Genomic DNA, 548,323 nt, shown 5'->3' with positions numbered 1-548,323 from the left:
TTCGATGTTAACACGCCAGAGGGGACAGTTGGAGGGATTAGCAAGTTGCTTTGTCATTGCGAGTTGTGGTGAAGTAAGAGCTGTACATTTCAAGATATTGTCCGAGTGATAAGCCCTAAAGACGGGCTTGTTTTCAAAGTACGTGTGCCTGACATTCTGATTACAAACATTCAGTCAGAATGAACAACTTTACGAGGAGCTTCCGTCCTGCTTGAGCAGGTTCGCCAAACGGTGAAGTTGGTATTGCGATTAGCCGAAACGTAAGTACTTCTTTGCAGTTTGCTTCCATATTATTAATTTGGTGTTGTGCTCGTGCTAAATATACTACTTGGAATCCCTCCCTCTTCATGCTGTGTGGCGTTTAGGTACAAATTTAATCTGTACCCAATTCTCTTCCCAGAGAAGAGAAGGTAGACGAACAAAAAATCGTGTCAGGGGATTTTAGGCGATACTTCAACACACAGACATACTATTCTTCAACAGCAGTGCGGGCCGATGACCTACCGAACACACTGGAAAATGTCTGTGCGTAAACCAGAAATAACTGGGGTATTTTCCCTTGAAGTGTGACCAGGATTCGTCCAATTTCTAGTATTTCCCGATCAGTTTCACAGCTGCTTTTTCTTCGAAACGAAATAGTATCTTATTTACAGTAAGACTTAAAATTATGCAATGCAGGGACGAAGCTCTTCGGGGAGGGGGAGGTCGCCCAGTTGGGGGTACGGGCGAGACCTACCCGACCCACTAGAGCAGCGTCAAAACCTTCTTTCTCAGCACATAAATGTGACTATTTAATTTTTAGATACTTGGAATTTTTTAGACAAGAATTAATTGAAGTTGCTGAGATTTTTTTCAGTGGCGTAACCAGGATTTGTTCTGGACAGAGTTCAATCTTCGCTGAAGTGTTTGGAAAATTGTTACTACTGAAGTAACAACATGCATTTATCTGCCAATTGTAACTAATATCAGAAAACACGTAAGATGCTAAATTTGCATTATTCGCGACTTAGTATGAACCATTAGTAGTCCCCCCGAAACTTATAACGCAAACTTATAACTCATTCGCCAATGGACTGGGATTTGAGTAAAATTTTGAATTAGGGAACAGTGTTTAGTGATAGATTTTTCATAAGTAGAATAGCAGAAAAAGAAGCAATGTAAACCACGTAAGTGTAAGCGCGATATGTTTATTTTGTTTCTTAGCAAAATGTATGTAGCTATAAATTTGTCGTTGGCTCATTCTCATTTGTTGTTGCCACTGACATTTTTCGTTCAAAATACTACCTACATGTCAGCAGGCGCGTCGCGTGATAATGTTCGCATGAGCACGTGAACACTCATGTATATGTTTTAAATTACGTACATATTAAATACACACACACACACACACATATATTTAATTGAAAAAAATACTTTTTTGATGTTCGAATATATGCACACAGTTTACTCGGAGTTGACGTCTTTCACGTCTGATAACTTTTTTAGATAGTTGGTAACACTGACTCCTGTGTTGCACGGTTGCGATGAACACAATTGCTGTGTTGTGTTTTGTGAACTGGCAGCTAACGGGCTGTTGGCCACTATACCGCGGAAGTGTTCACTGGGCTTTGCGAACATATGGTGCTGGAAGCCCGGATTCAAGCGGCAATACTTCTTGCATTCGGCACCAGAGTGCAGCATATACAAGGCATGCCTAGGGGGACTCGAGACTGTCTGCACTACATAGTTGCAAACTTTAGTGTGAAGTCGCTAAACCTGGCGGATTTTAAATTACAGTGGGCGCTAAAGTTCACGAAATAGTGACGAGCGACTTTTCTTTAAAAACTAGTCTGCAGGAGTTACATATCTTTCAAGGTTTATATGATTTGCGCATGTGCGGCTAAGGGCCATTCAGACTGTGCAACTTTTTTTTAGTAATCGACGTTTTTAATGCAAAAAAAAAAAAAAAGAACTCTCACCGAATTAAATTGCAAAGGAAAGTGCCGACTACATTTACATCAATTGAACGCGCATTTTTCTGGTAACTATACTCAGAATAGTATGGAGTCCTAGGCCTAAATAGCTGTTACCGTAAAAAAATTTAATTGATGTTAGTAAATTATTTTTACTATTCTCTACGTTATTGGAATATGCTTATTGTGAAGAACAAAATATAACTTTCAGAATACTAGAGATGCATTTTTGCTACACATAATATTTTCTTCTTTGAAGTTAGAAAGTTAAAATGAAATATGCATAAATTTGAAATTAAGTATTTTTTTTAATGTACATATAAACGCAGAAACATTGAAATTTAATTTATTGGTTGGAATAAACCTGATGTAAGTTGTTCTTTACAGCACTTTTTAAAAATATATTTTGCATTTTTCACCAGTAAATTTGATTCATCAACTTTTAGCGCATGTTGAAGATTTAGCAACTTCTGCGTTTCAGTTGTTGGCAACACTGTTGCTGTGGGAGACCTGAAAGGGACACGTTATTTTTGGAAAGGTCAAGTTCCCTTCCTTTTGCGGGGCAATAAAAAAGCCTATGCTCTTTGGCGGCAACCGGCAAAACGCGGTTAGAGTGGTGTCGACTGTTGGAGAGCGCGATATCTATTGGCAAGCGGTTGGGTGACCTTATGTGCATTGGCTTTCAGACGTGCGTGCGTGCGTGCGTGTGTGTGTGTGTGTGTGTTGTGCCGTGTTTGTGTGTGTAGTGTAGTGTTGTGTTTTGTACACTATGAATACTGTTAGGAGTTTGAAAGAAACTCCATTTTCGCGAATGAGCGAAGCAGAACGAACTGAAGTAAAAAGGATGGGCCCTCACCAGCCGGACCTCTACATTGTACAAGAGGTAGAATACAAGTAAAATTCACCACAGTGGTTGCAACAGAAATTACTAAAGGAACTGTATCCTCTATAAAGGTAAGTGCCAGCATAATGTAGAATTTAGTTTCTCTTGATATCATTATTAAGTGCATTGTGCGTCGGTGTGTGGCGTTCAATTACTCGACCCACAGTGAGAATTTTATTTTTTTCTGTGTAATATCTAGAGCTCAATTATAGGCTTCGGCCGGTTATCCTTCAGGAGGGAGTTCATGTGCAAATGTATAATTGAAAGTGCATATTTAGAGTGTGTTCTTTGGCCACTTATTCGGACAAATCAGTAAGTAGTCTTGTTTGTAACAGATACATTTAAAAAATATTTTAATATATCTAAAAGAGAATTGTTATTCTTTTTTCATCGGACAGTTCTTGTAATTGAACAATTCACTCGAAGCATGGATGGGCAAAGGACACATTCTGGGCGTTTGTTACCATTTGCACATAGCTATACAAAAAGACTGCCTCTGGAACGATTAGTTTCGTGCAATGCATAAGATCAAGGATGGTAAATATGTTTGATTGATTTTTTTGGTGTTTTAAGTCCAATTTATGCTCAGTAAGACTAATCGGGACTGGACCTACAGTTTTAAGTGGGATTCGAATAACTAAGTTCCTCCACGGGTATCGAACCGAGGACCCCTCGATTAGAAGGCAACGACGGGTAAATATGTTAATAATAAAAGTGTGCCGCGGCATCCTGAGGGGCGCAGGGGCGCTGCGAAATGTTCCAATATTTTCACTGAATTGTTAGTCAGTGCTATGGATGTTTCAAATGTGTGCTTATTTAGTACATTTTTACATATGAAATGTTTCTGAATTTGAAATACGTGTTTAATTTTTAACTTAAGGCATGCAATCTTACAAGTAACTGACTGATGCAAGTGTTAGAGAGGGCTACATTCAGGGCGCCGCGGAAAAATCTTGAAACGCTAAGGGCGCCGTGAAGCAAAGAAATTTGAGAACCCTTGCATTAAATGGTCAAAAATCAATATCTCTGAACCATGGCAAAATGATGCTAGGAGGGAAAATACGAAACACGAGGGAAGAAGGAACATATGGAATGTCACATTGACTGATACGTCAATCATAAGCATCCCAACCGAGTTATTGTGGGCGGGGCGAGGTCATTCTGTATAATTCCCAAATATCTTACATACAAAATATTTTTTTTCTGGACTGGACACGTCCTCCCCTCTGTCCCGCTAACGATGCACGTGCTTTCAATGCTGAATGAATGTGGTTGGTTAACATATGGTCGGTGTAATAGAAAGTAGATTGCGAAGTATGGTAGTCTTGCATTGTACATACCTGAGATTGCATGTTATACTAAATAGTTTGCACTAACCATTACTAATTGTAAATTGCATAGTTAAAAAAAGGGTGTTAATTGAATAAAAAAATGTATTACTTCAAATATAGCGTGATTTTTGTGGGAAATAGTTAAAAATAAGTTGAACTGTTATTCTTACTTTTTCAATTGAAGATGAAGTTACAAGGGAGAGGAGTAAATCTCCATTCAGTATAAAAAAAATATTGTGAACACCCGTATGTGAACCGCACGCGACGCCACTGCATGTCAGTCTATTAATAATGAAATAATTACTCGTAATAAAAATATGTTGATATCAACAATCCTACTAGATGTTGTGAATGTTCACAACAGATGTTGTTAACAAATGTTGGTAACCAGAACACTAGTTTGACTTTATTTCTGTTAATAACTTTTGTTAACATTTTGGCTGCATGACCTCAGTTGGCTGCAAGATGCCGACTGTAGAGGAAGTTGCACTCTCTGTGGCAGCATGTGTCATTTTGGCGCAAGAGAGAAGACCAAGAAGATTCTGAGTGAGACCTTCACTGCGGGCAACAGCTAATTATAGCGGAAGTGACCTGTTGGTTTTTGTCTTTAAATTGTGGATAACTTTGGTCCCAAAAAACAGGCTTCTCGCGGAACAATTCAACTAAGTTCAGCACTTGATCCTTTGAGCACTCCATCTCACTCAAAATATTTTACATGATAAATAAATTACAAAACAAAACACACCTCTCACGAAACGATGCTCTCACATTCACTGGCTGGCTGTCACTGGCGTGATGGTGGCGGGAGGGGAAGCGGGGGAAATGTTGCTAACATCGAGAAGGCTCTGTTAACATGTGTTGGTAACAAATGTTGCTAATATTCTTTGATCTTTACCGACTTCTTGTGGAAAACAAGATTTATGTTGCCAACACGGGAAATCTGTTGCTAACATGAGATGTTGATAACAAATTCACAAGCATTTTTCGAAATGTTACCAACATTTGTTGGTAACATGTGTTAGCAACCCCGGTGTAAACGCGGCTTAAGAGCAATCATTCTTTGGAAGTGACGCAATTACAACTAACATTTACTTTTTCAATTAATCGTACTTTCTGAAACGAGGAACTATGAATCGGCTGTTTTTATTCAGCTGGCAACAACTTTGAACAACTCTTATATCACAGGTTATAACTAGGTATGCAATATAAATATAATTGTCTGCATGCTAAAGATATGTGCTTTAAAAACGGGTCGAAAATGCCGGCATCCGCGCCATGCCGCGCCGTCTGCAGTCACGCGCTATCTCGGCCCAGAGCCAAAACGAACGCACTGTATAATAATATTGGCTACAGACTACAAGGTTGTTATTAGTTTTAAGTAAAATCTGATGGATTGCATTGTTTGAAAGATAAATTTCCTCAAGACATAATAACAAAAATTGCTTCCTGTTGTAACATATAGAAATTGAAATTTCATAAAGAAACTGGTAAATGTATATTCCTTCTTGTCAGTATATGATACAAAAATAGTAATTTGTAAATGATTAGTGTTATGTAATATAGTACAATCCAATGTTTTTTTTAATTTTTTTTTTATTGGGCGTTAACTTAAGAAGTTTCCACGAAATCAGAAGCGGCGGTTAGGGAAGCAAATGCGGCAAATCCCCCCCTTTTAATTTTTGCAAATTTTGGTCACTTCACCTTGGTATACATAAAAATGTTTTATTTATTTTTTTGAAAAGCACAAGTTTTGCCAACCCTGACAATGTGTAGTGTAATGAACTTACGTTCATATTTCTTCATATTATTTACCTCTGACATAAAAATAAAGGGTGGCGAACAGGGACGTCGGAACTGGGAGGGGGGGGCAGAGGGGGCGACTTGCGCCCACTCATCATCGAGGGGGGCAAGATGGTATTTTTGCCCCCCCCCCCGGTCGCGTGCTAAAAATGAACTATATTTTTTTCCCCACGTATGTTTCGTTTTGAAAAAAAATGGAAAAATATTTTTTGCACTAGTTAAATAAAGGTGGTCTCAGCTTTCGCTACCAGCAAGAAGTACGTGCAAATAAGAATCGCATCCACGTCTCCGCAAATCAAGTGTAAGGTAGAATTATCCCCTTAGGAATTCGCCGCTTCGGTTTCCAGTTTTCCTATGTATCTACCAGGTTTTGTACGTACATGTGCGGTCGGTGTGAAACAATAAGCCCAGTGGCGTCGCGTGCGGTTCAGATACGGGTGTTCACAATAAAATTTTTATACTGAATGGAGATTTACTCCTCTCCCTTGTAACTTCATATTCAATTGAAAAAGTAAGAATAACACTTCAACTTATTTTCAACTATTTCCCACAAAAATCAGGCTATATTTGAAGTAATACAAGATTTTTTATTCAATTAACACCCTTTTAATTACGCAATTTAATTAGTGCAAACTAATTAGTATAACATGCAATCTCAGGTATGTACAATGCAAGACTACCATACTTCGCAATCTACTTTCTATTACACCGACCATATGTTAACCAACGACATTCATTCAGCATTGAAAGCACGTGCATCGTTAGCGGGACAGAGGGGAGGACGCGTCCAGTCCAGAAAAAAATATTTTTTGTGTATGTAAGATATTTGGGTAATATACAGAATGACCTCGCCCCGCCCACAATAACTCGGTTGAGATGCTTATGATTGAAGTATCAGTCAATGTGACATTCCATATGTTCCTTCTTCCCTCGTGTTTCGTATTTTCCCTCGTAGCATCATTTTGCCATGGTTCAAAGAGATTGATTTTTGACCATTTAAAGCAATGGTTCCCAAACTTCTTTCCTTCACGGCGCCCTTAGTGTTTCAAGATTTTTCCGCGGCGCCCAGAATATAGCCCTCCCTCTCTAACACTTGCAACACTCAGTTACTTGTAAAATTGCATGCCTTAAGTTAAAAATTAAACACGTATTTCAAATTCAGAAACACATATGTAAAAATGTACTAAATAAGCACATATTTGAAACATTCATAGCATTGACTAAAAATTCAGTGAAAATATTGGAACATTTCGCAGCGCCCCTGTAAGTCAATCACGGTGCCTCAGGGTGCCGCGGCACACTCTTTGGGAACCACCGATATAAAGCGTATAGTAACATCTGTTCATCGTCGTCATTAACATATTTGCTTAAATGTTTTTTTGACAATTCATGTTTTGTAATGTACTGGCTTAAGTGACTAAGGTCTTTCACCCCTGTTCTTGTCCATGAATTGTCGCCTCCAAACAATAAACAAGTAAAACAAGAGAGCGCGTTCATAATGTTGCATCCACATAACCAATTGTACTTCGTGTACCAGTCATTTTTGAATGTTCTTTTAAAGACGCGTTTGGGAGTACTTACCTCTTGTACAATGTAGAGGTCCGGCGGGTGAGGGCCCATCCTCTTTACTTCAGTTCGTTCTGCTTCGCTCATTCGCGAAAATGAAGTTTCTTTCAAACTCCTAACAGTATTCATAGTGTACAAAACACTACACTACACACACACACACGCGCGCACGCGCACGCACGTCTGAAAGCCAATGCACATAAATGGACATTTCCACTTTGACATGAAAAACGTTTTAAATCCATTCATTTTACAGATGACACAAACATGAAATGTGCAAAATATCTCGGCGATATTTGTTTTGGTTCTCGAGAAACACGCCTTCAAACACCGCTGAAATTCACCTCCTACGTCACGGATTTGAAAACGTCCTCTCCACAGACACGAGGTCCTCTGACGTCATTACATAGAAATGCGTGCAGGCAGGGCTTCTGCTCGTCCCGTCAACTTAGCATGAGCCGCGGAAGCGACAGCAAAGTCACTTGTTACTGTGTAAAACAAGTATCTTGTAACTTCCAGTGCAAAAATCTGTGTTCCATTTCTTGGAGATGAATTATGCCCTAGCAGTATAGTAGTATTCACTATAATTCAGCAACTCGGTATAGGGTTTTCCCATTAGGGTGACAAAGCAAAACTTGTAACAGTCAATGGCTGAACACGTGAACAGCCTTGTTCAATGCGAATACATAGGTTGGTTCTGACTGGCAAGAACTTAATGTTATGGGATGCCTTTTCTGGAATTACAATTATTTTCGTCATAATATTTTCTTCGCAAATTTTAAGATAATACGTTTAGAACACTGGTTTACACGCCAATTTCTGCAATATAAGAGGTGTACGGTATAAATAGGTATGGGGAGTTTTTAAATTTCCTGCAGTAAATGACAGTTTTCTTCAGTTAATATATATACGGTATATTGCAAATTTTTGTATATAGCCTACTTTTACGTCGCTTTTCCGTCACTTTGTTTAACCGCAACGATGAGAACGCATGGTTAATTTAGTATGTATCTTCTCTAACATCATATTTCTTCCCACTTTTGGCTAATCGCTACAATGAAGATGAATGACTACAAGCAGTATTCGAAGTCGGGGTGCAGGAGAACACCCCCCCCCCCCCCACACACACACACATTACCACCACTACCAACAAGCACAATCTAAGTATCAACCAACCTGCACGATACGAGACGAGCTTTTTCTTCTGTCCCATCTTCGAAAACATTCACTTGTCCCATCTCCTTTTATGAGACGAGACGGAACATGCCTCGTCTCGTGAGCAACACTAACATTAAAATAGAAGCATCACCCTAGCAGTCCCCAAAGACTCGAGCAAAAATCCTCCCATGTAACAATTTCCAGTTCAATGTGTAACGACCCTGCGTGGTCGCCATATTATATTTTGTTAAGAAGATTTGGATGAATAATGCATGCTAAATGTCCCTGCGAGGTGTACGCTTTTAGTTTAAATGTGTTAACGGATCCACCTGTACGTATTATTTGACCCTGCGTGGTGGCTGTATTCTGTAAACGCTAACGGATCCACATATACGTTTATTAGCTTCGCTTATTATTAGACCCTGCGTGGTTGCTGTATTCAGTAAATGTTATCAATTATCGTCATTTACACTGTTCAACTCGTTGTTTAGAATTGCAGAGTCCTGCGAGGCTCATTACTAATTGTATTGTCTGAATGCACACAGTTTTAGTTTATATTAACACGTGCATCTAGTGATTTTCCCACTTGTGATTTCTCAATGTCAAAACCTTGATAGAATTGCCCTCACAAACCGAGACGGATGTTTATAAATAGAGACAAGACTGTCAATGAGACATTTACAAATAAACACGAGACAGACATTTACAACTCTCAACGAGAACGAGACCAAGGCTGCCATGTCTCGTCTCGATAGGATCCTTAGTGGTGAAGTTGAGAACCGACCAATTAATGCGTTCGGGGTAACGAGATGAGGCGGCTTTTTTCGCAGTACAAAATTCAAAATATATGGTATCATTTCACTATGGGATATTGTTATACACATGGGCGTATATATAGTTCACTTGGGGGGGGGGGATGGATCAACTTTTCGTATGATTAGGATTGCTTTATTTCGTAAGTGAAAATCCAGGACACTGCTGGCCGGAAACTTGTTGGGGAGCAGGGGGTGCTGTTTTAATTGACTCGAGGGGGAAAAACAACTGATTTTACAGTCTCAATGCAGTTCCTTATCGCAGAAAATCCGAAACTATCAGGAAATTGCAGACATTTGGTCTGCAGTCCCATCTGGTGTGTGGAATTACGTAATTTCCTTCCCATCCGTATCCCGTCCTACGTCTCTAATTTAAGAGAATAAAATAAGTAGGAAGACATTTTTATGAACAAGCGGATGAACAGGTAACTCTGGTAATTTTACTGAACCAAAGGGGGGTGGACCCGTTGACCCCCCCTTAAATATGCCCTTGGTTATACACATTATTTCCTTGTATTAACTGTAATAAACTAAGTATTAATATGTACTGTGCAACTGATGTAATCTTCTCAGTGTATTTTCTCTTAATTGCCCAAAAATATTTGATCATAACTTGCGCAATAGAAATGAAACTCAAACTGAAATTGCTTTATGGAAAATAAAAGTAAAATAGGCTTTATAAATAAACTGAAGAATGTGAAAATTCTTATTTTGCACTACATAGGTAACGGTAAATTTCGATAAATATAAGTTTAAAATACATATATTTTTCAAAGTTTGGTCAGCAACCAATTTTACAAGCAATATTTTATGCATGACCTGAGAATACGCACGCAGCAGAACCCTTTCATTTATCTTGCACGTGAGCAGCAGGGATATTTCATGGAAGAATGATCATTACAAAGCATAGCTTTCCTTTCCACTATCGCTCCTTCTTCCATTATTTAAATCTGTACAGATGTGTAAAACTGCTGCACATGTTCGCTCACCGTGGGCTACCCGCAGTAAACTGGACGCTCGAAGACGACAAACTAGCTCTCCCTAAGTCGTGACGTATTAACATGGCGGCGGCGTGTTTTCAGCGCAACGCTAGCCTCGCAACTTTGGAAGTCTCGTTTCTGCCTTAAACTGGACGCAGAGAAACGCGAAAACTTGCAGGGGTCATTTTTCCAGGGTGTAGTTTTTAAAATTGTTGTAAAAAAAATTGAGTGGAAATGTCCATTCACCCAACCGCTTGCCAATAGATATCGCTCTCTCCAACAGCCGACACCACTCTAACCGCGTTTTGCCGGTTGCCGTCAAAGAGCATAGGCTTTTTTATTGCCCCGCAAAACGAAGGGAACTTGAACTTTCCAAAAATAACGTATCCCCTTGCATTTTCCCACAGTAGCAGTGTTGCCAACAATTGAAACGCAGAAGTTGCTGAATCAAATTTATGGTGAAACATGCACAATATATTTTTAAAAAGTGCTGTAAAGAACAACTTACATCAGGTTTATTCCAAGCAATAAATTAAATTTCAATGTTTGTGCGTTTGTATGTACGAGGGGGTATCCAAAAGTTTTAATTATCACCATGAAATAAAAAACATAAAATAGTCACTTGCAGTGGTCAAAGTTAGTTCTTCTCCACGTAGTCTCCCTGCAGAGTCACACATTTTTGCAAGCGTTTCTTCACCTGTTTCAAGCCCTCTTTGTAGAAGTCCTAAGATTTGCTCGAAAACCACTGTTCCACTTCGAAAATGACATCCTCTCTGTCGTCAAATCGCCGACCATGAAGTGGTTTCTTCATCTCGGGAAAGAGGAAGAAGTCGCTTATCTCAAGATCAGGCAAATAAGGTGGATGGTGCAAAAGTTCATAGCCTAACCGGTGGGTGGCGACAACGGATGCTTGGGCCGTATAGACGGTGCATTGTCGGCCAGGAGACGGACGCCTTTGCTGATCATGCAACGACGTTTTTATTTCAATGCATCACGCAGTTTCTCCAGAAGGTTGCAGTAGTAATCGCTGTTGAGGGTCTCGCCCTTCGGAAGGTAATCGGTTAAGATTACCCCGCGGCTATCCCAAAAAACGTACAGCATCACCTTCCCGGCAGATTTCTGGACCTTCGCCTTCTTGGGAGGGGGGAGGATGGATGTTTCCACTCCTTGCTCATTTCTTTGGTCTCCGGATCGTAGAGGTATACCCAGCACTCGTCCATAGTGACGAGACGAGCAAAAAAATCGTCTTCATTCCGCTCCAACAGAGTCAAATTCTGCTGGGAAAAGTCGTGGCGAGTTTGCTTTTGAAAAGGTGTCAACAAGCGAGGTACCCAGCGTGCAGACACCTTATTCATGTGCAGCCTCATGAATAATCCTCCACGCACTTCCGTAACTTAGTCCAGTCTCCGCCATCACTCTTTCCATGGTCGATCTTCTGTCGTCGAGGATAACGGCCTCCACTTTCTTCACCATGGCAAGATCATTGTTGATTGAGTGTCTACCTGCTCGTGGCTCGTCTGTCAGGGACATGTGACCACTTTGAAAGTTCCTCTTCCACCTCACAACCGTGTCATATGATGGGCTTTCATCCCCATACACAGCTTTCATTTCATCGTGGATTTGGTGTGCATTGTTGCCCTTCAAATGGAGGAACTTTATGACATTCACTTCGGGCTTCAATTTTGTTCATTATGCAGGTTGATGTCTTCTACAGCCTGTGGAAAGAAAACTACGTTCGACAAAGATTTGATATTTGCACAAGTATGCATGGCAATGACACTGATTATGCACAAAAAGTTTCATGTAAATATCTCTACAACTTCTTTATTATAATTAAAACTTTTGGATACCCCCTCGTACATTAAAAAAATACTTAATTTCAAATGAGATAATTTTATGCATATTTCATTTTAACTTTCTAACTTCAAAGAAGAAAATATACTGCTGGACAAAAAAAAAACGGACACCTTAATATTTGACATCTGAATTGCAATTACTTATGAATTACGCTCTCAGTTAAGTATTGAACAATTGAACATTCATTATTGAACATTTTCCACAGTTTTCCGTTTATTATTTATCTATTTATTTATTTATTTACTCGTATTTACTTATTTGGAACACTTAGTAGGCTCAAAATTAATTTCATGCAATTTTGTTTTAATTTATTGATTTTCAATTCCTGTTGATGTTATTTTGTTTAATGTCTAGAGAGGCATGAATTTTGGTTCATAGTAACCATAGTAACATATATTATTGACATTGTCATTGCTGGTATTTTTCTTGCAAGTGTATTGTAAGTTTGCTGCTAGCTTGAAAATGAGACGTGAAGAGGTAGTGTAAAAGCAGTAGCTCTTCGCGATGATGGTCGTAGTGTACACTATATTGCTAGGGTGCTAAATATAGCACGAAGTACTATCCATGAAGGTCTCAGACGGTATGACGCAACCGGTTCCTATGGTAGAAGACCGGGTTCTGGTCAGAAACGATGCACAACAGCACGGGAAGATCGTTTAATGCGTATCATAGTCTTAAGAGACCGTCGTACGACTTCAAATATTGTGGCACAGCATTTGAGAAATGTTCATAGAACTGTGGTTTCTTCACGAACAGTGCGTAGAAGACTGAATGAAAGTGGTTTATCATCTCGGAGGCCGGCTGCAGGTCCCAGGTTGTTAGCACGTCACCGGAAGCGAAGACTGGAATTTTCTACAAAACACTTACGTTGGAATGTGGAGCAGTGGGAAAAGGTTTTATTCTCTGATGAGTCAGAATTCAACCTACGTTCATCAGACGGGCTTGAACATGTGTATAGAAGACCTAATGAGCGTTATGCACAATGTTGTTTCGTTGAAATAACACCCTTTGGAGGTGGTGGTGTCATGGTCTGGGGAGGTATCTCTTTACAAGGACGTACAGAGTTGGTTCTTGTAGATAATGAGGCAATGGCAGCTTGCAGGTATATTACAGAATGTGTGGCAGATCATGTAGTACCATATGCACCATTCATAGGCCCGGACTTTGTTTTTATGCATGACAATGTGCGTCCTCACGTTGCGAATATTGTCACGGAGTACTTGGACGAAGTTGCGATTACGCGATTAGAATGGCCACCACAAAGTCCGGACCTAAATCCGATAGAGCACGTCTGGGATCAACTGAAACGACATATCAGAAACCGCGCAATAGTTCCAGAAACAATTGAAGAGCTAAGACGTGCTATTCAAGAAGAATGGGAGCAATTGGACCAAGAAGTGATTGCCAACCTTATTCGAAGTATGCCACGGCGGTTACAAGCTGTAATTGATGGCAGGGGAGGTAACACCCGCTATTAGACCCCACCAGTACCAGTTAACAATATTAAAAAAAAAATATTGCTAAGATTTTTTTTGGTAGTTTTCTGTAACTTTCGTTTATGTTCTAATTTAACTTATTAACAATAAATTTTAATTTGCTTTCTGTTGAATATATTCAGGATTTCTTATTTCCAATAATTTCTGCAACATTTACTTAGCCTTCGAATCAGAATTTATGCGTTATCACAAAAAATGCAAGTGTCCGGTTTTTTTTGTCCAGCAGTATATTATGTGTAGCAAAAATGCATCTCTAGTATTCTGAAAGTTATATTTTGTTCTTCACAATAAGCATATTCTAATAACGTAGAGAATAGTAAAAATAATTTACTAACATCAATTGATAACTTTTTTCGGTAACAGCTATTTAGGTCTAGGACTCCATACTATTCTGAGTATAGTTACCAGAAAAATGCGCGTTCAATTGATGTATATGTAGTCGGCACTTTCCGTTGCAATTTAAGTTGGTGAGAGTTCCTTTTTTTTTGCATTAAAACGTCTATTACTAAAAAAAAACGTTGCACAGTCTGAATGGCCCTTAGACGCACATGCACACATCATATAAACCTTGAAAGATATTTAGATCCTGCAGACTAGTTTCTAAAGAAAAGTCACTCATCTATTCCGTGAACTTTAGCGCCCACTGTAATTTAAAATCCGCCAGGTTTAGCGACTTCTCACTAAAGTTTGCAACTATGTAGCGCAGACCGTCTCGAACCCAGAGTCCCCCTAGACATGCCTTGTATATGCTGCACTCTGGTGCCGAATGCAAGAAGTACTGTCGCTTGAATCAGGGCTCGCAGCACCATATGTTCGCACAACCCAGTGAACATTTTCGCGGTATAGTGGCCAACAGTTTTTTAGCAGTCAGTTTGATGCGACACGCACAGCAATTGTGTTCAACCCAATCCGTGGAACACAGTGGGAGTCAGTGTTACCAACTATCTAAAAAAGTTATCAGACGTGAAAGACGTCAACTCCGAGTAAATTGTGTGTATATATTCGAACATCAAAAAGTATTTTTTCGAATAAACATATGTGTGTGTGTGCATTTAATATGTACGTAATTTAAAACATATACAGGAGTGTTCACGGGCTCATGCGAACATTATCACGCGACGCGCCTGAATAAACCCAGCGTACCCCGATGGGAAGGGAAGAAGGGCAGCTTAATTTTAAACCTGTTCTTTTCTATCTACAACTATATTATACGGATGCAAGGACTCTGAACCACGGGCAGGTGAAGCTTGACCCTAATAGGTAAAAGTTGGAGGTGGAAAAAACTCGAGACGAATGCAGGTCGACACGATGGTCTAGTCGATAAGGCGTCTGACTGCCACGCGGAGACCCGGGTTCGATTTCGGGGTGGGTGATCTGAGGTCGGAATTTTTCCAGCCTTGGCCCCGCATAAAGTGGCTCCGGGGCTCATCGAGCCTAAAATCAATGGGTACTTGGGGACAACCCGAGGATCACATCACCTCCAAAATGTCCGAGATCGAGAATGTGTGGGCCCTACCCTCACATCCCCTAAACGTGCCTTCATGGCACGGTGCTATATGTACGAGCAAAAAAAATAACCACACGTGAACATAAGAATAGATGGTGTTACCTCCTTCTAAGGTCTAAAACTAAGCCATCAGCCCTGAACATGACATTTAAAATAAACAGTAAACTTTTAATAAATCTAAATGGCCCTTGGTTCTTCCGCCTCTACCACAAGTGCTATTAGTATTGCCTGATGTGAATAAATCACAGAGGAGGGGCAAGATTGTCTTTTTTGCTCGCCGAATATTTGGAAACAAATTTTTGGACTAGATTTGTGACCGTGCACTCGAGTTTCCGTTAACAGCAAGAAGCACGTGACATCGCAGTCAGGTCTCTGCAAATCAAGTATCCCCGTAGGAATTCGCTGCTTCTGTTTCCTGTTTATTCCTTTCCCGGATTCTCTGGAGTAAGAAAACGCGAACGCGTTCTGTGCGCATGTTGAAGGGTGTGCCCCTCGTCCAATGAACGCGCGGAGGGGAGGGGCATCCACGGGAGGGGGTTCATTCGCGGTCCAGTAGTTCCGCAGTAAACATGTCAGCTCGGAAGTCTAGGGGAACTCTGCATTCAGGAGAGCGCCTCATAGTGTTGAATGTGTTCGAGAACAACTTGTTTGAAAAGTTTAAAACACATGGCTTTGTTTTTTTTTTACAAATGTTTAAAACAAAGTGTTTGAAACATGTTTTTGAGACTTGTTTAAAACAAATTTTGATACATGATGTTTCATAGTTTGTGGTTATTTGCATGTTTTTTGATAATGTATGTTTAAATTTGTTTTAATTTTTTTCTGTTCTTCGTAGCATCAAAAGACAAATAAACGTGCAATATTATTTGTTATTTGTGTAAAACAATACACTGGCCATTGTTAAGAATAAAAGAAGAAATTGGCAGCAGAAAGCGTTTTGCTTTACGGCCGTTACACCGCGCAGCACTTCGTTGCTTTCATCCCACACCCTTCTCCACGTAGTCTGGCCCCGCCCACAAGCTTTCCCCTCTGCGCGTCGCTACTCCAGAGAATCCGGAAAAGCAGTTATTCCTAAAAGTGCTCTCGCATATAACAATGCACCGGGGAGGGGCACAGAGGACAGCTTAATTTTAAATCTTCCGGTGCACTTTCCTTTCTTTAATGATCCCTTGCTTACCACGGCTATAAATGTCATTATACAATAATAAATATTATAAACTAACAAAAATAAATTTTATTCGAAATAATAATAATAATTATTATTATTATATAAATGGGGAGACTCGATTCACCAAACGAGTGAATACCAGCACAATTATTTTCTATTATTTCTTTTGCATTTTATGCAGTTAGTATCTGAAATGCATTTTGACATTAACTTTTGCACGTCTCGTTCAAGAAAAGGCTTTAAACGTAAGGGGGATTTTTTCCATAAAATTTGTTGTGTGACCTCTCACCTACAACTGTAATTCTTAGAGTTTTGAAAACTGTAGAACCATTTCTTCTTTGGATGATGAAATGGTAGAATATAACCTTGTTGCTTTATTTTTCACTCAATGTTTTCCATCCAATGCATTTTTACTTTGATTATTCTCTTCGAATACTAACTAAATTAACTTTATTTCTGTTCTTAACAATAAGAGGAACAAACTTTCGACTTTCTTGTATCTTTAAATGAACAATGCCTATTTCCAGGGGGGGTCCACCGACCCATTAGACGTAGTGACTTGCCCGATATTTGACACCTCGGCCCTCTTCAACCATGCACTATACTTGAAAGTTTTCGCTGCAAAACTTTAGACTAACAAATGCTCAAATTACTGATAGTTTCATTTCTTAATCTAAATCTCTGAATAGCAGTCTGAGATTTGAAAATATCAGTAAAAGGTGAAAGAATCGTTTTTGTACGCCATTTTAGAAGCAGAAATGTTTTATATGTTAAAATATGAAAAATATAGTGCCTCAATCTCATCGACTGCCTTCGCGATAAGCCAAAAATTGCAGAAAAGTGAAGTAAAATAAACTAAATCTATCATTAAATTATTTCATTTTAACTCTTTCATTAATGTAATTCGTATTTAGTATGCGACGTTTGTGTTAAAATTATACTACGATTTATAAAATGATGAAATGGTAAATGAGAACACGGGCAACTTTCTTTGGAACACATCGATCAGAAAATTTCAGAAACATGTATTTTCTCAATACCTTTTCACGTGCACTTTGCCCCCTTTTAGAATTAACGTGTTACTAATCATTAAAGGAATGCCTCCATACTAACATGTCTTCTGCATGCTAAAATCTAATACCAGGCAGGGATGGAAATTTGCTGTAATTATCGTAAGACATAAGTAATATGTTGGTTTTTTGTATTAAGCGCCATTTAATGGAATTATAAGTAATAAAATAGTCCATAATAGAGGCCTCTGGTCCTCATCTCATCTCTTATAAGGCTTCGCCACTGTGGATATATGTACATATATTCAATAACCATATATTTATTATTTATATAATAATACAATATAATAATAATAAGCTCTTTAATTAACACATCTGACTACCATGCTAAAGGTCCCGGGTTCGATCCCCGGACGGTTCAAATCCGGGAACTTTTCTAACGTTGGAAGAGGCCCCGGCGCCCACCCAGCGTCGAATAACATCGGTACCTGGGGGAAACCCTGGGGGGCAAAGGCGGTCAGGGGCGTGATGCTGATCACATCACTCCCACTCACGACCGGATCAAGAAAGTGTGGGGCGTTACCCCCACACCCCCTATACGCCTTCATGGTGTGTTGCTAAGCACAGGGGAGCACTTTACCACACACACACACACATACACATATACATATGGGGGAAGATGTGAAAACTGGTTGATGGATTTGAAAAATCTGCCCCCCCCACTCCAAAATAAGTTCCGACGTCACTGGTGGCGAAATGAAATTACGTATTGGATGCGTAATTGCGCATAATACGTTTGAACGGCATGCATATTCGACTTCTACACAGGAAGGAAAGATCGACGCATAAAAAACGCCACCCACAGACACTCAGGTTTCATGAGGAAAATACAATACAATTCAGTCATTGCTCGTGAAGGAATGTTATCGTCTTTCAGTTGATTCTCACGATAAGACCTGGGGCTCACTTGTAGAGGTCAGCTCCGCAGTTTTGAAGCACAGCTAGACACAACAAGATAACACGTGACACGTGAGAAACAGCGAACGCATCGCCCTCAAAACGTTAGATTCCCAGCGTTGCCAGTCATAGAAAAATGTCCTTCCTGTTGCTATTGCCAATACCCCTGAATGGGCGGAAGTCTCCCGGTCAAATTTTATATCTCCAGGAATGACGATATTTAGTATATTATTATTATAATTATTATTAATATATTTTTATATCCTCTCAGTATGCATTTGCCGATCAAAGAAATTTGTTATTGCAAATCAAACAAACTTCCCAATATTATTTCGAGCATTCCTTCAGTGCCTGGACATAAAACACGGAGCAAGGAAACTTTCCACACTGCATCTCCCAGACTATCACTCGTACAGTGGGATCCATGAGTATTACCGTGCAAATTGTCCATCACTATGTTCGTGCACTTTATTTGACCCAGTAAGAGCTTTGAGAATTAAAAGAAAACTCAAAACAAGCTGTTGACAACTTCTGCACCATCATGCATAAAAATCCATCGCTTAAAACGCATCGCATGGAAGAGAAAAATTAATGAAAAGAGTCATGGACAATTTGCACGGTAATACTCACGGATCCCACTGTACAATGCTCCTTAGGCCATAGGTTACCTAACAAGTTTAACAAAATCTCAAACTTAGATATCTTGAGCTATTATTTTGCTTTTATCATTAATTTACAGATAAAATTGTACATAAGGAACTCTATTGTGAAACAGGTCTGTTATTCTACTATTTTGTTTCTCTTTTAGTAGTCTATTGTTTTCCTATTGATTTTTTTCGTGTTAAAATTACTTCTGCTGTACTGGAAATTTCAATAAATAAATAACGCAAGAAGTCCAATATAAAGAGAGCAGTGCACTTTCAAACTCAACCGAAAAAAAAACAATCATTTGGTTCGAATTTTCGGCGAAACGAGAAATCAAATTCTCTTTTATTCGTTCTCTCCATGTTTGAAACTGCAATACAACACACATCAATTATCGCGTTTAAGTATTAGAGCCTTTTTTAGTCTGCCGCCAATTGTTGTGGAAAAGAGAAACAACGACATTGTTGAAACTTTCGCATGGAACTTACTGGATGCTTCGAAATCTCGGGTCATGTTAAATCAAACTTCTACATTTTTTTGATTTGTAAAATGGCATATTTCAATAAGCTCACTGGAGCTATGGACAAATTGCATATATAGATAAAATAGAAACGAAAGCATACGCATTGTAGCAGGAGGTATACGCTAATAAGTAAAGTTAACCACAGGATGGTGATGATTAGTGATGATATGATGAAATTGATGAAGGGACACTCACAAAGAATATGGATTCGAACCCGGAACCTGTGGAGTCGTGGTTCACTCTGCTAACCACTCAACCACGGAAGGGGACAAACCCCGTTTATGCGAAAAAACTAATGTGGTATGGAGTGATAAAGTTGTGCTTGTGATGTTGTTATTTTCATGAATGTGCTTATTCATAAAAAAAAACTTATTCCATTATGTACTCAGAGTAAATGATAACACCCCTGAAAGCTTCGGGGGCGCAGTAAGAATGATAAATTTAGAAATTAATTAGTTCACAAAAGTTTTCCTTTCGGCGTTAAAATATATTTTCAACCGAACATATGTTTATGCCCCAACAACTGCAAACCGGGGTCCCGGGTTCGAATTCCGACATGGGTATGGATGTTTGTGAGTGTCTATTCATCAATTTCATCATGTCATCACTCATCTCCATCTTCGTAAATTAGCCAAAAGTGGCACAGAAATCAAAGTAAAATAAATCAAATCAATAAGCTGCAAACCGAAAATGTTAATCACTGAAAGTGGAATACCAGGTTAAAAGATAACCTTCATTAGCCGAATAGTTCAGTTCAAGTCATCGAAGGGTAGACGAAGAAAATGCGGTGGCAACTCTGACTTTCAACGCTCCCCGCCCCCTCTTACAATTTATACGAAACTGAAAAGAAAGGTTTAAAAAATCCTTGGACGAACAGAAGATATTGGCTTTCTCGACCCATTGGATTGGATTGTTTTAAACTGGATTTTCTACCGTGCTTTAGATATTCTTGTAAATCAAGTCAACAATAGACTTCAGGACATGAAACAAATCAAAGAAAGCCTCATCTTTTTAGTTTTTAAGCCCCACCGCCCTAACGGAACACACCGACAGGCCTTTAGTGGAATCCGCTACTAATATCTGGGAGAAATCTGAAGAAAGAAGATATATGTTGCACTACAAAAACAGAAATTGTTTGTCTTCGGAATGAAGTGTCAACTGAAATGAAAAGAAGAATCATCAGCGAAGTTGCTGAATTCCTTTTGATAGGAAACAAAATTCTGGCTTGTAGCATTCCTGACGTATTCATATGCTGGTTGTACACTACCTGTGACGTCTTCATCAGTTGAGAGGTCGTTTTCCAAGCTAAAATTGATCAAAAAGTTACTTGAGAAGCACAATGGCAAGAGTGAGCATCAAAAGCGATCGGGCTCGAAAACTGGATTTGGCCAAACTAGCAAAAGAATTTGCTTCCATAAAAAAACGCAGAGGACTGGTAATGCGCATTTAACAATGTTGTATTTTTTGCAGTAACAGTGAATTTTCATAGGATAATTATAATATGTCATTTTTTGCTGTTTGTTGTTTTAACCTCCCGTACCAGTTTTTACATTGATTCAAATTACATGTATGTATTTTCATATTTGTAGATACCTAATATAAATGTAGGCGTGAATTAATATTTTAGAAAAGAAATATATTTTTTTAATGAGTAGGGACGCACAACTGCAAGTTGAGGGGGGGGGGGCGCAGACTGTGCTGACAGTATTTGCTCGAAGGGTCAGGTATGACACAAAAGTGTCCCGGAGAGAGGTCTGCCATCCGCCTATTTTCATGACCGTGCGTATAGTTAAGCTACTGGAGTGGAGTGTCGTCTCCCCACTCCCCCCACTTCAAACCTAAAAGTTCAGTTTCGATACTACGCAGTTTCGTTCAATCTGCTCCTGTTCTCAGGGTAACCAAGGAATGAGTCATGTACACTTTTCTCACGTCGGCTTCTCGCAGCCAAAGCTAACCCTATCGGACTTCTTTCCTGATTTCCACTGTTGCCAACTCTGTTCTTTTGGAGACAGATCTGTCCATTGTGTGCACTTACGTGACATTTTTTTCTCATTTTACGTCGTTCTTCTCCCACAATTGTGACACTTAGATAAAATTGATGAAGGGACATCACAAACAAACCCACGCCGGGAATGGAACCTGTAACCTTCTGTGGCAAGTTCGTGAGACCCAAACGTGCTACCTCACGTATTTAATTTAAGGTGACCAGATATTTAAAACAACAAAACGGGACATTTTCCCTATTTTCCTGAAGGAAAAACGGACGGCAAAATGTACACATTATTAATATAAAAACGGTTTCGTTATGAATTCTTACGTTTGAAAACTTAGTAAATAAATAAATACTGTGTAAATATGGTGATATGCATTGCACTCCAACCAAGAAGTCATTTAGAATTCGAAGTAATTCATTGATATTTTGCCGCTGAATGGATGTTCTTCAGTACATCCTTCTTTTTAAATAAGGTTTTGTAAAAGTTTAGACACGTGTGAATAAAGTTCACCTTAGAAATCAATAATGAACATAGCTTCTTGTCCTTGCCCACAAACCATTCACGCACGAAAACACTTCTTCAGTGGGGTTCAAGTCACAGGGAAAGACTTCAATATTTTAAGAAAACTGGAATGTGGCACGCTGTTGACATTGACATTTGAAATAATTCCTACCCAACAATGCCATAGTTCATAGTAATAGTAGCGAAGGTGTATTGTTGCAGTAACTCCATTCGACAAGTCATTGTCACAGAAAAGGGACATTTGGGCGTCCTGCTTTACGTTCCAAGAAAATCGGGACAAACTCAAAGAAAGGGACTGTCCTGGTTAATGCGATGCGTTTGGTTACCTTCATTTAATTACATTTGTTCCTGGAAATAAAAAAAAAATGATATAATTATTCAGCCCTAGTTCCATTTCAAGCGTCAATATCCACTTACAGCCTGATTTAAACCAAGCATGTGAATAAAGACACACACATTTGAAATTTCTTTTGTTTTTCCTTGCATCATGTTTGAAGCAGAGAAGCTGCAGAGAGTGCTTTCAAAGCGAGAATTCATAGCAGCAGATGAATTAGAAACATGCCTGTAGCTAGATTGATCTCCGGGGGGGGGGGAGGGGGGGCTCACGGGTTATCAGGGGGCTTTCTAAACCAAGTCCATGTTTCAAAAGTTTAACAGTATTGAATGAAGGTAAATTATTTGTGTGTGAGGGGAGGGAGGGTATGAAGTTACTTTTAATCATAAAATTTAGAAATACATATCATACAAATACCACAGTTTATTATGTATTCTAAAACATCTCTTGAAGTGTAATTAATTGCTACTGACATGACTCTATAGAGGAGAAGGTCTAAATATGGGTATCAGCGCTCTCGAGTGCTGCAGCCTGGCAGAGGCTATTGGAACTGATTATCTGTCAAGGACAAAGTTTGCGACGCCAATTCGCAAGAGAAAGGGGTGGTTCGTTTCAGCCTTGGACCGAATTGCGACCACCGAAAACTTTTTGCAGGTATGTTTTAATTCAACGTTTTCTGAATTCTCATCTGCTTTGTATAGGTTATGATATTAGCGGTACATAAAACAAATGTGGGCTTTTATAATGCCATGATTTGTTTGTAAATTATGTACCACAGCGAGTGAAAATAAATTGAAGAATAAAAATAGCATGATGGTCTAAATATGGACTATGACATGAGGTCTAATGTTGAGATCACATTTTCAACAAATACTTGGATGTTTTTCTTAATTTCGATTTTTCCCATTCAGCGTGATTTTCAAAACAACAGATTAATCATAAATATGAATTTTATAATGTTTTAGCGATAAATGACTTTTTAAAATTTTAATTGCTTTTCGTGATATTGCCACTAGTAGCTTATATTTAGACCACAATTTTGAAATATATCATTTTACCATTTTTTGGAAATTGCTTTTTTTATATAAAAAATGGAGACCTTCTATACTTTAGCATGCTATTACATTTAAGTATATATTTCATAGATATGCATTTTAAAGGCAGGTGCTTGATATATTATTTTCTTTTCCTCCGAAAATAACAATATAAAAAGGGGGCCCATATTTAGACCTTTTCCTCTACTACTTTTAATGATACAGATATTTACATAATACAAGAAAAAATACACAATATTCCATCACAGTGCCTATGGTACTACATACATTCAACCCCCTGCTTAAGCAATAAAACTCCCCTTAGTTCGTAAAACTTGTGAGCTGTTGACCTTTGACTCAGATGTGGAAGGAAAGTGGATGATGACGTCAAAGTCACAGATTTCTGTCCAAACGGGAGGTCGCAATAGGAACAGAGAATATATAGATAAAGAAGCTCCCATGTGCAGGGGTGCCCACGGGGGGGTTCACGACGCGCTTGCGTCATGGAAATTTTTTTGGGAAGACAAAATTTTATAGTTTAGTTACCAATTCTATGTATCTTCACACAAAAAATGGGGGATCGATTTGTTTGATTGTGTTATGAATTTTGAGTTTTATTTGCAATTTTTATAACTTAGATGAAGTTCAATTTGCCAGAGAGATTTATGTCTGTTGGACACCATCGACCTACGTGATATTCGACTAGGAGAGTTCGAAAAGAAACAAGAGTCAGCGACAGTAATCTCTTTGAACAGTGACGTGCACTGAGGAGTATCTAGTCTAGCAGAGATAGATCAATCAATCTCAAATCTCTAATTATTTTCAAATCACAATATTTATTGTTTTGTTGAAGCCACAGTTCATATGCAACACTTTTTTCTTCACGCGCTTCTCGTCCCTCGGTGCGTTCAGCGGCCTAGCTCGCTCTTTCTCCGCCTCACAGTTCCAGGTAGAAACGGGTTTTCAAAGGGAAAGGGAAGATTTCTGCCTCTACCTCCCTTGCCCCCTCGCCCCCGCTCCAATGGTTGAAAGCCCGTGCTTTCAGGTCCTCCAGTCTATCTCCTATAGGACAGATAGGGGATTGGTTTCCCTTCCCTTCCTTTGTAAATCCTCTAAAGAACTAAGGGGAAATTTTTCTGCAGTACTTATGTTCTCTGTATTTACATTACTTTTTACACGTTGTTACAATATGTATGTATAATATGGGATGTACTTTTATCATTTATGCAATTGGAACGTCTTATGTGCAGACAAAATTTTATGTTTTTTTAAAAAATATGGAATATATAATGATTAAATAACAAATATTTGCTCACGCTCTCTCTTGCTCTCGTTTTAGTAGTGTTTTATTTAAATATACTAATCTCTTGGCCTCCAATAAAAAAATGGATAAGCTAAACAATCATAAATACGGATGTACTTATTTGGGCAAGAGAACGCGCGTTCTAATTCTTGTTGTTGGTTTGGTTTATTTTACTTCGCTTTTCTGCCACATTTGGTTATCGCGAAAATGAGGATGAGTGATGATATGATGAAACTGATGAACGGACCTCATAATGAACAATTCAGGCCGGGATTCGTGACGAGCGTGCATTCTTGTTCTTATGTGTTGTACTCTGCCTGCAGTGAATAATGAGAAAATTAGAAATGAAATATGTATCCCAGAACTCAAAAAGCCAAATGAGTATCATTGAAGAAAGTAGAAAAATGGTTTGTTTAAAGTTGTGTTTTGTTGCCCATCGCTTTTTCTAGCTGTATATATTTAATCGGAATAAGTAGCTAAGAGTTTGGAAAGTCGTGAGGGACAATCATGAACAGAGAATTCTAGGCTCCTGATTTCACAATGCCCTGCAGATGCACTGGGAGGAAATTATTTGTATTTTCTCCTCTCATCCATCGCTTTACCTAATTTCTGCCATGACGATGAACGTTGATTAAATTAAACGGGTGAAGATTGGTTGCAAAGAAACACTCATGCAAAGGCCAGGGCTCGAGCCCGGATCCTTCAGTAACGAGATCTTGAGATGGGGAAATTATGGAAATCAAGCAATGCAAAAATTTTGAAAAAACGTTAATCATATATAAAGATGGTATTTCAAAAATTCAATTGAAAATTACTACTCAGGAGAAATGCAGTTTGCTTTACCGATACCCACGTATCCGAATGGTTAGCGCCTTCCTCACATGTTTGTTGTCGGCCAACCTACCTGGGGGGAGTGGAAGTGGTCCCGGATCTGTACCCGATGGAGGCATATAGTGGTTCGGATCCCACATTAAACTATAGGTCTAGTCCCGATTAGCCTTTCTGTGTATAAAGTGGACTTAATCAACCGAATGTATAAAAAAGCGAATCAAATAAAATCATTCATTGATTGATTGTTTGATTTGGTTTTATTTTACTTAGCTTTCCGCCATTTTTGGATAATCGCGAAGACGATATGATAAAATTGATGAAGGTCAAGGGACACACAAAGATCACCCATTGCCAAGCCGAGATTCAAACCCGGCATCTCTGGCTCAGTAGTCAAATCAAATCGTTTTTGATTTTCGAAAGTGGGTGGAAGTTATGTGTACAATTTTTTGTAGTCATTCCTAACTTTGCAATTTTTCCTGTATTTGATGTTCTTCTTTTAGGAATACTGGGCCCTAAAAGGTGGGGGGATTATGACCCGTAGGGCACCCACTCATTGCTACCCCAAGTGTCGACGTCACCGCACGTCACTGTCTTTGAACAACCCCTTTGTTCGATCTTTCCAAATTTGCAGGTATTGTATAAAATGCTGATCGCCATACCAGTGGCAAGTTGCTTTGTAGAACCCACAATGAGTGTCATAAGAATTATTATCGTGTATGACTGATGGTGGTGCAATACCTTAGTGCAACCTGTGAGTCCGAAATTTTAAATGTAGTGCAAATTGAGGAAATTATCAAGTTGAAACAACTTTGTACCGTCAGAAGTTATCATTATCATTGTTATTTCAATCAATGTCAAAGTAATGTACAATATACATGTAAATTTCTGTATTGTAAACAATTGCTTAAATATGTTTGCATATTTATTGTTCCTCAAATTTTGTGACCAAAATAATTTGACTAAATAATACGGCATAAATGGGGGGATATGTTCTACCTTGGGGGGGGGGGTGCGTCATAGAACTTGGGGGGGATGGGCACCCCTGTGTGAAAGAACTTTCTAAAGTCTAGACAATCTTCTAAATGCTTTTCGCTACTTAGACTTCGACTCATAAACAAGATGAACAAATGTAATAGCTGCTGTTTATGTTCTGTGAATTTATCCTTCACCAAGTTGTCAGCATAATATCTGCTCTCTCTACATTTTCACTCTTCACTGCAAAGAAATTATACGGAATAGTTTTACCTAAGGGGGCTGACGGCAGTACCAGGGGCTGAAACTATAACAACCTACGAACATAACATTGATGATTTTTCAGATTTTGCAAGAGTCTCGATTTTGTCCTTGCACTCGTTGTTTGTGCAGACAGGCAAGCTCCACAAGTCTCCAATCTGCAAGAAGTCCAAGAGAGGGGTGGAGGGGGAAGGTCACTTGAGCTATGGCATATTTTAATGTGAAGTCAGAAAAACCTTGAAAATAACGTTGGCGATTTTGTCCTTACATAAATGAATGGGTTGTTTGTGGAGAGAGGTAAGCTCCAGAGGGCTGCAGTCTGCAATGCTTGGTAATTCTAGTTTTATAACGATTGTTTCAAGGCGCTACGTGATTTAGATGGGACACTCCATGCTGATGCACTGACCACTCGTCAAAGCCGATAACAGCATGCCACAACAAGAACATTGGATTCAACCTACACATGGCGCCTTGGGTAATTAATTATATATCTTTTTATTTTTGCTATGTATCGTCGCTTTTCTGTCACTTTTGGCATCACGACGACAAGGGATGAGTGACAATATGAGAAATTGATGAAGGGACACTCACGAAAGAGCACCCATGCCCAGGTCAAGATTCGAACTTGGGACAATTGTATAATTTCTTATCTTACGTCTCCTGTTTGCCACTTTTTCTACAGTGATGCAGATCAATGATGATGAACAGTAGCAGGATTGGGTGGCAAAACTTGGTTGCGGGGGCAAGGACAGTTTACTTCCTCTTGGTAAACAAGGCTTACCATTAACCCTTAACCAGGCGCACCTCTTTCACCACCTTAAGTAGGCGCGTGGGGGTAAATTTGACCGCGGAATATAAAATATTATTTGTAATCAAGTTAGATACGTATGCACCAAAAATACTTTTATACGATTAAATAGACTATTTTCAAGAATTTAAAGTAGTTTTTGAATATAGAAAAGAGGTGCAATTAATTTTAAAAAAAAGTAATATGGACAGACATTGCATTTTCAGCTATTCAAAATCCTTTCTTGCAATAGTTAAATCAAATGATAATAATAATAAGGAAAGTGTGGAATAAACAATACAAAAATTACTTTTTTTGTAGGGTATACACTTCAAATATGTGCGTAAATTTAGCAATATCCATTATTATTAAAAAATACAAATATATATTTTTAGTACGTTTTCCGTTGAAAAACATTGAAGTTCCAATACATATCAATTTTCAAAATCTCAACTGTTTTACACATCTAACTAAACGGAACCATTGTATTATCTTTTTATATCATATATTATGTCAAGTAAACTTGTCTTGTTTTTAAAACTACATCTTCATCGGCAAATTTGGCATTTCTTTCCCTTACAGAATATCTCCGTATAATTTCTACATACGTATTGGTATGTTCCACAATGATTGTCACAGAAGAGTCATCTGCAAAGTGAAAACCTTCGATAGCAGATTTGACGTCTTTTGCAGTTGCAAGTGATCCAGGAAGACGTAAAACAATGTTCATACTTCTTTTGTGAACATTTCAAACATGAGCAGGGAGCTTCTTTCTATCGAGTTATTTTGTATTTTCTCAGGAAATAAGTTTCATCTTCATCCGGGATATCATTCTCATCATCATGATTTCTCTTAGAATTATAGCTCTTTTCAGTTCTTACGTCGTGCGCTCTAGAAGCTGGCAGGGGAAGTGGGGAGCGGGGAACATGCCGCTGACCAACCAGAGAACAGACCACCTAACCTAGCGGTGGAGCCGAGAGTTACGCAGTTGCGGGAGGAAGCTGCAGCGCTAACTTCGTTCTGCACGTTGCTGTGTTGCCAATTCACCGCGTTGCTGATGGTGTTTTGCCCCAGTGTTGATTCCTGTTTGTTATGAGCGGAATGTAGGAATAACATACGTGGGAGTAATTGTTGTCGCGTCGTGTATTGCCTAACTGCATTGTTTCTTCGATAAACGTGTATGTGGCATGTGATGTGACGTTTACTTGTACTCTCGTTGTTCCATAGGGAGCTTTGTGCTTATTAACGCAGTAAGTATCGTACGATGGCGAACAGGAAAGAGGTAGTTTGTAGCCAAGGCAGGAAAATAATCAGTAGGGTTCATGGATATTTTCAAAAGGAAGCAGAAAACAGTGGTCCCTTGGTAAGTGTACATAAAGTGCAACAGAGAGTGTCGGAAGCTTGTGGAGTGACGCGAACTGTGCAGCGTATTGTTAGGGAAGGCAAAGACAGTCTTGAGGCGTCGGGTTCCACGTCATTTGAATCACCGCGCAAACGAATCAAAAGGAACAGTATCACAAAGGTTATCGACGGTTGCGATAAAGATATAATAAGAAGAATTATCCTCGGGTATTATGTAAAGGGTGAATATCCAACACTGAACAAGTTTTCGTTGATTTGCATACACAAATAAGCTTTCAGTGGGGAGTTTCATCGTTGTGGAGGATACTGAAGTATATGGGGTTCAAGTACAAAAAGAGCAATGACGGTAGACGATTTCTGATGGAGAGAGCCGATATAGTTACAGCCAAAGTAACGTTTTTGCGAAAAATGCATCTTCTAAAAAATAAGGAACCTTTGCCCTATAGGTATTTCATTTAGATGAAACGTACATACATCAGAATTACGCTCCAACGAAAATCTGGCAAAATAAAGAGGGCACAGGGGGTTTAAAAGTGCCCGTGGGTAAAGGTGGGCGCATTATTGTTTGTCACACTGGTTTTCTACAGGAATGTAAATTAGTTTTCAGTGGTTTTTGCAGTTTTTAGATACGCTTGACGAAAGGAACATCAAAGACGCAGTGATTGTAATGGACAATGCTAGCTACCATTCGGTACAGTTGGAAAGAATTCCTACAACGTATACACTTGATATCATACACTTATCGGTATTCTACTGACCACAAGATGGGGATAATACGCATTCTCAGGCCATACGCGAACAATGGGACGTCTGTATTTCATGGTTCTTTCGATTTCAACTCCCCTTTCCCGCTACTCTGGCAACGCTGCAGTCTTTCTCTCTAACCGGCCTGTCTCGTTGCGCTGGATAGGTCGTTTCCCCGCTCTCCACTTCCCCTGCCAGCTTCTAGAGCGCACGCCGTAACAACTGAAAAGAGCTATAGTATAATGTTCTCACTCAGTAACATGATATTCTACATCATGATCTGATTTGGAGTCAATCTTGAAGCACTTCAGATGATGAACTAGGTTCGAAATGTCCTCCAACAGCCACCGTATACGCCCCTGCTGTCTTTCATACTATGAGCTTTTGAACGATTTCTTAGAAAAATTAAACATTCACTTTAAAACACGGTCACACAACACAAATCAAGTAAAAACTGTTAAACTATTTCACTCACGAAGCACAGTAAGCGAAAGTTCTAAAAAAATGAACAACAAAAAATCACATACGTAACTAGGCGCGTAGGGGTAAATTTGACCCCCATCAACTTTGGAACAACTTCACCTTGCTACAATTACACTCACAATAAAGGAAATGACATCGACAGTTGAATCAGACTGTTTTAGGAAGGTACTAGCTAAGCTTGTACCGGACGCAAGCAACAAGTGTCTGGGTGTTAAGCAATACCTACCTGGGGGTCAAATTTACCCCCGCGCGCCTACTTAAGGTTTAAGAGGTGATAGTGCGGGGGCAAAAATTGTGTGTGTGTGTGGGGCGGGGGGACTGCCCCTCTAATCGCAGCCACTGATAATGAATAGAAACAAGGGATGTATATTCAAAATCAGATCGTGACTGCAAACTGGAAATAAAATGGTTAAATTATGAATTGACTATCAACACTGTCGGTCATTGAAGTCGCACGCACACACACACACACACACACACTGTAGGGGGCTTTCAGACTGAAGCGACAAACGATACTGTCTTGGAAAACAACCTTCAGAAACAAATGTAACTTTTAGAAGTCAAGCGACACGACAAGCTGCATGTGTCGCTTGGACTGGGACATTTCTCAGTACACGGCTCGGTCTGTCAGCGTAGCAACGGTGAATGCTTGCTTATAGACTGGAGGGGTTGTGTCGCTTGTTACTTCGGTGAGTAATCAACCTGTCGGGCGTCGTTGTCGCCTGCCGCTTCGGTCTGAACGCTTCACCTTCAGAAATGAATGCAACCCCTCGTGCCGAAGTAAACAGCACAAGTTGCACATACCGCTTGTCGCTTCGGTCTGGCGGCCGCTGATATTTTTTTTCGGACTGGAGGTGCCCGTGTCACAGGTTTGGTCACAAGCATCATTGAGAGCTTCCAGACCGAAGCGACATGCGACAAGAGGATTCACACCGAAGTGACAATCGATACAGATCAAATGCAGTTTGTGTCGCTGCGATTCGAAAGGTTGCTTTTATTTCTTAAGATTTGTCCAAGCGACACTTTTCGCTTGTTGCTTCGGTCCGAAAGCTCTCTTAGGTGAGCGTCCATACGACAAAGCATAAGCCGCGTCAACGTCTTGAATCTAGGGGTGTGTGGAGTTTCCTAGGAGGAGGGTGCCATATGCATTTCCTCGAAAAATTCGCTGCCGTATATTTAATATCGTGCAAAGTGCCTTACAAATTTATTGTTATTATTAGTATATGCTGTAGATCTGCCTTAACTCTGTAAAATCGCCATTAAATTATGTATTTATGGTTTGCAGTTGCATACAGGCTTGATTTTGAATCTGTAATGGGAACTGCATAACAGATTTTCCTATGCATAAATAAAATCCAGTGCAATGTACGAGGTGTGGCTAGAAAAAAAACCGGATTGATGTTGCTGTCGACAAACGGCATGTGCTTCAAGGTCAAGCGGTGCATGAGTGAATAACGTGATATCCTGCCTATTGACTGTGTGATTGCCCAGGGTGCGCGGCGCTCAGTTCCAATGTAGCTTCTGTACAAATTGAACCATACATCTGTGCTCCGTCGGAAAAATGTTAAGTGTGACGTTTCTTATGAAACTCGGAAAAGGCGCTACAGAAACTTATGGTTTGTTGAAGGAAGTGTAGGGAGATGAATGTTTATCACGCACGCAAGTGTTTGGGTGGTTTCAAAGGTTTAAAGAGGGACGAGAAGTGATCGCGGACGACTCGCGTCCTGGACGGCCTTGCACGTCAAAAACTGAATCAAACATTGCAAATGTCGGTGAATTGATTCGAATTGTGTACCCGAAGGTCAAACTGTCAACCAACATTATTACATTACTGTGCTGACGACCCTTCGTAAACGAGTAAGAAGACAACGACCTGATTTGTGGAAAAGCAAGTCATGGATTCTTCATCAGGACAATGCTCCTGCCCACGTGGCATTGTCAGTCAAGGCTTTTTTGGCCAAGCATGGGATCCCAGTGTTAGAACATCCACCCTATTTGCCGGATCTAGCTCCGTGCCACTTTTTTTTTTATTTCCAAAAGTTAAGTCAGCACTGAAAGGAACCAGATTTACGACCGCTGAATCTGTGAAAACAAAAGCGACGGAGGTCATGAACATGCTTTCAGAAAATTATTTCCAGCATTGCTTCCAGTAATAGAAGATTCCTATGGAGCGGTGTAACAATAGTGCAGGGGAGTACTTTGAAGGGGATAATGTTCGTATTGTACAAAATAACCAATAAAAGATTTTGTAGGAACAGTCCGGTTTTTTTAGCCACACCTCGTATGTTAACTTATCCGACATGATTAACGGGACCGGCGCTAGAAAATTTTGATCGGGTGGGCAGGATGGTGGGCATATAAAAAGTGTATACATTTCACAAACATACATTCTCTTTCAACCTCTCCCCTCTCTCCTGATTTTGTTTGCATTTCTTCCACATTGCTTTATGCTGTGTACATTTTCAAATGTGTCCTTTACATACACTTTCTTTCCTCTTCTTCTTTTCCCATTTTCTCTCTCTCTATCTATCTATCTACCTGTATACAAGGGTTGGATAAAAAGTAATGGCAACACTGCTGTCCCGTGAAAGGGGCGAGTCACAGCGCCACAACCGTTTCGTGGTTGATAAAGGAATGTCAGACGAGGAAGTATAGTGAGTGGAGTGCGATTGTATGTTATTCAGTCAAAAACAGCAGTGCTCTGAAGCAGAGGACGAGAGTGCAAGCGCCCTAACAATATGTTTAGGCAAGAAGAACAACGTCTTTAGGCAGACGGTCAACGGAGCCTACTTCTGCACCTTCTTGCAACACCACCTTCGTCTCGCATTAAGAAGGAAGCGACGGCACGGTGTCCCATCATCCTGCTTGACAATGCAAGGTGTCACACTGCGAACAATGTGACGGCCCTCCTGCATAACTGGTAGTGGGAGGTACTGGAACATCCGCCGTATTCACCGGTATGAGACCGTGTGATTACGACCTTTTTGCCAAAATGAAGGAACCACTGGGCGGGAAGCACTACGACACGCGCGTAGCCATCATACGTGCTATAGGGCGGTCACTGCGGGACATCGACAGAGATGGACGCGCTGACGGTGTACGACGCCTTCCATACGTGTGACAGAAGGTCGTAGAGATGGGGGGGGGGGGCGATTACATTGAAGGAATGTAACACGTGCTCCTCTGCCAATACAGTCAAGTAGCAATTATACCAGTGTTGCCATTATTTTTTATCCAACCCTTGTATTATCTATATCTCTCACACACTCATATGCAAGTGCGCGTAATCCTTTCATAAATTGTAATCAAATTTCGCATCTGAATTATCTCTATTCACTCCATTCTAGAAAAAGGTGGGGAAGGGATTCGATGTCGTCTCCTATTGAAAAAAAACACTTGGTAGGTCTTGGTTCAGGCTCGTAACCAGGATTTTATTTCGGTGGGAGGGGGCTCATCCTTTATCAGCAGCCGCTATCTCAAGTCGAAAAAGTTGGAGGGTAGAAGCCCTGAAGATGAATTTCTCAGTGTATATCAATTATTGAACAAGATGTTTAATCCTGCTAAGGAAGTAAAATTAATTACCACTTGACACTATTTAAATTAGATGTGTTATGGGTATGATTTCTGGGAGGGGGGTGCTCAGCCCTCTTAGCCTTACCCCCTGGGGATGTGCCTGTCTTGACCCCTAAAAGACCTGCTGCTGCTCAGGGGTTTTTCCCATCTCTCTCATTTTTCCTGCCTTTCCTATGTCAGTCTTGACATAATCTTCCTAATTCTCTCTCATTTTAGTCCACATTCCATTCATTGCATCTGCCTGTCCATGCTTTGAATTGCTTACTGTGTACTTCATTTTGTACAGTGAATATATTGTCTTGTCCCTTTAATTTTCATACTTCTTTATTAGGTGAAATTGCAAATAACAGTGGGAATGTACTGTTTAATTCATGCGAAAATATGAAACGTACGAGAGAAATTCAAGGCAACGAAAGTTATCAGGTTACATTGCAAGAAGTACTTATAAATGTGAAACCCTATGGTCAAGGATTCGCCCTACCTGGAGGCAGTGGCGGCTCGTGGTCTGGCTCTATGGGTGTGCACTACAGTCTATCGTCCAGAAGTGTTATACCACCCCTGTGAAATACCCACACCCGTTTTTGCGTACATAATGAAGCTTAATATATTGGCAACCCAAGTTTTGATCACTTTTCACCTAAAATGGGGCTATGACAGACTTATACGTATTTCATGATTTTTTTAACACGAATTTTTTTACAAATTTCAAATATTTCGGAAATTATCCAGCCAATCACGAGAAGAGCGATGTTATTATACAGAATGTAATTCAGCATTCGATAACCTGACAAAATCACTCAAAACATAGAAATACCGATCTACAATATCAATACTATTGTTCATTTGCAAAATATTTCGTAAAAACGTTCTCCCCGCTCTGCTGATATTAATGAACAAGGAGAATAATAACATTGGCGTACACCAAAGAAGCCGATCCAACTACCACATGGAGGAAATCAGTTGTAATCTCTCTAGCTGTTGTTTATTTCTAATGACAGACTGATCAAACCAAGCTAATCAAGCGAAATCAAGATAATAATAAATGTTAAAGCAAATAACAGTACTCACTAAGTTCACACTGCCTTGCTTCGTAATCGTACTTCAGAATTTTCCTTCTCTTCCGCCGTATCCATATATTGCTGCAGTTGCTACACGCTTTGTAGCTAACTTCTCTCCAAAAATTCAATAACGTTAAGTCTGCTTTCGCTATGTACAGTTTCCCTATTCCTCATGAAATCAAACACTTTGCACTGAAACAGGGACGACCTTTTGACAGCGTTAAATAATTTTGTAACGCAGTAACAGCCACACAATGTTAACAGTTGACTATTTGATGCACGCTCCCTTCCCGCGGGTTGATAATTCGTCTACTGAACCACAGTATTTTGACCAAGATGCACGAAACAAAGGCATGCTTAAAACACCCGTTTTGGTTTCAATTGCCCTACCCCCTCCTCTTTTTCTTCCCCTGTTATGCTCGGGACAATATACCATCGAAATTTCCCTTTCATAAAAAAAAAAATCCCTCAATTTGCGAAGATGTATGGGTTACATCGACTCCGTCACACGATCTCCAATGGAATGGGTTTGCAACACTACATTTGCTCGCACACAGATCACTGCGTTCACAGCCTTGCTAAATGATGCAACCTCCCCTCACACGGCGCTAAAGCCAAAAGACCCAATCAGCGTCCTCTACACGACTGCTGCAACAGCGTCATAGGAAGCGAAACTACCATTGTGTTCAAGCCCCCATCGCGGCCTGGTCTACGCACGGATCGCAGGCTTCTCCACCTTCTCTCTTGGTGGACCGGCGTTGGAACATTTGATGTTTCGAAGAAGATAGAGTTCAATAAATAAGTATAATAATAATAATGATTTGCATTACAGATTTATTTGGGTGTGCACGTGCGAATAGGCAGAAGCCGATACTGCCTGGAAGGAAGCTGCCTAGCAGCAAAAATATTTTTATTGTAACTTTAGCATACCAGGTGGAGGCACATAGTGGGTTGTATTCCACTTAATACCGTAGTATACTTATAACATAACAAAACAAAAACTCAAATGTAATTTTAGCGTTTTAGATTCGGAAAGCAAGTAATGCCAAAATTCAACATTTACAGTTGTACAAGTTTCAACTGTCCTCCTTTATTGGCTACTATTAACGTCCTTTACAAAACGAAATACTTTGTTTTGTATTTGGATACAAGACACATGCTATGTGTGCATTATATATTCAAGGATGGCGACAGAAGGTATGCAACCAGCGAGAGCAGTAAAGATTCATTTTGTTTTCTCCATAATTCAAATGAATGATGTTGAACATCCACTTATAATATTGTGAGTTTTTAACTGGAAAGAGTGTTGCTTACTGGATGTGGGTTAATTGGTTTGGTTTGGTATTTTAGGTCCACTTTATGCACAGTAAAGTTAATCGGGACTGGACCTACAGTTTAAAGTGGGATCCGCCGGGTATCGAACCCAGGACCCCTTGATTAAAAGGCAACGACGCTACCACTGCGCCATCGGGGAGGCCCTTCCAATGCGAAAAAAGGAGACTTTGGAAGTTCGATAGGGTTCATTAGAAATATGTAATTTGATCATGGTAGCTACGTAGCAATTTTTCTCTTCCTCATAGCGTTTTAAAACTTTTGGAAAAAGTTTCATTTATTTATTTACTTTTATCACCATATGCGTCAACTTTAGGAGGCAATTTCTGCCCTCCAAATTCCTCAAGAAGTATATAAATTATAAGAAATATATTGTTGTCAATCTTGACCCCCTCCCAAATGTTTATATGAAGTTGGCACCCTCTGATTATTATCATACTATCGATATATAACATCCATTACGTAAAACGCTAGGATAAGAAAGCCTTGTCATGGATCGAAGTTCTTTTTCATACCATATGAAAGCAACGTGTTTTTAGTTACCTGTTTGGTTGTTTTAAGATATTTGTTTCATTCTGAATGATTTTGTGCTCGCCACCTCGGAAAACGTACATTTTGGCTATAGCCAGATATTGCACTACCTCTAGTCACAGACAGAGGCGCAACCACGAAGTTTTGTCGAGAGGGGGGGGGGGCAAGTACCAGGATAAACGTACTACTACTACTACTACTACTACTAATATTATTATTATTATTACAGTAGTAGTAACAAAGAAGTTTTTATCCTCGTAAATCACGTAAAAAGGGGATAGAAGTCGGTGATAAAGAATTTGTGTTGGCACAAACGATTTAAATGTTATTTTCAAAACTTACAATTTTACATTAATAATGGAAAACAAGCACACAAACTGTATTTTTGAAAGCTCTCTGCCCTTGCAGGTGCCCTTGACCTCAATGTTTGCCCCCTTGCCCCCCTAGAATCCATGTCCGCCCAAGGTTGGGGGCAATGCCCCCAGTCCCCTGTGGTTGCGCCACTGGTCACAGAAGTATTAACTGGATCATGTTTCAAGTTTTAAATAAGAGATAAATTTGACAAGTATTATTCATCAACATAATTTCTAACGATTTTCCATGTCTTATTGAGTAAACTGACGCAAGTCCAATAACAGCGAATGAGCGAAACTTCTTGCAGGATGTTTGTGACATTCTAGTATCGACAATATTCATAAGAAAAATGTGCACGGAGTCAAGTCATTATATATATTTTTTATTGCAGCATTCATATTTTCCTAATCACTTACATCTTGAATTTGTTAGGGTGGGCAGACGAATGCCCACCCTCGCCCAACCGTCGCGCCTTCCCTGATAGTAAACACTAGAGCCCGGAAGTTCAGGCATTTATTTTCGTTAAAATAGGCAGGCTAAAAGGCATTTATAATGTGGAAAATAGGCACTAAAAATGAAAAAAAGGCAAAATAAACCGAAAAAAGGCACATTTGGACGTCGCTTACTTTTATCTATAATTTCTGGCAAAATGTTAAAATCTACATTGGGAAGAGCATTTCAATTTTCTCCGTCTTGATTGCACATAACTACAAGGTGTTTTTTAAAGTTCTCAACATTCATTGATAGTAGTCTGTTAGAGAGAATGTTTTTCATAATAGAAAATTATCTTTCTACTTCGACAGAAGTTATTGGAGCATACATAAAACAAGCTAATGTAGCTGGACTCATTTTGGTAACAGCATTTTCACCTCTTAGAATATCACAAATTGTTTTCAATTGTTTCAAGTCCTCATTTGCACTCATTTGCATTAGCACTTTTCCGCAACAGCTGACTCCTTTTCTCCTGGCACTTACATCATCTGCTGCATAGATTCCTCGTAGATTTTCATGGATGCTATAATTGTAATTGTCTCTGGCAATGCACCATAATGTGCAAAAATAAACTTGAATAGCACAGGAGTTTTTTCACTTCATGAATTGAAGCCGCTTCATTTCCTGAAAGAGCATCTATCACCTCACTGATTTCATCAAGGTTGTTAGCATAATATATAGCTGGTGATATCCAGGTTCCCCATCTGGTCAAGACTGGTTGCGGAGGTAAACTAAGTTCAGATGCAACTTCCTTAAATTTTCGGGTTCGAGAGGGAGATTTCAGAAATATCTTCTTTGTGTTCGAAATCAACCTATCCACTTCAGCAGTCAATCATGCACAAGGAAATGTTAACCGAAAGGCAATATCCTAACCGAGCATGAAATACATTTTTCTCACACTTTTCTCCTTCAGCAATGTTGAAACATGCATGAGTTCAATATTACCTAAATAAGGCGAAAATTATTCACATAATAAACGGAAGAAAAATAAATGCCAACAACGTTTTTTGGGAGAACAATAATTTATATACACATTTTTTTAAAGAAAAGAAAGGTCACATTTCATTGAAAAAGGCAAAAAAGGCATTATAATTAAAAATAAGCAGTGGGGTCCCAAATAGGCAAAATGAAAAGGCTTCTAAAACATTCGAAACAACATAAAAAACATATATCCGGAAAAATTTTATCAATATATGCAGTAGATAAAGAGAGGCATTTTGCCAAACTTCCGGGCTCTAGTAAACACATTCTTTGTGAGCATAAAATTTCCTTGAAACAAACTTTGGCAAACTTTATTAAGCTGATTTGGCAACACTTGCTGTGGATTCAATGCAAAACGCGCGCAAGAGTATCTTCAGTTCTCTCCCACCGTTTCCTTCCACCTGCTGCCGGTCAAAATTCTTCTCAAACGACAGTTGTCGTCTGCGCTTTCATGCATCAAAATATAATATGACTAAATGATTGCAAGAAGACAACAGGAGGGAAAGCATCAACGTGGTGATTCTCACAGTGATAAGACTTGTTTGCGCTATGTGTTTGTGTGCTTCCAGCGATAGGTGGCAACAATGATTATCGTGGAGCGCGAGAATCAACGACAGCGCGCTCCAGCAGTCAGTCGGTTGCAACGTTGCTTCTACTAGTGCGTGTGCGAAAACAGTCTACATTCGAAGGGTGAGTTTACTTGCGTTTAGATCAAGCGATGCCACAGCGGATCTTTAGTAAGTAGCTTTATTATTATTCAAATATTTGAAAGTGCATCGCCTTTCGTAGCGTGTTTTGTGAGGGGAACGACGCAATAGAAAGACATGTAGACAATTTTTCGTGTGAATGTTGATTGTTAAACAAGCTGCTAGCTTTAAATTGCAGTTTTGTTGCTTTCGTGTTCGTGCTTTTCACACACCACGTATTGAACTGGAACGATATGGAATAATATTCGGGTGTATTGCTCCTGGGATTCGAACCCAAGGGCCAACCCCCGTGGCAGAGTGGTTAGCACATCGCGCTGTGACCCCAGGGGGTCCCGGGTTCGAATCCTGGCCTGGGCATGGTTGTTTGTGAGTGTCCATTCATCAATTTCATCATATCATCACTCATCCTCATCTTCGCAAATTAGCCAAAAGTGACACAAGAAGCGAAGTAAAATGAAGCATTCCAATCAATCGAACCCAGGGTTTTGTAATAGCCTCAGAGGTGAAAAATGGTCTGCATTCTCGCCCTTTGACCTTGATCTGTCAGCTGTTCGAGAGATTGTTCAGTAAAGTCAGTATTATTTGTGATTTTCTTATTGTATTTTGGGGAATACGCGACGAGTGTCCAGTAAGTCGACAGATTCTTTATATGATTTTCCCTAGCCTAGTAATACATGTGCTATCGACAAACGAGCATAGTTGTGAAAAAAAATACTTGAACATTGATAAATTGATTAAAAATTTCAAAGTTTTGTTTAGAAGGCTAGATGTTCTTCTCTCGTTCCTAATTACACCACGTCGTTATCAGGTCACATTTGTGCCACCGTTCATTACGCTTTTAGTACAAAACTAGAGCATAGAGTACAATAATGAAGTCATTGTTTTCATAAAAATTATAGCTTGCTGTTAAATAAAATGGTATGCCGTGGCTGACGATGTTTCACTTAAAAATATATATTTTTAGGTATTTTTGTCAATTAAATCAGTAATTTGGATCCTTTGACTAATTTCCACCCCTGTAGCTTGAAACCAAATGTCCCAGGATCGAATCTTGAGTAAGGGCATTATTAATTCTGTCTTGTATTCAACCATTTTATCATTTATCTTCATCGTCGCGATTAACCTAGACAGGGAAACAACAGTATTCGAACTCGAACTATTTTTTAAGCATTACGTTGAAAACTCTTGATATTCAGTATCGATATAGGGCCACAGAGGTCCAAGGTTCGAATCCTGGCCAGGGCATGGCCATGTCCCATCATCAGTTTCATCATTACTCATCTTCATTGTCGCGATTAGCTAAAATTGGCAGAAACGGGACACTAAGTAAGAAAAATTAAGTATCAAGCCTGTCGTTCTCCGTGGTGTATTGCTTTTATTGTAATCAATGGATACCGGGTTCGATCCCCGGTAGAGGTACATGATGGTTCGGATCCCACTTTAAACTTTAGGCCCAGTTCCAATCAGCCTATCTGTGCAAAAGTATGAAATTAAAACTCGACAAGTAATCTCTACGATATCCGAAGTTGAATCTTGTAGCCTCATGTCTGTTTCATATGGTAGATTCCGATCGCGCGTTTAGTGTGAAGTGAACAAGTGCACCAAAATAACAAACGTGTGTCTTTGGTTAATATCAGCAACAATTCGTCACATAGGTGCGTGAGGGCATTGAGAACATTCAATATGGGAACACGAACCGCTTACGTCGTACACTCCTGTTCACGTAAAGTGACACATTTTATAAAGTTGGTCAGTTGAAAAACGTGCCACTTTATCTGAACAGGAGCGTACATAACGGTTCACGTATCTGCAAAGTTTCTCTTGTTGGCCAGTAGGGTTCAATTCGAACGATATAAATATTTTTTGCCGCCTTAGTTCTAGCTAGAGCGTAGAACGCTACTCACTACTTCGCCAAATTTATGAGTTCAAGTGCAGGACACGGCATTAGTGCTGCATTGATTGTTTTTTTTGAATCTCCTTTTCCCGTCGCATTTGTACTTCTATTTTTGTTATATTGTGTCGCACTTCTGGTTTGACTTTTTGTTTTAAGTCCACTTTATGCACAGATAGGCTAATCGGGACTGGGCCTATAGTTTAAAGTGGAATCCGAACAGCTGTGCCTGCATCGGGTATCGAACCCGAGACCCCTTGATTACAAGGCGACGACGTTACTGCTATTTTTTTTTTTTTTTTAGGAAAGCCCCTTAGCGGAAATTTCCCCTATCACACTTCATTCATTCATATCATTTTCGTTCAAATATCCAGTTCAAGACTTTCAGGACAGACAATCACAAACCTCCACTTTTTTTCTTTTTTATTAAAAGGAATGCCCCTACGCGGTGGTATCCCCTCTCATTTACACACTTTCTCAACTTTTACACTTATCAAATGTTACCAGATTCTCAGTTTATGTCATTTGGACAAACGCAAATACCCATGCCTTACCTGCGACTGAAACCCGGAACCCCTGGCGTCGTAGCGCGCTACGTTAACCACTCCGCCACGGAGGCCGACACACTGCGCAATCAGGGAAGGCCCCTCATACTTCTGGCTAATAGAAATTGCGATTAATAGAGCTCGGATTTTTATGTAATATGAAAGTACAATATATGTACATAAATATGTAACAATAATTGATAAAATATGTAGCTAAATATGTAGTATCAGAGAATATGTAAAATTAATAATAATCGAGTATCCAAGCAATTTAATGAATTCTGCTAGATATTTTATTTGAACATATTCAACGTAATTTTGATCATAAGTTGTTCAAATTAAAATTTGTATCAAATTTATAAATTGAAAAAAAAAACCGCAACGTGCATATATTTAAGAAACCAATTTTGTCAACTATTAATTACTTTTCACATCGCAAATTATTGTAGAATATGTAAATATGTAGGAGAGCTCTTCGTAACTTTCGAAAAAAATTGTAAAAAAAGTAAAAACAATCCAATGAAAATACATAGCTACTCTTGTACTTTTTGTACAAGGGAACAGTTTGTTTAACTTGCTACGTACAGGAAAGTAGCTTTCTTGTTGACCGATTCCAAGTTTCTTTGCCTAAACCTAAAAGCGAAACGAAAATATGTAACCAGAAAAGGGGAGAGAAACTCCAGCAGTAATTCTTTTCTTTGGTCTTCAGCCTGTCTTTCTATTTGGCAGTCAATGTTAGGTGACCGTAAGCACTGTGCATCTTATTGATTACAAAATATGACATCACATGAGATACAAATTTTCTTCATCATGTTTCAGAGATCAAAAATTTAGAAAGAAGGCTCAAGATAGGAAAAAAATTGCCGACATATGTTGTTTTATGTAAAGTAAATTAGCAAATACGTAAAATATGTAATATCCTGGCAACTATATAAAAATATATAACATAAAACATGCAAAATCATGCAAATTACATAATTCGTTGACATTTTCATGTTCAAGGTATGTATATAGAAAGGAATAGAATATGTAATTACATACAATTCCTAGCTCTAGTGATGAATGATGATGAGTAGACCTCGGATTTAAGGTTTTTAACCTATTTTTTGCTTTGCAGGTAAATAAGAAATAAGTTATGTCAGTGTTTAATTAAAACACTCAACAACTGACGAAGTTTAATAGTGCTTAAAATAACTTATTTTGCTTGTTAGAACCCATTTTAGGTTTATGCGCCTAAATCAAACCTTTTTTTTTAGATTTTATGTATTTTTTAAGGTTTTCAAGGATTTTTGTATCACACAGAGGTATTTTCTTGCTTTGGTACCGAAAAAAGTCAATGATTAACGTCTTTGAAACAAACTTTCTGTCAATTTCTCTTCCTCCAAGTCCATGGTGTTTTAAAAACAAAGCATACCTTGCAAAGTATCGTTTCAACATTCAAATTTACACCACTGACTGTTTTTGTTGAAAGATCATGTTAAATACTTAAAATACTTAAGATGATCCTCACAGAAAAAGAGCGAAGTTTGACTGTGGATAACATGAAGAAAAAAGGTTATATATTCAGGGTGGTCACTCTAGCACCATGATAAAATTCAACTATAATTCCTGGTTTTAAAGTTGAAATTTTCAAAAATTCAATGACACATATTTTCTCTATTTCAACCTTACGTATTATCGCCTCTCACCACACACACACACACACACACACACACACATATTAACAATATAAAGGGTCTGTGCGATTCCAATGTATTGAAAAATTGAAATTTTGTCTTTTAACGGTTGTACCTAATCAGTATTTTTAATGAATTTTGAACCACTTTACATTTTTTGGAATCTACTTCAGCCTTTTTTGAGCCTTATTTTTTTTTAGAACCTATTTTAGGATTTTTAGAACCTATTTTGGGAACCCGAAAGCACTTTTTAGAACTTATAATCTGAGGTCTAATGATGAGTGATGATTAGATGGAATTGATGAAGGAACTCTCACAAAGAACACCCATGCAAAGACCTGGAATAGATCCCGGGTACTTTGGAGGTGAGATCGAAAGTCGACCACTTTACGCGGCTGTTCACAGAGTTTGAGATTTTGCTTTTGAATTAAATGAAATAGAAAGCGACCTATCAGGCGCGTATATTCTAGGCTACCTAGGCTATCGCCGAAGCCCATATTAAAATACAGGAAATAATCGACTAGCAAATTTAACCGATGCTTCACTCTCACGTAACGACCACGGGGGAAAGCGCTAGTGTAAGGTAGTCTTTATTTATCGCCAGGCTTCTTCGTCTGAGGGAAAAGTCTTTGAACCAGCAGGCGTTCCTTTCAACCTATGACGTATTTGTGCTGGCAGGGACGACCTTGGTGGTCCCTGGTGCTGGCTTCCAAACCAAAGCGCTGGAAAGTGAAGACTTCGCTGCATCCTGGCGATATTGTAGTGTTGCCAACAATGGAAATACGAAATTCGCTAGATCGCTGGAAAAGAAATTATAGGCGGGGGTGTCAATGCAAATTATTCAAGCTAGGGGATGCCTCATGAAAATTACATCACCTCCCCCCCTCCATCCCTTCGAGCATTGCCCGTCTCTCTTCCAGTTCCATGAATTTCGTCACATACAAGCATTATAAATCCGCCAAATTTAGTGATTTTCCATGAAGTTGGCACTCTGCTTTTCCTTGAAATTCGACTGTGGTCGCAGCTAGTCTTGGGTCGCAGCCGGTCGCAGCTATATGGGACATTCTGATGACGTCAGCCATGTTGCCATCCTGTTTACTTCTGTTTCAAGCAACCCCCCCTCCCCCGCTGTCAAAATGTCAAAACCTTCGCCCTGGCGGTGGGGGTTTCGGCCCGAGTCATCCCACTGAAATAGGTTTGGCAACATAAACAAACCATGTTGTCATAGCAACCATACACCGCACGTGTTTTCAACCACGCGGGTCGGTGGTAGTTTCCGCAAAAGGAAGGGATATATGGTCAAACTTGTTGTGTCCGAGATCCGAGTTCTTTGTGTCGCCCGCGTAGCGTGTTCATGGATGGGAATCCATTTTTTAAAGAAATTTCAGTGACCGAGGCCCTTTTGTTGTGCTGTGTTTTTGACATGTGTTGTGTTGTTCTGTTTTCTTGTTCCGTGTGCGTGTGAAAATGGATTTAATCACCGAACTTGTCTCCAAGACGCCATTCTCATGGCTTCCTTACGAGGATAGGATACAAATAATAGAGACAGGTAGGCCTCTCCCACCTCTTCCGGACCTTATAGTCGTGCAGAAAGACAAAAATAAGATATATATATAAGGCGTTTTCACGAGACCAGCTACCAAAAATATCTTTGGTTGACTGGGTCGAGTGCACTTAATAAGTTGTATTGCTGGGCATGTTTGCTTTTTTCTACCGACAAAAGTCCTTGGAATACAACAGGATTTAGTAATTTAAACTATTTGGTAACTGCTTGTGATAAACACCAAAAATCACTTAGTCATATATGTGCGTTCAGTAACTTACAGACATTCGGTTCTCAAAGAATTGATCATTCCTTGAATTTGCAAAAGAAGATTGCCGACAGTTTGCACAATGAAAAAGTGAAGGAAAACAGAATTATTATAAGAAGATTAATTGATGCAATAGCATTTCTGGGGAAGCAAGAATGTGCATTTAGGGGCCACAATGAGTCTGGGGATTCAACAAATAAAGGCATGTACATAGAACTTTTGGAATTTTTAGCAACATATGATCCGACAATAGCCAATCATTTAAAGACCGCAACCGTGTTTAGAGGTACGTCACCAATAATACAAAATGATTTAATTGATGCAGTAGCTAGTGTAATTACAGATCATATCAAATCAGAAATATCAAATGCAACATTCGTTGCAATATTACTTGACGAGACAACTGACGTAACTAATAAAAGTCAGTTATCAACAGTCATACGATTTGTGGATAATGAGGGAAACTATCAGGAACGATTTTTGCATTTCACTGACGTCAGTTCAGACCGAACAGCACAAGGATTGTTCCAACATGTCACCAAGGTTGTAGATGATTTGAATTGTCCGAAGAAACGTGTGGCGCAAACATTCGATGGAGCAGCTGTTACGGCCGGTCATGTGTCTGGATTTCAGGCCTTGGTAAAGATTAAGTAACCCTCGGCAATGTTCATTCATTGCTACAGTCACAGGCTAAATTTGGTCTTGTCAAAGTCTACAAACAATATATCAGAATGTAGACGATTCTTCACCTCTTTGTCAGGAATTCCTCCTTTTTTTTCACACTCGACGGTCCGCACAACTGCTCTAAAAAACTTCATGGAAAAGAAACTGCCGGGAGTGGCACCAACAAGGTGGAATTTCTCATCAAGGCTTGTGATACTGTAAAGGAATATAGAGGGCACCTTATCAAGTTCTTTTCAGCAGTGGTAGATGAAGATGGTGACTGGACAAATGACGAGGTGAATATTGCACTAGGCTTTGTTTGTTTTCTGTGCAAGTTTGACACTAAATTTCTTCTCATTGTATTCAGCAAAATATTTGCATTTTCCAATGTTCTGTTTGACATATTACAAAGTAAATGCATGGACATTTCTTACTGCACGAACAAAGTCAATGAATTCTATGACACGTTGCAGAAAATTAGGGACGAAGGGTTTGATCATGCATGGGCAGAGGCCGCAAGTAATGCTGAAGATGAAGATAGTGAATATGAACGAAGGCCAAGAAGACAGGGCAATGATGACCGTTCCAAATACCAGCGAATTTTCAACGAAATTCTGGATACAATGATATATCAGATAAAATTCAGATTTGAATCTCAAAACGATCTAAAATTTGTGTCTCTGTTGGATTCAGACAAATTTCATACATTTCGTGAAATGTTTCCTCAAACTCTTTTGGCAGAACTGAGTGAACAGTATGCCTCAGATTTTGATAGAGTCCGCCTCAAAAATGAACTAAGTGTGCTTTATTCTCTGGATGAGTACAAGAATAAATCAGTGAATGAAATTACAAGTTATATGAAGCTCAATAATTTGGACATAGTGTTTAGTGAAGTGTATAAACTAGCAGAACTAATATTGACATTTCCATCGACAACAGCAACCGTCGAAAGGAGTTGTTCTTCTCTAAGGAGAATTAAAACTTATCTCAGAGCAACACAGGACAAGCGCGGCTTAGTAATTTAGCTATAATGTCTATTGAGAAAGGGGTTCTAATCAACATCAGAAATTCATGTGAGGACACATTCTTCGACCAAGTGACAAAAAAATTCACGGAAAAGGAGAGGAGAATGGAGTTTACCTTCAAGTAAGGTAAGAAGTTAATTATTTTTTCATACTCGCATGTAGGTCCTACATATTGCATGTTATAGACCGCTCCTCTTTATAAATAAGCATGAAATAGTTTATGTCCATTGCCTACTATTGTTGTTTTTAATGACAAAATTTCGATGTAAACAAAAAATCCAAAATGAATGAGGAAGAGCCCCTCCCCCTTTCTTGCCAGACACATTTTCATTTAGAATTCAAACACTACTATATTTGGAGATAGCCCTGATCTTGGTCTCAGCATACGCCACTGCGACCTATATAAACTAAAGTACAGTGCGATAAAAATAAATAGTTCGTTGCACTTTCTGACACGTGCAAGGAAATGGTGCTAAACCAAGTAGGCGCTGTGGTGCAGCGCATCACGTTGTGCGCACCGATCCAGAACGTATTGCAAACCATGCAGACACCAAATACACCATGTGACAGCAGATCAACGGCGTAGACAACTCCCCGTGTTCCCTTTTGTAACCAACTGGACACGTTAGGGGGCCATTGACAGACTCTACCCCTCGAGAATTACGATTCCGATATGTTGGGAGTGTCAATTTCATCTTCGCTATTAGTAAAAAGTGGCAGAAGAGCGAAGTGAAATGAACCAAACTTATCAGTCGTAAAGTTTAGCTGTTGGAAGTATTTTCCGCCAAAAGAATCTCTTCATGCACGAAGAAGGGAAAGAAACTGCACGGGCAACATAACCAGGCCCACAAAAGCTAAACCTATTCGTGTAAACATTTTAGTACACAAATGTACGGAATATATGAAAGATGGCATCACTGATCAATTTCCTAGTCAAGACCAACAAAAAGCTGTTCGCCATGGCGGACGTTAAGGGGGCAAGGAGGTTAGTTGTCCCCGGGGGGGATTTAAAGTTTGGACCACTAGGCTATCCTATTCTACTGGAAATCCAGATCCGTGTGGCGGCCTTTATAACATAAGACAGAGAGAGGATATTTATCATGCCTCTTTAGTGTGTGCCTTATGTATATATCCTAGGGAGGGACAACCGGCGCACTCGCCCTAGGCTCCGCCCTTCAAGAGGCCCCGCGCAAGCTTAAAATAACTGTGTACGGTTTATTACACGTTTATGGGACTCTGGTACTACCAATTAAGTAACCTGATTTCTCCTGACTTCAAGGATTGTTCTGACGTATATAAAAATATTCAAAGGTACTGAAATATTCTACATCAAAATCATTTTCAAATATTCCATAAAAGAAGTTAATATGCACTACATTCCTTTAATTACAAAATGAAATCTTGAAGTGAAAATATTATTTTACATGAAGCCATGTAAATTCACTACAGTATCAAAATTGAATGAAAAGTAAACATAAGGTAATTATGATAGAAAATGTTATTGCATATGATTAAATATTGCCTCGTTAATAGGTAAAACAATAGTTTAATATTGAATACAGTCAGTTTTGTAATTATTATTATGAACGTCGCACCAGTGGCACATCGGAAATGGAGAGAAGCAATAATTTAGAAACTTTTATAAGCCTCCCATAATTATTGGTTTTAACCTTCAACATATTATGCTTCTTGCTCTTAGATAAATATATCAATTGTTCATTAAGCGTACTAATGTTTATATTGGGATTATGTACGACACATGTATTTCAGAATAAGGGACAAAAATGTCTGATTTCTTTTTACTTCTGAAAATTTTTGGTTATTCCCCGCGTATTGTATAACCTAGGCCCCACATCCGCATAAGGCCGGTCCTGCATATCAGTGGCGTACGCAAGGGGGGGGTTACCGGGTTTAAACCCCCCCCTTGAGCTTTTGAAATATGATGGAAAATGCTGTAGAAAAAAATTAAAAATGGCTAATTTATCACAGTCAAAGATCTGCGACAGTAATAATAATAATAATAATAATAATTTGAATTATTATTCCCATGCAGCATGAAGAAGAAAACAACATTCCAAATACAATCTAAGCGACCGCAAAGTTCAATTTTGCAATTTTTTTTTTGTAAAAAGTCGCGCAGTGACTCTCGCGAGAATTGTGAAAATTCCTTGCTTCGTCGCAGTGTGCCGACCTTATTGCAAACGTTCTTCCCGGTACTGATTTCACATCCCCTTGTGAACTCTCAAGTGATGCTGAGTCTACATCCACAGCATTAAATAATGTTGAAGAAGTGCTTTGTGAATCACCTAGAAGTGATAAATGTGTTGGAATGTCTATAAACTTACTTTTCAACGAAAACATAGACTCAGACAGTGGAATTTAGCAACATGTATTCTCCCGCTTCATCATCATCCTGGGCGAATTCCATAGGTAAAGGTAATGTAATTTGTCCCGTGCATATAGCACCGTGCCATGAAGGCACACGTAGTGGTGTGGTGGGCCCCAAAGATTCTCGATCTCGAACTATTTTGCAGGTGATGTGATCAGCACCATGCTCCGGCAGCCTTCATCCCCCAGGGTTGCTCTCGGGTACCCATTGCTATGAGGCTGGGTGCGGAGACAAGGCTGGATAAATTCCAACCAATTCCGGGAATCGAACCCGGATATCCCACGAAGTTGTCAGACTAGACCAGCGCGGCTCCTTGAATGAGATTCATATTTCGATTATTTCAATAAATTTAATATATTTGCTTGTTTTTATGGATTTTCTTCACACTTAAAATGTCTCACTTATCATATACAAATAACCGTTGACTAGACAATTATTTCGTAACAAAGAAACAAAAGAAATGTAATTTTGTTCTATATCTTTCATAAATAGCCGCTGCATTAGTAGTAATTAAACTAATTAATTAATTATAAGAATTATTAATTAATTTATTATTAATTAATTAATTAATTAAAGTATAATAAAACAATGGTAATGTGAATTTGTAGAAAGTTTTTGAAATAACACCCCCCTTGATTAAATCCTGCGTACGCTACTGCTGCATATAGACAATTCATATGACGCAGAACACGCGTAACTGTAATTAAGAAATCAGCATTCTTCAACAATCAAAAGTTGAGCCACTCATTTTACCGTAAACTCTCAAGTGCCAAAAATCCACTGTTTTCGTTTAGGTAATGTTAAGTGTGCTTCAGATCCTACGAGCGGGGAAAAATCTCACCGCAAAAGCGTTAAGGTAAAACCAACTAAAAATACCTGTGCGTGGGCGCGTATGTTGCGAAGGTTTACGCACGTCTTCGGGCTTCAAGTTCCCATTTATACTGTAAACATATCCATGTTGATATGTTTCCTGTGTATGTTATTAAAAATAGATTCAGTTTCCTCAACCCCTCGAAGAAGTAAATAAACATGTTCCACGTGCTGGCTACACTGGCGATCGTCACGGTTCACCATACTGCATGGCAACCGTAATTTGTTATGATGTAATTTGTCAGGTCTTGGATGCAGGATCGATGAGTACACCTGCGGAAAAATGGAAAAAAATTGTTTGCACAGGAAAGATCTCCGTCATTCGATGCAGTTGGGGTGAAGTTTACGGTGTGGAAATTCAGTTCTGTCGATTTTTTAAGTGTATTTGGTTATTTTAGTTCGCTTTCTATATCGGGGTGTCCTGTCAAGAAAGTCATGTAAGTCGAGAAAATATAAAGAAACCAACAAATAAATAAGTCAAGAAGTCGATAAAATTATGCTTAGGTCGGTCATGATTTTTTGCTATCACAATGACTGATTGATTGAGTTAGTTTATTTTACTTCACTTTTCCTCCCCTTTGGCTAATCGCGAAGATTAGTTAGAATGGTGGTAAGATAACATGGATGAAGATACAATCACAAATATATAGAGATGACAACACGAGCAGAACACATTTTCTGGCCAAGGAAAAAAAAGAAATTAAGGGCAAATTCTGAGGTTATTTATGAAATTCATTATTGCATCAAATTATAAAACAAAGTTCAGCCCACCTTTCAAAAGTTCGAAGTTTCCTGGTTGGAGTCCTTGGCCTGTTCATGGGCCTTTATTGTGAGTGTTGCTTCATTAATTTCATGTAATCATCACTCATCTTCAACGTCGCGAATATACCAAAGTGACAGAAAAGCGACACTAAATAACAAAAATGCTAAATGCACATACTACCTCGTATTATTACAGCCAGTGCCGAATGTATAAACCGCAAAAACCCGCAAGGGGGGGGGGGCGGATAAACAACCTTTTAGGGGACTTTTAAGAACCTTTTTCTTTGTTACAGCATAAACAGTCATTCATTGTGCGTTCCCAGATGACTGAAAAAACTGAATCCCCCTGGATGAGCATCAAATCCATGCTTGGTCTCCGCTGCTTAAGTGTACAGATATAATGAAAAGCAGTGTTGTTAAAGTTCCAGGAACGCATAAATTCTACTGGGTTCTATTGGGTTCCGCTGCAGGACCGGAACTTTTTTCTCGCACTATTTAAATTGGGCCCAAGTTGCGTATTGTGTCATTGAAAAAAGGTTCTTGGAATGTATTGAAATTGATCCGGGAAAAAGAGGTTCCTGGACCGAATTGGTACTCTAAACATAAAAAGGTTCTTCACGGCCTAGAACCCATTTACACTTGCTTATTTTCTGTCCCGGACGGGAATTGAATTTCGTCTCATACTCTCAGCAGGTATGGGGGATCTTATTGGGAATGTAGCTCACTTAATCATTCATCCTTGACGGTAGAGCAACTTGCTGCTAATAGTGAGCTTGGTGGTAAGGTGCAAGAGGTACTAATGTAACAACAACATACACTAATAAAGAACTAGAAATGGCAAACAGTTAACACTTGGATCTTAAACCTTAGAACCTGAATCTTACATGGTGAGGGTAGGCTAATTACCTGTTTAAAGTGAAGTCTGATGATCGAATCCAAGAACGAAGTGAGGCCTGTACTGAAGGCTTACTTGTCAGGCTAAGTCAGCAACACTGACTCCGTTCAAAGACAAAACCGACGAGCGCTGTTGACTATTCCAAATCAATCCAAAGAGTTGCATTCTCCTCTGTCCCTGGTGCAGTGGAGACCTGCTCCATGCCGATTCGTCACGTTTTGACTTCCTGTTCTCTTAGCAAAATTACTGCCTGTTTACCTGTGAGCTGTTTGCTACACCAGTACTCCAGGAAGTCTGTTTACACTTGACTTTGCATGTTTGACATACCTAAGAGGAGTAGGTTGGTGGTAAAAACAAGTGAATGACCCTTGGTCAGAATGAAGCTTTAGAAAATGTACAGTCTTATGCTTCATTGCGAATTATTTACAACTCGTGGACCTTTAAAGCCCCCCTCCCCTCCCCAACCTGCATCACCCCCTCCTATATATATATATATGTATGGTGGCCTTCGGTAATATTTTGCAGGGGAAGCCCAGATTTTGTACATCCGGTACTGATTACAGCATACAAAGAATCGTTAATACAATACTATGTATTACCTAGAACAATGTGAAAATGACGCATGCGCTTTTACAAAGAAAGACAATGCATACTTTTGTATTGGATATTGTTAATCAATTCTAAGAACATATTCTCTCGAAATGCAACGAAAGAATGAATAGTCCTTCATACTTTACGTCAACATCATTTCTGGATCTTGGCGGATTCCGATATTCCAAGCGCCCTGCACAGACGACTGTATTAGTCACTATAGTTTATTACTCAGTATCTTGCACACCATTATCTTGAATGAAATGCATACAGTCACTGTTTTTAAGCAAAACTTATAAACATGATGTGATTGTTGGAAATTACGTTGCATTGTGAGCGATGTTGGCAAGAATGTCTTTGGATTCATTACCTTGACATTAAGATTAATTTGTTAGCGTCCCAAAGCGCTACGATGTCAGAGGTCCCGGGTTTAAATCCCCGATAATATCATCACTCATCCTCATCTTCGCGATTAGCCAAAAGTGGCAGAAAGCTGAAGTAAAATAAACAAAATCCATCAATCAATTGTTAGGGTGTCAATATTTTCACAATGTTCGCGACGAATACACTGTAAGGCGACAAGTGAGAAGCGACGGAGACATCTATAAAAACATTCACTGCGCATGCGCGACAACCACACCGAGTCGACACGATGCGCAATATTTAGGAAGCTTACACACCGAAGCCACATGCATGCGTGAGACTTTTGCTAGTCAAATTCAGGCTTGTTAGGCCTCTATTGCCGCTACATTGTAAAACGTTGCTGTTGATTGGTTCGTTCCTAGAGTCGACGAGCCATATGAAAGCGGCTGACCTTGAACAAGCCTTGATGCGCAGTAGCAAAAGGAGGTGGTGGAGACTGCCGTGCAAAACGCGCGATGTCGTTCTTTTGTTTTACGAGCGGCAAGAATCGGTTTGGTTTTCGTTGTGACTGTTCGTGTTTCTTCAGTGTGATCACAAAAATTTGTCAATATACGTGTGCAAGATGGCTACAGAAACACCTAAGCGTCGTATTCTACACAAACAAGCGCGAGATATGGTGTACAAAGTGTATCAGTTCTTCCAAAGTGAATCTCGCAGTGCAGACAGTGCCTCGTGTTCGTCAGGGAGCAGTGCTGCCAAATGTCAGGAGCGTACAGCGGCTGTATGTGGGATAGGTCTGCGTACAGTTCAGACGATTGCGAAGGAAGCCAGGTCGTCGATCGGCGATACAGGGTCGGTTTCTTTTCGCTCGCCTGGCAAACGTCGTAATCGGCGAAAGAATGTTACGCACTTGGACGATTTTGATAAAGGGGTATTGCGTAATATTATATTTGATATGTACGCAAATGGCGAATTTCCTACTGCAGTGAAACTTAGGGCTAAATTGAAGGAAGCTATCGGGTTTGCAGGCAGTACGTGGTCAGTGTTAAAAATTTTGAAAAACATGGGGTTCAGATATAGGAAAGGCAACGACGGGAGGAAATTTTTAATGGAGAGGGGTGATGTTGTAGCTGCGAGAGTGATCTTCCTCAGAACCATGCACGAAATCAGGAAAGCTGGTACTGCAAATATATACTATTTAGATGTAACCTGGGTCAACCAGAATCACACGAAGACGAGCTGCTGGAGAATGAGTGATGGTTCTGGTGGGTTAAAGGTGCCATTAGGAAAAGGTGCTCGTCTTATAGTGTGTCATGCTGGTTCAGCTGCTACAGGCTTTGTGCCCCAAAGTAAATTGGTTTTCCGCTCCAAAACAAACAGTACTGACTATCATTCAGAAATGACGTCTGCCGTGTTTCGAAAGTGGTTTTGCGAGCAGTTCTTGCCGTTTCTCGCTCCCGAATCCGTGATTGTAATGGACAACGCGAGCATACATTCCTTGCAAGTGGATAAAACGCCTTGTTCGAATACAAGGAAGGCGGATATTATGGCATGGCTCTGTAACAAGAACATTCCCCCACAAAAGCACGCAAACCCGAGCAGAATTGTTGCAGTTGGTGAAACATCATACACCAACTCACAAAAGTTACGAAATCGATATAATAGCAAGAGAATATGGTCACAGAGTTGTTCGTCTCCCACCTTATCATTGTCAGTACAACCCGATTGAAATGATTTGGGCCCAGGTGAAGGGGTACGTAGCTGACAAGAAGAAGACTTTCAAAATTGCCGACGTACAGAAACTGACTCACGAAGCAATAGACAGAATAGGTGTTTCCGAGTGGGCAGATTGTGTGGCTCACGCAGAAAAAATACAAGAAGATGACTTCCAGCGTGAAATAGTCAGAGATGATGTCATCGAGAAGGTCATTATAAATTTGCAAGACACGAATTCCGAAGAACTTGAATCAAGTGACGAGGTTGACAGCAGTACGGAATGAGCGTTATGTAAGTAAATGGCATTTTATTTTTTATTTTCAGTTCATGTTATGCATGCCAGACAGTTGTTTTGTTATTGCGAGTGGCACAAGACTGGCGCATGATATCTGCGGCATACGAAGTTGCCTTTGCCGCGCCGCGAAAGAATGAATCAAGTTCTTCTCTCGTTTTCTCAGTAACCAAATAACATATCGCTGTAAATATTATACGAACTTAAAATTTGGAGTTTTCTTTGTAACTTTCTCACTGGAAGTTATTTCAAATCTAATTTAATAAAAATCGGCTCGCAAGAGAACTTTTTCTCTATATAATAATGGTCAATAAAATATTTAATTTCTTTCACTTACTTTCAAGATTCTACACATTTAATTTACAGCACAATACGATTGTCTAAATCTTTCTGGTAATACTCGTGCAGGATTGGTATCGATTGTTGCAATAATAGCCGTGCAGCGGCAATTTACAATTGTTCGAATGTAAGCCATTGTTTTTTTATTTTGAAAGAATGGCGAGAACCTCGAACGGTGAGTAGGTGGCAACAGCGGAAATGTATCTCCCTCTCTCTCTGCGCGGACTTGTCAAGGTCAGCCGCTTTCATATCGCTCGTCGACTCTAACAAACATGTGCCGCGTGTCGCTTCGGTGTGAAAGGTTGCATTCCGATGGCTTGTTTCCAAGTGATACGTAGGGTGTAAGGGGTGACCTTCATTGAAGGTACACAAATGGCCTACTCGCTTCCACGTAGTTCATTCCGGTATCTCCAATATTACAGGCCAACGACGCTCTGGCGCCTCGATCTGCAGCCTGAATAATATCTATAGGGCTTGTGTTGTGTTGTCCACATATATGTGCGATAGTCCCTACACCCATTTCATCTTATCACCACCATTCATCCCCATCGTCGCGATTAGTCAAAAAGTAGCAGAAATGCGGCGTTAAATAAACCAGTCGTGTCTGCATGTCATGCCGTTTAACGAAAATTAGCAATTATTATATCATTGAGCTACGCAAATGAACTTTTATGACAAAAAAAGGTAACTTTCGCGCAACCGATTGGTCGACCGATTAGTACTTATGGAGCATATTACCAGTATGTTCCTTAAACACAGCTCCAACATGTTTAATTTGCAATTATTGTTTCTTTTGGAAGGTATAACGAAAGTTCTATTGAGTCTGTGGCTCCGCAAGAAAAAAATATCAAAGGAAGCTCTTATGGTAGCAAGGAAACAGGTGGTCATTTGAACAAAGGTTGAGCCTATAATACTCCCGCAGAAGTACAAGTACCAGGTGTCCAGAGGAAATGATGAATGGAAGATCTAGTTTCCTGCTAAAAAGTCGGTTGCAAGTGACGACACATTGAAAGTTAACAGGATTTGAAGCAGTGTTGCTAAATCCCCAGAAACGATAAAAATACAGTCTGAGTACATTGGAATGAAGGAGGATGGGGTGGGGGGGACTTCGAATGCGAATGAAAGACTTTTTAGTGTGCCACCTCCGAGTACCTTCTTCCATGAGGGAGATGCCTGCCAAATGTCTTTTCGTTTGGTGACGCGTGGTCAGCACATCGACTCCTACCGTCGCTTTCGAGACCAATACTATCAGAACGTAGCCAGCGAACAACGTGTTATCGGATGAAAAGTAATATTTCCCTTGTTTCTTCAATCAGCATGTTGAGTGGTCGACTCACGACCATGAGCGTCGCCAGAAATTTTGCTTGAGGAAGGGTTTTTGATTTGGTTTATTTTACTTCCCATTTCTGCAGCGTTTGGCTAATCGCGAAGATGAGGATGAGCGATGAAACGATGAAATTGATGAAGGGACACTAACAAGGAAGACCCATACTCATGCCATGCCAGGATTCGAACCCGGGATCCCTGGCGTCATAGCGCGCTGTGCTAACCACTCCACCACGGTTGTCGGTCGTTCAGATATTAACCGAACTTCAGAACCTCCCCGATGGCGTAGTGGAAGAGTCGCCGCCTTGTAATCAAGGAGTCGCGGGTTCGATACCCAGTGGAGGCACACAGTGGTTCGGATCCCACTTTAAACTGTTAGTCCAGTCCCGATTACCCTTACTGTGCATAAAGTGGACTTAAAGCACTAAATCAAACCAAACCACATGTCGCTATCTTGGGCACGATCAATCCAATCTTTTCCATAACTGCATGAAATTAATAATGCGAATTCTGAGGGTGTGTGTGTGAGGAGGGAGGGGTCTCTAGACCTTCCCTTAGGAGGTTGTAGTCCTGACCTGGTCATTCCTGTTCCTTTTTGAGTCTTTAGACTCCAGTCTATTACGTATTTAGATTCGAACTGAATTCGCCTTGCTTCCTGTCCATAAACATCTATCACTTTGTTTGAGGAACACTTCTTTGTCTTTTTGAACTTTTTCACGAAGCACGGAGACTGTCCTTTTTCATTGTGCCTCTAACTCATGTTTTTTCCGTCCCGAAGGATACTGTAAAGAAAAGCAATAATTTAAAATGATTTAATGTAAATTAAAGGAATTCAAGGTCAGATGTCGACTCATAATCTCGAACAGCTGAGGAAACCCAAAGGATCTTATTGAAAATACGTTAATTCTTGTTATTTTCTGACCTATGAGTGCCTAAAATTTCTTGGAATAACAGTTTTTATTCCAGAAGTGGAAGCGCTATCACTTGAAGGAGAAATAGTGTGTACAATTCAAGATTTTCACCGCATCGGGAAATTTTGAAAATTTCCCCTTTGGGAAATTTCCCCAGCTGGTCGGCAAATGGAGATTTTTTTTGTCCCGAACGTCATGATTCCATCCCTCACAGTGAAACATGATTGTATGTCTCTTGTGAAAACGTTCTCTCATTACGTTGTCGGACATAGCAGTTACAGCCAGTAAATCGCAGAAAACAAAATTATTTCTAATAAAATATCGCTGCAATGTCGCCATTCAAATTACATGAACTTTTCCCAGGCCCCTCTGTCCCCCCTTGCGGGCGCCCCTGGTTGAAACGAAATGTATGTAGTGAAATCTTTTGGGTGGACTCCGTAAGGAGTTCTAGAACCCATTGGAAGGCTCTTGGCGTGGAATCGACAGCTCGGAATTACATAAACAACAATGGTCTCATTGTCAAACTGTCAACAGAAAGTGCAAAGCTTCAGAGTGAATCATATCCATTATCGCCAACGGTAGCAGAAACACTGGTGAGAACTGCTGTCAACAACACGTGTCGTGGTTGCAAGTTTGCGCTGGACGTTAGAAGCCAGTGTTGCCAACCGTCGCATGAAGACAGACGACGTACTTACTGTACGTTAATAGAAAAACAGGAACTTTGCTCCAAATTTGAAGCGTTGGTGGTCCAAGTAACCTTTCTAACGGAATCTGAAAATGTTGCTTCTTGTGTGGGTCTCTTTAGAAAAATTGAGAACATACTTTTTGATGAACTTCTTACCTTTGGAAGCTTCCGTTAAGAGTACTTTACGCACAGAAAAACTATTCGGGACGGGACCAAACCTACAGTTTGAAGTGAGATCCGAACCGCTGTTCAATGTACCTCCACCGGGTATCGAACCCGGGACCCCCTTAATCATGGCAAATGTACACGAACATTTACCATGCTTTGTAACGTACCGTCACGGGCACTATCCTAGAGTTTCAAGGTGTTAGCCACAATCTAGAAGTCTCCGTGGCTGTCAGGCCCGTACCCGGGGGAGGGGCCATGTGGGCTATGCCCCCCCTTCGAGCCATGAAATTTTAAAATGTGAACCTAAAAAAAGCTACGAAAATAACATTCACGATTTTTCAAACTTGTAAAAATTTCAATTTTGTTCTTGCATAATGAATGGTTTTTGTTGTGTAGAGAGGCACTCTGCAGAAGTCTGCTGTCTCCGATATTGGGTACTTTTAGTCCTATGGCCTCTTAATGCTAATCCTTGCCTACCCAGACCCGGTGAAAATGTCTCTCTTTCTTTTTTTGTTTAACCTTAGCCCGCTACGATCCTATGGTTTAACTCACATTTAGAATTCTTTATAATGCTACGTAAATTTTACGTACATGAAAGAATCGATTTTTAAAACAACCTCTACATCATGAAAACAAAATGACGATTCTTTGTGAACATTATTTTGTTTATTTTTCCTTATATTATAGTTTTATTCTTCATTTTAAAATGTATAAACATGGTTTTATTAAACATAGAATATTTTAAGAGAAGGTCTTGATTCACAAGCCCGTTCGTACATTAAGAATGAAGGCGAAAAGTTCAAACAATGAAAAGCAAACAATAATAATTTTCATTACGCTGTAAATAAGGAATGAATGCAATTTTAAAGTCTTACAAGAAAATAGTGCATGGTTCTTTACTTTTGTTTTCAAAATCTAACTATCCAAATCGAATTTACAAATGCCAAAATTACGTGAAAGATTTTTCTTGTTTTACTACAGCTACGTAAAATAGTGCACAACATAACAAACAAATCAAGACCATCAGTGTTTCCACCCCTCCTTACCACAGTGCTGCCTTACGTCCTACATTGGGAGGTAGGGGAGGGATTTGAGCGCAAAGCATACGCAAATTTTACGTACGGTACTGTTCTAGGTTTAATTCATAAATATATTATTTTATAAACATACTGTAGAATTACCGTGGCTGTTCAATGATTCTGGTATAATAAAACAAAGGTAATTTGAAAACATTTTTAATTTGCGAAACTCGGTAACCAGTATCGGCGATTGGGTGCCAAAATTGGGGTAGAGGGGGTGGGGGGAAGGACAGGTATTTTCTCTTGGTAGACAAGCATTAAGAGGCCATAGTAAGGGGGCAAAAGTGTCAAGAAAAGTTGGCGACAACTGCCTCCCCCCCTTAAATAATCATCACTGTGTGAATATGATTACGGGCCGTTTCGCCTTATTGCGTTTTCACCTCCCCCAATACAATCTCGCGTGATTTATGTGACACGAACTTTCTAAGGCGAAACGGGACATCCCATTTCGCCTTATCCTGTTTCGCCTTACACACAAAATGATTCCCACCAGGGAATACTATCGACTTACAATCAACCTAACATGGTCGGTGCTCCTGAGGGTCGGGTAGGGGGGGGGGAGAAACCAAGGTAGGCAACATCACAAGCTCTGCGCTCCCATTATGAATTTTACCTGGTCGTTTACAGAAAAAATTGGACTCGTGATTATCTAGTAATGTAGTTTCTAATCAAATTGGCGAAATTATAAGAAATATATATTTGTATGGAAAAATATGGAAAAAGTTAAAAATACAATTGAATCCTTTGTCTATAAAAATCGATAAGCCTTCGAAAAACAATAATGTTGAATATTCCTGAAAGCGCTTGTAGCGTATGTGAAGTGATTACGTACCGCAGTATAGGAGAAATTTCATAACTTGACATGTGATAAATAATACCATTTTTGTGTAATAATTTTAAAAATGTGCTCAAAAATCAATCTCAGTTTTGAACCCTGCCATCTAGCGTTACTTGAAGGAACACTGCATTAACTTCCGGAAGACAGCCAATCAGGTGCCAAATATGGCTGCAGGTTCTGCAGCACTAGCCTATACGGTTTGTAAATACGCGTCCCGTTTCGCCTTAGAAAGTTCGTGTCACATAAATCATTTGAAATTGTATTGGGGGAGGTAAAAACGCAATAAGGCGAAACTGGAGGACGCGGTGAATATATATATATATATGTGGATCTGGCCCCTCCCTAAAAATATCCTGGTGGTTGTTACAAGGAATAATATAAACGTTGATCGTGAAAGAAGCCAATCTGTTATAATATACGCTATTACAAGTAGTCAACAAAATGGAAAACTTTGATAATAAATTAGAAAGATGTGTGTTATGAAGATATTACACACACACCAAACGCGCACACTTTCAGTATACAGGGTGATTCAAAAGTCCGTTCCGATAGGACAACTCCGTTATTTAGTGCTCTTATCGAAAATTGGAAAGGTGAGAACGTTGTTGGAAATTTGGGTTTTAAGGGCAGGAGGGACAGTTTCCAGGTCCAGTCACTCGCGTGGACCCTAAACCGACCCCCCCTTCCATTTACCTTTCCCCGTGGTGACCTGAGTAAAGAGAGGTCTGAACACTTGATGGTTGTAGGAGGGGGAGAAATGAAAACTTTAGCATTACGCTTATGGGAGTATAATTTTGATCTCTTGGTAATATCAAACTTCCGATGGTGTAGAAAAACACATCAGCGGCAACAGAACAGGTTGAAGATATGCTTGTGTCAGGAAAAGTCGAAACTTCCATTTGATTAGCCGTAACTTGAAGTTGTTTGTCCATAAGGAATACATGGGAGTATATAAATAGTTATGTATTCATCATATTTTTTTACAGATCGTATCTACTTTAATAATCAACTTAAAAAAACAGCTTCCACTTTCTTGTCCTGTATTTTGCTTTTTTCAGTAGCAGTGCTCATTCCGACGATATTGAAATAAATTCATATCTGGAGAGAAACTGCTACTCTTCGCCTTAATCTACAGAGTGTCCCAGAAATAGGTGTAATAACTTCAGGAGAGTGTTCCTTACATGCAAACAATGAAAAAGGTTTATATGAACATAGGTCCGGAAATGTTTGGTTTCCGAGTTTTAGGCTGTCATAACATATGCTCACTGGAATTTGTCTATCTTCCACAGGTGGTTTCCTGTAACAACCAGCTATTTGATGAGTGGTACGTGCTGAGTGGGCCTTGTTGAGATCATGTACACCAAATCAGGAACGAGCAGATATGCACTTCCATGTATGGTTTGGCAGATGGCTATGCTGTAGAGGCCCGTCGTTTGTACCACGGAAGGTACCCACACCGAAGATGCCCAGATAGAAAAACATTTGTCAGTATCCATCGCCGCGTGTGTGAATTTGGCAATTTGCACCTCGTGTTGTTGAAAGAGGACGACCTCGATCTACGACTCCTGTGCAAGAAGAGGAGATTCTGGATATTGTGACTGCAACTCCTGAAATCAGCACACGAAGGTTAGCAATACAAGTGGATATTCCTCGTTCCACTATCTGGAGAGTATTGTGAGAACAACATTTGTATCCCTACCATCTGCAACGTGTACAGGCATTATCACCAGCAGATTTGCTCTGCGTGTGTCGTGTTCTGCCAATGGTTTTTGCAGCAATGTGCTGCAACTCCTAACTTCCCTGGACATCTTCGTGTGGGTACCTTTCGTGGTACAAACGACAGGTCTCTATAGCATTGCCATCTGCCAAACCATACATGAAGTGCATATCTGCTCGTTCCTGATTGGTGTACATGGTCTCAACAAGGCCCACTCAGCATATACCACTCATCAAATAGCTGGTTGTGTTACAAGAAACCACCTTTGGGAGATAGACAAATTCATCTGAGCACATGTTATGACAGCCTATAACTCGGAAACCAATTATTTCCAGACCTATGTTCATATAAACTTTTTTCATTGTTAACATGTAAGGAACACGCTCCTGTAATTATGCCACCTATTTTTGGGATACCCTGTATAGTGCTTGAGTTTTCAACGACGAGATCCAATGGTGGTAGAAAGTGCCATGTTGCCACATGCTTACTTCGGAATACCATGCGTCATAGCAATGCAGCACTCTACCGGGTATATTAAGAATTGGTGACGATAATTACAGGCAATGTTACATACTTAAACATGTGACAAGCACGACACTGGGACCAGTGTTGCCACAATCTGAGGATACAAATTTCACTTTTCAAGGAGCAAAATTTCCCCTTTTCTCCAGATTTTTTAAAGCAACAATAACAACAATAATATGAGTAATAATAATAATCCAGGTAATAAGAATAAGTAGTAGTAGTCGTCTTATTAGTACTAGCAGCAGAAGTAGTGCTTTCGTTGGGCCAAACATGCCTTCTCGCTACCGGATCCGATATACTAAGTTCGAAACCTGTCCAAGAATGAATGCACAGTTGTATTAGTTCCAGTATCGATGATTGGTTGTCAAAACTGGGGGGGGGGGGGCAAGGACAGTTTACAGGGTGTCTACCAGTCAAGAATATCAAGAAAGTCAATTTTTACAGTAGAGTGAATTTACATTGTAATAACCTGTACTAGGATTTGTTAAAATTTAATATTTAGAAATCTAAAATTGTATTGAGTTGTGGTTAAGATTTGTTCAGTTTGTTTCTTAAGAATTAACATTCTTGTATGCGTGAAGTTCTGTAAAAATATTAAATAAAGTAATGTGGTCATTCCCCATCCAGGATGAAGTCTGAATTTTTACGTACATTAATAATTATAGCAAGTCTAAGTCTATTGTTAAGGCGCACTTCAGTTTTCCCTTTGTGCTCGAGGTTTTACTTTGAATAAAAATATCTATTTTCTTAATTTTGCAACCATACCTAAGTATAAATAAGATTAAATAAACATTAAGAAAATGGGGGCAAAGGGTCAAGAGAAAGTCAAGAATTTGGGATTTGTAAAAGCCATAGTGCGGGGATAAAAAAGGTGGGGAGACTGCCCGCATAATCGCAGCCACTGGTTTGTTCCATCACTCTTCACTTCATGGATACTAAACTGGAACCAAATATAGCCTGAACAAATATTGAGTGTGAAATTTTGGTATTTTTAATAAAATTTCCCTCTTCCTTTAAAATTCCGTTCAAATTTCCCTGCAAAAACAGAAATTTCCCTTCATGTGGCAACACTGTCTGGGTTTTCCGATCTAGTTCTACAGGAAACGGCAAGTCTGCGAGTGGGAGTGGGAGACACGTGGTTTGTTACCACGCGGCGAAGACTAAAGTCTGGCCGTTGTACCAACCGGTGTCCATTCACAGCGCAGTACGGTTATTTTGGGAAAATCGTGTTTGGCTGCTTTGGTGAGGAGGGATTTTAATGTTTGGCTGCTTTGGTGAGGAGTGATTTTAATGTTTGGCGATTCTTGCCCAAGCAATAGGCCTAATTGGTTGTTTGGTCGCGAGTTCCGTCGTAGTTAAACGCTGCAGCAGAAGGTCACTGCCATAAAGGCCTAGACATTGGCTAAATATGTATGTATGTATAATCCACGCGTTTACTTCGTTAACGTCTAAGAACCGAAGAAAGCCGCCGCCACGAACGTGGGTGGGGATAAATAGCGGGCGAATTGTTTTCGTCCAATCACACTCAACCTTCAGCCAATGAGCGCAGCTGTCATTCTGCTCGTCTACTCCACGTGGAGTCTCAGTCACATACGCTGTTGCCGTACTTTGCAACTTCAGAGAGGAGACCGTGGGAAGGTGCTTGTAACCGTGGGAAGGTGCTTGTGCGCGGAGGGACAAGGTGGCGTACTATGGATGCTCCGCCCAGCGCAGCGCTATTCCGTTTTTTTTTGGGGGGGGGGGTACCCCCTCGTATATATTGTCCATTGATGTGGTCTTAGTCGTAGATTGTTCTGGCTTCTAGCAACAAAAACAAATCGGCATTCTCTGCGTTTTAGAAGCTTAGTTCGTACCCTTTTCAGGAAATTTAATTCTTACAGAACACATAGATGATAACACTGTGCAACAATGAAAATTGCTGCAGAAAAAAAAACATGTCATTCCTATGGAGTTCAGTGCCCTGATGACGATAGTGAAAACAGTTTTTCGCTATCACCTAAACTTTTCTCTGGAAACGCAATTTTGTCAGCGCACGACTGCATGTTATTGTTGTCGCGGCACTTATCAGCACAGCCTGACTCGACAGTGCATAGGGTGGAGATGGAGAGAGAAGGGATAGATAGCCACTTCGTTGAGGTATAGTAAGTTATAATGGAGTTGCAGTTATTTGCATCAGTCAGTTGCTAGTGGGATCACGCAGTGTCTGTTCGTGCAGTGTGCGTCATGCAAAACCCCTAACGTGAAGAACACTGTTTATGCATGTTCGCGTGTTTCTTGTGTTCAGCGATGTCTAGGATGTGTGATAATTTACCAAACCTTTTTTGTTATGTGTGTGGTGAGTTTACGACGAAGTCCCAAAGACATCCCATTTCCCCGCTTGTCAAAAAGGCTTACGAGTTGTATTTTGAATCAAAGGTAGATGAGGGTAAGTGTTGGTCACCACAGAACTGTTGCTCACGTTACTCTTGCTATTTAAGAGGCTGGTTGGATAGAACCCACCCATCTATGCCATTTGCCGTACCACAGTTGTGGAGGAACCTAGAGACCACATAACAGATTGCTACTTTTGTTTAATGAAACTAACTGGAATCTCAAGTAAATCAAAACACACAGTTTCATATCCAAATTTGGAATCTGCAGTGCGCTCAGTTCCGCATCCCGATTCTCTCCCAGTTCCAAAACCACCAACGGAATGGACATTAGAAGATGAAGCAGACGTAGTGACATCTTGATTACACGCCATCTACATCACAGCCCCAACCACAGCCATTGTCACAGGCAGAATTGGCATGAACCCGTTGTTGACAAGGACAGCGTGCTGTTACCACCGCTCCATCTGAAATTGGGCTTTATGAAGAATTTTGTGAAGGCAGGGGTTTTCAATTTTTACTGTCCAAATTTCCTGCGATTAGTACTGCAAAAATTAAAGAAAGTATTTTCATTGGTCCTTAGATTCGTGACTTGATGAATGACATAACCTTTGAAGAGTTGCTGATAGATACTGAGAAGGCAGCTTGGCTTGCCTTCAAAGATGTATGCAACATTTCTTGGGGAACTTCAGGTCTGACAATTACAGGGAACAGACGGAACACATGCTAGACTGTTACAAGGATATGTGAGTGAAGAACATGGTGAGCGTTTTCACCAAGATATCGCTGCCGTGAAAAGACGATATAAGGGAAGATGGTCATCAAACCTTTTGGCAGATTACTGCTGAACACTCCTACAAGAGGTTTCACCATCCACCCACAAACGGAAAGTTTCCAGGACATGTTTCTAACTTAAAAATACATTTCAGGACATGTTTCTAACTTAAAAATACATTTCAAGCTTTTTGCACCTTTTCGTACCTTTTTTATGTTTTCTAATACAAACAATTAATTTTGTTCCATGATCTGTATTTTATCCAGGTAAAGGTTCCTCCTGTACTGTAATGGAGTCGTTTCCAAGTGTCGCGAAACTTGCTACTTTGTTTTTCATGATTTACAATATATTGCTTACTATATGAAATATAGGCTAAGTGGTACATGTAGCATATCTTTTCCAGAAAAATTGGTACGGGATGGAACATTTCAGATTTCATTTTCGTAATCAGCGTATTTGATTTACTAAACAACACCTTCTTTCATCTCGCGGCAAGACACAAAGTTCAAATTTGTTGCACTGTGTAATTAAGAGTCGGAAAGTTCAGGCACTTCTTTTCGTTAAAACAGGCAGGCTAAAATGCATTTATAATGTGTAAAGTAGTCACCGAAAGCACAAAAATAGGCACAATAAACCGGAAAAAAAGCTAAAATCTACATGGAAATAGCATTTTACTTTCCTTTGTTGTCTTAATTACACATAACCACTATTTTTTTTGAGTGCGTGTGTTAAAAACCTTTCAACATTCATAGATAGCGGGGGGGGGGGGGGTGTGCCAAAACTCGGGCTGGGGACAAATACAGCATATTACCCTTTGTAGATAAGGTTTAGCATAGTGCGGGGGAAAAAGTGGCAAAAAGTGGGGGGCAACTGCCCACCCTAATCGCCGCCACTGGTCAGAAATAATGCTTCTTCACAACAGAAAATGATCTCTCTACTTCAACAGAAGTAATTGGATCATACGTGAAATAGACTATTGTGGCCAGGTTCATATCGTTAAAGAAAGAATTCCCACTTTTAAGAATATCACAATTTTTTTTTTCAAATAAGTGCACTCATTACACGTTTGCACTTTTCTTCAACACATTTCCTGGCACTTTCATCAGCTGCCGCACCGATTCCTTCAAGACTTTTATTATGCTATAAGATTGGCACAGTAAGGCTAATCGGGACTGGACCTACAGTTTTTTTAAAAAAAGAACTGGGATATGAAACCTGGGGGTTACGGTTGAGGCCGGGTTCTGTAAGGAAGGCGGCCCCACCACTGCATGGACAGAAGACGTTAGGAAGACACTCCTCAGTGCGGAAACGTCAACAAAGAAACCGGAAACAACGTAAGACACGACAATAGTAATTTATCTCCACCCCCCCCCTCCTCCACTGCTAACCACAGACGCACCGAAGTCGGGTTAAGGGGGTCAGAATCTCCCTTACACTTCATTCCTGCGCTTATGCTCTTGAAACCCTCCAAAACACCCTAGATTGTTCCAAATGTCCAATTTATAGTCGTAGTATTCAGTCTTGATAAGCCTTTCTTTGCATGAAAGCACATACATAGATAAGTAGAGTCCAAGTTGATCATGATTTGATTAACACTGAACAAATGACGCGATGGATGTTTTGAATGATGTTTATATATTAGTTATATTAATATACAATATTCTAGCCATGCCTTTTTATGTTTTGATAGTATCCAACCGTCGATTTACCTGAACGCTAATTATTTTTTGTTCTGTTACAGCTCAGGGCAACAAGTTAGAATTGGAACAAGTTTGATTGGTCAGAAGAATTGAGTTAGAATTGGAACAAGTTTGATTGGTCAGAAGAATTGACAACGTGGCCGAAGAGGACATTTTCTAAGTGTCATGAAGGATTGATGACTTTCGGATACTTCATTCAACATTTGACAATGGAGGCGCTAAAGAAAGCAGCAGTACTGAATATGGCTACCTTAAATCATTGGGTCTTCTTCTTGCATTCCAGGGTCACCGTGATCGTACTCGTCGTCTTTGCATTAATGATCTTCTTCAAACAGTATTTACTAGATCCAATTGATTGCAATGTGTCCGGTGTACCTAAAGATACAATGAATGCATACTGTTGGGCTCATTCGACGTACAGTGTGCATGAGGAACAAGGTTCAAGCTCAGCTCTACACCCTGGAGTCGTGCAGGAAGGGAAGGACAGCAACAAGAGGCACCACAAGTACTACCAGTGGGTTGATTACTGTTTGTTGGTTCAGGCAGCCATGTTCTACGTTCCTCACTTCCTGTGGATGGCTTTCGAAAGCGGAAGGATGAACACGATGATTTACGATTTCAAGTACAACTTCTTGAATCTAGAGAAAGTCGCATCTACCAGAAGAACTCTGGCCATCTACTTTGTTCATAATATGAATGAACACAGTTTTTACGCATCCAAGTATTTCATGTACCAGGTATTGAATTTCGTCAATGTTGTTGGCCAGATTTTCCTCATCGATAAGTTCGTGCAAGGACAATTCACAACGTTCGGCGCTGATGTTGTCTCCTCTTTCGATAAGGATCCTGAAGATCGGGACGATCCCCTGGAAAAGGTCTTTCCAATCGTTACTAAGTGCTTGTTCAAGGAATACACCCGTACTGGTGACGCCATCAGTTATACTAGCATGTGCATTTTGAAACTCAATTGTTTGAATCAGAAGATATATGTGTTCTTGTGGTTTTGGCTGGTCGTATTGTCAGTGATGACAGGCTGTGTTTTGGCATGGTGCTTTATTATCAGCGTTAATCGCAAGTTTCGCATGCTGAACTTGAAGATGTGTTCAGGGTACTTAAAAGACATCGACCGATTTGGAAAGAAGTGCAATTTTGGCGACTGGTTCCTGATTGGTCTTTTCGCAAAGAACATTGACCCAATTAATTTCCGCGAACTAATATCTGAAATATCGAAAACCTTTGCAGAGAATGAGGCTTTATCTGGAACTTAATTTCCACCAAGTAATGAGTGAAATGTCGACAACTTTTAACGGAATGACATATGGTTGGTTACATCTTGAACTACTTGAGATATGTGTAGGATAGTCAGCTTCACTTCACCAAAAGCCAAAAGACTTGATTTTTTATTTGTTTTTAGTAAGAAGAGAAATAATCTGTGTTCATTATTTTCTCTTCCATAAATGCAGTATTATTTTGAATAATTTTAATCTTCAACAGCCTATATTAGTTTATATATAGTGGTTTATGTATTTATAGAGAATCAACATTACAAGGTAAAAAAAAAGCGAGGTGAAGTGATATTAAACCAAAATGTGCCAATCTACTTCAAGTATGTGTTCCACACCAATCGCTGCAACAACGATACTGTAGTAATTTGTTAGTAATCAAGAAATATCTGGACTCTTTGTGTGTAATAAAGTGAAAATCATGTAGATATTGTTGAAGTAACGAACGTTACGTAACGTTGTCTTCCGAGACGAAATAATGAGATGTTTTGTAATACGTCTGTTATATCAGTGTATATTGAAGTATATTTTAAAGTACATGTTCTTATTCTTTCTGCATAGAAAATCACGTGACATGTTTTTCTTAATAGAAACATTCAACCCACTTGTGCTCGGATATGCGTTTTGTACCAGGATTCACGATACAGTACTTAACCTCTTGTAATTATATTTGAAAAATACAAAAAAAAACGAAGAATTTGTACAAAGTAGTGCTGTATTGGATTTTTAATTTCGGAGGTGATTTTAGTTTTTTATTCACGTTTGTAATAGTAAAGAAACTTTTTTTTTTTTTTAAAAAAAATTAAATCACAATGGGCTATGTGCTGCCCCATGACTAATCATTAAATACACCCACCATTAAGGAGGCGAAACTACAGTATTGATTTACAATACTGGTGTGCAAGAAATTACGTTCAATGTAAGAATTGTGTATGTAAGTGATTATCATGTGAATTTTCATAGCTCAATAAGTTTTACTTTGCATTGTTATGCTGGGTTGTGTAAAGAAGATTTTTACGTATAACATTTTTTTTTAGTTTTTAACAGTACATTTTATTACAGGGATTATTTTTGTTTTCTTGTAATTGTAAACATTTGTGATACGTGAAAGGTAAGATTTTTTAAACAATAATTCTGCGCTAATAATAACGCTACATCAAAGTTTAATGTTTTCGTTGGTTGTATATTTTTAGACCATGTAATTAATGTCTGTATCAATACATTTATGCTTTTTTGAAATACAGGAATTTATTATTATAGACGCATTTACTTGAAGAACATCTGTATTATTGCTGTTAAGTTGCCATTTATTAAATTTACATATAATTCTGTGAATTGTTAGACTTGAAAGCTTGAAGTGTCTAAAATTACACTAGCACACATCAAAGACAAATTTGAAAACTATTATAATTTTGTTTCAAAAGGAATATGTAGATATAAGAAACTCGAAAGAAGTGTAGTGTACTTTCTCGGTATTGTAAATGTAATCTTGAGCCTAGAAGAAAAATTGTGTTGTCATACAATGACCAAAATATTTACACAAAAGATACACTACATATTATTTCAAGACAAGCAGCGTTTGTTTTATTTTGTTAAGATGAAATACAATTTCCAGGTCGACTATACATTAGATATGTCGAGATTTGTGCACTAAATAATAATTAAATTTTAGAAAATTTGTCAGCGATTCAGTTTGAAGATTCCAGGTATCCAACCACATTTATCCAGTGATATATTTAGGACTGTGTATGTTTCTGTACAAATTTATATTGTTCCAGGTGTCTTAAGACATTTATAATATATGTCAATACTAAAAAAAAAATTAATGGAGAATGCTTTGTTCGGAGTTTGGTGCATTTCGGACGGTTCAAGCTAAATAGTCTCCCTTAAACTACCGCCTGCACAATTTTACCGAGCCTTAAATAATTTTCTGATTATTTATTTTTGCTCATTAAAGCGTGATTTTTACGCAAATGACTTGGCTACATTGACTCTCGTCACTGATTTTCCAACCACTGGATGACGTAGTTGTAGTTGTCATTGACCCAGTCGACGTTGGCTTGCACTCGCTCCAGGACTTGCTTCATTCCTAACTTGGATGCACCGATGATTCTTCGCTTGGTCTTGAAGAAGCTGTGCAGCTGGAAGAAGAGGAGAAATACTTTTGGAGATATGCACTCAACGAATCAAATGGAAATATTTAGTTCGATACATTTCGTGTACTGAATTTGACAATTTTTCAAAGACATTCTTATAATCTGCAAGTGAATAGTTTTTTACAACAAAATTGTAAATTTAAATACATTTAGTGTTTTATATAAACGTATAACTTATATAAATATATACATAACAAACATAGATGAAATACGTAGTTGCATGTTTTCGTAGGATCTACTTTCCTTTAAAGGAAATTAAAGTTTGTCCTCACGGTTCTTTACGAGGGTCACTATTTATATTTTGAGCCTAACAATGAAAAAACAGGAATTTGGCATTGAAAACTGCTTTATTGTTTTTCGAAGTATTCTCCTTTATGGTCAATACACTTTTGCATTCGTTCGAACCATTTGTCAAAGCAGTTTTTCCAATCTTCTTGATACACCTCCATAATATGGTTTCTGAACGCATCAACGGCGTCTTCCGCCGACGAAAATCGTTGTCCACGCAATTTATTCTTGACATTCGGGAACAAGAAGAAGTAATTGGGTGCCAAATCAGGACTGTACGGCGGATGACCCATCAATTCGATTTTTTGACTCTTCATAAAGTCGGTCGTTAGACGAGATGTGTGTCAGCTGGCATTGTCGTGATGAAGAATGATCCGACGGCGTTTGTTTGTTTTCCGTATTTGACCGAAGACCTCTGGCAAACAAATTGTTGTGTACAATTCAGAGTTGACCGTTCTACGTTCCTCTAAAGGCACAGTTGCCACATGACCAGTTTTCCCGAAAAAACAGGCGACCATTTGTTTCGATGTGCTTCGAGCGCGAACAACTTTGTTGGATTGGGTTCATCTTGAAACACCCATACAGTCGACTGCTGTTTACGATTCGGCTCATATGCATATATCCATGATTCGTCACCTGTTACAATCTTATATACGTCTTTTGAAGCACCGCGATTGTATTTATTGAGCATTTGGTTGCACCAATTGACGCGAGCGTCTTTTTGAGTTTTTGTCAAATTGTGTGGGATCCAACGAGAACATACCTTTCTCACAGCTAAATGATCATGTAATATTTTATATATGCTGGTGGAACTAATGCCTATGGTTGCCTCAATCTCACAGTATGTCACATGACGATCTTGCAGTATTAGGTTTTGCACAGCATCAATGTTTTCTTGAACAATAACTGATTTTGGACGACCTTCGCGAATCTCGTCGGTGAGCGAATGGCGGCCACGATTAAATTCGTTATACCAGCGTTTCACAGTGGCAAAGGATGGGGCTTCATCGCCAAATGTGGAAGTAAGTTGATCGATACACTCTTGTCTTGATAATCCACGTCGAAAATCGTAAAAATCGTCGCACGGAAATGTTCACGAGTTAATTCCATTTTATTGTTGTCGCGCAATCTCCAAGGCAACATAAATAACACAAATTAAGCTATTGGCAAAACATTTGAAGTACGTTATGGTCAATAATGCCAGACGATTCCGTGCAAACGTCAAATCGCGCCTAACTTCAATCAGTGTTGCCAAGGCTCAAAATATAAATAGTGGCCCTCGTATTTATTTATTTGCTTTTTTTTTTTACTTCGCTTTTTGTGTCACTTGTGGCTAATTTGCGAAGATGGGAATGAGTGATGATATGATGAAATTGATAAATGGACACTCACAAACATCCATGCCCAGGCCGGGATTCGACCCCGGGACCCCTGAAAAAGTGGATCTTTATATTTCAGTGGACGTGCAGGTTTGTATACTAGCGTATGTAATGTTGTTTATCGGATGTAAAGGTGAATATTACAACTGCGTTCGAGGGATGGGGAATCCATAATAAAAGTATTTCGTAATGTATACATTGTTTTCAAAGTTGGTCAAAGCACGGTCGGACTGGCCGGTGCCTCCGAGAGATACTTATACTTATGTACGGGCCTCACACCAGCTTTCGTGACGTCACAGGATTAGTCAAGTATAGTCCATTTACAACATTTAACAAAGTGCATTATAAAAGTATAATATTTAGTTTTCTGAGTGAATAGTCCTCTCTTATTCGTTCAGAACGTTGAAGAACGTTTCAAATGTTATATGACATTGGAAAATGCGTAAATAATATTGATAAAAGTAAAACCCAATGTTTACCGTTCTGCATAAAGTACCTTTATTTTTCAAATTACCAATGGAAAAAAGGCGATATAGATAAAATTTCATCCTACATTTGGAACTTACTGTAATTTCGTAAAGAATTATCGTCGTTAGTATATAATTGCTATTAAATTGTTGTGGAATGAGAACGTACTGTTCAAGTTATTTATACAAGATAATTTTGTAAAAGTTTACGTACAGATGGTTGAGGAAAGAGCTTGTAAGATTAGAATTTCGAATTAAATAAACTTTCCAACTTTCGAAACTAAATCCAGGGTCTAATTTGATAAATGTTTTAATTTTCTATAAATCTGGTAAATATTTGGATGCACAAGTTCCCGTGGTTTGGTTGTAGGTTACATTTTTTAAAAAAAATAATGTTCGTATCAAAATCTTACATGCAAGCAGAGAGAGGAAGTATACTAATACTAATGCAACAAATGTACGCCTATTCGCAATACCTAGATGCTAAGAACACAAATCTTAAATGACCTAACAGTAATTCAAGCCTGTGAAAAGGGATTTGCGATCACACGGAACATTGCAAGTTGCAATAATAGTCTCAACGAATTTAAACAACTTACTTTAATGAAGAAGCAAAAAGCAAGAGAGTAGTTGTATTTATGCTATTATAAACCCAAGAAAGTATGAACCCCCCTCAAGCAGATTTGGCTACACTTAAAACAAGCTCAACATGCCCATATGAGCTTTTTGCTCAAGTGTGGAACCCTGTCTAATCCAAGATTTTTGTAAAAAAGCCCTCATGGATTCCATGAGAAAGTATGACCCTCCTCAGATTGATGTGCCTATACTTACAAAAGGTACTTCTGTGAGATTGTTGTCCATAATTCTGTCAAAAATATGCTCTTCTTGATATTTTTTTTGGCCACACTTAAAACTAGGCCAAGACACACACACACACACACACACACACACACACACACACACACACACACATATTTACTTCTAGTTTAAGTTCAATTGGGCACCAGGCTCAACTTGTATATCTAGTATTAAGATAATATAATTCTTCTAGAATTACTCTGTGACCCTCTCATTTCTTACATCATAAACATATGATTTTTCACCTATGAGAATAACACTACATATGGTGTCATCAGGTAATGCCTCATGGAATTCACAGATAATTTTAATATTTGTTCTGTCATTCACCACAACTTGTTTTCTTCTTGAAGTGTTGATTACAAACATGGGTCTCTGTGTTTTGAATTCATCTGGTGTGTAATACATGTCAGTATTGCCTGTAGTGACCCTTTTGAAAGCCGAAAATGCCTCATATAATTTGAGGAAATCATCCTTGGACATGTCTAAATTGTAATTCTCTCTAGGAAATACCTCATTTCTGCCATTTTTAAGATATATGTTCTTGACGTTGCAGTTATCAAATTTGCTTGAATTTTTTTCCTGATTGTTGTGTCTTCCAGTCTGAAACAATACCACCACAAAATCAGGCATGTCATATTGAATACTGGAGAATGAATTTGTGGCATCAAATTCATAATATGTACCAGTTGCGGGCTTCTGTACGCATTGATATGTATAAAATTGTAGAGGAATCTGTGGATTTTTTATTATATCAGCTTTGTATTTAAGAGCATAGCTGGCCTCATATTCAACAACAGGGATTCTTAACTCCATAGTCTGAATAATGCATTTGCCTGCATCTGGTAGGGTATTGGGCAGAGCTTCCCCTGCAGAGTTTAATGCACTGTACCTCATCAAAGCATTATTATCATTTGCAGCTCTTCTAAATGTGATTCTTAAACCACCCTTCCACATAATATCTTTGAAATCTGAGAAGAATCCTGGCAATAGGCGCATCGGGAACAGCACTGTGTGGTTTTTAGATAATATCTTTTCACCAGCCTCAAATCCACCTATTTTGTAGTATGAAGCCTCGGTTTTGGATAATTTTAATGTGGCCAAAGCTGTGGAGGTAATGCCGGGATAATCCACTCTGTTTATAACAACGCCATGCTTTCTGATCTCAATTTCAGAGAATAGATGAGGCACGAAATTATCCACCAATCTTATATTTGAATTTGCCGGATAATCTGTTCCATCGAGCTTTACAACATCAAATTTGATGTATAAATCGGCCCGGGGGGGGGTGTATAAATCCATCCCCCACATCAAGATCAACCTCAATCTCTGTGTTGGGTTGATTTAAATTTGGAAATGTCCTCCTGTTTGGGGGGAATGATTGTAGCTCATAACTCTCAATATTTTCCATTTTCTTCTTGTATGTATTTTTATTTAAATATTAATCTCTATGATTGCAGTTGTTGTGGCTCCAGCAAAATCAACTAATTCTTCTTTTTCATTAGTGACCATCAATTCAATATAATCTATTCTATTATGGCACACAGGAAAATATAATGTTGGGGATGGATTGTAGATAATGGGCTCCATAAATTCAGAATTAGGTTTGAATGTTGCAATAATGCCGGTTTGTTTGTGAGTGCCTATGCCATTTGATTTGGTGATCATACCCTCAGCCACATTACAGTGAATATTCAGAGTCTCTATGGCTAAGAATTTAGGTATATTCATAGCAGTGTGTTTGATGCCTGGTTCAAGTTTTGTGTTGTTCTCAAATCCTAACAGCTCTCCTATAGTACCCAGATCCACTGTTTCTGTAGCAGATACAATTTCTACTCTGTGAGTGACAGAATTTTGACTTAACACTACACCTCTGGGTAATTGAGCATTTAGAGTGGAGAGATTATATTGCCCTGGAGTGATGACAATTTTTTCATCCCCAACTGCAATTGTATTGTTGTGGTGTGTAATATTAGGGATTAGGTACATGCCATAAAATGCTCTGAGAGCTATTGTTTTGGGATACACTATGTCATCATGCAATTTGAGTTTCAATATTGAATTTTGGCTGGTGAGATGAAATACCCCCATGATGTTTTAAATACCACAAGGCTTTTTGAAAATTTTCAATTGATGGTTTATTTATTTGAGACATATATCTAAGAACAGATAAACACAAATGTCCACAATTAACATCTTTGAAGTTTTGAACACGGGCATTATTGTAATAAAGATTAGCTGAATTTAGATATTTTATTAAATTTTCAGGTGGAACACCTCCAAATGAATCAAACACAAATGCCTCATCTTTTAAATATTTAAGATAACAAATCCAGTGAGTGCCCTGATTTTTGTACTTATCCAAATTAACAATGCCACACTCTTTGTTGAGTGGTTGTTCTGGTAAAGAATCAGACATGTACACACCTCTAAAATTTTTGATGCCCAGTGGCTTGATTAAAGCTTCAATATCTTGGTTTGTAAGCGGCTCTTGTTTTTTTTAAACTTATTCATGGCTTTTTTAACACCTTTCCCTTGTTTCTCCATTGCCAGGTTATGGCGCTTCTGCTCATCTAATTCTGCCCTATTTTTTTGGCATCTATTACTGTTTTTGCTATGGCAGCTGATCCCCCAGCCAAGCTCCCAACAGCCCCGAGAGCAGCTAAGATGGCAGGGATGGTAAATATAAATCCCCCCACATGTGATTTTTTTCTTGATTGCTGTAATTTTTTTAATTGGGGGGTACTAAGCAACAATTTCATTCCATGACCCTTTGCAATACAAGAATTTTTCTTCTTGCGCTGCTTTTTGGTCAAAAGACTATCAATAGTTTTAAGAGATTTGAGACCTGCATAAGGTATTTGATACATAACACCCTTGGCCTTCATTGTAGGTTTATTATATATATATTCACAACCCCCACCCCAATTTTTGTTTGGTGCTCATAGCTATGGTGGTTCCCAATGCTGCTATTTTTTCACTCAAAGATGCATATTTGCTTACAAATCTGCCAAATGCAGCCTCTTCTAATTTCTTGTCTGCAACATGTCTCTTGTCAAGATCAGAATGTGTGTTGTATGCAATATCATGGTCTCTACAAGCAGCATCTAGGGGATTAACACCAGGATCACCTCTGTTTAATCTATGGTCCAATTTTGTACCGGGACCACAATACTGATAGCCTGGAATGTGTAGTTCAAATGGCAGCTTGTTTATAATGTCATTAACAAGCCCCCGGCCCTCAGAAATATTCCAAAATTTGGGGGGTAGAGTATTAATAATTTTTATAAGATATCCAATCCCCTTAGTGTCATTCACTATAAAATTAGACAATTTGGTGCTTATCATGTCCATAATTCCAACTTTTTCATTGTAAAAATTGTGGTTCCCAGCATTTTCCTCCCCAGCTATCACCAATAACCTATCTACAAGTTTCCTGACATCATCAACCCAGACAAATTCTTTGGGCAGGGTGTTGTATTGTTTGATTCCACTGCCAGTCTTGATTTGTGACCATATGGGCTTGATTAAATTGTTGTATTTTGCCCCACTGCTAGACTTGACTCTTTTTTGTGTGGGATCATTGTTCTGGTACAGAGCATCTGATTTTATTAATATTTCTTTGTAATCCTCATAGTCTTGATCTGTATAGCTGCCAGGCCTTTTCCTAGTCATCAGTTCCCACAATCCAGGTGTTCCGAGATACTTAACAAAAGCACCTTTTTCTCCAAGTCGAGATTCTGAATATACAATTATATCATCTCCCATAAATGTTACTCTGAAATTGCCAATTCTATGTATGATGCTACCATCAAGCTCTGTGTCAGCATATAAGCCAAAAACCTCATCTTTATTGTCTTTAGGTGTGGTTAAATATTTTTGAGCAAGAAGACCCAATTCAATAGGATCCTGACTAGCCTCAATTCTTCTAGGAGCAATAGGACTAGGTGTATGAATACTTGAAAGTGGGGTGAATGGATAATCTAATATGTTCCTAGCAGCTACAGGTACAAGCTCTGTGAGCAAATTTTGATTTTGCTCTGTAACAGTTTTGATATTCTTACCTAAATTATTAATAGCATCAATTACAGGCTGTTCTGTTTGTTTGTGTTTTTCATAAATTCCACGGTTCTCTGATTTCCATCCCTTAAATCTTTTTACAAGATAATCTCTTAACTTAAGATCATCAATAATTGGCCTTTTCATGGTTATTTATTTATGTTTCAATGTCTAGAAAATTGTTGATTTTATTTCTGTGTTCTTGTCATATCAATTGTGACAAACCCATAACTGTCCTGGTTCCAGCACCTGCTGCAAAACTTGGAAAAATCATTATAGCTCAAGTCCCCACCTACATATTCATCATGTATGTGTTTGAGGTTGGTATGGTCTTGATGAAACACACAAATAAAATTGCTGTTGTCTCGGATCAGTTGCTTGGGTATTTTTGAAAAAGTCTGTGCCAGGTAGAAGCAATCAATGTTTTTGTGTCGGCCCTGTGTAAAAAAATTTCTAACCTTGTTTTGATTATCCAATATAATGTCATCAAACACAACAAGAGAATTATCGAGACATTCATCAAGTGGCTTAACATCTGGTTCAAAAGTGGCAATATCCAATCCATCATATAGCTTCACCAGCTGCTGATATTTTAATTGTTCCAAGCTCTTAGAGAAGATATACAAGTGCCTGTTTTTCCAGTCTAACCAGTTGGGTGCCAATAAAAAATTATCAACCATTAGTGTAGTTTTACCACAAGCAGATGGCCCAACAATAAGACACCTAATATTATCAGGCAGCAAGTTGCCATTTCTCTTATTTTGTTGTTCAGGTTCTGGCAGCCTTTTTATAACATCCCAGGTGCTCATATTATTATTTTGTTTGCATCGATCCAGCTGTGTTCTGGGAGTCCTAGCCATTTGACAAGTAACTTGTTGCCTTTTCTGCGGATAATTTTTTCTATGAGATATGTGTCAGGCTGTTTATTTTTGCTGAGCTCTTGTTCATAGAACCTGCCTTTGAGAATTTCTCCTCGGTGATCCTTTATTATATATGTGTTAAGGGTCCCGGGTTTAACCTGAACCACTGTAAATAATTCAGTGCTCCAGTTTCTTGTAAAGCCTCTCTTGAATAAGTGCTTATATTTGCTGATTCTTACTTGATCACCCACCCTGTATTTGGCCTTTCTTGTTGTTGGCTGATATTTAGGATAATAAACAGTGCTGATCAATTTTTGCTCATCAGATGAAGTTACTTCAGAGGGTTTCATGTTGATTGTGGAATGGACAGAATTGTTATATTTATGTAGAAGTTCTGGAAGAATATTAATCCATTTATAATTACCCTGCAGTGTAAATTGTTTATACATAAGATTTTTTAAGGTTCTGTTGAATCTCTCTACAATTGAGGCTTTGAGATCACTGTAACTCGAATAATGTTTTATTGCCTGGCTTTTAATAAATTGTTGAAACACTGAATTATAAAATTCTTTGCCATTATCTGTTTGCAAATAGCGCGGGGATCTTCCACTCTGATTGATGATTGTTCTAAAAGCTTCTGTAACACATTTTCCAGTCTTGGATTTGAGTGGCACAGCTCAGGCAAATTTTGAAAATGTGTCTATTACAGTGAGTAGATACTTGTAGCCCTTGTTGATTTTGTCTAAGTTTTTCAACTGCCCACTTGCCATTTCAATCAAGTCGCTTTGCCATAAATCATCTATGCCCTTTGTGACTACTGGGAGTCTCTTAAAATTATGTCGGGCTTGTCTGTGTAATTCATCAACAATAATTTTTCTAGACATAATATGTAAACAAGAATATTGCAACTATAGGGTGTTCAGCAGCTGAAACTGCAGGATTTTCTAAATATAATTTGTCTCCAATTTGTATTTTAAATTCCAAAGAGCCATCATCTTCAACATATGCTGTTTCTAATGTATTGGGATCTGTAAAATCCTCCAATTCTACACTAGTGATTTTCACTTTGTTGTTAGGATTTGTTATTGATAAGGTGGGGTAGTGGTGTGCCTGTGGTTGAAGCCAATATTTGATCTTGATTGGTCTCAATGTGCCCCCAACAAAAAATTGGTAATAAAATTGTGCAGGGGACAGCATATATATTTTGCCACCTGGTGTAAATGGAGAATCATATTCTTTGTTGGGGATGCTGTACAATTCAAGAATTACTGAATGTTTAGGATTTTCTATTATGCCTGTTATTTTTTTTCTGCTGTGAGCAATCTGCTTGTTACAGATTTAAGGTGCTCATTGATGGTTCTAACAACATCATCATGGCCTGGCTTAATTTTTATGTCCACAACAAGTTTTTTGTATTGTTGCACAATTTCTTGTAGCTGGGTGGCAAAAACAGACAGGGCATTTGCTTGATTGGATTCCATGGTCCCTAGCTGCTGCTTGATATTAGCTACAATTTGTTGCAAATTTTCAACAATTGCCAATTTTGAATTTTGAGCTGTAAGATCATGGACCTGTCTTCTGATATCCTCAAACAGGGCATGCAGTTCATTAATATGTTGATTGGTTGGTAGAGTGGCCACTGTCTGAGTGAGATGTTTGATCTCTGCCTGGATATTCTTGATATCTTCTGATTTCAATATGCGATTCACTGCCCTCTTAATATTTTTAAGTTCCTGTGATGTAGGAAGATTTGATACTGTATTTTGTAAAAATTCAAGTGCCAATTTCACATTGTTTAATTCAGAAGCATCAGCCACATTTTGCATAGCATTTTGGAGCAGGGCTATATCTGCCTGAGAGGGTGTGGATTGTTGTAAAATTTCAAGTTTTGTTTGGATATCATCTATCAAGTGATGAAAATGAGACAGTTCAGATTCAGTGTTGAGGTTTTCAAGCTTTGTGATTTGTTGCTGGACACTGACAAGGGTATCTACAATCCCAGGCATTGCCAAATCACTTTGCACTGCTGCTATTGTACCTTCAAGATGGGTTATGGAACTTTGAATTTTTCCAAAATCTTCATATGTTTCAAGTTGCAGCTTAATATTTGCAACACTCCGAGTTATTGCATTCAAAGTATCAGAAGATGGCAAATTGTTCATAAAATTTTCAAGTGTCTCAATTTTTTCTTTAACCTCGGCTATGGCATTGTTCAGAGGATCCAGATTAGGTATTTGGAGTGACTGAATCTGTTCCTTTAGAGTGGAAATCACTAGATCAAAATCTTCTTGTGATTTTATGCTTTTGACAATTGTTTGGAGCTGTGCCTGGACATTATTTATCTGCTCTTCTAATTGCTGTTTCAATTGCTCAGAGTTGTTAGCCTGGGTCTTAAATTTGGCTTGAAGAGCTGCAACAGCTTCTTCTAAACTTTGAAAATTATCCAATGTGGCCAGGTCAGTATATTTCTGAAGCAGCAATTTGAGTTCAGAATCAATTTTAAGAAGAGGGTCCATGCATTGTGATTGTAAATTTGTAATTTCTAATTGAAGACTGGCATTGAGTGTGGTTTGTAAAGCTTGTAAATCACTTCTTAATTTCTTGACTCTGACATCAAGCATCAGAATCTCATCACTGTGATCTTCATGTCTTGTATGGCCAAAAATATCATTAGGCATTTTGTTTAGTAGTTATTTATTATAGAGTATCTGATTCTTAATTCTATAAAAAAGGGTATAAGCTTATCATAAGATCCAGGGACTTCAATATATAAGCAGTCACCAGCAGAAACAGTATAAACAGTGCCAGAAACCATGTTTGAGTGCTTAATTCTGTAAATATTTCTCCCTACTGAAATTTTGACATCACCCTCAGGGGTTGTAATAAATTGCAATTGCCCACCTACAGGTAATTGGTAATGATTTAAATTATTGTTAAATATGTACAATATTTTGCCTGTCTCATCATCAACATCTGTAAATATGCTGTTCAGATGAATAATTAACAAGCCACTCAGTTTAGACAGCATATCAGAAGAGGGTTGTGGTGTTGGCAGGTCCATAATAGCCCGTTTTTTGAACCCAAATAAGTTCATAGGCATGTTTATTTATTTCAAATCATGCTCTGTGTTTGGGCATTGATTCCCACTTTTCAAATCACAATGACCCCATGGTAAAGTATGTATTCCACATGATAAAATACATCTCTTATCATCATGTGGGTCCAGAGCCACTTTTCTTACAATATTGCTAGTCAATAAGTGATCCACACTCTGGATTCTGGATTCTGATGTTTTGATTAAATTCTGGGATTTGAGGCAATTTTTATAATCTTCAAATTCAAGCTCTTTTTCCACAGCTACTTTGCCAATACCCTTGGCCTTTTTAGCAGCAACACCACTACATGTTTTAAAACTGTACATCTTGGCACTTAACCCAGCAAATTCCACAATAACATCACCAAGTGTCTCATCTTTTAACTTGCCGGGCACCTTTTTGTTGTGGGGTTGAATATTCAGATGGCCTGGCAATTCACTGGTATCAAAATATTTAAACAATTCAGGCTGTGCTATATCTTGATAAACATCTTCTGTTTTAATATCAAGAACAAAACTATCCGTGTCCATGTACATCAATTTTATATTATCACCATAAAAAGGTTTCAACACATCATAATACAATTTTAACATATGTAATTTGGCCAATTCCAATATCACAGCCCCTACATAAATAGGTTTATCAAACTTAATTTTTGTTTTTTTCATGTTGAAAAGTGCCATATTTTCATCATAAATTCTTCTATAATTGAAATTAGGCTTTGCAACCAATTTTTTGCTCAGGCTGGGGTCAGTAATTATTTTAACATCGGTATGTTTTCTGACATTTTCAATTGTTTTGCCATACACAGAATTGACCATCAATTTAAACAAGGCCTTATCAAATTGGCTCTTTGCAGATGTTCGAAGCTCTGTATTTGTATCAATATATGATTTCAACCATTTTGAGTGCCTGAACCTCAAAACTTTGCCAAGTTTGGTCACTTGAACACCATGTTTCATCAGGAACTGGAGGTTTTTGTAATATGTGACATAACCCTGTTTTGGCTCCAGTGTCATCATGAGCTTCTTCTGTTTAGAGCCAGGTGAGCACTGAACCTCAGGAATTGGGGGCAGATCAGAAAATTTGTTATGTAAATTATATGGAATTGTCAGATCAACCTCTAAGATGAGGCCATAGTTACTATCATCAAAATTCTTAAGATCTTCAATATTGAAATCTTCGACCCATTCAAGCCCTGCATATGGCAGTTTATCCATCATGGCATGACCATAGAGGCTATTTGCATCTACATACAGTATATAATTTGATGGCCGTGCTGGATCATAATCACGCATATATTTGTTATTTGCTCTGGCATATCTCTGAGAACATTGCACCGTCCCTCCTCTTATACATTTCTCCATAAACAGATACATATTTTGATCTTGGATCAGATCCAATGGCTTTTTGGTGTTTAAAAACATTGCAGCCCATGCTAGGCCCGGGGCACTGTAAAAATACACTGGGTCCAGTTTATAATTTTGCATGGAAGATTTTCTGAATGCCTGCAATATATCAGCTAAGAGGGTCACATCAAGTTTCAAATATGCCATGTGATAATCACCAAATGTCTGGCATTTTAAATTGTTCCACATCAATTGGGCATGGTGATAATCATCATCAGTGATTCCAGATCCTCTGATTTTGCTGTAAAACTCTTCTTGTGGTGGCAAAGAACATTCATCAAATTTAGAAAAATCTGTAACATAATCATATGGATATACACCCTTTCGCCTAATTAATTTCAGGTCCTGATTTGGAAACAATGCACGTGTGATTTTGAATTGATCATCAGATAATTGAGTGGCCAGTGTAGCCAGGCTAGCAGATAAAATTCTGTAAGAATCAAGAAATCTTATGTGAATAGGAACACCATTAACTTTAATTATTTTGCTAATAGATATATATTTCTCATCATTTTCAGCTAAAATATTTAAATTCTGCTTGTCAAACCCCTCATATCTGATCAGATGATGGAAATCATAATTGGATGCTCCATGGCAAAATATGGGGACAAATTTTGGTCTCTTGATCTTAATATTACAGCTATTACACAGGGCCATTTTGAATTTACCATCTGTATGAGAATGGTGTTTCACCTTGATATTTGTATCTGAAAATTCAGAATCACATACCGGGCATTTTTCTGCATTGTTGAAATCTTCAATCTGTTTCTCTGTTAAAGGCAACATGGGTTTTGATTTTAATAAAATGTTAGATGCTATGTCACGGCACTCATTTTCTATTTTATGTGCAAATATTTTGATGGCATCTGGCCCCATGTATGAATCTTTTTTAGTAACAACACCATCCTGTACAACCACATAATAAAAACTGGAAGGTTCATGTAGCTGGTATGGTGTAATTGAAGATTCTTCAGGATCTGGATTGCAGAATGCAAGAGGTTTGAGATTTGATTCAAAATCACAGACAATATATGCTGGGTGTTCCAACAAGGCTTCAAACTTTTTGAATTTGCAATTTTCACTTGGCATTGGCATCACCATATGAACAGGTTTATGATTTTTACAGTATTTCAGATGCTCAATTAACTTGTTTTTGGCAATTTCTGCATTTTTTTTCACAAACACCATTCACCATTTTTTGACCATCAAGTACAGTTAAACATCTTCTGCACAACTTAAATATTCTATTAGATTTGTCTAGTTGTGTTCTCACTAAAGCCTCAAGATTATGTATCAGAGTGTAATGATATTTGCCATCCTCTTCAATTAAGAGCAAATCAATCGGAACAGCAGAATCATCATCAATTGTACTGATTCTGAGAGGTTCTATCAAGCAATTGCCACGGCCAGTGGAACAAATAAATACATTAATAGATAATTGTTTGCCATTAATATCCCGGGCCTTTTTTTCAAATTTATCAATATTCTGAACAGACATTGGATATTCCAAACCCTTCATTGCATCGTCAAAAAAGTGTTCATGTTGTTTATAACAACTTATTCTCTCAGGATGCCTTGAAACTAGAAAAAAAGCAGCTAATATACACCACAAAAAGCATTTCTGGTCGGTGTTTTCTATATTAACCACGGCTCTTTTGTTTTTAATATTGGCAGGTAATGGCAGATATGTAGATCCTTGTAATGGGCTGAATTCAGAAATATTAACATATAACTTGTGTGGAGAGCCGCATAGGCTCCATCCAGACTCTTTTGCCGCAAATTCAGAGTGTTTAATATTCAATTGATCCATCAAACTGCTTATTATTCTGTCTGAATTTGTATTTGAATATACAGGTACAGTTTCTGTTATGTGGGGCTGTGTAAATTTTGTGCCATTTGGTTTCTTATATTGAGTATACAATTTGAGGGACAGCTTATAAGGGCCATTTTGTGCATTTAGAATTGCCTGCAGATCAGGTTTTTTACTGTTCAAAAAATTCTTAATGCCACATCTTGGCTCTGATACAAACCGATAATCCCTAAGTTGGGCATTAAAACTGCTATGGATAGGTGCAAAACATAGCTGCTTTGCAGGTCCAGCATTAACAGGTGCTTCATGCTTCCTCTTCAGACCAGATGTGGATGCTTGTGGGGGCAATGTTGATGACTGTGCAGAACAAGTATTTTTATGTGTATATGTGAAGTATTGCATGTTATATTTTCTATTGCATTTGGGGCATATTTTTGTGGGAGTTCTGTATTTGTCTGGGTCACAAATCTTTTGGTGCTTAGCCCAATTGGGGCTAGATATATTCTTATTGCATTGATTACAATATTTTTGACTTGGCATTTTTGTTGTTGTTTATTATATACAATTTCCTGGGATTCAAATCAAAATTCTATGCTGGATAAAAATATCAGTTGGGTTCAGCACTGTGCTGTGTGTGTGTATGTGTATGTGTGTATGTGTGTTAATATTTTTGGCTTTGGTATTTATATAAAATTTCTTGGGATTTAAATCAAAACTCTATGCTAGATAAAAATATCAGTTGGGTTCAGCAGTGTGATTTGTAATTCAATTTATACAAATCTGCAATATTTTTGTGTTTAAAAAATATAAGCAGCACTGGAACAATACAACCTTACTCTTCAACAGCTCTTACAATACTAGCTGATATGCAATGCAAAATCTCTTTATATACCCTAAGCATTGAAAACATCTGGGTGAGTGTGGGTGGGTGTAGGTGTGTGTGTGTAGGTGTGTATGTAGGTGTGTATGTGGGTGGGTGTGGGTGTGGGTGGCCTAGTTTTAAGTGTGGCCAAAAAAAATATCAAGAGGGGCATATTTTTGACAAGTTTATGGACAACAATCTCACAGAAGTGCCTTTTGTAAGTATAGTCTCATCAATCTGAGGGGGGTCATACTTTCTCATGGAATCCATGAGGGCTTTTTTACAAAAATCTTGGATTAGACAGGGTTCCACACTTGAGCAAAAAGCTCATATGGGCATGTTGAGCTAGTTTTAAGTGTAAACAAATCTGCTTGAGGGGGTTCATACTTTCTTGGGTTTATAATAGCATAAATCCCACTACTCAAGAGGATACAATAAACCTCATGCTCTATCAGGAGATTATTGTTAAATGAATATCGTATATTCTAAAGTCCTTATAATTATATTCCTTTTTGGTAAGCATGCTAGATAATGGTAAAAACCAAGAGACAAGTTAGCCAAGTTATTTTCAGGATAAGGCGTTTTGCCGCCTGGATGCTGGCAACCCAACACAACATTTGATCGAATCTGTGACATCATTTCCTGCGGCGAAACAGCGCACGGCAGGGTTGCAAGGAACACACAACTTTTGTGAAAAATGACAAACTGCCAACCACGTTATTAGCTGTAAAACGAAGCGAGAAACGGGTCCGGGAGACCGAACATAGCCTACCAGCCAGAAGATCAACAGTCATCTCAGGGGAAGGGGGAAGTGAATCAACGATATGAGAAATGGTAAAAACAGTATTCAAAATGAAGTGCCAATATCAGGTTTTGTCTCAGCCTACATGTCAAATATCAGCAACAATAATTTTTTTTGGACTTACAGCTTACATGTGGCTGTTTACGCCCAGGTACATGTCAAATAATTGCAAATCTTGTTGCAAGGTTGATATCTACAGGTTTGTGTCCAGATGCCTTTTGGTACTTTTGTGCCGAGGTTCACGTTGTTACATTACGACTAAAACACGTACACGTACAGTCCATGAGTATTACCGTGCAAATTGTCCATGACCATGTTCGTGCACTTTATTTGACCCAATAAGAGCTTCAAGAATTAAAAGAAAACTCAAAACAAGCTGTTGACAACTTCTGCACCAGCATACGTAAAAATCCATCGCTTAAAAACATATAGGGTGCAAGAGAAAAGTTAATGAAAATAGTCATGGACAATTTGCACGGTAATACTCATGGATCCCACTGTACAACCACAGTAACAATCTAATTATGAATCAGTGGTGAATATCAACAACAACTGCCCTGTTCACAGTTTCAAACTATATTACGTGTGTATCCGGTGCATAGATAAACACAGTCGTCGGAGAGCTTGTATTACTACTACTGATATCCCTGTATTTTCAACAATTTTTGTCACTTGCCTCATAATGCCCTGAATATACATTATATTATGTGTTGCTTACCTTTGGAATTTTGAGTTCTTTCATTTCTATTTTGTCATCTGTTCAATGTGTAACAGACTAGTATCAGAAGGACGAAGTGGATAGACTAAATTGTAGATGCCAACTTGGTAACTAGATCGCAATTTTTGACATGTAAGCTGAGACAAAATTCGATATGACCACTTCCACTTGAATTCTATTTACTTTCTACACATTTTTCGTATCGTTTGTTTACTTCGTGTTAGGTTACAGAACGTGTTTTTCTCGTTTTGTTGTACGGTACATAATGTGGCTGATTGTAGCTATGTCATTTTTCACAGAATATGCGAGTTCCTAGCAACCCTGGAACGCATCGCTTCACGACGGGATATGACGTCACAAATGCAATCAAATGTTGTGTGTGATTGCCAGCATTCAGGCGGCAAAACGGGCTTTTTTGAATGACTGTAGCGCCGAAATGATGTACCAACGAGAAAAATTTGATACGTTCAAGCCTGTATTATTATACTATTAAACGTATTATTATATTTATTAATAAAAACTTAATAATAATCAGCGGTGAACGATGAGACTCTGCGAAGTACACAGACTCCTCTCAGGTACAGGGATAGTGTTAGGCAAAGACAATATTCACAGCACAGAGAAATAAAACCACATTGCTGCAGTAGATAAACTAAAAGGTTTTATTCTTTATTAATGGCAATTATGATGCGAATATACTTGAGACGAAGGCGAGGATTTCGCTTTGTCGATGAATTGACTCAACTAAAAACGCATAAACTAAATGCGTGGCTATCGGCATGCCTATGATCACATAGACCTAGCTTGCGCCCCGAACTACCACACCAAGAGATATGCAATAATTACTGAGCCAATATTTGCTCTTTAGCCTTTTATTTCCAAATTAATCCTTAGGTTAGCTTTATTATTTAACGTAGAATGGTTGCAGTATTGTGCATATCATCAATGCATGGCTATCGGCGTACCTATGATCACATAGGCCTAGCTTGCGCCCCGAACTACCATACCAAGATATATGCACAACACCGAGGAGTTCTTTTTAATTTTAAAAGCTTCGTCGATCCGTGGCGAAAAAGTGTGTTGATTCTTACGCGATATCCTCGCTTTTATACTATTTCGAGAACACAGATTCAAGTACAGATGAATCACTCACTATTTACAAAAAGATTCTACCAAGAAAACTGACATCTATGCATGTTTAGAAATACAAATTCGTATAGTGCACTCTCTCAAACAAAGATACATTAAATTACCCATAATGTAGCATAAAATACAATAAACAATAAACAAAAGATATACATTACAAACAAGGTGCATTATTACATATAATAAGAAAGAAATTACGCTTTCTTTCACAAAAATAAATACATGAGTGACATATTTTCTACTGGTGGCGTCACATAAAAATGTGGATCATATCAAATGTTACTGGGAAAAGTTGTTTTGATGTCTTCTATAGAATTCCGTGGTCCGTGGGCGCCATTAAAATGACAACCTGTATATCAGCGTGTTTCATTCATCCCTAATAACGACAATTTACTTCTAACTGTACCTGGACATGTACTGAAATCGTGTCATGCAAATATTCGGTGACATATAAGTTCATAATTATATTTTCCCCTTGTGCCTGTTATATTTAGAACAGGTTGAGAGGTTGAGATAATATCTCGCTCTTCTACTTTTCCACAGATCATAAATGTAAATCAATCAAATGTGTTAGAGCCCAACACGTATATTTCTGCCGTGCAATGCGCAACACAACTCAAGAAGCAGTGTTGCTAATGGAGCAGATAGAAAAATCACTGCAGTGCGCCGATTCACAGCTGTTACGTACAACAAGAAAATTAGAGAATTCAGGTCTATCTAACGTTGAATTTTAAACGTCATGCATTATACCAGCACTAGGATTAATATGTACTAACAAGTGGCTTTGTATGTAGCTACATACATATGGACTAAAAATTCGCAAAATATGGACTAACACATACATAAAATTACCAAAAATGTTGCAAAGAAGACTTCTTCATAGTGATTCCTTATTTGAGTGATTTCAAACAAAATAAACACTTTATTATTTTCCATTTCATTAATGCACTGGTGGCGTTCTAACTGTTCACTCCCAAAACCCGTCTACACAGGTACGGAACTGCAACGACAGATAATACACGACCAACACTACCTCTGCTTTGAGAACTAATAACATGCGAACGTGTTAAACCGCGCCAATTGGACCACAACACCCCTCCTCAAGCAGTATTATTGCCTTTCTGTGATCGGCGACAGTCGATTCCCTTTGTTGTACATTTACAAACGATGCCGGCTTCCAGAACAATAACAAGTACATATACTGCCACTATAGACGATAAGCTGCGCGTCTTTTTATTTTTTTTTTATGAACTTGTCACCCATGAAAGCATGGCAATTTTAACACAGGAAACAATATGCATCGCACTAAGCAGCAAAAATGACAGCCTCTTCTATGCAATTTCTACAAGAACACGTGCCGGGGCTAAGCGTTGAAATGATCATGGAGCCACATAATTTATTTCTTTTGAACAATTCCAAAATTATGAAATATGAACAATTTGTGAATTTCCCGAGCTTGGCTATGCAAGGTTTTTGATTTCAACTTTGACAGAACTGGAGGGATTATGAAATTTAACGTTCATTAACAAACCCACACTTTCACATACACACACGCAATACACGCACACAACGTCAAAACGGTAAAATACTTAGTATGAAATAAAAATATGGTGCTTCGAATCCAACAAAACTCACCGTCACTTCAACTGCCTTTCTCCTTCCGTGACGGAAATAGTGCTTCATTATTACAGTTGGCAACACTAGTTACTAGCTAGCCAATGAACATGCACTGCATAAAAGAAGCAACCAGTTCGTCATGCTATATTGCCACATTACCGTCCCTGCCGAACGGTGTGAACCGCGATCTGGAGCGCTATTCAATTGTTTTCAATGATGTTTGCGCGAGTGTGTCCAGGAATGGAATGACAATATGGCAACAATGGCGAAGGTTGGAGAGCAGCGTAGAACACGTGATGCTGAGAGAGAGGGAGACGAAACGAAAATTGGTATGTGCGCAACGGCAAAGATATGTGTGATGCACCTCTACATGAAATCGCAATGACTGACTATGCAAATGTAATAATAGTTATTCTTTACATAGTAAATTTTCACTTTAGCAACTTGTCTACATTTCCAAATACCTTAAATACTGTTGACACAAGTACACGATTTTTATTTAATTAGTTCGTTAACTACATCGCAATAATCAAAAAGATCTTTCTGTTTTTGACAGAAATAATCGGCAAAGCGAAAATATAACATCCATTATCGAGGACAAAGGTACAAAATTATCCACAATGTATTTGTGAAATATGCTAATGAAATTGAACAAAGCCGTAAAATTCTATTGATGTACCTACATTGTATTCTCTAACGTCATGTATATCAAGCACAGAAACTGGAACATAGCATGAAGAAGTAAGTGAATATCCTTTACTGTGACTGGAATGAAAATGTGACTCTTGCACTTTAAACTGCACAATTTCAGACAACGTATGAGCAATAAAACGTACATATAAATAACAATCAACATTTTATCGTGTTAAATAAAGTAATATAATAGTTACAAAGTCGGCATTCATATAATTAATATTACTATTCAGCTATGTTCACAAATTCCTAAATGTCGTACACATCGCACTGATTCAACACAGACTTTTTTTTACTAACATCTAATTAAATGTTGTACTACATACAAACGCATAAATTTACTTGTAACTGATCAGGAGACAACTATGTTTAGTTTGCAATAACAATTATTGTTTTTACTCTGAAATGGATGGATTTACAGGAACTCTTTATCGTACAAATCTCTCATTCAAATACATGTATTTCGCCAAAACAAGACTAATCTTTTGACGTCATCAGTCCTTTAATATCATCAGGTTGCGGCCCGTATACGGAGTATACACGCATCTCGGAGGCCCCGGACTGGCCCACCGGGACACCGGGCAAAATCCCGGTGCGCCCTTCTGATATTTTCTTTTCTGTGCCCTCCTGGACTTCCGGATTAAGGGCCGGACGACTGAGGGGACACCAAGCCGGGATGTTCTCCTCTGATGATAGCACCAAAACTTTATTTCTAATTACATAAGCGTGGCTATTTGTTTGTTTGTTTGATTATATTTTTTAAGTCCACTTTATGCACAGAAAAGATAATCGGAACTGGGCCTATAATATAAAGTGGAATCCAGACCACTATGTGCCTCCACCTGGTGCGTTGCTAAAACGTTGGATTAATTAAAGTTACTACTGGTCTACTGCATAATAGAGTATATAAACTGACAATTCACAAAAAGAAATATCAACATGTAAGTAAAGTACGATAACATTCTGTACTACAGCATATAAATTACTATCCTGACCTTCATGTTTAAATGTTATTAAAATACACGTTTCATATTTTTTTATTTTAAAAATGCCTCCTCTTATCAGTGGCGCAACCACAGGGGGCAGGGAGTCATGCCCCCCCCCCAACCTTGAACGGAAATCAAGTGTAGGGAGCAAGGGGAGGCAAACATTCAAGTAAAAAATGCAAGACTGGCAGGAAAAAACGATACTCAAAATGGAATTAGTTTCCCCAATTTCTTGCACTTTTTTCTTCCAGACGGCCAAGGCCACCTCCAGGGGAGAGGTCAAGCAGGTGCAATTCCCCCCCCCTACGCCCCTCGATTGCAAATTTTATACAAATAAAAATACATTTCGTAAAATTTTCTTGGTCGCTTCGCTCGCAATTTCTTCTTTTCAGTCTCAACTTCAGGGCCATAGCTAGGGTGCGTCGGGAGTCAGTTCTGGGAGCCGATTGATCTAAATGGAAAAGAGAATGCCATGGCGCCCCCTTGAAATTATTTGCCCCTTTTAAATTAATATTGTTTCCAGTTTGCCAAAAAATGGATCTAAAAATTTTCGCTCGCGTCATTTACTTGTCATATGGACGATAGAAATTATATTCGTCATGCATTTTCTGTCTTTCGAAAATACAGTTGATGTGCTTGTTTTACATTATTAGCTAATGTGAAATTGAACGTGCTGAAATAATATTTCAGATCGTTTGTTCCGACACTATTGCTTTAGCACCGACATGTACCCCCTTTTTGCGTGAATCACGAGGATATTAACGTCTTTGATGTTACTACAGTGTATTCCCTGACATTCGCTACGAGACTCTGCGGCAAGCGGCCCGACATCAGCGCTTCTCTTTCCCGGTGAACGGGGTCCGCGGCAGTCGCTAGAGTCGGCTAATAGAATTACAGTTTTCATATTGTGTACTAACCTCGACTACAGAAGGTGTTGAAAATGACGTCCCTCTGCTGCAACACATTCCTGGCATCTCCGAAGGAAATTGGTATTTACACGTGTAAGTTCGTCTACTGTAATTCTTCAGATTTCTCGTACAATACTCTTTTTAACTCACGGATGGTGTGCGGATTGTCTTTGTATACTTTATTTTTAGATTTCCCCATTTTTCTTTCCACTTTTATTCAGAACTGACCCTGTTACTCTAAACGTTTTACGAGGTTTAATATAGTGGTCCTATGTGGAACGGGAACACCAGGAAATTTCGTTGCAAAACGTCGTCGCACGTCTCCACAATTCCTCTTTCCGAAGTAACACTCGACAAGATAAATCCTTTTTGTAATGTAAACTTTAGTGATGCCTATTCAGCCACAATCTTCAACACACGGACACGACACAACACAATTTCCGAGGGAGGATTATACTGACGTCAGTCTGCAACGTCAACAGAAAGGGAAAGAGAGCTAAGGCAGGGAGAGCGAAAGAAACAGACTGTAGCGTGCGACTGTCGCGGACCCCGTTCACCGGGAAAGACAAGCGCTGACGCCGGACCGCTTGCCGCTGAGTCTCGTAGCGAATGTCCGGGAATACTCTGTACTACTACTAATAATAACACTATTATTATTATTGGCACGTCTATCCTGTTGCTTGCCCACCAGACAAAAATTCGTGGTTACGCCTCTGTTATCTATTGTAATATGCCTCTTTTTTAGCTTTTACTGTAATAATAGGCCACTACAATCAACTATTTCTTGGGGCGCCCTCTTAAGGAAAATTACGACCTCCCTCTTGGCAGTCGCAGTCCGGCCCTGGTTCAAAGACAAAAATGGTAAAGGGGGCTCATTTTAAGAGGTGGTGTTTTACCACTTTCGTGATTTCCGATTTGTTTACTGCTTTCATTCGAAAATTTAGATTTAAAAAAAAAGGGAGGGGGTTGAAGCACCATCAGCTCCACTTGCATACGTCAGTGCTCTTGTATCTACTTTACATAACTAGAATACACACCCTGACATAAAATATGTTTTTTTTTTCGTACATATTCTGTTTAGAAACATTTCTAATTGCTGTGAGGCATATATAGTTCGTTATTAACACTTGTTTCATAGGCTAATACCACATACCTAACCTAATACATTTGTCTGTACTAATACGTACAAACACGCACACACACAAACACTTGTGTTTCGAAAGACCACCGGGCGCATATTTATTGCTATGCAACTTCCACGAAACACTTTGGACATATGTACAAAGTGATCACAAAGTCCTATTACCCCCTATGTGATTTGATTTTGATTTTATTTTAAAATTTTGGGTGCGCCAGCACTTAGGCCACTTTGCACCCGTCACACTATACGGGGTCCAGCCCCTTATCGTTACAAATAACAACTCTAGCGTTGCATAAATAAAATCCTAAATTATTAAAATCTTCTGACTTTCGTTAAAAGCTGAGGCTGTAAAGGAGCACTCAGGGCAAAACACAGGACAACACAAACAAAATTATACTGGCCATAGTGCCAGTCGCCAGAGCCTCGTTAGTCTGCAGTCCAGGGTGTACTACGTGGAAGTGAGGTTGACTTTTGGGCGCCTACGTGGAAGATACCCCTTACACCCCCATTACCCCCTATGTATTACATAGATGTTAGTGAGCACAAAGTCCCATTACCCCCTATGTATTACATAGATGTTAATTAATTGTTGCAGGATCTAACATCTAAATCATGGCTGATGAGTCCACTTACACCTTGGAGGAACGGATCGTCATCAGCACGTGGGCTCACGAACGACCCCATACAGGAAAATCAATTAGAGATATTTCAGCATGATTTCACTGTAAGGTTTCAGAAACCTTCCCCACCAAAACCAACAATTTTACGGTGGGAGAAAAAGCTCTTTGCAACTGGTTGCTTAAAAGATAAGCCCCGCCCAGGACGACCATCAACACGACTGGAAACGTGTGTGGAGGCTGCAGCGTCTGTCGAACGTTCGCCAAAAAAGTCCATTCGTAAGCGGTCACAGGAATTGGGAGTTCCATACTCGACATTACAAAAACACATGAAGAACGATTTGAAGTTAAAAGCATTTAAACCTTCGTTTGTAAACGAATTGAGTGATAATGACATGCAAAAGCGTTATGAGGCTTGTGGGCGAATGCTTGATGTCTTTACAACTCTTCCTTCAAGGGGTAAAATGTTTTTCTCTGACAAGTGTGCGATATATTGCAGTGCGAAAGCGAGAAACATTTATTTCTGGAGTAAAGAAAACCCACATTTTTATGAAGAACTTGAACACGACCCACCACATGTCATGATCTGGGCTGCAATGTCTGCAACCCACTTGGTGCATATTTCTTTGACGTGCTGTGAATCAAATGTCGTATCTCACCATGTTACGTGATTGGTTTATTCCACATCTGCAAGAACAGGGACTGCTCGGTCGTGTATGGTTCCAGCAAGATGGAGCACCAGCCCATTATGCTATTGCCGTGAGGGAATATCTCAATGAGGTATTTCCTGATACATGGATTGGACGTGGTTCTGTCCATTTGCCTGCGCCTTTGGAGTGGCCACCCCGAAGTCCTGATCTGTCATCTTGCGACAATGCATTATGGGGGTTCATTAAACAGAAGGTTGCTGCCAGACGTTACGAGACAGTTGACGAACTTAAGGATGCTGTTCGAAGTGCATTTACTGCCATCACGCCAGCAATGTTGAGGAGAATTTCCCATCGTACATGGCGGAGAATCATACTCTGTTCTGAAAACGATGGTGTACACACAGACACTCTGGACTAAATCATAACGAATAGTCACACTACCTCCGAGTTGTCCTCTGCCATGATCTCACATTAATGCAATGCGACCAGGGGGTGCTCGTTCAGCGGCGCAGATCGTATGCGCAGTTGTCCGTGGATGCATGACGTCATCGTCGAAACGCACGGAAAAGGCTGGTTCCTTATGCAAATATTGAGATATTTGACAACGAATATCTTCTAAAATATTGTAGCAGGGGAAAAGTTACAACCTTTACTGTTAAGATTCATCCTTTCTAATCAATTTATCACAAAGTTGATTCAAATGTGTAAAATGGTTTTCAAGAAACCCTGTTTTGTTCTCTCCAGGCTTCCAATGTAAGGGAGTTTTAACTTAAGCGCGTTGGATTTCTTTTTGCTGTAAAATAAGATTATTTTGTTCTTGTCAACTGAATTCATGCCTAAATGCTAAGGGAAGCTGTGAAAACTATTATCAAAAAACTAACGGAAGAAATATAAAATATCACAGCTTGATTGATATAAAAAATGCGGGATTGCCCATTTTTGTGAAAAAAGGCATTGTGCGAGATCTAAAAGCAGAACTTTTTAATATTGTATGTAAATGTAAGGGTGTAATAAACGTCACTGCTTCCCGTAAAATATCGCTGCACTATCCACGTTTCTCTTTTGTCTTTTCTTTGGCGCCGTCAATAGCTTCAACACGTTGTTTTTTTATATATATTTGTCACATATTTGTTTTAATTAGTATTCTGCTCGTTCCGCCACCTGAACGCAGCAGCTAGGTCTCAAAGGGCAGTGAAGTTACACCGGAAGAAGGCTTGGAAATGGCAGGCTTCAGAAGTTAACTCATCCAAATTAAATTAAACAGGTATGTGCTCTCTCTCTAAATTTAAATCATAGTTCACAAATAATTTGATTAAAAGTTTTAAAAGTATCTGTTTTATTTAATAGCGTATTAATTGGTGCATTCTTCTCCAGCATAGCTATAGGCAGTGACCACACTACGGGGGGGGGGGGGGGCAGGAACGGCCCCCTATTCTCGTTCGACAATTTCTCTCTCTCTCTTATCTGCCACCAGTAAAACGAAAAAAATAAATAAATGAATGAATGCTCTTTTAGCCAAAATATGCATTTGTATGTCGTATGTAACAGAATAATAAACATAATTGCTCCGGGAAAATATGATTTACTTTACTATTGCGCCGTCACTAGCTACAACATATTTTGATTTCTATTGTTGCCACATATTTATTTTAATTTTAGTATTGTGAATCACATTCCACTGTGTTACCTCACGTAGCCACCCCCCCCCCACACACACACTTACGATTTCAGTTGTAAGTTTTAGACTAAGCTTGTCAAATGTCCACTTATATCTTTGTATTCTTGAGCCATTTCAAAAAAATCATTTCGCCCCTTCTTCTGGACTATTTCATAGCAATGTTTTCTCACTGGAAGCCCCTTTGCAGAATCCGGGGCTATAGCCTTCCCAACCCACCGTCCCCTCCAAATACTCTCTTGGCCTCATGAAAGAAAAATATATGTATTTGTACGAAATATTAATTTGACTTGGCAGTTTCTTTTTTCGAAGAGGAATAAGTTTTAAATTTTAATAGCTTATAAATTTACACTAGCAATTTTGAGTAAAGGTTTTGCGTAACCCTAAAAGTACATTTAGAGACTGCAAGGTCAAGGTCTCGATATTTCAGATATATTAATAATTTTCATCCCAACGTCTTGTAATAATTATTTGCTACTTCAATAACCTCCTCGCAAATGTTTCTCGCATATTAAAACATAGATGCCATTTTCTGTTTATTTCCTTGTAATACTGACCTCCGTGGCGAAGTGGTTAGCACAACTCTTTACGATGCCAAGGGCCCCCAGGTTCGAATCCCCGCCCGGGCATGGGTCTACTTTCCTTTCTTCAATTTCATTATATCATCACGCATCCTCATCTTTGCGATTAGCCTTATGTGACAGATAAGCGAAGTAAAATAAACCAAGTCTATTAATCAATTATTTTTTAAAACTCTTTAATTCTTCTTTAGCATGCCACGTTTTTGTTAAAATTGTATTACGATTTGTAAAATGACGAAATTCTAAAGAAGAACACGTAACTTTCTTTGTAGCGCATCGGTCAGAAAGTTTCAGGAATATGGATTTTCAAAATACATTTTTCCACATGTACTTTGCCCCCATTTAAAAGTAGCGCGTTTTCAATTATGTTACTAATCATTAAAAGGATGCCTCAATACCATCTTGGAGGATGACAATTATTATTTTGCCCCTCCTAAAAGTAATAATCTACTTTCGCTCTCTGAATCTCCCATATAAATGCTAGGGGCCGTCTGCTTCAGCCGAGCTCACTGCTTCTCCGGTGACGTCACGCGTTCGTGCAAGATCGGCAATCTTGGGATGGCTTTACCTAATCTCTATGTACCTTGCAATGCGACCATCTATGACGATGTGGACACGCGATAGGGGATAATGGGACTTTGTGATCACTATGTAAGAGGAAAAAAAATGCCAAAACATCGTTCCTTTTGTTTGCTGCTTCAATCAACTGTCAACAATCGCGCGGAACATGTCCTCTAACGTCAACAATCCCTTATAAGATCCATTCTCACTTTTATAAATTCAATTGTCGGTGTTTCTTTCTCCGTTCACTGTTTCAGAACGCGGCAGGGGGCTGTTCTGAAGGACTACTGGAAGTTTTTGAACATTTTAATAATCCGCAACAATAAGCGGAACGATAAATATTTTTTTAAAATAGTTCGTAGTATTGCTTCCCTTCGGATACTCAGTTGTGGTCTGGTAGTGAGTGAATCACATGCATTAGAAGAGTACGGTCTTAACAGGTTTTCCGTTTCGCATCCAATGAAAATGAGTACAGCAAAGAAAAGCTGTCAGGGGCAGAAAATAGGAAAAGCAGAGAGAACGGGAAAAGGCTACCTTGTGTCAGTCTACTTTCATGAATAATTTTCTGAAACGTTCGAAATCAGGTGAGTTATTGAAATCATTGAAAAACAGTTCTAACGAATCATTTTTGTACACTTTTCCCGAACATTATCAGTGAAAAAAAATTTGCGATTCGAGTTTCGAAACTAGAGATTGACACTTGAATTTTGAATAATATAAGTTATGTAGGGTGAACAGATATGTGTTGACCAAAAAGAGTATAGTGTATAGGTTGAAGGTGTGAAGATCACAAAACAAAAAGAAAACGAAAATAAGGGTGGCTATTTGTTATTGCTTCCATTATAGCCCCTATAAAATAGGCCTACACTCTACAGATTCAAATTACTTATGGGTCTAATGTAATTAAATTATGATTAAATCGTCCTTTATTGCCAGTCCAAACTCTTCACAGGTCATGTCCACACTGAATTTCACTTTCATTACTTGTTCCAGTGTTGACACCAGGAGTGTACTTTTTTCTCTCGCCAATAAGTTTTAATAACATTGAAGAGTCTTTCACAATCAACATTTGTACCAGGCAGAGTAAACAAGATTTTTATAAGAGGCACAATCACTTTTAAATTTGACCCAGCCTGTACTGACCTCCACTTACCCTCATTGTTTCTTTTCTTTCTGTGGATTTTAACGCATTTTACGCGTAAAATAATGAATGAAATTAAATAGCAAGGAGAAGAGTATATTTGGAGATTTTTGCAAATTGAAAAGAGTATAGAGTATATGAACCTCTAAAAGAGTATAATACTCTTAAAAAGAGTATGTCTGGTCACCCTAAAGTTATGACAGGTTTAGTGTTGTTTTTGTCTTTGCTTGTCTCCTGGCTTTTTCTTTTGAAATCACAATAAAATATTGCTGCAAGAATTGGACACTTCTTGGTAAAAGCACGTATAGTATTAGGTACGGCTAACAACAACAAAACGAAACGTGAGTCATTTATCCAACGTTTTGTTCGTGAAGTTAAGTTATTGAGAGACAATGAGAACACGTAACATTTCGCCCCTGAGAAAAAAAGTTAACCAAATAATACGTTCTGGGCGAGTATTTGAGTGAAATAGTCGTACCTAATTCTATAGTTTAACCCGTTTCTCATACTTCCGGTCGTTTTAATGATTCTAAAAGCAAGAAACAAATTCTCTTTTAACGTCCAGCAAAGAAAATCAAAAATTAAGATTAGACATGTAATTATACTGTTCGGAACTTCTAGTTTTTTATGTTGGTATGTATACTTAGGAGTAAAAAAAAATAATTTTCAGGGTTAACACGGTAGCTAATGGGGGAAGATGTTGGCAAAAATTATTATGCATATCTTTAACTTTTCTTAGGGGCAACAGGTTACGTGTTTTGATTGTCTCTTAAGAACTTAAGTTTTAATAAATGATATTGTACGCGCATTTTGTATTTTGTTTAACCAGACACAAATGATCTGTGATAATGTGTTATGCGAGGAAAATCGAGACACGAGACCTTGACTTGGAATTTAGCATTTAAATGTCTGATTTTCTTATATTATTGTTGAAGCGAGCAAGTGACATTCCCATTTTAATGAAACACACCATTGGGCAGAGAGGCATTACTTATATTATTTAATTATTAAATTTTAATAATTAAATGTTAATAGTTTCGTTAGAAGCATATAGAAATATGCCTGTATAATATGGGATCCTTTTTACTAGTGCTGTATATTCCAAAAAGTTCTTACGTTAATTATACTGTATTATTAAACTTATAAAAAAATCGTCATACAGATACTACATATCCTATTAAATTGCTAGAAAAAAATTAGTATACCTACATTCTACTAGAAGATAAATCCACGAACAAATTTTATTGTACAAAATTATTAATGGATCAACGGAAAGCAGGAAATTTTAAATTTATTGTAATTCAATGTGAACAAAAATAGGTTACGCAGTTACGCAAAAATAGGTTTGCTTTTACATTTGCTTAGCTTTTGCATTAAATTGTACATTAGTCACGTCAATTGGTAAAGGTATTGTAATATATAAAATACGGTGTGAAACTGTGTAATCGATTTTCATTCTGTATAAGTACAGGGGGCGCTGTTTTGCTTATCGTACCCCTTGTTCACGAATCCTGAAACCGCCAGTGCGAAAGACTTTTTAAAAGTCGAGGACTTAATTATTTTGGACCTATTTTAGAACGTAACTAAGTAAAGGTTTGACATTTTAATTGATTATTCATGCAATTGCTACTTAAAAGTTCCATCTCTGTATAATAGTTAAAACAAATCAACCACATGTCTCGCACCACAGACACTTTGCTTAGCACCAGGTTATCCTATGAATGCCAGTTCCTTCAAAACTTCGACAAGTTTTATTTTATATATTTTTTTAAATATGAATAATACATGTTCATTTTTATGTACTGTATTTTTTGTAAGAGTGTATAGAGGTTTTGAAGGAACTAAACTACTATGAAATATTATCGGCCCAATCATAACATGCACAAGTTGATTTTAAAGATATTTCAGATACGTTGATTGTATGAAACTGTGCTTAAATTGCATATTGTGCAAGTGTGCTCAATCAATATGGCATTGTACGGCTGTACAGGCAATGTAAATTTGATTTTTAAAAATATTTAAAGTGTAACCAACTATGAAGTTTAAAAGTATACTTTATGTTCAGATAAGTTAATCTGGACTGGAATTGATTGATTGATTTGGCTTATTTTACTTCAGATTTCTAGTCGAGAAGATGAGGATGAGTGATGATATGGTGAAATTGATGCCGCTTGATGGACAAGGTCTGGAAAATTTTGATCTTATATTACTCACCCCTGGAATCGGACCTGGATCTCCTGCATGGCAGAAGCCCTACCTACCTCTGTTCAAATCTGCATTGAGCCTACAGTGAAGTGGATTTGAACCCCTGTGCAGTGTGCCTAAGCCGGGGATCTAACCGGGACACTTTGATTACCTGACGGCAACTATAAGCTTGCAAATGTAAGTGAATACAGCTAACATACCTCTATAAGTTCCTTTTCTGAACACATATTGCTGGAAACGGCTCGTAATAAACTGTCGATTTGTCCATATCTGGAATGTATAAATACAGTATTACAGTCGGTGGCAAACATGTAGGTAAACTCTTCTTGCGTAATTTCAATATTTTTTCATTTCACAACCTGTATTTTTGCAGCAGAGAATTCCTTATTTTCATGGCCGTAGGCAGGAAAATTTTTCGGGAGGGGTTCATTCATAATTGTTCCCATGGGCGCCACCAGAAATTTCAATAATAGATATAATAACAATAGTTATACAACAATAATTAAAATTTCATAATAATAAAACAATTTTATTCCATAATAATAATTATTATTATTATTGTTATATCCTTGAGGGGACTTACTCAATCCAGCAGATGAGTGAATATCCAGCACAAGGTTTTTCTTTGTTTTTAAGTTTCATACAGTGTGTACTGAAATGCACAATTATTATACTTCGTTATTAAATTTTAGATACCTTCAAGAAAAAGCTTTAAAAGTTAGATGAAAATTTTAGTCATAAAGTTTTTGTTGTTGGAATTTTGAAAAGTGTGAAACTGAGCCTGGTGCATGGATTGTAACCTCAATCGCGAACATAACGCACTACGAAACTGGAGATCCTAGGTTTGAACTCCTATCTAGGGGGATTTTCGACTTTATCGGACACGGAATTTAAAAGTTGGAAAGGGAATTTTGGGACAATCATAAAGGAGTTTTCAGTGTATATTCCTTGTGACGCAGGAACAACACTCGAAAGAGGATAGCAGAAGTGAAAATGAAGGGGTCGCGGTTAGATATGATTCCGAGAATAAATCCTGTTTCACTCAAGTTTCAGAATTCCAAATGTATGAAAATTCAAACTCGATCGTTTCAACATTGTCTCCTCGTATTTTTGTGATGCTTCGAAAAAGAAATTGAAAATGAGTTACATTAATGAATGAATGAACTTCCATTAATCCAACATATCAGAAGTATTTTGGTTTCTGAACTTCCATTAATCCAACATATCAGAAGTTTCGGGGGGGGGGGGTTGAACCGAACCCCCCCTTTTGCTTCTTTTGCATTATTTTTCTTTGGGAAGAAGTTGCACTGATGCAATAGTATTCCATTCCATAGGCTTTTGCATTTATTACGCTTACATTTCAATAAACACACGCATAATGGTTTGCAAGATTTTAAAACCGTGGAACCCGATAGGGCACCTTACTTCAGGAACCCTCTTACCTTGCGATTTACATAGTTTACTGGTCATTTATAGGTCTTAGGACACACGTTAGAATTTCATACTGAGTTTGGCTTACACACTTCTGGCAGGTCTTACACACTTTCCCATTTGTGCTGCCACCTGACATGCTTCATTGGAACTAATTCACACACTGCACGGGAATTTTCCACTATTTGGGGAATCTTTCCCTAATTAATAAAAAAATATAACAGAACATGATTTCATAATTTTCTGATAATTTTGAACGAATTGCGTGCGAGTACTTAAAATTCAAAAGAGCCAGTTTGGTTCCTCTGTGTAAAGATGTGTATTCTAACGCAGTTCTCTGAAATGACCAATATGGCACGGCACACACAGGCAGTGAGTTATGTTATTAATAGGATAATAATTTCGAAACTGGTAACACAAGTGCACAAATCAACATCGTCACTTCACGTGAACATATGGCGCCAGAAGACCTGCATTCGAATCCAGGCCTTGACATGCGTGTTCTTTGTGTCCATTCAGCAATTTCATCATATCATCCTCATCGTCGCGCATAACCGAAGGCGGAAGATAAGTGACTGATTGGGTTTGTTTTGCTTGGCTTTTCTGCCACTTTTGGCTAATTGCAAAGATGATGATGAATGATGATATGATGAAATTGATGAAGCGACACTTACGAAGAACACCCATGCTGTGATTCGAAACCGGGACCCCCGGGCGTCGTAGCGCATTGTGTGGAAGAAAAGTGACGCTAAATAATAAGCATTCAAGTGTTGAGTTTTATTCATCAAGGAGGCACTAACAAAAATAGAAATACATGAAGTTACTTTGATAGTTTGCATAGACGTTCCCAGGATTTTTTCACGGAAGGGGGAGAATGAGTCCTATTTTCTCCCATAATAGTGTTGCCCCTCAAAAAACACTCCATTTTAAAGTTACCATGTTTCTGTAACAATTAATCTTCTGTGACTGAAATGATATTATATTCTGTGAATGTGTAATTTTTCATCAACATTCATTTTCCAGGGGAACCATGGCCCCCTTGTTCCCCCCTTTATGGACGTTCATGTGCCTGAGCTAAAAGATTAAGATTTTATCGAGACAAGAAAAGTTTCAACAGAATCTGGTTTCAGGAGCTAAGCAAAGATAGCGTATAAAAGACCTAGACCTGGCTCCAAAAGAGCGAAGTTGGCAACAGCGGCGCTCGCAGAAAAATGCCCACTACTCACTTCTTCCTTATCGCAACGATGTTGTTGAAGAGGAACTCCTTGGCCACGCTGTATCCGATGTCGTTGTTGCAGACGGCGAAGAAAACTGCTTTCCTGTCTTGGCGTCTGATGCCTGAAGTGTCGTCTATGGTCCACGCTAGGTATCTGTGGGGTAACATTTTCTGAATAAATTATTAGCAACTTCTAGTAATATTAATCCTGGTTTACAAAAAGACCAACTTACTTGAGGCTCAGAGACCCACACATTTTTTTATCACTAAAAATAACTAAAATTCAAGAAAACATTGTGTTATCGAATCACTGTTTCTTTTGTTGTTCACACAGTTATATAATAATTACACTAGCCAACAAATTTTAAACCTTTTTCTGTAGAAATCACGGCGATAGGCATTCTTAAATAATCCCGACCCACTGTATCAAAAAATCAGATAAAAAAAGCGTGTTACGTCACACTTCTTGTTGACAGGGTGTTCCAAAAGTAATTGTAACTTTTCTTTTACATGGAAATGTAGTTTTCAAGCAAAATGCTGTGCTTGACACACAACTGCAAGTGAAAATTCGGATAATTCTTGCAGGAAGATCCAACAAATGTTAATTTAATTTCAACTTCTTCCCATAAAAACTGTTAAATTTGTTGTAAAAAGGAAAATGGTCAATACGTTTGTTGAAAATGCAATAACAATTTGCGGGAAATACGTAAATCATTATTTAGCCTTGTTTCAATGTTATTAAAACATTAACAAATTAAAACTTATTGTATAAAAATATACACTAAAAACGTAACGTTTCCACCCTCTAACAGGGGTTTCTTCAGACGAAGATTCACAATAAATTTATTAATATTTTATTTATTGTGTATCTTCATCTGAAGAAGACCCTGTTAGAGGGTGGAAACGTTAAGTTTTTAGTGTATATTTTTATAGAAGAATTTTGCCTTGGTCCGCATTTTAATGTTTTAATTAAACCATTATTGACCAACAGTGGAACAGCCAACAATCAAGAAATATATTAGTGTGTTTTGATGGTTGTATAGAATTGTTAGTAATAATAATACATGGATACATGTTTCTTAAAATGGAGGATGGAGTTCCATGTAAGTATACAGGGTGTTTCCGGGCTGATGATACAAACTTTCAGGGATGATGGAGAAGGGCACATGTATCAATTTGAGATAAGGAACCCTGGTCCGGAAACGACTTAGTCGAAAGTTATAAGCGAAAATCGGTTTGTGAAGATGTAATACTTTTATTACCTGCACAAGTTTCACAAGCTGTTCCGTGGCCAGCTCGGTCACCTGATCTGACCCACTTGATATCCTCTTTTAGGGTCATGTGCAAAGTCTTATGTACGAGACACTTGTCGAGACTGGAGATGATCTCCTGGCAAGAATTCTCGCTGCCTGTGACATTGTTCGAACGACCCCAGGGTTGTTCCAACGGGTACGTCAGAACTTTGTGCGACGATGTCATGCCTGCAGCGAAACTGGGGACGCCACTTTGAACAACTGTTGTGAATGTAGCAGCTTGTAAAACTTGTTCAGGTAACAAAAGTATTACATCTTCATACACCGATTTTCGCTTATAACTTTCGACTAAGTCGTTTCCGGACCAGGGATCCTTATCTCAAATTGATACACGTGCCCTTCTCCATCATCCTTGAAAGTTTGTATCATCAGCCCGGAAACACCCTGTATTGTATGTATTTCTTCTTTACACACACGAACCCAATAATGGACAGCCCCCTCCCCCTCCCAAAACAAAAAAAGCAGATAGAAAAACGACGCAAAATAAAAAATTGCAATAAATTTTCATTATATCATGAACACAACTCATCACATAGGTTTGTATTCATGAATATGTATATTTAATTATTTCTATGCTATTGATTAGGTGATCAGATTGTTTAAAGAAACAAAACAACCTGTTTCGTGTTTTATTTTTCGTTTTGAAGAAGGCTCAGTTGAAAATCTAGAATTATAGCATTTTTCTACATTTTCCCTCATACTATTCGCCCCCATTCGGTAACTTCTGATAAATGAGGAGTCATTATTCAGAGGAGAAAGAAACAAAGCAGTTGTATAATGACAATTCCACAGAAAAGTAACTCAAAATTAGTGTCAGACTTAAGTTACGCCAGAGCCGTAGTTAGACTTTTAAAGTGCTTTGGTCAAGAATTGAATTTGGCGTCCCTTGAAACGACTGCACCTGTAGACGCCGACTTTAGGGATGCAAGTCACTTTCTGACCCCTCCGAAATTCCTCAAGGAGTGAGTATACATATTATACAAAGAAAAATATTGTTGTAAACCTTGCCCAATATTTAAATGAAGTTCGTGCCGTAAGCGCGCCCCCTCCTCTCTGCCTGGGAAAGATTTTGTTACTCTGGTTCAGTCCTATTTAATATTCGCGTACAGAAATCAACCCTCGACCTCTTAAATACTCTTAAATAGCGAGAGAGAGAGAGAGAGAGAGAGAGAGAGAGAGAGAGAGAGAGAGAGAGAGAGAGAGAGAGATCTTTCGCTTCTCTTTCTTCCCCTCTCCCTCTCTCTCTTCCTCCCCCATTACTCTCTCTCCCTCTCTTGGGGGGGGGGGGGTGAGAGAGAGAGAGAGAATTGAGAAGGAAAGAAAGAAAAACTTTCACCCCCATAGGAGAGAAATAGAGCGAGAGAAAGAGGAAGGTACATTCTTTTTCTCTCTCTATTTCTTCTTCTTCTTCTCTCTCTCTCTCTCTCTCTCTCTCTCTCTCTCTCGGAGTCCGTATCAAAAATGGTATGAATTTTTGTCTGAACTCAAGAACAAAGCTCGCTTACCGAAACAAAATTTCGAAATGCATGTTTGTTATTTCTCTGTTCTATGGGGGTAATTTACAATTCGTTACTTAGTAGATCCACATTAAATACAATTATTAAAATGTACAGGTTTCAGATGCGGATTTTCCAGGTAATGTTACCGAACGAAGCGGCTCAGGGGTACTGTTACGTAACGAATAGGATCAAATAATGTAAATAGTTTGCCAAAGCGGAACAGAGATGGCAGCACCAGGCGTGCAAGACTAATAATTAGCATAATATATGTGAATAACTTTATAAATAAGAACAAAGCAAATTGGAAAGATGAAAAACAATAGAATATATTATAAGAAGACAAAGAATACATATAAAAGAAATAAATTAATATATATATTCTATAAATCAAACCAGTGATCATATGTAAATTGATCAGAAAATTAAAGAAGTCAAAGCACTGATACAAGTTTGTGTCTTTGAACAGATCTTGCATCTGTCTGATTGATATATCATTCCCATAGCGGAAATTTTGTTCACATCAGTGGCGGCGCGTTCCAGTCGACGCCCCACAGCACTTTTGGTTACGCGTTTCAACCGTAGACCCTACTTGGATGCGCGTGTCATACACTCTGCTGTACCCAGTTAGTGTTGCCGCGTTCCAATCGCAGCAGCAAGGGAGGAGAATGGTATATTTCCTAAAGCTTAGGGGAAAAAGTTAGAAAAAAGTATATGTGCATTCATAAATCGTCGAAAAGCTGAAATAAAAGGAAATCCAGATCCAGACCATCCATTAAGAAGGAAGTCTTGATCCAGATCTGTCCATTAAGAAGGAAGTCCAGATCCAGACCGTCCATTAAGAAGGAAGCTCACGTAGGTCTTGGTTTGGTTTGATTTGGTGTTTTAAGTCCACTTTGTGCACAGTAAGGCTAATCGGGACTGGACCTACAGTTTAAAGTGGAATCCGAACCACTATGTGCCTCCACCGGGTATCGAACCCGGGACCCCTTGATTACAAAGCGACGACGCTACCACTGCGCCATCGGGGAGGTCCAGCTCACGTAGGAAATACAGAAGGAAGTCCAGACCTGTCCATTAAGAAGGAAGTCCAGATCCAGATCTGTCCATTAAGAAGGAAGTCCAGAACCAGACTGTCCATTAAGAAGGAAGTCCAGATAGAAGAATATACAAATTGAAAAAAAGAAATAATAAAAAAACATATTGAGATAAAACTTGACTGTAGATGAGAATTATAGAGAAAAGTAGCTCATCATGTAAATATTCTATTTACATGTATCCTTGTGTATATAATATATTCGTTTAAACGTCTCCATTGGAAAGCATCCTTTCTGGTTTCGTTGTCTACAAAGAAACCTACCCTGTAGATATTCTAGCTGTGGTTTAAGATTAAGATTCATGCACCTTGCACCAAATAGAGGTAACAGTACATCCAGCCCTAATAAATGGATGCCCTGGGGCAACTCTAGGGGAGTAAAAGGACGAGTGCGGGAAGATAATCACATCCTCAAAAGACCGAAATTGTGATTGTGTAGGTTGTATCCCACCATCTCCCTTATGCCTTCACAACATGTTGCAAAGTACAAGGGGGTAGGTTCACCTTTTACCTGACCTATTTTTATGACATTCAAAGTAAATCACTGCATATTTCTAATAGAATATCACAAATTGGTTTTCTGACAGGAAACAAAGCGTTTTAAAAATCTTAAAAGTTTTAAAGAGCATTTGAATTAACAACAAAAATATGTTTTAAACATAATTTCCGGCCATAGAAATTTATTATTATTATTATTGCTATTATTTTTATAATTTTTGTTACTAGTACTACTACTACTACTACTACTAGAGGAAAAGGTCTAAATATGGGTCCCCTTTTTATTTTGTCATTTTCGGAGGAAAAAAATAATATATCAAGCACCTGCCTTTAAAATGCATATCTATGAAATATATACTTAAATGTAATAGCATGCTAAAGTATAGAAGGTCTCCATTTTCTTTTTTTAAAAAAAACAATTTCCAAAGAATGATAAAATGATGTTTTTCAAAATTGTGGTCTAAGTATGGCTACTAGTGGTGTTGGAGTTGCGTTGATTCTTGTAAGAAAACACAATAACAAATGCACACGCTGATTCTTTTGAGACATCTATTTTCTACCTGTAATGCACTAACTAACATGAAGTATCACTGAAATACAATTCTAATCACTTTAGACGACGTATGTTCTTAGTAATGTCCAGCTGTGGTTATCGCGATTCGCGCCATGATGCTTCTCACTCACTAACCGTTTTCTTAGCTTGGCGCCCACGCAAAAAGCTGATACATGGACCACTTACGCCATCTCTTGAGAATAAAAGTAATTTAATCCACATCATCAAAACCAAATAATGAAAACAAGAACACATTCCTATACATATTCCCCCCTCTTGATTGGATAAATTCCAATCAACAGATTTGCTAATTCAATTGTCATTAGGTAAGGGAATCAATTTGTTCACTGGTCTTTTAGTAAAACCAGTTTTTGATCTAATTTTTGCCACACGCACTACACCGTCTTTACCAGGAAACGTCTCTTCCACTACTGCTATTTTCCATGTAAGTGGAGGTGCGTTGTCTTCTTTGACCAGAACCACCATGCCTGGTTGAAGATTTTCTGTTGAAGCCGTCCATTTACGACGCTGTTGTAGTTCGTGGAGATAATCCTTCGACCATCTCTTCCAAAAGTGTTGCTGTAATTCCTGAATGTGTTGCCATCTAGAAAGACTGTTTTGTGGCAAGTTAGTTAAATCAGGCTCAGGTATGGACATGAGAGGTGACCCTATAAGAAAGTGACCAGGTGTTAAGTAAAAGGTGTCACTGGGATTATCAGATATTGAGGTCAGGGGTCGGGAATTGAGGCATGCTTCAATTTGCGTTAACAATGTTGCAAGCTCTTCGTATGTCAAAGTAGCATTTCCCACTATCCTCTTAAAGTGATATTTCATAGACTTTACAGCGGCTTCGCACAATCCTGCAAAGTGGGGCGCGTTAGCTGGAATGAAGTGCCAGTTGATTCCATCTTTTATTGCAAAATCTTCAAGTCCACCTTTTAGCTGTTCTGCTTTGAAGAGTTGACTGAGTTCTCTCAGTTCTCTGTTAGCTCCAACAAAATTAGTCCCGTTGTCACTGTATATGTTTTGACATTTTCCTCTTCTAGAAATAAATCTGCGTAGAGCAGCGATAAATGCCTCTGATGTTAAGGAAATAACTGCTTCAATATGCACTGCCTTAGTAGCCATGCACACAAATATAGCTACATATCCCTTGGTAGTGATTCTGCTTCTTCTGTTTGTTCTTATGATACAAGGACCAGCATAATCTACTGCTGTATTTAAAAATGGACGTGATGGTGTGACTCTTGGGCTTGGTAATTGTCCCATGAGTTGATGTGACGCCTTGGCTTGCAACTTAAAACATATTAAGCATTTATGCAAGACAGATCTTACTGTTTGTCTGATATGTGGAATCCAGTATTCCTGTCTTAAAGAGCTTATCAACAATTGAGGCCCTGCATGTAATAAACGACGATGTTCTGATTCAATTATGAGTTGCGTCAGATGATGTTTGGTAGGCAAAATTAATTGATATTTGCTCTCATATGGCAATTCTGAATTTTCGAGTCTTCCACCAACTCGTAACAGCTGTCTGTCATCAATAAATGGATGAAGATCCTTGATAGGACTATTTTTTGATACTTGTTGTCCTTCTTCTAAGTCATGAATTTCTTGTGGAAATGAAATGCGTTGCACAATTAAGATACATTTCATCAGTACTGCACGTAATTCAACATAAGAAAAGTTTCCTGTTCTCTTCGAAACAGGATTCTTAACATTGTAAATGAATCTGTAGCATGTTGCTACTACACGAAGCAATCTCTGTAATGTGGAAAATCTCAGCATGAAATCTGCTTCTGTTCCATGTATCTTGCTAAACATTGATGTAACAATCTTCCTTTGTTCTGTTATGCATTCTTCAAGTTCGCTATTTTCCATAACATGTAATGGCCAAGTATCTTCTTTTAACCACGTAGGTCCATTCCACCAAATTTCCGAATCCTTGAGGGCTCTTGGTTCTACTCCCCTTGTTATCAAATCTGCTGGATTACACTTAGATGTGACATGATGCCATTGGTTAATAACAGAAAGTTCCTGGATCTGTGCAACACGGTTACCTACGAAGGTTTTCCATCGAGTGGGGGACGCTGCTAGCCACCCAAGTACGATTTTTGAATCTGTCCAAAAATATGTACTGTCAATTGGAATTCTCAAAATTGGTGTTGTTTTCTTAACTAGTTTAGCTAATAGAAGAGCACCGCACAATTCTAGTCGTGGCAAAGTAACTTTTTTGATTGGCGCTACTCTTGACTTTGCGCACAGTAATTTAACATTGATTCTTCCTGACTCATCTCTTGATCTGATATAAATGCAACAACCATAAGCTTCTTCTGCTGCGTCGCAGAATCCATGTATCTGAATGTCATTTGTCTTTTCTGTTGTCAGTACAAATCTCTCTATTTGGATGTGAACTATATCTGGTAGTTGTTGATACAAATTCGTCCATTGGTTTCTTAAATCTGAATCTAATTGTTCATCCCACTCCAATTTACAACTCCAAAGTTTCTGCAAAAACATCTTGTATAAAATGACAGTTGGACTTATAAGTCCCAGTGGATCAAATATGGAGCTAACAATTGACACAACTTGTCGTTTGGTTATGTTCGTTAATGGTGAACAAAAGTCTCCATCTTTCGCTACTTTGCACGAAATTAAAAATTTGTCTGTTGATGGTTGCCAGATGAGGCCTAATGTGTTTATTTCTGCTTCATTATTGAACTGAAATGGTAAATGAACTTCTCTGTGTTCTTCTGGTACTGCTTGCACTAATTCCTCACAATTGGAGCACCATTTGCGTAAAATAAATCCACCTCGTTTCAAGAGTTCATTCAGTTCAGACTGTAAGTTGAGCATAGTTTCAATGTTATCACCTCCTGATGCTACATTGTCACAATAAAAATCCCTTAATAATATGCTGGATGCATTGGGAAAGTTTTCGTTTTCCTGTCTTGCAAGCATTTGTAATGCTGCAACAGCTTGGTACGGCGATGAGGTTAAGCCATAAGTTACAGTTAATAATTCATAAGTTTGTATTTCTTCGTTTGGTGATTTTCTCCACAATATTCTTTGATATTTAGTGTTCTCAGGATGGACTCTAATGTTGCGAAACATCTGTGCTATATCTGCTGTAAAAACTATCTTGTGCGTTCTGAACCTCAGTACAATAGAGTATAGATCTTCTTGGACTGTAGGCCCTGTCATTAGAACATCGTTAATGGATAGTCCACTGTCTGTTTTCGATGATCCATCAAATACAACTCTCACAGGTGTTGTAGTACTTTCTCTAATAATAGCATGATGCGGTAGGTAATATGACTCCTTGTTCTCTTCATCAGTAGTTTTAATTTGCTTCATGTGGCCTAATGATTCATAATTGTCCATGAATTCACAATAGTTCTGCCTGAGTGTTGGCTGTGTTGTTAATCTTCTTTCCAACTGATGAAATCTTTTGTCAGCTTGTTGAAACGAATTCCCTAATTCAGTATGATTTGGTTTGAATGGTAGCCTAACCATAAATCTACCATCCTTCTGCCTGATGGTTGTTTCTTGAAAATGCCTTTCACAATCCATTTCTTCTTTGCTCTTGGTCTTCGTGAATACTTCCTCTAACTCAAAAAACCTCTGTAATTGTAATTGAAGGCTATCTTCAGTACGTACAAAACATGAAGTAACTGTTGTAGGTGTTTCACATTGTTGAGGCATAGCTCCTGCTAAAATGTATCCTAACTCTGTATCTTGAAGTACAGGATAATTTCCTATTCTTGTTCTTCTATCTGAACGTAGTAGCAAGAAAAATAGTTCAGATCCAATCAACAAATCTATGCTGCCTGGCTGATGAAATGAAGGATCAGCAAACTGAATATCCTTTGGGAGATCCCAAGTACTGCAATCGATTACCTGTGTGGGCAAGTCGCCTGTGATTTTTGGTAACACAAGACACTTCACTGTTGTTGTATAATTAGACGTTCTAGACTGGATTACAACATCTACACAATGTTTAGTTTCAAGACACGAATTGTTTATTCCCTGGACTGGAACAACATAGTTTTCTTTCTTCAGTCGCAGTTTCTGCACTAATGATGTAGTTACAAAATTTGACTGACTCCCACTGTCTAAGAGGACTCTGCAATAATGAAATTGTCCATTGTTGCCTTTTACCTTCACTAAGGCAGTTGACAATAAAACTTGTGAAGTGTGTCTTTCTTTGACTGTACAATATGAAGATTGAGGTGCTTCATCTCTTGCCCCATTGTTGCTTTCTTGAGGATACACCCTAGAATTCAATTGTTGTCTATTGCTTGTATTGTTACTGACACTCGACGATCTTGGTCTTTCAGGAGTATCCCTATGCAAGAGAGTATTATGTTTCAAATTACAAATTTTGCAATTTCCAGATTTACAAAATTTCAATGAATGTTTTGAAGATAAACAATTAAAACAAAGACCTTTCTTCTTCACAAATTCTTGCTTCTGTTTATAACTTGCCTGTAAAAAAGTCTCACATTGGTACAAAGTATGATTTGCGGAACAGTACATGCACTGAATGTTAGTGGATGTTGCTAAATACATGTTGCTTTGTTTCAGGAATTTACCTTGTTTATCATGTGATTGAAACTGCTTAGCATTGGTGTCACTATGTGTCGGTTTCATGTTTTCTAAAGCTTGACACCTGCGCTCTACAAATGCAAATAATTCTGACAAGGTAGGAAAGTAATCATGCTCTTGTGATAATTCAAATTCCTTACGAGTATTGTGATCCAAATGAGATACAAAATGTTGTGATAAAATGACTTCATCCAAAGGCACCTCAAGTTTAAGAGCCTTTAAAGCATTCAGATTTGAGGTTGCTGTATTTACAAACTGTCTCAATTCATTTGCATCTTCTTTACGCACCGACTTTATGTGTAATAGTTCACTAACGTAATGTGATGCAATAAGCCTGCTATTATCATATCTTTCAGTGAGCAAGTTCCATGCTACTGTATAATTTGCCTCACTGACTTGCAAGTTTGAAATGAGCTTACTGGCTTGTCCCTTTAAAGAGGACCGCAAATAATGAAATTTTTGTATTGCTGGTAATGTATTGTTATCATGGACCAACACTTTAAAATTGTCCTTGAATGGAAGCCAGTTTTCATAATTTCCATCAAAAGAGGGTATGGAAATCTTTGGAAGTCTAAGTTGAGACTGAACTGACGTAACAGAACTAGTACTAACACTGGGCTGATTCATTTGATCATGCCGCATCACTATTGTCTCCATTTGAGACCTAATGCTGTAGTACTTTTCTTCAAATTCTATTCTGTGAACTTCCTCTTCGGTTGCTTCCGATTGAAGTTCCAAACTAGTTTGAACGTCATTGAATTTGTCCCACATCTCAGTCAAGTGACTTAATCTCAGTTTAATTTCCTGAACACTCTGTATATTAATGTCAAATGCATCGACGAATGCTTTCATACGGGTGAATTGCCCTTTGTAGCTTCCTCGCACAACTTTTAAACGTTTAATCTCTGCCTCTGTCATGGTGAAAGGATAACTGATAAGGTTTCACAACAATGCAATTAATGAACGTAATGTAATGTAAAGAAAGGAAAAGGAAATGGTACTAAAATGAGCCTGATTACCTGCAAACTTCAGCGCTGCCGATGTTGGACACACAATCGTCTCGCCGGTTGGAAACACTGCTGCACTGCTCGCACGAAGAATCAGCTGATTTCCTTCCCCGCCTTCTGAATATGCTTGCTACGCAATAAATTTAGTATCGAGATTCCGGAATGTCCCTTCTGCCACCCGCACGAAACGTTCAGTTCTTGAGACACGAATCCACACAACTGGACCACGCTATGTCAATGCAAAACTAGAACACACCGTTCACCACAAAGTTTACAGTTCACAAAGTCAGGTAGATGTAGACATCCAAGGCTTGGAGGACCATAAAAATGTTGGAGTTGCGTTGATTCTTGTAAGAAAACACAATAACAAATGCACACGCTGATTCTTTTGAGACATCTATTTTCTACCTGTAATGCACTAACTAACATGAAGTATCACTGAAATACAATTCTAATCACTTTAGACGACGTATGTTCTTAGTAATGTCCAGCTGTGGTTATCGCGATTCGCGCCATGATGCTTCTCACTCACTAACCGTTTTCTTAGCTTGGCGCCCACGCAAAAAGCTGATACATGGACCACTTACGCCATCTCTTGAGAATAAAAGTAATTTAATCCACATCATCAAAACCAAATAATGAAAACAAGAACACATTCCTATACAAGTGGCAATATCACAAAAAGCAATTAACATTTAAAAAATGAAGTCATTTATCGCTAAACATTATAAAATTCATATTTATGAATAATCTGTTGTTTTGAAAACCACGCTGAATGGGAAAAATCGAAATTAAGAAAAACATCAAAATATTTATTGAAAGTGTGATCTCATCATTAGACCTCATGTCATAGCCCATATTTAGACAATCACGCTATTTTTCTTCTTCAATTTATTTTCGCTCTCTGTGATACATATTTCACAAACAAATCATGGCATTATAAAAGCCCACATTTATTTTAAGCAGATGAGAATTCAGAAAACGTTGAGTCAAAACATACCTCCAAAACGTTTTCGGAGGTCGCAATTCTATAACAGCGTCCAAGGCCGAAACTAACCACCACTTTCTCTTGCGAATTGGCGCCGCAACCTTTGTCCTTGACAGATAACCAGTTCCAATAGCCTCTGCCAGGCTGCAGCACTCGGGAGCGCTGATAACTCCAAAACCCATATTTAAACCTTCGCCCATATTTAGACCTTCTCCTCTACTACTACTAATAATGTTTTCTTTAAAAATTACATACAATTGTAATTTCCATATTTTGTATATCTATATACAATTTGCATAACTGTAAACTTAATATATTAATTCATGTAGGGCATTTGATTGATTGATTGATTTGGTGTTTTAAGTCCACTTTATGCACAGTAAGGCTCCTCCGGGTATCGAACCCGGGACCCTTTGATTACAAGACGACGACGCTACCACTGCGCCATCGGGGAGGCCCCTCATGTAGGACAGAAAGCTGTTTTTTATACCATTGATTATATTGAATGTAACATAGACTGTAAGCTTAACTGTAACCCTACTTAACAACAACAACGACAATAATAATAATAGTTGTTGTAGCTTGCGGTCTGTATTTCTCCATTCGAATTACATCAACTCTTTCCAGAAATCTCAGGGGGACAAGTGTCCCCCCCGGCCCTATGCTGCGGGCGCCCTTGTTAATCATCAAATGAAGGACTGTGTTTGTAGTTACATTGTAAACACTTAAAATAACTTCTTTAAATACTTATTTGTTGTTCGCTACTTGAAAATCTCTCGGTTAGGCCAAGCATTTTACAGTTGCCAGAGCCAGTACTGCGACTATGATATTCTCCGAAAGAACAGCCACCTTCAAGTGGGGACTCGAACCCGTGACCTTCGGTGGCGAGACCGAAAGTCGACCACATACCACGCTCGGCTACCGAGCCGTTTTTAAAACTTCGGGAGAACGTAATGTGACTTTCCATATCTAAACAAACAATATTAAGTGATACCTCACATAACGTTTTGATATTTTAAATATGAGCCGAATATTTTGAGTCTTCTTACTACTCTCTTCTCACAAGGATTGTAAATAATTTTCGACAACCTGCATCGTCTTTTTTATAATGCTTTTAAGAATCTTACATATCTTCGTACTCGGAGGCGCAACCACGAATTTTTGTCTGGGGGGGCAAGTGCCAGGATAAACGTACCCATAATAATAATAATTTAAATAATAATGTTATAATAATAACATAATAAAACAATAATTTTAATAATAATGTTATTATAATTATTATTATTGTTATTGTTGATTTGCGTTATTTTACTTCGGTTCTTGTGCCACTTTTGGCTAATTTGCGAAGATGGGGATGAGTGATGACGACATTGATGAATGACACTTACAAACTTCCATTCCGAAGCTGGGATTCGAACCGCGGACCAACATTATTATTATTATTATTATTAGTAGTAGTAGTAGTAGCAGTATCAAAGACGTAATTACCCTCGTAAATTATGCAAAAAAAAGATAGGATAGAATTGGTGCTGAAGCATTTGTGTTCGAACAAACTATTTGAATTATTTTTTGAACACGTTCAATTTCACATTAGTAATGGAAAACAAGCACACGCACACTATTTTTCATAGACAGAAAATGCTTGATAAATACATTCCAAATATAATTCTTTTTTATATTAACATGTATAACTTTCATGCACGATATATGTTTCACACATATGCAACATGGAGCGACTTGAACACTAAATTGTGTTCGTATTCAAAGTTTCTTTAATACATGTTATATACAACACTCTGTACATTACGCATCCAATTCATGCATCTCACAATGAACCAACAGAAAAATTACATAAATTGTCTCTCAAATGTGCACGCTCCCTTCCCTCAAAACATGCATTTAGAACACAATCAATGGTCTTATTTCTCAGTCTGTTAATGCATTACAGAGAACAATGACATATTGCGAACGAAGCGAGCAAGAAAATTTTTGGGATCCATTTTTTTTGCAGGCTGAAATCAATATATTTTTCATGGGACGCCAATGCATTCTCTCTTTTACAACTTTTGTGCCTCCCCGATGGTATAGTGGTAACATCGTCGCCTTGTGATCAAAGGGTCCCGGGTTGGATACCCAGTGGAGGCACATGCTACCGTGATTCGGATCGCACTTTAAACTGTAGGTCCAGTCCCGATTAGCCTTTCTGCGCATAAAATGGACTTAAAACCAAAAATAAATATATCAATCTTGCAACTTATTTTCATTTATGTAGATCGTTCGGTGCCCAGGGCCGACGCCTGAACTTGATAAGACTAAGAAATTGCGAGCGAATTGAGGAAGAAAATTTTACAAAAAGTATTTTTATTGACATAAAATTTGAAGTTGTGAACAGTAATTACCCCCTCTAGATACACTTGGCCGTTAATGTTTGCCCCCCTTGCCCCCCTATTACTCATTTCAGTCCAAGGTTGGAGGGGGGAAATGTACCCCCTTCCCCCTGTGGTTGCGCCACTGTTCGTACTAAGAAATCGTGTAATGAAAGACGAGAAAACGTACTAAAAATGTCTTGCATCAACTTTTATAATTAAGCGCGCGTAATGTTGATGACGAAATAAACCGGAAGATACAAAAAGTATCAGCAAAACAGAATTACATAAAATCAGACAGATGAAACCACGCGCCCCATGTTCCTACGATACTGATACGGACCTGTTGTCTGATCGAAATCAGTCCGCTTGCCTTCAGTTCACTGTTGCCAATCCAGCTCTTTTGGACCCAGATCTGGCTCTTTTTGCGCACTCATTCGGCCTCTTGAATTTCGAACTGCTCCATGGTGCTTTTAGCTCCACGAGGATAAATTTAGCTCCAATGCTATCTTTTTTAGTATTATAGTGTCAATAAATTCGTACCCACAGGATGTTATATCTAACACTGTTCGCTCAGAGCCGAGAGATAACGAAGTAAGGATCACATGTGTCAGACGAGTGGCTTGTCGAGGGAGGTAGGGATGTAGCTTCTAACTTAGGTTCTTCGAGCAACAGATGCAACTCCGTAGGAGCTACATCCCAACCTCCCTCGGCAAGCCACTCGTCTGACACATAACAGACACAGAGCCACGACAATTGAGGGCTATGGATGGCGATCGATGCTCCAGGTTTTTGAGTCGACAACGACGCTTTTCTACAACTTGCATAAATTGTGACGAGACGCCCAATGTTATTAACCGTATTCACGTTATTGGTGTTAAAACCTCGATACAAATGCAAGTATTCAAAATTCAACTGCGAAACCCACTTAGCGGTACCAGCCACTACCCCATATCGTATCGTGCCTTGCGCGACCCTCCCCCCCCCCCCCCAAAAAAAGAAATAGTTGATAATTCCATGAAAATTTGTCCTGAATATGCATTTTACACTTATATTAGAGATGTATTGAGCATCTCGGACACTTGCCCGAGACCTCACAAGTGCGATTTATTACAAATTTAAAGGATGCTGGTTCTTTCAATTAAGCAAGTAATTGGAATTTTCTTGACTTCATGGATTGTTCTGACACACTTAAATATATCCAAAATTACGGAAATCATAACCAAAGTAATGCATAAAAATCGTACTCAAATTTTTAAATCAAATTATTTAATTGTAAAATGAAATCATGAAGTGAAAATATTATTCTATACGCAGCAATGTAAATTAACGCAGCAACAAAATTAAATGAGAAGTCAACAAAAGAGAATTATGCTAAGTTATTGTATGTGATTGAAAAGTGCCACTTTGATAGCTAATAAAATACAATGAATGCCGCACAAGTGGCACATCGGAATTGAAAAGAATCACTAATTAGGAAACTTTTATTAACCAAGAAATATATAAACCTTTTTTATTAATTGTATTGATGCTTATATTGTGATTTCAGACTAAGGAACAAAAATCTATTATTTTCAGAATTGTGAAAAATTTTGATTATAGGCCCCAAGTATATTGTACGCCCTAGGTCCCGCACGCAATAGGGCAGGCCCAATGTGAAGATGGCATAATATTGATCCCAGGGAATCCTTTATTTTCGATTTCATACTACCGTCGGAGGATTGAAGGAGGTGGTATCGCCTGATCGATAAACTAAGAACAAATTGTCATTGCTTTAAAGTTAGTGGTAATAGCAGCTCCTTTCCCTTGAAACCTAAAGTTATCCTAGGAGCAGTTTATCGCACCTCCGGAAATCTAACTCCTGGATGAAAGTAATTTTTAGCTATTTTATGCTCATCCGATTTGGCAACACTGCTGCGATTGTCTTCTGTTATGCTGGCAGAAGTCTTTCGCCGAGTGACCGGCCCAATCGAAGTGAAGTGCTTTTCGTGTTTTTGCTTACGTAGTTTGACATCGTCTTGTGTCATCTGTCCTGTGTTTCGCAGTTCGATGTTATGTGTGCATCGAAGTGCTAATTTCAGTGATAACGAATCTACATCAAATTCCAGTCTTACGAACAGTCTTGCTGGTGAAAAAGTGAGTATTCGATCTTTCTGGTTCGCCCAATTTTCTTGGTAATTTCTTTCGCTTGACCTACTGTACCTCTCGAAATGATGTTGAATTCTTTCTTAATCGATAGATTTCGATGTTCTATGTAACATAAAATTTGATTTAGGGCTTGGAAACCACAAATGAAAGAGATATTTGATCCCAAAGTACGGCCTGCGTAAGTAAAAAAAACTGTTAATAAAGCAAATTCACAGTTTCTTATTCGTAAAAATCGGTTGAATTTGAATGCACGCCAAAGTAGCGAACTAACACGTGCAAATGATAACGTTACCAAACTTAGCACTCCCAACGTATCAAAAACGTCGAAAATTGGCTGCCAGCATTTAAACATTTACTCCTAACCTCGTAAAATTATCAATAGTTCAGGACCTCCCCCTTCTAATGAAATGATAGTTTCACTTGTTTTGGTGTCGGACGTTTTCAGTCCTTCGTGTTTGGTTTACTTTATTTCGTTATATACGTTAATGTTAAATAATTAATATAAATTCACAGACTTGTATTTAATCTTTTGTTAGTATGAAGATGTAGGCAACGTTCTGTCTGGCATTGATTCAGATTGTCGTTGTGGGAGGATCTGTATTCTTTTGCGGGTGATTGATTTGATTTATTTTACTTCGCTTTTCTGCCACTTTTGGCTAATCGAGAAATGAAGTGTTCAGGCTGTGCTGCTTCAGGATAAGGAAAAAGAGTACTTTACTTCACCTTAACACATCTCCCGACTTAAAAACAACAGTAAACACAAACAACATTATTTTCATGAACCATGCAAGATTTTCACTTTTTAACTGCGGTACAGAGGGTTAAGGGTATCATTTCTTTTGTACCTAGTTTATTTGTTCCATGGGCCATATTTACGTTTTATATTTAGCACGAATAATGATTCATGTTGCAAACAATACAGTATGCTCGTACACATTATACACGTATTGATTTGATTGATTTGGTGTTTTAAGCCCACTTTATGCACAGTAAGGCTAATCGGGACTGGACCTACAGTTTAAAGTGGGATCCGAACCACTATGTGCCTCCACCGGGTTCGAACCCGGGACCCCTTGATTACAAGGCAATGACGCTACCACTGCGCCATTGGGGAGGCCCTATACACGTATTGAAACCAAACTAAATGCTAAAAGTTGTTTTTTTTTTTTTTTTTTATTTTTTTTTTTTTACATTATCTCTCTATCCAAAAGAATTCAAACCACGTTAACCGCTACTACTGCAATTGATCTGTGCTTTGGGGAAATATTATAAGGAAGTAAAAACTGTTTACATTTAGTTTAAAACGATGGAATAAGACCCCTTGCTTCATCTGTTCCGGAAATGTAGAAATGTACACAGTTTTAAAACGAGTTTTGAAAAATAGCCATACAATTTTACAAAATAAAAAGTTTAAACTTTTTACCCCCGAAATAACAAACTTACCAGTGCCACTGACCACCTAGATTGTTCATCGTATTGTCAGTGGTTTATCCAAAATTTTCCATCGTGGAGGGGGTGTAAGGTTTACCTTGCAAGCCATAAATAGGGCCTTTGTGAACAGTTTTAGCGGGTGCTGAGACAGTTTTGGCTGTGTGGATAAATTACTGCGTATTGTATTGAAGGAGTCCTAGGTTCGATTTATCGGTTTGGGGACAATTCAGTGGTTCGTATCCTGCTTAGGGTAGGCCAGTTCTGATGATCCAATCTGTGCATAAATTATGCATATAACGTATGACTTCATATGACAATAGAGTCTGCCTTCTGTGCAGTACGTGTTATAAGCCTAAGTTCAAGAGGGCTTGGAGTTCGAAACCTGGGCAAAGAATAGCGGTCTATTTGTGGTTTGTCATTTATTACGAATAGTCATACAGTCCGAATGAAACGTTTACCTACACTGATAAATGTAGTACCATGGCCTCCCAGATGGCGTAGTGGTAAAGTCGTCGCCTTGTAATCAAGGGGTCCGGGTTCGATACCTAGTGGAGTCACGTGGCACAGTGGTTCGGATCCCACTTTAAACTGTAGGTCCAGTCTGGATGAGCCTTTCTGTGCATAAACTGGACATAAAACATCAAATTAAATGCAGTAACGGTACGATTTTATAGGAAAGGGTTGGTGAGGGTCGTAACATACCACTTGTTACACATTACGTAAAAACAAAATAAGAACGTGAAATGGAGAAAACTCAAAATATAGAAGTGACTGCAAAAGAAATGAGGGTGAGTGACGGGCGACACCGCTTTTGACCCTCCATGTAGTTTCCAGTCAGTGGGGAAGGCCTGATATGTAACCGCCGCATGAAAGTTGATTGATGGGTTATTGCGTCGACAGAGAAGTTTGGTTGGGTGAGCTGAAGAGTGGGACAATCAATTTGACATGGATTCTGCTTTCTTCGGAGGCCATGGAGCTTCTCTTCTTTCATTCTCTGCCACTTTGTTCCTCTCGTTCCCCTTTGTCTACCTTTTCTCTGCACTCTCTCTCTCTCTTTCTGCCACTTGGTTTATTTTTTCCCCCCTTTTTCTATCTTTCGTATCTCTCACTCTTTCTTCCTTTATGTGTTTCTTTTCTCGCTCTCTTTTTCCAGCTCTTTTGTTTTCTCTGTCTCGTGTTGTTTCCCTTTCTTTTCCTTTCTTGCTGTTTCTCTCTCTTTTTCTTTCTCTGATTCCTTTTCTCCTTCTTTCTCAGTTATTCCATTCTTTCTTCCTTTCTCTGTTTATATCTTTGTTTCTCAATTTACTTATCTCTCCTCTTTATTTCTGTTTATTCCTTTCTTTCTTGGTTTATCTCTTTCTCTTTTCATTTATTACTCCCTCTCCTTTTTCCGTCGTATTTCTCTCACTTTCTTTGATTCTCTGTTTCTGCCACGGTGAACTACAGTCGGGCCGCGATAAGAGGCGGTGTGCAATCAGAACGCAGAACGGCAGAACGTGACCAAATTCTGTCTCCTCGTTGGCTGCCATGTGGCTGGGGGTTTTCTGCGTTGCCACGTTCGCACAAACAGGCAGACTGGTTAATCAGCTGTTGGCAAGCTGGGGAAAAAATAAAACGTCACGCAAAATTAAGCACGTACGTATCAGTATGCTAATATATGTTATTTCCGTCGTTAAGTGATAAATTAACGAATCTAGAAGTTTGAATCTGAAGTTTCTTGTAGGTTAACGTTAACTTCCCGTGTGAATTTTACTTTTTGGCAAGCATGAAACATTTTCTCTTTCTGCTCGACACAGCAACCGAAAACCTTCACTGAAAGAACCTTTGTTGTGTTTTTATTATGGTACATTGCAAGCATCAGCTACCGGCATCTTTTTACTTGTGTTGTATTGTATCACAATTACCTACAAAAGAAAATGCCTCTTGTGTTATGAACAACTGTGGCAAATCGTTCTCCTTTGATTTCATGCCGCATCTCTTTGCCTTTGTCACACCGCGACGTTCGTCTTTTTCACAACTCGATACCGACCGCAGCTATGCCAGCATATTGTTTTTGTATACGAAACTCACCGTTTGATATGTAACGACATGGAATTTATTCTTCTGTGACATTGTTGAAGCTTCAGAACGTATGTATTTCTTAGAAATTACGTATAAACAAATTGCGTACAACTTGGTTTCGTTAACACCTTTTTAAATTATATTTTGCGGAACCTACAAAAATTTACCTCTGAAACAGAATTTCAGAGAAGTGAGTTATTGTATTACAGAGAAGAATTTATCAAGAACAAATCGTGTGTGAATTGATTGATTGATTGAGTTGGTGTCTAAAGTCCACTTTATGCACACTACGGCTAATCTGGGATGGACCTACAGTTGGAAGTGGGATCGATCTTGTGTACCAATTAATTTCTTCTTTCCGACATTGCAGTACAATTTCTCCAAACAACTCTTACAAGCACACACACGAACGCCCGCTCACGCACCAGAGTATTCAATAAAGAAATCGGACTGAATATTAAAAGAAAACTCACTTCACTCAGCCAATAGCTCTCCGCCTATTAACGTTGTTCCTTCAAATATGAACAGAGTGGGAGTGAGAACAATGGAAGTGTCCCGTTGTTGACTGTTTAACCAGATGTTTAATCCTACACGTGTTTCTATGGGCTCGCGAAAATTCTGAAGAAGGTCAATCCGGCAACAGCGCGTCGCTACCAGAGTGGGTGGTTCCACGCTGGTTGCTAGCGCGTTCCGACTGTAGAGCCTGGAAGTAGTTTTAGCCAACTAAAATAACCTACACGTAAATATTCAAAAGTCTCCGGTGTTAATAGTAACTGAAAAATTCCTTACGTCATTTAAACCGTCAAGAAATAGTGATCACTTCTTCAGACGCAGCACGATCATTGGGTTGCCGCAATTCTACAATCTGCTGTACGCTCTGTAAAAATGTATATTACGTGTCGTTTCAATGAATATTGGAATAATATCGCTGCTGTGTGTTAGCGTATAGAACAAGGATTTTACATTCCCGTTCAGTAGGGTGACCAGACATACTTTTTTAAAGAGTATTATACTCTTTTAGAAGTTCATATACTCTATACTCTTTTCAATTTGCAAAAATCCCCAAATATACTCTTTTCCTTGCAATTTAATTTCATTCATTATTTTACGCGTAAAAATGCCTTAAAATCCACAGAACAGAAAACGTCAAGATGTCAACAAACTGAAGTATTTACTCCTTGACTCAAGAATTTCCTATGAACAATTTCAAGAGTCATTTTCATATTTCATCAACAAGCAAAACATATTTCAAATTCATTGGAATTTAATGATAATGATTCGGGCTGAGCCAATTCCACTTTGAACCGATGCCGATACTCTTACCGATTCCCAGCGATACCAATACTTGAAAATTGCAATAATTAAAATTTGTTCAAAATATTGATCAATATTGGTGTGTAAATATTCTCCTCCAATTATATGCATCAACATACCAAGAAATTTGCTTTAGAATATTCAAGAATTGCATCAGAATATTAAAATAGATATTATGTAATCACAAAATATAGTTTTTCGTGCAAAATTAGTGTAAAATAAAAAGGAAGTTTTTATTTTGCATAATTTCCAGGATAATTAGACTGTCAAGAAGTCGCGCGGGATTTTTGCGGACCCCGTGAAAGAGCAAAATGCCGGAGAGTATTGGCTGGTATCGGTAGCTGATTTTCAACCGATACTTTACGATACCACTGGTATCGGCCGATACCGATACATCGTCATCGATATCGGCTCAGCCCTAATAATGATATTTTTGAAACTTACTGTGCAATTTTAAAAGCCGTTGAAAAACATCTTGAAGATTGGGGGAAAGAAAAGAATCAATGATGGGTAAGTGGAGGTCAGTGTGCAAAGATTTAGTACAGGCTGGGTCAAATTTGAAAGCGATTGTGCCTCTTATAAAATTCTTGTTTACTCTGCCTGGTACAAATGTTGGTTGTGAAAGACTCTTCAGTGTTACTAAAACTTATGGGCGAGAGGAAAAAAGTACACTCCTGGTGTCAACACTCGAATAAGTAATGAAAGTGAAATTCAATGTGGACATGACCTGTGAAGAGTTTGGACTGGCAATAAAGTACGATTTAAACATACTCAAGAAAGCAAAATCATCCCAGAAGTATGAACGATGGTGCCATTGGTGAGAAAGTATTTGTAATTAGCTAATTACATTAGACCCCATAAGTAATTTGAATCTGTAGAGTGTAGGCCTATTTTGTAGGGGCTATAATAGAAGCAATAACAAATAGCCACCCTTATTTTCGTTTTCTTTTTATGTTTTGTGCATGCTCACCTTCAACCTATAGACTATACTCTTTTTGGACAACAAATATCTGGTTACCCTACGTTCAGCGTGTGCTTTGTATGACAATGGGGAAATACAGGAACCTTCATGTATTCGTGTGTTATTAACGAATTAGTATTAGGATAGTCGCTTATCTGTAGAGACCCAGTGAATCATGTTTTTTTATGACAAGGAAAGGGAGATTCCTTTCGCCCTCGGAGTGAAGGCGTTCGCCTACGCTATCTCTCCTTAATACGCTTATGTTGATATTGAAGTGCTTACTATTCCACGGGATTTGACTAGTGTTGACTTGTGAACGTAAAAGAATCAAACGGGAACTGAACAAGCAGAACGACACGTTGATGTGCAAGCAAAAATCGAAGAAACTAAATAATAATAAAAAAAACTGTACATTTTACGTGCATTATGATGAATATTCTTGCACCCCTATTTTCAGTACGCACTTTTAAATCCTTAATCATTGTGGTGTGAAACCAAAAGTTTGAGTGGCTTGTTTGAACTCTGCTCTTACCGGCGCCATTGAAGATGACTCCTACGAAATTCTTGTAAAGACAGGCTTTTAGTGGATTGTGTGTTCATCTCTTTAGTGTCTTAGCTGGCGACCTCAGTGTTCTCTTTCTCGTTTCGAGATGTAAATGCATGTCGGACTCGTCTTGATTTATAAATATCCATATCTTTCTTGTCTTGGTCTGTTCTCGCAAAATATCAGTGGCGAATCCAAAAGTTACATTTGGGAGGAGCGAATTTCAGCCCATCGAGAACGAATCTTAACCTACACTTGCACTGTTTTATATGAGCAATATGTCAAACTGTAAATAGAAGAACCAAGTTTCCATGATCCAAATATAAACTGTAGCTCTGCCAACCCCCGTGGTGGAGTGGTTAGCACATCGCGCTACGACGCCAGGGGTCCAGAGTTCGAATACTTGCCTGAGCATGGATGTTTGTGAGTGTCCATTCATCAATTTCATCATATCATTACTCATCCCCATCTTCACAAATTAGCCAACAGTGGCACAAATAGCGAAGTAAAATAAAGCAAATCAATCAATTAAACTGTAGGTCCAGTTCCGATCAGCGTATCATGAGCGTAAACTGGACTTTGATGAAAGTTAAAAAAAACAACCTTGAGGTGTTAAATTCGGTGATAAAAGACAGGCCATTCGAATCTTCAAAAATGTTATGCATAATAATATCTGTAAGTCCAAAAATCTGGCAGTTGGGAGGGGCGATATCCACTATCGCCCCCGCTCCATGGATCCGCCCCTGGAAAATACACACTGTAAGTAACACATAGCAAGCCTGGTCAACCCACCGTACTTGAGGAATAGCGCTCTCGTACGCAATGAAGAGCGAGCAGCGCTGCTGCATCGTTTTAAGAGGGCCGCAAAAGAGGCATCGTCGGTCGCGTTCGTGCAGGGGGGGAAACCTCTCGTGATCTTCTTCGCGAGTGACAGTGAAATGTGGTGTTGAAATCTTAGCTGAAGAAATAGGAAGTGGCTGCTTCTTACCTCTCAGTGCCACAGACTTCCCACTTCTGTGCTGCTCATTGGCCGTGAGTTTGTTCTGAAGTCTGAATTATCCTGTGAGTTATGCACATCACGGAAAATTGGTAAATTTTGCTCTAAATAATCAAGAAGCAGAAATGGACTCTTATACCGGGTGTTTCATAAATAATGGGAGGTTAGAAAAGTTTATTGCAAGTAAACTATTGAACTTACGTTAATGAAACCAGTCCAGAACGAACAAGGAACTCAAACAGTTTGTGCGTGTATGTTTTGTTAAGCTGAGAGTTCATATCCCTGCCGCTAGGCGACACTGAAATCGCCCACATCACTCACAGTGCTTTGTGCAATGTTTAGGTCCTCAAGATCACGGGACCTTACACCGTGCGACTTCTTTTTGTGGGGTTGCATCAAAGGCAGGGCATTCGTCTCATCGATGCCACGTGATATCGCAGCCCTAAGGGAGCGTATCATCGCAGTGATAGAAAACTAGTGTGGCTAGAACTAGACTATCGTGTCGATGTGTACCGTGTCACCCGTGGTGCACACATTGAACATTTGTAGGTGTACAAAGAACCGAGTTCCTCGTTCGTTCTGGACTGGTTTAATTAACGTAAGTTCAACACTTTACTTCCAATAAATGTTTGTAACCCCTCCATTATTTACGAAACACCCGATACACGAACAAACTAAATACTCTATAAATAACTACTTAAATGTATTAGAACGAAAATATTTAAAAACACACCAATTGATGACCAAGGCAGTTTATTAAGATATAAAAACACTTAATATGTAACGTTTCAACCCTGTATCAGGGTCTTCCTCAGACGAAGAACTAAACTTTTTTAAAAAACTTTAGTCCTTCGTCTGAGGAAGACCCTGATAACTGCTTTGGTCAGCAACTTAGTGTTTTTAATATGGAAACAAGGCTTAATTATATTACAATTGAAAATATTTAGTGTATTAAGTGTAAGTTTAAATCAAATTGATGGTTATATTCACTATTTTAACACCGAAATACCATTTTTTTCACAGCTTTTGATTCCGAAATATTCCCAGTTTTCGTACCGAGGTCTTCATCTTATATATGCGGGTCTTATGCCTGATAATACTTATGCACCGTGCTGCTACCTGTTGACCTACCTCTTAAGCAGCGAGAGTTTCCGAGAACAGCCGAGCGTGGAGAGGAGGATCTCCCTCTCGATGGGGACGTTGCTTTCGAGGTACCTCTTCCACGCGAAGTCCCACTCGTTGATGCTTCCATGCTCCACGGCGGTGCAGTACACCACGCGCTTCAGGTTGGGACTCACCCTGCGAAAGGAGGAGCAGAACGTTATTTGGATAGGAGGATCTACCGGTTAGGGGGCTTTCAGACAGAAGCGACAAGCGAACCCTCAGTAATCAGTGCAACCCTTTGGTGTCACTCTGTGTAAAGCCCCACTGTCGTCTCGCCTGTCGTTTCGGTATGAAATCTTCCCTAACCGCAACGTGACGCGCTGCGAACTCTTTTGTGTAGGCTGAAGGGGCTCGTGTCGCTTGTCACTTCCGTTTGAAACTCCTGTTCCACTTGCCACTTATCGCTTATCACTTCCGTCTCAGAGATTTCATCTGAAGCCACAGGGAGGATTCGCACCGAAGTCACAAACCCTTTACTTTATGGCAGCTTTCAGACCGAAGCGACAAGCGACGCACGACACTTGTCGCTTGGAAGCGAACTTTCGGTAATCAATTAAACGTTTCGAACCGAAGCGGCACAGCAAGCAGCACGTGTCGCTCCTACTGGGCCGTTTTCTCATTGGCGTGCATCGTGTTGCCTTGATCTGTTTGCGCATGCGCGGAGAATGTTTCGCTTTACACTGAAGGGCACCGTGTCGCTTGTTACTTGCCACCTCGGTGTGAAATCTTCCTGTTACTTGTCGCTTCGGTTTGAAAGCTCCCACAAGTGACACGCACGGGACCTCCCCGATATCGTAGCGGTAACTTCGTTGCCTTGTAATCAAGGGGTCCCGGGTGGAATGTTGTGGAGGCCCATAGTGGTTCGGATCCAACCTTAAACTGTAGGCTCAGTCCCGATTAACCTATCTGTGCATAAGGTTAACTTAAAACAACAATTCAACTTCAACTCAAGCCCCAGCATCTACTCACGGATTCTGGACTCCTGGGTTCTCCTGCTTCATCCAACTCCTGAAGAGGCTCTCGGACGACGTGATGCAGTCCAGGATCTCCACCCGACACGCCCACTGGAGGATCTGCTGCCGCTGCAGCGTCTCTTCCAGGCTGTCGTCGTCGTGGGATCTGAACCCAAGCTCCTCGTACATCGGGGTCAGCAAATTCCCAAGGTATTTCTGTAAGATGTCATTATATGAAGTGACAAGATGAAGATAAGAATACATGGAATACATTGATTGGGGCACACAATAGAAAACATTGGCATTAGCAGATTTAGCGGGAGGAGCACCTGCCCCACCTAAAAGTATCTAGCATTGTATTGCATAAAACAAAAAATGTTCGAGAAAATGTTTTCCATGTAGAAAAATTCCAAGTTTAGCTCAAATACATTTAATCGGGACTAGATTTAGTAGACACTTAAATAAGTCGACGCCAGAATTCGAATCCAGGACCAGTATTTTTCCCATGTATGTAAAAAGTTTCGCTGAGGAAATTAATTATCAAGCTTCTTCCTTTCTACTTGTATAATCATTGTTAATGCAAATAACGTAGACCAACTTCAATTTCACGAGCCTGCCCCCGTGGCGGAGTGGTTAGCACATCGCGCTACGACTCCAGGGTTCGAATCCTGGCCTGGGCATGGATGTTTGTGAGTGTCCACTGTCCATTGATCAATTTCATCACATCATCACTCATCCCCATCTTAGCAAATTAGCCAAAAGTGGCACAAGATGCGAAGTAAAATAAAGCAAATGAATCAATCAATCAATTTCACGAAAGTCTACTTACTAATGCTTCGAATTAAAGGATCATGAGTGGAGGTAGATTGTACAGTCACGGACACGTCTGAATTGTATCAACTGTTGGGTTTGTTTGTTACAACCAAGAAGTATCCGTGGTTGTACAATGGTTCGTGTTACACTTTGGAGATCTGCGCCAAATTATCTCATTTGACTAAAAATTGGATCTGAGACGAACCCTCAGACGGGTCCATATAATATTAGGCTGTTTTTAATATGTCGAAAAATCTTCACATTATATTTCAAGTGTTAGATCTCTCATGAAGTCACAACATATTTGGTTCCCCTCCCAGAACGGAAAAAGCCTAGATGCACTTACAAGTTGAATTTATTTAAATCAGGTGATTTTCTTAAAAAAAATCACTGATTTAAATCACTTTAAAGAAATATTTTATAGAATAATGTACATAAGTAATTTGCAGATATCAGAAGCACTTTTGGTGAAAGTACATTAATCTCGTAATCATTTAATGGCGTTTATTAGGCTCTAAGATAGGAAAATAAAGGAAAGAAAATATATGTACTGATGGGGTGAAGCTCATACAAAAGGAAATTTTAATATTTAAATTGTAAACACACTTTAATTTCTCTTGATTTAAAATTCAATAATTTTTGTAGGCAAAAATAGTTAAAGAATTGTCAAATTTGTGATAACATGTGGACGTAATACCACATATCCCATGAATATCCAGACGTCCTATGCATATCCAGGACGGGATATCCCATAGACGTCCCATGGACTGGGTATCCATGGGACGTCCATGGGGTATTCACAATATCCATGGTGGGGCCTCCCCGATGGCGCAGTGGTAGCGTCGTCGCCTTGTAATCAAGGGGTCCCGGGTTCGATACCCGGTGGAGGCACATAGTGGTTCGGATTCCACTTTAAAACTGTAGGTCCAGTCCCGATTAGCCTTACTGTGCATAAAGTGGACTTAAAACACCAACTCAATCAATCACAATATCCATGGATGTGATCCGGACATTGTGGATATCCTATGGACGTCTCTTGGAGATGTGTGATGTATGGGAAGGAAGGAATGAATGAATGAATAAAAATATTTGGGTACGTCAGCCCTTATTACCATTTTACACCCTTCTAAGTATACAAGGATAAATCCACTTACCTAAAACTCCTTACCGTAGATTTAGAAAAGGAGTGTAAGAAGCTTCCGGAGAAAGCATCCCCCCTTTTACTGCAAGCTTGTAAAGGAAGCTGCACGGGCCAAATAGAACACATGGAAAATGTAAGATTAGGCTAAAAGATTTCCTCAGGGACAGTAGAAGAGGCTACTATTCTAAAAAAAATCTAAAAAAAATTGCTAAAACTCTGTCATCATCTCCCAGCATGGATGATAAGTCTTTTGAATTCCTAGAACTCTTACCGCAAAGGCCAAATTCCCCGAATACTGCTTGGTGAGTTTGAATAGCCTCTCCACGTTGGTGAGGGCAACCTTCCAAGGCACGTAGTCCTTCTCGCGGGACAGGTAGGAGAGGATGATCATCGCCAGGTGGTAGTCGAGGTCACCCGCTCGAGCGAGCTTCATGGCGTCGTCGACGATGACTGCTCTGTTCATGGGGGGGATCTTCTGGTACTCCTCCGAGTTCAGGTAGCTCGCCAGGAGGTTCCAGTTGGTCAGGTCGTAGTTCACCTTGTACAGACCTAATAGGGTGGGAAAAATGTTACATCGTTCTTAATATTCTATAACAGGTGATCTGACGTCATGTTGGGCCAAGGTCATTCAAGGCAATTCAGTGTCAAGTCAAGGTCACGTCAAGGTCATTCCAGGTCACGTCAAGGTCAATGGGCATCCAAGAACAAATCAAGGCCATTTAAGGTCATTCAAGTTCAAGGCAGGGGCATTCAAGACCAAATCAAGGTCATTTATAGCCATTCAAGTACAAGTCAGTGGCATTTAAGACCAAATCAAGATCATTTAAGGTCTTTCAAGTTCAAGTCAGGGGCATTCAAGACCAAATCAAGGTCATTCAAGTACAAGTCAGGGGCAACCAAATCAAGGTCATTCAAGTTCAAGTCAGGGGTAACCAAATAAAGGTCATTTAAGGTCATTCAACTTCAAGTCAAGGGCATTCAAGACCAAATCAAGGTCATTTAAGGTCAAGTCAAGGTCATTCAAGGTTATGCAAAGTTTTAGCTAAAACCATTGAGTTTACCATTGTAAAGGGTAACTTTTAGAATCGTGACAGCACTTATAAAACAAAATTGTGATGTGTATCGTACATCAATGTAAACATGAGATTTCGGAGAATACGTCGGTATATGACATATACCTTACAGAGCATAAGGTAAAGAATAAATGAATTAGGAAATAGAGTAAAGCGAATGCTTCTACCGGCTTCCGACCTGAAACGACAGCCAATAGGCGGCGTCGCTGAAGTCACGTGAGGCTCCTGAATTCCGATCATCCCTAGCGGCAGCGTCACTCTCGTTGGATACGAGTCGAGCTCGTCTGTGTTCGGAAGTGGCTCGGATGCAGAATGGCTGGAATTTCTTTAAAAATGCATGATTTTCATTTTACATTTAACTGATGCTCTGTAAGGTATGTATAATCACAGATAAACTGTACACACCTAAACATGCAGTAATCATCAACAGTAACACAGTTTGCTTCTAACAACAGTGTCATTTACAATAACACATTAACAATCAAAATATCTTTTGTTGTGTTCTCTCTTGTTCACACTTTATGTTTCTTCTTCTTATTTGTTATTTGAAGATTCTTTGCAACACTCATTCATACAGCATTGTACAGTGGGGTCCATGAGTATTACCGTGCAAATTGTCCATGTCATTAATTTTGTCTTACATCCTAAAATGTATTTTTCTGCTACTTTTGGCTATTTTTTCCCCATTTTTTCATTATTTTATTGTTATGCCATCTATTGTTGTAGTTAACGCAAACAATTACACATCCGCTAACATTCTTTGAGTTGTTCTTTCGATTGATATCGGTATAAATTTCGTAATATACATAATTAAAATTTTGTGGTCGTTTATAATCACGGAATGTTTTTGTGGACACGGTGTATATCGAAGTATTCTCCGAAATCTCATCTTTACATTGATGTACGATACGCATCACAATTTTGTTTCATAACTTCTGTCACAATACTTAAAGCTACCCTTCCCAATGGAAAATTCAATGATTATCAAGAGGAGAAAATGATGTGTCCGTTTTGTTTGGACTCTAGTCGCGATCAGTCGTCTGCTGTGACATCACCACTAATATTATCCATTAAGAATGTGTGGTGAAAATTTTGCAAGTTCTTACCCCTTCCTCCTATGTTGAGGACGACCCACTGGTCCCTAGCTGGGAGGCCTCCGATGACGACAGATGCCTCGCCGTTCATCCACTGCGACGGCAGGGTGCTCGAGAAGTCCGGCAGCTCCTCCGTTGCGTAGGTGATGGGCACCCACCAGCGGGGTTCCTCCGTGTTGTTCCTGCGCGGGTGGAGGAAGAAGCGCCTCTGGAAATGGAAACAGCCAGCATAGTTGAGCAAGGAACAACAGTATGCCGTCAGTTATTTCAAATACTTCGGAATCAATCTTTACTTTATTTCCCACATCTATATTGTCAATATCGTGTATGGACGAGCTTACCGTCGGCATCTGTTTAAACAATACATTTAGCAATTGAAGGGCATTTAGCAGTGGCGATGCTACATAAAGGGCAACTAGGGCACTGCCCCACAACAATTTTAACATAAAAAGTTCATCTGAAGAGACGATCGGTATACGCGTAAATATTTTTTTTGTTTTTTTCCCTCAACCCCTACGTTGCTGCAACCAGACTTACAGGGTATGCACCCTGTGCGAGGTTAATATATTTCTCCGTCCTGTTGGAGAGAGTAAAATCTCGGCTCTGCCCCGGAGACGTGACGTCACTGACTGATCCAAACATTTACAGCATAGGCAAGGGACGGTCCCCTCACAATGGAAAAGCGAAAAAATTCGTAGCCGTCTCTGGGCAGGGAACGAGGTGCCCTGCCCATTCATGTTTGCCTCTTTCACCGTTCAGTGTTTCCAACGCTTGGCAGGCAGTTCATTCGTTCTTCAAGCCTGCAGCAATGAGATAGAAAAAAATCCCTCGAATGCTTTTATTCGCGCTTGTTCCGGCGACCTGAAAAGTTGACAACACTTTTTATTGCACAAACTAGTCCCTCGTATTTTTAAAAAGATCCTCCTTTCTTCCCATTGTAATACGGATTTGGATTTGAGTTAGTGTGTGAGTTTGCGTTGCGTTCCGTCTGTGCGTATTGGTCGCTTATGAAATAATTAGTTTTTCGCGATTTTATAGTTACTGTACGTGTTTATTTATTTGTGTAATTGTGTCTGTGTTCCAGCAACTTGACATGCAGAATATCTTCGTAAGTATAAACGAACTTTTTGGGGGTACATGGCCAATGTAAAGTGTTGTAACTGAACTTAACGCTGCATCATCTTCCTAGTTAGTCATTGATATTAGTGGATACTTGGTGAATATGACATTGAATCATGTAGAACTTTAATATCTACGCCTTTCAATTCATTGACAATGGAAGAGAAACTGCAGTGTAACATTTTTCTAATCATTCCAGTATCTACCCAAAGTTTAGTCACTGCAAGCGTATAGGGTTCCGACGTCAGTATTCGAGTTTTTTTTTATTCATGTAATTTGTTCCATATGTTGCTGATTTTTCGTATTCCTACGTAGTGAGCATTTAATGCTCTTTGGAGAGATATCTTGATCAGAATGTTAATTTTATTCCAAATTGTTCGAACAATTTACTTACTCCATATCAAGGAACTCCCCTCAAAAACCTTAAAGAGGAATATAGAGGTAAACTGCCCCCCCCCCTCCCTACCCAAAAGAAAAATGTGCCCTGCCTGACTGAAAAGGCACGCGCCGCCCCTGGCATTTAGCAGTCTTAAGTGACATTTTGGTTATTTTCAGTTACAAAGTAAAATGTGCCATCCTTCAATTTCTGAGTAAAATTGCCGTGTCATACTGTACAATTTGCATTGGACTGAGTGAAGCCTTGTGAAATTTGTAAACACAACACGAAAATAATTTATCTTCAGTATAGCTTCTAATATTTTTTTTCTTCATAAATTCATAAATCACCAAAATGTCACCATGTTTTACATGCATGTTCAGTACCGATTAGCCTTACTGTGCATAAAGTGGACTTAAAATACCAAAATCAACCAACCAACCATGTTTTACACCCGAACCCTTCAATTGATTGAATTTTAAAATTTCGGGCACGTCAGCACTCAGGCTATTTTGCACACGTCACATTATACGGGGTCCAGCCCCTTATCATAACTAAAATGAAACTAACATAATTGTAATATTTGAGCACTAAAATATTATTACTTAGGTTAAAAGCTGAAGCTGTAAAGGGGCTCTCAGCACAATTAAGGACAAAACACAGGACAACACAAACAAAATTATACTGGCCATGGGGCCAGTCGCCAGAGCCTCGTTAGTCTGCGGTCCAGTGTGTACTATGTGGAAGTGAGGTTGACAATTGAGTGTACTACGTTGAAGGGTCACCCCTCACATCCCGTTTAGCAAAGACAAGAAATATATCAAGAGCTGATGGGTAGTGTGATATAATCTAATGTTAAAGTCATGCATTATATAGTAAAAATTCCAAGCAAAATACCAGAAGAGTCAGTTATTCTTAGTAACATTACATACCGTTATTCGATCGGTTATGTAAACATGATTTCTTAGCCTTATACGTATGCATTACTGATACTGTTCTGCAGAGGCGTCTCGTGAACGCATGCGGTGCATGCTGCGCAAGCGTCAATTGTGGGAAAAAGGACAGCTTGCTCTGCGACGACATTCATGAGCATTTCTAATTTCTTCATATAGAAGAAGTATTTATTTTACACGAGAGCGCTAAACTAAGCTTACATTACATTTCTGAAGTGACGCATGCATCAATTGTGGGAAAATAATTATTACTTTCTTTCACTTCAGATCCAAGAAATGTAATATAAAATAAATACTTCTCCTATATGAAGAAATTAGAATGTAGAAATGCTCATGAATGTCGTCCAGAGTAAGCTGTCCTTTTCCCCAAAATTGACGCATGCGCAGCATGCACCGCATGCGTTCACGAGACGCTGTAATTTCGAGCGATGAGTATTGGGAAAACTCTGCTGATATAATTTAAGTTACCGCCAAGGAACCTACCTGCGTGACGTAAGCAGTCCCCTCCTCGTAGTTTCTGGTGACATTCAACACAGGGAAGCCTGGCTGCAGGGTCCAAGTGTCCAGAATTTCCTTGACGGTGAGTCCTGCGGGTAGTCTGTGGTCCTCGTACGCCTGCGCAGTGAAGGTGCCCCAGACCTCGTCCGTCTGGGTGTTTTGGAAGAGGTTGTCCTTCACGATCTTCCTCACAGCCGTGCGAAGCGTCTGCCCAGACAGGAAGCTGTGAGCCATCCACAGGATAATGGCACCTGATGGTAGGACGAGTCGGTGAAATCGATTGGAATGGATTGATTTGTTGTTTTAAGTCGACTTTATTCACAGTAAGGCTGATCGGGACTGGACCTACAGTTTAAAGTGGGATCCGAACCGCTATGTGCCTCCACCGGGAATCGAACCCGGGACCCCTTGATTACAAGGCGACGACGCTACCACTGCGCCGTCGGGGAGGCCTCGATGAAATCGAGAAAATTATCGTAAGCAATGTTTGGAAGTAAGTAGTTACAAGTAAGAGTTACTTTTTTGAGGAATTCTAACTGTAACTTGCTACTTTTAAAAGTTTTTTGAGGAATTCTAACTGTAACTTGCTAGTTTTAAAAGTTTTTTGAGGAATTCTAACTGTAACTTGCTAGTTTTAAAAGTTTTTTGAGGAATTCTAACTGTAACTTGCTAGTTTTAAAAGTTTTTTGAGGAATTCTAACTGTAACTTGCTACTTTTAAAAGTTTTTTGAGGAATTCTAACTGTAACTTGCTACTTTTAAAAGTTTTTTGAGGAATTCTAACTGTAACTTGCTAGTTTTAAAAGTTTTTTGAGGAATTCTAACTGTAACTTGCTACTTTTAAAAGTTTTTTTGAGGAATTTTAACTGTCACTTGCTACTTTTAAAAGTTTTTTTGAGGAATTCTAACTGTAACTTGCTACAGAAGGTCGTTTCACGTCCATGGTAACAAAGTTAGAACCCACCTCACCTTAAGAAAAACCGTGACGTCACGAGCGGTGGTACTCCACTTGATACCCCTGTCTTGCAGCAATGCCCCTGCAGCGGAGTTTCCATTGGAGGAGACTGCGTTGAAGAACACATTGGTCAAAACGATCATATTCCTCCTGACAAGCTTTAAAAATACCCTCAATTGTGCGGGGCCGTCTGCTTCCCAAGGCTCGTTTCAACAACGAAAACCCACAAAAATCCATGGAAGAGACATCGGGGGATTTCACAGGGATGTCTGCAAAGGGGATTGCATGAATGCCCGTTTCACGTGCCAACCGATCCATGTATGCCTGCGTGGACTTTGCCGTATGACTGGAAGCCTTGTCCTGGTGGATGACAACACGAGATGTGTCGCTGCTATAGAGAGAAGGAATATCATGTCTGTAAAGTGGCTCCAAAATATTCGTCTGGTAATAGACTGCATTTATTTTATCCTTTTTTTCCACTCTGGGCAGTGGAAGTTTGCCGTTATGGCAGTAACCACCAACAACCATGAACCCGCGTGGAAAACTTTCAGCACATTCACGTACCTACTCAGATCGACTTCTTGCATGACGTGGACGATAGTAGATGGCCTTTTTTTTTTTTACCACATCCCGACAGATACACCCATTCTTCATCCAGGGACACCTAATACTTCCAGCGGCCCCCTGCCAGATGGCGTTCGTAGAGCTTCCGACTGTTGGTCTTCCTGTCCTGGACATGTGAGGCACGCAACTTATGAACTTGAGCCTTGTGCTTCCGCACAAGTTGTAAATCTTGGGCTATGATGCGATTTACAGTTGCAGTGAAACATTGCACTGCCTGTGCAATCACTCTTTGCGTTGCAGGGTTTTCACATCGCACCAAGGATCTTACTTTCCGCACAACATCGGAGGAACGCTTGGGTTTCCGATATGTCCGAGGCCCACTTTGACTGGTTCCAGCAACAGGTACGGTGCAAGCTTTATGGCGATTCAACAATGCATTCATGCCCTTCTTTGACACATGGAATGCTTTCATGTGGCACTGTTTAATTATCTGGCTATTACTATAACCAACGTCGGAAAAGGCACAGATGTACCCCACCCAAAAGACTGGAATTTTTGGTGCCATATAAACACTCACTCACACACCAACCATCGTCTTTGCAAGTCAACACACAGTACTTTCGTCCTACTGGCTCTGGCTGCTCTGTGCTATGCCTACGTGATGCTCCCTAGTGATCGAAATCGTTACCATCAACGTGAAACAACCTTCTGTACTTTTAAAAGTTTTTTGAGGAATTCTAACTGTAACTTGCTACTTTTAAAAGTTTTTTGAGTAATTCTAACTGTAACTTGCTACTTTTAAAAGTTTTTTGAGGAATTCTAACTGTAACTTGCTACTTTTAAAAGTTTTTTTTGAGGAATTCTAACTGTAACTTGCTACTTTTAAAAGTTTTTTGAGGAATTCTAACTGTAACTTGCTACTTTTAAAAGTTTTTTTGAGGAATTCTAACTGTAACTTGCTACTTTTAAAAGTTTTTTGAGGAATTGTAACTGTAACTTGCTACTTTTAAAGTTTTTTTTGAGGAATTCTAACTGTAACTTGCTACTTTTAAAAGTTTTTTGAGGAATTCTAACTGTAACTTGCTACTTTTAAAAGTTTTTTTGAGGAATTCTAACTGTAACTTGCTACTTTTAAAAGTTTTTTGAGGAATTCTAACTGTAACTTGCTACTTTTAAAAGTTTTTTGACGAATTCTAACTGTAACTTGCTACTTTTAAAAGTTTTTTTGAGGAATTCTAACTGTAACTTGCTACTTTTAAAAGTTTTTTGACGAATTCTAACTGTAACTTGCTACTTTAAAAAGTTTTTTTGAGGAATTCTAACTGTAACTTGCTACTTTTAAAAGTTTTTTTGAGGAATTCTAACTGTAACTTGCTACTTTTAAAAGTTTTTTGAGGAATTCTAACTGTAACTTGCTACTTTTAAAAGTTTTTTTGAGGAATTCTAACTGTAACTTGCTACTTTTAAAAGTTTTTTGAGGAATTCTAACTGTAACTTGCTACTTTTAAAAGTTTTTTGAGGAATTCTAACTGTAACTTGCTACTTTTAAAAGTTTTTTTGAGGAATTCTAACTGTAACTTGCTACTTTTAAAAGTTTTTTTGAGGAATTCTAACTGTAACTTGCTACTTTTAAAAGTTTTTTTGAGGAATTCTAACTGTAACTTGCTACTTTTAAAAGTTTTTTTGAGGAATTCTAACTGTAACTTGCTACTTTTAAAAGTTTTTTTTTTGAGGAATTCTAACTGTAACTTGCTACTTTTAAATGTTTTTTGAGGAATTCTAACTGTAACTTGCTACTTTTAAAGGTTTTTTGAGGAATTCTAACTGTAACTTGCTACTTTTAAAAGTTTTTTTTTGAGGAATTCTAACTGTAACTTGCTACTTTTAAAAGTTTTTGAGGAATTCTAACTGTAACTTGCTACTTTTAAAAGTTTTTTTTGAGGAATTCTAACTGTAACTTGCTACTTTTAAAGGTTTTTTGAGGAATTCTACTTTTAAAAATAAGTAGCTGTAACTGTAACAGAATTATCTTTTTCAAAAGAAGTAACGTTATCAACAGTTACTTTTCAACACTTAAATTTTTAACTTGGAAATTTGTAAGAGGGAGAGGAGCTAAACTTGGCAACTCTGTTTCCATTTATATATCTTCTCTGGATGCCAGGGCGAAAGGATTTTCGTGTAATCGTCTGAGCAGGGAAGCTAAGTTTCGTGGCACCCTAAATTCACACTTCATTGCAATTGGCCATTTCCAATTGCACGCGAGAACCTCAGTGTTTTTGAATGTACTGCTGCATTCATTTTGAACGTGGTAGTGGAGATAGAAAAAGTAATTGTTTAACAAGATAAAAATTATGGTATGTGCATATATAGAGAAGGAAATGAATGATCATTCAAGCATAGGCGACCCCTTGTTCCATCATTTAGTTCTTGTAATAATATATTATGTACGAGAAACATAAGACATTAATATAAATGTTAATAATCAATGATAGTGTGTAGTTTGTTCTCAAGAAAATATCCAGCAGAATGTAGATGTACAAGTAACTTAGAGTTACTTTCAAGTAAACTCAGTTACTTGTGAAAAGAAGCTGTGCGAACACTGGTTTATGTCTCGCATATCAGACAGGACGTTTTCTTGGCATCCGCAGGTAACCAAAGTTGGACATGGAGATGACGCAGAAATTATGGACACATTTATAAGCAGTCTTATATCTGATGCATGTTTCTATCAAGATCATGTGCTTGTAGTAGAACTTTACAATTTGATATGGGAAGGTAACATGCAATGTTAATGAGCTGTTCAGGGAAAGCTAATTCCAGATGGCACCACGATAGTTTTGTCCTTGCGCTTACGACAGGCAACTGTTTCCCCTTTGAAATATATAGTGAATTCGACACCGAACGTGCTGCTATTGTATTAAATTCCTCTTTCGGTTTGATTTATGTTGAGAAATTTTGTCGGAACCACGATAGATGAACAGCGATTTGAAACTAGCATTTACAAAAGGATAATCGTACACAAAAGGAAGATATGGTAGTTGAAAATAATGTTATTGTTTGCATAGTATTTATTATTTGTTTATTGTTGCAAGGTAATATGTTAAAGAATAATACATAATAATTCAATACGACTGTACTTTTCCGTCGGTAATAATTGATTTTTTATTTATTTCTCGACATGGGCAAAAACTGCCCTTCGTTAGTTTCATGTTCCGTAACCTCTGAGGCTTTTCTATTTACAGTAATCAAAATTGGTAAATGCAGAGGAAGGAAAAAAATAAGAAATAAGGTACAAGGAAAAAAACCCTATATGTTTAATGCAAAGTGAGTGTATGCTAATATTGAATTATTGGGGGCATACCGTGTTGCGTGTCGCTTCGGTCTGAAAGATTCCTAACACACTACGTACATAAATGACTAGTACCTTTGTTGTACGAGATCTTGTCAAAGATCTGGAAGTAAGATCCTGGATCGTGTAGCTCCATTGTAATCGGATGCGTGGTTCTCATGGAGTCCCTGGAGTGTACTTTCAGCAAATAGTCAACCTCCTTTATCTCGGACACTCTCCACAGGGGCTCGACCTAGAAATACAAATGAATCACCCATAGTTGAATATTTTGTCACTGTGTGATAAATACCAGGCGCTTCATAAAATTGAGGGGTTACAAAAATTTATTGCAAGTAAACTATTGAACTTACGTTAATGAAACCAGTCAGAACGGCCGAGGAACGCAGACAGCCTGCCGCTAGGCGACACTCAAATCACCCACATCACTCACAGTGTTTTGCGCAATGTTTTGGTCCTCAAGATCAGGGGTTCTCAAGCTTTTTGGGCCTGTGCCCCCCTTTGCGTCCACAAATTAGTCCATGCACCTTCCCTCTAGGCCTAATGAATTATTGATGTACAAAAGTTCTACTGTGCTGTTGGGCAGTGTTGTTTTTAAGAAATTTCCAGTGGGGGGAATTCTACTGACTGTATTAGGGACAGCATGAGACTTTATGCCATATTACAAATCCCCCATGGATAAAATTTATCAAGCAGAGGGGGGACACAAGTACCCAGAAGGGGGGGAATCCTCCATCCTCCCTATAAATAGCACCCTGCTGTTAGGGTTAATAAATCTAACTCAAATAATATTTTATAATGCTTTTATTATTAGAGATATTAAAAAAAATAATACTTGTTTTGTTGATAGAACATTTTCATTAATTAAAAAAGTGCTTAATAGGCCTACATTACAAAGGATTCTGCCCTCACTGCAGTTAAAATTTCAAGCTACATCATTTGGTTTTAATTCTTAAGAACACAATTAATGTGAGGGCTGGCACTGTTTTTCCTTCACAAGTTTTTGAATGTTTGGTTCCAACTGCGATAATGCACACCTCACATCACTTTCAACATCCAGCCGTGCTCTGTATTTTGATTTGATTTGAGTCAGCGTAGAAAACCCAGACTCGCATAGATGCGTTGTTGGAAACTGCACCAACAACCTTGCAGCTTCTGCAGCAACTTGTGGATACATAGCAAAATAGCTTACCCAAAAATCTTCAACAGTCATGTTTGGGAACTCTGCTTTTGCTTGAGAACCACATTTTAGGTCGATTGCCTGCTCCTGAAGGGAATAAGGAAGCAAGCCCACTTCTATTTTGAACAGATTTCGTGTCAATTGAAATTGCCAGCTATCTATTGCCAGAGAACTATTTGCAGAAGTTTCTTTTCTGAGACTTACACAAGTTGTTTTTTTGTGTGTGTGTGTGTGTGTGTGGGGGGGGGTAATTCATGTATATATTTGTCATTGCTCACCACGCCTCCCTAGGGGGGGGGGCGCCCCCCAGGTTGAGAACCCCTGCTCAAGATCACGCGACCTTTCACCGTGTGACTTCCTTTTGTGGAGTTTCATCAAAGACAGGGTATCCGTCTCATGGATGCCACGTGATATCGCAGCCCTAAGGGAGCGTATCACAGCCGCGATAGACATTATCGACAGGCCCATGTTGATGCGAGTGTGTCAAGAAGAAGACTTTCGTGTCGATGCGTGGCTATGTCACCCGTGGTGCATACATAGAACATGTGTAGGTGTAAAAATAAGCTGTTTGCGTTCCTCGTTCGTTCTGGACTGGTTTCATTAACCTAAGTTCAATACTATACTTCCAATAAGTTTTCGTAACCTCCTCAATTATTTATAAGACTCCCGGTGTGCTGTAACTTACATTTTCGATGGCCAGCGTCGACATGTAGTTGGCGAAAGCCTCTATGAGCCATAAATCCGTCCACCATTTTGGGGTGATGAGATTTCCGAACCACTGGTGGGCAAGTTCGTGGGCGAGGATGGAGGCCACCTTCTGCTGACTCATCACCGACGACACGTTCGGGTTGAACAGCACGTCGGGTTCTCTGCAAGAACATAAGGTTCATATTTAATTCTGCATTTGTGCACAATTGTACTGCACGCTCATATTCAGAAATAAAGACGCATTCTTTAGTATCTTAACGTGTCAAAGGGTACAATAAACTGGAATTTAATAGGTTCTTATGTTCACCAAATTGTTTATTTCATATATATATTGTTGTCAAGTTCTGAATAGTTGGCACTTTTATCAGCTTTGCTCATTGTAGTTTGAAAAGTTCTTGTACGGTTGAATTGAATTGAATTGGTGTTTTAAGTCCACTTTATACACAGTACAGTTAATTGGAACTGGACCTACTGTTTAAAGTGGAATCCACTATGTGACTCCACCGGGTATCGAACCCGGGACCCCTTTATTACAAGGCGATGACGCTACCACTGCGCCATTGGGAGGCCCTCTTGTACGGTTGAAAACACTGGCGGCGATTATGGGGGGAGTTTACCCCCCACGTTTCGCCACTTTTGGCCCCCGCACTATACTAAACCTTACCTACAAAGGGAAATATACTCTCTTTAACCCCCCCCCCCCCCAGTTTTGAAACCCAATCGCCGCCACTGGCTGAAAAAACATAATATACCACAGTCATCAGTTTTCCGGCAGATTAAAGTTCTCAAAGTTTGCTGTATGTGCACTTCGCGTGCTGATAAACTAATCGGGACTGAGTCTATAGTTTAAGGCTGGATCCCAACCAATATGTGCAGTGCATTCGCCGTGGACCGAACCAGCGACCCATTGATTACAAGTCAACGGCGTTACCAGTAGGTAAAGATGATTCGACTGATTGAACTGCGTTATTGTACGTCTCTTTTCTTCCACTTTGACTAATCGCGACGATGAGGCTGAATGCTGATGCGATGGTATGGATGAAGGGCGATCACAAACACATATGGACGACACGACACAATTTCTTCAGAGGATTTTACTAGCCGCTGGTACAGGCACCAGAGCCTCGTTCGACTGCAAGATTGCAGTTAACGTTGTGTACTACATGAAAGGGAGGTTCACTTTAGCATTCCTTCTCAAGTCACCTTTTACACGCCCAGGAAGCACGCAAAGATGCTGGCGTGTTACAGAAGAAGCTGGTGACATGCATTCCGAAATGATTATAAGGATTTTGTACGATATTTACTCACGCCGACCTCCGTGGCGGAGTGGTCAGCACAGTGCTCCACGACGCCACGTGTTCCGGGTTCGAATCCCGACCTAGACATAGGTGTGAGTGTTCCGTTATCGATTTTTTCATGCCACCACTCATTATCATCTTCGCGATGAGCCAAATGTGGCAGAAAAGTGAAGTAAAATAAACAAAACGAATCAATCAACCTGCTGTTTCGCAAAGTCTTACTTAAGATATAGCGACATGAATTGAAGTAAGCATTTGTTACCGGAATAAAATGATTCCTAGATTTCCCACAGCTCCGTTCTCAAATTCAGGAACTGCCACCAGGTCGAGCTTCGGCAGCGGATAGGTGGAGTCGAGGTACTGGTGGTAAAACCTCATGATCTGTGGTCCGATGTCGATGGCGTAGTCTGCCTGGCTCAGCAGCCCAGGTCTCGTCCAGATGGACATAGTGGCGTTGCTGCTCGCGATGTTCCTCGTCTCTCCTTTCACAAGCTCCGACAGAATGAAGGACACGAAGTACGTGGACATCGCTGGGGATTCGTGGAAGTGATCCCAAACCCACCCAGGCATATCTTCTCTGGAATTGAAGGTGTTATATTAGTACAGTCCCTACCAAAAGTTTAAGACCACCTTGTCATGTCAGCGCAAACAGAAACAGTACATATGCGAGTGCTTTTCAAGAAATAAATACTTTAATACAAAATTGGAAGTATTATGTAATGTTATTGAAAGGTAAATCAAGATCAAGAAAGTGTAAGGGCATATTAACGCACTTATAACTAATAGATGCAACTAAAGGTAAAATTTGTAAAATCAAAAAATCTGAACTTTGAAAATATACTTGGAAACAATAATTGCTCCTGAAATTAGATGAATGAAGTGTGAAATTTTAATAGTCAATAGGCCCACCTTTAAGTTTCAAGCACATTTGCACACGTTTTCTCATGCTGCGGACCAATTTCTGGCATTCTTGGGGCGTAATCTCACTCCATACTTCGGAGATCTGTTCATAAAGTTCCTGGACATTACTTGGCTGGCGTTGGCTACACGAAGACCAATGTTATTCCATAGGTTTTCTATAGGATTCAGGTCCGGACTTCGTGCTGGCGAAGGCAACAATGGAATTTCCCTCGCTTGAATCCAAGCCATTGTTGCTGCTGACACGTGGCAAGTCGCTTTGTCCTGCTGGAAGACGAAGTACCCGTTGTGCAGCTTCTGGTCGGACGGGAGCATGTTATCTTTCATTCTTTCGATGTATTCTCGTGAATCCTTGTAGCCAAGAATGAATCTTTAAATCCCGGTCCCTGCAGCAGACATGCACCCTCAGATCATGACTGATTGACCCCCACCCTGAACAGCTGGCACGAGACATTCGGGGAGAAGTTTCTCGGTTGCTGTCCTTCAAACTCTCACTTTTCGGGAGTTGTACAGCACAAATCTGGATTCATCACTGAAAAGGACCTTACCCCAATGTTCCATGGACCAGTTTCTTTTATTTTTGCACCACTTCACACGATTTCTCTTATGTACATTGTTGAGCAATGGCTTTTTGAGAGGAGCGTAAGACGCAAATCCACATTCCCCCAGACGACGCGAAATGGCCATCTTTGAGACCCTTTTAGTAGTGAAATCTTCAAATTCCCTCATTATCGCTGGAAGAGGGACTTTGCGGTTATTCTTTGCCACTCTCGCGATAATTAGGTCCTCGCGTACAGACGTTACCCTGAGGCAGCCGCAGCGTGGTTTATCAACCACTGTACCTTGCAGCTTGAATTTGTTTATTGTGTTCTTCACGCAGGTTTTACTCACATTCAATGCAACTGCAATTTCTCTGAGACCTATTGCACCTGTACATACCAATTATTTGCCATTTCACGGCCAGGGGCACAGATTTTTTCCCCATGATCACGTAGCTTGCTATTCAAACAGCCTGTTTATTATCAAGTGTAACGAAAACACGTTTGGACTTGCACAATGCTGCTACTCGAGATATGTCTTTCTGTGACATCTATTGACACACATTTCAACTAATGACTGATAAAATTTGTTCACTCCAGCGCAGTCGCTGAGGAAGATATTGTTATCTGAAGACCTCTCAGTTTTCGCTGTATTTTTTTTTTATTTTGCGAATTTTAGAAAAAAAATAATAAAACATGAGAATTTTTTGTGGATAATTTTATGCGCCAAAACCTTCGTTCATGTTCCACAATACTGGAAAAATTTCAGTACTGTTATAACGACGTCGGTTACGGGTATACACATTCATCTGTGCTTCAAAATGCTGGATTTTTCAGTTAAGCAATTTGATTTTCCACTTTCGTATCTCAAGAACTAGAAGAAGTATACCAATAATTTTTCGGCAATATATGCCTCACACACTATATTACTTCCATTCAATTTCACTCCATATTTGTACCAAAAACTTTCCGTCAGGATTCATTTATATGAAAAACGTTGGTGGTCCTAAACGTTTGGTAGGGACTGTAGTTGAAAAATACCGGATTATTTTACTCGAGTGCTCCTAAGCTAACCTAACTCTTTGAAATGAAGCGCCATGATTAACACGAAGGAAAATCAGCGACAAATCTTATCGAACTCAATTTTCATATATTGTAGAGTATTTTAAGACATAAATGAACCTAATATTTAATAAATACTAATATTAATAAATTGCAACGAGAGGGGTAGAGAAAGAAGCGAGCGATGATGTCATGTGTGGTACTGTGTTCGATGTGTATTAACCTAAGGTGGAGGAATGGGTGTTTCAAGATGGCGGAGGTGTTCCCAGAGAATATAAGCGAGAGAGAGAGAGAAAGGAGAGATCTATAGAGAAGACGGGAAGACAGATGAAGGGAATAGGAGAGAGACTGATGAGAGAGGGAGATAGTGTATACAGGACAAGAGAAATAGAGGAAAAGTGAGAAAGTGTAACGGAGGTGGATAAAGGAAGGGAAACAGGATAGACAGATAGATCATGTGAAAGAGTAAGGGGCAGAAAGTAGAGAAATAAACAGAACGGAAAGAAATTTAAGAGAGGGAGAGAGAGAGAGAGAAACAATAACACGTCAAAGAGGAAGATAGAAGAGACAGATCAAAAGAAAAAAAACGAACAGGGAGAGTAAGAAAGAAAGAAAGGGTGAAGGAAAAGCGAGAATCAGAGGGATAAAGGGAAATAGTAAAAGAGGAAGAGACAGGGAGAGTGAAGAAAAAGACAGATTAAGAATGACAGGGAGAACAATAGAGACACAATGAGAGGAGTGGAAAGCTGAGAAAAAGAAAGAAAACACAGAGAATGAAAGAAAATCATAAGAGGAATTAAAAGAGGAGAAGTCGATGAGAAATAGACAATACAGTAAACAGTGAGAAACAAAGAAATGAGTGAAAGAGGAAAAGACAGAGTAGATACATGGGACAGAGAATGATTGAGAATAGGCTCACAAATGGAGAGTGATAGGGAAAAGCGGCAGAGAAAGGGAGAGAAGAGAAGAGAAATGAATATAAAGAAAAAAGCAAAGAATGAAAGATCATTTTCTTTTTTTGAGCAAGAGAATACAAATATTAGCTATGCGCTTCAAGCATTTTCTTACATCTTACTGAGATAACTTGTAGTGGCTATTGCTAAAATCGAGATTTTTTTTAATGACGTGCTGAAAGCGGTGTTAGCGAAGGGATAGGTACACCATAGCTACCTCGAAATTTCTGGTTCTAGACAACTAAGAAACCGCAGATATAATTAGGTTTGTTTGGGAATGCTAAAGCGATTTGCTATGGTAATCGGCACATTGCCGAAGTTTAGTTAACCCGTGGCACGACAACCCTCGAAGGGCCTTGGCCTATCTCCTGACTGCCAGTCTCCCTCCCACAATCCTACATAGAGGTATGGAGATCTTCAACCGGTAATGGGGTGACGTGGGGGTTAGCACGTCGAACCCTCAGCCGTTGTAGGAGATTTCCGAGACCGGGTTACGCTACTCACTCGTAGCTCCCCAATTTCCTCACGATGGTGGATTGCAACCGGTCCTATACACAGGCCAAGAAGCCGGAGACTGAAGACAGGCGGACTCGAACCCATGCCGTTCCTCAGTCGGAGTCCAAAGCACAGCGCCTTAGACCGCTCGCCCACGGAGGAGGACTTAAGTTGCTACTGCATGACATAATAAATATATGAATATATTAGAAAATCATGTAGCATGTTAAGCTAAGTCATTACTGTTATTTCAATATAATTATGTAGGTATGTGGCAGGTTGTTGATTTAGTTTTTGTACGTACTATGTGTGTAATCGGGGGCTGGACCAGAATTCCTGAACAGCCCAGGGACTTGATCCTGCAGAATGTCTGTACAAGACAACTTGTAAAAATCGAAAAATAAAGAAAAGACAAAAGAACAACGAGGGAACCACCATCGTAAGGAAGATGTCATGATCTTTTTAGGCACCAGGGCATAAGAGTATATCCTCGAATGTAGGCGGATGGAGGCTGAGCTTTCTTAGGGCTCTAGGTTCCCACCTTTTAATTAGGGATTGCAGGGTGGAAAATAGTAAGGGCGGAAGTCTACAAAATCGCTTTGGTGAATATTTTATCTGAGTGGCTCTGTAGTTATGCACCTAAATCAAGGATATGTTTTTTTTATCTATATTTTTCTCTCTATCTCATAAATTACCTCCTCCTCTCTCTAATTTCCATTCTCTCTCTCTCTCTCTTTGTGGTAATTTCATTACATTTCTCGGCGTAGCATTTATATAATTTATAACTGCAATAATCACCCATGCGACGGAAGTAATGCAATAAATGTCTCCTTTCCTTTTTCTCTCTACTAATTGTCCATATTTGTTCTCCCCTTCATTTCCCTTCCATGTATTTTAATGTGTCTCTTTCTCATTGCATCTTCTCTATGACTGATCGGGCCTCCCCGATGGCGCAGTGGTAGCGTCGCAGGCTTGTAATCAAGGGGTCCCGGGTTCGATACCAGGTGGAGGCACAAGTGGTTCGGATCCCACTTTAAACTGTAGGTCCAGTCCCAATTAGCCTTACTGTGCGTAAAGTGGACTTAAAACAACAAATCAAACAATCAATCAATCAATCTATGACTGATCATTGCTTTTCCTTTTCTCCTTTTTTCTGTCCTTTCTCTATCTCCTTCTTCTTTGTTTAATCTTATTTTTTATCTCCCTTTATCGGCGTTTCGTTATCTCGCATTCCTTTGCTTCATCTAATCTTCTCTTTCCTTCTGCCTTTTCTCTCCTTTTCTGTCGTTCCTGTACTTTCTTTCCTCTTTCGTTTTCCCTTCCATCGTTTTTCCTGTTTTTATTCCAGCTTCTTTCCATTCCTCTCCTTTCATCTATTTGTCTTTTTCGTCTATTCTAATCTCTCTCTATACTCTTTTTCTCCTATATTTTTCTTTCTCCTTTTTCTGTCTTTTTCGACTTCTCCCTTTCTCTATCATTCTCTCGGGCTATCTGTATATTCTCCTCTGTCTGTGTCTCTCATCACTTCCCTTTTCTTTTCTTTTCTTTTCAATTCTCCGTTCTATTTGTCTTTCTCTTTTGCTCCTTTCTCTATTTTTTATCTGTTTGTTTATTCTCTCTCCTCAATATCTCTCTCTCTCTTCTTTTCTGTCGATTTCCGTTTACTCTTTGTATCTCTTTTTGGATCTTCCCTTTATTATTTTCCTCTCTTTTCAGTCTGTCTTCATACATTGGAATCACCCCTTTCGCCGTCTTTTGTTAATACGTATTGTAATCAAGGACCCGAAGATTTTTTCTCGGGGGTGGGGTGGGGGGCAGAGCAAGATTTCACGTTTTCGCCCATAATCATAGAAAATTATATTTTACAGTTTATTATTATAGAATAGAACAGAATAGAATGGTCTTTATTTAAGCAGGCGTGTTTCGGCCTCATATATTATAAAATTGAAATTGAATTGAAAATATAAACACAGGATGTACACAAAGTGTCTTGACACATTTAAATTATTAATAAATTAGAAATTAATGAAGGTACAAACTGGTGGTAATGATAGATGAACTCAAAACGTTTTATGTCCTGTATCTGTACACTCCTGTATGTGTTCCTTTTGTCACACTTTTGCCTAAAGACAGTATCTGCCACATGTCCCAGAGAAAAATAGAATCTAATGGTGTTGTGCCGGGTGACCTTCAGGGCCAAGGAATCGAACCCAGTCAAATCAATTCTCCCGGAAAGCGTTCGTTCAAAAGACGACTATGTTGACGAACCTTACAAAAGTGATGAATATTGATGAACTGAAAGCCAGAATAAACAATCTCATAGCCACCGTGGATGTCGGCATGCTGACTCGACCACATGGGAGGAATCTATTATCGTCTTGACACTATCCGTGTGACAAAAGGAGCACATGTAGAAGTGTATTGATACAGGACATAAAACTGTTTGAGTGTATCTATCTATCATTGACACCAGTTTATTTGTATCTTCATTAGTTTCTAATTTAATAATAATTGAAGTGTGTCGGACATTTTGTGTACACAGTGTACTTTGGCATTGTTGAGAAGTTCAGACTTGAGTCCGCTATTTAAATAGAAACTGGATTCCTTTGCTTCCTTTGCATAAACATCCATAAATTATTTATGAATAGTTCTTTGTCTTTTTGTACTTTTTCTCTCCTTTATGCGCCGATGGGTACTGTAAAAAAAAGAGGATTTCAAAATGAATTGTTCTGGTCAGATTCAAAGTTTTCTGAATCTCAAACAGCCGAGTAGTTCAATGGGTGGCATTTTAAAGATAATTCTGGGTATTTCCTGCAATAAGGGTCTGAAATATCTTCAAATTAACAGTTCTCATTCCAGAATTGAACACAAAAATTACTTGAAGGGAAAATAGTGTGTCGAATTCGAGATTTTTACAGCGTCAGAAAATTTTAAAATTTTCCCGATCTAGTTTGGAAATGGCGATTTTCTCAGTCCGGAACGTCGGGATTATGAAATCTCCCTAACCAATCCGTCCCACACACCTCTAGTTACGGAAGTCAACACGATTGTAATGTTTCTGGTGCTTTCGTTATTTTGTTGGACGTAGCAGTTAACTGCTGTAACTTACAGCTTGTAAATAAAAGAAAACAGTACTATTTGTAATGAAATACAGCTGCAATTCAACATTTCGAATTACATGAACTCTTTCTAGAAATCTCAAGGGGAAAGTACACCTTCTGACCCCCTTCCGGGCGCTCTTGATCGTAATAGGGCACCGATTTAATCATTCCTATATAGGAATTTTATCGCTCGATGTCCATCTCTTTCTCTGCCGCTCTCTTTTTATCAGTTTTCTGTTCTTCTCAGTCTAACATTTATTGCTTTTTTTCTTTCCTGGTCTATCTTTTTTCTGTTCTATATCACAGGGGAACAATTATTTTCTCATTTTCTGTTGCATTAGATTTTTCAACTGTTTCTATGTAATTTTTCAAATGCTGATTTCAAACACCAACCAGGTTTTGCTGTTTATGCTACAGTTATCATGCAATTTGAAACGTTTACTTTTGCGGAAAAGAACACCCATTAGTATTTACAACGTTCTTGTAAATTCACGCGTTGTATTATTTTACTATTAATATTAACTTAATAATACTCAGCGGTGAACGATGAGACTCGGTGAAGTACACAGACTCCTCTCAGGTACAGGGATAGTGTTAGGCAAATACAATATTCACAGCACAGAGAAATAAAACCACATTACTGCAGTATGTATAAACTTAAATGTTTTATTCTTTATTTATTGCAATTATAATGCAAATATACTTGAGACGAAGGCGAGGATTTCGCTTTGTCGATGAATTGACTTAACTAAAACGCATGAACTCAATGCGTGGCTATCGGCATGCCTATGATCACATAGGCCTAGCTTGCGCTCCGAACTACCATACCAAGATGTATGCACAACACCGAGGACTTCTTTTTAAGTTTAAAAGCTTCGTCGATCCGTGGCGAAAAAGTGTGTTATTTCTTACGCGATATCCTCGCTTTTAAACTATTTTCGAGAACACAAATTCAAGTACAGATGAATCACTCACTATCTACACATGTTTAGAAATACAAATTCACATAGTGCACTCTCGCAAACATGAAGATACGTTAAACTACTCATAATAGAGCATAACATACAATAAACATTAAACAAAATATATACATTACAAACAAGGTGCATTATTACATATAATAACAAAGAAATTACGCTTTCCTTGACAAAAATAAATACATTAGTGACATATTTTCTACTGGTGACGTCACATAAAAATGTGGATCATATCAAGGTGGACAATAGCACTTACATCTACCCTAACCACGCACTAAAACACCTTTTGTTGATAGACTGAGTGTGGTTTAAGTCCACTTTATGCACAGAAAAGATAATCGGGCTGGACCTGAAGTTTAAAGTGGTATCCGACCACTATGTGCCTCTCACCGGATATCGAGCCAAGGACACCTTGATTTACAAGGTGAAAGCATTTCCATCGTTGAGGCCCTTTCTGTTTCATATCGGATCGTGGCTTCTTCACTCAGACATGAGAAAGTAGCTGAGTTATTAGGATCCAGGCTGCAAAAGAAAAAATCACACTGCACCAATAAGAAAAAGTGTCATATTTCCGAAAGTGAGACCAGATTTTAGTGGCACTCTTTTCAGAAGAGAAGCATTACTGCCATGATATATCAGGTCTTCTCATTCAATTAGGTCTTACCTCGTATAGTCCAAAGAATTGGGAGTATTTCTCGACAGCTATAAGCAGAGTTTCGTGTGTGTTCTCTTGCAAGTCGGGAATGTTTATGGACCCATTCCAGTTGGTCACTCAGTGCATTTGCTAGGAGAACGTAATGGCATAAAAGAGCATGTTAAAGACGACGGGACAAGAATATGATGGCAGACTACAGTTGCCAGCGAGATTGCCCTGAGAAACAAAAACAAAACGAGAGCTACAGGCACGAACTGTTGCCTCTATAGAACCTATTTGAACTAGGGATGGCCAGATCCGGATCCTAGCGGATCCGAAATCCGGATCCGGATCCTAAAATTTTTCGGATCCGGATCCATGGATCCGGAATTTTCAGATCCGGATCCGGATCCAGAACTTTCGGATCCGGATCCAGAACTTTCGGATCCGGATCCAGAACTTTCGGATCCGGATCCAGAACTTTCGGATCTGGATCCAGTACTTTCGGATCCGGATCCAGAACTTTCGGATCCGGATCCAGAACTTTCGGATCCGGATCCAGAACTTTCGGATCCGGATCCAGTACTTTCGGATCCGGATCCAGAACTTTCGGATCCGGATCCAGAACTTTCGGACCCGGATCCAAAACTTTCGGATCCGGATCCGGTGCTTTTGGATCCGGATCCGCAATTTTCGGATCCGGATCCGTTTTGCCATCCCACATGCGCTTCTTTGGAAAGTAACAATGTGCTTATAACATATTGTTACCTGCTAATATACATATATATATAATATACATACACACATATATATATAGCGTGTGTGCGCGCGTGCGCGATTTGTAATTAATTAATACACTTACAAGGGAGGTCTAAGTCTCCCCCTCCGATTTCCATGAAACTTGCAGGGCCCAAATGAAGAAATACGTGTTTTTTTGTTTCGACAAAAAAATTGTTCTAGGGAGCAACCACCTCTCAAATGTCAAGATGAGGACAAATTGAAGTGGGGATCTGACCCCTGTGTTCCCCTCCGATTTCCATGAAACGTGGCAGGTGTATAGTAGGGATAGGATCCGAAATCCAGATCCAGAACTTTATTTTAATTTGTAGAACTGCAACTGTAGAACAATTGTATAATTTTTGTATAACATTTCTATCTTGTTATATGTGTTAAAGGTTTCGTCCTGGAATGGAATTTCTCACATTTATGTGTGTTTTCATTCCCCCCCTCAAATGTCAAGATGAGGAGAAATTGAAGTGGGGATCTGACCCCGAAACCACGTAAATATGGCATAGGAAGAAACAGGGGGCATACGGACTCTCTATACACCTGTCAAATTTCATGAGAATCGCTCAACGTGACATTTGAGGCGGGTTTTGCCCCCTAAAACAGTTTTTTTTAGCCGAAACCAAAAAAAACACGTATTTCTTCCTTTGGGCCCCTCTATACACCTGCCAAGTTTCATGAAAATCGGAGGGGGACACAGGGGTCAGATCCTTACTTCAATTTGTCCTCATCCTGGCATTTGAAAGGGATTTTGCCCCCTAAAACAGTTTTTAGCTGAAACAAAAAAACACGAAATTCTTCCTTTGGGCCCCTCTATACACCTGCCACGTTTCATGGAAATCGGAGGGGAACACAGGGGTCAGATCCCCACTTCAATTTGTCCTCATCTTGACAATCTTGACAATTGAGTGGGTTTCGCCCTGTAAAACCGTTTTTTAGCTGAAACAAAAAAAAAAAACACGTATTTCTTCCTTTGGGCCCCACTATACACCTGCCAAGTTTCATGGAAATCGGAGGGGGACCCATAAGTCAAATGCCCACTTAAATTTGTCCTCATATTGACATTTGAGGGGGGGGGTTGCCCCCTAAAACAGTTTTTTAGCCGAAACAAAAAAAACACGAATTTCTTCATTTGGGCCCGTTTATACACACACCTGCCAAGTATCATGGAAATCGGAGGGGGACACAGGGTCAGATCCTCACTTCAATTTGTCCTCATCTTGACATTTGAGGGGGTTTTGCCCCCTAAAACTGTTTTTTAGCTGAAACAAAAAAAACACGTATTTCTTCCATTGGGCCCCACTATACACCTGCCAAGTATCATGGAAATCGGAGGGGGACACAGGGGTCAGATCCTCACTTCAATTTGTCTTCATCTTGACATTTGAGGGGGTTTTGCCCCCTAAAACAGTTTTTTAGCTGAAACAAAAAAACACGTAATTCTGCCTTTGGGCCCCACTATACACCTGCCAAGTTTCATGGAAATCGGAGGGGGATACTTAGATAACCTCCCTTGTAATTATTTAACACTGCATATATTATAATGTTTTATTTTAATTTGTAGAACTGTAACTGTAGAACAATTGTATAATTTTTGTATAACATTTCTATCTTGTTATATGTGTTAAAGGTTTCATCCTGGAATGGAATGTCTCACATTTATGTGTGTTTTAATTTCCAATACATTCGAATGAATACATATTCGTTTCAATGGCATTTACAAAATCACCTCTGACACGTGTGCACGAGTGTGTTAGCCGATGCGTAGCAAAGTATTTTAGGAACAACACTTGAAAAAAATTCTTGTAGGGCTAACGAAAAATTTCTTTGTAATCGAAGATCATAATACCTTTTAAGTTGTGGTAATATTATAATGGGATTGAGATACGAAACTCTCGGATCCGGATCCGGATTTTCGGATCCGGAACTTTCGGATCCGGATCCAGATCCATAACTTTTGGATCCGGATCCGCGGATCCGGAACTCTCGGATCCGGATCCAGATCCGGAACTATCGGATCCGGATCCAGATCCGGAACTTTCGGATCCGGATCCAGATCCGAAACTTTCAGATCCGGATCCGGATCCGGAATTTTCGGATCCGGATCCAGATCCGTAACTTTTGGATCCGGATCCGGATCCGAACGGATCCGGATTTTTCGGATCCGGATCCGTTTGGCCATCCCTAATTTGAACTTTATATGCCATACATATCAAATTTCATATACGTGTTATTTCTTGTTTGAGAGGCTTAACTTCTTACTAATATTTTACTATATTCAATATATGTTTCATACTAAAAAAACACTTTTGTCTTGTCTTCTTTTCAAACTGTAATGCATATTGTGATGATCTTACTCGTTTTTGTGAATACACGAAGCTTATCTTCCCCAATATGGTATGCATTGATAGAAGTTAAGAAAAAGATAAAAGATTGTAGAAGAGATACTGTGAACAACTCGAGTTGGAGAGAGATTGTCTTTTGTCTTTTGTCAAATGTATTTCATGTAGTTTTTATAACATGAAGTTTTAAGTTAAATAAATGTTGTTTTGTTCGTTAACGTTTTGCCTAATTGAAGATCATTACAATTGGCGACGAGGATGAAAATGGAACGAAGGTAACAAGAATAATGTGTATAAGAAGATTAGTCTTATTATGAATAAGAAGCTATGAATAATGGAGGTTAGTAATCATGTACAGTTTTTTGAACAGTTCGATGTGGAACGTGGCAATATTCAATCATACATTGAAAGATTTGACCAATTCTGTTTGGCAAATAATATTGCAGCAGATAAAAGAGTTTGTACATTAATTTCGGTAGCTGGCGGAAGAATGTACGATATATTAAGTGATTTAGTAGCACCAGCAAAAGTGCCACACAAGACATATGAAGAATTATGTACTTTGTTACTAACTCATTTTAAGCCTAAAAGAAATGTCATAGCTGAAAGGTATAAGTTTCATTTGTTGAGACAAGAGGAAGGGCAAACGTTATCTGAATTTGTAATATGTTTGAAGCATCAAGCATCTAATTGTTCATTTGGTACGTTTCTTAATGAAATGATGCGAGACCAATTAGTTTTTGGCATACGTAGTGAAGTAACAAGAAATAAATTATTAGCTGAAACAGAGCTTGTTTTTGTAAAAGCAGTATCTTTATCATCAACTATGGAAATGGTAGAGCAAGATGTGAGGTTGTTTTATCAAAAAGATAAGACTGTATGCAGTAATGTACATCATGTACAAAAAGATAGAACAGTTAGTCAGCAAAGTAAGGAAGCTGCTTTTAAATGTTCAAGGTGTAATAATGTACACGAAAAGTACAAATGTCCGGCTTGGAATGTACATTGTTTTAAATGTGGATTAAAAGGTCATTTTCAGCAGTGCTGTAAGAATAAAAATAGCAACGTTATTAGAAATGAATCTGCAACTAGGGTTAAATCAGATGTTGATACATCTATGAAAGGTTTATTATTGAACGTTGTAAATGTGGAAGCTGATCAACCAGAGTACATTAATCAGAAAAGTAGGTTACTCTTAATGAGTCTTAATGATAATTCCAGTGACCCTTCACATGAGAATAATGTACATAAGAATCAATTATATGTACAAAAATCGGATGTTGACATGAGTAGCTCTGGAAGTGAAGCTGATAATTGTTTAGTTAGGTTGATGTGCAATGGCAAACAGGTCTAATTCGAAGTGGATACGGGTGCAGCAGTATCTGTTTGGGATGAGGAATTCCATACAACGAATTTTAGGAACATTCCAGTTATAAAGAGTGTTCTCACTTTACGGAATGCAGATGGGAGACCACTACCAATAGTAGGGAGAGTTATGCTGGATATGAAGTTAGAAAATGGAGGATTAAAAATGCCCTTGTACATTTCCCGAAATAAATTGAAAACACCTATTTTAGGAAGGACCTGGTTGAATGAATTATGGCCAGAATGGAAATCTTGGTTTCAGTTAACGATTTATAGGGACAGTTGTTTGTTAACAGTATCTAAGCAACCAACTTTTACTAATCAAAAAGTTGAATACTTAATAAATAGGTACAAAGAAGTTTTTCTGGTAATATTTGTGAACCTATTAAGCAATTTAAAGCTACAATACCAATCAAGGAGGGAGCAGTTCCGATATTCAAAAAAGCATACGAGGTTCCATACAGTTTACAACTGAAAGTAAAGGCTGAATTGGATAATTTAGTTCAATTGGGAGTTTTGTCACCTATTCAGTATTCTGATTGGGGTACACCTTTAGTGGTGGTAAAGAAAAATAATGGTGATCTACGGTTGTGTTCTGATTTTAAGGTAACCGTCAATAAAGTGGTAGAAAAAGTAACTTATCCTTTGCCACGAGTGGATGATTTACTTAATTCTTTAGTGAATGCAGACACATATGTAGTGTTGGACCTGACTAAAGCATATCTTCAATTATTACTCGACGAGAGTGCTAAAAAGTTATTGGTTCTCAATACTAAATGGGGATTGTTCACTTATAACAGGTTACCAATGGGTTTAAGCTGCAGTGCACAGATTTTCCAAAGAACAATGGATCAAGTACTGTTAGATTATACATTTGCCAAATGCTACCTGGATGATTTAATTATAACAGGCCGTGGAGAAGAAGAATGTTTCAATAACACAAAACTAGTTTTGGATAGATTGACATATTACAATATAAAAGTTAATCTAGATAAATGTCAGTTCTTCAAAAAAGAGGTAGACTATTTAGGTTACAGTAATGGTTTTCAAAGTTTAATCAAGAATAAGACAGCAATATTGAATTGTCCAGAGCCAACAAACGTTAAAGAATTGAAGTCATATTTAGGAATGATTTCATTTTATCATAGGAGCATGCCAAAGTTCGCTATGAAGATAACACATCTTTATGAATTGCTAAAGAAAGGAGCAGTGTGGTCGTGGACAGATCGACATAAAGCGGAATTTCTTGAATCCAAAGAAGCATTGCGAAAAGCTGAGATATTAACTCCATACAATCCAGATCAAGATATTGTATTGATTGTAGATGGAAGTGGTGTAGGAGTTGGGGCTCAGTTGTGTAATAAGATTGAGGGTGAATTGAAAACAATTGCCTGCACTTTGGCGACACTAGCGACTTCAGAGAGAAATTACAGCCAATTTGAAAGGGAAGCGTTAGCTTTAGTGACGGGCATAAAGAAATTTCATAAATATCTTTATGGAAAAACACCCCCAAAAGAGAGAGAGGGGGATGTATTCTCTTCTCATCTCCTCCTCTTCCTCATGGAAAACATTTCATAGTTTATAGTGATTCTTTACCTGTAAAATATATTTTTGGCGAGGCAGCAGCAATTCCATCGTTAGCATGTTCACGTTTGCAGAGATGGGCCTTGTTATTATCACAATACTCATACACAATTGTTTACACAAAACGTGTAGATGTAGCAGATTTTTTATCTAGATTGCCAATAGAGGAAGACACAGGGGATGCTGAGGAATCTTTAAATTATATTGACACCTTTGAAATTGAACCTCTATTGTTAGATAACATAGTAAAGAAGCTATTAAAAGGCTAAAGAATAACAAAGCACCTGGCATTCATTTAATACCAGCTGAGTTAATTAAATATGGTGGAAATTCATTAATATGTCAAATTCATAAATTAATTTGTTTAATATGGAATAAAGAAGAAATCCCTCAACAGTGGAAAGAATCCATAATTATTCCTGTGTTTAAAAAAGGTGATAAAATGAACTGCAATAATTACCGTGGAATTTCTCTACTCTCAACAACATATAAAATATTATCTAACATTCTTTTAACAAGACTAACCCCATATGCTAATGAAATTATAGGTGATTATCAATGTGGATTTAAACGTAACAGATCAACTACAGATCAAATTTTTCACATCAGACAGACACTTGAAAAAAAGTGGGAATATAATCAAAATGTCCATCAGCTATTCATTGATTTAAAAAAAGCATATGATTCGGTCAAAAGAGATAAATTATATAATATATTAGTCGAGTTTGGAATACCTAAGAAGCTTGTTAGTATGATAAAAATATGCACCAGTGAAACAGAAAGTAAAATTCGTGTGGGTATTAATATGTCTGACAAATTTACAATTCATGATGGGTTAAAACAAGGAGATGCATTATCTCCATTGCTCTTTAATTTTGCCTTAGAATATGCTGTATGGAAGGTAAAAGAAACTAAAGAAGGACTAAAATTAAATGGTGTGACTCAGTTGTTAGCATATAGACTTACTGGGGGATGATGTGAATACAATTAAGAATAATGCTAAAATATTTTTCAAAACTGCTAAAGAGATAGGTTTGGAAGTTAACAAAGAGAAAACTAAATATATGCTTACAGGCCGAAACCAAGTGTTAGGTAATAATCAAAATCTAATTATTGATAACAACTCGTTTGAACCAGTTTCCAAATTCAAATACTTAGGAGTAATATTAACAAATGAAAATGATATTAAAGAGGAAATAAAAAGTAGGCTTAATTCAGGAAATGCATGTTACTTCTCTCTTCATAAACGTTTGTCGTCTCGTTTAATATCTAAGAAACTAAAAGTTAAAATATACAAAACAGTAATTTTGCCTGTAGTATTATATGGGTGTGAAACTTGGTCCCTTACATTGAAAGAGGAACATAAATTGAGAGTATTTGAAAATAAGATCCTTAGGAAAATCTTTGGACCTAAAAGGGATGAGGAGACAGGTGAGTGGAGAAGGTTACATAATTTAGAACTACATAATTTGTATTCATGTCCAGATATTATTAGAATAATTAAATCAAGAAGACTTAGGTGGGCAGGCCATGTGGCACGAATGGGAGAGGAAAGAGGAGTTTACAGGATTCTTGTTGGGAAACCTGATGGTAAGAGACCTGTAGGAAGGCCAAGACGAAGATGGAGGGACAACGTTGAGATGGACCTAAGGGAAATCGGTAGGGATGGAAAAGAGTATATAGAACTTGCTCAAGATAGGGAAAGATGGAAGGCCTGTGTTGCTGCAGCCATGAACCTTCGGGTTTAAGAAGGCTAGGGAGTTAGTTAGTTAGTTAGTAAATAAGACGAAAGAAGATGACATTTTACAAAAAGTTGTACAATGGGTTGATGTTGGGTGGCCTAATTCACTTCCAAAAGAGTTTCAAAATACTGTGATCTTACATTATTATAGAAGGAAGAATGAAATAACCATGCCTTATGTGGGGAAGACGTATAATAATTCCTAAAGAATGCAGGGAAACAGTGTTGAAGCTGTTACATGCAGAACATGTAGGTACACCTAAAATGAAGATGATGGCTAGAGAATTCTACTGGTGGCCTTTAATAGACGAGGATCTTGAAAGGTTGGGAAATCAATGTGTAGAATGCAATAGTTTTCAAGGAAGTACATCCAAAAACAAATATATCGGATGGAAACAAACAGATATTCCTTTTGAAAGAATACATGTTGATTTTTTTGAATACGGAGGAAGGAAATTTTTGCTATTCATTGATAGTTGCTGTAGATGGACAGAAATATGGCAGGTGCGATCGACAAATGGAGAAGAAACTATAGAATGTTTAAGCAGAAATTTCCAGATATTTGGTTATCCTTCTGTTATTGTGTCAGATAATGGACCGCCTTTCAGGAGTAATCAATTTGAGAAATTTTGTGAAAAGCATGGAATAAGATTGCTACATTCACCGCCTTGGAATCCGGAAAGTAATGGTATAGCGGAAAGGTGGGTGCAGACTGTTAAAGGCTTATTAAGAAAGAAATATTTTCAAAGTAGAAATAAGGGACGTAGAATTGACTGGAAAAAAATTATAGATAGTATTTTATACTATCTAAGATTTTCGAAGTGGCAACGATTAGGAATGTCTCCAGCAGAAAGAATTATGAGTTATCAGCCGAGAAGTATATTCAACTTACCAAATTGCCAAATAGATGAAAAGGTAGAAAATAATAAATATGAGGCAGAATCTTGGATGCCAAGATCAGGAGAGATAGTTTGGGTAAAAAATTTTCCATCCTTAGTGCCTAAGTTTATAAAAGCTCAGGTGATTAAGAGAGTAGGAGCAAGGCTTTTAGAAGTGAAACTTAGAAATGGATTTACAAAAAGAGTGCAAAGACATCAAGTGGGAAAGCTTAAGAAGAACTATAAAGGTCAGAGATTGGAGGTTGAGAAGAAAGAAGAGGAGTTGGATGACTTTTGGACGTTTCCAATGTATACAGAGGCAGCACCAGGACATGGGGAACCAGAGGCAGCTGTACCTGCAGAAGCGAGGAACATAGAAAACAGAGAATTTCGAAGATCTTCTAGAAACAAGAAGGAGCCGGATAGACTACAACTTACCTTTGGTAACAAGACCTATGAATGATTTTTTTTTGTTAGAGGGGGAGAATTGATAGAAGTTAAGAAAAAGATAAAAGATTGTAGAAGAGATACTGTGAACAACTCGAGTTGGAGAGAGATTGTCTTTTGTCTTTTGTTAAATGTATTTCATGTAGTTTTTATAACATGAAGTTATAAGTTAAATAAATGTTGTTTTGTTCGTTAACGTTTTGCCTAATTGAAGATCATTACATGCATGATGAATTGAATTATGAAAAAAGAGTATCAAGGTGAAAAATTAAAATGTTGAATTGCAAGAAAACTAGAGTTTACAGAGAAAAACGAACCTCACATTTGAAATCAGCACGCCCAAATTAGGTTAGAACAAGTCCTGGTATAAATCCAACAAAAATGTTGTTCCCCAGTGTACGTACGTATTCTACAGAATTATGTGGCCTTTCTCATTTCTTCTATTTCACTTCTTCTACACTGTCTGATTTTCACTTTTCGTTGTTTTCCTTTTTATCTCTTTCTCACGCCTTTGTCATAGTACTTGTAGTGCTTCCGCCTAGAGGAAGAAGAAGCAAGCTACTGTTGCTAGACAAGAGTCTGTGCAAACAGAACCTGGAATGGAGAACGCAGTTTCGTTCTAATGTAAAGTGTTATGTTGTTTTGTGAGTTTCTTAATAAATTCAGTTAATGTTGTTAATGTAAACCTATGTGTTTTCCATCGCACAACATTATGGTGCAGTCGTTATGAAAGAACCTTTCACTTCAACAAACTGTTGGAACAATCATACGAGGGTCACTATTTTTATTTTGAGCCTAACAATGAAAAAACAGGAATTTGTCATTGAAAACTGCTTTATTGTTTTTCGAAGTATTCTCCTTTATGGTCAATACACTTTTGCATTCGTTCGAACCATTTGTCAAAGCAGTTTTTCCAATCTTCTTGAGACACCTCCATAATATGGTTTTTGAACGCATCAACGGCGTCTTCCGCCGACGAAAATCGTTGTCCACGCAATTTATTCTTGACATTCGGGAACAAGAAGTCATTGGGTGTCAAATCAGGACGGTACGGCGGATGACCTATCAATTCGATTTTTTGACTGTTCATAAAGTCGGTTGTTAGACGAGATGTGTGACAGCTGGCATTGTCTTGATGAAGAATGATCCGACGGCGTTTGTTTGTTTTCCGTATTTGACCGAAGACCTCTGGCAAACAAATTGTTGGGTACCATTCAGAGCTGACCGTTCTACGTTCCTCTAAAGGCACAGTTGCCACATGACCAGTTTTCCCGAAAAAACAGGCGACCATTTGTTTCGATGTGCTTCGAGCGCGAACAACTTTTGTTGGATTGGGTTCATCTTGGAACACCCATACAGTCGACTACTGTTTACGTTCCGGCTCATATGTATATATCCATGATTCGTCACCTGTTACAATCTTATATACGTCTTTTGAAGCACCACGATTGTATTTATTGAGCATTTGTTTGCACCAATTGACGCGAGCGTCTTTTTGAGTTTTTGTCAAATTGTGTGGGATCCAACGAGAACATACCTTTCTCACAGATAAATGATCATGTAATATTTTATATATGCTGGTGGAACTAATGCCTATGGTTGCCTCAATCTCACAGTATGTCACATGACGATCTTGCAGTATTAGGTTTTGCACAGCATCAATGTTTTCTTGAACAACAACTGATTTTGGACGACCTTCGCGAATCTCGTCGGTGAGCGAATGGCGGCCACGATTAAATTCGTTATACCAGCGTTTCACAGTGGCAAAGAATGGGGTTTCATCGCCAAATGTGGAAGTAAGTTGATCGATGCACTCTTGTCTTGATAATCCACGTCGAAAATCGTAAAAATCATCGCACGAAAATGTTCACGAGTTAATTCCATTTCATTGTTGTCGCGCAATCTCCAAGGCAACATAAACAACACAAATCAAGCTATTGACAAAACATTTGAAGTACGTTATGGTCAATAATGCCAGACGATTCCGTGCAAACGTCAAATCGCGCCTAACTTCAATCAGTGTTGCCAAGGCTCAAAATATAAATAGTGGCCCTCGTATACGTGTCGGTTTGACGCAATTTGGCATAACACGGTAAGCATAAACCGTCCAAGTCTTATAAAAATAGTGTGATGTATATATATAAGTCAAGATTCCTTCTAACGTGGAAGCAAGTTATAATCATGAAACGTACAAGGGCTTTGTCACGTTCATAGATACATTGTGATCCGAGGCAGAATTATAAGAGAAAACTCACTTTTCATAGTTATTAGGCTCCACATTGTGGATTTACAGTCATAAATATGTACACAAACATGATATTTAACGCTTTCGACGAAAATTCAGAGGACATTGAAGATTATCTCTTACGTTTCGAACAGTTGTGTATCATTCAAAAGTTCAGGGATGATCAGAGAGTTCCTATACTCATCGCCTTTATAGGTGCAAAGGCATTTAAAGTCTTGAAAAATGTAGTCGCACCAGACCTTGTACAGAATCTGTCGTATTCTCGTCTAAAGGATAGTCTTTTATCACTATAAACCTGTAACTAATAAGTTTGTTGAACGATATAATTTTCGACGTTGTGTGCATGAGGAAGGGAAAACAGTTTCTGATTATTTCGTAAGGCTGAAACAACAAGCCATAAAATGTAACTGCGACAATTAACTGGACGAAGCTTTGGTTGAACAGATAGTATTAGGCATAAAATCTGAAGTTACAAGAAGAAAGTTGCTTTCAGTACAGTCACTAACCTTTCAGCGATGTCAAGAACTGACATTACAAAATGAAATGTTAGAGAAAGAAACCCGATTGCTAATACGATCAGAAAATGTAAAGCAAGAATCAGCAGTTTCACGCACCTCAACTTAATTTCCAAGAAGAACAGTGCAAGGGGACAAACATACAAAGGAACATACTTATAGTTAGTCTAATCCAACGATTCACGGAATGAAATATACTGCTTACAGCTGTCCTAACTGTACATACAAACATGATTCTAAAGACAACTGTCCAGCCAAGGATTCTGTTTGTTCATTTTGTAGGAAACGTGGTCACTGGCAAAAGCGGTGTAGGAAGAGAGGGAAGTTTAAACGGAAACCCAATAGTAATAATAACGTATGGCAAACTACTGAACACACAAATTTGCAGATGTCAACATCTCGAAGTTCACTTGATGAGCAAACAACATGGTTACATAGTGTCGTCTCATACAGTTGTGACTCACACATCATCGGGTCACCTACGTCCAATTACCCTTTATTGAAGAATCTAATGTTAAAGGATTTACTTATTAACGGCAAGTTCATTCAATGGGAGCTCAGTACAGGATCTGCCGTAACTCTGTTCCAAAAGGAATCATTCAGGAATTGATTTCCAACGACTGATATTAACCATTCCTCTATAAAAATATATGGCGTAGGGAAACATGCTCTTTCAGTGCAAGGACAGGCTGAACTGGAACTTACACACTCTGGATCGGCTTACTCACTTCCTGTTATTTTGCGCAAGGAACATCTAAATTATCCACTCATAGGTCGTACCTGGTTATACAAGGGCCACTATTTATATTTTGAGCCTTGGCAACACTGATTGAAGTTAGGCGCGATTTGACGTTTGCACGGAATCGTCTGGCATTATTGACCATAACGTACTTCAAATGTTTTGTCAATAGCTTGATTTGTGTTGTTTATGTTGCCTTGGAGATTGCGCGACAACAATAAAATGGAATTAACTCGTGAACATTTTCGTGCGATGATTTTTTACGATTTTCGACGTGGATTATCAAGACAAGAGTGCATCGATCAACTTACTTCCACATTTGGCGATGAAGCCCCATCCTTTGCCACTGTGAAACGCTTGTATAACGAATTTAATCGTGGCCGCCATTCGCTCACCGACGAGATTCGCGAAGGTCGTCCAAAATCAGTTGTTGTTCAAGAAAACATTGATGCTGTGCAAAACCTAATACTGCAAGATCGTCATGTGACATACTGTGAGATTGAGGCAACCATAGGCATTAGTTCCACCAGCATATATAAAATATTACATGATCATTTATCTGTGAGAAAGGTATGTTCTCGTTGGATCCCACACAATTTGACAAAAACTCAAAAAGACGCTCGCGTCAATTGGTGCAAACAAATGCTCAATAAATACAATCGTGGTGCTTCAAAAGACGTATATAAGATTGTAACAGGTGACGAATCATGGATATATGGATATGAGCCGAATCGTAAACAGCAGTCGACTGTATGGGTGTTTCAAGATGAACCCAATCCAACAAAAGTTGTCCGCGCTCGAAGCACATCGAAACAAATGGTCGCCTGTTTTTTCTGGAAAACTGGTCATGTGGCAACTGTGCCTTTAGAGGAACGTAGAACGGTCAACTCTGAATGGTACACAACAATTTGTTTGCCAGAGGTCTTCGGTCAAATACGGAAAACAAACAAACGCCATCGGATCATTCTTCATCAAGACAATACCAACTGTCACACATCTCGTCTAACAACCGACTTTATGAACAGTCAAAAAATCGAATTGATGGGTCATCCGCCATTCAGTCCTGATTTGGCACCCAATGAATTCTTCTTGTTCCCGAATGTCAAGAATAAATTGCGTGGACAACGATTTTCGTCGGCGGAAGACGCCGTTGATGCGTTCAAAAACCATATTATGGAGGTGTCTCAAGAAGATTGGAAAAACTGCTTTGACAAATGGTTCGAACGAATGCAAAAGTGTATTGACCATAAAGGAGAATACTTCGAAAAACAATAAAGCAGTTTTCAATGCCAAATTCCTGTTTTTTCATTGTTAGGCTCAAAATATAAATAGTGACCCTCGTATAACGTTACTCCGGATTGGAGAACGCTACTGTTACGCTCAGAGTGGGCACGTTCTATGGTAGTGATACCTACAGAGATTGAGCAACTTCAACAGTCGCAGTCGAATTCTGATGAAGTCTTTACTTCTAGCACTGGTTTAGACGTAACAAAGTCGATGTCGAACACCATACACGTGCCGTTAAGGGAAGATGCTGCACCTACATCGTATAGCGGATTGTCTGTTAACAAGGAAAGATTAGTCGATGAGGAAACTTGTCAATTCTCAAGTCCGAAAGTCAAGAAAGGTTCAGGTAATAGGTGGCCGAAGGTTAGATCCGTAGGACAAAGACTCCACGGAGACCATTTCTTCTTGGCTGGGAGGAAGTTCCTGTTACTTGTCGATGCTTACAGTCACTGGAAAGATGTCTGGCTAGTATCGTCGTTAGATACACCGGAGACCATACGCTGGATTCTTCAGTCATCGTCGACTCTCGGAATTCCACAGACAATAGTTTCCGACAATGGTCCAACTTTCAGCAGCCTCGCGTTCCGTTTGTTTTGCCAACAGTTCGGGATTGAACACATCACAATACCGCCGTACCACAGTCCTAGCAACAGGCTTGCAGAGAGGTACGTAGACTGGCATGTTGAAGGTGTTGCATGAACATCCACTGACTTCTTTACAGTTCGATACAAAGTTAGCAGAGTACCTGCTGTTTTTGAGGAATTCCTGGTTGGGAGAGGAACGTAGTCTTCCTGCAGCCTCAGTCCTAATCTTCAGTCCAAGACCATAGTGGAACTGTATACGTGGTGATCATAATAGAGATGCCGAGAGAACAGAAACTCCTCCTTTCTTGAAGCCTAGGAGCAACCACAGCAAACCATACAGGACATTTTCACCTACCGAAGCACTTGTCACCTAACTTCAACGAGGCAGATATTGTAGAAAGGTTGGGTGGAACTCACCTTTACAAAGTGCGCTTTGCCGATTGAACTCAAAGAGTGGTACATTCACATTGGATTCGTCACAGGACACACAGACAACAAAACAGTCCAGAAACCTGGGATGAGGATAGTCCACCCGGACCAGAAGTTGCGGCGGAGAATCGAAATTCGGATTCCAAAACTACCCCACCCCAACCAGACGTTGATGACCATCAACCCCAAGACGCTGACACTGCTCCACAACCAAGATCCACTCCTCATGTGCCTAGAAGATCGACCAGGGTTAAGGTACCCCATGACAGATACGGTTACCATTGTTAATTATTTTTTTGTAACTCTGGGAGGAATGTAGTGCTGTCTCTTAGAGGAAGAAGAAGCAAGCTACTGAGTCTGTGCAAACAGAACCTGGAATGGAGAACGTAGTTTATATGTAATGTAAAGTGTTATGTTGTTTTGTGAGTTTCTTAACAAATTCAGTTAATCTTGTTAATATATGTGTTTTCCATCGCACAACAGTACTGTTCCTTTCTCTCGATCTGTCCGCCTATTTTCTATCTTCCTTATCAAATCCCTCTCTCAGCATCCCCTTCCCCCTCCCCTCTACGTACGAGATACTCACCCCGCAGCCTCCGTGCTCTTCAGGGGCATGTTAGAGATGGCGACGTAGTTCTGTCTCCTGGCAAGGCTCACCTCGAAGCCCGCTTTGAGCAAGGGCTCGTCGAAGCAGGGAAAGGCTCTGCGGGCGTAGGTGGGCTCGAACTGCGTGCAGCTCATCCACCTGGAAATACACAATACTTGCAACATTTCTTGTATGAGAATAACAGGTACCATATTTAGGCTGATTACTTTGCACTTGGACAATTTTTTAAACTATTTATGGAGCAGTTTCAAATTATATATTTGCAATTTCATAATATCACAGATTTTAAAATGGCCGGCCTCGTGGCGGAGTGGTTAGCACATGGCGCTGCGACGCCAGGGATCCGGGGTTCGAAACCCGGCCTGGGGATGGACATTTGTGAGTGTCCATTCAACAATCATGTTATCACTCATCCCCATCTTCGCAAATTAGCCAAAAGTGACACAAAAAGCGAAGTAAAATAAAGCCAATCCGTCAATGGAAGTTGTGCCTAAGATTTCTGTATTTTTCTGGTGTCTGTGTTGTTCTTATTTTGTGTCCCTTTCCTGCCACCTGTGGCTAAACATTTCTTACCTTTCGTACGAATATTAATAATTAATAGCGTAATACAGAAATTGACATTTTATGATAAAAAATCCACTAATAGGACAAAATCCTTAATAGATTCGCAGTACACTAGTAGACACAGAGAGGACCTTTGTGCAAGAATAGACACAAGGATTTACTTTCCCAACATATTTTCCTCTGTCATTGGTTCTTAATGATTCTTCTAAGCAGATAATGATTTAGAAAGAAGATAGATCCCGTGGGAGAATTGAGGGAGTGGAAGTCATCACTCCACAGAGAGACCTATAACTAGCAATAAAGCTTCAGTTAACTAACGAACTATCTAACTCTCTAGCCTTATTAATCCCGAAGGTTTACGACTGCAGCAACACAAGCCTTCCAACTCTCCCTATCCTGGGCAAGATCAATCCAATCTTTTAAATCCTTACCGATTTCCTTTAGGTCAATCTCAACATTATCCCTCCATCTTCGTCTTAACCTTCCTACAGGTCTCTTACGATCAGTTTTCCCAACAAGAATCTTGTAAACTCTTTTTTCCTCATTCGTGTCACATGGCCTGTCCCGTGTCCATCTAAGTCTTCTTGATTTAATCATTCTAATAATATCTGGACATGAATACAAATTGTACAGTTCTACATTACGTAACATTCCCCACTCACCATTCAATTAAAACGTGAGCAAATATTAATTAAGGGGCGATACCTGAATCAAAGGGGGTCGTTGATTCGCCATTTTGTTTTCCAGTCAAAGGCAAAGAACCAATTGTGAAATTCTTCCTGCAATGTCTTAACAATTGACTTTCGATTGTCACCCTAAACTTCTTTTGCCCTTCCTTTCTACCAGAGGAGGTGCAAGGGGTCACACTGGCTGAAGACATCCAAATGTGAGCCTCCCTTCCACGTAGTAAACCCTAGACTGCATTTGGCAGTCTAGCGAGGCTGTGGCGTTTGGACTCAACCCGTATACTCCTCTGTAGGGCTCATGCTGTGTCGGTCGTATGTGTGTGTGATCGTTCAACCTCTTATCCCAATTCATACTTACCTTCGCGATTAGCCAAAAGTAGCAGAATGTGAAGTAAAATAAATCAATCAACCGATTCGGATATGGACCCGGTTCTTCCAACATTCCAGCAGCGATTAAAGCTTCCAGAGTTGCCACAGTTGCCACATATAGTCCTTGCAGGGACTTTTACACGTGATAAAAATATTGAGCCCTCTGTTTGCGTGCTTGTAAAATTGTACTCCGTGGGTGGAAAAAAGTCAAATATACCTCATTGGAAAGCTTCAAGTATCTATTTTTTAATAAGCGTCATTTAAAATTATTCTTCGTTGAATTTTCGTATTATAATGCAAAATCCACTAAAAAGTGAAAAGTGTAGTTTTTTCTTCGTTTGCAAGAACGGGGAACTTAACATCCTACAGTTCATAATCCACAACTGTTATAAAATTGAAATTTTTGTACGCGAAGACGGATTGTTTTTGCATCTCTGTGGAAGAAGTCAAATGCAGATCTTCACTAGATGCTTCAAAAATTGGAATTTTAGGCAAACGTGCAATTTTGAAATGCGTAATGCCAAATTCAATTAAATTGTAAAAAGCCGTTCATATGACACATTTGATCCAAATCCAGAAGTTTAACGAGTGTATCTCAAGTATGACCACAGATATAAATTATTATTGACCACTCCTAATATGGTAAACTCGCGGATGACGTATGGCGAGATGCGGCCAATCTCAGACTACGCGGGCTGCAGGTGACTTGTACAGTGTTGCCGCTTCGCTGCAGCTACACGGTCTATGCTGCGGAAATACTGGATGTGCGTTCCGTTGGTCCGATCCAAAACATTGTTGCAGTGTAAAATAATGAATAAACAATTTATCATATGAATGAATACATTTTCTTTGTATACTTTAGTTATTGTTATATTTTCTAGCTTTTATCCAATCTTTATACGAACGTCATTCTCTCCGTATCATTTTATGTCGCTCATTTAAAAAGAGTAAGTGCAACAATGAGCTTGATTTGATGAAGGCAATGAAATATCTTACCAAATATTCGAACCAGTGACTGCTGGCTTCGCATTCTCCTCTGTATAAAAAATAACGTGCCTGCGATGTACAGCAACAGCAACTTCATAACAAAGGAAAACAGCAAGAAAAAGTACATGTAAGGGATCTTATGTATGTGTGCGAGTTCAGGCCATATGGTAGGAACACAAGAGTGATAAAAGAAAATCTGCATTCGTCAATTACAGCATCTGAACAATGCTTCTATGTGCACAACAATTCGCTTTGTAACCAAAACTTTCCGCTTACTTTCCGTGTCAAAGCTGCTGGCTGAACGCAAACTTTAAAAGGGCTGCCGGCGGCGTGTGGCAACAAAGCGCACTTCGTCGTAGCAACGAGACGAAAAACGCGCGAACCGGTTGCCAAGAGAAACAATTCTGTCTGTCGTTTTCAATTCGCAGAATATGAAAAGATAAGCCATCAAAAATTGATTTTTATTCCATGCTCATTATTTAGATATGCTTTGCATCGCCATTGGGATGACCATTACCGAGTTTGCAACACTGTTATTAAACATTAATATTGGCTGTTCCACAAATGATAGCAACATTATATATGGCCTAGATATTTACACATAAACAAGCTTGAATATCAAGAAATTTCATATTTTTACGACTGGTTTTCAAGAAGCTACACACGATTGAATTCGACTTACATAAAACACACACGAAAAAACTACATTTTTACGAACATTTTTGTTTGAATAGAGAACAGACAGAGCTAAAATAAATTTGTGTTGCTTTTTTATAAAAGTAGACACTTGTAGCTTTCCAATTAGGTATATTTGACTTTTTTCCTTCCACGGAGTACAATTTTACAAGCACGTAAACAGAGGGCTCAATATTTTTGTCACTGATAGTAGAAGGGTGTACTAATTGAGGTAGGGTTGCCATATCACATCTATGTCAACTATACTCTGTCCAGGGAATCTCTGGAGCGAGCGAACGAAAACAAGTCTTCTGCGCACGTAGGACTGTAGAGGGCTCAACCATGAGAGGGGAAGTGAGCGCATGGAGGAGAGAAGAAAAAAGCACCTACCAATCGTTTGCAGCAGCGCGCCCACTCGCTTTATCCTCTTTTCTACCGTTATGCGCGGCCTTGCTACACACATTCCCGAGACAGAGACAGAGTGTACACTCCTACAGTGGCACACTTAATGGGGTTAGTTGAAAATGTGCCATTTTTTCTGTACAGGATTGTACAAAAGTGCGATTCCGAGATATTTTTGAACCTTTCACACATGCAAGTGATGTCTAAATAAGCAAATACCTTTTCCTTCCCTGACTGGAGACTTCGTAGCTCGCTCTGTAGTATCCCCTCATGTTGCTCGAGAGCTTCCCTTGGTAAGGTATATGGACCATGTACTCATTCCCGCTGACGAGTTTTCTCCCAAGATGGAGGGTGTAGAATTCATTCTCCTCGTCGAAGGAGTGGAAGGCAACAGGAATTCTCTCCCCGTTGGCCAACGACACCACCTCCACTCCCTCTTGGTGGATCTCCAGGTGCAAGGAGTGGAGGGTGATGTTCGTGGTTGGTTCCGCACAGAACGCCAGGATCCACACTTTCCCTGTGAAGATGAAGTCCATGTCTTCGAAATGGGTCACGATCTCCAGCCTGTAGTGCTCCGGTTTGACGCTATGTGGCAGCATGGTCGCATGCGTCAATGTCACCATCAGTGCGACGGTGACACTTGCCATGAGAAGCTTGCTCATAGTGAAAGGTATTTTCCGCATAGCCAACTGTTGTATAACCATCCTGAAAAATAAAAGATATTCTTTTGAAAGGGAGGAAGAGTATTGTTGTCGAAGTTCCTTCATCTAATTACTGGCGAATTTTAGAATCCGTGATGTACATTTTTGTCAATCTCAATGAAATAATTTCAAGTTACCCAGATCCATTCGGAAGAGGTCAAAATTTTATTATACTGGTTTACGTGTACAGTATCAAATAATTGCCAGGCCTTCGTGGCTAGCACACCGCGATACGGCGCCAGGGGTCCCTGGTTCGAATCCAGGCATGGACAAGGTGTTCTTTGTGAGTGCCCCTTCATCAATTTCATCATATCATCACTTGTCCTCATCTCGCGATTAGCCAAAAGTGGTAGAAAAGCAAAATAAACCAATTCAATCAATCAGTCAATAAAAATTAATTTTTACTTTAGGCTACTAAAATGCAATATTTCTGCAAGCGTTTATTTCCAAGAATTAACATTCTACGATGTAATGGCATTACTGCTAAAGCAGAAATATTGTTGCTAACCTCTGTGGCGGAGTGATGAATGTACTTTACTACAAAGTCAGGGTTTCTAGGTTTGATTCCTAGTTTTAGATATGTTATTGTGTTCGTCATCCATTTCATGAGTTCATCATTAATCCTCATCGTCGCGATTGAGCCAAGAGAGGCACAAAAGCGGTACAGGCTAAACTAAGCAAAACAGAAACAGAAATATACATTTTGAAAGCTGTCATCTACAGTGCCAAAAACTATGAGATGCAACTAACCAACGGAAAACGTGACCTGACATTGCTATCATGTACAGGATAATTTGCATTAAAATGGTGGAATAAAATCGTAAATTATCGTGCGTAAAGTCCATGTATATTTGCAAAAATGAATGTGCAATGGCAAGGAACCGTGGAATCATGGACATGTCTCGCCGTGAAGGCGTTTTTAAGTTACAGAGGTCCTCTTCAATTTAAATGCTAGAAGAACAAACGTCAACTGTTTTATTTTGTTACGTGATGTTGGAACAATTTTGAAACAGAAATACTGAATTGGAAGGGTAGTTTGCTGGATGTACCGTATTTGCCTGCGTATAAGATGCACTTTTTTCATCTCAAAAAGATGTCTGAAAAACAGGGTGCATCTTATACGCTGATACTCTCTTCCGGATTACGTTCATTTAAGAAGTGGATACACTGGATGGTACAGAGTTTATGTGAGGACTCAAGTTATGGTTTAGAAGAGGTTTCAAGGGACTCCTCATTTAGCTCTGGATGTGAATGTCTGGGTTTTGACGAAGAACATTAAAATGTATTCTCTCCTAGTAGGATTAAGTAAGTTACTTGTTGAAAGTAAACCTACATGTTACTTTAAATTTGAAATACTGTAAATTAATTACAATGTTCAGTAATAAAGCTTTTCCTCAAAATGTGTACAAAAATGTCTTATACGTCGGAAAACACGGTATTTTTTTTCTCCAGGGCTCACTAAAGTAGTGGATCCTTTTCATATTAGAACGGAAAAAGGAATCCCGTAGAAAAGAAATTATTTAATTGTATGTTGTTTCTTGGTACAGTGAGATGTGTAAGTATTACCAAGCAAATTGTCCATCGCCATGTCCATGCTCTTTATTTTACCCAATGATGCTTCAAGAATTGGAACAAATCACCAATCAAGCTGCCGACAGGATCTGCACCAACATATTTAAAAATATCTTCCTTAAAGCCACGTACAGTGGGATCCATGAGTATTACCGTGCAAATTGCCCATCACCATGTTCTTTATTTGACGCAATAAGATCTTCAAGAATTAAAAGAAAATTCAAAAGCAGCTGTTGACAACTTCTGCACCAGCATACATAAAAATCCATCGCTTAAAAACACATAGGACGTAAGAGAAAAATTAATGAAATTGGTCATGGACAATTTGCACGGTAATACTCATGGATCCCACTGTACGATACAACAGAAAATTAATTAGAATAGCGATAGATAATTAAAGAATCAAGGGAAAGAAACAGGCAAGTCAATTTTCTGACGTAAGCGAAGTGGTGGTGTCATTTACTGCCATATGGATGCTGTGCTGGACTTGAAAAAAACATGCATTCTTTTGTTTCAAAACAAAGTCAATTTCAAACTTTCAGTCGTCGAATAATATGCTCTTTTGTACATTGTCATTTGCATTCCCAGTAACATTTTGCAATTAAAATTTCATTTGTGGAGTTTGACGGTTGTTGGCTTACCTGGTTTTATCTAACCTTCAATATTTATGCACCGCACTGTACTAGATAATCAGTAACCATTCTTGACATAAGTACGTAGAAAAGTTTGAGTTCGTTATGATATATACACCTTGTATTAATTCCTTAAATTTGAGGAGACACTGGGAAGCAAGATATTTGCATCCGTCTACAATAAATACACATTTTTAATTCATTTTCCGGGGTGTTGAACGCCGTTTATCCTACATCTTCACGATGGACTTGTTCAAACTGTTCGCTTGGAGGAGCCAGTAACTTCCGTATTAACCTTTCAGACGTGACATATCCTGTTATAGAATCTAACGGCTGTTGCCAAAAATCACTACTTTGTTATCCCGTACGATAAGATCTTAATGATTACTTGAAGCTTGATAACTGTATATGTAGGCTTATAAATAGCCCCTTCCTAGTGAATGATTTCAAGTATGCATCTCACAAAACTCAGATTTAGGCATGCTTTAGTATTTTGCAAAGCGATGTTATTGCTTGTCGCGATGGTGTTATTAATAGCTCTATGTTCATTCAGGTTCTAAGACCGTCTCTGTTTCACGCTTGCCACCAGGTGGCACGAGCATGCATTATGTGAATATGCGGATTTTGCTATTCTTGTTAAATATTAGTGACCCAAGAACTGTTAAATTTTCTGCTTTTAATCTAGAAAATCTTGTAATTTATTATAATGGTTGCTAAATGTGAATGAAAATGTAATTCAGTTTGGAAAGTTGTCATAATTATTTTGAGTCTATATGCACAAATGTCTCATTGAAGGCACATACCTTGGTTCACACACAGATTAAGGTGATGATGAGACAGACTACAGTTACCAACAGTTGCGTACCACCAGAAAAATAACATTACTACTACTATAACTATTATTATTACTGCATCCCAAGTAAATATATAGGTAGTCGGACAATTGCGATGAACACAGAAATGAAAGGACGGGTGGACACTTTTAACACCCCGTACAATAACTTACAAGAGAATTATGTGAAATATTGATATTTTCGGCTGGGAATTTGGTTCAATCAATGATGATGGGCTAGAGCCAACAGACACCTCATATGTGGGAATACACTTTCTAACTCTCTCGTCACGTTTCTTCCTTTTCTGACCTTGAAGATTAAGTTCCATCCGCATGTACTTGATGTTGGTGTCTTCTGCTTGGCTCTTGAGGCAGGCCAGAACATAATTAATTTTTGGATGCGGTCTTCCAAGCCACCTATTTATTTTGTTGTTCCAACCTTCTACAGCAGGCATGTCCAACGCGTCGATCGCGGGGCGTTAGTTGGTCGATCGCATTATCTATTGTAATTATACGAATATACGTTATTTGAATTCAACTTCTATAATGTATAATGGCTTAGTAGGTATAAAGTTTTGCAAAGATTAACGATTAATAGTAGCTCACTGCCTGTTGTGACAATAAAAAGTAGATCACTACTGGATTGAAGTTGGACATGCCTGTTCTACAGCATTATCAGTTCTGTGTCGCCTTTGGTTAGGTTAGGTTAGGTCGTGATCCTCGCAATTGTCCTCTATTAATTTGTAAAATGACTGTCACCGTCAAAATGATCGCAATTGTCCGTGATTTTCGCTTCATCGCAATTGTCCGCCATCGCATTTGTCCTAGATTCAATATATAAACACAATATCTATAACGTATCTCATTTCAGGAAATTAGGTTGTAATTTTCTTACGTAGATTTATATCTTAAACGAATAGCACTGACCGAAATATATAATTTTTTTCTAAAATTCCGGACCTCTCACCGAAAGGAGACAAATTTAGTAATTGTTTACAAATAATAATGGGTAAATGTCTGTTATATCGGAGACACATTTCTTCATTTTTACAGAAGAAACTACTTACAGAAATGAGTTTCTGTAGTATTTTGAAAGTTCGTGGAGGTATTCTCTCACAGTAGAATGCTGCACAACAAGAAATAAGCACTTTTGATATAATAAACTTGCATTTTGTGCAAAGCGACAACATTATGCCGTTGTTTCCATTATGTACCTGCAGATGGCGCGAGCGTCGAAAGTCACGCGGTCTCGCCAGTGTTTGCAAACGTGCCTTTTTTTACCAGAATTTTATTATTTTTATTTTTTTAACTATGCTTACCTAACCTAACCCAACCTAACCTAACCTTGCCGGAAATGGCTCGTGGGGCTATCGTGAATGGTGTTTGGGGCTATCATGAATGGTGTTTGGGGCTATCCATCAATGGTTTTTGGGTCTATCGGGAATAGTTTTTGGGGCTATCCGTCAATGGTTTATGATGACATAATGAACACGAAACTAGGTATTTTTCGGTTAAGAAGGTTGCAACACTGCATAACCACTCCAAATCGACAAAAAAACAAGCACGGCGCGCGATGATCCACAGCTGTGCGCGCCATATTGTATGTTCCGCAACGGAAGAAAGGACCCAAAAGAATTAGTCGTAATGTGAAAAATCGAAGTTATTTTCGTGTAAAAAGCATAATGGCACCTTCAACTATGTTCCGCAATACACAATTGATAAGTACGAACAATTTGAAACTGAAAATATCCGATAGAAATGTGTCTCCGATATAACAGACATTTACCGAATAATGTACAAAGGATAGACTTTTGTGTATTGTATTAAACAAATATAGCGGATATGTAATGCCACAGCAGGAACCGAGTCCCGGCAACAAACGAGTTCCGGTGCGTTCCGGCTCACTTTAATCCCTGACCCAACACTTTGCAGCAATTCCTCTACTCACACTCCTTTTCACCGCTGTTCTTGATCCATGTAGAACTCCAGCGACTGACCACTAAGCCCTGTCACGACATCGCCTACATAAGTCTCCATTGCTCGTTTTCCAGATGCAATCGCATAGTTTAGAATGTTGACATATCGCCGAACAATGGAGCCATGCACATTGCTGGCAGATAAAAGTCGGTTGCCATAAAATAACTTCCTGGTTTCACTTTTATGAGGAATTCACGTGGTCTATTACATTGGAAAATGAACGTGTTCACGTCTATCTGCCCCCCAGGACAATGGTTGGAATAACTTTTAGGATTGCACAACCAATACTTGATAAGAACAAATTAAGGGCCTATTTCCAGTACGGAATTTATTTCAGTATGTGTTTGAGAACACACGTGTGCCAGTGGTATATTCTCCCATATTACCTGGTTTACCGCTGGTAAACCAACGCTTTTCATATACTGATTGTCGGACTTCTACTTTTGTTTTTCTTGCATGCCTGCATTGGTGTTTTATTTATACTGTATCTAATCAATAAATATACAGGGGTGGGCATAAGTAGGTATACAGTAATGAGACAGTAGGTATACAGTATAAACTTAATTAAATTCCACTATAGTATAGTTTTATGAACAAACACTTAACGCTGAACATTACTATCTTCATTCCCAGCCATCGCGACACAAGAAACTGAAAAGAATGACAATTAGTATACAAAAGACAAACTAAGGAAAGCTGGGAAACTTACTAAAGAGAAATTTTCCTGTAGCCACAAATATATGGTCAAAATACTCATCTCAATCCACTTAATGTACCTATTCTACAACTGTATACCTACTTATGCCCACCCCTGTTTACATTGAATAAGAATTGTTGCCGTAAACTAGGCCAAATTTTCAGAATACGCCATTGATGTGTGTCCATACATATTCTGCGATTCTAGAAAAAACATTTTTCCACCTCATACAAACTCTAGAACATCTTGAGTTTGGAAACTTTTCAGAAACATGAAATATTTTCACCCATTTTCCAAGAACTTTACCATATGCTTATGACTGCCACTTTGACTCGCTCAGTGTATTCCTTTGTGAAGTGGTGTTCTTGGCTGAAAAACACTACATCTTTAGCTTTCATCAGAAGTATGGGTATTAACATCTTTAGATATGTGCATTTCTTGGAGTTGTGGTAGGAAGGTCATTTTCATGACATGAATATTATGTAAGACTATTGTTTCCATTTGAAATCATCTAGTGTTTTATTCGTGATAAGATGTGATTCAGAATATGTGGCAGGAACAAAGCAGCCTTAGTGCTGAGGGAATATGGAGTGAGTTTTTGGGGGTGCGATATTGAAAATAAAGAAAACATGTTTTTCTGCATGCTTTATCCTACTTTTAGTGTAGGATTTTATGTAAATATGCCAACGAAACTGAAGACTACTAGTAACTTGCTTCATTTTTGTTCGTTTTGGCCACAGCAAGCGCATGTATTGAATTTTGAAACGATCAAAACGTGTTTAGGCAGGCCAATGACATATCTTGTCTCTTACAAAAGAAGAATGAATTCTTAATAACAATAATAGTAAGAGAAAGACAACACCCACTATTTTATTTATTAACGACTTTGTTTACATGGCGAAGTTAAGGCATTAATGCCTTCTCTTCCACTTAACCAATAATTACGGGGGTCAATTGTTTTCTTTACAGTTAATTGTATATAATTAAAAAAGAAAGGAGATAAATGAAAATAAAGTAATAGAATAAAAATAAAGTAATGAAAGTCGAATGAAAATAAAATGAAAGCAATACAGTTTGAATACAAGTAGTCAAATCGTGGATTAACCATTAATTACATTGCTCATTATTTTTACTAACACAATGAAAAATATAACTGAAAAGTAAAATTAAAAATAAACGCACTACAGTTTCTATATGGACACACACACACACACACACACACACACACACACAAATACCTACATAGAAAGCAGATTTTGTGAGCTAAATTTATAACGCTTTCCTTTCTGGGAATATCATCTAGGTCCAATTGTTTAGCATGTATAATATTAATTGTCTCTTGAATGTTACAACTGAGGAGGAGGCTTGGATTTCGGGGGGCAGTCTGTACCAGTGTCCTGCAGAAGTAACGGTAAACGAATTGGCGTAGAAGTTAGATCTGTGGAGAGGAATGGATAACAGAGATTTTTCACGTGATCTGGTGTTGCGGGAGTGAAAGTCGGAAAGATATTGAAACCGCCCGGAAAGGTATTTTGGATCTCTTATTTCTAGGGCTTTGTACAGTAGGACAAGGTTGTGGTAAATCCATTTATCACTTAATTTCAGCCACTCGACCTTCGCATAATACGGTGTCAAATGTTCGGAATATTTTAGGTCGAAAACGAAGCGGACGCAGGCGTTCTGGATTCGCTGAAGGAGTTTAGCTTGCTCGTGATTAACGTCCGAATAAACATTGTCACAGTAATCAATAATAGGAAAAACAAGAGATTGGACAAGTTTGGTTTTCATACGTTCGGGGAGGAAGTTTTTAAGCCGGTAAAGAGAGTGTAGTGCACCGAAAGCTCTTTTACAAACGGAGTTTACGTGTTCTCTCCAGGTAAGATTATTGTTTAGCGTAATTCCCAGATTTTTAACCGTGGTAGAGAGAGGCAAATGTTTAACGTTGACCGTGAGCTTAGGGAGATTGAATTCGTCAATTTTGTTCAGAATCTTCATGGAACCTACGAGCATACACTGGGTTTTGATCGGGTTGACGTGCAAGCCGTGGTCTACAGACCACTTGTTGATTATCTTCAGGTCGTTGTTTACACATTTGGTTGCATACAATATTTCTTGAGGAGGGAAGGAAAAGTATAATTGAAAGTCGTCGGCATAGATGTGATACCTACAGTGATTAAGCACAGACGGGAGGTCGTATATATACAGTGTAAACAGGAGGGGGCCCAGTGCGGTGCCTTGAGGAACGAACGCCACAGGGGATGCTTTTCGAGGATGACTTTCGATATGGGTCGACGACACATTGTTGACGTGCTTCCAGATAGGAACGGAACCAGTTAACCGTAGAGTTCGAAAAGCTGAATAGGGGTGAAAAGAAGGCTTTGTTTAAATCGAGAAGAACAAGCATTGTAAGTTCTCGATTGTCCATGGCTAACCTAATGTCGTCGGTTACGTTGACGAGAGCCGTGCATGTGCTGTGGTTGCTACGAAACCCAGATTGAAAGTGGTTTATTAGGTTATTTCGTGCTGGGAAGTCACGGGTTTGACCACTAATAAGATGTTCCAGAGCCTTAGACAGAGCTGGGAGGATGCTGATTGGTCTAAAATTATTTACATTGGTGTTTATTTTAGTCTATTCGTTTTAGTCTAGAGACTGCACCCAGTAGAGGAAACTAAATGCGGCTTCTCTTTTAGAGTGGGATCGGATCAATGGCTTATCTGTTGTATCCAATCCATTAACAGCGGTGTCACTTCAACAGAAACATTCAACGCTCAATATCACGGCAAGGTTTTAGTGAGTCATAACGTAATATGGCAATTGAAGAGTTCATAGTCTTTTCGGTTGAAAATAGGTTTTGAAAAAGGGGTGCTGAAAGGGGCGCGGAAGATAATTAAGTGGTGCGGAAGCACCCCTTCGCACCCCACTGGCGCCGTATAAACTGGCGATTGACCGACCCATCATTTTAATTTCAGTCAATCAACGAACAATATGATATTCACTCACTACCAATGGATAGTGGTAACGTCGTCGTTACCAAGAGACCCAGGGTTCGATTCCCGGTGGTTCAGATCCCACTTTAAACCGTCGACCTCGTGGCGGGGTGGTTAGCACAGCGCTATACGACACGTAAGGTCCCTGGTTCGAATCCAAACCTGGGTATGAGTGTTCCTTGTGAGTGTCCCTTCATCAATTTTATCATATCATGACTCATCCTCATCTTCACGATCAGCAAAAAGTTCTATAAAAGCAAAGTAAAATCAATAAACAAACTGTAGATCTAAACTTGATCAGCTTATGTGTGCATAAATGAAGTGGTCTTGAAAAAAAAAATCAACCTCAACACCTGTAGCACATTTATTTTCAAATATTTCAAGTTACAAGCCTTTCTATTCTATACAATTAAACTCATATATTTCCATATTTTACACACAACAACAACATTGGAATGAGAAAATATCATCGGTGGAATTATCTAGTCAAAGGTATCGTAGTGACCCTCCCTCAGCTGGAGATTCAGGTTCTGTTTCATTCGTGACGTAATCCTGGAGTTGAACTCCATCCCCTGGAGACTGTTTCTGGAAGGCCCTGCTCAGGGCGTCCCCGACAGCCTGGTGGTTTCTGCCCACCCAATCAACGTTCGCTCGGGCTCTCTTCAGGGCCTCTTCGATGGCGTCGTACTCTTCGCTGAAGATGTCGCTGTTTGTCCTGCACAGACTCTCCAGCTGGAAGACAAAAGACCATTCATCAGACTTCAAAGATCTTGCAATAGATCCTTATCACCCCCCACTCCCCCCACGCTTCCTAGATGTAGGGTAAACAACTTGTTGTCGAGTAGCAAATCTACATATGCGGGGAAACATCCACACCAGTTACGAATGTTACGCTCCCATGCAATTTAAATATGGACAGGACGGAACAGGAGTAATCACGGCAGTTTTGCATTTTTGAAGTTTCGGCAACATTACACGCACGGCCATGAAAATAGGCGACTGGGCAGAATTGCGCTGGTGCCACATGTGGGAAAAGCAAAGCGAGAGCGCAACAAAAGTAGCTGTTTCCCCGCACTGTGTGGCAACGTCAACCGGGCTGCGTTGCCTAGTTCGAGCGTCAGACCGGGACACTTATGTCATCCCTGACCTTTCGAGCAAATACTGTCAGTTTGTATCACATGGATTACAAAGACCAACTCTACAACGATATCTTTCTTTCTCTTAAACCTCCGAACACGTCAGGTTGTACTTCGACGTGGCAACAGCGCGAACTTCTGCCACCCGCCTAATTTCATGGCCGTGCGTCAGACCGGGACACTTATGTCATCCCTGACCTTTCGAGCAAATACTGTCAGTTTGTATCACATGGATTACAAAGACCAACTCTACAACGATATCTTTCTTTCTCTTAAACCTCCGAACACGTCAGGTTGTACTTCGACGTGGCAACAGCGCGAACTTCTGCCACCCGCCTAATTTCATGGCCGTGCATTTAGATACCCTGCCTTCTAGTTTCGTTATTTGTGGCCTTTTTCCCCTATCCTGGTTTGCTTTGTTTTCATAATTTCCCCTTTCGGGCACTACTGTCGTGCTAATACGGCATTTAACATTGTACAGCGTGTCCACAAAGTCCTGCTACCATTACAATGAAACTTAGCTCCTAAACTATATGAGATAAAGACATGCGGTTTTTTGCAACTTGTTCTACAGCTCTCAAAGTTTTAATAAGTGGTGGTATTTTATTATTATTATTATTATTTTGCAGATTATGTTGTGAGCGACAATGACTTCAGCACAGGAGAAAGCACAATGTGTGTGGTATGCTGAGTCTGGTAATTGTAAATAAAATTTTGAGAGCTGTAGAACACGTTGCGAAAAACCGCATGTCTTTATCTCATATAGTTTAGTTAAGTTTCATTGTAACGGTAGCAGGACTTTGTGGACACGCTGTATTATATTGCAGGACTTAAACTAGATATAGGATAAGTAGCTAGACCTGATCATTTCTATTCTATTACATATATTTGCCTTTGTATATCTTCTGCCTTGTCCTAAGTGGTTTACGTACTTAATTTATTTGTTGTATGTTCAACCCGTTTCTGCGACGTTCAACCATCTGAATAGCGTCCAGCGAAGACGCTGCGTGACTTGTGTTCCATTAAGCCAGTTGCGGTATGCATTATCTTATGGGACTTGCTGCTTCGTATATGTATTATTTTTAAGTGAATCTCGTCTCGGCATTTTATAAATCCGCCTTCTAGGATCCCATTGACCGATGTTGCTGACCGTTGGGTTGGTATGATGTTGCTGTGCGAAGTTTAAAATGTTAAATATAAAATACATATATTTGTCATATTGTGACGTCATAATTTGTTTGGACGCAATTTTGTAATTCGTGTTCCTGTTGCTAGGTGATGTGAATTATTGATGATTTTGTTAGTGTAATCGAAGGAAACAGTGTCATTTCCAACATGATTTGTTGTTTGTGAGAGTAGACCGTGCGGAAGTAACACCGGAAGATATTGTGGAAGCTTACGGTCTTTTTTATGAAAAGCCTTAAGTGCTTCCCATGTCTGGTGGCCTCATTGTAAGCCGGAAAGTCTCGTGGTTCTCCGCGAAGCAGTAATAGTAAGTATATATAGAGTGATAAAGAGCGGGAACTAACAAGTATTTAAATCTAAATAAGGAAATAATCTAGTTCATTCCTTATCTAAGCTCCATTAGTGATGTTGTCAAACATACAGGGTTAATTATCATTACATAAATTTACATACATACATCATTACATAATATTCTCTTTATAAAACTTCCATAGCTCAGACCAGTGGTTCCCAACCGTGGCTGGCTTACAGGGGTGCCGCGAAATGTTCCAATATTTTCACAATTGTATATTGAATCAATGCTATGATTGTTCCAAATATGTGCTAATTTAGTACTTTTTACACATAACATGTTTCTGAATTTGAAATACGTGTTTATTTTTTAACTCGAGGCAAGCGTTGCAAGTTTTAGATAGGCCTACATTCTGACTTGGGCGCCGCGGAAAAAAATCTTGAAACAAAAAAGTCTGGGAACCTCTGAGTTCCACTATCTATGGTTGAAGATATAATTTCCGGTTATGGCTGGGCTTCCTGGTGTACTTAACAGGTTGTCTACCAGTCTGGGAAAACTGTAAATCCTGTAAAAGTCATGGAAATGTCAGGGGAATTTACTGTGTTTCGGGAAAAATCAAAGACTTTCCTGTTCCAATGCACTGAAAGAAGGTTTTTGAAGAGATGAAAACCGAATAAGCAAGACATTTTAAGTTTGTTGTGAACAAAGTACGCATGCTTCAGTTCGATATACTAGGTATTACTGGTAGTTGAAATGCTCGAGGGAGAAGGGGTCATGTTTTGAACTATGTAGAAATCTGTTACAGTAATTGAATATTTGAATTTACCACTTTCTTCGGCATATCCTATTAGATTTTAGTAATGTTATCTATGGTGTAATTGCTGTGTTCTTTCACAATAACATACTCTTCTTTTCTAATACATGAAAGTTCACTCTCCTGATCCGACAGTCAATTTCTGTTCAGTTTCCCTTCTCGTAATTGCCTTTATGAAGAACACATCGCGCTTCGAAGCCAGGGGTCCCGGATTCGAATCCCGGCCTGTACATGGATGTTTGTGAGTATTCTTCATCAGTTTCATCATATCACTCATCCCCATCTTCGCAATTAGACAGAAGTGTCATAAAAGCAAAGTAAAATAAACCAAATTAATAAAATCAACAATGAACATATGAAGTGAGTTATAACACCATTAAGCCTTGTTTCCATGATATAAAAACTAAATATGCTGACCAAGGCAGAAATTTATTTTATTATAAAACATAAACTAAACGTAACGTTTCAACCTTCTAGCAAGGTCTTCTTCAGACTCTGTACCAAGTACAAATGTAACAAGGTACACAACAGGCAATATATATACACAAACATTACTCCCCTCCAGACTATTAGAAAGTAGTTCTGGAACAATCTAGCAGATGGCTTTCCCTTGTCAACTGTACTTTCACCTGAAAGAGAATGTCGCTGGACTCTTTATCTCACGCTCTATTTCCATCATTCTTCTCTCCTCTTTCTCTCTTGTCCTTTCCACTCTTTCTAACACCTTCTTCCATTCTTTGTTTATCTTCAGTCCCGCACTACAGTTCATTGTGTCTTCTTCACCTTTCTTCTCTATTTCCTTGGCCTCCTTCCATTTTTTTCACTAGCATTCTCTTCTCCCTTCCTATCTGCTTAGCCTCATCCCACTCTATGTCATGTTCTGTTTCTCTCGTGTGTTTAAATATCGCATTTCTCTCTCTCTCTTAAGTCGTACATCATCCCTATGCTGTTTCAACCTGTCTTTCAGCCTCTTTTTCGTTTCTCCTATGTACACACTCTGACATTCTTTACATTTCACTTCGTAGATAATCCCTTCCTCTTCCTCTTCTCTGTTTTCCTTTTTCTTGTTTGCATTCTTCGCTATTCTTAAGATGCTTCTCCCTCCCTTCCTGTAAGTTTTAATGCCCGCTTTCTAAGCATTTTGCATATCTTTTCTGTGGTCTTCCCCAAACGTTACGTTTAGTTTATGTTTTATAATAAAATAATTTTCTGCCTTGGTCAGCATATTTAGTTTTTATGAAGTGAGTATTCGACAAAAACTTGGTTAAGTGACATTCGAAATATAGTGCGTACTTAAATATAGTAACTTTCTTACACCTATGTTTAACTACATGAATTGTCCTAATGACATGATCTGAGAAACCTAGAAAAGTCAGGAAATTTTGTTTTCACAAAATTATACACACCATGTTTAATCATTAAATAAATATGTTTATGCTGTAACCAATTTATCATGAAACCACAGTCCCAAGTTCAGGTTGTAATGGTTTTAAATGTTATTGTGGCATTTGTCAGAATTGTTTGTTAATTATATATTTGATGCAATTGTTGAATGTAACTTGTAGCTTCAAATTGTTAACAATCAAATACACTTGTTGTAACAAACTTGGTGTTAAAATGATAGCGGTTCATCAGATTGAAGTAAAACATTTCCTTGGAACATGCATTAATAGGCTAATCGGTACTATTTAGCTTACGTGCGTCATTTTATGGCTCTAGGATTTAGTGGAGGGGGAAGTTAAGTTATCCTACTGCGTGGTTAGACTCAGGAAATTTACCTTACCTTGGAGGAAACTGTCGTGGGTGAATCATACGTTAGAGATAGGGCAACATGCGGCGTGCCTAAGTGGCCAGAGCTATGCACAACAGGCAAACGTCCCGGGTTCAAAGACATGGCCACCTCAAAATATTTGTATTCTCTATGAATTCATCATTCATCCCCATCGTCTTGATTAATGCAAGAAGTGGAAAAGTGACGGAAGATAACACAAACAGAAAATAAAAGATGGTTCTTAGTACTCTGAACAACTCGAACATCAAAATCAGATTCTGAAGCTTCGGTAAAAATTTATAGTGAAGGAAAATGAAGTACTACAATTGTCCTGTACCATTTAGTGCATTGGCCTTTGCGATATAGAATATAGTTATTGTACTATGCATAGTTTTGATTAGAACATGATTTTTTGAACAGTTTGAAATCTATGACTTGTTTCAATCAGAAAATGTGTCGGTATAGTCAGATAATTCTTGAAGCGAATAATGAAGAGTTATCTCGGGATATCAGCCAGGTCAGTTTCAAGTCAGCTCTGCACTTCAAGTCCTTAAGACGAGAGGTACTTAGCTCTCTACTTCAATCCTCCAAGATGAGAGTGATGTTAACTCTCGAATTGAATCCCTAAAGATGAGAGAGACCTTAACATTTGACTTCAATACCTGAAGACAAGAGGGACGTTAGCTCTCGATTCCAATCACTAAAGATGAGAGCGATGTTAGCTCTAAACATGAATCGCCGAAGGTGATACAGACCTCAGCTCTCGATTTCAATCACTGAAGATGACAGCGAAGTTAGCTCTCGAATTCAATCGCTGAAGATGGCAGTGACGTTAAATCTTGACTTCAATGCCTGAAGGTGAGAGGCACGTAGCCCTCCACTTCAATCCTTAAAGATGAGAGTGATGTTAGCTCTCGAATTGAATCCCTAAAGATGAGAGAGACCTTAACATTTGACTTCAATACCTGAAGACAAGAGGGACGTTAGCTCTTGATTCCAATCACTGAAGATGAGAGCGATGTTAGCTCTAAACATGAATCCGTGAAGGTGAGCTCTCGATTTCAATCACTGAAGATGACAGCGATGTTAGCTCTCGACTTCAATCGCTGAAGATGGCAGTGACGTTAACTCTTGACTTCAATGCGTGAGGGTGAGAGACACTTAGCCCTCCACTTCAATCCTCAAAGATGAGAGTGATGTTATCTCTCGAATTGAATCCCTACAGATGAGAGATACCTTAACATTCGACTTCAATACCTGAAGACAAGAGGGACGTCAGTTCTCGATTCCAATCACTGAAGATGAGACCAATGTTAGTTCTAACCTTGAATCCGTGAAGGTGAGAGAGACCTTAGCTCTCGACCTCAATCGCTGAGATGGCAGTGACGTTAACTCTTGACTTCAATGCCTGAAGGTGAGAGGTACTTAGCACTCTATTTCAATTCCCGATGATGAGAGTTATGTTAGCTCTCGAATTGAATCCCTGAAGATGAGAGAGACCTTAGCATTCGATTTCAATACCTCAACACAAGAAGGAAGTGAGCTCTCGATTTTAATAGCTGAAGATGAGTGATGTTAGCTCTCGACTTCAATTGCAGAAGATGGCAGTGACGCTAACTCTTGACTTCAATGCCTAAAGGTGAGAGGTACTTATCTCTCTATTTCAATCCCCGAAGATGAGAGTGATGTTAGCTCTCGAATTGAATCCCTAAAGATGAGCGAGACCTTAATATTCGACTTTATTACCTGAAGACAAGAGGGACGTTAGCTCTCGATTCCAATCACTGGAGATGAGAGCGATGTTAGCTCTCGGCTTCAATCGCTGAAGATGGCAGTGACGTTAACTCTTGACTTCAATGCGTGAAGGTGAGAGGCACTTAGCCCTCCACTTCAATCCTCAAAGATGAGTGTGATGTTAGCTCTCGAATTGAATCCCTAAAGATAAGAGAGACCTTAACATTTGACTTCAATATCTGAAAACAAGAGGGACGTTAGCTCTTGATTCCAATCACTGAAGTTGAGAGCGATGTTAGCTCTAAACATGAATCCGTGAAGGTGAGACAGACCTTAGCTCTCGATTTCAATCACTGATGATGAGAGCGATGTTTGCTCTCGACTTCAATCGCTGAAGATGGCAGTGATGTTAACTCTTGACTTCAATGCGTGAAGTTGAGAGGTAGTTTGGTCTCCACTATAATCCCCGAAGATGAGAGTGATGTTAGCTCTCGAATTGAATCCATTAAGATTAGAGAGACCTTAACATTCGACTTCAATACCTGAAGGCAAGAGGGACGTTAGCTCTCGATTCCAATCACTGGAGATGAGAGCGATGTTAGCTCTCGACTTCAATCGCTGAAGATGGCAGTGATGTTAACTCTTGACTTCAATGCCTGAAGGTTAAAGGTACTTAGCTCTCTATTTCAGTTCCTGATGATGAGAGTGATGTTAGCTCTCGAATTGAATCCCTGAAGATGAGAGAGACCTTAACATTCGACTTCAATAACTGAAGACATGAAATACGTTAGCTCTCGAATCCTATCACTGAAGATGAGAGCGATGTTAGCTCTAAACTTGAATCCGTGAAGGTGACACAGACCTTAGTTCTCGACTTCAATCGCTGAGATGGCAGTGACGTTAACTCTTGACTTCAATGCCTGAAGGTTAAAGGTACTTAGCTCTCTATTTCAGTTCCTGATGATGAGAGTGATGTTAGCTCTCGAATTGAATCCCTGAAGATGAGAGAGACCTTAACATTCGACTTCAATACCTGAAGACAAGAGGGACGTTAGCTCTTGATTCCAATCACTGAAGATGAGAGCGATGCTAGCTCTAAATTTTAATCCGTGAAGTTGAGACAGAACTTAGGTCTCGATTCCAATCACTGAAGACGATAACGATGTTAGCTCTCGGCTTCAATCGCTGAAGATGGCAGTGACGATAAGTCTTGACTTCAATGTGTAAAGGTGAGAGGTACTTTGCTCTCTATTTCAATCCCGGAAGATGAGAGTGATGTTAGCTCTCGAATTGAATCCCTAAAGATGAGAGAGGCCTTAACATTGGACTTCAATACCTGAAGGTTAAAGGTACTTAGCTCTCTATTTCAGTTCCTGATGATGAGAGTGATGTTAGCTCTCGAATTGAATTCCTGAAAATGAGAGAGACCTTGACATACGACTTTAATACCTGAAGACAAGAGGGACGTTAGCTCTCCTATTCCAATCACTGAATATGAGAGTGAAGTTAGCCCTCGACATCAATCGCTGAAGATGAGAGTGACGTTCGTTCTTTATTTGAATCTCTAAAGATGAGAGTTACGTTACTTCTTGACTTGATTCCGTGAAGATATGAATGACCTTAAGTCCCTGAAGACAAGAAGGACGTTAGCTCTCGACTTCAGTACCTGAAGATGAGAGTGACTTTAGTTTTCGAAAACTCGGAAGGATATCCCCAAGTGACCTGTCTGATATCCAGAGAGAAGATCTTCACGTCCTACAATCATATGACCCATTTGGGTGAAGGTAATAGCAAATACCTGGTCGTAATCCGTCTCCTCGCTGATCCTTCGAGCCACAATTTGGATCATCTCTGAGAGCACTGTGATGTCAGACGAGTACCTAAAACAGTGTTTGGAAATGTTTTTACTGTTTACTTGATGTTACATGCATCTTTGATAAATACATTTTCTGCAAGGTGCATATACAACAATTTCAGTAGTCGGTCTTTTCCAACAGGACCTCCGGATTCAAACGCATATGATCTGCCCTGTCAATTCCCAGAGATTGTTCCAATATTTTTTTTTCGATTCGGCGGAAGTGGTGTGAATTGCGTGAGAAAAGTACGAGGGGGAGTGATATTATTTTGGAGATGTTCATTTCCAATCACCTGTTTAAATTTATGTGTAATGAGTGACGGGAGTTTCCCTATTTCCTTCTCAGCGTTGCAAACTTTTGAAGAGGACAATACCGAATGCACATGGCAAACGGGCCGTATTTTTGTCTCCAGGTCCGTACGCTTGGTTTAAGAATTTCTTAGGGAAGTATTAGGGATAAAACTGCAAGAGCAAATTTTGACAACCTGTGCATTTAGCGTACAGACTAAGGTCATGTAATTTGCGTACATGTACGGTGAGGACCGTACGGTTGTCAACGCTACGCTTTCACCACTCGATTTTCCTCCTCCTCCTCTGCCGACATGCGCGGTCCTGCTCTACAGTTAGCTGGGACAGGGTATAGGGATCAAACGTGTGAAGATTTGGGTAACACAGTAGTGTATCCAGAAAACATCAAGGGAGGGGCATAAGATAGTAAATTAGTCTACTTCGCCGCACTTTTTGACACACTATGTTCCTCCACCGGGTATCGAACCCGGGACCCCTTGTTTACAAAGCTACGACTCTACCACTGCGCTTATTAAACCTCTCATCCAATAGATCGTCAGTGGTAAAATATATATATATTTCAATTGTGTTTTGGGGTGTAAGGGGGAACCTTTCTAAAGACACCTAAAATATCAACCACTCTTCCACGTAGTACATCCTGGACTTCATTTTGCACACTAACGAGACTCTGGCGTCTGGATTCAAACCGTTGGACGTGTGGTATCTGCTGCCCATGTGAGTTTGTGATTGTCGATTCATCAATTCCACCTCATCACCATTCATCTTCAGCTTCGCGAATCAGTCAAAAAATGGCAGAAATGCGAAGTAAAATAAATCAATCAATCAATCAAATTAATTGCGTTTTTGAAGTTTTTTTCAGCACTCTTAAGGATTCACCGGAGCTAGGGAGATGGTGCGAAATCATTGAAGACTGCGTGGGGGGGGGGGGTCTTAGTCCTCGCACACATATATAATAATAAGATACACACATTAATAATGCTATTAAATAAAAAAGTAAATTACTAAATATTTAATAATACATTATTATTACATACATATAAGGCAATTAATTTGTTATTTTTATAGATTTCAGATATTTATAAAGTAGGAAACGAATTTCTTTGCTAACTGGTTTAAGATGTCAATATATTGCAAAATAGTTAGAATCAAGCTGGATTGATTTAAATCAGGTGATTTTAAAAAATCGCTGATTCAAATCACTTGAAATAAAATAATTGATAGGATAAGGATTTTGTAGATATCAGAAACCCTTTTTGTGAAAGTACATTAATCTCGTAATCATTTTATGGTGTTTAGGTGGATGGAAACTAGGTGGAAAATGGGAGGACCAGGGTTGAAAGTAAAGGGGTGCCAAAAATCCACCTGGCTCAGGTGTAAATTACGGCATGAGTATTCTGCTTCTTAAGTAAATCGCGGAGATGAGAACAAATAACATAATTAGATTTGTACTCACAGGTCGTAGATCTCTGTAAAGTTGTCTATTAGGTATGCTTTGACTAATATGTAGCCGCCCCTCCTGTCGCAGATGGCTGTGAGCGCTGTGAAAATGTCTTCTGACTTGATCACCATGTTCTCATGTAGTCCCAGGGCGTCTTCCAGATACCTGGAAAATTCAGCAAATTTTTCTCTCGTCTTTTGTAAATTTTACAATAGTTGCGTGCACTTTATGCATGTCTTGATATAATTGGAAGGGTATGAGATTATTTCAGAACTAATTTGAACGGATTCACTCAACTCAATAACGGAAAATCATTCATCGGCTTATGACTGTTGCGATTAATCTAGAGGGATAGGAAAGCAACGTTAAATAGATAGAACAGCAACAGTACGTCCACTCCCATGATACCATACACAGCTAAATTTGCATGAAGCATTGTTACACTGGTTGATGTTTGCCCTCCGTGAATAAATTATACGGGGTTTATACGTCTACGTAGGGCGATAATACTGTACTAATAACAAACCGTACGTACCTACACTCTGCTTCGGGAACCTGTGGAGCAATGACGCTACCTTATTATCTCTTTAGGTTTACATTACCCGGCTTGTCTGTAGAAAAGAATTAAGAATCATAAGAATTTGAGGGCGTGTATTAATGTTTCCATAACAACAGCAACAATCACCTCACTGTACAGATCTTTGTTGGCTGACAATAGCTATCATAGAATTGAAAACATTTCCTTAAAGCAAACCATTGCACATTGAAACTAAGGGCTCATGTGGTGAACTAACAAGGAGTATTGTAATAGGTATGCCCAAATGAAATGGAGACTACGGTTATATCTAAAGCATATTATTTGAAAGAATATTTGCATTACATAATATGTGAATTACAGTTAATGTGTAACATGATACCTACACGTAATTGCCATTGATATGGATGCACTGATCCCAGTGCGTAGGAAGGGAGTGGATGTCTTCAGTGGGTTGCTTACGGATCCAGTTTTCCACAGTGTTCTGCACTCCTTGTCACAGGTGAACCATTGACCTTTCAGTGATTGTTTTAAGAAGCCGAAGATATGGGAGTCACATGGGGAAATATCGGGGCTGTGTGGAGGATGTGTGAGGAATTTGTGAAGCATGCTGGAGGAATCCATAATGCACCCGTCCGCACAAAACAACTCTCGCCAACCGAGGAACAGCAGGCGAAGCCGTTCGCTACATCTGCAAACTGGGACAAACACTGCACCATCTTTAGGCAAAAATATTTACCTTCTTCGATTAGATACAATGCTACTACAGCAAAGGTCTCCTTTTCATTTGGGCATACTAGATGAAAATATCCCAGATATGGCACTAATGTTGGAAGAAAATAAATAGGCCTAAATAATTTTCAGTTCCGTACTTTTTGCTCGTTACTCTTCTGTTCTTATTGTCACAGTTCGTCCTGTTATGTTTTTATGCTACAAGGCATACTTATGCAGATTTTAGGTCATAGAAACCTAGCCATACTCATATAAATTGTTGTTGTGCTAAACTATAGAATCCATTTTCGTTTTCCTCCAGAAACTATACTACACCTTTTTGCTATTAGGTAGTCTGTCTTGTAGACAAAATGATGCGAATTTAACTGTTTTCTTTTATGATTTCCCAGCACACTTCTATGGAATTTGAATCACCGCAAATTATATTTTAATAAGCGCAAGTTTTAGTCTGAAGAGGATATATGTTTATCTCAAATTGAGAATAACAATGAGTAAAATAAGAAATTTTAAAATAACGCATACGCCCACTTCTATTACAAGGGAAAGTCAATTGAAAATCCTAATATGTTTTTCTTTCTTATTTAGTAGATTTCTGTATGTAGGGTTGCACAAGTTTTCTGCATTTTAGCACAGATCTATTGATGATCTACATATATTTTCAACTTTGAGTTAGTGCCTGTATACCTTAGGAAGCATAAGTCTTTGGGGTCGACGTGCAGTTACTTGTGAACCATTGCGAAGGCCTTGCCACCCATCTCCCTGCGAACTGAGGCCATTGTCAAACTTTTCCTCCATTAGTAAACTTGCTCGCGTGGTAAACATGCACACATATATTGAATTTTCATTTGCCGAGAAAGTTCTGTAAGTTTTAGGTCGATAGAAGGCAAGAAACCACTCCTCTTCAGTGGTGCAAGCGTGTAGAGGAGGCGCCATCTTTAAAATAACAAGAATGGCGTTTTGAAGCTCACTTGATTAGTGTTGCAGCCTTGAGGTTGTTTTGTAAATAATAACAATTGATACCTCATGTAAACTGAGCTGTAGATATACAGTCTGCCTTACAATTTTAATTGTATTGTAGAGTTTTTCATTTGACTCTTGTAATATTTAACGGTCAAACGGAAAATCCGTGTGCGCAGCAGTACCTTCTTCAAAGACTGCAGTTTCGTACCCCAAAGGTTTTACTTTGTACACAAGCGCTCCTACTTCAAAGTCAGTACTGCAGATATTTTGGTGGATGTATATCTCGAAACATCAATTCTGCATGACTTTTAAATGTTCGAAATACAGCTTAGCATAATCTAAAGGTTCCAGAACATGGTTCTCGTGGGGAAACAGAAGAAAAGTCACGAAATATCTGTTGTTGATAATGACTACACTTTACACAAAGGGTTGATTCTTTAGGTTTGAAAGTTAATCTTGAATGTTTCTGAAACTTATTTTTCTTTCAGGAGAATGGAGAACAGTGACACAGACAGGATTGGACGAGGACCTAACAATCACAATGCCATATGCAGTTGGATAACAGGATATGTAAGTAATAGGCATTAGTTAAACCAACTTTACAAGTGAAATTAATGTTTATTACATTTGTATTTTCAGCTAGCATTACGTTCAAGATAAATACATAAGTTCTTAGATTTTTCTCATTACATTGCCACTCATCCCATTCTTTGGATTCTAATTTGTGTATATCAGGGGTACCCATCCCCCCCAAGCTCTATGATGCACTCCCTCCCAAGGTAGAACATTCCCCCCGCCCCCTTTATGCCGAATTATATACTTCAATTATTTTGGTCAGACAAGATTTGCGGAACGATATAATATAGACATATGTAAACAATATACTTTAGTTATTGTTTACAATATGGACGTTCACATGTATATTTGACATTTATTGAAATAACACGTTACATAAATGATAAATTTGCAAATTTGTTGCAGCAAACTTATTGTTAATTTCGTCATTTTGCACCATTTTTAAAATATCGGACTCAAGATGAATAATGTTTCCGCAGTAAGTCCAAACCGATTCTAAAGGCATATGAGTTGGTGTCCCATTTCAACCCCATCGCCGCGATCACCTACAGGTAGGTAGAGAAACTGTACATAATAACCATAACTAAAAATCAATAACAAGTCAATCAAACGAAACGATCCCTCCTATTTTTGTGTGAAGATATATAGAATTGGTAGCTAAACTATAAAATTTTGTCCCCCCTCAAAATTTCCCATCCCCTGTGGGCACCCCTGGTGTATATTATGCCGAAAGCTTCTCATTTTAATTTTGTTTTACAATTGGACATATAACCTCTAGCATTTCTTTTCCTCATTGTAATCCTTAGTGCGTATTTCTTACAAGCAGTCCGTGCACCCATGCCTAAGCCCCTAATGTCTACAGTCCCAGCTTTTCTCTACTGGAATTACCCAGATTGCAAATTCTGCCAGTTTTCACTAAACGGAAAGCTGGGCATAAGTTATGACATGATGAAATTGAATAAGGGACGTTTTACAAAGAACGTCTGGTCTCATAGCACACTGTACTATCCACTCTGCCACATAGTTCGCTTTAATTAAAATTATATTGTAATTGTTATAACATAGTTAGTGCATATCAATATGCACACTCATCGGCAATAAAAACGGGATACCTAATCTCTTTTTCTGCAAGGTGTTATGTGTGTTGTCGAACTCTACGCCGATAAATGAGCTTTAATAGCAACATTTCCATGGCAACTTCTACCACCACCGTAGAGTTAGGCAACACACATTACACCTTGCAGTGAAGAGAGTATTTCAGGATATAGGCGTCCCATTTTTTTTGCCGGTGACCGTACATTGAGATATTTAAAAAGTAACATTTTATTAACTGGAAAACGTTTAAAAGCAATAATAATGCAATTATTACAGTCTGTTTAACATTACTAACGAATGAAATCGGCAATAATAGTTACCATTAACATTATATGTAATTAAATTTTACTTATCCCGGACTATAGTGTGTAATGGTGGGTAATGATAATAAAGACGACTTACCTCTGAAGTAACCGCGGTGTCTCGGTGCACGCGAGGGCATAGAGCAGCTCCTTCCTCTCTTTTTCCGTCTTGGCTTCCGAGTACATTTGCAGGAAATACTTCCATTCGACTTCGTCTCCTTTTCTTATGGCTGTACAGTACACTGTGCGCCTCAGGGCGGAAGGTATTCTGTGCAAAGGCAGACACAATTTATCTCTTAGTGCAACATAAGATTTCATTGAGAGCTATACTCAGTATTTAATTTTCAACATCTCATGTTGTGTAAATTCTCTACTTTCAGCTACAATATATACAAAACAAAGGATTATCATTACAATATGAGTAAGGAATATCTCCCTACATCCTAGAAAACCTAAGGAGAACTATAATTTTACATTTTTCTCCAATTCCGCAATAGTATGTAAAATTACGAATATTGACGTATCAAAATTATTCTAACTTGAAATGTGCATAACTTAGGAAATGGGGGGTTAGTGAGACCTTGACTAACTAACTCTCTAGCCTTCTTAAACCCGGAGGATTATGACTGCAGGACAGAAATTCCACGGTAATTATTGCAGTTGTTTTGTCACTTTTTTAAACAAAGGAACATTAATGGATTATTTCCACTCTTCTGAAATTCTATTGTATTCTCATGTATCCTCGTGTATCTATGGTATTAACTCACACGAAGTCTATTACTAATTGCATCACCAAATGCGAATAGTTGTATTTAAAAATACTCACTGATCTTGTCTGACTACCCACTGCTTGAAGATGGCCGAGGTATTCTCTAAGCACTGCTTCACGTCCATCTCGCAGGCCCACTTAGTGACGTCAGCAGACAGGAGAGATTGAAAAATGCTGTCTTCCGATGGTGAGAGAGTCAAGGAATACTCATAGAGGGGGGTCAGCAACTGGCTCATAAATTTCTGCAATTATTGAGATAATTTTTAGTAATGAAATTTCTATATTTTTCCTAAAGAAGCTAAATAAATTTTGAGACTGCTGTGAGATTTTTTATACTACTTCTTTACCAATCTCCGTGACAAGTTGTTAATACAGCGTGCTACGACGCCCGGGATCCCAGGTTCGAACCTCAGCCTGCCCCTTCATTAATTTTATCATGTTGTCACTCATCCTCATAGTCACGATTAGCCAAAAGTTGCAGAAAAGCGATAGTAAAAAACAAAAGTCAATAAAATCAGCCGGTGTCCATTGAAGTGCACTTTATAGGGGAAAGAGTTGGCGACGTTAAGGAAAAGGTTGATTTTTAACCACTTTTATTTCACCAAAACGTATAATTTTTGGCAGTGACATAATATGGTATCTTTTCATAAAGATGACCAAGTTTCAATGTGAGAACTCATAAAGTGTCCGGACTACAATAAATGTAAGCAAAGGTTACGTTTTCGTCAACTTAACCCCACCTGCTGGGTAAGATGACGAGGCATTTAAATAATGGTTTCAATTTATTCTACTTTACGTACTAGACATGCCATTATCTTTTTCTTTTGACTTGCTATTCGATTTTAATCATTAGGAACTTGTATTGCTTAGCTTTCGTTGTCGTCATTTCTTCGCTTAACAATGGGGTAAGATGGCGAACTCCGATATTGCGTTGTCTTTCACTCGTCAACTTACCCCACACCGTAACACTTGTTTTTTCCCCTTAACACCGTGAAAAGGCATAACGACAACAATGCAATACGTATGTCGAACGCTACAATCATTAAGGTAGTGAAGCAGTACAAGCAGCAAAGTGAACCTATACTTACCGCTCCACACGATGACCGCAGAACCTACTTGAACTTAACACCAGCACCTAACACAAACAACCTTCTCTTGTTACTCCCCCTCAGTAACTGCCACAGGGATTGTTCCGCTTCCAGTATATCATGCTTGCACACGTCACCACATGAGACTCTCAGCTCCTGCCATCTATGATATTTTGGGCCAAATTCGAGACTTCGTCATCTTACCCGCTTCACCAACTTACCCCTCTTTCCCCTACACAGATACACTAATCGGGACGGGACCTTCATCTTAAAGTTGAAAACGAACCACTAAGCACCTTCACCGGGTATCGAACCTGTAACCCCTTGAATTACAAGCAGACGACGTTACCACAACGCGAGATTGCTGTGAATAGTGGCATAGTGGTAATGCTGTCGCCCCGTAATCAATGGTTTTATCTTCGGCGAAGGCACATTTCACAATAGTTCGGATTGCAATATAGACAGTAAGTCCAGTCCCGATTATCGTAAAGTGGGCATACAAGAAAAAAATATTATTGGCAAGAAGATTCTACGAAAACTAGCGTACATGTCATGCTGCATTTACAGAACCTTGATTTTCTTTTGGGCCACCCGAACGCGTGCCTGCGTAACAGCTTGAAGCACGCCGATTGCCGGCGAAATCAGAGGTGCGTAACTCTTCAACTCAAATATTTCACAATCACAAGTACAGTATCACGTGTTTTTTTCAACAGATGTTCGAACTGTTTTCCTTTTACTTCCATACATTATCCGGGAACTTTTCTAACGTAGGAAGCGGCCCCGGCGCCCACCCAGCCTCGAATAACATGGGTACCTGGGGGAAACCTTGGGGGGGTAAAGGCGGTCAGGGGCGTGATGCTGATCACATCATCCCCACTCACGACCGGATGAAGAAAGTGTGGGGCGTTACCCCCACACCCCTATACGCCTTCATGGCGTATTGTCCATAAATATTGTAAATCTTCACAGCTAAAAATCGCTTGCTTACATTTCTGTAAGACTTTGTTTCCACATAAGAATCATACATAAAAATTATTTGCTCTAAAGTGTAGGGGAAGGGGTACAAATATGGAATACCAGTTTGTTGTTGAACATTCAACGCCACATTAGAAAAAAATGTATGTGAGAAACTCCCCTCCTCTTCCTTAATTAGTTCTTTAATACAGGGTGTCCCAAAAGTCCCTTAAGAGCCGTCCTAGAGACGTGTAGTGTAGAGATTGACATGATTTGAGTATATAGTAATACTGTATGGGTAAGGGGAACATGATTGCTGTGGGTGACCATGGCGGCGGCCATCTTGGTATCCGCCATATTGGATGGAGGTCAAATTTTTTAAATGGGAAGGTATATGTGTGGCACATAATTTTAGGCTAGAATTGCACCAGAAACAAGAATATGAAGCGAGTTTTCAGATATCTTTAATCTGTGAAAAGTTATTGCGCTACAAAATGTGCTCACTGTGCTCGCCATGCTCCCGTAAACACATCCGTAAGCGAGTCTCCCATGAACGGCGAACATTCAAAAGAGTTTCGGGAGTGATAGCGGCACAGGCCTCAGTGATTCGTTGTCGAAGGTGATGCATATCACGTATTGGAACTGCATAAACCATGGCCTTAAGATGGCCCCACAAGTAAAAATCAAGGGGAGTAAGGTCTGGGGACCTGGCTGGCCACTCCCTTGGTCCTCGTCTGCCAATCCACCTACCACGAAATTGGACATCAAGGTACTGCCGAACAACGTTCCCATAATGAGGTGGTGCACCATCCTGTTGAAAAAATTCTGGGAAAGACCCATCCGGCATACACACTGAAGGTAAGACAAGATCGCGTAGCAACTGCAGGTAGGTCTCTGCATTCAATGTCCCCTCAATGAAAAATGGACCTATGATTTGGGTATTCCAAATTGCACACCACACCATAACTTTTGCTGGCCCAACCACGTTCCCCAGGTTTACCCAGCGCGGGTTCTCAGACGACCAATACTACATGTTTTGACGGTTGACCTCACCATTGGTATAAAAAATGCCTCATCGCTATGCAGAATGTTTCGCCAGAAGTCAGGGTCACGTTCAAGTTGCACGACACACCACTCACAAAACTCCACCCTCCTATCAGGATCATCTTCACTGAGATGTTGTTGCATTTGCATCTTGTAGGGATGCCACTTATGTTCTTGCATAATCCTGCTAATCGAACTCTTGCTAACACCACATTGGGCGGACAGTCGTCGAATACTTTTTTTGGGTGACTTCACGAATGATGCCAGAACTGCCGTTGTTGTTTCTTCATCCGTGGCTGTTTTTGGTCTTCCCGATCGACGTCTATCGTGCACTGCACCCGTTTCTTTAAATCGCTTCATCACATTGGCCACACTAACATACGACACTGGCGGCCTAAGCGGATGTCTTTGATTGAAATCATTGGCAATGTCCCGTGAACTCCTTTCGGCGGAAATGAGGATGATCTCAATTCGTTCCTCATTCGATAACATCATGTTCTTTGTCACTTACATCTGCAACAAATGAGATTTGATATCTGTTATCACAATTTACATACTTTATCATATGTCATCATTTATTCAACATTGCATCAATAACTTTTCACAAATTAAAGATATCTGAAAACTCACATCATATTCTTGTTTCTGGTGCAATTCTAGCCTAAAAGTATGTGCCACACATATACCTCCACATTTAAAAAAAATTGACCTCCATCCAATATGGCGGGTACCAAGATGGTCGCCGCCATGGTCACCCACAGCAATCATGTTCCCCCTACTCATACAGTATTACTATATACTCAAATCATGTCAATCTCTGCACTACACGTCTCTAGGACGGCTGTTAAGGGACTTTTGGGACACCCTGTAGAATATAAAGTTTAGACTACGTAACATTATGGTAATTATTTATCAATAATATTTTCCTAAAAGTTGCTCCACAAAAAAAAAATGGTGTACAAATATGGAATACTAGGAACATTGTGCAGAAAATGAACATATAAACACAATTATAATGAAAACATTAAATAAGTGAACATTGTAAAGTCACAAGTATGGGAAAATTCATGAACTTCACATGTCTGTATCACTAGGCTACTTATTTACTTACGAAAGTCGCAAATGTAAAGTCCATTATCATATCCTGCACATTCAAAATGAGCCCACGTATCACACATTTCGCACTTAACCCATCCTTCTTCACCCTTATCATCAGAAAATCGTCCAGAACAGAAGAGACATTCAGCATCGTCAGTACTTGGTGTTCTGCCATCTGACATACTGAGATCAGAAGAGTCGTCTTGCACGCTGAATACGCCGACACTGTCCGAGTCTGGTGATTCTCGGTCCTTTGGTAATGGCGTTTCCCCCTTTTTCCGTTGTTTTTAACAGGCTGTTTCTTAACAGTAGTGGACATACCAATGGAAATCTTATACGGTGATGAAGTCAGGATATTACAGGTGCCTGCTTTCCTTCCCCTACTTCCTTGCCAATTCTTAATTGCAGGAGCAAGTGAGTTGTCCCATGGGGTGGCCACTGCACTTCTGTCAGAAGGTCCGGCTCCATCTTCGGGTTTGGATCCAGATACAAGTCCATTGCCAGCTACTTTCTGAAGGGTGACGTCATGTATGGTTGAATCAGTTGATTTACTAGGCCTACTGTTCTCGTTGTGGTCTCCGTGACTACATGCAAGACAATCTGCATATATATATATATATATATATATATATATATATATATATATATTTATATAAATGAGGTATAAATATGGAATACTACTATTCCATATTTGAGCCACTATTACAGTCGAATATCAAAAGCCAAAAGTGTATTAAAACTCACCCGAACAATGTACGTAAATATACCAGAATAAAGCCTGATTGTTGTGCTACAAAACTGTATACCATGTATTTTAATTCTGTATACTAATAAGAAGCACAAGGCAAAAAGTTACCTACCTCCAAACTTTTCACTTCGGGTGGGAAACACAATATCACTCTAACGCGCACTGTTTAACTTCGAGCTGCGATCCAACAGCTTCCTGCGGTGGTGAGGGACACTGGCCATCATTTCACGTAGTGCTTGCTAGAGTGCAGCAATTGCCAGGCGAGACATAATGGTGTTCCATATTTGTACCCCTGTTTCATATTTCTACCCCTTCCCCTACTTACGTTACGGATTTATAACAACATTTATATCACTTATCAACACTCAACACTCCTCGAAATATCACCTTAGCAAAGTACACAGAAGCTAATGTAAATCCTCCACATGCCATATTATGTGCCACGTTTCGACGACATGGATCTGTTCTCGATAACACGTTGTTGATCAGAGTTACTTCTATTGTAGTGTTCCTCAGTGTGTTTATCGAAGAGGAACTTGACGAAACATGAGCTTGGAAAGCGACCAAATTGAGGGGAAACTCGCATCCGATTTCGCCGGCAAGTGGCGTTGTTCCAATCGCCCCAAAACGTACGTTCCAGTGGCACAATAACCAAACGAAGGCACTGTATATGTCGCCATGATCCGCTCCGTCGTTCAACTCTTTGACCACGGAATACGCGTCTGGCTAACAGCAAACTGATACCTAAAATAACCAGTCCTGGAAATTTTTGAACGTCCCTTGAACAAAACTATCAACCTGTTCTCTTACCTTGAAGCTCCCGTAGATCTCGCTACCTTCAAGCATACTCTTGACGTACTCCAGGCTGCTGAAGGCCGCTTTCCAGGGCATGTAGTCGCGCTCCTTCACCAAGTACTCCAACAGCCGGAAGGCTTGCGAGTACGGAACGTGGCCGGCCCTTGCTAACTCCATGACGTCACTCACTATGCCCGCTCTCGTCAGTGGCCTCACGTTTGTGTACCTCTTCGACTTCAGGAGCATTGCTATCAACGCCCAGTTTTGAGGGTCATAGTTCACGCGGTACAGCCCTATTGGGGTTTGAAATCAAATACAGTAAAACTGCGGTTGTAAGTTATCGTTAGGTCGCGGTGGTCGCTGTTAGACCCTTAGCAACAATCCTTTATGTGAAAATGTATAATATACGACGAACGTAAATACATAAAAAATAGGAAATAAATAACGCTGTTAATTTTTAAGAAAGAAACGTGTTCCAATTTGTGAAATTTCAGGCAACTGGAACTGTATATAAAGCTGAATAGGAATATGTAGTTTGTATTCCAGAAGCCTATTAACGGTTTTATTCAGTGATATGATTTATTTGTAGTAAAATGTGTCGGATATGTAAATATATATTTATATTTAAGTAATTTAATCAAAATATGGAATCAAATAATACTTAAAATTGTGCATTAGGTTTACATGACATTGATTATAATGCAAGATTCAAATACAAAAATATGCGTTATTTTGTGGTACCAAAGCAATGAATTACCAAACTTAGTTTTAAGTGCTGAAATGTGAATCTCTCTATGATGTCCCCAAAGACAGATTTATTTTGTCTAAAAACTGATCTCAATATTGCATGAAGTAATGTCAATACATTTACCACGAATGGTTTAACTTGCATTCTCTATTGTTGACAATAATGTTAGAATTATAGATGCATTGTCTATTGTCAAGATTTGAAATAAACAAAGTATCAAACGAACAGAATACAGATGAATGGAAAACCTTTGGTATTTAACACAAGAAGGCAAAATGTGGTAACAACATGTATATGGAATGCAAGTCGATTTTTTTTGAAAATATGGAAATTATGTGCTAAATATGGAAATTATGTGCTAAATATGGAAAAGTAACTTTTCAAGTTTACATACCGCAATCCACAAAGATAACATAAAATAATATTGATCTTACAATATGAAGATATGTGTTTGCATGTAAATCCTTTCCCTGGTAGTTAAACATGTGATTGATGCCTTTTGAATTTCGGCCTTCTTCTAGCATTCCTCAGGCTCTGGTGGAGCCAGTACAACCCTGAAGCTACTAATGTAATGCAAGATGGGTATTATAATAGTTGCCGTCTCTATCCTACCTGCAGCCTGGATGTTGAATATGACCCAGTCCTCTTTGTCCGGGAGACCTAAGATGACAATGTCTTTGGAATCTCTCAGCCACGCCTTTGGCGTCGTGTCTTCAAAGTTTGGGTAGCTTTCATCTGTAAAGGTTAGAGGAATCCACCACGAGTGAGTTCCTTTCGCTTCGGCTGCTTTGTCGCTGAAGAATCGCTTCTGTAAGGAGAGAAATTGCACGTAAATGGTTAAAGTTTCTGAACTCTGATGATGTTACGTGTCATCGCAGTTAAACCCCGAACGGAAGACCATCTTTCCAGGAGGTTGCCAGCTAGGACTGCAAGTCGCTTTGCCCTTCCGCCAGTAACTAGAGAAAGTCCCAACAGTTAAAATTCAAATTTGGAAGCGTCACGGAGGGCAGTCTCCTCTCAGCATTCGGGGGTGGAATTATCGCTTCTCCCTTTCGGCCTTAACTGGCCCTAGGGGTACTGCTTTCCCCGTTCCGCCTCTAAATTTGAAGTCCAAACGTGGGACCGGAAGGATGAAGCGATTGTGAGTCCGAGCTGGCAAGCACCTGGAAAGATTGCCTTTCATACGGGTCTCGACAGGAATAACAGGAAATCCTTTCACGCCAGTTGGGGTCGGAAAGGGGAAACGACAATTCTACAGAAGTAACAGGTTCACCTGGGAGATCGTGGCCGTCCCTTGCTCGTAGTTCCTGGTCACAGTGACCAAGGGAAAGCCCGGTTGTCTTGTCCAGGAGTCTGTGATCACTTTCAACGAGAAATTGAAAGACAGGGACATCTCCTTATGAGCTTCTTCGGTGAAAATCCTCCAGATGTCACTGCGTTTGTCCTCGCCCTTCTTCACTTCCTGCAGATATCTTCTGAGGCTCTTGGTGAATGTTCTTTCTCCCAGAGTTTTGTTCAACATCCGAAGGAGGCAAACGCCTGCAAGAACAAACAGAAATATGAAATGTTTGGGTGCGTCGGCACATATGTCCGCTTTGCACTCTTCAAAGTATACGAGGAGAAGTCGTCTTATCTAAAATCATGACCTTTAAGTTTGAAAAGGTTGTAAAGGACCCTTCAGGTTAAAAGTGCCAGGTTGTAAAGACACCTGCGCAGGACATAATAAACACACTAAAAAGATAAGGATACACCACAAACTTCCTCCCAGACAGTGAAAGAGACCCACTCTTCTCAAAAAGCTAAACACATTTGCCAAAACACTGCCATAATCTCCAAACATGGATGGTAAACAGTTTGGAAGATAAAAGTTTGTCTGAGGATAGTAAAATAGGCTCGTTTCATGAGAATATGCCGAACACTAAAATTACATTACAGACACGACATATTAGAGTATCCAGCCGTTGCAGAGAATGACTATAGGTGAGACGACGGCTGTGTCCAATCCGAGGCTGAGTTACAATTCCTTCTTCTCGACGGAAGGGACTCATTATTATTTCTTCTTCCACGTCTGGACGTCTGGACGTACGGCTAGTGACCCAGCATTAATTTACTATTTTGATTCGTGTTTCACTCATGTGACCCCAGAGTAGGGATGACGCGATGTGCACAGAAGTGTTCAGCGAGGGACGCCATTTCAGTAAAACATGGAGCGTTGGTGGCTGCACATCGCGCATTTGCTGCTGAGACATTTTTCAAGAATAGTGAATGTGTTGTATGACGCAGCGACCGTTTATATTACACTTCAATATTGGAAGACATGGGAGGATACCCGATCGCCACACTATCACCAACTGGGTGAAGAACTTTCGCACAACAGCTTCTGCGTTGGACAAGAAACCATATGGGCAGCCACATTCTGACGTGTGATGGAAAATGAAAATGTGGTTACTAGAGTGCGCGAGTGCATTAACTAGGATGGTGTTATTTTCAAAACATAGCAATGTTTCTCAAATGGCATACATGCGTGTTTCAGGTATCGCTGTTGTCAATAAATTTGATCAATGATTGAATGTGTTTCAAAGTGGTAGATGGACGCTGAGTCACCCTCAATAATCCTCTGTAGGGATGTTGTCCTATGTGCTGAGTACACATTTGCAGCCTCAGCTTTAAACCTGGCTAAATAGATTCTCGTCGTGAGAGACAAGTATTGATTGTAGTTATGGTAAGTGACTAGGCCCCGTATAATGGGATAGGTGAAATTGTTCTATTTCAATCGATCAATCATTATTATTTCTTGCTATGGTTACAAGGTTAATCTGATCAATTCACAGGCTACATACCAATATTGCGGTCATTTGCAGATTATTAGTTCAAGATATGTGCAATACAAGATGCAGTTTCATAAGTATTTTTGCTTCTGCACTTTACCTCACACTAAAACATAAAAAAAAGTCACCCTGTTGTTACCTTTGAGGTAGCGGAAGGAGTCGAGGAACTGGTGGGAGGTCGGGGCGACTTCCAGCTCCACCATGGCGTGGGAGGTTTCCGAGGAATCCAGGGACAGGGCATCCAGTCTCTGAGCCACTCCGTAATAGTCCACGACGTTCCATTGGGGCTTCACCTGAGGAGAGAGAACAGTCATCAGCAGATCTTCCAAGAAGGGACACAATAATTATACATTGAATTCACATTTGCAAGTCTTTACGAGCTATGGGTTTGACTTATGGATATACTACGTAATTAATTTATTTATAATTGTTATGTAAGTTAGTCAGATTATTGAAAGGTCGCGACAAAGGCAGGCGCAGAAGACCGCGTGAGTACACCTACCTGATGGACGCCGAGCAGACTGACGTAGGCTGCCAAAGCGTCGTTCAGCCACATGTCTGCCCAGAGGCTCTGGGTGAGCAGATAGCCCAGCCACTGATGGGCCAGCTCGTGGGTCACTGTCATGGCCACTTCCCTCGCGTCGTCCGAGGAAGAAGTCGTCGGGTCGTACAGGATGAACTCCTCGCTGAAGATAGAAAAATAAACCAGTCAAACACACAGTAGCTCATTGTCCAAGACTATTATACACGTAAGATATTATGTCCTATCTTGTCCTGGATTGTTAAATAAATTACTAACGCTCCAAGATACACCTACAACCATGAAAGCTTATTTTCCACTCTGGAACTACGTGTCTGTGAGTCAAATAAATAGTTAAGTCTATGCACAGATAGTGTAATCGGAAAAGGATCTACAGTTTAAAATGGGAAGGAGTACCGGGTTGAAATATCGGCCTGGACGTGGCTGTTCTTTATGATGTCCATTTATTACTCAACCTTATCTTTGCAATTAACGAAAAGTTGCAGAAAAGTGAATTAAAATGAACCAAATCAATCAGTCGAAGCATTCAAATACGAAAGCAGGCATGCAAAAAACAGAGCAAGTCCATACAGAAATTACATATTGCATACACGTAATTTAGTTTCAATTACAATACACTACATTAATTTTCATGAGACTCGTCAGCCGCCGGTGGAGGCACATTTCTCTGTGGTATGAGGTGAACTGTAAACTGTAGGTCCAGTCTCGATTAGCTTATCTGAGCATGAAGTTGAGCTCATCGAAACAAAACAAGAGATTGTTTTGCCAAGACAGGAATATCGAATTTCAAATTCAAGGAGTGTAGAAAACATAATGCTTTGCTTACCCCTCCCTGGCAGAATTTTGACGACGTCCAGTACAGTACAGTACAGTACAGTACAAGGAAAGTATTTAATCACTGCTGAATTTTACCGTGAAACATGCACGGACAATTAAATTAGTAATAAGGTGTGTTTTATACAGCGTATATTGATACACTTTTAGATTGAATTGTATCTTCTGCAAATATGCTGTGTAAAGATACAAACTGCGGGAGTACTAAGTGAGGTGAGTGTACGTGCACGCATTAGAGCGGAAACTACTAGCTCACGTGGCATTCAGATGTTCCTTTGTTAGTTATATATATCGTTACTCTTAGAACTAGAGCTAGCAACTCCCCACTGACCTGTGCACTGCTAGACCCCAGCTGTCGGAAGGGCTTTCCGCCAATCGAGGAAGGGCGACGATGTCCTGTTTGGGCAGAGGGAAGCCCATCTGGAGGAGCTTGCCGAAGTAGCCCATGACCCTCTGGCCCACCTCGCTGGCGAACTTTGTCTCTTGGAGGGCGTCCTCCCTCGCCCACACCCTCAGCTGCCTCCCCGAGGGACTCCCCTTCAGGGCGAGGAAGTCTGACACCACGAAGGCCACGGAGTGGGTGGACATCGGCACGGACTCCTCGAAGTTGTGCCAGCTCCATCCGGGGTGCCCTCTCCTGGGAATTAGAGTGCAAAGTATTATAAGCAGGGACCTCGTTTTCTCGGTGTCATTTTATTTTTCCAAAATCGGTGATCTTTTTTTCTTTCACGTTGCGGTGTTCTTTTCCTCCAAGTTCGAATCTATTTCTGCTAAATATACCTAAAATTTATACCTTCATTGGAAACTAGTATTTTATTTGTTGGCCTACGCCTTTTCGAGATTCACATTTCCATGCCATTTCTCGGACGACAAATATCGATATAACGGTTCCCGTGTGACAGAACCCCGCCACTTTGATCGGTGATCTGAAATGTTCCGATAGAAGGTGAACATTCATGGGAAAGAGCCATTTACATGTGGTTTCATGTAACTGTCAGAATTATTCCATGAATAATAGGCACTATAGTTTTGTTGTTATAATCTCACAGCACGTGTTGCTTGACAATTTGACCAACCGAACGTATGATTGTGCGACCTGCCATACAGGTACGGTGTGAAATGTTTCTAGATCGTTCCCAAGCGACATGTGTCGCGTGTCGCTTCGGTCTGAAATCTTCCGTAGAATGAAGGGGCTCGTGTCGCTTTTCGCTTCGAACTGAAAGCACGTTAAGACCACGGCAGGACTCGAACCTGAAACTGTTGGAACTTTTCCAGCATTAAATACAAAGGCACGTTTTTGATAGTACATGCAAAGTATAAACTGACACTAAGAACAATTTTTATATCCGAAAAAAAGTGATAATCGTTCGGAAGTCTGGAATATGATATTGTTACACTCACATGGGAGAAGAGTCCTTGAGAGGCATATTAGAGAGAGCTCGCTGTGACTTCTGAACTCCAATGCTTATCTGGAACCTCGCCATCAGGACTGGGTCATCGAAGCAAGGAAAGGCCTTCCTGGCGCCCCCTGGGAGGAACTCTGTCAGCGCCGCCCATCTGCAGAAGACGCAACCATTTTCATTGCTAACCAACGATATGCCGTACAGCTACAACAATCAAAAAGTCAATCTCTACAATTAAATAATTCTATGGTTTCACCAATAATAATAGTTTCTTAATAGTAGTTTCGATTTCTGTTACCAGTCTGTAACAGGAGCAAGCTACCAAAAATATCCGATGACTGTCTTCTACACTCGCAAATAACAAGTATTTCCTTTCTTTCTATTGCACATATGTTAATAAATCCACAGGGAGCTGTTGAGTTCAAGAACGCTGTACCAATGTGAATGTTTTAAAGCTGTTGATTTCGTTCGTTTTCATTTAGGAAGATTGATTTCAAATAATGTCTTGTGTTTATAAAAACAACTAAGTTTGTAACGGATTATTTAAAGTGAAATTACACCTTAAGAAGAATAAACTGTTAAATTCTTGTAACGTAACTTATAAAACATCACGAGATACAGTTCAGTGCTAAGGACTTGAAATTATATTTTTAAATTGTGTAAAAGTGTGATCATCATTCGCGTATCGTGTGAACTACATACTCAGTATAATGTACAGTTGCAAAGAAGAGATGCTATCCAAAATGCCATGGTTTAAAGTTAGATCATTTAGGTGTGTCTAAGCTGCTGATTTAAGGTAATGTGTAATACGTACAAGAAGTATTTTCAATTAACATTAGTATTATCCACGTTACTCCATTGAAGTTATTGGTCTTGTAGAACACTTAAGTCTTTTCCTTTCGTTCCTCCTTACCTTATGATATATCATTCCTGTTCATCCATGAACGTTACTTTTACTTCCTCTTCTTCCATAGGTAACTCATCCTGTAGAGCACTTTTTATATTCCATTCTATTCCTTATTAACTCTACTTGTCTAAAACTTCCGTCCACTTAACTTGTCCTGCAGAACATTTACAAATTCCTTTCTGTTGCTCCATCGACGTAACTTGCAATGTAGACATTTACTTTTATTTTGCTTACGTTCTTTAAAACTTAAACCTTCTACTTGCTGTTTCTACAGCGACGTAACTTACCCTGTGGAATCCAAAGTTTTCTATCCCTTTTGTTAGTCAGTCAACGTTACTTTTGCGTTGGTTCTCATACATAACCCGCCTAATCAAACCATAAACCTTTTCTTTATATAACTTTGTCGCCTTATCTCGTTCTGTAAATACCTTACCTTTTCTTTTCCTTACTCTAATGACGTAACTCACCAAGCGGAACCAATCTTCTCTCCCGTAGCTTTCTAGATATCTGCTACTGTAGAAGCTAAATGTTTCTTTCTTGTTGCTTTAGCGACGTAATTTGTTTACTGGAACAACAACCTTTTCCTTCCTAAACTTCGTACAGCGTAGAGGGTTCTCCTCTTGTTGAAGCTAAGATTTTCTTTCTTTTATTCTAGCGACGTAACGTACCTAGTGCAACGCCCACCTTTTCCTCCCTGTAGCTTCGTAGAGTGTTCTGCTACTGTAGAATCTTATCTTCTGATTCCTGTTGCTACAGCGACTTAACTTACCTGGTGGAACACCAACTCTTCCTTCTCCTGTGCTGTCATAGACATTCCGATTCTTTTAGAAGCTAAACTTTTACTTCTTGTAGTTATACCGATACAACTTACTTAGGGGAACCATTATCTTTATCTCCCTGTAGCTTTATAGATTATTCTGTACCTGCAGAAACCAATATTTTCCTTCCTATTGGTCTAACTACGTAACTTACCTAGTGAACCCCTTACGTTTCATTCCTTTAGCGTCGTAGAGAATTCTTCTTCTGTAGACGATAAACATTTTTCCTGTTGCTCTAGCGACGTAATTCACCTAGTGGAACCACTACAAACTTTCTTCACTGTAGCTTCATAGAGAGTTATCTTCATATGAAGCTAAATTCTCCATTCTCTTGTTATAGTGACGAAATTTATATAGTGAACCGACAACCTTCAATTTCCTGTAGCTTCGTTGTGTATTCTGCTGCTGTACAAGCGAAGCTATTCCTTCCTTTTGCTTTAGCGACGTAATTTATCTGGTGGAATCCCAGCTTTTTCATGTTTGTAGCATCGTAAAAGGCTTCAATCCTGTAAAACCTAAGCTTTTTTCATTTCTGTTGCTCCAGCGAAGTAACTAATTTAGCTGAACCCGAACATTTTTCTTCTTGTAGCTTCGTCGATACGTCTGGTCCTGTAGAAGCTATCTTTTCCTTACTTTTGTTCTAGCAACGCAACTTATTACATGACCTTCAACCTTCTGATTCCCGCAGCTATGTCGATTCCTGTAGACCTGTTGAAGCTAAACCTTTAATTCCCGTTGTTCTAGCAACTTAACTTATTAGATGAACACCAACCTTCTGATTTCCGCAGCTACGTCGATTCCTCTGGTTCTGTTGAAGCTAAACCTTTTTTCCTGTTGTTCTAGCAACGTAACTTATTAGATGAACTCCAACCTTCTGATTCCCGCAACTACGTAGATTCCTCTGGTCCTGTAGAACGTAAACCTTTCTATCCTGTTGTTCTAGCAACGGATCTTATTAAATGAATTCCAACCTTCTGATTCCTTCAGCTACGTCGATTCCTGTGGTCCTGTAGAACGTAAACCTTTCTTTCCTGTTGTTCTAGCAACGTAACTTATTAGATGAACTCCAACCTTCTGATTCCTTCAGCTACGTCGATTTCTCTGGTCCTGTAAGACCCTAAACATTTCTTTCCTGTTGTTCTAGCAACGTAACTTATTAGATGAACTTCAACCTTCTGATTCCCGCAACTACGTAGATTCCTCTGGTCCTGTAGAACCTAAACGATTCTTGCCTGTTGTTCTAGCAACGTAACTTATTAGATGAACTTCAACCTTCTGATTCCTTCAGCTACGTCGATTCCTCTGGTCCTGTAGAACGTAAACCTTTCTTTCCTGTTGTTCTAGCAACGGAACTTATTAAATGAATTCCAACCTTCTGATTCCTTCAGCTACGTCGATTCCTGTGGTCCTGTAGAACGTAAACCTTTCTTTCCTGTTGTTCTAGCAACGTAACTTATTAAATGAATTCCAACCTTCTGATTCCTTCAGCTACGTCGATTTCTCTGGTCCTGTAGAAAGTAAACCTTTCTTTCCTGTTGTTCTAGCAACGGAACTTATTAAATGAATTCCAACCTTCTGATTCCTTCAGCTACGTCGATTTCTCTGGTCCTGTAGAAAGTAAACCTTTCTTTCCTGTTGTTCTAGCAACGGAACTTATTAAATGAATTCCAACCTTCTGATTCCTTCAGCTACGTCGATTTCTCTGGTCCTGTAGAAAGTAAACCTTTCTTTCCTGTTGTTCTAGCAACGGAACTTATTAAATGAATTCCAACCTTCTGATTCCTTCAGCTACGTCGATTTCTCTGGTCCTGTAGAACGTAAACCTTTCTTTCCTGTTGTTCTAGCAACGGAACTTATTAAATGAATTCCAACCTTCTGATTCCTTCAGCTACGTCGATTTCTCTGGTCCTGTAGAAAGTAAACCTTTCTTTCCTGTTGTTCTAGCAACGGAACTTATTAAATGAATTCCAACCTTCTGATTCCTTCAGCTACGTCGATTTCTCTGGTCCTGTAGAAAGTAAACCTTTCTTTCCTGTTGTTCTAGCAACGGAACTTATTAAATGAATTCCAACCTTCTGATTCCTTCAGCTACGTCGATTTCTCTGGTCCTGTAGAAAGTAAACCTTTCTTTCCTGTTGTTCTAGCAACGGAACTTATTAAATGAATTCCAACCTTCTGATTCCTTCAGCTACGTCGATTTCTCTGGTCCTGTAGAACGTAAACCTTTCTTTCCTGTTGTTCTAGCAACGGAACTTATTAAATGAATTCCAACCTTCTGATTCCTTCAGCTACATCGATTTCTCTGGTCCTGTAGAAAGTAAACCTTTCTTTCCTGTTGTTCTAGCAACGTAACTTATTAAATGAATTCCAACCTTCTGATTCCTTCAGCTACGTCGATTTCTCTGGTCCTGTAGAAAGTAAACCTTTCTTTCCTGTTGTTCTAGCAACGTAACTTATTAGATGAACTCCAACCTTCTGATTCCCGCAACTACGTAGATTCCTCTGGTCCTGTAGAACCTAAACGATTCTTGCCTGTTGTTCTAGCAACCTAACTTATTAGATGAACTCCAACCTTCTGATTCCCGCAACTACGTAGATTTCTCTGGTCCTGTAAGACCCTAAACATTTCTTTCCTGTTGTTCTAGCAACGTAACTTATTAGATGAACTTCAACCTTCTGATTCCCGCAACTACGTAGATTCCTCTGGTCCTGTAGAACCTAAACGATTCTTGCCTGTTGTTCTAGCAACGTAACTTATTAGATGAACTTCAACCTTCTGATTCCTTCAGCTACGTCGATTCCTCTGGTCCTGTAGAACGTAAACCTTTCTTTCCTGTTGTTCTAGCAACGGAACTTATTAAATGAATTCCAACCTTCTGATTCCTTCAGCTACGTCGATTCCTGTGGTCCTGTAGAACGTAAACCTTTCTTTCCTGTTGTTCTAGCAACGTAACTTATTAAATGAATTCCAACCTTCTGATTCCTTCAGCTACGTCGATTTCTCTGGTCCTGTAGAAAGTAAACCTTTCTTTCCTGTTGTTCTAGCAACGGAACTTATTAAATGAATTCCAACCTTCTGATTCCTTCAGCTACGTCGATTTCTCTGGTCCTGTAGAAAGTAAACCTTTCTTTCCTGTTGTTCTAGCAACGGAACTTATTAAATGAATTCCAACCTTCTGATTCCTTCAGCTACGTCGATTCCTGTGGTCCTGTAGAAAGTAAACCTTTCTTTCCTGTTGTTCTAGCAATGGAACTTATTAAATGAATTCCAACCTTCTGATTCCTTCAGCTACGTCGATTTCTCTGGTCCTGTAGAAAGTAAACCTTTCTTTCCTGTTGTTCTAGCAACGGAACTTATTAAATGAATTCCAACCTTCTGATTCCTTCAGCTACGTCGATTCCTGTGGTCCTGTAGAACGTAAACCTTTCTTTCCTGTTGTTCTAGCAACGTAACTTATTAAATGAATTCCAACCTTCTGATTCCTTCAGCTACGTCGATTTCTCTGGTCCTGTAGAAAGTAAACCTTTCTTTCCTGTTGTTCTAGCAACGGAACTTATTAAATGAATTCCAACCTTCTGATTCCTTCAGCTACGTCGATTCCTGTGGTCCTGTAGAACGTAAACCTTTCTTTCCTGTTGTTCTAGCAACGGAACTTATTAAATGAATTCCAACCTTCTGATTCCTTCAGCTACGTCGATTCCTGTGGTCCTGTAGAACGTAAACCTTTCTTTCCTGTTGTTCTAGCAACGGAACTTATTAAATGAATTCCAACCTTCTGATTCCTTCAGCTACGTCGATTTCTCTGGTCCTGTAGAAAGTAAACCTTTCTTTCCTGTTGTTCTAGCAACGTAACTTATTAGATGAACTCCAACCTTCTGATTCCCGCAACTACGTAGATTCCTCTGGTCCTGTAGAACCTAAACGATTCTTGCCTGTTGTTCTAGCAACCTAACTTATTAGATGAACTCCAACCTTCTGATTCCCGCAACTACGTAGATTTCTCTGGTCCTGTAAGACCCTAAACATTTCTTTCCTGTTGTTCTAGCAACGTAACTTATTAGATGAACTTCAACCTTCTGATTCCCGCAACTACGTAGATTCCTCTGGTCCTGTAGAACCTAAACGATTCTTGCCTGTTGTTCTAGCAACGTAACTTATTAGATGAACTTCAACCTTCTGATTCCTTCAGCTACGTCGATTCCTCTGGTCCTGTAGAAAGTAAACCTTTCTTTCCTGTTGTTCTAGCAACGGAACTTATTAAATGAATTCCAACCTTCTGATTCCTTCAGCTACGTCGATTCCTCTGGTTCTGTAGAACGTAAACCTTTCTTTCCTGTTGTTCTAGCAACGTAACTTATTAAATGAATTCCAACCTTCTTCTGATACCTTCAGCTACGTCGATTCCTGTGGTCCTGTAGAACGTAAACCTTTCTTTCCTGTTGTTCTAGCAACGTAACTTATTAGATGAACTCCAACCTTCTGATTCCCGCAGCTACGTCGATTCCTCTGGTCCTGTAGAACCTAAACATTTCTTTCCTGTTGTTCTACGAAATTAACTTATTAGATGAACTCCAACCTTCTGATTCCCGCAGGAACGTCGATTTCTCTGGTCCTGTAGAAGCCGAACGTTTTCCCCTTGTTGTTACAGAGACGTAACTTATTTGATGAAGCCGAACTTTTTTCTTGTTGTAGCTAAGTCGATTCGTCTGCTCCTCTAGAAGCTATTTTTTCCTTCATGTATATCTAGCAACGTAACGTATTAGATGAGCTCCAACTTTCAGCTTTCTGCAGCTACGTCGATTCCTCTGGTCCTGTAGATGCTAAACCTTTCTTTTCTATTGTTCTAGGCAAGAACTTCAAATTAATCAATTCCACGACGAGAATTTCAGAACTATAAAGCCAATAGGGGAAGATGTTATTTTGGAGAGATGTAACTTACCTATCTGAACACAAACCTTTTTCTTCGTGTAGCTACGTCGATTCCTTTGGTCCTGTAGAGGCTAAACCTTTCCTTCTGTTCTAAAGATGTAACTTACCTATCTGAACCCGAACCTTTTTATTCGTATAGCTACGTCAATTCCTTTGGTCCTGGAGAAGCTAAACCCGGACCTTTTCCTTCTTGCAGCTACGTCGATGCGGCTGCTCATGTAGAATGCAAATTTTCCGTTCCTGTTGCTCTTGCTTCATAACTTACGTGGCTTTTCTTTCCTTTTCTGTAGCGTCGGGGTGCCATCTGCTTCTTTGTTTTATCGACTTAAATACCTAGTTGAACCCCAACTTTTTCTTTTCTGAAACTTTGTCGACACATGCACTCCTGTAGAACTTACCTTCTCGTCTCTACTTGGACGTTACCCATCTAGTGGAATGCCAACTTTTTCCATCGCCTTATATTGTCCTTGTACTTGTACCTTGCCTTTCCGTTCCCGTTGCTCTGTCCAAGTATCTTACCCTTTTTTTACCCTTGCCTGTATCACTCGCCCTGCAGAATACTTACCTCGTCTTTCCCACTGCACGATCGACGAAACTCATCCTATAGAATCCTGGGCCACAGTCCCTCATATTGGCATGGTACTGTATCCTCACAATGTACTTCGTATTGTTCTTCATTGGCACATCTAGTTTGATAACAAATATATTCTTGTTACGGTCGTACAAATAGGATCTGATTGGTACCATCATTCCATCCTCCAGCACTTCCAGCGAGTCGTTGTTTATTCTGAGGTCCTCCACGTGGACGATAACTGTGTCCGTAGACTCCACACAATTCACAGTGATCTGCACGTCTCCTTCGAACGTCGAGTTGCCAAGGTCTGGTTTTATCTTCAGCTTGTATCGTTCTGGGACCAGGTTCGTGGGCAGCCTGTAATGTAATTTTCCCTCACTGGCAGCAACTGCCAGTAGCATTGATACAATGTAAATACACACCATCTTCGTTTTTTCGACGATGGATTACATGAGTTTGTGCAGTCCTTAACAAAAAGAAATATAGCAATTAATATGGTAGCTATTGATTCACATGAAAGAAACAATAATTTGAATAAGTTATTGAAGGGCGTTAGTTGACCAAACGCTTACAAGATCTAAGTCAAGTGCAATTGTGCGCCTCCCCGATAGCGTAGCGAAATACCATCGGCTTGTAATCAAACGGTCCCGCGTTCGATACCCCGCGAAGACACATAGTAGTTCATATCGGACTTTAAACTGTAGATCCAGTCTCGATTAGCTTACGTGTGCATAAAGTCGAACTCAAACATCAGTGTAATTTCAAGAAAGGTCGAATCAAATTGGTTTATAGTCTTTCTGTACATTTAGTAACAATAGAACGAAATGAAACATTTGAAGCAGTTTCCTTCCGTAAGAAGGATCGTTATAATCCAATAGCGTACTCAAGATTTTCAATTGGCTGTTCGAATTGCGTTTTAAGAAATATCGGTAAACTTTTCATGTACGCGTGAAATTCCCCCATTAAGTTCAGTTCTGTATTATTGTGTGTGTGTGTGTGTGTCTGCACGGGTACCCATCCCCCCAAAGTCTATGACACTTCCCCTTCCAGAAGGTAGCACACCTACTCATCTTTTAGCTAAATTCTGTATTAAAGTGAGGAAGAGGATTTCGCTCGAGCGACAAATAGTTCGCATGGACGACGCTAGATAGCGTACGAAATCGAGATCTTCGCTCGAGCGAATAACGTTCGAAGAGGCAAAACGAGCGGTATACTCTCGAAGCCCAGTAGTACACGTATAACCGTAATTTTTGTTGTTGTAGTTTCCCCTCAAATATGGATCGTGAAGTGAAAGAAAGGCTCAGTGAAATTGAAAGTTAAGTGAACATCGTAACATACCCTTCGGCATGTGGGATCGAACTCGTGGGTGTAGATCACTTATCATTCATCCTTGATTATGGAGCAACTCGCTATTCATGGTAAGCTTGATGGTAAGGTACGAGAGGTAAATGAAGGTAAATTATTTGTGTGTGTGTGTGGGGGGGGGGGGTCATTAAGTTAATATACAATTTAGAAATATCACACAGATAGTGCATTTTTCTATAGGTATCTTCTGAAACATGTCTTGTAGTGTTAATTGCTATTGACATCATCCCTTATTACATACTACACACTACTTTTGATGATACAGATATTTATATCATACCAAAAATGCACAATATTCAATCATAGTGCCTACCGTACATTTCACCCCCAGCAGAAGGAATAAAACTTCCCTTCGTTCCCATATTAGGAACTGTTGACCTTTGATGCAGATATGGAAGGAATGTGGATGATGACGTCAAAGTCACAGATTTCTGTCTAAACGGGAGACTGCAACAGGGGCAGCAAAGGTACGGATAAAGAAGCTCCTCTGTGAAAGGACATTCTTAATATTGCCGCTACTTCGACTTCAGCTCGTAAACAAGATAAAGTTTATGTTCTGTGAATTTATCCTTCACCAAGTTGTGAGCAAAATAATATCTTCTGTCTACATTTTCACTCTTCACTGCAAATAAATTATACAAAATAACTTTACCTAATGTCAAGGGAGAGCTCAGCCTGGCTACGGCCCTGCTATGCAAGAACTTTCTAAACTCGATACAACCTACTAAATACAGGGTGCCTACAAATGATTGAAGCAGTTTCACGATGTTACTGTACGTGTATTATTGAACATATTGTGAAGTAACTTTAAAGTTTTGTTGAGAAACTCAACAATTTTTGTAACACATTACGAGTGTCCGATATGACCACTCTTCGTGATTCTGCAGACATAAACGTTATATTCAAGTTCTTCCCTAACGCGATGCAATCAATTCGATCAAAAGCACTGATGATACGAGCCCGCAGTTCTGCTAGATCACTCGGTAATGGAGGCACAACCACTAGATCCTTCACATAACACCACACAAGAAAGTCACCGTGAGGCAATGTCAGCAGTTGTTGATCATCATTTCCACAACGACCGACCCATCGGTTTGATACTCTGGTGGTTAAGATTTTGTGGACATCGTGATGGAACTGGGGCGGAGCACCATCCAACTGGTGGATAAAGTTCTCACTGTCTGTCTCGAACTGTGGCATGAGACAATTTTCTAACATGTCAAGATACCCGTATTGTGTAATGATTGTTCGCTGGAGAAGAAGCGGCCGTAAACTCTAAATTTTGAGAGTGCACAAAAAGCATTGAGTTCTGGAAAGTCACGAATATGCTCACGGCGAACAGAAGACTCCCATAACTTGTAACGTGTCACAAAACTTGTTGAGTTTCTCTACAAAACTGCAAAGTTACTTCGTGATACGTTCAATAATACATGTACAGTAACATCATGAAACGGCTTTCAATCATTTGTAGACACCCTGTACTTTCCGCTACTTAGACTTCAGTTCATAAACAAGATGAAGGAATGTGATTGCTGATGTTCGTTCCGTGAATTTGTCTTTTCTTCAAGTTATGAGCACATAATGTCCGCTGTCTACATTTTCACTTGTCACTACAAACAAATTATACAATAGTTTTACCTAACGACCGGGTGCTAACGACAATGCAAGGGGGCTGACGACGATGCCAGGTGGACTGAGCCACCCCCTGGCCCCTGCCTGGCTACGGGCCTGAATTACATACATATAAATGGCAAAACACAACACTTGAGATTCATACACCCTAAGACCGGATCAACATGGTAAATGGAAAAGTATACCTGTCTCTGCCAGAAGATGTACCTCCCACGATGAGTAATTATGTTCGTAACTGTACTGTGCGTCGAGAGTTTGACTTGCAACTCTCTCTGATGTTTCCTCGCTCAATCGCAGTCCTGCCCCTCTCAATGTTCGCTCTAAGACTCCTCCCTGATCTCTCTCCTCACAGATATTTATTATGATCGATTTTACTAAGCAAATGCAGAGTCAGTTACCTCTATGCTCTCCCGGGTCTCACCTGTTTACACCATTGGTGACCAGGTAGAGCTTAGATAATGTCTGATACTGCATTACTGATTGTCAATTTCCTGTCTGGAAAATGATGGCTGAATAACTGGAATTTGGAGGTTCATTATATTGATATTTCTAATTATTTCATAGATCGTTACGACATAGTCATCATCTACATGCTAACATGTAGTTTTTTCTATTAAATAGATTATTGTGGGTTGAAACTACCAGGGCTGATATTTTACATAATATGTGTCTACGATTATTGTCACATTAAAATAATATTCCATTGTAAACGCTCGACGATTGTAGACTAGAACGAGTACTCTATTCTGTATGCAGATTATTTTGGGCAAACAAAAGTTCACAGAAAATTAATAACAACATTCACTTGCGACATTATGCTAGTTGGGATTGGATGTACAATTTTGCTTCCCCCTTCACATAACTAATTGTAAAAAGCGTTAGAGTAGTTAATGCAAAGTGTTACAATGATGAACTAGGTTTTGTGATATACGCATCAATCTGCCAGCGAAGCAAGAAAGACGATTATTAGATCAATTTCTTTGTAAACGGACAATACTATTAATTTAATAGAGAGCCAATACTTTCTTGGGATGCCGTGAAACTTACGATTTGCACGCTACTAACAGTGGACGAGCAAGTTCACCTGTTAAATACATTTATTCTTGAACTGTTCGATAAACATGCTCCCGTCAGAAAGAAACGAGTCTCACACACCCTCGCCCCGTGGCTGACGGACGACGTACGTCGGCTTATGGTCATGCGGGACAGAGCTTACACCAAATACAGGAATGACGGAAAGAACGGTGACCCTAGCACATCCAGCTTTGAAAATTATAGAACCCTGAGGAACCGCTGCAATCAGGAGGCAAGAAAAGCAAAGCGCCGATTCACATACGAATTGCTCAACCACCAAAATAAACCGGACGTTCTCTGAAAAAAAATGAAAATTCTAGGTGTCGGGAAACAGAAAAGGTACGACCACAGTCCAAAATTTACACCAGATGTACTTAAAGACCATTTTTGTGACCTGCCGATTATTGAAAGTAGAGTTAAAAGTGAAACTATTCGGAATATCGCAACGCACTCCACAAATGCTCCAAAATTTTGCTTTTCCTGGATTTCACCGGAACAAGTTAGAAAATCTTTAATTAAGATAAAATCGTCGGCCGTAGGAGTAGATGAAGTTTCCATTCTCCTGATCAAAAAAATCCTTAACCACGTCCTTATTCCTATAACGGACATATTTAATTTCTCCTTGCTTTCTGGCACATTTCCATCGCTTTGGAAACTCGCCCAGGTACGCCCTATACCTAAAACAAACAACGAAACCAATGTAAACAATGATATACCAATCAGCATCCTCCCAGCTCTGTCTAAGGCTCTGGAACATCTTATTAGTGGTCAAACCCGTGACTTCCTAGCACGAAATAACCTAATAAACCACTTTCAATCTGGGTTCCATAGCAACCACAGCACATGCACGGCTCTCGTCAAGGTAACCGACGACCTGAGGTTAGCCATGGACAATCGACAACTTAATCCTTGTTCTTCTCGATTTTACCAAAGCCTTCCAAACCATTGACCACGAAATTTTACTCACTAAACTATCATCCCTATTCAGCTTCTCGAACTCTACGGTTAACTGGTTCCGTTCGTACCTGCATGGACGTCAACAATGTGTCGTCGACCTACATCAAAGGTCATCCTGGAAAAGCATCCCCTGTGGCGTCCCTCAAGGCACAGCACTGGGCCCCCTCCTGTTTACACTGTATATAAACGACCTCCCGTCGGTGCTTAACCACTGTAGGTATCACATCTATGCCGACGACTTTCAATTATACTTTTCCTTCCCTCCTCAAGAAATATTTTATGCAACCGAATGTGTAAACAACGACCTGAAGAAAATCAACAAGTGGTCGGTAGACCACGGCTTGCACGTCAACCCGACCAAAACCCAGTGTATGCTCGTAGGTTCCATCAAGATTCTGAACAAAATTGACTAATTAAATCTCTCTAAGCTTACGGCCAATGATAAATACTTGTCTCTCTCCACTACAGTTAAAAATCTGGGCGTTATGCTCAACAATAATCTTACCTGGAGAGAACACTTGAACTCAGTATGTAAAGGAGCTTTTGGTGTACTACACTCTCTCTACCGCCTTAAAAACCTCCTCCCCGAATATACGTATAAAAACCAAACTTGTCTAATCTTTGGTCTTCCCTATCATTGATTATTGTGACTGTTTATTCTGACGATAATCACGAGCAAACTAGATGCGCCTGCAGCGAATCCAGAATGCCTGCATTCGCTTTGTGTTTGACATAAAATATTCCGAACATTTGACGCCGTATTATGCGAAGGTCGAGTGGCTGAAATTAAGTGATAAACGGATTTACCACAAACTTATCCTACTGTACAAAGCCCTAGAAATAAAAGATCTAAAATACCTCTCCAGGCGGCTTCAATATCTTTCCGACTTTCACTCCCGCAACGCCAGATCACGCGAAAAATCTCTGCTATCCATTCCTCCCCACAGATCTGACTTCTACGCCAATTCGTTTACCGTTACTTCTGCAGGACACTCGAACAGACTGCCCCCCGAGATCCAAGCCTCTTCCTCAAATGTAATATTCAAAAGACAACTAAAATCACACATGTTAAACATTTTGGACCTAGAATGAATTCCCAGAAAACAACGCTTAGGCTTTAAGCTAACGAAATTTTCTTTCCCTATAGGTATTTGTGTGTGAATGTGTGTGCGCGTATGTTCATATAGAAACTGTACTGCAGTTGTTTTTAATTTTACTTTTCAGATATATTTTTCAGTGTGTTGGTAAAAATAATCTACTGTGATTAATGGGTAATCTACTTTTTGACTCCTCGTATGCAAACTGTATTACTTTTATTTTATTTTAATTTTAATGTTACTTTTATTACTTATTGTCACTTTATTTTTAATGTATTTTCATTCTTTAATTGGATACAATTAACGGTAAAGAGAAAATTGAACATTATAATTAATGGTTAAGTGGAAGAGAAAGCATTAATGCCTTAACGTTGCCATGTAAACAAAGTCGTAAATAAATAAATAACTAATAACCAAGCCCCAAATTTTTGTGCGAAATAACAAAAGTTGTAGACTTTATAAACATTATAAAAATATTTTATAATTCTTTAGTACTTATTATGTTATGAAACTTCTGCTATTATGAAAGTTTTCCTTTCTTTTGTATCATCCCAAAACTCTTATGAAATACCATGTGGGTACCAGTGTGTTCTGCACTGTAGAAGGCCAGACAACTGCTACGAGGGAATTCTTGTACTTGTCAGGTAAAATTTGACAAATAGTTTACGCCAGACTGTGAGAAATGTGTGATACTGCGTCAAAGTTACTGCTTTTGCATGTCATTAGAATTTTTTTTACAACATAATAACTTATACATTTCTATTTTGAATATATACTACCTTATTGAATTTCCTCCTCACTGTTTTTCGTAGACACGGGGTTTGGCAGATCCATATTCAGCTCCAATCTAATTTTCATATCCTTTCTTATTCCTGGTGACAACCCTCTTAAATTCTTCTTGGTCTCTGTCGCTCAGTTTACATTTTCTTTCCCATTGCCGCTCTCCGATTATGTTTCTTTCCGGATACACTGTATCCCATCTCGATAGCCGAATTAAATTGTCTTCTATGGTCCAGCTAGGCAGGCATCAACAATGTGTCCTCTTTGAAACGCTAAGCCCGGACATGATTCACTATCAAGTGCACAGAACGATGTTTGTACAGTATTTGCGTCCTACTGGTTTGAGTGGGATGATATACTGGGAAAAACAACGCACGTCGCACCGCATCTGACTTTACGAGGAAAACTTGCAGCAATTTAACTTGTTACCACAACCTGGTGTGTCCATATTTTTGTCCAACCCCTGTATCTTTTTATAGTCAAGCAATTTTTGTCTTTGTCTCTGAGCAACTAACTGGAAAGAATGGTTCGGTTGTTGGCATGAACAAAGGAACGAAACAATCGGAAAAAATTTGTAGAGCTACGTTGATGATTTATATATCTTTTTTGGTCCACCAAATTAAATTTGAATTTAAAATTTTAGGTGCGTCAGCACTAAGAGCTATTTTGCACCCGGCACGTTATACGGGGTACTGCCCCTTACCATAACTAAAATAACTGTAATGTCGTGTTACTAAAATATTAAAATATTCTGACTTAGGTTAAAAGCTGAGGCTGCAAAGAGGCACTCAGCACAATTAAGGACAAAACACAGGACAACCCACACACAGCCCTACGAGGATTATACTGGCCGTAGGTCCAGACGTCAGAGCCTCGTTAGTCTGCAAAATGCAGTCCAGGGTGTATTAGTGGAAGTGAGGTTGACAATTGTGTGTACAACGTGGAAGGATAACCCCTTACACCCCGCACCAAATTACATGTTTGTATACTCATTCACTGAGTTTATCATTTAAAAGTGGTCCAATGCACGGGATAACATAGAATGTAATATCAGCAAATAATTATATAATTATTTGGTTTATTAATTAATTTGTATTGTTAATTCGTTTATGAATAATGTTTACGAAGCCTTTTTAACTTCGATGAGGCTCACACAATAACAAGTACTGCTCTGTGATGAACCCACACCAAGTATTGGAAAAACCACTTCATGACGTGAAGATCTGTCGGCACATCGGATAATAGGGCCATTTTTTTTACGGACACAATCACTTCTGAGCAGATCTTGACACCCTTCATGCAACAGCTAACAATGTGTGAGAAAAACTACGCATGGCGCCAGCAAGATAGCGTTCCTACTCATACTGCAATGGCGTTCTTGGATAGACAGTTTCACACAGCGTGTCTACTACTATCCTACTACTGAGAGTCACTTTTTTTAAAGCTATTCAATTAATTAAAGAAACCTATTCTGGTTTTCCATTCCCCCTGCCTCATCGCACATACACATGTATTTCAGCATGTTGCGAAGGTGACTTTTTAATGCATATATTGATTTTTAATGTAAAAATGGTAATTTTTATATTATTTTAAGAAAAGTATCCCCCAAACATTTTGATAGCGCGGTTCGCGTCATTATCCACCTCTGATTCGAAGGAGGTGCCACGAAAATTTCATCGGACATGAGCGCCAACTGTTCCCTTCTCCTTTCTGTCCACACTGCTGCCATAAGTTGGCAAGAGTGCATACAATTAAAATTACACTTAAGCCCCTATCACACGGAACTGGATTTCTAGTAGGAATGCCCTAGTTGGCGCTGAACTGACTTTCTAGGTAGCAATCATGGCCGCCTGGCTGACTGCTTGACTGGTTTGGAGGAATAGGACATGTTCTAATTGCTACTTGCTTTGCTCGACTGGATTCTGTGGAACAGTCAATCTGAGTAAAGTTTGGCCGTGTGAAGATAATCTGTGAGTTTGCAAAGGAGCGTTTTTTGTCTGTGGTTTCCGAGTGCGGCTGTTTTTGTTAGTTTCTCCGTTTCACGATAAAAAAAAGTAGAGAGATGACGTGCAGTGCATTCGTGTTCAGTTCATTAATATTTAGGTTTTTATGCAAAGCGATGAGATGAGTACGTGACAAATATGATTTGCTGAAAATGAAAATCCTTATTATTACAAGTGTATTAATAAATGTTTGAATTTTTTTTCATTCTTCAAATTGCTCGTCCACGTCCACCTTTAAGCAGGCTCTAGGCGAAAGCATAAATGCTACGTAAATGCTTCCAAAAATCTTATATAGTACTTTACAGTTTTACGCCAAAGCATTTCATGGATCATTTCGGTTAGCTAATCCAATTACAATGTATAATACTGTTACCCTGCCCTCGTGTCAGGGCAACACTGTTTTTTCGTTATTGAAATATTTATTAATATGTTAATTAATTAGGTAATAACATGTATAAAAATATGTATGTGTTTTTTTGTGTCACCCTATTTATTATGCATTTTTAGGTTCGTATATATTCCGTGCATAAAAACCATGTAGCTCTCTGTTCTTTTCTTCGTGTTTCGGACGTTCAAGGAAAAGGCGGGCAGTTTAGCTGTTAAAGATTAAAGATTTTGAAAGAAGGGCGGTTGGCAACAGACGCCAACAAAACGTATATAAACTCCCAGATTAGAGTGGGGGAGGTCGGCTGTTGGAACTGAGACTTGGAAGGGAGAGGCTGTTTTTGCTTCGGTCAGCTAGGACCGGAGGACAGGTCTCCCGAAACGGATGCTGTAAGAGATTGGATTGCCGGGCAAGCTAGTGCCTTGGTATCCAGTTTACAGGTAAAAAGGTGGTTTGTACTGGATGTTATTTTAAGTAATTACGGTGCGCCGGGCAGCCTAGTGCCTTGTCACCGTGGAGGTTGAGAAAAGTACACGTCGGGCGACCTCGCTATGTTGACTTGGTGCAACCCACGTGCATTGCCGTACAAAGAAAGATACTCTTAGACAAACCAGAGCCGAGTACGGAGTGCACCGAACCTCAAGTGCGGAGGTAAAGTGTGGGGGCCAGGCAAGTAACAATACATACAGTACGAAAGGCACGTCAAGTTACACCATCTATGGTGAGTGCACGGTGTTTACAATTGAAAAAGCTAAAATATTCTTCCATACGTGTACAATAAACGTTGTAAAGTAAGTATTTTATCAGCGCCGTTCTTCTCTACCTAAAACCATTTAATACGAAGCGATATTCCTCTCGGTTGAATAGTTATTGTATTTTAAAAGTGTAAAGTGATACGTTGTTTACATCTCACGCGGCCGCCATTACACTCGTGACCTAGAGGTCTCTTCTGATTGGTTACGCTACGAGAAATGCTTCATAACGAGCCTATCCTCGAGAAATGCCACGAAATATGCCATGGCATCTGAAATGCCATAACATTTCTCACTTTACACGGTAGCGTTTTGGTCATGGCACAAATGGTAAGGAAAATGCTTTCGTCTAAAGCTGGCCTTAGAAACGACTACATATACGACTAGAGAGTAGTGGTAGCTCAGTCGTTGCGGTTAGTTTTTTCAGAATAAATTACAATAAATATAAATTTTGAAACAATAACAAACAACATACAAGGTTTGATTAAAACCAATGTGTTAAGAAATATATCGCTTATATCACGAGTGCATTATTTAAACAGATATTATTCGCAAAAGTTTGGCTTGTCGCGGCACTCTTTCCTTAGTCAAGAACTTTTGCAACACGTTTACGATCGCCGGGTTCGATTCCCGGTGGAGGCACATACTGGTTCTGATCCAGTCCCGATTAGCCTTACTGTGCATAAAGTGGACTTAAAAAAACAACAACTCAACAACGTTTACGATCGCTAGATACGTATTTCTTGTGGTAGCTGGATTGAGACTGATGCACGTGGAATGGAAAGCGGCGGCATTGTTTGTTCAACACGCGTAATCTACAGACGCTCACACAACAACCAGATACAGTATGTAACATTGTTATTCGTACACATAGAATTTCCGAGGAAAAAATGTCATATCTACTAGGAAATATAATCATTTTCATATGTAACTGGAAATTAATGTTAATGAAGGTTTCACCAAGAAATGTCAATAAAAATGTATGTTCAAAGTGTATAAACAGAGCGTATAATTTCTGTGAAAAGAGAAAAACATGCTGTTTCATGCAACATTGTTATTCGTACAGGCAAGAGTTTCAATCTTCCTCGCATACAGCGCCACCGCTATTCAGGCGATTTCGTGCAGTTTGCAACTTCGTAACAAGTTTGAACATGCAGGCGCGCTCCCCGTCAAGTGGAATGCTGGCGTAGGTATTGTTGTAGGCCTATCGTCTATCTATCAGCGTGTTCGAAATGGGCAAGGTGAAGGAACGTAGTTCCGATCTGAAGAATGTTGTTATAAATTTGGCCCTTACAGGTTATTCGTTAAGAAAAATTGGACAAACAGTCAATAAATCACACTCCACAGTTCAATACATAGTAAACAAATTTATAGAGAAAGATTCAACAGAATGTGCCGAGAAAACCAAAAGAGAGACGGTTGAATAAACGTGATGAACGCTTTATTTTAAAAAGAGTGCGAGAAAACCCGCGACTAAGTGTTCCTCAGTTACGACCGTTCGTAGAAAATGTTACTGGCAAGATGATGTCCGATCAAACTGTCCGACGTGCCTTGTGGAAGCATGGCTATCATGGCAGAATACCACGAAAGAGGCCGTATGTAATTAAGGTGAATCGCATGAATAGACTTTCATTCGCAATAGAGCACATCCACAAGGACCAGGAATTTTGGGATAGTGTCATATAGTCAAACGAGTCCAAGATTAATATATACGGGTCAGATGGGATAAATAGGGTCTGGAGAAAATCAAATAAAGACAATGATCACATTAACACAGTTCCAACAGTTAAACACGGTGGTGGGTCATTATTGACTTGGGGCAGTATGTCGTCCAAAGGTGTTAGTACCATCCAGTTTATTGATGGTATCATGGAAGCATATGTCTATTTGGACATATTGAAGAACAATGTAAAACAGAGTGCCCAAAAAATGGACATGCCGCCTATCAACAGATTCCAACAAGACAATGACAATAAGCATAAGGCATGAGTTAACATGAATTGGTTAATATGGAAAGTGCCCAAACTACTACAACACCAGCTCAAAGTCCAGACTTAAATCCCACAGAGCATTTATGGGCAATTTTGAAGAGGCGAGTCCATAAAGCAGGCGTCAAGTCCAAACAAGAGTTGAAAACTGTTGCGCAAGCCGAGTGGAATAAAATAAGCTCTGAAACATGTTGGAAACTGGTTAATTCTATGAAGAACAGGTGTCAAGCAGTAATTAAAGCCAAAGGATACGCATCAAAGTATTAGAACTGTCAGTCAATTTGAACTGAATACACTTTTTTCTTTTATATTATTAAGTGTACGAATAGAAAAGTTGTATAAAAAATGGCATGTTTCTCTTTCAGTTTCATTTACTTTATTATTGTCATTGGTTATACAGAATTTGGGTAAGATTTTATGTTCGTAATGATATTAGTTATTGAATTGTAAAGAAACAATTTCAAAAGAGTGTATTTCCTTTCAGATATTAAAGCATTTTCTTGGAAAATCCCTGTGTACGAATAAGAATGTTACATACTGCAGCTACTACACAGCGATAGTGCTACGATCGATACTAAATAAAATTTCCTTGACCTTGCCAATGCACACTGCAGCTATCCAGAGAAACTTTGCTTATCTCTTATCATCCATTGCAGAATGTGTGTACAGACTGGGAGCAGGAAGTACGATCCGAAACATACAAGTCAATGACTTGTATCGCCAGGAACTTGACCTAAATACGCAGCCAGCGAAAGTAGAGCAACAGACTCTCAATAAGGAATGGAACATGGTATGGATGAATGTTTGGGCGAAACATTAAACTGACAAGGTTCAGTCCTTATGGTACATATTAGTACATGATAAATATGATACCAAAAGTAAAAGATATCGACTTCAATTCAGTAACACGTCTTTATGTCACGTGTGCAATGAGGAAGACACAATGGAACACAGAATATCTAAATGTCATCACGCAAGTCCCATGTGGCAATAATTACGAAACATGTTAAGTAGAGTACGTCGTACAGTCTTAGAAAAAAATACCTGGGCCACGGGACGTAGAATTTCGTAACGTCTTAAAGCCTGTTGTTTATGCAACCCAAATAACAAAATATTCGCTTAAGTTTGCCTGGTGATTCTGAGTTCTCGGGAAGGATTGAGCTTTGATAGCATGAGTCACATGACTCGTGCCCCAGCCACAACAAACAGCTGGGTGCTACGATGCCTCCAGAAGAAAATTTCAGGAACTGGTTTCTTGACAAGACCTACTCGTAAAGAAATACTATTCTTTCAAGTGATATTAGAGTCATTGTCAAGAGGTTCGCTGAAATGATGGTTCTCATCACAGACCACATGCCACACGTTAATTGTTTAAGTCCAGTTCATGCACTGGACCTACAGATTAAAATGGGATCCGAACCAAATGCCTCTCTATTTGGTATTGAATTCGGAAGCCTTTCATTACATGGCGAAGACGTTACCACTACGACATCAGAGAGGCAATGGAACCCCTTGAGAAAGAGATAAGCGAAAATTGCTACGTGACAAACCATATTTGCCCGTAAATTTTAAAAATAAGACAATATTTTGTACTGACAGTTTCGAACCGTGGGAGAGGCATATATTTTTTTGTACCATCGTCCATTTCACGAGTTTATAATTCTTCCTCACCGACACGAGTAACGCGAGTGGTAGAAGAAAAGCGAAGTAAAATAACTGAAACAGAAATAAAAGGAAAAAGCGAAATAAATTTTATTCATAATATTCTGCAGTCACTTGAGTTGTATTCACGGGATGCTATCTTTAAAGAAAGCCGTGGTCTCTTCCTTGTCTTTTTTGCTTTCTTTGTGCTCTTGCTTCCCCCGTCACGATTGGTCTAAAACTAATTAATGCGACGTTAATTAAACAATCCAAACAACGAAACAATGCACAATCAACTGCACAAAACAACATTCCAAATGTTTTCGAATCGGAAAACAATTGAGATGCTGTAAAATGACTTAAGATGCAGTAATAAAGTGGGAATTCGGTACCGTATAGAATTAAATCGGTAGAGATGTTCGATTTGATTGGATGTTTGTTATTTAGATTTGCTATTCTTTCACTTTTGGCAAATAGCGACGATGAAGATGAGTGATGCTATGATGAAATTGATGAAGGGACACTTACCAAGGACACCCACGCCCAAGTCGAGATTCTAACCAGGGACCCATGGCATCGTAGCGCGCTGTGCTAACCACTCCTCCATGGAGTGGACATTATAGCATATTTTGTGTGCTCAATTGGGATCAATCAATGGAATGAATAGGCATATTATATGATTAATAAATTCATATCATAATACCACGTCATATTATTCGGCACGAAGTAACATCAGAGACATTCAATCTTGCATTTTTGCCTTTCAACTAATTCTTTGAATTCAGGTTAATCACAACAATAAGATAAATTATGAAGCAAATGATAGTGAATGTGGGATATTATTACGAATTACCTGACAGAAACAACATTAAGCAGGCTCGGTGGTCAAGCTCATTAAGTGATTGACATTCGATATCCTCGCCAAAGTTCCCGGGTTTGAGTACCGTCCTTGTCGGGGGTGTTTGACTATTTCGTCATCAATTTCATGTAATGGTCACTCGTCCTTATCGTCGCGATCATCGAACAGGGAATGAAAATTATAAAAATAAATACGATGGAAGAGTACTTATTTCATCTCTCACGAAATCTCCTACAAAACCGGAATATATAAAATACATGTATATTCATTCATATACATTTTCGATTTCTATATTTAACTAATCGAGACCGAGAACGGGAGAGCAATTTTCAATTCGACAAACCGAGAGACGGAGAAACTGTCAAGTCTCGTTTCTTCTTGGAACCTCCGTAATCGAGTTGTTCTGTTTGTCATTGGCTTTGTATTGGCAATTATTGCCAGTATTCTTCCCCTGCAGGTAAACCATAACGATGAATTATGATGAAATGAAGCAGATAAAAGGGCAAGAACAAGAAAGTCATGCCTGTTCGGGACTCCAACCCAGAACCTTATGTAACGAGATTTGAAATTCTGGAGAAGGCGTCCGTGTTTCGCTTGGTTTTCTCTTTCCTCTACTTCTCTTATATTATCATACATGTATAATAAAAATGGATCTGATACGATATGTTGCGATTCATAATTGTGCTGGTTAGATGCTACAGATGCGAACTCCAAACTGCAATATATTATTCCCTTGTGTTTCGTATGTGGTTGAACATGAAATTTTCTTACACTGTGACAATTTCTTTCTTAGTTTTGGTTTGGTGCACAGATATGCTAATCTGGACTCGACCTTCAGTTTAAAGTGGGATGCTAACCACTATGTGCATCCACCGTGTATCAAACCCGGGATCCACTGATTACAAGGCGACGACGTTATCACTACGCCATCGAGGAGGCCCCATGACAAAATGTTATTCACTCGATCTCTACCATAATTTATTTCAGCATTTACATTTTCGATTTCTTCTTCTTTTTTCCTTTTGTTAACTACTCTTATACAACTCTTTTTGCGTCTTCGAATTTCTTCTTGTTTCAGGAAAAAATAATACATGCAGGCTGTATAAAAATCCCCCGTTCAAATAGATAAAACGTTCACTCTCGAGAACTAATTTACATGTTTATCACTAAAGTAACCATTAGGAAGGAAACTATTGAAATGGTAACTGATATAACTGCAGATGAAACAATACTTACAGCCACTAACGAAATATCTATTCTTGTGTAGCCTCACAGACAAGTATATGGTGAGTCATTCACTCTTTCTGACTACGGGCGAAGGTCACTGAACTAAAGTGAAAGTCACTGAAAAGCAAGCAAGCAGGCTTCTGCTCTACCAAAGACGAAGTCACGTGTTCCAGTTATCAATGGCGTACGAAATAAGTAGGAACACAGCTATCTGCCGTATGTTTTGGTCCCGTGATTGCACTTTATCGTCGTGGCCTTGAAGTTCCCTCAGGGCACTCCTACGTAAAGGCTTCTCAGCTAGAAGGATATCTTTCCCATTGAGTGGAGGAAAAGTGGGTGCGTATAGAGGTCCTTCAACTTTCGTATTCTTTTTCATTTCAGAACCCGTGCTGTATCGTCGACTTAATCCAATCTATCCGATGTAGGTTTTAGGTTCTGTTTCTGTTCGGTTATTTCACGTTGTCTTCCTGCTTATGCTATTCGCGACGAAGGTTCTGGATTCGATAATCTGGACAATAACGGGATTGTGTTAGTTGCTTGATTTGGTGTCTTAAGTCCACTTTATGTCCTGTTAGGCTAATCGTGAATGGACCTATAATTTAAAGGGGGATCCGAACCACTATGTTCCTCCACCGAGTATCGAACCCGGGATCCCTTAATTACAAGGCGCCCACGATCCCACTGCGCCATCGGGGATTGTGTTCGAAACGAATGAATCAAATTTGAGTGATATGATATGCAACCATTGGAAGACTATTGAAAGAAAAGCTATGGGAACCTGCCAGTTTTTCTACTGCAGACAGGAAACCATAAACATGGAAGAGAAGCAGTAGGGTAAACGCTTCGTTCTAAGCCACCCCCGAAATTTTAGTTTACTTTTATTGTGTACACCTATACAGTAATATACTCAAAATTGAACTTTGACTGTTACAAAAAGTAACACAATACAAGCGCAAAAAAAAAAGTCAAAGCTCAAATTCCAATTTTCATAGTGCAAAATTTGCTAATTTTTGAAAATCCCTCTATAACTTTTGCTAAAATTTTATTTTTCAATAATAGTATAATTTACGGTAGGACTGGGACGATAAATGAGGAGGTGTTTTGACTGAATAGAAATACTTAAAACTAAGGTAAAATGTCTATAAAATTTTATTGTTACTGTGTAAAACCTACGATTTTTTTAAAAAAAAGCTTCAGAGAAAAGAGGACCCCCCTCAAATTGATGTGGCTAATCCTGAATTTGCCAAAATTATTGTTTATAAATTTGTTAAAAATATGGCTTTTCTCGATATTGTTTTTGGCCTAAGCTATGAGCAACAACAACAGAGTCATCTATGTGCAAATGTCTCAACTCGGTGAACAGACCCAAGTCAACAAGTCAACTTTTTTCAATACATCATCATTTTGAACTCTCTTTGCCAGCAATAGGGAATGGTAGTAAGCGCTAGACAAAGTACTTTGGAGCCGAATATACCTTTCTTAAGACGTCATATATTGCTAAAATATCTTTAATTTACATATTTCTCATACCGCCGTATCTTGTTCTATTAGACCTCTTCAAGAAAATCGCCAATTAGTGAAAACTAATTGAGTACAACAGCAAAAGAGGTGCTAATAGGGCAAGCATACAGTGATATGGGGATATGTGAATTGTCGGTTTCTTCGGTTCAGATAAATGGATCGAATTGAAACTGGGATATTTTGCATTTTTTAGCACAGTGCTGATTTCTTATTTTTGCTAGATTAGCAGAAGAACCGAGGGATAGAACATAGCTCTGCCGAGATCCGCCAAAATATTGATCCACAGAACAGTGACCCACAGAAGCGATACATAAGACACGCATTAGGTCATTGGCACATCACGACGTGCCTGTCTGCACATGCAACAATTGAGGTAGGTCACTGCTTTTCTGTCGATCAATACTTATTCCACCGGCTCAGCGCTGAAGGGTGTCAGTGGTCGACTTGAGGTCTCACCACTGAAGTTTCCGGGTTCGAATCCCTGCATGGGAGATCTTTATAAGTGTTCTTTATCTAATTTTATCTTTATTCTCATCGTCGCGATTAGCTAAAATCGAAAGAAAGGCGACGTAAAATAACAATATTACAAACAAGAAGATATAATAATAAGAAGAGATGCAATGCGTAACATGTAGTTTTCGAGGATTACTCTCAAGAAAGGGTCTAACACACTTCCACGCGCCTGAACCCAGAACTCGGAGTAATTATCTGACAAACATGCATCACATGAAATAACAAACAACCTATTTTGTTTAGTTAAAAAATTCTAAATTTAATATCTAATGAAAACACATGATAACAACTTATTTGAACTAGTTTCCAAATTCAAATATTTAGGAGTAATATTAACAAATGAAAATTATATTAAAGAGGAAATAAAATAAAAAGTAGACTTAATTCAGGAAATGCATGTTATTTCTCTCTAAGAAATTAAAAGTTAAAATATATAAAATAGTAATTCTGCTTGTAGTATTATATGGATGTGAAATTTGGTCGAATATAAATTGAAAGCATTTGAAAATAAGTTTGTTAGAAAAATATTTGGATTTGAAAGGGATGAGAAGATAGGTTAGTGGAGAAGGTTACATAATTTAGAATTACATAATTTATATTTATGTTCAGATATTATTAGAATAATTAAATAAAAAAGATTTAAGTGGACAGGTTATGTGGTATAAAGCCCAAATAAAAAAGGAAAGAGGAGTTTACAGGATTCTTGTTGGGAGACCTGATGGTAAGAGGAGGCCAAGACGAAGATGGAAGGATAATATTGAGATAGACCTAAAGGAAATTGCTAGAGATGGTTAACAATATATAGATGGATAGATGGAAGGCCTGTGTTGCTGCAGCTACGAACCTTTGGGTTTAAGAATACTAGAGAGTTAGTTAGTTATGAAATTACATGGCACTATAAAAAAATACAATCCCTGGCATAGAATGAACTTTTTAAAAAATGAAATTTATTTCTTCATAATGAACTTTAACCTATAGCATTGTACAAAAAAGAGATTACTTGAAAAGTAAAATTAATGCAATTGAAATAAAAGTATCAGAGGTGCAAATAAATTTAGAAAGGGGTGGCAACCTAAAATAAACTTGATGAAAAATGGCTGATTATTTTAAATAGATGGAAGAATTGCTTTAATGATTTTTTAAATGTTCATGTAGGAGATAAATCAGAAATAAATGAAGCAGAACTTATAGTCCCAGAAACTAACTTGATTGAATTTAAAAATGCTAAAAAGATAAATTATTCGTATTTGGAATACCTAAGAACCTTGTTAATATGTCTGACAAATGTACAATTTATGAAAGGTTATAAAACAAAGATGCATCATATTTATTGCTTTTTAATTTTGTCTTAGAATATGCTGTTAGGAAGGTAAAAAAAGTAACGAAGTAATGTGTCTCAACTGTTTAGCATATGCAGATGATGTAAATACAATTAAGAATAATGCTAAAATATTTTTTAAAGCAAGTAAGAAAGTTAGTAAAGAGAAAAGTACAGGTCGAAACTAACTTGTTTAATCTAGTTTTTAAATTTAAGTAATACTTACAAATGAAAATGATATTAAAGAAGAAATGAAAAAAGAAAGCTTAATGCATGTTATTTTTCTCTGTTTTCTTGTTTAATATCTAAGAAACGAAAAGTTGAAGTATATAAAATAGTAATTTTGCCTGTGGATGCGAAAACTTGATTTCTTGGAGATAAATTGAGGTGTATTTGAAAATAAGATTCTTAGGAAAATATTTTAGCCTAAAAGGGATGAAGAAACAAGTGAATGGTGAAGGTTACATAATTTAGAAGTACATAATTTATGTTAGTTTCCAAGTATTATTAGATTGATGATTAAATCACAAATACTTATGTGGGCACGAATGAGAAAGAAATAAAGAAGATTTTATAGGAATCTTGTTGGGAAACTTGATGGTAAGAGACCAAAACAAAGATGGAGATGGACCTAAAAGAAATTTGTAAAGATTGGAATAGAATATATATAAATTTTGCTCAGGATAAGTACAAATTGAACTGTAACCACGAATTTTTAGAATCAAGAGGGCTAGAGAATTAATTAATTAATTAATATTTAATTTTTATTTTTATTTTTATTGAGAAGAGAAGGGAAGAGAAGAGAATTTCTACAAAACTTATTTTTCCTAGTACGTTTACTAATAGCAGTTACATTTGACATGTTTGACTAATCGCGAATCAACGTACGTTGAAATGTTTATATAGGAACATTGAACAGTACGTTTTGTCGTTCTTATATAAACGTTGAAACGTTTAAGAACGTATAAGAACGTTTACCGAAACGTTTTAACGTTAATATTAATTAATTAATTATACGCCTTCATGGCGTGGTGCAAACCACAGGGGAACACCTCACTTTTTTTTTTTTTTATTTTAGATTTATGATTGAGTGGGAATTATTTTTTTATTGAAATCTGGCTAATTATGATAATTTTATATTAGTAGTTCACATGTCTAAATTCCATACTGTCATAATGATATTTTGTTATCACAGCCTCACACACACACACACACACACAATACTGAGCTGTGTGTAGCAGTACAGCGTTGTAGTGTTGCTGTAGTGTAGTGCTGTGCTTTAGTGTTTTTTTTATACAAGGTAATTCAAAACGAATGGTGCAACTTTACACAGTTATTATGACGTTACTAATTTGTGATAGAAAATCAATATAAAGAGAAAGTCTGGAAGTTTTATTCCCACTTAGCACGCTCATTCTGCTTAGCCGATGCTCCACCAGGATCGCCAGTGTCTCAAAATGGCTAATGACCAGTAGAAGGGGTATTGTGTGTTGGAGCTATCGAGAACTGTTACGTACCCGCACAAGTAAAACATACGGCGAATGATTGAAATAAGGAATCATAGATGGCAGCACGTGGAAGAAATATTAGAATCGCAGATTATAGCAACAATGCGCATGCGAATTGAACGAAGTGTTTGGGAATGCTGAATCTAATTGTGTGTACATAAATTTATGAACTGAGATAAATAATGGAGAAGAATAAAAGCGAGAGAAAGAAATTATCGACACGTGTAGCATATGTGATTATATGTAAAGATTAATGAAGTCAAAAAGCGATTACAATTTTATATCTCTATCGTCTTAGTAGGAACGAGTTTTTGTACCAGACCTTTTTGGTTGTTTTCCTCGGTGCGGTGCCAACTCAGTGGCGGCCCCCAAGCACTTCCACTGCGGCGCATATATTGCAGACCCAGATCGAGGTCGATCGCGGGACAGGCGGTGCCCCTCGATTAACCCCTTTTCTCTGCTTAGGGCAAGGAGAGACGAGCGATTTTTCGCGCCGCGTTTTGAGCGATTTTTTCGCGCCCGGGATGGAACAGCAGTAAATGAATGGGTCCGTCCAGACGAGCTAGCGTGGTGTTGTGAGCGATCTAGGCGTAGGAAAAAAATGCAACATGTTCTATCCCTGTCGCCGAGCGCGTGGCTCGGATTTGAAGCCGACTTCAACCTTGAACAATGAAACATGTGTTTTCATATGTGGGTGACCACACGAGCTTGTTTTTGAAGCCGATATCACGGCGTAGAAAAATATCAGGGTCAACCTCGTGAATGAAACACGTGTTCATGCGTGGGTTGAGGGGCGATGATATTTTCGCGGCCACTTCCTCTTTGTTTTTTTCATTCAGCAGGTGTTGTCCGGTGTTGTGTGTCACGAAATTGAGTACGTTCGTTGAAAATTTAATAAATGAAGTGGAGAGAAGGCCGGCATTGTACAATACAGGACTTGCGGAATATAGCGACCGGAATGTGAAAATGAAACTGTGGGAGGAAGTATATGGAACCATATATCCTGAGTGGATATTAGAATTTAGAACTACATAAATTGTATTCATGTCCAGATATTATTAGAATAATTAAATCAAGAAGGCTTAGGTGGGCAGGCCATGTGGCACGAATGGGGGAGGAAAGAGGAGTTTAGAAGATTCTTGTTGGGAAACCTGATGGTAAGAGACCTGTAGGAAGGCCAAGACGAAGATGGAGGGACGTTGAGATAGACGTAAAGGAAATCGGTAGGGATGGAAAAGAGTATATACTAGATCTTGCTCAAGATAGGAACAGATGGCACGCCTGTGTTGCTGCAGCCATGAACCTTCGGGTTTAATTAGGCTAGAGAGTTAGTTAGTTAGTTATATCCTGAGTGGAAAGATTTGTATGCACAAGAAAAAGGAGAGAAAGCTAATATTATATATTATATATATATTTTTCTTTAGACTAAGGAAATGTCCTCCTCCGTAGTCGAGCGGGTTAAGGCGTTCACTCGTCTTGAGATCGTTCGCTGCGGGACGGCGTAGGTTCGAATCCGGCTCTGGTCGGAATTTATTCGGCCTACGTATAGGGCCGGTGGCAACCCACCATCGTGAGGAAATTGGGAAGCTCCGAGTGAGTGAGCGTAACCCGGTCAAGAAGACCTACAACAACGGCTGGGGGTTCGTCGGGCTGATCACCCGTCACCCCAATACTGGTCTAAGATCTCCACGCTATAACAGGTGACGGAGAAACAGTGTGGGAGGGAGACCAGCAGTCGGTAGGTAAGCCAAGGCCCTCCAAGGGCTGTAGCGCTGTGGGTTATGTTAGACTAAGGAAGCCAAGGCATTGTATTCTGTATGGTTCATGATAGGGTAATCAGATGGTGTTGGTACCTTGGATCAAACCAGCCTTTGGGCTGAATACAATACAAGAAAATAAAAATATATTATTTCATTCTGAAAAAAAAAACTGTCTTGAAAAAACTTCAGTTTCATTCGCATGGAAAAATTCCTACATTTTATTCATTCAGTGATATGTTTTATCGAAATATAAATCCATTTCTGCAATAACATAGCAATATGTAAGTCTTTATTGTTACATATCATATGTTTTCATACTGCCATGGGACTGACCCCCTTGCTGAAATGAAATAATCAGCAAAGTAATCTCTGTTTTCAATTCCATCCAAGCCCCCCAGCGCACCACGCTGAGGAATATTTTCCAAAGGGCAGTAGTACAGTGTTTCCTCCAAACAAATACCATCTTCTTTTCGGACAGAATTATGCAAGGCACAGCATTTTTGTGTAATTAACTGTGGAAAGTCAACACTGACTTCCATTGGCCTATGGAAAACGCGCCATTTGTTGGCCATTATGCCAAACGTGCATTCAACCATTCGTTTAGCACGACTTAACCTGTAATTGAACACTCTTTTTTTTTTTTTTTTTTTTGCAAACTCAGATTTCTTTGTGTGTATGGTCGGATAACATTTTTCAATAAGGCAAACGCCTCGCCCCCAACAATCACAAATGGCATACGGATTCCATTTTCGTCATTGGGTAGCTGTTTAGGAGGAGGTACGTTCATTAAGTTTTTTTCCCACCATCTGTCCTAAAACGGAATTTTTGAATACATTAGAATGACTACTTTTCCCATAAGCACCCACGTCGATTGCTGTAAAACAGAAGTCTGCATCAACATGTCCAAGAAGCACAATGGAAAATAAATGTTTGTAATTATAGTACTGGGACCCAGAATGCCATGGACTCTTTATACGAATATGTTTCCCATCGATTGCACCCACACAGCTTGGGAATTTAGTATTTTCGTAGAACTCGTCAGCTACTTCTTCCCATTCTTCCATTGTTCCATTTATTCTCAAGTATATTGGAAGCAAAGAGTTCCACAGTGCCTCACATGTCTCTTGAACAATACAGCCAATTGTTCTCTTGCCCAGCAGATACTCAAAGTGGAGAGAAGCAAAGCTGTTACCGATAGCCAGGTACCTGAAGGGAAAAAAAATCCCATAAATAAATTGCAAATATGTAGTATGTAGTATGGGTATTTTGTTTAGTTGATTTTATTTATTTTATTTTCAGGTAAAGAAGTGCAGAAACGCTGGAAGTCGCTAAGAGATGGTTTCCGCAGAGAATTGACAGCACAGAAGAAATGTCCTTCTGGGTCTGGTAGGCCAGAAAAAAGGAAGAAATACTTCGACCAATTACAGTTTTTGACAGCTACATTGCATCAGAGACCAACTACATCTTCACTCTCTCCACTACCGGATGAGCAATCCAACAAAGATAGTGAAGATGATGAGATTTTTTGTAGCGGAAAAAGAAACTGCATGTCCATCAACCTCGCAACCAGCGAAGAAACGGAAAACAAGATCGGGGCAGATGGAAATAATGACGAAAATAAACAGTTTTTGGTGTCAGTGCTACCTGCGCTAAAAAAAAATTGATGAAGATGACAAGATGTGGGTACGGATTGAAATTATGAGCGTTATAAAAAAAGCGCAGGATAAAGTAAATCATCGAAAATGTCAAAATTATGAAGAAAATCTAACTTTCCTGCCTCAACCTCCACCACATCATCAATCAGCTACAAGTTTTTCATCAAGTGTGCATCATCAACGGCAGTATTTTTCTGCAGCGTCTGCGTGGCCTGCGGATTCCCGAATATCTGCTGCATTTCCATTGTCAGTTGTTTCGTTTGGCAGTAAAAACTCCGAAATATTAGATATCACAGAGACTGCAGCTACAGAAAACCGTGGCTGAAAGTGCGACTCTTGGTTATGTTCTTGTGTGATCACGTTTCTTTGTATTAATTTTGTGAAGTATAATCACATCTTTCACAAGCAGTGCTTTTTACAATTCCAAACACTCAAAAGAAGAAAAATTAATATTCTTCAAAATAAATAAATAAATAAATAAATAAAATAAATAAATAAATACATAAAAACTTACCTCAAAGTTACAACAGCCAATCTTTCTTCTGGGCTAACAGATTTTCGCATCACTGTAATTTGCTTCGAAATCAGCGGACCTACAATTGAAAGCAGTTTGGCAAATGACTTTTTAGACATTCTAAAGTAGCTCAAAAAAACAATTTGCTGGATCTCTTCTTAGATCATCGTTTATTTTGTGAAACTGTCTCTTTAGTAGCCTTGACTCACCAATGGGTGTACCCATAACCGCTTTCGTTGTTTCTTTCTGCGTGACCGTACTACAAGCACAGACAAACATGATAACTGAACAAAATCCATTTCTGAAATATGCAGCTCTCGGCTTCTTTTACGCGCACATCGCGGAACTCGGCGACAGCGGCGTGAAATATCGCTAAAGCTCGGCGCGGAAAAATCGCTCGTCTGTCCTTGCCCTTAGGCTGTTGTGCAGCAAGAATATTGATTTGAATTATCTTTGACAAAGCCCAAAAAGAAGGGAAATAGAGCAGGGAAGATACAGGAATCAATCCAATGTTTAATAGATGAAGGAATTTGGATATAGATGCTTTTGTGAATAAGAAATAAATCCACTAGAAGAATAAGTATATGAAAAGGCATATGATTTCATCGATAGAAGAAGAAGTATATTAATAAATAAGAGAATAAGTACGTATATTGACTAATAGAAGAAGAAGTCTATTAATCAATAGAAGAATAAGTATATTGACTAGTAGAAGAAGAAGTTTATTAACCAATAGAAGAATAAGAATATTCACTAATAGAAGAAGAAGTATGTTAACCAATAGAAGAATAAGAATATTGACTAGTAGAAGAAGAAGTCTATTAACCAATAGAAGAATCAGTATATTAGCAAATAGAAGAAGAAGTCTGTTAACACATAGAAGAAGAAGTCTATTAACAAATAGAAGAAGAAGCCTATTAACTAATAGAAGAAGAAGCTTATTAACCAATAACTTATTAGCGAATAGAAGAAGAAGCCTACTAGCCAACAGAAGAGGAAGTCCTTCACATATCCATAAAGAAGACGAGGCTGCCTACTAGCAGATAGAAGAAGAAGAAGCCTGTGAGCCAAACAGAAGAAGAAGTCCATAATATATCAATGAAGAAGAAGAAGAAGCAGCCTTCTAGTAGATAAAATATATTTACCAGAAATATATGTGATAAAGAGAAAAACAGACAGCTTTAAATACAATCATGTATATAAATTTAATGTAACATGAAAATTAAGAATATACGGTGCATTGTACCTTCTGTAGTAGGTTAAACAAGTTGTTTACTTTTTTTTCTCCTTCTCAAATAAGTTATCAATCAGTTTTAGTTGCCCTGAGAATCTAATGATTTACCCTGGCCTAAGCCGGACTGGTGTCACCCTCTCAGGGACGTGGCAACTGCTGATTGAAGCACAATGGTGCAAAGACATTTCCGTATGCTTTTCGGTAGTAATGCATACGTTGCACCCTTCCGAAATATTTGCCAAAGTTACAAATGATAATTGTTAGTGCCTTCGAAACTGATGACAACGAATTGCTGTCTCGTGCATAGCAATTACTTGATTATCGTTTGGACCTTTCTCGCGTTACAATTGGTTCCCATGTTGAGTCTTTATAATGCGAGTCATGTGAGTAAAACGTCCAGAGTTTTTCTTCATATTGATGTCTTGTCTGATATTCTATCCTAAATATTAACGTCATAATAACAGTGGAAAGTTGCACTATTCGTTTTGAATTACCCTGTATATAATGGTAGTTTTCAATTACGAATTTGTAAATACTGTATGCATGGGCGTCCAGAAGGAGGGGGAGCATGCCCCTCTGAAAGACGGATATTACAATGAACTTATATATTTCACACTTAAATTTCATTTAATTCACAGTAATTTATGTTAATTATTGGAAGTATGTTACAGGAACATGATAGCTTCAATCTGAAGAAGATTTTTTTGAAGGGGCAGCACTATTATGGGGGGAAATATGTCTCGCTTGCCAGACTGGAAAAAAAATACCATACTTGCCCCTCCCTGGCAAAATAGTTTGATAGCTCATTTTGTGCATGAATTTTGGTTTTCTTATAATGTAAATGTACTAAGTGTTTCTAAATTACGTTTAAATGTTATCATAAGATTTAATGACGTAGGTTATAACAAATGTTCTCAGGTACTTCAATATTGATTGATAACATGTGTACAGATTTGCATACCCAAGAAATCTACCTCCCAAAATAAAATCGCAAGTACACCACTGAGTGGGCATACTTCACAAAGGAAGAAAGCTTAATTCGCACGGTCACTACAACCCAGAAGTGTTCGTGACTGTACGGTCGACGTCGATATGGTAAGAACTTACACGAGAACCATGGTTGCTATTTTAATATCATGAAACTTACCTTGTTAGTTCTGCAACAGTTGCTACAAAATCTTCATCTTTCTGATGTCTTTGTCTGCCCTTCGTTGCGTGGCTTCTTGGCAATATTCAAGCTGTTTCCTTCTGCTGAAATCTTCGATCCCTCAAACCTGCTTCGATAAAAGTCCGATAACAATCGCCATTTTTTGACTCTTTTCATCGTAAAATTAAAGTGTTATATTTCGAAGTCACATCTGACGATGTTACGACTTGGAGGGAAACACGTTTTCAGTTCAACAAAGGCTATTTTATTGTTGCTTTTCAATCAGCTAGGTTGTAAACACTATGTGCTGCGGGAGGATGATTGCTTTCACTGCCTCTAAAGTGACACGTGGTAGAATCTTATTAAGGGAAAAAGTCAAACTAGTAATATCTTCGTTCTAATCTGCCTCGTTGTGTTCGCAGTTAGAAACGAACTTTTTCTTCTGACGATATATTTCTACGTTGATAATTTTAACGCTTGCTGCATGTCTTTGATAACGTACTTTGTGAATAGAATTGAATGGAATTTATTTCATCTATGAGCCTTTATGGTTTGTACAGTGTCTCTCAAAAGTTTTAGGACAACGACATTTTAAACTAGGCAACCCAATTTACTCAAGCCGTTGGTGGGTTGCGTGCAGAGTTAGGCTCAATTTCAGGGTTGCCACGTGCACATTAGATATTTATAAAATACGCGAAAGAAATATAAACAATTGTTATTGTATAAAATTATTAAAAAATATCACTAATATATCGCAAATGACAAAATTCTTTCTGAAAGAAAAAAATAGGTTTATTTCATCGCTGATGAGTCTACAGTAAGGAAAAGAGGTGAGAGGAAACGAAAGGTTACAAAGGAGAGGAGAAAGAGAAAGCGAAAGGAGACGAGGAAAAGTAGAGGAGAGAAGAAAGATAGGATAGACGAGGAGAGGAGATGTAGTGAGGAGAATGGAAAAAGATTCGAGGAGAGATGAGGAAAAAATAACAAAGACGAGAAAAGAGGAGGAAAACGAGAGGAGAGGAGGAGACGAGAAGAGGGAAGTGGAGAGTAGAGTAAAGGAGAGAAAAAGAGAAGAACGAAAAAGAGAGTGAAGTGGAGTAGGAAATCTAAGACAGGAAAGGAGATAAGAGGAGTGGAGAAGAGTGGGATGGAGATAAAATGCAAGAAAAGTCGATATGAGACAAAAGCAGAACAGAAAGAGGGGAGAGAAGAAGGAGAAGGAACTGGAGAGAAAAGGTAGTTGCAGAAAATATCGTCTGAGCGTCAAGAATGGATGCATTGGTCAAATTATCGACATGAAACATTCAATAACATTTTGAAATGTATTGGAGAATATATTAGATCGGTGCGAAATGCCTTTTGGCTCAGTTCAGAGCAAATTAAAATCTTCCAAGTAAGATCTTTGATTTTACCTGCGATTACACCACTAAAAAAATTAACGTAATTTTTAATATTTATAAGAATTATTCAATTTTTCTCCACTTCTCGGTTTGTTGAAATTGAGATTTTGTAATTCAATATTTCCCCTCCCCCCATCGTTAATTCCAAACTGAATCATTCCGTTTCACACGGCGTGGACAATGAACACAATGGGATATGTCTAAAATTTACGAAAATTTTCTGCCACCGGAAGGGTTCGAACCTACGACCATCAGATTGACAATCCTGAACGGTAGCCACTACACTACAAGCTTTCGCTCCTTAAATCAGGTAGAAGAACCGCTACACCAGGCCTTTACCTTCGAATGAAACAACATTTTTTTTAAGTATTCTGTCCCTTTAATATTGTAAATGTCGTTTGGTATACGTGTAGTTGAACTTTTACTTTAATTTTGATTTGCTTTCTTGTAGTATAACCGATATCTTCGAGAAATAATTTTTGAAGTGATTAAAAACGAGAATATTGGTAGTTGTGAAAATGCGAGTTATTTCTTCTAACTTATCATTGTGATTAGACATTACTAATGGAAAATATCTAGAGGCTTGAACATTACAGAACGATGTTCTTTCCCTGTGATACTGTAACAAACAAAATTCTTGTTTACTGATGCAAGTCTTGTGTCCAGAACAGTCTTATGAAATGTATTTGCTGTTGCGTAAGGTAACACGAATTAATTACACCGTGTGCGAACTACCAAATCTGTGCAACGTTATACGTAAACAGGCGGAAAATTTTATTCATAAAATCATGTCACATTTGACAGTATTAATCAAGAGAGACTCGTGGGACACTGTGTTAAGGTGCTGGACTAAATCCTTCTAATTTTTTTTTACTCGAAGAACAACAATTTCTAAGGAAGAGCAACAGTGATGATCTTTCTTATTTCTTTTAAATGCTTACACTTTCCTTTAATTGGGTTAAAAATAAATAAGAATATTGCTTGTATTTCTGTCATTGACGTAGACCAGAGAGAGAGACAGACAGACAGACAGATATTACAAAATAGTTAAAATAGTGCGAGCGCCATTAAAAAGTCATGATAATTCTATGTTGCGTACTTAGAATTATTCATACAATAAAGAACATGTCTAATTGTGAGTTAACAAAAAAACAATAATAAAGAGACATTTTCGCATTTTCGCAGTTCGAAAGAGTCGGGACAGGGATTGAAAGTAACGCACTGTCCTGACTAAATCGGTGAATCGGACGTCTGCTAGCCTTGCATCAATGATTATAAAACTAAAACCACCCAATATTGCAGCTTGAAGACTTTTGCGCAAGAAACAGATTAATTTATGCAAGAGCAAAATTGAAATGTTTACACATTTCAAAAATCGACGATGTTATTTTCGTATTTATTTATTTATATGTTCACATTTAAATATTTTAGGGTTCGAGTGGGGAGCATGGCCGTAGACAGTGGAAGAGAAATTTTGGAGAACCTTTCTATTAAATTTAGTATTTACATTCACCTTATGCTCAGATAGATTAAACCGTTTATTGACAATCGTGAACTTTTCGTTTAATAGACAATATTTGGTTTTAGACGACGGGAGAACATTGGTCGAATTTCCTTTCTTGCTCTTTTGAGAGAATATATACTTCTACAATAGCAATCGCGTTCGGAAACCGTGAAAAAAAATGACTTGGTTTTCAAAGGCAGACAAGCTTGGTAGTCTAGCTTGCTCGCGATCAAAGTGACTCACTCACCCTATTCAAGGCCGCTTCTTATCGCAAAACACTGTGGTTCGATGCACAGTGTCTGCACCCAGCACGTTACAAGTGACCAGAGTCGAATTTTAAAGAGAATCTGAAGAATGGTAGATTTCATCAGAGGCGGCTAGGTAGGCACCAGCTCAACATGCAATAGTTTAAGTGATAATTCCTGACAAACAAAAAACCGTATTGAATAATTATTTGGATAGTAATACGTGTATCCGCTCCTTTTTAACAATGTAAGCTCGAAGACAATCTGTATTCCATTTATTTATATTGGCAACTTGGTCAACCGGAGGTTATTTTATCGCCTTCGATGATCGAATTGTCTGATCGATTATTTTTTGTTTACCCAGGAACATACCCCATAGGAGATTTCCGACACCGGGTTACGCTACTCACTCGTAGCTCCCCAATTTCTTCACGATGGTGGGTTGCCACCGGGTTCATACACAGGCCGAGAACCTAGAGAGTGAGCATAGGCGGACTCGAATCCATGCCGTCCTGCAGTCGGAGTCCAAAGCACAGCTCCTTTGACCGCAGGGTCACGGAGGAGGACTTTTCTTATCTTACCTTTGGCTAATCGCGACGATGAGGGTGAATTATGAATAGAAAAATAAAGAAGGTCACACACAAAGTAGAGGACGATCTTCAACCTCTTGGGATGACGAGTTCAAGCCCTAAATATGAGGATTTCAACATTAGACAACCTCAATTTCAAAATTGTAAACAAAATGCCTACTTACACTAAACTTCTCATCAAGGCCAAAATAGTTTGTAACTGTGAAACTACCCCTGAATACAAATTGACATTTTTTTTCCAAGTGAGTAAGAATTCAATGTGTGGCATACAGACATACATGATACCTTTTGAGAAACAATTAACTGTACCCTGTTCCAGCATCTCTGGAGTATGGATGGCCAAACGGATCCGGATCCAAAAGTTACGGATCCGGATCCGAGAGTTTCGTATCTCAATCCCATTATAATATTACCACACCTTAAAAGGTATTATGATCTTCGATTACAAAGAAATTTTTCATTAGTTAGTCCTACAAGAATTTTTTTCAATGTGTGTTCCTAAAATACTTTGCTACGCATCGGCTAACACACTCGAGCAAAAAATAATCTTACTTGTTTAACATAAAATGTCAGAGGTGATTTTGTAAATGCCATTGAAACGAATATGTATTCATTCGAATGTATTGGAAATGAAAACACACATAAATGTGAGACATTCCATTCCAGGATGAAACCTTTAACACATATAACAAGATAGAAATGTTATACAAAAATTATACAATTCTTCTACAGTTACAGTTTTACAAATTAAAATAAAACATTATAATATATGCAGTGTTATATAATTACAAAGTGTAAGACTAACAAGGGAGGTTATCTACGTATCCCCCTCCGATTGCCATGAAACTTGGCAGGCTTATAGTGGGGCCGAAAGGAAGAAATACGTGTTTTTTTGTTTCAGCGAAAAAACGGTTTTAGGGGGCAAAACCCCCTCAAATGTCAAGATGAGGACAAATTGAAGTGAGGATCTGACCCCTGCGTCCCTCCGATTTCCTTGAAACTTGGCAGGTGTATAGTGGGGCCCAATGGAAGAAATACGTGTCTTTTTGTTTCTCCTAAAAAACGGTTTTAGGGGGCAAAACCCCCTCAAATGTCAAGATGAGAACAAATTGAAGTAAGGATCTGACTCCTGTGTCCCCCTCCGATTTCCATGAAACTTGGCAGGTGTATAGTGGGGCCCAATGGAAGAAATACGTGTTTTTTTGTTTCAGCTAAAAAACGGTTTTAGGGGTCAAAACCTCCTCAAATGTCAGAATGAGGACAAATTGAAGTGAGGATCTGACCCCTGTGTCCCCCTCCAATTTCCATGATACTTGGCAGGTGTGTGTATAAACGGGCCCAAATGAAGAAATACGTGTTTTTTTGTTTCGGCTAAAAATCTGTTCTAGGGGGGCAATCTCCCCTCAAATGTCAAGATGAGGACAAATTGATGTGGGGATCTGACCCCTGTGTTCCCCTCCGATTTCCATGAAACGTGGTAGGTGTATAGAGGGTCCCAAAGGAAGAAATACGTGTTTTTTTGTTTCAGCTAAAAACTGTTTTAGGGCGCAAAATCCCCTCAAATGTCAATTGATTTTTTTTTTGATTTTTTTTACTTCGCGTTTTGTGCCTCTTGGCTAATTTGCGAAGATGGGGATGAGTGATGATATGATGAAAGTGATGAATGTACATTCACAAACAACCGTGCCCGAGCGGGATTCGAACCCGGGACCCCTGACGTTGAAGCGCGATTTGCTAACCACTCAGCCACAGGGGCCGGCTCTCAAATGTCAAGATGAGGACAAATTGAAGTGGGGATCTGACCCCTGTGTTCCCCTCCGATTTCCATGAAACGTGGCAGGTGTATAGAGGGGCCCAAAGGAAGAAATACTTGTTTTGATGAGGACAAATTTAAGTGGGCATTTGACCCCTGTCCTCCACTCCGATTTCCATGAAATTTGGCAGTGTATAGAGGGGCCCAAAGGAAGAAATACGTGGGTTTTTTTTTCGTTTTGGCTAAAAAACTGTTTTAGGGGGAAAAACCCGCTTCAAATGTCAAGATGATTAAAAATTGACGTGGAAATCATCTGACCCCTGTGTCCCCCTCCCAATCCCATGGAATTTGACAGGTGTATAGAGAGGCCCTATGCCCTTTGTTTCTTCCTATGCTATATTTACGTGGTTTCAGGGTCAGATCCCCACTTCAATTTCTCCTCATCTTGACATTTGAGGGGGGGGGGGGCTCTATACACCTGCCAAGTTTAATGGAAATCGGAGGGGGAGACTTAGACCTCCCTTGTAAGTGTATTAATTAATTACAAATCGCGCACGCGCGCACACACACTATATATATATTTGTGTATGTATGTATATTATATATATATATGTATATTAGCAGGTAACAATATGTTATAAGCACATTCTTACTTTCCAAAGAAGCGCATGTGGGATGGCAAAACGGATCCGGATCCAAAAGTACCGGATCCGGATCCGAAAAATTTTAGGATCCGAGGATCCGGAACCAACCGGATCCGGATCTCGCCATCCCTACTCTGGAGCACAGCCGCACATAGCGGGAGAGAAGTGGGGAGAGGGGATCGAGTGGACAGAGCGAATCAGTGCACGCTGCTGGGAAGGCTGGTAACTGCAGTGGTTTTCCTCCCTCCACGCAATTCCATTCCTCTCTCGTGTTCATCGCTGCTCAGATACTTTTTTTCGTTCACCTGCTCCAGAGATAGATGGGACAGAGTGTAGTTCCCATACATGTAGCAAGTAAAGAAACTTATCCCAGAATGAAAATTCCACGTAGTTTTAAAACGTTTGTTTAAGCAATGAATGACTGGAAACGGATCACACATAATTCCCTTGCCAAAATCTAGTGGTCGAAAATTAATTTTAAGACATTTCATATCTATTCACCATATTCCAAGTTATAAGGAACTATTTCGTAGATGTTCATGAAACCGTTATAAAATTACAAATAAAATATATTCACAAGCTTAGATATACTAATACGAAGAAAGAAATTCAGAGTTAAATTTCAAATGCATGTGTATAAAGTAATTCTAGAAGTACAGAGCTATATCTGAGTATTTAACTTCTTTTTTGTAGATAACGTTTATAATATTGAGGCGACAGAATAATTAGGAACTGTAGCTCCAAGAAAACAAAGGGCGTAGTGTATTGGTTAGAGTTCTTGAAAGCATTGCGGTCCCAGGTTCGATCCTCCATACTAGATGTTCCTTAAAAAAGAATCCCTTCCATTAAACAAGAGCATGGTAACATTATTTGTAATAGCAGTATATAGTGGCTACATTGTTCTGCATATGAAATTTATAAAAAAAAATAAACAAATAAATGAATTGACACAACGGGATATTTTTATATATAAGATCGTGAATTATGATACTCTAACGATAATTGTGTACTGCTTCAAAGACATTGACAAATATTAATGAAATAACTTTTTATATGTGCGGCAATTCAGTACATGCTAATTTTACCCCTTTTCCCCACTTGAGTTGAATGCAAGGATACCTCCGCAAATATCGAATGAAAAGTTCTCACCATGCGCAATTCTCCATTAAATGTTTTCGCCGAGTCGTACTACCTTCGTTTTCTTTGTTACAAACAATACTTGTTTGCACGTTACATGCAGGAGAGTTACATCTACATTTCACATTGGTCAGCTCCTTCTACCTGGCTTAAGGAGCGAAAGCTTGTAGGGTAGTGACTACCGTTCAGGATTGTCAATCTGATGGTCGTAGGTTCGAACCCTTCCGGTGGCAGAAAATTTTCGTAAGTTTTAGACATATCCCATTGTGTTCATTGTCCACGCCGTGTGAAACGGAATGATTCAGTTTGGAATTAACGATGGGGGGAGGGGAAATATTGAATTACAAAATCTCAATTTCAACGAACCGAGAAGTGGAGAAAAATTGAATAATTCTTATAAATATTAAAAATTACGTTAATTTTTTAGTGGTGTAATCGCAGGTAAAATCAAATATCTTACATGGAAGATTTTAATTTGCTCTGAACTGAGCCAAAAGGCATTTCGCACCGATCTAATATATTCTCCAATACATTTCAAAATGTTATTGAATGTTTCATGTCGATAATTTGACCAATGCATCCATTCTTGACGCTCAGACGATATTTTCTGCAACTACCTTTTCTCTCCAGTTCCTTCTCCTTCTTCTCTCCCCTCTTTCTGTTCTGCTTTTGTCTCATATCGACTTTTCTTGCATTTTATCTCCATCCCACTCTTCTCCACTCCTCTTATCTCCTTTCCTGTCTTAGATTTCCTACTCCACTTCACTCTCTTTTTCGTTCTTCTCTTTTTCTCTCCTTTACTCTACTCTCCACTTCCCTCTTCTCGTCTCCTCCTCTCCTCTCGTTTTCCTCCTCTTTTCTCGTCTTTGTTATTTTTTCCTCATCTCTCCTCGAATCTTTTTCCATTCTCCTCACTACATCTCCTCTCCTCGTCTATCCTATCTTTCTTCTCTCCTCTACTTTTCCTCGTCTCCTTTCGCTTTCTCTTTCTCCTCTCCTTTGTAACCTTTCGTTTCCTCTCACCTCTTTTCCTTACTGTAGACTCATCAGCGATGAAATAAACCTATTTTTTTCTTTCAGAAAGAATTTTGTCATTTGCGATATATTAGTGATATTTTTAATAATTTTATACAATAACAATTGTTTATATTTCTTTCGTGTATTTTATAAATATCTATTGTGCACGTGGCAACCCTGAAATTGAGCCTAACTCTGAACGCAACCCACCAACGGCTTGTGTAAATTGGGTTGCCTAGTTTAAAATGTCGTTGTCCTAAAACTTTTGAGAGACACTGTACATACCTTACAATACTAACGCATTTTCTGTTCCCCTCCATTTTTTTTTCCTTTTTTCCATCTTCGTTTATCCACATCTACCACATTTTCCTTTTATACACCGTTGATGAAACATAACCACCCTTATAATACTTTCCCAGATTTATAACGATAAGTGAGTATTTTTTTTTGTGAAGGATGTTACAGATGAAACACTTCCTCTTTACTAAATAAGAACTTTGTTTTAATTTCTGTACATTTTCAATTTTTTACTTATGACAGTGACAGGAAATAATTGTCCTTTGAATATTCTAGCTATTCATTGATTTCAAAAAAGCATATGATTCGGTCAAAAGAGATAAATTATATAATATATTAGTCGAGTTTGGAATACCTAAGAAGCTTGTTAGTATGATAAACGTATGAATCAGTGAAACAGAAAGTAAAATTCGTGTGGGTATTAATGTGTCTGACAAATTTACAATTCATGATGGGTTAAAACAAGGAGATGCATTATCTCCATTTCTCTTTAATTTTGCCTTAGAATATGCTGTTAGGAAGCTAAAAGAAACTAAAGAAGGACTCAAATTAAATGGTGTGACTCAGTTGTTAGCATATGCAGATGAAGTAGACTTATTAGGGGATGATATAAATACAATTAAGAATAATGCTAAAATATTTTTCAAAACTGCTGAAGAGATAGGTTTGGAAGTTAACAAAGAGAAAATTAAATATATGCTTACAGGTCGAAACCAAGTGTTAGGTAATAATCAAAATCTAATTATTGATAACTCGTTTGAACCAGTTTCCAAATTCAAATATTTAGGAGTAATATTAACAAATGAAAATTATATTAAAGAGGAAATAAAAAGTAGGCTTAATTCAGGAAATGCATGTTACTTCTCTCTTCATAAACTTTTGTCTTCTCGTTTAATATCTAAGAAACTAAAAGTTAAAACATACAAAACAGTAATTTTGCCTGTAGTATTATATGGATGTGAAACTTGGTCCCTTACATTGAAAGAGGAACATAAATTGAGAGTATTTGAAAATAAGATCCTTAGGAAAATATTTGGACCTAAAAGGGATGAGGAGACAGGTGAGTGGAGAATGTTACATAATTTAAAACTACATAATTTGTATTTATGTCCAGATATTATTAGAATAATTAAATCAAGAAGACTTAGTTGGGCAGGCCATGTGGCACGAATGGGAGAGGAAAGAAAGCTAGAGAGTTAGTTAGTTAGTTTAGAAGACCCTTCGCAGGTAGCCGGTCAGGTGGTACGTATGTTTTGTGGCGTATTCATCAACTCCACTAGAATATTCAACTAACTCCCTAGCCTTCTTAAACCTGAAGGTTCATGGCTGCAGCAACACAGGCCTTCCATCTGTCCCTATCTTGAGCAAGATCTATATACTCTTTTCCATCCCTACCGATTTCCCTTAGGTCCATCTCGACGTTGTCCCTCCATCTTCGTATTGACCTTCCTATTGGTCTCTTACCATCAGGTTTCCCAACAAGAATCCTGTAAACTCCTCTTTCCTCTACCATTCGTGCCACATGGCTTGCCCACCTAAGTCTTCTTGATTTAATTATTCTAATAATACCTGGACATGAATACAAATTATGTAGTTCTAAATTATGTAACATTCTCCACTCACCTGTCTCCTCATCCCTTTTAGGTCCAAATATTTTCCTAATAATCCTATTTTCAAATACTCTCAATTTATGTTCCTCTTTCAATGTAAGGGACCAAGTTTCACACCCATATAATACTACAGGCAAAATTACTGTTTTGTATATTTTAACTTTTAATTTCTTAGATATTAAACGAGAAGACAAAAGTGTATGAAGAGAGAAGTAACATGCATTTCCTGAATTAAGCCTACTTTTTATTTCCTCTTTAATATAATTTTCATTTGTTAATATTACTCCTAAGTATTTGAATTTGGAAACTGTTTCAAACGAGCTGTTATCAATAATTAGATTTTGATTATTACCTAACACTTGGTTTCGGCCTGTAAGCATATATTTAGTTTTCTCTTTGTTAACTTCCAAACCTATCTCTTTAGCAGTTTTGAAAAATATTTTAGCATTATTCTTAATTGTATTCACATCATCCCCCAGTAAATCTACATCATCTGCATATGCTAACAACTGAGACACACCATTTAATTTTAGTCCTTCTTTAGTTTCTTTTACCTTCCTAACAGCATATTCTAAGGCAAAATTAAAGAGTAATGGAGATAATGCATCTCCTTGTTTTAACCCATCATGAATTGTAAATTTGTCAGACATATTAATACCCACACGAATTTTACTTTCTGTTTCACTGGTGCATATTTTTATCATACTAACAAGCTTCTTAGGTATTCCAAACTCTACTAATATATTATATAATTTATCTCTTTTGACCGAATCATATGCTTTTTTGAAATCAATGAATAGCTGATGGACATTTTGATTATATTCCCACTTTTTTTCAAGTGTCTGTCTGATGTGAAAAATTTGATCTGTAGTTGATCTGTTGCGTTTAAATCCACATTGATAATCACCTATAATTTCATTAGCATATGGGGTTAGTCTTGTTAAAAGAATGTTAGATAATATTTTATATGTTGTTGAGAGTAGAGAAATTCCACGGTAATTATTGCAGTTCATTTTATCACCTTTTTTAAACACAGGAACAATTATGGATTCTTTCCACTGTTGAGGGATTTCTTCTTTATTCCATATTAAACAAATTAATTTATGAATTTGACATATTAATGAATTTCTCGAAAGGTCTTCTAATGAGTCTAAAAATATTTGCGATGCCACAAAACGTACCACTTGATGGGACGGCATCAAAAATCATTTACTGAAATTACGAATTTTCGATTTTCTCTAGTTTTCCTGATTTCCATCACACTTTATCCAGACTTTGGACAGCTCCACACTGTTATTGGAATTTCCGCGTTTTGCAACCAACTATTCACAAAGTAATCAAGGAAAAGAGTTAGCTTCGCTGATTTTGGGGCTTGAGAGTGTATTTCCAGCCATCGATCATAAACTTCCTCCGTTTTTAAGAAGGCCAGAGCGGCACACATGCTTATATGCAAACGGATTTCCTCATTCTTTCGTTACTCGAGCGAACCTGTATGTATTTGTGTCTGAATGTGTGTGTGTGTGTGTTCATGTAGAAACTGTATTACTTTTATTTTTAATTTCTTTTAAGTTATATTTTTTCATTATGTTAGTAAAAATAATGAGCAATGTACGTAATTAATGGTTAATCCAGGGCTTGACTGCTCGTATGCAAACTGTATTGCTTTCATTTTTATTTTTATTTTATTACTTTATTTTTCATTTATCTTTTTCAATTTTTTAATTGTATACAATTAACTGTAAAAAATTGACCCTTGTAATTAATGGTTAAGTGGGAGAGAAGGCATTAATGCCTTAACTTCGCCATGTAAACGAAGTCGTAAATAAATAAACCTAACATAACCTAAGAGATCAAAGAACCCGGTGGAGGCACATAGGGTTCGGATCCCACTTTAAACTGTAGGTCCAGTCCCGATTAGCCTTACTGTGCATTAAGTGCACTTAAAGCACCAAATCAATCAATCAATCGTAATGACTAATGACGTAAAACGAATAACCTAGCTGGGTGCTGGATGGCGCACCGTGTTGTAATGTCTGACATGTCAAGGACAGGTTCAAGCCTTTTCCTTCAAGTGGTACGCTTTGTCGCGGAGTAAATATTTTGAAGTTAATAGTGGATCCTTCGCAGGTAGCTGTTTATCCGAATGGTACGTTTCGTCGCTCGTACGTTTTGTCGGGACACCGGAGTTGAAGGGGAAATGAAACAGTTAAAGGAAAATTAATGTCCTTTTGGTGTACGGGTGGGACACAATACAATCCACTAGTAAAACAAAAGTTAAAATAAACAATATGTAAAATACTTTCTACTATTAGCTCAATTATGTATAATAATTGAATTTTTATCCAAAAGACAATTTTATATTATTGGCCCAAAATATATAATAAAATTACGGCATTGCATTTAATTTTAAAAATTGACATTCAGAGGCACTTTTTCATGGAATGCCCCTAACATATTTTTATGTCACTGTGGAAAAGAATGGGACATTTTGTCACTTGTTGCCCACATAATTATCATTCTGTGCTATAGATCTCCCGTTCGCACTTAAATCGAGATCAAGTGCCTGCCCGGTGGTTTAGTGGTAACATTATCGCCTTGTAACCAGGGGGTCCGGGTTCGATTCCCTGTAAAGGCACGTTGCACATTGGTTCGAATTCAACTCTTAACTGTAAATCCAGTCCCGTATTAGACTACCACAGTTTGAGGGTAGAATTAAAATAAAGTTTGTCATCGTGAGATTTTAAGTTCAAGTAAGCAGACCACAATTTCTGCTCCCCTAGAAGATTCCGGTATATGTGTAGTATGTCTCCACATTTGACTACGTAGGAAGTTCTTCATTTTTGTATGTTTTCTTTATTTTACTTTTACGTAGGTTAGGTTAGGTTGGGAGTGTTCAGTGAACACTGCAAATCAGAAAACTGACTCCATCAGGACTTCCATTAGAAACGTTATCACCAGTGAACACTCCTAACCTAACCTAACCTAACCTAACCTAACCTACGTGAAAGTAAAATAAACAAAACATACAAAGGATCAGTCCTTCCGATTTTCGTATGTCGAGAATGTGGATACATACTGCCGTCATTAAATATGGAGACATACTACACCTATACCCAAGATTCCATTCGTTTAAAATCCACATAGAATGTAGAAGAAAAAACAAAACAACAATACGCAATTTGCCTACTATTATCTTTTCTGCATATTATAAACACAATGCTTCTTCATCTCATGGGAAGAGTAGCGACTAATGTAAAAAAATATGCCAGAAAATAGGCTTCGTTAATAGTTTTTCACATACTCATTGTGTTGAGTTACTTACGTGTCACATTTTCACTGCTTAGCTTCCTCCCCAATTGTTAGTTTGTAAATCAGAAAAAGGGGTGTTTCTAACTGGTTTTGTCAAATATTTGACAAGAATTTAAAATAGCCTATTTCCCTCTTCCATATTCTTCATTCGCACAGGTGTTAGTTTTAATCGTGAATCTGTTTAATTTCCCGGATTCTTTATGTGCATCAAGGTTATTAGAAGTATAGATGCATGGCTTCAGATTCCTGCATCGTTGAGCCCTACAACCATGGTAGCAGAGATAGTCAAAGCATGGGAAGGCAAGTTCTCTATGCAAAATTTAAAAACAGGTCATTGTGTTATGAGAAGAAAGTAATAATATATTACGTTCCTCCATAAAATGTTAATGTTCTTTATTTCCCTTTTGTTGCTGATGTTATCGTATCGTACCCAAGGTATTGGGTAAGAAGTATAAAGTCTTAGCATAGCAGGTATCAGAGAAAGGAATGCTGAATAAGTAATCAGACAAAGGTCGGGTGATTGACTTGGAAGGCGTATGTGGCATGAGTGTTGGAATTGTCAGGAGGTGTGATCAGTTCGCGAGAATAGGAGAGAGAGTAAGGTCTGCGGATTGTGAGAGAGGAACAAAGTGGAGAACGATTATTGGACGATGGTGTATCATAGATTCGATGTCTGACAGGGAGGTCAGACAAGTGATAGTTGAGAGGACAAGCTAGGAACAATCTCCATATATTTGTAAGGCAAGTAACCAATCCATATCGGTTCAGTCATGGAGAGTATAAAACCCATATCTAAGAGTAGTTGTATTGATGATATTACCAGCACAGGAAAGTATGAACCCCCCTCAAGCAGAATTGGTTATACTTAAAACAAGCTCAACATGCCCATATGAGCTTTTTGCTCAAGTGTAGCACCCCCTCTAATCCAAGATTTTTGTAAAAATGCCCTCGGGAATTTCCTGTGAAAGTATGACCCCCCTCAGATTGATGCGGCTATACTTATAAAAGGCACTTCTGTGAGATTGCTGTCCATAAATTTGTTAAAAATATGCCCCTCTTGATATTTTTTTTGGCCACACTTAAAACTAGGCTACGATACACCCATATACACACACACCCACACCCACCCACACCCACCCACACCCACACATATTTACTTCCGGTCCACTTCCGGTCCACTTCCGGTCCACTTCCGGTCTACTTCCGGTTTACTTCCGGTCCACTTCCGGTCCACTTCCGGTTTGCCTACTTCCGGTCCACTTCCGGTCCACTTGTGGCCAAGTTGTGGCCTATTTCTGATTTATTTATATTGCATCATGCTGTGCAACAAATTATTATCCAATAAATTATTAGATACGTGTTGTTTTCTGATTGGTTGCTTATGACATAAAGTAATCATGTTATTTATCATGGGACTCAAAGAGAAATTATTATCTACATTGTGCACTTTTTTAGGGAAAATTATTTACCATCCATCATATTGAGGAAATTCCTAGTATTGGCTTCTTGGATATTTGTCGTGCAAACTGAAAGGTTTGGTCTTGTTGCAATAATATAATCCAAGTCTGTAACTTACAAAACATTGTATATTTCTGTATTTAAGCTTTTGGCAGATGTGTTGTGTTATTTGGGTATAAAAGCTTTTCTGCCACGAGCAGAGGTGCTATAAAATTTGGGTAAGTAATATATTTCCTGACAGCAAAGTGTTGGTATTATTGTTTTATAATCAAGGGGCTTCTGTGTTTGAATCGGCCCTCTAGAATTGCTCCGTGACTCTCTCATTTCTTACATCATAAACATATGATTTTTCACCTATGAGAATAACACTACATATGGTGTCATCAGGTAATGCCTCATGGAATTCACAGATAATTTTAATGTTTGTCCTGTCATTCACCACAACTTGTTTCCTTTTTGAAGTGTTAATTACAAACATGGGTCTCTGTGCCTTGAATTCATCTGGTGTGTAATACATATCCGTATTGCCAGTAGTGACTCTTTTGAAGGAAGAAAAAGCCTCATATAATTTAAGGAAATCATTCTTGGTCATGTCTAAATTGTAATTTTCTCTAGGAAATACCTCATTTCTGCCATTTTTAAGATATATGTTCTTGATGTTGCAGCTATCAAATTTACTTGAATTTTTTTCCTGATTATTGTGTCTTCCAGTCTGAAACAGTACCACCACAAAATCAGGCATGTCAAATTGTATGCTGGAGAATGAATTTGTGGCATCAAATTCATAATATGTACCAGATGCGGGCTTCTGTACACATTGATATGTATAAAATTGCAGAGGAACCTGTGGATTTTTTATTATATCAGCTTTGTATTTAAGAGCATAACTGGCCTCATACTCAACAACAGGGATTCTTAACTCCATAGTCTGAATAATGCATTTGCCTGCATCTGGTAGGGTATTAGGCAGAGCTTCCCCTGCAGAGTTTATTGCACTGTACCTCATCAAAGCATTGTTATCATTTGCAGCTCTTCTAAATGTAATTCTTAACCCACCCCTCCACATAATTTCTTTATAATCTGAGAAGAATCCTGGCAATAGGCGCATAGGGAACAGCACTGTGTGGTTCTTAGATAATATCTTATCACCAGCCTCAAATCCACCGATTTTGTAGTATGAAGCCTCGGTTTTGGATAATTTTAATGTCGCCAAAGCTGTGGAGGTAATGCCGGGATAATCCACTCTGTTTATAACAACGCCATGCTTTCTGATCTCAATTTCAGAGAATAGATGGGGCACAAAATTGTCTACAAGTCTTATATTTGTATTTGCCGGATAATCTGTTCCATCGAGCTTTACAACATCAAATTTGATGTATAGATCTGCTCTGTGAGGGTGTATAAATCCATCCCCTACATCAAGATCAACCTCAATCTCTGTGTTGGGTTGATTTAAATTTGCAAATGTCCTCCTGTTTGGGGGGAATGATTGTAGCTCATAACTCTCAATATTTTCCATTTTCTTCTTGTATGTATTTTTATTTAAATGTTAATCTCTATGATAGCAGTTGTTGTGGCTCCAGCAAAATCAACTAATTCTTCTTTTTCATTAGTGACCATCAATTCAATATTATCTATTCTATTATGGCACACAGGAAAATATAATGTTGGGGATGGATTGTAGATGATGGGCTCCATAAATTCAGAATTAGGCTTGAATGTTGCAATGATGCCTGTTTGTTTGTGAGTGCCTATGCCATTTGATTTGGTGATCATACCCTCAGCCACATTACAGTGAATATTCAGAGTCTCTATGGCTAAGAATTTAGGTATATTCATAGCAGTGTGTTTGATGCCTGGTTCAAGTTTTGTGTTGTTCTCAAAGCCTAACAGCTCTCCTATAGTACCCAGATCCACTGTTTCTGTAGCAGATACAATTTCTACTCTGTGAGTGACAGAATTTTGACTTAACACTACACCTCTGGGTAATTGAGCATTTAGAGTGGACAGATTATATTGCCCTGGAGTGATGACAATTTTTTCATCCCCAACTGCAATTGTGTTGCTGTGGTGTGTAATATTGGGGATTAGGTACATGCCATAAAATGCCCTGAGAGCTATTGTTTTGGGATATACAATGTCATCATGCAATTTGAGTTTCAATATTGAATTTTGGCTGGTGAGATGGAATACCCCCATGATGTTTTAAATACCACAAGGCTTTTTGAAAATCTTCAATTGATGGTTTATTTATTTGAGACATATATCTAAGAACAGATAAACAAAAATGTCCACAATTAACATCTTTGAAATTTTGAACACGGGCATTATTGTAATAAAGATTAGCTGAATTTAGATATTTTATTAAATTTTCAGGTGGAACACCTCCAAATGAATCAAACACAAATGCCTCATTTTTTAAATATTTAAGATAACAGATCCAGTGAGTGCCCTGATTTTTGTACTTATCCAAATTAACAATGCCACACTCTTTGTTGAGTGGTTGTTCTGGCAAAGAATCAGACATGTACACACCTTGTAACAGATTGTTTACAGAACGTTCCGGGAAGAAAGAAGCAAAAGGAATCGAAACACCCCTTTTTGAAATAATAGACTGAGTCCGGTACACAAAGGGAAGTAAGCGCTCGTGGATTTGCGCGCGGAGACGTTGAAGCAGTTGGCGCGGAGAAGTTACAGCAGTTGGCGCGGAGATTTTGACTGGAAGGTTGTCGCGCAGTTTAGTGCTCTGTCTGTTGAGTTTTGCATACCTCCGGGGACATTTTCTTCTGGCTAAGTGGTAAAGTAGTCTGTTCATTCGGAAGACCACGCTAGTCCGCCGTTGTTTGCAGAGGCACAAGAAACGTTAAATCGTCATTAAGGCTCTCCGGAAAAGAGATCGTGTAGAAGTGAACTCACTCTGCAGCAGATTTTCAGTCAGTGACGCCGAGGTTGCAGAGAAGGATTTTCTCCAGCGACAAGACACAAAGGATCGTCGGAAAAAGAAGACGGAACAACGAGGATTTTAGTGAAGTGATCCCCAGTGTCGAGAGCTCTCGTGTTTTAACCCCCACAAGCTTGATCTTCTGATGAAAAAATCCCACTAAAGTTTGAAAGGCGCTAATTCTTTCTAAAGGCCGGCCATGTAATCGTGAGTAAAAAAGGTTAAATTTGTTCTTTTTTATAAATATATGTGAGAGTGATATTTTCTTATATTTCTTTTACCAAGATAATCTAAAGTACTGGTGTCAACTCTTGTATTGGGTTTACTCATGTAAACCAAGAACCACCAGCGAATCAGTGTGAACCTTTAATTATTTTTTTGTGAAGTTTATTCTTAGTTTTCTTCTGTAATAAAAGGAAGTAAAGGTAATTGGTTATTCTTTCCTTCAAACATTGAAATCTATAATAATAGTTGAAATCAGTTTATCTCAACCGAACTGTAGTTAAAAAGCAAAGCTAAGTCTAATACTAATAGTAATAACGATAAAATCACGTTTTATCGTTATATGGTGCCCGAAACTCCCGGGAGTTGCCTTAGATTATCTTGGTGAAAGAAAAAATAAAAGGGGTAACAGGCATTGTGTTGCGACGTTGTCGGCAATGTTTATGTAAACATTTATCGTTGTGTTGTAACTTTGGTCAGCGTGTGTCGGCAACATGGTTCGCACAAAAGGAAAGACTCCGTCTGAAAAGGACTTCGCACCCGAAGTGGGGTGGGAGGAAATGTTGGATTGTTGTGGAAGACTGTTGAAAGTAGATGGAGCGATAGAATGTTTGGGTTGTAAACAATGGCTGCATAAAGACTGTATAGGAATGAGTGAGGAAGAGTATAAAGAACACGAAACTGACATTGGTAAAGACTTTTTATGTGAACGATGCAAGAATCGAGTTGAGAAAGAACCTGCCGTTGGAGTAAAAATAACGGAAAAAGAACAGGGTGTTTCGAAAGAAACCGACGAATTTGGTTGTCAAGTTGACGTTGGTCGGGGAAAGGAAAATGATGTCTTGAATTCAATTTTGTCATTTATGGAACAGAGTAGGCTAGCGCAGGAGAACTTATGCCTAAAATGGGAAGAAAATAAGGAACAAGATAGGCTGAAATGGGAAGAAAATAAGGAACAGGATAGATTAAAATGGGAGAGATTATACGAGAAAATGGAACAAGATAGGTTAGAACGGAGACAGAAAGAGGAAAAAGATAGGCTCGTGCAGGAAGACTTATACAGAAAATTGGAGCAGAAACAGGAACAGAATAAATTGGAACTCAAGGAAATAATAAATGCTTCCATGCAAAAAATAAATGACAAGATGGAGGAAAGACTAAACGTTTTGGAGGTGCAAGTCACGAGGATAGAAAAAATGGAGGACGTTATGGAGATAAATAAAGTATCATGTCAGACAGGAATGGAAAAGTTGAAATATGATTTAAATATCATTCAAGGGAACGTTGAAAGTTTGGGAGTTGGTGTGGTTCAGGAACGGAGTGTTAATAAAAGCAAGTTCAAGGAAACTGATGTTGAAATACAGGTTATAAAAAATAGGGTCGACGTATTAGAGCATGATTTTGTCAGATTCAAGGAAACTGAGGATTCTAGAAAGTGTTGTGACCTTAAGCCGTTTGAAGATTTTGTTCAGAATGAAGTAAAGACTGATGATGGAGAGAAAGTAAAGAGAGATGGTGTGACTATTCTTAGCAGGCAGGAAGTAGGGATTAAGTACAGTGAAGTGTCGAAGTTAACCAAGTTTACAGGAGAGACAGACGAAATGTTACCCACTGAATTTCTTCAGCATGTGGAAGACAGCTTGAATCTGATGGCCCTGAGCAAGCATCAGTACCTGAATGTGATACCTTTTGTGTTGGTAAAGACTGCTAAAATGTGGTATATAGAAAATAAGCAAAAGTTTACGAACTATGAAGTATTTAAGAAGGAATTTTTGGATGCTTTTGAGTCAGAAAATGTTAAGTCTGCCCGTTTAGCTCAAGTTCTAACACTGAAATTTGTGCCAGGTCAGGGAAGAAGTGTAGAAGAGTTCTATTGGGACAAGGCGAGGCAACTGAAGCTGCTAGAACCTGCCTTATCGGAAGAAAAGTGTGTCAGCCTAATAGCAAACTTACTCCCTTTTAGGCTTCGTGAAATGTTGTTAACCGTTAAAAGTAAAACCTTGTCTTCAGTTGCTGATCTGATAAGGAGTCATGAATTATTGTGGGTGGAACAGAAGAATCGAGATTCTTCTAGAGGCCAGAAAAATGAGAGAAACGTTGGAGGTAGAGAGGAGCGACGATATAATGTTGGTAATGTCGGTGTTACTCCTACATCACCGAGAAAGGATAACTATAGACAGACATCAAGGGAAAGTTTCGAGAATCATGATGAAGGGAGGAACGATTCAAGATTCTATCGTCGGAATTTGCAGTTTGGAAGAGGAGGAAACCAAAATTTGAAGAGAAATGAAAGATCTGATGTATCTCCGTGGGATGAGCGAAGAAGAAGCAACTATTCACCTCGTTTTGAGAGAAAAATCTGGCAGAGTGAAAATTATGAAAGTTCTAGTCTGCCTCCTAGGAGGAATAGAAGCGAAGATGAGATCGTCGCCGCCGAAGTACATAACCAGGAGGATCCAAAAAACGAGTTACCGTTCCGCCACTAAAGAGTGGGCGGACCGAAAACCAAGATGTAAATATTAAAATGAATTTCAAAGATATTATTGAACCTGCAAGAAAGGATGAAGAACGAATAGAAGACGAACTTGAACAGTTAAACTCGGAGGAAAAAGATTTGGGAAATTTTTCAAAATGTGAAATAAACAGCGATATTTATCTGAAGACACAAAAGGATGAAATAATTAGTACTCTTGAACGAATAAGCAACAGAAGTCAGTATGTAGAGAAGAAAAATGAAAGTGCGAGTGAGGCACGAGAATCAAAAATAGGGTCGAAGGTGAACCGTAAAAATGTTTTTGATGCTGATAAAAAGCATACTGATGTTGAAATAAATGCAGACTTACAGAATTCTGTGGCTAGTCTCAAGAGTTATGTGCTGTTAGGAGATAGTTTGTTAAAACGATTAGCGTCATATTGTAGAAGGCAATTTCCTGAATTAAACTGTATAGAAAGCGGCTGGGAAGAATTGTGTGTTAGTGGAAGTAGAGTCTCTGAGCTTGTTCATGCTTTGAAAGAAAAAGAAAGAAAGGAAGGTGCAAGTTGTAAATGGGAAAACGTTCTAGTTCTTGTAGGGACCAATGATGTCATGAGATTCACTGAAAAGGAGCATTTTGAGGAAATGTATTCCTACTTAGTGTCGTATTTGAAAGAAAGAAGTAATGAGATTATTTTGTGTACTGTTCCACCTATTCCGGCTGTGGCTCATATTTCGGAATATGGTCATTGGAAAAAATTGTTGTATTTTAATAGAGTAATAAAAAATCAAGAGTGTGATCATGTGAAGGTTGTGGATCTAGAAAAGATGTTTTATATGGAGAATGGAGAGATAGATTTAAGCAAATATGAACGTTACCTACTAAAGAGAGAAGGGAGACGTGAAGACTTAGTTCACTGGAATGAAATGGCTATGAAGGAATTTTTGACTCTCTTAGAATTGCAACCTGTATATATTTGTGAAGTAGATGTAAGGGAGTATGAAAATCTGGAAGTTGAAAACTTGAAATGTAATAATGAAATTTTGAACAGTGTGGAAAAGAGAAAATTAATTAAACATTCTATTTGCGTAGAAGTGGAAATGAATGGTAAAGCTGTAAACTGTTTACTGGATTCCGGCTCTCAGGTATCGCTAATTTCTGCTAATACATGGAAAAATATTACTTCTGACGTGACTAGGCCTTCTCTAGAAAAGGTAGATAATATTATGTTAATAGATTATAGTGGAAAAAACAAAACAAGAGTGATGGGGAAAACAGTAATACCGACTGTTCTGGCAAATGCTAGTTTGCTCATGGAATTTATTGTTGTTAGAGATTTGAATGTGTCTGCCATTCTGGGTAGCGATTTTTTATTTACCGTTGAAGCTACTCTTAATTTTCAAGAGAAAGAAATGTTATTTCAAACTAATGGTGGAAAAGTGGTTGTCGGATTTTTGCCAAGATGTGATTATGAAGAGAAGGGTAGAACTATGTCCGATTTGGTGACCGTAGCAGGTTTAGAAACTGGCGACGTTAGAGACGCGAGTATCGAAGACCTAAGAGCTCGCATGGAAATGTCTACTGCTCTGACGGTGGCGCAAAAAGAAGAAATGTTGAATAGAACTTCTCTTTTGTTAGATGTATTTTCGGATCGGCCTGGGACTTGCAATAAATTCACTTATAATATTAAACTGATTGATAATGAACCAGCTGTGGGAAAGTATTACCCTGTTCCGTTTGCTTTGAGAGAGGAAGTTAGAAAACAAATAGGTCAGTGGCAAGAAGATGATATTGTTGAGTTGGGACATTCTGCTTACCTCAACCCTTTGTTAGTGGTACCCAAGCCGCGTTCTGACGAGAAAAGGATAGTTGTGGATTTTCGTACTACTAACGCTAAAATTAGACTGGAGCATAATAGAGTGAAAAGTTTAGAAGAAATATTGGCGAGCTTTCATGGCAAGAGGTATTTTACATCGCTTGATTTATGTGCAGGGTATTTTCAAATACCGTTAACAGAAGAAAGTAGAGACTGTACAGCCTTCATTTTTGATGGTAAAATGTATAAATTTAAGAAGCTGCCTTTTGGAATTTCGACTGGAGTATCGGCGTTTACTAGTGCAACGAATCATGTTTTGGGCAATGTATCTGATTTTTGTATTGTGTATGTTGATGATATTTTAATTTTTGATTCAGACTTTGATGATCATGTAAATCACGTGTGTTTGATTTTAAAACGCATAAGGGACGCTGGAATGACAGTGAAATTGAAGAAAACAGAGTTTGGAAAATCTGAAGTTATGTTTTTGGGACATATTATCTCTGCAGAAGGAATAAAAGTTAACCCCGATAAAGTCAGGAGTATAGTGGAGTTACCGATCCCCCGTAGCAGAAAGGAAGTACAGAGGATATTAGGAAGCTTCGTGTGGGTCAAAAGGTTCGTACCTAATTATTCGGAAATAATGGCTTCAATTTCGGAACTTTTACAGAAAAATAAAAAAAATGGACTTGGGGAGAAAAGGAGCAGTCTAGCTTCGATGAAATGAAAACTCTTATAGCGCAGGAAACTCTTTTGTACCATCCAGATTTTTCACAGACGTTTTACATCAGCTGTGACGCTTCTACTATGGCCATAGGTGGATATTTGTTCCAGCTTGAAAATGGTGAACGGAGAATTATACACTATGCTAGTAGGAAACTAAATCAGGCTGAGAGAAAGTATACGATTACAGAATTAGAGTGTCTAGCTATACTATTCTGCATTAAAAAGTTTGAAGTATATGTCGTGGGCATGGAATTTGTTGTTTTGAGCGATCACAAAGCACTTCAGTGGCTGACTGCGGCCAAACATTGGAACCCTCGGCTATGTAGATGGTCGCTGGAATTGAGTAAATTTAATTTTCGAATTGAATACATAAAGGGCTCAGAAAATCCTCTAGCTGACCTGTTGTCTCGTTTTCAGCCTGAAGTTGAAAAGGAGAAATTGTTTGTTAATGTAGTGGGAAATATTTCTTTATCAGATTTAAATCTGAAAATAGAAGATTTAGTAATAGCACAAAGAAAAGATGAAGAAATGAGGAAAATAATTGATGCTTTAGAAACTGACGAAAATGTAGAAAATGTTAAGAGAAAAGGACCGCTACTAAAATATTATCAACTTGAGTCTGGAGTGTTGATGATTAGAGACTTTCACTTTGAACAAGTGTGGAAAATATGTTTGCCTCGAAATTTGATTGGCAGTGTGTTATTCGTTTATCACGATCAATCAGGACATTTTGGATTGAAGAAAACGTTTGATCGAATTTTGAAGACTTTTAGTTGGAGGAGAATGAGGCAAGACATCAAAGACTGGATTAATGACTGTGAGATTTGTGCCAGGAGTAAAGCTGACAAGCACCCTCCGAAGTCTAATTTGAGGCAACATCGCATAGAGAGAATGAGAGAACAAGTGTTCGTGGATTTGCAAGGACCTTTACCTAGAGGTTCCCGGAGAGAAAATTTTCTTCTAACGGTGTTGGATGGTTTTTCAAGATATTTAGTAGCATATGCTATAACAGCTGCAACAACTGAGAAAGTGCTGGAAGAACTTGTAAATAACTATTTTGTGCACCTAGGGATACCTAAGAGAATCATCTGTGATCGAGGACCTTGTTTTATTAGTAAAAAATTTAAGGAGAAAATGAACAGTTTTGGAGTAGAGGTTTATTACTGTAATAGCTACCATCCGCAGACTAATCTCGTGGAGAGAATCCATCAAGAAATTAATAGATTGATGCGACTTCTTTGCAATGAAGCTCACGAAGATTGGCCTAAACAGGTGGCGAAAGTTGTAAATTTACTAAATTATTCTATCAATGACACTTTAGGGGAAGCGCCAGTTACAATTCATCTTAATGAGCAAATAGATAACCCACTGAAAGTTGCTTTAAAATTAGAAGAGATTCCAGAAGAATGGGAGAAACGGCTGATAATGGTGGAAGCTAGGACCAGAACAATTAGGGAAAAGGATATGAAGAAGAAAGCAAATGAAGAGAAAGGTAGAAGGGAAATTCAAGAAGGGGACCTAGTGTTCCTGAAGGCTAGAAATCAGAGTTCTTTATTAAATAAAGTTATAGCAAAATATTGTTTACTTTATAAGGGTCCTTATTGGTGTAAAAAGCAAATTAATGCTGGAAGTTTTGATTTACTTGATTGTTGCTCTGGAGAGGTACTTGAATCACAACATGTGGAAAATTTAAAATTATGGAATTGTAGTAATTGTAAGAGAGAAATGTATGTAAGTCAGTTGAAACAATTTGAAAACCTGCAAGACAATATGTAAATGATTTGAAGTTACTTGTAGTATATTGATAAATTACGTAGTAAAGATTCGAAGTTGATTTTATGTAATGTATGAAGGTATATATGTAATGAAAAGAAATTGAGTAATATGTTTATTATGCTTCAATGTTTACAAATTGTAATTGTGTATATTTTCTTGAGATTATTCTTACTATGTGATTGTAAGAAACGATTGAACAGAATTAATATGTGAAATTGAAAGAAAATCTATATGTGTTTACTATGTTATAAGATATTTTGAAATTGTAACCTGAATTATTTTTTTTTTCTCTTAAAAAAATGTATGTACGAAGTCTGGTCAAATATTTAAGGAGATAAAAAGACTTGGAAAGACATTAGCTCTCCTTGATCAGTCCATCTAATGTCTCTTCGGGGAGGGGGCATCTGTAACAGATTGTTTACAGAACGTTCCGGGAAGAAAGAAGCAAAAGGAATCGAAACACCCCTTTTTGAAATAATAGACTGAGTCCGGTACACAAAGGGAAGTAAGCGCTCGTGGATTTGCGCGCGGAGACGTTGAAGCAGTTGGCGCGGAGAAGTTACAGCAGTTGGCGCGGAGATTTTGACTGGAAGGTTGTCGCGCAGTTTAGTGCTCTGTCTGTTGAGTTTTGCATACCTCCGGGGACATTTTCTTCTGGCTAAGTGGTAAAGTAGTCTGTTCATTCGGAAGACCACGCTAGTCCGCCGTTGTTTGCAGAGGCACAAGAAACGTTAAATCGTCATTAAGGCTCTCCGGAAAAGAGATCGTGTAGAAGTGAACTCACTCTGCAGCAGATTTTCAGTCAGTGACGCCGAGGTTGCAGAGAAGGATTTTCTCCAGCGACAAGACACAAAGGATCGTCGGAAAAAGAAGACGGAACAACGAGGATTTTAGTGAAGTGATCCCCAGTGTCGAGAGCTCTCGTGTTTTAACCCCCACAAGCTTGATCTTCTGATGAAAAAATCCCACTAAAGTTTGAAAGGCGCTAATTCTTTCTAAAGGCCGGCCATGTAATCGTGAGTAAAAAAGGTTAAATTTGTTCTTTTTTATAAATATATGTGAGAGTGATATTTTCTTATATTTCTTTTACCAAGATAATCTAAAGTACTGGTGTCAACTCTTGTATTGGGTTTACTCATGTAAACCAAGAACCACCAGCGAATCAGTGTGAACCTTTAATTATTTTTTTGTGAAGTTTATTCTTAGTTTTCTTCTGTAATAAAAGGAAGTAAAGGTAATTGGTTATTCTTTCCTTCAAACATTGAAATCTATAATAATAGTTGAAATCAGTTTATCTCAACCGAACTGTAGTTAAAAAGCAAAGCTAAGTCTAATACTAATAGTAATAACGATAAAATCACGTTTTATCGTTATAACCTCTAAAATGTTTGATGCCCAGTGGCTTGATTAAAGCTTCAATATCTTGGTTTGTAAGCGGCTCTTGTTTTTTTTAAACTTATTCATGGCTCTCTTAACACCTTTGCCTTGTTTCTCAATGGCCAGGTTATGGCGCCTCTGCTCATCTAATTCTGCCCTATTCTTCTTGGCATCTATTACTGTTTTTGCTATGGCGGCTGATCCCCCAGCCAAGCTCCCAACAGCCCCGAGAGCAGCTAAGATGGCAGGGATGGTAAATATGAATCCCCCCACATGTGATTTTTTTCTTGATTGCTGTAATTTTTTTAATTGGGGGGTACTAAGCAACAATTTCATACCATGCCCCTTTGCAAGACAAGAATTTTTTTTCTTGCGCTGCTTTTTGGTCAAAAGACTGTCAATAGTTTTAAGAGATTTAAGACCTGCATAAGGTATTTGATACATAACACCCTTGGCCTTCATTGTAGGTTTATTATATACATATTCACAACCCCCACCCCAGTTTTTGTTTGGTGCTCATAGCTATGGTGGTTCCCAATGCTGCTATTTTTAAACTCAAAGAAGCATCTTTGCTTACAAATCTGCCAAATGCAGCCTCTTCTAATTTCTTGTCTGCAACATGTCTCTTGTCAAGATCAGAATGTGTGTTGTATGCAATATCATGGTCTCTACAAGCAGCATCTAAGGGATTAACACCAGGATCCCCTCTGTTTAATCTATGGTCCAGTTTTGTGCCTGGACCACAATACTGATAGCCTGGAATATGTAGTTCAAATGGCAGCTTGTTTATAATGTCATTAACAAGGCCCCGACCCTCAGAAATATTTCAAAATTTGGGGGGTAAAGTATTAATAATATTTATGAGATATCCAATCCCCTTAGTGTCATTCACTATAAAATTAGACAATTTGGTGCTTATCATGTCCATAATTCCAACCTTTTCATTGTAAAAATTGTGGTTCCCAGCATTTTCCTCCCCAGCTATTACCAATAGCCTATCTACAAGTTTCCTGACATCATCAACCCACACAAATTCTTTAGGCAGGGTGTTGTATTGTTTGATTCCACTGCCAGTCTTGATCTGTGACCATATGGGCTTGATTAAATTATTGTATTTTGCCCCACTGCTAGACTTGACTCTTTTTTGTGTGGGATCATTGTTCTGGTATAGAGCATCTGATTTTATTAATATTTCTTTGTAATCCTCATAATCCTGATCTGTATAGCTGCCAGGCCTTTTCCTAGTCATCAGTTCCCATAATCCAGGTGTGCCGGTGTACTTAACAAAAGCACCTTTTTCTCCGAGACGAGATTCTGAATATACAATTATATCATCTCCCATAAATGTTACTCTGAAATTGCCAATTCTATGTATGATGCTACCATCAAGCTCTGTGTCAGCATATAAGCCAAACACCTCATCTTTATTGTCTTTAGGTGTGGTTAAATATTTTTGAGCAAGAAGACCCAATTCAATAGGATCCTGAGTAGCTTCAATTCTTCTAGGAGCAATAGGACTAGGTGTATGAATACTGGAAAGTGGGGTGATTGGATAATCTAATATGTTCCTTGCAGCTACAGGTACAAGCTCTGTGATCAAGTTTTGATTTTGCTCTGTAACAGTTTTGATATTTTTACCTAAATTATTAATAGCATCAATTACAGGCTGTTCTGTTTGTTTGTGTTTTTCATAAATTCCACGGTTCTCTGATTTCCATCCCTTAAATCTTTTTACAAGATAATCTCTTAATTTAAGATCATCAATAATTGGCCTTTTCATGTTTATTTATATATGTTTCAATGTCTAGAAAATTGTTAATTTTATTTCTATATTTGCCACTATTGGGTGTTCTTGTCATATCAATTGTGACAAACCCATAACTGTCCTGGTTCCAGCACCTGCTGCAAATCTTGGAAAAATCATTGTAGCTCAGGTCCCCACCTACATATTCATCATGTATGTGTTTGAGGTTGGTATGATCCTGATGAAATACACATATAAAATTGCTGTTGTCTCGGATCAGTTGCTTCGGTATTTTTGAAAAAGTCTGTGCCAGGTAGAAGCAATCAATGTTTTTGTGCCGGCCCTGTGTAAAGAAATTTCTAACCTTGTTTTGATTATCCAGTATAATATCATCAAACACAACAACAGAATTATCGAGACATTCATCAAGTGGCTTAACATCTGGTTCAAAAGTGGCAATATCCAATCCATCATATAGCTTCATCAGCTGCTGATATTTTAATTGTTCCAAGCTCTTAGAGAAGATATATAAGTGCCTGTTTTTCCAATCTAACCAGTTGGGTGCCAATAAAAAATTATCAACCATTAGTGTAGTTTTACCACAAGCAGATGGCCCAACAATAAGACACCTAATATTATCAGGGAGCAATTTGCCATTTCTCTTATTCTGTTGTTCAGGTTCTGGCAGCCTTTTTATAACATCCCAGGTGTTCATATTATTATTTTGTTTGCATCGATCCAGCTGTGTTCTGGAAGTCCCAGCCATTTGACAAGTAACTTGTTGCTTTTTTTGCGGATAATTTTTTCTATGAGATATGTGTCAGGCTGTTTAGTTTTGCTGAGCTCTTGTTCATAGAACCTGCCTTTGAGAATTTCTCCTCGGTGATCCTTTATTATATATGTGTTAAGGGTCCCAGGTTTAACTTGAACCACTGTAAATAATTCAGTGCTCCAGTTTCTTGTAAAGCCTCTCTTGAATAAGTGCTTATATTTGCTGATTCTTACTTGATCGCCCACCTTGTATTTGGCTTTTCTTGTTGTTGGCTGGTATCTAGGATAATAAACAGTGCTGATCAATTTTTGCTCATCAGATGAAGTTACTTCAGAGGGTTTCATGTTGATTGTAGAATGGACCGAGTTGTTATATTTATGTAGAAGTTCTGGAAGAATATTAATCCATTTATAATTACCTTGGAGGGTAAATTGTTTATACATAAGATTTTTTAAGGTTCTGTTGAATCTCTCTACAATTGAGGCTTTGAGATCACTGTAACTCGAATAATGTTTTATTGCCTGGCTTTTAATAAATTGTTGAAACACTGAATTATAAAATTCTTTGCCATTATCTGTTTGCAAATAGCGCGGGGATCTTCCACTCTGATTGATGATTGTCCTGAGGGCTTCTGTAACACATTTTCCAGTCTTGGATTTGAGTGGCACAGCCCAGGCAAATTTTGAAAATGTGTCTATAACAGTGAGTAGATACTTGTAGCCTTTGTTGATTTTGTCTAAGTTTTTCAACTGCCCACTTGCCATTTCAATCAAGTCGCTTTGCCATAAATCATCTATGCCCTTTGTGACTACTGGGAGTCTCTTAAAATTATGTCGGGCTTGTCTGTGTAATTCATCAACAATAATTTGTCTAGACATAATATGTAAACAAGAATATTGCAACTATGGGGTGTTCAGCAGCTGAGACTGCAGGATTTTCTAAATATAATTTGTCCCCTATTTGTATTTTAAATTCCAAAGAGCCATCATCTTCAGTATAGGCTGTTTCTAATGTATTGGGATCTGTAAAATCCTCCAATTCTACACTGGTGATTTTCACTTTGTTATCAGCATTTGTTATTGATAAGGTGGGGTAGTGGTGTGCCTGTGGCTGAAGCCAATATTTGATCTTGATTGGTCTCAATGTGCCCCCAACAAAAAACTGGTAATAAAATTGTGCAGGGGACAGCATATATATTTTGCCACCTGGTGTAAACGGTGAATCATATTCTTTGTTGGGGATGCTGTACAATTCAAGAATTACTGTATGTTTAGGATTTTCAATTATGCCTGTTATTTCCTTTTCTGCTGTGAGCAATCTGCTTGTTACAGATTCAAGGTGCTCATTGATGGTCCTAACAACATCATCATGGCCTGGCTTGATTTTTATGTCCACAGCAAGTCTCTTGTATTGTTGCACAATATCTTGAAGCTGGGTGGCAAAAACAGACAGAGCATTTGCTTGATTGGATTCCATGGTTCCTAGCTGTTGCTTGATATTAGCTACAATTTGTTGCAAATTTTCAACAATTGCCAATTTTGAATTTTGAGCTGTAAGATCATGGACCTGTCTTCTGATATCCTCAAACAGGGCATGCAATTCATTAATATGTTGATTGGTTGGAAGAGTGGCCACTGTCTGTGTGAGATGTTTGATCTCTGCCTGGATATTCTTGATATCTTCTGATTTCAATATGCGATTCACTGCTCTCTTAATATTTTTAAGTTCCTGTGATGTAGGAAGATTTGAGACTGTATTTTGCAAAAATTCAAGTGCCAATTTTACATTGTTTAATTCAGAAGCATCAGCCACATTTTGCATAGCATTTTGGAGCAGGGCTATATCTGCCTGAGAGGGTGTGGATTGTTGTAAAATTTCAAGTTTTGTTTGAATATCATCTATCAAGTAATGAAAATGAGACAGTTCAGATTCAGTGTTGAGGTTTTCAAGCTTTGTGATTTGTTGCTGGACACTGACAAGGGTATCTACAATCCCAGGCAATCTGGATTCTAGTACATTTGCCAAATCACTTTGCACTGCTGCTATTGTACCTTCAAGATGGGTTATGGAACTTTGAATTTTTCCAAAATCTTCCTATGTTTCAAGTTGCAGCTTAATATTTGCTACACTCCGAGTTATTGCATTCAAAGCATCAGAAGATGGCAAATTGTTCATAAAATTTTCAAGTGTCTCAATTTTTTCTTTAACCTCGGCTATGGCATTGTTCAGAGGGTCCAGATTAGGTATTTGGAGTGACTGAATCTGTTCCTTTAGAGTGGAAATCACTAGATCAAAATCTTCTTGTGATTTTATGCTTTTGACAATTGTTTGGAGTTGTGTCTGGACATTATTTATCTGCTCTTCCAATTGTTGTTTCAATTTCTCAGAGTTGGTGGCTTGGGTCTTAAATTTGGCTTGAAGAGCTGCAACAGCTTCTTCTAAACTTTGAAAATTATCTAATGTGGCCAAATCAGTATATTTCTGAAGCAACAATTTGAGTTCAGAATCAATTTTAAGAAGAGGGTCCATGCATTGTGATTGCAAATTTGTAATTTCTAATTGAAGACTGGCATTGAGTGTAGTTTGTAAAGCTTGTAAATCACTTCTTAATTTCTTGACTCTGACATCAAGCATCAAAATCTCATCACTGTGATCTTCATGTCTTGTATGGGCAAAAATATCATTAGGCATTTTGTTTAGTAGTTATTTATTATAGAATATTTGATTCTTAATTCTATAAAAAAGGGTATAAGCTTATCATAGGATCCCGGGACTTCAATATATAAGCAGTCACCAGCAGAAACAGTATAAACAGTGCCGGAAATCATGTTTGAGTGCTTAATTCTATAAATATTTCTCCCTACTGAAATTTTAACATCACCCTCAGGAGTTGTAATAAATTGTAATTGCCCACCTACAGGTAATTGGTAATGATTTAAATTATTGTTAAATATGTACAATGTTTTGCCTGTTTTATCATCAATATCTGTAAGTATGCTGTTCAGATGAATAATTAACAAGCCACTCAGTTTAGACAGCATATCAGAAGAGGGTTGTGGTGTTGGCAGCTCCATAATACCTTGTTTTTTGAACCCAAATAAGTTCATAGGCATGTTTATTTATTTCAAATCATGCTCTGTAATTGGGCATTGATTCCCATTTTTCAAATCACAATGACCCCATGGTAGAGTATGAATGCCACATGATAAAATGCATCTCTTATCATCATGTGGGTCCAGAGCCACTTTTCTTACAATATTGCTAGTCAATAAGTGATCCACACTCTGAATTCTGGATTCTGATGTTTTGATTAAATTCTGGGATTTGAGGCAATTTTTATAATCTTCAAATTGGAGCTCTTTTTCAACAGTTACTCTGCCAATGCCCTTGGCTTTTTTGACAACAGCACTACATGTTTTAAAACTATACATCTTGGCACTTAACCCAGCAAATTCCACAATAACATCACCAAGTGTCTCATCTTTTAACTTGCCAGGCACCTTTTTGTTGTGGGGTTGAATCCTTGTATGTTCACTGGTATCAAAGTATTGAAACAATTCAGGCTGGGACATATCTTTATAAACATCTTCTGTTTTAATATCAAGAATAAAACTATCCGTGTCCATGTACATCAATTTTATATTATCACCATAAAAAGGTTTCAACACATCATAATACAATGTTAACATATGTGATTTGGCCAATTCCAATATTGCAGCCCCTACATAAATAGGTTTATCAAACTTAATCTTTGTTTTTTTCATGTTGAAAAGTGCCATATTTTCATCATAAATTCTTCTATAATTAAAATTAGGCTTTGCAACCAATTTTTTGCTCAGGCTGGGGTCAGTAATTATTTTAACATCAGTATGTTTTCTGACATTTTCAATTGTTTTGCCATATACAGAATTGACCATCAATTTAAACAAGGCCTTATCAAATTGGCTCTTTGCAGATGTTCGAAGCTCCGTGTTTGTATCAATATATGATTTCAACCATTTTGAGTGCCTGAACCTTAAGACTTTGCCAAGTTTGGTCACTTGGACACCATGTTTCATCAGGAACTGGAGGTTTTTGTAATATATAACATAGCCTTGTTTTGGCTCCAGTGTCATCATGAGCTTCTTCTGTTTAGAGCCAGGTGAGCACTGAACCTCAGGAATTGGGGGCAGATCAGAAAATTTATTGTGCAAATCATCAGGAATTGTCAGATCAACCTCTAAGAAGAGGCCATAATTACTGTCATCAAAGTCCTGAAGATCTTCAATATTGAAATCTTCGACCCATTCAAGCCCTGCATATGGCAGTTTATCCATCATAGCATAACCATAGAGGCTGTTGGCATCTACATACAGTATATAATTTGATGGCAGTGCTGGATCATAATCAGGAATATATTTGTTATTTGCTCTGGCATATCTCTGAGAACATTGCACCATGCCTCCTCTTATACATTGCTCCATAAACAGATACATATCTTGATCTTGGATCAGATCCAATTGCATTTTAGTATTCAAAAACATTGCAGACCATGCTAGGCCTGGCGCACTGTAAAAATACATTGGATCCAGTTTATAATTTTGCATGGAAGATTTTCTGAATGCCTGCATTATATCAGCTAAGAGGGTCACATCAAGTTTCAAATAAGCCATGTGATAATCACCAAATGTCTGGCATTTTAAATTGTTCCACATCAATTGGGCATGGTGATAATCATCATCACTGATTCCAGATCCTCTGATTTTGCTGTAAAACTCTTCTTGTGGTGGCAGGGAACACTCATCAAATTTAGAAAAATCTGTAACATAATCATATGGATATACACCCTTCCGCCTAATTAATTTCAGGTCCTGATTTGGAAACAAGGCACGTGTGATTTTGAATTGATCATCAGATAATTGAGTGGCCAGTGTGGCCAGGCTAGCAGATAAAATTCTGTAAGAATCAAGAAATCTTATGTGAATAGGAACACCATTAACTTTAATTATTTTGCTAATAGATATATATTTCTCATCATTTTCAGCTAAAATATTTAAATTCTGCTTGTCAAACCCCTCATATCTGATCAGATGATGGAAATCATAATTGGATGCTCCATGGCAAAATATGGGGACAAATTTTGGTCTCTTGATCTTAATATTACAGCTATTACACAGGGCCATTAAGAATTTACCATCTGCATGAGAATGGTGTTTCACCTTGATATTTGTATCTGAAAATTCAAAATCACATACCGGGCATTTTTCTGCATTGTTGAAATCTTCAATCTGTTTCTCTGTTAAAGGCAACATAGGCTTTGATTTTAATAAGATGTTAGATGCTATGTCATGGCACTCATTTTCTATTCTATGTGCAAATATTTTGATGGCATCTGGTCCCATGTATGAATCTTTTTTGGTAACAACACCATCCTGTACAACCACATAATAAAAGCTGGAAGGTTCATGTAGCTGGTATGGTGTAATTGAAGATTCTTCAGGATCTGGATTGCAGAATGCAAGAGGTTTGAGATTTGATTCAAAATCACAGACAATATATGCTGGGTGTTCCAACAAGGCTTCAAACTTTTTGAATTTTGCTTTTTCACTTGGATTAGGCATCACCATATGAACAGGTTTATGGTTCCCACAGTATTTCAGATGCTCAATTAACTTGTTTTTTGCAATTTCTGCATTTTCTTCCCGAACCCCTTTCACCATTTTTTGACCATCAAATACAGTTAAACATCTTCTGCACAACTTAAATATTCTATTAGATTTGTCTAGTTGTGTTCTCACTAAAGCTTCAAGATTATGTATCAGAGTGTAATGATGTGTATCATCCCCTTCAATTAAGAGCAAATCAATCGGAATAGCAGATTCATCATCAATTGTACTGATTCTGAGAGGTCCTATCGGGCAATTGCCAGTGGAACAAATAAATACATTAATAGATAATTGTTTGCCATTGATATGCCTGGCCCTTTTTTCAAATTTATCAATATTCTGAACAGACATTGGATATTCTAAACCCTCCATTGCATCGTCAAAATCATGTTCATGTTGTTTGTAATAACTTATTCTCTGAGGATTTCTTGAAACTGGATACAAAGCAGCTAAAATACACCACAAAAAGCATTTCTCATCATTATTTTCAATATTAACCACGGCTTGTTTGTCTTTAATATTGGCAGGTAATGGCAGATATGTAGATCCTTGTAATGGGCTGAATTCAGAAATATTAACATATAACTTGTGTGGAGAGCCGCATAGGCTCCATCCAGACTCTTTTGCTGCAAATTCAGAGTGTTTAATATTCAATTGATCCATCAAACTGCTTATTATTTTGTCTGAATTTGCATTTGAATATACCGGTACAGTTTCTGTTATGTGGGGCTGTGTAAATTTTGTGCCATTTGGCTTCTTATATTGTGTATACAATTTGAGGGACAGCTTATAAGAACCATTTTGTGCATTAAGAATTGCCTGCAGATCAGAATTTATACTGTTCAAAAAATTCTCAATGCCACATCTTGGCTCTGATACAAACCTGTAATCCCTAAGTTGGGTATTAAAACTGCTATGGATAGGTTCATAGCGTGGCTGCTTTGCTGCTCTGGCATTAAGAGGTGCTTCATGCTTTCTTTTCAGACCAGATGTGGATGGTTGTGGGGACAATATTGATGATTGTGCAGAGCAAGTATCTTTATGTGTATATGTGAAGTATTGCATGCTGTATTTTCTATTGCATTTGGGGCAAATTTTTGTGGGAGTTCTGTATTTGTCTGGGTTACAAATCTTTTGGTGCTTGGCCCAATTAGGGCTGGATATATTCTTATTGCATTGATTACAATATTTTTGACTTGACATTTTTGTTGTTGTTTATTATATACAATTTCTTGGGATTCAAATCAAAATTCTATGCTGGAAAAAAATATCAGTTGGGTTCAGCACTGTGCTTTGTGTGTGTGTATGTATATATGTGTGTGTGTGTGTTAATATTTTTGGCTTTGGTATTTATATAAAATTTCCTGGGGTTCAATTCAAAACTCCATGCTGGATAAAAATATCAGTTGGGTTCAGCACTGCAACAACACAACCTTACTCTTCAACAGCTCTTACAATACTGGCTGATATGCAATGCAAAATCTCTTTATATACCCTAAGCACGGACCGCATTGAAACAATAAGCCAATCAGAATAAAACACATCATCACATTATGTCATAAGCAACCAATCAGAAAACAACACATCTGAAACAATAGGCCAATCAGAATATAACACATCATCAAATTATGTCATAAGCAACCAATCAGAAAACAACACGTGTCTAATAATTTGTTGCACAGCATGATGCAATATAAATAAATCAGAAATAGGCCACAACTTGGCCACAAGTGGACCGGAAGTGGACCGGAAGTAGGCAAACCGGAAGTGGACCGGAAGTGGACCGGAAGTAAACCGGAAGTGGACCGGAAGTAAATATGTGTGGGTATGGGTGGGTGTGGGTGTGTGTGGGTGTGTGTGTATATGGGTGTATCGTAGCCTAGTTTTAAGTGTGGCCAAAAAAAATATCAAGAGGGGCATATTTTTAACAAATTTATGGACAGCAATCTCACAGAAGTGCCTTTTATAAGTATAGCCGCATCAATCTGAGGGGGGTCATACTTTCACAGGAAATTCCCGAGGGCATTTTTACAAAAATCTTGGATTAGAGGGGGTGCTACACTTGAGCAAAAAGCTCATATGGGCATGTTGAGCTTGTTTTAAGTATAACCAATTCTGCTTGAGGGGGGTTCATACTTTCCTGTGCTGGTAATATCATCAATACAACTACTTCTAAGTTAATTTCTATCGCCATTCCTTTAAATGTAACCTCTTGCATTTATCACATTTAGGCCAAGCGAGTGATAACCATCTGAGAGATGAATGAGAAATAACTACATCACCCAATTCAATCTAGAGGTTCTTGGTTAGATCTCAAACGCAGCATGGGAGTTGCGTTACGTTATTATTTGTGGGGCATGAACTAGAGATTCGGATTATCTATGTGGAGTCCCAACCCCTTGATAAAGAGTGCCTAGTTTTGTCCTGGTTTACCTCAATAATTCTTATTTATTATATATATTCGTTATATATTAATTAGATATAATTGAAATAAAACACCAAAGCAGGCATGCAAATTAAACAAAAGCAGAAATCCGACAACTTCAAATTTGCGGCAGTATATATATATACGGTGAGTCACATAATTATTCGGACAGATAAGATTTCTGAATATTTACTGACGTAGTCGTGATATAATACGATGATAAATGTTTAATATTTATTTAACAAACAAAACACAATATGAGCACACTGTTAATTATCTTCAATTATATTTAATATAATATATTAGTAAAATATTTTCATTAAACAAAACAAACATTTTTTGTGGGTTAAACAAAATTATTCGGACACATGGAAGGAGACACAGGAAAACACGCTTGAAAAGCAACGAACAGAAATGTCAGTATCCGGTAGGCATCCCTTTCATTTTTAACACCTCGGATAAACGATTTGGCATACTTTCTACCAATTTTCTGGTGTACACTGGCGATACGTTGGCCCATTCTTGTTGAAGTCTCTCCTTGAGGTCTGCCTTCGAGGTTATAGGTGTTTTCCTCACTTCTCTTTCCAACTTACACCAGAGTAGCTCAATGACGTTCAAGTCTGGAGACTGCGGTGGAGGATGGAGCACTTTTGGGCAGTTGTACAATAAACATTCTTGCACTACGCGGGAAGTGTGCTTCGGGTCTTTATCTTGATAAAACATAAAGTTACAAAGAATGCTCATCATTTCAGCACTAGTCTTTAGATTTGACTTCAGAATGTCAAGGTAACGGTACCTGTCCATTGTCTGTTCGATGAAAGCCAATTTACCAACGCCTTGGGCCGACATGCAGCCCCAAACCATTACGTGACCACCCCCGTGCTTCACTGTTGCTTGCAAATTTTTCCCTCGGAGCTCCTCATTTGGTTTACGCCACACTGCTACCCTCCCATCTGACTCACAAATATTGAATTTACTCTCGTCAGTAAAAATTACCTGATTCCACCATGTCTGATCCTTTCCTAAGTGTTCCTTTGCGAACATCAGTCTCTTTGTCCTGTTTGGCTTACTTACAAATGGCTTTCTCCTGGCTACACGGCCATGATAGTTAGCCCTTCTGAGCACTCTTCGTATAGTTTCAGGATGACTGTGCTTTCCACACTCCTCAGCTACCTCAGCACACACCATTGGAGCACTCATCTTTCTGTTGTTTTTTTAAATTTTCCTCACGATTACTGTCTCTTCTCTGGGGGAAAAAAATTCTTGGTCTCCCTGTATGACCGTGGGACTCGATCCTGTCTTCATCTTTAAATCGCTTAATAATATCTGCAACTGTACTTTTTTTCATTTTCAACATTGAGGAAATTGCACGGTAAGTTTTACCCTTAGCGTGGTGCCATATCACTAACTGACGTTGTTCAAATGAACTTTCCTTCGCCCCATTTCTACATAGAAAATGTTCTTATATCACAACTTTGTTAAACAAAACGTGATCGTAATTGCTATAGAAACCTACAGGAAACCAGAGTGAATATATATGAACAGAGTATACATACATCGATCAATCCGTAAATCGAAATTGTCACTGTATCGCAAACTTACGTTAACATTTACTATGTGTCCGAAGAATTTTGTGGCACTATTTTTGCAACGGTAGGGATTCATCTTTAGTTATATTATTGCTGATGTTCGTTTCTTAACTTTTTATCGTCCAATTTTGTGCTAAACATGACATTTTTTAAACTAAAATCAACTTCAACGCTGTACACAGATTTCACTCCCTTCCCGCTCTTAAACATTAGAAATTTACTGTGTGTCCGAATAATTATGTGACTCACTGTATATATATATAGTGTGTGTGTGTGTGTAAAAGAGTTGGTTTACCCGCGGTAAACCAGATAACATGAGGAAATACGCCACTGCAACAATTTTAGCTGTAACTTTTTGCAACCCGTTTATGTCAAATGGTTATTTATATTTTTGTACACTTTCACCAAATTTCAAATATATTTTTTACATGTTGTGGCACTTTTGAAAGGAATGTTTCGTCAGTGGAAATCCCTTTACAGCCCGGGGCTGTAAACCCCCCCTCCCCCGAGGCTACCCCGTAAATCCAGGCCTGGCCTATGCTCCTACACATATTAAGTCATCACCACTGGCCTCAGTATCGTGTGTCATATATTCCAGTAACGTAGAACAGTAATACCACTCCTTTATCTGTGGTAATACTACAAGTAAGTCGTAAGCATTCCTTCCTTTCCAAAGAAGTGCGAAACATGGAGATTTTAAATGCAAGGTATTCTTGAATATCCTGAAATCATAACATTTCCCACGTCACCCAATTTTATTCAGCTACCGATACTCCATATAATTATTAGCCATTTGCTTAAGTACTTCCAGCTCCCAATATACTTCGCATTTCTTTAGTAGCCTGTGATTAGAAAAAAAAATCGGCCCAAGCCCAATGGCGTCTTTTTCTTCTACATTGTCATAATCCTCCTAAATGATTTTATTACTACAGCATGTCTATTACTCTCCTATTACTGAAATTAAGTTGTTTTGGTTTTTTTTAAAGCTTCTACCCCATTAAAGTCTTCCTTTTCAATGGAATAAATAGTAGCAAAGTGACTGGTTCCAGCATGGAATCAAGGTGCATTTTTTAACATGAATTTTTGAAAAATATATAATTGAGGAACCCTCATTCCCAAATTTTGAAGGCGCGGTCCGCGCTATTATTCCCATTTCCCTGAGGCATCTCTATTGGTTAATATGTCATTGTATAAGAACACATATGGTTGAATTATAAAATTATTTTATTTTACAAATATAGAGTCAATAATACTATAACTTACAGTTAATTTAAAGGTTCTTAATTCTCATATTTTATAATTACAAATTCCAATTATACAAGTATAAAGCACCGCGTACTAAATATTCAGAATATGAGTCACGATTTAAATATGTCACGCTGCAATACGAATTTGTTTAGTTTTTACTCAATAGATGGCAGCATCTTTCATAAACTCTCACTCAAATATGAAACAAAGAACTGACTGCCCGTCCATAAAATAACAGATATCCAATACAGCTGAGTTAATGTTACTTGAAATTTAAATTTTAAACAAATTTTTCAAAGAACCAGGAGCTTAAAGAACAACAATCGACTTAATTTGATGTACATTGTTAAATACATGAACTGTGCTACTGTATCTTGTAGTGTACTCTGCAAGCTAAGACATGGCTACTAAATTTAAAACCATGTATTTTGAAAAGTAGTGGAAAGTTTTGAATGGTAACTGATGAATACAGATGACGTAACAGAGCAGTGTTGCCAATGCCTTATAAGGTATTTTCTCCGGAATGCTTGTCTAGCCAGTGGATGATGACGTCATAGTTCTTCTTCATCCAATTGACGTTCGCCTCGACGCTTTCCAGAGACTGGTCCACTGCGAGGGTGTTCTGGCGAAGGATGTCCTTGTTCTTCGAGCAAAAGCTCTGGAGCTGGAATATCAGACAGAATATTAATTTTCAAGTACAATTTTCTCAAATTCTTAATGATAACGTAACATTTTGAATTCAACTTGTCGCTATCACTGCACACGCATTTCGTAAGAAACTAAGGACCCTTTCACATGTGATCAGTGCTCGGAAAGTTATTGTTTATAGTAAGTGATTTACACTTTACATTTACAGTAACTGGTACTTGAAAATTAATTATAAGTTATTTTTACAGTTACATTCTGGTGAAAATTTTCGTTCAAACAAATTATACATAACCAATGACCATGACCAATGTAATAAAATAAATTTATAACTGAGTTACAGTTAGGGTTACACATTTGAAATAGTAACTAATTTACAGTTACTGGTATATTCTGTATTTGTAATCCTTTCATAAATAAAGTGATGTGCTATCAGGCTCAGACAGCATACAGTGCTAAACTTCAAATGTTTTTACTAATTGTTGCTGAGATTCATCAACATGTATAAAATACTGCCTAGGACTCGAAAATGTAACATTCTGAAGTTTCTCGTGCGAAAACAGTGCACAAATAACCACTATATTATACTATATAAATACACAAACATTTATTATTAATTGTTACCTCTTTGAGCTCTGAGTCAGTGTTCATGTACGTTGAAACAGATGAGATGAATCTGGACAATCTCCCCGATTTGGATCCATAGCTACAAGATAACAAATCCAAAAATTACTTTATCAAGCACAAATCCCAGTGAATTGTCTGTAGTATATTTAAAAATTACATAATTAGAAACTAAGTATCACATTCACCATTCATTCATAGTGACTAAACAATAAAATAATACCAACGAATTGTCAATACTTCACTGGATTTTATTGGGTATCTAATTAGCATTTGATATTGCTACTCTAATTATCGATATCAATACCCTATTCTGTGGTCTATCTATCTGTTTCAGTTAGAATCGTGTTGTTCTAGGTAATTTGTTTTAGTTTCCATCCAAATCGATTTGATTTTCAAGAATTTTGTCATTGGCTATTTGATGATTTTCTCACTGGTTTAATATACACTAATTTGCTTCAGTGTTTTCCTAATCAAAGATTTTCTCACTGATTAGAATAGGATAGAATCAACTTTATTGAGCGGGCGTTTCGGCCTCGCGGGCCGTTCTTAATACCTATACAAACCCTTGCCAAATACATCTTATAATTGGCACTTTACATTTCACTTTCTGAACATTACTGTTGCAGCAAAAATATTAAAATATAGAAAATAAAGTATACGTATATACTTTATAATATAAACAATGAATACACTGATGATGCAGAGTTAACTCTAAAACCACAATTAGTGTAGAATTATTACAGAATTAAAACTAAAACCAATAGCACATTCCTGTACATTCCAGCAAAACAAAGTCAGACACTATTGTTCGGACAACATGTGTTTCTTTTAAGTTTAATTTTTATGTTGAAGGGTAGAGCTCCTCTGAGGTCAGTGAAGGGAGGAGTTACTTCCATTCCTTTATCGGTGTGACTATGAAAGAATTTCCGTAGAGTGTTGTTTTGTGTGAATTGACAAAGATTTATTTTGTTCCTCATGAGTTTTCATAACCATTTAATCTGTACCCAGATAGCACTGAAAACGTGCTGTAACGCTGAAGCAAGAGCTTGATATGCTAAGTGAAGGATGCAGCAAGCTCTACGTGGCAAGCTGTGCGCTTGCACCCAGCTGTCTTGCTAACATAAGTCGAAGTTGCAGCAAACCAGCCAAGGCAAGCCTGCAGCAAGCTTGCGAACACTGGCTTGCCGAGTACCACTTACCTTGAACTTGCATCCAGCTTGCCACATCAAACTTAGTCTGACAAGCTACAAGCAAGCTATCGTAACCTTCCACAAGCTTACATGATATCTAGGTAGTTACATCTCCCCCCCCCTTCCCCACTCACTGTAGACTTTTTCCTTTTTTCCCCTTCTTTGGAGCTTTACTTACAACTCGTGAATCTTCTTGAAGTCCCTCATGAGGAAGTCCTTGGCCAGAAAGTAGCCCACCTTGTTCCTGCAGACGGAGGAGAACACGGACGAACTGTCCTGCCGCCTGATCTTAGAGTCCTTGGACACTGCCCACTCCAAGTACCTGCAAGAAAGAGGACATTAATTTATTCTTTCCACTCAGCGCAGACCATGGTCGGCCCTAAATGGGTGCGGGGCCTGGGGTATACAATATACGCGGGGCTTGTAATCAAAGTTTTTAGTATGAAGTACAGGCAACCTATACAATTACAATTCGAACATAATTACAATTAATAAACAATTAATTTATATATTTCGAATTATTACCAAGAGCAATAAGCACGTGTGTTCATGATTAAAATCAAGAACTATGGGAGTCTAATAAAAGTCTAAACTATTGTTTCGTTCATTTCCGGTATGTTCACTAATAGCATTCTCTATCATAATTCTCTTTTGTTTACTTTTCATTGAATTTTTACTCCGCAGTGAATTTAAATTCTATCATATGAAATAATATTTTCACTTCATTATTTCATTAGATAATTAAACGAATAGTGCACATTAACTATTTCTGATCATGATTTTATGTATAACTTTTTTTTTCAAGAATAGGACTTCAGTAGTTTTGAATATCTTTAATCATGCATGTCAAAACAATCCGTGAAGTCAGAGAAAGATTAGTTGCGTAATTGGAAGTACCAGCGTCCTACAAATTCGTAATAAACCATACACAAATATTTTTATCTGGGCCTCCTCGATGGCGCAGTGGTAGCGTCGGTGCCTTCTATTCAAAGCCAGTGGAGTTACATAGTGGTAAAGTAAAGTAAGAAAAGTTAAGTGTTCCCCTGTGCTTAGCACCACGCCATGAAGGCGTATAGGGGGTGTGGGGGTAACGCCCCACACTTTCTTGATCCGGTCGTGAGTGGGGTATATGTGACCACGCCCCTGACCGCCTTTACCCCCCAGGTTTCCTCAGGTACCCATGTTATTCGACGCTGGGTGGGCGCCGGGGCCGCTTCCATCGTTAGAAAAGTTCCCGAATTTGAACCGGCCGGGGATCGAACCCGGGACCTTTAGCATGGTAGTCAGACGCGTTACCGACTGAGCCACCGCGGCCACCTACATAGTGGTTCGGATCCCATTTTAAACTGTAGGTCCAGTCCAGATTAGCCTTACTGTGCATAAAGATTAAAAATCAATCAATCAATCAAATATTTTTATCTGGCGCTGGGCCCCCCCTTAAGCGCGGGGCATCGGGCGAGTGCCTATGTTTTTCTCCCTAGGGTCGGCTCTGGCGCAGACTAAATAATAATAAAAAAATTAATTAACAATATAAACTTAATATTCTACTTTTTTTTAAGGAGACTGTTCTGATTTTCGCAAAATTAATTAATGAATTGTTTTTATTTTACTCCCAATTTTTATTCTTTGTTCTGCATTATTCACTGTACAGATTTTACTAAGGAAGAGTTTTGTACAATACTCATGATTTTGTTTTGTTCTCATTTCAGACCCAAACCTGAATGATATGCGGCGGATGGCTGATTTCTTGGTACCAAGATGAACGCTGACAACATGGTGAACACAAGTTATTTTTCATGTATTCAACCTGTCTCAGTCGATTCTGATTTAAATACAATAAAAGCGGGAATCAAAAGCAGACCAAAGCAACTCCGGACTGTCTCCAAATGACACTTTTAAGTTTGTTGTTCGCAATGACGTACTGTCGGCAGTAGAACATGAAGCAATGGAACCACAGTGCCGCAATATGCAGATAGCAAGTGTCTAAACAAGAGCAATCTCTAGGTAAGGATGCTTACCATAGCCTATGGAAAAGCGAACGTGAAAGTCACTAGCGCCATCAAACGGTTAGACGGAAACTAAAAGCACAAAACCAAGGATAAGTAACAGGCTTGTGCGAGTAGCCCGCGGCCGACATGAAACTCATAATGTGGTTTACTACATTTCGTGATATTGTATTCTAGAGTGTATTACTTGCATTACATTTTGTGGTTATATCGCAAATATTGAAACAGTCGAAGTGTAATTTCGTTTCCAGTCAAGCTTCAAGACTGAACTGCCAGACCATTCTCGAAACTTCCAGTACGGTCTTACACCTTTCGGATACGACTGAAGTATGCTCAGTTCCTTCACATTTTTCTATCAACTTTGTGCAACACTAGCACATAGGTTTCGTATGCTTTTATGGATAAATTCACCTTTCACCATCGTTACATCACGAATAAAACAATTCATCTAACCAACCCGTACATTTCTAATAACCGTGCCGTGAACTGACTGTACATACAACCTTGGTACATACTCTCAGCCACAACGGGTAAAAGAAAGGTGAGTCAATCAGTAGCGATTAACGGAGATTGGCTGTCTAGTGAGACGTCATTCCTAACGCGACATTAATTGCCGAAACCCCATTACATTGAGATAAGTGGTTTTTGTTTTGTTTTGACAGAGCAGTCGGGAACTTTCTGTATTCGGAAACATGATATCAAAATATTTTAGAGTAATTGTTTTTAACTGAAAGAAATACTACTTCAGTAATACTAGGCCTGACAGAATTATGCAGAGTTGATGCATTCTACAATTCCTCCATCAAACGAAGGAGGAGAACCTTCTCGTAATTGAAATGCTTGCAAAATCAGCCAGAAAAAGACACATTTGTTCGTTGCGTTTAAACGTTTGCATTGATTGTCTGAACAGGTGGCAGAAAATTCTGACACACTCCAGCAAACACAGAGCATAACCTTCCTTTGAAGCAGTGATGGTCTTGGTTGTTTTGGAACGGGTTCATGTGATGCTAATCAATAACGACGGCCCCGTTATATATTGTGAACCCACTTCTTCACATGTCAGCACTCTGTCCAGAAAAGGATCCTTCTGCAGACGTGACATCAGGGAAGCACAAGCACCTGCCTGCTCTTATCGCCTTCTAAGCTGCAGTCAAGGCATATGCGACCCATCGCCTCGCTTACACCGTTTTCAATTGATGAAGGTATTGTCGATGGTTTTTGCACTGATGTGGAATTCTTCTCCCAAATCGTCACATGTTCGACCATTATTCACCTGCAGAGCGTCGTTGTCTACGGCTGTTGGTTTTCCACCACGTGGTGCATCTTCGAGGGGTTCATCGCCGTCGTCGAATCATTGAAACCGCCGTTGCACTATCTGCTCATTCACCACAAGGTTGCCAAAGCCTGGCATACATGTTTCTACTGCTGCTGTCACGTTTGTTCCAAGTTTAACCCCATACAGCATACATGTCATTAATATGTAGTGTCCATGTTCTTCACCTACCCTCACTGACGTTCACGTTGAGCAGCACCAATCATAACCTGCTGGTTGACTATCGTCTTATCAGTTTAACCTTGGAACTCGCAGCGTGCGGAGCTTTCTTGGTTATCTTTATGTAATACATTTATCTTACAAAAGATAAATATTACTGGGCAGATACTTTACCTCTGCAGAAGCCAGAGCTCCTCCGTGCAGCCGAGGCTGGAGAGAATGGTGCTCCTCTCAGAGGCCACGTTGGACTTGAGGTATCGCTGCCACAAGAACTCCCACTCCTTCTCCCCCCCGTGCTTCACAGCTGTGCAGTACGTCAGGGACTTCAAAGTGGGAGATATCCTGTAAGAGGAAGCAAGGAATCAGTCTCATAGTCGTGAGAGAGAGAGAGAGAGAGAGAGAGAGAGAGATAGAGAGAGAGAGAGAGAGAGTGAGAGAGAGAGAGAGAGAGAGAGAGAGAGAGAAATTGTAAAGAATCAATCCAAAAGCCTTACTCTTTATACATGTATGTAGTATTTTTGGCTCACACGTTTGAATCAGTTTAAGGACTTCAGATTCGTAGACTACCATATCCTTTATCGTTAGACAAATAGTTCTTGTTTGTAACCTCCTGGCATAAGATTGCTGTGTTTCTTCAATAGTTTAACTTATAGAGACTTGCCTGTGTATGTACATCTTGAGAACTGGGATGCTGTGCGGTTTTGTGGTTGTTAAAAAAGGATACATTTAAATATGTAAAAGTTTGTTAAGCTGAATTGTGAGAAATCATAATTTAGGACAAGCAGTCTGTATTATACATATAAGAATTGTGCTTATCAGGAAATGAAGTATACTTTTTTCTTAAAATTCGTCAAAATCTTGAGTTTAGTTTTATTTTACGAACGAAGAAGGATTTAGCATGTCATGAGACATGAGAGGCATCTAGTGAATTAAATTAGTGTTCTTTTGTTTAAGGAAAGAACGTGTCAATATATGGGTCTGGTGCGGGACACATCCAGCAGGTAACAGCCACTAAAACTAATTGCTAAATTGGCCCTCCTAACCTAACCACATGTGCATTATTAGAACTAAGCGGATTTGTCGGTTAGAAACTGTTAGGTTAAAAGGGCCAGCTTTAGAGCTCTTAGCAACTAGTTTTAGTTACTGTTAGCAGCTGGATGTGCCCCGCACCAGTCCCGCCAAGATATCCTATGAGAATAACCCCAAGACGAGAATGACTGTTAGTGGTTACTCACGGGTTGTCGGTGTCCGGGTCCTCCTTCTGCATCCAGAGGCTAAAGGACTGCTGGGCCTTGTCCACGCAGTCGCCCACGTGGAGGAAGCAGGCCCAGGAGAGGACCTGGGACCTTCGGAGGGACTCCAGCAGATCCTCCTCCACTCGCGGCTGGAAGCGCAGCTCCTCGTACACGGGAGTCAGCAGGTCTCGCAGGAACCTCTGCAAGGATTAGTGTCGTTAGGAGAGTGACTTTCAAAAGGAACAGTATTATAGTTACTCAGTTCAAAAAGCAACTGAGTTAGTTACTTGGTTCAAAAGTAACTGAGATACAGTTAATTGATTAAAAAAATTAACTGAGTTACAGTTACTTAGTTCAAAAAGTAACAGAGTTTGAGTTACTTAGTTCAAAGTGAGTTAGAGTTTCTTAATTAAAGATGTGAGCTTGTTACGTAATTAAAAAGTAACTGAGTTTTTGTTACTTAGTTCAAAACGTAACTGAGTTAATTAAACTTAATTAAAAAAAGTAAGTGAATTATATTTACTTAGTTCAAAAAGTAACCGAGTTACAGTTACTTGATTCAAAAGTAACTGAATTAGAATTACTTGATTCAAGAAGTTACTGAATTATGGTTACTTAGTTCAAAAGTAAGTGTATTAGAGTTACTTGATTCAAAAAGTAACATTACAGCTTGATTCAAAAGGTAACTGAGAGTTAATTAAGTTACCAAATTTAGCTCTTTCTCCACGTCACAAATTTTAAAGTCAACAATTTAACTCTAAAAGTAAATCTTGATTACGTTACTTCTATTGCAGAATGCAACTCTGTTATAGTTACAGGTACTTTATTTTAAAAGTAACTAGTTAGATTTTGAATTGCACATAAAGTAAGTGTTACTTCCAAAGACTGATACCAAACACTACATTACCAAACTATATTCAAATGAAAGGAAGTAATTCCAATGTAATGTCTTCAGCTATATTCCTTGGTATTTTTGGAGCCAACCCTTCTTGAACTCACCTTGAAGCGCCCGAAGCCAGCCGTTCTTTGCAGCATGTTTTTCATATGACCGAGGTTCCCCAACGCCGCCTTCCAGGGCAGGTAGGCCTTCTCCTTCCCCAGGTAGAGGAGAGAGTCCAGCGCCACCTCGTAGCTCAGCTCCCCTGCTCTCGCGAGGTCCAAACCGTCCTCCATCAGCTGGGCTCTGTTGAGCTCCGGGACTTGCTGAAACTCTTCTGATTGGAGGAGGTTGATCAGGAGCTTCCAGTTCGCTTCGTCGTAGTTAACTTTGTACAGGCCTGGAACGGAGGGATTGAATCAGACATTTTTCTCACCTATAAATGCTCAAATAATGTATTGCGGCAGGATTTATACAGTTTGGTTAGTATTTCGATAGTTTCTGCTCACAGAGTAGCGTATAATTTGTTGAAGAAAGGCTAGAAAACTAGTGGCAGATATTATAAGTTGGGATGTAGATCTAAAGAACTCCAACATAGCTTAATGTTTTTTTCCTTACATACATAATCTGTATATTGGCTTGTGTTAGGTCGACCTCCGTGGCGGAATGGTTATTACAGCGCGCTACAATGACAGGGGTCCCGGGCTCGAATCCCGGAGGTGTTTGTGCTTGTCCTGCACGTGAAAATAGAGAAATGAGAACTGCTTGAGAAAATCTGAGAAAGAGAATTACAGATGAACTACCGCTTAGGTGATTTCCTTCTTAAAAAGTGGTCAGTGCTCTCATCTGTTGTGAACACACCGTGCGAGCTGTCCCTGGTTCGATTCCCGTGGAAGCTCCACAATTTTGTTTTTTGACCCAGGATCGTGAGGCCAATTGGAGAGATAATTGAAAGGAATCTATGACACTTGACACAATAAGTGGCAATGAGACTTGATGCGTTGAATACATACCAGCAAACGAAAAGCTGACTGCCAGGCTATAACTAAGTGCCGTCTCGTTAATTTACAATCTATTGATTCTAAATTAATCAATAGATATTTACGTGTATTTTATCGTCCTGTTTTTGTTCCTTTTCAACAGTTAAAGTGCTGTAGTCATGAATACATTGGCGCCCTACCCGATAGCGTGGTATCGTCGTCGCTGTGTAACAAGGTCGACAAACATAATGATTTTTAAAATTTAAATCTATTTTTTAATTTTTTAAAGAAACATGCTTAAAATTGCTATATAAGATATATGTGTTTTCATAGAAAGGCTCTTTGTAGTAAATGGCCCTGTAAAATATTTAAACAGTTTGATTAAAACAAATAAGAAAATATATGTACATGTACATTTTTCTGTTTCTGATACTGTAACTACTATGGAAATGTGTGTTGAGTGTGTTAATGAAACTAATGATAATTTCAGCAACTTTTCTTTCAGTGAAAATAAAACATTCTATATGTACTCTATAATTGTAACTTAAAATATTAACTTAAATATTTTTATAGTCTTTGTAACTGAAATTTGGAGATTTTTTAAAATGATAGTTTGAAGAATATCAGGTGCCATGTTTATTTACTGTTTAATGATATTAACACGATTTATGGTTTAACATGAATAGTATCTTGCATATTTTTCTACACAAAAGGTTTTCTATTTTTCCCCATAAAATGATTGAATTTTAAATCAAGAGAAATCCTGTGTTTACATTTCCTTTGGTATGAGCTTCACACCATCAGTACATATATTTTAATTCCTTTACTTTCCTATCTTAGAACCTAATAATCGCCATTAAATGATTACGAGAGTAATGTACTTTCACCAGAAGTGTTTCTGATATCTGTAAAATCCTTATGTACATTATTCTGTAAATTATTTATTTAGAGTGATTTAAATCAGTGATTTTTTTTAAAAAAAAACATGATTTAAGTCGTGATTTCAATCAACCTGATTGAAATCGATCCATCTTGCTCTGTAATCAACGGATTCAGCGAGTGGTTGGGATCCCCATTTACACTGTTTAAATAGGATTTAAAACACCTCCCAATTTAGTCCAGTGTCATATTTAAGTGCGGGTTTTGGGCTTCAGTCCCACTTAAAAATGTCGTCGAACCACTAGCAAGAATATGATTATCATTCTTTACTTGTTGGCTTTTACATTTTCATAAAGTACTACCCATACATCAAGTTTGTATAGTTGTAGTATACTTTATAAATATACCGACAATCTATCTTATATCCATGTATTATTCGCCGAAATGCTTTGTTTTTGTTATAATTTTTTTGTTTCAATAAATCTAGTTTTCAGAGAAGCAAGAAAAGAGTTTACTAAATATTAGGACCGATATGTCGGCCTATACCAGTGATACCAGTATCGGAACGTATCGGTTGAATTAAATTTACCGATATCGACCGCTACTTTTCCGGTGTTTTCTATGTTCGCGCGGTCAGCAAAAATTCCGCACGACACTTTCGCGGAGTCAAATTATCCTGGAAGTTATGCAAAATTCGAATTTTAGTTCATTTTGCACCAATATGATGTGAAAAAATTGTATTTTGTGATTAAATATTCTGATGTAATTCTTAATATTTTGAATCAAAACTTTGGTAAATTGATCCTTGTTTGTATTATGAGCATATAGAATTAATATAATATTAAGCCATTCTCGGTACTGGGCAACATTCCCAGGAGCAGAGCTCTATGCTGCCGAGCGCATCCCCAGGTTGCGGATAGGGGAACGGCCTACAGATATGTAGGCTAGCTGCGACAAATAAGCAGTTGCGGACAAGGAGCGTCAGTGTGAACAGGATATGGAGAGAGTTCTTTCTGGCAGGATAACTCTCATTTAAAAACCACAAAAATCCAGCGACGACACTGAGACATGGCGAGTAAGTGCCGCCATTAAATAAGCACTGCCCCTGCTGCCTTGCAGGTAAGAGTGGGATCTCTAAAGGCTAAGGGAAGGAAAACCCTGACAGAAAACCAAGGGGTAGGAAGAGCCCTTAGGCGTGGTGAAGCCAGTCTTCCTAGAGGTAGGAACCTCGAATACAAATCCCTGGTCCCCCCAGGTTGGGGGTTGGGCGTAAGGCCAGCACCCTTACCCCGTAAAACAACCTCCCGCTACGAACTCTCAGACAAGCAAAGCCGGACGGGTCTATAAGAGACGACCACGCGATGTAAAAGGCTAAGGAATGTGGATATTAATGTGGCAACCTGGAATGTCAGTACCATGCTTCAACCAGGCAAAATGAATGAAATTGCAGATGAATTAATAAAATATAACATGCAAATAACAGCATTACAAGAGATAAGATGAAATGGGGATGGATGGATTAAAAAGAAAGAATTCTCTCTTATGTATAGTGGGCATCCAACAACTAAAGGAAGAAATGGCACAGATTTTTTAGTTACTGGAAATGTGAGGAAATGTATACTTGGATTTGAACCAATAAATGACCGAATATGTAAATTAAGAATAAAAGGAAAATTCAACAATATGACCTTTAGACACAAACAAAGAAGATATTGAACATTTCTATAGTGAACTGTCAGATGTATGTGATAGAGTACCAAAACATGATACACTAATTCTACTGGGTGATTTTAATGCGAGAATAGGTAATGAATCCAGCAGCAGTGGAGTATCAGGCAGATTTTCCCTACACAAAGAAACAAGTGACAATGGAGAGAGGCTGATACAACTAGCACAATTACAAAACCTGGATATCAGTAGCACTAGATTTAAGCAAAAAAAAATCCACAAAGGGACTTGGAAAATACCCGGTGAACAACGATGTAATCAAATTGATCATGTATTGATCAATAAGAGGAGAGCTACATTAATAATTGATGTCAAAATATATAGAGGACCTAGTTGTGATACGGATCATTACCTTGTCAGAACTAAAATAAGAAAGAATTAGCATGGTTAATGAAGGAATATACAAGAAAACTAAGAAATGGAATATAGAAAAATTGAAGAAATCTTTTATACAAAACACATACAGACAAGAAATACAAACGAAACTTGAAGAAACAGGAGAAGAAGATGATGTAGAAGTGGAGTGGGATAATTTAAGAAACATCATAGATAGTACTGCTAATCAGGTTTTAGGAACCAAAGAATATGAAAAAAAATGAAGATTGGTATGATGAAGAATGTAAAAAGGTGGTTAAAGCAAAAAATGAAGCTTGAAATAGATGTCTTAATAGAACTACAAGATCAAATAGAGAAAAATATGAAAATATGAAAAAGCATGCTAAGAAAATGTGTAGAGAAAAGAAACGCCAAGCAGTAAAAACACAAATAGAAATGTTACAAGAACTAAACACCAAAAAAGAATATAGAAAATTCTATCGAACCGAGAAAGTTATAACACAACAGTATAAACCAAGAACTAGAAACTTAAAATCAAAGACAGTCAAATCCTAACCGAACAAGCAGAAATAATGAATAGATGGAAAGAACACTTCCAGGGAGTTCAACACAACCAGGATTTAGAAGTGCCCTACTGGAATACGATGAATCAGCAGGATGATGAAAACATATTAGTTGATGCACCAACATACGAAGAAGTGGAGACAGTAATTAAAAACTTTAAAAAGATGAATGCACCAGGAATTGACAATATGAACAGTGAACTTATACAAGCAGCTGGAAAAGAAATTTATCGTAGAATACATAAACTTATAATGAATATATGGAATCGAGAACAAATGCCAAATGATTGGAACATAGCACTAGTGTGCCCTATACTTAAAAAAGGAGATAAAACAGTCTGTGAAAATTATAGAGGCATATCACTATTAAACAACCTATATAAAATACTTGCAGCAATAATTAACATCAGACTAACTGATTATGCTGAAGACATTATAGGAGAGTATCAAAGTGGATTTAGGAACAACAGAAGTACTACAGATAACATCCTGATGATGCGTTTGATCTTTGAGAAATGCTATGAATATGATATAGATTTGCATGTTTTGTTTATTGATTTCAAACAAGCCTTCGATTCAATATATAGACCAACAACATTACAAAGGTTACAAGAAATTGGAATACCAAATAAATTAGTAAGATTAATCGGAATGACAATTCAAAACACTAGAGCCTCAGTTAAAATTGAAAATGCAAGATCGGACTTTTTCGATGTCATGACAGGAGTCCGCCAAGGAGATCGTCTTTCAGCAACATTATTTAATTTAGTTTTGGACTCTGTGATTAAAAAATTAGATGTGAGAGAAGACATCAGTACTAGACTAAAACAAGTCTAGCATATGCTGATGATGTAGCTATTGTAGCAAGAACTAAGAAAGCTCTTTCAGAAACGTTTATAAGTCTAGTTGAGGAAGCTGCAAGAGTAGGACTACAAATTAATGAAAAGAAAACTAAATACATGAATATTAATAGAACAAACATGAATAACAATAGATCAATATTAATAAATAATTACTCCTTTGAATGTGTTAGTAATTTTACATACCTTGGATCTACACTTAATGAAAACAATAAAATAGAATCTGAAATAGAGGAAAGAATAAATAAAGGTAATAAGGCCTATTATGCAAATGTATCCCTGTTAAAATCGAAACTTCTGAAACGAAATACAAAAATGAAGATATATCTTACTATGATAAGACCAGTGGTTACATATGCTGCTGAAACCTGGACCCTAACACAGAAAGATAGAAACAAACTAAGTATATTTGCGAGACAAATTTTAAGGAAGATCTTTGGCCCGGTACAGATAGGACATGATATATGGAGAATAAGAAATAATGTGGAATTAGAAAAATTGATCAATGGTGCAGACATTATACGATATATCAAAAGTCAAAGAATTAAATGGTTAGGCCACATACAAAGAATGGATAACATGAGAACTATAAAACGTATACTAGAATGGAAACCTATGGGAAGGCAACCAATTGGAAGACCTAGGATGAGATAGATTGAAGATGTATGCGAAGATTTAAAGATTCTCAAAGTTAGAAATTGGAAAGAAATGGCAAAGAAGAGGAAAGATTGGAATGATTTGTCTGAGAAAGCTAAAACTCACAAAGGGTTGTGATGCTAATGGAAGAAGAATATTAAGCCATTAATTTCGAAAAAGTTTTAGTTGCAACAATTTTTCAAACCGATGTGAATCAGTAAGGCAGGAGGGTAATATTGTAGGCCAGCTAGGCTATCTGGGAAGCCTGAAGTCTAGAGAATAAAATACAGGAGAAGAATTGATCGGAAATTGTAAATAATATTATTCATATCAGTGAGATGATGATGATGCTGATCCTAGAGTTGGCAACCTGATTTTCCTACGAGTTGGCAACCTGATTTCCTACGAGTTTGCAACCTGATTTCTTATGAGTTGGCAACCTGATTTCCTGTGAATTGGTATGATTTCTTATGAGTTGACAACCAAATTTCTTATTATAGTTGGCAACCTGATTTCTTATGACTTGGCAACCTGATTTCTTATGACTTGGCAACCTGATTTCTTAGGAGTTGGTAAATTTATTTCTATTCATAGCCTAGGATCATGTGACATAGTGAGATAGCCCACATCTTGGACTCAGTATACGCCACTGCAGTGAGTGGTATCGGTATCGGTATCGGTATGAGTATCGGCTCACTTCTACTAAATATCGTGCACCCATTCTTCCAAAGTGAAGCCAGGTACCAAGGCTTTCTCAGTGACAACTGCTTCCAAAAGAACAAGACTTGCTTAAAAAGGTTTAACTAAGCGAAAACCCTTGTTAAATCTAAAGCGAGTACCTGAGGCCTGTATGTTGAAGATGAGCCACTTGTCCTTCCCCGGGAGGTCCTCCACAGTCACCTCGTACTCGGAACTCTCCATCCACGTCCGGGGCTTGGTCGTCTCGAAGTCAGGGTTCTCCTGGTGGGTGTAGGTCAGTGGCACCCACCAGGTGGTGGTGGTGTCGCGCTTAGCGGGGTCGTCCTCTCGCAGGAATCGCCGCTGGAATTAATTAGAAATTAGCAACTGGCGCCCATTCGGAACATATAAGATCAAGCGCAAAACATCAGACACCGGCATAGAAACAATGAGGACATTTTTGACCAGAAGAATTTTTGGAACTTGCCCAGCTCTCAAGAGCTTACATGAATCGAATCGAAAGGCTGCCGAGTAGCACAGTTGCCACTTTTCCCGCCAGGTGGCAGTTCGAACGCAAACGACCACGCTCTGGGAAATATTAATTTTTATTATTCGTAGGAGGTATTAATAATGGTACTCTGGGACACAGGTGCACTGTGTGTAGTTATGTCAAGTATAAGATCAATCATGGGTAAACACCCCCTCTCGGAAGTTTTTTTCTGTCTACGTCCACGGTTGCAATGTGCTTGATTGCAAATTTTAGGTAACTTTCAGACCAAAGCGACAAGTAGCAGGCGACAAACGACACGTGCACCTTGGCATGTCACTTCGGTACGGAAGGTTGCATTTATTAAAGAAACAATATTACAGTGACTTAGGAAATGCAGTAATAATAGATGCAAGAATTAGGAAGAATCGGATAATGATACAAACATTGATAAAGAAGAAAATGCGGTAATCAATGCAGACACTGTACTGACCTGAACAAGATATATTGAATAGTGAAGCAGGATAAGAATACCTGAAAAATTAATGACAGTGCATCTCTCTGAAGTCAAACTAATAGAATTACGTACTCTTACCGTAGAATTGGGATTGACTGACCTCTATTCGAAGTCAGATGAATTATTACCACGCAACGTATGCGAGAAGGATAAGTATTGCTGTTAAGCTCGGACAACTTTTTATGTCAATTTCGCTTCATTGGTTGATTTAGTTATAAACGAATGGTTTATTTCACTTCATTTTTGTACCGCTTATGGCTAATCGCGAAGATGAGAATTAGTGATGATATGAGGGGTTCAGAGCACAATTGGCGTAACTCCATTCAAGACAGTTTTGAGGAAAATACTCATTTAGATAACTTAGTACCCTACTATGTTTAGCTGCTGGAGCACTAATATAGTGGTGCCACTATGAGCAAGAATTTGAAACTTAGAAGATACTTACTTCTAGGACTGACATTTTGATACTTCACAGTTCTAAATTATATGTACATGCTCCATGGAAAGTGGAGTTGCCACTTGTACTCTGAATCCCTCATACAATGAAATTGATGAAGTGACACTCACAAAGAACACCCGGGAGTTGGAGGGAGCTGTGCTAACCACTCTGCCACGGAGGTTAGCTCAATTCCACTTGCGAATAATACGTTCTTACACTCGCGTAAATAGTGTCTGTTCGTTGCTTTTTGGCTCATGATATACAGTCACCGTCAATAAAAATGGGACACCTTTATCCTGAAACACTCGCTTCCCTGCAAGGCGTTGTGTGTGTTGATGGTACAACTTGCCATTGAAAATTTTCTATTAATATCCACTCATTGCCGTAGAGTTAAGCAACACATATGAAGCACATATAGGGGAGAGTTTCCAAAGTCGGGACACTTTCCAGATACAAATTTATTTACAAAATTCAAGCGTTATAATAATAAAAGTAATGCATACACTGAAATCATTGGACATTCTTCTCCACTAATATGAAGTCCCAGTAACTTACGATAATAACAAAAAGAAGATATTAGTGTTTAGGAAAACTTTTACCATTGTCCCATCTTAGGAAGTAGGATGCTTAAGTTGGGACAAGACATGTCCAAAGATGGGACATCCTGCTCATTTCGAATCATCACACTGAGCACAGAAGTACACATCTTCAGTTGCACCTGAACAGGACACATGACTCTACCTGGTACATCCAATGCATTGGACCCATTCTTCAGTCGAAGTGCTATAAGGTTCCTTTCTTCTGTTGGAACAACGCCTGCCTACTTTCTGCTGCGTACCTACTCCAGAAGTTGAAGGCTGGTTAAATCCATCGTCCTTTTGTCATTATGACGGCTTGCTTTTGCAGTCTTTGTAGTACAAGGTTAGTATCATTGATTTGATGTCCCATCTTAGGAGCTTTGTGTGTGCCCCGTCTTAAGAATCCGTCTTCCGTTACACTTGTTCTCACCTTTTACAAATACCCCAAGCTGACATGGCGTCACAATGCTTTGTCTACCTTTCTTGAACTATAATATATTACGTGCAAGAAATAGTTTGTGTAAGTGTCACTGGACAGCTGTAAACATATTTTGCATGCTTTAGAAATATTTTACACATGTCCTTCATAATTACATATTGCTATTGTTCTTGTTTTCTTTTCTCGCAGCTCGTCGCTTCTAACGTTATCCATACGCTTCTCTGGAACTCTTCTTACTGAAATCACACAATCGCGAACCGATACAGTTTTCAAGGCAAGGTTGCCACTGTCCCATCTTATGAGCCGTCTCATCTTAAGATACTCTCCTATACAGGATCTAGGTGTCCTATTTTTAATGGGGGTGACTGACTGTACATGAAGCCTGACAATTCTCACCTTCCTCAAGCATAGTTACAAGCTAATAAATTTATTCAGAGACAAAGTGCCCACCTGGTTGACGGTGGCGGTCCCGTTGAGATAGTCCCTGGTGACGGTGAGCACGGGGAAGCCGGTCTGCGTGGTCCAGGAGTCCATGATGGTCTTGACGGAGGTCCCGTTGGCCAGGGTCCCGTCCTCGTGGGCCTGCTCCGTCAGCTGCTGCCAGAGGTCGTCCTGCTCAGCGTTGCCGAACATCTTGAGGCGGAGGTAGCGCGTCACTCCCCGGCGGAACGTCTCCTCCGTCAGAAAGTTGTTCAGCATCCGAAGCAGGAAGGAGCCTGGGAGGGGGAACAATGGATTAGGCTTCCTTGATATTATATACGTATACTAACCTACTGATTTACGTTTGCATAGGATGTAGCCTGGTGCGCGTCGAGTATCTGAACGATGCTCGTTGAGCAGACAGATCATTCACTTGACGCTGAAAACATCAGCGCCTTTGAGGAATCTGTGATCAATATGGCTGCGTTGGGTGGACAAGATTTCAGTGATGTTGAAAAGCTGGTAACTACGGAGATGGTTCATGTGGACAAAGCTGTGTAAATTGTCTTTCTCACACATTTGCAAAACTTCCCACTTGTATATTTGGAATAACCACCACTTTCATGTTAATACAATTACAAAAAGTGAAAAATTATATTACCTTCTGCCACTTGAACTTACTCTGTAATTATGTTATGTCAGTCGCCATCTTCATTCAATTTTGATCTTGTTACTCTTTAACTCACGAGATTGAAACACAGAAACGCTATATTCTGAGGCTGAAACCTGTGGCGAACAAGGTTAAAGTTCGCTCAGCGATCAAGTGAGCAGCGCTCGCCGAGCAACGCTTATTTGGCAGTCAAGAAGCTGAGCGATCACGTTGCTCGCTGAGCGCTCAGATACTTGACGCGCCCCTGTTGTTCACAATAACTGCGTTTGTCGTATCCTTTACATTTACATGCAAGCAGGGTGTATACAGTGTGTCTTCAACCCTTCTAAGGATCCAAAAGAACCTGTCTTAGAGTGAGGGGAAACGCGACACTGGCCCGAGGTCCCATGCCACCTTTTAACAACCCTGGTTCTCACGTTAATCAAATTCTTGTAACCTAAAGATATATAGAAAGTTACTGAAATACAAACAGACAAACCCCAATCACTCAATGTCTTAGATCGGAATGGGATCTTAAAAACTAGAATTACCCTTCCTGTAGGAGATGGTGTCGAATAGCTGGGGGATCTCGTTGGGACTCCCGATGGGGAGGGACACGGGGTGGGAAGACCTCAGGGAGTCCAGGCCGAACGTGGAGACCAGAAGGCTGAGCGCAGAGAAGTCCTTGTCTTTCCACTTTGGCTCCACCTGGAAGAGAGACAGAATTATTATACGAGGGTTCATCAAGAAGTACTGAAGCGTTAGACTACGTAGTATCCAACTTCTATCTGCAATAATCCTCTTTAAAAGTGGCGTCTCTCGACCTACGTAGTGATTTGATTTGAGTGGATTTGGGGGGGGGGGATGGCAGGTTATGCCCCTTTTTTTCTTTTTAAAGTATTCAGTGTCATATTTCCAAGGATGGGGTCGAAAGGGATTGTAAACACCTACAACCCTGCTCATTGGATAGACTAATGTTCGACCGAGAAAACATTGAATGTATGAGAAGAAAAGCATAGAATATTACAGAAAAATTACTTGTTAACGTCTGATATAGCCCATTACAAGTATAAAAATAGTATTTTTTTCTAAAACGACAGCAACAATAATAATTTACTCAAGCAGGTTTGAAATCAGTGCACTATATTATACGAACAGAAAAAAATGTTTGAAAGAACCAAAAAATAATTTCTTGTAAACAAATATTTGTTTCACCAGAACCAAAGTATTTTATTAACCGTTCACATTTGTTTAGAGTTACCAAAAAAATTGTTCAAAATTATCAAATTTATTAAAGATTACTATTTTTGGTTTACGGTTATACAAAAAGCTTGGTAAAATTTTCAAAGCCGGGAAACGTCTGTAACTCGTTTATTTTGTAATTGTTGACATTCGTACTTACCTATTCTGCATTGCGAAAGATTGTTTAACAAGGGATTTAGCTTTTTTTAAGGAAAATAATTTCCATTTTCGAGATATCGAGTATTAATCTTCCTTGTTTTTCCCCTTCCGTAGGTACTTTTCGGTGAAAATGAGTGCTAATGGAACCTAACCTAACAGGCCTAACCTAACCTCGAAGGCATACCTCGTCCTCGTGATGGTTCGTGGGGCTATCGTCAATGGTTTTTGGGGCTACCCGTGGATGGTTTTTGGGGCTAACGTCAATGGTTTGTGGGGCTACCTGTGGACGTTAGCCCCAAAAACCATCCACGTGTAGCCCCAAAAACCATTCACGTGTAGCCCCACGAACCATCACGAGGACGAGGTATGCCTGCTAGGTTAGGTTCCATTAACACTCACATACAAACATGAATTAACGGTGAAATAACTTGACCGATGAGAGAGAACACTTGTACGACCTATCACAAGTCTACAGAAACTCAATTACGTAAGTACTTTCTCCTGTAAATTTGAAGAAATCCGTTTCCCGGCTTTGAAAATTTTACCAAAAGCTTAACTAGATGTTATCATGAAAGATAAAATATTTGTAGGGTCTATTTTTCTGTTGCATTCTACTTCTCTAGGTTAAGGACGACAAGGATGAATGATTAATTGATGTAAGAGTTGAAACAACAAATCACTGTAACTTCTGTGCCTTCCAGGATTTGAACATATAGCCCCTTGCTTCCTGGTGCGCTATCTTAATCACTCCATGACGGAGATTGGTTGTAAAGATACTCACGTGATCCACGCCGAGAGTAGCGACGTAAGTGGCGAACCCCTCATTCAGCCAGATGTCCGTCCACCATTTTGGGCTCACCAAATTCCCAAACCACTGGTGGGCGAGTTCGTGGGCGATGGTCTTCGCTACGCTCTTCTTGTTGCTCACGGACGACACATTGGGGTCGTACAGGAGGGCGCTCTCCCTGCGAAAAGAGATAGAAAGTCACTGAGAAGGGGCGGTGGAATAACCGCGAAACTGACTAATCGCGAAAGAGAACAACCGCGAAACGTAACACAGGATTAAACGAGAAAGGAATAAGAGCGAAACGGAACAAGCGCGAAAAGTTTAAGCGCGAACGGAATAAACGCGAAGGAACAAGCGCGAAAATTTTAAGCGCGAACGGAATAAACGCGAAGGAACAAGTGCGAAAAGTTTAAGAGCGAACGTAATAAACGCGAAGGAACAAACGCGAAAAGTTTAAGCGCGAACTGAATAAACGCGAAGGAACAACCGCGAAAAGTTTAAGAGCGAACGCAATAAACGCGAAGGAACAAACGCGAAAAGTTTAAGCGCGAACGGAATAAACGCGAAGGAAGAAGCGCGAAATGTTTAAGCGCGAACGAAATAAACGCGAAGGAACAAGCGCGAACGCAATAAACGCGAAGGACTAAACGCGAAAAGTTTAAGCGCGAACGGAATAAACGCGAAGGAACAAACGCGAAAAGTTTAAGCGGGAACGGAATAAACGCAAAGGATTAAACGCGAAAAGTTTAAGCGCGAAAGGAATAATCGTGAAGGAACAAGCGCGAAAAATTTAAGCGCGAACCAAATAAACGCGAAGGAACAAACGCGAAAGTTTAAGCGCGAACGAAATAAACGCGAAGGAACAAGCGCGAAAAGTTTAAGCGCGAACGGATTAAACGCGAAGGAACAAGCGTGAACGGAATAAACGCGAAAGAACAAACGCAAAAAGTTTAAGCGTGAACGGAATAAACGCGAAGGAACAAGCGCGAAGGAACAAGCGCGAAAAGTTTAAGCGCGAACGGAATAAACGCGAAGGAACAAGCGCGAACGTAATAAACGCGAAGGAACAAGCGTGAACGGAATAAACGCGAAGGAACAAACGCGAAAAGTTTAAGCGCGAACGGAATAAACGCGAAGGAAGAAGCGCGAATGTTTAAACGCGAACGGAATAAACGCGAAGGAACAAGCGCGAACGCAATAAACACGAATAACTAAACGCGAAAAGTTTAAACGCGAACGGAATAAACGCGATGGAACAAACGCGAAAGGTTTAAGCGCGAACGTAATAAACGCGAAGGGAAAAACGCGAAAAGTTTAAGCGCGAACGGAATAAACGCGAAGGAAGAAGCGCGAAACGTTTAAGCGCGAACGTAATTAATGCGAAGGAACACGCGCGAACGGAATAAACGAGAAGGAACAAGCGCGAAAAGTTTTGAGCGCGAGCGGAATAAACGCGATGGAACAAGCGCGAACGTAATAAACGCGAGGGAACAAGCGCGAACGGAATATACGCGAAGGAACAAGCGCGAACGTAATAAACGTGAAGGAACAAACGCGAAAAGTTTAAGCGCGAACGGAATAAACGCGAAGGAAGAAGCGCGAAAAGTTTAAGTGCGAATGGAATAAACGCGAAGGAACACGCGCGAACGGAATAAACGAGAAGGAACAAGCGCGAACGTAATAAACGCGAAGGAACAAGCGCGAAAAGTTTTAGCGCGAGCGGAATAAACGCGATGGAACAAGCGCGAAAAGTTTAATCACGAACGAAATAAACGCGAAGGAAGAAGCGCGAAAAGTTTAAGTGCGAATGGAATAAATGCGTGAGGAACAACCGCGAAACGGATTAAGCGCGAAACCAAAATTGAAAACTGGAATATGCCGGAAAGAAATAACCACGAAACGGATTAAGCGCGAGAGGAATAAGAGCGAAACGGACTAATCGCAAAGGAATAAGCTCGAAAGGAACAACCGCTAATCGGATTAACCGCGAAAATTTCACTTTCGCGCTTAATCCCTTTCGCGGTATTTCTGGCGACCCACTGAAAATAGTAGACGGGGATGCAAAACTTGGAAATTTATAGTTTTGTTGCTAACGTTGTAAAAAATATTAAACTGATTTGCCACCAAAGTGGCGTAACACCGTAATTGGTGTAACAAAACAGGTAATTGAGTGTTAAAGGCTTCAATACATGGTGTGGCTGGACAACAAATGGTGTAACAAGACACCAGAGATGGTGTTAAACAACACCAATACCGAATTAACAACAAAAGGATTGTCCTGAAGGGATGAATGATTCGAATTACTTTATTTCGCGTTTCTGCCACTTCTGGCTAATTGGGAACATGAGGATGAATGGTAATAAGACGAGGAGGGGGAGGGAACCCTCAAAATAATACCTCCTCCACCCGCCAACTTTGGGAGGTATGCGCTCGTGCCCTGGTACCTGAGAAGTAACAGTTTTACTTTGATTTATCCTTTATTTTCTTTTCCTTTGTTTACAGTAATTCACTGTGGCATTGCTTGGCATGAATGCCCAAGTGTGAAGAACGAAATTTGTTCGGTTTTTCTCAACCAAGTTGGTTTTACAGCATTCTACAAGGAGATTTGTAATAGTTATGATAAGATGTGATGCATGAAGGGACAGTCACTAACATATGTGAACAGCACATAAATACGAGACCCATACAGGATTATACTGACCGTGGGTTCAGACGGCAGCGCCTCGTTAGTCTGCAAATTACAGTCAAGGGTGTACTACGTGGAAGTGGTTGACGTTTGGGAGTGTTTGGAAAGGGTCACCCCTTACACCCCAAAAGTCCTGACACAACTACTATTCGTTGCATAATTTGACCAATTATAAATCGATTTCATACTAAAGGCTATTCTTTTGAAGTGGCCAATAAAACATTAAACATTCCTAGGAGGCAGGGGCGTATCCAGAAACAAACTTTGGAAGGGTTGTCCAGCCAGGGGTGGTTATCCTCCAAGGTCAGTGACGTGTCCCCTTCTATAATAATACGATTATAGTTATCTCGTATTATTATTATTGTGTTTTGTTATTCTTCGAATCATAATTTCAGAATTGAATGTATGTTGACACTCTTCATTTGAAATTCCACTTAGTCTCTGAGGCAGTTCTGTGACGTCTCTTGACTAAGAAAGAGCAGAGGCTAAATTGTGATGAGGACTCTAAATATTTTGACAACTGGTCAGTAAAACTGAAAAACATTTCTCAGATAAATAGTACAATTAAGAAAGTCTCCTTTTTAAACTGAGGCTAGAATATCAGTGATGATTCACTCGGACAGCTCCGTTCAACTGACAAGGTTTAAGGAATTTAACAAAAACACGAAGTGAATCGTGTTTCTCTAGAAATCGAGTTTCACACATTGACAATAGTTGTTTTTTTAATGTCTGGTACATAATGCAATATATTTGTTTTTAGTATTTCACCTCTGCATCTATCATTTTTTAAAAAAAACACACATCGACTTCACTTGCTGTACCAAAAAACAGTTTCTCACTGAACAAAAATGAAACCTTTAGTGGATGTTATTTTCATAATCCATAAAAAAAATAAAGGAATTTGGGGGGTCCGGACACCCTGGACCCACCCCCTAGATATGCCCTTGCTAGGAGGGTACTTTTATTAGAAAATTCTTCAGAATTTCCATTCATTTCATAAAGTTTCAGACACAAACGACTCTGGATTTAACAAATGCAAGCAAATGACATTTTAACCAGTAACGATGCCAGCCTTTCTTGTGTGGAGAGGGCAGTGTATCTCTGTAAAAGGAATATGTATCAAGACCTCACCTTGTGAAACTAATGCCACTCTACCTGGGTATAGTTCAACTCTTGTTGCAAATTGATGGAATCTGCAACTAAATGGAACTTTTAAATGATGTGGCCAATGACCAAGTGACAAATTACCTTGAGTTGGCAATATTGCGATTCAAAGAAAAGTATTTTTGATCATATGGGAACTTAGGATTAAAACTAAATTTTCCTACACCCTGTATCGGGAATCTGTGAAGCAAGACAGCGGATATTGGTAGAGAAGGGGAGAAAGTGAGTGCTGCAAATAACTGGTAGCTGCAGCCTTTTTACCCTGCATGCCTTCACTTCCCCTCTCACACTTTCATTGTTCGAGCCCTCTCGAGTCACTACATGCGCAGAGACTTGTTTTCGTTCGCTTCCTCCATAGATTCCCGGGACAAGAGTTTACGATTCAAGAAAAAGTCTCTTTGGTAAGTTATGGCTAATACTAAATCTTTGGTATAGTTGAATGTATTTAGGAAGAACCATTACCTGTAGGTGATGAGGCCCCAGTTCTCCATGGCCCCCGCGTTGAAGTCTGGAATGGCGATCATGTCCTGCTTGGGCAGCGGGTAGCTCACGTTGAAGTACTCCTCGAAGTACTCCAGGATCTTGGGTCCGATGACGCTGGCGTACTTGGCCTGCTCGATGGCGTCCCTGCGGGCCCACACCCTGAACAGGGTCCTGTGGGACTTGTCCGACTCCAGGGACACGAAGTCGCTCACGATGAAGGCCACCAGGTACGTGGACATCGGGACAGACTCCTGGAAGTGGTCCCAGTACCAGCCGGGAATCCCTTCCCTGCAAAAGAACTTCACTGTAGGCCTAAACCTAGCATCTGGTTGATACATGCACTTGCATATACAGGGTTTCCAAAAAGTCACGCAACCGAGACTTTGAATATACGTAACTTTTGTACAAAAAGCGATGGAAACATGAAACTTACACTAGGTTTTAACTTTGTCCATGTGGATAGTTTTTAAACATTACACAAGAAAATATCGCCGTACGTGAACATTCGGTATGGAAAAGTTACTTAGGTGTAAAAAAGTTTTTATATGAAGTAAAAACACACAAGGATAAGAGGCAGCTGTGCAGTCGCTTGCAAAACATTTCGATGTCTGTGGGGGTATTTATGGAACTGATAAAGGAACTATAATATTGTACACACTTTGTACATTCCAGACGATTTATTGGGTTAATTATGAGATATTCATAAAAAAGTGAAACACACTCGAACACACAATACAAGGTGTACTGGCAACATTGTTCGTGCCAGGGCAGTACCGGATGTGACCGACATCTGGCTATGGTATTCAGTCAATACTCACATAAAATTGTATCGTACAAAAGACAGGTGGGTTAGGTTCTTGCACGATAATTTCAAATATTTTCTTTCATCTGTATTCTGATACTGTTAAAATAAAGAAATTACGAGGTTTCAGCCTTCAACGTTGAATTCCCCACCTTAATGCTCGACTGGTTGTTGCACTTACTTAAATAGTTTCAATGTTTATTTCTCTTCTATCTATATACACTATGTTGCCATTCGTCACCGGACACCCCTAAAAAAGTGCTCGGGATCGTCTCTACACGTCATAAAACCTATAAAAGGCATTGCCGGTTGAGAATACACTCATACCAGCTACAGCAGTCAATATGGACAGACGACACTAACTGAGTGAGGCAGAATGAGGGATGATCATTGGAGCCCACAGGTTTGGGCATTCGACCCGTGAGATTTCCAACAAATTTCAGATACCCCGGTCGACAGTGGGTGATTTTATCGTGAAGTGGAAGCGAGAGGGGGTCATGACATGCCGACCCAGACCCAGTAAACCGAAAATATTAACAGATCGTGACCGTCGATGCTTGAAACGTGTGGTGAAGTCAAACCGGAAGGCGTCGTTACAGATGGTGGCACAGGAGTTTCGATCGGCTTACAGTAGTGCTGCAAGTGATCGTACTGTCCGCCGGGAGATCGTAGCACTTGGTTTTGATGGTCGCGCAGCAGTTCACAAGTCGCATATCACAGCCCTCAATGTGACCCGTCGGTTACAGTGGTGCAAGGAACGCCGCCATTGGACTCTTGAACAATGGAAATCCGTCTTATGGAGTGATGAATAGTGCTACCAGATGTGGCGCTCCGATGGACGTGTGTGGGTGTGGCGTATGCCTGGTGAACGCTGTTTACAGGACTGTATCGTACCCACAGTGAAATTCGGCGGAGGTGGCATCATGGTGTGGTCCTGCTTTTTGTGGTATGGTCTTGGTCCTCTAGTTTTAGTTCGGGGAAACATGAATGCCGATGCGTACCAAAAGGTTCTGGACAATTCTGCGCTACCGACATTGTGGGAACAATTTCGGTATTGGTCCTTATCTGTTTCAGCACGACAATGCTCCATGTCATACGGCAGGCATTATCAACACGTGGTTCGAGGACATGGGTGTGCAAAAACTTGATTGGCCAGCCCAAAGACCAGATATCAACCCCATTGAACACCTTTGGGACGAGTTGGAGCGCCGCTTGAAAGCCAGGCCATGCCGTCCAAAAAACACCAGTGAGCTGTTCGCCACTTTGTAGGAGGAATGGAGCAAGATTCCCGTCGACAAGTATCACAAATTGGTGGAAAGTCTTCCTCGAAGGGTTGCGGACGTCATTGCAGCGAAAGGTGACCCTACAGGATACTGATGTGGTGCTGCGACCGGATTAACGTACTGGTATGGGGTGTCCGGTGACGAATGGCAACATAGTGTATGTTTAAATCTATCACGAGCCGGAATAAATTGCTGTGTAATGAAAAATGCCAGCAGCCTCCGGGCGACGAGAGGTCGCCGAGGGAGTCTGGATCGAGAGAGCGAAGCGTCGTGACTCAGCCAAGGAACCACTAAAGAGACAAGGTACAGTGGTGACACTTTGGGTTTATCATTATCAGTGTTGAGTTATCTTATTGGCTCGTGCGTGGTCATCTTCCCACTCGCTTGTATAGTCTATATTAAATATTCGTAAGGGCTCATATACATATCCTCTCGCAGCCAAGCAGTTTAAGCCGGCGAACGGCCTAAACGTAACACTTACCCAACTTTTCTGCAATATTTCCACTTCCAGAGAAGTTTCTAGTTTGCCGGAATTTCTCTAATACAATTATTTTTTTGGTCAGTTTTAATGTTTAATTTCTCTTTAATACCCTTTCTTATTTGGTCCAAATTTCAGTATTTGAGTTAAAATTTCAACACTCTCCCTGCCAATGCTTAGTCACCCACTTTTTCTTAGTGCACACAGACACACACAGTGGTATATTTTTTAATTCGATCTCCAAGTGGGCACGAAGAAAGTTGGAATTATCCAAAATTCAAATTAACAAAAATATCACGCCATTAAAGATGCCTGGAAGGGGAATCAAGTAAGTTCAAATTACCTAATACTTCGAAATATCGAAGTTCAAATTTAAGAGAGTCCACTGTATTATTATTATTTCAAATATTTCCCATTTTAATATATATTTGAGGGGTTCGATGCCTGTGATAGAGGCTTTATCGTTTATGTGCACTGGCGCCCGTCCTTAAAAATTGCATATGCTGCTTGGGGACGCAACGTATGAACAACAAGCAGTATACTCACATGGGTTCCGTCTTCACCAGCGGCATGTTGCTAAGGGACACATATCCTTCACTTCTTCCCATGGTGATCTCGAATTTGGCCTTCATGGCTGGCTCGTCGAAGCAGGGGAACGCTCGTCGGGCGTCCGTTGGTTCGAAGTCCGTCAGCGCCAGCCATCTGCAAAGGAGTTTAAGCATATTTATAGGAGCTAAGCATATAGAGAGCAACTTGTTTCCAAAGTACATGAACCAGTTAGTGTAATTACTATTACTGACAGTTAGGAATATTTTTTTCATTGTGTTATACAAATTATAGGAAAGCCGTTATGAATTAATTCAGCATTATGTATCACTGATAATAACTCCTAAAGTATATGGTCAAGTGATGTTACTTCAAAGTGACAACTCACATTTGTCATGATAAAGAGATCTTGTTATGTTCATAGAGAATGTAAAAAAATATCCAAGTGTTGTTAACGAAATTTTGTACATATGATCTATGACCAACAAACTGAAAACATGTATGTAATGAAAATTAACGGTAAATTTAATTTATTCAAGAGTTCGTGTTAAAATTAACTGACATGATTACATTTTAAGACACTCCTAGACCAGCATTAATTCAATCGTGAGTTCATGATCGAAGGTTAATTTGAGGAACTACCACAAGTAGTACCACGTTCTTTTCCGTCCTCAGTAGATGATTTCTCAGTCCTTAAAAATCGAACATTAAAGCAAATGTGTAACTCCAGTGCATACATATGAACTATTTGTGTCCAAGAAGTAAAGAAATATGCTATGTTCGCAAATGTGACGGGACTTGTGAAATTTCGAGGCTTAAGATAGTTACAGGATATTCCAACATGATTTTCTAGGTGTATGAAGTTACTAATGATACTATGTTATCAAAGAAACTAACTTTTTCACTGCAATGTATTGAGAAGCCGACCAAGTTTTACTGTTCCTCTCATTCATAACGTATATTTGGTGTTGCTTTACATAGTTCCAGATGAACCCATTGGGTTCTTCGTCCTTACGTTTAGAAACCAAAGCCGACAAAGATATTCCACACAGGTAAGACTGCGGCAGGAGCTTCAGGTTGATCCTCATGTGCTGAAAAACGATGACGCACCTTCTCACATGGGAACTTGCTACGTGTCATTGCTCGTGGACATTGGAGGCGGAGGAAGTTCACTGATCTTTCCATAGCACCCCTCAACCACTGATCATCATGAAGATGAGCTGAGGCAACATGACAGACTTATTCAGACAAGTACCACTTGTAGGTTGTTCGGATTGATACCAGAGAAATGGAAGTGAATGCCATCAGCCATGTACCAGAACATGTGGAGAGTCTTCCTCGAACGGTTGTTGATGCAGTAAGAAAGGATACAGAATATCTTTATTGAAAATATAGCTACAGGAACGCGGGACAATAGTTGATGTCAGAAAACTTTTACTGCCACGGAATGTGTTGTCTGAGTGGTTAAGGTACCAGCCGCCACTTCTGCTTATCCTAAAGATGCTCACTTTAGTGAAGTTGAACTTTGGGCCGGTTAGATAAGTCTTTGGACACACTGTCTTCAAATCATGAATTCGGACGGCTTACTCTGAGTAAAGGTATGTTATGGTTCTCGACAAGTAAAGTGTCTTTGTAAACTATTTTCACTCTATGAGAAGTACGTCGAGGCTGGATAGATAGTTTTTATGTACGGACGCAGAACATAACGAGACGATTTCGACACACGAAAATCAGCTGCAGTCTACGATGTTGGTGTCTGGAAACAATTTTTGGAAACTGTGCACTTTCTATAGAGCGAAATCCCAGATTTAGAAGGAATATCAAAAGAACTAGTCGAAGATGTAGTGCACGCCTCAATTCTCACAGGTACAGCTGAGTTGTAACGATTCTATTGAAAGTAAATTGATGAATAGAACTTAGAAGTGTCCGTGACTGAAGTTGTATGGTTTCAGGAGGATGGAATTGAGTGCAGGAGAAACCGAGGCTCTCCTACGAATCTGAAGAAGAAATCCGCCGGTCTTTCCTGAAGCAACTGCCATGAGACCACTCTTAAGTCATAACGGCCGAAAGAAGTATTCTGCATCATACTCACCGTTTCTCCCCTGTCTCATTGTCGACGTAGCTGCTCCTGTAGTACCCAGCTAGTAGATCCGTGAGATTTCCTTTGTAGGGGATGTGGATGACGTACACCTCTCCCTCTCGCAGCTTCTCCTTGAGACTGATGACGTAGAACTCGTTCTCCTTGTCGTAGCTGTGACCCTTGATGTCCAGGGGCGTGTCCTGGTGGAGGAGCTCCACCGAGGCTTCATCCACGTCCAGCTCCTTCAGGTGGATCTTCAAGGTGTCCGTCGCCTCCACGCAGCGCACAGTGATCCTGGCGTCTCCCTCGAAGGTGAAGTTCTGGAGGTGGGTGACCACCCTCAGCCGGTAGCTCTCCGGGACCACGTCGCCAGGGAGTCTGTACGCAGGAACCTCTCCTCCGCACGCCAACGACATGGTGGCCACCGCCAGGAACCATCCAAGTGCTCGAGAGAGCGACATCTTGTCTCCTTAGGGGTTGGCTAGGTTTCTTACATGCGAGTCAACCTGTAATGAAGAAAATAATCATACAGTGTAGTAGGATAAGTTCGTTCAAACCAGTTGTCTCCAACCCGCGGCCAACTAAAGCCACATTAATGAAAACAATGCGATCCAATAACTGAAACACTTTGGTGTGGCTACTACAGCGTGTTCGGTTTATATGTACAATAAAAGAAAATTTTATAACGTAAGAAGTATTGGTGCTAATGAGAAACGGTTGGAACCATTGGAAAGAGCAATGTTGGAAACTTTAAATCCACTCATGCGCATGTGCAACGTGGAGATAAGTCGCGCGCCAATGCGCATGCGCAGAAAAGTCACGTTACGCTGTGAAGAGTGAGTCACAATGTGGACGGCTCAGCAAAACAGTTTTCTGTGTGTTGTCGCTTGTGGAATGTAAATCTGTGGTGCGCGTGCAGCGCCTTTTTCGTCGTGAGTACAACCTTCCAACGAGCACAGCTGCTCCAAGTTACCTGTCAATTATGAAATGGGACAAACAACTTACAGAGACTGGAAGTCTGCTGTCAAAAACAGGTAAGCATGCCAAGCGTAAAGTGTCAGAGAAGAACGTTGAACGCATTCAAGAGGTGTTCCAAAGAAGTCCGCGCAAATCCATCAGACAAGCTAGTGTACAACTAAACATCCCACCAACAACTGTGCATACCGTGCTTCACAAAAGATTGCACCTACGGGCATACAAGATGCAACTCCATCAGAAGATTTTGCCGAATGACAGAAAAATGCGACAAAAGTTTGCTATTGACATGTTAGAAAAGATTGACACAGACAATGCATTTCTCGAATCTGTTTGTTTTTCACATGAGGCAACATTCCACATATCTGGTAAGGTGAATAGGCACAACTGTCGCATCTGGGGGTCAGAAAATCCCTGGGTCGTCATTTAGTACGGGAGGGATTCGCCTAAATGGAATGTTTGGTGTGGAGTTCTCCATAACAAAATCATTGGTCCTTTCTTTTTCTCTGAGCCCACGATAATGGCAACACTTACCTTGATATGTTACAATTGTATGCTGTGCCTCAACTCCCTCACAGAACAATTTTCCAGCAAGATGGTGCTCCCCGTCACTACGCCAGAGAAGTTCGCAATTTTTTGAATGAGCAGTTTCCTGATCGGAAAAGGATCAACTTTTCTTCCGTGGCCTCCCAGATCCCCAGACCTTACTCCACTTGACTTTTTTTGTGGGGATTTGTTAAGGACCAAGTGTACTGTACACCGGTGCGTGATCTTGCAGAATTATGTAACAGAATTTGTGCTGCAGTGAACAATGTAACACATACAATGCTTCAAAACACACGTAGGGAGGTTGAATACCGACTGGATATTTGTCGTGCCACCAATGGAAGCCATGTTGAGGTTTATGGGACATAACTTTAAAATAAAAACAAAACACTTTCTTCGATCTGGATAATGAGTTTCATAAATAAATATCTATAAATAAAGAATTTATGGCCATTTCTTTAATTATACATGTAAGCCGAACACCCTGTATATGCTGCAGCGCTCTCTGAGTTATCGTGGTGGCTGCCACCCATCCCAGTAAGTGAATTCCCATTTCTCTTCGGTGCCACTTATGTCTGCGAACAGCTCTTCTCCAAATCTGAAATCGAAGTTGAGAAATCGACATACCAACATACATTGAAAACTGTCTGCGAGTAGCATCATCCAACTTCAAGGCGGAATTGACATGCTAGTGAATTAAAAGAGCAACAACCAGTCCTCTCATTGATGGGAAAAATGACAATTCTTGTGTACGTGCTTGTGTTAACGTCATTTTTATAAGCGAAATAAGAGCTTAATTGTTGTGATGAAGTGCCTAACCTAAATTCAGAACTTGTCAGCGTTCTTTTCAATGCTGGTGCGTTCAACAACAGAAACCATGTAATTATTTGTAAAGCTGCCACTGCCTCTGTGAACGTGCCTACAACATCCGTCCCTTATAGAGTGTGAAAATGGTCCGCTATATGAAAAACGTTAAAAATATTAAACTATTGCTTAAAAATAATTAGCGTAAAAAGGTAAAGGTAAAGTGTTCCCCTGTGCATAGCACCACGCCATGAAGGCGTATAGGGGGTGCGGGGGTAACGCCCCACACTTTCTTGATCCGGTCGTAAGTGGGGATGATGTGATCAGCATCACGCCCCTGACCGCCTTTACCCCCCAGGGTTTCCCCCAGGTACCCATGTTATTCGACGCTGGGTAGGCGCCGGGGCCGCTTCCACCGTTTGAAAAGTTCCCGGATTTGAACCGGCCGGGGATCGAACCCGGGACCTTGAGCATGGTAGTCTGACGCGTTACCGACTGAGCCACCGCGGCCACTGAAAAAAAAAAAGCGTAATGATAGTATTTAAGCAATTCCAAAGGTAACAGATTCTCACTTTAGAATATAATGCCCTGGACATTATATTGCAGTTGTACGTTATTTTCTTGGAATGTTGAATTTGTTCATTTTTATATTTTGTCAACTGTTTAGAGTATCACAGACAACTAGTATTAGAAGGACAAGTAGCCTAACCTGTATACGATAACTTGGCAACAAAATTTACAAGGTGATAGTTTCATCAACAGTCTCATAAAATAGATAGCAACAGGAATAATGGAATTGTGAATAAATCTGGAATTACAACGATGCCAGTCTTTAAGTTTGTAAATTGCTCTAAGTGAATACACGAAGAATAAGCCTTCTATTATGGTTAAACTGTGTGTTTTTTACGACTGGTGATTGTCAGAGTTTTTTTGCTCACTACGAGAGGAGCGTAGGGTACATTCCTAAACAGACTTAAAGGTACACAACAGAAAGCCGATTTATTTATATTTTATTTCTTTCTATACGGCTCATGACACACCTGAAAATGTATTACACTAAACTTTACAAGTTATAATCTTTCTTCTTGCACAGCAAAATTTCTTAACATGTAGTCTGCCAGCATTATACCTGTGATTATACGATAACATACGTGAAGCTAACAGACTGACATAATTTGCAACCTTTGAATCTGGATTTTCTGAATCAAAGTTACTGGAATAGTTCTTGAAATGATTTTTCAGACAAATGTCAATTGGTGTTTAGAAACGAATGTATTGTATATTCGTAGTCCAAATGTGTTCGTTCTCCTTTAAAACAATTTAAAGCGCATTGCTCTCCACTGATATAATTTTGACCATCAAGGTGACATTTTTTGTAATTGCTCATTTATCGACAGTTTCAGGGGTAAATAAAGAGTTTTCTTTAGGTTCAGATACGTTAAGCTGTACTGAGAAGTCTTAGAGAGTTTATTGTTGGATAGAAACTATTTATTTAAATAAATTTCCGCTACAGCAGAAGCCATTTTAAACCTGGAAGAAACAATACTAAAACAGCACAATGTCTAGTATTAAGCAAAACAAAGCAAAACTGAAACAGTACCAAGATTAAACAGTTCAACTCCACAAAAACATTACTTGTGTACAATATTTTGAATGTTTAGTGATAAAAGAGCTGAAGATATCTACGTGTTTGGTTTGAGATGATGCTAAACTGATTCGTTAGCGTATGGAATAAGAAAGACTGTAAATTGCAGTGTGGGGACTTTCCTTGCTCCTTGCTTCAAGTCAGGGCACTCTTAAGGGAAAGTTTGTGGAATACGATGCTTCATCTTAACTTTCCGTCAATGATCTGGTACAGTACTTTCATATCCCCAATATATCTTCGAGTGTACGTTTTCAAGCAGGTCTCTCTTGGACGGGTGTCAGCGTCGGTACTTTTATCTCAGTATTTTACCTGTATGCTTCCTTTGTGCAGATACCGCTCGCTTCTCTCCGTTTGTGATTTGCTACAACTTGTTTCAATGGGAATTTATCAGCTTGATTCTCGTTTGCGTTCCACTTATAGCCGCCACCCCTATTTTCCCATCAGAGGCTTAACCAGTTGGCGCTGGCGAACTTGTGCCGATGGTCATGGTCACAATTGCCGCAGCCGGGCTCTAGCTGTAGAGAAATTCCATTGAATGAACAGTCCATTGATAACTACTCAACACTGGTGGGGAGATTCATTTTGCATGCAGACGATTCTTCACTTCTTCTCGTTTCACAGTCACGAGTCAAAATACATTCAAGACTCCCACAGGAAATGGGTTTTCACCCGTTCCTGTATCGAGTGTAGAATCGCATGGGAAGAAAGGAGAATCTCTCTCTTCCTTGACATATTTATGTTTTGCAACGTGCATCTGATATCTCGCGGGAAGAAAAGACTTGCACTGCGCAATGTATTACGTTATGCTCACACGGTGATGGTTCATGTGCCTGTAAGCGACTTGTTTGTGGCCTCTCACGTGAGTCCATGTCTCAATCCCTTCACACATGAACATCAGATCCTACTAGCCTACAGGCGATATCCCGTCGTGCCTTCCGATCTTCACGAACTGCTGAGTAAGACGACGAAAAGGTGCTCACGCGTTGTTACCATACAGTATAGTTCGTGCCTTAGCCACAATGTATTAAGTATCCTTCCGCCTGTTTTTGCCGTACTATTGTTCCGCAAGAAAACAAAATCCCACGAATTCCTTCTCCGATTTCATGTAGGTCTGACCTCCCCGATGGCGCAGTGGTAGCGTTGTCGCCTTGTAATCAAGGGGTCCCGGGTTCGATACCCGGTGGAGGCACAAGTGGTTCGGATCCCACTTTAAACTGTAGGTACAGTCCCGATTAGCCTTACTGTGCATAAAGTGGACTTAAAAAAACAACAATCAATCAATCATGTAGGTCTGATAGTTTTTTCTTTCTTTCAACAGATTAGGTGCCTAACCAGGCATTAAAATTACACAGAGACACACACAGGCACAAACACACACACACACTCTAACACCCATACTACCAGCCCCACATCAAAACGTATAGACAAAAATGAAACTTTATCCGAACTCCGTGGCGGGGTGGTTAGAACAGCACGTTACGTAGTCAGGGGTCCCTGGTTCGAATCCCACCCTTGGCATGAGTGTTCTTTGGGAATGTCCCTTAATTAATTCCATCGTATCATCACTCATCCTAATCTTTGCAATTAGTCAAAAGTGGCAGAAAAGTAAAGTAAAATAAACCAAATCAATCAATAAATTAAACATGCAGACCTAGTTGATGGGGTAGTGGTAACGTCGTCGCCTTATAATCGAAAGGTCCCGAGTTCGATACCCAATGTAGACACATTGCACAGCAGTTTGGATCCCACTTTAAACTGTAGGTCTAGTCCCGAGTAGCCTATATGTGCATAAATTGGACATAAACCAAATAAACAAACAAGCGCTTTTGCAATATGGAGGAAATAATGAATAGATTTTTTTCAATTGTGAGAATTGATTGACTGATTGTGCTTATTTTACTTCGCATTTCTGCCATTTTTGGCTAATCACAAAGATGAAGATGAATGATGAAATTGATGAAGGTACACTCACAAAGAACACCCATTCCCAGGCTGGGATTCGAACCCGAGACCCGTGGCCTCGTAGCGCCGTATGATAACCACTCTTTTTTATTTTTTTAAACCACTTTTTTTTTATTTCCATTTTAAATCAAACAATTACAGTAAATCTTTACAATTCTTACAGATATGTTATTCAAGTATTACATTTAAAAAGTTGGCATAATGTAATTTTCTATAATCTAAGGACATTTGTTCATATTCTTGTATTAGAGTTAGTCCAAAATCCAAGTCATTATAATTTTTTCCCACAGGAAATAAAAACATTAGGTATTGTGCTATTAACCACTGAACTGATTTTTGCTTTGTACTTGGGAACAAATGAAACTCTGGTAAGATAATGTCTTTTGCTGATACTTGGTTTGGTGAAGTGCGACAAATTCTGCTGAGCATTGTTCTTAATTTTGACCAAGCTGTGGCTGCTTTCTTACATTCAGTTATCTTATGGGTAATCGAATCTGGTACTTGGCAATTATAACAATTTGGAGAATTACTGAAACCGTACTTATGACATCTATCTGCCGTTACAATTACTTGTTGAATCACTTTGTACCATATAGATGGTGCCTTGTTCATTAGATGTTTCGCCGTTACATTGTTCCATATTTGTTTCCAATTATATTTGGGATTTTCTCTTTCGATTCGAACTGTTATTATATTTGCGTTAAGTTGCTCTCTGTAAATCTGTTTGACAGACGGGCTGTTATAAGTATGTTGCACAGTTCTATCAAATGTATGAATAGCGATCTCGGTATAAACCATTAATTCTCTGGGAATATTTTTTTATATATATATCCATTGGTGCTGTAAATGCTCCGCCACGTGGACCGTCTCAATTCTGAGAATGGAATGTCAAACAGCTGAAACAAATCTTCGAATGTGAATTAGCGGACTGATCCATCAGTATAGTCACTCCCTCCAATTTACTTCCAAAATGAAAATGCAGGTTAAAATCCGAACCCAAACTAGTCTATTGCCCTACCTGCACGTTACTAACCTTGGTCTTGATATTCTCTTAGCAGCGTGGCGTTTGAATGTGTGAAGAGAGAAGTAATGTCATGGAAATCTGCTTGCTTCAAAAGGAAAGACAAGTGGATGACTATGAAGCTCTATGTATATTAAAAATACCATTACGATTTCTCACCCCTTCTCACTACATTTAACAGAACCTTGGTAGGCTAGACACGTGTAGCGTTGCTTGCACAGGATACACGAAATTGCAGAATAATGACAAGTAGAAGAAGAGGAAGAAGAAAAGGCAATTTCCCGAACAATGTGCTATTATAGTTATGGGAAAAACTGCTTAGCGGTAATCCCAAGTAAAATGTAAATAAAAAATAAATAACAATGTGCTATTAGGCGAGAGCAATTGTCGGCGGGAAAGATTATATTATGCAACTCGGCGAAAATGAAAGTGATTTGGATTAAGCATTGTATTCGTTCCCGTGGTCTTCAGGTGGCACTGACCTCACAGTCGATCTGTCATTTTTATGTGAACTATACGAGGTGTGTTCAATATATGTTTCGTGAGCCTCGTAAGATGATGGATAGACGAAGGAACAATACTTGGAAGGAGAAAAAGCAGTTTTTCTGTTTGCTGTTTTGCGAAGGATCTTTTTAAAAATGACTGGTTATATATTGTGTTCTTTCTTAAAGGGTTATCAGTAGGACAAAACTGATTTTGGAAAGGCAACGTCCTCTGGCTCATCTCGTATGCCTTTCGTGCTGTATAAATTATCTAACGTTCTCTGCAGATTTCGCATCGCAATCGCAAATGCTAACCGGAATCACTACACTCCGGATTTTTATGTAATATCAAAGTACAAAATATGTAACTATAATTCATAAAATATGTACGTAAATATGTATTATCAAAAGGATATGTAGCTAAATATGTAGTATCAGAGAATATGTAATATTAATAATAATCGAGTATACAAGCAATTTCAAGAATTCTGCTAGATATTTATTTTATTTGAGCATATTCAACATCATTTTTAGGACATAAGTTGTTCAAATTAAAATTTGTATCAAATTTATAAACTCAAAAAGCACAGAAACGTGCATATATTTAAGAAACCAATTTTGTCATCTATTAATTACTTTTCACATCGCAAATTATTGTAGAATATGTAAATATGTAACAGAGATCTTTGTAACTTTCGAAACAAATTGTAAGAAAAAAGCGTCTACAGAAGGAAAAATCGAATGAAAATACATAGCTACTATTGTACTTTTTGTACAAGGGAACATATTGTCTAACTCGCTACGTACAGAAAGTAGCTTTCTTATCCTCCGATGCAACGTTTCTAGGCGCTTTGCCTGAACCTAAAAGCGAAACGAAAATATGCAAACAGAAGGGGGGAGGGGACAAACTCCAGCATCTTTCGATAAATAACAGTTCCAGTATTTTTTTTTGTCTTCAACCTGTCTTTCGACTTGGCAGTCAATGTTAGGTGACCGTAAGCACTAAGCATCTCATTCATTAGAAAATATGACATCACTTGGGCTACACATTTTCTTCATCATGTTTCATAGATCGAAAATATGGCAAAAAGGATGAAGATAGAAAAAAATACAGAAATATGTTGTTTTATGTAAAATAAATTATCAAATATGTAAAATATGTAATATCCTGGGAAATATGTAAAAATGTGTAACATAAAACTTATGCAAAATCATGTCAGGTATATACAGTAGTGGCATTAATTCTGGACACTTTTAGTAAAATGTTATTTTTTAAAACATCTCGAATGTAGAAACTATATTCTGTATAGAAATATTAAACAAGTTTAAATGACATCGTTCAGTAACTTCAATAATTGCATCTGAGTGCAGCATTGTAGTCTGATTATAATTGTTATTGTTATTTTCAACCAACAGAACGAATGTGTGCGATTGTTGTATAGTAGGTCAACTTCTCAACTGCAGGAAACAATGAAGCTCACACTTAACCCACAGTACAATACAGAAAATACCAATAATCAGAGAACAATGCTGCAGTAAGATGAAATTCTTGAAGCTACTGAACAATGTACAACAATGATGCTCCCAGTTGACCTACTATATACAACAATCGCACACAAGCGTTCTGTTGGTTGAAAATAACAATAACAATTATAATCAGACTACAATGCTGCACTCAGATGCAATTATTGAAGTTACTGAACGATGTCATTTAAACTTGTTTAATATTTCTATACAGAATATAGTTTTTACATTCGAGATTTTTAAAAAAATAACATTTTACTAAAAATGTCCAGAATTAATGCCACTACTGTATTTCGTTAACATTTTCGTGTTCAAGGTATGTATCTAGAAAGGAATAGAATATGTAATTACATACAAATTCGAGCTCTAGAATTACAGACAAGAGAAGTCTGTGTCGGAATGTTACAAGAAATGGCCGTGTAAAGTGTTCAGGGCGTCTGCCAGCCTGGAAAAACTGGAAAAGTGAGGGAATTTACCTTTTTGTGGAAATATCAGGGATATTTCTTGTGTTTCTGCAAAAATTGAATTTTTTGTAGTAGTGCACTAAAAATCGTTTTCTGGACAAAAATAAAGAGAAGAAATGTTTCATTTGTTGTGGACAAATTATACTGCAGAAAACTATGTTCATCTAGAACTGTACTACAATTAGTGTCTATTGGAATTTACTACTTCCTTGGTAGATATTAATTATGATTAATAAAAATAGTTTTCACATGTAACATAATTGTTTATTACTTATGCCATGATTGTTTTTTTTATAAAAAATAATTGTTTCTCTGTCATTAGTCAATATGTGGTAAGCAAGCTTACCCCTCCTCCTACCCAGCAGCCAATTACTGTTTAGTTTATATTCTCTTTTTAATCTTTACATGTGGCATCAATGTTTTAATACTTGGTTAAGATGTATTCTAAATGTGAGTGTTTATCTATACGTGTTCGTTTACACTAACTGCCAAAAATATTTTGTCTGGAAAATTTTGATTCTTTGTCTAGAATAGTTTACAAAAAAGCATTTTATTTTTATGAAATTGTAGACACCCTGGTATTGTCTGCTATAAAAATGCTACAAGATTTTTGGGCTAGCAAAAAATGCTCTGGAATATGCTTCCGTGTAAAGAGAGCCTTAGGAGGTAAGGATCTTTGAGAGATTGTGAATTTATAACACAAGTGTTTGAGCCCCTACAATGTTTTACAAAAGTTGGCGCTCCTGCAACTAGTAATAACTGTTTTTTATACAACACCCACTTTCACTGGCAGGTTCAAGAAGTACACAGGGAAATGACGGACCCGCCAGTGGGAGGTCAATCTCTCTGCCAGCGCTTAGAGCCATTGCCCACGTACGGCTGGAGAAATTGCGCTCCAGAAACTGGATCTGTGTCACGCCGATCTCTCCAGCAGGTTACTGGAGACTCCAGGCTCCGCCTCGTACAGGAGTCTATCAAAATACAATGTCTCTTTTGCAACAGCTCTTCTGACGTCAGCATAATCAGTGACTCCTGTTGCAGTTTGCCGATCGAGGTTAACAGCTGTCGAACCACCCACAATGCACTGCGGCGGACGATGACCTCAAGGAAGAGTAAGCAATCAACGTACTCAACATTGTTGTTATTGTTGTTAATGTAACAATAATTGCAGAGGACTTAATAGTATCTGGCAGAGGATTTGTAGGAGTGTCAGGCTCGCTTTAGAGAAAAGCATTTTTTTAAAACATTTCTGCTACGATGGAATTCTACCTTGTAAATTGAAGAAATGTTATGTGCATCAGTGCATGGCATATTTGATGATCGGATATACTAATCGGGACTGGACCTACAAAGAAGAATGCTTTTCATTGATTGATTTGCTTTATTTTACTTCGCTTTTTGTGCCACTTTTGGCTAATTTGCGAAGATGGGGATGAGAGATGATGAATGGACACTCACAAACATCCATGCCCAGGCCGGGATTCGAATTCGGGATCCCTGGCGTTGTAGCGCGACTTGCTATACACTCCGCCACAGGGGACGGCACAAAGTAGAACATACAACGTACCTCCACCAGGAAACGAACCCAGGATCCATTGAATATAAGGTGATAGCATTAGTAGATTTCTGTGAAAGAAGATAGTTGTATGTTTTTTGTGTTAAAGTTACAGTGGTGTAAGTCACTTTTTAAAAAGAAAAGACTTAGACACAGAAACCAGATCTTTATAAGTCAATCTGCTAACAGAAAACGTTAAGTAAATCATAGATTCATTCAACTGGCAACAGATGACAGTTTAAGGTCTAGTGATAAAGGAAAGGGCTGTTGTGTTGATCATCAAAGTGCTGTGAGTCAGACTTATTTTTCTTTTTAAGAAAGTGACTTACAGCACTGTAACTTTAACCCGAAAATTGTTACAGAATGAAATCTTCTTAGCTTCACAAACAGCTGATATATTTGACCTAGAATACTTTCGCTTTGAATATTTACTTGACCAGTAAACGTTATTACTTTTATAACATCATTAAGCCTTGTTTCCATGATATGAAAAAGTCAATATGCTGACCAAGTGCACTTGGTGCAGAGTTGAAACGTTAAGTTTAGTTTATGTTTTTAATAAAATAAATTTCTGCCTTGGTCAGCATATTGAGTTATTTCTTTGTAACCAACAGGCCCCAGATCCGGTTTCCGGTGTCCTGTATCAAGTAAAACTATCCCCGATGAATATTTTGTGCTAAACTTTGTTTTATTGTCTTGCTCTTTGGAAAAAGATTGATCGAACATTTTTTGTTCATTGTAATATCATGCTACTCGTATCTACAGGTATACGTTTTATAATATAATCGCTTTCGAGAGGGGCACGTGCCTCCATTCCCCTCCCACTAAATTCCAATCGAATGTTATCACAAGGGTTCGGAAGTTCATGACGTAAAGATCTCAAAAATTACAGAATGACCTTATAATTATTTAAAACTGACGTAAAAATAATTTTCCCTCTTGAAACGAGAGCTTGATTTTTTTGATATGTTATGAGAGAGAGTAGTTGAATCATTCGACAGAAACCCGTTGTTTGGTGGTTTGAACTACTAAAGCAACGGGGAAATGGCAACTAAATGTTAATGCAGTTTTCTTAGTTTTATTACAAACTTACACTGCAAGGTTTTACGGTGCAAGTCTCTGAAAATGCAGTTGTGTTACTTGTGCATCAGATTATAATTTTTTGTGAGTAATTTTACTTTAAAACCACAGATTAAAGCGATAATAGTGCCAAGCAAGGCTTCACGAAAAGTATTTCAAGATTTCTGGAAGAAAAATAAATTCCATTGCCAATGATTCCACTTAAAAATTATATTATGTTTTTGCATTAACCATATTTTTAATTAATGGAGCTACTTGCTAAGGAGACCATGTTGGGAATTTAAATTTGTGAGTTATGCTAGGAAACGAATTTAAAATTCACGAAGCATGGATGGGGCAAAAAGAAACTTCAAAAATGCTTTTAAAATGGACCAAAAATGGAAAAAAGCACTGAAAAATGACTTAAAAGCCAAAAAGAAGGTGATAAAATGCAAAAAATATAAAATCAAATCAATGTTTTCCAGTTCTAACTGAAGGGAAACGTACTACCATCGGGATTTTCAATGTCATCAAGGTCCACGAAAGAAGGTGATTTTTGATCAATCAGTGAACGCTCAATCGAAAAGATGTTTAACTCAAGTACTGTATTCTTTCATATTTAAGGAACAAAGGCTTGCAGATGAGTTCACGCCTATGATGCACCACAGCCCAATCCACGGTCGAGATAAGTACCATATTTTCCCATCATTTTTGCACTGTGAAGATTTGTGTTCTTACAGCTACCACGTCAACGTCACTCTTAATCTTAAAGCGCCCAATCCGAAGACCGTAATTTGTCCAGAAAGGACCGAAGTAGTCAGTGAGTAAACTCAGGAGTGGCTAGTGTCGGATCTGTTCTGCTTTACCTAGTAGCACGTCTCTTGGTGAGGACGATTTCACAGCACAGAACTTCCTTCCAAAGATTGGACGAAGCTGAGCAACAGAGGTTGGAAGCTAGATAAAGGATGACCAAAGTCCCAGCCGGTGTAATGTAGGTGCAGAACTTTTCACTTCCCCTTTTTATATACGTGCATGTGTTTTGATGTATTCGTAGGGAGTTCCTGCCATGTATTGAAAGACTGAGAGCAAGGGATTCTTGTTTGTTTGTGTCGTGTGTTGCTACGTATGGATCTTGAAGAGCCTGCAGTTGGGAAAAGGACGGACTTTCATCAGTACTTCAGGGAACGCTTAGTGAATGGATGAGAGGTGAGTTCACAACACATATCAATGTAAAGTTATTCAGTTTTCATTATTGGGTAAATTTCTCGTAAGGGACAGACGGATTTCATCAAATTTACAGGAGAAATTACTTACCGAATGCAGTTTCTTTATACTTCTGGAAGTTCGGGGAAGTGTTTTCTCGCATCGTTCATTAAATTTTGCCGGTAAATCATCTATTTTTCGATATAAATGTGTGACCGATGCACGAAAGACTTTGCATCCATTTACTTCCAGGTGGATGTAGCCTGTATGTGATGACGTAATCCCGGTCAGTGTTTCCAAACATGTGTTTTTGTAACTGAAGAAGGTACGTTTCGAAAATGGTTTGTGGGGCTATGTGTCAATGGTTCGTGGGGCTATGCGAGAATGGTGTATGGGGCTACGATATTTTTTTCGAAACCAATTTTTAACTATTGTAACCTATACGTGACCCTACCTAACCTAACCTTACCGGAAATGGTTCGTGGGGCTATTCGTCAATGGTTTGTGGGGCTACGTAGGTATTTTTGGGTGCAGTGGGGGTGGAAACACTGCCTGCCGAATACGGTAGTGAAACTGTGATCGCCATTTTGTGTGTTACCGAAGGCAAAAAGAAACGAAGAAAACTTACTTTCCGTGAAATAAGCGAAATGCCACCTTCAGCAATGTTTCTCAATGCAGAATACGTAAGTACGAATATTCAAATTAAATGAACTAGCAAATTTCAGCCGTCTGTCCCTTACGACAAATTTACCCAATATTGTTTTCTGTCTATTTGAAGTTATCCTGAGTGAAGTTGAAACACACAAATAAAAACTATAAATTTAAAGTCTACAGTAATACCAACATCGAATTGAACAAGTACCATTCCTTTTAACAGTTTCTATAGAATTTCTACTTTAATTATAATCATACCTGTGTATGTTATACATAATTTGAAATATTCATCAATCCGTAGGTACAATTTGATATGTCTAGAGGAGAAACCGTCGGAGTGACGTCATCATAAGCAAGAATGGTATACCAAGTTCACGATGAGATTGCCTTCAGAGGACATTTAGGACAGTTCTTCCCTTTTGTAAAGAAATATCAAGGATTACTCAAGTGAGTACTCTAGTTCCATTGTTCTTTTAATCTTTCATGATTGTCGCCTAATGTTTGATGTGTTGTTTTCTGAATTATATTCATAGGAGAACCCTAGTTCGTGTATGTTTACGTTGCCTATAAACCCCGATGGATAGTAATAGGAAATGTGACCAATGTAGAGGTTCAGCTTCCCGAAGAAGAAATAGGAGTTCATTATGGGCATTTACGACGATGGAACTGCGACCATGTGTTGAAAGAAATGGATAACCATTTGGTCTAGGGACGGGGATTGAATTGAGAATGGAACGAAAAGATGTGTGTGGAAGTGTACGAACAGTATTTTTACTTTGAGGAAGATGGCTTACGTTACTAGATCAAATTGTATACAAGAATTTTATGTATTTAGAGTAAAAATTCCCTCTTTCAAGAGGAGATAATTTAACAGTAACTGTATCAGAACATTACAACGTTTAAAAATCACACAATGACTTCACACAAATACCTTTCCAAATCTTCACTTTTCAACCCTTGATCTTTTGAAATATACTTCAGTTTCACGAATTATTATTACATTATAAACAATTAGCATTAATTTATTTTGCTTTCGCAGTACGCCAGTAGCAAGCGGAGGGCTATCAAGTAGACATGGAGCGAAGCCTTCATTATTGAGGCCTGTAGTCAAATGGAGCCTGTACGTCTGGGGAACTTGTGCCAAAGACAACCCACTTTGCTGCTTCACCTCGCTCTGCTCATAGAGGCCAATATTACATTGTAGGTGAGTGTAACGTGGTATTTTAGCAGACAGTTCATACATATTCTTGTAATATCATATCCCAGATAGCATTGAAAACTTGCTGCAACCCTGAATCAAGCTTGACATGTTAAGTGAAGAAGCTTGTACCCAGCTATCTAGTAACTATAAGTCGAACTTGTAGCAAACTTGCCAAGGCAAGCCTGCATCAAGCTTGGCGTACGTAGCTGTAAGCTTTCGGCAATGGCCTTTCTACAAAGCAAAAGCAATACTACTTACATCAAACTTGCATCCAATTGGCCATATAAAACTTACTTTCACAAGCTATAAGCAAGCTATCGTAATGTTGCCACGAGTTTACGTACGTGCTATCAGAGATAAGTTTAGAAAGCCGAAACGCTTCTTTCTAGGATTAATCTGCTCTGTTGTAGAGGAAATTATTTTGCTATGCCCCTTTTAGCATTGGACCGTAAACTGGTATGTTCTTTGTATTGGCTTCAGAATTAAATTTAGGCGTTAAGTATTTACGATCACGATATTCTGTTATTTACTTTACGTGATGTTAACCCGTATTATAAACTCATGCACATTGCTCGTAAATATCGCTTTCCTTGTTCAAATTCATTCGAAAAACCGAGCGCACTCCTGATATGAATGTAAAAGGAGCTGTTAATTGCATTTTTATCTTGCTTATTTGTTATCGTTCTTATCAGCTGGTTTGAGATCGAGCTCGCTAAGTGGTCGACTTCGGATCTCGCCACGGCAGTTCCTGGGTATTCTTTGTAAATGTCCCTTGTTCAATTTCATTATCATCGTCGCGATCAGTGAAAAGTGGCAGAAAAGCGAAGTAAAATTAAAAATGCGTTGTTGTTCTACACGTTTCGCTAACCGTGACAGTGAAGCGGGATGTAATGGGGAACTTCCTTGTAAGTGCCCAAATGTTAACTTCTCTTCATGTTGATTCATTTGTTTTATTTTATTTTATTTTGCTTCTCTGCCACTTTTAGCTAAGCGCAAAGATGAGGATCAAAGGTGATAAGATGAAATTGACAATCACTAACGAAGGATTATTCTGATTGTGAGGCCAGACACCAGAGGCCAGGGGCGTATCGAGACTCTAGTGAGGGCCCCCCAGTTACTGCTATTATACAGGGTGTCATGTTAATGGCGCCCACGGACCACAGATTCGTATAGAAGACATCAAAACAAACAACTTTTCCCAGTAACATTTTTCTCGTTGGTGCGTCGTTTTGACGCTACAGCCGTTCAAAAAGAACCGTTTTGCCGCCTGGATGCTGGCAACCCAACACAACAGGATATCGCACCCTGGTTGTGTCACAAGGAGATCAGCAAACCCTTTCACATCATACATGTCCTTCATCTTGTGTTTGAAAGAAGTTCTAATAAAATTTGAGACTGAAATAAAGGTTTGGGAATGTTTTTGCAATGCTTTCAGGTTCTTTGCGAAGCTCAGTGTCTATAGATCTTGACAAATAGAAGGTTTGCAGTGGCGTGCCCAAGGAGGGGTTGGTGGCTCAGTATTCCTTAGAAAAAAAAGAACGCCAAAAGCAAGACAAAAATGGTAAAATGAGGGTTTAATAACGAAAAAAAAATATATGTAAGCCCCCTCTCTTCTTTGAAAATGATGATCACGCCACTGGAATGTATCACTTTCTATGTGTCCGCAAGTATTTTCATGCCTTTAAAATGATTGTCCGTTGTGAGCAAATTGTGTAAAATCATAGTGTAAAATCTTCCTACGTTGAATCAGCACTCTCGGCTGGCAAGTCTTTGAACCGAGCTCGTCAGGGTGCTTTTTTATCTTTTTGATTCTTTTGTCAGATAATTCAGTTGAAATCCCCTTAATTGGCACATAATTTGAACAAGTGTTTCAAATGATTTCCGAAGCGGAGTAATTTCTTCGAGAGCGTTCCAAGCAGCCAGATCAAGAGTGTAATGCTTGTAATGACTTATTAGAGATGATATTCATCTATTCCAAGACTCAACATTGAACAGTCAATAATAATATGAATCTGAAATGTTTAATTTTTACCTAGAGGCCAATTGCCCCATTTTTTTCATTTCGCTTCCTGCTTGTTAATATTACATTCGGAAAAAAATTCAAAACATCAAAAAACTTCTCTTTAAGAGCGTAGTTAACTTATTATTTCCATGACCCTCGTAGTGGGTAGAGGGTTGGATTCGGCTTATGTCTTGTTCAAGATTTTAACACTTGCGATCCAAGAGCACCGTTACAGAGATGCTGTTACAAAAAAACAGGGATGTTTCCAGGTTGCCTTGTACAGCATTAAAAACAGAATTTAATTTATGACGAACGCAATTTTGAGGTGGAAGTTGTTGGGTACTTTCTTGTACTTACGCGGATGGATCTGTGAATGCACGAAATAGGAGGTGTGTAATTTGTTTACCCGGAAGCGCAACAGATGGCGTCATATACGCATGGCGAGTTTTGACAACTTTAAGTTTACCGTCAGTGGCGTAGGAGCCGATGCAATGGCGAGACGCTTGCAGAATTGGTCTGCCGTGGAAGTGCGAAGTGTCATGAGCTTATTGTGGGCGAGGAATGTTCCGGCAGCAGATATTCATCCTCAACTCGTGGAAGTGTATGGTGAGAGTGTTATCAGTAGACAACATGTTGCGAAATTGTGTAGGTAATTTGACTTGGGAAGGGAGGATGTGGCGTGTTGAGTGAGGGTGTCATCTTCATTCATGACAATGCAAGAGCTCACACGACCCGTCAGACTCAACAGTTGATGCAACGTTTCAGGTGGGAAGTGTGAACCACCCATACAACCCGGACTTAGCCCAAGTTACTTCTTTCCTTTTCCCCAGTGTTCTCGTCCGAGGATGACGTCAAGGCAGCTGCCATTAAGTGGTTCAATGAGCAGGGACATGATTTCTTCCAAGACGGCATCAACAAGTTGGTTCAGCTGTCTGATAAACGTCTCAATCGCCTTGGCGATTACGTGGAAAAGTGATGTGTGTGTGTGGCCTTCTTAGAATACACCATCAATTCATACCAGGTCATAGTGTGTTTTTTCATTTGTTGTTGTAACTTTTTTTTCTGACCCATCCACGTACACAGATTTCCCGGCCAGCGTTGCAATCCTTAATTAATTGTGAGAGTCCATAACTTTATCCCGCTGGCATTCCTTGCTTAGCATAGTGGGAAATCGTGGCATACTGCAGACGTGCAACTGCTTGCAGTGGGCCAGTCTACAGAAAACAAAAGTGGAAAATTCATTACAGTCTTCCGAACTTTCGGGGCCCCTTTACGTCGGGGCACCGCCCCGGCTGATCCAGCCTAATTACGCCCCCTGCCAGAGCCTTGTCAGTCATCAAAATGCAGTGCATGGTGTAGTACGTGGGAGAGAGGTTGAAAGTTTGATGCTTTCTGAAAGGACCACTCCTTGCACAGTTCTTCCAACGTACCCAATTTTGTATTTCGCGCTGGAATAGTTTCGGAGGTATGAAAACATTGCACAGTCTATGCCGCGTTAAACAAACAACTACTACTATATTCCATGAGGCCTTATAAAGATCACTTCGCGGGCTTGCAGCAGGCGGCAATATGGGGGTGTGTCTGCGAGAACCAATCAGGTCTGCGAACGAGCGAGCCCGGTTGCCACAGCTAGATCGCTGCACCTCTCTGCCTCTTGCTACCTCGGCCTGTTTGTTCGGCTGAGGAGCAGACGACATAAGACTATCGGCAACAGTGTGCGAGCGACATCTGCTGTTAGCTCGCGAAACGCTCTTTCTAAGGCCTCCTGCAGTATATGAAATTTTATTTCCCAATGTAAGCTACTGACAGAATAATCTTCACTTAAGAAACGATCCCTACTTTATTTAAATATTGTAAGTTTGCTCTCTGTACTGAGGAACAATGAGGATGGATAATGATTTGATGAAGTGACACTTAGAAAAACACTCTCATGGCCACAGAGAGAGAGAGAGAGAGAGAGAGAGAGAGAGAGAGAGAGAGAGAGAGAGAGAGAGAGAGAGCGATAGAGAAGTGAGAGAGCGATAGAGAGAGAGGGAGAAAGGGAGAGAGAGAGCGATAGAGAGAGGGACAGAGAGATAGAGGGAGAGAGATGGAGAGAGATGTAGAGGGAGAGAGAGAGAAAGAGAGAGAGAGAGAGAGAGAGAGAGAAAGAGATATGTAACAAATTGTAAAATACACGAATAAGCAGCTGACACTTTTTTTGAATGTACTAATCCCCTATTCTGTCCAGGAGGATAGGTTAACGGATACACATGCTAATTAATTATGATGTAATTACCATATTTAGTAATTCGTTAGAAATTTATGACCACTAAACCGAGGTATGTGCCAATAGTGCCTCAGTTGCCCATTGGACGAGAGAAATCGTCATGACTTTGAAATGAGAAAGCATGTTTTTTTGTTTTTCGAGGAGGCAGGTAAAAAATTGTCTAATCAGCGAATTGGTGTTGTTGGTTGTAAATACGTACCAGATAGGTTGGATATGCGATCACAGCATGATTGAGTGTAGTTTCGAGTATTAGAGGAAGGATTGACACTCATTTTGTTACAACCCGCCCACTATGCGGCAGGTTGTAACAAAATGCGTGGGTTTGTAACACTGAGTCCCGAAACTGTTTAGTAATTTTTATTCGAAAATGATGTCTGTACTAATGTGTATTATTTCGTATGGTAAAGATTTGTGCCAGAATAAATTTTGAAAAAAACATAGTTAATATTTGAGAGAGAAAGGAATTATAAGTGTTCGTATTAAGCTTTTGTACGAGAAAAATAAACAGAATTTTAAATCGAAAGGTTTCGAAAGTTTTATAATATTGAATCCCTTTAACAACAGTTCCCATGGGCATGTTAGCGTGCTTATTTTGAATGTAATTGTAACTGTAATTCTGAGAACTTGAAATGATTTCGAAGCTAGCAGTTTCCATAGCGGAGATATCACACGCGATATGCCGGGAGTTGCCGACTGGCTGGGCGCCAAGCGGGCCGCCGTCAGGCGCACAATGGACAGAAAATCGTACTTTTCTCTTGTTGTTTTACTGTACCTTGCTGTTCCATTATAAACATATCTGAAAGTTTACATATTTTGTTTTTTTTTATCTATTTTCAGATATTCCTGTGCGTTCATCTATGACGGAAAATGTTACAACCTGCCCAACTCAGTTTTACAGTCAACCCCCATGATAGGGTAGGTTGCAAGAATTGCAAGGTTGATAATTTCTCACATACGACTCATAGTTTGTTTGCACTTATTGTATATTTTTAAAGTAGAAACATATACACCTCGAAAAGGAGCAAATTGGTACAATAATTCAGTCATAACTTTTTACTGGTTAAAGATACGTAGAAAAAACCTTCACCATTGCATTTCTCGTGAAATTCTAGCCTGATTTGATATATCATATCACCCTCTTCCCATTTAAAATTCTGAAGTTGAATTCAAGATGGCGGACATCAAGATGGCCTCCGACCGCGCGGGTGGCGTCAATGTGGTTTCCCCTTGGCCCTGTGTGTTGAATTTCATTTACGTACTAGCATGTACACATCGGCAATATACTCGAAACGAAAGTTGAGGTGCATAAAAATATTTCTCATTCCCTGGCACACTCTGTACTTGTGTTTAACGCGCTCTGGAGCAGAGAGAAGCAAACAAAAATATGAATTAATGTTGGTGATCCAGATGATGGGTGCGGATTCGATTCTCGAATGGGTGTCTCCTGCAGCAACTATATTCCGGCTTTTGGCTGAACCGGCGCCAGTAATTCGTCAATGAGCACCCAGGGGCAGCAATACAGAGAGAGTGAGAGGTGATCTTTCACTCTCTCTAGGCAAAATAAGAAAGCCTTCTTTTTCTCCTCCAGGAAGGAGAGAGAAAGAGAGAAACATACAGAGTGAGGAGGAAAGAAAAGAATAAAGAGAAAAGACTCATTTTCTCTTCTAAGGGAGAAATAGAAAGTAGGCGTGCCTCCTTCCTTCTCTCACCCTCCTTCTGACGGTAGAAAGATAGGGATGAAGGCAAAGAGGGAGGAAAAGAGAGATAGGTAGGGAAGAGAAGGAAGAAAAAGAAAGAACAGAAGGGGAGAGGTACGAAAAGAAAAGGAGGAAGAGGAGGGAAGGAGAGGAAGATAGGAGGGAAGGAGGAAGAGAGAGAAGAGGGGGAGAAGAGGAAGAGTTGGTGAAAAAGAGAGGATGAGAGGAAGGAAAATTAGATAAATAGGGAACAGGTGGAAGAAAAAAAAAGAAGAGATGGGAGATGGACGCAAAGAAAAGAGAGAGGGGAGAGAAAACAAGATGAGGACTGAACAGGGGGTGTGAAACGAAGGAAGAGAATAAGAAAGAGAGATAAGAGAATAAGTGGGGAGAGAAAACAAGATGAGGACTGAACAGGGGGTGTGAAACGAAGGAAGAGAATAAGAAAGAGAGATAAGAGAATAAGTGGGGAGAGAAAACAAGATGAGGACTGAACAGGGGGTGTGAAACGAAGGAAGATAATAAGAAAGAGAGATAAGAGAATAAGAGGGGAGAGAAAACAACATGAGGACAAAACAGGGGATGTGAAACGAGGGAAGATAATAAGAAAAAGAGAGAAGAGAATAAGAGGGGAGAGAAAACAAGATGAGAACAGAGCAGGGGGTGTGAAACGAAGGAAGATAATAAGAAAGAGAGAGAAGATAATAAGAGGGGAGAGAAAACAAGATGAGGATAGAACGGGGGGGTGTGAAACGAAGGAAAAGAATAAGAAGAGAGAGATAAGAGAGCAAGAGGGGAGAGAAAACAAGATGAGGACAGAACAGGGGGTGTGAAACAAAGGAAGAAAATAAGAAGGGAGACAGAGATAAGGGAGTAAGATAGGCAGGAAAGAAGAAAGAGAGGGGGAGGGAGAGAGAGGAGAAGAGACGAAGAGAGGGTGTAAAATGAGAGAGAGGAGAAGAGATGAACAGAGGGAGACAAAGGAAAAAGGAACACAGGGAGAAGGGAGAGCGGCAAGCGTGCAGACCTCCAACAGGGCCGAACTCCCGAATATCCCTGTGCAGGGCTCCGCGAAGCACCCTCTTATGGTACGAGCGGTCCCGAGTTCGATACCCAGTGTGGGCCCACAACATTTCGATACTGATCAACATCATGAGGACAATTGGAAAACTACTTGAAAACAAGAAGTAACGGTTTCGATCTCGAAAACCAGAAAACAGAAGCGATGGCACTCGATGCGCTGACCAATGACAAAGCAGCTTGGCACGCTCTGGCCTTCAGAAAACTTTTGCGCCATAGAGCTTAATGCAAACGGAATAACGTTACCTCCAGCAGTACCAAATATACAGTAACATCATTAATGAAGGCATTGCTAGCCGACCTTCGTTGCGGAGTGGTTAGAACAGAGCGATTCGAATCCCGACGTGTGTGATTGTCCCTTCATCAATTTAATCTTATCATCACTCATCATCATCTTCGCGATGATATATAAACCAAATCAGAAGTTATTACTAAAACTATTCCATAATGAAATGCGTATGCACTTACCTCCTCTTGCTAACTGCAGTACCTGGCGTTATTGTAACTAATGAAACAGCCACTTTTCCACCAGATCACCCCTCGGCTTCACTTTCTACTGAAAGTCCTGCGTGTAAGTGTCGAAGCCAATTAAAACCGCGTAGGGAAAACTCCACGTGCGGTTATCAAACAATCTGCGCTAACAACAATCTCCCACTTGACGTAGGCAGCCAATCACCGTCTGTCTCGCCAATTGTATCTTTTCCCTCCGAATGCAATTCCTGTTCGAAGTGTGTCGTAGGGCTACGTGTGGCTAATACCAAGAGATGCTTGGCTTGCATACTTGAGTGTCAAAGACCGCAACACGATCTGGCCACACTGTGCATTTTTTGTGTAGCATTTCCCAACCTTTGCTTTCAATAGATCTTGCCTGGGGAGATTTGTCCGTTAGCCACACAACGGGTTGAAAGTGCTTTCGTCTTTAATTGACTCCGAACTCGTCTCGATATAATGGACAGCTTGCGTGCGAGAATAATTTCTTGCCTCGGACGTTAATGTACGCGTAAATAAGTAAAAAGAAAAAGGCATTGTCATTTGTTTCCAGTTCTGCTTCAGCCGTACCATAATATTCCATCTGTAAGTGTGCAAGTTTGTATTTAGGGCTAGTGAAGAACACTGTCTTCAAAATAGAGGAAGCTATCTTTCAAATATACATACACACGTCGCTATTCTGGCACTTTTTTCTAATTCCGACGGTCAGGATGAGTGATATGATGTAATTCATGAAGAGATTCTGACAGAGAACACCTTTCCCAGATCAAAATTCGAACACGGGAGCTCAGGAGTTGTAGCACGCTGTGCGAAACTCTCCTACACATAGTTCGGCTCAATTATACGTAGGCTATATATATATATATATATATATATATATATATATATATATATATATATATATATATATATATATATATATACAAACATACATATGTATGTGTGTCTGTGACTGACTGATTAGTCTTATTTCTGTCAGTTTTGGCTAATCGCGAGGATGAGGATGAATTGTGATAAGATGAATTGGGGTCCCTGGACTCTGCTTCTCGATGTCAGAGCTAATGATGCATGCACTGATTCTACTAAAAATGGACTAAAATAACTTATTAAAGCGTTTATTCAAATGTATAAAAGTACAAATAATAGAAAAGTGTTAAAAAAGAACAAGGAGTAAAATTCAGTGATGATTCAGCTTGTTGAGAATCCCGCAGATGGGTCAGCCCTGCAAAACAAGAGAGAAGTATTTGGTTACAAGGGTGAGATACTCTTGGACAATTTGTCAAAGATAATACTAGTGTAGTTTGTATGTACCAGGCGCCTTCTGAACAGACGGCTTGAAAGTAAGGATTCAGCGATCGGTTGTGTTCGGCTATCGTCGTTTACTTCCGTGTCCCAGAGTGCCAAACGCCGCTCGCGGTACTCAAGTAATATACAGGGTTATTCAAAATGATGGATATACTTTCATTCATGTATATTTCCTTGAATATACACTGAATATGAATAATATACATACAAGAGAGAGGGGAAGGTCTAAAGTTTCTAATACTACCGCTAGAGCGCAGTTGCGTAACCAACCACTCGAGTGCGCATGCTCGTGCCACCAAGAACCCTTCAGTTCAGTTCCGAGTAAGATGGCCACCATGCAGCACAAGGTTTCTGCGTTCTTGAGTTCGGCAAAACTGAATCGGCAACAGCAATGCAGCGAGCATTCCGTCTTCGATTCGGCATAGAACCACGAATTAGGAGGAGCATATACCGTTGGTTTAACCAATTTCAGCAAACTGGATGTCTCTGCAAAGGAAAAAACACGGGCCGACCGCGTGTGTCAGAGAAGGATGTGTGGCGAATTGAAGGCAGTTTTGTGCGCAGTCCTAGAAAGTCAACTGATGCAGCTAGCAGAGAACTTGGAATGCCTCAAGCAACTGTATGGCGAGTTTTGAGACGCCGTTTCTCAATGAAGTCCTTCCTCACCGATGGATAGGTCGCATAGGAAATGAAGACCTGGCTCTTCTGTCGTGGCCCCCGAGATCTCCTGATATCACACCATGTGACTTTTTCCCATGAGGGTATGTCAAACAAGCCGTGTACGTACCACCTCTACCACAAACTCTAGGGAACCTGTAGAACCGTATCACAGCTGCAGTGAACTCAGTTACACAAGAGATGCTTCTTCGTGTGTGGAATGAGTTCGGCTACCGCTTAGACTTTCCTCTCTCTCTTGAATGTATATTATTTATATGGAATGTACATATTCAAGGAAATATACATGAATGAAAGTGTATCAATCATTTTGAATAACCCTGTAGTTTTGAAACACGACATGTTGTCAAACCTATTAGTCCAGTCTAATTCGCTGCACTTTTTGACATCATGTGTAGCGCAAGTGCACCCCAGTGTCAAGTTGGTGCAAGGAAATTCTGTTCAAGTAGGCCTTAAGCTTATCGCCCAAGGAGACGCAGAGGAACGTGGTAAAAGAACGCAACAAAACTTCAATTGCCTGCTTTCATTGAAACCAAATGGTGTAACGCCCACTAAAGGGAAATGCGCGGAACCGACACGGGAATTTCCCTGCCAGAAATTTCCAGGTTATAACCCACTGAGACACCGGAAGCGCGTCTGTTGCGTTCTGTTGCTGCGTTTTTGCGCGTCTCTGTTTGCGTCAAGCTTTAAGATAACCTGCTCACTTCTGGCATGGAAATTCCCGCTTCGGTTGCGCGCGTTTCCCTGTAGTGGGCGTTACACCATTTGATTTCAATAGAAGGAGCTGCGTTTCTCCATATCCCAGAGAGCGATAAGCTTTGTAGTGCCAGAAGGCTGCTGTTCAAGTTCCGTTCGTTCGATTGGTTAGCACGTACAACGTGACCATACATTACACTGTACGCCGCTCCAGAACGTAGTGCAAACGGTGCAGACACCAAATACAGTACGTGACACCAAATTAACGAAGTAGATTCTTCAGTATTGCACCAACCAGACGCGGGAGTGCAAGGACGGTAACAAAGGAGCATCGAGCTAGACGAGGCTATTCTTGTCTCAAGGCAGCCAATGTTGTTCTTAGGACGGGCACATTGAAAATTAGATTGCCACCAGCGCCAGAGTCCTTCCCTCCATCCCGAAAACGATGGGGATATATACAGCACGCAAGGTCAGAAGCCAGTGTGTGTGAATATGTATGTAGTAAGACTGTGATATTTGTTCCGGAACAGGAGCGGAACCTCTTTTCTCGCACAATTTAAATTCGGTCCAAGTTGGGTATTGTTTCATTGAAAAAAGTCCCTGGACCGTATTTAAATTCAACCGGAAAATGGTTGCTGGATCGAATCGAAATACAGAGCATTCCCTGACATTCGCTACGAGACTCGGCGGCAAGCGGCCCGGCATCAGCGCTTGTCTTTGCCGGTGAACGGGTTCGCGACAGTCGCACGCTACAGTCTGTTTTTTTCGTTCTCCCTGCCTTCGCTCTCTTTCCCTTTCTGTTGACGTTGCAGACTGACGCCAGCATAATCCTCCCTCGGAAGTTGTGTTGTGTCGTGTCCGTGTGTTGAAGATTGTGGCTTAATATGGCACCACAAAAGTTTACATTACAACAAAGGATTTATCTTGTCGAGTGTTACTTAGGAAAGAGGAATTGTGGAGAAGTGCGACGACGTTTTGCAACGAAATTTCCTGGTGTTCCCGTTCCACATCGGACCACTATATTAAACCTCGTGATAAAGTTTCCATCCGTGAGTTAAAAGAGAGTATTGTACGAAAAATCGGGAGAATTACAGTAGACAAACTTGCACGTGTAAATGCCAATTTCCTTGGGAGATGCAAGGAATGTGTTGCAGAAGAGGGACATCATTTTCAACACCTTCTGTAGTCAAGGTTAGTACACAATATGAAAACTGTAATTTTAATAGCCGACTCTAGCGAATGTCGCGGACCCCGTTCACCGGGAAAGACAAGCGCTGATGCCGGGCCGCTTGCCGCCGAGTCTCATAGCGAATGTCAGGGAATGTTCTGTACTTAAAATGACAAAAGGTTCTTTGCGATCTACAACCCATTTGCACTTGCTGATTTTCTCTCCAGGACGAGAATTGAATTTATTTAAAATTCTTGGACCCTATAACAACCTTGATTTAAACCGGTACTCCTGGAGGCGACTCACCTGCATGTATCCACCTTGGGAGAACTCCAGTTGCACATCACTCATCGTGTTGCTCCAGCCACTCGAGAATGACGTCATAGTTCCTCTGCATCCAGTTGATGTTGGAAGAGACTCTCTCATTGGCCTGCTTCAGGGCTCTGCTGGCCAATGCTAACTCTTCCTTGTTGTTCGCCTGCAACTCCTCCAACTGGAACACATAGAGGTAGTGGTTACTGCGAGAATTTCTAAGGCCCTCTTTACAAGAAAGCATTTTCCTTAGCATTTGTCTTAACATTTATGCCATGGCCAAAATGCTTCCTCAAGGATAGGATACGTTCTACTTCCGTAGAATTTTTCGTAGCATAACCAATCAGAAGCGACGTCTAGGTCACGAGTGCAGTTGTAATGGCGGCCGAGTGAGATGGAAACAATGTATCACTTCACATTTTCAAAAGCCGATAACTATTCAACTAAGAGGAAGAGCGTTTTCTAAAAAAAGGCACTAAGTGCAAATCAATGGCACTGCTTAAATACATACTTTAAAGCGCATACAGTACACGCATGGAAGAATAAGTTAGTTGTTTCAATTGTAAACACCAGACACTGGCTCATGGGCAGAAATATATCAACAGGCTATGTAGGTGAGATTGATGGTTACTTATCTTTACAAATAAAATGTGTAGTGTTTCAGTGCGTTTACACGATAACTTGTCTTTTAAATTACACGTCTTCTTCTTTAAATACGTAGGGGCCTCCCCGATGGCGCAGTGTAATCAAGGGTTCCTGGGTTAGAGTCCAGGTGGAGGCACATAGTGGTTCGGATCCCACTTTAAACTGTAGGCCCAGTCCCGATTAGCCTTACTGTTCATAAAGTGGACTTACACCAACAAATCAAATAAAAAAATCAAGTCTTTAAATACCTGGGTTGGAAATTTAATAGTGGCAACTATTAATTTACAAATGATAAGAAACAGATACCTCTGTGAAACTTTTACAGCCTTTCAATGTAGTCAGCAGCATTGTGTACAACCGTTGCTAGCGATGTGGATGTCCTAGTATTTCTGTGCAATGCCTGTTCTGTTGATGGTTTGAATGTTGTCTGAAGAATCTCTGGAACAGTTCGGAATCTTCATCTTAGGGATCAAATCAAAGTCACAGGAGCTGGTAGAGCATCTACCAGCCCCATCGAGCTAACAAATCAGCCACAGGTTGCGCTACATGCGCCCGAGCATTGTACTGCAAAATGGCGGGAGGATTCAGCAGAAAGTGTCCCCTCTTGTTTCGCAACACAGGTCGTAGGTTATGTTTCAAATGTGAACAGTAAAACCACAGACAAGTTGGTAATACTGCGCATTGACGGTCTGTCCTGGAGGAACGGCAAGAATCTCCAGAATTTTGACATTTGTGGGGTTCGGACTGCACATTACACAACTTTAGACCGCCAACTCTAATGATACTCTATTCCTCTTGTCACTGCGCATGCGCCTAGTATTGGAAGGAAGAGTCCATTTCCTGGGAGGTAGCTTAGGTATCAAACTATACCGTGTTTGTTACAACCTGTCCCGGTTCCCGCGCTAGCTGGTCGCTGGCTTTTCTCCGTGCTGGGGAAAGTCAAAGCCAGGCAGCCAATTAAAATACGCAACGTCTCAACAGCGTCTACGTAAGCGCCTCTCTTCTGGCTTCCATTCGCTCCTCGCTGCCCAGCAGACGATTTTTTCCTCGTTTCTCACTGGCACCGAAACTGTCGAGCGATCGCTAACGCGGAAAACGGGACAGGTTCTAACAAACGCGGTATAACATGTGGTATAAGTGAAAAGCACCGGTTCCGTTTCATGACATATATTCAGCAGTGTTGCCAGTATTAAATTTCGAACCCACGTATATTAATTATTATGTGAAAGCCACGTCAGTCGTATGCCTTTCGTGCTGTATATATTATCAACCATTCTCAGCATGCTTCGCATGACAGTCGCAAATGGTAACCGTAGTGTTACGTGAAATCCTTCCGGGTAAAGTACTCTCTGCTATAAAAATTCTATGAAACTTATGCTACCAAAAATGTTAGAGCAAATGCTTCCTTCTAAACCGGACCTAAGTTTTTTTCTGGAATAGACACAGTTGCAGCGCTCATTATTTAAGACAATTTCTAAATTGATGCTCGAGCCAGGTTTATTGTAATCGTATTTGTCCAAATTTGTGTTGTTCATTAGTTACAGGATATTAATAAGCAAAGGCTGGAAAAAATAACCAGTTGTGTTCGTCCGTCCATGCATGCCAACTGTCAGTGTCACGAAAGACATGAGAGTTATAAAAGTAAATAATTAATAAATAAATAAGTCAATAAAACATGTTTTTGATATGCTGAATGAAGCTTCTGCATATTGAGAGATGTTGATCGGACATTTTGATAACAGCTAGATACCTTTGGGTATTGATTGAGATTTGAGTTTCAGCAGCAGCGTAACTTGAGGCCCCTTTATTCCCTTTGAGCATTCTACCTGCACCCACGCTTTCGTACACCCAACTGCAAAAGTAATAGTAGGCGAGTTGTCCATCACCAGTATCATTCGGTCTGTTTTCCAGAACGTGGTGGACATGTATTGAAATGAAACGGAATTCCATATTTTAAAAGAACGAAGGATGTAGAATAAAGAAGAATGGAAATAGTGATACTATTATCTTTGCCGTTGGGTGTACAGTCACCGGTAATATAATTTAGAGACCTAGGCCCGGACTAAGTGGCTTCTCTGCTCGGAGTTATGTGTGTTGCCTCACTTCACGGCGATGAGTCAAATTCGATAAATTCATGATCAACTTTTCAATTGGAAGTTCTGCTATCGTGGTAGAGTTATGCAACACGCATTGCAGGAACTAGTATTTAAGCGTCTAGGTGTCAACTTTTTATTGCTGGTAACTGTACATGAAGATGCGATGGAACTAACCTCTTTCATGTGGTCCGGCTGGTTCATCAGTCTCGAAATGGCGTCCACAAGGCTAGACATGTGGAAGAAATGCGGACCAATGCTGGAGAAAGAACAATTAATGGAAAATTAATTTAACACAGGTTAGAAGCTGAAATGAAGAGACACAAAAGCAAACAGTTGCATGTGTCTTAATAAGAAAATGGATGGCAGGAATAGTAAATTCTTATTAAGAACAAGTATGCAGCTTTGCGTTGATAGTGCCTGTGAAAATTTATGCGTAACACTATTAATAATAATATTCATCAAAATAGTGATTAGGAACTTTACTTTTCATCAGCTGGACTGGACAACCTTTTTGGTGTTCAATAAATAATAGATTTAATTAAAATAAAAATAATTTCTTTGGGGGACAGTTGTCCAATTTTAGTGTCTTAATTAGACATTAGGTAAATAATGAATACGTGCTGTTATACATCTGTTCTTGAATCATCTTTTTACCTGTGACTGTAGCAATAATAATAATTAATTGATCAATTTTAATAATATTTTAGTAGGCATTCTAATCTAATTAACTTCGTGATTATACACTTTATTATTATTATTATATGTAAGATACTTGCAGTGGCGGAGATTGGGTTCCAATACTAGAAGGCTAGGTGCAAAAAATTGGGGGGGGGGGGGGCAAGGACAGTTTACCTTCCCTTGGTACATAAGGGTTAGCATAGTGCAGGGGCAAAAGTGGCAAATAATTTGGGGGCTGCCCTCCCTCGTCCCCCTTAATCACCGCCACTAGATACTTGGTTTGGACCCTTCTTGAAATGTACACTTGGCAACATCTTATTTGACCGGCCTCAAAAATTTCAAAGTCCGGAATTCGTAAATTTGGCAGCATAGCGCTTTAGAGCCAACTAAAAGTAGCCAACTTTGCAACATTTCTTCTTCCTAAATGGAAACGCTCTTGTGATTTTTGGTTCATTATTTCACATTCCATGAAGTTAAGCCTACCCTAAATCAGTGATACAATACATGAGTAGACAAAAAAATCTTAAGTAGAAATACGGATGTTGAAAATATTTCACGATTCCTCGCTCTGAATTTGAAAAAGGTAAATTTATGTGCATTTTGAAACACTGAACAGGTTCTCATCCACTTGGAAAGAATTGCCGTCACATTTGAATGCAAGGAGGCAAATTTCTGATGATTTCATACGAAATTTTTAGGAAAGATACCTTGCACAACACCAAACGATTCTGCAAAGTGTGTCTTTTCCTTGGTTCTTGGCGAAAAATGGTTCGAAACTCCGGCACAAGGTTTCTTAAACTGAGATCAACGTGCTTTACTGAGGTTTTCGTTAGAAATCTCCTGGAGTAGTTGGTTAGATGACAACACTTTTCATTTTTTACTGTTTTCGTCAAGATCGAAACATCGTAGGTTCAAATCCCACCCCTTCCTGATTATTTTTTCTTTTTATTTACCGAATACGAAGTGTTGTAATAACGTAATATAATATTATATGATATTACTGTAAATATTTATGCGATGCATGCTCAGTGGCGGCGTTTGGGTTTCAAAACTGATGGGGCAAGGTGCCAAAACTGGGGAGGTTCCCTTGGGAGATAAGATTTAGCATAGTGGAGGGGCAACTGTCCCTTCACCCCCCCCCCCCCCCCCGCGTAATCGTTGCCACTGTGCATGCCTCAAGTAATACTTCTACTAATGTTCTTAAACTTTCAGTGATTGGCAGGATTTTAGGAAAAACGTTTCCTTTCATTCAGCTGTCATAAGTTATGTTAACACATATTTTAAGAGCTTATATGTCATTAATGTCTGTTCTTAAACATGATGTTGTTGTAATCAAGGGGTCCCGGGCTCGACACCCGGTGAAGGCACGTTGCTTCGGGTTCCAGTTTAAAATGTAGATCCAGTACCGAATAGTCTGTCTGTGCAGAAAGTAGACTTAAAACAACAATACAGAAACATATACAAATAGAATGTTCTTTGCTTGGAAGTTACGAGTGAGTAGCGTAACCCGGTCATAAAAATCTCCTATAACGGCTGAGGACTCGACGTGCTGACCCCACGTCACCTCATACCGGTTGAAGAACTCCACACCTCTAGGTAGGATTGTGGGAGGGAGACTGGAAGTCGGGAGATAGGCTAAGGCCCTATATGCTCGTCAGTACTCGTCAGAAATTCAATCAAATTCATTCAGCTGTGCGTCATAAGTTGTGTTAACACACATTATGAGTCAATGATAATAAGTTAAGAAATTGACAAGACGTTTCTGGACTGAAGGTGACTAGGGGTTGTTTTCTTGTAACGTCGTTGCTGTGTCCAACTCGGCATTGTGATTAAAATTACTCTATCTGCATGTTCACTTTCCTCTTACATAAGTTTTCCTTTCGCGAAAACATCGTTCCATAGTTTCCAGTTTGTCAATATATTTTTCTATGAAGCGTTGAATATAATTCTAGCCTGCTTTCCACAAGCTACACAACTTCTTCCTCTCTCTCTCTCTCTCTCTCTCAGAGGTGCAATGTAACATAATTTAAGAAGGCCATTGTTGCACAAACGATAAACGAACACGTGTTAAAGTCTCTGGGAGAAGCAGGTATGGGAGGCTCGATTTTAACTGCAAATCAGTGCCTTCGTTACAGGAAAATCTCCAATAAAGCAAGGAAATAACTAATGAATGGTTATGCTTTGCCATCTTTACGGTTAAAAATAATAACCCACAGCGCTACAGCCCTTGAAGGGCCTTGGCTTATCTACCGACTGCTGGTCTCCCTCCCACACTGTTCCTCCGTCACCTATTATCGCGTGGAGATCTTAGACCAGTATTGGGGTGACGGGTGATCAGCCCGACGAACCCCCAGCCGTTGTTGTAGGTCTTCTTGACCGGGTTACGCTCACTCACTCGGAGCTTCCCAATTTCCTCACGATGGTGGGTTGCCACTGGCCCTATACGTAGGCCGAATAAATTCCGACCAGAGCCGGATTCGAACCTACGCCGTCCCGCAGCGAACGATGTCAAGACGAGTGAACGCCTTAACCCGCTCATCTACGGAGGAGGACTTACGGTTAAAAATAGGTGATCTACAGCTTTAAAAGAAAACCGTTTTCCAGATGGAATAGGTGTATGCATGAATAGAAAACAAAAATTAAGATATCGTATTAGCTGTGGAGTTCATTCTGTTGCAGCTTTGTGGCACATCCGGTAAAGGCATCCATTTCCAGTCCCACTTGTGTCTTTGATAAGGGTTCGATGCTCACTTCATCTGGATATTTTTATTTATATTGAGGCCTATAAGACAATAATATATGAAAGGTTCCAAAATATTTCTTACATGAGTGTATTTTTGTTTAATTTGTTAGTCCTGAAAAGGACTGTTTGGGAAAATTGAACATTTATTTAATATCTTGTCCCGTAGCCACCTGCATCTATGACATGTCACAGGCGTCGAGGAACGGATTGCACAAGATGTCGAATATACCTGTGCGAAGTGCATACTTCATTCCAGGCATTGTTGACGTGGTCAAATAGTTCTTCACTTCTTCGAGGTGGTGGATCAGGCCAGCTTTCTTTCAAGCATCGAACGACCTCGGCCCACATATTTTCAACGGGGTTGATGCATCCCATGGGTGGCCACTCAATTAGATGTATGTCGTTTCCTTCAGAAAACCAACGCTGAACGATGGCTGAATCATGGATGGGGGAGTGGTCTTGCTGGAAGTCAATATTTCCCTCGGGATACAAAGCTCGCACGCCAGGAACCATAACATGCTCCAAAATGTGCACATACTGCATCCCGTTGAGACGTCCTTCTATGCGGTGTAGGTCACCTCCGCCACTGAGAGACATCCAACCCCAGACAGGCACGCTCACCCGTCCACGCCGACGTGAGTTAGCAACAAAATGGGGATCAAATTGTTGTCCTTGACGGCGGTAGACCAGAACCGGACCATCATTTGCAGTAGAAAATACTTTCTCGTCTGACCTATACCCGATCAATATTTTCTTCAGCAAATGCTAGCCTATTGGTTCTGTGTGCATCCGTCAAGACCTCTTTCTTTGCTGCCCTTCGTGCCCGTAAACCAGAAGCAGCCAGCCTCCGTGGAACTGTCTGTGGGCAACGAGGAAAATCGGCCCTTGCCTTGAGTTGAGTGGCTGACTGGAATAGATTGGCTTCACACTCCGCTATCAGCCGATCATCTTTCACTGGTGTCGAAACATGGTCCCAACTCTCGCGTCTTTTCCGTGATGTCTCACCAGTTTCTTCGTATCGAGCCCACCACCTCCTTGCTGTCCGTGCTGGAACGCCATACTGCTCGCCAGCTAAACCAGGTGACAATCCAGCTCCCTCGATTAAACCGGTCACCCTTTCTCTTGTGAATTTGTTGTAGTGATCCATTCTTCGCGAGGTTGAAGAGAGAAATGTTGCATGCCTCTGTTTAGAGCGTAGTTCAAAGGAAATACGGTCTTCTATTGGTATAGTTTATCACGTGATGCTGCAGTTGGTTCAAAGACAACATCCAATAACATTCAACCATGAAAAGTTTCGTACGAATTCATACGAGAAAAATATGTCAAGAATAATAAAATAAATTTTACCATTGTTTACAATTACATTAGTTTAATTTAATAAACAAATAAAGAATAATTATGACAAATGTGCTGCAACGAGTGCTCTTGACATCCATGTGTAAAAGTATTTGGTATTACTAAACACGCACGCACGCTCAGAACATCTGTAGCGTAGTGGTAACGTGTCAGACGGTATACCTCTTCTTACGTTCATCTTTTCTCTTTGAGGTATTGGTTCAAACCCAGCTCAGCTTTCACGTTTTTTTAATGTAATACCTAATGTAAAGTTTTTGTCACTATTTTTCGTCTACAACAAACAAGAAAAACAATAATTAAACGATCTTCTCCCCAAAACAATGATTGAAACATCATATTTATTCACATAATAAATCTATTCCACTCACAAAATTAATTCCTTCGGCTCTCAATGCAACATCACCGAAACATTCAAGTTTCAATGTTCATGTTGGAAATTGAACAATAAACAGTTTTGGGGACACATTGCTTTATATAAAACCTCATGTTATTATGGAAATATACACAAGAAGTCGAATGAAAGTATGCGTAAGGAATACTCTTGAAACTATAGAGTTGTAATCATGCGATTTGTTTTTCACAGAGTAATCTGTTATATTCAAGGTTAAATTATTTCAAAATTTTTGTATTCAGTAAATATCGTACTTCTGTGCTCACTTCAACAGAAAAGAAATGGGGCGGTTAGGATTTTAACCTGTGATCTTTAATTTTAGATAAAAAAATACACCTCTTACCAACTGTTCTACAAGGAAATAGACAAAAAGTTTCCTAACACGGTTGAGGCAACAACCATCTGCCAGTGCTCCAAACATTTCATTGCCACAGATTGTGGATAAGTTGCTCTCTACAGAAATGCCCGGTATTGTGCAGTGTATTTTAGCTCAAATTTTGCCTAAACTCATGCGAACTTTGATGAAGAGGATTTACAGGAATATCAACCAGGTTATTTCCGGATAGGCTTCCGAGGTTTTGAGAGCTCTTTTATATTCAAGGATTGAAGTGATGACTCATAACGTGCTTGTTACTGGCAAGCGTGGTCGTAACTTCCATTCCTCATGCTGCAGAATTTTATTTTCAGAAGGAGTATGGCATGGGACGTAAAATATATATACTCTTCTTGCATGATCTCTCTGTGTGTTTTACGAGGTGGAAGTAATGATGAAGCGTTTAGAATTTCCGGAAACCATTTCAATGATATTACTCAATCACGTGCCACGTGGAATGCCAGAATCAAGTAACGTATATGCAAGTCTGAGGGTGGTTGTTTTGAATATTGCGAATTTGGTGGAAAGTTCGTTAGATATAATACTTTCTGTCAAATAACACAAATATGTTGTTGAAATTAGGCAAGTATTTTGGATACAAAGCAGTGGCGAATTAATGATCATTCTCAAGTTTTGCATTTATTAGATGTCACGCAATATATAAATAGTTATTAGTAGATTTTTATCGCATCGGCCTCGGGCGCAATAGCCATTTACTTACGTTCATTGGGGATTTATTATTAGTTTTAGATGCATTGGAAGATCGAAGTGAGGGAAACAAGAACTGTCATTACTATATAAACGACATAACATAACCAATCTTAGCGAATTGAATACATTAAACTCTTTCGTTCGTTACAAAAATTCACTACATCAATGTAGTGGATTATTTCCTATTATAATTGTGTGTTAGTATTTTGAAATAATTAATATTTTATGTGTGCAGTGAAGAGCGTACACAATACTTATCTTAAATTCCATTACTTGATTGATGATTTAGTTTAACTTAATTCGCTTTTTTAACGTTTTTGGTTAATCGCGAAGATGAGAATGGGTGATGGGATGATGAAATTGATGAAGGAAAACTTACAAAAACACCCATGCCTGACCAGGATTCCAACCCAGGATTAAATACCAATACCTACAGCATCCTGAAAGCATCTATATTATATGTTAATTAGTCATAATGTGTGTTAACTCAGCTTATGAATAATAGCTGAAATACAAAAAGTTTTAACCTTAAATCCTGTCAAGCAACTGAATAAGCATTTACCTTCTTAGGGAAAAAATGTGCAGGAGAAATATCCCTCGAAGTGTGCATCGGATATTTTTAGTGTTGAAATACCAACTGTCTCTGAAAAAAAAAAGACGGTGGGATTTCAACCCACGACCTTTCAAGTGTGTTGAAAAATATGGATACTAGCGTCTAACCAACTGCTCTACGTTAACTTACTGACAACATTCCCTTACGATAAAATCGACCTTCCTGTGTTCCAGCACGTCTTCTCCACAAGTCGTGAAAGAAATGATTTTTTTTAGAACTGTTCGATATTGTGCAGGGTATTGTGAATAAAATGTCGCATAAACTCCTCAGAAATTTGTCTCTTTCTACTCAAACTTGATGGCGATTTACTCCAGGTGGAGAAAACCCCTGCTCAGTGTTTCAAACGTATGTGATTTCAAGTCGAGCACGCAGAATTGTTACAATTCCGCAATATTCTCATTCTTACTCTTATTTCAATTTACTATTTCAGTTTCAGTGTGTATTATATTAGCGATTGATAGTTTATAAGTTCATGGAATGTGCGAAATTGGAATCCTTTCACCGCAGCGTTTTTCGTCTAGTTGAATGACGAACTCAAAGTTGGCTACTCTCAGCTGGCGCTGAAGTGCAATATTGCTAAGTTTACGAATTCAGGACTTAGAATTCTTTCGGGGCGGTCAATTAACATGTTGCGAAGAGTACTTCTTAGATAGGTGCTTGCGAACAATTTTTCAACTGCCAGACATGGAAATCTACACGTCCATTGTTAGTGTAACGCTAAAATGACGAATACTGAACTTACTATTTGTTGATTCGCTTAACGTTGTCCCTGAGGAAGTCCTTGGCGAGGAAGAACCCAACGGGATTCTTGGCGACCGCTTTGAAGACCGTTGCACTGTCCTGCTTGCTGATGCCGGAGTCCTCCTCGATGGACCAGTCCAAGTATCTGGAGGGGAAGGAAAGCGTCACATAAAAGCGACCATGGCATATAGAGACATTATATAGATGGTAGGTTAACGTACTATTCAGTGTGGTTTAATTATGGGGCCACAAAATGACTTCAATAAAGTGTCTAGAACAAATCATTTTTCGTTGAATACGCAATTTTTCAACAGACCATCTCTTGTCTTTTCTAAATTTACAGACAAGTATGCTTTAGTGCAAGAACGGGATGCCGCGTTCTGAACCAATTATCTGTACAGCAAAACTCGCAGCGAGACGCTCCTACAGGAATTCAACTTTCGATTACTTATGCGCACAACACGTAACACAGAAAAACCAATGGCTACCACCAATGTGATGCCCTCCCAATAAAGGTTATATGTTTTCTTCAGAGTATGCCGTTGTGTCTTGCAGCAGAACAAATGTCATCAAGTCATCTAAATCATTTTTGTTTTCCCGTCGTTCACGATTTCCTCGTAAAATAGCCATTTATGCTTTATGTGTAAATTTCTCAATAAAGAGAAATTCGAAATTAACTTTACTACGGCATATCTACTGTCTATCTGTAAGGCTTAACTATACAAGGAGGTCACAAAGTGGGCGTACTCACCCCCCCCCCCCTGTATTTTCTACATTACGATGGTTATGGTTGAATGCTTGATATAAACACATACGAGGACAATTTTTTTCAACCTCCGATGGTGCTGCCAGGAGGCCCATAAAGCGCTAGGAAGCAGGGCGTCCCGCAGCGTGATTGGCGTCCCCCCTGCCACTACCACCACCACTGCCAAGGCCAACGCTTCAGTTGAAGCTGAGCGACGGGCGCGTAGAAATGTCTGCTACAATCGACTCTCCCGCCAAATGCGAGGTGCGTAGTGTGATACGATTTCTACAGGCAGAGGGGCACAATGCAGCGGAAATTCACCGACGAATGAGCCGTTTGCCGGAGAGGCATGTTGTCTTCGAGCATTGTCTTGCTTCATGACAATGCCCGACCGCATGTTGGTGCATCAACCTAAGACCTTCTTCAACGAATCCATTTGGAAGTGTTTGATCACCCTCCCTACATCCTAGACCTGGCGCTGTGACTTCCCACCTTTTCCAGGCGATGAGGAAGTGATTGGGAGGATGGTGCGTCCACACCAATGCGGAGCTTCAGCAGACCTGGCTCAACAGACAGGCGGAACTTTTCTTTGCATAGGGTATTGGAAAGCTGGTGCATCGGTACGATAAATGCCTGAATCTTCTTGGTGATTACGTTGAAAAGTAGATTATACGTGTACGTAACTTTTGTCTATAAACCCATTTTGCTATTCACTGTGGTCATGATTTCATGCCCTATCGGAGGTTGAAAAAAAATAGCTCTTGTACCTGATGGTTTAAGTGTCCGGAACATCGGTATGGAGGCCGTCTTTTCTTAGCACGGCCGGACTCTGAGTCATATTTTGGCACGCTTCGTGATACAAGTGTGAATAAGACCTTTTCCCGGGCGGTGACTTTCCCCTCAATAAAGTTCTGAAGGACCTCCAAGAAGTCCCAGAGGTTACTCAATGATACAGGTATGTGTTCATATCAAGTAATCCAACTATTATCATCGTAGTGTCGAAAATAAAGGGGAGTACACCCACTTTGTGACCACCCTGTAGCTGAAAGTTCATATCGTCAAATTGTGGATCGAAAATTTGAAATAACCATTCATTTGGTCAGAGACATTTTACCTGGTGAATGCGTGGACTGCGGAGCGAGCAGCGGCACTGTATCATTGCAAGATGCACGTAGAGGAGGGAGCGAGTGAAGCAGGAGGCTTCGTCGGTCGCGTTCGTGCAGAGGGGAAAACAGTGCAGTGTGGCGTTGTAATCGTGGTCGAAGATACAGGAGGTAGGTGTGAGAAAGGAAAGACGCATTTTTCAGTATTTTTAACTCTGAGGGCAAATGGCTTCCCCACCCCTGTTATATTTATTAGTGGTCTTAAGGTTCCGCTGGACCCTGCGAATTTGCCTCTCCTTTCCGAATGCCACTGAGAAACTACATATTCCTAGAATTCCTTCCAGAGCATTGTGGTTTCCTTTCGCCGTTGCTTAGATTTTCTCCATAGTTTCTGGCTACGTAACTCTATTACACTATTGGTAGTATCTAGGCAACGGCGAAAAACCAAACCATGATAAGATTCACGTAAATGCTCCAGAAAGAATCAAAGCGAGTTTCTTAAGCTTGGTGTACGGTACCCACAGAGAAAACTAAATAAGTTTACTGTATCGTTGGAGTAGATTCATTCTCTTCATGATAGAGCACACTCTGGAGTAATCGGCTGTGACCCGTGCGAGCTCTGAAAGTGTGGAGCTTACCTCTTGAGCAACCAGACCTCCTTGGTGCATCCCAGGGCAGCCAGGTAGGTGTTGACCTCGGAGCCTCTGGAGTAGTTCTGGAACTGGTTCCAGAGGAAGGTCCACTCCTCTTCCCCTCCATGCTCCAGAGCAGTACAATACACCACTTCCCGCAGATTCACAGGGACTCTGGAAAAGAGAGGTCAGTTGCAGGAAAGAATATCTTTTAGAGGAATGCAATTATGGAGGTAATTATGCAGAAAATATTCGTCGTTCATTTCGTAAACTGTCAAGTACCGATAGGAGATTTTATCATTCCCACTAATTCATTCAAGATCTAAAAGAGTCCAAAAAGAGACTCGGTACACAGAAAACTCATAACTCTGTGCAAGTTCAGGTGCTTAGTGATTCTTTTCCAATAGTAAAGGGTTTACCAATAAGAGTGTCAGAACTTTAAACGGTTACGTTGGCAACACTGGTTGAAATGTTGGCGCTCTTCTGTGGCAGCCGTGCTCAGTAGTGTTTGGCAAAGCAACATGCAGAGGTAATGCGCAAAAAGTTCCTGTGTGGTGCGCTCTGTGGACTCGGGAGTGTGATTGGCCCGTTTTCTTTTTAAGACGATGCAGCAGGCAATCAGGTTACAGTGAATAGCGACTTCCAACCGCTCCAGCACCCAATTCGCCACAACTGGCAAATGTTGACGTGAACAATGTTTTCTTCCAACAGGACGGTGACACATGTCACACAGCGCGCGCGACTATCGCATTGTTGCACGACAAATTTCCTGAAAGCGTTACGGAATGATGTGCGATATCACCCCTTTTGGACTTCTTCCTTTGGGGTTATGTGAAATCAAATGTTTATGAGAATAAGCCATTGCTAATTTACCACACGATATGTGTGAAAGATTGGCCAGACAGTGGGTCTCAAGAAACCGTTCAACAAAACAAAGCAGAGGAGGGCATTTGAATGATGTTATTTTCAAAACATAAATGTCAAAGATTGCTTTTTCATACGTAAGAAAGAAATATAAATTGTCAGGTGTCGTTTTCGTTGTGTCGCGTTTTCAAGTTCTGACACACTTATTGGTAAACCATTTATTAGGAATAGCAATGTAATATCCTCCCCCACCACCTTCCCATGAATTGGCACTAAACGCACGACCATGAAATTTGGCGGGTGGCAGAAGTTCCCGCTGTTGCCACGTCGGAGCACAACCCCGTGTGTTGGGAGGTTTAAGAGAATGAAAGATCTCGTTGTAGAGTTGGTCTTTGTAATCCATGGGATACAAACTGACGGCATTTGCTCGAAAGGTCAGGGATGACACAAAAGTGTCCCGGAGAGAGGTCGGTCTGACGCTCGAACTAGGCAACGCAGCCCGGTTGACGTTGCCACACAATGCGCGGGAACCAGCGACTTTTGTCCCTCTCTCGCTTTGCTTTTCCCATATGTGGCAACAGCGCAATTCTTTCCAGCCGCCTATTTCCATGGCAGTGCGTTTAGGTGAATTATCTGATCACTGATTTTCAGCACAGGCAAACAATCTTAGTTTACCTGAACATTCGTTCTGAATTCCGAATCAGTCCTCTCCAGAATTATTTCGTTTTCTTATGTTATGTATGATAATGTTCCTAAAGGGAACTTTATGTCAACAGCTCTTTCTATTGAATACAGAGTGTCTAGTAAACCAGATGAACTCAAACTAGTGCTTCAGACCAAAATCATTCCAAATACGAGAATGGTATCCAACACTTATATAATTGTATGCGACTCACGGGTTGTCGGTGGAGTTCCTGCTCTCGTCCATCCACTGGCTGAAGTAGTCCTTGGCCTCTCCGACACAGCCCTCCTGCCCCGCCCTGCAGGCCCAGCGGGTCACCTGTTCGGCGTTCATGATGCTCATGAGGCCTTCGTCGTCGCCCGTCTGGAAGCCGATCTCCTGGAACAGCGGCGACACCAGCCGCCGGACGAATTTCTGAAACCACAAGCAAGCTTATAGGTGGGACGGAACTCAACATTGACTTGTCTCTCCTCTCCCAAACGTATCCCAAAGTTTTCAATACACTCCCTGAAATATTTCACAAAAGTCTATTTTTGCTCATTGGAGCACTAAATCTACTTTTATCCGTTATTACCAATCTGGGTGTTGAATACAATTGGAGTTAAACTCATGGAAGTTAAAAGTCCAGGATGCGAACCTTTAAGGGCCTCGCCGCAAAGGGCCATTGATTGCCACACACAGAAAACCAAATGCATCAGATCTATTTGATGCACAAGAAACACATAGATTGATGCAGCAACGTGTGTTTTTGGTGTGTGCCAAGCATCAGGTTCACAGTTTGATTCCTTTTTATATAATGGTTTGCCAAAGTAACACCAAAGTGCAACATTCAATGGAAGTGAGTGTTTATTTTTATGGGGAGCTGTACTTTAATCTATGAGTGTGAGTAGCAGTGGGTATGGGTGCAAGCAGCAGAACAGCATTGTCCTGAAAGAATAAGATTTCTAGAGTGTACTACATTGACGCTTGCTTCCTCCTGAGAAGATCACACTACTCACATCACGATTGAGTAAAAACTGATTAGGCTTATAACTGATGCAGCCTAATAAGATTGGACTGGCTTTGGAGTTGTTGTTGCACTTACTTAAGAAGTCAAATTAAACGTTTCACCTTCCTGAGATGACAGGATGACTGGTGGTAGAGATGCTTTAAATTCTTCCTGAGTGGACATCCCAGCATACCCATTCTTAGGGAGTTTATTTGGGTGATGAGATACAGAATATCTTCGGATGTAAGAGATGTAGATGACTCCGCATCAGAAGAATTTAAAGCATCTCTATCACCCAGTCATCCTGTCATCTCAGGGCTTCTTGAGATGGCACTCAAAAGTCAACCTTATTTCCACGTAGTACACCCTGGTAACTGCAATGTTGAAGGCTAACCAGGCTCTGGCGTCTTGACCTACAGTCAGTATAATCGTCTGTAGGGATGTGCATTGTCCTTATATATGCTGAGGGACCCTTTACAGTCTCAGCTTTTAACCTAAGAAGATTTTATAGACACATGTTGATTTTAGTAATGATAAGGGGGGAGGGCTAAGGGGGCTGAAGACTCTCGAAATCCTACAAATATCTAATTTAAATGTTATTTTTATTGTTGTTAACAAAAATAAAGTTATGACAAAACTGCTCTACATCGAAAGAAAGTTTAGTGTATAATAGAGTAACCAGGTTATAATTTTATATTCTACCATTTAATCCAAAGAATAAATGGATCCACGGCTCTCAAAATGTATAGTTTTCTTTGTGGGAGGTCACACAATATAAATTTTAGGAGTAAAATTAACACTAACTGTTAAAAATTCTTTTTGAATGATTGTGTAAAAGTTAATAACAAAATACAATAACTATGAATATCAGTACACTAACTGTACAAAATATAAGAAAAATAATGGACAACAATTGTGTTAGATATTCACTGATACAGTAGATCGAGTAGCAACGTCTCTCCATTTATGTAATAATAACAATACATTTAGATTGAAATTGGTATATTTTTAATAACTTATAATAGTTATTATTGTAAAATAAGAATAATTATTATTGCCTTTATTATTTGTACTAATCAAGTTTATCTATGGCCTACCTACCCCCTACAAATATTTCTGGCGACGCCCGGGCTGATAGGTGAGCCCCCGCCCGAAATAAAGTTCTGGCTAAGGGGCTTAGCACCATATAATGTGACGGGTGCAAATAACCTAGAGACGATTCAAGCCAACTCCTTAATCCGGTACGAAATCCTCATTTCTGGCAGTAACCCGTTCACCTACGAAGAAACCTCCAGTCAAGCATCTGATTAGGCCTACAGCTGTTAGTGCAACAAGCGGCAACCTTAGAATTCCTTCTCCCCGAAGTATCAAACAAGGAAGCAGGACTTTGTCAAAGCATTCTATGCTGTGAATTGAGGCCGGGTGTTATCTTGACTCTGGTGTAAGTCTGACGCACCCAAAGGTTTTGTCTCAATGACCGCTTCCACAATCCTTTCTAACTCCTTAACCACGAGGGAGGAAGGGGGGGAGGCATCTCAACAGAAAATCAAATCACAGACACGTTACTGGACATAGACAGACAAGAAATCATAGCAGACTGCCAAACAAAGACCTCAATCAGGGAACAGCTAAGAGTAAGAGAATGGGGGGAAAGCGAAATATATCCACGTTGTGGGAAAAAATTAAAGAGGCGCATGGTTCAGATTAGGGGGATGGAAACAACTAAGAAAGAGAAACGAATCAGTGGAAACGATATGTCCTTTGTGCGATGGGGAGGAGACGGACAAGCATATCCTACTGAACTGCCCTTCTACACGTGAGCTAAAAGACAAATGGATGAAAACTTAACAGGGAGGGAGGTGATAGAAGTGGTAGACGACAGAATAAAGATAAAGGAAGCGGGGCAGCAAGTGGGGAAATACCTGGGAGAAGTAAGAGAACAGCGGGAGGAAGCTATTAGAGAAGGCAGCGAAATGAGTGATCATGCTCCAGACGAGCCGTGTGTGTAAAGTAAAATGTATGCGTGTTTTGGTGAGAGTGCAGGAAAAGATAAGCGGGGCGAGGAAGAAGGAAGAAATACTGGAAGAAGAACTGCCGAGGGAGGGGAAGAATGTGTATATAGGGGACAAAGTAAGAGACAGCTTAAAAGAAAACTAAATGTAAAAAAAAATATTGTAGAAAAATCAAAACTATGTAGTGCGTACAGCCTATGGCTCGCACAAAAAAATACATCAAATCAAATCAATCCTTTCTCCCTTACCTTGAACTTTCCGTAGGCCGGCGTGGTCCTGGTCATCTTGTTGATGTAGCCGAGGTTGCTGAGGGCGGCCAGCCACGGCAGGAAGTGCTTCTCCCTGGACAGGTAGTTGGTGACGTCGAGCGCAACGTCGTAGCTCAGCCAACCGGCTCGCGCGAAGTCCAGGCCGTCGTCCAATACCTGCGCCCGGTTGATCACTCCGATCTGATCGTAGCCGTCGCTGTTCAGCTGCCTCGCCAGGAGCCGCCAGTTGATCAGATCGTAGTTCACCCTGTACAGGCCTGCAGGAGGAGAGTTAGCATTGCTGGATTCATGTGTAAACAGGAAATTCTACGTGTATATTTGCATCATTATTAACAATAATTAAAATAAAACATAAATATTATATAAAATTACATAGATGTATCTTAGACACACTTTAATGTTTTGCTGGTAGCAACATATTTTGGTTCTATCTGCAAGTTCCTTTTCTGCATATTTACTTCGACAGTGTAAGTGCCCAGAAATCTGAGCTTTTGTGGTTGAATTGTTGTTATACGTGCACTTTATGCACAGTTAGGCTGATCAGGACTGGACGTACAGTTTAAAGTAGCATCCGAACCACTGTGCAATGTGCTTCCAACGGGTAGCGAACCCAGGACCGCTTGATTACAAGGCGACGACATTACCACTACGTCATCGCGACTTCGAATGTGGACCCTTCTGAAAATAACGTATAATAATCAATACGGCCCAGATAGTTATAGATTTTGCGTATTGCACATGCAAATGACTATTTTAACATTTTTGGATATATATATAATCGTCGATGTTTTCACGAACTGGCGAATATGTCAACTCTCCTGTATCACGAACTGGCGAATGTGCAAAATTTGACATTTTGAGTTTTTGACGCTGTATATGTTGGAACAACTTGTACTTTGCTCTCACAAAGTTTCAAGTTTCTATTAAATATTGCTTAGGAGATAAAGATGGACAACAGTAGGGTAGCCAGGCCGGTTGACCAACCGAAAATGGCGCTCGGTGGCGCTCGCAGTGTTGCTAACTCCTCACTTAAAAAAATCACCAAGGTTTTTGTTTTTGGGTCTAACCTAACCTCAAGCAAGGAGCTGGCAACACTGCTTGAGGCTTTTCTCGCAGTGTGGCCAACTCCTCACTTAAAAAAAATCACCAAGGTTTTTGTTTTTGGGTCTAACCTAACCTCAAACAAGGAGCTGGCAATACTGCTTGAGGCTTGTCTTGGAGTATTGCCAACATCTTACTTGAAAAAAAGTCACTAAGGTTTGTTTTTGGGTCTAACCTAACCTAAAGCAAGGAGCTGGCAATACTGCTTGAGGTTTTACAGTGCATAAAGCAATTTGCCAACCTACTGGTATTTTTGCCATAGCTTTTTACAAAAAAGAGAGAGGGAAAAGTTAAACAACCGATAGTGTTGCTAATATTTACCTACAGCTTTTTTTTACTTGGCAAGAGCTATCTTACTTGAGGCTTAACTAATTTATATACTGACGTAACATACACACACTGAGCAAGAAGAGTCGGTAATAAATATATACTGCCGTAAAAGAGAGAGGGATAGATAGATAGATAGCAACACAGTATGTGTGTGCGTGTATAATATGTAGCATTATTAACTAGAGTGCGTTGGCAACCCACCTACAACTAAAAAAATAAAGATGCCAATGTTGCTGTAAGATAAAGAGTGAGACTAAGCTGGCAACAGTGGTGAGCGAATATGCATTATTTCCAAGTCCCGAGCGCCAATGTATATCGTGATTTTTGCAATCCTCTCTCGCGACAACGATGCGCCACACACACACGTACGTACTTCTCTTTATTTCAGTATTGTGACGCAAACAAACAAATAATAATTGTTGTTTTTAGGATGCCTGGCCCCTAACCCCGCCAGGGTGCGTGGTGCCCAACCCAAAAAGGTTCTAATGGCTGCGGCTCTAGATAACCACACCTCTGTAGAGTTTCACGTGTTTTTTTTTTTTTTTTTTCCCCAAACTTCCATGAAACCCTACAGAGGACCTCCGTAATGCATGCAACGTGTACTAACGACTCTAGTGTTATTTTGATGTTGTAATATTTTTTGGATATAGAGTTTTATTGTGAGATATAGATAAAAATAATTATGTTTATTATAATATTTTTTGATGAAGATGGAGAATGTATGTGTGTGTTACAAATAAAGTTGCATGCTTATTTTTTCTAGTGTGTGTGTATGTGTATGTGTTTTTGATGTTCGACAGCATCTGAAACGATAAAAAAAAAAAAGAATTTTATTGTTAATTTTCTCATGTAAAAACAACAACAACAAAATTTTTGTGCAAAAAATTCTGATTGTCTTGTGCTATAGTGCAAAAACTGATGATATTGTAATTCATAACTGATGAAATTAATATTGTAACTGATTTTGAACTAGTGAAATTTTCGTATTGTGCTATTGAAACTGATTGTGCTAGTACAAAAATTTCTTATTGTGCAAGAAAAGAGGTTAAAAACTTGTTAAAACTGCTCTGTGACCCTCTCGTTCTTCACGTCGTGGACAAAGGACTTCTCGGCGACCAGGATCACACTGCATACGGTGTCCTCGGGCAACGGACTGTTGAACTCGCAGACGATCTTGATGTTGGTTCGATCGTTGACCACCACCTGCTTCCTCTTCGTGGTATTGATGACGAACATCGGCCTGCGGATTTTGAATTCGCTGGGCGTGTAGTACATGTCCATGCTTCCCTCGGTCACGCGTTTGAAAGAGGTGTAAGCTTCGTAAAGTTTGAGGTAATCGTCTTTGGTCATGTCGAGGTTGTAATTCTCGCGCGGGAACACTTCGTTCCTGCCATTCTTCAGATAAATGTTTTTGATCTTGCAGTCGTCGAACTTGCTGGAATCTTTTTCCTGGTTGTTATCGCGACCGGTTTGAAAGAGCACTACGACGAAATCTGGCATGTCGAACTGTATGTTGTTGAACTGTGTCGTCACGTCGAATTCCATGTGACTCCCCGACGCCATCTTCTGCACGCACTGGTAACCGTGAAAGTGAATCGGCACCTGCGGACTCTTCAAGATCTCCGCTTTGTACTTGAGGGCGTAGTTCGTCTCGTATTCCACGATCGGCATTCTCAATTCCATGCTCCGGATGACGCACTTGGCTGCTTCAGGTAATGTGTTGGCTATCGGCGTGCTGTCGGCGTTCAAGTTGGTGTATCGCATCAGTGCGTTGTTGTCGTTGGCCGCTCTTCGAAACGTGACGCGCAATCCTCCCTTCCACATGATCTCTTTGTAGTCGGAGAAGAATCCCGGCAGCAGACGCATGGGAAAGAGCACCGTGTGACTTCTCGTCGATATTTTTGTTCCCGCTTCGAATCCTCCCGCTTGATAGTATGCCGCGTCTGTTTTGGATAATTTCAATGTTCCCACTGCCGTCGACGTGATGCCTGGATAATCTATTCTGTCGATGACGGTGTTGTGTTTCCTCACCTCCACCTGCGAGAACAGGTGAGGTACGAAGTTGTCCACGAGTTTCAAATTTGCATTGGGTGGAAACGCTTCTCCACTTTCCTTCTTCACCACGTCGAATTGAAGGTAGAGGTCCGCTCTGTGAGGATGAACGAACCCATCGCCTACGTCCACATCGTATTCGATCTCCCTGTTTGCTTCGTTGAGATTGGCGAACGTGCGACGGTTCGGAGGGAAAGATTGCAATTCGTAACTTTCGATTTGCTCCATTTTTACTATGCGTGTTATTTATTATACGTTGATCTCCACGATGGCAGTGGTCGTTGCACCTGCGAAATCCACCACGTCTCCTTTCTCGTTTGTCACCACCAACTCTATGTCGTCTATGCGGTTGCGGCATACTGGAAAATAGATCGGCGAAGAGGGTGTGTAGATGATCGGTTCCATGAATTCGGAACTGGGTTTGAATGTGGCTATGATTCCTGTCTGCTTGTGACTTCCTAACAATCCGTCCGAGGATTTTGTGATCATGCCTTCCGCCACGTTGCAGTGAACGTTCAGAGTTTCTATGGCTAGAAATTTAGGAATGTTGGTTGCCGTATGTTTGATGCCAGCTTCGAGTTTGGTGTCGTTCTCGAAACCTAAAAGTTCTCCCATGGTGCCCAGGTTTATGGTTTCCGTCGCCGACACGATTTCCACTCTGTGCGTGACCGAATTTTGAGAAAGGTACGTGCCTTTGGGTAACTGAGCTTGCAAAGTGGAAAGATTGTATTGGCCTGGCGTGACGACGATGTGTTCGCTTCCGACGCTAATTTTGTTGTTGTGCTGCGTGACGTTAGGTATGAGGTACATGCTGTAGAATGCACGCAGAGCTACGGATTTAGGATAGACGATGTCATCGTGCAGCGTGAGTTTCAAGATCGAAGATTCGCTCGTGAGATGGAACACGCCCATCGTATTTAAGATTCCACAATGCTTTTTGAAAATGTTCCACCGACGGGTTATTTATTTTAGACATGTATGCGAGAACAGAAAGGCATAGGTGGCCGCAGTTAACATCGGTGAAACCCTGGATGCGTTTGTCATTGTAGTAGAGGTTGGCAACACTGAGATACTTCACCAACCTGGCAGGCGGTGTGCCACCGAACGAATCGAAAACAAATGCATTGTTATCGTTAATTTTGAGGTAGCATATCCAATGTGTACCAGGATTTTTGTAACTGTCCAGGTTGACCACGCCATACTCTTTTTTCTTCACAGCAGAGGGTAGAGAATCGGACATGAAAACACCCCTGAAGTTTCTTATTCCCAACAGTTCGATCAGAGATTCAATATCGAAGTTGGACAGGGCTTCTTTTTTTTTTTATATTTTTTCAAAGCATCGAGGTTGCTTTTTTGCTTTTTGGTTATACCTTTCCCCTTCTTCTCCATAGCCAAATTATGACGTTTTTGTTCTTCCAGTTCCGCCTTGTTCTTCTTCGAGTCGATGACGGTTTTCGCGATGGCGGCGCTTCCGCCGGCCAAACTTCCAACGGCCCCCAATGCTGCCAGGATGGCCGGGATGCTGAATATGAAACCTCCGATTTTTTGCTGTTTCCGCGAACGCTGCAAGCGTCTCAATTGAGGTGTGCTGAGAAGTAATTTCATTCCGTGTCCTTTCGTCAAGCAAGAACGTTTCTTCTCGCGTTGTTTCTTGGTGAGTAACCCATCGAGGGCACCTAGATTTTTCAGATTGGAGTATGGTATCTGGTACACAACACCCTTGGGCTTCATGTTGATGCTCTATATGTTATCTTCACGGTATGTTATTTATATATATGTTCTAGGATTTTTTTTGTGTAATTTTTTTGGTATGTTATTTATATATAAATGTTCTGAGATTTTTTTTTTGTTCCGTGTAATTTTTTTCAAGGATATACTTCGCGCAGAGTCGTTACACAAATTCTATTACGTGCTTTGTTTTTTTACCAAGAAGTTCTTTTGTACCCTTGTACACGATTCGAGTTTTGTTCTCGATTAAAATAGCTAGCTTCTCGTCGGATAACATGTCAGCGTATCGATCTGGTAAAAATAGACTGTATTGTGCGTTGAGCAACAGACGCGCCTTGGGGCCATACTGGGTAGAAACAATTGAACCGGAAGTTATCGTGTAAGGTTTGTCCACTTCTAATTCCTGAATTTTTACATATTCGACTGATGAATTTAGCATTTGTTTTAATGCTTGGGCGTCTAGTGATTGTTTACTCATTTTATAAATGGCAAACACAATTGGAGTTTAGTAGGGTAGCCAGGCCGGTTGACCAACCGAAAATGGCGCTCGGTGGCGCTCGCAGTGTTGCTAACTCCTCACTTAAAAAAATCACCAAGGTTTTTGTTTTTGGGTCTAACCTAACCTCAAGCAAGGAGCTGGCAACACTGCTTGAGGCTTTTCTCGCAGTGTGGCCAACTCCTCACTTAAAAAAAATCACCAAGGTTTTTGTTTTTGGGTCTAACCTAACCTCAAACAAGGAGCTGGCAATACTGCTTGAGGCTTGTCTTGGAGTATTGCCAACATCTTACTTGAAAAAAAGTCACTAAGGTTTGTTTTTGGGTCTAACCTAACCTAAAGCAAGGAGCTGGCAATACTGCTTGAGGTTTTACAGTGCATAAAGCAATTTGCCAACCTACTGGTATTTTTGCCATAGCTTTTTACAAAAAAGAGAGAGGGAAAAGTTAAACAACCGATAGTGTTGCTAATATTTACCTACAGCTTTTTTTTACTTGGCAAGAGCTATCTTACTTGAGGCTTAACTAATTTATATACTGACGTAACATACACACACTGAGCAAGAAGAGTCGGTAATAAATATATACTGCCGTAAAAGAGAGAGGGATAGATAGATAGATAGCAACACAGTATGTGTGTGCGTGTATAATATGTAGCATTATTAACTAGAGTGCGTTGGCAACCCACCTACAACTAAAAAAATAAAGATGCCAATGTTGCTGTAAGATAAAGAGTGAGACTAAGCTGGCAACAGTGGTGAGCGAATATGCATTATTTCCAAGTCCCGAGCGCCAATGTATATCGTGATTTTTGCAATCCTCTCTCGCGACAACGATGCGCCACACACACACGTACGTACTTTTTTTTATTTTTGTATTTTCATCTACTGAAGTGACTGAAGGGCAAACTGAAAATCTGTAGTCAACTCAACCATGTAAAAACTTTGGGTGGGTGACTGCGGGAAGCCATCAATCACAGCCTATCTACAATTTTCATCGACTGTTGGGAGTGACTGAGAGGATAATCTGAAAATCTGTGGTCAACTCAACTGTGTTGTGTGGAAACTTGGGCGGGTAACTATAGGAAACCATCAATTATACAACAGGAAGCTGTTAATCACCTGGGTGCGACTACAAAAAGTTGTCCATCGAGTTGATGGTATCATTACAGCCCAGGATACTAAAGCAACAGAGCGAAACGATATGCTTGAAAGCAATCGTGGGGGGAGAAAAGAGCTGCCGTGGGAAATCGCTGCTGCGATGTCGCGTAACAATCAAACCGGATGGGTTGGGTACGATGGGTGCGATCAACTAGCGGCAGCGGTAACAATTAAACCGGATGTTTAAATATCTGGGCGTGATAAGCTTTTTGAAACTCGACAAAAATCAAGATTATTTGTTACTGCCGAAAACTGTGCAAATTCTCAGCTTTTGCGGCGGCTATGTGATTGACAGTTTCCTGCAGTCACACCCAGGCTGTGCGATGTCATAAATTCTGCACGAAACAAATTCTACTTGTTTTCGGCAGAATACAGCTGGGCGTCAACGATATGTTTTCTAGGAAAGGGCGTTCACGCATAACTCGAACCAACCTTGAAAGTTTAGTTGCCGGCAGGTATAAGTTTCTATTAGAAACCTCGCGCACATTAGTTGCAGTCGAGTATTGCTACTGGGCAGTCGCATAAAAGTGTACGCTATACCAAGTGTAAATATCAAGTGTAATAGAAGCTGAATTAGTTTGGTCTGTCAGGTGAGTACCATATCAGCATAAGTTATACGCACACAAGTTGCTTGACTAGCTATAAAACTAAAATTTACGCGGTAAGGCTAATCGAAACTGGGCCTTCAGCGGGATCCGAATCACCTCTGCTGGGTATCGAACTTTGAGTTTAAAATTATACAAGTGTACAGGGGAAACTCTATTTTTTGAATTTGTTGATACTCTGGATTGGATTTTGTTGTTTTTAAATCTATTTTATGCACAGTAAGGCTAATCGGGGACTGAACCTACAGTTTCAAGAACCACTTGTGGGAGTATTGAACCCTTGATTACAAGGCTATTGCTGTGCTATCGCAGAAGCTGGTGGAAGTACTGATTAATTTGATGTTTTAAGTCTATGTTATGCACAGTAAGGCTAATCGGGACTGGACCTACAGTTTTAAGAACTACTTATGCCTCCACCGGGTATCGAACTCTTGATTACAAGGCTATTGCTGCGCCATCGCAGAGGCTAGTGGAAGTACTGATTGATTTGATGTTTTAAGTCTATTTTATGTACAGTAAGGCTAATCGGGGCTGAACCTACAGTTTCAAGAACTACTTGTGCGGGTATCGAACCCTTGATTACAAGGCTATTGCTGTGCCATCGCAGAGGCTAGTGGAAGTACTGATTGATTTGATGTTTTAAGTCTATGTTATGCACAGTAAGGCTAATCGGGGACTGAACCTACAGTTTCAAGAACTACTTGTGCGGGTATCGAACCCGAGATCTCTTGATTACAATGCTATCGCTGCGCTATTGCAAAGGCTAGTGGAAGTACATAGTTATTCGAATCTTATTTATTTAGACCTACAGTCTAAAAAAATATCATGGTATTATTATTTCTGCAATTATTTGCAATCTTGGCCAGAGAGAGGAGAGGAGGAAAAAAAAATAATATTTTGTTTTAATGTCGAGCCTATATTTTAAATTTTAACATGTGCGCATGCGCGCAGGGGGTAAATTTTATTTTTTTTGATCGAGTGGGTTGTAAGGTGAGTGAACATGTAGGAAAAGTATTGGTATATTGATTGATTGATTGATTGATTTAGTTTATTTTATTTTGTGTTTTGTGCCTCTTGGCTAATTTGCGAAGATGGGGATGAGTGATGAAATTGATGAAAATGGATATTCACAAACAACCATACCCGATCGGGATTCGAACCCGGGACCCTTGGCGTCGCAGCGCGATGTGCTAACCACTCGGCCACAGGGTCGGGCAAGTACTGGTATATACATAGACCAAAGTTACATGGTTCTAGGTCCCATAGGAGTCGAGAAAATCAATGTCTTGGAAAACGTCTTAAGACAAATATCTTAATCTTTAAGAAAGTCGACTTCCGGTCTGTCAAGATGTTACTTCCGGTCTGTCAAGAAAATTTTCTTAAGACAAAAATCTTAAGACGTTTTCCAAGATATTGATTTTCTCGGCTCCTAATTGAGCTAGGATGATGATTTTAGGTTTGTTGGATAGGATTTGACGAAAACTATTCGACTAGCAAATAAAATCGATTTTACCCCCTCAAGTTTCGAAAATATAGACAATTTTTTTTTATTTTTTGAGAAACTTGATTTGCTGGCTTAGTTTTTACCCTATTTCGAAAATTTTAATGATATTTGATAAAAAATTGAAGGTACTCTGCAACCTATTGGAAACATAATGATTAGTGCCTACTGTTTTCGAGTTATTTTAAATTAAAATTTCAAGATGTAATTTCTAAGTTGTTTTGTAACTCGTAAACTATAGGTCGTAGAAAACCCATTCTTGTTTTATCTGCTATTGCCCGACAAATACTATAAACACAAATAATGTTTATTGTTTGATTTAAAAAATGGAGATCGAAAATAACTTTGTTTTCCAAAAATAAAAAAAATGTGCGTATGGAAAAAAAAATACGATTGTGTAATTTTTTATGATGTATGTTTGCATGTAAAATTAAGTATACCTGAAAGTTTTAGAATTTCAAAATAGCTATATATTTGCTATTATATCAGCCAAAACAATAGAATATATATAAACAAAAACATTTTCATAGTTTCACGCCTCTACTAGAATAGTCGAAAAATATACTAATGGGCAATAAAATCTGAAGAAAATTTGTGTCTAGCAAAAATAAGCTAAATAGAATTACACATGCATACAATATTTATTGTGTTTTTTCTATCTACAATCATATTTTTCTTATATATTTTTTTTAATTTTTTTATAGAGTTGATTAAAGCATATATTTGAGGAAGGCAACACCACCCATATATAAATAAACATACCCCGAAAAAATGCGCTCCATGAAAAGTTGCCCTGTGTGCGAAAAAACTATATCAAGCGAACATTTTGCAAGACATTGTCGCACCTGCGTGCCAGGCAAGCATTTGGTTGCCACCGAACTGTGTTCCGGATGTAATAAACATATTACAATTGCGTATGCCAAAAAGCATAAGCTTACTTGCCTAAGCAAAAATACATCTGGGGCCCAGCCTTCGACCTCCACCAAGAGGAAGGCGGAAGCAGCCTCCATCAATGCACCACTCGCCAAACGCGTCAAGCCTGCGATAAAAGCAGACCAGTCTGCTTTCCAGCGTTCGTTAGAGGATTTTTCTTTTATTTCGGAGGGCTCATGCGACGTGCGTAGCTTTTTAGAGAACGTGCAAGCGCAAATTATTTCCGTCCTCGGCGATGCGCTTGCAACGCACTCCACTAAATTCTACGCATCGCTACGTTGTTGGTACAAGAAGCCGTCTGATGAAATTTACAGCTTCTGCCACAACACCAAGGCGAAGACGTTGCATCTGGCGGATGTCGACAACCTCGAGGATATCTACAACAAGTTTGTCGAGGAGCTGCTGGCAAAGCAAGAAGAACATGAAGCTAAGGGTTCGGGGGGTTCGCTGTGTGGCGAGCCTCACGAACTGCGCGTCAAACTTTGCAAGTTTGTGCCTCTCTCCGCCTCCAGCTACGTCCGTTTACCATCTGCGATTGAGGATAAAAAGGCTGTCCTGAACATTCAAAACAGTGACGCCAAGTGCTTCATATGGTGTGTGCTTGCAGCGTTACACCCTGTTCACTGGAAAAAACAACCACACCGAGTTAACCACTACCTACCCTACGAGCCAGAGCTGAAAGATGAGATGGCTGGGATCAACTACCCGATGGCGCTTTCGGACATTCGCAAGTTCGAGGCCCGCACACACAACCCTCGGTTGGCCATCAATGTTTATGGCCTCACTGACGAAAATGTAGTGTACCCTATCCGGGTGAGCGACGTAGACGACAATGATGCTCGAGAAATCCATCTCCTACTCATCAAGGACGAGACCCATCACCACTACACCCTCATCCGTTCCCTCTCTAGACTTGTTTCGAGCCAAACAAGCAAACACGAACACCACAAAGAAGTTTGTCGCAGGTGCTTGTCAATGTTCGACGGACGAGATCAACGCAGTTACCAACACATCAGAGGTCCCAACATCGCTGCCGAGAAGCTCGCTAACCACAAGCTCTACTGCAATGCCAACGAGCCGGGGGTGGCAGACTTGCCCAAACCTGGCGACGTGGAGCATTTCCGCATGCATGGTGCTATGGTAGAGCACCCCGCTATCATCATCGCGGATTTCGAGGCTTTTCTCAAACCCCTGTCCACTTGCGATCCCGATCCCGAAGTTTCTTCCACCACCCCTTACCAACTCCACGAGGCATCCAGTTTCGCATACGTTGTGGTGCGACGAGACCAACCCATCGCCCCCGAGCCCTACGTGTATCGCGGTCCCGACGCAGCCAAACACTTCCTCGAGAGGATGGTTGACGAGGCCATCGAGATAGGGAAGGTATTGTTGGCCCCCAAGTCTATGCTCCCACTGTCCCCCGACGATCAACATAGACACGAGGAGGCTACTACCTGTCCTGTGTGCACCTGTGAGTTTAGCATCAACAACCGTAAAGTCCATCACCACGATCACTTTAACGGTAGGTACGTTGGTCCTTGGTGCAACGACTGCAACCGCTTGGCCCGGGACCCGCGCTTCATCCCTGTGTTTTTTCACAATGGCTCGGGGTACGACTTTCACCACCTGATCAAGCATCTTGGGTACGACGACATGCGAATCAACGTTCTCGCCCAGAACGAGGAGCGTTACATCAGTGTGAGCAAGCGAGTGTCGATCCCAGAATCCGGCTCTACCGTCGAGCTTCGCTTCCTCGATTCCCTGAGGTTCCTCCCGGCCAGCCTCGATGCCCTTGCAGGGAAGCTGAGCAACGAGCAAATGCTCATTACCTCTGCGAATTTTCCAAACTTGGACGCCGGTCTCTTCAGGCGTAAGGGGGTCTACCCCTACGAATACGTCACCGACTCTACCAAGTTTGCGGAGACGTCGCTACCTCCCCAGGCGAAGTTCTACAGTCAGCTACGAGGCTCGAACATCACCGACGAAGAATATCATCACGCCCAGTCCATGTGGCGCGAGCTGGATTGCCAAAATCTCGGAGACTACCACGATGCCTACCTCAGACTTGATGTGACGCTCCTCGCCGACGTGTTCCAGACGTTCCGGGCGACCGCAAAGAACATCTACCACCTGGATCCTGCCTACTTCTATAGTCTCCCCGGACTGGCGTGGTCAGCCATGTTTCTGGTGACGAAAATCAAGCTGGAGCTTCTTTCGGACGTGGACATGATGCTGTTTGTGGAACGCGCCGTGCGGGGTGGAATGGTCCAGGTGTCGCAACGGCACGCATGCGCCAACAACCATCACATGGCTACTGGCTACGACTCCACCCAACCGTCGAGCTACATCATGCACACGGACGTGAATAACTTGTACGGGCACTCCATGATGCAGCCACTCCCTTTTAGAGGGTTCGAGTGGGCTGATCCCTCCAACTTCGACGTTGAAGGTTTCGACGATTCGGAACATGGGTTCTTCGCCGAGGTGGACCTTGAGTTCTCCGAGAAGCTGCAGGATTTGTTCTGCGATCTTCCCCCTACACCCGAGTTCAAGTGTCCACCCGATTCCAACCAGACGAAGCTCGTCATGGATTTCGAACCCAAGAAGAATTACGTCCTTCACTACCAGAATCTCCGGTGGTTGATGCAGCAAGGGGTCACAGTCCACGCAGTTCGCCACATCCTCAAGTTCGAGCATTCTCCATGGTTGCGTCCATATATTGAAGTCAACACCGAACACCGCACCGCAGCTACGTCCGAGCTTGATAGGGATTTCTTCAAGCTCATGAATAATGCGGTGTTTGGCAAGACCATGGAGAATGTACGGAATCGCGTGGACATAAAATTGGTGACGAGGAAAGAGCGATGTCGTCAGCTTGTCGCGAGTCCATTGTTCAAGTCTCGAACAATCTATAACGAGCAGCTGGCTCTGATTCACATGAGGCAAGGTGTGGTGAAACTCACCAAGCCCATCTACGTTGGAGCCACAGTTCTGGATCTGAGCAAGCTCCACATGTTCGAGACATACTACGACATATTACGTCCACACTACGGCCACAACATCTCGCTTCTCTACACGGACACGGACAGCTTGGTGTACCACGTTCGCACAGCCGACGCATACGGGGATATAGCCACAGTTCCATCTTTGGTTAACCTCTTTGACACGTCAGGCTATCCCCAGCCAAACCGATACAAAATCCCGACTCGCAACAAGAAGGTGCCCGGCAAACTCAAAGACGAGAAGGACGGAGACGTGATTCTCGAGTTTGCAGGTCTTCGCGCCAAGGCCTATACCATCAAAGCCGAGGGTGGCGTTACCAAGAAGGCCAAGGGTGTTGGCAGACAGGTGGTTCGGGAGCATCTCATATTCGAGGACTTCGTGGATTGCCTCAAGACCAGGTCGTCTGTTCTAAGAGCTGAACAGCGCATCCAGAGCGTCGACCATGTGTTGACCACCAACAAAGTGAGGAAGATTGCCCTGGATCCCAACGATGACAAGAGGTGCGTTCTCCAATGTGGAATCCACACACTGCCGTGGGGGCACTATCGCTTAGCAGAAAGCAAAACCTGCAACATATGCCCATCTTCAACAGAAGATTCATAAAACAAAACAAAAAAAAAAAAAAACAAAAAAAAAAAAAAAAACAAAAAAATTATTTTGTTAGTTATTACAAAAAAAACACTGACTGTCATTACAAAAAAAAAAAAACTTTGACCGTATTTTAAATAACCAGCATACTATGAATCTCTTTGGTTTCCGAAAACAAACCAACATGGAGACTGTACATCGCGCGACGACAGATCATGAATTTCTACCTTCCATGTTAACTAAACTCAACGGTCTACTGATTGTTCACCTTAACAGCATTTGGACGAAATTGGATGACGATGTGGGCAAGATGTTTTACGTCTTCAACAACAATTTACATTTTTACAAAATTCCGATCGATGGAAAACTTCAAATCACCGTGAATCCGGAAAACGTAGGCGAAATCAAAATATCTACCGGCAAGAACATTTTTCGAATCAAGCACGACAAGATGCTTTCTAACATTACGTACGATGTTTCCGCAGGAGATTACCTGTACGTCGAACTCCTCGGAGATTACGACAAACTCATTCCTCTCTTCGTAGAATTACGAATCGTCTATCCTATTATAAATAACCGTTAACCAAAATGCCTAACGATATTTTCGGCAACACTAAGCGTGTAGACCACGCAGAAGAGATTCTCATGTTGGACGTCCGAATTAAAAAGTTGAGGAGCGATTTAATCGCTTTGCAGGAGACCTTAAACAAAAGTTTAGAGTCGGAGATCGCTACGCTCCAAACGCAATGTCTCGACCCTATTCTGAAAATCGATTCCGAACTAAAAACGCTCATAAAAAATTATGTCGACGTACCTTCTTACGACAACGTTCAAAATATACAGTTGAGCGTGGATAAGCTTCAAAATGATTTGGCCAAATTGCAGCAATTTCAATCAAAAAATGAAGATTTGGAAAAATTGAAACTCGAAATCGAAGAACGAACTTCGGCAATCGAAAAGAATTTCTCTGAACTTCAAACCGTCGTGAAGGATATTGATGTAGAACGCTTGCACGTCGTCGTTTCCAAATTACAAGAAGAATTCGCCGGCACGTTGGAAGAAATTAAATCCAAGTTACAGACTTTGGAAGATACCATGACGAACCTACCATCGTCAGACGAACTGCAGGTCATCGGCAAAAGCGTCGCGAACATAAAAATTCAATTGGAGGCTTATCAAGATTTCGAACATATTCAAACCACCATCGCTACGCTTCAGGCGTCTCTGGAGTTGATCAACGAAGAAATTAAAAATATTCACGCTGAAGCAAGTGCGTTGACGAGCATACAAGACACGTTGAGCACGGTTCAGCAGAAGATCGAATATTTAGAAAATTTGAACGTCGAATCGAACCTTGCTCATTTTCATCACGTACTAGACAACATACAGGGTGACTTGGAATCGTTGCGGACGAGCGTACCTTCGAGCGAAGATTTGGAAAAATTGAAAACGGTGGTGACGGTACTATCCGAATCGAGCGACATCAAAAGTTCGTTGAGCGATCTCGAGAGTAGGGTGGCCAATCTCCCCACCTCAAAAGAATTGCACGCTTTGAAAAGAAACATATCACGTATGCTGAAACGACTGGAAACGGAAACGGCGAACGTGGAACAGATTCGAGACGAACTTACTTCGCTGGTGTCGACGCTGCCCACTTCGCAGAGCGTCGCCGACCTTCACACACAGTTTACCGAGATGCGAAGCATCGTGAACGATCTTACCGAGAAAAGTTCGAAATTGAATCAAGTCGAGAACCTTCAGAGTATCGTCGTCAACATCAGAGATCAAGTTGGAGTGCTGGAATCCACGCAGGAATCGACGCTGGCCTCTTTCGGTGCCAAATTACAAGAACTCAACGAAAACTTCAAGCAGTTGAACGTGGAAGTGAAAATCAAGCCGTCATTTTCTTCCGTAACGGATACTATAGTCGAACATTTGTTGCCCGTACAAAATACACTGGGACAGCTTCACAGCAACCTCGTTAGCGTCGATACTAAATTCGCTACACTGCATTCTCTGCAAGCCATCGAAATCAACAGCGTACCCAATCAACAGAGAATCTCCACGTTCGTCGAAGGTAACAAACTGTACATGTTACATCCTTATCATCCGTACTACAAGTTTCTCCTCGATGGTACAATTCAGATAAACGAATTTTCGTACTGGTCTCACGGCAGAAAAGCTAGCGTTCCCACCATGACCTTGATATCGAATCGTGGTGTTCAGAAAGCAGGAAACATTCCTCTGGCACGTTGGAACGAAACGCGCAACATATATGAAATACACGAAGACGAAGATCTCACCGTTTTCGACGTGAGTGCCGGCGATAAGCTGATCATTCAAAACACGAGCGAAGTGCCACCCTCTTTGAATCCCATCACGCTGGTGCTTCTCTTCAAACGTAATCTCTAAAAAATGTCTAGGCAAGCCATCGTCGAAGAATTGCATAAACCTGCACGCCGCAACTACCAACGTTTGGCGGTGGTAACCAAGAGCATCGATGACCTCTGGCAAAGTGACCTCGTGGAGATGAGTAGCGGCAATCTAAAAAATGTGCATAAATTGAACAAGGGCAACAAGTACCTCCTCACCGTCATAGACACGTTTTCGAAATTCGCATGGGCTCTACCTTTGAAAGCCAAAACGGGAACGTGCGTCACGGAAGCATTCAAGACAATTTTTCGCGAAAGCGGCAGACGACCTCGGTTTTTGCAAACAGACAAGGGGAAGGAATTTTACAATGCTGTATTCCAAAAGTTTATTCGGAAACACGACATTCGACATTATTCAACCTTCAGTCACATCAAAGCCAGCATCGTGGAAAGATTTAATCGAACCTTGAAAACACACATGTGGAAACGATTCACGCTTCGAGGAAATTACAAATGGGTCGACATACTGCCGGAACTCGTCGACACCTATAATGATACGGTACACAGAACGATAGGCATGAAGCCAGCTGATGTTACAAAATCTGACGAGCAGCGTTTAATTTCTACAGTTTACTGTCCAAAGTACACTCCCACGACTACCAAGAAATCAAAATTCAAAATTGGAGACCAGGTGAGGATCAGCAAATTCAAACGCACCTTCGAGAAGGGATTCACAAAAAATTGGAGTACAGAACTTTTTACGGTGGTTCGAGTTTTACCCGGAAACCGGCACACGTATATAATAAAAGATAGTAGCAACGAGATTTTGAAAGGAAGATTTTACGAAGAGGAACTCTCTAAAACAAAACATCCTAACACGTACCTTATCGAGAAAGTATTGCGTAGAAAAGGTGACAAACTATTGGTGAAATGGCTGGGGCTTCCGGAAAAGAGTTGGATCGACGCGAACGAAGTGATTCTATGAGTGCGTGGAATGTCGTGAAACGTCTACCTGATTCGGAAAGTCAAACGAAAAAAAAGAACGGCGAGTTGCTTCCCGACAGCATCCGTTGTCTAATCGTAGGCCCTTCAGGGTGTGGGAAAACAACACTGCTCGTGGACAATTTTCTCCTCGCACCGAATTGGTTAGATTGGAAGAACAGGCACCTCTACGTATTTTCGAAAAGTCTCGAACAAGCGAAATACCAGCAACTGATAAAACTGTACGATGGTCTGGATATTGCAACGTTCGCTTCGGAAATAAAACCACTCGACGATTGTCGTGAAAATTCAGTCGTTGTGTTCGACGATGTCATCCTGGAAAATCAAAATGAAATTCGCAACTTTTTCACGCAAGGTCGTCACAAAGGAATAGATTGCTTCTTCCTAGCTCAAACGTTTTCCAAAATTCCAAAACAGTTAGTACGCGACAACGCTAATTTCATATGTTTGTTTCGTCAAGATCACACCAACCTCAAGCACGCGTACGATGACTACGTAGGCGGAGACATGAACTACAATCAATTTTCGGAACGCTGCTGCTCCCACTGTTGGAACAGTGACGATTTCGGATTCGCGACGATCGACATGACGAGAAAACCCAACGACGGAAAATATAGAAACAAAATCAACGACTTTCTAAACGTTGCAACGTTGTGAGAAACGACGTGTATAAATAACGTTATGGCGAAACGAAAAATCGAAGACGAAAATCTCAAGTTGCGAAACTACCTCGCGAAACGCTTCAAAGGTTGGAAATCCGAGAATCGCGGATTCTACGAAGAGAAGAAACGTCAAGATCAACCTGTGATCGATGCCATCAGCGATCTAGGTAAAGAAATTAAAGGCGTCACAGAACAAAATAAAAATTTGATCAACGAACTCGTACCACTTGCAGCTAAAAGTTACACCGTACCCACGCCTATTTCGAGCATTCCTTCAACGCCGTTTGAACTGAAGGACGTACCGCCAGGACGTCGAGCCATAAGCAGCACGTCGTCGTCTTTGGATAAGATCGAGTTGGGACCTTTGGCACGAGACTACCTGAGTACGGGTAAGTTCGACAAGGATGAAGTGTTCGGATTGTATCCCACCATGGAAACCAATGAAGGCGGCGGTGTGGTATGGAAGATTGGGAAATCGAAGGTGACTTTTGAAGGCAACGACATTAAAGTCAATTTAGGCGATAAGAATAGCTGGAACAGGTATCCGGGTACGGTGGGACTGTGGGAACTCGTTGCCAAAAAGCAGCCGAAGGATTACACCGAAGAAGATTACCAGAGTTACAAGGAAATTCTGATCATGACGGACGCCTTGTACCAGAACAACGACGCTACGCAGAATAGGGTGAAATCGAGCAGCGGCGAAAAATACAGGAATCTCATCAAGCCGATATGGAACCAGGTGAAAACAGGCAGCGGCGTCAAACTCTACAACACCCTGCCCAAAGAGTTTGTGTGGGTGGACGACGTGCGCAAGCTCATAGACCGATTGTTGGTTATTGCAGGAGAGGAGAATGCAGGCAATCGTAATTTCTACAACAAGAAGATTGGCATCGTGGACATGATCAGCACAAAACTTTCCAACTTCATCGTAAACGACGACAAGGGCATAGGGTACCTCATTAAAATCATCAACACGCTGCCTCCGAGATTCTGGAACGTGGCCGAAGGAAAGGGTCTCGTGAACGACATCATCAACAAGTTACCTTTCGAGATGCATTTACCTGGCTACCAGTACTGCGGACCAGGTACCAAACTCGAGAAAAGATTGGAGAGAGGAGACAAGGGTGTGAATCTGTTGGACGCCGCATGCAAAGATCACGACATCGCTTACAACACCACTCGCACCGATCTGGATGCACGTCACGAAGCAGACAGAAAGTTAGAGCACGCAGCTTTCGAAAGATTCGTTAGCAGAGACGCTTCGCTGGGAGAAAGAGTTGCAGCACTGGGCACCACCATCGCCATGAACACGAAACAAAAACTTGGATGGGGTGTGTAGAAATAAAAAAGTTTCTCAACCCGTGAAAAAAATTTCTTCGGTATATAAATAACACTACGTAAAAAAAAAACTCCAATTGTGTTTGCCATTTATAAAATGAGTAAACAATCACTAGACGCCCAAGCATTAAAACAAATGCTAAATTCATCAGTCGAATATGTAAAAATTCAGGAATTAGAAGTGGACAAACCTTACACGATAACTTCCGGTTCAATTGTTTCTACCCAGTATGGCCCCAAGGCGCGTCTGTTGCTCAACGCACAATACAGTCTATTTTTACCAGATCGATACGCTGACATGTTATCCGACGAGAAGCTAGCTATTTTAATCGAGAACAAAACTCGAATCGTGTACAAGGGTACAAAAGAACTTCTTGGTAAAAAAACAAAGCACGTAATAGAATTTGTGTAACGACTCTGCGCGAAGTATATCCTTGAAAAAAATTACACGGAACAAAAAAAAAATCTCAGAACATTTATATATAAATAACATACCAAAAAAATTACACAAAAAAAATCCTAGAACATATATATAAATAACATACCGTGAAGATAACATATAGAGCATCAACATGAAGCCCAAGGGTGTTGTGTACCAGATACCATACTCCAATCTGAAAAATCTAGGTGCCCTCGATGGGTTACTCACCAAGAAACAACGCGAGAAGAAACGTTCTTGCTTGACGAAAGGACACGGAATGAAATTACTTCTCAGCACACCTCAATTGAGACGCTTGCAGCGTTCGCGGAAACAGCAAAAAATCGGAGGTTTCATATTCAGCATCCCGGCCATCCTGGCAGCATTGGGGGCCGTTGGAAGTTTGGCCGGCGGAAGCGCCGCCATCGCGAAAACCGTCATCGACTCGAAGAAGAACAAGGCGGAACTGGAAGAACAAAAACGTCATAATTTGGCTATGGAGAAGAAGGGGAAAGGTATAACCAAAAAGCAAAAAAGCAACCTCGATGCTTTGAAAAAATATAAAAAAAAGAAGAAGCCCTGTCCAACTTCGATATTGAATCTCTGATCGAACTGTTGGGAATAAGAAACTTCAGGGGTGTTTTCATGTCCGATTCTCTACCCTCTGCTGTGAAGAAAAAAGAGTATGGCGTGGTCAACCTGGACAGTTACAAAAATCCTGGTACACATTGGATATGCTACCTCAAAATTAACGATAACAATGCATTTGTTTTCGATTCGTTCGGTGGCACACCGCCTGCCAGGTTGGTGAAGTATCTCAGTGTTGCCAACCTCTACTACAATGACAAACGCATCCAGGGTTTCACCGATGTTAACTGCGGCCACCTATGCCTTTCTGTTCTCGCATACATGTCTAAAATAAATAACCCGTCGGTGGAACATTTTCAAAAAGCATTGTGGAATCTTAAATACGATGGGCGTGTTCCATCTCACGAGCGAATCTTCGATCTTGAAACTCACGCTGCACGATGACATCGTCTATCCTAAATCCGTAGCTCTGCGTGCATTCTACAGCATGTACCTCATACCTAACGTCACGCAGCACAACAACAAAATTAGCGTCGGAAGCGAACACATCGTCGTCACGCCAGGCCAATACAATCTTTCCACTTTGCAAGCTCAGTTACCCAAAGGCACGTACCTTTCTCAAAATTCGGTCACGCACAGAGTGGAAATCGTGTCGGCGACGGAAACCATAAACCTGGGCACCATGGGAGAACTTTTAGGTTTCGAGAACGACACCAAACTCGAAGCTGGCATCAAACATACGGCAACCAACATTCCTAAATTTCTAGCCATAGAAACTCTGAACGTTCACTGCAACGTGGCGGAAGGCATGATCACAAAATCCTCGGACGGATTGTTAGGAAGTCACAAGCAGACAGGAATCATAGCCACATTCAAACCCAGTTCCGAATTCATGGAACCGATCATCTACACACCCTCTTCGCCGATCTATTTTCCAGTATGCCGCAACCGCATAGACGACATAGAGTTGGTGGTGACAAACGAGAAAGGAGACGTGGTGGATTTCGCAGGTGCAACGACCACTGCCATCGTGGAGATCAACGTATAATAAATAACACGCATAGTAAAAATGGAGCAAATCGAAAGTTACGAATTGCAATCTTTCCCTCCGAACCGTCGCACGTTCGCCAATCTCAACGAAGCAAACAGGGAGATCGAATACGATGTGGACGTAGGCGATGGGTTCGTTCATCCTCACAGAGCGGACCTCTACCTTCAATTCGACGTGGTGAAGAAGAAAAGTGGAGAAGCGTTTCCACCCAATGCAAATTTGAAACTCGTGGACAACTTCGTACCTCACCTGTTCTCGCAGGTGGAGGTGAGGAAACACAACACCGTCATCGACAGAATAGATTATCCAGGCATCACGTCGACGGCAGTGGGAACATTGAAATTATCCAAAACAGACGCGGCATACTATCAAGCGGGAGGATTCGAAGCGGGAACAAAAATATCGACGAGAAGTCACACGGTGCTCTTTCCCATGCGTCTGCTGCCGGGATTCTTCTCCGACTACAAAGAGATCATGTGGAAGGGAGGATTGCGCGTCACGTTTCGAAGAGCGGCCAACGACAACAACGCACTGATGCGATACACCAACTTGAACGCCGACAGCACGCCGATAGCCAACACATTACCTGAAGCAGCCAAGTGCGTCATCCGGAGCATGGAATTGAGAATGCCGATCGTGGAATACGAGACGAACTACGCCCTCAAGTACAAAGCGGAGATCTTGAAGAGTCCGCAGGTGCCGATTCACTTTCACGGTTACCAGTGCGTGCAGAAGATGGCGTCGGGGAGTCACATGGAATTCGACGTGACGACACAGTTCAACAACATACAGTTCGACATGCCAGATTTCGTCGTAGTGCTCTTTCAAACCGGTCGCGATAACAACCAGGAAAAAGATTCCAGCAAGTTCGACGACTGCAAGATCAAAAACATTTATCTGAAGAATGGCAGGAACGAAGTGTTCCCGCGCGAGAATTACAACCTCGACATGACCAAAGACGATTACCTCAAACTTTACGAAGCTTACACCTCTTTCAAACGCGTGACCGAGGGAAGCATGGACATGTACTACACGCCCAGCGAATTCAAAATCCGCAGGCCGATGTTCGTCATCAATACCACGAAGAGGAAGCAGGTGGTGGTCAACGATCGAACCAACATCAAGATCGTCTGCGAGTTCAACAGTCCGTTGCCCGAGGACACCGTATGCAGTGTGATCCTGGTCGCCGAGAAGTCCTTTGTCCACGACGTGAAGAACGAGAGGGTCACAGAGCAGTTTTAACAAGTTTTTAACCTCTTTTCTTGCACAATAAGAAATTTTTGTACTAGCACAATCAGTTTCAATAGCACAATACGAAAATTTCACTAGTTCAAAATCAGTTACAATATTAATTTCATCAGTTATGAATTACAATATCATCAGTTTTTGCACTATAGCACAAGACAATCAGAATTTTTTGCACAAAAATTTTGTTGTTGTTGTTTTTACATGAGAAAATTAACAATAAAATTCTTTTTTTTTTTTATCGTTTCAGATGCTGTCGAACATCAAAAACACATACACATACACACACACTAGAAAAAATAAGCATGCAACTTTATTTGTAACACACACATACATTCTCCATCTTCATCAAAAAATATTATAATAAACATAATTATTTTTATCTATATCTCACAATAAAACTCTATATCCAAAAAATATTACAACATCAAAATAACACTAGAGTCGTTAGTACACGTTGCATGCATTACGGAGGTCCTCTGTAGGGTTTCATGGAAGTTTGGGGAAAAAAAAAAAAAAAAAACACGTGAAACTCTACAGAGGTGTGGTTATCTAGAGCCGCAGCCATTAGAACCTTTTTGGGTTGGGCACCACGCGCCCTGGCGGGGTTAGGGGCCAGGCATCCTAAAAACAACAATTATTATTTGTTTGTTTGCGTCACAATACTGAAATAAAGAGAAGTACGTACGTGTGTGTGTGGCGCATCGTTGTCGCGAGAGAGGATTGCAAAAATCACGATATACATTGGCGCTCGGGACTTGGAAATAATGCATATTCGCTCACCACTGTTGCCAGCTTAGTCTCACTCTTTATCTTACAGCAACATTGGCATCTTTATTTTTTTAGTTGTAGGTGGGTTGCCAACGCACTCTAGTTAATAATGCTACATATTATACACGCACACACATACTGTGTTGCTATCTATCTATCTATCCCTCTCTCTTTTACGGCAGTATATATTTATTACCGACTCTTCTTGCTCAGTGTGTGTATGTTACGTCAGTATATAAATTAGTTAAGCCTCAAGTAAGATAGCTCTTGCCAAGTAAAAAAAAGCTGTAGGTAAATATTAGCAACACTATCGGTTGTTTAACTTTTCCCTCTCTCTTTTTTGTAAAAAGCTATGGCAAAAATACCAGTAGGTTGGCAAATTGCTTTATGCACTGTAAAACCTCAAGCAGTATTGCCAGCTCCTTGCTTTAGGTTAGGTTAGACCCAAAAACAAACCTTAGTGACTTTTTTTCAAGTAAGATGTTGGCAATACTCCAAGACAAGCCTCAAGCAGTATTGCCAGCTCCTTGTTTGAGGTTAGGTTAGACCCAAAAACAAAAACCTTGGTGATTTTTTTTAAGTGAGGAGTTGGCCACACTGCGAGAAAAGCCTCAAGCAGTGTTGCCAGCTCCTTGCTTGAGGTTAGGTTAGACCCAAAAACAAAAACCTTGGTGATTTTTTTAAGTGAGGAGTTAGCAACACTGCGAGCGCCACCGAGCGCCATTTTCGGTTGGTCAACCGGCCTGGCTACCCTACTGAGTTTTTTTTTTACGTAGTGTTATTTATATACCGAAGAAATTTTTTTCACGGGTTGAGAAACTTTTTTATTTCTACACACCCCATCCAAGTTTTTGTTTCGTGTTCATGGCGATGGTGGTGCCCAGTGCTGCAACTCTTTCTCCCAGCGAAGCGTCTCTGCTAACGAATCTTTCGAAAGCTGCGTGCTCTAACTTTCTGTCTGCTTCGTGACGTGCATCCAGATCGGTGCGAGTGGTGTTGTAAGCGATGTCGTGATCTTTGCATGCGGCGTCCAACAGATTCACACCCTTGTCTCCTCTCTCCAATCTTTTCTCGAGTTTGGTACCTGGTCCGCAGTACTGGTAGCCAGGTAAATGCATCTCGAAAGGTAACTTGTTGATGATGTCGTTCACGAGACCCTTTCCTTCGGCCACGTTCCAGAATCTCGGAGGCAGCGTGTTGATGATTTTAATGAGGTACCCTATGCCCTTGTCGTCGTTTACGATGAAGTTGGAAAGTTTTGTGCTGATCATGTCCACGATGCCAATCTTCTCGTTGTAGAAATTACGATTGCCTGCATTCTCCTCTCCTGCAATAACCAACAATCGGTCTATGAGCTTGCGCACGTCGTCCACCCACACAAACTCTTTGGGCAGGGTGTTGTAGAGTTTGACGCCGCTGCCTGTTTTCACCTGGTTCCATATCGGCTTGATGAGATTCCTGTATTTTTCGCCGCTGCTCGATTTCACCCTATTCTGCGTAGCGTCGTTGTTCTGGTACAAGGCGTCCGTCATGATCAGAATTTCCTTGTAACTCTGGTAATCTTCTTCGGTGTAATCCTTCGGCTGCTTTTTGGCAACGAGTTCCCACAGTCCCACCGTACCCGGATACCTGTTCCAGCTATTCTTATCGCCTAAATTGACTTTAATGTCGTTGCCTTCAAAAGTCACCTTCGATTTCCCAATCTTCCATACCACACCGCCGCCTTCATTGGTTTCCATGGTGGGATACAATCCGAACACTTCATCCTTGTCGAACTTACCCGTACTCAGGTAGTCTCGTGCCAAAGGTCCCAACTCGATCTTATCCAAAGACGACGACGTGCTGCTTATGGCTCGACGTCCTGGCGGTACGTCCTTCAGTTCAAACGGCGTTGAAGGAATGCTCGAAATAGGCGTGGGTACGGTGTAACTTTTAGCTGCAAGTGGTACGAGTTCGTTGATCAAATTTTTATTTTGTTCTGTGACGCCTTTAATTTCTTTACCTAGATCGCTGATGGCATCGATCACAGGTTGATCTTGACGTTTCTTCTCTTCGTAGAATCCGCGATTCTCGGATTTCCAACCTTTGAAGCGTTTCGCGAGGTAGTTTCGCAACTTGAGATTTTCGTCTTCGATTTTTCGTTTCGCCATAACGTTATTTATACACGTCGTTTCTCACAACGTTGCAACGTTTAGAAAGTCGTTGATTTTGTTTCTATATTTTCCGTCGTTGGGTTTTCTCGTCATGTCGATCGTCGCGAATCCGAAATCGTCACTGTTCCAACAGTGGGAGCAGCAGCGTTCCGAAAATTGATTGTAGTTCATGTCTCCGCCTACGTAGTCATCGTACGCGTGCTTGAGGTTGGTGTGATCTTGACGAAACAAACATATGAAATTAGCGTTGTCGCGTACTAACTGTTTTGGAATTTTGGAAAACGTTTGAGCTAGGAAGAAGCAATCTATTCCTTTGTGACGACCTTGCGTGAAAAAGTTGCGAATTTCATTTTGATTTTCCAGGATGACATCGTCGAACACAACGACTGAATTTTCACGACAATCGTCGAGTGGTTTTATTTCCGAAGCGAACGTTGCAATATCCAGACCATCGTACAGTTTTATCAGTTGCTGGTATTTCGCTTGTTCGAGACTTTTCGAAAATACGTAGAGGTGCCTGTTCTTCCAATCTAACCAATTCGGTGCGAGGAGAAAATTGTCCACGAGCAGTGTTGTTTTCCCACACCCTGAAGGGCCTACGATTAGACAACGGATGCTGTCGGGAAGCAACTCGCCGTTCTTTTTTTTCGTTTGACTTTCCGAATCAGGTAGACGTTTCACGACATTCCACGCACTCATAGAATCACTTCGTTCGCGTCGATCCAACTCTTTTCCGGAAGCCCCAGCCATTTCACCAATAGTTTGTCACCTTTTCTACGCAATACTTTCTCGATAAGGTACGTGTTAGGATGTTTTGTTTTAGAGAGTTCCTCTTCGTAAAATCTTCCTTTCAAAATCTCGTTGCTACTATCTTTTATTATATACGTGTGCCGGTTTCCGGGTAAAACTCGAACCACCGTAAAAAGTTCTGTACTCCAATTTTTTGTGAATCCCTTCTCGAAGGTGCGTTTGAATTTGCTGATCCTCACCTGGTCTCCAATTTTGAATTTTGATTTCTTGGTAGTCGTGGGAGTGTACTTTGGACAGTAAACTGTAGAAATTAAACGCTGCTCGTCAGATTTTGTAACATCAGCTGGCTTCATGCCTATCGTTCTGTGTACCGTATCATTATAGGTGTCGACGAGTTCCGGCAGTATGTCGACCCATTTGTAATTTCCTCGAAGCGTGAATCGTTTCCACATGTGTGTTTTCAAGGTTCGATTAAATCTTTCCACGATGCTGGCTTTGATGTGACTGAAGGTTGAATAATGTCGAATGTCGTGTTTCCGAATAAACTTTTGGAATACAGCATTGTAAAATTCCTTCCCCTTGTCTGTTTGCAAAAACCGAGGTCGTCTGCCGCTTTCGCGAAAAATTGTCTTGAATGCTTCCGTGACGCACGTTCCCGTTTTGGCTTTCAAAGGTAGAGCCCATGCGAATTTCGAAAACGTGTCTATGACGGTGAGGAGGTACTTGTTGCCCTTGTTCAATTTATGCACATTTTTTAGATTGCCGCTACTCATCTCCACGAGGTCACTTTGCCAGAGGTCATCGATGCTCTTGGTTACCACCGCCAAACGTTGGTAGTTGCGGCGTGCAGGTTTATGCAATTCTTCGACGATGGCTTGCCTAGACATTTTTTAGAGATTACGTTTGAAGAGAAGCACCAGCGTGATGGGATTCAAAGAGGGTGGCACTTCGCTCGTGTTTTGAATGATCAGCTTATCGCCGGCACTCACGTCGAAAACGGTGAGATCTTCGTCTTCGTGTATTTCATATATGTTGCGCGTTTCGTTCCAACGTGCCAGAGGAATGTTTCCTGCTTTCTGAACACCACGATTCGATATCAAGGTCATGGTGGGAACGCTAGCTTTTCTGCCGTGAGACCAGTACGAAAATTCGTTTATCTGAATTGTACCATCGAGGAGAAACTTGTAGTACGGATGATAAGGATGTAACATGTACAGTTTGTTACCTTCGACGAACGTGGAGATTCTCTGTTGATTGGGTACGCTGTTGATTTCGATGGCTTGCAGAGAATGCAGTGTAGCGAATTTAGTATCGACGCTAACGAGGTTGCTGTGAAGCTGTCCCAGTGTATTTTGTACGGGCAACAAATGTTCGACTATAGTATCCGTTACGGAAGAAAATGACGGCTTGATTTTCACTTCCACGTTCAACTGCTTGAAGTTTTCGTTGAGTTCTTGTAATTTGGCACCGAAAGAGGCCAGCGTCGATTCCTGCGTGGATTCCAGCACTCCAACTTGATCTCTGATGTTGACGACGATACTCTGAAGGTTCTCGACTTGATTCAATTTCGAACTTTTCTCGGTAAGATCGTTCACGATGCTTCGCATCTCGGTAAACTGTGTGTGAAGGTCGGCGACGCTCTGCGAAGTGGGCAGCGTCGACACCAGCGAAGTAAGTTCGTCTCGAATCTGTTCCACGTTCGCCGTTTCCGTTTCCAGTCGTTTCAGCATACGTGATATGTTTCTTTTCAAAGCGTGCAATTCTTTTGAGGTGGGGAGATTGGCCACCCTACTCTCGAGATCGCTCAACGAACTTTTGATGTCGCTCGATTCGGATAGTACCGTCACCGCCGTTTTCAATTTTTCCAAATCTTCGCTCGAAGGTACGCTCGTCCGCAACGATTCCAAGTCACCCTGTATGTTGTCTAGTACGTGATGAAAATGAGCAAGGTTCGATTCGACGTTCAAATTTTCTAAATATTCGATCTTCTGCTGAACCGTGCTCAACGTGTCTTGTATGCTCGTCAACGCACTTGCTTCAGCGTGAATATTTTTAATTTCTTCGTTGATCAACTCCAGAGACGCCTGAAGCGTAGCGATGGTGGTTTGAATATGTTCGAAATCTTGATAAGCCTCCAATTGAATTTTTATGTTCGCGACGCTTTTGCCGATGACCTGCAGTTCGTCTGACGATGGTAGGTTCGTCATGGTATCTTCCAAAGTCTGTAACTTGGATTTAATTTCTTCCAACGTGCCGGCGAATTCTTCTTGTAATTTGGAAACGACGACGTGCAAGCGTTCTACATCAATATCCTTCACGACGGTTTGAAGTTCAGAGAAATTCTTTTCGATTGCCGAAGTTCGTTCTTCGATTTCGAGTTTCAATTTTTCCAAATCTTCATTTTTTGATTGAAATTGCTGCAATTTGGCCAAATCATTTTGAAGCTTATCCACGCTCAACTGTATATTTTGAACGTTGTCGTAAGAAGGTACGTCGACATAATTTTTTATGAGCGTTTTTAGTTCGGAATCGATTTTCAGAATAGGGTCGAGACATTGCGTTTGGAGCGTAGCGATCTCCGACTCTAAACTTTTGTTTAAGGTCTCCTGCAAAGCGATTAAATCGCTCCTCAACTTTTTAATTCGGACGTCCAACATGAGAATCTCTTCTGCGTGGTCTACACGCTTAGTGTTGCCGAAAATATCGTTAGGCATTTTGGTTAACGGTTATTTATAATAGGATAGACGATTCGTAATTCTACGAAGAGAGGAATGAGTTTGTCGTAATCTCCGAGGAGTTCGACGTACAGGTAATCTCCTGCGGAAACATCGTACGTAATGTTAGAAAGCATCTTGTCGTGCTTGATTCGAAAAATGTTCTTGCCGGTAGATATTTTGATTTCGCCTACGTTTTCCGGATTCACGGTGATTTGAAGTTTTCCATCGATCGGAATTTTGTAAAAATGTAAATTGTTGTTGAAGACGTAAAACATCTTGCCCACATCGTCATCCAATTTCGTCCAAATGCTGTTAAGGTGAACAATCAGTAGACCGTTGAGTTTAGTTAACATGGAAGGTAGAAATTCATGATCTGTCGTCGCGCGATGTACAGTCTCCATGTTGGTTTGTTTTCGGAAACCAAAGAGATTCATAGTATGCTGGTTATTTAAAATACGGTCAAAGTTTTTTTTTTTTTGTAATGACAGTCAGTGTTTTTTTTGTAATAACTAACAAAATAATTTTTTTGTTTTTTTTTTTTTTTTTTTGTTTTTTTTTTTTTTTGTTTTGTTTTATGAATCTTCTGTTGAAGATGGGCATATGTTGCAGGTTTTGCTTTCTGCTAAGCGATAGTGCCCCCACGGCAGTGTGTGGATTCCACATTGGAGAACGCACCTCTTGTCATCGTTGGGATCCAGGGCAATCTTCCTCACTTTGTTGGTGGTCAACACATGGTCGACGCTCTGGATGCGCTGTTCAGCTCTTAGAACAGACGACCTGGTCTTGAGGCAATCCACGAAGTCCTCGAATATGAGATGCTCCCGAACCACCTGTCTGCCAACACCCTTGGCCTTCTTGGTAACGCCACCCTCGGCTTTGATGGTATAGGCCTTGGCGCGAAGACCTGCAAACTCGAGAATCACGTCTCCGTCCTTCTCGTCTTTGAGTTTGCCGGGCACCTTCTTGTTGCGAGTCGGGATTTTGTATCGGTTTGGCTGGGGATAGCCTGACGTGTCAAAGAGGTTAACCAAAGATGGAACTGTGGCTATATCCCCGTATGCGTCGGCTGTGCGAACGTGGTACACCAAGCTGTCCGTGTCCGTGTAGAGAAGCGAGATGTTGTGGCCGTAGTGTGGACGTAATATGTCGTAGTATGTCTCGAACATGTGGAGCTTGCTCAGATCCAGAACTGTGGCTCCAACGTAGATGGGCTTGGTGAGTTTCACCACCCCTTGCCTCATGTGAATCAGAGCCAGCTGCTCGTTATAGATTGTTCGAGACTTGAACAATGGACTCGCGACAAGCTGACGACATCGCTCTTTCCTCGTCACCAATTTTATGTCCACGCGATTCCGTACATTCTCCATGGTCTTGCCAAACACCGCATTATTCATGAGCTTGAAGAAATCCCTATCAAGCTCGGACGTAGCTGCGGTGCGGTGTTCGGTGTTGACTTCAATATATGGACGCAACCATGGAGAATGCTCGAACTTGAGGATGTGGCGAACTGCGTGGACTGTGACCCCTTGCTGCATCAACCACCGGAGATTCTGGTAGTGAAGGACGTAATTCTTCTTGGGTTCGAAATCCATGACGAGCTTCGTCTGGTTGGAATCGGGTGGACACTTGAACTCGGGTGTAGGGGGAAGATCGCAGAACAAATCCTGCAGCTTCTCGGAGAACTCAAGGTCCACCTCGGCGAAGAACCCATGTTCCGAATCGTCGAAACCTTCAACGTCGAAGTTGGAGGGATCAGCCCACTCGAACCCTCTAAAAGGGAGTGGCTGCATCATGGAGTGCCCGTACAAGTTATTCACGTCCGTGTGCATGATGTAGCTCGACGGTTGGGTGGAGTCGTAGCCAGTAGCCATGTGATGGTTGTTGGCGCATGCGTGCCGTTGCGACACCTGGACCATTCCACCCCGCACGGCGCGTTCCACAAACAGCATCATGTCCACGTCCGAAAGAAGCTCCAGCTTGATTTTCGTCACCAGAAACATGGCTGACCACGCCAGTCCGGGGAGACTATAGAAGTAGGCAGGATCCAGGTGGTAGATGTTCTTTGCGGTCGCCCGGAACGTCTGGAACACGTCGGCGAGGAGCGTCACATCAAGTCTGAGGTAGGCATCGTGGTAGTCTCCGAGATTTTGGCAATCCAGCTCGCGCCACATGGACTGGGCGTGATGATATTCTTCGTCGGTGATGTTCGAGCCTCGTAGCTGACTGTAGAACTTCGCCTGGGGAGGTAGCGACGTCTCCGCAAACTTGGTAGAGTCGGTGACGTATTCGTAGGGGTAGACCCCCTTACGCCTGAAGAGACCGGCGTCCAAGTTTGGAAAATTCGCAGAGGTAATGAGCATTTGCTCGTTGCTCAGCTTCCCTGCAAGGGCATCGAGGCTGGCCGGGAGGAACCTCAGGGAATCGAGGAAGCGAAGCTCGACGGTAGAGCCGGATTCTGGGATCGACACTCGCTTGCTCACACTGATGTAACGCTCCTCGTTCTGGGCGAGAACGTTGATTCGCATGTCGTCGTACCCAAGATGCTTGATCAGGTGGTGAAAGTCGTACCCCGAGCCATTGTGAAAAAACACAGGGATGAAGCGCGGGTCCCGGGCCAAGCGGTTGCAGTCGTTGCACCAAGGACCAACGTACCTACCGTTAAAGTGATCGTGGTGATGGACTTTACGGTTGTTGATGCTAAACTCACAGGTGCACACAGGACAGGTAGTAGCCTCCTCGTGTCTATGTTGATCGTCGGGGGACAGTGGGAGCATAGACTTGGGGGCCAACAATACCTTCCCTATCTCGATGGCCTCGTCAACCATCCTCTCGAGGAAGTGTTTGGCTGCGTCGGGACCGCGATACACGTAGGGCTCGGGGGCGATGGGTTGGTCTCGTCGCACCACAACGTATGCGAAACTGGATGCCTCGTGGAGTTGGTAAGGGGTGGTGGAAGAAACTTCGGGATCGGGATCGCAAGTGGACAGGGGTTTGAGAAAAGCCTCGAAATCCGCGATGATGATAGCGGGGTGCTCTACCATAGCACCATGCATGCGGAAATGCTCCACGTCGCCAGGTTTGGGCAAGTCTGCCACCCCCGGCTCGTTGGCATTGCAGTAGAGCTTGTGGTTAGCGAGCTTCTCGGCAGCGATGTTGGGACCTCTGATGTGTTGGTAACTGCGTTGATCTCGTCCGTCGAACATTGACAAGCACCTGCGACAAACTTCTTTGTGGTGTTCGTGTTTGCTTGTTTGGCTCGAAACAAGTCTAGAGAGGGAACGGATGAGGGTGTAGTGGTGATGGGTCTCGTCCTTGATGAGTAGGAGATGGATTTCTCGAGCATCATTGTCGTCTACGTCGCTCACCCGGATAGGGTACACTACATTTTCGTCAGTGAGGCCATAAACATTGATGGCCAACCGAGGGTTGTGTGTGCGGGCCTCGAACTTGCGAATGTCCGAAAGCGCCATCGGGTAGTTGATCCCAGCCATCTCATCTTTCAGCTCTGGCTCGTAGGGTAGGTAGTGGTTAACTCGGTGTGGTTGTTTTTTCCAGTGAACAGGGTGTAACGCTGCAAGCACACACCATATGAAGCACTTGGCGTCACTGTTTTGAATGTTCAGGACAGCCTTTTTATCCTCAATCGCAGATGGTAAACGGACGTAGCTGGAGGCGGAGAGAGGCACAAACTTGCAAAGTTTGACGCGCAGTTCGTGAGGCTCGCCACACAGCGAACCCCCCGAACCCTTAGCTTCATGTTCTTCTTGCTTTGCCAGCAGCTCCTCGACAAACTTGTTGTAGATATCCTCGAGGTTGTCGACATCCGCCAGATGCAACGTCTTCGCCTTGGTGTTGTGGCAGAAGCTGTAAATTTCATCAGACGGCTTCTTGTACCAACAACGTAGCGATGCGTAGAATTTAGTGGAGTGCGTTGCAAGCGCATCGCCGAGGACGGAAATAATTTGCGCTTGCACGTTCTCTAAAAAGCTACGCACGTCGCATGAGCCCTCCGAAATAAAAGAAAAATCCTCTAACGAACGCTGGAAAGCAGACTGGTCTGCTTTTATCGCAGGCTTGACGCGTTTGGCGAGTGGTGCATTGATGGAGGCTGCTTCCGCCTTCCTCTTGGTGGAGGTCGAAGGCTGGGCCCCAGATGTATTTTTGCTTAGGCAAGTAAGCTTATGCTTTTTGGCATACGCAATTGTAATATGTTTATTACATCCGGAACACAGTTCGGTGGCAACCAAATGCTTGCCTGGCACGCAGGTGCGACAATGTCTTGCAAAATGTTCGCTTGATATAGTTTTTTCGCACACAGGGCAACTTTTCATGGAGCGCATTTTTTCGGGGTATGTTTATTTATATATGGGTGGTGTTGCCTTCCTCAAATATATGCTTTAATCAACTCTATAAAAAAATTAAAAAAAATATATAAGAAAAATATGATTGTAGATAGAAAAAACACAATAAATATTGTATGCATGTGTAATTCTATTTAGCTTATTTTTGCTAGACACAAATTTTCTTCAGATTTTATTGCCCATTAGTATATTTTTCGACTATTCTAGTAGAGGCGTGAAACTATGAAAATGTTTTTGTTTATATATATTCTATTGTTTTGGCTGATATAATAGCAAATATATAGCTATTTTGAAATTCTAAAACTTTCAGGTATACTTAATTTTACATGCAAACATACATCATAAAAAATTACACAATCGTATTTTTTTTTCCATACGCACATTTTTTTTATTTTTGGAAAACAAAGTTATTTTCGATCTCCATTTTTTAAATCAAACAATAAACATTATTTGTGTTTATAGTATTTGTCGGGCAATAGCAGATAAAACAAGAATGGGTTTTCTACGACCTATAGTTTACGAGTTACAAAACAACTTAGAAATTACATCTTGAAATTTTAATTTAAAATAACTCGAAAACAGTAGGCACTAATCATTATGTTTCCAATAGGTTGCAGAGTACCTTCAATTTTTTATCAAATATCATTAAAATTTTCGAAATAGGGTAAAAACTAAGCCAGCAAATCAAGTTTCTCAAAAAATAAAAAAAAATTGTCTATATTTTCGAAACTTGAGGGGGTAAAATCGATTTTATTTGCTAGTCGAATAGTTTTCGTCAAATCCTATCCAACAAACCTAAAATCATCATCCTAGCTCAATTAGGAGCCGAGAAAATCAATATCTTGGAAAACGTCTTAAGATTTTTGTCTTAAGAAAATTTTCTTGACAGACCGGAAGTAACATCTTGACAGACCGGAAGTCGACTTTCTTAAAGATTAAGATATTTGTCTTAAGACGTTTTCCAAGACATTGATTTTCTCGACTCCTATGGGACCTAGAACCATGTAACTTTGGTCTATGTATATACCAGTACTTGCCCGACCCTGTGGCCGAGTGGTTAGCACATCGCGCTGCGACGCCAAGGGTCCCGGGTTCGAATCCCGATCGGGTATGGTTGTTTGTGAATATCCATTTTCATCAATTTCATCACTCATCCCCATCTTCGCAAATTAGCCAAGAGGCACAAAACACAAAATAAAACTAACTAAATCAATCAATCAATCAATCAATATACCAATACTTTTCCTACATGTTCACTCACCTTACAACCCACTCGATCAAAAAAAATAAAATTTACCCCCTGCGCGCATGCGCACATGTTAAAATTTAAAATATAGGCTCGACATTAAAACAAAATATTATTTTTTTTTCCTCCTCTCCTCTCTCTGGCCAAGATTGCAAATAATTGCAGAAATAATAATACCATGATATTTTTTTAGACTGTAGGTCTAAATAAATAAGATTCGAATAACTATGTACTTCCACTAGCCTTTGCAATAGCGCAGCGATAGCATTGTAATCAAGAGATCTCGGGTTCGATACCCGCACAAGTAGTTCTTGAAACTGTAGGTTCAGTCCCCGATTAGCCTTACTGTGCATAACATAGACTTAAAACATCAAATCAATCAGTACTTCCACTAGCCTCTGCGATGGCACAGCAATAGCCTTGTAATCAAGGGTTCGATACCCGCACAAGTAGTTCTTGAAACTGTAGGTTCAGCCCCGATTAGCCTTACTGTACATAAAATAGACTTAAAACATCAAATCAATCAGTACTTCCACTAGCCTCTGCGATGGCGCAGCAATAGCCTTGTAATCAAGAGTTCGATACCCGGTGGAGGCATAAGTAGTTCTTAAAACTGTAGGTCCAGTCCCGATTAGCCTTACTGTGCATAACATAGACTTAAAACATCAAATTAATCAGTACTTCCACCAGCTTCTGCGATAGCACAGCAATAGCCTTGTAATCAAGGGTTCAATACTCCCACAAGTGGTTCTTGAAACTGTAGGTTCAGTCCCCGATTAGCCTTACTGTGCATAAAATAGATTTAAAAACAACAAAATCCAATCCAGAGTATCAACAAATTCAAAAAATAGAGTTTCCCCTGTACACTTGTATAATTTTAAACTCAAAGTTCGATACCCAGCAGAGGTGATTCGGATCCCGCTGAAGGCCCAGTTTCGATTAGCCTTACCGCGTAAATTTTAGTTTTATAGCTAGTCAAGCAACTTGTGTGCGTATAACTTATGCTGATATGGTACTCACCTGACAGACCAAACTAATTCAGCTTCTATTACACTTGATATTTACACTTGGTATAGCGTACACTTTTATGCGACTGCCCAGTAGCAATACTCGACTGCAACTAATGTGCGCGAGGTTTCTAATAGAAACTTATACCTGCCGGCAACTAAACTTTCAAGGTTGGTTCGAGTTATGCGTGAACGCCCTTTCCTAGAAAACATATCGTTGACGCCCAGCTGTATTCTGCCGAAAACAAGTAGAATTTGTTTCGTGCAGAATTTATGACATCGCACAGCCTGGGTGTGACTGCAGGAAACTGTCAATCACATAGCCGCCGCAAAAGCTGAGAATTTGCACAGTTTTCGGCAGTAACAAATAATCTTGATTTTTGTCGAGTTTCAAAAAGCTTATCACGCCCAGATATTTAAACATCCGGTTTAATTGTTACCGCTGCCGCTAGTTGATCGCACCCATCGTACCCAACCCATCCGGTTTGATTGTTACGCGACATCGCAGCAGTGATTTCCCACGGCAGCTCTTTTCTCCCCCCACGATTGCTTTCAAGCATATCGTTTCGCTCTGTTGCTTTAGTATCCTGGGCTGTAATGATACCATCAACTCGATGGACAACTTTTTGTAGTCGCACCCAGGTGATTAACAGCTTCCTGTTGTATAATTGATGGTTTCCTATAGTTACCCGCCCAAGTTTCCACACAACACAGTTGAGTTGACCACAGATTTTCAGATTATCCTCTCAGTCACTCCCAACAGTCGATGAAAATTGTAGATAGGCTGTGATTGATGGCTTCCCGCAGTCACCCACCCAAAGTTTTTACATGGTTGAGTTGACTACAGATTTTCAGTTTGCCCTTCAGTCACTTCAGTAGATGAAAATACAAAAATAAAAAAAAATACGTACGTGTGTGTGTGGCGCATCGTTGTCGCGAGAGAGGATTGCAAAAATCACGATATACATTGGCGCTCGGGACTTGGAAATAATACATATTCGCTCACCACTGTTGCCAGCTTAGTCTCACTCTTTATCTTACAGCAACATTGGCATCTTTATTTTTTTAGTTGTAGGTGGGTTGCCAACGCACTCTAGTTAATAATGCTACATATTATACACGCACACACATACTGTGTTGCTATCTATCTATCTATCCCTCTCTCTTTTACGGCAGTATATATTTATTACCGACTCTTCTTGCTCAGTGTGTGTATGTTACGTCAGTATATAAATTAGTTAAGCCTCAAGTAAGATAGCTCTTGCCAAGTAAAAAAAAGCTGTAGGTAAATATTAGCAACACTATCGGTTGTTTAACTTTTCCCTCTCTCTTTTTTGTAAAAAGCTATGGCAAAAATACCAGTAGGTTGGCAAATTGCTTTATGCACTGTAAAACCTCAAGCAGTATTGCCAGCTCCTTGCTTTAGGTTAGGTTAGACCCAAAAACAAACCTTAGTGACTTTTTTTCAAGTAAGATGTTGGCAATACTCCAAGACAAGCCTCAAGCAGTATTGCCAGCTCCTTGTTTGAGGTTAGGTTAGACCCAAAAACAAAAACCTTGGTGATTTTTTTTAAGTGAGGAGTTGGCCACACTGCGAGAAAAGCCTCAAGCAGTGTTGCCAGCTCCTTGCTTGAGGTTAGGTTAGACCCAAAAACAAAAACCTTGGTGATTTTTTTAAGTGAGGAGTTAGCAACACTGCGAGCGCCACCGAGCGCCATTTTCGGTTGGTCAACCGGCCTGGCTACCCTACTGACAACGTTTTGACGAATATGAAAACTGGTATTATGATAATTTCACGAACCGACGAATATGAAATTCGCCGCTTCGTGGAGAAAAACATGATATCATTTTACAATTCATTGAGGATGTGTCAGTTCGATTACATTTTGCCTAACAGATGCCGCTGTAATAAAACGTTTTATATTTAATTTTTTTCATAAGAAATATAACCCATTTGTAAGATATCAGAAAACATGTAAGGCACAGTTGTTTGTGTTTCTATTGGAACAATGTACAGTCTATATTTTGAGACTTTCAATGAAATTGGCAATCATCTGGTTTACTTCTCGCAACTAAATTATTTCGGATGGTTTATAAAAGAAATGCCATATTTCTTTGATATAATTTTGAAGAATAGCCTTCTAGTGGTGTGGCTCGTTGTGTAATTATTCAGAAGATATGAATAAGGACGTGCTTGTGAAGTGGACTGATGGCAGTACTAACATCGTCAGAAGCCAAGAACTTACAATCCCCCATGGAATGAAGAAGTTGCAATATGTAGCGAAAGTAAAAATGTGGTGGGATCCTGAGAAAATTTATTATGAAGGTGTTGTGATCGGGATGAAAGAAGATTCTGAAAGTGGTGATACATGTGATGAACTTCCTCTGTCAGTGCCAAAGAAGAGCTCAGGTGGTGTGATCAATGACTCGAGTGCAGTAGTTAGTGACGTTGACAGTTCTTCAGAAACGTTAGCGGATGATGAGGACAAGGATTCTGAAGAAATATTTGCTGCATGCGTAACGTATCAGGATTAGATTTGTTACAATCACTTCACAATGGATTGCGCCGAGCACAACAGACGTGTTAGTGTACAAGAGAAAAACAACCCTCCGGGATCAAGCCACACAGATTTGAAAGTAGATGGTTCTCAAAAAGAGGATGTTACTTCAGTAAAGCGAAGGGTTTCAGAAAAGGAAAAAGTAAGAAAAAATGTAAAAGCCTGTCGTTCTTTGGGTTACGAGTATGTAAGTGAAAAGAGTCATCAAGTTATTCCTTCTCGCAGATTGCTTCGTCCACGTTGTCAGTCACGGACATGCCAAACAAGAGGATTGAAGTGCAACGATTTTGATGACAACACAAGAATGAAAGTTAATAACGCGTATTATAATTTAGAAAATGTTTCCCGACAACGAGAATGGTTGAGTAAGTTCATCGCTTCCAATGCTCCTGTAAGGTCAACGAAGTCAGAAGACAAAAAGAGGAAGGAAAGAACGCTTCATTATTTTTTACCAGATGACCATAACGTAAGACAAAGAGTATGTCGTAAAATGTTTCTTAACACACTTGCAATTGCTGAGAGACAAGTAAGGACAATGCTAATGAAGTTAAAAAACCAGTGCATGGTAGAAGAAGAAAAGAGAAGTGGACGTCAGACAACGTTAAAAGAAAGAGACAAAAAATGCGTACAGATATTAAAAAGCACATAAATATGTTCCCTAGGATGGAATCTCATTTTTGCTGCAGAAGTTCTAGCCAACAGTACTTGTCGTCCAACTTAAGTATTGCAAAGATGTATGAACTATTCAAAAAATAATTTCCATACAGCTCGGCATGTTACTCCTTATACAGATCAGTTTTTAAATGTATTAAGTTAAATTCGTTCTCCAAAAAAAGATCTTTGTGGTTTGTGTGAGACGTACAGTCACGGACACTTCTGGGTTGTAACGACCCTATTGAAGAATCACTGAAGCAAGCCTTCCATGTCTAACCACCAAGCGCCTTGTGACTAGACAACCCAACCAGCATTGCAATTCTGCGGCTTGTATACCAGTCACGGGTATACATCTCTGTAAATTGAGTAGTGATGCCAAAGTGAAATACGAGATGAATATTGTCGATCGTAATGTCTCGTGTTCTCGACATGGAATAATAATCGGTTCACGTTACGTTCCATTATTTAATGTTGTTTGGGAACGAACCTGACGGACTGGGTTTATATTTTCACTCCTTGCATTACAGTAAATTCCATATTTTACAATTATATTAATGCTTTGAACGAAAATAATACCCACAAAAACATCGAACACACGTGCACACCACTCTTCTCACACACATGCACGTGAAAACAAACACACAAAGCTAAGTTTTAACTTCCAAGTGAATGTCCAAATAACAGTAAATGGAGAAGCACGATGTGCGAAACATGGGATTTTTCACAGAAAGAATGCATCTATTTTTGACATACGTGGTTTCTATTAATAGACAATGAAACAATTATGAGAGAAATTAACATGCATTTTCGTCTTCAGGTGTTGAGGAACGAAACAGACTGACTGGAAAAAAGAAACCAGGGTGTTATTGATAGAGTGTTGGTTACCGTACAGAGCTTTCATCAGTGAAATCTAGGTTCGATTCCCAACAAGGACAATTTTTTCTATTCTTTTCTATTAGTGAAGAAGTATGTAATATTGTTTTCTAGGCATTTTGACGAAAGGATACGCATCAAATTTGTTCGTTTAATCTGTATTTTCATTCATCTAATAAGTTCTTTATCATAAGGGGATATAGAGATTCTCTATCTATGCGATGGATATCTTCTCAATGGTTCCGTAGCTACGATTCTCCAGTCCCTTCCACCCACTTGTCTTATTTATTTACTTTATTCATATCAACTCACGAAATACCATGAATCTAACGAAAACACACATATATAGTTAGAACAAGAAACACACCTCGCGTCGAAGGTTCCAGACTCGAGTTGTCGCTTTTTTGCGAGGGTTATTATTCCTGTGTGTTTGTTTATCATCTTTGTGTAAAAAATATTCCTCATTATTGTCGTGATTAACCTAGGGAGAGACCAAAGCGTCTGAAATAACAAAAGTACAGAAAATGCAAGACACATCTGCCTAGGCATGTTATACCTTGGGAATTAGCAATCTGAAAATTAACTTGCGTTTCAGTCGACTACTTGCGAAAGAGTTTCGTGTTGTCTCGTTTCGAGTGTTGGATATAGTTTTTTTTTCATCCAACCTTATTTATAAAACTGAGGTTTCTGCAAAACCTTTTGAATTGCATGCCACTTCGTATTTTGGTAATCTGAAAGCAGCCAAGTTGAAAATTTATGTTCCGAAGCGACAATGTATTTGTGTATGTGTTGAAAAAACGCAGTTATTTATTAGCGAAAAACATGCAGCCACGTGATCATTGAGAACGCTTCCTAGTTGTCAGTGCTAATGTGGCAGTAGCTACAGTCTGTCAAAACACATCAACTTTCACGTTCCCTGTAAAATGATTACCTTTCCACGTTTCAAAATCATGAGTGCTGTCTAAAGCAATACTTTGATACTTGCGTTTGCATGTTCGAATCTAAAGTAATACGAAACTTTTTTCCCCAGCAAACGACATTGAAACCATTAATAGCTGTTTGAAATGTGATATTGATACCATATATGGAAAGAATAAAAATGGAGCATTTCGCTTAAAACAACTTATAAATATATTAAATTATGTGAATACCTGCATGGGAATACTGAAGTCATTTTTAGTTTCCTAATCAAATAACAATTATTCAGTGTAATCTTTATAAAGGAAAGCGTTTGTTTCTTTGCAGCTGTTCATGACAGAAATTCAATTGCAAGACAAGTTACCAAATTAGCAATAGTTCTCTTACATATTTGTGGTATGTGCCTTATACCGGATTAGAAAGGAAGCAGATATAAAAGATAGAAAGTTACTGTTCTTGGGTAGCTCGTCCTGCTTTTGTCAGAAAACCTGATCAGCATACTGAACCAAGCCATCACATGAGATACGACTTCAATAATATAATCCGTTTCTGTGGTCAAAAAACTCCAAAAAAGGCAATAAAATTGTCAGTGTGAGGAGACCGAGAAATAATTTCCGTTTATGTTACATTATACTCTGTCTGTATGACTAGTGTGGTTTGTCTGACCCAAAGCTGAAGATAAACCTTTGTCTGTTGTAACGCGTGGCATGTTTTGTTCCAGCTTACAAATCACGTAAAATACCTTCGTTCACTTCAGTGTGCTGTTTCTGCAGGCACAAGGTCATGCCGACTGATAAGCAGATACCACGTTACTCCGGGGCCAACTGTCAGCACCGCAGAGAAGCTTGAGTAACTGTTGCGAGGTTTCCTTCTAGTCCTTGACAGAGCGCATGCTCCGTAATTACGAGGCGCATCCAGAAAGTAAGTTTCCCTATTTTTTCCCCGTGAAAGTAAACATAATGAGCCGTGTAAATTGCGCATGCGCAGCAGAGCTAAGACGTATCAATCATATGCCAGGCGGACAGATCTTGTCCGGCGCCAGTAGCGAGGCAGGAAGTGGAAGTGGAAGCTCCGAGGTCCGAAGTGGAAGCTCGTATTCCTTCTCCCGCCGCATGCCAGTAGCGAGGCAGCAGTGGTCCGAAATGGAAGCTCGTATTCCTTCTCCTGCCGCATGCGAGGTTCGGTCGATGATAAAGTTCCTGAATGCACAAAGCATTGCGCCAATTGACATTCATCGTCAGCTCTGTGAGGTCTATGGGCCGAACATTATGAGTAAGCAGATGGTGCGTCGCTGGTGTCGGCAGTTTTCGGAAGGTCGTCAAAGTGTCCATGATGAAGAGCGCAGTGGGCGTCCGTCCCTCATCACTGATGATCTGGTTGAGCTGGTGCGGCAGCGCATCGTAGAGAACCGTCGCTTCACGATTACGGAGTTGAGTAGCCTTTTTCCGCAGATATCGCGATCCGTATTGCATGAGATTGTCACGCAGCGCCTGCTGTTCACAAAATTGTGTGCCAGGTGGGTGCCGAAAAAACTGACACCCGAACACAAAATGAAACGTTCAGGAGACTTTCCTGCAACGATACCACGATGACGGCGATGATTTCCTCGACAGGATCGTCACGGGCGATGAGACGTGGATTTCGCACTTCACCCCGGAAACCAAGCAGCAGTCAATGCATTGGCGGCATAGTGGATCTCCGGTCAAGAAGAAATTCAAACAGACGCTGTCGGTACAGAAAGTGATGTGCACCGTGTTTTGGGACAGGAAGGGCATTTTGCTCATTGACTTCCTCCCCAGAGGTGAAACGGTGAACGCTGACCATTACTGTGAAACACTAAGGAAATTGCGACGTGCCATTCAAAACAAGAGGCGTGGCATGATTACTGCAGGCGTTGTGCTCCTCCATGACAATGCTCGTCCACATACGGCTCGGCGCACAGCAGCTGTTTTGACGGAATTTGGCTGAGAGTTGTTTGATCATCCACCTTACAGTCCTGATCTGGCTTCCAGTGATTTTCACGTTTTCTTGCACCTCAAGAAATTCCTGTCCTCCGGTGAGCGTTTTGGCAACGACGAAGAGCTGAAGACGTCTGTCACACGCTGGTTCCATTCACAGGCGGCAGAGTTCTACGACAGTGGGATCCAAAAGTTGATACCACGATACGACAAGTGTCTCAATTCTGGTGGTTGCTATGTTGAAAAATAGCTGAACCTTTGCTGTACCTGTTGCCAATAAATGGTTTCCTGAAACTGTGTTGGTTTGTTTTTTTTAAAAAATAGGGAAACTTACTTTCTGGATGCGCCTCGTATATGCAGAAAACCCATGTTTTCTGTGTATAAAATTTACGTATGTTTGGATTGTGTGCTCAAATGTTGCAGTAAACATAACTCCGTGACACACAACAACAATTACAAGCGCTTCAAAGATTAGAAACTTAGCAAGCGTTACTATAAGACGATTATATTGTCCTACTGACAGAAGACTAGGTGGAGGGGTGGTAGGGTGTTAGTTTGACACGCAGGAGATACTAGGTTCGATTCCCGTTAGATTGCCTCCAATTTTTTTCCTAACTCGAACGACTATATATTTCAATTTATTTATTGCGAACATTTTATTTGCTGATCGAATTGTTGAATTTTGAATTGAATTTTGTTTTCCAAACGATTACGATAATTTCTTCTGAATAGTATTATATGTATGTTTGGATTATTTTCTCGAAAGAAATGTATACCCTTCGCCAGGCATAACATTTTATTGAGTATGTTTGTAAAATGATGAGAAATGTGAAAAAACTATCGTAAAAAATAATTTTTTACAAATAAAATTTAAGACGGTAAAGCAAAGATTTCCACCCAAAAATAAAGTAAAAATATATTTAACCTTTACTCCAATAAATTATTAAATAAAATGCAATAATTAGTTGCTCGAGTTATTTTAAAAAATAGAACGGGAATCGAACCCAAAGCCTTCTTTACGTGAAACTTATCGCTACCACGGGGCCACTTGATAACTTGAAAATCATGTAATAGCTTCGCCTCATCAAGACACTTGGAACTCATCGAAACCTTCAACCGCTTTTCCTCGATTTTTGTCTTCTTTTTAAGTCCACTTTATGCACAGTAAGAAAAATGGATCTATAGTTTAAAGTGGGATTCCAACCACTTCTGCCTAAACCGCATATCAAATTTTTCATCTGGAATTGTTGGCTAGCGTGCGATGTTACCAATACTCGGTTCGGGCATGGATGTGTGTGTTTGTCCAAATGAGAATACAGAAAATATAGAGGAAATTGACATGTGTGACTACTGAGAAGGTGAAAAACGGGGAATACTATTAATTTTGAAAATACTATTTCAGTTAGTGTAATGTGCCTGAAATTGAATGCCCTATTTTTGTCCGTGAACGTGTTTTGTTTCTTCAATTAAAAATTTTAGATTACAATTTAGTTTATGATACCAACGTGTGTCCTTCTCCCTTGTTTATTTATAGTTATAAATAAAATCCCATTGGAGCATGGAAAAACCTTTCACTGTTCATAAGTCAGTCATTGTTCTCTGCAGTTTTCAATGCAACATCCAGGCTCTCTGATCGTGCATCGTACGTTTCACATCAGGTATCCACATAATGTAATATATTTGTAAGTTGTTGCGTTTTTTTTAACACATACACAAATACATCGTCGCTTCGGAACATCAAATTTTCATCTTGGCTGCTTTCAGATTACCAACATACGAAGTGGCATGCAATTCAAAAGGTTTTGCAGAAACCTCAGTTTTATAAATAAGGTTATTAATAAAAAAAAGAAACATTTCCTTCCGCTGGGCTCGAACTCGGGTTGCCCACATGCTAGTCGACTAGTCGACTGAAACGCAAGTTAATTTTCAGATTGCTAATTCCCAAGGTATAACATGCCTAGGCAGATGTGTCTTGCATTTTCTGTACTTTTGTTATTTCAGACGCTTTGGTCTCTCCCTAGGTTAATCACGACAATAATGAGGAATATTTTTTACACAAAGATGATAAACAAACACACAGGAATAATAACCCTCGCAAAAAAGCGACAACTCGAGTCTGGAACCTTCGACGCGAGGTGTGTTTCGTGTTCTAACTATATCTGTGTGTTTTCGTTAGATTCATGGTATTTCGTGAGTTGATATGAATAAAGTAAATAAATAAGACAAGTGGGTGGAAGGGACTGGAGAATCGTAGCTACGGAACCATTGAGAAGATATCCATCGCCTAGATAGAGAATCTCTATATCTCCTTGTGATAGAGAACTTGTTAGATGAATGAAAATACAGATTAAACGAACAAATTTGATGCGTATCCTTTCGTCAAAATGCCTAGAAAACAATATTACATACTTCTTCACTAATAGAAAAGAATAGAAAAATTGTCCTTGTTGGGGATCGAACCTAGACCTCAACTGATGAAAGCTCTGTACGCTAACCAACACTCTATCAATAACACCCTGGTTTCTTTTTTCCAGTCAGTCTGTTTCGTTCCTCAACACCTGAAGACGAAAATGCATGTTAATTTCTCTCATAATTGTTTCATTGTCTATTAATAGAAACCACGTATGTCAAAAATAGATGCATTCTTTCTGTGAAAAATCCCATGTTTCGCACATCGTGCTTCTCCATTTACTGTTAATTGGACATTCACTTGGAAGTTAAAACTTAGCTTTGTGTGTTTGTTTTCATGTGCATGTGTGTGAGAAGAGTGGTGTGCACGTGTGTTCGATGATTTTCTGGGTATAATTTTCGTTCAAAGCATTAATATAATTGTAAAATATGGAATTTACTGTAATGCAAGGAGTGAAAATATAAACCCAGTCCGTCAGGTTCGTTCCCAAAAATGTAAAAAAAAGGTAAAGTGTTCCCCTGTGCATAGCACCACGCCATGAAGGCGTATAGGGGGTGTGGGGGTAACGCCCCACACTTTCTTGATCCGGTCGTGAGTGGGGGTGATGTGATCAGCATCACGCCCCTGACCGCCTTTACCCCTCAGGGTTTCCCCCAGGTACCCATGTTATTCAACGCTGGGTGGGCGCCGGGGCCGCTTCCACCGTTAGAAAAGTTCCCGGATTTGAACCGGCCGGGTTCAGAGTACGAAGTGTTCTAATAACGTAATATAATATCATATGATATTACTGTAAATATTTATGCGATGCATGCTCAGTGGCGGCGATTGTGTTTCAAAACTGAGGGGTCAAGGTGGGGGAGGGGGAAGGCAAGGACAGTTTCTTTCCCTTGGTAGATAATGTTTAGCATAGTGCTGGGTCAATAATAATAATTCATTTATTCAGCGGGCGAGGTTCAGCCGTAGGCTACTCTGCCACCTAACCCTTGTAATGAGCAACATAAGAATATATAAGTATATACAGGGTTATTCATAAGTCAATGTCACATTTCGGAGTTTTATTGTGAAATAAGTAAATGACATATCAGCATGAATGATATAAAAAAAGAAAGACAATCTCAAAAAGTTTGTTTGTCATACCTTACAAGTGCTCAATGTGTGCACCTTTGGTTACACGGGAGACATCCAGGCGATAGTCCTATTCTGCCCACACCCGCACCAGCATGTCATGGTGCTATCGCTATCGCAGCATGCTATCGCTGCTGTACAGTTTCATCATCAGTTGCTTGCGAACAATACACCACACAGTCGACTGAGACATTCCCAGCTGCACACTTGCACGATTTGTCGATTTCCGAGGGCTGCGCGCAAACAACTCACGAACACTTTCAACAGTGGCACCTGACGGTCCCGGCCTTCCAGGTCATTTAGGTAGACACAGACACCCTGTGCGCTCAAAAGTTTCATACCACTTCTTGATGGTCCTGCGATCTGGTGGATCCTTCTGAAAACGAGTGCGAAATCGCCGCTGAACAGTCACAGTAACCTCTGTTTTCGCAAATTGTGTCACGCAAAATGCTCTCTCGTTACTTGAGAACGCCATATTGTATACTGCTGCCGCCTAGCGGCCAACCGCGTCACCACAACATGCGCTGTTCACGTGACACAAACTTAGAGAGTTTATGATTCCATACGTACATGATTTGGACTCGCACGTCTCATACATCATGCACACGATGTTCCCCAAATGTGACACTGACATATGAATAACCCTGTATAATATAATATGATAATATGTGAGTACAGATGGAAAGCTTGATTACACTAAAGAGAAATAAAAAAATAATCACATTACCTACATTACGAATATTCTCATTTCAGTAATATTAGTCATAAGATAATATAAATGTAAAAGAACAAGAAAATATTAAGAAAAGAAAAAAATTCAAATGTGAAAAGAAAAAATATAAATGTGAATGTTAACATAAGGTTGCATTTAAGTAAATAATAATAATCTGAAGATAGTAATAAAATTCCAATAGTTACAGTTATAGAATATGAGTGTTTTGTCGTTTGTTGAGTGCCAGTTCACTTCTAGTATGTGCTACTGTTCTGCTGCTGTTCCTGTAGAACCATTTCTTTCAATTTAATTTTGAAACTCTTATTGAGTTTTATGTATTTAACATTTGTTGGTAGTGCATTCCATGCTTTCGGGGCAGATATAGAGAAGGATGAGGTATATAGCGTAGTCGAATGGAGAGAAATTTCAAGTTCGTTGTGACGACGTGTCCCGTGTCTGTGAGTTGTGTTGCGATTACATAATTTTTCAAATAAGTACGCGGGTTTACGTTCAGTTTGCAGATCATGAATGAAAGATAGGTAGCCTCCTGTTGGCCATTGTTAAAATATTATATCTGTTTAAGATGGGAAGGATGTGATCGCGTTTATCCAGGTCAAAAGTATATCTGATGCATGCATTTTGTGCGATTTGAATTTTTCTGCTGAGTTTTTTCGCAAGTTTGGACTTGCGCGTGACACACATAGCTAGGGATCTCCCTGTGTCTAACCTATTTCTTTCATGACCAGAATAACTCCTTTACATTTTGTAGGGGGTGTTAAGGGACTTTTGACTCGTCCTAGTTCATGTAATGAGGCTTTTATCAGTCACGTAGTTACACATATTATTTTGTATCTTCTGATCCCATTGCAGTCCCAGAATGATTTTTTGATATGTTTTATAGTATGGCATGAGGGACTAAATATATTTTTTTCACGATTTTTGGTGATGACATGTTTTGAGATATTCAAGGTCAAAGGCCAAGGTCACGTGACAAAATTATATTTTTATCCAAAGGTAGGCTTTTTATATATCACTGGAAAGCTTGTTCAATTCCCTGTACAATATAATTTATTTGAGCTTCCTAGGCGAAATAGTGGCGGAGTTACAGCACATTGTGTATACCTAAGCGGGCTCAAAAAGAGCAATTTTTGCGAACTTTGACCTTGAATAATTTAACAATTATAAGACGCACGAAACTAAAAATTTTCATAGTTACTAAGTTCCATGCATAGTTTCAATTCCCAAAATTTCATGAAAATCGGAGATGGTCAGGTTGGAAATTGCACATATCTGTGTTGATTTGGCATGGAATGACTCCTCCACGCTATAACAGGTGACGGAGGAACAGTATGGGAGGGAGACCAGCAGTCGGTAGGTAAGCCAAGGCCCTACAAAGGGCTGTAGCGCTGTGGGTTTAGTTTAGTTCATATTTCGAAAATGACTTGGAGTTTTCCACCACGAAAATATGTTTTTCATAGTTTGAAGTTTCCATTGTTTTAATTTCACACATATTTTATATTTCATACGTTCCTCTCTCTTTTCATACAGTCTTTGGAAAAAAACTGAAGTTTCTTGCCAAACGGGGTCTGGTTCAAATGACTCATTTTCGCTCTCCTGGTCCTACTTTAAACAAACAACAAAATACTTCGTAACTAAACGATTGCTTGTTCAAAACACGGAATTTTTACACAATTTACAAAATATGACAAAACGCCAATAGACATGTTCATCATTTTTCCCTTTCAGCATTTCTCGATTTTATCTGAATTCGTTTCCTCGTGAAAATTGCCATGAGGAAATTATAGATATGACATTGGTTTCTTCAAACTGGTAGCAGATTTTAACATGAGCAACCTGGAGAAGAGGTAGCGTGCTTGATTCTTACGAGGGGGGGTCGTAGGTTCGATTCTCCACCTAGGCAGGATTTTTTTCAGGAGTATATCTTTGGGTGTAAAGTTTATCCACCGTGGTACGAAGTTAACATTAGTCTCTGTATTTCACGAGAGGAAAGGAAATAGTAAGAGAAAGTTATTTCGATGATAGGAGGAAGTCACATGCCACGTGGAATGCGCAGAATCAAGTTACATAGAGCTAAGTCTGTAATGGTGGTTTCGAATATTGCAAAGTTAGTGCGGAAAGTTTGTTATATCTGATACTCGGACTTTCTGTTCAAAGAAGACAAACATTTTAGATACAAAGCAGTGAGGAATTAACGATCATTATGAGGTTTTGAATTATTTTTTTCACTCACTATATAAATACTTATTAGTAGTTTCTTATCGAATCGGCCTTCGTCGCAATAACAATTTATTTATGTTAATTAGCGATTTACTATTAGTTTTAGATGCATGGTAAGATGGTGGTGAGGGGATTGACAACAGTCATTACGAAGGAACGGACATAAAATTACCAATCTTAGCAATTTGAACTCATTAAACGCTCTCCTTCGTTACAGTACTGCACTACATCATTACTTAACATAACTGTATATCTTTTTTTAGTATATCGAAATCAAATAATCAATATTTTAGGTGTCATTGAATACCAAACAATACATAACTTAAATAACATTACATTTTGCATCCTGAATACATATATGTGATTTGTGAATTAATCATGATGTGTGTGTTAACACAACATATGAACAATAACTAAAAAGAAAAGTTTTAACTTTAAATCCTGGAAATCTCCAACTTCTAAAGAGAAATATGCGCAGAAAGGATGTCCCTCAAATGTGCATCGGATTCATTTTTTAAATATTCTAATATCAACGGTATCTGTTCAGCAAACAAAAGAAAAAGAAAAAAAAGAGGGTGGGATTTGAACCCGCGACCTTTCACGCTTGATGAAAAATGAGGATAGCAGCGCCTAACCAACAGCTCTACGTTAACTTAATGACTTTATACACTTAAAAACATGTTGACGTTTATGAAGACTCCCACCTTCCTGTGTTTCAAGCACATTTTCTCGACAAGTCGTGTAAAATATATGTTTTTGAGAACTGTTCGATATTATGCAAGGTATTGTAAATAAAATGTCGCATAAACTCCTCACAAATTTGCTTCTTTCTGCACAAACTTGATGGCAATTTCCTCCAGGTGGAGAAAAACTATTCAGTGTTTCAAACCCCCCAAATTTCAAGTCGAGCAAGCAGAATCGTAAATATCCTTCAAGGTTCTTTTTCCAATTTATTATTTCTGTTTGATTGTGTATCATAATAGCTGTTTATAGTTTCTAAGTTCATGGAAAGTGTTAAATTGAAAACCTCTCACCGCAGCGTTTTTCGTCTAGTGGAAGGACCTACTCAAAGTTGGCTACTCTCACCTGGAGCCGAAGTGCAATGTTGCTAAGTTTACGATTTCGGGACTTAGAATTATTTCGGGGCGGTCAAATAAGATGTTGCGAAGTGTACAACCATTTTGCGTCTATTAACTTTGTATTTGATAACAGACTAGTGTTGGTCAATGTATTACTATTTTGTTCCTTACATTTTATTTCCTGAATTTTATTATTCTTGAAATTTATTTGCGGGTACGTCTAGTGTTGTGTGAATTTCTCTGTTTCTCACTGTTACGTATTAAACTGTTATGGTGTATGTTATGATTAGTGTATTAAGGATTGGCCTAATATTTAACTATGTATAAATATCCAATAAATAAGTTGAAAATTTTAGCCTTCAACTGTAGAATTCGCAGTGTTAGTGAAAATTACAATGACGAATCAAGCTAAAAAATTTCCATTTTTTTGTTTTTTTTTTGTTTTCACGAACTGACGAATAGATTCAATGAAATCCTTTGTTTATTTATTGTTCATTAAAATTCTTTCTACGGTGTTCTTTCTCAATGAACTACCTTCTCACACAGCATTTATTGTTATCTCAAAATATAGTTTAGCTCGAATATTTTTTTCAATGATTCGCAAGTAACGCAAAATTCGCTACTTTCAACTTCGTTTTTCTCAAAATCAATATTTTGCACATTCGCCGGTTCGTGATGCAGGGGAGTTGACACATTCGCCAGTTCGTGAAAACATCGACGATATATATATATATATACGAGGGCCACTATTTATATTTTGAGCCTTGGCAACACTGATTGAAGTTAGGCGCGATTTGACGTTTGCACGGAATCGTCTGGCATTATTGACCATAACGTACTTCAAATGTTTTGTCAATAGCTTGATTTGTGTTGTTTATGTTGCCTTGGAGATTGCGCGACAACAATAAAATGGAATTAACTCGTGAACATTTTCGTGCGATGATTTTTTACGATTTTCGACGTGGATTATCAAGACAAGAGTGCATCGATCAACTTACTTCCACATTTGGCGATGAAGCTCCATCCTTTGCCACTGTGAAACGCTGGTATAACGAATTTAATCGTGGCCGCCATTCGCTCACCGACGAGATTCGCGAAGGTCGTCCAAAATCAGTTGTTGTTCAAGAAAACATTGATGCTGTGCAAAACCTAATACTGCAAGATCGTCATGTGACATACTGTGAGATTGAGGCAACCATAGGCATTAGTTCCACCAGCATATATAAAATATTACATGATCATTTAGCTGTGAGAAAGGTATGTTCTCGTTGGATCCCACAAAATTTGACAAAAACTCAAAAAGACGCTCGCGTCAATTGGTGCAAACAAATGCTCAATAAATACAATCGTGGTGCTTCAAAAGACGTATATAAGATTGTAACAGGTGACGAATCATGGATATATGCATATGAGCCGGAATGTAAACAGAAGTCGACTGTATGGGTGTTTCAAGATGAACCCAATCCAACAAAATTTGTTCGCGCTCGAAGCACATCGAAACAAATGGTCGCCTGTTTTTTCGGGAAAACTGGTCATGTGGCAACTGTGCCTTTAGAGGAACGTAGAACGGTCAACTCTGAATGGTCCACAACAATTTTTTTTGCCAGAGGTCTTCGGTCAAATACGGAAACAAACAAACGCCGTCGGATCATTCTTCATCAAGACAATGCCAGCTGTCACACATCTCGTCTAACAACCGACTTTATGAACAGTCAAAAAATCGAATTGATGGGTCATCCGCCGTACAGTCCTGATTTGGCACCCAATGACTTCTTCTTGTTCCCGAATGTCAAGAATAAATTGAGTGGACAACGATTTTCGTCGGCGGAAGACGCCGTTGATGCGTTCAAAAACCATATTATGGAGGTGTCTCAAGAAGATTGGAAAAACTGCTTTGACAAATGATTCGAACGAATGCAAAAGTGTATTGACCATAAAGGAGAATACTTCGAAAAACAATAAAGCAGTTTTCAATGCCAAATTCCTGTTTTTTTATTGTTAGGCTCAAAATATAAATAGTGACCCTCGTATATATATACTTATATATACTTCTTGCATGCGCATGCGCGTCTATGCGTTGGACATATTATCTTCTTCTTAATAAAATAACTTCTCTTTCCCTCCTGCCACCGTGGCAGAGTGGTTAGCACAGTTATGATGTCTGGGGTCTCGGGTTCGAATCCTGGCCTGTTGAAAAAGAGCAGTGGCTACGCAGTCATGATGACAATGTGCAAGATTGTATATAGCAAGGGACAATCTAGAGCTGGTTATAAACCTTCACGTGTCAGATATTGTTGCCTTAAAAAGTTTCAAAGTTGAAAATTTGAGATATCATGTAATGAAGCGCAATCTTGATCTATGAGGAATGTAATTTTTCTTTCAGTTATAAGACTGCAGTGTAAAGTAAACAACAGTGTGTAGAAGAATTCAGAACTGTAACTTTTACATGCTAAATTGCATGAGCTGAAGAAATTACAAATATCTGTTTACATGTGCAGCAACTGAAACAAAGCATTTAAAAAGGGTAAGGTGCTTTTGTAAAGTTAATATTTATTTGCATATTTTAAGTAATCAACTTCAGTTTCCACGACCTACCTGAGTTTTACCCGGTGGAGGCACAAGTGGGTCGTATCCCACTTTAAAACTGTAGGTCCAGTCCCGATTAGCCTTACTGTGCATAAAGTGGACTTAAAACAACAAATCAATCAAAACTACGTACCTGAGGTTTCTATGTTGAACATAACCCACTTGTCGTCTCCAGGAAGGCCCTGTATGGTTATTTCTTCCTCGTCCGCTCTCATCCAAGTGTGGGGCTCAGTTGTCGTGAAATCAGGGTTCTCCTCCGTCGTGTAGCTCAGGGGAATCCACCAGGTGGTGTTGTCTCTCCTCGCTCTTCCCTGGAGCTCCTCCTTCGGTCGCAGGAATCGCCGCTAGATGGAAGCACAAACAAAATCAAATAAATTGACACAGCGTTTGGAAACTCTGAGGGATGTCATGACAATACCTTGAAGCTATTTGTTAATTTGTTCATATTAATGGCTTCGTTGAACTTAGTATAAAAAGTTACCAATATTGTTGGTTGTGTTTGTGGCTTGTGACCTTCTCCCTTTGGCTCGACTATCTTTTTATTTTAAAAAAAGAGAAAGGAACGTAGAACTGGAAAAATATTTTCAAACTGAACTCCTTGCATAAAAAATAGAAAGGAATAACTCCAGGTAAACCAATATTACACATAAAGCGATTTTAAATGTTAGTAAACTCATCTTAGGTAATAACAATTAAATTTTGGGAATATTTACAAACTAAACTTCTTAAACCACATAAATATAAATTATGTCTCCGATTTCTTCCTGCCTTTGAAAGTCAGAAGAATTCTTGGCCATTCTCGCTCAATGCTAAGCAGTGATGTGCCGTACACTATAAGTCTACGTCTACATTCGTTGTATACACGTAATCTACGCGTAGATTACATCTGGTTGTAGTTTATTTAGACTACGTAGACAATGTAAAGTACATTGGAAATGATTTTGAAGGCTTTCATGAAAGGAAAATGACATTTTAAACTATATTTGTTCCTAACGAACTGACAAGAATCTTTTTTACATTTCTTTCTTCTCTTCTACCAACTTCGAAAGAAAATAAATCGTATGCAAAAGAAAACAACAGATGGCAGTCGTGAGGCAAAAGTAGTCCTTTCCCACAAAACACTAAAATATTTCCTATGATAGGCTTTTTCCCAGGTGAGAAATTGTTCCAAATTGAAAGGAAAAGTATGAAAGGTTTTTCTCACACATTAGCAACTGATACGTAGTATAATTTTGTTTTACTTCTACAACGTCCTTAGCTAAGTTTTCACCTTTCGTCATGTTGTTTACATAGATTACGTTATCTACGTGTATAAAATAGTCTACGTGTAGAATGTAGACTATTGTTGTTTACACGTAGACGCACATCACTGATGCTAAGCAAACGAAGGCGTATTTTTCTCAAGACCCAACCCATTCCAACTTTGACCGAGCAACTTCTCACTCTGATTAAAGGAAGGACCAATACAGCCCAAAGTGCAATAGAAATGAGGTAAGGTTTGTATACTCAGAAAACTATCCCAAGCAGAATATCAAAGATCTAGAAAATTGAAGTGTTTATGATTCCTGGTTCAAAGACCTTTCACTTGATATTTACGTGAAGCACATTTGAGCCACGTAGCATTAATTATGTCAATTTACTGATTTCAACAATAAATCCAAGATGAAAGCCAATATATCGGCTTTACCATACTTATTTTTTCTAAACTTGTGATATATTGGAATAATTCTGATAGTTTATTTTCTATTACACTTCGTTTGATGTTTTCACCTAAAATCACAGGTCTATATCGTTGAACTACCTTACTGGCTATAGCAGTAGACACACTCGCTTTCATTTTGTGCCTAATATTTATTATGACACCCAGACCATGCGGCCCCGAACCCCTCTCACTTACGCCTTCTCTCTCCTGTCCTGTCACCTCCTCACTTCCAGAACGCCACTCTCTCCTAGGCATTGGCGTAAACTGGATTCAAATCCTGGGTTCTCACCATATCATAGAGTTCGAATGGACAAGAATTGCTGGAATGGGGAGGGTGTTTTTTTTGTTCATTGATCGATTTTGTATTAAGAAGTTCACAGGGTAATTTCCCCGTCATATGCCACCGTTTTCCCCTTTTCTGTTTCGCTCCATAATTCACCGTTTCTGGGAAACTTACAGCCCGGAAAAATGGGTTTGCAACACTGATGCTGTTGTTTGAGAGAAGTTCTGTCTCGTTTCAACGCACACGGCACCCTCCTGCCTCGCCTCGCGAATTCAAAGAAAGTGGACAAGGTTTCCAACTCCTTACAAACTCAGGTTCATTTTCTTATTGAAGTGAACAATTTTATGCACATATTTTGACAATGTTTTCTGTACTTTCATCTCTGAGACTGGGCTTTGCAGATAGCCTAGATAGCCCTGAATATACGCCCCTGCTCCTCGGCACCACCTTCTCCCAACACTTCCCCAACGCAACTCCCCCATCAGCCACGACTTCCTCCCCGCCAATGTCTCCCGCCTTTCATGACTCAGCAATGACATTGCCCGATCGGAAGTCGCACCTGCGTTCTTATTTCAAGATCCCCTTCTCTGTGCACAATATACAGCCTCGATTGAAGCTATTTCCTCGAACCAAATTTGGAGGTCGGTGAAGAGTTTTTCAGGACAACACGTATACTGAGAAACAAACACTTGAAGTTACAATATGAACTCAAGAATTTGTCAGGCACTAGATGAGCATGGCAGAAATCTGCTTGTAACATAATGAGAGAAACATTGTGTCTTGTTGAATGCAAAAGATAATCTCAGTATATAGGCTCTTACCCTTGGAATTTTGGTAAGACTTTACTTGAGATACGGTGCTTCCCAAATATGGAAATAACCCACAGAAAACTACAGGGTGTCTCCTCACCTGCGACACGTAGGCCACACCATCGGAGTAGTCCCTGGAGACCGTGACCACCGGGTACCCTGGCTGCAGCGTCCACGTATCCATGATCTCCTTCACCGTCAGCTCTTCCGGGAGGCTGCCATCTTGATGAGCCTGTGACGTCAGCACCTCCCAGAAGTCATCCTGCTCCGCGTTCTTGTATTGGAACCGAGCGACGTACTTGCTCATGGCCTCCGAGAGGGTCTTCTCGCCCAGGGAGCAGTTCAGCATTCGAAGCATGTAATATCCTGGAGAGGAGAAGATACATTAGGTACTACTTCCACGTTTTCAAGTATGTTGTTTTGGAGAGAATGAATGAACCACAGGATTCAGATAACTTTCCCACAAGACCTAATTAGTAATTTATTAGTAAATTTCACCCCCCTCCAGGGATGTATTGTATCCCCTTCAGACAACAAAGGTAAATTTGAACCCCTTCCAGGGATGATTTGCATTCCCTCCAGGCAACTAAGGTAAATTTCACCCCCTTCAAGAATTCATTGTCTCCAGGCAACAAATGTAAATTTTAACACCTTGCAAGGCTCATTGTATCCGCTCCTTGCAACAAAGGCAAATTTCAACCCCTTGCAGGGTTCAATGTATTATCTTCTTGCAAGAAAAGTAAATTTCACCCCTTTCTAGGGATCATGGTCTCTCCTCCAGGCAACAAAGGTAAATTTAAACGCCTTCCAGGGTTCATTGTCTCCCCTCCTTGCAACAAAAGTAAATTTCAACCCCTTGCAGGGCTCATTGTCTCCCCTCCAGGCAACAAAGGTAAATTTCAACCTCTTCCAGGGTTCATTGTCTCCCCTCCTTGCAACAAAAGTAAATTTCAACCCCTTGCAGGGCTCATTGTATCCCCTCCAGGCAACAAAAGTAAATTTTAACCTCTTCCAAGGCTCATTGTCTCCCCTCCAGGCAACAAAGGTAAATTTCAACTACTTGCAGATCTCATTGTATCCGCTCCTTCAAAAATGGCAAATTTCAGCCATTCTAGGGTTCATTTTCTCCCCTCCAAGCAACAAAGGTAAATTTCAATACCTTGCAGGCCTCATTGTATCCCCTCCTTGTAACAAAGGTAAATTTCATCCTTTCTAGGGTTCATTGTCTCCCGTCCAGGCAACAAAGGTAAATTCCACCCCTTCAGGGCTCATTGTCTCCCCTCCAGGCAACAAAGGTAAATTTCAACCTCTTGCAGGGCTCATTGTGTCCCCTCCAGGTAACAAAGGTAAATTTTAACCTCTTCCAAGGCTCATTGTCTCCCCTCCAGGCAACAAAGGTAAATTTCAACTGCTTGCAGATCTCATTGTATCCGCTCCTTCAAAAATGGCAAATTTCAGCCATTCTAGGGTTCATTTTCTCCCCTCCAGGCAACAAAGGTAAATTTCAACCTCTTGCAGGGCTCATTGTATCCCCTCCCTGCAACAAAGGTAAATTTCACTCCTTCTAGGGTTCATTGTCTCCCCTCCCGGAAACAAAGGTAAATTTCAACCCTTTTCTGGGCTCATTGTCTCCCCTCCAGGCAACAAAAGTAAATTTCAACCTCTTCCAGTGCTCATTGTATCCCCTCCAGGCAACAAAATTAAATTTTAACCTCTTTCAAGGCTCATTGTCTCTACTAGAGGCAACAAAGGTAAATTTCAACCCCTTGCAGGGCTCATTGTATCCCCTCCAGGCAACATAATTAAATTTTAACCTCTTCCAGTGCTCATTGTCTCCCCTCCAGGCAACAAAGGTAAATTTCAACCCCTTGCAGGGCTCATTGTATCCCCTCCAGGCAACAAAAGTAAATATTACCTTCTTCCAAGGCTCATTGTCTCCCCTCCAGGCAACAAAGGTAAATTTCAACTACTTGCAGATCTCATTGTATCCGCTCCTTCAAAAATGGCAAATTTGAGCCATTCTAGGGTTCATTTTCTCCCCTCCAGGCAACAATGGTAAATTTCAACCCCTTGCAGGGCTCATTGTATCCCCTCCAGGCAACAAAAGTAAATTTCACTCCTTCTAGGGTTCATTGTCTCCCCTCCCGGAAACAAAGGTAAATTTCAACCCTTTTCTGGGCTCATTGTCTCTCCTCCAGGCAACAAAAGAAAATTTCAACCTCTTCCAGTGCTCATTGTATCCCCTCCAGGCAACAAAATTAAATTTTAACCTCTTTCAAGGCTCATTGTCTCTCCTAGAGGCAACAAAGGTAAATTTCAACCCCTTGCAGGGCTCATTGTATCCCCTCCAGGCAACAAAATTAAATTTTAACCTCTTCCAGTGCTTATTGTCTCCCCTCCAGGCAACAAAGGTAAATTTCAACCCCTTGCAAGGCTCATTGTATCCCCTCCAGGAAACAAAATTAAATTTTAACCTCTTCCAGTGCTCATTGTCTCCCCTCCAGGCAACAAAGGTAAATTTCAACCCCTTGCAGGGCTCATTGTATCCCCTCCAGGCAACAAAAGTAAATATTACCCTCTTCCAAGGCTCATTGTCTCCCCTAGAGGCAACAAAGGTAAATTTCAACTGCTTGCAGATCTCATTGTATCCGCTCTTTCAAAAATGGCAAATTTGAGCCATTCTAGGGTTCATTTTCTCCCCTCCAGGCAACAAAGGTAAATTTCAACCCCTTGCAGGGCTCATTGTATCCCCTCCAGGCAACAAAAGTAAATTTCACTCCTTCTAGGGTTCATTGTCTCCCCTCCCGGAAACAAAGGTAAATTTCAACCCTTTTCTGGGCTCATTGTCTCCCCTCCAGGCAACAAAAGTAAATTTCAACCTCTTCCAGTGCTCATTGTATCCCCTCCAGGCAACAAAATTAAATTTTAACCTCTTTCAAGGCTCATTGTCTCTCCTAGAGGCAACAAAGGTAAATTTCAACCCCTTGCAGGGCTCATTGTATCCCCTCCAGGCAACAAAATTAAATTTTAACCTCTTCCAGTGCTCATTGTCTCCCCTCCAGGCAAGAAAGGTAAATTTCAACCCCTGGCAGAGCTCATTGTATCCCCTCCAGGCAACAAAAGTAAATATTACCCTCTTCCAAGGCTCATTGTCTCCCCTCCAGGCAACAAAGGTAAATTTCAACTGCTTGCAGATCTCATTGTATCCGCTCTTTCAAAAATGGCAAATTTGAGCCATTCTAGGGTTCATTTTCTCCCCTCCAGGCAACAAAGGTAAATTTCAACCCCTTGCAGGGCTCATTGTATCCCCTCCAGGCAACAAAAGTAAATTTCACTCCTTCTAGGGTTCATTGTCTCCCCTCCCGGAAACAAAGGTAAATTTCAACCCTTTTCTGGGCTCATTGTCTCCCCTCCAGACAACAAAAGTAAATTTCAACCTCTTCCAGTGCTCATTGTATCCCCTCCAGGCAACAAAATTAAATTTTAACCTCTTTCAAGGCTCATTGTCTCTCCTAGAGGCAACAAAGGTAAATTTCAACCCCTTGCAGGGCTCATTGTATCCCCTCCAGGCAACAAAATTAAATTTTAACCTCTTCCAGTGCTCATTGTCTCCCCTCCAGGCAACAAAGGTAAATTTCAACCCCTTGCAGGGCTCATTGTATCCCCTCCAGGCAACAAAATTAAATTTTAACCTCTTCCAGTGCTCATTTTCTCCCCTCCGGGCAACAAAGGTAAATTTCAACCCCTTGCAGGGCTCATTGTATCCCCTCCAGGCAACAAAAGTAAATTTTAACCTCTTCCAAGGCTCATTGTCTCCCCTAGAGGCAACAAAGGTAAATTTCAACCCCTTGCAGGGCTCATTGTATCACCTCCTTGCAACAAAGGTAAATTTCACCCCTTCTAGTGTTCATTGTCTCCCCTCCAGGAAACAAAGGTAAATTTCAACCCTTTTCTGGGCTCATTGTCTCCCCTCCAGGCAACAAAAGTAAATTTCAACCTCTTCCAGTGTTCATTGTATCCACTCCAGGCAACAAAATTAAATTTTAACCTCTTCCAAGGCTCATTGTCTCCGCTAGAGGCAACAAAGGTAAATTTCAACCCTTTTCTTGGCTCATTGTCTCCTCTCCAGGCAACAAAAGTAAATTTCAACCTCTTCCAGTGCTCATTGTGTCCCCTCCAGGCAACAAAGTAAATTTCAACCTCTTCCAGTGCTCATTGTATCCCCTCCAGGCAACAAAAGTAAATTTTAACCTCTTCCAAGGCTCATTGTCTCCCCTCCAGGCAACAAAGGTAAATTTCAACTGCTTGCAGATCTCATTGTATCCGCTCTTTCAAAAATGGCAAATTTCAGCCATTCTAGGGTTCATTTTCTCCCCTCCAGGCAACAAAGGTAAATTTCAACCCCTTGCAGGGCTCATTGTATCCCCTCCTGGCAACAAAATTAAATTTTAACCTCTTCCAAGGCTCATTGTCTCCCCTAGAGGCAACAAAGGGTAAATTTCAACCCCTTGCAGGGCTCATTGTATCCCCTCTTTGCAACAAAGTTAAATTTCACCCCTTCAAGGTTCATTGTCTCCTCCCGGCCAAAAAAGGTAAATTTCAATCCCTTTCAGGGCTCATTGTCTCCCCTCCAGAGAACAAAATTAAATTTCAACCCTTGGATGTATGCTTGTATCCCTTCGCCTTTCATTTGTTTGCATGCAGCGTTCTCCAGTGGCAGTATCACATACTCATTGTTATTTTAATGTGACAGCTATGTATTTACTTTACATTGTGTTGTTGTTATATTTCTCTTAGGATAGTAACAAATCCTTTGCAACAGTTCTAGGAAACGTTTGAAATATTTATGTTGCAAATTAGAAGTAATACCTTCATTAAATGACATTTCACTTTCATTAATATGTATTTCGATCTCGACACCGAATTTTCCGTTCTCCTGTCCAGGCCTAGGCATAGGTGTTCTTTATTAGTGCCCTTCATCAACAACGTCTATTTATCACTAATCAGCATCGTCGCGATTAACAAGTCGTGGCAGAAAAGCAACGTAAAATAACAACAAAATATGATACTTCCAGTAATTATCGTTCAGTGAATCTCTGTAGCTTACCGTAGCAGGAGTCGCGGGTCCGAATCCCGGCCTGAGCATGGATGTTCTTAGTGAGTGTCCCTACATCAATTTCATCACATCATCACTCATCCTCATCTTCGCCAAAAGCAGGAGGAAAGTATAATAAACCCAATCCATCAATGAAGTCATATGAAATCAAATGCGTTCCTGTTGGGCGCAGGGCTCGTAGGACCCTTCACCATTGGGAAAAATACCGTTACCTTTGTAGTAGGTGATGGTGTCGAAGATCTGTACGAGCTCCGTGGGCCTGTTGATGGTGAGGGAGAGCGGGTGGGATGAGTTGAGGGCGTCCACGGCGAACACCTTGAGGAAGGCCCTCACGGGGTGCATCGTGAGGATGTCCCACTTCGGCTGGACCTGGCAACAAAAGAAAATTCTTTAGGATCAAAATAACCAATGTCAGCATGCCAAAACCACCCATACCACCTTGTAGTTCAATATCCATGACCAGCAACAGGGGCAATCAGAGCAATAATACTTACAACAGAGATAATTAAATGATTTCATCAACAAAGTAGCCCACTACTAATTATAGGAATACAATGGTAATATAGCGCGTTATTCCTGAAGGTATGGAGATTACTATGCTGAACCTCAGGCATTTCCATTGGTTACAATAGGCAGACAAAATATTGTAATCAAGTCAAACAAACGAAGAATTTTCCAGACGTGTTAGTTACTCACAATTCTGTTTTTATTCACAACTATGAAAAGTAACGTTTGCAACAAAAGTTTATTTTAATTTTTTAATTTCTGAAGATATATTATGGAACTGCTAACTAATTTAATATACTTTCTTCATAAAAACTCAGGCTTGGAAACATGATTCGAACGTGGATTTCTGGCATACCGTGTAATGGCTTCTCCAACTTTCGTCAATTAAATACAGATTGTAGGCAGATTCTGTCATTAATCAAAATTAACTTCTATAATATTGCCAGAGGAAGGTGTTCTTCTGTGTAATGCGTTGTCTAGAAAACAGAAGGGGGATGTTTCTAGAGATTGCATGTTACCTTGCCTGTTAAATTGTAACGTTTTTGTAATTATATTACGAACAATTTCTACGTAACAATTTCAATACAGATAATTTTGCTTTAGATTTGAGTAAATAGACATTGCATATCCAGAAGCTAGAATTGTGGTTATAATTCTAAAGGGTGTCACTAACAACATGTAACTATACTAGACGTAAATGCAAGTTAATTTAAACGGGGAGGAGCGTAACATAAATTAGATGTACGACGAGACGTGGTGTGGACAATGAAATACATGAAAAGTGTAAATCGCATTGGCTCTCTCAACTTTTGAGACACCCTGTAGCATTTACTCACGTGATCAACCCCTAGCACGGAGTAATAGATGGCGAACCCCTCGTTGAGCCAGATGTCCTTCCACCATTTGAGGGTGACCAGGTTCCCGAACCACTGGTGCGCCAACTCGTGGGCAGTGGTGCTGGACACCAGGTACTTGCTGGAGGCCGACGACACCCCGGGTTCGTGGAGCAGATAGTTCTCTCTGGAATAAAAGAGCGAAGGTATTGGTGCATCAAGATGATTCCAATAGAGATTGGAGACATGTGGTTCATTCGGGAATTCACAAGATGTTTGCATAACAGCGGTAGCCAAACGATACAATAGCAATAGCTGCAAATGCAATCGCATGTGGCAACAAATTTAATATCTGAGATGTTTTGATACAAATAATTTCCAGATATTTAAAATCCTTGTAGTTCCATTATCATGTTTGAGCATGCTTCTTTCCCTACTTGGGAACCACTTCAGAGATGAAGGGGCAGATCCATAGTTACGGGGGGCCAAGAGAGCGTTCGCCTATGGCACTATGCTAAAGAGGTTCCGGAACAAGTTAAAATAAGAAGTAGTAGTCAATATTAAACGTCTCAGCTTTTTATGAAAGTACAGAGAGTTTCAGTGGGATGTTCCACTTTTTAATTAGTTATAATCCTGCGTGGTAATGTGTAAAACGTAAGCGCGTTCACTTGGTGCGCAAGATAGATGGAGTTTACTGTAGATGATGGCAGATGGCGTTGGTTTGACCGTTTTAACGCGTTCTCTTGTTAACATGTCAATTTGTTTCACAGCACAGGCAGTAATATGCCATACACCGTGTGTTTATCACAAGAAATTACTAGTTTATCAATTCTGCTACTGCCACACAAAGGGCTTACAGACAGGAGTATAATTTTCATGATGGCGCCACAAGCCACACCTCCAACGAGTGCATGGCAAACATCGTGGACCGTTATCACATCTCGAAAGAACTGTGGCCCCCTAGGTCACCAGACTTATCGTCAGCAGATTGCTTGATATGGAGTTATCTCAAGGAGAGACACAATCTTCCAGAATCTCCTGGAAAACATCACTGCCGAAATTAGCAATGTCGATGCAGTCATGTTGAGGCGTGTTACAGACAGCATGGTGAAAGAGGTAAATGAATCCCTCCTACAACTTGGTTACGTTAATATTTTGTTATTCAGTCAAACTGTAGACCTATTTAAAAGTGGGACATCCCACTGAAAAAAATCTACAAAATATATTTTTTTGGGGTATTGAAATAGACCTGGAAATTTTCCTGTTCGCTTCGCTTGCAATACAGACTTTTGTCGAAGAGACACAGCAAGTTAAACTTTGTCCACAAGCTTACCACCCACTTACCCGAAGGACACGATCCCCCAGTTCTCCAAGGCGTCTGCCACGAAGGTCGGGAGGACCACAAAGTCCTGCTTGGGCATCGGGTCCTCCAGCTGCAGGAGGTCCCCGTAGAATCCCAGAATCCTGGGGGCGATGTCCGCCACGTACTCCGTCTGGTTGCTGACGTCACTCCTGGAGAAGATCCTGAAGGGCTTGCCACTGTTTTGCTCCGTCTCCCTGGCCTCGAAGTCGGAGATGAGGAAGGCGACGAGGTAGGAGGACATCGGAGGGGAGGCTTCGTAGTGGTCCCACACCCACCCCTCTCGGCTCTCCCTGCGGGAACAATGGATGCATTGTCACTGTTGTATTTGAACCTATCGGAAATGCCATCAAAGTGGAAAAATATATAGCTATGATCTATCAACTTAGAAATTCTAGTTTTGCCTCCAGTACCTAGAATTCTAAAAAAAAACTTCATTTTTGAAATCCTCTATCTGCTACAACGTCGGGTGCTAAGAAACTATCGTACTTCGACAAGTAATGTTCTTAGATAATATATATATATATATATATATATATATATATATATATATATATATATATATATATATATATATATATTGTTGTGATTGGCCCAGAATGTTCATTTGTATAATTTAATGTGTTATTAACTGTTTACTTTTGCAACACACCCAGGATGTACAACACTTTTTGTTGTTAATAATAACAAAATGTGTTAAATTTAAACGTATCCATGGAGCAAAGGGAGGCATTAGCCTCCCGTGCATGAAAAATAAGAATGAGTGACCCAAAATTTTATGCGATATCTAAAAGCTATCACAGTACATCTAAGTACTCATTATGTTCATTGGTGCCTCACCGATGGCGCAGTGGTAGCATCGTCGCCTTGTAATCAAGAGGTCCCGGGTTCGATACCCGGCGGAGGCACATATTTGTTCGGATCTCACTTTAAACTGTGGGTCCAGTCCCGATTAGCCTTACTGTGCATAAAGTAGACCAAATCAATCATTCTGTACATTGTACTTTTTACGTGAGTAGGTGAAATGGGCGACTCTGGCTGGGCCCTTTGACCTACTTTTCTCGCCTTAATGGATTTCTCTCGTAAGGCATGAGCAGTGTTGCCAACTCCTCACTCGAAAAATCACCAAGGTTTTTGTTTTTGGGTATAACCTAACCTACAATGAGAGAAAAATGGACAGAAAAAGCTCTGGCATCACTTTTTAAGCTATTTTTTATGCTAAACTCGTTTTTTGACCTACATTTGAAATGACTTACGACATTTTCCTATAAGGCTGCCTCCCTCTTACTGTAAGGCCCCCCCCTTTTTTTCCCCTCTCCTCCTTAGTGTAATCTACTACAACCTGCTAATAGGCTTCTGCTCTCAGCGTAATCCGTTTTACGGGCTAAACTAACCTACAATGAGAGAAAATTAGACAGAAAAAGCTCTGGCATCACTTTTTAAGCTATTTTTTATCCTATTTCAAATGTAGCTCTTATGCTACCTCACTTTTTGACCTACATTTGAAATGACTTACGACATTTTCCTATAAGGCTGCCTCCCTCTTACTGTAAGGCTGCCCTCAGTGTAATCTACTACAACCTGCTAATAGGCTTTTGCTCTCAGCGTAATCTGTTTTACGCACTAAACTAACCTACAATGAGAGAAAAAATGGAGAGAAGAAGCTCTGGCATCAGTTTTTAAGCTATTTTTTATCCTATTTCAAATGTAGCTCTTATGTTACCTCACTTTTTGACCTACATTTGAAATGACTTACGACATTTTCCTATAAGGCTGCCTCCCTCTTACTGTAAGGCCCCCCCCCTTTTTTTTCTCAGCGTAATCTACTACAACCTGCTAATAGGCTTTTGCTCTCAGCGTAATCTGTTTTACGGGCTAAACTAACCTACAATGAGAGAAAATTAGGCAGAAGAAAAGCTCTGGCATCAGTTTTTAAGCTATTTTTTTACCTCCTGTAAATTTTGCTAACATCGCCCTTTGGACCTACATTTGAAATGACTTACGACATTTTCCTATAAGGCTGTCTCCCTCTTACTGTAAACTCCCCCTCAGTGTAATCTACTACAACCTGCTAATAGGCTTCTGCTCTCAGCGTGATTTGTTTTACGGGCTAAACTAACCTACAATGAGAGAAAATTAGACAGAAGAAAAGCTCTGGCATCAGTTTTTAAGCTATTTTTTAGCTTCTGCAAATTTTGCTTATATGCTACCTCGCTTTTTTGACCTACATTAGAAATGACTTACGAAATTAAACAAAAATATGTTCACTCGAATATGGAGTAGGTTACGAGAATGAACAGGAAATTACATTGTGTTGGTTTCGAAATACCGTCCTCTTATCTCTAATGAAATTCTAAAGCCTTTTTATTACAATGAAATACCTGTAATGCGAATGGAATTTCTCTGCGCTATCAACATTGATGCAATAACAAAAATTCAATAATATGTAGACCTTGGGATGACGGAAAAATATATAGTAATGTCAGTTAACAGCATAGATACCAGTGATGCAAGTCCTCTTATCTCTAATGAAATTCTAAAGCTTTTTTATTACATTGAAATACCTGTAATGCGAAGGGGGATTTCGCGTGCTATCAACGTAGGCCTTGGGATGACGGAAGTATATATAGTGACGTCAGTTAGCAGCATAGATACCAGTGATACAATACGATACATTATTCAAAATGATGTGGCTGAAATGTAGGGGAAGAATCTTCTAGAGCATTTCTACAGTATTTTCCAAAAGTAAGTAACTTTGTTTCTTAGCTTGCATGAGTTGGCTTTGATTTATAAGTATGGCTTTGCTTTTGTGAGTTGATTTTTGAAACTACCCAAACAGATATAAGAGATTGTGGAAGGAAGGTATAACTTCTTGAAAACCAAATAGCTCTTATGTATTGTGGAAGAAAATATACTCACAAAACATGCAAAAAGAGAGAGAATATAGAAGATGTTTCATGTTTTTCTCTGTTTTTATATATTTGAAGTATGTATCTTGGTAGTTGGAATATTTTTTTTTGTTTCGTGTGCCGTTGTTGGTAGGTAGGAAATATGTGTGGGGGGGCATATTTAAAAAAAAATAAATGTGTTAAATTGTTAGAGGAAAGCAAGAAACAAAATAGAGGAGAGTTGCGTGTTTTTGATATCTAGTGGAAGTACTGATTGATTTGATGTTTTTAAGTTTATTTTATGCACAGTAAGACTAATCGGGACTGGACCTACAGTTTTAAGAACTACTTGTGTGGGTATCGAACTTTTGATTACAAGGCAACGATGTTATCGCTGCGCCATCGCAGAGGATAGTGGAAGTACTGATTGATTTGATGTTTTAAGTCCACTTTATGCACAGTAAGACTAATCGGGACTGGACCTACAGTTTTAAGAACTACTTGTGTGGGTATCGAACTTTTGATTACAAGGCAACGATGTTATCGCTGCGCTATCGCAGAGGCTAGTGGAAGTACTGATTGATTTGATGTTTTAAGTCCACTTTATGCACAGTAAGACTAATCGGGACTGGACCTACAGTTTTAAGAACTACTTGTGTGGGTATCGAACCCTTGATTACAAGGCAACGACGCTACCGCTGCGTCATCGCAAAGGCTAGTGGAAGTACATAGTTATTCGAATTTTATTTATTTAAAATATTTAGTTTTTATGCATGCTTATTGATATTAAACCTCAAATTAAATAAAATCTGACAACTATATCCAATTATACTTATGGCTACAGAACGAGCATTCGCAAAAAAGTGGTTTGAGATTTTTATTTACCACGTAAACAAAATGGCCGACATGCCAAATATAAACAGGCTATATAGATTTGAGAGAGAGAGATGGATAGGAAAAAAAGTTAATTAAAATTTAATTTCATGATTGTAACACACGAACTTAATGATTGATTTATTGATTTAGTTTATTTTACTTCGTGTTTTGTATCTTTTGGCTAATTTGCGAAGATTGGGGATGAGTGATGAAATGGATGAATAGATATTCACAAACAACCAAGCCCGACCGGGATTTGAACCGGGGACCCTTGGCGTCGCAGTGCGATGTGCTAACCACTCGGCCACAGGGTCGGGCAAACACGGACATACATAAAAATTAAATGTTTGGTGCTGATCACATCACATATTACCAACTATGTATTGGACTTCCCATATGCACAGATATGAATTTATTTTTGCTTGTTGTAGTGCAAATATGTCGTCTGGGGCCTCCTCCATGGTGCAGTGGTAGGTAGGTTTGTATTCAAGGGTTCGATACTCGCTGGAGGCACAAGTGGTTCTTGAAACTGTAGGTCTAGTCCCCGATTAGCCTTACTGCACATAAAGTGGACTTAAAAAAACACCAACTCAAATGTTGTCCGGTTCGGATGACCTAGACCTACAGTCTAAAATATCATGGTATTATTATTCCTGCAATTATTTGCAATCTTGGCCAGAGAGAAAGGAGGAGGAGAAAAAATAATATTTTGTTTCAATATCGAGCTTATATTTAAATTTATACATGTACGCATGCGTGCAGGGGGTAAATTTTATTTTTTGATCGGGTGGGTTGTAAGGTGAGTGAACATGTAGGAAAAGTACTGGTATATTAATTGATTGATTGATTTAATTTATTTTACTTCACGTTTTGTATCTTTTGGCTAATTTGCGAAGATTGGGGATGAGTGATGAAATGGATGAATAGATATTTACAAACAACCATGCTCGACCGGGATTCGAACCCGGGGACTCTTGGCGTCGCAGCGCGATGTGCTAACCACTCGGCCACAGGGTTGGGCAAGTACTGATATATACATAGATCAAAGTTACATGGTTCTAGGTCCCATAGGAGTCGAGAAAATCAACGTCTTGGAAAACGTCTTAAGACAAATATCTTAATCTTTAAGAAAGTCGACTTCCGGTCTGTCAAGATGTTACTTCCGGTCTGTCAAGAAAATTTTCTTAAGACAATTATCTTAAGACGTTTTCTAAGATGTTGATTTTCTCGGCTCCTAATTGAGCTAGGATGATGATTGTGGGTTTGTTGGATAGGTTTTGATGATAACTACTCAACTACAAGCAAGCGCTCCCCCCCTCTTTTTTTTTCCTCCCCCCCTCTCAATTTTGTTTAAAAAATTCGATTTGATCCTAAAAAACACTCTACATCCTATTAGAGTGCTTTGGATGTGTTTTAGATTAAAAAAAATTGTAATAAGTTTTAGAAAAACTATTTTTGCTCGATGAAGGCAATATATTTTAAAACTGCTCTGTGACCCTCTCGTTCTTCACGTCGTGGATGAAGGACTTCTCTGCGACCAGGATGACGCTGCACAGAGTATCGGCAGGCAGCGCGTCGTGGAACTCGCAGACGACCTTGATGTTGGTGCGATCGTTGACTACCACCTGCTTCCTTTTTGTGGTGTTGATGACGAACATCGGCCTGCGGATTTTGAATTCGCTGGGGGTGTAGTACATGTCGACGTTTCCCTCGGTCACGCGTTTGTAAGCCGTGTAAGCTTCGTAAAGTTTGAGGTAATCGTCTTTGGTTATGTCCAGGTTGTAATTTTCGCGCGGGAACACTTCGTTCCTGCCATTCTTTAGATAAACGTTCTTGATCTTGCAGTCGTCGAATTTACTGGAATCTTTTCCTGATTGTTATCGCGCCCGGTCTGAAAGAGCACCACGACGAAATCTGGCATGTCGAACTGTATGTTGTTGAACTGAGTCGTCACGTCGAATTCCATGTGACTTCCCGACGCCATCTTTTGCACGCACTGGTAACCGTGAAAGTGAATCGCCACCTGCGGACTTTTCAAGATCTCCGCTTTGTACTTGAGGGCGTAGTTTGTTTCGTATTCCACGATCGGCATTCTCAATTCCATGCTCCGGATGACGCACTTGGCTGCTTCGGGTAATGTGTTGGCTATCGGCGTACCGTCGGCGTTCAAGTTGGTGTATCGCATCAGTGCGTCGTTGTCGTTGGCCGCCCTTCGAAAGGTGACGCGCAGTCCTCCCTTCCACATGATCTCCTTGTAGTCGGAGAAGAATCCCGGCAGCAGACGCATGGGAAAGAGCACCGTGTGACTTCTCGTCGATATTTTGGTCCCCGCTTCGAATCCTCCCGCTTGATAGTATGCCGCATCCGTTTTGGATAATTTCAATGTTCCCACTGCCGTCGACGTGATGCCTGGATAATCTATTCTGTCGATGACGGTGTTGTGTTTCCTCACCTCCACCTGCGAGAACAGGTGAGGCACGAAGTTGTCCACGAGTTTCAAATTGGCATTGGGCGGAAACGCTTCTCCACTTTCCTTCTTCACCACGTCGAATTGAAGGTAGAGGTCTGCTCTGTGAGGATGAACGAACCCATCCCCTACGTCCACGTCGTATTCGATCTCCCTGTTCGCTTCGTTGAGATTGGCAAACGTGCGACGGTTGGGAGGGAAAGATTGCAATTCGTAACTTTCGATTTGCTCCATTTTTTTTTCACTATGTGTGTTATTTATTATACGTTGATCTCCACGATGGCAGTGGTCGTTGCACCTGCGAAATCCACCACCTCTCCTTTTTCGTTCGTCACCACCAACTCTATCTCGTCTATGCGGTTGCGACATACTGGAAAATAGATCGGCGAAGAAGGTGTGCAGACGATCGGTTCCATGAACTCGGAACTGGGTTTGAACGTGGCGATGATTCCCGTCTGCTTGTGACTTCCCAGTAATCCGTCCGAGGATTTCGTGATCATGCCTTCCGCCACGTTGCAGTGAACGTTCAGAGTTTCGATGGCTAGAAATTTAGGAATATTGACTGCCGTGTGCTTGATGCCAGCTTCGAGTTTGGTGTTGTTCTCGAAACCTAAAAGTTCTCCTATGGTGCCCAGGTCCACGGTCTCCGTCGCGGATAGGATTTCCACTCTGTGCGTGACCGAATTTTGAGAAAGGTACGTGCCTTTGGGTAACTGAGCTTGCAAAGTGGAAAGATTGTATTGACCTGGCGTGACGACGATGTGTTCGCTTCCGACGCTAATTTTGTTGTTGTGCTGCGTGACGTTAGGTATGAGGTACATGCTGTAGAATGCACGCAGAGCCACGGATTTAGGATAGACGATGTCGTCGTGCAGCGTGAGTTTCAAGATTGAAGATTCGCTCGTGAGATGGAACACGCCCATCGTGTTTAAGGTTCCACAATGCTTTCTGAAAATGTTCCACCGAGGGGTTATTTATTTTAGACATGTATGCGAGAATGGAAAGGCATAGGTGGCCGCAGTTAACATCGGTGAAACCCTGGATGCGTTTGTCATTGTAGTAGAGGTTGGCAACACTGAGATACTTCACCAATCTGGCAGGTGGTGTGCCACCGAACGAATCGAAAACAAATGCATTGTTATCGTTAATTTTGAGGTAGCATATCCAATGTGTACCAGGATTTTTGTAACTGTCCAGGTTGACCACGCCATACTCCTTTTTCTTCACAGCAGAGGGTAGAGAATCGGACATGAAAACACCCCTGAAGTTTCTTATTCCCAACAGTTCGATCAGAGATTCAATATCGAAGTTGGACAGGGCTTCTTCTTTTTTTTATATTTCTTCAAAGCATCGAGGTTGCTTTTTTGTTTTTTGGTTATACCTTTCCCCTTCTTCTCCATAGCCAGGTTGTGACGTTTTTGTTCTTCCAATTCTGCCTTGTTCTTCTTCGAGTCGATGACGGTTTTCGCAATGGCGGCGCTACCGCCGGCCAAACTTCCAACGGCCCCCAAAGCTGCCAGGATGGCTGGGATGCTGAATATGAAACCTCCGATTTTTTGTTGTTTCCGCGAACGCTGCAAGCGTCTCAATTGAGGTGTGCTGAGAAGTAATTTCATTCCGTGTCCTTTCGTCAAGCAAGAACGTTTCTTCTCGCGTTGTTTCTTGGTGAGTAACCCATCGAGGGCACTTAGATTTTTTAGATTGGAGTATGGTATCTGGTACACGACACCCTTGGGCTTCATGTTGATGCTTTATATGTTATCTTCACGGTATGTTATTTATATATAAATGTTCTGAGATTTTTTTTTTGTGTAATTTTTTTTACGGTATGTTATTTATATCTATGTATGTTCCGAGATTTTTTTTTTGTTCCGTGCAATTTCTTTTCAAGGATATACTCCGCGCAGCGTTGTTAAACAAATTCTATTACGTGCTTTGTTTTTTTACCAAGAAGTTCCTTTGTCCCCTTGTACACGATTCGAGTTTTGTTTTCGATTAAAATAGATAGCTTCTCGTCGGATAACATGTTAGCGTATCGATCCGGTAAAAATAGACTGTATTGTGCGTTGAGCAACAGACGCACCCTGGGACCATACTGGGTAGAAACAATTGAACCGGAAGTTATCGTGTAAGGTTTGTCGACTTCCAATTCCTGATTTTTACATACTCTACTGACAAATTTAGCATTTGTTTTAATGCTTGGAGGTCACTCATTTTTTCAGTCGTCATATTGAAGAGAAATTTTCAGTGTGTGTGTTAGAGAAATTTAATTTTTTTCACAATGTGTGTTATTTATATATACACTGAAGATTATTTTTTTCACGATGTGTGTTATTTTATATATATTTTTTTTTCACGAGATTTTTGTATCGAAGATTTTTTTTGTCTGTGTTAGAGGAAGAAAGTTTGTGCTTCGGAAAACGCGATGATGTGCGTGATGATATCTTCCGTCTCTTGTTTCGACTTATGCCAATCATCTGTGAATCGTCTTCTCCCCTGCCTCGCCTCGTGCAGTTCATCTAACCTATTGTTTAATTTTTCCCCTGTGGTCGAAAAAAAAGTGTCGAGATCGCCGCACCTCATGCCGCTAATTTCCCGAAGATAATCCTTGACAGCCATTTCACAAGGGATGCGAAATTCCGGCGTTGATCTCGCTATGATCAAAAGTTTTCTTATATCCTCACAATCTCCGTTTACTGCATGTTTGAATATTTTACACAGCAGTTCGTGTGGCAAGTCGGTTATACCAGACATGATGTTTTTTTTTTACCGTATGTTATTTATATACCCCACCCAAGTTTTTGTTTTGTGTTCATGGCTATGGTGGTGCCCAGTGCCGCAACTCTTTCTCCCAGCGATGCGTCTCTGCTGACGAATCTTTCGAAAGCCGCGTGCTCTAACTTTCTGTCTGCTTCGTGACGTGCATCCAGATCGGTGCGAGTGGTGTTGTAAGCGATGTCGTGATCTTTGCATGCGGCGTCCAACGGATTCACACCCTTGTCTCCTCTCTCCAATCTTTTCTCGAGTTTGGTACCCGGTCCGCAGTACTGGTAGCCAGGTAAATGCATCTCGAAAGGTAACTTGTTGATGATGTCGTTCACGAGTCCCTTTCCTTCGGCCACGTTCCAGAATCTCGGAGGCAGCGTGTTGATAATTTTGATGAGGTAACCTATGCCCTTGTCGTCGTTCACGATGAAGTTGGAAAGTTTGGCACTGATCATGTCCACGATGCCAACCTTCTCGTTGTAGAAATTACGATTGCCTGCATTCTCCTCTCCTGCAATAACCAACAATCGGTCTATGAGCTTGCGCACGTCGTCCACCCAAACGAATTCTTTGGGCAGGGTGTTGTAGAGTTTGACGCCGCTGCCTGTTTTGACCTGGTTCCATATCGGCTTGATGAGATTCCTGTACTTCTCGCCGCTGCTCGATTTCACCCTATTCTGCGAGGCGTCGTTGTTCTGGTACAAGGCATCCGTCATGATCAAAATTTCCTTGTAACTTTGGTAATCTTCGTCGGTGTAATCTTTCGGCTGCTTTTTGGCAACGAGTTCCCACAGTCCCACCGTACCCGGATACCTGTTCCAACTATCCTTCTCGCCTAAATTAACCTTAATGTCGTTGCCTTCGAAGGTGACTTTCGATTTCCCAATTTTCCAAACCACACCCTCGTTGGTTTCCATGCTCGGATACAATCCGAACACTTCATCCTTGTCGAACTTCCCTGTGCTCAGGTAGTCTCGTGCCAAAGGTCCCAACTCGATTTTATTCGAAGACGTGCTGCTTATGGCTTGACGTCGTGGCGGTACGTCCTTCAGTTCGAACGGCGTCGAAGGAATGCTCGAAATAGGCGTGGGTACGGTGTAACTTTTAGCTGCAAGTGGTACGAGTTCGTTGATCAAATTTTTATTTTGTTCCGTGACGCCTTTAATTTCTTTACCTAGATCGCTGATGGCGTCGATCACAGGTTGATCTTGACGTTTCTTCTCTTCGTAGAATCCGCGATTCTCGGATTTCCAACCTTTGAAGCGTTTCGCGAGGTAATCGCGAAGCTTGAGATTTTCGTCTTCGATTTTTCGTTTCGTCATAACGTTATTTATACACGTCGTTTCTTACAACGTTGCAACGTTTAGAAAGTCGTTGATTTTGTTTCTGTATTTTCCCTCGTTGGGTTTCCTCGTCATGTCGATCGTCGCGAATCCGAAATCGTCACTGTTCCAACAGTGGGAGCAGCAGCGTTCCGAAAATTGATTGTAGTTCATGTCTCCGCCTACGTAGTCATCGTACGCGTGCTTGAGGTTGGTGTGATCTTGACGAAACAAACATATGAAATTAGCATTGTCGCGTACTAACTGTTTTGGAATTTTGGAAAACGTTTGAGCTAGGAAGAAGCAATCCATTCCTTTGTGACGACCTTGCGTGAAAAAGTTGCGAATTTCATTTTGATTTTCCAGGATGACATCGTCGAACACAACGACTGAATTTTCACGACAATCATCGAGAGGTTTTATTTCCGAAGAGAACATTGCAATGTGCAGACCATCGTACAGTTTCATCAGTTGCTGGTATTTGGATTGCTCCAAACTTTTCGAGAACACGTACAGGTGCCTATTCTTCCAATCTAACCAATTCGGTGCGAGGAGAAAATTGTCCACGAGCAGTGTCGTTTTCCAACACCCCGAAGGACCTACGATCAGGCAGCGGATGCTGTCGGGGAGCAACTCGCCGTTCCTTTTCTTCTTTCGATTTTCCGAATCAGGTAGACGTTTCACGACATTCCACGCACTCATAGAATCACTTCGTTTGAATCGATCCAACTCGTGTCCGGAAGTCCCAGCCATTTCACCAAAAGTTTGTCGCCTCTCTTACGCAAAACTTTTTCGATAAGGTACGTGTCTGGGTATTTTGTTTTAGAGAGTTCCTCCTCGTAGAAGCGCCCCAATAAAATTTCACCGCCACTGTCCTTTATTATATACGTGTGACGGTTTCCGGGTAGAACTCGAACCACGGTAAAAAGTTCCGTGCTCCAGTTTCGTGTGAAACCCCTGTCGAACGTTCGCTTCAATTTACTGACCCTCACCTGGTCTCCAATTTTGTATTTAGGTTTTTTTGTCGTGGGAGTGTACTTTGGACAGTAAACTGTAGAAATTAAACGCTGCTCGTCGGACTTGGTAACGTCAGCTGGCTTCATGCCTATCGTTCTGTGTACCGTATTATTATAGGTATCGACGAGTTCAGGCAGAATGTCGACCCATTTGTAATTTCCCCGAAGCGTGAATCGTTTCCACATGTGTGTTTTCAAGGTTCGATTAAATCTTTCCACGATGCTGGCTTTGATGTGACTGAAGGTTGAATAATGTCGAATGTCATGTTTTTGAATAAACTTTTGGAATACGGCATTGTAAAATTCTTTACCGTTGTCTGTTTGCAAAAACCGTGGTCGTCTGTTGCTTTTGCGAAAAATTGTCTTGAATGCTTCCGTGATGCACGTTCCCGTTTTCGCCTTCAAAGGTAGAGCCCACGCGAACTTCGAAAACGTGTCTATGACGGTGAGGAGGTACTTGTTGCCCTTGTTCAATTTATGCACGTTTTTTTAGATTGCCGCTGCTCATCTCCACGAGGTCACTTTGCCAGAGGTCGTCGATGCCCTTGGTCACCACCGCCAAACGTTCGTAGTTGCGGCGTGCAGGTTTATGCAATTCTTGGACGATGGCTTGCCTAGACATTTTTTTAGAGATTACGTTTGAAGAGAAGCACCAGCGTGATGGGATTCAAAGAGGGTGGCACTTCGCTCGTGTTTTGAATGATCAGCTTATCGCCGGCACTCACGTCGAAAACGGTGAGATCTTCGTCTTCGTGTATTTCATATACGTTGCGCGTTTCGTTCCAACGTGCCAGAGGAATGTTTCCTGCTTTCTGGACACCACGATTCGATATCAAGGTCATGGTGGGAACGCTAGCTTTTCTGCCGTGAGACCAGTACGAAAATTCATTTATCTGAATCGTGCCATCGAGGAGAAACTTGTAGTACGGATGATAAGGATGCAACATGTACAGTTTGTTACCTTCGACGAACGTGGAGATTCTCTGTTGATTGGGTACGCTGTTGATTTCGATGGCTTGCAGAGAATGCAGTTTAGCGAATTTAGTATCGACGCTAACAAGGTTGCTGTGAAGCTGTCCCAGTGTATTTTGTACGGGCAACAAATATTCGACTATGGTATCCGTTACTGTAGAAAATGACGGTTTGATTTTCACTTCCACGTTCAACTGCTTGAAGTTTTCGTTGAGTTCTTGCAACTTGGTACCGAAAGAGGCCAGCGTCGATTCCTGCGTGGATTCCAGCACTCCAACTTGATCTCTGATGTTGACGACAATACTCTGAAGGTTCTCGACTTGATTCAATTTCGAACTTTTCTCGGTAAGATCGTTCACGATGCTTCGCATCTCGGTAAACTGCGTGTGAAGATCGGCGACGCTCTGCGAAGTGGGCAGCGTCGACACCAGCGAAGCAAGTTCGTCTCGAATCTGTTCCACGTTCGCCGTTTCCGTTTCCAGTCGTTTCAGCATTCGAGATATGTTCCTTTTCAAAGCGTGTAATTCTTTGGAGGTGGGGACATTGGCCACCCTACTCTCGAGATCGCTCAACGAACTTTTGATGTCGCTCGAATCGGATAGTGCCGTCACCGCCGTTTTCAATTTTTCCAAATCTTCGCTCGAAGGCACGCTCGTCCGTAACGATTCCAAGTCACCCTGTATGTTGTCGAGTACGTGATGAAAATGAGCAAGATTGGATTCGACGTTCAAATTTTCTAAATATTCGATCTTCTGCTGAACCGTGATTAACGTGTCCTGAATGCTCGTCAACGCGCTCGCTTCAGCGCGAATATTTTTAATTTCTTCGTTGATCAACTCCAGAGACGCCTGAAGCGTAGCGATGGTGGTTTGAATGTGTTCGAAATCTTGATAAGCCTCCAATTGAATTTTTATGTTCGCGACGCTTTTGCCGATGACCTGCAGTTCGTCTGACGATGGTAGGTTCGTCATTGTATCTTCCAAAGTCTGTAACTTGGATTTAATTTCTTCCAACGTGCTGGCGAATTCTTCTTGTAATTTGGAAACGACGACGTGCAAGCGTTCTACATCAATATCCTTCACGGCGGTTTGAAGTTCAGAGAAATTCTTTTCGATTGCAGAAGTTCGTTCTTCGATTTCGAGTTTCAATTTTTCCAAATCTTCATTTTTCGATTGAAATTGCTGTAATTTGGCCAAATCATTTTGAAGCGAATCCACGTTCAACTGTATATTTTGAACGCTGTCGTAAGAAGGTATGTCGACATAATTTTTTATGAGCGTTTTCAGTTCGGAATCGATTTTCAGACATTGCGTTTGGAGCGTAGCGATTTCCGACTCTAAACTTTTGTTTAAGGTCTCCTGCAAAGCGATCAAATCGCTCCTCAACTTTTTAATTCGGACGTCCAACATGAGAATCTCTTCTGCGTGGTCTACACGCTTAGTGTGGCCGAAAATGTCGTTAGGCATTTTTGGTTAATGGTTATTTATAATAGGATAGACAATACGTAATTCTACGAAGAGAGGAATGAGTTTATCGTAATCTCCTAGGAGTTGAACGTAAAGATAATCTCCTGCAGAAACATCATACGTAATGTTAGAAAGCATCTTGTCGTGCTTGATTCGAAAAATATTCTTGCCGGTAGATATTTTGATTTCGCCTACGTTTTCCGGATTCACGGTGATTTGAAGTTTCCCACCGATCGGAATTTCGTAAAAATGTAAATTGTTGTTGAAGACGTAAAACATCTTGCCCACATCATCATCCAATTTCGTCCAAATACTGTTGAGATGAACAATCAGTAGACCATTGAGTTTAGTTAACATGGAAGGTAAATCTGTCGTCGTGCGGTGTACAGTCTCCATGTTGGTTTGCTTTCGGAAACCAAAAAGATTCATGCCGGTTATTTAAGAAAAAATTGAGAACATATCTAATATAAACAACACCACAAATAGTAACTTCATCTATGGTAGATCATTTATGGTTTTGGGGTCTAATATAAATAACACCACAAATAGTAACTTCATCCGTGGTAGATTATTTATGCTTGGGGGTCTAATATAAATAACACCACAAATAGTAACTTCATCTATGGTAGATCATTTATGGTTTTTGGGGTCTAATATAAATAACACCACAAAAAAAAAATGTGTGCAATTTAGTAACTTCATTTTTTTTCTTAGCAAAAGAATGGAGAAGAAGGAAGCAAAACGCGCATGTGACGACTGTGGGAAATATATATCCATCTCTCACTTGGGTAGACATCGGAAGAATGTGCATGGGGAAGGATCAAGTAAGAGAGAGCTCGATGATGGCGATCAAGCGCCACGAAAGAAGCAGAAGAGTGCCGGCGAAAGTATTCGAAATATTTTAACCAAGGAGACTTTCCAATCTGAAGAAACAACTGATCTAAACATCTTTTTTCACTCGGTCAAAAGCAAGTTAATTTCGTCTATCACCGAAGCTTTGTTGCAATGCTCGTTGAAAATCCACCTCATCGTTTCCGTTATTTACGAAAACGTGAAAAAAGAGCGAGAAACTTTCCATCATTACACTGGTGTAAAGAGTCTCCACGTCGCCAACGTCGATGAGGTGGATGCCATTTGCAACCAGATGTTTGACGCTTTGTTGAACAAGCACGAGACTTTCGAACAACGTGGATCGGGTTGGACACTTTGCGGTTTGCCTCACACTTTAACTTTGAAGGTGGCACGATACAACCCGATGGGAGCATCCAGCTACATCAAATTGCCCCTGAAAATAGCCAGTAAGAAAGCAATCATCAACATTCAAAATGAGGATAACAGATGCTTTTTGTGGTGCATCATTGCCGATCATCACCCAGCCAATAATGACAAACATTGTTTATACCACTACAACAAGCCAGAATATCTCTCAGAATTTGAAAAACCTATGGCTGGTATTAATTACCCTGTAAATCTGCGAGACATTAGTAAATTTGAGGCACAGTACAAGACAGATAAAAACGAAAGTATAGCAGTACACATCTTCGGATTAGACAAAAAAAACAACACCATCTACGTTCTCAGACATAGCAACATTAAAAGTAATCGTGTCATCAGATTACTCCTGATCGAAAATAATGATAATTATCATTATTGTCTAATTCAGAATCTTCCAAAATTAATAAGAAGTCAAATTACCAAACATCAACATAAAATTCAAGTATGCGACAGATGCCTGAGTATATTCTACGGTCGAGGAAAAAAGAATGCTGATGAAGAACTCCAAGGTCATCATGAAATGTGTAGTAAACATCCGGCTGCGGTTATCAAAATGCCTTCTCGAGACATGAAATTTTCCAACTACAAGGCGCTACTTTGGCATCCCGTGGTGATATGCGCCGACTTTGAAAGTTTCCAACTTCCACTCGCCATCTGCGAACCGAATCCCAGCATATCGAGCACCACCGAAATTCTACATCACGAAGCCTGCGCTTTTGGATTGATGGTCAACAACACAGACAATGTTATTTTACATCGTGGCAATGATGCTCCACAAAAATTCGTTCAAACCTTGAAACAGATGGCCATACAATTCGCTCCTCTACTAAGAGAAGACAAACCAATGGAGCCTCTTACCCAGGAAGAGATGGAAGCATACAACCTTGCCTCTCAGTGTGATGCGTGCGAATGTAACTTCACCCTCGAAAATGTCAAAGTTCGCCACCATAACCATCACACGGGAAAATATGTGGCCCCCCTGTGTAACGACTGTAATATACAAATCAAAAAACCGAATTTTATTCCTGTTTTCATTCACAATTTGGAGGGCTACGACGCCAAAATCTTCATAAAGGAGATGGGATGCGACGCTCAACCCATTAGCGTCATAGCTCGCACCAACGAGAAATTCATTTCATTCAGCAAGATGGTGGACGTTGGAAATGGCAATCACATAGAAATTCGCTTCTTGGACTCCTACAACTTTCTGTCTTCGAGTTTGGCGACACTTGTGTCTCAACTTATCGACAATGATTTGGTTGCCACCAGGAAATGTTTCGGCGACCAACATTTAGCACTGTTGAGACGCAAGGGTGTTTACCCCTACGAATACATGACAGATGCTTCCAAATTCTTAGAAACATCGTTACCACCGAGAGAAGCATTCTACAGTCGTCTTAGCGACACCTGTTGTACCGAAGAGGACTACCATCATGCTCAGCTCGTCTGGTCTACATTCTCTTGTCAAACTATGGCCGACTATCACGATCTGTATCTGAAACTGGATGTTACGCTATTGAGCGACCGTTTTCATCTCCATCGCTCGAGAGGAATGGCAGCATATGGTTTGGACCCCGCTTTCAGCTACACCACACCGGGTTATTCTTGGCAGGCGATGTTAAAATCCACGAAGGTGAAGATAAAACTCATCAAGGACGTCAATCAACTTTTGTTTGTCGAAGAGGCAAAACGTGGTGGAATCGTCCAGTGTCCCCTTCGATACGTCAAAGCCAACAATCCATATGTTGCCGATTTCGATGCAGGGAAACCGAGAAACTTCTTGGCATACTGGGACATGAACAACCTGTATGGTTATGCCATGTCCGAGCCTCTGCCCATCGGAGAATACGAATGGATGAGCGAGCAGGAACTTCAAGATTGTTTAGAATGGAGCAAAGATCATGAAAATGGATGTTTCCTGAAAGTAGATTTGGAATATCCTGCATCGCTTCATCAAGAACACCATGGATTTGCGATGGCACCTGTAATGGAAACGGCTCCGGAGAAGAAGCTGATGCTCACCTTCAAGAGCAAAGAGAATTACGTGGTGCATTATCGTCTCCTACAATTCTACCTCCAGCATGGATTGGTTTTGAAGCGAGTGCACTCGGGATTGAAGTTTAAACAGACCAGGTGGCTAGCACCCTATATCGACGGCAACACTCAACGTCGAGCATCAGCTTCTTCTTCCGCAGACAAAGACCTATACAAATTGATGAACAATAGTATCTACGGCAAGAGCATGGAAGATGCCAGGAAAAGAAGAAATATCAACTTGGTCTCCGACCCGAAGAAAATAAACAAGCACGTCGCTCAGCCCTCGTACAAGAACTTCACAATACTAAGCGACACGTTGGTATTGATCGAACGTGCTCTCAGGAACATAACATTCGACACACCAATCGCCGTGGGAGTCGCGATCCTCGAGTTGTCGAAGCTGGCCATGTACAAGTTTCACTACGACGTCATGAAACCACACTATGGAGAGGCGATCGAGGTGGCATACACAGACACGGACAGCTTCGTGTACAACATCCGCACCGATGATCTATACAATGATCTCAAAAGCATGAGCCAACATTTCGATTTCTCCAATTATCCGAAAGATCACGCTCTCTTCGACGACAGCCAGAAAATGACGATCGGGAAGATGAAGGATGAAGTCAACGGCCGCATCATCACAGAGTTTGCTGGTCTTCGAGCGAAAATGTACGCCATCAAAGTTCAGGATGAGACCGAAATAAAAAAGGCAAATGGGGTGGGGCGTTCAAGCACAAACAAACTAACCGTAGAAGATTACAAGTCGTGCTTGTTCGACAAAAAAATCAAACGCATGACCGAACAACGGATCACGAGCACCATCGACCAGTTGCGTACATCCACGATCAACAAAGTGGCGCTTGATCCCCACGACACCAAATTAAGGCTACTGGACTGCAACATCCACACCCGAGAATGGGGATACCATGACGAGGAAGAAACCTGCTCGCACCATTAGACTTCTGCATCAAAAAAGTACGTATTATTTCTTGCACCACTTTTTTTTTTAAAAAAAAACAATCATTCACACTTATTTTTGCATTCACACTTTTTTTATATTTTTCTATTATTTTTTTTAAAAAAAAACAATCATTCACACTAATTTTTGCATTCACACTTTTCTTTTATATTTTTCTATCATATTATGTTCACTATTTTGAGGATATTTTTTTATTTCTTTCAGATGCTGCACCCCCTACGGAAACTTTTTTAGTTCTTACACTTTCCATTCTTAACCAAAAATTTTTCTTCTCTTCAATCATAAAACACACACATTACACACGGAGGTCCTCTGTAGGGAGTCATGGGGGAGTTTAAAAAAAAAAACCATGAAACTCTACAAAGGCATGGCTTTGTTAGCCGTGGCCATTAGAACTGTGTTGGGCACCACGCACCCCTGGCGGGATATTTTCTTTTTTTGGGGGCCAGGGATTTCCTTAACAAAAATAAATTTTGATTATCACACACACACACACATTGTAGAAGATCACACCTGAGAGTTTTAAAAACAAAACATCGTGGCAGATTACGCTGAGAGTGCAAGGTCGTGGTAGATTACACTGAGGAACCTTACAGTAAGAGGAGGCAGCCTTATAGGAAAATGTCGTAAGTCATTTCAAATGTAGGTCAAAGGACGATGTTAACATAAGAGTAGGAGGTAAAAAAATAGCTTAAAAACTAATGCCAGAGCTTTTCTTCTGTCTAATTTTCTCTCATTGTAGGTTAGTTTAGCCCGTAAAACAAATTACGCTGAGAGCAGAAGCCTATTAGCAGGTTGTAGTAGATTACACTGAGGGGGAGTTTACAGTAAGAGGGAGACAGCCTTATAGGAAAATGTCGTAAGTCATTTCAAATGTAGGTCCAAAGGGCGATGTTAGCAAAATTTACAGGAGGTAAAAAAATAGCTTAAAAACTGATGCCAGAGCTTTTCTTCTGCCTAATTTTCTCTCATTGTAGGTTAGTTTAGCCCGTAAAACAGATTACGCTGAGAGCAAAAGCCTATTAGCAGGTTGTAGTAGATTACGCTGAGAAAAAAAAGGGGGGGGGCCTTACAGTAAGAGGGAGGCAGCCTTATAGGAAAATGTCGTAAGTCATTTCAAATGTAGGTCAAAAAGTGAGGTAACATAAGAGCTACATTTGAAATAGGATAAAAAATAGCTTAAAAACTGATGCCAGAGCTTCTTCTCTCCATTTTTTCTCTCATTGTAGGTTAGTTTAGTGCGTAAAACAGATTACGCTGAGAGCAAAAGCCTATTAGCAGGTTGTAGTAGATTACACTGAGGGCAGCCTTACAGTAAGAGGGAGGCAGCCTTATAGGAAAATGTCGTAAGTCATTTCAAATGTAGGTCAAAAAGTGAGGTAGCATAAGAGCTACATTTGAAATAGGATAAAAAATAGCTTAAAAAGTGATGCCAGAGCTTTTTCTGTCTAATTTTCTCTCATTGTAGGTTAGTTTAGCCCGTAAAACGGATTACGCTGAGAGCAGAAGCCTATTAGCAGGTTGTAGTAGATTACACTAAGGAGGAGAGGGGAAAAAAAGGGGGGGCCTTACAGTAAGAGGGAGGCAGCCTTATAGGAAAATGTCGTAAGTCATTTCAAATGTAGGTCAAAAAACGAGTTTAGCATAAAAAATAGCTTAAAAAGTGATGCCAGAGCTTTTTCTGTCCATTTTTCTCTCATTGTAGGTTAGGTTATACCCAAAAACAAAAACCTTGGTGATTTTTCGAGTGAGGAGTTGGCAACACTGCTCATGCCTTACGAGAGAAATCCATTAAGGCGAGAAAAGTAGGTCAAAGGGCCCAGCCAGAGTCGCCCATTTCACCTACTTACGTGACAGGTAAAATAAATGATATTCCTCTTCCAAATTATCCATCTTCCGATTGCAAAACACGCAAATATAATAAACCAATTGTCAGTGCCATAATTTCTAAGTGTACGAGTCTTATGTATTGTTTGAGCATTCACCGAAAAATAATTGTGAAACTTGGGTGCATATTATGTACTGGTTGTACATAAAATTCCAAAAGAGATGAGTAGAAGATTATAATTTTTGTTCAAAGATTAAAATTGTACTTGTGTTTCTCGCTAGAAATTAATAATTTGTGCCGTATATAGTACATACGAAATACATGCAATTATTCCGTGGTATTAGAATTTTATAATACTGTAGTTCTGGACTGAGCGCGCCAAACAAACACACAGTGGAAATACTGCTGGGCAAGCATACTCACCAGGGCTCTGACTTCTTGAGAGGCATGTTGGAGTTGGAGGTCATGTTCTGTCTCCTGGCCAGACTCACCTCGAAGCGAGCCTTCATGGCTGGCTCGTCGAAGCAAGGGAAGGCGCTGCGGGCGTACGTTGGCTCGAACACCGTCGACGCCACCCACCTGAAAATAGAAGGTTGGATCAACAGAACGAGATATTTAATGCCTACGCGTATATACAGTGCAATAGTGAAATTATGCTATACTTTCTACAGGAAGGTGTCAGGTACAAAACTCCTCATAAGTTTTGGATAACATTTTGCTTCGTATGTATTAACATGCCCAATTATGACCTTTCTGAGTCGAGTGACTGAAATTAAAATTTTGGGCGCGTCAGCACTAAGGCAATTTGAACCTGTCATACTGTATTATACGGAGCCCTGCCCCTTACCTTAAGGCGAGGAGGGACAATTTCCCCTAGGTCATTCTCCCTGGGGCAGCTGCTGATCACTGTTGCCAACTTCGCTCTTTTGGAGCCAGATCTGGCTCTTTCGTGCACTCGTTTGACTGTGAACTGTGGCACCCGCCCTCTGCCCCACTATGATGCCACCACTGGCTCCGGCCCATAAATACCAACTTTTGCCATAAATGTACATTTTGCACGTGACGTGATATTCGTATAGCTGTAGGCTGCGTCACCCACCTCTTCTTTCCTCCCCATGTATTTTTATATATAGCGCTGTGGCTAAGATGAAGATGACAATTTTGTTATCCGGGAACACTTTATTTTCGATTTTATATTAACATCATTGGATTATTGAGATGGGTGATGCCGCCAAATCTAGGCGGTGAAAACTAAGAATAAATTGCCATCACTTTAAAGCAAACGGTAATAGCAGCACCCCCACCCCTCTGACAACTAAAATTACCCTAGTAAGCACTTTATGCAGCCTTCGTTAATCTAGCTCCTTGAAAGTCCTCTTTAGCTATATTAATGGTGAAATTTAGGTCTATTATGCACATCAGGTTTGGCAACACTGCCATGATGGCCGTAGGAGGCAAGGAGAAATGCATTAGGCTTATGGGACCATTATTTTATTCGTTCTCTCGGGAATATCAAACATCCGATGGCGTAGAAAAGTACATGGACGGAAAAAGGACACGTTGAACTATGTCATAATAGTAGGAAAAGTCGAAATTCCCATTTCATGAGCCGTAACTTGAAGTTGAAGTTGATGTCCCATAAGGAATACATGGGATTCGGTAAATACTAATTCATCATATTTTTCAAAAATCGTATAAGGCTTAATAATCAACTTAGGAAACTGCTTCCACTTGCCACATGAGGAGAAATTCATACTCTTAATTTCTGGCGGAGATCTTTTTAGTAGCATTGGTCATTCCGACGATATTGGAATAAATGTATGCCTGGTGCGTAATTGTCCCTCTTCGCCTTAAACGAAATCAAATACATGTCTCCGAGAACTAAAATATCCTAACCTAGGTTGAAAGAAGCACTCAGCATACATTCTAACGTTGGAAGCGGCCCCGGCGTCCACCCAGCGTCGAATAACATGGGTACCCGGGGGAAACCCTGGGGGGTAAAGGCGGTCAGGGGCGTGATGCTGATCACTCACGACCGGATCAATAAAGTGTGGGGCGTTACCCCCACACCCCCTATACGCCTTCATGGCGTTGTGCTAAGCACAGGGGAACACTTTACCTTTTTTTACCTTTTACTCAGCATGCAGGCAAGAACAAAACACAAGACAACACACAGCTCTGCAGAGGATTATAATGGCCGTAGCTCCAGACGCCAGGGTCTCGTTGTTCTTCAACATTGCCGTTACCGAGGTCTACTATAGTGCGTTCGAAAAGTAACTATACACATGCCATGCACTACTACAGCAATATGTAACATCGACTTACCTTACAGTAGTTGTTGGAAATGGTTCCCATGAACATCCAGACATATCTGCACGCATTTCTTCTTGTTCTAGAAGACTCTCAGAAGCTGTTCATGTGGAATGTTCTTGGTGAATACAATCCCTCAACATATAATCGTGTTTATAAAAGTGTATAGTTACTTTTCGAACGCACTGTATGTGGAAGTGAGGTTGACGTTTGATTGCCTTCTGGACGGAATCTCTTACACCCCTTTTTGAGTCGACGAATATGATTGTGATACCTATATTTTCCTCCGAACATTATTTTCTGAACGCAATGACAAGTGATGGAGTAGCCCAGATGCAATAGCTCCTTTAAGTTAGAAATGAGGAAAAATGTAACAGCTAATATTTTTTTGTTATTTTACGTTCCTTTTATTACACAGTACCTCCCTATCGTCTGCATCACCCAGCATCTCCATCACGTAACGAACTGTGAAGTTCGTGGGACCAAACCAAGAATCTTAACCATTATGCTTGGGTGATGTAGTTTTGTCATTCATTCATCCTCACTGGTGAGCACTCGCCCTTGGCAGATAACTTGATGGTAATGGGCGAGAGGTTACTTTTCACACATGAAAAGGCACAACACTAATAATTTGGGTTTATATCTTCTAGTTTAGATCAACATGGTTAGAGAAGGATGTTACCTGTCTATTCGGTGATGAATAGTTCATAGGAGAAGACTCTTAGAATTGCGCTATACAGGCTCGCTCAGGCTCTCCGATGTTTCTCGTTCCTCGATCCAAAGCAAAATACCCCACTTCGCCCGTTACACCCTCACTTATCCTTTCTTCCACCACCTGGTTATTGCTCCCTAATACCAGTTGATCAGCAACTTAATTCCAATCAACCAGGAGGATTGATTTAATACTGACCTAGCATTCTTTGAATGCTTGAGAGAGTAACGGCCGACGAAGGAGGTTATTGCTTCGGGCTTGCTACTTTCTGTAATCAGGGGAACCTCTTACGCTATAACGTAGTGATTACGTCGTCGCCTTGTAATCAACGGGTTCTTGGTTGGACACCCTGTGTAGGCCCATAGCGGTTCAGTCTCGACTAGTCTAGTTGTGCGTAAAGTGGACATAAAAAGTCAAAACGTCCCTATACATCATTTTTAAGCTAATCGCGATAACAATGATGAGAGATGATAATGACGAAATTGATGAAGAAGTGTTGTTATATTTGTCAATTTTGATGAATGATGCAATGAAAGTCCAACTGACAGCAACCAACGCTCACATAGAACTAAACCAAAGGATTGCATGCAACGCGTATCATCTGCATACGTTATGTAGGAAGAGAAGAGTTACTCAGACTACTGATAAATACAAAACTGTCTGGTCATAGAGTACATATAGTGTTTCATCTATTGAGAATCGAACTTTATGTGTTGCTGCTATATACAAACAGCATGGCTCACCCAATGAACATCCAAATGGGAACTTCTAGCGTGACGAAAAGTTGACAACATAATGCTCTCGATCCAAATAGCATGGAAGGGAAAACATATGTGTAAGTTCATCTTTCGCAATTAACTTAAACACGTGGATAAGAGACAAATAATGATACAATAAAAATGTAACTAAGTGGTCATAAATTCGTTCAATGAGGAAGAACCTTGAATAAGCAGAGATTCAAACCAAGGCTTACAGTTACACTGTGCACGCAGCAGAGAAGATCCAAGGATATATCCTGAAGCTTATGTAATTTGTAACGGTGACCGAGCCTTTCTTATTAATGTTACAATTTAAGTGAAGAGAGATGTTCTGCCTTTTCATTCGCTCTTACGTTTTATTTTGGTTATTTTACATCGATGGGGATGATGAACTGCCGGAGGGTGACAAACACAACGATACGTCCATGGTTCAAACTTTGGACAACTGGGTTCGTGGGATGTTATGCCAAACACTCCGCGTGCCAATTGAAAGAACATGAAGAACCTGCATCGTAAACACATCTTTGAAACCGAGTTCTTGTAGTTTGAGGCCCCCATACTTGGATGCACGTTCACAATAACACTCCGTAAGGATTGGTGTTGTCGTCTAACTGTGCATTAAAAATGTAACATTATAGACTTGGACTAAATGACACGGGACGACCTCCATGGAGGACTGCTTAGCACAGCGCGCTAGGATGCCAGGGATCCCGGGTTCGAATCCCGGCCTTGGCATGGATGTTTGTGAGTGTCCATCAATTTCATCATATCATCACTCATCCCCATCTTCGCAAATTATCCAAAAGTGGCAGAAAAGCGAAGTAAAATAATGCAAATCAATGAATTCATGAGTCAAAACATGAGTACATTTGGAGTTGTTAACACTAGCCCGTTGTTTGTTGTATGGAAAGTGCGCTGCCACTTGATTTGATTCTATTTTTGTTATTTAGCGACGCTTTTCTGCCACTTTTGGCTATTCGTGCCGATGAGGATGAATGATGATATGATGAAGGGACACTTACAAAGAACAGCCACGCCCATCATTATCACGTATCCATAGGTCGAACCTTTGATTTAGGGAAATCTCAGCCATGTTGTTTCGTTTGTCCTTCAGAATAATATGAGATCATACGAGTACTACCCTTTAGGCTCGCTTTAGAGACGAAAGCATTTCCTTTAACATTTTTACTGGCATAAATGCTTTGTAAATGTTTCCAAAAATCTTGTAGCAGTTAGTACTTTACACGTAAGCATTTCATGGAACATTTCGCTTAGCTTTTGCGATTAAAATGTATAATACATACAGCACGAAAGCAACGTCGAGTTACACCGTCTATGCTGTGTGCACGGTGTTTACAATTGAAAAAGCTGAAATATTCTTCCATACGTGTACAGCAAACGTTGTAAAGTATGTATTTAATCAGCGCCATTCTTCTCTACCTAAAACCATTTAATACGAAGCGTAATTCCTCTCGGTTGAATAGTTATCGTCGTTTAAAAAAGTGAAGTGATACGTTGTTTACATCTCACGCGGCCGCCATTACAACTGCACCCGTGACCTAGAGGTCGCTTCTGATTGGTTATGCTATGGAAATAGGACGGACCCTATGCTTGAGAAATGCAATGAAATATGCCATGGCATCTGAAACGCCATAAAGTTTTTTAAGTTGACACGGTAACATTTTGGTCATGGTATAAATGTTAAGAAAACTGCTAAGGAAAATGCTTTCGTCTAAAACAAGCCTAAGAATCCGTACCTGGTTTCGTTGGTCGCCTTATCGACATAGGAACTCCTGTAGAACCCTACGAGGGACTCAGCCAGGCGCCCTTCGTACTGCAAGTACAGCAGGTACTTCTTCCCTTTAGTCAAGGGCTCCTCCAGCTGGATGTTCAGGAAGTCCTTGGGAATGTCCTGGGAATGGCCCTTGATGTCCACAAGATCCCCTGGAAAGGCAAAGGGAAGAATTATAATCACCGAGGATTTCAAACAGCCATTCGTCGTTTTCTTGGTTGCGGCAGTAAAAATGTGGAACGACTCGCACAAGAGCGTATAAAATATTTCTAAAGTGCAGGGTGTCCCAAAATGTCTGGGGACCAAAGGATGTTTTGTAGAAGTTGTTCGAAATGACACCCGTTATTCCTAAAACACAGATTTTAGGCAATACCTATTTCGAATGTACTCTATTTTAAAATCGTGGCGATAATCGTTAACCTCTAACAGGGTTTAACCCTTCAAAGCAAGTGAAGTCATGACTACTGGGACATCACTCAAAGTGAAAGGGAAGAAACAGGACATGGATCAAAAGTATGTAAAATATTTTAAAAAGTTAGTCTTGAACAGATTTCTTTGTTCATTACTGAGTAGTAGGCCGTAATTTATGAAGAAGATTTAATGTTTTGTATTTTTATAAATAAGTGGACTATTATAGGAAGATAGTGAAAAAATCCAGTATCTTTTTCCGTAGAAAAATAGCCGATATTCTCCGTTGTGGAGTGTTTACCACGACGTGCTACGACCACAGGGTCCCAGGTTCGAATCTCGTCCTGGCTCTGTGAGTGTCCCGTCATCAATTTCATCATGCCATCCCTCATCCTCATCGTCGCGATTAGCCAAAAAGTGAAGTAAAATAAACCAAATCAATCAATCAAATGAGTCAAATTTCATAGAAGAAAAGATACGAAAGCTATAAAAAGTAAAGGAGAGGTAGATACAGAAAGATAAATAAATGAAAAGGGAGTGATAAGGGGGAGAGTGCAAGAGAGATGGAATTGCAAAGGAAAAAAAGAGAAATGCAAGGACAAGTATATTGACAGAGAGGGAGAGAGAGAGAGAGAGAGAGATACTTATGAAGCGAAAACTGACCTGACTGGACATCCGTGAGCAGCAAGGAGTCGTTGAAGATCTTGAGTCCCTTGCTGTGGAGTGTGATGTTCCTGGCCTCCTCCTCCGCCCTCAGCCGGATCCACACCTGGCCTTCGGTGGTGAAGTTCCTGTCGGCAAAGTGGGTTGCTAGGCGGATCTTGTAGTGCTCCGGACTCACGGAGTTGGGCAGACGGTACTCGCTGAAGTCGGCTCTCACGGTTGCCACCAGGGCAAGAATTCCCAGCAAGGGTTGGATACACTGCAGCTTGGACGCCATAGTTGAAGGATCTACAGCAGAAGAAAAAAGTTTATTAGGATTCTGGTTGAATAAGCGTTGACAATGATTATGGCCAGTGGCGGCTGGTGGTCTGGCTCTATGGGTATGCACTTCAGTCTCGCGTCCAGAAGAAGTGTTGTGCCACCCTTGTTATATACTCGCACTCATTTTTGCTTACATAATGATGCTAAATGTATTTTCAACCCAAGTTTTGATCAAGTTTCACTGAAAATGAGGCTAAGACAGAGTTATATTTCATGATTTCTTTAACACGAATGTTTTACAAATTTCAAATATTTCGGACATTTTCCAGCCACTCACGAGAAGAGCGATGTTATTGTTCAGTATGTAATTCAGCATTCGATAACCTGACAAAATCACTCAAAAAATAGAAATACAGATCTACGATATCAATACTATTGTCGATTTGCAAAATATTTCGTAAAAAATTCCTACCCCGCGCCTCTGATATTAATGAACAAGGAGAATAATAACATTGGTGTACACCAAAGGCCGATCCAACTACCACATGGAGGAAATCATTTGTAATCTATCTATATGTTGTTTATTTCTAATGACAGACTGATCGAACCAAGCAAATCAAGCGATATCAAGAGAATAATACATCTTAATCCTGGAATGGTACCTATGAGTCTAAGAGACGTAGTTCAGTGGAAGAACAGCGGCCATCTTGTTTCTTGGGGGAACCTTACCCCCGCCTCCCAGGTATGCTTCAACGGAAACTCTCTTGGCAAGTCAGTGTTCCTCAGATTGCCGAGCAGTTCACGTCAAGATCAGTGTTTTGTTTTTTCCAAAGCCTAGTACGCCTGTGAGACGTATTGATACCATTTAACGTAAATTTTCCTACGCCTGTCAGGCGTATTGGTACCATTCATGTGGTAGTGTTCCTACGTTTGCCAGACGTATTAGTGCCATTCACGAGGTAGTGTTTCTACGTTTGCCAGACGTGTTGGTACCATTCATGAGGTAGTGTTCCTACGTTTGCCAGGCGTGTTGGTACCGTTGATGAGTTTATGATTACATAGGTACCTACCTTATTGTTCCAGATGTCTGGCACAAACACAAACAAAACATTCACTACTGAAGATGAGATTTTACAAGAACTGCAACTTCAGTTAGATGAATTCGATTGCAGCGAGGTTGAAGACGAAATTGAAGTGGATCAAGATGCCTTTCCTGAGGATCCTGACGATACCGACTTGGACCCAGACTATCAACCTTCGTCAGAAGAAGAAGATATCGAGGAGGCCATCATTCAATCAGCAGCACAATCATCTCGGCCTTCAGCTGTTTCTAAATCAAGTTCGTCAAGAGCTGAAGGCAAGCAAAAGTCAGGACCTGCAAAACAACCTCCAAAGTCAGGTGAAAAGAGGAAGAGGTCAGCCGAAGGAAATGATGACCATTCAACAAACAAAAGATTAAAACCTGAATGTGACGATATGTTCGGGCGTAACGGGTTTGCTTGGAAAACTGTTCCCATTTCTAACACATCTGGAAAAGCCGCAGCTAAAAACATTGTACATGTCAAACGAAAAACAAAAAACGAAGCTGTAGATGTTTCTGACCCTGTTGAATGTTTTAACGTCTTCTTTACCTCAACAATGTTGGACATGATCCTGCACAACATAAATGAGGAAATTGCAAGACAAAGGGAGTCTTATAAAAACAAGAATGCTTGTGCTTTGAAGGACGTTTCATTGGCTGAACTGAGAGCACTCCTCGGTGTGACAATTCTAGCAGGGGCCAAGAAAGACAACCATATGAAGTTACAAACATTACATGACACAAAGGAATGCGGCGAAAAATATCATGCATCATTTTCTGTGCAGAGACATCACTTCTTGCTCAACACTCTTCGCTTTGATTCTCGAGAAACTCGTGAGGAAAGGAAGATAACTGATAAGTTTGCACCCGTACGGGATATATGGAACATGCTGATTGAGCAATGCATATCAAATTATGAACCAAGTGCCTACATGACAATTGATGAGCAACTAGTGCCATTCCGAGGACGAGTCGGGTTCAAAATGTACATCCCAAACAAACCAGCAAAGTATGGGATAAAAATTGTGATGCTTTGCGACCAAGGAACGAATTACATGGTAAATGCGATCCCGTACCTTGGTAAAGGAACTACACCTTCAGGCACGCCTGCAGCAGATTACTTTGTTGAAAAGCTAACAGACATCATCCAAAATTCAAGTCGTAATGTTACAATGGATAATTGGTTTTCCAGCATCCAGTTAGCTAAGAAAATGGCAGAAAGAGGCCTCACAATGATTGGGACGACGAAGAAAAATAAACCTGAGTTTCCTAAGGAGTTTGTGGACCCCAGTTATCTTTCACGACCTCCTCAGTCATCGCTCTTTCTTTTTCATGAGGATCTGACAGCAGTTTCATTTACTCCACGTGTTAACAAACTGGTCACTCTTATTTCCACAATGCATGACGACGATGCAATAAATGAAAACAGTATGAAGCCTGAGGTAATTCTGTGTTATAATCAAACAAAGGGAGCAGTTGATGCCTTTGACCAGTGTGTCACGAATACTTCTTGCATACGAAAAACAAGAAGGTGGCCAATGAACCAGTTCTACAACATGCTCAATATTGCATGCTACAACTCTTACATAATATATGTGCTCAACTTTTACAAGAAAAAGAAAAAAGATGACGACGCAAAGCCTTTGTCGAGATTTCAGTTCCTCATCAAATTGGCAAATCAACTAACGTTTCCATGGATGAAGGAACGAATGAAACAGCCACATATGCCTCACACTCTAAGAAGCAGCATACAAAATTGCCTTGGCGTTGTGGATCCACCTGTTGTGGTTCAACCTGCAGCGAAATCTGGAAAGAGGCAGTACTGTACTTACTGCTCGTATAAAAAGAGAAGGATGAGTAAAATGATCTGCTGTAACTGCAAAAAGCCTATCTGTGGCGAGCATTCTTTCATCGTTTGCCACATTTGTAAAAAATGATAATTTAAAGACTGATTTGTTTGTAACTATTTACTGTTCTGGATGTGGAAGGAGGAGTGAACATTTTTATTCATGAAGTTTTTTCTAGTTATTGTGGCTAGTCTAAATGACTGTTTGTTAGTGATAGAGAGTAAATTTTAGTTCATGTATTCTTCATTAATACTTTTACATCCATTTCCTAGTTAAAGGGATTGTCTTATACCTAAGTATAATCTTTATTTGTTTATTATTTTCTTGCTATTCGAGTTACCTACTCGTATTTCCATATATATTATGACTCTTTCTATGCAACCTAGTTTATAAATGTTTAAAATGTATGAGTTTACGGAAAAATGTTATTTTAATTATATTCATTAACAATAAAAAGTATCTAAAATGCAGCGAGAAGAGTATGGAAAAAAATTAAATCATTTATAGAGGGTATAGTAACTTTTTTTTTATGTGTACGTCTATGGGACGTATAGGTACCATTAAACATAGATTTTTTTAGGTACTATTCCAGGGTTAATGAAAATTACAGTACTCACTCAATCCACACTGCCCTGCTTCGATCTTTAGAATGTTTCCTTCCCTTCCGCCGTATCCATATATTACTACAGATGCTACAGGCTTTGTGGCTAACTTCCCTCGAAAAATTCAACAACGTTAAATATTAAGTCTCTGCTTCCCTGTTCATCATGAAATCAAACATCAAACACTTTGCACTGAAACAGGAACGATCTTTTGACAGCGCTAAACAATTTTGCAACGCAGTAACAGCCACACAATGCAAAACAGCTGACTGATTCATGATAATTCGGCTACTGCGCCACAGGGACCGTTTATTTTGGCCAAGATGCACTAAGCAAAGGCATTACCAGACATGATTAAAACACAGGGTTCGCTTTCAGTCGCCCACCTCCCCTTCTTTCTTGCCCGGAACAGGATGTGAGGGACAATATACAATCGAAACTTCCCTTTTTTTTTTAAAAAAAAAAAAAAAAAATACTCAATTTGCAATGAGGTGGGTTCCTTCGACTCCGTCACACCGTCTCGCATGGAATGGGTCTGCAACACTACATTTGCTAACACACCGACTGTTGTGTTCATGAGGTTTCCTTATGATGCAAAATCCCCAGTCATTGGCCCCAAGCCAGAAGAACCAATCATCGTTCTCTACAGTATTACTGATCGTACGCTTCTCCACCACCTCTCTTGGTGAAGCGGCGTGGGAACATTTGATATTTTGAAGGAAGTAGAGTTCAATGAATTAGTATAATAATGATGATTTGCATTACAGATTTATTTGGGTGTGCACGTGGGATTTTGTGAGAATAGGCAGAAGTCGCTACTGATAATGGCATCAGATATTCCAATGGACACATAGACTAATACGAGGCAGCCTCGTAGCTGCAGTAGAATTGGGCTCCAAGAGGTGGAGTTGTTTGAAACAGTACTATTTTTTTAAAATAAATGCAGTAAAAATAATGATATTTGTACTTTTGTGTGTGTATAAACATATGCACATTCACGCACATATCCTTACATGCGCAAAGAGCTCGAAATGCATGAAATCAAAGCTGATGAACTTTTATTGACACAGTTAAAAGTGTAGTTTTGTCATCTTTATGTCATCCTTTGTTATTTTTGGGAACTGTCTAATCTTCCCAATTGATGCATTTTTAGTGCATCACACGTAACAGAATCTGATAAAGGTACCATTTTATGCATTTCTGTGTATATTTTGAGACACCAAAAAATGAGTGCATCATTTGCAGTTTATGCACGTTAATGTGTTATTGGAGTCAACATACGACAGACATTCCGAAAGTAAGTTTCGTCTTTTTTTTCCACAGGGAAGCTGTATTATTACAAAGTGAGAAAACACATTGCCGTAACAAAAGGTAATCTTTCTTGAATTCACGACGGAAGGAGCGAGAGCAGTGGAGCGATGGCGCATGCGCAGAGTACCGAAGAATAGAGATAAGAAACAGACCGACGTGCCCGAGCTCATTCGAGTGCAAACCAGTAAGGCAGAAAGACGTGTGCTGGAAACGTGGTCACAAATGGAAGTGCGGCACGGTGTTGCTACACACTAAGCAAACTAAAGTCCGCCATTCGACGCAAAAGACCAGGGCTCTTGGGTCGAAAGGTTTTGTTCTTGGACGACAATGCAAGACCCCACACAGCAAGGGTCACTGCAGAACACATTCGTCGTCTGGGATGGGAGAGATTCAATCACTCGGCCTACATCCCCGATCTTGCTCCATCAGACTTCCACCTTTTTCCTGCGTTGAAGTCAGCACTATCGGGACGTCACTTCGGAAGCAATGAGGAGGTGCAACAGGCTGTGAAGAACTTCCTTAAATCGCTGGGCACCGATTTTTACCAGGAGGGTTTCTTGAAATTGATTTCACGGTACGACAGATGTATCAATGTCGGTGGCGACTATGTGGGAAAATAGCCAACAGATTGTATTTTGTTATGACATTGTATTCTTCTGTTTGTAATAAAGCTTCCCTGTGAAAAAAATGACGAAACTTACTTTCGGAACGTCCCTCGTATATGTGTCAATTGACACGTTTCAGATTCTGTGTGTGCATATATATTTAAACAGTCAATATTATTATTACTTTATAATTATTCATCCCACCCATCCGTGACGACTCTTTTATTTATAACAAATGCACCGAACAAAAATCATTGGTGGCATAAAATAGTATCTATGGGTAGGTATTTATTTCACAATTGTCAAATTTTTCAGTTTATTAAAAAGGACAGAGACTTTCGGAATACGTGAAGGAACCATGCTTCCAGTTGTCCGCACTGGATTAAAATAAAACTTATAAGCAGTTCACTGTAATTCATTGTTCTTTATTAGCAAATAGCTTGTTTTACACTTAATTGACCCTGTGCATTAAGTGGTTCACTTTCGAAGTTCCGGGTTCGAGTCTCGGTCTGCGTATGAGTGCCCTTTGTGAGTGTCTCTTCATCAATTCCATAATATCATCACAGTAGGTAGAAAGGGGCGGAGCTGGATCTAGCTGTTTTTTTTTAACAACATAAAAATGGCGAGGTTGGCAACACTGCAACACTATGTTTTTTCCCACTTTCGAGAAGAGGCTAACTTAACCTATGGTATTTCCCTGTAAGGCACCAACTTTTGGGCCCTCAGCGTAATCTGCTACGACAAAAAAAATTCCCTCGCCCCAAGTATGAGTCCACCTCGCCCCAAGTATGAGGCCACCTCGCCCCAAGTATGAGCTCACCTCACTCTCGAGAAGGGCCTAACTTAACCTAATTTTTCTATGAATATGCTTAGAAAATGCTATAATATAGGTAAAAAATGCATGAAATTGGCTTATTTTGGACTCGCGCCCCAAGTATGAGTCCACCTCGCCCCAAGTATGAGTCCACCTCGCCCCAAGTATGAGGCCACCTCGCCCCAAGTATGAGCTCACCTCACTCTCGAGAAGGGCCTAACTTAACCTAATTTTTCTATGAATATGCTTAGAAAATGCTATAATATAGGTAAAAAATGCATGAAATTGACTTATTTTGGACTTGCGCCCCAAATATAAGGCCACCTCGCCCCAAGTATGAGGCGAGAAAAAATTTCTTCACTCCCAAGTACGGGGTGCTTTTTTTTTGCTCTCCTCTTAAAAATACAAGTTACTCTCTTGAAGGACCTAACTTAACTTATACCTGTGGCCCTACAAGTACGAGGGCTCTTTGCCCTCCTGCCCCTACCCCATATTTACAAATTACTCTCGGGGAGAACCTAACTTAACCTATATTTCACCCCCCTCTCCCCTGTGCAGTATAGCCTAGTATAGCAATATTTGCTCATAATCTATTGCATTGGGAGGAGGCGTATATAGGCTCTTGCACCTCTGAAAAGATTCACGAGAACCAAAAAGTAATTTTATATATGCCTGGTATATAAAATAACCATGCCTATGAACCTGTTTGGCTAAACTCGACGGTTTGCTTATTATTCATCTCTAGCAATGGCACGGTGGTGAAGTGTTGATACCCCCCTCTCTCTCTTCTTGTAATTTTGCGAGTGCCTCTGTTTGTAGTAATAAACCAATCTTATACAGTTGCCAATGTTGCTATCAACATATTTATTTCTATGTAAATGTCGATATTCGAAAAATATATGTAAGAGTTATTAACTGTATATATGCGCATTGTAGTGTAGGGATTAGTTTTGGTACCAAAAAGCAAGTGTGCGACGTTTGTTACTGGGTGAAGAAGGAAAATTCTGAAAATTATGCATTCTTCATAATGTTGCAATATTGTTGGATATGTATCGACCCTGGGAAGTTCCAAAGTTCTCTATAGAAAGTAAAAAAAAAAAAAAATAGTTGGAAACTGGCATTGTGAGTTCCCAGCTAGTGTGACAAAGCTTTGAATGCTGTGACCCTGGAAAAATCTGGAGTTCTACCTCGATAGCGGCGCTACTATTGTTACACTACCATTCGCTTGTGTTGTGAGGGGAGACACAAATAAGCAGGATGCTCTTTGAATTTTCCAGCTTTTAACTTGTTGCGGGAAATTGCAAAGTGCCGTGTAGTTCGAACAAATGCATGACACCAGAATTTTTTCAGTACCTCCGGTTTTGGGAACAATAAGCTCGGAATTTCAAAGTGTTGTGTAATTCAGTATGTTCGAAAATTGTGGTGTTCGGTTTACTGCTCTCTAAACAGTTGCGTGTCAACTTTGCCAACTGTTGGGAGATAGTGACGTTATTTGACAGCATGGTAGGAATAATGTGATGTGCGTTCAAAATAAAATAGCTAAGAAGCGAGAGGGACTATTTTCTGTGGCGAATTGTTGTGAATTTCTATTGGTTCACGTATGTTTTAGCGATGCGATACTTTTTTATCCTAGCGCTGGGAATATAACTAATTGTCCTACGTGGTAGAGTTCAGTTTTGCATCAGTTTTTAAAGTGAAATAGTACTAGCAAGATTTTTTAGTGGGTGAGTAATACTGTTTCATATAGTCTGAATGATGTGGCTTTGATTTATGAATTTAGTGGAGCTTCTGTGAGAGAGGTACAAACTTCTTGAAATAAACCTAGCAGTTCTTGTATATTGTGGATATGTTTCGCATCTCTTTTTTTTTTTTTTTCGTTTTTATATTTGGAACATGCTGGAAACGTAAATGTTACTAGCTTGAACAATATGTTCCTTGCAAATTTACAAAATCTAGTTTTGTTATTGTTTTCCGTATGAGGGTTGCTGGACTATTTTTTTTTTCTTCTGAGGACCTCTTCATGGTGCAGTAGTAGTGTTATCACCTTGTAATTAAGGGGTCCCGGGGGTTCGATTCCCGGTGGAGGTATAAGTGGTTTGGATCTTATTTTAAAGTGTAGGTCCAGTCCCGATTAGTCTTACTGTGCATAAAGTGGACTTAAAACCCGAACTCAAACTTAACTTTTTTTTTTTTTTCAGTGTGTCGTTGTTGCTAGGAAATATGTACGCGGTGCATATTAAAGTGCAGTTTTTTTTTTTATTATTTTATTTTAAACTGTATGTCCAAATCAATCATGGCTATGGTTATTACGATGATGTGGTTTTTTTATATATATTTATAATCCGAGTGCTACATAAACAAAATAGCCAACTTGCAACAATAAGTGTGCTAAATATAAGCGAGCTATATATAGATTTTGAAATGGTGAAAAAAGTTAAATGTAATTTATTGGTTATGTTGCCGAACTGAAATATACATATGAGTAAAGGTTACCCCTGTGCTTAACACCACGCCATGAAGGTGAAAGTGGCCCTCATCAACACACCATCTGCCAAAAATGCATTAAGCCTGTAGCAAAAACAGACCTAATTTTTCTGAGTATATGTTGGAAGAAATTTTTATTATTATTTTGGAGAACTCATACGATGTGTGAAGCTTTTTCTTTTGCAACAATCAAAATTGATGTATTTTTATCAAATTTTCCCCCTAATATTTTCTGTTTGATATTATTTTTTCCTGGTTTGAAATATAAAATACCCGATAGATGCTTCTTGCATCTTCTAGATTTACTATTTATATAAAACCCACCCTTATTATATAATTATACAGAAACATAAAATGGAAATTTTTGATTACTCCCCCTTTTTTTTAGGATTGCTATGTGAAAAATTGTATATAAATAAACAAGGATACAATGGCCCCCAAAATTGCGTGCTCGACATGTGGAAAAATAATTTCAAAATCAAATATATCCTACCATCGGAAAAGATGCAACCCAAGTAAGGAGAAGCGGACCACTACAGAGGCTACAATGGAGTGCAAGAACTGTAATATGGCTATTACAAAATCGCATATGGCAAGGCATCATAAAATATGTGGGGGGGGATCAAGCCAGTGGCAACTGGGGAGAAAGCGTAAACTGGAAGCCCCCCAACCACATAGTCCGAACAAAAAGCCAAGGAGTGAGACACGAATCACTCTAGAGAGGGGTTTTGATATTTCGTACGATGCTGATGAAGGTTGTGATTTAAACACCTTCTTGAGAGAAATCAAAAAGGATGTCATCAATAAGGTGCGAGAATTTTTGTTGAGCTTCTCGATCAAACTGTCTTTAATATTCAGCGGTATTTACGAAACCTATAACAAAACCCATAACGAAATACATACTTTCCATCACTATTCTGGCCATCCGATCCCATTGCATGCTGCCGATGATGTAAACTTAAATACTGTCATCGAAAATTTGTATGAGGTGTTGCTGGCAAAACACGAAGCATTCGAAGGGAGGGGCTCAGGGTGGAAACTTTGTTTATTGCCCGAGTTCTCATCTTGTCACCTAGAAGTCAAGGTGGCCAAGTACAAGCCTCTTCGTGGAAATAGTTACGTCAAGCTACCCTTATGGATACAAAACAAAAAAGCAGTGATCAATATCAAAAATAATGATAATCAATGTTTTTTATGGTGTATTATTGCTGCTCACCATCTTCCAAACAATAACCGGAATAAATTATACAACTATAACAAACCGGAATACCTCAAAAAATTTGAACCAATGATGGCTGGCATTGAATACCCTGTTACTTTGGATAGCATCGATTGTTTTGAGAGGCAATGCAACTCGAAGATTGCTGTAAATGTTTTTACATATGATTCTCCAAATAACATATATACTCTTCGAGTTAGCAAAATAGTAGACAGGCAGAAGGTTATTCGCCTTTTATTAATTAAAAATAAAAATGTGTACCACTATTGCCTTATAAATGATTTACCAAAACTTGTTGCAAGGCAAATTACAAAGCATGAGGGCAAAATCCAAATATGCGATTGTTGTCTTGCAATATTTTATGGGAGACGACAGTCGCCTGATCTTGAGCTGCAAAAGCACATGGTGCGATGTGCCAAACATGCAGTTGCAACAATAAAAATGCCAAAGCATTTAGATGTAATGAAATTTTGGAAACTGAAAGCACTGTTGAAGCATCCTGTGGTGCTCTATGCAGATTTTGAAAGCCTGCTTAAATTACCAACATCTACTAAAGCAGGTCCCAAGTCTGTTCATATCAGCCACCACACTCCGTGTAGCTTTGCCCTGCTACCAGTTTATGCATACCCCCATAGTATGACCAACATGCCAAAGTTTAAGTTGTATTTTGGTGCGAGTGCCCCTAAAGTATTCATTGAAACTCTTATAGAGTTTACAAAACAACTTACCAAGCTTCTTGACCTTAAAGTACCAATGCCACCACCCACACCACAACAAGAGGAAGAACATAATCGTGCTACCATCTGCGAAATTTGTGAGTGTGCTTTCACTGAAAATAATTGGAAAGTTTACCATCATAATCATTGGAGTGGGGAGGTCGTCAGCGTCAGTGTTTGTAACAAATGCAACTTGCAGATCAAGGTTTTAAGTTTTGTACCAGTTTTGATACATAACTTAAAAGGTTACGATGCGCATTTGTTTGTAAAGGAACTTGGTTGTGATTCCGAACGCATTAATATCATCCCTCAAACAAAGGAAAAATACATTTCATTCAGCAAGTGGGTGAGAGTAGAGGGAAGAAAAAATCTGGTCGAGATTCGATTCCTGGACAGCTACCAGTTTTTACCATCGAGCTTAGCAGGATTAGCTGAACAGTTGACCGAGAATGAGCTCGTAGAAACCAAACGCTTGTTTGAAAATAAGCATCTCAACCTCCTGAAACAAAAATCCATATACCCATACGAGTATATGGATAATTTTGGAAAGTTTAACGAGCTACAACTTCCGCCACGGGAAGTTTTTTGTAGTCGCCTAACAAATAGCACCTGCTCAGTAGACGACTACCAGCATGCAAAAAAAGTTTTCGAGGCTTTTGGATGCCGGAATATGCGAGATTACCATGATGTATATTTAAAACTCGACACAACCTTGTTGGCTGATGTCTTCGAGTCCCACAGACGCAGATGCATAAGTACACATGGGTTGGATCCTGCATATAGTTACACTACCCCCGGTTGGTCCTGGGAAGCAATGCTAAAAAGTACAAAAGTGAAGATTGGCCTCATCAGTAATATAGACCATCACCTTTTTATCGAGGATGCCATTCGAGGAGGCATTGTCCAAGCACCACTCAGATACATCAAGGCCAATAACAAGTACATGCCCAACTACAACCCCAACACCCCTTCAACATTCATATCCTACATTGATATGAACAATTTATATGGATGGGCCATGTCTCAATTCTTGCCTATTGGAGATTACATGTGGATGGAGGAAGACGAACTTGCGAATCGTGAATTTCTGAAATGGCCTGCTGATCATTCGTGTGGGTGTTTTCTTGAAGTTGATCTCGAGTATCCTCACCAACTTCACGACAAGCATCATGGTTTTGCTATGGCACCACAGATGGAAGTTCCTCCTGGTGGTAAAAATGACAAGAAGCTCATGTTAACATTTCACAACAAACAGAACTATGTGCTACATTATCGATTATTGCAATTTTATTTGCAACAAGGATTGATTTTGAAGCGAGTCCACAAGGCTTTGAAGTTTACACAGAAGAAGTGGTTGGAGCCTTACATCAGTGACAATACACAAAGCCGGGCACGAGCCACGTCAGCTGCTGATAAAGACCACTACAAGTTGCTAAATAACAGCATTTTTGGCAAAACAATGGAGCAGGTTCGAAATCGAATTAACTGCGATCTGGTATCTAATCCTCGGAAATGCGAGAAGTTAATCGCCGATCCTTTCTATAAAAATTTTACAAGATTTACTGATGACCTAATGTTAATCGAGAGGGGGAAGAAGCAAGTAACACTCGATAAGCCAATAGCTGTTGGAGCCACGGTCCTAGAACTGTCCAAACTTGCCATGTATTGCTTCCATTACGAAGTTATGCAACCTCATTTTCAAGATCGCATTCAAGTAGCATACATGGACACAGATAGCTTCGTTTATTGTATTAGGACCGAGGATCTGTTTGAAGATTACAGAATATTAGCTGAGCACTTTGACTTCTCCAACTACTCAGAAGATTCCCTCGAGAAGTACAAGCTGTCTGGCATCCAGAACGAGATGACAGTGGGGAAAATGAAAGATGAGGCCAGAGGAAGAATTATTGCAGAGTTTGTGGCCCTCAGAGCAAAAATGTACTGTATTAGATTTGTGGACGAGTCCAAGGAGATAAAAAAGGCAAAAGGAGTAGGACGAAGTGTTGTTTCACAGTTCGACATAGAGCTATACAAGAAATGTTTGTTTGAGAAGAAGCAGATCACAAGAAAAGAACATCGCATAGTTAGCCACCTCCATGAGGTGCATACGGATGCTATCGATAAGGTGGCACTTGATGCTGCGGACAACAAACTTTGTGTGCTTCCATGTAACGAGCACACTATGGAATGGGGTCATCATCAGCTTAATACATCTTCTCCAGCATGTTATGCGAACCATACCAAATCTTAAAAAAGTACATCAAATTATTAGGTTTTTATTGATGATTTTAATAAAAAAATCAACACATGTAACAAAAAATTGCAAATTTTCAACGGAACTAATTCCTCGCCGTGTCCTACGGGGCGAAAAGAGGGCATACGCAGAGCCAAAGGGGAAGTTCCTTTGTGCGCTCAAGTATGATTATTTCTAAATGCAACGATGTTTAATTTTATTAATATTTTCAGATTATTGTGAGGATTGTGGAAGCTGTATTGTTAGAAGATCAATAGCCATTTCTCACACACCCTGGAGGTTAATAGGAATCTAATATTTGGACCTACGGTCAGTATAATTTTTTTCTTGCACCTAAAACTGTTCAGTCACTCTTTCATTCTTGACATCATACACAAATGTTTTCTCTGCAATAAGAATGGTGCTGCACAAAGTATCTGCAGGCAAGGCGTCGTGGAACTCGCATACGATCTTTATGTTGGTACGATCGTTGACAACCACCTGCTTTCTCTTAGATGTGTTGATGACGAACATGGGTCTGCGAGCTATGAACTCGTTGGGATTGTAGTACACGTCCACATTGCCGGAGGTCACTCTTTTGTAAGCTGTGTACGCCTCGTAAAGTTTCAGGTAATCGTTGTTTGTAATGTTTAGGTTGTAGTTCTCGCGTGGGAAAACTTCATTCCTACCATTTTTGAGGTAAATATTCTTAATTTTGCAATTGTCAAACTGGCTAGAATCTTTCTCTTGGTTGTTGTCCTTCCCTGTCTGGAAGAGCACAACTGCAAACTCTGGCATATCGTACCGGATGCTGTTGAACTGCGTAGTAACATCAAATTCAAAATGGTTGCCAGAAGCAGGTTTCTGCACACACTGGTAGCCGTAAAACTGGATGGGCACTTGGGGGTTCTTCAAGATGTCGGCTTTGTACTTGAGACCGTAATTAGATTCGTATTCTACCACAGGCATGCGCAGCTCCATGGACTGGATGACGCACTTGGCAGCGTCGGGTAGTGTGTTGGCAAGTGCTGTACCGTCTGCACCCAAGGTGCTGTAACGCATCAGCACATCGTTGTCGTTGGCGCTTCTGCGAAAAGTGACGCGTAAACCACCCTTCCACATAATCTCCGTATAGTCGGAGAAAAAGCCTGGAAGCAAGCGCATGGGAAACAGTACTGTGTGGCTTTGAGTTTTGATTTTTGTACCTGCTTCGAATCCCCCTGCCTGGTAGTATGCTGCATCGGTCTTGGAGAGCTTCAGTGTTGCCACAGCTGTAGAAGTAATCCCGGGGTAGTCAACCCTATCGATGACGGTGCCATGCTTTCTAACTTCCACTTGCGAGAACAGATGCGGTACAAAATTGTCCACAAGTTTTAAATTTGCATTGGCGTTAAATGCTTCCCCGTTGTCTCTCTTCACCACATCAAACTTGATATACAAATCAGCTCTGTGAGGGTGAATAAACCCATCCCCGACGTCCACATCGTATTCAATCTCCCTGTTCGGTTCGTTCAAATTGGCGAACGTGCGACGATTGGGTGGGAAGGACTGCAACTCGTAACTTTCGATTTGCTCCATGATTGTTATTTATTATACGTTAATCTCCACGACGGCGGTGGTAGTAGCTCCGGCAAAATTCACCACCTCATTTTTTTCGTTTGTCACTGCCAATTCTATGTTGTCTATGCGATTACGAGATATGGGGAAGTATATCGGTGGTGAGGGTGTGTATATAATCGGTTCCATGAATTCAGAGTTTGGTTTGAACGTAGCGATGATACCTGTCTGCTTGTGGCTGCCTGGGATGCCATCCGAGGATTTGGTGATCATGCCTTCTGCCACGTTGCAATGTATGTTCAGAGTCTCGATGGCTAGAAATTTAGGAATGTTGGCACCGATGTGCTTGATGCCAGGTTCGAGCTTTGTGTTGTCCTCGAATCCCAGAAGCTCTCCAACAGTGCCTAGGTCTACTGTTTCCGTAGCAGACACAATTTCAACTCTGTGAGTTACAGAATTTTGAGATAGCAGTATATTTCTTGGCAATTGGGCTTGCAAGGTAGACAGATTGTACTGTCCTGGCGTGATAACTATTTTTTCATTTCCAACAGTAATTTTGTTATTGTGCTCCGTGACATTGGGTATCAGGTACATGCTGTAGAATGCACGAAGAGCAATAGATTTAGGATAGATGATGTCGTCGTGCAACGCGAGTTTCAAGACCGAAGTCTCGCTGGTGAGATGGAACACTCCCATGGTGTTTTAGGTACCACAATGCTTTCTGAAAATGCTCCACTGAGGGGTTATTTATTTTAGACATGTATGCGAGAACGGAAAGGCATAGGTGGCCGCAGTTAACATCGGTGAAACCCTGGATGCGTTCGTCATTGTAGTAGAGGTTGGCAACACTGAGATACTTCACCAACCTGGCAGGCGGTGTGCCACCGAACGAATCGAAAACAAATGCATTGTTATCGTCAATTTTGAGGTAGCATATCCAATGTGTACCAGGATTTTTGTAACTGTCCAGGTTGACCACGCCATACTCCTTTTTCTTCACAGCAGAGGGTAGAGAATCGGACATGAAAACACCCCTGAAGTTCCTTATTCCCAACGGTTCGATCAGAGATTCAATATCGAAGTTGGACAGGGCTTTTTCTTTTTTTTATATTTCTTCAAAGCATCGAGGTTGCTTTTTTGCTTTTTGGTCACACCTTTCCCCTTCTTCTCCATAGCCAGGTTGTGACGTTTCTGTTCTTCCAGCTCGGCCTTGTTCTTCTTCGAGTCGATGACGGTTTTGGCGATAGCGGCACTGCCTCCTGCCAAGCTGCCCACTGCACCCAAAGCTGCCAAGATGGCCGGAATGCTGAATATGAAACCTCCAATCTTCTGCTGCTTCCGCGAATGCTGCAACTTTTTCAATTGTGGAGTGCTGAGCAGCAATTTTATTCCGTGTCCTTTAGACAAGCATGAACGTTTCTTCTTGAGTTGTTTCTTGGTGAGTAACCCATCGAGGGCACCCAGCGTTTTCAGATTCGAATAAGGTATCTGGTACACGACGCCCTTGGGCTTCATGATGTAATTTTTTTTTTTACGATATGTTATTTTATATATGTTCCGAGATTTTTTTGTTTCTCCCTTGTATAATTTTTTTACGGTATGTTATTTATATATACTTTGTAGCTATTAAACAAATTCGATTATGTGCTTTGTTTTCTTACCAAGAAGTTCTTTTGTCCCCTTGTACACGATTCGAGTTGTGTTCTCGATTAAAATAGATAGCTTCTCGTCGGATAACATGCTAGCGTATCGATCTGGTAAAAATAGGCTGTATTGTCCGTTGAGCAACAGACGTACTTTGGGACCATACTGGGTTGCAACAATTGAACCGGAAGTTATTGCGTAAGGTTTGTCCACTTCCAATTCCTGAATTTTTACATACTCGACTGACAAATTTAGCATTTGTTTTAATGCCTGGACGTCACTAATTTTTTCACTCATATCGAAGAAATATTTTTTTGGTCTCGTAGATTTTTTACAGTGTGTTATTTATAGAAAAAAGTTTCGGCATTGCCTAATGCGATGAGGTGATCGATGATCCTACTGGTTTCTGCATTTGAAGCGTACCAGTCGTCTGTATATCGTCTCCTCCCCTGTCTCCACTCGTGAAGTTCGTCCATCTTATCAGCCAATTTTTCATCAGCAGCCCGAAAAAGAGCATAGGGAGAAGAAGAAGATTTCACACCGCTTATTTTTCTCAGATGATCCAGAAGTAGCATTTCACAGGGCAAGCGAAATTGTGGTGTTATTTTAACTAAATCAATAAGCTTTTTAACATCCTCGTGACTATCGTCGAAAGTAAATATAAATATTTTGTATAACACTTCTGTTGGTAAGTCTGTTATATGCGTAGACATTTTTTTTACTGTATGTTATTTAATTACAGCCCCCACCCCAATTTTCGTTTTGTATTCATGGCAATGGTCGTGCCTAATGCTGCAACCCGTTCACCCAGCGAGGCGTCTCTGCTGACGAGTCTCCCGAACGCAGCATGCTCCAATTTTCTATCAGCATCGTGACGCGCATCTAAATTCGTATATGTGTTGTAAGCAATATCGTGATCCTTGCATGCAGCATCCAGCAGATTTACCCCCTTGTCTCCTCTCTCCAGTCGCCGTTCCAGTTTAGTACCCGGCCCGCAGTATTGGTAACCTGGTAGGTGCATCTCGAAGGGTAGCTTGTTGATGATGTCGTTCACGAGACCTCGACCCTCGGCCACATTCCAGAATTTGGGAGGCAGGGTGTTGATGATTTTGATAAGGTAACCTATACCTTTGTTGTCGTTGACAATAAAGTTGCTAAGCTTGGTGCTAATCATGTCCATGATGCCCACCTTCTCGTTGTGGAAGTTGCGATTGCCTGCATTTTCTTCGCCTGCGATAACCAGCAATCGATCTACAAGCTTCCTTACGTCGTCTACCCAAACAAACTCTTTAGGTAGGGTATTGTAGAGTTTGACACCGCTGCCAGTCTTGAGCTGGTTCCATATTGGCTTGATGAGGTTCCTGTATTTTTCTCCACTGCTTGATTTTACGCGATTCTGTGTTGCATCGTTGTTTTGGTACAGGGCATCCGTCATGATTAAAATTTCTGTGTAACTTTGGTAATCCTCGTCTGTGTAATCTTTAGGTTGCTTTTTGGTGATAAGTTCCCACAGGCCCACAGTGCCAGGATACCTAGTCCAGCTGTTCTTCTCACCCAAATTAATTTTCACGTCGTCACCTTCGAACGTAACTTTTGACTTTCCAATTTTCCAAACCACACCCTCGTTAGGTTCCACAAAGGGGTACAATCCAAACACCTCGTCCTTTTCAAATTTCCCGGTGCTCAGGTAATCTCTCGCCAACGGACCTAATTCAACTACCTTGTCCGAAGAGGTACTGCCTAGAACCTGACGTCTCAGAGGTGCAGCTCCAAGTTCGAACGGGGTAGTGTGAATACTGGATATCGGTGTAGGCACAGCATAATTTCGAGCAGCAAGTGGCACGAGCTCGTTGATTAAATCTTTGTTTTGCTCGGTAACATCTTTGATGTCTTTACCTAGTCCACTTATAGCATCAATAATAGGTTGGTCCTGTCGCTTTTTCTCTTCGTAAATTCCGCGATTCTCTGATTTCCAACCCCTGAAGCGTTTGGCCAGGTAGTCGCGCAGCTTCAGGTTGTCGTCTGCGAGTTTGCGTTTCATCATTTGTTATTTATAATACGTCAAGACGTTTCTTGTAACGTCGCAACGTTTAGAAAGTTGTTTATTTTGTTTCTGTATTTTCCGTCATTGGGTTTCCTCGTCATGTCTATCGTGGCGAATCCGAAATCATTTTGATTCCAGCATGAAGAGCAAAATTTGGAAAACTGATTGTAGTTCATGTCCCCGCCTACATAATCATCGTAAGCATGTTTTAAATTGGTGTGGTCTTGACGAAACAAGCAAATAAAATTAGCGTTGTCTCGGAGAAGCTGCTTGGGAATTTTAGAAAAAGTCTGAGCAAGGTAGAAGCAGTCCATGCCTCTGTGCCGCCCCTGTGTAAAAAAATTGCGAATTTCGTTATGGTTCTCCAGGATGACATCGTCGAAGACCACCACCGAATTTTCATGGCAGCAGTCTAGTGGCATTACTTCGGAGGCAAAAGTAGCTATGCTCAGCCCTTCGTACAGTTTTGTCAGCTGTTGATATTTTGCTTGCTCCAAACTTTTGGAAAAAACATACAAGTGCCTGTTCTTCCAATCTAACCAGTCGGGGGCAAGAAGAAAATTATCAATAAGTAAAGTTGTTTTCCCACACCCTGAAGGTCCGACAATAAGGCAGCGAATGTTGTCCGGCAACAGTTCGCCGTTTTTCCTAGCCTGACGCTCCGGGGGAAAATCTGGTAGTCGCCTCACCACATCCCAAGCACCCGTTACACAATCACCTCGTTTGCGTCGATCCAACTTTTTTCCTCGAGTCCCAACCATTTCACCAACAGTTTGTCACCTTTTCTACGTAATACTTTTTCGATAAGATACGTATTGGGGTATTTTGTTTTAGAGAGTTCCTCCTCGTAGAATCGCCCTTTCAAAATTTCGTCGCGATTATCTTTTATTATATACGTGTGACGGTTACCGGGTAACAATCGAGCAACAGTGAAAAGTTCCGTACTCCAGTTTTTGGTAAAGCCTTTTTCAAACATGCGCTTAAATTTACTAATTCTTACTTGGTCTCCAATTTTGAATTTCGGTTTTTTGTTAGTGGGCCGGTACTTGGGGCAATAAACAGTAGAGATCAATTGTACCTCATCAGACTTGCTGACATCGGCAGGCTTCATGCGTATCGTGCTATGCAAACTGTGATTATAGCCGTTTACGAGTTCCGGAAGCACATTGACCCACTTGTGGTTACCTTGAAGCGTGAATCGTTTCCACATGCGTGTTTTGAGAGTACGGTTAAAACGTTCCACTACGCTGGCTTTGATGTGACTGAAAGTCGAGTAATGTTGAATATTTTGCTTCTGAACAAACTGTTGAAATATCGAGTTGTAAAATTCCTTTCCGTTATCCGTTTGAAGAAATCGAGGTCGCCTGCCACTTTCATTGAAAATAGTTTTGAATGCTTCCATTACGCACACACCTGTTTTAGCCTTGAGGGGCAAAGCCCACGCAAATTTTGAAAATGTATCTATAACAGTAAGAAGATACTTGTATCCTTTGTTGATTTTATGTAAATTTTTTAGGTTGCCGCTACTCATTTCCACAAGGTCAGCCTGCCAAAGGTCATCCACGCCTTTGGTCACCACCGCCAGTCGTTTGTAGTTTCGTCGTGCAGGTTTATGCAGCTCGTTCACGATACCCTGCCTAGACATGGCGCGAAAATAAGAATATAGCCTGGATGGGATTTCTGGCTGCAGACAATGCTGGGTTTTCTATATACAGCTTGTCACCTATTTCTATGTCGATAATTTGAGTGGCATCTTCGGCATAGGCAGTCTCGCGACTTTCGGGGTGTGTGAAATCGACCAGCTCAACTCCTCTTATTTTAGGCTCATCGCCAATGTTCGTCACGGTCATGATTGGGTAGTGGGTTGCGTGAGGCAAAGACCAGTAGGAAACCTTGACGAACTGAAGTGTGCCAGCGAGGAAAAATTGATGATAAGCTTTTGCAGGAGTCAACATGTAGAGTTTGTAACCTGGATTGAAAGGGGAGGAGAACTCTCTGTTTGGTATGCTGTACAGTTCGATGACAATCGTAGACTTGAGATTGTCGATGCTGGCATTTAGAGTGTTTACGTTGGTTCGAACCTCAGTCTCCACATCCTCCAATCTACCATTCACCGATTCCAGGTGTTCCTCGATAGCATGAACAACAGTGTCGTAGTTTGGTTTGATCTTTACATCGACAATAAGGCTCTTGAATTTTTCATTTAAGTCATGTAGTTGGGTGCTGAAATTAGCTATAGTCGATTCCTGACTTGCCTCGATACTCCCAATTTGCTCTTTCACGCTGGCAATAATCTGCTGCAGGCTTTCTACAAGCGTCAACTTGGAGCTCTGTATTACAAGGTCGTGGACCTGGGTTCTAATTTCCGCAAACAATTCATGCAGCTCGGTGATGTTCTGGTTGGTAGGTAAAGTCGCGACAGACCCCCGTATCGATTCAATTTCGGATTGGATGTTTTTGATGTCGTCGGATTTGAGTATTCGGTTGAGAGTTCTCTTCACGCTTTTCAATTCCTGAGAGGTAGGCAGGGTGGCCACCGTGTTTTGGAGCGATTCCAAAGCTTTTTTCACCGCGTCCAACTCGGAGGCATCGGCAGCAGCACGTATGCCTTCTTGCAGTTGTGTTATGTCATCCTGGGTGGGAGTAGATTGTTGCAGGGTTTCCAACTTAGTCTGTATGTCGTCGATCAAGTGATGGAAATGAGACAACTCGGATTCTGCATTCAGATTTTCCAGTTTGGCGATTTGCTGTTGAACGTTGGCCAGTGTATCCCTGATGCCCGGCAGTTTGGTTTCCAGCTCATCGTGAACGTTCGCCAGATCATTTCTAATAACGGCAAGAGCATCCTCAATATGGGTTATGGTGCCTTGCAACTTCCCGAAATCCTCGTAGGTCTCAAGTTGGAGTTTGATGTTGGCCACGCTACGGGCAATGGAGTTCAGTTCGCTAGACGACGGTAAATTGTCGATAAAATCTTCCAATGTTTGGAGTTTAGTTTTTACTTCGTTGATGGCCACATGCAAAGCATCTGTTTGTAGCTCAGCCTTGATGCTTTCCAACGTAGGGATTTTGAAAGATTGAAACTGTTCGCGCAATTTAGCAATACTAGCGTTCACGCGATCGTAGTCGTCTTGAGTTTTAATGCTCTGGATGATAGTTTGCAGTTCGGTCTGGATGTTGCTTGTTTGGTCCTGCAAGCGTTGTTTCAACTGTTCAACGTCGGAGGTCTGCGTTTGCTGCAACTTTAGGAGTTCGTTCTGCAGATTACCCACACTCAGTGCCAGCTTGTCGAGATTGTCTATCGATGCGAGGTCAGTGTATTTTTGCAGCAGCGATTTTAGCTCTGCATCAATCTTGAGTACAGGGTCCAGGCACTGAGACTGCAAGCTGGCTATCTCGGTCTGAAGGCTAGAGTTGAGCGTGGACTGCAGGGCCTGCAGGTCGCTTCGCAGCTTCTTGACCCTGACGTCGAGCATGAGAAGCTCATCGCCATGGTCGTCGCGTTTCGTGTGGCCAAAAATATCGTTAGGCATTATTGTTATTTATTATAGGATAGCTAATTTTCATTTCTATGAAAAAAGGGATGAGTTTGTCGTAGTCGTCCAAGAGCTCTATGTACAGGCGATCGCCAGCAGATACATCGTACGTGGTAGTACTGTTCATCCTATCGTGCTTGATGCGATAGATGTTCTTGCCAGAGGAAATTTTGGCCTCTCCTTTATTCTCGGGATTCATGTCAAACTGCAGTTTGCCGGAGATGGGGAACTGGTAATAATTCAAGTTGTTGTTGAATATGTAGAAAGTCTTGCCCACATCCTCGTCGTACTGGGTCAGAATGCTATTCAAGTGTATAATCAACAAACCGTTGAGTTTAGATAATAGGGAGGGCAACAGGTCCAAGCTCGCAGGTGGCAACGGTGCACTTTGGGCGAATGCCTCCATAGCCTGCTTCCTAAAGCCAAACAGGTTCATAGGCATGGTTATTTTATATACCAGGCATATATAAAATTACTTTTTGGTTCTCGTGAATCTTTTCAGAGGTGCAAGAGCCTATATACGCCTCCTCCCAATGCAATAGATTATGAGCAAATATTGCTATACTAGGCTATACTGCACAGGGGAGAGGGGGGTGAAATATAGGTTAAGTTAGGTTCTCCCCGAGAGTAATTTGTAAATATGGGGTAGGGGCAGGAGGGCAAAGAGCCCTCGTACTTGTAGGGCCACAGGTATAAGTTAAGTTAGGTCCTTCAAGAGAGTAACTTGTATTTTTAAGAGGAGAGCAAAAAAAAAGCACCCCGTACTTGGGAGTGAAGAAATTTTTTCTCGCCTCATACTTGGGGCGAGGTGGCCTTATATTTGGGGCGCAAGTCCAAAATAAGTCAATTTCATGTATTTTTTACCTATATTATAGCATTTTCTAAGCATATTCATAGAAAAATTAGGTTAAGTTAGGCCCTTCTCGAGAGTGAGGTGAGCTCATACTTGGGGCGAGGTGGCCTCATACTTGGGGCGAGGTGGACTCATACTTGGGGCGAGGTGGACTCATACTTGGGGCGCGAGTCCAAAATAAGCCAATTTCATGCATTTTTTACCTATATTATAGCATTTTCTAAGCATATTCATAGAAAAATTAGGTTAAGTTAGGCCCTTCTCGAGAGTGAGGTGAGCTCATACTTGGGGCGAGGTGGCCTCATACTTGGGGCGAGGTGGACTCATACTTGGGGCGAGGGAATTTTTTTTGTCGTAGCAGATTACGCTGAGGGCCCAAAAGTTGGTGCCTTACAGGGAAATACCATAGGTTAAGTTAGCCTCTTCTCGAAAGTGGGAAAAAACATAGTGTTGCAGTGTTGCCAACCTCGCCATTTTTATGTTGTTAAAAAAGAACAGCTAGATCCAGCTCCGCCCCTTTCTACCTACTCATCACTTATGTTCATCTTCGCGATTAGCTAAAAGTGGCAGAAAGCAGAAGTAAAATAAACCAAATGAATCCAGGAAATGCCACCGTCCCCATTCATTGTAATGAAGTCACGCATGAAACAAAGTTTATGAACACAGTGTGAAAAATGTAGTTAAACGATCACATATAACATGCAACTTTCTGGCCCTATTGAATTCCCATGGTTTTACGGTTGGCACGGTTTGCGTGTTGTCTTCCAATGTATTTGTAGCATGTAAGGAAACTGGGACCACCTATCAGACAATTTACACATACATGTTTTCCTGTAACTTGTTCGTTATTTTCGTAATACTGTTTTCTCAAAGCCAAAGACGTGAGTCATGAGGAAAAGACGGAACACGCGCGCCTTCTTTTTTTATTCTTCATTTTGCGTCAACCCTCTGACCTCTAGCACGTTGCTTACTCTTTGGAATGTTCCTTGATTGCCGGAGGGATAGTCTGTGGTTTTCGTACAACGCACTTGAACAGACTTACACGAGGCTTGTAACAATCTATACTTTCCTCTGCGGGTTAAATTGCTATATTTTTCTCTGTGGCATGGGATGCTGTTAAAAAATAATGGAAGTTGACTCGGTTGGGTAATCTCTTTGTCCAATTTGAGGATTTTTTGCGCAGGGAAAGTTGTCCACGATGGGAGAGACGGACTAGATATTCGGGAAAGAAGTTTCTAACAATTTCCTTTTCCAAACAATAACAAAAAAAGAAGGGTATTCTACGTGTTACTGCGTTTAAAGCCGGTAAACTAACTTTTCCATACATGTTTTTACATTTAACTTTTATATATATGGGTAACAAGCTTGAAAACTAGAATTTAAGTAAATTATTTAAAGAACTTAAAGACTGGTTTATGTACAGTGGGATCCATAAGCAAGGGCGCCCGCAGGATTTTTCTCGGGGGCGGGGGGCAGAGTCACAGAATGTTTTTATTATTATTAATACTATTATTACTAGTATTATTATTGCTATTAGTGCTATTATTATTGTTTTTATTTTTGTTGTTATTGATTATCATTATTATTATTACATAACTATTACTACTACTACTTGTTTTTTATATTACATACATATGTAATTTCCACATTCTGTATATGTATACACAATTTGCATAACTTTATACTTAATATTAATTGATGTATGATAAAAAGCTGTTTTTCATAGTTAGATAAACAGTGTAAAATAGACTAGAAGCTTAAATGTAACCCTACTTCAAATAATAGTAATAAAAATAATAATAGTTGCTGTAATTTACGGACTGTAAGTCACAGAAAACAACACTTTTTGTTATAAAATATCTCTACAATTTCACCATTCGAATTACATTAACTCTTTCCACCCATGTCCATAAGTATTACCAAGCAAATTGTCCATCAGCACGTTTACTCACTCCCTTTGTTTTATGCAATGAGAGCTTCAAGAACTAACACAAATCACGAAACAGTCTGCTTACAACTCTGAACCAGTATACGTACAAATACCGTCCTTAAAAATACGTAGGATGAAGATAAAAACCAACGAAAATAGTAATGGACAATTTGCTGAACAATACTTATGGATCCCACAGAACTTCAATGGTCATTATCCATTGCACACATCTGACGACCAGGTTTCCTCACAGATTTTACGCGGGCAGGGCGGGGGAGATGAAGCGAGGGACTATTTAGAAATACGGGGCCTGCGGGAGTCAGTTCCACCGTTGGGAGGAGAGAACTGCTTGTTCCTTCCTGTTTTCTGTGCCGTGCTTTGCAGAGGCAGTGTTGCTACATGAAGGGAAATTTCCATTGGTGCAAGGAAATTTAGGTCTAATTTTAAGTAAAAGGGGAAAAATTTAAGAGAAATATAGGAATTGTCGGAAAATTTGAAGTTGTTGGAGTTGTATTTTTGTTTTACCTAGGTATTTCTATTAAGTACGTTTAATTAATCTAGATGGAGCATACATTAAATACATAGCTACAACAAATAAGAATTGTTGCGATAAATCAGATTTAATTTTCATCATACACCACTGTCATGTGGATGTATGAGGATCCGAATTTGTTTCATGCAGACTATTCCAGTTATGAGGGAATTCTTGTTTAAGCTATGGTTTTCGATCTTGGCCAAGGCATGGACATACCATTGCAGTGTGTCTCAACCACTTGACTGCAACTCGCTACCAGGGCGTGGTGTCAGTTCTACCAGGCTGCGAGAGGTTCTTCCAACCAACATCGTTAAAATCAAATAAATAATATAGTTATCGGTTTTGCCAGTATAATAATAGTCATAATTTATTTCCCAATTGTCCTTCTCCGTGGTCGTGCGGTCCAAGGCGCTGTGCTTTGGACTCCGACTGAGGGACGGCATGGGTTCGAGTCCGCCTGGGTTCAGTCTATGAGTTTTCGGCCTGTGGATAGGACCGGTGGCAAGCCACCATCGTGAGGAAATTGGGGAGCTACTAGTGAGTAGCGTAACCCGCTCTGGGAAAGCACCTATAACGGCTGAGAGTTCCACGTGCTGACCCCACGTCACCGCATTACCGGCTGAAGATCTCCATACCTCTAGGTAGTATTGTGGGAGGGAGACTGGCAGTCGGAGATAGGCCAAGGCCCTTCTAGGGCTGTCGTGACACGGGTTATGTTATTATTTATTATTTTATTTCCAAATTAGTATTAATGGGATATTTTCGATGCTCAAAATGCAACATGCCAATGACAATCAGCCTTTACCAAATTCATTTAACGATGTTGGCCTGAGGAAAGTACAAGATTTCAACGCATCCAGCTGTTGACAAATACTTTAAACCTAGTTTTATTTGTCAACAAGCCTAGACATACTTGATATATTAGACTACCTCCATAGCGGAGTGGTTAACACAGCGCGCTACGTCACAAGGGGTTCCATCCAGTCTGGTCGTGGGTGATCTTTGAGTGTGTCCCTTCATCAATTTTATCATATCATCCATCACTCATTCTCATCGTCACGATTAGCCAAAAATGACAGAAAGAGAAGTAAAGTAAACAAAACCCATCCATCAAACAGGCATAGCTCGCCACGGCTACAGGGGTCTCTGATTCGAATCCTGCCCGGGTCATGCGAGCTCTTTATGATTGTCCCTTCATCAATTTCAGCATATCTCTAATAATCCTCATCGTGGCGAATAGCCAAAAGTTTAAGAAAAGCGACTCTAATAACAACAATCAAAAGTTTAAAAAATCAATAATCGAACTATGTATTTCTTACGATTATAGCATAATTTATCTATTAATATTTAATTTCAATTGATATAAATTCGCTTCTTGTGTCACTTTTGGCTAATTTGCGAAGATGAGGATGAGTGATGATATGATGAAATTGATGAATGAACACTCACAAACATCCATGCCCAGGCCAGGATTCGAACCCAGGACCCCTGGCGTAGTAGCTCGTTGCGCTAACCAGTCTGCCACGGGGCCGGCTATTTAATTTCAAGGATACATATTCAATTACTTAAAATTGTTAGGATCGGTGCATCGACTAGTTTAAGAAAACAATTTACCACTTTGTGGTTTAACGGAAGTTGAGAACCACAGTGTTTGATTCATAATCTAGTTCATCGCTTCATCATTCATCCTCATCGCCGTGATTTAACTAGAGAGGTAGGAAATAGCATCAGAGTAGCATTACTCTAATTCCCTATTCCTGGGCCGTAGCTTACTGTTGTTGCCAAGCGCTCTAACCACCCACCATCTTCCAGTGAAGACATGCTACTTACTTGCAATACTTGAAAATCTCCAACAGCCTTGATCGTAGAACTTGTTAATCCGAGCGTTGCAAGGGGAATCCACGTGTTGCCAGATCCTGCCGCAACCAGCTTCACCTGCCGAAGCCTCAGGACCAGTCACGCCACGGAGTGAGGGGCAAGAAATCCTGTTCCTTCTTCTTTTTTCCTTGTGCTCACGATGCATCATTGTCCTTCCACTCACGTACTCTGGTTACGGCGGCTGCTTCTCAAATGAAGTTGCAAAAGGCGCATGTCGAAAGATAGGCCATTAACTTCATTAGTGACCTTCTTCCTTCAGATGCAGGGTGATCCAAAATTCCCTTGCGTTTTCTGCTTTGATCGTAACCCGAATGGTATCAGCCATGTAATCCTTTAAGCCGGTTTTGCACTTTAATAGTCCTTGTAAAATGTAATTACGTGCATTCTTTTGAATTCGGACTTGAATAATTCGAACAGAAGTTTAATCCCCTTGGAATTTCTATTGAAACCAATGTTAAAAATTCACTTGTCATTAGAATTTTCGAACATTTTATTTGCATAATTCCAAGGCAGCTATGTGGATTGTAGATTGATTTGGTGTTTTAAGTCCACATTGTGCACAGTAAGGCTAATCGGGACTGGACCTAAATTTTAAAGTGGGATCCGAACCACTATGTGCCTCCACCGGGTATCGAACCCAGGATCCCTTGATTACAAGGCGAGTCCACTGAGGCCCAAGGCAGCTATGTGAAGACAGGCATAAGGAAGAGAGAGACTCTGTCCGAAAGGTACAAAGTACAGATTTGAAGTGTGGTATTGACGGAAGTGACGTCATCTAGTACAGTTCGAAAGCGCCAAGTACAGAAGTACACAAGTGCACAGCTCGCAGTACAGATCGTTGCTGACTAGGTCAAGTGATTTCCGCACTCGTTTTTCATTTGTTTAAAATCACGAAGACAGAAAGTCAGCAACACAGGTTAAATATACGTTATGGGTCAGCAAGTTGTTGGTTAAAGTTCTTCTAATGTGTGGAAATGTATGTGTATGAACATTTGAAAATGCTGTGTGATTTATATGGTGAAAAACAAGTGTTTAAAACGCGGGGAAAACAACGTGTCCTCAGTTTTATCTACTGATCGTATTTGGCGCTGCAGTCGAAGTGCAATTCGACCGCACTGCAAGCGCATTCTCTGAAGTATGGTCTTACACCTCTCGGACACGGCCAAAGATTCTGTTTGCTGGTATGCAGGTTACACCCTATTCACCCCTTTTGCTTGCAGATGTTGGTATTTGAACCCGATTCTCCTTCTAAACTTGATAATGATTTGTCTTCTTATCTGCCATCAATTGTAGCGTGGTGCGTTGAATTCAAACCCAACGTTAGTGATGGCTCGGTAACGGATTTCTATGTTCATACCTATTTTTTTTCTTTTGCTACGTCCTTGATCTTTAGAGATCTTTGCGTCTCATGTACAGAGCACCCCACTACTGATATTCTATGGGACCTAAAAGAACTAAATGTGCCATAAATGCCTATAAGCCATATTTTGACCTCAAAAACGGATTTGAAACATTGCCCGTAACTTTCAAAATAATATTTATTAAAAAGGAACCTTAATTTCCACCACAAAGGTTTGAGACCAGGGTTGGCAAAATTTGTGTTTTTTTTTAAAAAGAACAAAACAAACTGTTTTTTTTGTTTAAAACATGTTTTTTTTGTTTTAAACATAGTTTTAAACATGAGTTAAAAAAACATGTTTTAAACATGTTTTAAACAAAACAAATTCAACCTTTTCCCAGTAAATTATACTTAAAGTCGTTAAAGAGAAAAAAATACTCATTTTTATGAGCACAATGGCGACAAGGACAGTTTATTTACCTTTGGAGATAAGGTTTACCATACTGCAGGGAAGGGGTGTGCGGGACAGAATTTTTTGGGTCGAGACGGGAAATTCTTTAAATCCCGACATTCGGGACGGGGAAAAATTCTCAATTTCCCGAAAAAGTCGGAAAATTTTCGGGACGGGGTGTGTTGGAAATTTCCCAAAGCTCTTGATATCTCGAATTCTACCCGTAATTTCCATCTTAAGTGCTTGTTTATGCACTTCTGGTACAAAACCACAATGCAGAGAACGTCTAGAATTGACGACGTTTTAAAATGACCATTCGGAATTTCCAGACTGCTTGGGATCCCAAAAAGTCGGGAACTCATTTCCGGAAGTCGGGATCGGGACGGAAATTTTCTTTCCCGAACCCGGTCCCGACTTTTCTGGATCCCGCACACTTCTACTGCAGGCATAGGCACCAATTCCATGGGCCTTGGGGGGGCTCTAGCCCCCCAATATTAACAATGTGGGTGTAGATCCCCCCAAATAATTTTGCTTAAGAGGATCTAATGTATTATTTTGCTTCTCTTGTAAAGTTTACTCTGAATTGTGCCACATGAACTTAACTTTAAAGACACATTTAAAATTTTCTAGACCATCAACTTTGGGGGCTGAAACCGCTAAACCATCAACTTTGGGGAGTCTATGACCAGAGACAGCAAAACGCATGATTTATTACTAGTATATACTAAGTATGTAATTATGAGTATTGTTAAAATTTTTACTAAAAAAGAGTTTCAAAAGACGATATGCATGAACTAGGGTAGTGGATGGAACGTTCGGGCTACAAATGATCTCGCATGACATTCAGAACGAGATCATTGATCTATTAGGGAGATCTGTTTTGCGCTCCGTGATAGCAGATATTAAAAGTCGGGAATATTTTGCTATTATGGTTGACGGTTGACGAAACTTGTGACATATTCATCCGTGAACAATTAATATTCTGCATTCGAACTGTGAATAAAAAAATGATATTTTTGAGGAATTCATGGGCTTTTATTAAGGGTGTGCGGGACAGGATCGGGACGGGAAAAATTTTCAATTTCCCTACTGAGTCGGGAAATGTTCAAAATTTTCCGAAGCTCTGAAAGTCTCGAATTCTACACGTCATTTTTACTTTAATTGATTTCTGGATTAAAAACTATCCATTTACGGTAAGTTCCAGAAATTGATAATGCAGAAAACGTCGAGAAATAACGAAATTTTCAAATGAGCGTTCGGTATTTCCAGACTGCACGGGATCCCGAAAATTCGGTAAATAATTTCCCGAAGTCCGGATCGGAACGGGAAATTATTTTCCCGATACTGACTCTTCGGGATCCCGCACACCCCTAGCTTTTATGAGATTCCGAACACTGAGGCCAAAACTTAAAAATGGGAGAGAGTGAGTCATTCATTAATTTATTTCAGTGATCAGAGCCCCTCCCAATAATTTTGACAAGTCGGCGCCCGTGTCTGCAGGCACAAAAGTTGTGGGTAATAGCCACCCTTTTTCCGAGACTACTGAAGTAGGTTAGGATTTGTATACATCTAAATTTCAAGAAACTAAATATTATAGAATTACTATCCTCGTCCTGAAAAAATCACGGTGAAATACTTCCTGCTGCCTGAACAGTTTATATAGCAGAAAACAACCTGCAGTGTCATAATAGATTCTCCAGATGAATTTATCTTTCAAAGTAGAAAATTATGTTACCAAAAGTAAGCATCTGCGCTTCATTCAGTTATACAGACCAATGAATCGTATCGAAAAGAAAAAAAATCACGTCATGATCAAAATCACGCATTGTGTATTTAGATAATTAGTTTCCATTTCAAGCTTCCATCAGTCTCAAACTTACAGGACGATACGAAACAAGGAACTGAGAGGTTTCGATTTCTACAGTAAAGAACGGGTCTTTCTTGTCGCACAACAATTTTGCTACGTTGTGCATACATAGCTAGCCTGCCTAACCTAACAACGTAGGCATTTAGAATTAAAAAGCTTTCTCCCGTGACGTCAGAACAAAAAGTTGCTCAAGTGTTGTGCGATAAGTGAGACCTGCAAAGCACGGATTAATTGACACAGATTAAATGAAAAATAGGGTTGCCAAACAAAAAAATATCACAGACTATAAAATATCTACCACCAAAATGTGTTTTAAACACTTGTAAAAAAAACATGTTTAAAACACATTGTTTTAAACGTTTAAAACATTTGTAAAAAAAACAAAGCCGTGTGTTTTAAACGTTTAAAACAAAGTGTTTTAAACACTTTTGTTTTAAACATGCCAACCCTGTTTGAGACCCATCAGCCTTGAGATCTTGAAGGAATCCGAGTGGCAAAAGAACCAATGCAACAGCAAGAGGTGTCAGCGTCTGTGCAAATTTCCGCCATCTTCCAGTCTGCATCACAAAATTGGAAGAATGTTGAGTGTACTGACTGCATGAGGCTTTATCCGTTGTTAAACGTGTAATTCCCAGCCAATTAATGGAGGTATAGTGTACCAAGCAAAAATGCAGGCTGTTTTCGGACGGGACAAAATCATTCACTTGTTAAAACAGGGCCGTAGTTACACTCTAACAGTGTAAGAGAGCGGGAAGATTCCAAGAATACATCAGTCTGATTGGATATATCGAGTGCCTGCTGTGACGAGTAGGAAACAAGTAACCAATCACTTCGCCTGTTTCACCAATTGACACAACAGTCTAGGTGAAAGGGAGCTTTTGCACCGGGAATTACAACTGCCCTAGTACAGAGGCTGTTCATCAACGAGAGAAGGCAACTGCGAACCTGCCTACGGCTAGCCAGACCCACTGTAGCATACCGAAGGACGCATATGGAGTCCCATAGTGGTTCGGATCCCACTTTAAACTGTAGGTCCAGTCCCGATTATCCTCTCTCTGCATAAAGTGGACTTAAAACAATAAACCAAATCACATAAAAAATCATAGTATGGCATTCAGCATTCAAAAAGTGGTTGCATAGAGTGTAGCGGAGAGTATTTTGAGAAAATATAATGGTAAGAATATTTTTATTTTCATTTTGAGGCTACCATTCTCAAAACTCAGTGACCCTACTGATGTTGTATTGGACAAACTGTATCTTCTTTATAATCAAAGAATAGAATTCATTTCACTGAAAATAGTGCTTTTTTTATACAAATTGCGTCTAAAAGCTATGCTATTTCATAAAATTTTTATTATTTAAGAATTACAGCTATGAATTTATTATAAGCACCTAAAAGTTCTAAATCCCTCTCTTTTAGCGCCTAATAATCCATTCTTTAGTGATAACTTATTTCACGCAATAAATGACCTAACTATTTTTGTTTATATTGTAGTACAGTAATTTTGTCGATTTCCTTAAACAATGCCTGTTTTTGTTAATTCGAATTTTTTTCTTGTCCTATTAGAGTTGGAATTAAAAAGATTGATTTGTTGTTTTAAGTCCACTTTATGTACAGATAGGCTAATCGTAACTGGACTTTCAGTTTAAAGTGGGATCCGAACGACTATGTGCTTCCATCGGATATCGACGTTACCACTACGCCATCGGAGAGGCCAAGAATCCACTCTTTATGCCACCCTTCTTTTTTCAAAACATTGTTTAGGGTCAACTCGACTCGATGACTCGATAGCTTTCATGTTCCTGTTTATTAGATTGCAACACTTCAGCGGCAGGCTCCTTTCGTGTAAGGCTTGAGATTTTGGCGGTAGAGAAAAACAGAAAGCGAGTGGACGGAGCATGTTGAACGTCTTGAGTTCTAGGACTGAAATCAAGGAACTGAGTTAAAAGTAAAATATATTAATACGTAAATATAATAAATATATTTATATTAATAAATATAAATAAAAAAGTATATAATATAAAAATATTTAAAGAATGCAAGTCGTGTATTCAGTGTGCTGTTTTAAGAATATTGACACAAGAGTTTTTAAGTGTTAAACCGTTTAAAGTGCAATTTTTTGTACGAAAGAGGATGACAATACAAAAGAAGGACTCTGATTAAAGAATCATAAAGAGATATCTTGGAAAATTTATTTTTTCATTCGAATTAAAGTAGAACGTGAAATAGTTAACAAATATGAAAAAAGGAGGAAAGAGATATTCACTTTTGTTTATCTTATAGGTCTGGAAATGAGATAATATATCTACTTATGCAACTCTTAAAACTTCATTGGTGAAGGACCAGAATTCTCGACACAAGACGTGTATATAATGAACGTTGCTTATGTGTCGCATTCTCATTGCAATGCTTTGTGTGTTAAAGGAAAGTGCAACTAAACACCTGCATATAAGTAAAGTATAACACTGCTACGTATACAAAATACAATAATTGTATTATCGGATATTTTGAGTTTCACACCTATTGCTGATTCTTTCCTTTATACTACTACGTACAAAAATACCCGGAATTTGTGAATAAAACACAAAATACGTGGTTAATCATCAACATTTACTTTGTTGCCTTCAAAATAGGCCCCATCAGACGCAACACACATATGCCAAAGCTTAACCCAGTCTTCAAAACACTTCTCAAACGCAGAAGACGGTATCGCCCTGAGATCCTTCTGCGAATTTCCTTTAATGGACTCAATTGATTAATACGCCTTCACCGAAGGGGTAACTTGAGTCGGGGAAACACAATAAAAAATCACACGGAGCCATTTCTGGAGAATATGGTGCTTGGGCGAGGACATGTGTTGAGTCTCGCAAACAAGAGTCGACGTGTGCGACGACGCATTATCGTGGTGCAAAATCCAAGAATTGTTTTTCCATAACTCTGATCTTTTATGGCGAACATTCTCACGCAGACGCCTCATAACTGTCACATAAAACTCTTTATTCACAGTTTGTCACGCTGGAAGGAATTCTGAGTGCACAACACCACGATAATCAAAGAAAACAATGAACATGACCTTAATTTTTGAGCGACGTTGGCGTTGTTTTTTTGGGTTTTTGGTTCATTTTCGAAACGCCATTCCGAAGATTGTTGACCTGTTTGCATGTCATACTCATACACCCATGTCTCATCACCAGTTATGATGCGTTTCATGAAGGTTGACACTAGAGGCTCACGAAATCATGTATCCAGCAACATCCCTGCGATGTGCTTCTTGCAAGAAATTCAGCTCCTTCGGAACAAGTCGTGCCGTGACGCGTTTCATGCCTAACACACCAGTCAAAATGTTGTGAACGGACATGTGTGATATGTCAAGCTCACGAGCCACCTCTCTCACACGCCGATTTTCTCGACGTTTTCGTCAGTCGTCTACGTGGAAGGTCGACCAGACCGGGGCAAATAAGCAACAACTTCTCTGCCTTCTTTGAAAGCCTTGTACGTACCATGCATACGCTTGAAACGCCTTTTCTAGCATTTTCAACTAGCACACGACAGTCCGTTGGCAACAGAAAATTTCAAACAAATTATATGCTCGATATTTTTCTCCATTCTGCAAATCGCAGGACACTCGTCAACACACCTAACGTAAACACCTGCTGTGCACAAACTGATGGATAGATTACACTACCCACCTGCGTGGTCATTCAGTACAGTGCTGCCATCCTACGGACAAAATGAATTCTCGATACCTCCAATGTGGGACTTTTACCAGCCAAATTACGGGTATTTTTTTTACTGAAGGTATATGATGGAGTTTGTGTACGGTTTTGGCATGTTTTAATATTGACTATTGATCTCCTGCTTAAGATTTTATTTAAAAAAGAGAAGAGGAAAATAAATATGTTTCTCTTCATTCATATCTAATCATTGTTATGTACTCATGTAATCTATATAAAGGGTGGCGCAAAAGTCATCATCCTATTTGAACTGACCTTTATTTTGACATCTTGTTGTTAATATCAGTAGTGTTTTGTCAGTTAAATAGAAAATACCCACAAAATTTATTATGTGCGAAAATGAATAAGTATGAAAAAAATTGTGACAATTTTGCGTGACACTTTTCTGGGCAGAGTAATATCCCGTTTTGGTGATTTGCCACGGCCGGCCAGGTCCCCCCATTTGACCGCTTCAGATTTTTTCCTTATGGGATATTTGAAGTCATTGGTTTATGTGAATAAGCCAGAGACGTTACATCGACTAAAGGACAATATTCAGCATGAAATTGAAAACATTTCTCCGCAGAATGCCAACACCATGGAAAACACAATAAAAAGAGCCCAATTTTGCATCACTTCGAATGGTGGTCATTTATTGGATGTTATTTTTAAAAATTGAGGACATAAAAACTTACAACCATCAACAAAAGTTTAACACAAAATAACCTACTTTGTTTAATTTGAAACCCAAGCTATAGGCTAAGAAAATCAGGTGATGACTTTTGCGCCACCTTGTATATAAAAATGGATGTATGTATGTTTGTTCTGGCATAACTCTCGAACGCTTGGACCGATTTCAACCAAACGTGGTACACATATGTCTTACAATCTGGAAAGAGATACTGTGAGGATAAGACACTCCTGGCACCCCTAGAGATGGGGTGGGAAAGGGGTGATATGTAAAAATTATTGAAAATGACCGATATTAGTGTGCAGTCCATAGTTTTAGGGGTCGTTAAGATGAAGAGTGACACTTCCAATACCGTTCAACTCCAAGACACCCTGTCACCCCTAGGGGTGGGGGTGGGAACGGGGTGACATGTAAGACGACCGATATTATTGTGGAATCCTTAGTTCTCGGGGTCGCTAATATGAATAGTGACACTGCCAATGCCGTTCAACTCGAAGTTCATTTTACGCTATAGTTAGAATTCATTTTTTCCCCGTCTATTAGAAGATTGGGATAAATAAATACCCGGGCATCGCCGGGTAATCAGCTAGTAGAATGTTTATTATTTATTCGTTGTTCAGTGCCCACGTATATGTTTTATTTGATCGTTTAAGTTCATTTATCACTGCATTCGTTCTAATCCTGAGGTTACCGCTGATCAAGGTTGATATAGTTTACACGGGAACTGTTGTGAGCACGTAGTACTAGTAGGGGCCAGTAGAGGCGCAACGTGCTGAGCGAGTAACAGTACGATTACCGGCCAATAGATGTCGACTATAGTTGCACTAAAGGAAGACGCTGGAAGAGAGGGACGCAGTGTTGCTACATTAAGGGAAATTCGGACTAGATTTTAAATGAAAAGGGAAATTCCATGAACAATAACTAAAATTACAGGGACATTTGAAGACAGACTGAATATCAGAACAAATTGTTCCAGTTTCATGTTCATAATTTCTTGATCTTGCTGTTTCTTTTCATTTGGATTTCTGTTTTGTTTATTTTACATCGCCTTCCAACATCTCCGATTAATAGCAACGATAGAAGAGACAGAATTGATGTCTGTCTGTCGAGGTCTGTTCTTCCAAGATAACATGACTAAGGCACTTGGCAAAGTCACCAGAGTTTTCATTTGTGTTTTCATTTACACTGACAACCCATCGGTCCTTATGGTTGTTCTTCTCTTCTTCTGCTAAGTGATACAGCAGAGTCATATTCCCCATTCCAGGTTTCGCTTCAATAATACAGGATTCTTGTTGGGAAACCTGATGGTAAGAGTCCTGTAGGAAGGCCAAAATGATTGATTTGTTGTTTTTTTAAGTCCACTTTATGCACAGTAAGGCTAATCGGGACTGGACCTACAGTTTAAAGTGGAATCCGAACCACTTGTGCCTCCACCGGGTATCGGGGAGGCCGAAGGCCAAAATGAATATGGGCCGATAATGTTGAGATGGACCTGAAGGAAATCGGTAAGGATGGAAAAGATTGGATTGATTTTTTACGGGATAGGGACAGGTGAAAGGCTTGTGTTGCTGTAGTCATAAACCTTCGGGTTTAAGAAGGCTAGAGAGTGAGGGGGACCTGGCTCCCCCAACTTAAAAAATACTAAAAAATAACACATGATTAAGTTCAGTTACTACATTTTTGTTATGAAGCCATACCGCAAATCTTGACGTTTGGCATGATGGCATGTGCGGTAATTGCTCCGCTATAGCGGGTAGTTCTATCATTAGGGAAAGTAATCCTTATGCAATGTACGTTCTTTGCTTGGCTCATAAAGTCAATTTAGTGCTTGTTGCAGCGTGCAAGGACAATGATTTAAGCTGCAACTTTTTTAATGTCATACAGTGTTTGTACCAATACTTTAGCTATGCTGACACCCATTCTGAATTCCAAGAAGTGCAAAAAGAACTAAATATAATTAGCCCTGGACCTCATGAACTCCATAAGTTGAGTGACACTCGCTGGTCTCGCAGAGTTATTTCAGTTTTAAGTGACAAGATAAATTATCCTGCGCTTGCTGCTGTACTCACTGCGACAACGTCTAATTTAAGACATTCTAAAAACCCTGAAGCCAAAGGCCTGCTTGCAGCTATAAAATCGTTGGATTTCATTGTATGTTTATCAGTATTTTCTGAATATCTCCCCCTCATAAATGTTTTATCCCAGTCCCTTCAGAAAGCTGATACCTCAATAACTCAGAGTTCCAGTGTAGCCAACGGAGTAATTAAGGAGCTTGAGTCTCAGGGAAACGAAAACACTTGGGACAGAAAATGGAATGGAATAAAGGGTGTTGACATAGAATTAGGTCTAAACATTTTTGAAGGTGGAGGTGAGATGAAAAAGGTACAAATCCTAACGGCCTAGACTGATATCAAACAAATTAGATGCGTAACTGGTTTGTTCTTTAGTTGGCCAGAGAACCAGAGAAGAGACATTTGCTGAAACACTTTCTACATTTCAAAGTGAAGAAAACTGGAAGAAAAAATACAAGTGTGATTTTTTTTAATCCAATGCTGGATATTTTGATTGGCGAACTGAAAAGAAGATTTAGTGGTGAAACTTTGGAAGTTGCTGAAGCGAGTGAAAGATTTATTCGTCTGGATGAAGAAGGAGCTGCACGTTTCATTGAGATTTACTCCATTCCTGGTATTGACACAACAATGTTGAAGGCAGAAATGATCATTTTAAGAAATGTAATGGAAAGTTCAGGTTTGACTTTGATAAGTGCGCCTTTGACGAATGTTGTTCCAACGATAGTGGACACAGGTTTGAGCAAAGATACAGAAACACAAAAATTTTAGCATTCTTCTGAAAATTGCTCCTACCCTGCCATCCAATAGTGCCACTTGTGAGAGGAAATTTTCTGCTATGAGACAACTGGTTGTGTTGCACAATGGGTCAAGACAGATTGAACAATTTAATGAACTTATACTCTGAATCAGATGTTGTTAAAAAATTAACTTAGACGATTTGATTGATTTGTACAGTTTGAAGAAAGAAAAACGTAAAATTACTTTGTGATGAGTCATTACATACTGTTGAGGCATCAAAAGAACTTTTTAATTTAATTTTTCTAAAATTTTTGAAGCTTACTATTGTACCTTAACTTTTTAAAGGTATTACGAGTATTGTATCAATAAAAAAAATGAAACGCAAAATGCAATAATCGTACTGTTTTGCTTCTTTTAAAACTGACAACCAATATACTAATTAATATTTAAAAACACTTAGTGTTTTTAATATGGATACAAGGCTTCATTAAATTATAATTAATATTTGTTTACTTAAGAGAGGAAATTTAACATTTTCAAATTTAAAATGCCTAAAACTCAGTATTTTTTTTTTTTAATTTCCGGGGGAAGGCCTCCGGACCCCTTATAAACTAGGGGATATTCAATAACCCTCGGGTACATCATATGCTTCTCCCAGAGTCTGCCCCCTCCCAAAGCAAAAGTTCAAACTCCGCCCATGCTTATAATATGCAATTGCTATGTGAAAGGAAATTCGTGTAGAGGTGTCTGGGGCGATTTTCAAATGAACTGTCCAGAAGGATATAAAAAACGTGTGACACTATACAAGGGAAACATTTCCCAACATTTTATGTGACAAAAGGTGCAATTGTTACTTATACACTGAATATAATAAATAAAGTAAATATACGCTTGAGTTGAGGAGTTACACGCATCAATTTGTCGGCAAGCGGCATAGTTCCACTCGCTACACGCGCAAGCGTTCAAGCGGCACAATAATAAAAAAATGAAACAAAAAATTCAAACATACATTGAACAATAGTTGAAGTCTGTTACCGATCACCAGTGTTGTTAAGACTGCTAACGCTAGCAGTTACTTTTTGAGGAATTCTAACTATAACTATGTACTTTTGAAAGTAAGTGGTTACTTTTTTGAAATAGTAGGAAAGACTTGAAGGTGGCTTACTGGAAAAGGGGGTCCCGGGTTCGAACCCGATGGAGGCACATTGCACAGTAGTTTGAATTCCACTTTGAACTGTAAGTCCAATCCGGTAATTACTCTTGCTCTATGATTGATTGATTGATTGGCTTCCTTTATTTTACTTCGCTTTTTGTGCCACTTTTGGCTAATTTGCGAAGATGGGGATGAGTGATGAAATTGATGAATGGACACTCACAAATATCCACGCCCAGGCCAGGATTCGAACCCGGGACCCCTAGCGTCGAATCGCGGTGTGCTAACCACTCTGCCACGGGGCGGCTCTTGCTCTGTGGAAGCACTAGCAAAATGTTTAACTGAACTTTAGATCGCTAACGAATACTATTACAATCATCAGTGCTCCATGTTGGGGAGAGCAACGTGAAACTAGCACCCAGTAGTTTTGTGTAGTTTCTGTTTTTTTTAGTGAAACACTAACGAATGACACTGTTTGGTTCGTCAGCGTTCCATTTCGGAGGGAGGGGTTAGGTTCATGGACGTCAAGATGAAAAGATTTTGATGGAATGCCTAGGAAGACATAAATACGTGTCAGATGTATTATATAGTTGAGTTGAGTTGGTGTTTTAAGTCCACTTTATGCACAGTAAGGCTAATCGGGACTGGACCTACAGTTTAAAGTGGGATCCGAACCACTTGTGCCTCCACCGGGTATCGAACCCGGGACCCCTTGATTACAAGGCGACGACGCTACCACTGCGCCATCGGGGAGGCCCAGGTGGTGATGTATTATATACAAGAAACACAAAGAAAGCAATGTAAATCGTCACACATTAATTTTGTTACAATTAATGATTCATTGTGAGTCATTTGTTTACAACAACATTTCCGGTTGGAAGTCACTGTAAAAGTAACTTAAAGTTCCTATCAAGTACCATTAACTGAAACTAAACTACATTTTAAAACTTTAAACTGTAACACAGTTACTTTTAAAATGTACCATATGGCTCAATTAATTTCCTGCCTCATCTCCACCGAGCCAGATGTACCAGGCTTGAACGCTAGTTAGACATCAATTCTGTCTCTTCTATCTAATCGTTGCTATTAATCGGAGATGTTGAAAGGCGATGCAAAATAAACAAAACAGAAAGAGGTGTACGTTATACTAAATCGAATCCAAATGAGAAGAAACATCAAGAGCAAGATCAAGAAATTATGAACATGACTGGAAGCTAAAACAACTTGCACTGATATTCAGTCTGTCTTCAAATGTCCCTGTAATTTTAGTTATTGTTCATGGAATCTCCCTTTTCATTTAAAATCTAGTCCGAATTTCCCTCAATGTAGCAACACTGCGTCTCTCTTCCAGCGTCTTCCTGTAGTGCCACTACAGTCGACATCTATTGGCCGGACATTATACTGTTTCTCGTTCAGCACGTTGCGCCTCTACTGGCCCATACTAGTACTACGTGTTCACGACAGTACCAGTGTGAACCATATCAACCTTAATCAGCGGTAACCTCAGGATTAGAATGAACCAACCAAACTTGGTACGTACACATATGACTTACAATCTGGAAAGAAATACTGTGGGGGCAAGACACCCCTGGCACCCCTAGGGGTGGGGTGGGAAGGCGTGACATGTAAAAATAATCGAAAACGACCGATATTAGTGTGGATGCCATAGTTTTCGGTGTCGCTAAGATGAATACCGTTCACTCCAAGACACCCATGGCACCCCTAGGGGTGGGAGTGGGAAGGGGGTGACATGTAAAACGACCTACATTAGTTTGGAATCCATAGTTTTTGAGGTCGCTAAGATGAATAGTTACACTCTGAATGTCGTTCAACTTCAAGACACCCCTGACACCCCTAGGGGTGTGTCGCCAAATAATCGAAAACGACCGATATTATTGTGGAATGCATAGTTTTCTGGGTTCCTAAGATGAATAGTGACACTCCCAATGCCGTTCAACTCCAAGACACCCCTGGCACCCTACGGGTGGGGGTGGGTGACATGTAAAATAATCGAATACGACCGATACTAGTGTGGAATCAATAGTTTTCAGGCTCGCTAAGATGAATAGTTACATTCTCAACGAAGTTAAACTTCGATAACCCCTGGTACCACTAAGAGTGGGGATGGGAAGGGGCTGTCATGTAAAACGCCCGATATTTGTGTGGAATCAATAGTTTTAGGTGTCGCTAAGATGAATAGTGTTACTCTCAATGCCGTTTAACTCTAAGACAGCTCTCGTTCGAGAGTTATGCCGGAACAAATATACATACATCCTTTGTATATACAAGGTGGCGCAAAAGTCATCACCTGATTTTCTATGTGTTCTTCAAAAGTTTCTATCCTAATACATAAATCATCAACATATATCATTTCATTATCTGAAAATGTATCCCCCAGTGTTCTATTCAAAGCTTCAGTAAAAGCTTGCACTCCATTTGAGGAACCAAAGACTAACCTTTTATAATGGTACAATTTTCTATCAAAACTAAAAGCTGTACGAGGTTTAGACTCTTCTGTAATCAAAATTTCATAAAACACCTGAAAACATGTCTATCGTAGTGATATAGTTCTTGCGTTGAAAATCTTGCAAGGCTTCATTTATCCTAATAGATTTTGTTTGAATAAGTTAACATTGCGCATGTCTTTGCAAATGAGCAGCGACCCATCAGATTTCTGTATTACCACCATCGGGTTAAGGTTATGTGATTCACTAGGTTCAATTATTTACCAGTCCAAAAGTTTCTCTAAATGCTTGCTCCCTTACTTGAGCCTTATAATTATAAGGTATCGGATAAGTCCTTGCCACCAAAGGTTCTGTGCTATCTACCTCTATTTTGTGTACATACTTATTGCAACACCCAGGCTTATCATCAAATAGGACATTAAACTCTAATAAGGTACCTAAAAATATTTCCTTTTCAGAAGTAGTTAAAATTTCAGCATCCTGTGCTTTTTGAAAAAGTTCTTCAGAGGTGGCCTGTGTATTACAATTAGTATTTCCTACCGATACTGTATACCTAGGTTGTTTGTGTACCTGGTTACAAGGATTATCTAAATTAGGGACAACGAAAGTCACTTAGTGAAGTACAATTCTCCATTAGGACTACTTTCGTTCCATCTTCGTAACGCTGAAGAGTTTTGGGGCTTACTCTGCATTTCACTTTTGAGGGAAATGTTATCACAGAAAAATAAAATGAGAAAAACGTTACAGTTATATCATAATTCAAGAAATATTCTGACCCTGGTGCACCTCTTACTCTACCACTCCAATGTATTCTGTGCTACACAATTACAAGCACCTATGGAGTTCTTGGGAAGAAGTTCTTCGATTTTGATATGTAGGAGAAAGCGAATCTGCATCCAATGATTGAAGAGTGGCAAATCCTAAGAAGCGTTCTTTTAGCTGCCCGCGATACAAATATATGTCCTGTTCCTTTCTCGCAATGTCCTTTGTTTCAACTGACTTCAGTGCGAATACTTTCGCCTCTTCCACTTCCTGGCGTATTTTGCTGAGAATAAGTGCGGACATTACGGAGATTAATTTGTTTTGAATCGAATTTTGAGTGTAATTTGCATTTTAAGGTTCAAGTTCAATACATTACCGAATAATATCCCCTCATTTTGAAATTATCTTCAAGAGTATCGAAGAAATTCTCTTTGTTAAGGTTTGGCTCAGACTCATCATCTCGAAAATCGAGTCCGTGAATAGTAAAAAACCGCGTTGCATCCACAACAACTGACATGAAGTTTTGGTTTTCTTTGATCACCTTTGGTCCCGGTTTCGATACCCGGTGGAGACAGTTTAAACTGTAAGTCCAGTCCCGATTAGCTTTACTGTGCATAATGTGGACTTAAAACACGAAATCAACCTATAACAATATGTGGATTTAAATCTGTATTAGGCATGGATGTCATGAATGAAAAGAACTGAAGAAAAACCTGAAACATATATGTACCAATACATGAGAATACCATGTATGTTCGAGCTGAGTTCGGTCCAAGACTTGGCCAAAGATTAAAGACGATTACATTGTATAATCTTCTGTCTTCAGACGTAAGCCAGTTCTAAATTTCTACGCTCACATTAGATAATTTATAAATGAAGGAAATCAGAAGACCAATGTTTGATATAACTACAACTTTAATACTTAAGACAGCTTACCGCCCATGACATACTCGCCTTACTCAACAAGTGAGCATCGCAGTGCGTCCCCAGACCCAGTCAGCACTGGTTAAAGACAAATGAAACTGGCGATGCGGGAGCGTCATTTCCGGAAAAAGCACCTGTCCTTACTGTATTTCCGATGTATATCAGTAGCGTAGCATGGACATTTCGGGTGGGAACGCCAAGTCCGAAGGAAGGGTCGGCCCTATCTTGCTTAATAATTTACTTATGGTATTAGTCGCCACAGGTATTGTTTATTTGCCTGAAACCATCTGGGTTTTCAATAAAACATCATCCATGCATGTTTTAGATAGAAAATGAGATGCCTTACTATGTCAGAAATGTTTTGAACTCTGGTGTTTTATACCTTTTTTATATACCTTTCTACATGACGCAAGTCATTAGAAAAACTACCTGAATCACAAGCGCCTCTGCACAACAGTAGACGTCATTGTTGTGGATGATCCGACTACTGATTTATTTGGTTTATTTTACTTCGCTTTTCTACCACTTTTGGTTAATCGCGAATATGAATATTTGTGATGATATTGATGAAGGGACACTCACAAAGAACACCCGTGCTCACGCCGGGATTCGAATCAGGGACCTCTGTCGTCTTGGCGCGCTGTGCAAAACACAGTGACACGGAGGTGGGTGGATGATCCAACTACACTCAACTGACGTAACAGTGACGATTAGTAATTCAGACCACTGTATATTACATTTTGCGAACGTTGATTAACATTTTAGAATAATTTTATCCAGAGACCATTCGATGTTAAGAGTTTTCAAATGGATGCTAAACATTTCCATTGACACAATATTAAGCAGTTAGATACCAACGAAAAATAATAATAATAATAAAATAATAGTTTTGCGGGTTAAGTGGTAGAGCAGCCACAGCCTGAATTTCTACCACAAGGACTTCACCAACTTATTTGACAAAAACTGTGTTGATCTTTTAGTTTTTAATGCACTTCGCTGTTCGTGCGATAAATTATACAATGCAGTAGCCATTAAGAAGTGGTATATTTGAGCTTGGTAAAGTTACGTCAGTCAATATTGCGTATTGTCATCACATAGTACGAGTGGCATGAGCGCGAAGAACCGGGTAGGAATTCTACCGCCGTCGTCTGCTTCAGAAGGCAGGAAGGGTCACGTGAACCCTAGAACCAATCACGTGGCTCTCTACTCTGTACGCTGGCGTACGAGAGAGCATTGCGCGCGAGCTGTCCCTCCAGATCAGCAAGATACTGTTCACACTTGATGCTAATTCATTTCGGAATACGCTTATCACTATCCTCGGAACACTGTGTACGAATACGAACTCACTAGCCAAGTACGGGAGGATTTTTTCCCCCCTCAAATCAGTCAGAGCTCTGGAGATGGACTAACTTCGGAGTACTGTGTTTCACCCCTCATTTTCTTGGTACTGCTCCCCGAGGTAAAAACTGTCCTTCTTTCCCATTGGTCAGTGGTCTTTAGTCCCGCCCAGTTCTGGATGCTTGCTTACACTAGGGGACGATGGGATTTTCGGAGCGTCGCACCAAAACACACCAACCCCTTGGCCGTGGGAAGTGATTTGGGGAGTTAAAGTATCTGGTTCAAATTAATTTAGACCTCTCCTAGATTTGTTGCGAACACATCACTTCCGTGTTTCCTTGCTTTCCTACCATCACGGGTGTGAAGATAAATTCTGTAGGGAGGTTAGAGTTGAAAATTCCGTACTTTTCACCCTGTCACGGATGGCAGCCGGGCTGGTTGGAGATCTAAAGTTATTGACACTGGCTCAGGTTCTTTAAATGTCTGGATGCAGGTTTATCGACGGCTAGGCAGATGGCTTGCTTCACAAGAACAGAGGGTTCGTTGTTCTCCAGGTTCCTCTGGGAGAGCAAGAGATATGTTCCAGCAGGAGTTGTCAGTCTTTTAAGCTTTAAATGTCTGGAACGCCGTGATTAGTGGTCCTTCTCTGGTAAACGCCTGTATTTCCAATATTCACACATCTTCAATGTACGAAGTTTATGGTGACTGGAGCATAAGTGGAGTCTGGAGGAAGATCAAATTTCAGAACGAGACCATACTGGTTTCCATCTCATGGTGTGGGCTCTTTAATTAACCGGATGCCTGGCTCCGCGGAAGAATGTTTGCTGGGTGGAGACAGCTGTGTCATTTCGGAGAGCGGAAATCTAGGGGAGTTTTAGTCAACACCGCAATTGAATCACCTTTGAATGTCTTTTACTAATTAACGTAGTCACTAACGACCCACGATTAAAATAATTTACCCGTACTACAGATGATGTTTTGTGGTCCTCAGAAACCATCCATATTCAACGCTTTTTTCCACTTCTTAAAACTGGTTAAAACTTAGGTTAATCGCGACGATTACAGAACATAAATGAATGAGAAATCTCCTATCCTCGAATCATGAATCACACACACACACATACTATATATACTTAAACAAATTAATATTTGTTTGTCAAGTTTGGTATTATAAGCAGGAAAAGTGAAATGCAGAATAAACCACTTAGAAAAGGTGAAAATCGTCATACTTTTAGAAATGAACTCTCTTATAATTCGATATTTCATTAACTTCAGTTGGGGGGGGGGGAGTGTCTGACTGAGGGGTGCCTCCTCTGGCCCCTCCTCTGGTGTCGTCCCTACTCTCCACGCATTGTCACGGGGCTATCGAGGAAGATTGTAGGGGGACCTGTGTACCTTCTAACCCTCTATCGTCTGACTTCAAGCAAGAGTTCACCCACCATCCGTGTCAGCAATCCAAAATCCGGTGAATACATCAACATATTATACAGGATATGGTGTGTGCTACTGAATTTTATGTGGTAACATGTTTTTCGCATAAATGAATAATGATGCTAGAATTAAAATTTTATGATTCCTGTCGGAAGCATACAAAATAAAGTTGCAGAAGATATGACAAGATAATAGTAATACATTATAGTATTATCTTTCCTGCGACGGTTGATAAGAAATTATCTTATCATTACATTAATATTTCATGACTTCGAAATGTGCTAGCGTCATTCAGCGATTAGATAATTACAGACGCCATTTTGTCGATGTTGCTTGAGAGATTGAGAGTTGTTCTGTCCGACGAAAGATGTAGATCCTTTAATTAGCTGAAGGTAAGCCTCCAACTGACCATTTCACTCCTACCTATAATGTTACTGTGAGAATTAGTTTTCACAACTAACCAAAAGATTGGAGGATTTGGTAGGATGAGGACTTGCACCCAAAATTTTAACTTGACACATCCAAACAATTACAAACATTTCAGAAATGCATACTCTTTATGCAGTTAGTCAGTCATAAAACTTCACTTATTCTAATAATATAGCTCTTAGTCTAGTCTTACGGCGGGCGATGCACATGCTGGCAAGGGAAGTGATGACAGAACAACCAGACAACAGTGGTGGTGCCGGGAGTTACGACGTCGCGGGATGAAGTAGTACGCGCACCTCGTTATATAGCCTGCTGCGTTTCTTATCATACTGAATTAGCCGCTTCCCCGCTCCCCACTTCCCTTGCCAGCATGTAGACCGCCCGCCGTAAGACTGGACAAGAGCTATACTCACAATAAATAGAAGTAAACGATCAGAATGACATTATACTTTCATCTGTGTATGTTGACAAGAATTTCGTATCCGAAAACATAATGCGTATTATCTTCGAATGGCTCATGTGTGGTCCTGTTCAAGTGTTCAGTATATTGGTAAAAAAAAAAGGTAAAGTGCTCCCCTGTGCATAGCACCACGCCATGAAGGCGTATAGGGGATGTGGGGGTAACGCCCCACACTTTCTTGATCCGGTCCTGAGTGGGGGTGATGTGATCAGCATCACGCCCCTGACCGCCTTTACCCCCCAGGGTTTTTCCCAGGTATCCATGTTATTCGACACTGGGTGGGCGCCGGGGCCGCTTCTATCGTTAGAAAAGTTCCCGGATTTGAACCGGCCGGGGATCGAACCCGGGACCTTTAGCATGGTAGTCAGACGCGTTACCGACTGAGCCACCGCGGCATATTGGAGCATCCTTAACTAGGTTAAAATCTGCAATGAGCTTTAAGATATTTAATAGGTAAAACATCAGAGATAAATATCTAATTATATACACTGAAGTTCCCGAAGAAAAGTCTGTAAGGATTTTTACAGAAAAGTAACATTGTTTACCAATCAACCCCATTTTGCATTCGAATGAACTACTTCGTTACCACACGTCATGACACTTCTCCAGTGAATCGTTCAGTTCTCTTATTGAGCCTCATAGAAGAAGCCCTTAAGGGGTTATAGACATTTAGCAAAATTTGTTTTTGGTCTAGTGTTATGCGTAGACCCAGGGCGAGCCTCAGCTACTGAGTGGGTCGCAGGTGTCGGATAGCGAATGGCCCCCAGATATGGGGGTTAGCTGCGAATAAGGGGAAACCCGAATAAGCAGTCCCGGACCGAGGCAAACTGCTGCCTTGCAGTGAGAGGGAGAAACCTCAAAGGCTAAGGGAAGAAACCCTAAAAGAAAATCTAGCAGGCCGAGGGCTATAAGGGAGGCAGCCCCTCCCACAAGGCTTTGGAACTAGGGCTGATAACCCGAGTGTCCGAGATGAAATTATTAAAAGAAACTACAGAGGAGAAACCGGACTGATTAAACTGTTGACGACCAAGAGAGGGAAAAGGATAATGAGAGTGGCAACCTGGAATGTACGTGGACTTGCTGGAAAGGAGTTTGAATTAATGACGGAAATGGTGAGAGCAAAATTGAATATATTGGCGGTGACAGAGACCAAGAAAAAAGGAAATGGATATGAACAAATAATAGAACCAAATAGTGGTGAAAGGTTCCTAATGTTTCATTCAGGCGTAGGCAAAGAACAGAGAGCAAAAGGAGGAGTGGCTATAGTAATCTCCGAGGCCTACAGACATTATGTTAAATGCTGGAAATTCATCAATGAAAGAATAATCTTGGTAACTTTAACCTTTAACAGTAGCATAAATGAAGACACTACTTTTATTGCTATATATGCACCAAATGAAGATGATATAGCAGAAGAGAAAGATAGATTTTACGAAGAGCTGCAGAGGACAGTGGATGACACCATGGGAGCTGTCTTTGTATTAGGTGACTTTAATGGCAGAGTTGGAAATAACATAGAAGGAATGGAAGGGCTGTTAGGGAAATACGGCGAGACGCACCAGAATAATAATGGGAGAAGATTACTAGATATGTGTGCAGGAAATGATTTTGTAATTACGAACACAATGTTCCCACATAAAGAAACACACAGATATACAAGAGAAGTCCCCAGCCGAAAGGAAAAATCTATTATCGACTACATATTGACACAGAGGAAACAGAGGAGATTTATCTTAGATGCAAGAGCATATAGAGGTTACGAGATTGGAAGTGACCACTATTTAGTAATTATGCAGTTACATGTTAATATCAAGACCAATGACCCTGGTGATAACAAAAGGAAACCTAAAGAAAGAATAAAGGTATATAAATTGAGAGAAGAGGCAAGACAAAAAGACTATCAAGAGGCTGTGAAACAAAGGGTGGAAACATTGGAATGGCCCACTATGAGAGAAGATAAACTGGAAGAAATATGGAGTTTATATAAAGAGGTAATCTTAGGAGCGGCGGCCGAATTCTGCGGAAAGTCCAGCGGAAAGCAACAACAGAGAAGAACAGCGTGGTGGATGGAAGAGATGAAAGAAATGGTAAAGGAAAAGAAGCAACGGTGGAAAAAATACCTACTCACAAAACATTTAAGTGACTATGAAGCTTATAAACATCAAAGATTAGTAGTGAAGAATATAGTGAAAGATGCAAAACAACAGTCATGGGAAAAATTTGGAGAAGCAATGGAAGGAAACCTACAAAATAACCAAAAGCTGTTCTACAAAGTATTAAAATCGATGCGAACAGAGAAGCAATGTCCTCTTAAGTTCATAAAAGACAAAAGTGGTAACCTCCTCCGAAGTGAAAATGACATTATGGAGCGGTGGAAAGAATATTTCCAAGAACTGCTTGGAGGAAATATGGAAATTGGAGAAAAGGAGAAAGAACAGACTGAGGAAGAAAAACAGCAACACCAAGAGGAGGGAGAAACTGAAGAAGAAATAACTATGGAGGAGCTAAAAAGAGCACTAAAGAAAATGAAACTAGGCAAAGCGGCAGGACATGACCAGATAGCACCTGAGATGCTTAAATTCATGGGCAAAAGTGGTCAAGACATACTACTCAAGATTATTAATCTAATTTGGAAAGCAAAGAAGATACCAGCTGAATGGGAGTGTAGTGTCATTGTGCCAATATTTAAAAAAGGAGATAATAGAGACTGCAAAAACCATCGTGGGATATCGCTATTGAGTGTGCCGGGGAAAGTATATGCGAGGATACTAGAAGATAGAATAAGGAAAGTGGTAGAGCCACAGCTAGACGAGGCACAGTGCGGATTCCGACCAGGAAGAAGCACACAAGACCTCATATTTACCATCAGACAGATCAGTGAAAAACTGATGAGATATGGAAAAGAGGCACATATGGCTTTCATAGATCTAGAGAAAGCCTTCGACACCATTCCGAGGGATGAAATATGGAAAATACTAAAACAAAGAAAGGTTAGGAATCAATTAATTACAGCAACGCAGAGTCTGTATAAGAAATGTAGAAACTATGTCCGCACCTGCAATGCAGAGTCTCAAGAATTTGAGACTATAATAGGACTTAAACAAGGATGTATCCTTAGCCCACTCCTCTTTATCACCTTAATGGATGATGTTATTAAATCATGCAATGGGAAGGTACAGAAATTCAAGCTGGGGTATAGGTTTTTAAAACCAATATATATAAACCATTGTGCCTTTGCCGATGACATATTAATATTGGGAGATTCCGAAAGTAATTTACAAAAGAACGTGAGAATCTGGGAAAAAGAGTTAAAAAAGAGGGGCATGAAGATAAATGATAAAAAGACTCAGACCATGATGATGGCACGACAGCCAAATATACATCAGATTGCTTTGAATAATGGAACGACATTAGAACAGACTACAGATTTTAAATACCTCGGGGTTATAGTGCAGCAAGATGGTAGAATAGATGGTGAAATTATAGCTCGATCCCAAGCCTCAGGGAGACTCTTTAATGCGCTAAAGAGAAATTTCCTAAATAATCCATTAGTGACCAAAAATACGAAAATCCGTGTGTATAAAGTGATATATTTACCTACATTACTTTATGGTAGTGAAACCTGGACATTGACAAATAAACATAGGAGTAAAATACAGGCTTCAGAAATGAGATTTCTCCGCAAAATAGAAGTGAAAACAAGAAGAGACAAAATTAGGAATCAGACCATTAGAGCTAGCCTGGGCGTATTACCAGTGCTTGAGAGAATCGAACAGAACCAGTTACGATGGTTTGGGCACATACAAAGAATGGAAGACTCCAGAATAGCTAAACAACCTTGAATGCAAAGATGAAAGGAGCAAGACCACACGGGAAACCCAGAAGAACATGGGAAGAAGATGTGAAGGCAGCTGTAGAGGCTAGAGGAGGAGAGTGGAGGAGAGCAAAGGAGCTGGCCCGAGACAGAAAACGATGGAAGACCCTCTGGGAAACCTCAACACCGCAAGGTAGAAGAGGATCGACTAAGTAAGTAAGTAAGTTATGCGTAGATATATATTTAGACCCTTTTGCTACAGTTTAAAATATATTATATTTCAAATAAACTATGATTATAAGCTCAAGCTATTTGGTTGGTTGTGCACTAATGATTGCTATGAGCTCATGAACTAGAGATCTCTGCAATTTGGAGATCAGTAAGAATATTTTGCTCAGAAGTTGCAAATGAAAGGAACACAGGTGCTTGCTTATTCACAGAGCGCCAACTTAATACTGAAAGAAATGTTAAATTACAACTTTGTCAATTTCTGTTGTTATTTCTGCATGAGAGACACAGTGGTGGCTGTAACGTATTGGAGGTATCACGATGTCAGGGACCAGAGTCTCATTTCACAACCTGATGTGTAGGGCCTCCCCGATGTGCATTCGTTCCGCAGTCGCCTTGTAATCAAGGGGTCCCGGGTTCGATTCCAGGAAATAGTGGTTCGGATCAGACTATAAACTACAGGTCCAGTCCCGATTAGCCTTACTGTGCATAACTGATGTGGATTCAGAAGTCTTCCTCTGAAACCCTGTAGTGAAGAGGAAATCTGTCTGAAAACCAACCTTTGTAATACGAAAGCTCTGTCTCTTTACTGGAAGGCTGTTGGCTATAAATCTCGGGTTTCACTCGCAGAAAATACATGACGCTGTCTTTCAATTAATAGAATGCCAAATTACTGCCAAATTACTGGATTGAATACACTTCAAACATTAAACCTTAAAATTTCCACAATTTCGAATAAAATTGTTGTACTGATAAACATGTTTATTAAGAATTTTAGTGATTAGCATTTTGTTTGTTTTCAGGTTTGTAAAGACACAGAAAGAATTGAGAATTTGAACCATCAAGAAAGAGTCCATCTTCCTTCCTCGGAAGAGCCGCTATTTCTGGACCGAAGAGTTACCCATCTGTGTGATGGAGTTCCACCAATAGGGTAATTTCATTTCAGCTGGATAATTTCTTAAAATATTTATTGTATTCAACAATATTACGCCTACATTCGTATTCCCAAGGGCGTTTGAATATATATGGCAGTAATATTCATGTCGTTCTATGTTTGTATGTTTTGAATTCTTGCATTCTCTCTCCCTTGATACACGCCTGAAAGAATTATCAAAGCTTATTATGAAGCTTCACTCCATGGTAACATGAAAAAGCTCCGCTAGTTGAGACACTGGGTACACAGCGAAGAGAATATTAATTGGTTTATTTAGCTATATTTATTTTCAGAATGAAATGTTCCTTTTTTGAGACGTAGCTCTGTTGATAATAATAACGCCTAGTCCAGACAAAATAGCACATACGCGTATCAATTGTGTAGTTTGAAAATGTATAACAGTTTGAATGTCGTCTAAAATAACAACGTTTCTCTCAGTATATCAACGTTATTCTTGCAAATTCACCCAATAATGAGACAATAGTTACTGCTTTCCTCGTTGCATCTGTAAGTTGAGTCAAAAATTGTAAAATAGTAAGAATGTTTCAGTTACAGAGAAATTTGATTGGAAACCAAAACGTATCATATACCCTGCAAAGGAATTAAAACGACATTATATTCTCCATCATCCACTATATCACGAAGTTTCCTATGTTAAACTGTAGCTTAATCGATTAAAAAACTATATTTCCTTAATGTCTTGAATCGGTCATGAAAACCTGCAACAACGCCTGGGGTTGGTCGTGCTGACCTCACGTCACCCCGTAACTAGTTGGGTGATCGCTCACCTATGCTGAGACGTGTGGAAGTGAGGTCGCCAGTAGGTAGATAGATCCTGCCCCTCAAAGGCTATTGCGCCATGGGTTATTTTAATCTCTGTAAAAGTAATTTAGATGTAGCCTAGACAGAGAATAGCAGCAGAATTTAAATATCTCCCACCTTGCAAAAACTAAGTTTTTACGTCAGCCATTTTAAACAGCTTCGATCAATGCGGCTCAAATGCAAAAGACGGCCAGTCCGAAATAGAATTGATCAGCTATGGAACTTTCTACTGCTGAAATGTACATTTGTTGTGTGCTCTCAACGCCATAATTCAAAGGTTATATGTCCACATGGCAGTAATAAATGGACAAGCGGTACTATACGTATCATCCCTTATCTCCAGAGGTGCAATCTACACAGAGTTTGGAAAATGTAAAAATATTGTTAAGACCGTGAAATTTCCACATGTTTGCAAATGTTATTTGAGCTCGATTATTAACATAATTAACACAGAATAACAGCAATAACAGAAAACATAATAGGAGAATACCAAGCAGGCTTTAGACAAGGACGAAGCACAATAGATCAATTATTCACAATAAGACAAATAATGGAAAAACATTATGAACATTATATAAATCTCTACATGTTATTCACTTTAAGCACTTTCGTAGTGCTTTTGATAGTATTAAAAGACATAAATTAATACAAATTATGGCAGAATTACAAATACCTAATAAATTGATTAGATTAACAAACATGACACTGAAACGCACATATTTTAAAGTCAAAATATGGAGCGATATGGGTGAACTAACAGAATATAACACAGGTGTAAAACAAGGAGATGGACTATCTGCATGCTTATTTAACATAGAACTACATGCAATAATAAGCAAAATAGACAAAAAAGGAACAATATTTACGAAACTCAGCCAAATTAACGCATATGCCGACGACGTAGTTATAATATCCAGAACAGAAGAAGAATTAAAGAGAACATACAGGATATTAGAAGAAGAAGCAAATAAAATTGGGTTACAGACAAACATGAATAAAACCAAATTCCTACTGCTGACTCCAAAGCAAGATGGAAAACGTTACCACCAATTTACAATAGATGACAAGAAATTTGAAGCGGTAACAAACTTCAAGTATCTTGGAATGACGATAAATGACCAAAATAACATGCACGATGCAATTAGAGAAAGAATAAATGCAGGGAACAAAGCATATTATGCCAACATACAATTACTAAAAAGCAAGTTAATTAGCAGATATACCAAACTATTGATGTACAAAACACTTATTAGACCAGTAATAACTTACAGTGCTGAGGTATGGACAGTGAGTGTAGAAGACGAACAGCAATTAAGGAAAACTGAAAGAAGAATAATCAGAAAAATATATGGACCAATCAAGAATGGAGATTTCTGGAGAAGTCGAAACAATGAAGAGATAAATTCCATCTTAAACCAAAAGGATATAGTAAGATTTATTAAAGCCAGAAGAATTAGTTGGATGGGTCATATAGAACGTATGAATAAGGATAGAATGCCGCGAAGAATCATGTATGAGAGAATGTACTCCACAAGAAGAAGAGGCAGACCCAAACTAAGATGGCGGGATAGTGTCGTACAAGATCTACAAAGAATGGGAGTCCATGGATGGAGGGAGAAGATATTGGACCGAAATGCTTGGAGGCTGATAGTGCAGGAGGCCAAAGCTCACCCAGAGCTGTAGAGCCAATTGGTAAGGTAAGGTAACACAGAATTAACAATGGTTTGAATAGTGGTTCCGTTCTGGCGGTGGCAGGTTGTGAGGGCGCCAGTTAAAAAGTGAGTGAGGAGGCAGACAAGGTGGCTATTTTCTGTGGGGATAGGGTCGCAATTAATATGCCTCTAAATGCGATACAAAATATCCATAATTTCTCTGTGGGGCGAAGTGTTCAAAGTAGGGAGCGCTCCTTGAAGTGCAGTCACTAACAGTACTGTGTGTCAACTGTTTCAAGGGTTCCTTTATTTCGATGGCACCCAGCACCATGGGGGGTCATTAGCCTTATCTCCGCCACTGAGTACCACATCAATGCGGAGTAATTTGCAGTAAATCTCTCTCTCAAAATGATTAACTCTTTGTCTTCATTCTAATCTAAGTGGTATTTGTGGCACTCGGCATAATTCTGCGCACCTGCTAATCTGCTTTAATCCTGTTTCGTGATTTACATACGTGATTCATTTTTCACATCAACAAGTAACGTTTGCTAACAGCGCAAGTGCGGCTGTAGATAATTTTTAAAATGATATAATGTAATAAAAATTCGTTTAGAAAATTAACATTTGGATATTACGGTTCTTGTGAAGTTTTGTTTTTAAAGATTGTATCCAATCAGTCTTTTTCACGAATTTTCTACCAATTTTAATTTTTTTGCAACCTACGTCAGGATTTTTCGAGCCTAATTTAAGATTTTTAGGACCTATTTTAGGATTTTTAGAGCCTATTTTAGGATTTTTAGAACCTATTTTAGGATTTTAGAGCCTATTTTAGGATTTTTAGAACCTATTTTAGGATTTTTAGAGCCTATTTTAGGATTTTAGAGCCTATTTTAGGATTTTTAGAGCCTATTTTAGGATTTTAGAGCCTATTTTAGGATTTTTAGAACCTATTTTAGGATTTTTAGAGCCTATTTTAGGATTTTAGAGCCTATTTTAGGATTTTTAGGACTTATTTTAGGATTTTAGAGCCTATTTTAGGATTTTTAGAGCCTATTTTAGGATTTTTAGAGCCTATTTTAGGAACCTAAAAGCACACTTTTTGGAACCTATAAATCCGAGGTCTATTAATAACTGATAAATAACTCCCATCATTTCTTGTATATTAATTTTAAGAGGAACTTTGTATTGAATCTGCAGATAAGAGTAATAGTCCAATAGAATTGAGGTTCAAGATTTTAAAGATTGATCGATTGATTGAATTAACATTCTTGGCTGCGTCGGCACATAGGCCATGTTGCACCCTTCAACGTATACGTTGAAGTATCCCCTTCTATAAAAATCAACAATTTCAAGAATTTTCGCAAAACCAAAGATAATAGCAAAGTGCAGGCCTCTTTGGCGGAGTGGTTAGCATATTGTGCTAAGAGCCCAGACGTCCCAGGTTCGAATCCCGGTCTGGGTAAGGAGGTTTTTCGTGAATGTCCCTTCATCAGTTATGACATTCATTGTTATCGTCGCGATAAGCCAAAAGTTACATGAAAGAGACGCCTCAATAACAAAAATCCAACGAAATGAAATTTAATTATTTGATAGCTCTCTGATTGTATTGAAAGTAACAAACCATCTATTTATTTCAATTTCCAGAAGAACAACCTTTACTCGGTGACTTTGAGGAATAACTCTCCGTATTCGTTGTCTTGATGACGTGAATAATTTCACTGCATTTATTCCTAATATTCAATTATCGTGAAACTAACAGCAGGAAGTCCTACAGAATCTACACCGATCTCGAAGTGAGGGCACTCCCTGACGGCACAGGCTATTCCGACACCAGGATCATTTCAGGAGACCTCTCCTGTGGTCCTCTTCCTTCAGATGTTGAGAAAAGAAACCTTTGAAGGTGCAGAGGTCGTTAGCAAAATATATTCATACGTAGTAAGAATATATTTTCTACGGCTGCTCTCAAACTTTATCTTATCATTACAAAGTTATTTTTGCATTTTGAATATCTCCGTGTCATACAGCGATTAGATAACTATAGACGACATCTTGTCGTTGGAGTTTGAGAAACTGTGATCTGCTTCTTCCGAGGAACCATGTGGATCTTCCAATAGAGGAAAGGTAAGCGTCCAACTAAACATTTTCCTGACTGTGATGAGAGTGTTTGAACATGTTTCCCTTCTAACCAATGAACATTTCTGAGGTGTTACGATGGTAGACTTGAATCCAAACGTAAACTCGCTACAGCCAAAGGATACAAGAAGGAGCTCCTGTGATAACCGTTAGTAAATCAATATATATATATATATATATATATTGTAGAGATATGGAGACTATTAAACCGAGAAAACCTCGTCATGTTAATATTCACACTTGTTTATTTCCTGAACTTGTCCGACCAGCGAGTGATCCCAAGAATGCGCTAACTTGTAACTTCCGTAAAACAAGGAACTGGAAAGGCAAACGCGTGGATCTAAACAAGATCCATCGTGTTCGAAAGGTTTAACAACCTTTCGACGCCTGAGATGATAAAAGCAAGCTCCTACCCGGAGCTGGCGCTCTTTTGATTCTGACACTCATCGACGCTACATGGATAACTAGTCCGACTACTTCACAACACGTTACACTGCTAACTACAACGATGGAACACGGAGTTACCGCTGCTTAGCATGCTACAAGGCGCAAGGGATCGGCCGGTCTGGTGAGCTGAGGGTCGCTGGATAGAACCTTGGAACTGTCACGATTCGGTCTGCGAGAAGCATTAGGACAAGACATCACACACATCTACCAGGTATGAACAAGCGTGAATAACCTTTTACACCAACTTTCCATATCTCTACCCTCCTAACGGAGCAGGTTGAGCCATCAGATATTATTAAGCTCTACCTAAATGTTTAAATGAAACTTCCCTGTGACCTCAAAGCCCAGGTAAAACGGGCTTACAACATGGTGGAGGTGCTTCAGGCCCTCTTTTGCAATTAAGTACCCTCCTGTACGAATTGCTTTACATTAAATTATTCTCTCCCCCCCTCCCACTTTGGGAGCATTTTTAAAGTAAATTTTTAGTAATTCCAATTCATACTCCCACAGTACGCTTAAGATGCGTCAGACCCAGTGACAATTAGGTGTATTACCCTATGGAAAACAACCCCTCTTTTTCTTTTTGCCGAGTCCCCCCCCCCCAACAAAAATCTAGTTCTTCTGCATAACACGTATTCAAGCATCATTCAAACAGGAATGAGAACACTTGCTTATACTTATTTGACCAGCGATATATTAATGACATAAATAACTGTATAACCATACTTTCATTTGTTCTTTGGTCAGCACGACGAACCTTCGTTTATGAATACGTCACAGATAGCGTTGCACGAACACCTAGATTCCTCCCTCGACCAAATCATAGAGTTAGCAACTGCAATCACGGCAAATCCAATAAATTCACGACCTTTAACCCCAATTCCCTCCCCTCCACTAACACGGTTAAGGTCTGCTAATAGAAATTACCCTCAATTTGTCCTTGGACTGCAAACACCCGACAGAAACCAACCTCAGCCCTTAGCAAGTACTCCAGGTGAAGTTCCTACTCCCTCTAAAGGTACTAATAACTCTGATCACTTAACTGTAGAAATTCCCACGACTAACATGGCCACCCCAATCCCCACTGTATTATACCCGGCACCATTTAGCGGAAATGACCCTAAGCACATTGACTCATTTTTCCTCAAGTTCCAAAATGTAGCAAACGCCGCAGGATGGTCGGAAGCTAAGCGTAAAGAGATGTTACCTTTATTTTTGACGGACACCGCTTTAACTTATTTTCATGACATACAGAAACGACCCAATTTTGTAGACTTGACATACACCCATATCAAAGACGAGCTAAGTACGCTATTTAAGGGATCATACCTGTCAGCAGATCCTGTACAGATAATTCTCCAAAAGAAACAGATGATTAGTGAACCGATCCATACCTATGTTATTGCTAAAAAGGCATTAGTCCAGCAATACTTCCCGAACGCCACTGAAGAACAAACTCTCTCTTACATCATCACGGGACTGCGAGCCAAATACATTGGCTGTTTAACCAACAAGCATTTTGCCAAAACAGAAGAATTAATTGCCCACCTACAGAATTTCGAACGCCAGCAGTCATTAATTAATTCCCGTATGTTGGAAGAGAAATTGGAAATTGATCAGGCCATCGCTCAGGCGAGCTTGCCCCAGACATTCATCCCGACACCACTTCACAGCTGTTCGCATGCACAGGTCTATTCCCCCCTCCCCAGTAATTCTCACAACCCGACTCAGCAGTTTGTGTCATACAACCAGTGTCCATCTCCTTTTCTCCCACCATCGACACATCAAGTCCAAAGTCTACAGTCCAATACCGCATCCGTAAATAATTCCCACGCAATGTATCAAGGAATGTATCATGTACCGAGTTCTGATAGTGCCCGCTCCGCGGCGCCACCATCCGTAGCCGCTGTGGAACACGCTCAAAGTGCTACCTCTGGTGATGAAATAAACAAACTCTCGTCACAAATGTCGAGCATGTCTCTCTTTTCGAACGAACAGATGAACGCGAGTTCTCTTTTCAATCTTTGCTCAAATGTACTGGAATTTGCGAAAACGGCTAATCAAAACGCACATAACAGAGGTTTCAACAAGGGGAATACTAACTCTTCCTACAGAAATAATAATAATTCTAGAGCTAATCACAGAGGTAACTTTCGATCGAACTCACGAGGCCAGTTCAGAGGTAATAGTAACAAGAGGTTTCAACGTCGAGATCAGGCTAATCGCGACGATGCAAATACCTCAGCCTGCAGGTTTTGCGGTCGTTATAATCACGAGAGCGACAACTGCTTTTACAAGCCACAACGAGAGAGTAGTTTAAACTAAAATCGTCTTCGACTTGCAGGAACGAAATCGAAGATAATACCAGATTAGATAAAGTTCCTATAATTGAGAGAAATGGCCTATACTTTATTAATAGTAGCATACAAGGAAAACAGGTAGATTTACTTATTGACGTGGGTTCCCAAATCTCAATTTATCCTTCCCACCTTCTGCCTACTGAAAGAAAAACATACAAGGTACAATCCACAATCCAAGGTGTGTCCGGATCGAAACTGAGTGTGTCTGAAATTGTCGTTCTTCCTATCATAATTGGAAAGCGTAAATATTCGCACCCATTTAGAATAGTAGATTCAATTAACGTCCCTCCCCTTTTAGGAAATGACTTTTTACGAACACAGAGGTGCGAAATGTCGTTGAAAGACAACACAATAACTCTTTGTCATTTAGGACGTACTCCTAATTATAGTATTTTAAGATCAAAGTACAAGACTCACCAGCTGTCCCATGACATATTCACTCAAATTGAAAATGCAAATGTGTATGAGGGAAAAGCTACCCTTTCAAACACAGTTCAGTTAAGTCCACGATCCAAGACTTATATCAATTTGAACATTACCACTACGACACCTAATACCCATAAGCCTGTACTTTTTACACCATCTGCTTCCCTTATGAGCCAGCATCCAGTTGTCCTTCCCAATGATACAGTAAACACTCAGTCACCTGTCATTCCCAAAGACAACCCTATAGAAAAGACTAATCATGACAAGAAAGATGATGATGATGACTTATTCTTTCATCAAGTATTTCATGCACAAGCAGCAGATTTTGATATTAGTTCAGAACAACGTAAAGACCCCTATTTCAGAGACATTATTGACGTTTTAGAAAACAAAGACAAAGCTAGTGACCCTAAACTAGAAAAGCTTTCGTATTCTTATGTACTCAAAAATGGAGTCTTATACAGGACTAATAAAATCAAAACTGGTAATAGGGATAGACTTTGTATTCCCCATGCATTAAGAAATCAAGTTTTTGACCTTATTCATGCACACAAAATGAACGGAAGTCACCAAGGTGCACAAAAGTCATATAATTTAATGCTTATGCGCTACTTTTTCCCTAATATGAAGAAATTTGTGTACGATAAGGTTCGACATTGCATCCCTTGTCAGATCTCAAAGAAACCACAAGGTTCTAAGCCGCATACGCTGCAAACATTTCAACCATCCCAAAATCCTTTCCAACGAATTCATATTGACGTATGTGGTCATTTAGTCTCTTCAAAAACGCACAAATACAAATATTTCCTATCAGTAGTCGATAGTTGTACAAGGTATGTAATTACAGCTCCTTTGGCTAATCACGATGCACAAAACTTGTAACCATCGTGTTCGAAAGGTTTAACAACCTTTCGACGCCTGAGATGATAAAAGCAAGCTCCTACCCGGAGCTGGCGCTCTTTTGATTCTGACACTCATCGACGCTACATGGATAACTAGTCCGACTACTTCACAACACGTTACACTGCTAACTACAACGATGGAACACGGAGTTACCGCTGCTTAGCATGCTACAAGGCGCAAGGGATCGCCCGGTCTGGTGAGCTGAGGGTCGCTGGATAGAACCTTGGAACTGTCACGATTCGGTCTGCGAGAAGCATTAGGACAAGACATCACACACATCTACCAGGTATGAACAAGCGTGAATAACCTTTTACACCAACTTTCCATATCTCTACCCTCCTAACGGAGCAGGTTCAGCCATCAGATATTATTAAGCTCTACCTAAATGTTTAAATGAAACTTCCCTGTGACCTCAGAGCCCAGGTAAAACGGGCTTACAACAATATATACACACACATACATACATACATACATACACACACACACACACACACACACACACACACACACACACACACACACACACACATATATATATATATATATATATATATATATATATATATATATAAATAATTATTTTCAACTCGAGCCACATTGATTGAGGTTGTTGAAGGGTTTCAATTATATGAAGGATAGAATTTGATACTTTTGATATAAATGGGTTTCCTTTACGCCTCCCTACCTAATGTGCACCGTTGCAACGGGCAGTAACTTTTTACATAGTGAAGGCTAAGATGAGACCAACGAGATCAAATTGACACTAGGGGGAGATAAGGGGACAGATAATTGTGTTATTAAAATGAACAACTATGTTTCCTCAGCCCTCTTTGTGTTGTTCACTCAACGTCTTTCTTTCAAATGGACAACAGTTGAGGTTATGCTCACTATTTTCACTACATAGTGTGGGTTAAAGTGTGTCCAGTACGTGCAATGTTACATTCTACTGTTATTTTCCTCTTTAACTATTATTTCGTCTTATACTGATGTTTCACAATAACACTGTTAATTCAGAATTTTAGAGACTAGCATTTCTATTTTCAGATTTGCAAAGACACTGAGGGAAGTACAAACTGAAGCCAGGGAGAGGAGTCCATCTTTCCACCTTCCTATGTTGTCCGAAGATCCACGACAACTTTTCAGAAGATATCCTCATCTGAGTGATAGGGTTCCATAGACATGGTAATTTCATTTCAACTGGACTTTTTTTTCATTGAACAATAATGCGGATCTTCTGCTAGTGGCATATTTCGTTCCTACACACGTATTTCCTATAGGCCTTGACCAGTCTTACGGTCCAGAAAGCGACCAATCCAGCGCGATAAGAAACGCAGCAGCCTGTAAAACGAGGTGCACGTAGTACTTCCTCCCTCGACGTTTTATCTCTCGGCGTCACCGCTGTTGTCTGGTTGGTCTGCACCGTATTCCCCGCTCCCCGCTTCACTTGCCAGCATGAAGGATGCCCGCCGTAAGTGTAGACAAGAAATATAGTGACTTTGAATTTGTGTTGCACTCACATGCATTTCTTTCTCAGTTTTATTTTTATTTTCTTCTTCTCTCTGCCAGTTTTAACTAAGTGCGAAGATGAAGATGGACTACCAACAAACGATGTTCACGATGACACTCTCAGCTCTCTCGGTTGAAAAGCCTCTTAAGATAGACTTTAAGTCTCTCTGAGGGTTCAGTCCCATGGTTGGCTGGCTATACGTGTTGTTTGCGAGAGTAATTTCATTGATTTCATGTGATCGCCCCTTATCTTCGCCGTCACAAGTAGTCAGTCGGTCAGCCGGTCAGACAGCCGACTTTAAATAACAGACACTCATGACATGACTGTGACTCGACCACTCAACTCACTAATCAGCCGTCTGGGAGCATAAGTGACGTGCACTACGTTCATATGTGACGTTCCATCGCCTCCAGCTCTGAGCAAGGGCCAGATATTAGTTCTCTGAATGTTCTGTGTTAGCATTATGCCATAAAAATCCCATCCGGTCGGTAGTCTTACATCGAATTTCAATCTTGAGGCCACCTTGTCCGTTCGTGGCACAGTCACTGAATATTGTAGATCGTAAGGGCCACATTGACTTTCAGCAGTAACTTTGGAGCGTGTTAAGTAAAGTATAGTTCAGATATCGCTTAAAAAGTGATTCCGAAATGTAAGGGAGATATCATTGGGGAAGACTAAAGCTACGTCTTATACATTTATATCTCCTCTGTACGCGTTGCGAATTCCGACTTGGACACGGGTGTTCTTTGCGAGGTCCTTTCATCAATTTTATCATATCACTCATCCTCATCTTCGCAATTAGCCAAAAGTGGCACAAAAGCGAAGTAAAAGAAATCAAATCAATCAGCTCATCTGTCCTCCTGTAAGGTACCTACACTTCGCAAGGACATAGGATAGAGAATGCATTGAATAATTCTTCCCTTACTTATCCCCTAATTCTCTCTCTCTCTATCTACTTCCTACCTTCCACTAGCTTACTATTGGATTTAGAATTATAGATTTTCGAGTTTGAACTCCAATTAAATATTATCCTATAAACCTACACAAAAAAAATTAGCTTATTCAATCATGTGTTAAGATGTCATAACGAAATATTTATTCGAGTATTCGTTTCATTCTTTATCGTTGTGAGAATTAAAAAGTGCTGGTTTTTGGTTCTTTCCAAAGCACCTCTGTCTTTGAAATTCTAAAAACTTGAGGTCCATGATGAAATTTCAATTCAGTGCAGTTCGAAAGTTTTTTTAATTCAATTCTAAATTTTCATTTTTGTTTTAAATCGCCTGAAAAGGTTGTTATCAATTTAGGGAAACCACCTTTTCTTAGTAATGGGCAGTTCTACTAAAACGAAGCAGTTTGCAACTGTTTTCAAAACAATTTTCATTGTCAATTCACATTGTGAAACCGATTTTATAAAGATTTTTTTTTATTCAGGAGTCGCTGCCGGAATAGCAGTGACAACCTTTAGTTATCACGGTTTAACGGACATCATTGTAGCGTGCTGTGTTGCCAGGTTCAGCTCAAATCTTTACTATCTTGCTGGTGTAGTGAGTAGCGCTATCGTTTTCAATCAGTGGTATCCGTGATAGATCATAACTGCCGTTTATCCTGACCACATAAATCTATCCCATTGCTTTCTAGTAATTTTCATTTTTGTTTTTCAGGATTTCTCTCCCGCTGTTTTACCATACTCTTTTTCATCTGTATGTATTAATATTCATTTCGCATTGACGGTTCTCCTCATAACTCTCCCCCTCCCCCAATATATATATCTCTCTCTCTCTTATAACTCTAGAAAATACCCCTCGTTCCCCTTCCATTTCTCTAATGTAGTGCAAACGATGTTAATAATCATGGGAACCAGGGATCGATCCTGCTAACAGCACGTTGTGAAGTGCTTCAGATCACACATCAAACTGTAGGTCCAATCCAAAACGCCTATCCGAGCGTTAGGTGTCATTTTCGTGGCTTCAAGAGCATGCTTCGGTTATCAAATGGCAGCAATTAGCAGATAGAGATGAACACTGCACGGGTTCAAGTTGATTACAAAGAAAATAATGTATTTCTAAGAGAGCCAGAAGCGGTGAAACCACTCTGCTATAGCGTAGCAGAAGCGAAGAGACTGATGGACTCCTGAAAGATGTTGCTGTTATATTTGTTGACATGAATCCAGAGGTAACAGTTAGATATTGCTCCAAGTGTTTGAACCCAATTATTTTGAAGGAGACGCATCACTCTCCAATTTTCTGTTTCGACACAGCAATGAAGAAATAGTTTATACTCTTCTTGAATGAATACGATGAGGTTGGAAAGGAGAAGATTCTTCAGAAGTTATACTCACGTGAGCACGAAACAATTCCCACGAGACTTGATTTCAAGGAAGGGTTGCATGAGGAACATCATACTTCGCTTACTGAAGCCATTGAATGTAAAGCAACAGGGACAGCTCCTTTTCGCGAATTATATGGATTAACATGTGATTTATAATTTTTTCGTGCCACTTTTGGCTAATTTGCGAAGATGGGGATGAGTGATGATATAATGAAATTCATGAAAGGACACTCACAAACATCCATGCTCCGGCCAGGATTCGAACCCGGAACCCCTGGCGTCGTAGCGCGATGTGCTAACCACTCCGCCACGGTGACCGGCTATATGGATTAACAATCTAGTCGTTTATCTTACGAATACAAGTCAGAACGTCTTCATGTTTACGCGCGGGATCTCTTAAAGAATTTACGTGGAAGATATGGTGAGGTGATTGGGAGGTTGATTGAAGTTCCTCCACAAGTGACGTTCCTGGGGGAAACGCATCGAAGTAGTATAAATACATTGAAATAAGTTTGACACTCATCCTTTTAATTCTCTGGCTCTCCTCCAGCCCTCTTTTCCTTTGGGGCTCACTTCATCACCTCCACTGGGTAACTTGTAAAAATCGCCGCAACCGAATTGTGCACACTTCAGATCAAGAATTGCTAACAAATCTCACTGACCTGTTTTGCCCACAGATTTTGATCCAACGTTGCCACTGAAAAAAAAAACTGTTTTTTCTTTAGACAAGAAGAGAGAGAGAGAAATTAGGTTAGGTTAGGTAAGGTTAGGTTAGGTTAAACACAACAGACGTGAGAACGGCTTGAGAACATTTTACATCTGACAACATCGCCTCATTTTTTGTGTGCAATCCTGTACATTGTGACAGCTTGTCAAAGGCTTATCAGATACCACTGAAAAACCGGAAAAGTGTGCGCAATCCCGCTGTAGCCGTAAAAATCTCAGTTTGAAAATAAGACATTTTCTCTCTTGATTGTAAAATAAGCGATATTGTAGATCCCGACGTTAATGTCTAGTAAAAAACGATAATTATTTTGCTTACAGATTTCATAAAGCTATCGTGTTAAAAGGTGCTTACGTAGTAGTTCATGCACAGGAACATCTCTACGAATGGTAAACTGATTCCACTGGATTCCTCGAATTAATGCAGAGAGGGAGAGCTTCAGAATTCCACAACGGAGAAAGACTTGGCATAATATCAAGTAATAATAAGAACACAAATAATTGTATTCTGTTTGTTTTGGTCATAGTCAAAGTATAATGCAAGAATAAGACTTGCTGCTACTTCTACTAACATTCCATTTCTGAGACTTGTATTGCCATCACGCATATACCTCAGTACACTGAGCAGTGAAGCCAACGATAAATACTAGGTGGATATTGTCTTAAGGGAGTCTCGTTTTCTTTCTTTATTCATGGTTGCCTTGGAATGAACCTGACGGACTTGCTTTATAAATTTCACTATGTGAATTAGTGCAAACTCTATGTTCTACAATTTTATTAATACATTGGAGGAAAACACTAACTAGAACAAAACCCAACGCACTTGCACACCATTCTTCTCACAGACTGGCAAATGAAAAAAACAACACGAAGCTAAGTTTTCATTTCCAACTGAATGTTCGAAAAATATGAATTGAAAGACCATATGGGAAACATTCGATTTTGCACAGTAGTAATTTTTTTGCATATCGTGGCTTTCGTTAATAAAATATGAGACAATTATGAGAGAAATGAAGATGCAATTTGTTCCTCAGGTGTTGAGGAAGGAAACAGACTGACTGGAAAAAAGGAGAATGTAGTGGTATTGCTAGTGTGTTTAAGAGCGTACATAACTTTCATCCGCGAGACCTAGATTTGATCCCGACCAGGGTCGAACTTCTTTCTTCTTTTATATCAGTGATGAAGTGTGTAATTTTGATTTCCAGATCAAATTTGATCTTTAAATTTGCCATTTCCTTCTTCAAATAGGTCCTCTATCACAAGAGGATATAGAAGTTCTCTGGCGAAGCGAGGCATATCTTCTCAATGGTTCCTTAGCTACAATTCTCCATACCCTTCCACCTGTCTGATTTATTTACTTTGTCTGTTAAAACAAACTCACGAAATACGATGAATCTAAGGAAAACACACACTGATAGTAAGAACAAGAAATACATCTCGCAACGAAAGTTCCAGGTTCAAGATCTGGTGTTTATTTTTGTGTCACCTACATTCTTAATCATTGCCGCTATTAACCTAAGGAGAAACAGCTAGAAATATTTTAGTGAGTAGAATTTTTATATATTTTCAGATTTCTGGAGGCACAGAGAAAATTGCAGATGTGCACCTGTGAGTTGGAGTCAGCCTATTTATTCTGTCAGAAGATTCATTGTTACCGAACACAAAGATCATATGAGTGATGGAGTTCAGGCGATAAGGTAATTTTAATTGAACTGGACGTCATTTAAAATATTTTAAGTTAACGCTGACAGCAAAACTACAATAAAAACCTCGGAGCCATTTCTGGGAAAAGCTACATATTCAATAACGTCAGCTTCCATGCAGATGAAGGAAATCTTAATCATCCCCATAGAGAGAGATAAAAAGTAGAATTAAAACTGTTAAAAGTAGTGTACTTGAATATAAACGACAAGACACTAGAGTATTTCATATAATGTGGGCAGTAAATAAGAATTTCAGGGCTATATGAAATTCCTGAGTAAAAGCATGTTATTTGACAGTCATATAATGCAACGATCCAGGCAGTAATTACAACGTACTATACAGGATTTACAACTTCACATCAAAATGTTAGATATGAAAAAAAGCAAAGGGAACATATAACATTATATCACGAATCAAAACACAGCTATAAGATTCACAGTTTTTAAAATTTAAACACAATTTCTACAAGTTCACTTTTATACACAGATATTCTATGGAGTCTCGGTAATCCACTGAAGATTTCGCCACTGAAGGTTGGTTGGTTGATTTAGTGTGTTAAGTCTACTTTATGCACAGTAAGGCTATTGAGACTGGACCCACTATGTGCCACCCCTGGGCATGGAACCCTGGACCCCTTGATTACAAGGTGACGGCCACTGAAGGCTCCGCGTTCGAGTCCAAGGCAGAGAATCTGTTTTTGCATGTTTCACTTTATCGATTTCATCTAATTCATATTTACCTTCATCATCACGATCAGACAAATGTGGACGAGATGATTTAAAATTAGAAAATAAGATACACTTATAATACTAATGTATTGTACAACCTGTTTGGAATAGAACATGAAGCTCCCTATTTGTAGGGAGAGAGAGAGTTAGTCGCTTCCATATCTATTACCAATGCAATTTTAAAGGCCTCTTTAATCTTCATGCTCACTGGCCTTCAGGGTTTTATAACCCTAGTCTCTACATCATGGACGTCTAAGTACAAACTTTAAGGAAGACCAAAATGTTACGTTATTTTAAAATAATAAGTCATCTTTGTCTTTGCTACAAAAGCACAAACTTTTACATTCTAGTCAAGTCAAATACAATACCTCAATTCCTCTTCATTTGCACCTGTTTGAATTAGTTTCTAAGTTATTTTATATAGAATTTTTAAATTAGCGTTGGGGCCTGTTATTATAGTATTTACCTGACTTTACCTAACTCTTCTAAAATACATGTCGAATGTAGCGATGAAGATGAATGGTGAATTGAGAAAATGAGTCTAGTCACCGTCGTTGAAAGTGGCTTCTAGTTTGTGTTGCTAACAATATTGTTTATGAATGCTTGTACATTTCTCATCATATTGTTGTTATCGTTTAAGGTAAAGGGCAGAAGAAGCAAGATATGTGGAATATTGAAGGCTCCTAAACACGAATCTATTTAAATGAAATCATCACACATTTGAAGCGAATTGAAGATAGATAGTAATGGAAGATAGAGTGGATGAAGAAGAGGCACGGCTGAAGGAAAGGAGAGAAGGCTTCACGAAGGACCCTGCCCTTTGCAGAGCTCAGAAAGGCGGGGAATATCAAGTGAAGATAGCAGCACTGTTTGTGGCCTCAGCCATGAAGAGAGGGAACCTGCGCTACAATCTTTCGGTTGAAGATAAATCTGCAGGGAAGTTTGATGACGTCGTCTTCAAAGTTTATGAAGAGAATCAAAGCATACGGTGGTGCCTTCAAGCCAAGCACAAGGAAGAAGGAACGAGAATCACCTTCAATGATCTTCTCTTCGACCAGAAGGGAGATTTTTACCTGAGAAAGTATTTCCAGTCCTTCCTAGAGATCAGAAGAAGCCAAGGTCCCAGAGCGGCAGATGTGGAGAGATACATCATATACACCCCAGCAGCGCTTGACTTTGATTCCAGTGAGAAGGAAGAAGATATTGAGAAGATTTCATCTGCGAGAAATTTTCTTATATTCAAAAAGGTAATGGAAGACTATGATCTCCTGGATGCGAGTGAACACTCGTTGTTTGAGTTGAAACCAAATGAGTTTATTAGAGGAAGACTGGGGAACTCAACTGAAGTTGATGCCTTTCTGAAGCATTTGAGGTTTGCTGTAGGACAACCAACTGGAAGTCAGCTGGACGGGATTTTGGAGGGGAAGTTGAAGGAACCAGAAACAGGAATCCAACCAAGAAAGCTAAAGGACAGCCTGTGTACCTTCCTGGGTAAATGGTTTAAGGAACCCGAAAGTAAGGGTAAGTATTTTACAGAAATTGATGTTGCTATGATCATATTGGAAATGCTTTCGAATATTTCGAAAAAAAAATTGATGTTGAATAACGTTACATTCTCAGCGTATGATGATCTTGATAGAATTTTTAGAAACCGTGAAAGTGTTGTTTATACAGTCCCATGTTCCCTAAAGCTTTGTTGTACCAAATTCCTCACACATCCAAAGGATTCCGCAGACTTGTTTCTCTTGCAGTTCCAGGATTTGATTAAAGTAAAGAACATTGTTTTTCCATTCCTTCCTTTGCTTGGACCTACAGTAATAATTGTTGTTGTGGAAGAAGCAGAAAATGTAGCAGAGGAAAAACAAGCCTTGGAGTCGTTGATGGGAAGAATGAAAAGTCAAAGTGTTTCGAAGTTAATTCTTGTTCTTAGCGATGAGAGTATGACAGACATTTTGGAAATAAACAAAGTACTTACTTGGGAGGATGGAACTTATTCTCTCACAGGACTCTCTTCTGAAACGCAGCGCTTCTTGATGGAAAAAAGGGCAAAATTCCAAGGAAATTCTGTGCTCTTCAAGGATATCTACGGAAAAAAATTTCCACCCTTAAGCTCGTATGATATCGAGCTATTACTATCAGAGCCAGAAGTAGTTATAGGTAAGCATGTACCCACCACTGAGGCCAGTGTGAGTTCGTTTGTATCAAGGAAATTTTATCTTGAATGTTCCTTACGTGAGAAAGGTTTAGATAAATTACGAGAGGATGAATATGTTGTGATTACATCTACAGACAATAACCGCCAGCCCTTATTTGATAGGCATAAAGGTAGAAATAATATTTTCTTTGTGACTCGCGAGGAAAAGTGTGAAGCATTTAATGAGCGGTGTCTCTCTAATCCAGCGAAAAACGTACACGTGATTGAGAGTTCTATCAAATTACGTCGTCATCGTTTGAAATGGCTTGAGTCTCAGGGTTCCCTGAGGACGTTGAGAACGTATATAGACAAGAATGATAAATTGTACATGGAGGAAATTGATCAGAGGATAATTGCTGTAATAGCAGCTGAGCCTGGAATGGGGAAGACCACTCAGCTGCTCCACATATCTGAAGAAGAAAATAAGTTGCATAAAGACCGATGGGTTGTCTTCGTACGTTTGAAAGATGTTGCATGCAAACTTCTCAAATTGAATATGGAAGACAATATATTCACCATTACCAAGTATTTGAGCGAAGTGTGTTTGGGTGACGAGTCCTCACTCTCAAAGTTGATATTCCAACACAGCCTCGAAGAAACAGGGAAGTTCATTCTCCTCTTGGATGGCTACGACGAGATTGCATCAAGAGAAGAAAGAGAGAAAGTACTTCTAGTTCTCCAGAAGTTGAAGAAGCACTCACGTGGACAGGTGATAATAACCACGAGACTCCATTTCAAGGAGGAGTTAGAGGAAGCGACTTCAACATTTGCTTATGGCTTGAAGCCATTAAACCAAACAGAACAGGAGAAGTTGCTGGCAGAGATTTGGATTAAGAATTTGTATGTTTCTTCGGATGATGAGAAATCACAACGAGTGTATGTGTATACACGAGAGCTAGTGAAACATTTCTCTCAGAAGGTCAACCAAAGGATAGGGAGCCTCATTACGATTCTCCTGCAAGTAACCTTGCTCGCGAAGGTCTGTGAAGAGAGCTGCAAGATATTTTGCAAAAATCTAGACACAGCAAATGCTTCTGTGAAATTTTCATTCATTAACCTACTTTTACTTTACAGTAAATTTGAAAATATAAAATGCGACCAATTTCTGAAGAGTGACGTAAACAGTGTCTCATGGATACAAGAGAACCTGATTGAGATGGTTTCCGACGATCACAGAAGAAAAGCACAGAGAAAGCCCTTGAAGAGCTACTCGCAGACAATTCACTCCGTTGTGACTGCTGCTTGAGAACATTAAGCAAATCGCGCTTGCTAGAAGAGCAGGGTATTCTTAGGATTGGAATTTTACATAAATCCGAGGGAACAAAATTATCCTTCGTCCACAGGAGTTTTGCAGAGTATTTCTTTGCATTACACTTAGTACAGATCATAACAAACGGAAAACCCTGCAAGAAATTTAAGAAACTACTTCAGAGCAAATTTTATAGTAAAGAATATGAAGTAATAAGACTGTTTGTAGATAATGCTCTAGCTAAGAGCAAAATTCACATTGCTGCTCTTACAAATGACGTTATTGTCCTTGGAGAGGAATTAGAAAACGGAGCAGAAATTAACGAAAGAGATGCTCTTGGAAGAACTGCTTCTCACTTAGCTTTAGCTCACAAGTGTGTAGAGGCATTAGTGCGTCTGATCAGCCGAGGATGTGATCTACAGGCTAAAGAAAATGTTGCAAACTTTACACCATGTAAATTAGCTCTGAAAGTCCATGATGAGGATTACTGGTTCCTTTCATGCCTGTATAAGAAAGGAAGAGCAACCGAATGTAACAAATGTTTGAGAGATAGCACGTTTCACTGGACGACACACGAGACGAACAGACACCTAAACAATATACTTCCAATAGCTTTAAATAATGCAATTTGGGATCATTGCGCTTTTTCATCGAGAACAAAGGAAATGTTTCATTGTACCTTTGCCAACAGGATTCTATTGGACGTACACCTCTGCATTGTGCTGTTTGCCATTTTCATCCTGAACAAATAAAATTTATTGTTGCGCATATTAAAAGTGAGCAAACACCAATTTTTGAGCCACTGTTGTTGAACTCTGCTCAATGTGGCGAGAAAGTAGCATTTTTCGACTTCTTGTTTGAGAGAATCATGACTCATGGAAATAATCTTTTGGCTTCCATTATGTGGTGGGACTCCTCCAAATATAACTGCCTAGATTACTTTAAAGAGAACCATGACCATAGAACCAGACTATGAATTGCAAAATAGATGGTATTTGTGCTTTAGAATGGGTAAAGAAGGAAATGGAGGAGGAAATACAAAAGATGTTTGAAGCAACATCAACAATATATGAAGTAAATGACTTCATTAAATATTTATTTCTTAAAAAGAAACCTGAAGAGAAACCTGAAGAGAAAGCAGGAGAGAAAGCAGAAGAGATGTCAGAAGAGAAAACAGAGACGAAATGTAATTTTTTCAGAAGATTTTTCAATTTGTTGTCATAAAAATATAATTTTGCGATTTACGGCAATTGTAAGTCATTCAATTGAATTTAAAATTTTTGGAATGTACTTTGAACATATGTCATTCTTTTCATCTGTAGCATTCATACACGAAAGGATGTCATTTGTCAATGTTTAATTACTTTCTGTGGGTGAAAAAATTTACGGTGGATAAAATGAAGCAACATGGGAGATTGTGTATTTGGAAATTGCAGGCAGGTTGCATGTATTTATGCTATCTTGTCTCCTCATTGGAATTAATGTGTGTGAATTCAGTATCAACTCATGACGACAACAGAATGTTATAATTCGGATCAGAATGAGATATTTTAGTCCAGGGTTTCTAGTTCGAAATGATGAGAAAATCGTGAGAAGCTACATGTCTAAAACCACACACACACACACACATACACCCACCCACACACACACACACACACACACACAAAAATATATATGCATAACACTCTAAGTACTGTTTTGAAAGAGCATTAGAATAAGCCCTCGATGTCCGACCAAAAAGCGCCTTGCGTATAGACAATCCAACTAGCGTTGCTATTCTACAGCTTATATATCATTCTCAGTAGATTGAGAAGTGATGCCAAAGAGATTCAGAACATAAACATTTTGGACGCAATGTCATGTGTTCTCGACATGCAATAAAACTTGGTCCATGTTGTTTTTGTTAAATTAGTACAGACAATAGTTTACAATTTTATTTATTTTAATGTATTCAAGGAAAAACACAAGTAGAACAACATCTTATACGTGCACACTTTCTCCCACCCACAAACACAGACATAAATTGTAACTTCTAAATGTATGTACATCCGGCTGCAGATATACCAGTAGGAAAAGATGTTGTCCAGCAGAAAATAAGTTGGCCCACACCCAGTCATTCGTGACTAGAAGCTTGAGGAGCCCCAGCAAAGTTTTCTCAACGCACAACTCCAGTACGGAAGGTCATGCTACACGTTGATTGGCAACTTTCGGGAGCTTGTTGTCCTAGCTTATAATTATTTGTAATTGCTAAGTGGTATTTTGTGTTATATTCAAGACTAATGGCTGTTTCTGGACACTTGATGCATGAGTGGCATTAGATCCAACATTCGTTCTGCGTGGCCAACCCCATTTTTGTTTGACGGAAAGGGGGGGGGGGCTAGGGTGAGGCACATCTTGTTCATATCTGAGAAACAATCATAGCTTACACTTGAAGTGTGACGTGCTAAAACTACATACGGAGATCTGTTGGACATGGCAATTGTCACATGCAAGTTTCATTGTTTCCATTATGTCTAAATTGTATCCTAATTGATAATCTCCAAACAACGGAAAATGTTTCCTGAGTTTCGCGAATTCACAATGATTAAACAGGCACGTAGCCAGGTAGAGGGTTAAGGGGGCTGAAGCCCCTCCCGAAATTCTACAATGATATAATTTAAATAGTGAATAGTGGTCAATAATTTTACTTCCTTAGCAGGATTAATCATCTTGTATAATAAGTTGAAATATGCTGAGAAATTTATTGTCACGGCTTCTATCCTCCCAATTTTATTTCCTTTGAATGGTGGCTGCTGATAAGGGTTGACCCCCCTGTCCGAAATAAAATACCGGCTACGGGTTTGGATTAAGCTATACTGGACCTACATTTTTAAATGTTAAACCTCGGCGATGGAATTTGTGCCTCAACAGGAAATGAAAATATATAATTCTCATTCACTGCCAAGCGACAGCTGCAGCTATCAAAATGTGTAGGGAAGATGTGTAAGTCTCGTATCTACCGGATGTGAAAATTGTCGATAGTGCGCTACGACGACAGGGATCCCGGATTCGAATACCTGCCTGGCATTTTTTTTTGTGAGTGTCCTTTTATCACATTATCACTTATCTTTATCGTCGTGATTACTGATAATTGGCAGAAAAGCGACAAAAATAAAAATCTATGTGAAAATTAAAAGCGGCTTCGAACACGTCTATTATCCGCAGATCCTGCAAAAATACAACCCATCAGTAGCTGATTGCCACAAATTTGAAGAAGTATTTTTTCTAAGTCCACTTTGTGCACAGGTACGCAAATCGGGACGAGATGTATAGTTTAAAGTGAAATCCGAATCACAATGTGCCTCCACCGGGCATCGAACCGAGAACTCATTGACTGCAATGAAGCCATCTTGGAGGCGCCCTTTAATCAGTTACGTATGCATGGATTAGCATAAATTGATCTTAAGAATATTTCGCATAATAAATATAATTAATTAATATAATTAATTAATTATTCGTTTAACAGAAAATCGAAAATACGAAGAATATCTATCGCTCTTCTACTATTGCTTATAAAATAAGAAACATTTCTTATCACTGTCACAGTCTATTGCCGATATTGAAGGTTCTATTTTTCTTATATCACGTGACTGTTTTACCACTCTCGGTTCATCGTGATCATAAATATTAAAGAAGTATTAGATGGATGCGGGATGAAGACAACGACACAACCACATTTTCTGGCCAAAGTTCTAATCCAAGATATTAGACCTGCGCTAACCAATTAGCCACATGGTCGGCTATTTCGTGTTTGTCAGTTCGTCATTGAACTTACAGAGGCACCGAAGCAACGTAAAATAACGAAAACAGAAAAAAAAAAACAATTCACTGATCATCACTGAGTTATTTCATGATGACCAAATCCACACACGAACCTCTTTTGGCATTCATTTTGCAGAATTGCCTAGGGGACTAAGGATCGACCCTTTCCCGGTTCGGCTCGAGACAATTCAGGTGCCTTATCTAAGCTGCCCTGGAGCACGCAGGGTTTTTAACCCACTTCGCCGTACAGCTTACTTATACATTTGCGGTTCCATGTACCAAGAACATTAACTGGAAAGCACGATATGCAAAATATTTGAATTTTCATGGTAAGTGTGCATATAGTTTTCATACACGTGGTTTCTGTTAGTAAACAATGAAACAATTATGAGATTAAATGAAGGTGTATTTTGTTCTTTAGGTGTTGAGGAAGAAGGACACTGACTGGAACATGAAGAGTGTTATGGATAGGGAATTGGTTAGCGTAAAGAGACTAGACTTGGGTGTGATCCCAGCAAAGGACAAAATGATTTTTCTGTTCTATCAATGAAGAAATGTAATATTGATTTACAGACCTTTTCACCAGACAAGCCGCAACATAATTTGTTCTTTTAATATACCCTTTCATTCTTCTAATAGGTCTAATAGTTCCTCTTGGCATCACTGCTCGATCTACTGATATGTATACATACCCGTTAACGGTATACAAGTCGCAGAATTGCCACGTTGGCTGTGTTGTCTAAACGCAATGCGCTTTGTGGTCAGCCATCGAGGCCTTACTATAATGCTCTTCCAATATTGTCTTTACAACCCAGAACTGTTCGAGACACTACTTGAATGCAATACACAAGATACGTTAATTGCAAGAAAGTCAATTTCCAAATTTTACCAAAAAACATTAAATGAAAGTAACATATATTTATCCAGTACCAATACCGCTAAAAGCGAAGCAATTAGGTTATGCGTTGTTCATTTAGGCATTTATTACAACATTGTTTAAACATCAACCTGATAATGCCCTCGAGGTAGAAAAGGTTACTTCCTTTCATGAAATGATTTTATCCTGCATCACCCGATCGCTCATGTGGTTATAATTGTGTACTATACGGCTGTTCCAAATTTCGGTGTAGTATCCTTCTTCCTTTAGCCAAACCTTATCTTATCTCATTTTTCAACAATCTTCTTTTACTGTTTCCTATCGAAATTCTAGCGAGATCAACTAATCTAACAATGTAAAGTATTTAAATATGTTTCAATACTTCTCTGCAATGAATTCCGCCTGTTACTAAAACGAGATTCAATATCATATTTTTGTAAGTGTTAAAATTAATTGAGAAGATCTCAAGGGAAATTTTTAAATCGATAGTTTAGTGGGTAAAGTGTGCGGTTCGAAAAGTTTGTTAATGATAATATCAACATTTGAGAAAAAAAGTAGCACTGGTTGTCTATACTTTTGTATTTAGAAGAAGTTACTAGTCTGAGAAAGCTAAAGTATTGCAATGATTCAAGTAAAACCAAGCAAAATGTAGAGCACTATTGTGTTACGTTCCACTTATATGTTATTCATTGTTAGGAAACAAGAACATTTTGTAGTTTATATTCCACACAAGGCTAAGTCACGATATTACAGATTTTTTGCATAAGAATATATAAATGTAAATATAAATTGCTGCATATTTACTACATCACATGTTTGTATTTTTAGCACATAATATGTTTTGTATTTTTAGTATATGCCGTAAAAGGTTAAGTAATGAGTTTAGAGTTTTTAAATATATAAAATACTACAATGTAATGATTGCTCAATATTTGCTATGTACATATAATCTTTACCATTTTTGTGTTCATACAATGGAAATATGAAAACAAGTAACTGTGTGTAATGATTTTACATCATATTTGCCACGTAAAGTATTTGTATATAAAACAATTTTGTAATATTTTCTCATTTCTTGTTGTAACTGTATCACGCCCTCTTATCGTTTTATACTGAATACATTCATATTTTAAAATGTTTATTTATTTCTTGTCGTGAGAAATATATTTTTCATCCTGTCATTTTTTCTCTCTAAAAGGGCAGGAAAATTCAATTTTTGGAGCTTCAAGTGATTTCACTCTGGTGTATGAACGTTTTGGGAACGTTAATGTTGTTACCATTGAGAGTGAAGAGAAACAGCCTAATCTTATGCGCATGAAAATAAATCCCTCCAAGCTAATAAAATACACCATATTGCCTCCATCTCCTTGTAAGATATTTGTGGGCTACAAAATATCTAGATTACGTACATTTACGTAATAATATTGTGTGGGTACACTTCCAACCTTCTGTTCTATTCTCTGAAAGATTATGACCTGATTTTGCCTACTTTAACGACTGTGGCGCCTTACGGACGAGAGCCGAACTAACTTGAAGTTAAGTTGGAAGATTCATCGTCACGTTAACGGCATTTTCATTAAGAGAATATATGTTATTTACAATACAAGACTATGTATTTCAGATCTTTCAGATAACCTCAATGATTTTACAAGCTTCCTATTATTGGAAGAAAGCAGAAAGGACGTATAGCAACGGAATCAGTCATGAACAAGTTCCTCAACCGATCTACTCTTTGAGCTATACCATTATTGCACGTCAGCTTATGTTAACCGATATCTTTCTGAAGCATTGAATTCTTCCTACATCACATCAAAGAAGTGAAGAGAAATTTAGCGCCAATATTTGAATTATTTTCTGCAAAGTTATGCATGTAGATACTCTAAGTTAGGCGAGAGAACATCGCACTTTCTCCGAAAATTTATCTACAAGTATTTCCTGATTTTTTGTAATTGCTGGTCAGACGCTGGAACCTCTTTGCCCTGTATAGGGTTACCAGACGTCCGGTTTTTCCCGGACATGTTCTACTTTTTAGCCGTATGTCCGGGAGGAATTAGAAAAATATCTCGAATGTCCTACATTTTGAGCGTCACATAATATTCAATTAGGAAAATATGTAACAGAAAAAAAATCATGCAAGTTACAAGTCTATGGACTGCGCTTCCAAAGTCAATAGTGAAATTTATTTTGATTAAGTCATTGCTCAAAAAGAAAAAAGTTTGCCCTGCTATTTAACAAACGGGGAAACGGGAGCAATTAATGAACAAAGTTTGGGACTACTTTCTGATAACGTCACTGTTCAATGCCTGAGCAGAATTTCTTGCCTTAGGATTTATACCGATGGAACAAGGTGTTGCCCATTCTTATTCAATATTCAATACAAGTTGATTGTAAAACAGGGGTATAGAGAACAAAGTTATTCAGGGTGTTTGTCAGTCAAGAAATTCAGGGAAGTCAAGAAAAAGTAAAGAAATCAACATGTAGGTCAAGAAGGCAATAAAAAGGCAATAAATTATTCTTGTGGTCAAGAATTTTTGCTATCATAATGACTGATTGGTTGATTTAGTTTATTTTACTTCACTTTTTTCTGTCCCTTTGGCTAATCGCGAAGATGAGGATGAATAGTGGTAAGATAAGATGGATGAAGGGACAGTCACAAACATATAGGGAGAACCGCCAAAAGCCCCACATAAGATTATACTGGCTGTGAGTAGACGCCAAAGCCTCGCTTATCTGCCAAACACAGTTCAGGATGCGTTAATACGAGAGAGCAGATCTAATTCTCTTCTTAAATTCAACTTCAGTTTTCATATTTACTGGCTCTTTGGTAGGGGTTTTCATTAAATAAATATTTAATTTCGTAATTACTAATTTTCAACTTTACCTGGGTCGAATAAATAAACGTTAAGAAAAACGAAAACAAGGTCTAGAAAAGTCCAGAAAAAGTAAATAATTCTGGATGTGTTATTTTGGAAGACAACCTGTTATTGAACTTAAAGCTACCCAATATGAAACTTCTGGGACCATTTTAAATTACGGTAATTGCTGAATATTTGTTTGCCATTAAAGGTCATAATTCGAATGTTGAGAGAGTACTTTCATTACCATCAACACAACAGACTCACGTGGGAATTTTTTTTTTCATAAAGTCTGTAAAATTTTTGGTACTGATCCCTATAATTTCAAAGATTTTGAATGTACACTCTAACATAAATATAGTTTGACTAAACCTGAAATTTTGATAAAAATTGTCTCCTCTGAGAAGTACTACTTAAATCATGTAGTAAGAGGTGCATTGATTAGTATCATTGGAAGTTTTGAAATTTTGCATTTAAAAATTCATTAAGAAATGATTTTCTTAAAACTGAAAAGTGTCATTTCTCAACTACTTTCTAACGTGTTCTATAGAACTATGTATTATGTATTGAGAATGTTGTGTGTCCTACATTTTGACTTAATATCCTACATTTTGGGACATGTCCTACACTTCCCTTACAGCGATCTGGTAACCCTAGCCTGTAAGATTACAATTTCCAGGGTGTAGTACGTGGAAGTGAGGTCAACATTTACGTGTATTCAGAAACGGTCACCCCTTACATCTTACACCCTGGAAGAACATTAGAACATGCTATAACAGTTTATTAGTTGTTACAGACCAAAAGTCTGCTTTCATGAAAGTCCAATCTATACAAACAGAAGGCGGACCGGAGAAGTAGGTATTATGTGGAGTTAGCATCATCGAATGAAGTGTGTATACCAAAAGACATACATTCTTAGACAGTTTATTTACAAAAATTCCTTGAGCAGAAATTTTGAACCAATAGAAATTACCGGATGAACTATTAGGGACTAAAATTTCATCTCGTGTTTCGAACCAATTATACTAATATGAAGGCCTTAAGAAGACTTGAAGCAGATGCTTTATCCTCCCATATGTTTTCTGAAAGTCCCATCTCATCAAGTCTCATGTTGAGAAACGCTGGAAAAGGACACATTAAGAAATGTGTTTTCTGTGACGAAGGAAGCAAATACAAGGAAATATGAAGAGCAAGGGAAACACCCAAGTTGCTTAAATCGGTAAGAAATTGCATAAGATTGCAACTGAGAGAAGCGAGAAAAAATCATAGCAATGACTTCAAGAGAGATCCTAGTTGCAGGAGCATGTTATCACTAGATCTTGGATTTTATTTTTAACCTATTTTTTCCATTACAGGTATGTAAGAAATAATAAGTTAGGCCAGCGTTTCGTTAAAAAACGCAACTGATTAAGTTTTTATAGTGCCTAAAAGAACTATTTAGCTTGTTAGAACCTATTTTAGGTTTATATTTTTTAAGGTTTTACAGGATTTTTATGTCACACAGAGGCATTTGCTTTGCTTGGTCAATGACGAACGTGTTTGAAATGTACTCTCTGTCGATTTCCCTTTCTCGAAGTCCTTGGTGATTTTTCAAAGCTCTAAGCAAAGTAGCCAGACCCTGTGGCTGTTGGTTAGCACATCGCTCTTCGACGCCAAGGGTCTCCGGTCCGAATCCCGCTCGGGCATGGTTGTTTGTGAATGTCCATTCATCAATTTCATCATTTCATCACTTGTCCCCCATCTCCGCAAATAAACCAAGAGGCACAAAACGCGAAGTAAAATAAAATAAATCCATCAAATGAATCTAAGCAAAGTAAAATGTCTGGTGCCATTGTTACCTGTACGATCCAAAGTCGTCTGATGTGTGTGGTCTTCCTCACTTTCGCGTCACTTCGGTGCTTTGTGGCCTTCACGTCTTGCAAACTAACATTTCAGCATTGACGATTACACCAATGACTAGGTTTTGGTTGAAATATTATTATCAGCATATAAGATGATCCTCACAGACAAAATTGCTGAGTTTGACTGTGGATAACATGAAAAACGATGGTTGGCTAACTAAACGGCGAAGAGTGGATTTTAATATCAAATTTCCAAAGGTAAGTTCTGCCATCGCCGTAGGGTTAGGCAACACACATGACGGTATGCAAGATAGTGCGTATTTCAGGATATAGGTGTCCTATTTTCATTGCCGGTTACTATACCTAATCAGCATTTTTCAGGAATTTTGAACTATTTTGAGTTTTTTTTAACCTACTTCAGTTTTTTTCGATCCTAAATTAAGACTTTTAGGACCTGTTTTGGGAACCTATTTTAAGGTTTTAAGAACATATTTTAGAATTTTTAGAGCCTATTTTAGGAATCTAAAAGCATTCTTTTTAGAACCTAAAAATCCGACGTCTAGTTATCACAAATCTTGCTACTTTGTCCATACGAGATACAAACCAGAGAAAAAAATACTCTTGAATGTAGTGTATATTCTTGAATCAGAGTATTGAACCACAAATTTAGTTTCTCTCAAAACTAGTTTTAAGTACTTAAAGAATAATAATGAAATGAAGAGTCTGCCAAGAGAACATTCCGTTATATCTTATGGAAATAAATTGTTTCCCACTTAAATTTTTCCAGTATTGACGGTAGGGTATTTATTTCACAAGGTAATCTCACTAAGGATTTGCTTCTTGCAAGCAAACTATGTGAAGACTGAAATAATAATCTCACGATCTCACATGAATTACGTAAGCATACCGCTTTCACTGATATCCTTCTTGCAGAACCTTAGGAGATTCGCCATCTCGAATGTCTAGACTACTATGAAGCACTGCGCAACATATAATATATGCTATTTCCAAAGGGGAAACATACTTTCCAGCAATAACTGTGAAGACTCTGTTCGGAAACCTTCAGGTTGTTTCAATTTTAAATCACATAGCCCATGGATGTAACCACTATAAATTGATAGAGTACAAAGAGGGTTGTTTGTGGATAAATTGAACAATAGCGATGAAGGTGCAATACATCTACAAGCAGCATTCATGGGAATACTCATTCTGTAGTAGTGAATGAGAATGAAGGACGTCTAGAGGAGGAAACATTAAATGAGGCTAGCGTCTTGCATCGTGCCAATTAAATTATTTTCCATATAATTTCGTCTACGAGCTTGCCACAATGTTCTAGTACTAAAGTTATCCGGAGCAAGCAAGGAAGTATTGCAAAGTCAGTTTCATGCACAAGATTACATAGTTTGAAAAGTTTTGTGGAGAATTGTTCCTACACAACTCTGTATCTGTTTGTAAAAGTTTACTCTGCCTAGATGCATAGCCTAGCTCATATAAAGTTGAAACTATCTAAATGTTTCCATGCAGTCTAGGCTTGCACGACATATTTCGTAGTGGAGATGATACGTACATTTGGAATTATATTTTGAGGAATGCAGCATACTAGTTTAGGCATTCGAGGTGACGAATCTCCTAAGGTTCTTCAAGAAGGATTTCAAGGGGCAATGTAAGACTACGCAATTTACATGAGTCTCTTGACTTTTGAGATGAGGAGAGTCAGACCAAGGATTTTTCTAAGTACATACTTTTCATATCTGTCTTTATTTGTTAAGCAGCTTCATGAATAGGTTATTCCTTAGACAAGATGTCCTCCTTTATCTGCAAATATGATATCAATGCTCACACAGCTTGCAAGTAGCAAATTAAAAGCCAGATTAGCTGGCGAAATAAATATCTTACGGACAATCCTAGAAATATTTAAGGATAAACTAAATCCTTTGTGTAGCGGTCAAGAGTGTTCTTTGTGAGTCCCCCTTCATAAATTTCATCCTTATCGTCGCGATTAGCTTAAAGTGGCATGTCTTTTGGTTTATACACTTCATTCGGTGATGTTAACTCCCCATAATACCTACTTCTCCGGTCCGCCTTCTGTTTTATAGATTGGACTTTCATGAAAGCAGACGTTTCGACTGCTAATGAACAGTAATACCATGTTCCTCCTGTGTGTAAAATATAAGAGGTGGCCATTTCTGAACACACGTAAATGTTGACCTCACTTCCACGTATACACCCTGGAAACTGCAGTCTTGCAAGCCAAAGTTGCTCTGGCTTCTGGACCAATAGCCAGTAAAATCCATCGTCGGGCTGTGTGTCCTGCGCCTTGTCCTTAAATGTGCTGAGTGTCCCTATACAGTCTCAGTTTTTAACCTGCTTAAGGAGATTTATGTCCGATAATTTTGTCTATGGTAAGGGGCTTGGTACCCTATAATGTGACGGGTGATCGTAGCCTAAGTGCTGACGCACCCAAAATGTTAATCTCAAATATTCAAGAGGGTTCTTCTATAGACACCGGCAAGAAATAAACAAAATGACTCATTGTTAATTTGTACTGCAACTATTACTAATAACTAACTAACTTTCTAGCCTTCTTAAACCCGAAGGTTCATGGCTGCAGCAACACAGGCCTTCCATCCGTTCCTATCTTGATCAAGATCTATATACTGTTTTCCATCTCTACCGATTTCCTTTAGGTCCATCTCAACGTTATCCCTCCATCTTCGTCTTGGCCTTTATATAGGTCTCTTACCGTCAGGTTTCCCAACAAGAATACTGTGAACTCCTCTTTCCTCTCCCATTCGTGCCACATGGCCTGCCCACCTAAGTCTTCTTGATTTAATTATTCTAATAATATCTGGACATGAATACAAATTATGTAACCTTCTCCACTCACCTGTCTCCTCATACCTTTTAGGTCCAAATATTTTCCTAAGGATCTTATTTTCAAATTCTCTCAATTTATGTTCCTCTTTCAATGTAAGGGACCAAGTTTCACACCCATGTAATACTACAGGCAAAATTACTGTTTTGTATATTTTAACTTTTAGTTTCTTAGATATTAAACGAGAAGACAAAAAAGTTTATAAAGAGAGAAGTAACATGCATTTCCTGAATTCAGCCTACTTTTTATTTCTTCTTTAATATAATTTTCATTTGTTAATATTACTCCTAAGTATTTGAATTTGGAAACTGGTTCAAACGAGTTGTTATCAATAATTAGATTTTGATTATTACCTAACACTTGGTTTCGGCCTGTAAGCATATATTTAGTTTTCTCTTTGTTAACTTCCAAACCTATCTCTTTAGCAGTTTTGAAAAATATTTTAGCATTATTCTTAATTGTATTCACATCATCCCCCAGTAAGTCTACATCATCTGCATATGCTAACAACTGCGTCACACCATTTAATTTTAGTCCTTCTTTAGTTTCTTTTACCTTCCTAACAGCATATTCTAATACAAAATTAAAGAGCAATGGAGATAATACATCTCCTTGTTTTAACCCATCATGAATTGTAATTTGTCAGACATATTAACACCCACACGAATTTTACATTCTGTTTCACTGCTGCATATTTTTATCATACTAACAAGCTTCTTAGGTATTCCAAACTCTACTAATATATTATATAATTTATCTCTTTTGACCGAATCATATGCTTTCTTGAAATCAATGAATAGCTGATGGACATTTTGATTATATTCCCACTTTTTTTCAGGTGTCTGTCTAATGTGAAAAATTTGATCTTTAGTTGATCTGTTACGTTTAAATCCACATTGATAATCACCTATAATTTCATTAGAATATGGAGTTAGTCTTGTTAAAATAATGTTAGATAATATTTGATATGTTGTTGAGAGTAGATAAATTCCACGGTAATTATTGCAGTTCATTTTATCACCTTTTTTAAACACAGAACAATGATGAATTCTTTCCACTGTTGAGGGATTTCTTCTTTATTCCATATTAAACATATTCATTTATGAATTTGACATATTAACGAATTTCCACCATATTTAATTAACTCAGCTGATATTAAATCTATGCCAGGTGGTTTGTTATTCTTTACCCTTTTAATAGCATCTTTAACTTCAGTCAAGTTAGGTTCTGGAACTAAAGGTTCTGCTGTGTGTACTTCATTAACTTCTGATTTATCTCCTACATGAACATTTAAAAGGTCATTAAAGTAGTTCTTCCATCTATTTAAAATATCGCTTGGGTCATCAAAAAATTGCCGTTTTTATATTTTATCAAGTTTACTTTAGGTTGCCACCACTTTCTAAACTCATTTACACCTTTATATAAATCTCTGATATTTTTGCTTTTGCTGTTTGTTTCAATTTCGTTAATTTTGAGTTTCAAGTAATCTCTTTTTTTACTTCTAAACGTGCGGTTAACTTCTCGCTTTATTCTATTATAATTGCTTTGCTTTGTATCATCAGAGTTATTTAACCACCTATGTCTAGCCTGATTTCTTATTTCTAAAAGATTTTGACATTCATTATCAAACCATGGCTTACTTTTTCTCGGTTTATGGTATCCTATACTTTTTTTAGCTGCTGATTCTATTGCATTACGCATGTGCTCTCAATTCTTATTTACGTCTGTTTCATTTATATTTTCATCATTATTTAAATCCTGCAAAACATCGAATCTCTTGGACAGTTTGATTTGGTAATCTTTCTTAATTCTTTCATCAGCATATTTTCCTGTATTAAATTTTATAACTTTTACATTTTGTTGCTTATGATTTATCACTGCGAGTTTTTCTCTTAATTTAGCAATTACTAAATAATGGTCACTACTGCTAATAATATTAATAATAACAACATTACTGTTACTTTTATTATTAATTAATGTTATTACAGTTATCTAACAATAATACGTTGTTCAATATTCGATACCAGTTACAATAGGTGTGATTAAGTATGACTAAACGTACAACATTTTTGATTGGCGGCCATTTCTATTAGCTACCACTTTGAAATGGCAATCATAGTTTTTTGGTATCCTTACACACCCAAATAACTGTGGCATAAATGAAAATTATTACCCCCAAAATTATACCGAATTCTTCGCCGGCCCATAGACTAGTATATAAATGTATGATTTTCAAATTTGCAGCCCACAAATCAGAAGCCTTCCTGCGCAACTGCTCATAGTTGCATTAATGTAGGATCGCAATGAAGTTCCTTTTTCTAACAGTTGCGACTTCTTCTTAAAAGTGACGCGTGTAGTTCTTCTCTTAATCGTAAACAGGCGTAGGTTTTCGTGAATATTAATCTCCCACATCCCCGTGATCGACAATCTAATAAGCACTGTGAAATAAATTATACAATGAAATCAACATATTTTCCTCTTGAAGACCACTTTTACGTCTACAGATAATGCTATCAGAGAACCTGTTTTCGTAGAAGAAATCTTTGCAGTGGCTGTTTTCATTGTGCAACAACCATATGGCCATGAGTACCAATTCGAACAATAGATGTTATCATTTCTTATTACTTGCAGATTTTATATCAATTGATTAATAATAATATTTGTTATTGCAAGAATTACATTTCATCATTACATAACATATTTATCTTCGTTGTTAACGTACTTGGAATAACCCATCCGAGATAATTAACATTTCTGCAGGGTGAGTCAAAAGTCCCTGACCACCCCTTAAAAAATGAAAGGGAGTGTAGATTGCAGCAATTGGTCATGATAATGATATGCTAGACCTAGGGGAAAAAATTTTGGTACATGTCATGGCAACGTCCGCCATCTTGGATCCAATCTCATTTCTTTAAGTGGGAAGGGTGCATGTGGGGTATGGTTTTGGGCTAGAATTTACCAGAAATTCAGTGAAGTCAGATTTATGAAAACTTTAATGATAAGGAAGTTATGGGTATGTGAAAGTTACACAATGTGTTCAATATGTTGTCCTTCTTGTGCTATGCACATGTTGAGACGGTTCTCCCATGCTCTGTGGACACGGAGCAATATCTTAGGTGTGATTTGTGCACAGGCATCCAGTATCTGTTGCTCCAAGTGACGCTCATCCCCAATCTTTTCGGCATACACGATTGACTTCGCATGACCCTACAGGTAAAAATCGAGTGGGGTCAAATCTGGTGATCGAGAGGCCATTCTACTGGCCCACGTCGACCAATCCATCGACCAGGGAACTCGAGGTCCAGATAGTGACAAACATGTCGACCATAGTGAGGTGGTGCCCCATCCTGCTGAAAATATGAAGGGAAGCTGCCGTCCTCCGTCAAAACTGACGGAAAAATGTGTTCTTGTAGCAACTGCAAATAGCTCTCTCCATTGAAATTGTCATCAATGAAGAATCGTTCAATTATACGTATCCCCCAAAGCCCGTCCCACACCATAACCTTCACAGCACCAACCATATTGCTCGGATCTCTCCAAAACGGGTTCTCGGAGGATCAATACCGCATGTTCTGTTTATTCACTTCCCTATTCACATAAAAATTTGTTTCATCAGAATGCAGAATATGCAGTGCAAAGTGTGGGTTCTGGCGAATTTGCTCCACAGCTCATTCACAAAACTGCATTCTCCTATCCGGGTCGTCCTCAGAGAGATGGTTCTGCAGCTGCAGCTTGTACGGGTGCCACTTAACCATCTTCAATTCCCTGCAAATGGAACTCTGGCTGTCACCACATTGCACAGACATTCGACGTGTGCTGAGCTGCGGAGACTTGGCAAACGATGCTAGCACTGCCGTAGCTCTTCCTTCGTCAGTGGAAGTTCTGGGCCTACCAGATCGTGGCCTGTTTTAAGTCCACTTTTATGCACATATAGGCTACTCGGGTCTGGACCTACATTTTAAAGTGGGCTCCAAGCCACTATGTGCCTCCAGCGGGTATCGAACCCGGGAAGCTTTGATTGCAAGGTGACGACATTATCACTTCTCCATTGGGGAGGCTCATCTGTGATATTCAAACATTTTTCCAATAACAAGAATTTTACATTTGAAAGAATCACGTGCATCATTTTCTATAGACATTTGTCTGCTCCTGTTCTAGTGTTCCGTATATTGGAGTTGTGTAACACAGAGCATCCTTGCATGCGCTAAAACCTTTAGGCTGAAGTGCCCGAATTTCGGATACCTCAATATTCCACCCAAGAACAGCAGCACCGAAGTGCAGATAATGCAAACTGACACGTTTATTTGTCCAACAGTTGCATCCTTGTGCCTGACCTTGAACGTTGCGTTTTTAAGTTGTGGCTGTAGTTTTTGACTATTCACGAGTTACGGTTTAGTATTTCACACTTCAAACTTAAGGCTTACAACAAAAAGGTTAGTATTTATTCGCTTCTTTGCACAGGAACGTATAGAGGACATCAAAACAAACAACTTTTTTCCGCAAAATTTTTATCGTTGATGCGTCGTTCTGTTTTCACGCCTGTATGCTGGCAACCAAATATCGAATGTGTGACGTCATTTCCTGCGGTGAAACTGTGCACGGTAGTGTTGCAAGGAACACACAAATTTTGTGAAAAATACGAGCTGCCCACCAGTTCATGTTTCAAGAGCGACAGAAAATCCTAGAAATGGAAATGAATGTAGGCCATGCACCCCGATATCGGCAACGTCAGGAAACGAAAAAACACAGAATCTGAGTGATATACTATAGTTGGCATTTGGACAGAGATAACTTTTGCAGTCGAATTTCTAAAAACCTTTAGAAGGTTGTCCAAAGGAATTATTGTTAATATTAATATTAATATAAAGTAGTTAAGTTTGAAAGTTGTATCTATCTCGAAGTTATATTTAAAGCTTTGTTCTGCTTTAAACGATCATTTACACATATATTTAGTAGAGAGAGACAAATTTCGATTTCCCGGTGGTTTAAGAGCTTGTGCAGGGTGTGGATTGACAAAGTATAGATTTGAGCCGTAAAAATGTCATTTAGATAGCAGGGCTAATGACAGATGTATTCAAATTTAGGACACAAACCGGTGATAAATTATGCAAACAAAATCGGCGAGATCTGAAAATAGAGCAAAAATGCTTGAATTAAGAAATAGATGCAGCGAATGGAATTCCATGGGTTCAATATCTTCCATACTTACGAAATCTAATTTTCCTTTTACATTTCAATTAATTTAATTTACGCAGCACTTAATGATACCTCGTAGTCCTTAAGGAAGGGAGTCAAATACAGACCTTCAGAATCAATCTCTTAGTTATTCCAAATATTTAACATAACATTCTGTGCTTGACAAGATATAAGTGCACATAGATTATATGATGAATTTATACAATTTGTTCATTACTCATATTTATTAAAGAGATTAGGAAGTAGCCTACATTAAATTCTGCTTCTAATTAGTGAATACGATAATTCATAAATCAGGGGTGCAAGGGGTGACATTCCACGTAGTACACCCAATTGCCAATCTCACTTCCATGTAGTACACGCTGGATGGCTTTTTGCAGACTAACGAGGCTCTGGCGACTGGCCTTATGACCAGTGTAATTCTGTGTGTTGTCCTGTTTTTTAGTCCTTGTGTGTGCCGAGTGCCCCTTTACAGCCTCAGCTTTTAACCTAATTCTGAATATTTTAATATTTTAGTTATGCGACATTACAGTTATGTTTTTGTTATGGTAAGGGGCTGAACACCGTACAACGTTACGGGCGCAAAATAGCCTACGTGCTGACGCACCCCAAAATTTAAATTCAAAACCAAAATTCAAAAATTCATAAATCATATACCGTATGATTTATGTATGTGTAGAGAATGGACAAACCTTTGGAAATTATAATCTTTCTGGCAAAACAACATAAAATTGCGGAATGTTATTTCATAAATTTTCGGCAGAATGTTTACCAATTCCATACAAATAAATCTGAAAACATTGACTGTTTGATTAAATATTTTATGATATTTTTACCATCCGAATGTTTACCCTCACAACTAACTTTCAACTGTCGGGGAAACAGGACTTCAAAATTTAATTCCTACAAATTTAAATTTAATTCCTACAAATTTAGTCCATCTTCTGAAACCGATTCTACGAAAACGTCATTTTGGAAAATTTTACCAGAAGTTTAAAATAATGCAATTTTAAAGAGCATCCAGGGCGCAAAAATACAAGCAATAAAGTCATTTATTTTCGATTTACCCATTTAATAAACATTAAACCTGAGTCTTATAATGTTGTTTTATCCATGATTGGAAAGATATTTCGAGGGAGAGAAAGTCAGTGGTTTTCTTTAATGAAATGATTTCATAACGCCTAATCCGAACGTTAACATATTTACGAACGTGTACTATTTTTCCACAGTTTGATATGGAATACTACTTCAAACATTGTCTCTTGATCTTCTCATTTTCAACGGTTTCGTCGCCATCAAATTATTTTTGAGGCAATGTGTCACTGTAATGTAAGATCGTTTGAATACTTCTATCCATAGAGATACTAAGAACACAAGAAATTCCGTCTGTTATTGAAACGAGATTCAACATATCTTATTTGCAACTGCCAAAATAATTTGAGAAGAGTGTAATGGAGAAATATAGTTTTAACGGTTTAGTAGGTAAAGTTACCCTTTCCAATATTTTGGGAGATGATCTAAACATTTGAGAATGAAAGTACCATTCGTTGCTAAGAAATTTTGTATTAAAATGATATTAGCTAGTAACTAGCGAAATCGAAAGTGTGCTTATGCATAAAATTAAATTTATTATTAAATGTATTTTTTTAAATGTACCTAATGATTTTTCATTATTTATTACGTACATATTTGTGTTTCTTATATTAATATAATGGAATTGTGTAAATACGTAATTGTGTGTAATAATCCCACATCAAATTAACAAAGTATTTATTTGTAAATAAAATATTTTTGAAATATTTTCTTATTTGTTTTATAATTTTGTATCACCCTCACTTATTCTTTGATACTGAATTTATGATTATTTTAAAAATTTGTAAAATTATCTTGAAAGGTGGAGAATCATGCAATCATTTCTTGCCTTCAGAAACTTATTTTTCAAACAATAATTTCTTCTTCCTGAAAAGGGACGAAAAATTAATTGTTTGAGTTTCCAGTGGTTTCTAATGGTCTTCCGTGCACTCGGTAGAATTTAGCAGTATTTGAGTAGTCATAGATCAGGTATCATTTCCCACATTGATGAGCTTTAAGTATTTAATTTCGTAGCTGTATTCTCTGTTTAGTTTTAAAAAGCAGCTCTGATACGAGAAGGACTAGAAGAAGAATGTGCCTACTCTTACACTTTTGCATTGTAATGGCGCTGGTGTCTGTTTCAGTTTGTTCTGAAGTCCACTTGATGCACTGAAAGGCTAATTGGGACTGGATCTACAGGTGGGACCCTAGCCACTATGTGCTTCCACCGATTATCGAACCCCTGCTCATTGATTACAAGACGATGATGCTACCCCAAAACCATCGGCGTTTTTCTCTCAACCAGCTACAGACCCTGCTTGGTGCCAACATTCATATCAAAGCAACACCGCAACAGTCATGTCTACATCACACAAAATTTATACAATAATATACATTATATACAATTTATACGTTCTCCGAATTATTGGCTTGTCATAAATATCGCCAATAAATTACGCAAAGTGTCAATGTTCTAGCCAGTGCCCATATAGTACAGTCAACTGCAAGAAGAATTGCAAAACTAGATACAGAAATGTTCGTTTCCCTACAAGGCGTTGTGTATGTTGCATAACTCTAAGGCGAAAACTGGATTTGAACAGAAATTTTCAATGGCAACTTCTACCACCGCCGAAGAGCTTGGTAACACATATAACGCCTTTGCAGGGAAACGAGCATTTCAGGATGTAGATGTCCCATTTTTTATTGCCAGTAACTGTACATCGCGTTAGAGATATATCACCCTCCCCCCTTCTTACGCGTTCCTGATAAAAATGTGGTCTTTTAGCCAGAAATGTATTTTCGTTTTTTAATTTTGCAAAATATCTCGTGTACTTAATATGACCATTGGCGAAGGATAGTGTATCTCGACAAGTAGGCCCATTCGAATTCACAGGGGGTTGATGTTGTTATGGTAGGGTGAGCACGTTTTCTGAAACAAAAAGCAGGACATCCATGGATGCATACGGGGGGGGGGGGATTCCAGATATAACCAAAGAATATAGAATTTCTGTGCTGTAAATAAAAGAGCAGCTCTCCCCACCCACTTTGACAAAGAAAAAATATATCTTCTTACATTTCTCTTGAAATATTACACAATTCTCTTGAATGTAAGTTTCTTCCAGATTTGATTTGACTTTTCTTATTCAACGCCAGTTTTCTGTCAGTATTTGCATCAATGAATATGAGTGACGATATGATTCAATTCATGAATAGACACTCACGAAGAACATCCATGCCCAGTCTGGAATTAGACCCCATGACCCACTTCATCTCAAGTAGAGGACAGGTGATAGAAGAGTGATAGAAATGTTATACTTTACCCACGAAACATATTTTCATGTCTAATCAGATGCCACGTCATTAATCTTTCTTGTTGAACTCCTTAGTGAACATTCAAGTGATTAATGACGTGGCATCTGATTAGACATGAAAATATGTTGTTTCGTGGGTAAAGTATAACATTTCCATCACTCTTCTATCACCTGTCCTCTACTTGAGATGAAGTGGATTTCCACTACATTAATTTTAATGGGTTATCTTTTCTCAGTGATGGCCGAAGGCAAAATGTTAAAAATATTATTTTCAGAAACGCAAATTCTTGTTACTTTTAATTGGTTATAGGTTCCCAAATATTTACGTCACACGCAAACACTATAATACAGAAAGAAATAACATCTCCACAGTGAGATATGACGCTGACTTTCTCTTCATTTAGAACTGTAGAGAGAAAAAGGGAAAGTTGCAGAAAAATATAAAATTAATCTTAATATGCATTACTTGATGTTCTTTTCAGTGGGCGTTGCCAAGGAGTTATCTTATCGTTTCAAGAATATCTCCTGGCCACCTCATTCAGCGATTAGATAATTGCAGACGTCATTTTGTGGATGGAGCTTCTGAGATTGTGAGCTTCTTCGTAGATCCTTTGAGTGGATGAAGGTAAGTCCCCAACTGACCATTTTTATATTTGAAATACGATTGTAAGAAAAACGTTGTCCCATAATCAACGAATTAGAGTGAATGGTTAGGGTGAGAAATTATACTTCGAGTTCAAATGGACACGCCTAAAACTTACAAATATTGCCTTGAAAATTACAATCTCTTTGTATAGTTAGTCATTTACTTTACTAACTTTAATACGATTCACAGAGCTCTTGTAAGTGAATATGGACAATTAGTTCCAAATATACTTACATTAGACTTCTATCTGTATATATATTGAAGCACCTTCATAATATAATATTTATTGGATTAAGGAATCCATTTTTTCAACGCTGTTCACTGACCTCCCTCCACGTTGCATAGTTGCAAAAGTTATCTTCTCATTGAGTCTGTAAAAAGATCAAATAAGAGAAGCTATTCACTTTTGAAAATTGTGTTTTTCAGCCAGTTACATGATCAGATAAGAATAGTGGCATGGCCTGCAGTTAAACTGGAAGCAGACTCTCTGCGCTCTGCCTTCAGTGAGATACGAACCTCAGACCTTCTGATTGCACACAATCTTAATCAATATTCTACCGGGGATAATTTTATGTTCTCATAACTGTACATGTAAGACGTCAAGATGGATTAAAGGTAGCAAAAATATTAACACATTATTGAAGATTAGAGGAGCTGTCATTTTAAAGAAAATAAAATAGCCGTTTCAGTAGAAAATTCCAGGTCTGCGAGGGGAAACATCCAGTGACAGCCAGAGCGAATGGAAGGTATACAATGTGCTCACTGCTCAACTTTCGAATTGATGGTGGGAGACGAATGAAACAATGGCGCTGGTGTCGTAGATAACTAGAGGCTATGATAATCTGTGAAGCGAAGCCTCGCATGACGGTAGAGAACACGAGAAAGCGAGTGGACGGAACCACGGCTGGTGGCTAAAGTAGCGTTTCCCCTCCATGCACTCACTCCCCTCTCGGGATCGAACTCTCCTGAGTCAGTACCAGTGATGTGCGTCTACGCGTAAACAACGATAGTCTACATTCTACACGTAGACTATTTTATACACTTAATTACGTAATCTATGTAAACAACATGGCGAAAGATTATAACTTATCAAAGGGCGCCTTGGAATTAAAAGAAAATTATACTGCGTATCAGTTGCTGATGTGTGAGGAGAATTTTCCATACTCTTTCTTCCAAATTCGAACAATTCCTCACCTAGGAAGAAACCTAATATAGGAAATATTCTAGTGTTTTATGGGGAAAAGACCACTCTTGCCTCACGACTGCCATCTGTTGTTGTTTTTTGCATATTATTTATCTTCATCCATAGTTGATCATAGAAGAGAAGAGAAATTTTGTTGAAAATAGAATTCTTTTCATTCCGTTCGGAACCAATATAGTTGAAAATTTCACTTTCCTTTCATGAAACCCTTGAAAATTAATTTTAATGCACTTTAGATTGTCTACGTAGTCTATGTAAACTACAACCCAATACAATCTACGTGTAGACAACGCATGTAGACGTAAACTTATAGTCTAAAGCACATCACTGGTCAGTACTTGCGCAGAGACTTCTTCTCGATCGCTTGTTCAGGAGGTTCGCAGGGCAGAGTGTAGATGTTTTCTGCCAGCAATTACAACGAGTGTTGCCAAACAAAATTATATGTTCCGTAAAAACCACTAATTTCTTGTTCCAGCTATTCCCAAACTCGAAGGCGTAAGTCTGCATGCTGTAAGTCTGGAAACATTAAGTTATGAGTATACCTCGGATTTCAGGTTTTTAACCTATTTTTTTCGTTTACAGGTATGTGAGAAATAATAAGTTATGCCAGCGTTTCGTTGAAAAATGCAACAACTGATGAAGTTTTATAGTGCCTTAAAAAAACTATTTTGCTTGTTAGAACCTATTTTAGGTTTATGCGCCTAAATCAAGCCTTTTTGTATTTTTTTAAATATATTTTTAAAGGCTTTACAGGATTTGTATGTCACACAGGGACATTTGCATTGTTTAGTCACGAAAAAATTCAATCTCGAACGTGTTTGAAACGTACTCTTTGTTGATTTCCCTTCCTTCAAGTCGATCTTTAAAAGCTCTAAACAAAGCAAAATATCTTGAGCCACTGATACCTGCACAATCCAAAGTGGTCTGATCTGTGTGGTCTTGCTCACTTTCGCGTCACTTCGGTGCTTTGTGGCATTCACACCTTGCAGAGTTTGACTGTGGAAAACATGGAAACAGATTGTTGCCTAACTATACGGCGAGCAGTGCATTTTAATAGCGAATTTCCAATGGTAAGTCCTGCCATCGCCGTAGGGTTAGGCAACAGATAGTGCGTATTTCAGGATATAGGTGTCCCATTTTCAGCTTCTCTCAGGAATTTTGAAGTATTTTAAGTTTTTTTGAACTTACTTCAGGATTTTTCGACCCTATTTTAGGAATCTAAAACACACTTTTTAGAACCTAAAAATTCGAGGTTTAGTTATGAGTCTGTGAACATAATAACATTTCTTCTGTTCGAAAATGAGTATATATAAAAAAAATGTTATATCTGTTTTGTTCCGTTAACTAATTTATGGATTTTTCTTCAGAGACTAGATTGACTGATTGATTGATTTGGTGTTGTAAGTCAACTTTATGCACAGTAAGGCTAATCGGGACTGGACCTACGGTTGAAAGAGGGATCCGAATATTATGTGCCTCCACCGGGTATCGAACCAGGAACCCCTTGATTACAAGGCGACTAGATTGACAATAGAAATTAACAGAAAATATGGCAATTGACGACTGTTCAAGACACGAAAACTCATGCAAATAAAACTTATATATGTTCAACTAATTATGGATGAAATGTATGTTCATCCGACTTTTGAAGCACTCGGTAGGCTAAACAGTAAATAAGTTACGACATATACGACAGTATTTAATAGATCATAAGTTTCTAAATTTGAATATATTTGAGTATGAAAATAATGATGACACAAATACAATGTGCAAAAATTATTTGTTTTATTAATTACTGTATCCATTCGTATTTCTTCTACATTAACATTTAAAACCCTGCATTTTATCTACAGATATGAGTAATACTCTAACCGCACTGAGGCTGAAAAATTTCAAGAATTTAAAAAAAAAAAAAACAATTGAAAGTTCCAGAGTGGCGGAGTGGTTAGCATATCGCGCTACGACGCCAGGGATCCCGGGTTCGAATCCCGGCCTGGGCATGGATATTTGTGAGTGTCCATTCATCAATTTCATCATATCATTACTCATCCACAGCTTCGCAAATTAGCCATAGATGGCACAAAAAGCGAAGTAAAATCAAGCAAGCAACTCATCAGTTTCATCATATCATCATCGCCTCGATTAGCCAAAAGTTACATAGAAGGGATTCTAATTCTTTGCCCCCCTCCCAAAGAAAACGTGGATTGTCCCCGCCGAACGAATTGTGGATCAAATGCCACTTATACATTAAGTGTCCGAAAGCAGCCATTAGACAGGAACAGAACAAGAATTACTCCTGAGCAATTACCAATAATTCTAAGCCAGTTCGCGGCCGAGAGTCATTGGCGATCTTCCAATACTTCTCCACTTTAGGTTCCGGTTTCGAGTCCTGGTCTGGCTAGCCAAATATACGTTTGACACTCGTCCTTTTTTAATTCTCTGCCTCTCCTTCAACCCTCTTGTCCTTTTGGGTGGTCATTACATCACCGCCACTGGGTAACTTGTAAAAATTTCAGTTTGAAAATAATAAATTTTCTCTCTTGATTGTAACAGAAGCTGTATTTGTAGAACACGCTGTGAATGTCTAGTTAAAAGCTATAATTCTTTTGCTTACAGATTTCCTGAAGTCATCGTGTTACAAGGTGCTTACGTATTACCTCATGCACAGGAAAATCTCTTCTAATGAAAAACTGATTCCACTGGATTCCTCTAATTGATGCAGAGGGAGAGAGCTTCAGAATTCCACAACGGAGAAAGACTTGTCATAATATAAGACTTCAGGTAATAATAAGCACACAAATAATTTTCTTCTGTTTATTTTGGTCATAGGTCAATGTACGATAGTATAATGCACAACAAAAAACACTATACTGGAGGCTTGCTACTACTTGCCAGCTAAATTATCTACACCCTAGTTACAAGAGGAACAATAAAGTGAATGACGTCAGCCAGGGGCTGAAGAAAAATTGAGTAGAATTGCCGATACACAGGATGGTGATCCTCTTGAGGTGTAGGAAAAAAGGAAACGACGTCACACAAAATAATCCACTCTATTAGTAGGTATTGAAATGTACATCCTTGGACACCTCTGCGTTGTAACGACCTTATTGAAAGAGCATTGAAGAAAGCCCTCGACGTCTGACCAGAAAGCGCCTTTCGTGTCCACAATCTAACTAACATTCCAATTCCGAGGCCTTGCACACGGGTATACATCTCAGTAGACTGAGCAGTGAAGACAAAGAAAAATACGAGATGAGGATTGGTTGAAGTAATGCCTCGTGTTGTTTGTTTATTAAATTTTGCCTTGGAACGAATCTAACGTACTTGCCTTATATTTTCACTCAGTGAATTAGTTCAAGCTCTATATTCTTCAATTTTATTAATACCTTGGACGAAACATTACCTAAAACAAAACCCTAGACACTTGCACATCATTCTTCTCACAGAAGCGCAAACAAAACGCAAAGAGATAAGTTTTAACTTCCAAATGAATTTCCCAAAAATATTAAATGAAAGACGATTTTTCACAGTAAGAATGCATTTTCTTGTTTGATATATCGTGGCTTCCGTTAATAAACGATGAAACAATTATGAGGGAAATGAAGATGCATTTCGTTTCTCAGATGTTGAAGAAGGAAACAGAATAACTTAATTAAAGGAGAACGTAGTGTTATTGGCAGAGTGTTGTTTAGCTTATAGAGCTTTCAACAGTGACAACTAGGTTCTATCCCTGCGAAGAGCCAATATTTTAATTATTTTGTATGAGTGAAGAAATGTGTATTTTTGATTTTGAGGCATTTTGACAAGACAGAAATCAAATTTGATCTTTTAATTTGCCATTTCATTCTTCTAATAGGTCCTCTATCACAAGAGGATATAGAGGTTCTGTAGTTAAGGACATCTTCTCAATGGTTCCTCAACCTCACTTCCACGTAGTGCACCCTGGACTAATGACTAACGAGGCTCTGGCGACTGGCCCGATGGCCAGTATAATTTTGTTTGTATTGTCCTGTTATTTTGTTCTTATGTGTGCTGAGTGCCCCTTTACAGCCTCAGCTTTTAACGAAAGTCAGAACATTTTAATATTTTATGATTTTAGTTCTGCAACGATAGAGTTGCTATTTGTAACGATAAGGGGCTGGTCCCCGTATAATGTGACGGGAGCAAAATAGCCTAAGTGCTGACGCTCCCAAAATTTTAAATTCAAATTCAAATTCAAATTCAATGGTTCCTTAGCTACGATTCTCCATTCCCTTCCACCTGTAACTCATTTATTTACTTTGTCTGTTGAGACGAACTCACGAAATACCATGATCTGCTGTTTATTTTTGTGTCACCTACAACTAAGCAACATTCTTAATCGTTTCCGCTATTAACCTAAGGAGAAACCATAGCGAGAAATATTTTAGTGAGTATAATTTTTATATACTTACAGATTTCCAAAGACACTTAGAAAATTGCAGATGTGCACCTGTGAGATGGAGTCAGCCTATTTATTCTGTCAGAAGATTCGTTGTTACCGAACACAAAGATCATATGAGTAATGCAGTCAAGGTGATAAGGTAATTTTAATTGAATTGGAAGACTTTTAGAATATTTTAAGTTAATGTTGACAAGCAAGATTACGATAAAAATCTCGGGAGTCATTTTTAGGGAAAGCAACATATTCAATAATGTCAACTTCCATGCAGATCAAAGAAAATTCTTAATTTTCCTCATAGAGAAAGACAAAATTTATATAAAGCTGTTAAGAATAGTCTACTTGAATATCAACCACAAGAGTATATCAAATATTGTGTGCAGTAAATGAGAAATTGAGGGTTTAATATTGGACTCATGAGTAAAAGTATATTGTTTGACAGTCATATAAAATGATCTAGACAGGATGTACAACTGCATAGAAAAATCTTAGAAAAGGGAAAATGAAAGAATTTAAAGTTATAACCTGAATGTAGTATATAGGGAACCCAAAGATAATTTTAAACAGTTTTTAAAAGTTCCATAGAACTTTTAGAAGTTTGCTTTAATAAACAGTTATTCTATGCAGATCTACTGAAGATCTTGCCTTCTCTTCTCGTGAACTAGAAGATTTAAAATGAGAGTGTATGACAAATAGAAAATACTCCTGTATTATACAACCTGTTTGTAAGCAAACCTTATTTACATTCAAAGAGTCTTTAGTCATTTCAGTATCTAGAAGACTATCCTACTTTTACGTCTCCTTTTAATAATCTTCGTCGCTGGTCTACACGGTTTGAATCCAGGAACTTCTCACTTGTTGAAAGATAACGTTAGTCTCTACATCATGGAAGTATAAATACAAACGAACTTCAAGGAACATCAAAGTGTTTCTTTTTAAATAATAAATTGTATCTTTTGTTGCAACTCAAAAGCAATACCTTTATATTCAAGTCAAGCTCAAAACAACACCTAGCTAACAGGATAAATTATTCCTTTTCATTTTTTTAAGTAATTGTATCTGTACATTACTATTAGTGCCTGCGTGTATTCGTTTCTAAGTAATTTTACACTAGCGTAGGTGCTTCTTATTACAGCATTTACATGTTCTTACGTAGCTCTTGAAAGATGCATGTCAATTGTGACGGTGGAGATGAATGACGAATTGAGAAAATACATGAATCACCAGACAAAGTGGAATGTCCATGCCTTGCCTAGGATTCTTGGGAGTAACGTTAGAGTCCACCACGGAAAGTGGCTTCTAGTTACTGTTGCTTATTACATTATTGCTTATGAATGCTTGTTTTTTAATTCTCAACATATTGGTATCTTTTAGGTGTATAAACGAAATCTTAACACATTTGAAGCCCATTGAAGATAGACAGCAATGGAAGAAAATATGATTGTAGAAGAGGCATGGCAGAGAGAAAGGAGAGAAGGCTTCACGAAGGATCCAGCACTTTGCAGGGCCCAAAAGGGCGGGGAATATCAAGTGATGATAGCAGCATTGTTCGTGGTCTCAGCCATGAAGAGAGAGAACGTTCGCTACAATCTTTCGGTTGAAGATAAATCTGCAGGGAAGTTTGACGATGTCGTCTTCAAAGTTTATGAAGAGAAGCAAAGCATAAGTCTGTGCCTTCAAGCCAAGCACAAGGAAGTAGGAACAAAAGTCACTTTCAATGATCTGCTCTTCGAACAGAAGGGAGATTTCTACTTGAGAAAGTATTTTCAATCCTTCCTGAAGATTAAAGAAAGAAAAATATCTGGAGGGGCAGATGTGGAGAGATACATCATTTACACCCCAGCAGTGCTTGACTTTGTTACCAGTGAGAAAGATGACGAAATTAAGACGACAATAACTTCAGGGAAAAATTCTATGACATTCAAAAAGATAGAAGAGGACTATGATCTCCTGGACGCGAGCCATCACTCATTGTTTGAGTTGCAACCAAATGAGTATATTAGAGAAAGACTGGGTAACACAACTGAGGTAGATATCTTTCTGAAGCATTTGAGGTTTGCTGTAGGACAGCCAACTGGAAGTCAGTTGGACGAGATTTTGGAGGAGAAATCGAAGGAAGCGAATACAGGAATCCAACCAAGAAAGCTAAAGGACAACCTGTGTACTTTTCTGGGTAAATGGTTCAAGAAAGACAACACGAAAGCTAAATATTTCACGGAGATTGATGTTGCTAAGATCATACTAGAAATGCTTTCAGACACTTCTAAGGACAAATTTTTGTTAGGTAATGTTACATTCTCCCAGTATGATGATCTTGTTGAACTTTTTAGAAACAGTGAAAGTGTTGTTTACACAGTGTCGTGTTCCATTAAGCTTTGTTGTACGAAATTCCTCACATATCCAATGGGTTCCACAGAGTTGTTTATCTTGCAGCTCCAAGATTTGACGAAAGTAATGAACATTGCTGTCCCATTCCTTCCTTTGAATAGACCTACAGTATTGATTGTTGTAGTGGAAGAAGGAAACAATGCACTAGAGGAAAAAGTAGCCTTGGAGTTGTTGATCCGAAGAATGAAAACTAAAAGTTTATCAAAGTTAATTCTTGTTTTTGGAGATGAGAATATGGCAGACATTGTGGAAAAAAATAAGGTTCTTCCCTGGGAAGATGGTTCTTATTCTTTCACATGTCTCTCTATTGAGACCCAGCATATATTAATGGAAAAGATGATAACATTTCAAGGAAATTCCATGCCCTTCAAAGAAATCTGCGAAAATAAATCTCCAAATTTAAGCTCACATCATGTCCAGCTATTATTATCAGAGCCAGAAGTAGTTATAGGTAAGCAGGTACCCACCACAGAGGCCAGCGTGAGTTCGTTTGTTTCAAGGACACTTTATCTTGAATGTTCCCTACGTGAGGGATGTTTATATAACTTACATGAAGATGAATATGTTGTGATAACATCTAAAGACAATAGTCACCAGTTCTTATTTGAAAGGTGTAAAGGGAAAAATAATATTTACCTTGGGACA

General features: G+C 39.6%; 3 protein-coding genes across 3 annotated transcripts; 1 reads left to right on the top strand and 2 right to left on the bottom strand.

Annotated features, from left to right (window-relative positions):
• Positions 1-67,430: 67,430 nt before the first annotated feature.
• LOC145999354 (innexin inx2-like) lies at positions 67,431-68,489 on the top strand. Its single transcript, XM_083136294.1, has one exon. The coding sequence runs from the start codon at positions 67,431-67,433 to the stop codon at positions 68,487-68,489; it is 1,059 nt and encodes a 352-aa protein (XP_082992420.1).
• A 1,566-nt stretch (positions 68,490-70,055) lies between these two features.
• On the bottom strand, positions 70,056-336,262 carry LOC145999353 (uncharacterized). The gene is made up of 40 exons (XM_083136293.1): positions 335,805-336,262; positions 313,206-313,699; positions 311,114-311,269; positions 307,984-308,292; positions 303,666-303,849; positions 302,035-302,191; positions 300,865-301,130; positions 298,116-298,317; positions 291,417-291,694; positions 290,418-290,617; positions 289,357-289,524; positions 285,863-286,006; positions 284,492-284,573; positions 283,734-283,886; positions 216,565-217,019; positions 209,343-209,498; positions 208,273-208,578; positions 207,069-207,252; positions 206,706-206,859; positions 205,012-205,277; positions 204,351-204,546; positions 203,006-203,283; positions 197,321-197,505; positions 196,595-196,762; positions 192,310-192,459; positions 190,491-190,572; positions 182,248-182,492; positions 172,581-173,066; positions 168,658-168,816; positions 144,713-145,027; positions 143,130-143,313; positions 141,343-141,499; positions 136,386-136,651; positions 133,467-133,662; positions 131,559-131,836; positions 129,350-129,549; positions 128,348-128,515; positions 103,846-103,989; positions 101,389-101,458; positions 70,056-70,645 (listed from the first exon to the last, which is right to left on the bottom strand). Exons 2-40 carry the CDS (start codon positions 313,652-313,654, stop codon positions 70,502-70,504), a joined length of 8,340 nt encoding a protein of 2,779 aa, XP_082992419.1. The 5' UTR covers positions 313,655-313,699; positions 335,805-336,262; the 3' UTR covers positions 70,056-70,501.
• A 662-nt stretch (positions 336,263-336,924) lies between these two features.
• Positions 336,925-474,374, bottom strand: LOC145999769 (aminopeptidase N-like). Its single transcript, XM_083137064.1, has 16 exons — positions 474,162-474,374; positions 447,060-447,347; positions 445,954-446,140; positions 440,840-440,995; positions 420,506-420,814; positions 419,165-419,348; positions 418,034-418,190; positions 412,806-413,071; positions 410,045-410,255; positions 357,603-357,880; positions 354,569-354,768; positions 352,815-352,982; positions 350,330-350,473; positions 342,897-342,978; positions 339,976-340,162; positions 336,925-337,047 (listed from the first exon to the last, which is right to left on the bottom strand). The coding sequence occupies exons 1-15, from the start codon at positions 474,355-474,357 to the stop codon at positions 340,013-340,015; spliced, it is 2,976 nt and encodes a 991-aa protein (XP_082993190.1). The 5' UTR covers positions 474,358-474,374; the 3' UTR covers positions 336,925-337,047; positions 339,976-340,012.
• Positions 474,375-548,323: the final 73,949 nt, after the last annotated feature.

Source organism: Lepisma saccharinum, chromosome 15 (assembly GCF_977018435.1).
Source record: "Lepisma saccharinum chromosome 15, izLepSacc3.1, whole genome shotgun sequence".
NCBI lineage: Eukaryota > Metazoa > Arthropoda > Insecta > Zygentoma > Lepismatidae > Lepisma > Lepisma saccharinum.
This window is presented reverse-complemented; position numbering and strand designations above follow the sequence as displayed.

Coding starts and splice junctions, on each gene's coding strand:
- LOC145999354 (XM_083136294.1), top strand. CDS start 67,431: ATGGAGGCGCTAAAGAAAGCAGCAGTACTGAATATGGCTACCTTAAAT.
- LOC145999353 (XM_083136293.1), bottom strand. CDS start 313,654: ATGTCGCTCTCTCGAGCACTTGGATGGTTCCTGGCGGTGGCCACCATG. Junction 286,007..289,356: donor GAGCTCTGGCTTCTGCAGAG/GTAAAGTATCTG, acceptor TCTTTCTTGCAG/GTACTTGGAGTGGGCAGTGT. Junction 173,067..182,247: donor GGGTCACTACGATACCTTTG/ACTAGATAATTC, acceptor TTTATTTTTCAG/GATGGTTATACAACAGTTGG.
- LOC145999769 (XM_083137064.1), bottom strand. CDS start 474,357: ATGATGCATCGTGAGCACAAGGAAAAAAGAAGAAGGAACAGGATTTCT. Junction 446,141..447,059: donor GCTCACGGATGTCCAGTCAG/GTCAGTTTTCGC, acceptor TTGCCTTTCCAG/GGGATCTTGTGGACATCAAG. Junction 418,191..419,164: donor CCGTGCTAGGGGTTGATCAC/GTGAGTAAATGC, acceptor TTTTGTTGCCAG/GTCCAGCCGAAGTGGGACAT.